General features: G+C 37.9%; 7 protein-coding genes and 2 pseudogenes across 10 annotated transcripts in view; 4 read left to right on the top strand and 5 right to left on the bottom strand.

The window, feature by feature from the left end:
* Nucleotides 1-16,272, bottom strand: part of LOC141492497 (protein lifeguard 2-like) — a 51,795-nt gene extending 35,523 nt beyond the window's left edge. The window contains 3 exon segments of the mRNA XM_074192819.1: nucleotides 1,986-2,060; nucleotides 9,896-9,999; nucleotides 15,633-16,272. Coding sequence (XP_074048920.1) covers nucleotides 1,986-2,060; nucleotides 9,896-9,995 — 175 coding nt within the window. The 5' untranslated portion in view covers nucleotides 9,996-9,999; nucleotides 15,633-16,272.
* A 439-nt stretch (nucleotides 16,273-16,711) lies between these two features.
* On the top strand, nucleotides 16,712-20,962 carry LOC141492495 (GATA zinc finger domain-containing protein 1-like). Its single transcript, XM_074192817.1, has 5 exons — nucleotides 16,712-17,151; nucleotides 17,411-17,536; nucleotides 17,699-17,758; nucleotides 18,928-19,111; nucleotides 19,620-20,962. The coding sequence occupies exons 1-5, from the start codon at nucleotides 16,801-16,803 to the stop codon at nucleotides 19,808-19,810; spliced, it is 912 nt and encodes a 303-aa protein (XP_074048918.1). The 5' UTR covers nucleotides 16,712-16,800; the 3' UTR covers nucleotides 19,811-20,962.
* A 17,630-nt stretch (nucleotides 20,963-38,592) lies between these two features.
* LOC141492493 (peroxisomal ATPase PEX1-like) lies at nucleotides 38,593-86,906 on the bottom strand. Its single transcript, XM_074192816.1, is given in 26 exon segments — nucleotides 38,593-39,885; nucleotides 40,483-40,613; nucleotides 41,071-41,268; nucleotides 42,243-42,290; nucleotides 42,292-42,474; nucleotides 43,501-43,677; nucleotides 48,844-48,947; nucleotides 49,036-49,178; nucleotides 50,135-50,199; nucleotides 52,024-52,158; nucleotides 53,573-53,739; nucleotides 53,992-54,181; nucleotides 55,267-55,421; nucleotides 57,323-57,493; nucleotides 60,414-60,510; nucleotides 62,862-62,994; nucleotides 64,598-64,680; nucleotides 65,782-65,891; nucleotides 66,075-66,198; nucleotides 69,948-70,067; nucleotides 73,025-73,273; nucleotides 73,275-73,804; nucleotides 73,894-74,008; nucleotides 74,252-74,335; nucleotides 76,097-76,237; nucleotides 86,731-86,906. Coding segments are annotated over 26 exon segments (3,870 nt in total). The 5' UTR covers nucleotides 86,863-86,906; the 3' UTR covers nucleotides 38,593-39,800.
* Nucleotides 86,907-87,081: 175 nt separating this feature from the next.
* LOC141492490 (RNA-binding protein 48-like) lies at nucleotides 87,082-97,538 on the top strand. The gene is made up of 5 exons (XM_074192810.1): nucleotides 87,082-87,222; nucleotides 89,148-89,338; nucleotides 91,429-91,574; nucleotides 92,562-93,145; nucleotides 97,345-97,538. Exons 1-5 carry the CDS (start codon nucleotides 87,112-87,114, stop codon nucleotides 97,429-97,431), a joined length of 1,119 nt encoding a protein of 372 aa, XP_074048911.1. The 5' UTR covers nucleotides 87,082-87,111; the 3' UTR covers nucleotides 97,432-97,538.
* Nucleotides 97,478-127,532, bottom strand: LOC141492492 (calaxin-like). 2 transcript variants are annotated; one of them, XM_074192814.1, is made up of 6 exons: nucleotides 127,347-127,529; nucleotides 111,434-111,589; nucleotides 109,702-109,806; nucleotides 101,802-101,953; nucleotides 98,632-98,736; nucleotides 97,478-97,782 (listed from the first exon to the last, which is right to left on the bottom strand). In XM_074192814.1, the coding sequence occupies exons 1-6, from the start codon at nucleotides 127,429-127,431 to the stop codon at nucleotides 97,723-97,725; spliced, it is 663 nt and encodes a 220-aa protein (XP_074048915.1). In that variant the 5' UTR covers nucleotides 127,432-127,529; the 3' UTR covers nucleotides 97,478-97,722. The 2 variants fall into 2 exon arrangements, with proteins under 2 accessions (XP_074048915.1, XP_074048916.1); XM_074192815.1 differs by lacking the exon at nucleotides 109,702-109,806 and having other exon boundaries at nucleotides 127,347-127,532.
* Nucleotides 104,286-104,771, top strand: LOC141493669 (proteasome subunit alpha type-6 pseudogene; annotated as a pseudogene).
* Nucleotides 127,533-133,158: 5,626 nt separating the features above from the next.
* On the bottom strand, nucleotides 133,159-159,365 carry LOC141492491 (protein FAM133B-like). 3 transcript variants are annotated; one of them, XM_074192811.1, is made up of 11 exons: nucleotides 159,250-159,365; nucleotides 155,924-156,021; nucleotides 154,846-154,924; nucleotides 151,980-152,054; nucleotides 151,654-151,686; nucleotides 151,134-151,196; nucleotides 149,523-149,615; nucleotides 147,313-147,363; nucleotides 144,365-144,460; nucleotides 138,090-138,137; nucleotides 133,159-133,729 (listed from the first exon to the last, which is right to left on the bottom strand). In XM_074192811.1, exons 1-11 carry the CDS (start codon nucleotides 159,271-159,273, stop codon nucleotides 133,643-133,645), a joined length of 747 nt encoding a protein of 248 aa, XP_074048912.1. In that variant the 5' UTR covers nucleotides 159,274-159,365; the 3' UTR covers nucleotides 133,159-133,642. The 3 variants fall into 3 exon arrangements, with proteins under 3 accessions (XP_074048912.1, XP_074048913.1, XP_074048914.1); XM_074192812.1 differs by lacking the exon at nucleotides 159,250-159,365 and adding an exon at nucleotides 158,786-159,020; XM_074192813.1 differs by lacking the exon at nucleotides 159,250-159,365 and adding an exon at nucleotides 158,109-158,779.
* A 10,678-nt stretch (nucleotides 159,366-170,043) lies between these two features.
* On the bottom strand, nucleotides 170,044-432,933 carry CDK6 (cyclin dependent kinase 6). The gene is made up of 7 exons (XM_074192808.1): nucleotides 432,701-432,933; nucleotides 373,921-374,056; nucleotides 314,126-314,293; nucleotides 244,145-244,254; nucleotides 187,153-187,203; nucleotides 181,605-181,740; nucleotides 170,044-178,742 (listed from the first exon to the last, which is right to left on the bottom strand). Exons 1-7 carry the CDS (start codon nucleotides 432,931-432,933, stop codon nucleotides 178,596-178,598), a joined length of 981 nt encoding a protein of 326 aa, XP_074048909.1. The 3' UTR covers nucleotides 170,044-178,595.
* On the top strand, nucleotides 281,748-282,293 carry LOC141492489 (large ribosomal subunit protein eL21-like; annotated as a pseudogene).
* Nucleotides 432,934-576,716: the final 143,783 nt, after the last annotated feature.

Raw genomic sequence — 576,716 nt, 5'->3', positions numbered from 1 at the left:
CCCAGTCTACACTTGACTCTGGATCTTCCAGCTGACTACTTTACAATGTAAATGGTGTTGGGGGGGCATCTAAGTGGTGCAGTGGATAGAGCACTGACCCTGGAGTCAGGAGTACTTGAGTTCAAATCCGGCCTCAGACACTTAATAATTACCTAGTTGTGTGGACTTGGGCAAGCCACTTAGCCCCATTGCCTTGCAAAAAAAACCAAAAAACAAAAAAAAACAACAACTACAACAACGTAAATGGGTTTCCTAACACTTCGATTTTACTTCATCAGATGACTTTTTAAATATACTAGAGGCAACCATTATCTTAAAGAATCCTATAAACAGCATTATGAGCATTAATGACTGTGATGTACCTTTTGACTATTCATTGTTCATTGGATTTTGATTTGGAAAGGGCATCATTAGTTTAATCCTCTCATTTTATGGATGAAACAAATGGAAGCCCTGAGAATTACATGACTTCTCTTCAAGGTCACAGAACTGGGATTTGAATCCAGGACTATTAACTCCAAAGTCAGTTTTCTGATATGATACCATCTTGATTTAGCTGTATTATAAGTTTAGATTTTTGTACATACAATTTTTCTTAACATTAAGCCTAGTTTTAAGAGATGAACATTGTGTAGGTATTTATATTTATGGAATATGGAATGGATACAGAATCTGACAGAAAAAGACCCAATCTGAAAAATAAGAATGAATAGGATGAATCTGATAAATAAAGAAATTCCAGATTCACTACAATTGTGGGGAGAGGATAATGTTAAAGCATTAAGTTTTTAAAATAGAATTACTGAATTTTTAAATAGTTGGTTTCCCAGTGAAAGAAATTACTTAATATCTATGAAAGATTACCATTTCCTCCAGAATTTCAGAAGTATGATCTGTGGTAATAGGTAGAAAAAGGATATGATTCTGAACAATGATTTTTAAAAATCCAACATATGGAAGGGATGTGGGAAATCTGGGACCCTGATACATTGTTGGTGGAGCTGTGAACTCATCCAACCTTTCTGGAGAGCAATTTGGAATTATGTCCAAAGGGCAACAAAAATGTGCATACCCTTTGATCCAGCAATACCACTACTGGGTCTATATCCTGAAAAGATGATGAAAAAGGATAAAAACATCACTTGTATAAAAATATTCATAGCAGCCCTGCTTGTGGTGGCAAAGAACTGGAAATTGAGTGAATGTCCATCAATTGAGGAATGGCTTAACAAACTGGTATACACTATTGTTCTATTAGAAACCAGGAGGGATGGGAATTCAGAAAAGCCTGAAAGGATTTGCATGAACTGATGCTGAGTTAGATGATCAAAACCAGAAGAACATTGTACACCCTAACAGCAACATGGGGGTGATGATCAACCTTGATGGATTTGCTCATTCCATCAGTGCAACAATCAGGGACAATTTTGGGGTATCTATGATGGAGAACACCATCTGTATCCAGAGAAAGAATCATGAAATTTGAAAAAAAGACCAAAGACCTTTAATTTGGGGGGGGGGGGAATGTTATCTTACTATGTAATTCTGCTATCTCTTTTACTTTATTTTTCCTCCTTACGGATATGATTTCTCTCTCATCACATTCAACTTAGATCAATGTATACCATGGAAAAAACCTAAAGACGAACATGACAGACTGCCTTCTGTAGAGGGTGGGGGGAAGGGAAGCAAGATTAGGGGAAAATTTGTAAAATTCAAAATAAATAAATAAATTTATTTTTAAATGAATCCAACATATAGCAGCAGCTAAGTGGTGCAGTGGATAGAGCACTGGCCTTGGAGTCAGGAAGATCTGAGTTCAAATCCTACCTCAGACACTTAATAATTACCTAGCTGTGTGACTTTGGGTAAGTCACTTAACCCCATTGCCTTGCAAAAACCAAAAAATAAAAAATCCAACATATAAAGATGTTAGTAATAATGCTGGACAGATTTATAATATAATATATAGAAATAATACTCACCAGAAAATAAACAGATTAATGCCGATGCTGTCATCAACTGAAATGTCAAGATGAAGAATACTTTCCTGATGAAATCTATGAAAAAAATGTAACTATTATTTTTAAGTAGCTAAATATTAAAAATCCAAGAATAAATTATTTGTAAATATTATGATTTATTTTTGAAATTTAGGAAATGGAACTATTTTCTGATTCGCTGGAGAGTAAAGAGGGGAATAAATAGGAGTTTTGGTTAATAGCTAGAGAACAAAATCTAATAGAATCCAAACCATTCAGAACTTTCAAAATGCCTCTTTCAATACAAAGCTTCCTTTGAATTTTTTATTTCCTATATGAAAATCTTTCCAAAATTATTATGATTCACTTTTTTTCTTCAACAATGTACTGTAAAATATTTAACCCCTTGATAATTCAATATAATCATTATCAATATCACATTGTGATGATCTCAGGGCCCAATGTTACATTATTTCCCAGCAAAGAGAACCTTTTGTGCCCTAGGGACAAAAGAGGACTTCTCCATTGTAATATTTGACTATTTTTTCCTTAAGTTCTGATTATCTGCTTTTTATAGTTTTTCTATTTTCTATAATCTCCATTGTTTTAGGTGATAACTTTTTTCTGTAGTCAATCTATTTGGCTTTACTTCTTCCTTCTGTTATAGATTTGGAAATTGAAAAGGCTTATTAGAACCATGTGTAAAATTGTAGTAGACTGACCCTGAGTGCCAGTCTGAGGGACTCATTTGTGTGAATAGTGACCTTGGTCTCGGCATCTGGAGGCTGTTTTGATTGCTCAGTGATACTGTTATGTTTGCTTCCTGGCTCTGAGCTGGGCAGATTGTTAGATAACTGAGTTGGAGATAAATGAATGTTTTATTAACCTTGTTTTTAAAATTTGGGAAAAGTGCAACTAAACTCACTCGTTTTTAGAGGAAGGTCTTTTCACCTAACTTTGCATACTACCATTCTTCTCAAATACTCGTTACCATCAGAAATAAGAAAGGGAGGCAGAAATGTGTCTTTTTAAAAGTCACCTAAAAATAAATATTAATTCTTCCTCTTCCCCGTTTGAAACTCACAACCACCCTGGAAAATGGGTGCTATTGTGTAGTGGTGTTGTCACTAGTAGAAGATTGTGAGACTAGATTTAAGACTAACAAATGCTACCCTAGCTTTATCACTTAATCACCGTGTGACTCTGGCTGAGTCTGTTTTGTTCTTTCATTTTCTATCAGTTTTCTCCACTGCAGAATGAAATAGAAGGGTTTGTACAATTGTCCTCTATCTCTGGTTTCGATATCTGTAAGCACCGGCCTTGCACTCCTACTTCTATTTGTGAGTTATTAGAATCACTGATTATTTGTCCAAATATTTTCATGAGTCAACTTTTAGAGTTGTCCTATTGACCAGGAATTTCTATCAAATTTCAGTTGTTGCCTGATAAAAACATTTACTAAAAAATTTTTGCAGAAAAACTGTTTTCAAAAGTTTGTTATACAGCAACATGGGGGCAATGATTAACCTTGCTGGACATGCTTATTTCATCAGTGCAACAATCAGGGACAATTTGGGGCTGTCTGTGATGGAGAATACCAACTGTATCCAGATAAAGAACTGTGGAGTTTGAACAAAGTTCAAGGACTATTCCCTTTAATTTAAAAGGAAAAAAACCCTTATATCTTATTGTCTGATCTTGTTATCTCTCATATTTTATGTTTCTTCTTTAAGGATGATTTCTCTCTCATCACACTCAATTTGGATCAATGTACAGCAAGGAAACAATGTAGAGACTGACAAATTGCTTTCTGTGGGGAGGGGGAGTAAGATTGGGGGAAAAATTGTAAAACTCAAAATAAATAAAATATTTTTAAAAAGTTTGTTATACAAAAGCTCACATGCAAGATAATGTTGAAGAAGCTTGGTGATTCATGCAGGATAAACTCAATCTAGTCTTTCTTTCCAGCTTTCTTGGCTTGAAAGACTAGAAACATTTTATCTTTTTTTTTTTAATTTTTATTTAAAGTAATGGGGTTGTGACTTGCCCAAGGTCACACAGGTAGGTAATTATTAAGTGTCTGAGGTCATATTTGAACTCAGGTCTTCCCGACTCCAGGCCCAGTGCTCTATCCACTACAGCACCTAGTTGCCCCTTTCCTTTTTTTTTAAATAGAGTAATGCAAGACTCATTCAAATGATCAAAGATGACCTGGGAAATGTAAGATTCTATTGCTTAAATAGGTAAATAATTTTGGTAACATTAAATATTTCTGTGGCCTAGAAAAAATGAAAAGAAACAAATGTTAGGTCTTTTGTTTGTATTCCACTTGCTAATATGATGTTCTGCAAATATTAATTTTTTCCTATATGCATTATGAATTCTTCAGCCAGATCATGAGTTTTTTGAGAGCAGAGGTTTCTTCTTTTTCTTGACAGTACCTATTAAAATATTCTGCACACCTTGAAGCAAAGTAAATATTGCTGAAGGTGTGAAAATTTGCACAGTGATACCTCTTGTTTCTATTTATAAAAGATGCATTCTCCAAATCTAAAAAATCATAGTATAGAAGTCATGGGGGTAAATAGAGAAATTTTTCCATAGAGCTACTGGCAGAGTAGCATTAGGCTTTCAAAATTTGCATGTTAAATTTGGTACACACACATTTACTTCTTTCAGGTTGCTATCTTTAAAACAAAACAAAGGTATTAAATTTTATTAATAAGGAAATAAAATATAGAACAGGGATAAAGTTGACAAAAGAGGAAAATGAACAACATTGGAAGGACTGCAAGAAAATAGGCACATTAATAATGTCTTGTTGGCCAAGCTGTAAATTAGTTCAGCTATTCAGGACAGCAATTTAGAATTATTCCCTAAAAGACTTCTATTAGATGTAGAGAACTCAAAGAAAGAGAACAGGACCCCAGATGTACAAAAATTTTCATAATAACTTTTTGTGATGGTTAAGGACTAGAAAGCAGAGTGTATACAACCATTAGAGAATGGCTGGATAAATGTATTATATACCTATATTATACATGTAGTATATATATAAATGTGATAAAATATTTTGCCAAAAATTACAAAAGTGACAGTTTTCAGCAAAACTTGGTTGTCTTGTATGACATGATCAAGAATGAGGTAGGTAGAACCAGGAGGATAATTTTTACAATAACAATAACATTGTAAAGACAAGTAATTTTGAAAGACTTAAGAACTCCGATCAACATAATGGCCAGTTATGATTCCCAAAGAACAATGACGGAACAAAGCACCCATATCTCCTGTCAGAGAACTCTCAGGAGAATGAGACACATTTTGGGGCATGGCCCAAAAGGGGGCTTTGCTTTGTTCTACTAGGCAAGGGTTTGGGTTTGGATTGGGGTCGGGGCAGGGAGAAGGAGGTTTAAGAGAAGTGAGATAGAGAAAATAGGTATTTGTTCATTGAAAACATTTTACTTTAAAAGACACACAAAGTCTATCTCAAAAGTCCTAGTCTTGGGGGCGGTTAGGTGGCGCAGTGGATAAAGCACCGGCCCTGGAGTCAGGAGTATCTGGGTTCAAATCCGACCTCAGACACTTAATGATTACCTAGCCGTGTGGCCTTGGGCAAGCTACTTAACCCCATTTGCCTTGCAAAAAAAAAAACCTAAAAAAAAAAGTCCTAGTCTTAGACTTTGAGGACACCCTGAATAAGTGACATCTAATAAAGAAATTGTAGTATCTATCTATAAGTGTTTGACCTAAATATGATATTAACCCACTTATATGGTGTTTTAAAGTTTATAAAAATTATTTCTATACCACCATGGGGAATAAGCAGGTTTACCTTCCTTTTATTGATGGAAAAACTGTTCCAGAAAGGTCATCTGACTTGTCTAGTGTCAAATCTCTTGACTCTAAGTCCAGCTGTATCTCTACTGAACCCCAATAACATTACAACAACCTAAACTGATCCAGTGTTAGAGAATCGCAGTCTGAATCTGGTTTAGAATCAGTTCTCCTTTAACAAAAATATCTGAGAGAAAAATGATACATGGATCTAAAGTTTACCCTCCTTTAGCCTTTGCTAAATAACAGATTGAAGTCTGCCCTGAATTATTGATGTTTATGTACATTATCTTTATAATCCCAGGGCACAAAAGGTTCTTTTTGCTGGAAAATAATGAAATTTTAATGTGTTTGTCAAAGAAATTGAATCCTAAATTTGAACCTGATGTTCAGGACTAAGCTAGCACTAAATGATATCTAAAATATTTATGTAAAAGAAATCACCTCTTTTTAAAAACAAAAATCATAATCAAAAATTTCTTATTTGTGAGTCCATTTCGAGGAAGATGATATGAGACTTAGTTCCTATGGAATAATGAAACCAGTCAGGACAATTTTGGGGGAGTGCTTTGTAAATTGTTCAAATTACTTGGCTAAAAGTTCCAAGTTTTTGTGTCATTCATTACTGAAACAGAAGATGGAAAATCAGGATGGTTCTAAGAAAAGTATCAAGTATGGCTGAATTTCAGCAATTTTTGCTGGCTGAAAAAAATTACTAGAATCAACTAATTTATTCCTAATAGGAAAAATTAAACCAAATATTATTTAAATGGCCCAAAATAATTAAGGCAATCTCTTTACATGGCTTATTTATACTTAGAAAGTAGGCCGTACTGGAAAGATTTGTTTTTCTTCCTTACATAGAAGGAAAGTAGAAAGAATACTGTGGTCCACTATTTGATTCTGGGAACTGAACTCATAGATGACTAATTTGCATTAGTCAGAATTTGCATTTGTCAGAATAAAAGATTAACAATAGGTTTTATTCTGAAATGTACTGACACAGGGTACCAGTCCAGAGCACTGTATTTCCGATGCACAAATCTACTTTGGAGATAAAATTAAAGTTTGACGGTTGCTTGCTTAACATGACATTACAGAAAAAGGTGTATAGTTTTAAATAACATTTCATTAAGGTAATCTTTTTATGATCTGGTCTATTATATGGTCAAGGCTGGAAAGAGACCAACAAATTACAATTCTCATGTTTCCTTCTTCAGTTTAATAAATGTAAACTCAGGTTCAAAATTTCAACTTCGTAAGTAAAATGTGAGTCATAGGCTGGTTTCCCTGAAAAAAATATGTTTTTTGGGGGGGGTATCCCCAATATTGAACATGGTGCCTAGCACATAGCAAGTACTTAATATGCTGATTGATGTGGATGTCAAAAAAGGGGAATTTTTAGGTTTTGTTTTTGCAAGGCAATGGGGTTAAGTGGCTTGCCCAAGGTCACACACTCAGGTAATTATTAAATGTCTGAGGTTGGATTTTTAACTCAGGTCCTCCTGACTCCAGGGCCAGTGCTCTATCCACTACGCTACCTAGCCACTCCAAGAGTTTTTTAAAAGATAACATGGTAGGCTCTATGGAAATAGGTAGTGTTAAGTCCTAGGACAGTGACATCCACAGTCAAAGAATATAAGAGTTAGAGAGGATTTCAAGGATTATCTGGTTTAATCCATACTCCCAAAAAGGTGTGTATTCCCTCAATACATATGAAAAATGGTGATCTTTTGTTTTCCATTACTCTGCCCTGATCAGGATACAAGTTGTATATCATGTACAGTTCTGGGGGTCCCATTTTAAGGGGAAAATGCCCCAATATTGTTGATCTGGAGGAAAGCAACACGATGTGGTTTGCCACATCAGAAGAGTCATATGCTTGAAAATTTGAAGGGTCATTTGTTAGATGGAGAGGGGATTTGATGTATTTTGTTTGGCCCAAGAGACAACTAGAATTCAGTAGAAGTTACAAATAGCCAAATTTTAGGCTTGATCTAAATGCCATGGAGAGCCTAAGCCTTTTTAGAATGGGAAGTAACTCTGAAATTTTTCCTGCTACTAAATGAATATAGTATTAAGTATTTGTTATGTGGAAAGTCTTGGACTAAGAGTTGAAGATAAAAAAAGACAAGAGAGATGAATAATCTCTCAAGGAGCTCACATTCCAAAGGGTAAGACCACACACATGGAAGGTGTCAGATGAGTGGTCCCTAAAGTGCAGTGAAAAAAGCAAACAAGGGGGTGGCTAGGTGGCGAGGTAGATAGAGCACTGGCCCTGGAGTCAGGAGTACCCGAGTTCAAATCCAGCCTCAGACACTTAATAATTACCTAGCTGTGTGGCCATGGGCAAGCCACTCAACCCCATTACCTTGCAAAAAAACTAAAAAAAAAAAAAGTAAACAGGTAATGCCCTTCTTAAATGTCATGAATGAGGACACTGGTCTGGTAACATTGCTATTCCAATGTCTTTGGGGGAAAAGTCCTAAGTTGTCTCCATCAGGATGTGGGGGAAGATGGTGTTCAAGGTGGAGTGATTGATTCAACCTGCCCAATGTACACTGTCTATCTCTCCTTCACAGTGTCTTGCTGTTTCTGCTAGCCTAGGTTGTCTTCCTCTTTTCTCCCAGATGGTGATGATAGCCAGTCATTCCTTCACAAGAGCCACATCCACAGCTGATGGTCTGGGGGAAAAGGGGGTTGGAAGCAGTTTGTCAGCAATTGTGGCTGGTAATGATGAGAATAGTGGACCCCCTTCTACACAATCTAAGAGATTCCAAATCTCTAACACACACACACACACACACACACACACACACACACACACACACAGAGTAATCTAAAGAAGTTTCTTATAATTAGAGGTATGAAAGAAGTTTCACTTCCAACTTCACGTCTCAGACACGGATGGAAAAAACAGATGTTAACTAAACCTCATCACTTCCCACTGCTTCTACCTTTTCTCATAGAATTTTCTGCAAGACTGCTCCTTGTAGTGAGTGAGGTGATAGAGGTTAAGGGAAAATCATGGTATCAGTGACAAAGAAAGTACTTGTGAATGGAATCATTAGATAAAGAAGGAAGTCATCAAAACCAAACAATACATTCTTTTTTTGAAAGTTTTTTATTTTTCAAGTAACAATTTTTTAAATTTAATTAATCTGTCCCTCCCACTACTTCCTTCCCAATGAGAAAAAAACAATTCGAAAACATGAATCAGTCCCTCAATACATAGCTGTTCAGCAAAGCAAATCCCCACCTTGGTCATGGCCCAGACTTGTCTTTCTATAGAGAGGTTCCTCACCATTCTGGCTGGAGATGAGGGTTGTGTTTCACTTTCATCTTCTGGGCTCATTGTTGATCATTACTGATTTGAGCTCTAAGTCTTTTGGAGCTATTTTGCTCTATAACGTTATCATTGTATAAATTGCTTTCTTAGTTCTGCTCACTGTTCACTTCACAAAGAATTTTCTAGTTTCCTTTGAAAGTGTCTATGTAATTATTTAATTTTGATTTAATACTAATATTGATGATATAAGTTTGGTTAACTTTCCAGGAATAGTTTCAAATTGCTTTCCATAATGACTGGACCAATTCATTTTGATCAACAACACTGTAATGTCTTTCTTCCCACAGTCCCTCCAACATCTGCCATTTTTGCTATTCTGATAGATAAGAGGTAGAACCTCCAAGTTACTTTAATTTTACATTTCTCTAATTATTAGTGTTTTGGATTTTTTTCCCATAAGGCTGCTGATAATTTAGATTTTTTTCTTCTGAAAAGTGTCTGTTTATATCCTTTGGCCATTTATGTATTGCAGCATGGCTCCTCAGTCTTATAAATTTGAATCAGTTCTTTATATATCTTGGAAATAAGATCCTTACCAGAAGTATTTTTTACAAAGAATTCCTCCCCCTCCCCAGGTAACTGTGTCTCTACTAATTTTTAATTGCATTAATTTCTTTGTGCAAAAACATTTAAATTTTATATTCTCAAAACTGTCTATCTTAGGTCATCACAATATTTATTTTTCTCTACCAACATGGCAACTTTTATCTATTGCCAACTTTTCTCTTACCTCTACGGACGGTCTCATCGCTGAATGGATTCATTGGGCTTTTTGGTTCATCAGTGTCATTTGTCATCTGGACCACATAACTAGCAGGTTGGTGCGCCATTCACCTTAATTGGGCATTCAATCAGAAGAGTGGTTAACAGTGCCCAGTCACCCTGGTTTCCGACATTAACATTTTCTCTCACAGTGTTTAGGCCTAGGTGCCCTTGAGCATGGTCTTGTGGACCACTTTGACCCAGAGGGGGCTCTCCACACATCTACAGAATGACTGAAAAAAGCCAATGGTCGTTTTAAAGTAAGGCCCATGGAGTTAGTCACAGTCACCAAAGGTCCATGACTGTTTTTGCTGTATAAACACTCCTTCTAGGGATGGCTCTTCTAGCACAACTCAGGACAATAGAAAAAAGGCCAGGGGCTAGAGTAGGATTTGAGAATAATAATATATCATTTATATAGTTTGTAAACACACAGCATCTCAAGGTATCCTCACAACAACTTGAAAGGTTGGTGCTATGATGATTCCTATTTTAGAGGGGAGGTTATGGGACTTCAAATTTGGCCCATTATTCTACCCTCTGCACCACTGAGGCCTTAGGCCTACCTCTAATGCTTACCTATGTGACCTTAGACAATTCACTTACAATTTCCTGGGGCTCAGTTTCATCTGGAAAATGAGGGGTTGGACTCGGTGGACCATTCCAGCTTTTGATCTATGAACCTATGAGGTGCCTAGGGTCATGCAGATAAAAACTGTCAGAGTTGAACCCAGGTCTTCCTAGCTCCAGGACTAGCATTCACTCTATCACACACCAGTGTGTGACACCACTGTGTCTCCAGAAGTCAGTACACATTAATGAAGCATGTGCCAGACATGATGCTAAGCACAGGGCTCATAAGTAAATGACTTAAGAAACACACGAGTAATAGATGGTCTTAATACTCCTGATAATGGCAAATACATAATGGAGATAAAACTTTGTCTGAGAGGAAGGACCGATCCATTCCATATTACCCATGTACATTTCTATCAAACATACTCAGATAATTTGATGTTTATTTGTGATCTCATTAGTGTGGTCTTCACTGAGGGCCCTCAAGGCCTTCCCATCCTCAGGGATGCTTATCAATTTATGTGTGAAGATGAAATGATCAGAATAGTATATGAATCTCATTTTTAATCTCCTTATTCCCAGATTTTATTTATTAGGTTTTTGAAAGGCAATAGGGTTAAGTGGCTTGCCCAAGGCCACACTGCTAGGTAATTATTAAGTGTCTGAGGCCGGATTTGAACTCAGGTCCACCTGACTCCAGGGCCAGTGCTCTATCCACTGTGCCACCTAGCTGCCCCCTTATCCCAAATTTTAAAGCCTACAAAAATGTTTGTGGACCTTTGTTACGAGGTTATTTGCCATCACATTCAATAGGGAGCTTCCATATCAATGCTATCCCAACTGACCCATCTTGGAAAAACTCTCCCTAAAGGTAAAACTCAATTTAGAGCCTCAAGGTGAGGACCTGGACTTTAGCTGACCACTTTTTCTTTTCTCATTATTATAAATGTATCTGCCACTACTGACTGGCCCAAAACTGTTAAAACATTCATAAAAAGGTGGCGGCTAGGTGGCAGAGTGGATAGAGCACTGGTCCTGGAGTCAGGAGTACCTGGGTTCAAATACGGCGTCAGACACTTAATAATTGCCTAGCTGTGTGGTCTTGGGCAAGCCACTTAACCCTGTTTGCCTTGCAAAAACCTAAAAAAAAAAAATTCATAAAAACTGCTTCTTCCCAACATGTTTCTGACACTGAAGTCTGTTATTTCATAAGATCATAGATAGAAGGAACCACAGAAGCCATCTAATTTAACCCCTTTATCTTCTACATGAGAAAAATGAGATTCAGGAAGGTTCAGCAAATCACTCCAAGGGCTATCGAATCCTAAGTGGAATTTGAACCCAGGGCCTCTTAACTTGATAGCCAGAATTCTTTCTGCTAGAATGTGGCTCTAGTTAAGGCACACACCCCAAGTCCATCAACAATATTGAGCTGATAGTCTTCTCTTTCAATATTTTGGGGAGTAGAAATATTTCCTCTTTTACTACAATCAGGAGGTATGCCACATACACAAACAGCAATTAACAATGTCCAGTTAACAATCTTAAGGGATTTGTTTGTCTAGAAGATTACTAGGAAAAAAATCCTTTTCAATTTTGTCCAATAAAGAAGTAATTGAATTCTAGTGAAAAAAATTACAGGGGGCTCATGCCTTAATGCAAGAATGGCTGGCTCTTCCCTGGACCTGCAGAGGATGCTGCTGGGACTGCCCAGAGAAGCCAGGAGATGAGAGCCAAATGGAAGCTTCCTCCACAAAGTTCTAGAAATGACAGTTGGAGGGAGGCCTGCAATGGCCTATCCCAAAGTTATCCCAAAAACCCAGACTTGAATGAAATCTCAAGTGACAGACAAATAAACTTGACTGTTGTTTAGTCATTTCACTTGAGTCTGGCTCTTTAGGACCTGCCCCTGGGGGTTTTCTTGGCAAAGATACTAGAGTGGTTTCCCATTTCCTTCTCCAGCTCACTTGACAGATGAGAAAACTGAGACAAGCACGGTGAAGTGACTTGCCCAGAGTCACACAGCTAGGCAATGTCTGAGGCCAGATTGAATTTAGAAGATGAGTCTTCTTGACTTTGAGCCTGGAACTATATGCATTGCACCCACCCAGCTCCCCTTAAACCTGGCTGATGTGGCCTCAAATCAAACCATCAAGCCTAGAATGAGATTTCTCCCCAACTCCCTTGCCTCAGTATGCTGCATTCCACCCAGAGCCAACTTCAGGAGAAGGACCCATTAACTCCTCCACCCAAGAGAGCCCAGTGACATCTCAGTCTTTTGGGCCTGGCCTAACTCAAGCCAGTCCAGGGAGTCAGAATGGAAGTTAAAACACAACATCAAGTATAAAGTGAAATTAAAACAACAACAATCTTACTAGTAACAAATGAAAAAGACCTAATTGCTAAAGTTAAAGAGATACTCAACTGACTCCTCTTCATGTCTGCACTGACCACTACAACTCGCATGCTGGGCCAGAAGGACTTCCCCAAGTGGCAATAGAATTAGGCTAAAACCTCTAGAACCAATCCATCCCAGGGCTGGCTCCTGAAAGCTGCTATCACACCCACATAAGGGAAACCAGTCCAGGGTACATAAAATAGGAGTCACTCAGATCACACCCTCTTTCTAAATCAAGGATCCCCCTAAATAATTCATGTTCATGTCAATATGGACTAGACTAGCATGTACATAAGCCCAGAAAGTGGTCACAGAATCACAGATCCAAAGTGTCAAAGAACCCCAAAGCCCATCTAGTCCAATCTCATTGTACAGAGGAAACTGAGCTTTGAAGAGGCTAAGTGACTTGACCATGGTTACAGAGTTAGTGGGGCCAACCAACAACTCATAGGAGGCTTTTTTCTATCATTGACCCAGGACCATTAGACTACACTATTCCACACTGCAGAGTCCTTCAAGTCTTTAAAAGGAAAATTTTGGTCCATTTTATGTGACAACTGAAATGAAACAACTTTAAAATGTCTTTTTTTTTTTTGCCAAAAATGTTATGTTAGTTATCTTAGAAATTAGTTCTGATAGGGGTGGCTAAGTGGTGCAGTGAATAGAGCACCAGTCTTGGAGTCAGGAGTACCTGGGTTCAAATCCAACCTCAGACACTTAATAATTACCTAGCCATGTGGCCTTGGGCAAGCCACTTAACCCCATTGCCTTGAAAAAAAAAACCTAAAAAAAAAACGTTAGTTCTGTGGTATTCTTTGGGCAAAAATGGAGGATGTGGCTGACTTGATAATAGAGTTGTTGCTAAGAGAATGTAGAAAGAGCTTAATCCATATAGCTAGGAGTGGACCAACTACATGGGGTGAGCAGAGGGGTGATGAAGGCTTGCTGTGCTGCTAGGGAGCCTGAGACTGTTGAACTGAGTGAACTTGTGGGGCTATAAAGCTGAAGAACTGGCTTTGGTCAGGGAAAAAAAATGGAGGTGAAAGCTTCTGTGCTGGTCAGCACTGGGATCAGGTCCAGAAATGGCCCCTGCACTTCCAGTCTGGATGAGATTGAGAGATTTCACTATTAAAAAAATAAAAAGATAGTACTCACAAGTGACTTCTGACTCACTTGGCAACTAAAGAGAGAAGTAATCATTCATTAAAGTTTATGTTTATGTAGAGTGGTAGGACTGGTAAATCATTAACAGGGATTATCTCATTCTCTTAGCAGGAGCTACTATATTTCCACTTTTATAAATATGAAAATTGAGACTCAGCCAGGTTAAAGTGAGGTCTTACCTTTCCTTACTTTATATGGATATGCATATACATATAATAATCATAATGTTTATCCTTCATTCTTGGGTTTTTGTTTGTTTTTTTTTAGTTTTTGCAAGGCAATGGGGTTAAGTGGCTTGCCCAGAGTCACACAGCTAGTAAGTGTCTAAAGTCAGATTTGTACTCAGGTATCCCTGACTCCAGGTCTGGAGCTCTATCCACTCTATCACCAAGTTGCTCTATTCAATTCCACCTTTTTGAGTTGATCCAATATTCTTATCTGCCAAGATCTTTGTGAATCCTCACAATGTTAGCCTCCTACCTTTATGTCTTTTGAAAGTTTGATACATATGCTATCTAGGTATTTATTTATGTAATAATGAGAAGCCTAAGGCCAAACAAATCCCTGAAGCATCCTACTGGAGAACTCCTTCCAAGATAACATCAAAACAGTAAAGCAATCTCAACCAGTTCCAATCTCTGTACCTATCATCTAGCCCACATTTTGTCCACAAGAAAATCATGAGTCTTTACCAAATGCTTTGCTAAAATCTGAGTTAACTGTACCTTGAAGCATTCCTCTGATCTATCAGCTATACATCCCTGTCAAAACAAGGAAGTCAGCTTAGTCTATGATGACTTGTTCTTGATAAAATAACGAATGGAGGGGTAACTAGGTGGCACAATGGAGAAAGCACCGGCCCTGGAGTCAGGAGTACCTGGGTTCAAATCCAGTCTCAGAGACTTAATAATTACCTAGCTGTGTGGCCTTGGGCAAGCCACTTAACCCCATTTGCCTTGCAAAAACCTAAAAAAAATAAAAATGAACGGATTTTTTTTATGGAGGGGAATGACAGGACAACCTATTGGTCCTGACACAGTAGTCATTGAGAATGATATGTCACATATTCTGATTGACATTTCTTGAACTGATTTTTATCTTGGGCATCTATCAATCAATAATCATTTATTCAATGTTCACTATGTGGGGGCCAACTAGGTGGCATAGTGGATAGAACACCAGCCCTGGAATCAGAAGGACCTGAGTTCAAATCTAGCCTTGGACACTTAATAATTGCCTAGCTGTGTGACCCTGGGCAAATCATGTTGCCTTAAATAAATAAAAAAAGTTTTTAACAGTCTACTATGTGGTAGGTACTCTGCTAAGGAGTACTGAAAGTACAAAAAGAGGCAAAAGATAAATCTTGCCCCCGAGGAGCTTATGACCTGGTCCAGACCAAGTATGGTTAATCTTTTTCTGTCATGCTTACTTTAGCTGTCTAGCTAAAATGCATAAAATATATGTGGTTACAAAGGAAACTGATTGTACTATAGTTATCAAAAAGTTTTTAAAGAAGTGCAAGGACTCCAAATTAAGAAACCCTAATCTAGAACCCCCTTCAGCTCACCTGTTATACACTTCGGCTGTCATTCTCCCACTTCCCAATCCTGGAAGGCTCAGCAGTAACTTGTGAGTCCAGCCATGCTAAAGAGAATGGTTCCTTAAAACGGTTCTACTGGCTTCCACCTGCGTGGAGTAGGGAAGTTAAGGGCAAGAAGGCAAGGAATCGCCCAAACACTGCAAACGACCTCTAGCAGGGGCTTCAAATGAAGTCCTTGTTAAGGACAACTGGGATGCGCTCATGATACATTCAACCCTGTATGGGTCATATGGTTTGGTGGTAAAATGTAGCCGGACAAAGTTGATTCAGAAGCTTAAACAAGTAGTGAATGCTGCGAGGACGTCTGAAAAGCCAGTGGCCTTCTCTGGGCTTCTGTGTTTCCATCTTACATTATTCACCTGGTCCTGAACACATTAGAGAATATTTGTATTGTTCCGAAATCTTTTTTTTATCTCACGCCGTACCTAAACCTCTTCCCTTCCTCTCAAGGAGGGCCTTTTTTTTAAGGTTTTTTTTTTTTGCAAGGCAGTGGAGTTAAGTGGCTTGGCCAAGGCCACACAGCCAGGTAGTTATTAAGTGTCTGAGGCCGGATTTGAACCCAGGCCCCCCTGCCTCCAGGGCTCTGCCCACTGCGCCACCCAGCCGCCCCAAGGAGGCCGCAGCCCTCAGTACCCCCTTCCCCTCTCCCCGCACACTCGTCCCAGCGGCGTGTTCCCCAGGCCCCCCACTTCCGTGACCCCGGGGGTCCCAACCGCCCCTCCCCCGCCCGGCCTCTCCCCCCTCCCCCCGCCTCCCTCCCCCCCTCCCCCGCCCGGCCTCTCCCCCTCCCCCCCTCTTCCCCCCCCCCCCCCGCCCGGCCTCTCCCTCCCCCTCCCCACCTCTCTCCCTCCCCCTCCCCACCTCTCTCCCTCCCCCCCCCCCCGCCCGGCCTCTCCCTCCCCCTCCCCCCACCTCTCTCCCTCCCCCCCCCCCCCCGCCCGGGCCCCTCCCGCGCTGCGCGGAGCCGCGGCCGCTGAGTCTTCCGGCCGGCAGGGGGCCCCCCGCCGCTGCGCGGCCCCGGAACGCCCGGCGCCTCCGCGCCTCCGCCGCTTCCTCCCGGCCGGCCCAGCCGAGGCCCTCGCCCGCCATTCCCGCGCGCCTGAGGCCCCGCGGGCCGCCCGCGCCGCCGGCCGCCATGCCGCTGGGCCTCAAGCCCACGTGCAGCGTGTGCCGGACCACGTCGTCGTCCATGTGGAAGAAGGGCGCGCAGGGCGAGATCCTCTGCAACCACTGCACGGGCCGCGGCGGGGCCGCCGGGGGCGCGGGCGCGGGCGCGGCGGGCGGGGCCGCGGGCGCGGCGGCCGGGGGCGGCGCGCCCGGCGCGGGGGCGAGCACGGCGGGCGGCGGGGGCGCGCCCGGCGGCGGCGGCGGCGGCGGCGGCCACGGAGGCCCCGGCTCGGGCTTCGCCGGCTCCTCGGCCACGGCCTCGCAGCAGAGCAATGGCGGCGGCGGCGGCGGCGGGGGCGGGGGCGGGGGCGGCAAGCAGGTGAGCGGCGGGGCGGGGCCGGGGGGGACGGGGCGGGGCGGAGCCGGGTAGGGGCGGGGCAGGGGCGGCAAGCAGGTGAGCGGCGGAGCCGAGCGGGGCGGGGCCGAGCCGGGGGGCGGGGCCGGGTAGGGGCGGGGCGGGGCCCAGACGGGGGCGGGCGGGGGCGGGGCCGAGCTGGGCGCGGGGCGGGGGCGGGGCTCCGCGGCCCGGCCCGCTAACGGCGGCCGCTCGCGCCTGCGCCTTGATGTGTGGGCGGCAGAGCAAGCAGGAGATCCACCGGCGCTCGGCGCGCCTGCGCAACACCAAGTACAAGTCGGCCCCGGCGGCCGAGAAGAAGGTGTCCACCAAGGGCAAGGGCCGCCGGCACATCTTCAAGCTGAAGAACGTGAGTGAGGCGGGGGGGGAGGGGGAGGGGCAGGGGCGGGGCCGCCTCTGCGGGGGGGGGGCAGTGCGCCCCCGCGGCCCGGCCGGCCGCGCCCTCTGACCCGCGGAGCCCCCGGCCCGGCGCCCCCGGGCCCCGCACTGACGCCTGCGCTTGGCCTTTTAGCCCATCAAAGCCCCCGAAGCCGTCTCCACCATCATCACTGCGGAGTCCATCTTCCACAAGGTAAGGACAGGGCCCGGAGCCCCTCCGCCGTGCCCGCCCTCGGTGGGAGTTCAGGGGACCCCCCTCAGGCTGGCGACGCGGCCGTGGAGGTGCGCGGGCAGGGGGCGCAGGAGCCGGGCGCCCCCCGGGTGTCGGGGTGCCGCAGCCCCCGCCCCGGCAGTGACGGAGGGGCCAGCCGGGCAGCGGCAACATCTCTACCTTTTAACCGGATTAATCAGTCGCGAGAGTAAAAATGGATTTTCTGTCTCTCTGTGAAATAATCAGCTAACTGTAAAATTAATCTTGGACCTTAAAAAAGTGACCCATTGGCGTCCTGCTGCTGCCAAGAACGCGTGTCCTTGTGTGCTTAGAGGAGCCTTCCAACAAGATCCCTAAGACACATCGTGATGATGTTGCCCTAGTCTTACACAACTTGAAGCTAGAGCAGATCCCAGTCAAGCTTCTGACCAAAGGACCTTCCTGTGCATTTGAGTTTTAGGACATATTTTCTGTAGCCCCTAGTGAAATTAGAGATACTGACCAATTTCAGAATAACACAAAAAGGAACCATGTGAACCAGTGGTATGAGGCAGCTCTGCTGGGCCCTTTATAAATATTATCTCATTCAATCCTCACAGCCCTGGGAGGCAGATGTGCAGACTACGCAGACTACGACTTGCTCAGGTTCACACCCCTCCTAGACCTAGGGCCATCTCCAGAACAAGGACCTCCTACCCTGGAATAAGGAGGACCACAGTTCCAATGTGGCCTCAGATATGAAATAATTGCCTAGCAGTGTGACCTTGAGCAAGTCACTTAACCCTATTGCCTTGCAAAAATAAAATAAAATTTTTAAAAAAGAAAATCAAAAGACCCTACACTGGAATATCATCTGGGCCATTGGAGACTTCTGCTCTGTACCAGCACACTAACATATCCTTGTTGGCCTGTCTCAGAGTTGGGAGAGACCTCTGAGGCCATTTGAGTGACCTGTACATGACCAGGACTTCTCTCAACACTACTAATTGCCCTGCTAGGAAAAAAAAAGAGTAGAATTTCCCAAATCAAAACGGGCCTTCTTTCCTCCGCAGGCCCTTCAGATGTTTGAAGGTAGCCACTAACTTCTCACTGCTAAGGTCAGCTTTGGATTCTGTTACTTTTTAATAAGAGGAACTATTTGATCTTTCCAGGGAGTGTACTATCAAATTGGAGATGTTGTTTCTGTAGTTGATGAACAAGATGGAAAAACATACTATGCTCAGATAAGGGGCTTCATCCAGGACCAGTACTGTGAGAAGAGCGCAGCGCTAACATGGCTCATCCCCACCACGGCCAGTCCCAAAGATCAGTTTGACCCGGCATCTTATATCATAGGTGAGTCTGGCAAGTGCACAAGTTGCTCAGCTTGATCCCCAGGTAGTCAGGGCATTGTGGAGCCCAAAGAGCAGGCAAGGCCGAACCATAAGACGAGCTAGGGACTTCAGAGTTTAGGCGCACAGATACCTACAGTGCTTAAGATGCAGGTGTGCACAAGGTTGCTCCAAATACCATAAGCTGCCCCTATGTATTTGCCAAAGCATTTATTATAGAGAGGATTTTGAGGACAATCCATGGAAGAACAAGGATGGCCCCAAGTTCATTCCCCAACCTCTGCCTCTTGTTGTGTGAGAGGGATTTAGGCCACATTTCTTTTTCATTGTATGGAGAGCTAGGAACCACCCGCTCCCCCTTGTACAGAATGGCTCCCCCATCACACTGTGGGAGCTCCAGAAGGGATGTTTGGCTAGTTTCCCAGTGGAAGCAGCAGTAAGCTAAAACTGTGATTGTTATAGTGACCTCTTGTCCTCTCTTTGTAAGTCTCACTTTCCCTGCTTCCTTATAGGACCAGAAGAAGATCTTCCAAGGAAGATGGAATATTTGGAATTTGTTTGTCATGCACCTTCAGAATATTTCAAGTCTCGCTCCTCACCATTCCCCACTGTTCCCACTAGACCAGAAAAAGGCTATATATGGACTCATGTTGGACCTACTCCTGCAATAACCATTAAGGAAACAGTTGCCAACAACTTGTAGTCTAGGGTGGCTTTTTAAAACTCAATTTACCTATATCCTCTATGCAAACCATTACCAGATATCCTACAGTTTACTTACTGAAATTGCTGGCTAGCTGAAGAAATCAGTTTTTTAAAAAACCTTTCGTTATTACCAGTTAGACATATAGTAACTTCTTGAACATAGTTAGCTTTTTCTTCACTTATTTTTAATCATTTTTTAAGAATAATTCTGAAAAGGTATTTCTATAGAATAGGGTAAGATGGAATAGGATAAATGTCTCCTTTGCTGAGCTAAGATGTCTTGCAGTGGAGGCAGCCCCTGCTTTTCACAGGTGTATCTTATCATCAGTGTAATGCTGCAGGGGCTAACTTCCCATCCCAAAGTATTTATTTGATGCTCGGTCCTTAGATTCCAGTCAGTCTTAGATTGACCAATGTCAATAAAACAAACACAAAACTATCAATGTTTTGTTAGATTTAAAATATTGTCACTGTGAAATAAACACATCCACACAGATTAAATAGGGAATTGCACAGTGACATCCATTGAGTACGTATTACTGGATTGTAACCAGGACCTGAAACTAACCTGGTGGCTAGAATCCCAATAGGGGCCTTGGGCAGTGGTCTGGGCTCACCAGATAGTTTTGTAAAAGCTTCCTAGCTTAAAGTGCCACAGGAGTGGCTCCATTGACTTGATGGTAGTTTCTTAAAGGGTGACCTCATTCCCTACCTCTTCGATTTGCTCCAAGCTGCTGCTCATTACCAGATCAGACCAAGGGCTATCAGCGCACCATGTGACCAAATCCTAATCCTTTCAAAAAGGATCTTGGAAAGAAACATTTCTCGTGAATGTGTTCCTGTGGATGGGTTGGAGCAGAGGGAGCTCAGCCCCAAGATGTGAAGCTGCCTATCTGCTGGCCACAAACTGAGAGGGGAGATTTCACCCCCCGGTTTGGAAATAGAAAAGTTTGAATATAGTCATCTGTCTTCCACCCCTTTCTGTACACACTTTGGCTTGTGTCTGGTAGGACTGATTGTAATCAAGTCTTACAGTTCATTGTATTTAATAGCACTCTACGTCTTCCACAAGAGTAGTTGTGAGTCATTGTAAATATCTTTGTAAAAATATGCTTAGAACTTTCAGATTAAACTATATTTTTCAAAACTACTTTGTATTTCATTATTTACATTTCCCTGCCCTCTCCCTCAGCTAAGCAGGATCAGTCCCACACCTACCCCAGCCACACTGCTCTCTTCTACCCCCAGATCTTCCCAGGAGGCCCCATTTGGCCTCCCTGTCCCTAACTGGCCATTTCAATCACTTGGTCACTAAGCCTTCTCATGTACCTCCCAGGGGCCAGGCACCAGCTACAACAGCAGTCCTGCTGGAGGAATTTCCATCAGAGTAGAGAACGGGAGCTGACTGCTGGGGGGGAGTGAGACCGGCAAAGAGGGCTCATGCCTGGGGCCATCAAGGGCTGGCCCACGGTTGAAGAAAGCATGATGTAAACATAAGGTAACCAGAGGAAGGCCCGAGCTGGTGGGGGGATCCTGAAGGGCTGAAGACAGAAGACGGGGTTGAGCTACATCCATGTTAGAGGGAGCCAAAGAAGGGGCGGCATAGCAGGCAAAGCAGCAGAGACATGATGCAGTCTTGTGGTAAGGAGGAAGGATGTCGGTCTGACCAGAAGGAGAATAATGCCCAAAAGGTAAACAGAAGACACAGAAAGCTCCTGGGGCTGGCTGAAGGGAATGGTGTGGTCAGAAATGTCTCAATGGGGTATTACTTTGCAGTCTGGAGTATTCAGAGACTAACAATGATCTAGGGATGAGGCCCCCTAAAAGATGGACATTGGGTAAATGGGGTAAAGGCTTGAGTTCAACAAATTCTGTGGAGCTGAAAGCAAGATTGTGCAACTGAGAAGATAAGTGGGATGAAGGAGAATGAGGAGTCCAGGGACCTTGGAAGGACAGCAGTGCCAGGGGACAGACAGAAAGTTGGGAAGGTGGCAAGAGGGCACATTGTAGGGAAAGGTGACAAGTTCAGTTTTGGACAGTTTTCAGTGGCTCCATAACAGCATTCATTCGGCTTCAACAAACAACCTTAGGAGGTAGATGCTGTCATCTATATATCTGTGACCATTAAACCTTGGGTTACTGATGGCTATAAGAGAGCAGGGTAGCATATACAACCTTGGGGAACCCCCCATACGTAGTTACCTGGATCGTGGAGGAGCCTGAGGTCCAAAAAGCCGGGGAAGAGCTTAGCCAGGAGGAGGGAGAGACAGCAGCATCAACTTGGCAGAGAGGATGGCTGAAAGCCAGACTATGGTGGAAGAGAAGGCAGAGTACAGACTGTTGTCAAGGAGCCCAACTGAGAAAGGGAAGAGAGCCCAGACAAGAGCTGGAAGGGCTGAATAAGTCTGAAGGTAGGAGGGAAGGAACTGGTGGACGACAAGCAGCCAAGGGGATGATTGAGGAAGCAGGCTGCTGGAGGAGAGGGAGAGGATCGAAGGAGGCATCAGCCTTGGCCAAGGGGACGGGGCACCCCTTTACCACAGCCTGGGCCAAGGAGCATGATATCAAGGGGTTTTGGAGGAAAAGAGTGAGAGAAGGCTCAAATGGCCTCAGGCCATTTATAAATTTGCACATACATACATACACAAATATGTGCTCTCCATACATCATTATATAATTTTTTTAATGTTCTTTTTGGAAGGTATTCACTGAATGCAGAATTTTAAAAAAATTTAAAATATCATTCTGAATTTGAAATCAAATCCAAATTTGTTTTAAGCAAAGAACTGACTGGTAAAATGAAAAATGTGACATAAAATAGTTTATTAAAATGTAATTTTAAAGAAAAAACTTTCTGAGTATGGACTAACCTCCTAGATTGAACAAATGACATGCAACCAAACTTTAAAAAAATAAGATGTGGAATAAAAAGAAGCTTGAATTAGTAGCCACAAAATAATCCCAGTTTTAAAATATTCTAGCTACCACATTTGTCTAACTATATGGTTTTGATAATGTACTGGTTAAGGAACTAAATGGGTAGATTTCTAACTCACCTCTTGCCACCATTAAAGAACAGCTTTCAGAAGCAGGCCCTCATTCTGATGACTAAATTTGCAGGTTAATTTCCAAAGAGATACAACAAAGTTGAAGTTAGACAGTATTATGTTAATATTAAAATATTTTATATTTTAGCATATAAAGCACACCAAGCCTTCATTGCTGCTTTGGTCCATTCCCTGGGGATTTCACAAACTCAGTTTCTTCAGATGAGAAATCTCTTCTAAGATTTCCATCACTGATGGGACTTGGTTGTCCAGAGACTCTTTTTTTAATGTTTTATTTGGAAAGGGTTTGGAAGTTGACAGTGATTGTAGTACTCTTTCAGGTCTCTGATGCCTTTGAAAATATTCATTAACCTGACCTCAGTTTCCTCCTCTATAAAACAGAACTATAAAATAGCATCAGGGTTGTTGCGATGATCACATAATATATGTAAAACACTTTGCAAACTAGAAATGTTCTATAAATAAGCTTGAATCATTTACTCATGGTGACTGGCCCCTGCAACTTGTAGTCTTAAATGGTCTGAGACCCTGAGAGTTTAAGTGACATACCCAGAGTCCCCTGTCTTTGGGAGAGGTAAAAATTGAACCCGGATCTTCCAGTTTTCCTGCCTGCTGTCAACAATCTAATTACAAATGCTCCACATTTTGAAACACACGGTAGCCCTTTCTCTCTAAAACATGAGCTGCTTTTGTCAGCAGACTTCATTATAAACAAGGAAGTTTACTTACCCAAACAAATCTGATTGTGGGTGTCTGAGCAAAAGCTTCTCCAAGGTCCAGGCTCCTTTCCCATCCAGAAGTTTGGACCCCAGGTCCACTTGAGTCTCCTAAGAGCTGTGGATAAATGGAAAGAAGTGATGAACTCTTGATGAACTTGAAACTTCAGAGGCTCGGCAGGCCCTCAGCTCCCAGGCCAGTGGTCATCCCTAGCCCACCCCCACTGTACCTGCAATACAAGTCAGAGGGGAGGGTGGCATGGAAAGGACGCAGGGGGAGACTGAGAGCTGAGTGGCCACGGGTTTGTGGTGGCTGGAGATGTGACTGGCCCAATGTGGACACAACATTCTGTGCTGTGACTGGGTCACAGAAAATGCCACCATGCTCTAGACTAAGAGAGAGCCCTGACAGCAGACTCTGCCCTACCCCTGGGCTCTTCTTTTATGACCAATTATCTGGTAGCCTTCCACCAAAGATCTCCTCAACACATTCATTAGTGCATCATTAATGACTGTCAATTTAATTCAACAAGCTTTGTTAAAGCCACCAGGGAAACCAGCTTGCAGGGGTGTCCTGTACCCACCCAGGAGCTCCCCAGTACATGGTCATGCCAGATGTGGCCAGCATTCAACAAAGGCTTACTATTGATGAAGGAGGTCAATGGTATTATGAGGACACACAGATGATCAATAAAGCTCAGTGACCAAACCCCAACACTCACTGCTCTCTGAACTGGTGTCAGACGTGTGGGCTTGTGGGGGCTTAAGGAGTCTTCCTTCAGCTGCTTGGTATTTGTGAGGGAACCTCACCACCTGGCCTGATCGTGCCCACCCTTCAATGGTGGCCCCACTCTCATTAGACCTCTTGTAGTCTCAGCTGAAGCAATGTGGGGCCAAGCCCAAAGGGCTACAGCATGGGGCATCCTTTAGTCTACAATCCCACTGCAAGACCCACTTGTCCAACAATACTCAGAGCAGCACTTTTTTGTGGTGGCAAAGAATTGGAAATTGAGGTAATGGCTGAACAAGCCATGGTATGTGAATGTAATGGAATATCACTGCTCTGTAAGAAGAGATGAGCAGGCGGGTTTCAGAAAAACCTGGAAAGACTTATGTGAACTGATGCTGAGTGAAGGGAGCAGAACCAGGAGACTGCACATTAACAGCAACACTGTATGATGATCAGCTAGATGAGAGCTTCTCAGCAGTACAGTGTCTTTGCTCAAAGACAATTCTAAAAGACTTGGGAAAAATTAAAATAAAAGACCCAAGATTTTCATCCAGAGAAAGAACTATAGAGTCTAAATGTAAATCAGAGTGTACTCTTTTCATTTTTTATAATTTATTTTTTCTCTCTTGCAGTTTTCCCTTTTTATTCTGATTCTTCTTTCACAATGACTAATATGGAAATATATATAGCATGATTGTGTGTATATATATATATATATACATATATATATATATATATCACCTATATCAGATTATTTGCTGTTTTAGGGAGGGGGAGTGAAAAGTGGGATAAAGAAAATTTAATTAAAAATGAATGCTGGTGGCACAGTGGATAGAGCGAGCACCTGATCTGGAGTCAGGAGGACTTGAGTTCAAATGCAGCCTCAGACACTTAATAATGACCTCACTATGTGGCCTTGGGAAAACCACTTAACCCCATTACCTTGCAAAAACTTTAAACAAAAGAATGCTGGCCTTCTGCCAGCTCTGCCATATTCCAGAGAGTTACCAAAATGGCGGGCACAGTTCAGCAAGGAATGCCCCACAAGGGGCAGCTAGGTGGTACAGTGGATACAGCACTGGCCCTGGAGTCAGAAGGAGCTGAGTTCAAATCCAGTCTCAGACACTTAATAATTACCTAGCTGTGTGACCTTGGGCAAGTCACTTAACCCCATTGCCTTGAAAAAATCTAAAAAAAAAAAAGGAATACCCCACAAATATTACCATGGCAAGACTGTATATTGCACAGCATGCTACAGGCATTGTTGTAAACAATCAGATTAAGGGCAAGATTCTAACCAAGATAATTAATGTGGATATTGAGCACATTAAGCACTCTAAGAGCAGAGATAGCTTCCTGAAGAAGGTAAAGGAAAATGATCAGAAGAAGAAGCCAAAGAAAAAGGCACTTGGGTTCAACTAAAACATCAGCCTGCTCCACCCAGAGAAGCACACTTTGTGAGAACCAATGGTAAGGAACCTGAGCTGCTGGAACCAATCCCCTATGATTTCATGGCATAAAAAACTTAAAAAATACCAATAAAAGATTTGAATTTTGGGGAAAGAAATGAATGCTAAAAATTATCTTTACATATAACAATATATGGAATACTATTGGGATATAAGAAATGACGAACTGGTTGACTGGAAAGATTTGAATTTATGAAGGAAGATGCTATTTGCTTCCAGGAAAAAAAATAACTTGCAAACAGAAATATGCATAGTATGATAGATAGAGAGATACATGTATATATAAAGATATGTGTATATAAAGATATATATATATATATGTATATATTTTTCTATTTAATTGTAACCTTCTCTAGGGTGGGGTGGGGAGGGGGGAAATAAAATAAAAAATACACAGCAAAGAACAAGAGAAAACTTGGAAGCACAGAAGAGCTGGATAACTTTCTTTTTTTTTAACAAAAAAGAAAGTTTGTTTTGGCTTTTCTTGAGAAAAAGGCACACTCCAAGTCTCACAAAGGTAGTGAAGATCAAGAAGCTGCCCCAAATTGACAGTCAAGCAAGATTATATGGCCTTACGCAATCCCCTCTTCCTTCCTATCATCCCTCTCTGTCAACTCTTTGGTTAGTCTTCAGTTACATTCTACTTGTGAAAATTACCTCACCATCCAGATGGTGAGAATAACCTTCAGGTTAATAACTGTCTTATTGAAGTAACAGTCTATTTATCATCAAATAAGAGGAGTCTTATGAGCTTTGTGGGAATGCAAGGTTTTTCTCATGGGAACAGTCTACTGTTCTCCCAGTTAAGATAGTTTTATCATCAAATAGTTGACTAACTAAAAATGCAAGGTCTCTCTGGAAATAGTCCACTATTTCCCCCCTAACACAATCAGGATGGTGTCTGGCTTGGACTACAAGATCTCTCCCTCTTCTAAGAATAGTCTAAGAGTAATAGTCTATCTTTGTTTTAATGATTTTTAAGCCTGAGAGAACTTTTTTTTGAAGAAAGATTTTATTTATTTTGAGTTTTACAATTTTTCCCCCATTCTTACTTCCCTCCCTCCACAGAAGGCAGTCTGTTAGTGTTTACATTGGTTCCATGTTATACATTGATCTCAGTTGAATGTGATGACAGAGAAATCATATCCTTAAGGAGGAAATATAAAGTATGAAATAGTAAAATTACATTATAATATAATGACTTTTTTTCTAATTTGACAGTAATAGTCATTGGTCTTTGTTCAAAGTCCATAATTCTTTCTCTGGATACAGATGGTGTTCTCCATTGCAGATCACAGCTGGGTAACTTTTAAAACAAATTGTCGTATTTATTGCATAGATTTTCTTTTTTTTAAAGATTTTATTTAGAGTTTTACAGTTTTCCCCCTTATCTTACTCCCCCTCCACCCCCCTGAAAGCAATTTGTGTCTTTACATTGTTTCCATTTTGTACATTGATCCAAATTGAGTGTGATGAGAGAGAAGTCATATCCTTAAAGAAGAAACATAAAGTATAAGAGATAGCAAGATCAGACAATAAGATATCAGTTTTTTTCTAAATTAAAGGGAATAGTCCTTGAACTTTGTTCAAACTCCACAGTTCTTTATCTGGATACAGATGGTATTTTCCACTGCAGATACCCCAAAATTGTGCCTGATTGTTGCACTGATGGAATGAGCAAGTCCATCAAGATTTATCATCACCCCCATATTGCTGTTAGGTTGTACAATATTCTTCTGGTTCTGCTCATCTCACTCAGCATCAGTTCATGCAAATCCCTCCAGGCTTCCCTGAATTCCCATCCCTCCTGGTTTCTGATAGAACAGTAGTGTTCCATGACATACATATACCACACTTTGTTAAGCCATTCCCCAAATGAAGGACATTTACTTAATTTCCAGTTCTTTGCTACCACAAACAGGGCTGCTATGAAGATTTTTGTACAAGTGATGTTTTTACCCATTTTCATCTTCTCTTCAGGGTACAGACCCAGTAGTGGCATTGCTGGATCAAAGGGGATGCACATTTTTATTGCCCTTTGGGCATGGTTCTAAAGGTTGGATGAGTTCACAGCTCCACCAACAGTGTAATAGTGCCCCAGATTTCCCACAACCCTTCCAACAATGATCATTATCCTTTCTGGTCATATTGGTCAGTCTGAGAGGTGTGAGGTGGTGCTACCTCAGAGAAGCTTTAATTTGCATTTCTCTAATAAGTAATGATTTAGAGCAATTTTTTCATATGACTATAGATTGCTTTGATCTCCTCATCTGTAAATTGCCTTTGCATATCCTTTGACCATTTGTCAACTGGGGAATGGCTTTTTTTAAAAAAAAATATGACTCAGTTCTCTGTATATTTTAGAATCTTTCTTTTTTTTTTGAAAGATTTTATTTTGTTTTACAATTTTTCGCCCATTCTTGCTTCCCTCCTCCCACCCACCACAGAAGGCATTCTGTTAGTTTTTACATTGGTTCCATATTGCATAGACTTTCAAGGAAAAAAGTGATCAGTTTGAAATGGGAATTTATTGTTTTATATTGAATTCTCTCTTTATATCTTGTTGTACCCACTGAAACATTTTTTCTTTTCTAATTTTTGCATTTAAAGTGAATAAAAAATGAAAAAATAATCTAGCATAATAGGTTACCTTTATGAGAAATGAAACATACATATATGTATAAGTATATACATATACATATAAGTATTCTATTTACTACCCTTTCTTTACTTAATGTCAAAGCAAAGTTTACTCTCACTTGTTACCAAGTTCAGGATGTCCTGAGAAGTAGGTTATATGTATAAATATTGAAATAGGTTTTAAAAATCAGGAAGAAATCCATTTCCCTAATATTTTATTCCACTGGATATCTAAAAAGAAAAAAAAACCCGTCTTGCATGCACTGTTTCTGAATTACCTTTGAATTTAAAAAAATGTAAAAATTGGAAGTTACCTCCCCCAAATTATTTCATATACACTTCAAACCAATAAGCATTTTTTTCTTAAAAAAGTAGTTAACAGTTATATCATGCTTACTGTGTGGCAGCACTCTTAAGCACTTTACAATTCTTCTCTCAGTTGATCCTCATAATAACCAGGGAGGTGGATGCACTTATCATCCCCATTTTACAGATAAGGCCACAGAGACAAAGAGAGATCACCCAACGGGTCCCAGACATCTATGGGCAGTGCCATGAGGCAGGAGAATGGGGCACTTGCTCCCCAGGAGGAGTGGACTTATCTCTTATTTGCCGAGTTCATGTGAGTAGAAGGGAGGGACCTGGGGTCTGTCTCATGATCAGATTCACAGAAGCAAGAACAGCCCATGTCTGCACCCCAGGCTCTCTGACTTGGCTGTTGTCGCAGGAAGGGAGCTCTTCACCAGGCCTCATTCCCAGAGGAAGGCACTAGTAACACTAGCCTGCCATTGGCAGAGTACTTCATAGGCATCTCCTTGGATCCTCACAACACAAAAAGGCAGAGGAAGGTTGAGAGCCTTGCCCGTGGGGTTGGCAGTCCCTAAGTGTCTGAGGCTGAATTGGAGTTCAGATCCTCTGATGCCAGGCTCAGGCCTGGACCCACTGTGCCACCCAGCAGCCTCTAGTAAAAGTGGTACAGCACTTAGCTTTTATCTGAGACTTTTTATTTCAATTGACAAATATACTTAACACAAGAAAAATAAATCTATGAATAGGAAATTTTAGGCCTAAGTCTAAGTGTTATTCCTAGAATCCCTCCTGTCCCCCTGGGCTAGTAGGAAACCTCTCAACCAATATTAAAACTGGCCCTCAGCCAGCCTGAGCCCTGGAAGCCGGGCTGACATCTGTACCATCAGTGACCCGAGATGGGATTGACCAAGCGCTATCTGGGCAACAGCTAGGAGGACATTAAGGAGAGGAATGACTTTCTATTACTGTTTATTTGTCAAAAAAATAAGTGCATGTTAGAACTAAAACAACAAGGGAAAAAGCCAAGGTTCCCAGATTATGATCTAGCCCATAAATATTACTGGACACCTGGTGTACAGGCAAGAAATCTTTTTTTCCCTTTTTGGGATAGAGGGCCACTATGTTATAGGGAAGAAAATTAACTAAGCTGGTTTTGCTGAACTTTTTTTTCCCTTCCTTTTTTTTTTTTTTTTTTTTTTAAGGTTTTTGCAAGGCAAATGGGGTTAAGTGGCTTGCCCAAGGCCACACAGCTAGGTAAGTCAAGAAGAAATGAAGCTTACTTGAAATTGGGAAAATCTTGAACTTCCAGATATTGATTAAAATGAAGCACTGGAAGATGCTGAAATTCTTGATAGAATAACTCAGAAAATGAGACTGAGTAGATGAGGCTCCATATGATCAAGGCTGTACTGCACTAGCCCAGTGGATTTCCTTCCTTTTCTTCCTCTGTTCCCTTACTGTGTCTGGGTTAGTATAGCAGAGGGCAGATAACAAAGGCTACCCAGAAAGTTGCTCAGTTTATCTGTTCTCAAGTTTTTGCAAACTTCTCAGAAACTGTAACTAAGAGATATTCTTAAAAATACACTAATGGGTGAGCATTTCCACATGAAGAACAGAAAAAAGGATGGTGAATGAAATCACAAATCTCCATTTGGTACAACTTGCTGCTAGCTCTTTAAAAAAAGTCTCCAAGGAGTTAAGCACACAGTTCTAACCTGGTCCAGGCTCTCCCCTCTGTGGATGGCCTCCAATCCAGTTTGTCAATAGCCCCTTTGGACATGACTTCTCTTCCCCCTAGACTAAGCTCTCTGAGGACAAGATCTATTGGTTTTGTTTGCTTTGGCCTTTCTTTGTGACCTTCACACTGCCCAAGTGCTTCATAAATAAACTGTTGGTCTATATTTTCCTCTAAGTAATAGAAACTTTCTTAATGTGTAGCTACATTTGGGGATTCTGTTTCAAAATGCTCAAGTGTAAAGTCAATGAATGAAAACTGACTCAACCTTTCCACTTCCAATACTCTCAATGTGATTATTCTAAGAGTAAAACCAGTTATAATACAGAGCCTTGTATGTTCTGAACTTGCCTTGATGACTTTAGAGCTGAGATACTTGTAAAAATAAGCATAAGTCTATTTCAATTTCTTCCTCAAAATTCTTAAGTGGAAAAAATATTTGCAAGTTTTGGATCAAGGCTTCTAAATTTTCATAAATTTTACAATAACACCACTATTATTTAAGATGCTTTATTATATGGATGGATGGATGGAGAAGTTTTCTACATAGGGATTTTCTACATCAAAGAAATCACACCTAGACTCTGACAATACAAAGGAGGGAGGGAGGGAGGAAGGGAGGGAGGAAAAAAATCATTAGGCAATGCCTGTGCTTTACAAATATCATCTCATTTGATCCTCAAAACAAGGTTGAGAGGGAGGTGCTACTATTCATCCCATTTCACAAATAAGGAAACTGAGGCAAACAGAGTTTAAGTGATTTGCTCAGGGTCACAAAGCTACTAAATGTGAAATCAAATCTGAACTCAGATCTTCCTGACTCCAGGTTCAGTGCTCTATTCACTGTACCACCTAACTAATTTTCTAATTAAAAATAACCTACTTCTAGGTATCACCTTTAAACTTGCTGAGGGATACACACACACATGTATATATGCATTTGTGTGAAGGATATACATACACATATATATCCCATGTGAGCCTCCTAGCAACCCTAGGAGACATCAAACACATTTTACAGGTGAGGAAACAGACTCAGAGAAATGAAGTGATTTGGTCAAGGTGATTTTGCTCTACTAGCAGTCTCTGAACCTCAGTCCATTGCTCCAACATCCAAGCCAGGCTTTGGTCTTCTCTGTCTTCCTGACTTTTCTACCTCCACTCTCCCAGCCAGTGCCTAGTCCTGATTCTTTCCCCTGCAGCCATGCCCATCCCACTCAACTTCCCTTTTCCTCCAGGTTGCTATCTGACTTTTGCATGTACCTGTGGAAGTCCTCATGTGGAAGCCCTCATCCAGGATGCTCCTGAAGCCCAGCATGTGGGAGCTGTGGGTAGAGGCTCAAAGTCCCCTGGGGACCCACATTCTTGAGCCATCACTGCAGACTGCGGACTGGGGTCCAGCCACAGCCTCCGTCTGACTGCCAGCTGATCTTCTCCTCCTTCTCCTCCTCATTCAGGCGGGGCAGGAGAAGGGCTCACTCTCTATCCGGGTAGATCTTCAGCTGTCACTTCATGACTTTGGGGATGGGCCACAGAAGGGAGATAAAGAAGCTTTAAACTTCTCTATCAGGTTTCTGAGAGTCCTTTTTGGCCTTCACATTTAACAATCTCATAAAACATTGTTGCAGCAAGAACATCTGGGTTCCAAATTTTCTTAAGCCAAGGTCTTTATAATAAAATAATTCCCACAGTCCCCATGTTAATCTTTCATTAATTTCCATCACCCTCACCGCTGCTGTCAAGACAAGAACAAGTGATCACAGAAGCACGTTCTAAGCTACTGTAATAATCTATTAACAGCTAGGTGGCACAGTGGATAGAGCACTGGCCCTGGAGTCAGGAGAACCTGAGTTCAAATCTGACCTCAGATATTTAATAATTACCTAGCTGTGTGGCCTTGGGCAAGCCACTTAACCCCATTGCCTTGCAAAAAACAAAACAAAAAACATTCAATACCAAATGTAACCTCCAATGCTATTCCGGATCCAAGAGATATGGATGTTTTTCATATTCCTCCCTCTTGCTTACAAAAACATCATACATGTACTTTGCAAAATAAAAAGGAAATGAAAGATTTTGTTTCTAAAGACAATTTCAAAAATATAAATCAATGACTTATCACTAAAACCCTTGACTTTCAGATTTTAAAAGCATATTCTATAAACAAAAACACCTGTGCCCCTGTAAAACAATTTATGCACAATTTTAGTAACTTACTTTTTTCCCCAAAACTTTAGTTATTAACATTTTAAATCACAGGAAGCAAAATAATTCACATAAAGTAAAATACAGCTTCCTGTGGGTAAATATAATTCTCATATTCATAACAAAATATATCAATGGTATTCTTTTGTTAACAATTCTCAAAACTTGGTGTCATTGATTATACTGTTACTCATAAATGTTTTTCCACAACTGAGATTGTAATTTTAACAACTGAAGCAGAAAACTCACTAACAATATTTCCACTATTTTGCTTAACAAAAACCCTGAGAACTGTTGTTTTTTTCACCCAGAGCCCATTGGTATTCAATCTGCTTGGTTCAATGTGCTATCATAAGACAAGTTCATTAATCACTTTTGCTCTTATGGAGTAAAGTCAAATGTATTATATTTCACAAAGGCATAGTTTCCTTATCCATTATTTTTAGAAACATCTAGGTCTTTAAAATTAAATGAGAATTTCTTCTGGTCAAATTACTAATAAATATCATTACTTTCTTCTGATTTTTTAAATTAGAAAACATTAAAATTCATAAATTCATTATTCATGTTTTTCATAAATACAACTATAGCTTTCTAGATCAAAGTATAAATTTGTGAACCTTGCACTGAATCAGTCTTTTCAAAAATATCTAGCAAATATACAAATTTCAGAATGAAATTTCTTTATTAGAAAATGAATTTGATTCATTTTTTATTATCACTAAGAAAAATGATTATTTTCTATTTCTTTCAAAATACTTTGAGCTAAGAAAGGTAGCAGGTAAGCAATAAAATAGAAGGGTTCTTCTTTCAAACTTTCTTGGTAACAATATTCCTTTTAATGGATTGTTTTAAACAAAGTTTATTATTTTGTTATAAACTGAAAAACTACATAGTTCCTCACTCATATTTTTTGATACAAGCTATTAGAAGGAAAAAAATTAATATTACGCTCTCATTTTTAGGTTCATCTGCTAGAAACAATTTTGTTAATTCAATATCCAAGCATTCTGGCTTTGAGGTGAAAGAGATGGTCAAATTCTTCTCCTTCCCTGATCTCAACATGATTCTGCCCTAAGATGATTTCAGGTTAACATTTATGGCAATCTTGAACACACAATTTGCTTTTATGTTTCAATCATTTTCGATTGTCTTGACCTATTGGGGGTTTTCTTGGTAAACATCTTGGAGTAGGTTTGCTATTTTCTTCTCCAGTTCATTTTACTGATGAGAAACTTGAGGCAATCAGGGTGAAGTGACTATCCCAGGGTCACACAGCCAGTAAAAGTCTTTGACCAGATTTGAACTTAGAAGATGAGTCTTTCTGACTCCAGACTTAGCATCCTATCCACTTCACTACCTAACTGCCCTACATTGTACTGAACACACAATGATAAATGTTTGTTGGCTGAATAATGGAATATATTCCTGCACCTTATGGAATAATAAATATGAATTCAATCATGAGGAGTCTTACATATAAAAGTGACATAGTAAATAAAACAGACAAAAACAATAAGCACAGTGACAACAATAAAAGTATTAAGAAATACAATGGGCAAATACACTGGGTCAAATGCAATAGACAATATTGGAATTATACTGCTGTTTATCCTTTGTCTGGAAGAAGACCATGCTATCAGGGTGGTAACACCATGACAAATACAAGAGTTGGAATTGAGTGAGGGGAGGCTGTGCTAAGTCATCAGCCTCACTTTCTCCTCTGGAGCCATCTGGGTCCAGTGGCCAGACATGAATCAGGACGACTGGAGATAGCCCTGGATGGGAGACAGTCAGGGTGAAGTGACTTGCCCAAGGTCACATGGCTAGGTCATCATTAAATGTCTGAGGCTGGATTTGAACACAAGTCCTACTGACTCCAAGTCATATGTTCTATCCACTACACCACACTGCCTTGAAATTATAGCATTAAAGTTAAAGCAACATATCCTTCCTTTTGTTAAAAACTAGCAGACTTTCCAAAATGAAAAGTGACGCATACTATTATTAATAATCTCATTTGATTTATATTTTGTGGAACATACTTTTTTCTTTTTCTTTTTTTTAGTTTTTTTGCAAGGCAATGGGGTTAAGTGACTTGCCCAAGGCCACACAGCTAGGTCATTATTAAGTGTCTGAGGCCAGATTTGAACTCAGGTACTCCTGACTCCAGGGCCGGTGCTCTATCCACTGAACCACCTAGCTGCCCCTGGAACATACTCTTTTTAAAGTGGTTTGGATATTTGTTAATAATTATCTATTGTGTTCAATCAAAATATATCTATTTTCTTTTTTTTTTTTTTTTTGCAAGGCAAATGGGGTTAAGTGGCTTGCCTAAGGCCACACAGGTAGGTAATTATTAAGCATCTGAGACCGGATTTGAACCCAGGTACTCCTGACTCCAGGGCCGGTGCTCTATTCACTGAGCCACCTAGCCACCCCTTCTATTTTCTCTTAATAAAAAATTTTTTTTCAATGGACAATTAACAATGAAGATACAATCCTTTTTTTCTCTCCAAATTTCTATTTTTCTTTTAAAAAGGTTCAAGATCCTCTAAGACAATGTAACTATACCAGATTAAATAAAAATAAAAACTAAAGACTAGGAAAATAACAGTTTCAGGCTCCCTCCTGTGGTTCTAATCTGCAAAGATCTACAAAGAAATCTCAGTGTATTTCCTGAGTGCCAAAATATTTAGGTGAAGAGTATCTTTTGCAGTCTGAAAGCCTACATTGAGGTTCTCTACTGAGCTTTTACTAATAGTTCTGTGCCTTGATTATTGAAAGCGCCTAGCATAGAGCTTAATGGAGGCACTTAATAAATGTTTATTGATTTACTAATAGAGATCAATTTTGTATTATCCCTATAGTATTTGCACTCTAATAGAAAGTTCGATTTCTCTTCCAATCTCTACCTATTACATACTGGAACAACTGTTTAATCTTTATTTTTCTGATTTTTTTATTCAGATTTGGCAGAAAAACTACTTTTTGCAGCTATCAAGGATATGATAAGCACTCTAATGAATCCTAAAATTACATATAAATTTATATAAGATATAAAGTACAAATAAAAATAAAAGTATAAAAATGAAAGTATAATATCAAGAAGATAGAAATAAAAAAAGTATAAATAATAAAAGTACAAAGGAAAAGTATAAAGGAAAAAAACTAAGTAAAAATCAATGATAACTATCTGGTAACTATTCATTGTAACAAAGCAACTCTGGTGACACAAACTTACTGTTCTATTGTGGGACATAAAGAGGGAGATTAAACTATTAATACAAAATGAAGGTATCTGCAGAATTAGAGGTAGGAGTATATGAAATGCTATACCAAGGAAACATCTTAGCAAATAACTCCAAAGAAAGTTTCAGAAAGTTTGAGAAAATGAAAGATTAGAATGGAAGTAAAAAGTCCAGTGTCTTTTTTTTTTTTAAGATTTTTGCAAGGCAAATAGGGTTAAGTGGCTTGCCCAAGGCCACACGGCTAGGTAATTATTAAGTATCTGAGGCCGGATTTGAACTCAGGTACTCCTGACTCCAGGGATGGTGCTCTATCCACTGCACCACCTAGCTGCCCCATGTCTTTTTAAATAACATAGAAACACAAAACTGAAACATAAAGATGTAATTTAGCTTTCTGGTAAATAGGACAATGAGCAGATTGGTGTAAATCCACTTCAACCCCCTATGGGGGAGGGAGGAAATCAATTCAATGGTTGTTGATGGATGAGTGGCAGATTGTAGGGGTGGGGACAATGCTTATCATTTTGAGAAATGACCATGACGTACAACGAAAAGGCATAAATTAAACTTAAAAAGAACAAAAATTTAAAATCTAAAAAATAAAAATTAGAACAGGGCTAACTTTCAGAAGTGCTTAGATGAAGTCTCCTGGACACAAAGAGTAGATGGTTACATAAAGGTTTCTTTCACTTTGGGGGCTTTCTGGATAGATAGGAAAATCTTTCTAAACAATAGCTATTTTTTCAATTTCTATTTTCTTCTACTGGAAAAAAAATGCTGGACTTGAGGAATAAATGAGAATCACATCTAAGAATACAACCTTATGTTGTATACTCAAAAGAAAATTAATTTTCAGAGGAAACCATTAGCAATAATTATTCCTTGATGAACAAATGATCAAAAGATAGCAATACAAGACATCAATAGTCACATGAAAATATATTTCAAATAACTAATAATTAGAAAAATTCAAATGAAAACATCTATGAGGTTTTATCTCTCATCTCTAAGACTGGCAAAGATAATTGATTTTTTTTTAAAGAGATGTTGGGGGGGGGGGGGTTTGTGGAAGACAAGATACATGAAGGCAAAACTGGAGACGTGAACCAGTCCAGGAGAGTGATACCTTAGTTATTAAACTGTTACTGTTCTTTGACCAGAGTTCTGCCACTAGGCTTAGGTAACAAAGAGATCAAAGGAAAAAAGAAAAGGACTTGTTCTAGGTATAAATGTAGGAGATCAAGGAATAGTGTAGTCAAAGAAAAAAATAAAGTGGGCTGTTGAAAATATATATATATATATTTTTAATGAACAGAAGTGACCAGAAATAAGTTCAGAAGGAAATAGAGACAAACCAATCAGTTTTAAAAGTATGCTGAATTTAATATATATGTTGTATTTTTAAAAGCAAGTAATAATTATTAGACATTCATGATTTCATATATAATTTCTCTTTTCTGTTCCACTTTGTGTGTGTGTGGAAATTGTTTTTTGGAGCTTAAGAGTAAAACAAAATTTAATTTAAAAGAACCAGTATGCTAAAAAGTACAAAATGAAAACAGATAGCATTTAAATAGTACTTTTAAAATTGCAAAGCTGAGTGTTTGTGTGTATGTGTACATATGACCTCATCTGATCCTCACAACACTCTTGTGGGATAGGTAAGGGAATTTGAGTCTCTAAGAGGCTGAGTGACTTCCAAGTGCCATGGCTAGTGTTGAACCAGGATTCACACTCAGGGGCTGACTCCAACAACTACTTTCATCCACGGTACTACATATGTATTACAGTTAGATGTTTTGTAGTGAATGGAGTTAAGGCCTTGGGGGTTAGGAAGGCCTGGATTCAAATCTGGCTCTAACATTCGACTGACTTTGCTCATCTATTTATGGAGGTGGACTTGGTGACCCCCAACATCCTTTCTTGCTGTGAGCTGCTCCACCTGCATCCCCCCCAAGCCTCAGGACTGACTGTGAGGCCCAGACAGATCAAACATAGGAGGCCCCAGGGTCTGGTTCTTCCAACTCAGTGAATTAGGTCTCTGGGTCTGTTAACATCACAAATTCCTAGAACTTCTAAGGAAGACAACTTTCTAGTGGATGCCAGTAGCTTCCCACCCACGTCTACCTGCATCTCTACTGAAGTGAGGTAAGGGGTGTAGAAATGAACGACCCAGCCCTCAAATGTGCCTCCACCCTCAGCCCAGTTTCAACAGTTGTAATAAGAACTCCTGTCTTCATTTCTGTTCAGTCTTTCCGTACTCCTTTGCTCTGTACCTGTGACCAGAAGCTCTCTGCTGCCTGACCTTGGGGGGAGGGCTCTTGTCAAGGAGTCCCCTTTATTTGGGCAGATGCCCTTGAGCTACTTGAGCACTGATACTTTAAGGGATCAGTGCCCCGGTTCCAGGGTGGCAAAGGGGTTGGCACTTCTGCTTTCCTGAGGTCCAGGCTTGCTGGCTAAGTTTCCTCACAGTATGTAGGATCATTATTATTTTCACCCATAGGGATGAGAAAACCGAGGCTTGGAAGGCAGGCCTTTCAGCTGGGTTACTCCTACAAGGGGGCTTCTCCTTCCATGGTGCCTCTCTGCTGGACCCGTGACTTCAAAAGTTTAAGTTTTTCACCACTTCAAACCACCTTCACACAGCACACCCAAGGTAATTTAAAAATCTTTTTTAATGTACTCCAATTTCTTTATTTCATCCAATTCTTTATGGACACTAAGCACAATTTGTGAAAAAACATTCTTGAACCAGAATTCAAAGTAGCACAGAAAACTAAGCCACAAACAGATGCTTTCTTTGAGTATCAGATGATTCCTCCAACAGGCTTTGACATGGTCAAGAGTTAAGGAAAGGCACAGATCTACTGAGCTTTGTCCTTCAATCTCCAGGATCCAGTCCCTGGGCAGCATTTCCTTCAAATTTGAGCTCCTGTGGCCTGAGAGGATCCACCCCCAGGGGTCAGCAAGCCCAGGGGTTGGCCTCTGCAGATTCCCTGAGCCTTGGTCTCCACTGCCCTGACCACATACAGGGCTTCTCCAGCTGCACTTCACGGGCACTGCCCCCAACAACACTAAGATGAGGTCTGATCTCCTTAAAGAGGTAGAAATGGGAAGAGGGACAGGGAACCTGGGCTGGGCTCAGCCCTCAGGCAGTAACAACAAAGGAGGGTGGATAGTATACTCCATGCTTTCCATCTTGAAGAAAAAAAAGATGGCGATTTTCCTATTTCTGTATGTTGTATTTTTGTGTCTTCTTCTCCCTTAACTAGTACGTGGTGATGATTCAATATTTTAACAGATGCAGGGGGAAAAATGCCTTTTATGGTTGATCAGAGATCATTAAATATCTTAGCAAATAGTTAAAATTCTCCCATTACCCAATTCCAAGTGACATCAATTGTGCGGAAATGCCATCTTTGTTATTATGAAAAGAACCTATCATCTGATAAGTGTGTAAGACAATATCATTTATTTCCAAAATGGTCCTCTAAATCATGGAGTCAGTAGAGAGCAAAAACAATGAACACATTTTCATGAGAGAACTGAAGGTGCTGCTATCGATGATTTCCAAAAAATACACATAACTACAAATTCTACAAAGGGACAAATAGATACATCATTCATTCAATAATATTTCATGAAGTGCTTAATATTAATTTACAGGAAATAAAATACAGAATGCAATTTTGGAAATAAATTATTCTTCAATATTAAATAATAAGTAATTCTGATCATTAAATAATCTCAATATTAACAAATCTGTCATCATTTGAACTTGATTTGTTAAGTTAAAAGAGAAATTTACAGACACCATTTAAAAAATTTCAGTGCAATGGAACACCACTTCTAGATTAGAAAAGAATTATGCTAATGTTACTTTTTGGCCTGGTCGAAAAGTTGTTCCACTCTGACTTTTCCTCTTCTTTGGATTTTGAAAGTTATCATAGCTATGGGGGGAAAAATACAATTAGTACTTTTCTAACAACAATGTTACACTGATAAAACTGCTAACTGTACAGAATCAGTTCTACATTTTGAATGCTAGATGTATGAAGTTCTAGTCATACTTTCAAAGAGAGGATTTTCATGACATATTTTCAAGTATTTCAGAATTAGACTTTTCCGATAACTGCACTGCTTCTTTTTAAAGAATTGATTAAAAACCCATTTCTGAGAACTAGTGACCCCAGAGTCATTTTCCCCAAACTGATCTGAAAATATAAACATGAATTATGATTTCTGAAATAAACTGATTACAAAAAGCATTTCAAATGATTAACTATATTAGAAATATTAATATTGGGGTGGCTAGGTGGTGCAGTGGATAGAGCACCGGCCCTGGAGTCAGGCATACCTGAGTTCAAATCCAGCCTCAGACACTTAATAATTACCTAGCCGTGTGGCCTTGGGTAAGCCACTTAACCCCATTACCTTGCAAAAAACCCCAAAAACAAACAAACAAAAAAAACCACTAAAAACTAAAAAAAAGAAAAAAGAAAATAAATATTAATATCTAAGTTTCTAAATCATAAGTTATCACTTACAGATCAGTAAAATTCTTCCAGTCATCTGGACTAATGGATGGTCTTGTATTACTGAGGGCAGTGATTAAATGAGCCTGGCTAATGGCTAATGCATTCTTACTTGGTCCTGGCTGAGCAGTGGTAACATCCTCCTTGAATTAAAAACATAATGACAAAAAGTTAAATTAGTGACACAAATACTTCCAAGATATTACTTTTACTTATCAATTTTTTCCCAAAGATCATGAAGTTGGGGGCAGCTAGGTGACACAGTGGATAGAGTACTGGCCCCTGGAGTCAGGAGGACCCAAGTTCAAATCCAGCCTCAAACAAGTAATAATTTGCCTTAGCTATGTGTGACCTTGGGCAAGTCACTTAAACCCCACTACCTTAAATAAATAAAAATTAATCAAAAGATAAATTTGACAGGGGATAATAAAGGTCATAAAATCATATACTTCAGAATATGCCAGAATATTGGAATTATAAGACTTTGATGATCACCTCAATTCCCTTATTTTATACATGAAAAAAATTCTCCTGTTAAAATTATATAAAAAATACTAAGCACAAAATTCAGTATGAATTTATAGACTGTAAAAACCATACTCCATGTTGGCCCTTGTATCTCTCTTTAATGATGCTGATCTCTGCCTTCATTTGATCTCTCTGCTCCTGTGTGAGCTCTTGAAAACCTTCTTGGGACGACATCCTGAACATTGGGGGGTGTGAAAGCATCTGCTCTCTTCCAGTTACTCCGGCAAAATCATGAGACGTGGAGCTAGGACCTGAGAGGCACTGAGAGCTCTGTAGAGATGTGTGGGAGGAGAAAGAGGATGTAAACAATTATTGAACTAGGACATCTTTCATGAAAAAAATATGTCAAACCTAAGCCAAGCTAAATATTTTCACAAACTATACAGTAACTAAAAGTGCTTAAAAATACCTTCTAGTAATATTGAAAGGGGACTAGAGCTTTATCTTGTGGTGGTGGGGGGCCTTTGCTTTCAAGTCACAGGTGACAGACCTCACTTTATCTCTTTTTGTAAACAACCTCTAGATTATTTTAGAATTCAAATGGACCCACATTACCCTAGCTTTAATTTCACAGTGAATAATTACATTAAGGTTCATTTATTTTTACTTTAAATCTACCATTTTTACATTGTTTATATTATACTGAAGAATCCCCGGAAAAGACTATTTGTCTTTCATTTAATTTTGCTTTTGAATTTGAACTTGTTAATTTTGGGATCTAGTTTTAAAAAAACTATCTTAAATACAAAGTTCAAGGAGAACAAGGGTCCAGGTAATAAACAAATTTGATTCTGTTTCTTTAAGAAAATCCTCTGGGAACCAAACTTAAGAATTATTTGCAAATCATTAGGCAAAGTCTAAGTTGGTGTTCCATGTCCATTCCTGGTTATCTAAGGAGTTAAAAGTTTAGGAGACCACAGTTTTAAACACCTTCCACCTAGGAGCTTCACTCTCCCCTCAGGTTTGTCTTCACAAGCAGTGAAAACAACCAACTATAGAACAAGATCAATCAATCAGCCAAAACTTGAGGGTAAAACTAGCTATATGGAGGTGAAGGCATCCTTCCTTAATGTGACTCCTCCACAGGGATATAGTTGGGGGAGAAGGGAACAAGAGCCCAACTTCACACAGACTGTGGTCTCACATTTGGAAGCATTTCATACCAGAGAAGTCTATGAGCTCAGGGATGAGGAGGACACATTTAAACCTGCACAGTGAGAACAAAGGATGGCTCCCCCAGATACCAGTTCAGAAGAAGTTCCATTTCCTAGTTCCGACTCATAAGAGCTTCCCAAAGTAGAGCCGATACATGTTGAATTTTGATTCTTCAGGAAGCAGATCAGACATCTCTAGAGAAACAAGAGACTGTTCTAGGCCACACTCTCCATCTCCAGCTGAATCATCAGAGCCACTACTATGATTAAGGAAAACCATTGAAGACAGGCTGAGGTCACTGTCAGAACTGGAACCAATATCCTAAAATTGCCAAAAACAAGAGAGCCTTGCAATGATTGAAATAATCCTTCTCTTGAATATAACCACCATTGTAGATACTATAATAGAAAAAAATAAAATTCAAGGAAGTCAAAGCACTCATGTGCTTTCATGTTTCATAATCCCCCCCCCCCCCCCGATTCTCAAATACATTTGGGACACAGGGAAATAAAAAGATGAAACTATATACTTAAGAGATGTACCCATCTTCCCCCAAAACACTGATGGTAAAGCTTATAGGTAGTCATCTTGATTTTTAATGTTTAATGCCTAGTGAATTATTCTACTTTTTGTCACAATGGAATGAAAATTGCATAGTTGGAACTTCTGTGGGGACTAGTACTGGGACTTTCACTGGGTAGTTAACAAACCCAACTTATCAAAGAATATTTATTAAGTGCCCCACATATGCCAGGGCCCCGAGTAAAGCTATGAATACAAAAGGAAAACAGTCCCCCATCCTTAAGAAATTAAGTTCTTCTGGGGATACCACATGTTCATAGATAAATTAATGTTCTGTTACATACACAAAAAGCAACACCCTGATTTGAAGGGTGGGTAGTAGAATCATAACTGGGGGTATCAAGAATATCCTCTGGAAGGTGGCAGCCCTTGAGCTAAAGCCTTAAAAGGAGCTTTGGGCTACAGAAGGAGGGATAGCATTCAAAGAATGAGGGCACTGAGGGAGAAAGGGAGTGTCCCATGACAGGCTGTGAATGTATCCTGGAAGAAATTCAGCTTTGAAGGGTTTTAAACGGCAAACACAGGAGTTTGTATTTTATGCTAATAGCAACAGGGAGACTTTGGAGCTCCTTGAGAATGGGAAGGCTGAGTGAAATGAAAGCATTTGAAAAGAAATAAACTCAAGTTCAAAAGAATAAAATTATTTTGATATTCTCCCATCAATAACATAGATAGTTTTTACTACAGGTAAAGAATCATGTCAGAGAACTCTACAAGTAATCGTCATTAGAAAGGCTGCATCCCCCATCTCTCCAGTGACCGTACTTGTGACAAGCCTGCTGTCCGCCTGCCATGGATGGCCTCAAGCTGAGCATTGTAGAGCAGAGCTTTCAGATCTGCACCTGTAAAGGAACCGGTGGCTGATGCTAAGTGTTCAAGGTCTACGTCATCCATCAGAGGCAGAGAATCACTAAGGACTTTTAAAATTTCAAGACGAGACACCTGAACAGAAAAATAGAAGGCAAAATGAGAATATCAATTATTGTTTCTGAGCATATTTTTCATTGCCCATTTCCCATTTTCCCTTGATGCAATCTAGTTTCAAATTATAGTACATCCCAATGTCCCAAGAACTGAAACTGCAGGTGACCCAAAGAGCATAAGAAAGACACATGATGGGTATTAAATATATGCTATGGAAACCTGGAAAATTGCAGTAAAGAATTATTAGCTTGGGAATAAGAGGGCCTGGGGTTTGAATCTCAATTTTGCTAGATAATTATTAAGTGTCTGAGGCCAGATTTGAATTCAGGTACTCCTGACTCCAGGGTCGGTGCTCTATCCACTGTGCCACCTAGCCACCCCTACTCTATGTGATCTTAAAAAAGTGACTTAATCTCTCAGTCTCAGTTTCCTTATCTGTAACATGACAAGGATTCCATTAAGTCCCCTTCCTGATCAAAATCTAGGATGCTAGGAAAAAGGACATGGGTAAGAAGTGGCATAAAAGAGAACACCTGGGGGCGGAGGCAAGATGGCGACAATAAAGGATCGAGTCTTAGGCGCTCTCTGATAAAACTCATAAGCTAAGGACTCTAAACTTTCCAGAGACAGAACCCACAGAGGGACCCAATGAGGCAGTTCTCCTACTCAAGGTAACCTGGAAAAGAGCAGAAAGGCTCTGCTTCCCAGGGTCGGAGGGGAGGCCTGCCAGAGGGGTGGCCCACCGAAGTGAAAGAACCTCAGCCTCCTGGAGGCAGCCCCAGGGTGCTGGGAGCTGAGACTCACAGGAGTGGGGGAGTCTCCTGAGCTGCACTCCGGGGAGCACCGGACACAAAGTGGGGGAACAGCGGGTGACCTCTGCCAGAGAGAGCACGTGGAGCCCAGCCCTCAGGGCACACAGCCAGCAGCTTGGTCTTTCCACAGCCCAGACCAGGAAACAGAAGCAGGCGGAGCAGAGTAAGCAGGAGCCCCCAGGGCATGAGCCCATTGAACCTAGGGAGGGGAGTGAAGAGAGAGACTGCAGAGCTTTGTCCTCAGCCCCAGGAACAGGACTCTGGGGTTCTGACCACATTCAGATCCTGATCCCAGTCTAGGCCCCCCCCAACTCAGCCCCTTGGCAGAGGGGGGCGCTTATGGTCATTCACAGACCTGGAGGGAGGACAGAGCGGCACACACTGAGACCCTTGTGGGAGTGTCCCAAAAGATCAGGAAGCACTCCAAAACAGGGGCAGGCTGGGAAAAATGAGCAAGAAGAGAAAAAAGAGGAACACAACTGAGAAATATTTTGCAAATGAGCCCAAGAAGGATCAAAACACTCAGTCTGAAGATGAGGAAGCACAAGCTCCTGCATCTAAAGACTCCAAGAAAAACAGAAATTGGGTTTAGGCTATGACAGAGATTAAAAAAGACTTTGAAAAAATCAAATGAGGGAGTTAAAAGAAAAACTGGGAAAAGAAAGGAGATGCAGGAAAAACATGAAAATGAAGTCAGCAGCCTAGTCAAGGGAATCAAAAAAAAAAAATGCTGAAGAAAATAGCATGCTAAAAACCAGCTTAGGTCAAATGGATAAAACAGTTCAAAAAGTTATTGAGAAGAATGCTTTAAAAAGCAGAATGGGCCAGATGGAAAAAGGGATAAGAAAACTCTCTGAGGAGAACAAATCCTTCAGACAAAGAATAGACTTCAGGGAGACTGATGAATTTGCCAGAAATCAGGAATCAATACTTCAAAACCAAAAAAATGAAAAATTAGAAGAAAATGTGGAAATATCTCATTGAAAAAACAACTGATATGGAAAACAGACTTAGGAAAGATAATTTAAAAACTATTGGAATACCTGAAAGTCATGAGCAGGAAAAGAGCCTTGACATCATTTTCAAAGAATTACTACAGGAAAATTGCCCTGATATCCTAGAAGCAGAGGGCAAAATAGAAATGGAGAGAATCCACCGATCCCCCCGAGAAAGAGATCCCAAAAAACCAACCCCTAGGAATATTATAGCCAAGTTCCAGAACTCCCAAGTCAAGGAGAAAATATTACAAGCAGCCAGAAGGACACAATTCAAATACTGTGGAGCTGCAGTCAGGATCACACAGGACTTAGCAGCAGCTACATTGGAAGCTTGTAGGGCTTGGAATATAATATACCAGAAGGCAAAAGAGCTTGGAATGCAACCAGTCAGCAAGGCTGAATATCCTCTTCCAGGGAAAAAGATGGACTTTCAATGAACCAGGGGAATTTCAAATGTTCCTTTTGGAATGGCCAGAGCTGAACAGAAGGTTTGATCTTCAGATACAGGACTTGGGTGAAGCATAGAGATTGGATGAGAAGGGGAAAATATGAGGGACTTAATGATGATAAACTGCATGTATTCCTGTATAGAAAAATGACACTGATAATACTCATATGAACCTTCTCAGCTAATAGAGCAGGTAGAGGGAGCTTTTATAGTTGAAGCACAGGAGAAAGCTGAATTCGAAGATAAAATATGGTGTAAAAACGGAGTTAACAGAAAAAAAAGGGAAATGTAATGGGAGAAAGAAAAAGGAGAGGGGGGAATAGGCCAAGATATTTCATATAAGACTTTTCTTTATTATAATGAGCTATTGCAATGATATGGAAGGGGGGAAGGCAAGGGGGAATGAGGGAAACTTCGCTCTCATCAGAGGTGGCTAGGAGAGGAAACAGCATATATACTCAGTGTGGTATAGGCATTCAGAGTAAGGAGAGGGGGCGATAGGGGGAAGGGGGATGTGAGTGATGGAGGAAAGAATGGACCATGGGGGGAGAGTGTTCAGATATAACACATTTTCTTTTTTACTTATTGCAAGGGGCTGGGATTGGATGGCCTGTCCAGGACCACAGGGCCAGGTGGATTCTGGGCCTAAGGGGTGGTATGGGGACTCAGGGCTTCTTGGACCCAGGGCCAGGGATCTGTCTGCTGTGCCACTCAGCGACCCTACAGCAGAGTCAGAGTGAAAGGAGAGAGAAAATATAGTACATGGTAGTGGAGAAATACCGAAGGAAGGAGTTGCAATCAGCAATGGCAACGGTGGAAAAATATGGAAGTAATTTTTGCCATGGACTAATCATAAAGAATGTGATCCACGCACAACAGAGTTATTGGTGTTAGAACAAAGACTGAAGCACATTTTTTAATATTATTATTATTTTTTTTGGGGGGTGCAGGGCAAATGGGACTGAGTGGCCTGCCTGGGGCCGCATAGCAGGGTGATCCTTGGGTGTCTGAGACCGGATTGGGACCCAGGTGCTCCTGGCTCGAGGGCCAATGCTCTGTCCACCACCCAGCCACCCCTACTATTATTACTATTTTACTATTTTATTTTATTTTGGGTCTTTTTTTTTTCTGCAGGGCAGTGGGGGATTGGGTGGCTTGCATGTCACACAGCTGGGTGATTGACTGTTGTGTGTACGGCCGGATGTGGGCTCAGGTGCTCGTGGTTCCAGGGCTGGTGCTCCGTTCATTGCGCCACCTGGCCAATACCTACAATTATTATTATTATTTTTTTAATTTTAATTTTTTTCTCTCCCCTTTGCTTTATCGCTGAAGCAAGTCTATATTTATGGGGGGGGAGGGAGTATCTTGTTTGCTCTTAAACAAGAATATTCTACTAATGTAAAAATAACATTAATTGTACAAAATGAGAATAAATATTAAATTTAAAGCAAAAAAAAAAAAAAGAGATCACCTGAAAAAGTATGACTAGAAAAGGAGGTGGGACAAGTGCTGAGCTGAACATTAGGAGCTTAGAAGAGGAAGTCTCCTAGCACCTGGAAGGCAATCTCAACAGCTGGAGATAGTTACAAGAGCCGATATTCATCAATGACAGTGCAATCTGAAAATGGAAACTTCCTTTTTTAAGTGAATTTTTAAGAATTTTCCAATACACTTTTATCAAAAAATAAAAATTACTTTCTATAAAGGCTACTTTCCTTGTTAACCTTCTGCAAAAAGGAAAGGAAAAGTGTAAGAAAATGAATGAAAATCGTAAGTTCTTCTTATGTCAGAATAAATTTCTTGAGGAACTGGGCAAATATCAAATTTATAATCCTATGTTTAACAAGAGTTATGCAACATCATAAAAATCACACCAGGGGTAGCTAGGTGTCAGATACAGAATGGCCCTGGAGTCAGGAGGACCTGAGTTCAAATTCAGCTTCAGACAGTAATTACCTAGATGTGGGACTCTGGGCAAATCACTTTAACCCTATAGCCTTGCAAAAACAAAACAAAAAAAGTCTCTAACTGAACTAACTGAAAATGAAACTCAGTAATTTGCTTATATATTTATAACATTTGGGTTCAATGTTCACATATATATTTTCTCTTTTTTAAAAGGTCCAAGTTGTCAATTGTCAATTAGGCCAATTAGGTGAAGCAGTAGATAGAGAGCTAGGCTTGGAGTCAGGAAGACCTAAGTAAAATCTGGCCTCAGACACTTACTAGCTGTGTGACCATGGGCAAATCACTTCACAGTTGCCTCAGTTTTCTCATCTGTAAAATGTGCTGAAAAAGGAAGTAATAATCTACTCCAGTACCTTTGCCAAAAAAAATCCCAAACAGGGTCAGAAAGACTCAGACACAACACTAATCCATTAAGAATGAGAACTCTGAGGATAGAACTGAGGAGTTAAAACCTAATCTGGAATCGAAGTACATCTGTTCTAACTGGCCAACCATTCCAGAGCTTTTAGCTTCTTGGGGCAATAGTTAAAAGAGACTTCACATCTTCTGCAGAATATATTTACTCAGTGAATAAAACATGAACACAAAAGTTCCAAGGATTATTGTTTTTCATTTATTGTTTTTCATTTGTTTTCAAGCCTTTTTGACCCCATTTGGGTTTTTTTGTGGCAAAGATACTGGAGTGGTTTGCTATTGACTTCTCTGGTGGATCCATTTTGTCCAGCAATCAGAGAAGTGCCTAAAGGTCTTCCTACTTGCCTCTTGAATCAGAGTTCTATAATGCCTTAGAAGCTGAGTGGTCTCTAAGTTCTTAGTTGCCTTCTAGGGTCAAGGGTTGACAGTAAAAATGTCAGTCCTCTTATGCAACTGCAAGACCACTGTTGTTAACCAATGGAAATAAAACTCACGAGAACTACATAACATGTGCTGATTGGGACCATATAGAAGAAAGGATCACCTCGTCAGGAGGAGGACAATAAACACATTTGTCTAAACGACCAGGCCTAAGCAGGGCAGGGTCAATCAAATCAGGACGACTAGTAGCAGCCAATACATAAACACCTGAAGAAAAAGAAAATTATAATTATGATTTGACAACTTTTTTTGTGTGGGTGTAGAAAAAAGAAAACTGAGCAAGGCCAATACTTACCGTCCAAACCTTCTACCCCATCTAGTTGAGTCAGGAGCTGGTTAACCACCCGGTCTGTAACTCCCGTGTTATCATGACCTCGGCGAGGAGCAATGGATTCAAATTCATCAAAGAAAAGGATGCAAGGCTTGGCAGCCTGTGCCCTGGAAGAAACACAGTTAGGTCCTCATCAAGTCTGAGAATTTAAAAGGACTTTTTGTGGCAGTAAAGACTTGGAAATCAAGCAGATGCGAATGGTTCCATGAATGTGATGACCTGTGGGCTAATAAATGATAACCATGAGAGGGAGAGAGAAGCAGGGAAAGACGTATGTACCTGGATGCAAAAAGACTTAAGCAGATCCAAGTAAACAATATAATAACCTAAGAGGCAAGTGCACAGAGGAAATAAAAGGGAATTCTGCCAGATTTCAAAGGAAAAACTTGGTCCCAAGGAGAGATATGAGGAGACCTCAATTCCTATGCATGGGAATTGTTTTGGAGGTTTGGGAATGGGTTTCATAGGTATGGAATGTTGAAGACAATGTTTTTTTTTCTTTGTACTGATCAGTTATGTTGAATGCTTTTCTCTTTTTTTCGTTTTAATAGAATTCTATAGGAATAATACACATTATAATTCTATAGGAATAGGGAAGGGAAGATTCAGGGGTAAATTTAGGCAGTATAAAAACAAAAGAAATTAATAAAAAATCTACTAAAAATAAATCAAAAGTGCAAAACAAATTAATTCATAAATCCTAGTACCATAAAGTTATCATGGTAGATAAAACATTTGCAAATAATGATAATTAGAAGTTCAATTTTTTTCTCTTTTACTGTTGGAAACCATGGTTTTGTAGCTTGATCTATAATACAAAGAAATAATCAGTATATGGTGAAGGAAGAATAAAACTATCTGTGTTTAAATATAAATCCCAATAAAAACGTCAATTTACAATTAACAAGCATTAGAATACAAGGATCTCTGACATCCAAGTTAGCTAATAAAGCTCATGAACACTAACTTTATAAACAGAAAGTTATCAAAAACCTCTTACCAATAATGAAATATTGGTAAATATTTTTTATCTTAAAATAAAACAAATCTGTGGAGAACCAACCTGATAAAAATATCTCGAACAGCTTGTTCACTTGCTCCAATATATTTACTGAGAAGTTCTGGCCCCTATCAGAGAGAATAGAATTCTATTAGTGTTCAAAACAAAGTTATCACTTCCAAATGGAATCTCTTCCTGGTTATCAAAAAACATTCTGGGGGTGGCTAGGTGGTGTAGTGGATAAAGCACCGGCCCTGGAGTCAGGAGTACCTGGGTTCAAATCTGGTCTCAGACACTTAATAATAATTACCTAGCTGTGTGGCCTTGGGCAAGCCACTTAACCCCATTTGCCTTGCAAAAACCTAAAAAAAAAAAAAAAAAAAAACCCCAAAAAACGTTATGAAGAGATCCACCACAGGTTTAAAAATCCAAAGACAAGGTCATGGGAAATTCAAAAATTAAAGACAAATGAACTGGTCTCTCCCATATTTAAAATGATGACTGAGTTCTTTAGCATACTCAGACTTGTAAGACATTGGCTACTTGGCATCACTCATGTGATGCCCTCTGGCACCCCGAAAAGGGAAGCCTTCCAACATGACCCCAGAGAGCCCCGAGGCTTCTGTTGCTGGCCACAGCATCTTACAATGTTGTTTATTCCAGAATGGGGGCGATGCAGGGGACCTGGGACTGTGATTTGCCCTGGAGGAAGGAAGATACTGAATTCTTTGGCTATTATCTTCATCTCCTGAGACCAATGTATGCATGTTTTTAAAAGGAAAAGGAAGATAAAGTATACTTTTCTCAAAGCAAACTTTTAAATTCAAGTGTAAACAATTTAAAATTTAAAAGTAAACCAAAATACTTCATTTGATAAATTTTTAATGTTTATTATTTTTCAAAACTGAGACTAATGCTATTGGAAATGAATATTCTTTAATATGAATTGATCAATGATGAAACATAAACTAGAGAACCAGTAGTACTCAAGACAACCACAATATACAATTAATCAAAATTTCTGATAATATGGAAATTATTGTTACAGATCATTTATATGTAATACACACACACACACACACACACACACACACACACACACACACACACACGCATCCTCTCTCTGACCTGAACCAGTTTAAAACTGTCTTATGACTTTGGACCACTCTGTATAAACTATTGTTTTTGTAGTCTTAATTGTAAGTCTACAAGTTTACAATAAAGGTCTAGAGCACAAGAAGGGATGCCCCTTTCTTTGACAAAAACTAAGGATTTTCACTCTAGATATTAGCTAGTTCTTTTCATGAAATCTTCCTATTAACAATCCATCCTACAATGCAATAGACTCTAGTTGGTAAGATTAAAAGTTCTTCAGTCTAAAGGAAGAAGCAAAATCAAAATGTAGACAATATACAATGAAAGGTAAACCTGGAAAATGTAATATATCAAAGAAAATGTGCTGCAACTTTGTTGTAAAGACAAATACAAATAGGAAAATTGATCATTGTGGAGTCTGGAAAGAAAGAAGATGGAGAAGAGGGATTTATCAGGACTACCCAGGAGGGGGGATGCTCCCTGACTTGGAAGGTATATTCCCAAAGGTAAATAAATATAATCTCTTTCTGGCATTAATCAGTCTCGTGTGAGTATGTATTACAGGCCAGTTATCTCAGAACCTAAATAAAAGGGCCAAATCAGTGTATGTGTGTTTGTGTGTACCACATATACACACATGTGCATGTATGTGAACACATATATCTGCATGCATATCTACAAACATCAATAATTTGCTCTTGTAGGATATCATTATAGATAAAAGCTTTCTAAATCATAATGCCAAACTTCCAGAAAATAATTTGCTCTCATAGAATATCATAATCAAAGCTTGCTAAATAGTAAGACTGACTCCCAATCTCTCACGCACCTGCTAGCCTGTACAATATTTAGCATACCTTGATACTGATAAAATTCATCCCACTCTCTCGTGCAATTACTCCAGCTATTAATGTTTTTCCAGTTCCAGGAGGACCATACAACAGTATTCCTGTCCTTTGTCGGATAGGCAAGTTTGAAAATAAATCCGGGTACTGAAAAATATGGCAAAAAAGCTGAATTCTAAAACTGAAATGTGATCAACCAACAGTCAAAATGCATTTAGAAAAAAATTTTTCAGATTCAGTCCAAACTGCACCACTTGTTTAAATGCAAAGCGTGGCGACAATAAGGTATTTATGTTAAGAGGCTAAAGTTCTGAATGAAACTGACAAACTATTTTCTACATATAAAAATATAGGAAAAACAGATTAATTAGTAGTATTTGCTGCACAAGAATTAGAAGAGTTCAGCTAGCATTTTCTATCTTACCCTCTTCCTTTCCTTCTCAGGTTATATATTACATTCTTGAAAATAAAGCATAGCATTAAGAAAAAAAAATCACTATGACATCTGCTGGACTGTAGAGTCTATAAGGGCAAGATTGCAACTCAATAATTATTTTTATATCCCTCAATGACAAATACAGAATCTTCTATGTAATGGGTATTTAGTAAATGGATGATTATGAGTATTACCCACTCTCCCCTTATACATTGATTTTGATTTTGTCACATCACAAAAGATATCAGCTCAATATCAAATCAGCCCTGACAGCTGGTGGTGAGTGGTCAGAGCTTGATCAGGATTCCGGAAGACCTGAGTTCAAATATGACCTCAGCTATTTATCAGCTGAGTGTTCCTGAACAAATCATTTGGTCATTTAGTCTCTATTTACCTCAGTTTCCTCATCTGTAAAATGGGGATAATTAATAATAGCACCTGCCTCCAGGGAGGAGCCAATGGGATAATCTCTGAAGTAAATAGGATAAGTACTAGGCACCGTGCCTAGACATAAGGGGTTTCTCATCCTCATCATGGTCTTCAGGCACAATGTAGGGCCTGAACCCCTGTTGATCATCCCTTTTTGAGGTGACTTGACAAAGGGCCTGACCCACAGTAATAATTACATCTTAACAGATGTTTGCTGAGTTTCTCTGCAATCTCAGCAGCTGCAGTCCTAGGTCTCTCCTATGTCCAGCCCCTTTCTTCCTAGTTCTAGCCTCTCTGTTCAGATCCCTGGCTCAGCTACATCATCTTCTGAGCGTCTCTGCTCTTTCAACCCAGTGACTTTCCTAGATTCTCCCACAGGAGCTTTGGAATGGCCAGATGGCACAAACCTGCTTTGAACACGCTTCCTTTCTTTTCTGCCTGGTGTCCATTCCCTTCAATTCCACATCTGCCTCCACCTGCTACTCTGCCATCAGCCTCACATGTCTCCCCAGCTCCTAGACCGTACCCCCCTGCCCTTCACAAGTCTATGTGCAGGACAGCTCTGAAATCCACTATTCAGGCCTCTTAAGAAGCCTTGTTCTGAAATATTTGTGCTCTCAACTCCTAGGAGCAAAGGTAAAATCATCACTTTGTACTTCTTCTGGAAGTTACTTCTTCCAATTAAAAAAAAAATACCTTGGCTGGTAACTGTATGGTGTCCATGAGAATCTGCCGAACTTCATGTAAGCCACCAATCTTGTCCCAGCCTACATCTTTAGGCTTATGAAGGTTTACATTTCGCAGAGATGTTGGTGTAAAGCCTTTGAGACCTTTTTGAAAGTCTAATGTTTTTAAAAGTAATCCTGTTTTAAAAATAACAAATAAAATAGTTCTGGCACTTTTGATATTCAACAAAATGAATTTTCAATGCATTTGATGTTGAAGAATTTTTCAACACACTTCATTTGTCTTAGTTCACAATGCTAACTAGTCAAATGCCTCTTTAACAAGTAAAAATGAAAATCAATTAATCTTTGATTTGGGCTAACTGTAAATGCATTTCTATATGAAGGAAAACACAGTCCTCAGCTATAGATTTTGCCAGCAAAACATACCCTCCTTTGTGCACACGTTCCGGCTGGAGATACAGGCATGGACAGCTCGATCCACAAGCATTGTGAAATCTCTAGCTACAAAACCTTCAGTTTCTTTTGCAATACAACGCAGGTCAAGATCAGTGAATTTATCTACATCACAGTTAAGTTTATTTTTTATTACACAATGCAGAATTTCCTGTCTTTGTTCCTGGGAGGCAGGAGGAAAGATAATTAGAATTCAGAATTCTAATCATATCTAAATTTTTTGCACATAATTTTTGAGAAAATTCAATGTTATAAAACTTAATTATTTGTACTCATGAAAAAAAACCTAAACAATACAAATGGAAGTATGAATACAATACATTTCTTTTTTAGGTCTTGAAATGTCATTCCCAAAAATGTGTGGAGAAATTAATAAGTTGATTATTGAAAGACTAGTCTACATGAGCAAAGGTAAAATTTCTTGTTCCCAACCAAAGTTATTTAGTAATCTATGGTTTTTGCCTGTGATAATTTATATTACTAAAACATACTAATGCTTTATAGATTAATCTGAATGGTTAAAACAGGTCAAGTCTAGGGAAAAATCAAGATAATGACAAAATTAAATAAAAAATTAAAATCCAGTTGACAGTACAAGAAACTTCACCTGATGCTTCACTGTGAGGATTCTGAGTGGGTAATGCAGGTTGGTAAAAAATATTTAGGCTAGTAAACTTTAAAAAGAAAAGTGTCTATATCATAGCATTTTAGCCACCCACCCCATACCCCGCAAAGGAATATTCTCTATTTATGACAAGCAGCTTCCCTTCATATAAACAACTGGCATGTCAGATTTTTCTAAATACCTTTCTTCCTTATGCTAGATTTGGCTTGCTGTATGTCCAAATACAATCATCCTTTATTAGCTTGTGGGCTTCCCCTCCTTCTAGTCCTATATCCAAACGAGTTTGTTTCTATGAAACTTAATTTTATATGTTCTTGTCCAGAAATCCACAGAACTGTTCATGGGACTATCTCAGGGCACTTCATATAATTTCAATTTACAGCTTCCAGGACATGTGCCCTGGCAGTAAGGCGAGATCACTGGAGCTGCTCTCCAATCCCTTTTGGACAGAGCAGGGAGGTGTCCAAAAAAGAGGCTGATTTTGGAAGATGTTCTCAGGCCCAAGTCTAGCACACCCCTGAAGTCACCCCAGTCCTGCTTCAACTGGCCTTCTCAAGAAAAATAGTAAGCATCATTGTTCTTTCTACAAAGAGTTGAACCACTTCTTTCCCAAGCACTATTACCTGATCTGGAGCATTTATAGGCTGGAAGCTCTGAAACAGGTGGATTCCTTGAGCAGAAACAAGTAAAGGGTGCAAAGAGTGCTGAGTCTGGCTTGTGGCAATCAAAGCAATCAAACTTCCCATGGCAATAATCTCCTTGATCATGTCTCTCAATGCTAAATATAAGTAATAGTTCTCTATTAGCATAACAGTTTAATAGTTTCCCCAAAATCCTCATAAATTAAATATGTTCTATATATTTTTTTGGTTTTGTTTTTGTAAGGCAATGGAGTAAAGTGACTTTCCCAAGGTCACACAGCTAGGTAATTATTAAGTGCCTGAGGCCGAATTTGAACTCAGGTCCTCCTGACTCCAGGGCCAGTGCTCTATCCACTGTGCCACCTAGCTGCTCCCCATTCCATATACTTTTAACATTATAATGGTCTACAGATAATCTCTAAATTAGATATATGCTCATAGCTTTCTGAACAATAACTTCACCACTATTTAAAATAACTTATTGAAAGCATGGGAACCTGTACAGAATAAACAGCATCTCTGTGTATGTGGTGATGTTCCTCATTAGGACATTTTGCAAATTTAAAGAGTCAAATAGAAACTATATAAAAATAGCAAGGGTTCTCTAATGATTTCTCTTTTACTGAACAAGCCAAACTATGGTCAGCAAGTTCTGGAGGTGACCATTCAGGCTCTTGAGGTTAAATTCTGTAGCTTAAGAAGGTGTCAAAGCTTGACTCAGAATGAAGACTCACAGCCCCTTCAAAAAGACACTGTGGAAGACAAGGTGCTTTTACCTAATATTTCAAAATGAGAGCATGACAAATGTTACTAACACCTCAAACTATAAAACTGAAAAAAACCACTTTACCAAAATCAGAGAGGACAACGGGCCCCAGTTATGAAATTTCAGTATGGGATAACTGCAGAAAGTTACTCAGAGACCACACCATCCTAATAACTTCAAAGTCCTTTCTTCACATAGGGAAGTTATCTCATTTGATCCTCACCACTTTTGGGGGCAGGTGCTCATTACTGCTCTCATTGTACAGATAGGGAAAGTGAGGCTTGGAGAAATGACGGGATTTGCATTAATTATTAGACAAATTCAAATTAAAGCTTCTCTGAGGCACTACCTCACACCTCTCAGATTGGCCAATAGGACCAGAAAGGATAATGATCATTGTTGGAAGGGTTGTGGGAAATCTGGGACACTATTACACTGTTGGTGGAGCTGTGAACTCATCCAACCTTTCTGGAGAGCTAGTTGGAACTACGCCCAAAGGGCAACAAAAATGTGCATACCCTTTGATCCAGCAATACCACTACTGGGTCTATACCCTGAAGAGATGATGCAAAAGGGTAAAATCATCACTTGTACAAAAATATTCATAGCGGCCCTGTTTGTGGTGGCAAAGGATTGGAAATCAACCTAACAGCAACGTGGGGGTGATGATCCATCTTGATGGACTTGCTCATTCCATCAGTGCAACAATCAGGGACAATTTGGGGCTGTCTGCAATGGAGAATACCATCTGTATCCAGATAAAGAACTGTGGAGTTTGAACAAAGTTCAAGGACTATTCCTTTTAATTTAGGAAAAAAACCCAGATATCTTATTGTCTGATCTTGTTATCTCTTATACTTTTTGTTTCTTCCTTAAGGATATGATTTTGCTCTCTCATCACACTCAATTTGGATCAGTGTACAATATGGAAACAAAGTAAAGACTGACAAATTGCTTTCTGTGGGGGGTGGGGGAAGGGAAGTAAGATTGGGGGGGAAATTGTAAAACTCAAAATAAATAAAATCTTTAATAAAAAAAAGAAATGAAGGGATTTATTTGGCTGAGGTCATTCAGCTAGCAAGTGACTAGGGCAGGATTTGAAAATGGGCCCGACTCCAGGTCCTAGAATTTATTGGTATAAACCATATCTGTCAGGTTTGCGTTGCCTAGACAACAAGAGAGCTCCCAAAGTTCTGTGGCCAGAGAAGATGCCCCCAGGCAACCCCTTTCCATATGCCTCACTGCCTCACCAGATGCCAGTAGCTGACTCACCATATGCCAGTCGCTGACTCTGGACAGCATTAGGGCCATGCTCCTGCTCGGGCACAGTGGACACGCCAACAATGTGATCCAGGTCATCAAGGAGAACCACAGATGGCTGCCTCCATATGGCTTCAGAGAAAGCCGACTCCAGGGCTTTCTGCACGTTTTCAGGTCTTTTCCCTGAAACACAGATGATAATAAATGCTCCAAATCTGATTGAGAGCTGCCAAGACTGCAAGGCTCCACCTTTGTGGTCTTATGACATCACTGGCACAGGGAACTCTCAGGGAGACAATTTTCTCCTCCAAAGCCTGTATGCCAGTCTTAGCCATTGTTAAGAAACTTAAGTTTGAATCAATGATCAAAACTTGAGGATTCAGATGTGACTAACACACCAACTTCTAGAACCTTGCTCACTGTGAACACGAATGGCTTACAGGGAACAGCTTCACTTTCCCAAGAAAACAGGCAGCTTTTTTACCTGGTGAGTAGATTTATAAAGCAGAAAAATAGAACAAACTATTGAAATTCAGAAGATTTTTTAGGATTTATAGAAAAGTTAAGAAAAATATCAAAACAGTTTAGCAGCTAAAAGAGATATAATGATTACAAATGTAGAGCCTATATCAAATTGTTTTCTGATGGGGGGAAGCAGGAGAGAAAGAGGGAGAAAAACTGTAAAACTCAAAAATTTGCAAAAAAAAAATGACTGATAAAAACTACCATTGCATATACTTGGAAAAGCAAATAAAAAATAAAATACTAAAAAAATAAAAGAGATGCAAGAAATCAAGTACTTAATCCAGGTTCCCAAACTGACTTCACTGTGGAACATTTTAGGGTGTGAAATAAACTGATGGAGGGGCAGCTAGGTAGTGCAGTAGACAGAACACCAACCCTGGAGTTAGGGGGACCTGAATTCAAATCCGGCCTCAGACACTTGACAATTACCCAGCTGTGTGGCCTTGGGCAAGCCTCTTAACCCTATGACCTTGCAAAAAAAAAGCAAGAAAGAAACTGATGGAACCTATGGTTTGGTTTGAGGGACAGACTATTAATAAGATAAAAGAGGGTCAGGGACATTTTGGAACAAACTAGAGGAAATTAAGCTTATTTTAATATAGAACAAATATTTTGGCATGTAACAATATTCTAGAGGAAAACTATCACTACCAACAAACTAATTCACATTCAGCAGAGTCATCAAGTTTCTGCAGAAAAGGACTGAATTAGAACCATCCCATTGCCTCTTTCCCCCCACTTTTCCGATGGAGAAATTAAGTCCAGAGGGATAAAATCACATGTACAAAGGCACCCTCTGAGTCAGAGCTAAGAGAGAGAGATTCCCAATGGCCTGTTGCCCACTTTCTATTGAATCACATGGCTTCCTTTCAAAAGTGGAATAGCTATACATTTTTTTGTTATATAAATATTTTATTTGTTTTTCCAACTGCATACAATGGCAAAGTTTTGAGTGTACAATTTTTTTCTCTCCCTTCCCTCCCCTTGCCCCAATAGAAGGCAATCCAAATAGGCATTACATTTATAACCATACTAAACATGGATCTAAAAACTGAACATGTTGTGAGGGAAGAGTCAGATCCAAACAGAACAAAGAAAACAGTAGAGACAGCAAAAATTACATAAATAGAATGTCTGTACTTTTTTTTTAAGATTTTTCAAGGCAGTGGGGTTAAGTGGCTTGCCCAAGGCCACATGACTAGGTAATTATTAAGTGTCTGAGGTCGGATTTGAACCCAGGTACTCCTGCCTCCAAGGCCAGTGCTCTATCCAACTGCGCCACCTAGCCGCCCCAGAATGCCTATACTTCTAATAACAGATCACCAAATTTTAAAACTCAAAATGGATCTGTGTCCTGAAGATACATATTCACTGAAAGAGACCCAACTTGATTAATCAGGAATTTCTCAGAGCTCTTACCTGACTAGTTTGCTGTAGACTAATTTGAAAGGAAAGGGGCAGTGCTCTCTTATTCTTGAGAAATGGCCAAAATATGCTAATTCAAAAAATTAAACGTGGACAATTTTTTTTAGGAAATTTCTTTTAAAAACTCTTTTAAAAAACTTCTTAAAAACTGTTTATTGCTTTTATCCCAAATGAATCAAAGGCAACATAGAGACTACCATTTTAAAAAATATTAATGAATGCCAGCCTACTGGCTGACAGAAGGGTTTTTCTACAAGTCATTCATCATTAAAAGAAATTTGCACTTGTAGAAAACTAAATTAAGTCATTAAAAGTAAACTAGTTATCTAGAAAAATGCTCAGAGAATAAATATTCAGGATAGTGTTTACTAATATTACTTGTAATTAGTAATATTTACTAATTATTTGTAACTACTGACCCAAAATAGAATATTTACCTATTTTTATAACAAGTCTATAGATATAACAAAGTAGTAAAAGTAAATCAGTCTTTCCCTAAGGCTGTAGGAGTATCTGCCTACACAGAGGAATCACTTTAATCATAGAGCGGTTTTGTTCACATCTCCCTTTGGTTCAAGGTATAATCTGACCCCTTAAAATAATTACCAAAATTTCTCACCAGGCTATCATATAAGAATGATAAGCCTACAAGCAATCAGTATAACATAATTAATATTTAAACTTCATTGCCCATACATATAAAAATCCTATCCATCATAAAATAAAGCAAAGACCACAGATATGTACAAACAGGGACTCTGGCTAAACATGGAGGAAGAAGGCGAACAGCACAACAGACAAAGCTCAGAGGGGAGTCTGTTTATTTGCACATGCTCCTTGAGAGCTTGAAGCTTTTCTATCCACATTCTCACCATAACAACAACCCCCAGCAGTGACTCAGAGCAACCTAGAACATCAAACTAAGTAAACTCCTTTTCTTCCCCTTAACTACTGAACTGAAGCTTTAACCTTGAGAAAAGCATCCAATCCTTCGGATACATAAAAAAGAAAAACAAAAACAAGAGGACAAAGTGGACTCAAAATGGAAAAGATAAATTGAGAAGTTAAAGAAGAGCAGAATTGAACATTAATAGAAAATTTTCTTTGTCTTTTATAAAGTAATTGATATATAAAAAAGTGATCATATTCCTACCTCTTAAGCTTTTACAGTCAATTATTTCCATGTGAGCATCCAGTTTATCAAATGCTTCTTTGCAGACTGCCTTAGCTAAAGTTGACTTTCCACTTCCCTGGAAAATAAATTTTTGTTAATAACTGAAATGCATTAATAACTAATAAATCCAATAACAAAAATTGTTGGCAAAATACAAAACTTATCCAACAATCAATCTATATGTAATTATCAAATATCTGATAACCCTGTTTTGTGCTAGAGATATTATGAAATACAAAAGTATTAAAACATGTCCCTTCCTTCAGAGTTTATAATCTGTAGTCTGTGTCCCATGGAATTTAATTTTTTCATAGTGAAAGGATATAAAAGTCTAATACCTTCAACCATTTGGTGCAAGTTCAAACTAGGGACCAGCAAACTATAGCCCAAGGGCCAACTCTGGCCTGCTGCCCAGGGAGCCATAGTTTGCCAAACCCTGGTTTAAATGTATTATTTCATTTTTTTCTCAAAATGTAGTACAGTAATGCAGTGGGTAGTCAATTATTTGGCCCTGATGACTAGTATGTCAATGTCAAGGATCAATGACAGTCAGTTTAGGGTGTCCTTCCTCTTATACAGGGAGTAACTTCTCCATGATTCCATCTTCAGAGTTCCCTGAAGCTCCAAGCAATTTAGAGGATCACAGGCTTGAGTTCTAACTTAAGAGACCTCATCAAAATTCCCTCCCTTTATCAAAGAGATTAAAAAGTTCAGAGGGGATTTGTTCAAGTTCAGGTATGTAGTGTTGAAAAGGTGATTCAAAATCAGGTCTCTCAGACCATACTACCCTTAACAAACAAGAAATCAAGAAAAGGAAAAGGGGAAAAACCATAAAAATACAGAAAGGATCTCCACCCAGGGTGGATGACTTCTGCCTCTTCTGAACAGAATTGAAGATTGGCAAATCCAAGCCAACAAGGATTCATGTGCTAGATGCTGGAAAGAGTAAAAACAAAACAAGCAGTACTGAGGATCATAGGGTCTTTAGATTATCTTAATATGGGGGGTATTTTAAATGTGAAATCTTTGTTAAGTGACCAATGAACTGACTGACAAGGAGAAAAACTAACTGCATTGGACATGACCTCAGTGGAAAGCCAGGGGGCGGGGGGAGAGACACCTGAGGGAAGGCAGAACAAAAACCACAATGGAGGAGCAGTCTCGGGAGCTGAATTTGGGGCCACTGAAGAGACCCAGGGTTCTTAAATGAGGTTGCATTGCAATCCAAGATCTTGGTCCTCTCAGTAGAAAAGAAAGTGGATAAAGAATGAAGTAGAGACTGTTGAATGTAGTTGCTGCAGATCAACTGTCTTTGCTTAAATTTTAGTTAAATGGAGAGCGAGAGCTAACAGGAAATGACAATGACATCAAAACAAGAGGTGACAAGAGGCTCTTTGGAAAAGGGAACACTGAAGAGAAGTCAGCATTTTCCTGGTGCCTCCACTCCAGGAAGGTGCCTTGCCTAGGACTGCCCTCAGCAGGGAATGCTGGGGCATCTAGGCTGCATGTTCCTCCCTCAGCTCAACCAGGGATCTGAAATTAGAATTTGAAAGACAACAAGAATCAAAAGGCTCCATGCAATTAGCTTGTCTGTGCAGTAAAATCCATGTGCTTTGCTTATTTGTAGCCATTTTGATTATCAACTTTGTCCTAGAGTTCCAGTACCTTGATCAGATATAAATTAGATAGAGTTTATGGAAACCTTGTCTGCTGATAAATGTTTATTAGGGAATACTCTTGAAACTCAAGAAAGACAGATGAAGAATAATAAAATAATAATAAAAAGAAAAAAGTCATGCCAATCAAATGGAAGACAAATCTAAAAAGAAACTTAAGCAGAATGAGGCAGATTACTTCAGGTCCTTATGATGGTGGACAGGTGAAGACATATCACTGGAAACACTCTTCCACTGAGAAGGGGGAAAATAGTGCAAACAAGAAAATACACTGTAAATACTATGGAAATACAGTCAGGATTCCACAAGACCTAGCAGTTTCTACTCTAAAAGACCATAGGTCTTGGAACATTATATTTCGAAGAGCAAAAGAGCCAGGATTGAGTCCATAAATAACTTACCCAGAAAAGTTGAGTATAATCCTGAATGGAGAAAAAGGACATTCGACAGACTGAAAGATTTTCAGGTATTTGTAATGGAATGACCAGAACTCAATGGAAAATTCAATATAAAAGATCCAGAAGAAATATGTAGAGAACATTAAAGACTAATTATAAGGCATTCATTCAGGTCAAAATGTTTACTTACTAAATAAATGAAAATGTTATTAGTATTCTTAAAGTGGTAATTTTTTTGTGTATAATTCTATTTTAAGCCAGTACTCAAAATCAAAAGGCACAAACATTAAAAGAACTCAACTCTTAAGCTAAGCGTATGGAAAGCATATGGGTAAATGAGCTGAAAGTAGCACCTTCACTCCTGTGACAAGGACAGCTCCGTTCCGAAGTCCTGCAACAATGGAGGTCAGCTGTCGAGATAAAGGACGCCCCAAGAGACTATGGGTGACATGCTCCAGAGAGATCATTCCTTGTTTATTCAACCCCCTGCAAAACATGCAAAGTAATAGTTAATTCAACACTGAAGCATAATGACAATAAAATATTGATACTAAGTCTCTAAGCTTTCTACATTAGGCTTGAGCATCTTAAACAACAGAATAAACTTATAAAATTCTAATTATTGGAAAGAAGCTGATTTAGTGAAAAATTTGAATTATGGATTTTAAACATACAGTTTTATTACTGTCATGTATATGCAAAAATTAGAATGAAGTTAATTTGGCTTAGTATTGTTTATTAAAGGACTGCTTTAATTTATTTTAAAGGTTTGATTTTTGTTTTTGCAATTAACATATCAATTATAAATAGGTACTTTAAAAAGTAAGTAAGATTAAAACAGATTTTTTTTTTCTTAAAACATGCCCTTGGGGCGGCTAGGTGGTGAAGTGGATAGAGCACCAGCCCTGGAGTCAGGAGTATCTGAGTTCAAATCCAGCCTCAGATACTTAATAATTACCTAGCTGTGTGGCCTTGGGCAAGTCACTTAACCTCATTGCCTTGAAAAAACAAACAAACAAAAAAAAAACATGCCCTCTCAAATCTTAGCAAACCTACTATTTATAAATAATTAAAAGATCCTGTCTAGGTATTGCCTCATTTATAAAAATTCCAAATTATTTCAGTCCAAAATGAATTTTAACAGTGACAACTTTAACTATTCTCTTTAACTATTCTTACAAAAACCAGTAACAACACATGGAGAATACTTGGAGGTTAGTCAAAGGTTTCCCATGTTATTTCACTAGGTCAGGTCTGTGGCATTATTATCCTTATTTCACTGATGAAAGAACTGAGGTGGAAAAAGTTAACGGACTTGCCCAAGGACCCCTAGCCTTAAGTGTCTACCCTAGGACTTTAATAGAGGTCTTCTTGATTCCAGGAGCAGTTCCATCTACTGCCCACTGTGCTGAATCATAGTTCTTTAGGAAGTTACTGGTATTAATTAAATATCTGTCAAAAACCTAGATGAAAATCCTGCAAGCTAATGAACTTGTTACCCTCTTGCCTTTCTTAAGAACTGGGGAGAGCACACTCGAAACTCACCTACCAGACTTACAAGTAGATGAAGAAATAGTACAATTTAAATACTAAGGATGACTTTTCATTGAAATTTGACAAGATTTTTTGCTTAAAGAATTACAAATTATTGGGGCAGCTAGGCGGCACAGTGGATAAAGCACCAGCCCTGGTGTCAGGAGGAATGGAGTTCAAATCTGGCCTGACACCTAATGCTTAGCTGTGTGACCTTGGGCAAGTCACTCAACCCCATTGCCTTGCAAAAACCAAAAAAAAATTATAAATTATTGTTCCTAAAAATCACAAATAGTCAGGTTCACATCTAGCTTCTTAATTTTTTTCACAAATAAATTCTCAATGTAAAGTGGTTAATAAGTCACATCCTTTGGGGGTTGAATTGCTGAGCCAGGTATCATTTGACTGTTCCCAGACAATCACTGGAATCACTGGAAAATCTAAGAATGAGGATTTTTGTAGTTACTGATATCCATGTTGTAATGTCTGTACATAAAGACCCTAGCAAAGAGCCAGAATATTTTAAAACAAATTTTACTTGGTCTACATTTCTTACCCTAAGGAGTTCAGTTTTAAAAACGGAAGAGTAAAGCTGGATTCTTCATGGCATTCCTCTTGTGACACTGGATGCAGATGGATCTACCATAACAAAGAAAAGTATTTTTAATTTTAAGAGATAATGAGGTAGTTTTATTTAGGAAACAGAAAGCAAAGTCTCCCTCACATACAATCATATTTGCTCTTAGAATACTTGCATTTGTAGCATACAATATTAAATCTTTTTATTTCTATAATCATTTTATTTCCTTGTGTAATCAAGAATATTTACACAATTAAAACATTTTAGCAGTTTGCATTTGGACAATACCCCTTTAAACATAGTTTTACCCTCTGCTCTGCGTGTTACATAATTCAATCTTTGAATTATCTAAGTAGAACTTCTAAAAGACCTGTTTAAAATAACAACTTGGTTTTCATTTTAATTGTGATGTTAGATCAAATAAGAGGAAAGAAGAAATAGTGACACAAACTAGGAAGAATGTGAAAGACAGATCAATTTGACAAGAAAAACACATAGCAGGCAATGATCTGTTCAGAAAGTCATCTTTGCATTCATTGATGAAAGTCAAAGAAATCACAACATACCCAGAAGGCAGCATGTATCAACCCCTTTTCTCCCACAAGTGGCAGTACTGGTAGTTCATTTTTATACATAGGAAGAACCAAGATTAGCAACAAATCTCAAAATTAATTTCTTTGAAATATTTACTTTAAAAAAATTCTTAAAGATTGTCAATGATTTTATTTGCTAATAAAGCATTCAATATAAATCTAACTGTATAGTTACAGGATTTTATAAAGATACCATAATTATGTTAAAATCAAGTTATATTTGGTAATCCAGCTATTCAGTTCTGTCAATGTGAACAATGGGTTAAGAATGTCTTCTATAGCATACTCACTTATATACTACATCATCATCATCATCATCATCATCATCATCATCATCATCATCATCATTATTTAGGTTTTTGCAAGGCAAATGGAGTTAAGTGGCTTGCCCAAGGCCACACAGCTAGGTAATTATTAAGTGTCTGAGACCGGATTTGAACCCAGGTACTCCTGACTCCAGGGCTGGTGCTTTATCCACTACACCACCTAGCCACCCCTATATGTTATTTTTAATATAAAATAAGTAACCATTAGTTCACTAAATATTTAGAATTACAAAACATTTACTTGTATATCAATCTTCTGGAGCAAGTTGGCACTCAACATAAAGACATTTTCCAAATCATTTTTTTCTGTTTCCAAAGGATGAACAATACTCAAAGAAAACTTCTTCAGTCCTATTGAAAAGATAATAATACAGGTATTATTGCAATAATAGTTAATTCAAATTAAATAATCCAGAATTTAAAAAGAAAGGATAAACTGAGGGCTGCACCAGGTCTATATTTTCTTTAACAAATTAAAGACAGTATGTACGCCTGTTAAAGGGGAGGATAATCCAAATTAACAAAATTACTTACCATCTTTAAAAGTCAAATTAATGTATTCTTCAGGTGATAGTATCCAGGGACAAGCTACTGTACTAGAATTCTGTAGCCATAAACTGAAAGCAGATTTGATCTCTTCTTCACTTATGTCTTTATGCTAATCATAAAAAAGGAAAGGAAAAAATAAAGAATTGGAAATTGTTTCTTTATCTTGCTGGTAGTATTTACAGCTTATAAGATAGCTGAAAGATGCTCATAAGGTACAAACATATACTAGACTTAAGAGATTCAAAAAAACACTCAAAACTCATTGCCTGAAGAACTAATCCAAGCATTCCCTGTGCTTAATTACTACAATTATACAAAAAGTGTGGAAGATGAAGCTATTTAATGCCAAAGAAACTGACATATCATTGAAAAGCTTTTATCTTGTAACTTTTTTTCCCCGCAAGGCAGTGGTGTTAAGTGGCTTGCCCAAGGCTACACAGCTAGGTAATTATTAAGTGTCTGAGGCTGAATTTGAACTCAGGTCCTTCTGACTCGAGGGCCAGTGCTCTATCCACTGTGCCACCTAGCCGCATCTATCTTGTAACTCTTAAAGGCAATTTCTTGCTACCCTGCTTCCACAGAGAGAAAAGTTACCCAATGGTTCTCTGGGCAAAGTCAGAGGGAGAGCAAAGTGGCAGATAAAGAAGCCTCCATGCCAATTATCCTAGAGATCAGTTGTTTTCAGTGTCTTCCCCACTCTCAGCACTCCTTTCTTCCTAGTCACCTCCCTCTTTTCTTGTCACCCACCATTTCCAAGTGTCCCTGCCAGTTACGTCTATTGTTGGTCAGCTTTGTTCCTATTATCTCACCTTCTCTCCTCAATTCAGCCCAAAGCTGTTCTTAAAAAAAAAAAGTGAATACTATTATTTAAATAAGTAAAACAAAGAAAAAATATTATTTTAAAACTTATAAATCATTTGCCATTCCCTGCTTTTTTGTAGGTGAGAAAGTTATGAGAACTTAAAGAAGTTCCAGGAGAGTCATCAGGTACAAGGATTTACTATCAAAGAATGCTAAGAACAGATCTGAGATAATCTACAAGCACCAATTTACTGGCACTGGTGGTCCAGTGGAGGGAGGACAAGGTCTGGAGTCAGGAAGACTCATCTTTCTGAATTCATATCTGGCTTCAGACCACTTACTAATGTGACCCTGAGCAAGTCAGTTAAGTCCTGTTGGCCTCAGTCTCCTCATCTGTAAAGAGCCAGAGAAGGAAATGCATAGACACTTTTGTATCTCTTCCAAGAAAATCCCAAATGTGGGTCATTTAGAGTCAGACATGATTGAAATGATTTAACAACAACATGCACAGGGGACACAGAGACAAAAATAAAGCTTCTGTTCTCAAGGAGCTAATATTCTCTTGGAGAAAATCCTGTCCACAGAAGCATAGACCAAATACAATATATAGTAATGTGGCCAAGGGAAGAGAGGAAATGTAGGGGATCAGAAAAGGGCCTCAGTAGGCATCATTTGAACCAGGCTTTGAAAACAGTTGGGAATTCTAAGAGTCTCAGGTGGGAGGGGGGCCCATATCAGGAATAGGGGACCCAGGAACCTGTTCAAATAGGTGGAAGAGAGATGTCTTGCGAAAGGAAGAACAAGGCCAGTTCGGAGCATAGAGTATGTAAGAGGGAAAAATATTTGTTCAACTGGAAAAATCAGGTGAAGTCAGGTGTGAAGAGTTTTGAATGCCAAAATTACATCCCATTTTATCATATAGAAAAGGAATTTTACAGCAACAACTCATTTCTGAGACTAAAATCAGTGAAAATACATATTCGATAACTAACTGCTTATAATTCTTCTATACAAGGTTAGTCTGGAGAGTAATATTTCTATTAAAAACACTAAATTTCTACAATTAAAAACAGTAAATATAAATCACATGGAAAGCAATTTGGAATTAAACAGATAGAGTGACTATAATATTTATACCCTTTGACCCAGAGATTCCATTTCTAAGCTTAAATTCCAAGGAGATCTTTAATAAGGAGATCTTTTGGAATAGCAAAGAACTGAAAACAAAAGATATATCCATTGACTAGGGAATGACAAAACAAACTGGCACATGAATGTAATGGAAAATGATTACTGTGCTGTAAGAAACAACATGGTGAATAAGGAGAAACATGGGAAGACTTGAATTAACTGATGCAAAATTAAGTAACCAGAGCCAAGAAAACAATAACATACAGGGCGGCTAGGTGGCGCAGTGGATAGAGCAGCCGGCCCTGGAGTCAGGAGTACCTGAGTTCAAATCTGACCTCAGATACTTAATGATTACCTAGCTGTGTGGCCCTTGGGCAAGCACTTAACCCCACTGCCTTGCAAAATCCAAAAAACCCCCCCAAAAAACCATATACACACAATGACTATGATAAGTAAATGGAAGGAAACACAAAGGAAAAAAGTTATAAAACTATAAAGAATAAGCATGTCTTAAAAGAAGATATTCCCATCCCACCCCTTTGTAGAGGTACACTGCACCTGTTTTCAGAGTTTATTATTGTAATTATTCTGATCCCCCCCTTTTATCTTTAAAAAACATTATATAGAATGGCTCTCAGAGAAGGGAAGGAAAACAGAGAAATTTTTGTGATGTTAAAAAAGACAAATAGAAACTTAAAACAAAAAATAAAAGTCATTTTAAAACAATATGTAAAGTTTTAGAAGCTTAATATTACATTACAAAGGCTATGAAACTAAACTAAGGGGAAGCTAGGTGATGCAGTTAGAGCACTGGCCCTGGAGTCAGGAGTACTTGAGTTCAAATCCGGCCTCAGACACTTAATAATTACCTAGCTGTGTGGCCTTGGGCAAGCCACTTAAACCCCATCTGCCTTGCAAAAATCTAAGAAAAAAAAAAAAGAAACTAAACTAAATTTAGTGCCTTGTTCTCTTATTCTAGAATAAAAATAGATTTGTAAGCTAAACTAACAAGAGTTAATACTTCCCTGGATTAGGATTAGCTATCAATCCAATTCTATCACAGTTCCACAATTATATATCTATAATGATAATGATCAAACATGAAAGATAACAACACAACAATAACTATAGTATTTCAAGACTTAGAATACCTTTTCTTCCTAACAACCATGTGAGATAAGTTATCCAAATGTGATCCTTTCTAAGTAAGGCTCAGAGAAATTTGGTGATTTGCCCACAGAGCTAGGTCTTAAACTTAGTTCTTCTAATCTCAAGACCATTGATTTTTTCCAAATATCTGGACAACCATTTTGAATTATGAAAGATGAAATTGTGTTCAGATATCATCCAGGATTTTACAATTGGAAAAGGAAATGGGCTGGTCATTCAATAAAAGTGAATGATAACAGGCAGACAGGTTGAGTTCTAGGAAATGTAAAAAGCCCTGGACAAAGTGCTTATGAGAAGAAATGGACAAAACATTCAGGGGATGAAAAGGTATGGGTGGCCTGCATTCTAAATTGACAACAAAATTAACATACAAGTTGAGCTCAAAGGCTAATTAAATGATAAATATTTTTACAAAATAAATTCCTTTTATTACATTCAAAATTATTTCAAAATTGGTAACACATTGGTAACTCTAGTCCTAATCCAGGGGAAGTATTTAACTCTAATAAATATTAATCAAAATCTGGAAATTATCACTAATTAGCCACAAGAAGAAAAAATAATGGCCCAAGAGAAATGGATGTTAAAAGAGTGTCAGCAAAACTTTCAGAAGTCAAAATTGTTAAGCACCTATGCAAACACACACTTTTGAGTGTCTACTTGATTCACACAACATAAAGAAATACTACTGAAACAATACCATTAATTACACCATACACACAAAAGGATTTGAATGCAACAGGAATTTATACTCACTAAATTTTCTCTAGGCTGCAATTTGATAGATTTTGGAATTTGGGGGATTGATTTCACTGGTGATATTCGGACAGCTGAATGCATTTGTATGTTCAGTCTTTTTCTCATTTCTTCTGGAATCTGAAATAAATGTATAGAAAATGTTAAACATCAACATTCAGAAAGAAGTATTTAATGTTCAATTTAGCTATAATGGTTCATAAAATAGAGAATACTTTTCATTTCCACAGTTTCAGATGAAATTATCCAAGTTACCAAAATTAATGAGTGCTAGCTAGGCAGGTCTGATTTTAAAAAAGAAGGGGAAAGGCTCTAAAAATTAAATTCTTTAATCTCAGTTATTTCCTCTTCTTAGAACAAGGTGCTGTAAAAAGAAATATTCTGAGCTGAACTGAAAGTTTTCAATATAGCTTTCTTTCAATAAGAAAGGTTCAAATTAATCTTAATTTCATAGTTGAACTACATGTGAGTTAAACTGTATCATTTAGAACTAGAAGTTTCAATAAGCAGAACTTGTATCTTAACTTTTTATCCTTCCTATGTGCCTAACACATATTCTACAGTAGATACTTTATAAATATTTGTTAGCTGAACGAACAAGAAGCTGTGGTTTGTTGGGAGAGGTAATCACAACTAACCCCACAAGATCAGAGATCATCTACCAATTTTAGGCAGAAGCTGTAAACTCTAAAAGCAAAAGATGAAGTGTTCTCCCCACTAAGATGCTTATATATATGGCAATAAAAGAGGGTAAAAACTCAATTAATCTATCTTCACTATTTACCCGACCTTCTGAAGTCCAGATTCTTAGCTGTAGTATCTTTAGACAGAAGCTATAAAATAAACAACCTCTAAGTATATCCAAAAGACTAAATATTAAAAGAACAGAAATAGTAGGAATAGAAGTGAATAATCCTAACTTGATGCCCAAACAAAAATCTGCTGCACTGCCTTGGATTAAAATCTTGACCAATGGCTATTTGCTGCTTAAGAAAGGAATCTCTAATTAACAAATGAATTATAATCAATCAAACCCTGACATCATCTATTGCAAAGTGGCAAAGATTTGAGCTCTTCCCACTCAATGATCTGTCAGTATTTCCAACAATCAATCGATCAACAAAAAAGTGTGGAAGCTGTTATTATGCTCCCTTCACCAAGACCATTCTTACAGAACAGAAAAAGTGATGTGAAATTTATGGGGAGTCAAGCTACCTTCTTGCTTCTGTTTCCAGTATTTACTATTAGCACCATGCCAACTACATCAATCTTTATTTTTCAAGCAAATACAAATATCTCCTATCAGCTACAGTGTTAGGAACCCAGGGTCTAATACACTGCCTGGCACACAGTAGATATTTCACAAAAGCTACTGATTGGAAATTCTTGGCCTCAGAGGATTTTTTCATCCTTCCTCTTCTCTTTTTTTCCCTTCTCATTTTATCATTTGCTCTTCATCTTTTAACTCTGGTGTCTTCTATTTATGCAGCAGTGTGCTAGGCACAGTAAGAAACAGAACTGTCAGACAAGATTCTTGCCCTCAAAAGAATTTGGGGACCATGGCAAGAATGATAATCAAATGTTAAATACTGATACAAAGCAGGATAAGAGCTATCATAGGTAGCATGATATGAAGAGTTAAATGAAATTCTAAAGATGCAGAGAGGGCAGAGAAGGCAGTTTCCCTCATCTCCCAGAAAAGATGGGGGTGAGCTCTGTCATGAAAAATGAAGGGGGGGGGGGGGTGGCTAGGTGGCGCAGTGGATAGAGCACTGGCCTTGGAGTCAGGAGTACCTGAGTTCAAATCCGGCCTCAGACACTTAATAATTACCTAGCCATGTGGCCTTGGGCAAGCCACTTAACCCCATTGCTTTGCAAAAAAAACCCCAAACAAACAAACAAACAAAAAAAACGAAGGGGACATGAACAGAACAGGGAGAGGAGTTCCAGGATGGTGACTATACATGGTTTGGCATGAATTGAAGTGAACAGACCAGCTGATCTGAACAGAGGTGGAGCAGCAGTCTGGGGGAAAGCCAGTCCCTGGGGGGGGGCACACTAGTATTCCATCTTAGTGTGGACTTTGGAGAAGTTCTCACTTCAGCTCTTGGGATCCATGCCCTTATCTTTAAAATGAAAGGGCAGGAACAGATGACCTTCAAGTTTCCTTCTGGAAAGGTCTGAATTCTATGAACATGTATGGTAGTATTAATAGAAATAGAAAAAGTTAGGGTCAGTCAGTTCTGAGATTATAAGGATGAGCTCAGTTTTTAGAAATTATGAATTTTAGGTGACAACAGGATAATCCAGATAAAATATGTAGCAGAAAATTGAATGTGAAATGCCTATGAGATGCTGTATGTATACGTCAGTCATAGGTAGCTGGGAGCTGCAGACAAAGGAGATGATGCCTTCCTCCAATGAAGGACTCCCTTCTTTAGCCCTACTTCCCTAAACTTTTTCCTCTTTGGAACTGGAATAGGGTTCCCATGGGATGGCATCTACTTTCCCCAACAGCAAGCCAAACCTGCCTCAGCTCATGAGAGAGGAAGAAAGGATAGCAGGTAGTAGAAGGTTTGGGGCAGAGTGAATATACCACTACTTTACAGGCTATGCAGCAAATTGTCTAAAAGCAAAGGGATAATCTTGAGAGAAAATCCTTTTTTGCTACCAAATAATGGAGACAAAATGGGGGGTAATAATTTATCATAACACCTTAACACAACTGTAGGCATATTGTGGTTACTTCATAAATACCACAATAGTACTTTTCATTAATCTATTTCATTTTTATAATACACCTTACTGTGAATACTCAAATACTAAGTAGGGATGTGGCCCTAATTTGCATTTGTCAGATAGTGCTAATACAATTTACATAATAAACCAATGATTTTACTATAACATTAGAATGTTATCTCCCTACATCCAGCACACTATAGAGAAACAATTTTAGATTCTGTTTTCCTGATATAACACATTACCATTTTCACAGAGAATATTCTATTTTATAGTATCAAGGGTTATAAATACACAAATGAGTTCCTTTCCCCCCAAGATCCAAGATTCACACATACCCAAACTTTCCCAGTATGGAGAGTTTCTATAGTGTTGTTATACTGTACACAATTCTTCAGTTCTTCAAGTCCATTCCAGACTATCTGTACCACACAGGCCTTACCAACTGCTTGACTACTACCTGAGCGAATCTCTTTTTTGTCTTGTTGCAAAGCCATCTGCTTTTCCTTTTTCGGTGACAAGATATTTTGCTTTGTTTCAGTTGATTGTTGCTTTGGGGAGAGGAGCTGAGTTAACTTTCCATAGGTTCACAGTAAAACTGGGTTCCAAATCAAAATATTGCTGATTCCAGGGAAAAATATGAATGGCATGGTCTTTCTGAAAGAAAGATGTCGCTGACACACGTTGCATGCTGGGTGGCTGAGAATGACCTACTCTAAAAACAGAGTCTTTTGGAACAACTGTTAACTGCATATTTTTGAATGCATTAATTTCACTTGAACCCCAGGGGGTGTCAATCTTTTTCTCAGTTCCATAAGAAAAAATGCTCCCCATTAGGTTCCATATGTTTGGCATTGTAAACATGCCAAAAATAGGATCCGAATCTTGCTTATTCAGTTCATGGGCTCCTGCAGTGCTTGAAGGCAGTTGTTTTGTTTGACATCCCCCCATCAGGTCTTCTGGGTCTCTTCTATATTTATTAAATATTCCTTGTGTACCATCTGCCCTAGAAAAGGACAGATCTGTGGTATTTTCTTTGGTCTGGCGTGTCTTGGGATGAACAAAGAGTTCTGTGTCATTTTCCAACCTACCATAAGGGGCAGCTGGCACTAGTGCAACTGGGAAGAAAACAAACTCATTAGTACATTGGCCTCTACATTAGGATTAAGGCAGCGCTGTAAAATAAGAACTTCAAAATGGCACTCACCAATCTGGATATAAATGTATGTCTGCTGATCAACCCAAACAGGGAAAATTGCATTTGGAAAGACTATTCGAATCTGATCAAGTAGATGCTGTTCAAGAGAAGAAGCATGCAGCTCCTGGAACAATTTTACAGCCATCAGGAAAACAAAACAAACATACAAAAAAAGACTCAAATGACATTTTGCATTTGTTTCCAAGCAATTATTTTGTCTAACAATGAAATCAGATCTGATTTGAATCAGAGTAATAGCACTTTAGGAAGCTTATAATTAATATCCAGAGAAGGAAAAATCAATGAAAATGTTACTTTAATAGAGTTGATCTTTAATATGGGAATACATTTGACTTTGTTTTTTTACCAGTATCTCCCAATCGTCCGCTGAGAGGGGTTTCACCTCAACTTGATGACAAGACATCACATGGGAACAGGGTCTGAGGAATACCTAACAAAAATACAATTTTTGTACATTAGAATTCTGAGTACAAAACTGTGAAAAATGAAATATTTAAGCAATACTGAGATATAATGTGGCATACCTACCATTTAAGAAAAATGCTACAGATATAGCAGCGGTATACCAAATATCATCAGGAGATATCAGAATAAATATAAATATATAAAGATATAATATATAAATATAAAAGGAAATGGTATCAAGTAATTTCTTAGATCCAATTACAATTTATGATTTATATCTACACAGGCACATCCCACCTAAAGACATTTATTAGTTTCATGAAAATAGGAAATTAGCAAAAAAATATTATAGGAAGCAGTTCATCTACCATTAGATCATCAAGTAATCAACTAAATGATATTACAGTGTGATACACTCTTTTTATGGAGGGGGTTTGGTTATAAAGTATTAATAATAATTTTGTATACAACATGTAATACAGGGCAACTTTATGTGGGGTTTACCTATATTAATTATAAAATAATATTAGAACATATTTTATGAAAATAATTTATAATAATAATATCCAGAAAGCAGAACTATACTGAAATTGAAATTGGTACTGAACAAGAGCCAAAGGTTCAATATATCTAAATCTTACATTGCTAATGCCCACAATTTGTCAATAATATTTCCCTTACATTCTATCATCTATGATATCTCATCTATGCATCACTCTAGACAAACAGGTATGGAACAGAGTTGCTCTTTACCAATCAATCAACAAGCATTTATTACCTAATATATGCTACCAAAAAGGTAGAAATCTCTGAACTTATGTGAGTTAATATTTTTTCTCTTTTTAGTTTATCAGGAGCCAGAGATCCAATGGCATAGTTGTGGTATAAAAGGATCTATAAAAATGCAATTAGGAATCTACTTATAAATAAATGATTAAAAAAAAATCTTGGTGTTTTGTAATAAGAATTAGAACCTTGTGTTGTGATAAGAATTAGAACCTAGTATTCTAACACAGTTCATAGGAGAAAATAACAAGCAAGAAGGTTGAGAAAAATAAGTTTTACCTCAGATACCTAGATACCAATAAAGGGAATTTAAATTTTAACACAAATGGGATAAGACCCGTGATTCAAATACAGAAATGGAAGGGTATAACCTTGTTTCAAAGTACGGAAAAATCTACGATCTGGAGCAGAGTAGAACTAACATGTTTCTACATGGAGATCTAAGAAACCAATGATGAAAACAAGGTGGGAAGAACAAACTGAGCAATGATGATCATGAAAGGGAGAAACAAAAGAGACGTCTCTGGAAGCATGTGCTTCATGTTCTTTGGGACACATCCAGGATATGATAGGAGCTTTCCCAATAACTATGGAACGATAGGCTTTCTTCTATCAGGAAAACTTGACAGAAGCACCACTTTGCCAGAAGAACATACTTGTAGCTCTCAATGTCATCTCTAAGAAGGTAAAGGATCTGGCAAGCAGGCAGTTATGAGTCAGCTGGTAAAGGCAACTCTGGGAGGAAATTTACTGTGACTTTAGTTTGGAAACAGTCCAGGAAGTGAATGTAGGCCATAGTCAGAAGTGGACTTTAAGTTTAGAAAAAGTATTTTATTCTTTTAGTCTTTTTTTTTAAACATATGAGTTTACCATAGAAAAATAAGCTTTCTCTCTTTTTACTTTGAAAATTGAATATGAATGTTGTTATAGTCTGTTTTCATTATTATTTTATATTACATTAGATTAAATGAATCCCTCCTTCACATCATTACATTCTTACCTGTTCTCCATCTGAAATTCCAAGTTTCTGGCCAACCTGAGTATTAATCTCAGCCACATTTTCACCATGGATAGAATGTCTCCCTTCCACCCAGCTCAAGAATATAGGCTGGTGTCCCCAAGCCACTTCTATAGCTTGATTCTGTTCATATTAGAGAGAAGAAAAATGAGAGGAAAATTATATATCACAATTTTCATGCAGTAATCAATATCAAACAAAACCCATTCTATTTACCTATATATAACCAAAGAATGCCTTTTAAGGTTGGGAGATATTTTGTACATGGAATCCAGATTTGATGTGCGATACAAATAAATTCTTAAAGATCCTTCTTTTTAAAATTATGATTTATTTTTTTAACACTTTTATAATTGAGTTCCAAATTTTCTCCCTCTCTCCCACTCCTCCTTCACCCCTTGAGAAGGTAAACAGCATGATGAAACAACATATGAAATCATGCAAAACGTATTTCCATATCAGCCATATAACAAAAAAGAAAAAAAAAACAAGAAGAGAACATTATACTTCAATTTGTACTGAGTTTGTTGGTTCTTTTTCCATATAGATTTTCATGAGTCCTTAGGGAATTGTCTTAGATCTAAAATAACTGTAGACAATATAAAATACTTGGGAATCTACCCACCAAGACAAACCCAGGAACTACAAGAAGACAAAATACAAAATGCATTTCATGTAGAATGAGATGTAAACAAGTAGAAAAATATTAACTGTTTCTGAGTAGGCCAAGTAAAAAAAAAAAGACAAATCCATCTAAATATATCTATTCAGTGCCATACCAATTAAACTACCAAAAATATTTTTTGGAACTATAAATCCTTTGGAATTACCTTAATTAAGTGTATTGATTAGAGTAATGAAGTCTTTCATAGTTGATCATCATTACATAATTGCTCTTATTGTGCACAACGATTTCCTGGTATTTTTCACTTTCCTTTGTAATAGTCCATATAATTCTTGCCACACTTTTCCAAAACTACCATCTCATCATTTCTTATAGCACAATAGTACTCCACCATAATCATATGTATCTAAAGGTCTCTCTAAAAAAACTTTGGAACTGATTGTAACATGGGAGATGCTGGCACAGTACTACCCATTATGGTGTACTCATATCAAAGAAGGAACTGTTCTCTATGAGCAGAGCAAAGTATTCAAAAGAAATGCAAGACGTGCAAATTGTGGGGAATCCACCCAAATATTCACGTGGACTCTTTGTACCTAACCTGTGGTAGACAGTGTTCTGAGCTTAGACTGGTCTCATAAGTCACAGTTGGACACACTGTAACTTGACTCTTAAACATAGTGACATCATTTCAGTTGTCTTCAAGATAGAAGAAAAACAACCAACCAACTAAAGCCACAACTTGTTCTGCCATTTACCAAATTATGATTCCCCTCCCAATTCTTTAAAAAGGTTGCTGTAAATATTTTTGAATATAGAAGTCCTTTTCCTGGGAAAAGCCAGATAGATGACTCAATGTATAAGAGCTCCAAGCTTGGAGTCTGGAAGACTCCTCTTCCTGAGTTCAAATCTGATCTCAGACATTTACTGTGTGATCCTGGACAAGTCACTAAACCATGTTTACCCCAGTTTCTTCCTTGTCAAGTGAGCAGGAGAAGGAAATGGCAAACCACTCCAATGTCTATGCCAAGAAAACCCCAAACAGAGTCATAGAGTCAGACACACTGAAAAGATAAACAAAAGGTCCTTTGATCCCTATGGGATTTAGACCTAGTAGTAGATCTGTACAACTTTACATATACAGGCCCCTAGGCATAGTTCAAAATTGTTCTTGAGAGAAATTATTTTGATGTTGCTGTTATTGTGTGTCCTTTGTTCTCAAAGAGAACCATAATATTAGGAACTAACTTTTAAAATTATTGATAACTAGAAAAAAATTGAGTACCTTTTCTGTGCCCATCACTCTGGAGGATGCAAGATTAGCAGAAAACCAGGCTCCTGCTCTCCAGAAGCCTGCACTACATCTGGACAATCATCAATCAACAATCATTTAAGCCCCCACTCTGGACCAAGTGCTGAGCTAAGTACAGAGACAAAGCATCAGAGTGAAATAAGTGGATTAGCTAAGGCAGCAAAAGGTCCTAGATTGGGGACCCAGATCCCAAGTGTTCCTGGAACTGGAGAGGGGACAGCTCCGTGGAGGAAACCAATCTTAAATGAGCCCTACAAGGACAGGTTTCTGTGGAGTTGAGCTGTGACCAGGTATCAAATGAGGATCCAGGCTTTTCTCCTTTATTTCCCTCTAAGGTCAGTCTCTGAAAGACAGAACTGACTCATGAAGTGGCCCCAGCCCTGAAGGGGCAGGCTCTGAAGTCTAGGGCAGACCCTCCCTGTCTTCCCCCACCCCACAACAAGGAGGCCTGATGCCATCAGCACTGAGGATGTCCCAGCTCATACAGAGATGCAGAGGGATTTCCTGATCAGACTGTCGGAGGTAGCTCAGTGAGGAGTTGAAGACTTCGAGCTTACCTCCTCGTTATATATCCATCTGTCTGGGTGGATTGTCAGTTGTCAAGGGAATTCCCTTGGAAGGTTTATTCAAAACTTTTAGGCTCTCCATGTCTTTTGGAGAAAACACAGACCATCAATTTATTGGTTGCTGGCTAACCTAATTATCTATGACCCAGAAACTCTGACTCTCAAGGTTTTTTCCCCTTTGTCATATTCTCTAGAATGGTTGGATTAATTCACTACTCTCCCAACATTTCATTAATATGCCTGTTTTCCTTTATTCCCTCCTACATGTCATTTCTGATAGGTTTGAGGAGGTCATTTCTTTTTTTAGATTTATCAAGGCAATGGGGTTAAGTGGCTTGCCCAAGGCCACACAGCTAGGTAATTATTAAGTGTCTGAGGTCAGATTTGAACCCAGGTACTCCTGATTCCAAGGCCCAGTGCTCTATCCACTGTACCACCTAGCTGCCCCGAGGAGGTCATTTCTTTTAATTTGTCTTTTTCCTAATTGATAGTGATTTAGAACATTTTTTCAATTGACTATAGCTTTTATTTCTTTTTTCTGAAAACTCCCTGTTCATATCCTTTGTCAATTGGGAAATGGCTCTTAGTTTTTATAAATCTGACTCACTTTTCTATGTTTGAGAAATAAGGCCTTTATCAGAGAAGTTTCTAAAGTTTTTTTTTAATTACTTCACTGTCTATAGTACCTTTTTAGCAAAATGTAGTATCCCTGATGGTCACTTTTATTTATATTTATTTTTCTTTTGCTTTGTCTGAGATCATGATTATCCCTGCTTTTTTTCTATTTCATCTGAAGCATAAGATTATGTAAATCATTTATTTTAACTCTCTACATATCTTTATGTTTCTCATACATATGGATTGTTTTCTAATCCATTTGACTATCTGCTTCCATTTTATAGATTAGTTCATCCTACTCATGTTCATAGTTATTATTATTGTGTATTTCTCTCCATCCTGTTTATCTTTCCTCTTTTTATTCTGCCCTTCCTAAAAAAGTTTGTTTTACTTCTGACTACTGCTTCCCTCTCTTTTATCATTTATCATTTTCTCCTCTCTCATATCTCTTATCTCCTTCCCCTTATTTCCCTTTGGGTAAGAAAGATTTAAATCCCCTTCTGAGTGTGAGTGTGTGTGTGTGCGTAAACATATGGATATGTACATATACATATACATATAATTTTCATCCTCTTTGAACTAATTCTGAAGAGAATGAGGTTCAAGCATTATCCACTCCACCCCTATTTTCCTCTTCACTATAAAATCTCTTTCTTACACAACTCTTTTACGTGAGAAAAATTTTCCCATTCTACCTCTTTCTTCTCCCTTTTCCCAGGGCAGAACTCTTTCTCACCCCTACTTTTTTTTTTGAGATTATCCCAACATAATCAACATGATCTTTGTAGACTTTTCTAACTGCTCTAATAGTGATAAAAGTTCTTAGGAGCTACAAAGTATCATGGTTCCAGATAAGAATGTAATCAGTTTAACTTTACTGAGTCTCTTATGACTTACTTTTTCATATTTATATTTGAATGTCATATTTTCTAGTCAGCTGTTCTTTTCCCTATGAATGCTTAAATATACATTTCTCCCCTGAAGGTTTGTTTATTACTCAGTTTTGCTGGATAAGTTATTCTTGGTTCTAACATTAGCTCCTTTGCATTCTGGAATATCATATTCTAAATCTTCTGATTCTTTAAGATGGAAGTTGCTCATGGGGATAATGATCAACCTTGATGGACTTGCTCATCCCATCATTGCAATAATCAGAGACAATTTTGGGCTGTCTGCAATGGAGAATACCATCTGTATCCACATAAAGAACTGTGGAGTTTGAACAAAGTTCAAGGACTATTCCCTTTAATTTAGAAAAAAAACCATCTTATTATCTGATCTTGTTATATCTCTTATACTTTTTGTTTCTTCCTTAAGGCTATGATTTCTCTCTCATCACACTCAATTTGGATCAATGTACAACAAGGAAACAAAGTAAAGACCGACAAATTGCTTTCTGTGGGGGGGTGGGGGGAGGGAAGATTGGGGGAAAAATTGTAAAACTCAAATAAAATCTTTAATAAAAAAAGGTGGATGTTGCTAACTCTTGTGTTAATTTAACTGTGGATCCACAATATCTGAATTATTTATTTGTTTGCAATATTTTCTCTTTAACCTAGAAGTTCTCAAATTTGGCAATGATATTCTGGGAGCTTTCATATTGTGTTATTTTTCAGGAGGTGGTGGATGATTTTTTTTTCATTTCTATTTTGCCCTCTGGTTCTAGAATACCACTGCAGTTTTCCTCAATAACTTCTTGAATTATTATGTGCAGGCTTGTTTTTGATCATGGCTTTCAGGTAGTCCAAAAATTCTTAAATTGACTCTCCTTCATCTGTTTCCAAGGTCAGCTATTTTTTTCCAATGGGATATTTCACATCTTCTATTTTTTTCATTCTTTCATTTTTGAAGTTTCATGAAGTCATTAAGTAAGTTCTTTTTTTTTTTGATCAGGGCTTTCAAGTAGTCCAAAAATTCTTAAATCATCTCTCCTTGATCTGTTTCCTAGGTCAGTTATTTTTCCAATGGGATATTTCACATTTTCTTCTATTTTTTATTTTCTTTTTTTTTTTAGGTTTTTGCAAGGCAAATGGGGTTAAGTGGCTTGCCCAAGGCCATACAGCTAAGTAATTATTAAGTGTCTGAGGCTGGATTTGAACTCAGGTACTCCTGAATCCAGGGCCAGTGCTCTATCCACTGTGCCACCTAGCTGCTCCCATTTTTTCATTCTTTAAATCTCATGAAATCATGCTCCACTTGCCCAATTCCAATTTTGAAGCAATTATTTTCTACAGTGAGCTTTTCTACCCCTTTTTTTCCAATTCTTTCCTTCAGTGAATTTTTGTGATTCTTTAACCATTAGGTCCATTCCATCTTTTAATGTTATTTTCTTCATTATTTTTGGTGCCTTCTTTACCAAGTAGTTCTCAACTCATAATTTTCTTGTATCACTTTCATTTCTTTTCTCAAATTTTCTTCCATCACACTTATCTCCTTCTTGAACCAATTCAGGATTCTTTCCAGCCTTGGACCTTTGAGGTTTTGCTTGTAGTTGTTTTTATCTTACTCTCTTCTTCTAAGTATATGTCTTGGTCTTTCCAGTAAGTGACACAGCTTCTTGAGATTATGTTCTTTTTTTTTTATAAAGTACAATATTTTGTCAGTCTATTTCTTGACTTTTTACTTTATGGTAAAGATGGGTGCTCACCTGGTGGAGGGGAGGCACTGTTTCCAAAGCTAGTTTGGGGCAGGGAGGGGAGGAGATCCTGTAAATTTTCAGGATTTCCAAGATGGTGTTATCTTGGAAGAGGTGTGGTCACTGCTCTTCTGGAGTGTGCTGTGGTCTTTATCTAGTAAGAAATCCTGTTCCCCTGCAACTGGAAGTACTTCTCTTGAGTTTGGAACAGTGACCAAATATCCTGCTCTCCTGTGGCATCAAATCTTAGTATTCCTCTTGACCCTGTGAATAGTGACCAAGGCTTCTGCTCTCTTGTGACCAATCACAAGAGTTCCTCTACCTGGATCTACATCCTAGAACTGCTTTTGGAAATTAAGAGTTGCCTATCAGTGCAAGTTGCATCCAGTGACAGCAAAAAATCCCCTCTAAATGCTCTCTGATCAATTGTTTCATTCCTTACTACCTCAAGGTTGAGAGCTCCTGAAGCTTCTGCTGCTGCTGTGGCAGCCCCCTACAGGGTCTGTCAATAGTGCTCCTACTGCAGGCACTGGCTGGCTCACCCCAGTAATAGAGGCCTCTTCTGTGAACCTCCAAAGCTGTCTTTGACTGAAAAAAACGTCTCTTGATTTAAGGAGTTAAAGTTGTTTGGAAGGGAATTATGGGAGTTCAGCTGGGTCCTGGATTATACTCTGCTGTCCTGGCTCCCCCTAGTATGATTCTTTCTAACTAGTCATATAATTGCAGCTTGGGAAAGGGGTCTTTCAATAAATGACTCACACAGATTTAGTCTGACAATTTCAGTATTAGTCATAGATTTATTCAGCAGTATCAAAAAATAGGTACAAATAATAGATGTCTTTCTTTTTCTAGGACAAATTTTGAAGACTATTTTGCCCTATTGGTAGCATAAATATCAATTTTATGCTTTAAAAATACTGTGTAGATTTAAATCATCTATTTAGATTTTTCTAATCAATCACAAATGCTTTCAATTCATAATTCTTTATAAAAAGATTATATTCATTTGCTATGGTTTGTTTTATTTTCAACTTAAAACAGTCAAGGTTTTGGCTTAGGATTTTATTCCAACCTTTTCCTTGGAATCACTCTCTTCAGTTCAGATTTCTATTTCAACCTTTCCTTTCTTCCCTGTTCACACCTTCATTCCTCTCTCAGCTCTGCTGATACTCTAGTCTTTCTTCTCCACCATGCCCCAGTAGCCTCCTCACTTGGAAAGAGTTTTCAAGAGAAAGGTTGGAATTATAAAAATAAAGTAAATAAGATTCTGTAAGGTATAATAGCAACGATAAAAGGATGTACAATGAAAGAGAGAATTTCAGAATGCGAAACAAACTTGGGAAGTTGTGCTTTTCAAAATCAGTATCCTCATTTTCCCCCTTTCCTTACTACTGCAAATGAGAGCAGCAGGTCCAGTCATTATCTTTATCCTTTTTTTTTTGGTTTTTGCAAGGCAATGGGGTTAAGTGACTTGCCCAAGATCACACAGCTAGATAATTATTAAGTGCCAGAAGCCGGATTCGACAGTCATTATCTTCAAATAGAACAATGAAGCCAAACTTCAAGAAAAAAATAAAACTCCATTAGGGAAAGGAAGTTCTCCAATCTGTTGTCAGGACTTATCATTTCTACTTCTACACTATTTTCCTTCAATGTCCCCTCTTCTCTACTTTCAGTCACCCCTTAGGTGCAGATCTTCATTACCTCCCACCTGAGCAGTGGCAATACCCTTCTGGCTGATCTCCCTGACTCAAAATTTCTCCCCACTCTAGTTCATCCTGATTTACCTAAAGTGCAAGACTGATCATATCCACAGGACTTTACCTCTCTCACCCCTCCTCAAACTCCTTTCACACCTATATACACTCAATAAAGTCCTTGCAAAATGCAAGATCAATATTCAGGTGAGCTCTGTATTTACTTTTTTTTTCTCTTTAGGTTTTTGCAAGGCAAACGGGGTTAAGTGGCTTGCCCAAGGCCACACAGCTAGGTAATTATCAAGTGTCTGAGACCAGATTTGAAACCAGGTACTCCCGACTCCAGGGCCGGTGCTTTATCCACTATGCCACCTAGCCACCCCTGAGGTCTGTATTTAAAATGTGGTAACAATGGTTCTCCAATCTACTTCCTGCAATCACTCACCCTATCACATTCATGATTAAATACAAGCTCTTCTGTTTGGCTGTTAAAGTCCTTTACAACCAGGTTCTTTCTTACGATTCATCTTCTTACACTTTATCACCCTCCCCAGAATCATCCAGTGATCCTAGCCTGCTTACAGCCTTTTGAACATTCCATCTCCTGATTACATGCTTCCAATGGCTCTATCCCTATGCCTGGAACACTATCTCCTCTTCACCTCTAACTCCATGTTGTCTCCATTAGAATGTGATACACCTGGTATTAGCATAGTGCCTGGTACATATTGTTTAAAAATATGCTTACTGGTCATATGGACTATGACTTCTGGAAATCCCTAAATGGTTCTTTCCAGTCTTAGGAATGCTAGGAAAGGAAGCCAAGATGAGGACCTTTGTAATAAGCTTCTACTTATTTCTAATAAGATAGATTTAGAGTAAGAAGAAATCCTAGAGGTTATCTAGTTCAACACCCCACCCTATAACCCCCACTACTTTTTTTAACGTTTTGCAAGACAATGGAGTTAATTAAGTGGCTTGTCCAAGGCCACACAGCTAGGTAATTATTAACTGTTGGAGGCTAGATTTGAACTCAGGTACTTCTGACTCCAGAAACTCAAAACCTTGCAAAAAATGATGGCTGAAAACTACTATTGCATGTAGTTGGAAAAAATAAATAAAATATTTTTTTAAAAAAAGAATATCAAGAGGTCCTGGGACTAAAAAGTTTCAGAATTCTTGTTACAGGCTATTAGGCAAAGACTGTTATCTTCATCTTTATATCTTTCACTGTCCTTCACTATAAGCAGCATTAAAATATGCAGAACTGAATGAATTTACTGTATGCTAAGATCTCACATAGGAGAGCTAAGGTTTCCTTCATCTATTCATCTTATTCTAATTCAATACTTCCATCCTAATTCCCAGGCTCGAGGCACCTTAACAGATTCTGAATTCAATCCATCCCACCTGTCCTAAGGAGTACATTTATACTGCCAGTATACCTACATCCTCATAGCAAATTTTAGATACTTAAATAACAAAAATCACAAAATCTGAGAATAAAAGAAACCAGGGAAGCCAGTAGTCTAATCAAGACCTAGAAAGAAATCTTCTCTACAATATCCCAACAATGATTTATCTGAAGAATTACAATGAAAGGGGACCTGCTACTTCCCCAAAAGGGGAACTAATATTGGGAGTAATTTTCTTACATCAAAACTCATATTAGTATTGTCACCCTTCAAATGGAAGCTTTGAGATGTGGCTGGTGTTTATGTAATATGTGAGTGTATGTACACAAACATGCATATACACATATGTATACACACACTATGTATATATATATATATATATATATATATATATATATGTATACACACACACATATATTTATATTTTTTTCAAATGATTAACAAATGATTTAACCAGTCAGGTATAGCAGGATTAACTGAAGGGGATGATTAAGATGAAGGCTTCTTATATGATAACATTACTTGAGAGCACAACTGTTAACAAAATAAATTAGAAATTTCTGTTACAGTAAAAAAAAAGTGGATTTATTTGTATTAATATGAGAATATAAACATATATTAAATACAAGATTTGTTATATTTACATGAAATACAAGATAATAACACAACATGGGCAGCTAGGTGGCACAGGAAGTTCAGCTCCACTCACAGACACCAGTGGGCAAATGGCTTGTTGACCTCAGTTTCCTCATAGATTAAATGGTGAGCCTCTCCAGGACCTTTGCCCAGAAAACCCCAAATGGGGTGACGAAGAATAAACAGAACATGCTATAATAACATGTGAACTGCAGGATGCGAACATGCTATAATAACATGTGGGCTGCAGGATCCAAACATGCTACTATAATATGTAGGCTGCAGGATGTGAACATGCTATAATAACATGTGAACTGCAGGATTCGAACATGCTATAATAACATGTGAAGTGCAGGATGGGAACATGCTATAATAACATGTGGGCTGCAGGATCCAAACATGTAGGCTGCAGGATCCAAACATGCTATAATAACATGTGAGCCGCAGGGTCCAAACACTCTAACATGTGAACTGCCGGTTCGAACATGCTCTAACATGTGAACTGCCGGATTTCCAGTGTGCACGTGCTTGTATGTGGGTCTCTAGGTGCAAGGAGACACCATTTAAAGGGAACCTGTGTGTATATATACGTATATGTATATATACATACACACACATATGTGTGTATATATGTGTGTATTTCGGGTGGCGCAGTGGATAAAGCACCGGCCCTGGAGTCAGGAGTACCTGGGTTCAAAATCCGACCTCAAACACTTAATAAAGACCTAGCTGTGTGGCCTTGGCCAACCCCATTTGCCTTGCAAAAACCTAAAACCCTAAAAAAACCAATTCTTAAAAAGCACAAGTCCGCGTCGGGCGGGAGAAGGCCGCTCGGAGGCGCCCCGCGCCTGCGCGGCCCCCGCAGACGCCCCTTCCGCGGCCCCGCCGGCTGCCCGGGCCCAAGCTCTCGGCGCGGGGAGGGGGCTCCCGGGGGCGGCCCCGGCGGCGGCCCCGGCTCCAGCCCCGGCGGCGGCCCCGGCTCCAGCCCCGGCTCCAGCCCCGGCTCCAGCCCCGGCTCCAGCCCCGGCCGGGGCGCCGGGCAGGCCCGAGGCGGCAGCTGCCGGCCGCGGCCCCCGCGGCCCCGCGGTGGGGGGGCTGCCCGAGCGCGTTACCTGCTGGAGGTGCAGCTGGGCCGCGAGCGCCCGCGGCAGGTGCAGGAAGCAGTCGCGGACGTGGGAGAAGGCGACGGTGACGGCCGCGCCGCCCCCAGCCGCGGAGCCCTCGAGGCGGCCGCTGCCCCACATCGCGAGCGAGCCAGCGGGCCGGACCGGACCGGACAGGACCGGGCCGAGCCGAGCCGAGCCGCGTCGCGCGAGAGCAGCCGCGCGCCGAGAGGACCGCAGGACCCGGCCCGCCTCCCCTCCGCTGCGTCAACGAGCGTCATCGGCGCTCCAGCCAATCCCGGGCCGGCGCCTCCCGCCGCGTCCTCTGATTGGACGGAAGGGATCGAGGCCGACCGGAAGCCCCCCTGGGAGGGGGCCGAGGCGCCCGGCATGGCGGAGGGCGGAGGGGAGCTGGGGGGCTACTACCCCCACCACGCGCAGCGGCCTGTCTGTGACTCGCGAGCCAAGTATCGGGAGGGCCGCAGGCCCCGCGCCGTGAAGGTGAGGAAGCAGCGGGGCGGCCCGCGGACCCGGACGGGGCCCCGCGGGAATGAGAGCCCAGGCCCTCCGCCTTGTCCGGTTTCCCTCTATGTTTGCGATCGCTCGGAAGAGGAGGAGGAGGAGGAGGAGGAGGAGGAGGAGGAGGAAGGTCCCGGGAAAACCTTCGGGTTGTAATTCCTCGGGTTCCAGGGCTCCGATGCACCCATTCATTCTTTCAGCATTTCTTTTTTTTCCCAAGGAAATGGGGGTTAAGCGGCTTGCCCAAGGCCAAGGCCACACAGCTAGGTCCTCCTGGCTCCAGGGCCGGTGCTCCATCCACTGCGCCGCCTAGCCGCCCCCTCATTCAGCTTTTCAAATGAAGGAAATTACCCTGAATCTAGCATAAATTAAAATTCACCGATTAACAATCCCCATCGTAAATCTCCAGTCTAAAGATAAGTGTGTGTAGCCTTTTCCCTGTTATACTAACCTCTGGTTCTGAAAACATTTTGAGTCATTTTCAGAATAACGTTTTGTTGCTACTTTTCAGTTACAGGTTAGTTTAAAAAAATAAAGATGTCATTGATTTTCTCCACCCGAGTTCACAGAATCTCTAAAACCCATCCCAGGGAGACTAAGAAGCTTTGTGTTCAAACAGTTAAGAGTTCTATAACTCTATAAGTGGAGCCTGGTTTATTGGTGTAGCAGAACATCACATTGGAAAGCAGGATGCCCAAGCTTACTAAGACAGTCATTATTATGAGACCCAAAACCTTCCTTGAGTTTCCTCTTCTGTAAGATGAAGCAATGACTGGATAGATTCTAAAATCTCTATATCCTCAAAAGACTGAAAATAATTACAACGGTTTTATATCTCCTTTGATTTTAAATGGCTGGCCTGGATTTATGCCAGATGAATAATAAAGCATCTTGAATCTATGCTTCTTTGTTCTTACATACATCACAGTGTTATCAGTGAGAAAGCTACATTTTTTCAAATTAAAGATTTTATTTATTTTGAATTTTACAATTTTTCCCTTTATCTTAGAGGAAGCTACATTTTAAAACACAATGTCGTAACTGTTCAAAACATAGTAATTTGAAAATTACTTTCAAGGTTGAACTCTGGCTTGATTAGGCCTTATCATGAGAATTTTTAGGTGCTATATGAGGAAAAAGATTTGAACTACATCTATTGAGATAGTGAAGGAACTGGATGTTATGTTACTGAAGGATTGACCAAAAACACTGAAGACACCCTGAATAAGAGAAGATTGGTGGGTGGCTACGTGGCACAGTGGATAAAGCACCAGCCCTGGAGTCAGGAGTACCTGGGTTCAAATCCCATCTCAAACACTTAATAATTACTTAGTCATATAGCCTTGGGGCAAGCCACTTTAACCCCATTGCCTTGCAAAAACCTAAAAAAGAAAAGATTGGAAGGGAGAAGATGACAGACAAGAGTGATATGATATTGGAAACAAAGTAAAGACTGATAGATTGATTTTCATGGGGGGTTGGGGGAGGGAAGTAAGATGGGGGGAAAAATGTAAAACTCAATATCTTTAATAAAAAAAAAAGAGTGATATGATAGCTGTTTTCCACTACTTCAAGACCTGCTACCATTTGGGGGAGAAATTGCTGATGCCAAAGGGCAGACTGAGGAGCAATGGGTAGAAATAAGAGGCAGATTTTAGTTCCCTATAAGGAGAATTTTCCTAACAACCCCATCTTAAAGTGAGGTGATTTGCCTCAGAAAAATGAGTTCCCCATAGCTATAGGTCTTAGAGATTGGAAGAGGTGCTATAGAGGTGATTCCTACTTTGGTTTGGATTGGGCCAGATGACTTCTTGAGTTTTCTAACTTACAGATTCTGTGATAAATATAAGAGGCATTTTTATTCAAGTATCTGTGAAAAAACATTAATGCATCTATATTTCCTTTAGGTTTATACAGTCAATTTGGAATCTCGGTACTTACTGGTTCAAGGAGTTCCTGCAGTGGGTGTCATGAAGGAGTTGATTGAGCAATTTGCTTTATTTGGTGCTATTGAACAATATAATGCTCTAGATGAATATCCAGCAGAAGAATTTACAGAAGTGTATCTAATTAAATTCCAAAAATTACAAAGTGCAAGGTAATGTGGATGCCCAACACATTTCTCTTTTTATGATCACTCTAAACCAAGATTTAGCTTTAGTCACACCTAGATTTCAAAAAAAATCTGTACTTTTTGACCCAGTTTGATTGGTTTCTCTCACATAGCTCCCTCTGTTCCATAGGGAGCTCCTCCTTTCACCCATTCTAGGACCTTCTGCTACTTTGTATAATCTACTTATTTCACATAGATACTCTGTCTCAGTGCTCTGCCTAGAGTGGGTGCTAAATAAATATTGATGATTGTTCAGATATAGTGCAAGTTTCTTGAGAGCAGGAACCTGGTTTTCTACCACTTTTACATTCCCCCCTGCTCGCACTACCCCCAGAGCCATCCTGATTCATATCTGACCACTAGACCCAGATGGCTCCAAAGGAGAAAGCGAGACTGGTGATTTAGCATAGCACCCCTCACGCCAATTCATTTGTATGTTGTAGCATCTCCTTCTGATGTCATGGTCCTCTTCAAGATCACTTCCCTGATGGTCATCTTTGAGAACAAAGGACAAGTGACAATAATAATATTACCCCCCTATCATTGGATCATAAATTTAGAGTTGGAGTGCCACTCAAAAGCCACCTGGTCCATCTCTGTAATTTTAAGAATAGGAAACTATATCCCTGGGAAATTGAGAGATTTATCCAAGGATAAAATGGTAGCTAGGTGGTGCAATGGATAGAACACTAAACTTGGAGTTAAGAGGACCTAAGTTCAAATTTGACCTCAGACACTTAATAGCTGAGTGACCCTGGGCAAGTCTCTAATCCTTGTGTGCTTCCCTTCCTCTTTGTTAAGATGAAACAGTGGCAAAACTGCTTCAGGATCTTTGCTAAACAAACTCCAGATCACAGAAATTTGGACATGACTAAAACGACTCAATAGAGTTAATACAGAGGACTTGACCCAAGTACTCTGGCTCCAAAGCCCACATTTCCACTACACCGTGCTCCTCCCAAGTACACACTGTTTTGTTCACTATTCCATCTCTCACCTTCATAGTCTTCCATGTCTGGGCTGCCCTGCTCTCTTCATCTCTGTTTCTTCAGACTCCTAGTTTCTGTCCAGATATTCCTCAAGTACCATCTCATAGATTAGGTCTTTCTTTGTCTCCCTACTGGTTGTTTCCTGCTGATCCTCCTGATATTTTGTATATACTTTATATTACCTGCATATGTATTATGTCTTTACATCACCCTTCCCATGCCTTCCTCCAACCCCTTGAGGACAGAAACTTTAGTTTTTGATTCTGGATCTATCCCCAGTGCTTGGACATAGTAAGCACTTAATAAATGTTGAATTTAAAATGATATGATACAAGTGGGTATGGCAAGTCACTTAGCTTAGTGTGTTAACACATGATGCTAAGAAAAGGAAGTGGAGATATTCATGGTGTAGTTTGGAAGAAGGCCATCAGAGTCAATGGACCCAGGCTTGAACTCTTTGTAAAATGAGATTTGGAGTCGATAGGGTCCCTAAAGTTCTCTTCAGCTCTAAATCTTCTATTGTATGATCTGAATTCATTACTTTCTTGTCCCTCATGTGGACCATTTAGCTTGTTTCAGACCACAGATTGTACCTTAAGTCTGTCTCGCTGTGTTTATATGTGCCATTGTACTCTCTGTCTTCAAGAAAGACAGAGAGATTGTGAAAGGTTCATTGCCAACCCAGCATGCTTGGAAAAACAACTTCAAGCCTTCTTATCAGTTGGATCTAACTATGACTTCATGGACCATACCATTCCAGGCCTTTGTATCCTCCACCATCTCCTGAAATCTCTCCACACTCATGTTTATTGCTTCTATGATACTAACCATTCAACTTATCCTCTAGTGTCCCCTTTTTCTTTTTTCCTTAAATCTTTTCCAAGATCAATAATTGATCCTAGGTTAACCCACAGGTGCTACATCTTTATTTAGGAGCATGCATATTTAACATGAGGATCATTCAGAAACTAGGGAATTGAAGAATCTCAAAAGTTTGCTTTTGTCAGTGCATTTTAAGCTATTTGGTTATGTTGTCATTTTGAGTGAACCTGGATTAATAGACTGTATTCTCTCATTTCTGTTTAGGATAGCCAAACGAAAATTGGATGAGCGGGGTTTTTTTGGTGGTTTACTTCATGTGTGCTATGCTCCAGAATTTGAAACAGTACAAGAAACCAGAGATAAACTACAGGAGAGGCGACGATATATAGCAAGAACAACTGGGGCTAAAGGTGTGCAAATCATGATCTCATTATTTTTACTTTTTTTTATAATAGCTTGAGTCAGTGAATGCTGATTTTATAATAGCTTGAGTCCTGTTCATTGGGTAGGTATGTTAGCTTTGCCTGGCAACTAACTGCATTCTAGATGCCCCACTTGAGGTTCTTGCTTGACCTCCCCAGTTGCTTTGAGTAGAATCAAGGGTTTCTGAGTGAGCAGGATAGATTGATTGTCTCCTGAAAAGAGCAGCCAGAATTAGGGTTCTGGTGATGTTTTTCTAGAAATCATCTTTAGTTTATCCCTTTTCTTCAAACTCAATGAGTTGTCCAAGTCTTAACTTCCACAATTTTATCTTGCCACACCCCTCCCTCATTCCTCTTCCATGGACTATTATAAAACAACTAAACTGGTTTTTTACCTTTACTTTCTTTGCCTTCTAATCCATCCTTCATATAAATGCTAAAATAATAACATGCCTGGTACACAGTTCTGATGTGAATTTTTTAGCCTGGGATTTCATGCCCTCTGAAATATGACCTTATTTCACATTCTTCTCCTTCATTGAAATTGAAATATTGGCTATTTCTAGATTGAAATTCTAGCAGATTGAAATATTGGCTATTTCTAGATCTATTTCTACATTTCCCAGCTTCTCTATATCTGCTCAGGCTAAAGTTCCTTGCCTGGGAATACATACTTTGCTCACCCTTGATTGACAAAATCCTTTTCTTTCTTTAAGACTCCCAGACAGGTGTCACCAATTCCATGAAGCCTTCCCTAGTTGAAAGTGGTCTTTCCCTCTTCATGTCTTCCTGGAGCAGTTTGCTTGACTTCTTTCCCTCAAACTTATGAATGAAGGGGAAGTATGTACTAGACCATTAGAATATGTCTATGATAAAATCATCTGTTATTTTCTTGCAGTTCATAAAAATCATATAATGCATGTTTTTCAAAATTACTACAATAATTAACTCTAATTTTTTCTTTTAAAACTTTAGAAGATAAAATCCAACCACTAACAAAGAAAAAACTGTATACAGAACATGGAGTTACAAAAGATCTCAGAAAAGACTTTCAATCAAAGACATCTGAATTTTGTGCGACCCCTTCAAACACTTCTTCTGAAAATCCATGGAATTGTCAATCTAACTGCCAGAATTCAATCCCATCTCTTGTTTCCTCCAAATATACAGTCTTCCAATCAGGAGAGCTCTTAGAAGGAACACTGATCTCCCCTCAGCATGACAGTAACTCTAACAAAGTCAAGTCAAATTATAATCAGAATAACTCTTTAATACAGAGTATAGAGATGGAAATGCCTAAAACTTCAGTAGACTATCTTGGATCCCCAAGGATTACTCCCTCTAATAATGGGATTGCTAGATTCATGCCTCGAACAACTCAGCTGCAGGAAAGAAAGCGGAGAAGAGAAGAAGACCGTAAACTTGAAACTTTTCTTGAAACAAACCCAAGAAATAAAGAGGTTATTATTGGGCCACAGCTACCAGAAATCCCCAAAGTGGATATGGAAGATGAATCTTTAAATATGTCAGCTACTTTAATCCGGAATAAACTTAAAGAGGTATGTATATTTTTGCAAGCTACTTTGAAAGACTTTCATTTGTTAAGCCTTTAGAGCAACTCAGTAGAGTATCATCTATGACTTTTAATAAGCTATTGTTATTCACTTTTTATTTTTGTGGAATGTTTCTCTCTAAACCATATTGATTCATAACAAAATAATCCAATTTAAGACTGAAATAGTTTTGCTTTTATGTTAATCCTTGCTTTAAAAAACATTGGTGTGATTATTTTACTATTTAGTAATAAACTTAAAGAACATTTTAAGAAATGACTTTACTCCAAAATTCAGCTTTTTTATTTTAATTTGTATGTTACTTCTAGACTCTTGAAAAAAGGGAGAAGAGGCCATATAATAAAAACATAGCTCTAAATAATGGGCCTATAGTACAGATTTTTAGAATTCTTTCTCATTTACCCTTTTAATCTTTCTTAAGCATTAGGGTTAGATTAGCAATCTCTGTATTTCTTAGCCAATATTAGCGTAGGGAAAATGATCAAACTTCCATTTTGTTTTGCTTGAACTACTTATCCAGGTTTCTTCCCAGCTGTCTATAAGAATCCCCATATTTCCCCCATCCTTAAAAAAAAAAACTTTCTCAAACCCTCCCCTCCTTTCACACCATCATTTTCCCCCTGTACTTTCAGAGCCAAACTCCTGGAAACAACTATATTTATTGCCTCCAATATTTCCCCACCTCCTTATTTTCAGCCCTGTGCAATCTGACTTTTGTTTCCACCTAAAATTTTTAAATTTCAAAGTCACCATTGATCTCCTGGTATTTTCTCAATTCTAATCCTTCTTGACTTCTTTTGCAGACTTTGAAACTGACCACTAGGAGGGGATATTATTCTGATTGCTAGCCACAGGATTTCCTCTTATCTGCCCTGCTTACCCCTGTCTTCCTGGTTGAATCATCTATGTTCTATTACCAAGTTGAAGTGGAAATCCCAAGAGGCATGTGCTCTCGAACTTGCTCATACAGACACACACTCACACACTCTCCCTCCTCTCTTCCTTCCCTTCTTTCAGTTAACAAGCCTTAAGCACCTATGGTATTCCAGTGCTCCACTGGCCTCTCGGGATACAAAGGCAGGGAAACAATCGCTGACCTCTAGAAGTTTAGGTTCTGCTAGAAGAAACAAAACTGTGCAGTATGAGTAAAAAGTAAATAGTTCCCTAGGAACCAACTCATCATGTTGAAGATGATGCTTGAGGTGACTTTTGAAGGAAAATTGGGATTGAGAAGCCAAGGAGGACATGGGGCAACCAATAACAAGACATGGCAGCTGTGAAGGCTGGATTGGAGTAGAGAGATTTTGGAGGTAGAGAGGACAACCTGGAGACTAGCAATGACTCATTCAGAGTTTATCAGGGCCTTGACAGGCATTGATCACCACCCAAGGTGGGGACACAGACAAAGGCAAGAGCTATTGTAGGGGCAGAATCAACAAGACTTGTTGATGAGCCCATGAGTTTTGACTCTAGATGACTAGAACAAGAGTGGTGTGTTGGACAGGAAGGGTGAAATGTGGAAGCGTGGGGTCTTGAAAGATGATGAGTTTTGTTTCAATAACAGTGACTGCAGATTTCCTCTCTGTCTTGATGAGCTTTTTCATCTTCTGTGGAAGCAGTTGGCATCACTCTGCTCCTGCCTTTCTAAACTTTATCTAGGCCTAGATAGCTCTACCCGAATGTCCCATAGCTATCTCAAACTGAGCATGTTCAAAATAAAACTCCCTTTTGTTTTCCTGAGACCGTGCTTTAATCTTAATTTCCCTATTGCTGTCCTTCTATCATCTGAGTTCACAATCCCAGGGTCATTCTTAACTGTCTCATAGGCAGCAACTTGCTAAATAATACAGACCTCTTGTGGGATTCCAGGCCCAGTGCTCTCTCAGTTTCTGACTAAAGAAGAGCAGATGCCCCTGTTTAGAATCCACAGAAGTAAAGTTGACAGTTCCTAGGAAATTCTAAACCATATGATTTATAAAATTCAATTTTATTTTCAGATCCACCTTCTTACTTCCCTCTGCTCCTTCCCTATTTCATTGAAAATGCAAAAAAAAAGCCCAACCCCAAACTTTTACATATAGTCAAGCAAAACAAATTCCCATGTTGGCCATGTCAAAAAAAAAGATATGCCTCTATTTTGAGTCCATCATCTCTCTCTGGAGTTGAGGGTTTCCTACTCCTTGTTGAGTTTTTGGGAATTGTGGTTGGTCATTGTGTTAATCAGTGCTCCTAAGTCTTTTAGAGTTGTTTTTACATTGTTGTTCCTGTAAAAAATGTTCAGGTTCTGCTCACTTCACTTTGCCCCAGTAAAGCATACTTTGATCCCAAAGAGAGGATTGCATTATCAAGAACTGGTAGCCCAGTTCCAAACTAAATACATTTCTTTTTTTGATGGGATTTTGTTGGTAGGTCCAGAATGCCATAGACATCATTTATTTAGATTTTAGAAAACTATTTGATCAAACCTTTTGATGCTATTGTGAACAAGATGGAGAGAGAGAGAGAAAGGCAGGTTAGTCAGTGGCTGAGTGAGGTGGGTTTACAATTTGATGAATGACTAGACCCACAGAAAAACGACTAATGGTTCTGTTACCTTCTGAGGCCTGTGCTTGACCTCTTCATCATGGGCTTGGATACAGGGCCTGCCATGCTCCTTAAATGTGCAGGTAAGGTAGGAAGGAATCCATTGGATTAGTCAGGGGTCCCTCCAAAATGCTAGCAGTCTGAGATGTCAGACTGAATCTAATGAGAGAAAATTGAATGGAAATAAATGTAATACACACTTAGGTTTAAAAAGTCAACTTTTTAGCATCAGATAGTTCATCCAAAAAAAATCTGAGGATGTTGGTGGACTGCAGATCAATGTAAGCAATAGATATGGAACTGGAATGGACAGTAGAGTTCAACCTAACCATTTTACAGATAAGGAAACTGAGACTCTGGAAAAATATATGATTTGCCCAAAGTCATGGCAGTAAGTGGCTCAGTCAGATTTGAACCCAGGTCCCTTGACTTAAGTATTCCCCAGTCACTCCCCAGGCAATACTCTATTCTTTATGTCACATTGCTTCCCTGTAAAAGAGATGTAGTTGTCTAGGATTAGGAATGCTGTAGCCCCCCCCCCCCCCCCCCCCCCCCCCTGCATTCTACCCTAGTCAAAGCCCATTTGGAATGTTGTGTTCAGTTCTAGGGCCATTTTTTGGAAAGGACATTAAGGCAAAGACTGTCCACACAAGGGCGATGGAGCATGGAAAAGGGCTTTGAGATCTTGCTATATGAATCAGGTTGGATATTTAGACTGGAAGAGAAGACGTTATTGGGGAAAGAAAGTATTTGAAGGACTGTCATATGGAAGAGGTAGATATGCTCACAAGGATCTTAGGCTGCACAAGAAGGATAATGGGATGGTGTCTCTCCCTAGAAGTTTACAGGAACAAATGATTCTTTGATTAGTTTTTGGGCAAGATGACTTCTTGGTTCCTTCCCAACTCTGATCTGATAAAGCGATTTGCTTATGTTTCAGAATTGGACTTAGAAAGAAGGGGCAGCAACAGTAGAATAGTAGAATGAGTAGATTTATGAAATCACCTAGATAAAGAAAAGATGGGTAGGCAGTGTAATTTTTTTCTCTCTTAGATTTTCATCTATGTCCCCTCATCCTTTCACCTGTCCCTTGGTGGGTCTTTGTTCCTCTAAATATGCCAAACATGAAAATTTAGAACAAGCCAAGTCATACATAGAGAGAAGCTGAAGTTGATCTTAGTGATCTTCAATGAACAAAATGACTTTACTGTTAATAGAATTCACAAATATTTCCTCCATTTCCTCTCCCCCCCGCCCCCAATTTCCAGTTCTCCCATCTGTTTCTCTAGCAGGAGCACTAGAAGTAGCACCAATGGTTTAGGTAGGGGATCTGCCAGTAAGAAAATGTTCTCTATTTTGGCCTCAAATAGATTTCTCTGAAACTTGAGAAGGAAATGTTTTCCATCTCATTATGGGCTAACAGTGTTACTTTGAACCTATTTCTGTTCTTTGAAGTCAAATCAACCTTCCCCCAAAATGTGTGCTAGAGAGAGGCCTGACTGGAGTTGTCTTTACTGAATATCCCTCCTAGTACTTTATTAATGTGTACTAGATAACGAAAGGAGGAAGAAAATAATTTTTGATGATTTTTTTTTAACTAGGTAATTTCTTCCCAACAAAAAGCTTCAGAGGACAAGCTGGAAGATACATGTAGAAGTCACCCATTAAAACAAAGAAGAAGAATATAGAAGACTATAGATCGCATATTTAAATTTATAACTTTTAATACTCTTACTAAATGTTTATCCTTTGAACATTAAATAAATTATTCAATCTCATCTTGAAAATTAGTCCTTTTTGTATTTGTATAAATGTCTTATTTTGATATTTATATTTAAATTATAAACAATCCATTGCTTCTGCCTCAAAATAACAGATCACTTCACATGTATAAATGTCTGGTATGATTCATAATATAGCCAGAATTTAAAGCAGCCAGGATCCATTTCTGATTCCCTTTACAAATAGGATTCAGCTATTCACAGTTGAAATTCAGTGTTTAGGTCTTTGAATGCCAGAATTTCAAATTCAAGACACTTCTGGAAAACAAAATAGGCCATAATTGAATGTGTTAGGAAATACATTGTTGCAGTATAGTTCAATTACATCTCTAACAAGTGACTTATTGAATTTTGCTGAATTTCTAATTTGCTAAAAGTTTAACTTCTCCCACTTTCCCTTGTATCCAAACCTAGTTTAGAGAGAATAAAGGCTTGAGAAGCTAACTGGAAAGAAGCTGGTGGTGTCTATATGGAGGAGAGGCCGTTTAAAAGGCATCTTTAGGATAAGTCTTAGCTTCTAGCTTTCTCACCCAATCATCCCCATCCTCTTTTTAACTTTGAGGTACTTGTTTTGGCTGTGAGGCAATCCCCCTGGCAGGTGGACACTAGCCAGAGGCACAGAGAGGTTGGGAGACTTGCCTGCTCCTACAGTCACCATGTGTCAGAGACTGGACATAGGTCTTAGGAGCTCCATGTGAAGCTTTTTGCTCACAGTGCCTTCCTCTTAGTTACTTGTATCCCTTGATACTTGCCCCGAAACAGAATGTTATCACCCTGCATTCTTTCCCCCATTTCCTAGAATAGTATCTTGAACATCAAAGGGACTGAATGAATACTTGTTAAATTGAATCTATTTTTCTCAAAGGGGATTTTTTTTTTGCACAGAATGGAGCTTATACCCTTCCATAGGTTAACTCATGTTCCTTGAGAGGAGGCTCTACATAGGAGTGGAGTAAAAACCTCTGGCCACTGTATTTAATGCAAAGAACCAGTGGCCTTGGTGGAAGGAAGTGGTCTCCCAGGGGCTATTTGTGAAGATAGTCTGCTTATTCTAATCCCCCCCCTTCTAGGGCAGGGTTAGAATGGGCATTAAGGGTGATGATTTACCTCACTTTCTGGTAAACATGGGCCAAATACCTCCAACAAAAGATGGTCTTTTTTTACAGCTTGCTCAAAGTCTTCATAAGACAGCTTCCCATCATTATCACAATCCTTGGAAGGAAGATGAGCATTTCTTAGCATATAATAATAATAATAATAATAATAATAATAATAATAACAGCATTTTTAGAGCACTTTAAAGTTTCCAAAGCCCTTTACTGATAACTCATTTTATACTTATAACAACCCTCTGAGGGAGGTACTTTTATCATCCCCATTTTACAGGTGAAGAAACTAAAGCCCAGTGAAGTTAAGTGATTTGCCCAAGATCACACAGCTAGTATGTATATGAGACCAAATTTGATCTCAGGCCATTCAGGCCTTCATTGTAGCTTCCCATCACTCCTCCCATCCTCAATGAGTTTGGTACCTGGCTCACAATTCTTTCTGAAAATCCTGCCCTAATACTTGGGGAGACTTTAATATACATTATATAATATGCCTCAAAAAACCTAACCACTCAGTTTTTCAACCTACTCATCTCCCATGAGCTTAGTCCTCCACCCAACCTCAGCCATAAGTAAAGATCACCAAATCCTTGATCTTGTCTTCACCTACAGGTGTCTGAGAATTCTGAAATCCCCTCATCTAACCATAATCTGGTGACTTTTTACTTCTCTCTGCCTTCCTTAATAACCCTACTCTTCATCCTGTTATTTCCTTTTAATTCTCTCCAGGTCACCTCCCTTGCACTGGCCAGCTCCTCATCTTGACTCTACTGACCAATTCAACCCTTCCCTATCCTCTCTTGAATCTCTTGTCCGCTTATATTTCTGATTATGCCCAGTCTGATCTCAGCCTTGGATTATATCCATCATCTTCCACCTTCATACATATGCTATTGAGAGAAGATGGAGAAAATCATGTAATTACCTTAACAGCAACATTATGTTATGATCAACTATGATATAGACTTGGCTGTTCTCGGCAATACAGGGATCAAAGACAAAGACCTGGCTTGGAAAATGCCACCTACATTCAGACAAAGAACTATGGAATCTGAATGCAGATTAAAGCATACTATTTTCACTTTTTTTTTTAGGTTTTTTTCAAGGCAAATGAGGTTAAGTGGCTTGACCAAGGCCACACAGCCAGGTAATTATTAAGTGTCTGAGGCCGGATATGAACCCAGGTACTCCTGACTCCAGGGCCGGTGCTTTATCCACTGCGCCACCTAGCCACCCTATTTTCACCTTTTTAAATTTGTTTTTTGCTTTTTCCTTTTTCATAGTTCCCCCCTTTATTTTGATTCTTCCTTCACAGCATGACTATTATGGAACTATAAGTAACACGATTGTACATATATGATCTGTTATCAGATTAACAGCTATCCTAAGGTGAGGGGGGGGGGGAAGAGAGGAAAAAACTTTACAAAAATGAATGTTGAAAACTTAAAATATAAGTAGAATTGAAAAAAAGAAAAAGAAAATCAGGTAATTGTTCCAACTGAATCCACTACAAATATATATTACATAACCTCAACTGGGCCCTCGCTGCTGCTAGGCCATCCTAGCTTACCTCCCTTATCACCTCCCTAGCCCACCCTCCAAAACTGCTCATCCCTCTTCAAATCTGTCACGGTTCCACCTCCTCCTGCTCCTTCAGTTCTTTCTTTTTCCTCATTTCTGGCACCTCAGGTGCTTTCTACCATTATCCTCCTTCACCCATGTCTCACATGATGAGGTGGCCTTGCTCCTGACCAAGGCTACTTAGCTGTTCAACTAATCCCATTTAATCACTTCTCTGACTGTCTTGTCTTCCCCACTCTTTCCCATAATTCAATTTCTCCCTGTCCACTGGCTTATTTCCTCCTGCCTACAACCCTCCTCCTCAGTCCTCACTTGATTCTCCCTCCCTTGTTATCCTCTTATTTCTTCTGCCCTTTGTGGTTAAACTACCCAGTTGCCAAGTTCAGTGGCTTTCTCTCCATCTTCCTTCTCCTGGACCTCCCTGTAGCCTTTGACTCTGTTGATCACTCCTTGGAAGTCTCTTCTATGATTTCAGGACACCCTCTCTCATTCTCTCCCCACCTATCCAATTGTTCTTCTGTCATCTCTGCTGGATTCCTCAGGATGCTACTCTGGCTCCTCGTCTTTTCCTCTCTCCCATCCTCAATCTCAGCTCCCATGAACTCCCTTTATTGTATTGCTCTGGCACATCTAGTTGAGGGACACAAAGTACATCAAATAATTAGCAAAACTGTATAACTAAGCTAAGTTTTATAGGAAGATCAAAGGTTAGAGTCGGGAAAGAACAATGTGTGCTAGGACTACAAGGGAAGACCTTGGGGATTAAAAAACCACTCTAGCTGGCCCTTAAAAAACAAATAGAATCTGGCCAGACTCCAGCTGTGTGACCTTGCTCATGTCACTTAAAATCTAAACCTCTTTTGGCCTCAGCTTCCCCATCTGAAAAATAAAAGGGTTCCTGCTCTATCCATTTGATCCTCAAAAACCATCTAGTGAGATGGTTAAGATTTCACAGACATCCTCATTTTATAGATGAAAAAACTGAGGACCAGATTATTCTTTTTACAGATGAGAAAGGCTAGAACGATTAAGCCCTCTGCCAAAGGCCACATAGCCAGCTAGTGACCCAGGGGGATTTAGACCCAGGCTGTTCCTGCCCCCCTAGTCCAGTGTTCTTTTTTTTTTTTGATTTTTATTGCAAGGCAATGGGGTTAAGTGGCTTGCCCAAGGCCACACAGCTAGGTCATTATTAAGTGTCTGAGACCAGATTTAAACCCAGGTACTCCTGACTCCAGGGCCTGTGCTTTGTCCACTGCACCACCTAGCCACCCCTTCAGTGTTCTTTCAACATAATACTGCCCCCCCCAAGTGCAAGCTTAGTCCAGGGGCTGTGGTGCAGAAGAATTGGAGGGAGAACCAGGTAAGTCCTAAACTAGAAAACCAGCCTTTGTCCCCCAAAATGACATTTTATGAAAGACTGAATGATAACAAAATTACCTTTGTTTAATAATAAAAGATACAATCCCATACCCTTGACTTCTATGCTATCTGTTGCCTAAGGAGGCAAGCTAGTCTATCCCAGCCCCTCCCCCCCCACCCCGGTCCCGCCCCAGCTGCTGCCCTCCAGCCTCAGTTCCAAAGACTCACCATTTTCTTCATTGTTAATTCTACTAACTCTTTTATTCCTTCTTCTGGATCTTCTTCAACTGTGTGTCTGAGGAGACTATTCTTCAGCAGGTCAAACATCACCTCCTGGGAAATGTATCCTTCCCCATTCAAATAATAAACTTGGTAACAGTCTTTTTATAAAGTGTAAGGAAAAGTCTTACTTTTAGATGAACAATTCACATGGCTTCATTTCCCCTTAACTATTTCAATGCTTTATAGCATTAATATTAAATTAGAATTGCATCAAAATTCAATCATTTCACACCAAATCAATGTTTAAAAATAGGAGGCCAAGTGAGCCAATGGAAAGAGGACTCACGTTAACATCACAGGCCCAACTGGATTAAGTGTTAGCCTGGATGACCTCTCAAGCTCCTTTCAGCTCAACCTCTATGGCATGGCATTTGTAAACACCTTGCCAACTAAGTGGATTTATACAGGGGCTAGGTGGCAGTGGATAAAGCACCAGCCCTGGAGTCAGGAGTACCTGAGTTCAAATCCGGTCTCAGACACTTAATAATTACCTAGATTTGGGGCCTCAGGCAAGCCACTTAACCCCATTACCTTGCAAAAAAAAAAAGAAAGAAAACTAATGGCAAAGGGGCGGCTAGTTGGTGCAGTGGATAGAGCCCTGGAAACAGGAGTGCCTGAGATCAAATTTGGCCTAAGACAATTACCTAGCTGTGTGGCCTTGGGCAAGCCACTTAACCCCATCGCCTTGCAAAAAAAACAAAAAACCTAAAAAAAAAAGAAGAAAAAGAAAACTAATGGAAAGGACAGCTAGGTGGGTCACTGATAGAGCACAGGCCCTGGAGTCAGGAGTACTTGAGTTTAAATCAGACTTCAGACACTTAATAATAGCCTAGCTGTGTGACCTTGGGCAAGTCACTTAACCCCATTGTCTTTAATAAAATTAAAAAATTTTGAAAAAAGAAAACTAATGGAAAAACATTAAGAAGGTAGGTGTGTTTGCACAGACCAGTAATCCTCCTATGGGGGAGTGTGAGCCTCTCTTTACTTCTGGAATCTGCACATCATCATTGTGATGAGCTTTTTGGTGTGTTACTGAGGGGGGTGGGGAACCAAGGTTGCCTACAGAAGAGTGAATTGTCCAGGTAGGGAACAGCAGGTCTAAGCTCCCATACCAGTTGGAATGAGCCTGGACTTTTTGGTAGCTCCTGGAAGACTGGGAAAGCTAAGAAAATCCAGTATTTAAAACAAAATGAAAATGGGTACATTACCAATGAAAACAGGTACAAAATATTTGGGATATTTTTTTTAGGTTTTTGCAAGGCAATGGGTTTAAATGGATTGTTCAAGGCCACACAGATAGGTAATTATTAAGTGTCTGAGGCTGGATTTGAACTCAGGTTATCCTGACTTCAGGGTCAATTCTCTATCCACTGTGCCACTTAACTGCCCCAAACAGGCACAAAATAAAGGTGTATACTCTTCTTACTTTTTTTTACATTAGAAATGTAAAAAATCATACACAATAGGACTGGAAAAAGATTAGAAGGGTTAACATAGAAGATGAAGTAGTGAAAACATTATTTGCAAATGTAATGATTGTTTGCCTAGAAAATGCACACATCTTAGGAAAAGAAGAGAATTTATCAAGGTTGTAGACTATAAGAAAATCATTAAAAACTATTTGTGGGGGCAGCTAGGTGGCTCAATGGACAGAGTATCAGCCCTGGAATCAGGAGGACGTGAGTTCAAATTTGACTTAACACACTTAATAATTGACCCTGGGCAAGTCACTTTAACCCCATTGCCTTAAATGAAGAAAAATTAAAAAAATTATTTGCATTGGGGGCAGCTAGGTGGCGCAATGGATAGAGAATCGACCCTGAAGTATAACCTGAGTTCAAATTTGACCTCAGACCCTTAACAATTACCTTGCTGTGTGACCTTGGGCAAGTCACAACCCCATAGTCTTGCAAAAACAAAAACAAACCAAAAAAGATTTAAAGAAAAAAGGTGATTTGATCTCAGACCCTAAAAGAATTCTATGAAGAATTCAAAAAAGATTTTTAAAATAGTCAATAGAGGGAAAAAATGGGAAAAGAAATGTGATACTGGAAGATCATGAAAAAAAGTCAAAGCTTGATAGACACCAAAAAAAAAATACTGAGGAAAATAACACCTTAAAAAAACAGAATAGGCACTTTCCAAGACTTCTGTAGTGGAGGGTGCAGCAGGGCTAGTTAGATAGAAGCTAGAGAAAAGACATTGAGATGTCCCTTCGGCTCCAGTGCTGGCTTTGATCGGCACATTACTGTTTTCTCCCTAGAGGGTCGCCTGTACCAAGTGGAATATGCTTTTAAAGCTATTAACCAGGGTGGCCTTACATCAGTAGCTGTCCAAGGAAAGACTGTGCAGTAATTGTCACACAGAAGAAAGTACTGGACAAGCACAGTGACTCATTTACGCAGAATAATTGAAAACATTGGCTGTGTGATGACTGGAATGACAGCTGATAGTAGGTCCCAGGTGCAAAGAGCTCACTATGAGGCTGCAAACTGGAAATACAAATATGGCTATGAGATTCCTGTAGATACGTGGTGTAAAAGGATTGCAGATATTTCTGAGGTCTACACACAGAAGGCTGAAATGAGGCCCCTTGGCTGTTGTATGATATTGATTGGGTATTGATGAAGAACAAGGCCCTCAAGTATACAAAAGCGACCCTGCAGGTTACTACTGTGGATTTAAGGCCACTGCAGCCAAACTGAGTCAACTAGTTTTCTTTGAAAAGAAAGTGAAGAAAAAATCTGACTGGACATTTGAACAGACAGTAGAGACAGCAATAACACGGCTACTGTTCCATCCATTGATTTCAAACCTTCAGAATTAGAAGTTGGTGTAGTTACAGTTGAAAACCTAGAATTCAGGATTGTGACAGAATCAGATACACACCTTGTTGGGCTAGCTGAAAGGGATTAACACTCTATTAGTCTCCCTAATTGACTATATGCTGGACCAGGATATTTGGTAAAAAACCAACACATTCATCAATAACTCTGATTTGACAAGCTATCCCCCTAAAGTGGACCTGGCTCTGTATAAATAAAATGGATATTTTAGAAAAAAAAACAGAATAGGTCAAAAAATGGTTTAAAAATAGCACAAAAATTTATTGAAAAGAACTCCTTAAAAAGCATAATTGTTCACATGGGGAAATATATACCAAAAAAAAGAAAACAACTCCTTAAAAAATGGAATTGGTCAAGTGGGGGGAAAAAGGTACAAAAGCTCACTGAAGAAAAAATTTTTTAAAAATGAGAATTAGGCAAGTGGAAGCTGATGACTCAACAATACATTAAGAAATAATAAAACTCAAAAGAATGGGAAAAAAATAGAAGAAAATGTGAATGAGCTCATTGGAAAAGCAACTGACCTGGAAAATAGACTGAAGTGAGATAATTTAAGAATTATTGAACCAAAAGTTCCTAAAAGTCATGATCAAAAAAAGAACCTCAACATCATATTTCAAGAAAGGAAAACTGCCTTTTTTTCTAGAACCAGAGGTAAAATAGTTGTCCTTCATTCTCTAAGACCACAACATCAATTGGATTTGAGTGAAGAGGGGCCTGTAAAAGTCTCCAGCCTCACTTTCTCCTCCAGAGCCATCTGGTCCAGTGGCCAGATGTGAACCAGGATGACTGGAGATTATCCTGGATGTGAGGCAGTCAGGGTTAGGTGACTTGCCCAAGGTCACAGAGCTGATTAAGTGGCAAATGTCTGAGGCTGGATTAGACCTATCATCCTCCGACTCCAAGGCCAGGGCTCTATCCATTGTGCCACATAACTGCCCTAGAAGGTAAAATAGAAATGGAAAGAATCCTCTTATCAACCCCTTGAAAGAGATCCCAAAAGGAAATCTTCGGGCCTTTTGTTCTCAAACTGCAGTCCTGGGTCAGAGAGAAAATATTGTTAAGAAGCCAGAGCGTGTTCCGCCGTCAGCCCTCGAAGCCGGTCGTCTTCTGCAGCTCGTCCTCGTCCTCGGCCGGGCGCTGGCCTCTGAGCGCTGGGCCGAGGGACCCCCGCGGCCTGGCCACAGGAGGAGCCTGGCGGAGAGCGCGGCGTCGTCCTTTGGTGAAAGTCCCTGAATCCGCGGAACTTTGTGCAAAAAGTGCGGCAAGCCTCAGAAAGTGACGCAGTTCGAGAAAAGCCAGGATTCCCTGAAGGAACTGGGGAAAAGACGAAACCATGGGAAGCAGAGCGGTTGTGGTGGGCAGACAAAAGAAAGTTTTTCAGAAAAAGGAAAAAAAAACCCAAAAAAGATTGTACTGAGGCTTGACTGTGTGGAACCCAGCTGCAGGTCTAAGAGGAAGCTTGCCATGAAGAGGTTTAAGCATTTTGAACTGGGAGGAGTTAAGAAGAGAAAGGGCCAAGTGATCCAGTTCTGAATTTCATTGTTTTCGTCTTGATAGGGGAAAAACCCATCTCATTCCATTCCTTGGTTTTTGTGTTTTTTGTCTTGGAAAGGAAAAGACTTGACAAAAAAAAACCAAGTCTGGTACTATGTGAAGCTGTTCCCACATAGGAATAGTTTTTGAAGATGCGACCGAATGTTGTAATTTAATCATCTACTTCATTGGGGAAGGAGACTGGAGAACTTGGTTGTTAGGACTATGGCTAACATAGTTGCTGACAGCCTGGATTCCTAGGCAGCTTGAAAGTTCAATAAATTAGGAATATAAATCAATTAAAAAATCACTAATAAAATATACAGGAAAATTTTATTCCTATTATAGACTTTCAGCAAATTAAAAGTACTTAATCCATCACTTTTAGGGGCTGCCCTGTTTGAAAAATATTAATGATTGAACTGCCTGGTCATTTATTAGTCAAACTCATTCATACCCTGTTTTCAAAGTATTAATGAAGTGACTTCCCATTTCTACGTTGAATTCTCTGTGAACTAATGAATAGTGATTGAAATCCCTGTGAATTGAAAACTGATAAAAATTATGTTTAGGGAGAGGTAGGAATGACAGCTGGGCAAGATGTTGAACAGTAAAGAATGTTTTTCATTTTACATCGTTTGTGTTTCATAAATCCATATTAGCCTTTAAGCCCTCTCACGGGCTGAATGTTTGTCTGTGTCGCTCTATGTATCTTGGTACAGTGCTCAGCACTATACCTTTCACAACTAAAGGTGCTTAATAAATGTTGAGTCTTCCTAAAAAAAAAAAAGAAGCCAGAAAGAAACAATTCAAATACTATGGTGTTTCACAAGCAGTTTCTACATTAAATGACTAGAGGGTTTGGAGCATAATACTCCAGAAGGCAAAAGAGTTAGGATTACAACCAAGAATCACCTACCCAAAAAAACTCAAAAAAAAAAAGATGACTTTCAAGTATTTTTAAAGAAACGAACATAGTTGAATAGAAAATGACTTTCAAATACAAGACATAATAGAAGCATAAAAAGGTAAACAGGAAGGAGAAAATGATAGGAGATTTAATACATTTCTACATGAGAAGGCAATATTTGTAATTCCAAGAACCTTCTCATAATCAGGGCACTTGGAAAGAGTATATATTCACAGAAGTTTCTGGATGTGATTTGAATAAAATGGGATTATATCTAAAAAAAAATTAAGGGATGAGAAGAGAAGAATGCCCTGGGAAAAGAAAGAGAGAGGTGAAATGGAGTAAATGTAAAAACAGCATAAAAGAATTTTATAGTGGTGGGGGAGCAGACAACGTTTGAACCTTATGCTCTTCAGAATTGGCTTAAAGAGGGAATTACATCCACAATCAGTTGGGTATAGAAATCTGTCTTGCCCTAGAGGAAATTAAGGGGATCAGAGAAAGAGGAGGGGACAATAGAAGGGAGAGTGGATTGGGGAAGGTGATTGTCATAAGGATGGACAGGGTTAAAAGGAGAGAAAGTAAGATAAACACCAGAAAATAGGGTGGGGTTAATGCACAGAAATCATTTGTGTGAAAAGAATTTTTATAGCAAGTTTCTCTAATAAGGCCTCATTTCTCAAAAATATAAAGAACAGAGTCAAATTTATAAAAATAAGATATTCCCAGTTGCTAAATGGTCAAAGGATATGATAAGGTAATTTTCAGATGAAGTAATCAAAGCTATCTATAATTATATGAAAAAATGCTCTAAATCATTATTGATTAGAGAAATGCAAATTAAACAATTCTAAATTACTATCCCAACCTATCAGATTGGCTCATAGGAAAGAAAAGAAAAATGACAAAGATTGGAGATGTGGAAAATGAGACATTAATGCACCATTGGTGCAGCTTTGAATTGATTCAATCATTCTGGAGAGCAATTTGGAACTATGTCTAAGTTATGGCATATGATTGTGATGGAATACTATTGTATTATAAAAAATAGACTTACAAAAGCTGATGCAAAATGAACTGAGCTGAACCAGGAGAACAATGAATACAGTAGCAAGTCCAGTGACCAACTGAATGACTTAGCTATTCTGAGCAATACAGTGATCCAAGACAATTCCAAAGTACTTATGATAAAAAATGCTATCCATCTTCAGAGAAAGAACTAAGAGAGTCTGAATGTAGACTGAAGCAAACATTTTTTACTTTATTTTTCTTATCTTTTTTGTTTTCTTTCACAACATGACGAATATGGGAATGTTTTGCATGACTGCACATGTATATCAAATTTCTTGCCTTCTCAATGAGGGAGGAGGAAAGAGAGAAAAGGAGAGAATTTGGAACTCAAAATTTTAAAAAATGGTGCTTAAAAATTGCTTTTACATGTATTTGGGGAAAATGAAACATTAAATATTTTTAAAATTATTTGCATTCTCACAGAATGATAATAGAGGTTGAGAAAATATTGAACATGACAAGAAGAAATTTATTTTTAAAATATTTATAAATGATATATACATGATCTTTATAAAGATAACACTAAAGTTAAATTAAAGTTTTAAATAATTGAAGAAATTCAAGGTCTCTAGAAATCAAATCAATATAGTGAAAAATTTCAATAATTCCTATTTTTATTATTGATTTAATACAGCATAATAATCATTATTGTGGTTGTTTTCAATGATTTTCAGGCATGTCCAATTTTTCATGACCTCATTTAGGGTTTTCTTGACAAATATAATGAACCTTTTCTGGTTCATTTTACAAATGAGGAAACTGAAACAAACAGGGTTAAGTGACTTGCCCAGATTAAGTGTATGAGGCCAGATAAATGAGTCCTTTGGACTCCAAGCCTGTCACCCTATCCAATGAACCACCTAGCTACCCATTGGTCTTAATTATCAAACTAAATAAAATCATAATGAAACACAGATATGGAAAAATTGGCAAAAATAGCAATGGCAAATTTTGAGTAGAGGGCACTGATAAATTCACAATTTTTTTTTTTTAGGTTTTTGCAAGGCAAATGGGGTTAAGTGGCTTGCCCAAGGCCACACAGCTAGGTCATTATTAAATGTCTGAGACCAGATTTGAACCCAGGTACTCCTGACTCCAGGGATGGTGCTTTTTATCCACTGCACCACCTAGCCGCCCCACATAAATTCACAAATTTAAAAACATTAGATAGTTATTAAAACTATGAAATCTTAGCTGTAAAAACAAATAAACCATATAAACCCAGTAGAACAAAATATAAATGTCAGAAATAGAACAAAACAGGTACAAAGATAACTTTTAAAGAAAAAGCATTTCTCTTGAGCAATAAATACTTGAAACTCTGGAAGCATATTTCTAACAGCCAGCCCAAGGGAAGCACTGAAAAACATTTAATTGGTAAAAGATTTAAAGACTACTGATGTAGCAGTTTTAAAAACACTGAAGGATGAAATCAAAAGTAGTTCTAGTTGTGTAAGATAATATCCATGCCAGAAATTCTTACATTTCACTTTTTCTTCAAAAGTTCCTCGGAGAAATATGGATAATCCTTCAACCCATTCAGTTGTATTAATCTGACTATCATTATCTTTGTCAAAAGCACCAAACACTGAAATGGAAAGAAGATAGAGGTCTTGCACTTTAGAGACAAATTCTACTTCTTTCTTATTCTTGTTAAAATTCCATTTTATACACAATTTAAGTTCCATAGTATCTATAGTGGATCAGGAATTATTTACCTGGGATCTATGTATTAGTTTTAAAATATTTTGACTATACTATTACTATAATTAGTTTACTTTTGAATTCTTAATATTTATGTATTCCAAATATTATTTTGAGAAAAGGTTCATGGGCTTCACCAGACTGCCTAAGAGGTCTATTATCCCCCAAAATGCCTTAAGATATGGAAATATATTAAACACAATTGTACATGGCTAATCTACATCAGAATACTCACTGTCATGGGGAGGGGGAGGGAAGGGAGGGAAGTAAAATGTAGAACTCAAAAGATTACAAAAAGATGAATGTTGAAAACTATCTTTGCATGTAGTTGAAAAATGAAATAAAATGACATTAAAAAAAGAATAAATCAAGAGAACCTATCCATCAAGGAAAAAAAAGCATAAAGACTACCTGCTTTATATAGAGAGAAGTAAAATAATTTCTACCACATGTTTCCGTCATGGAAAACCCTAAAGTTTTAATATTTTTTACAAGTGAATTACTCATAAGAAACACTACATTATAAAAGTAAATGACAAAGTAGATTTAGATTATTTTATCAAGAAATTTTTACAACAAGAATCCCAATCTTAATGCTTCTCAATATGCTGACAATAGTTTTTTATAATAAAGACTGGGGCAGCTAGATGGTGCAGTGGATAGAGCACCTGCCCTGGAGTCAGGAGTACCTGAGTTCAAATCCGACCTGGGACACTTAATCATTACCTAGCTGTGGGCAAGTCACTTAACCCCATTTGCCTTGCAAAAATATAAATAAATAAACAAACAAATAAAAGAAAGGGCAAGTGAAGGAAGGAGAGGAGAGTGAAGACAAAACGGAAAGCATTAGGAATTGAATTCATTAGGAGAAGAATGTAGGTAGGACTGTACCATGTTTTAAATATGTATATATGTGCTTTAAATACACACACTTTAACTTTTAGGTTTTAGTGTTTGTAATAGGAAATACCTTTAGGGTTTTGTTTTTTTTGGCAAGACAATGGGGTTAAATGGCTTGCCCAAGGTCTCACAGCTAGGTAATGATTAAGTGTCCCAGGTCGGATTTGAACTCAGGTACTCCTGACTTCAGGGCCAGTGCTCTATTCATTGGGCCACCTAGCCGCTCCCAAGGATTAAATATTATAATCAACATAATATGTTTTTGAAGGGAAAAAATTAGAAGAAAAAAATAAATTTTCATAATAACTTTTTTGTATATTTAGAAGGAATAGCAAGTTGTACATAGTAGTACTATGTTATGGAAATACTTGTTTTATTCCAAAAATTAAAAGCAAAATAATTTTTTAAAAAATTAAGTGAATTTTCCAAGGAAACTATTTTAATAGAAATCTACTAAAATGTAGCAAATGAAACCTTTTTTGAACTTTCATAAGGTAGGAAATTGACCACTATAAAAGGCAGTTTCATCTAAAATACTCAATACTTATTATTTGGGCTGCTTCAACATAATAGTTGAAAAGTGACACTTAAAAATTGTTATGGCTTCTTACCCCTGTTCATAAGCATGTCATCAGTCATTCCAAATACATTATGTAGGATGTTTCTAAACTCAGTGCGGTCCAGACCACCTTGGATATCTTGTTCATCTCCCTTATCCATAAATGAGTAAAAAAGTTTCACAAGACATTCCATTTCATCTTTGTTGACTGTGGAATGAAAAAGGAAAAATAATAAAATTTTAATTTAATGTAATATGAAGGACAACGGATAAAGAGCTGGGGAAAGACGTATCCTGATTTTTTTTTCTGCTACTAGGTTGGTAAATAGGTCATTTAACCTCTCATCTCCTTATTTTGCTTAAATTTATAAAATAAAGGAGTCGGGTTAAATGATCCTGATCTCTACTAATTTAATGTCTACGTACCAAGTTCTAAATTCAATTCAGTTCAAAGGATAATATAGCAGAAATTTTTTTTACTTTATTTTTCTTGAGGTTTCTTTTTTGGGAGGGAGAATTTATGTTTTCTTTAATAATATGACTATTTTGAAAAGTTTTTCATGACTTCATATTTGCACAATATACTTATCAAATTGCTTGCTTTTTCAATGAGAAGAATGGGACAGGAGGGAGAGAATTTGGAACCCAAAGTTTTAAAAATAAATGTTAAAGTTTTTTTTACATGTAATTGGGGGAAAAATAAAATAGCAAATAAGATAGATTTATGCAAGAAAAGGCTATATAGCAGAATAATTATTTTTGTGCTTTGGACAAGTGTCATAAACCATGCTCATAGTGACCAGTCCCTTAGAAGAATGAGAGCTGACCTTTAGATAACATTTTTAGATTTGCAAAATACTTTACAAATATTATTCCATTATTCCACAACAACACTGAAAAGTTGATGCTATTATCGTCACCTCCATTTTGTAATTACAAGACGCAGACAGAGGTTATGTCACTTGCCCAGTTACACAGAATTGTCCTTTATGTGTTATTCAATTACAATTTTTTGTCTATTGGAAGAACAGTCGTAGGAAGAAATAAAAATTTTGAAATTTAAAAAATACGGAAGTACAAACACACTCATGAAACCTAACTTCTACTTTTTTTCAGGAGGTCTTTCCTGGTTAATCTCAGTGGCTACAGCTTCTCCCTTTAAGATTAGCTTCTATCAACTCTCTATGTACCTTATGAAGGCCTTTTTACTTACATAAGAATATTAAGTTTCTTGAAGGTAGGGACTTTTTAATTTTTAATTTTTTTTGCCTCTTTTTATATCCTCCATTGCTTAGCACAATGCCTAGCCAACAGTAATCACTTAATAAATAATTGTTGATTGGCTCATTGATTATCAGATTCTAATGGTGAAGCTAGACAATGATAGCATAATCCCTGCTGTCATTCAAAGCAAGTGTAGGTATCCTCAGATTATTTTGTCTGCCCACCATGTAGTAAACAAAACAAACAAACAAACAAATAAATAAGAGTCTTCTAACTGGTGGCTGAGTTGCACTTACAAGAGGCACTGATAGATTGAATTGATTCGGTTTCTCTGCAGGCAGTAGAGGTAATCTATGCCTGTGGGTGGGGAGAGATGTAGAACTAGTGGCCTTTCAACCTACATAGACTGCCATGTGGCTTTAAACACATGGTAATTCTGTTCCTTTACCTTCATATTTATTCTTTCTTCTCTTAAAATTAATGTATATGGAATATAAGGAAATGGAATATTCAACTCTGTAAGCATCTAAAAGTACAGATGAACTACCAATGGTCTATGAACTGGAATCTACACTAGAATTTGTTGGCAACCAAGTCTACCCAGCAGGAAAACTACTGGGCAGCCAAGCCCATATTGCCTAAGGCAGAGGGGGCACTCTTTTTGTTGGTGATGTTGAATTTGGAAGTGAACTTGAAAATATATAAAAAACTGATTCAAATTGATAAAACTCAGATCCATTCCCCAAAAGTTATGAAGTCAAAAGGCTATAAATACATCGTTTTCAAAGTGAGAAATTCAAGCTATCAACAACCATACGGGAAAAAAAATCTTCTAAATCACTAACAGAGAAATTAAAATCAAAGCACTTCTGGGGTTCCATCTCATTTCCATCAGACTGGCAAAGATGACAAGAGGAAAATGACAACTGTTGGAGGAACTGTGGGAGATCAGACACATTAGGTTTTTCTTTGTGTACATCTCCCTTCTACGTTCACATTTAAAAGGTTTCACTCCAGTATGATCGGCATGTTAAACTGTTAGTGGAACTGTGAATCGGTTCAGCTATTCTAGAAAGCAATATGGATCTATGCCCAAAAATTACTAAACTGTATGTATCTTTTGACTACTTTAACATTAGTAGGTCTATATCCCAGGGAAATTATAAAAAAGAGGAACAGAATCTCTATGTACACAAATATTTTAGCAACTCTTTTCATAGTAGTCAAAAAATGGCAACTAAGAGACTGTCCTATTGAGGAATGATTAAATAAATTAAGGCATATCAATACTGGCTGGTTCTTGTCCTTCATTATCAAAAATGACATCACTATGTTGGAGACAAATTACAGTGTGGCTGGCTATGGCTGATCAAACCAATATAAGCTTGGAATTCTCTACCACAGGTTGGGCACAAATAGCCCCTGTGAACACCTGGGGTGCGTATACTAAACTTAATGTGTCATGTTTCTTTTGAGTTGCTTCAATTCTGCCTTCCTCATGGAGTGCAGCCCCTCACTGATGAGGGCACACCATGCTGTGCAGTCCTGTGCCAGTGTCTCCTATACTGTATAGGCAGTTCTAAAGTTCTTCAATGAGACCTTTGGGGTGTCTTGGTGTTGCTTCTTCTGATTCCCTTGTGAGCGCTTGCCCTGTGTGAGTTCTCCATAAAATAGTGTTTTGGGCAAGCATACGCCTGGCATTCTAACATGTCCAGCCCATCCTAGTCGCACTCTCTATAGTAATGTTGGAATGCCAGGCAGTTTAGCTCACAAAAGGACCTCAAGTGTCTGGGATTTTCTCCTACTGGGTGATCTTCAGAATCCTCCTAAGACAATTTAAGTGAAAGCAATTCAGTTTCCTGACCTGGCACTACAGTAATGAAGTCAGCACAACAGCTCTGTAGACCTTCAGTTTGCTAGTCAGTCTAATACTTCTAATACTTCTTCTCTCCCACACTTTCTTTTGGAGCCTCCCAAATATTGAGCTAGCTCTGGCAATGAGAGTGTCAACTTCATCGTCAGTGTATACCTCCTTGGGAAGGACACTGTGGGGAAGCTAGGTGGTACAGTGGATAAAGCACTAGCCCTGGAGTCAGGAGGACCTGAGTTCAAATCTGACCTCAGATACTTAATTGCCTAGCTGTGTGACCTTGGGCAAGCCCTAAATTTTTAAAAAAAGGACACTGCTAAGGTAAGAGAACTTGTCTACAGTACTCAAAACTTTTGCATTTGCTTTAACCTCTGGTTCCACAAATGGATGGTATGGAGCTGGCTGTGTCTTCTTGATGTTAATTGTTAGACCAAAATGAGCACAAGCAGCAGAGAATTGATCCATCCTTTGTTGCATCTCAGCTTCAAAGGCTGTACTGAGGTACAATCATCAGCAAATAGTAGATCCTGCACCAACACTCCCTCCACTTTGGTCTTGGCCTGTGGCCTTTTCAAGTTGAAGAATTTGCCATCAGTGTGGTAACTGACCTTGAGGCTATCTTCATCTTCATTGAAGGCTTTTGATAACATGACTGAAAACACACTAAAAAGTATGCTAAAAATACCTTCTTGTTTTACTTCATTGGTGAATGGGAAATCTCAAGAGCATCATCCACTATCCAGAACCCAGACATGCAAACCATCATGAAGCTGACATACAATACTGATGAACTTTTCTGAACAACCAAATTTTGACATAATTTTCCATAAGCCCTCACATCTGATGGTATCAAAGGCCTTGGGCAGATCTACAAATGTTGTATACAGATCTCTGTTCTACTCTTGGCATTTTCCCTGGAGTTGTCAGGTTCTTTGAGTCTTCAACCCTTCCTGAAGATACACTGGCTTTCAGGGAGATGACCATTTTCCAAGTGAAGGATCAGCCTACTGAGAAGGACTTTGGCAAAAATCTTACCAGCAATGACTAAAAGAGAAATACCCCTGTGATTATCATAGGACAATTTTTTTCCCTTTACCTTTATAGAGATGGATGATGGAATGGATTGGATCATGACAATAAGATTGCATGACAATGAGATCATGACAATTGAGACAACCATTGAATACATGATGGATTATCATAGGACAATTTTTTTCCTTTTACCTTTATAGAGATGGATGATGGAGGTATCCTTGAATCCCTGGGGGATAACCTCTTCATGCCATAAATCCTGGAAAATTCAGTCAGTTTTTGGATGAGCAATGGACCCCTGACCTTATAGATCTCAGCTGGAATAGAATCAGCACCAGGTGCTTTGCCACTTGTACAGAGTCTAATGGCATTCAAAACCTCTTCTTCAGTTGGAACTTCAGCTAGGGACTGATTGACTTCAACCTGAGGTAAATGGTCATTGGCTTCTGCATTGATTGAAGATGGTCTGTTAAGAACACTATGGAAGTGTTCAGCCCATCTCTCAAGGATCATGACCCTATGATGAATCAATTGGATTCATCAGCACTGAGTAGTTGAGATGTGCCATATGTCTGGCCCATAAATAGCCTTCAGGGTATCACAAAAAAATTTTGGTTTGTTACTGTCTGCATAAAATTGAATTTCATCTGGCTGAGTTCTGCATCTCACTAAGATTTGCTTGTACTTTACTATGTTTTTTTTTAGGTTTTTACAAGGCAAACGGGGTTAAGTAGCTTGCCCAAGGCCACACAGCTAGGTAATTATTAAGTGTATGACTCCGGATTTGAACCCAGGTACTCCTGACTCCAGGGCCGGTGCTTTATTCACTGCGCCACCTAGCTGCCCCTGTACTTTACTTTTGATGGAATTAAATGCTGCTTTCTTGGAATTGGATGAACCATCCTGCTAGTAAACCGTGTGGAGCTGTCAGTTTTCATTTAGCAATTTCTGAATTTCCCCATCATTTTCATCAAATCAGTCTTGGTATTTGCAAATGTTCTGGCCCAGATGAGCAAATGCAGTATTGTACACTAAATCTCTGAAAACTGCCCATTTCTTTTCTATTTCACTGTTGCTAACTGTGTGTTGTTTGTTCTCTCCAAGTTAGCAACAAACTGTTTCCACTCAGACACTCTAATCTCTTGACATTGAGTCTTCTAGTATTCATTTTGTTTTGCTTGAATGTGAATATTTAGCTTTGAGAGAATGAGTCTGTTACCAGTCCAGCCCTCTGCACCACATACTGTCTTTGTCTCTCACATCCTGTCTGTCTCTTCTTCTTACAATCACATAGTCTATTACATACCAATGTTTGCTATGAGGGTACATCCAGGAAATTTTATTGCATTTAGGTAAATGGAAGACAGTGTTTATGATGAGAAGATCATGAGATGTCCAAGGTGACCACCACTGTTGCTGTTTCCATCTCCTTTCCTTCCAAGGACTCCCTTCCATGTCTGGTAATTTGAGCCATCTCTAGCATTAAAGTCACTCAGAATTATAAGGATGCCCTCTTTTGGTATATTGATGATAAGGTTCTCCAGGTCTTCATAAAATTCTTCCTTAACTTTATCAGTGTTCCTCATGGTGGGAGCATAGGCACTGATGATGATGGTTTAGTGTTTTCCTGGAAGTGGCAATCTCATTATCATGAGCCTGTCTCTCACTCCTTTTGGTAGGCATTCTTTTTTTTTATTTTTTTATTTTTTTAGATTTTTCAAGGCAATGGGGTTAAGTGGCTTGCCCAAAGCCACACAGCTAGGTAATTACTAAGTGTCTGAGGTCGGATTTGAACCCTAGTACTCCTGACTCCAAGGCTGGTGCTCTATCCACTGCGCCACCTACCTGCCCCTCAAGAATGCTTTGATTAAAACCTACCCCATTCCCTTTGTGACCATTTCAGAAAAATGTGTATCTAGCTCTGACTACACAAAGGCCTTGAAGCTGGCTTTCATTTGCTGACCTTGTTTCACTCAGGGATGCTTTCTGGATTCCATACCTGCTGAGTTCTCTTGCAACAAAAGCTGTTCCTCTTTCAGGTCCATTGGATCTTGTATTGTCTGTGAGTGTGTGCAGCATTCTAGGCACTGATGGTGGGTGAGTGCAATCTTCTTTGAAGCAGTTTTTGTAGAATTTTTTTTTGTGTCTTGACTGCACTGTGGGATCTTCACACACCGCAGTCATCAGGTAGGCAGACAATTTTTAGGGCACCTTTTTTAACCCCTTCCTTGCATCAGGTGAACAGTGCGATCCTTAAAAGGCCTGATCAGTCACCCAGGGGGCTGGTGTATCCCATGGCTACTTTAAGTGGAGAAACAACCCTATGGACTGAGTTTTTTGTGCAGCGTTGTGACTACAACTCCCAGTGTATCCACACCTGCTACTTCATCACTTGTCTGTCACCACAAGACTTTGGGGAATGGTTATGATGTCTTTTGTTGCGAGTTTATATTGGATTTAAGTGAGGTATGCATGAAGTCATCCACCTCACAAAATCATTATTCAGCAGGGCAAGACAGAATCAAGACAACTGGTGATGGCTCTAGATGCAGTGGATGACCTTGGCATCTTTGATGTCTAATCAAGCTCAAGGCTCTACAGCACCTGCTTTAGCTGGCTTCACGGCCGTTGGGATAAATTGCTCTCCTCCACCCATTCCACCAGTGGAAGGCTTCACATGCTTGGGGTAGATTCCTCCCACTACTCACCATGACCTTGAGTCTCTTTCAGTAACTTTCAACCTGGTTTAGCCCACCTGTGAAAATGCTTTCCCTGGGGTATGGCTTCCCGTGGCACACCATAGCTTCTTGGAGCCACAGGTGAGAGTTAGGTGGCTCAGGTGGACATCAAAGGTGGAAAGCTGCCCTGAAGAGGGCTCAGCAGCCCTAACACCAATGTATTAGTCTTTCTTGAAAACACCCTACAGTGGAAAATGATTGTTCACTAAGTACTTATGAAATGAGCAGGTTGAAAGAAAACTGGGAAAATCATGAATGATATAGAGTAAAATAAGTAGACTTGGGAGGACAATTTAAACCATGACAATATGATTGGTAAAAATAGTCTTGAAGGACTTTAGAACTCTGCTCAACGCAATAATAAACCATGAGACTAGAGGACTGAATATGAATCTGCCACTCACTTACCTTTTGCCAGACAAATGATTAAAAAAATTCAGATACATGTATTTTGGCAGATTATTGAATTAATTTGGTTGGACTATGCATATTTTTGATGAAATTTTTCTTACATGGGCAGCAAGAGCGGCAGACAAAAGCACGTAAAAACAAATAATTTAAAATTAATACAATAAAAATGTGAACTTGGAGAATCAAATGTCTCTATAGGACTGATTCATTTTGAGCCCTCTCTACCTAGGGACCTAGGTGACAGAGAGAGAGAAACCCTATTTTTAAGGGGATGTGTTTTTATTTCCCTTCACAGTAAAATATCCCTTTGTAAAAAAAGTTAATTGATGCTATTGGTTGCTAGTGAGATCAAAGCTTTAACAGGTTAAATTATATTGGGCTGATAAACACTGGAGATGATACTAAATGAAAATACACAGGGAAAGGGATTATTCTGATACTATTAAAAGAGATCTACTACTTCTCAGGGGTATAGGGGGGGATATGGCCAACCATGCTGGGGGACCAACCTATTAGTATATATGTGGGCTGAGAAAGCAATCAAAGATTCTCACTACATTGGTTTATTGACTTGGATGATTTGCCATTCTTGATTTAGATTATTTCACTTGTCTACTTTTCTACTTTTTTAAACCAGTACCAAAGAAGGTATTCATTACCCCCTTTGCTGGTTCCCTGGTATTTTCTAAGTTAATAGGTTGTCAGCAAATGAATTTTGTCTCTTTTTGTCTGTTTATGCCTTTAATTTCTTTTTCTTACCCTATTACTTTTTTTTTTTTAGGATTTGCAAGGCAAATGGGGTTAAGTGGCTTGCCCAAGGCCATGCAGCTAGGTCATTATTAAGTGTCTGAGGCCAGATTTGAACCCAGGTACTTCTAACTCCAAGGCCAGTGCTCTATCCGCTGTGCCACCTAGCTGCCCCCCCCTCCCTTACTTTCACCCAGCATTTCTAGAACTATATCCAATAAGAATGGGGAAAGGTGTGTCATTTTTGTTTTATTTCTGTATTTACTTGGAAACTGTCTGGTGTTTTCCTATCACAAAAACTTATAGCTTTTTTGATATTCATGTTTTATCACATAGAAATAATCTTTTATTACTGCTGTATTGTAGAGTTTTTTGGTTAGTAAAACTACTATATTTTGTCAAAAACTTTTTTTTTTAGGTTTTTGCAAGGCCAATGGGGCACAGCTAGGTAATTATTAAGTGTCTGAGACCAGATTTGAACCCAGGTACTCCTGACTCCAAGGCTGGTGCTTTGTCCACTACACCACCTAGCCGCCCCTGTCAAAAACTTTTTTATGCATATATTGATATAATCATGCAGTTTAAAGGTGTTTGTTGTATGTACAAATTATGTGTGTTTTCCTAGTGTTAAACCAATTTTGCATTCCTAGCATAACTCTTTTGCTGTTAAACTAAAAAGAACATTGCTTAAATATTTTTGATAGGATTTGACTTTTTGCATTAATTAATGGTTAGTGAATTTGTCTATAGTTACTTCTCCTTTCTCCTTTTTTTCCTTTCTCTTTCCCTAGTATAGATACCAGAACTATATTTGCCTTAAAAATCTGCAATATTTTCTTTCTCACTTTTTATATAGGTATTAATTACTCTTTAAAAGTATGTAAAACAAAAACTCATCATTCTTGTCTAATTCGGTCAACTTACCATTTAAGTTATGTTTTGCTCTTAAATTATTCCTTACTTTTCCAACTCACATTGATTTTTCTTGCTGATCCAAATATCTACCACATTTCTGGTCTAGAGCACACATTTTAGATTATAAACCATTGGGGGCAGTGGATAGAGCCCCTACATGGGGGTCAGAAGGATCTGAGTTCAAATCCAGCCTCAGACACTCGATACTTACTAGCTATGACCTAGAACAAGTCACCTAAACCTCAAAAAACCTCACCAAAAAAAATTGAAAATCATCTATATACAGGAAAGACAAACAAAAGATTTAAACTTAAATCAAAACTTAATAGTGACATTTTGAATGAGAAGGGCAAAGAATAAATCATAAAAATTTAATAACAAAGAAAATGATGAAATGACATGCCAACATTTCTAGGATATAGCTAGAGGTGTGCTGGTAAATGCGTTAACAACCAGAACTCCAAAATTCATGACATAACTTAGATAGAATTAAATCTATATTCATATGAACCAGCTTTTTAAAGGTATTCTCTTTATGGCTTATTCAAATTCATTTCCTACCATTGAGTTGTTTGAAATCTTTATTTCATGCTTAATTAATTATTTTATATATTTCTTGGAAATCTCAAATTTCTCCAAATTTTCAATTTTAATATATAGTATCTGGTAGGTTCTGCGAATTCATTTCTCCTGTTTTTATTTTATCTTATTAATTTTCATTTTGACAATTTTATTTTCCTATCTTTTTTCATCATTAGCTTTTTTTTTGCAAAGCAATGGGTTTAAATGACTTGCCAAAGTTCACACAGACTCCAGAACCAGTGCTCTATCCATTGCATCACATAGCTGTTCCTTCAGGTTAGCTTTTAAAGGTATTTAAATGCTGTCTTTTCTTTTTTTTTTCTTTTGTTTTTGGATTTTTTTTGTTTATTTTATATTATTACAATAATCTTGTTATGAGAGTGAACATAAATCCCCCCCCCCCAAGAAGATGAGAAACCTCAAGAATAGCAAGAGAGAAAAAAAAAGTACTTCATTCTGTGTTTAGATTCCAATGACTGTCTCTGGGGTGAGTTGCTTTCTTTATTATAAGTCCACCAGAGAAGTTACTTCAATATTTTTCCCACAGTTGTTATTACTAGCTGTATTTCCCTCCACTATATTCCTCCCCACTCTCATTTATTCTGTTCTCTTTCTCCTTTCATTCTGGTCTTGTCGAAAAGTGTGTTGTATCTGAGTACCCTCTCTCACTATCTTCCCTCTCTTCTATCATCTATTTCCCCCCTTTTCTCCCCCATTCCCCCTTATCCCGTCCTTTTCTTCTCATTTTTCTCTAAGTAAGATAGATTTCTACATCCCATTAAGTGTGTATGTTATTTGATCTCTGATCCATGATTTTTGCTGCAGGTTCTACAGCCAGTGCTCCTCACTCCACACTCATTGTGGTGTAGCAGAGTTCTCTCATGGCCCCTTCAAGCTGTTGGTGGTGATCCCTGGGCTGGGAAACTATATACATATATGTGTGAATATATATACATATATATATGTATATATATATGACACACATATAAATATTATTACATGTTATATCTGTGATTACTTAAAAATAACTTTGGTAGAAATATCTATCATGTTCCTTCTAGAATCTTGCTTGCAAAAAAAACCTCCAAAAGCCATCAAATTATGACTCTAGTCAAAATTTAGAGGGGCAGAACCCACAGAAAGACTGAGTGATACAATTTCTAAGCCCAAGCCAACTTAGAAGTTCCATAGGAAAGGTGTATTTCACTTGAACCAGTGGTTGGAAAAAAAACTGCAGCTGCAGTACAGTGCAGCTCAGGGATCACTGGGAACAGCTTAAAGGGGGTGGTGAGAGAACTCGACTGCACCAGAGTGAGTGTGGAGTGAGCACCTGCCTCAGAACAGCTCCGTGGTGAGAACCTGCAGCAGGAATCAGAGAAACCAGTATGCACCTCCAGAGCACAGCCCACAAACAGTAAGGGGGTGGGGGAGATTGCAGAAATCTCTCTGCTCTCCCTGGGGCAGGACTCTACTGTCTGACCATACTCAGATCCTGGTTGCAATTTGACCTTCCATACTAAGATAGCAGGGACCCTCCTCACAGCTCCAGGGCAGAGGGGAGTGCCTGTGGTCATCTACATATCAAAGCACAGACAAGAGAGCATATGCCCTTGGAGAAATAAAGGTTCCAGTGGGGTGTACCCCAAAAAACCCAAAGCAAGTGTCCCAATAATACTCAAAAGCTCAGGAAGCACCCCGAACCCAAGCACAGGCTGGAGAAATGAGTAAACAGAGAAATAAGAGGAACACCATTAAGAAATACATTGTCTATGATTCCAAGAAGGATCAAAATACTCACTCTGAAGATGAGGAAATCCAAGCTCCTACATCTAAAGACTCCATGAAAAACAAAAGTTGGGCTTGGTCTATGACAGAGCTCAAAAAAGATTTTGAAAATCAAGTAAGGGGATAAGAAGAAAAATTGGGAAAATAAATGAGAGATATGCAGGAAAAACATGAAAAAGAAGTCATTAGCTTAGTCAAGGAGATCCAAAAAAATGCTGAAGAAAATAACATGCTAAAAACCAGGTCAAAATAAAACAGTTCAAAAAGTTATTGAGGAGAAGAAAGCTTTAAAAAGCAGAATTGGCCAGATGGAAAAGGAGATAAGAAAACTCCTCTGAGGAGAATAAATCCTTCAGATGTAGAATGGAGCTAAAGAAAGCTGATAACTTTATGAGAAATTGAAACACAATACTTCAACACCAAAAGAATGAAAAATTAGAAGAAAATATGAAACATCTCATTGAAAAAAAACCAACTGATCTGGAAAACAGATTAAGGAAAGATAATTTAAAAATTATTAGAATACCTGAAAGTCATGATCAGGAAAAGAGCCTTGACCTTATTTTTAAAGAAATCCTACAGGAAAATTGCCCTGATATCCTAGAAGCAGAGGGCAAAATAGAAATTGAGTGAATCTACTGATCTCCCCCAGAAAGAGATCCACAAAAAAACAACCCCCGGGAATATTATAGCCAAGTTCTAGAACTCTTAAGTCAAAGAGAAAATATTACAAGCAGCCAGAAGGACACAATTCAAATAAAGTGGAGCTGCGATCAGGATCTCACAGGACTTAGCAGCAACCACATTAAGGGCTCATAGGACTTGTAATATAATATTCCAGAAGGCAAAAGAGCTTGGAATGCAATTGAAAATCAACTACCCAGCAAAACTGAACATCCTCTTCCAGGGGAAAAAATGGACTTTCAATGAAAGAGGGGGATTTAAAATTTTCCTCTTGAAATGACCAGAGCTTAACAGAAAGTTTGACCTTCAAATACAGGACTCAGGTGAAGCATAGAGAGAGGAGGAGAAGGGTAAATTATGAGAGACTTAATGGTGATGAACTATATGTATTCCTACATAGAAAAATGATATTGATAACATTCATAAGAACCTTCTCATTTAATAGAGCAGGTAGAAGGCACTTTTATAGATGAAGCACAGGAGAGAGCTGAATTTGAAGATAAAATATGGTGTAAAAATGGAGTCAATAAGAAAAAAAGGGAAATGTAATGGGAGAAAGAAAAAGGAGAGGGAGAATAAGCTAAGCTATTTTGTATAAAATATTTTTTTTTTTTACAATGAGCTTTTGCAATGATATGGAAGGGGGAAGATGAGGGGGAATGAGGGAACCTTCACTCTCATCAGAAATGGCTCAGAGAGGAAACAGCATACACATTCAATAGGGTATAGACATTTAGAGTAAAAAGGAGAGAAAGGGGAAAGGGGGAAGGGGGGGATGTGGGTGATGGAGGAGAGGGTAGATCATAGGAGAAAATAGATAAAACACATTTTCTTTTTTTACTTCTTACAAGGGGCTGAGATTGTGTGGCCTGTCTGGGACCACAGGGTCAGGTGGTTGTAGGGTCTCAGGGGTGGTAGGTGGGCTCTAGGCCTCTGAGCCCCAGGGCTGATGATCAGTCTGCTGCGCTACTCAGCTACCCTACAGCACATTTTAGAAGAGGGCCAGAGTGAAAGGAGAGAGAAAATATATGGTAGTGGGGAGGAATGAATAGAGGGAATTACAATCAGCAATAGCAACAGTGCAAAAAATATGAAAGTAACTTTTATGATGGACTTATCATAAAGAATGTGATCCACCTGAGACAGAGCTGATGGTGTCAGAACAGACTCAAATACATTCTTTTCCTCTTTCCTTTACTTTATTTCTCATGAGGATCTATATTTTTTGGGGGGAAGGGGTATTATATTTACTCTTAAACAAGAATATTTTAGTAATGTATAAAAAAATCACTTGTACAAAAATGCAGCAAAGAATTGGAAATGCAAATGTCCTTCAATTGAGGAAGGACTGAACAAATTGGGGTATATGTATGTGATGGAACACTATTGTTCTATTAGAAGCCAGGAAGGATGGGAATTCAGAGAAGCCTGGAAAGATTTGCATGGATTGATGCTGAGTGAAATGAGCAGAACCAGAGGAACATTGTGCACCCTAGCAGCAATATGGGGGTGATGACCAACCTTGATGGACTTACTCATTCCATTAGTGCAACAAACAGGCACAATATTTTATTTTTCTTCCTTAAGGATGATTTCTCTCTCATCGAATTTAACTTAGATCAATGTATAGCATGGAAACAATGGAAAGACTAACAGAATGCCTTCTGTGGGGGGTGGGGGAGGGAAGCAAGATTAGGGGAAAAATTGTAAAAAATTCAAAATGAAAGAAAAGAGTAGTCTAATTCAAAAACCCCCACCAAAACAAAAGTTATGAACACTACATGAAAGTTGATCTGTTTCTCCTCTTTGTTCTTTACCTTCATGAAATAAAAGGAAATAATTTGTTTAACATCAAAACCCAAGCCTTTGATGCTGTTAAATGATGTAGTAAATTTTGCCGTAATAAAAGTTTATGAAACTATTAAAAATTTTTCTAATTAAAAACAAACAAAAAACACCTTTAAAATAAAAAAAAGAAAGAAGGAAAAAAGTGACTTGGTGGGACCATTTTGAATCCATCCCACAGACCTAGTTGCTAAAGGGGATACAGTGTGACTCACTGAAAAATCAACTTCAAGCAAAAGCAACTACTCTATGATCATTTATTAAGTATTAAATTTGTTAAAAACACTGTACTTGTCTTTGAAGAGTTAAAGACAAAAGTGAAACAGGCTCTGCCCTCAAGGAGCTTACATTCCAGTAGGGGAGATATCTTTGTAGGGCTCTACATGAATATAAACATGTAGTCATGAATACACATATGTAAATGTATGTCTATGGCCAAGTAAAAGAAAGGGATAAAGGTGGCACTCATAATTTTACTGGAATAGGGAACTCTCAAATGAGGAAGTTCCCTCCCCCAATGAAGGTCTCTACCTTCTCAGTCTTGGAACAGAACATTCTAGATTTGGAAGGTTCTAGGGAAAAAGGGTCAGGCAGAAAGGAGGGAGTACCAGGCAGAAGGAAGGGGCATTACAGGGTATAAATAGATAGTCTGCTGGCCAAAGACAAGCCTTATTTATTTTAAACTATAAAGATAATAAAAAGCCTGGAAAATATGGCTGAGGAGGAAAACCTAAATGACCTAGAGAGTGGGCATGTAACGTGTCTCTATCTTCCACCAAGGACAAGACTAGAAGAAATGTGAGGGAAATGTTAATGAGATGAGATATGTCTAATATTACATCAAAAATCCAGAATATTATACATCCAGAGCTGGAAGGAGCCTCAGACTTCATCTCTGAAGTCCAATATCATTTTACAGGTGAGAAAGATTAACTTATTTTCCCCAAAGACCCTTAGGTGCTAAATCATAGACCCTGGATTCTACCTTGTATCTTCCCAAATTCAACCAACCACCTTCAGACTATTGCATACTCCCTTTGTTAGATACTCAAAAAAAACTTTTTCAGTCTTTGATAGTGTGAAAGTCATCCTCAAAGTTGATTTTCATTTTTCAATTTTAATAAATAACATTATAGGCAACCAGTATTTCCCTTTATGGACTGTGAATATCTGCCAAATAATTTTAAAAATGCTGGTAAAGGGGCAGCTAGGTGGCACTGTGAATAGAGCACTGGCCTTGGAGTCAGGAGGACCTGAATTCAAATCCAACCTCAGATGCTTAATAATAAACTAGCTGTATGACCTTGGACACATCACTTAATCCCACTGCCTTACAAAAAACCAATAAATAAAATAAAAAATGCTGGTGAAAATATTTGTCAGTCAGAGAGAGAACAGTAGACTAGAGAAGTCTGAAGAGCTGAGACTGAGATTTTTGCAGTGAACTTCCTTTCACTCTAAGTGATCGAAACAAGACATAAACCATTTCTTGCTTTTCCAATAACTTTGAGTTTTATTGATATAGTTGTGATCAGATCAAATCTGATCTGACTTATTTTCTCAGCTCCTTTTGGTTGCACCATCAAAATGGGAAACTTCCTCCACGGGAAGGGATTCAGGGTAAGGGTGGTAACAAGTTTATAATTTAGTAGGTCCCTGAGAGGCCAAGTGAATTGTCCGTGGTGAGCAGAGACGTCCAGTTAATATAAGCCAAAGTCACAGGCCTTGAATCCAGGTCTTCCTGAATTGGCCACCCTGTCTTCTGAAGCATAAAATACTATTTTTTGTTGATTTAATCACAAAATCTTTTAAAATATATTCCTAATTAAGATTAAGAGGGTAGTGGACTACTTCTCTTTCAGTTCTCTATAGGTTGGTCCTCATGAGGCAGTTCTAAGTCAAATGTCCTGAATTCAGGGAGAGCTGCCTGACTTATACTAGGGACAAGGTAATCCTTTGTACACGTTGAGGGCAGCCCTTTCAGATGATAAGCTACAGTCTTGCAGGGGCAGAGGAAGTTCTAGGGGAAATCCCAGGTCCAGGCCCTAGATCTCCCTGCCCGAGTGAGGAAAAGCTGCTGCCCCATGGGCGTAGATATCAGAACTAGTTCCAGCTTAGGTCATAGTACTCACAGTGTGTGGCTGCTTTGCTCAGGGCTGTCACTACCTTCTTGAGGTCCCTCAGTTTGATACCAGTGACCAGTCTTTTTGGACTCATGATCTGAGCCAACAAAAGCTTGCCAGGCAAGGCAGGGGTGCCAAAGCTTCCACGGGTGATCTCTGTGGCAGTTGAGCCCAGGGCAGAATGTTGTCATACCAACTCAGGAACTAAACAAAGATTCTGAAGGCTAAATTGGATAAGTGGGGTCATCTAGACAGTAGGAGAAAACAAGTCAAGCTGCTGTAGGAGGAGGAAAGGCTGAATCCAACAGGAAAGCAGGGGTATCCAACAGCAGCGTGATGGGATGGTTTCTGATCACCAGGGAGTTATCAAGTCCAAAAGATTCACTACTAAATCCCCTAACATGTTTGACAGAGACCACTCTGCTCATCAGATGGTTTGGATGGTTTGAGCTCTTTCATTACCTGGGGGGGTAAATTCAGGTGGGCTCCAAGGGAACTAGACTTGATAGTCATATCACCCATAAAGCAGAAAGGGGGTTCGCCTTACTTCCTGGTGATTTTTGAAAAGAGCTAGGGTAAATACTTTCTTTTGCACTATCCAATCCTCAGACACATTTAAGCTTATTATATGCAGGAGAGGTAAGATACTGAAGTCTGAATGATCCCAAGTCTTGAGGCATTTCTTGTTTCATTTTTTGTGAGACCAAGCTTTCACTCTACAATGTAGCCTGCAAGGAGGGATGGGACAGGTGGGGAGGGGGGAGAGGGATTTCCCTCTCTCCTTTTTAACCCAACTTGATCAGAGGCAGGGAATACAGATTCTTATTCTAGGCCTGAGGTGGTCTAGCTATGTGACCTTGGGGTCGATTCAAACAATTGAATCTATCAGTTAGGTCCCAGAATAGCACTTTCCACTTAATTTCCCTGAGACTATATTTATTGTACTCCTCCGCCACATTCTCTAAAATGAAAATGTCTGTACAGCCAACCCCCTGGCTGTGCTGGAGAAAGCACTTTACCAGCCCTGAGAAGCTCTATCAATCTGAATTATCTGATCATCATCCAAGGTTTTTTACTAACTGCGTCTATTCAGGTAAAACTCTTCTGCTAAGCAGCCACCCCTTAGTTACACACTTCTGCAAATTTCAGCCAAGGAACCAAGCATCTGGTGATCTCCTCAAAGCAGAGCCTGCTTCAGAACCTTTTGAGTAAAATAAAATGCCTTTCATTTTTGACTGGCAGGAATAATTTGATCTGAATGTTATATATAACATTATAAAACATTAGTTTTGGACAAAGACAGCAAATAAATTGGACCACACATTTTGTCCTCATTTTTATTGCAGGAACTCTGAAAAGTCAAATGTCTGGAGGGTGATCATTTTATGTGAATGGATGGAACATTTGAGTAGTGTTTAGCTCAGAGAACCAGGGAGATATGATCATGGTTCTTAAGCTTTTGTATTAAAAGGAATTAATTTCTGCAGTCCTAGGGGAAAGTTATTGGTTGTAGATGAAAGTTTGAATTAAAAAAAAAAACCAACTTCCTAACAATTATTGAGAAACAGTAAGCTATGTTGGGAGGCTGAGGGTCATACTTCTCTCCAAATCTTCTTCATTTTAAGTCAAAGTTAGATGCTAGGTCAAACATGAATTATACTCTAGTCTCTGAAGTCCCTTTCAACTCACCTTCTGACATCATGTGAATTAAGTTGGTTAAAATTCAGGTGAATTCCTATCTACTACAAATCACTGTAAGAACTAATAAAGCATTTGTTTGAGGTTTGCAAAGTGCTTTGAAATTTTATCTCGCCTGCTCTTCACAACAACCTGGGGAGGTAAGATTATATTTGTTTTGCAGTTGAGGAAACTGAGGTAAACAGATATGAAATGGCATGTTCAGAATCACACAGCTAGTCTGAGGCAAGATTTGAACTCAAGACTTCCTGACTCTAGGTTCAGCTCATTAATCACTGCACTACCAGTTGTCTAAACTCTAGCCTGTCTGTGCTGAGGCTCTTCCAATCTTTGATGACTACAGAAATGTTGCCAAATTGACTATCTAAAAGAACCCTATATATAGTTCCAAAATTAACATTTCCTGTGAACTGGAAAAGTGACTCTTAGGACATTAAGTGCCCCTCCCTGCCTTTCCAGTCCAATTTTTCTAGATAAGTTCTTGCTTTTGATCTTCCAAGTCTTTTATAAAAAAAAAACCCATCAACTCTATCATTTAGGTCCCAGAATAGCACTTTCCACTTAATTTCTGAGATTCTATTTATCATACTCCTCTGCCACATAAATTCTATCCTTGACTGAATTCATTCAGGCCCTAATGCTTTTGACTCCTTGTTCTAAGTAAATTCAGTTTGAGAAAACATTATGTTTTGTAAAATCCAATATCCCGATGATTTCTAGAAACCAGAAAAAATAAACTCAGAATCAAGTCAGTATAAAATCCACGTTTCTACCTAAGCAATAATTTCAAAATTATTTGCTAGTTGCTGTATCAAAGGGTTTTCTCATGTTTACAAAATTAGTAGTTGAAGTTTATAAAACATGAGAAAGGCAAAATCTGCAAGTACCTTAGTAAGAATTTGGAATAGATCTATAATCTATATATGTATGTATATATAAAATTTATAAAATATTATCACCTATCCAATTTCTTCCTTCACTTTATTTTCTTAAATAACATAAATAGAATGAACTTAAAAGTGCAGTAAGTCATAAAAATCTGGCCAACCGTTTCAAGCCTAAATGGGGGAGGGGCAAGAATAAGTTCATCGAGACTGCAATTTTTGCCTTATTGCTACTTAAATTAATTCTAGATAACAATTCTTGTAAATGTAGCATCGATTTCATCATTCTTTGACCAATCTGATGTCTGCCCGAGCTAATAGGGAAGTATTCTATAGCTATTAATGCTGACAAAGCAGCCTCATGCATTCATACAAATAACTTATCCTATCATGGCTAGATTGAAGGCCATAACAGACTAGTGATGACAAGCCAACCTTGACTCCATTTTTTCTAGAGGGCCAGTGTGCTTAGGCATCCACAGGGAGGCTTAAGAGCTGTTCTGTCACTAGGTTCATAGGTCAATGCTCCAGGGTACAGGACCTGAGTATTGGCGGTAGTGGCTGCAGGTAAGGGCACTGACAATGATGACTCAATACACAAGTTCTCCTGAGTGGCTCCACAGAGATAATTTTTCAAGAGGTTCAGGGTTGCCCTTTACATGCATATTACTTTTGTTGTACGATAAGAGATCTGAAACTACGTCAGAAGGAGATGAGACTATTACAACACTCACATAGAACCTCACAATGTGTGATTTTTAGCAGACTAGAGAAGTGGTGGAAAAACTGGTAGGTAAAAAGATTGATTCAAATTATGGTTAAGGAACTCATTAGCTGTATAAAAGGTAGGTGTTATAAAGATGACTGGTGGTATCATAGCTTTATTTGACAAAGGTTTAAACATTCCAAGCAATGAGTCAATATCTGGGGCACAATATCTGAGGAACTTTCTATGCCATCCATTTTCATTCTTCTGATCATTCTGGTCACTTTTATATCGATTATTTTGAGTCCATGAATAATTAAGATAGACACCATTAATTCTTGTAGTGAAAATTCTGGTAAAACCACAAATGAGATTATTCTAGTGTGAAAGCAACATCAAAGGTTTGATGATATCAGTCAAAGAAAATAATGCAGAAGCAAGCCATCTCAGTACTGGTGAAGATCCAGGAGGATAAGAAACAGATTGTAGGTATTCAACCAATCTACTTGTTCTCCTACAGTATGATGTAGCAGTATACCAAAAAGATAGTATCAGGAATTCAGGTAGAGGAAGATATGACTTAAGAATAATCTCTCCAAATGTGTAGGTGATTGCTTGAAGTATAATAATGATGATAACTCTACACAAGAAGTAAAGTGACTGATATATTTCTTGATCAAGTTTAAACACTATTGCTATGGCAGGATCACCATACTAACCTGTTTGTGCAATATTGTACTCTACAGGAAATTCATGGAACTTGATGCCAGTGTTATGATGAAGGTTTTTGTGAACAGGAATTCTTTTTCTTCAATTTCTCTGATGCAAGAGGGGCAGTTGGTCTTGTTAAAACTGCACTCTTTATTGGAAGACTGTTAAAGATAGTAATCAAATAAGCAATAATAAAAATAGTCTGGCTTTCTTTCTAGATAGTTAACACTGAAGAGCAGCACAAAAACAATGACCAGACAACAATTATTGTTTCCAGGTAATACATAAATATCCAAGGCAAATAAAACCAACATATCTGGCATCAATGATCACCATTCCTGGACAAGTCTGCAAAACTCAACAAAAATAATCTGAACATAAGACAGGTAATGAAAGAGAGGTGTTTTATACATGTTAAAATTGGTACTTCTCTAATAATACAGATACTCTCATACTTATCCTTTTACATTTTTGTTACAGAAGACCATTTTCAGAAAAAGTTAATTTGTATACAAAATGTCATTCTTAAATTATCTATCTTTTGGTTGGCACCAGCATCACAGTCATTCAAGAAATGATTAAGAGTGTTCAGCTCTAAAAACGAAGCATATTTAATGACCTGATGTATGACATTATTAGAGGTCTCAAAACATCTCTTAAGAAATCTGTTCTCTCCTTCCTGGAAAGTTGGGGTAAAGAGGAATTACTATGCAACTGATCTCCCAAGTGTTTTCTGGTTTTCCATTTTCTTTGTGACATAAAAAGGGAGCTGAAATGAAGACAGCTATTTTTTTTTAGCAAAATAGCCATTTATTCAGCCTCTTGTCATGCCAAAATATTCTGTGCATTAAGATACCTAAGTTAGAAACACCATTTATAACAGGCACAATGGACAGTAAATTATATTTCATGTAACTGATTATAAAAGTGGGAAGTAAAAATGACTTCTCGGTTCCTTTTAACATATCACCAGTAAACATAATTCAGCAGCAGACATTTGAGGCACCCAATCTTATTAAAATATGCCACAGGAATAGCAAACGTGTCATTCTTTACTTTAATCCCTGTCTTAATTCAATATTAATATATAAAGACAACAAACTTTTTAAACGGTATATTTACTGAGATTCTGGCAGTAGTTTTATGTAACGAGACATATAGCATACTAGGCCTGCCACTTAACTTGCTCATAGCAAATCAGCTTCAATATGAAGCCGTTAAATATCAAAAACCTGCTTTTTACATGCTAAATATTTTCAGCAAGTGTGCAATTAAACACAGTTAATGAACTTATTATAGCAAGAATAAGGAATTACACACTTGAAACAATGCAGCTGGAACATAATTCATACAAAAAATAATGATCACTGGTTACAATAGAATTTCCCTGGCTAAGTTAAAACTTAAAATAGTATAAAACATGCAAAATATTTCAGAATATTTTAGCTATCTATACCAACCCCCCCAACCAGTGTCTCTATGAAATGATTCCCTCCAAAGTGTAATCAAAATGAATTCAAATTATGTAACATTCTACTGCTAAAAAGATTCAAAAAATTGAAGTGGAGGTAAGTTTCCTAGGTTTCAGAGCTCACTCATGCTGCCAAATGCTGTCTGTCTTTGCTACCTTTAGTAGCGAGCAGATAGCAGAGCTCCAGAATGCCTCGTTTACTATTGTTCAGCAAAGGAACAGACTGCTGCCACCCAGCTCCCAGAGTCTGTCCTGACTGAAATACATAAGATGTGCAAGGATCAAAAGGCACACTATTCAGCTAGCTAAAATAATGGCGACACCCTCCCCACCCCTCCCCGCCCTGCCCCCTGGTAAACAAAAAATTAAGGGAAAAAATAAGATACATCTACAAATGTAAAGATTTTGAAGCTTGCTTCAAAAAGGCCAACAATAGTCATCTGGGTATCTCTGATTTATCACTTTAAACATCCTACAGATGCATTTTGATTTCATGTTTACTGATTTAAAATTAGATACTTTCTGTTAAAAATATTCATTATCTAAAAGATTTTACTTTATTTTCAAATATCTCAAATACCAGGTGGACTCTAGTGTATTATCTCCCAGACCTAAGAATTCTGGGGGGGGATCAAACCAAACCAAGAAGGTGAATGTACCCCAGGTAATATAAGCAGCAGGCAACAATCATGGCCTAGCCCGGCCCGCGGCCTCAAGCTCTTTATAAAAACACAGGAGCACTCATGCATTTGGGGAGCAGAAGCCGTCACTTTCACAGTTGAAGTTTCCTTTAGACATTGCACTTTCTGGCAGGGAGATCGCGGGGGTTCTCGGGTTATGCCGATTCTGGACCTGATCCAGTGGCCTTCTTTTTCTTCTTCTTGCCATGTTTCTTATGCTTCTTTTTCTTTTTTGTTTTTTCCTTTAAAAGAAATACACAATAAGCATTTATGATAAATTATATTACATTTGTGATAAATCTACTACATAAAAGTCAAAAGAAAAAAATTTTAATAGGAAAATTACAAGTTATAATAGAGTAATCTTTACAAAATTTATTTTTTGTTACATTTCAAGTTCCAAACTGCCACCATCTGGGGGGTGTGTATGTATGTATCTGTCCCTCTCTCCCCCTTTACAGGTCCTTGTGGTTGATCTGAGTATAGTGCTTAGAATAAGTTAGCAGCTCACAGCTATTCTTCGCTATTTTTTTTTTTTTGCAAGGCAAATGGGGTTAAGTGGCTTGCCCAAGGCCACACAGCTAGGTAATTATTAAGTGTCAGAGACTGGATTTGAACCCAGGTACTCCTGAATCCAGGGCCAGTGCTTTATCCACTGCGCCACCTAGCCACCCTCACAGCTATTCTTTGAACAATATTGCTGTTACTGAATGTATGCAACATTTTCTTGAGTCGATAATTCTAAGAAAACTTTTCCAAAAGAGATTGGCAATGCAATTAAATTACTCAAAACAAGGAGGAAATAGTCTTGAGATTTTTTTTCCCCCTTGAGAACTGTGAGATTTAAATATTTGTTCCATCACTAGCAACTTATTGTGATCTTGGGCAAGTCATCAATTCTGGGTCTCAGTTTCTTCACATACAAAAGGAGGAGTTGGATGGGGTGACCTTTAAAATTCCTAATTCTTCTGTGCTCCTCAAATTTTTGCATTCCAATGCAGGAGAAATGTCCTGTCTCCTAAGACTATTTTGCTTTTGAAGAGTTCTAATTTAAAAGCATGATATTAAAAAAATAATAGTATGACTTTGGGATTCTTTTTTTTTTTCCGCAAGGCAATGGGGTTAAGTGGCTTACCCAAGGTCACACAGGTAATTATTCAGTGTCTGAGTCTGGATTTGAACTCAGGTCCTCCTGACTCATTCAGGGCAGGTGCTCTATCTGCTGTACCACCTAGCTGCCCCTGGGATTCTAATTACATAAAAGCAACCCAGAGCATATTTTGACTAATATGACATTTTCTAGGTCAGAAACATTAAATCTACTAATATTAAATGATAAGAAATGGAATGACAGCTACCTTTGACTGTTGTCAGTAATTTAAATGTAATGTATGAGAATCATAGAATACAACTTCATTAAAATGTTTGAAGTGGAATAATTTGGAGAACTGACTTATAATAAAAAGACTTATTATACCTAACTCATTACTACTAATAAGCCCTTTCTTAACACTATGGATATGCTGTGGTCTGACTTTCTGAAATGCAAATAAACCAACAAGCCTTTCTTAAGTAACCATTATGTACCAGGTCCTGAACTAAGGGTTGGGAATGTAGATCAAGGAAAATTAAAAATGTTCTTGCTCTTAAAAAGCACTCAGGCTAATTCAGGAGACCTCTAATAAACATCGAGGCATAAACAATCTCGAATGGACATAAGTCTAAGAAGGGCTTTGTGCAGAAGCTGCCAATTCCTCTTCATTATTCTAGTTCATGTCCCAACTCCTGGGCTTTCTCAATGGCTGCCCTCCCTCTATTCCTGGAACCCTCTCTAGCCCCCTTTGGGTCTAAAGCTAAACTATGAACAGGATTAAACCTTTGGTTCCTTGCACAGATCTCCAGACACAGGTGCCACAGTGATGGTGAGGCCCCTTTTGCTTCTTATTGTCCTATTCTCCGAAGGCTTCTCTCCTGTCTTTTTTGCTTCAGTGAACAGAAGATGCCGAACATCATCTACTGACAAGTCCTTTCTGTTGACACTCTTAGAGCTATGTTGGATTTTTTTTTTTAGGTTTTTGCAAGGCAAATGGGGTTAAGCGGCTTGCCCAAGGCCACACAGCTAGGTAATTATTAAGTGTCTGAGACCGGATTTGAACCCAGGTACTCCTGACTCCAAGGCCCGTGCTTTATCCACTATGCCACCTAGCTGCCCCTACTCTTAGAGCTATGACTGAAGGCAACAGAGGTGGGAGTTGGGTTTGAACCCTGGCTTTCCTCCTTTTTTGCCTCCTTGGGCCAATGCTTGCCCTTCTTGAACTACTTCTAAAAAATGAAGAAGTTGGATGAGAAGCTCTAAATGATCTGATGTGATCCCGAGACTTTTATGGTTGGGGGTTTCTCTCAAAGGCAGAATGATAAAAGTACAACTGAATGACTTTTCTATTTTCTAATGTTATTAAAAAACATTATTATGAATGAAATCCAATGTACCCTATCCAAATCCCTTGATTGAATCGGTCAATCTATTCTTCCAAACTAACTTATATCAACTTTGAGGGTAAGGCAAAAAACAAAGACTATCATTTTGCCACTTCAAGAATTTTTGCTCAGTATTCTGGGAAATAACTTACTCAAAGACTTTTCAATATCCTAAGATGTAAACTCTGCCAATACATTACAAATTCACAATGTTCTTCAAGTCTTCCAGAAGTTAGCATTTTAAAAGGAATCTCAAGCCCATACCACATTAAAAAAATATCTTTTCCTAAGCTTAACATGTCTTGAGGCTGCTGTGTGGTTCTGGCTGTTTCCTCAGTAATGCCTTTAGGATGCCACTAAGACTTGAGAGAGGTGACAGGGCTGCCCTGAAGAGTGAGTGGGTCTTGTTTGGTGGTGGCTGTCTGGCCCCCTAAGGGGATGCCGCCTGCCAAGTTGGCTGAATGTGGCCTTTCTCTCTCCTTTGTCAGGGGGGATTTCCTTTCTGCTTCACTCTCTTCTGCCTAACACTTCTGTTGTGCTTTTATGCTTCCTTCTGGCTACATCTCAGCTTTAAGGTCTAAGGGGCTTTGCTGCTGGGCTTTTCTTTTTATTGCCATCCAATGAGAAACACAAGTCAATCACACCACAACTTCTTTACCTGTTATATATATCCTGGAATGACATTTTGGAGCTGGAATGGATCTTAGAGATCTTTTAGTCCAACTGTTTATTTTTGTTGTTGAGGAGACAGGATCAGGAGTGAAAGATCTTGCTCCTAATATCATAAGTAGTGGCAGAGCCAAGGTTAGGAATTCATGCTTTTGCCTCTTAGGTCAGTGCTATTTCTAGCACATACAAAACCTTCACCTGCTATTATTCATGCACCCTAACATACAGCTGTATAATGCATTAAGGCATTGGTTCACAAATGGTTTGGTCTTAAGACTCTTCTATGTTCTTAAAAATTCCTGAGGATCCTCTAAAGATTTTTACTTGTGTGGGTTATATCTATTGATATTGTATTAAAAATCTTAGTATTTTTTTTTTTTTTGCAAGGCAAACAGGGTTAAGTGGCTTGCCCAAGGCCACACAGCTAGGTAATTATTAAGTGTCTTAGACTGGATTTGAACCCAGGTACTCCTGACTCCAGGGCCAGTGCTTTATTCACTGTGCCACCTAGCCACCCCAAATCTTAGTATTATTAAGAAGATAATTTATTACTATGTACTTTATGAGGGCAGTACTAATAACAGTAATAGGAAAGAGGTATGCTAGCTTAATATATGCTTTCAGCTTTCTGCTCTCTATCTTCTAGATACCCTCTTATCAAAATCCTTGACTCTACTTAAAAACTTAACCTACTACAAAACCAAACCATCAAAGATCAACTACACATCCACCAGGTTCTAAGAAATAAAGTTATTTTTGTGTCCTAAATAGGGAAGGAACAGTAACAACAACAGACATTTACCAGGTGCCAATAATGTATATTAATTTCAAATGTTAAATGATGAAATTTTAAAAGTTCTCTACTATTCAGTTTTGAGAATCCAAGAGAAAAGTAATTAAACATAAGTGAATATTGTGACTATGCTGACTGAGGTCTTTTCTTACCCCTCAGGCCTTTTTCTTTTTAATTTAAATGAACATTTTTCTTAATATATACTAAAGTAGACATTACACTGACTACATTAACATCATGTATTACTAGATTGTGATTCTAAAAATCAGCATATACAAATTATAGTAGAACATCTTTTTCAGTTGATTATCCCAGATTATTCATTTAATTTGACTAAGTCTGTTTTCTTTTTTATAAAAAGGGAGTTAATGATATCAGTATTATTTCCTCACAAGTTAAAAGGGAATAATGTATAAAAGTTGTTTGAAAACCTCAAAGTATTATATAAATGTTATCATTATCAATAATGCTGGTATTACTGGAGGACAAGACAACACCAGTAATATTGATGTAACACTACTATAACTGGGCTTTTATGATGAATAAATTGTGGTCCTATGACCTCATTTTGATTTAAGTTTATTCCATTAAATTTAATTTTCCATATTCCTGTCACATAAAACTACTCCATTTTTTCATTTAAGAATGTAAATGATACTTGCGGTGGGCTTTTCTCGTTCCTCACTGTTTTTCTTTTTCTTTGTTTGCGCCTAAAAAAAAAACCAGACAAATTTTAATGAATGTCCTATGAAACTTGCAAAAATAAATGAAAGAATTTATTTGATAACCTGATATAACACAAATCTCAAAAAAACTAATTCTTATATAAAATCATATTTTAAATAAATTTAAGCTACACTGCTATATGAAGAAATGCTAAAATAAATATCTTTAAGTTCCTGAAAGGACACAAACCATATATGAAACCTTTCCATTTTCTTTGGAATCTGACACAGTATTATGCACATAGTAAAAATACATAACATATAAATGCTGTACCAAAGTCTTTAGCCATTTAAAGATGATTATATTAATACAAAAGTCATTTAAAGGCACTCCAAAGTCTCAGTAGTATGTTCTGGTAAACCTACCTCCCTGAAAGCCATACAGGCAGAGTCCTACCCAGAAAAGCAGTAGGGGTCTGATCAAAGATTGTACATTTGATACCCAAAGTTCAGTCTTGTAAAATTTAAACACCATGTGATGAATACCATAGGCTCAAGGAGTTGTACTTTGAAAAATGTATAAGGACTTCCCTAGCAGAAGACTTCTGAACTCTCATATCCAATTCTGGGTACCATAGGGAAGGGTACCTAGGGAAGGCTGCTGATAAGGCAGTGTATCCATAAGGCTGAGCAAGGGGATGGTGGAAAGTTTACATTAAATAAAAAACTGAAGGGCCTGAGGATGTTTACCTTGAAGAATGATGAGAAACAAGGATGACAATGTCTTCAGGGCAGAACTTAAGAGCAATGAGAGGGAATTGTGAAGGGCTGAAGGGAGTTTGAGGTCATGATGCTAAGCCCAAGAGGACTGCCTGGGTTCCTCCACAAAGACCATGTTGGAGAGAGCTGTATTGTGGGTTTCGGAATCTCTTCCCACCTCAGCCAGAATTTGAAATAATCATCTTACCACAAAAATGATTATTATTAAATGGATAATTTCAACATTTTATCCAGCATATTATTCAATTTATTATTATGAACTGAACAACGATCAGGACAAAAAATTCAAAATAAAGAGTGAACTCTTAACTCAAACCCTTATCCTGATTCCCAAACTGACAGCCTCTCCCCATTAATAAGAGTCCTTCTGGGAGTGCAGCCACATAATTATACTTGTTGACAAGTGCTGTTTTGTTTACAAAAGCAATAGAGTTCATCAAATGTTTGTTAAAATCTTAATCCACAACTTCATATAAAGGGAAATGAGGTCAGTCTGGCATAAATATGGTGATTGCTGCTTTTAAAATTACAACATCTACCTCTTAGAATTCTTGTTTCTTCTCTAAGGATATGATTTCTCTCTCATCACACCCAATTTACATCAAGGTACAACATGGAAACAAAGTAAAGACTGACAGATTGCTTTCCGTAGGGGGGTGGGGAGGGTGGGGAGTAAGATTGGGGGGAAAAATTGTAAAACTCAAATAATATCTTTAATAAAAATTAACTTAAAAAACCAAAAAATTACAACATCTAAGATCTTTTTATTTTCTAGATACAGATGGAACAGACTTTCAAACGGTTTGAACATCTCAGGGCTCTGTGTTCTGTTTGATCCAGCTCTAATGGAGTTTCCCTTCTCCAAGTTCATGTGCCATTCTTGGACACCAAAACAATGCTTACACTGGTCTCCTGCCAACCCTGATCTCCTTTTCTGATCACATGTGCTCCTCGTGTCTTTCTTGTCATGTTTTATCACATCATATCATATTGTAGCTTCCCGTGTCTTCCAAAGTGGGTGAGATGCCCCAACCTAGAGGCCTTGCATGCGCTGCTGCTCTTCATTGCCTTGGGTCAGCTGCAAGTTTGAATCTCAGGAGAAAAGGCTTTTTATGTAATTTACATTATTAGTGTAATTGGAAAGTGCTAGATTTGAAGTAGAAGGCCTGAGGTTCCAACAAAAAATGCTGATGCTTAAAGGGATATGACCATGGATAGGTACCACAGGGTCAACTAAATGAAGACTGATGTCACTGCCTTCACAATGCCTGCTCTGACCCTGCCAGGTCCTTTTGTCATTGGTGGGAAGAGAGAACTAATGGCTAGTCCCCTGCTTTCCTACCAAGTGCTGTGTGCCAACCCCTGAGAAGAAAGGGGGGAAAAAAGACATTTCAAACAGGAGGTTCTTCCTGTACAAAAGGGAGAAGGTAGGAGGCTAATTTTAGAGCTGCTACTTGCATCACACTCTCCACCCCCTACTTTCATTTCCAAAATGATCTGATGCAGAATTGGAGATTTGCGGCATCCTGTGACTTTGGTTGGCTGTAAAAAAGAAAAATTCCTCAATAAAATGCATTTGGATATGTTTCTGTGCATAGATTTTCTCCTTTCTGCTTTATCTGGTGTGGACCTGACTGACTGCAAAAATCATTCAGAGACAACTATCACCTAAAAAAAAGGATTAAAATGGGTAGAAGAACTTGAATATTTTCATTTTCAAGAATAATCCTATGAACTTGGAGAACCAGCACTAAATCAGGTCACTTAACCTGAGTCATATCTATCTTTCATATGTAAAATGGAATATTTTTACTAATGATCTCATAGAACTTTTGTGACCAAAATGCTTTATAAACTTCTAAACACTATCAATATACAATTTTTGTCACCTAAAATGCTATGAAAAATTATAAATTTGATCTAGGTTCCTCTGCTCCTGTTCAAGTTTAGGCCCCAACCCCCAAAAGGCTGAGTCAATAAGTTTCCCACAAAACCAATATATGTTCCTTAATATACGTTCCTTAATTTTTCCTATATGTTACTACTTGGTTGCTTTTTTTTTTTAGTTTTTGCAAGGCCATGGGGTTAAGTGGCTTGCCCAAGACCACACAGCTAGGTCATTATTAAGTGTCTGAGCCCGGATTTGAACTCAGGTACTCCTGACTCCTGGGCTGGTGTTCTATCCATTGTGTACCTAGCTGCCCCTACTTGACTGAACTCAAGACAACATCATGCACAAATGGCAGCATATGGAAAAATTCACCATCTACCCAGAATCATCATTCCACTTATGCCTTTTGAGTTCAGTGTTATAACTATTGGGGATATACTCAAAGGTCAAAGGAGAGTTTCATATATAGTAAAACACTCATAATATGACTTTTGTGATGGTAAAAAAAACTAGAAAAAAAATAGGTGAATACTGTTAAGGAATATCTGAACAAATTAAAGTGTATGACTACACTATATACCATGAGAAGCAAGGCATATTTGGAATTCAGAGAAATACTGAAGACTTAAATGTACTATTCATGATTTAAGAAAGTAGACCTCACAGTATAGATGACCAAGAAAATGAATAGAGAACCAACACTAAAATATGAAAGAATTCAGACAAATATAATAACTAATCCTGACATCTGAGGACAGATGATGATACATAGAGTAGCAAACTCAACCAGCTGTTAAGCTTGGACATGGGATGAATCCCACTTCTGGCATCTACTAACTACCTGCAGACGAGACAGTTCCCTGATTCATAGCTGCTTTATTTATCTGTACAATGGGGATAAAATCTGAAACACACATATCACAGGGTTGTTGTGAGGTTCAACTGAAAAAATGCAAAACTTTTAAGGCCCTAAAATATTCTATAAATGCCCGTTGTTACTATCATTACACAATGGCAGTTATTATTATTCCCTCATCCAGATCCGGAAGCAAGAAATCTGCAAAGTTACAAAAAATATTGATAGAATTTTTTTTTGCTTAAAGAAGGTATTCATGATTTACAGGTAATAATCTCTAAAACTTTTGCTTTTTCAATTTTGAACCAGTTTTCCAACATTCTTTGCCATACTTCCATTACATCGACCTTAGCATAAAAATCACTGGATTTATAGATGATTTCCTCCAAGTTCTTGTATAATTTCTGCTTCTGTATCCCCTCCTATATATTTTGGAATATAAACTAAACCTATCTTCATGGTGGTAACCTTGCTTATATTCATTTGGGTACAATAAAATAATTTAGATAAAGTATCCTAAGAAATAGTTTCTGCTGCCATTAAGATGAGGATGAGGTCCTCTCAATATACAAGGATCTCTGCCAGCACCTTAATTTACTTTTTTCTAAACAGGACCAATAAGTCATCCTTTCATTTAATTGCAGTTGTTTTATGCCTTTGGGTTTTCTTTATATAAAGAATGGCAGTACTGATGTGTTCTTTCAGTAGTATAACAATTCAGATAATTATTGGGCAAAAATAAAGATTATGCATGTAGGATACCAGAAAAATTACTATTTATACACATAACTTGGAATTATTCAAGGAAAGTCATCAAATTGTATATATATACACATTAACTTAGAGATACTATGTTAAGATAAGTTTCCAGAAAGTGATTTAAATCAAGACCTATATAAACAAAAATATTCATGGCAATATTTTTGCTAACGAAGAGCTGAAAATAAAATTTGAATAATGACTGCTGTTCAACAAATCATGCCATATGAATGTAGATGAGTATTCCCATACTATATAAACAATGATGAACATGAAAAATTCCGATACCAGGGTGGATAATAAAGTAATGAAAAACAGGAGGTGATAAAAATGAATAAAAACAAGAAAAAAACACAAGAGCTCCAACAATATAAAAATGTCAACATGAAGAAACAAAACAAAAAAAAAATTAAATACTAAGTCTGTACAATATCAAAATTAAAGGGTATATTTTTCCTTTCTTTTAATGGAGACACTTTTATTGGGATATCATTTGTACTTGTGTGTGTGTAGGATAGGAAACTTTATCATATCAAAACAACATTAATTTTTTATTTTTAGGTTTTTGCAAGGCAAATTGGGTTAAGTGGCTTGCCCAAGTACACACAGCTAGGTAATTATGAAGTGTCTGAGACCAGATTTGAACCCAGGTACTCCTGACTCCAAGGCTGGTGCTTTATCCACTACACCACCTAGCCACCCCAACAACATTAATTTTTTTTTTTAGGTTTTTGTAAGGCAAATGGGGTTAAGTGGCTTGCCCAAGGCCACACAGCTAGTAATTATTAAGTGTCTGAGACTGGATTTGAACCCAGGTACTCCTGACTCCAGGGCTGGTGCTTTATCCACTGCACCACCTAGCCTCCCCAACATTAATTTTTAAAAGAGGCATTTATAAAGTTTAAAAACCGACTTTCAATACTATCTAATCCTTTTTCTTTCTCTCTCAATGGAGAAGGGTGGCTAAGGGGGTCAAAAAAATTAAAGGATATTTTGTATTTTTATGCCATTTTCATGGTTTGTGATGGTTAAAGAATTCAATGAGTAAATCATTATGAAAATTTAAGTGAGGCATTTTTGAAATCTAAGAAATGCATTTAAAATACAACCAATGAAAGGCCTAAAAAAGCAACAAAATCCAGAAAACTAGATTAACAGGAATACTTATTAAATAAAATTGGATGAATCTTTAGGTCAGATATACTTAGCAATGATATTGGACTCAAATAGAACAAAGTCACCCCATGTAATATTACTGTATGTTCTTATTCTAGCACTTCTTTTTCAAATATTACTACTTCTACACTCTTCAAATAACTCAAAACTTGAAACTGCCCCATTAATTTTTTACTTCAAGATTAATGTTAAATTAAGTACAAAAAGCAACATTCTATCATAAATAAAAAGGGAAATTTCAATTGTCATTACTCAAAAATCACTTTGTATATTTCTATGAATAACATAAAAACCATATACAGTAGTTAATAAAAAACTAACTAGACAATTTTAAACAAGAGAACACAAAACATTTGTTTTATACTACAAAGATATATGTTAAAATTCAATATTAAAATGGTCATATAACTTTTCTATTTTCAATATAAAAGCAAGGTGCAACTTTAACAAGGACTTACTTTTAAAGTGAATTTATATTATATAATAGATACTTTATCCTCTGAAGAAAATACACTTGAAGTGAACTTAATTTCAAATTTATTTAAAGGTTCTGAGATAAGCTACATTAATTCAATTTGAACAATAATCACTTGTATTCATGTTTAGAATCTAACAAAAGTTGAATATTAATCTACTCTAGTATACTCAAATGCATACCTATATTCTACATTTCATGTCTTTTTCATATCATATCAAATAAGGAAATCATCTAAATTAAATATAAATTTGATTTCTTTTTGCTTATTTAGTATATAAAAAAACTGAAACATTCAAAAAATTGAAGAAAACAGGTTGAATTTACATACTAACCTCTTCTATACAATCTGGCTCTGATAAAGATTCAGATGATACAGGTTTGTCTTCAGAATTCATCTTCTTTCTTTTCTTGCTCAGGCTTTTGATATCCTAGGAATTATTCAACATATTATTTCTATGCAGAATGAAGACATATTGATATCTTCTTTTCACGTATGATAATGCCATCTTTTATTTTTACGATCTAGTTCAATAGTAACTGTCTTTAAAATTTTATTTCCATTTCTATAAATATTGACTGGAATTTGGCTAAGTTTTATGCTTTATTTTATGACAGTTTATTATTTAGTAACAAAACATGTTCACACTGCTCAATTATATATCTATTTTCTTACAATATTTATTTCCCTATGATTTATTAAATTATAAGCTAAGATACACACACACACACACACACACACACACACACACACACACACGTATTTTTTTAGGTTTTTGCAAGGCAAATGGGGTTAAGTGGCTTGCCCAAGGCCACACAATTAGGTAATTATTAAGTGTCTGAGACTGGATTTGAACCCAGGTACTCCTGACTCCAGGGCCGGTGCTTTATCCACTATGCCACCTAGCCACCCTGTGTATATTAAAAAAAAAAAATCAACCTACAAAAAACAATTGTTTCATTAACTAGTTCATTATTATTTACCTCAATGCCTCACTCTGGACGTAGATTTTTAAAAAACGTTTGCTGCTTTTAGTTTAATATTAAAAACCCATTTTATGCAAATATGCTAATACAAAACAAAATTAAGGATATTTGCAGTATGCAATTATTGCTTAAAAGTTTCTTAACTAGATTTAATATACTTAAGTGTTTATCTACAGTTTAATGACTTGAAGAAGGGCATAGATGTTTACAAAAATCTTAACAGTTAAGGCAATTCATCATTTCTTAGATATAAAGATAACTGGATCAAATTTCTAAGAATTTAAATCATTTCCCAATTGATAAATGATCAAAGGATATGAACAGGCACTTTTCAGACAAAAAAAAATTCAAAGCTATCTATAATTACATGAAAAAGGTCTCTAAATATTATTGATTAGAGAAATGCAAATTAAAGCAACTTTACACTACAACTGAATAACCATCAAATTGGCTAAAATGACAAAAAAAGGAATGACAAAAAATGATCAATGTTGGAGGGGATATGGGAAAATCGAGAGACCAATGCACTGTTGGAGCTGTGAACTGATCCAACCACTCTGGAGAGCAATCTGGAATCATGTACAAAGGATAATAAAAAACTGTGCTTACCCTTTGATTCAGCAATGCCACTAATTTTATATCTCAAAGAGATTTTAAAAATAAATAAAAAGGAAAAGGACCAACATGTTAAAAAAAATATCTAAAGCAGCTCTTTTTGTGAAGGTTAAGAATGGGAAATTGAGGAGATATCCATTAACTGGGGAATGGCTAAACAAATTGTGGCATGTGATTACAAAAGTCTGGAAAGACTTACATGAACTGACACATAGTGAAGTGAGCAGAATCAGGAGAACATTATACATAGCAACAGCAACATTGGGTGATGAACAATTGTGAATGACTTAGCTATTTTTCAGCAGTACAATGATCCAAGACAATCCCAAAGAACTCATGAGGAAAAATGCTATCCACTTCCAGAGACAGAACTGATATTGACTGAACACAGATCAAAGCATACTATTTTTCACTTTCTTTTTTAAAGTTTGCATGTACAAAATGACTTGAGGGGGTGGAGTTTGGGTGTAGAAGAAGGGGGGGGAATAGAATTTGGAACTCAAAACTTAAAAAACAATGAACATTAAAAATTATCTGTACATATAATTGAAGAAAAAATAAAATATTATTTTAAAAAATTAAAAAGGGGAAGGACGGGAGGGGGAAAAATCCAATTAGGATTATCCAAAATAGGGTGGTGCTGAGTTAATGGATTCCCAAAGGTCCTTCAAGAAAGTCACCTGATTACTTGTTCGGGGGTATTGTAGAAAGGATTCCTGACAGTTAAGGAATTAGACTAGATAGTCCCTGATGTTCTTCTAAATTTTGAAATGCAGTACAAGTTATTATCAGTTTCAAAACCAAGAAATTAAAATAAAAATCTGTGATGTTATTATGTGAAAAATTGAGGAAATGTAATTTGTTTTAAATAATTTTTTTCACAAAATAAACTCTTCAAAATGCACCTCTGCCATAAACCTCTGTAAGGTTCAAATGTTACAAAGCTGAATTGCTTTAAAATGAATTCTATGGTAAAGACATTTTGTCCTTTGAAGAAAATATACTTTAAGTGAATTTAATTCAAAATACATTATATTTAAAGCTTCCGAAATAAGCTTCAAAAATTCAATCTAAATAAAACTTATTCAGGTTGTTTAATCTGTCTAAAGTAACTATTTTAGTGTACTCAAAATTTAATTCAGTAAGGAAAGCTTTCCTTAAATTAACATATAAAATCAATAAACTTCACTGAAATAGATTTAATAGGTCCAAAAAGGGCATGCATTTGCTGTACATTTTTAAATTTTTATGCTTTTGCAAGGCAATGGGGCTAAGTGACTTGCCCAAGGCCACACAGCTAGGTAATTAAGTGTCTGAGGCCATATTTGAACTCAGGCACTCCTGACTCCAGAGCCGGTGCTCTATCCACTGCGCCACCTAGCCTCCCCCTGCTGTATATTTTCTAACTAAAATCAGTAAATGATAGATTCCTAAAGTCATCCAAAGCTAACTTATAAATATTAACGTTATCAAAATATTTAAAACTCTTTAAATTGGGCGGCTAGGTGGCGCAGTGGATAAAGCACCGCCCTTGCAGTCAGGAGAACTTGGGTTCAAATCCGGTCTCAGACACTTAATAATTACCTAGCTGTGTGGCCTTGGGCAAGCCACTTAACCCCATTTGCCTTGCAAAAACCTAAAAAAAACCCAAAACCCCAAAATAAAACTCCTTAAATTTTACCTTTTCTCTTTCATGTTCATCTTTTGACTTCTTTTTTTTCTTAATGCTGTCCTAAAAAAAGTGAAAATATCAACTTAAAATGTAATAATCGTAGTAAAATATACTACTAATGATCAATCAAATGCAAAAACTAGGTTTACTAAAAAACAGAAATTATAGAAGTAAACCTTTATATAGGTTTCTTTCTAACCAAATTATATTATTTTCTATATTTCAAATTCCATTTTCTCCACTGAATTACAATAAAAATGAATGATTTGCTTAAGTTTAGAGTATTATAAATTATCTTTATTTTCCAAAGGATAATAAAAGGGAGAAAGGGTTTGTTAAATCGAAACCCCAACAAACCCATACTACTTGACCTGTTATCAAGAAGCTGAGATCCAATTCTGTTCCCTTACTTCAGTCATTACAATTATGCAACCGCTGGCAATTCCACCAAAGGGAGAAACGTGGGAAATATTTGTCTGGTTGCTATTTACTATCTATATCTTACAATCTTTCCTCTAAAAATAACTCTTCTGACTGGCTATTTTTATGAATGGCGACAAGTTACATCTAAAAACATGGTTATCATCTTTGTTTTTTCCCCCTCTCACTCACCCAAACTGAAAGTTTGATTGGTTGATAACCAATCTGTGCAGTCTCTCTCCCATATTCACCCCTTTTTTCCTACTCCCATTATGTATCACTCAAGGACAAGCCTTCCTGAAGCATTGCAACATCTTCCTAAATGGTATTTGGCAACTAGTGTGTCCTCTAATCCATCCTTAACACCAGTGCCAGATTAATTTTTTTATGTGTACAGGTTTGATGTTGCCAGTTTATTGTTCATACCATGAGGCTGAGGTCTTTGACTCCATGAGGATCAGCTCGGGGGACTGAGGGGAGGGGAGATATTTAGCATGGAGAAAAGGCTGTGTGTGTGTGTGTGTGTGTGTGTGTGTGTGTGTGTGTGTGTGTGTGTGTAACTGAATGATAAGAACATAAAAGCTCTCTTGAATATTTTTAAGAGATGTCAAATGGAAGCATGATTAGATTGGGTTTATTTGGTCAAAATGGGCAAAACCTAGAGCAGTAACCTGGAGCCAATAATGCAATCTATAACGATGTCAAGAAAAACTTTCTCAAACTCAGTCATCCAAAGGTAGAGTGGTTTGCCTCCAGAGATGGCGAGTTCCCCTTCCTTTCTGGTTTTCAAGTGGAGACTGGAAGACCATTTGATTAGATTTTTAAGTTCTATGAGGCAAGGACTATCTTATTTCCATCTCTTCAGGGTCAGTCTGTTGGCAGAGGCTTGTTTTCCCTGCAGCAAGGGTCCCTGGCTGTGAGAGAAGCCATTCACCTTTTGCCTTTTCTAGTAGGGGGTTTGCCCCTTGGGATGCTCTCCGGAATTGAATGCTCCAATATCCTTCCTGATCTCCCTATCTCTGAGTCTGACTTTCAAAGTCCATTACTTTGAATTCTAGTGCTCATTATACACTATCATCTATTTTCATTGTACTGAAATCTTGTGGTGAAGCTGCAGTCCTTTCCTATTTCCTAACCATCTTTTCAAGATCACTAAAGGAGGCTGGCTCTTATGGAACATCTGCTACAAAATAAAGAACTATTGCAGGGGAAGATTCAGGTATTTACTGATCAAGTGATAGGAGTTAAAAGCAATTCAAGAATTAGAAACAGATAAAAATCTAATAACTTTCTTTAGTTTTTTTTTTTTTTTGCAAGGCAATGGAGTTAAGTGGCTTGCCCAAGGCCACATGGCTAGGCAATCATTAAGTGTCTGAGGCCGGATCCAAACTCAGGTACTCCTTACTCCAAGGTCAGTGCTCTATCCACTGCGCCACCTAGCCGCCCCAAAATCTAGTAACTTTTAACGCAAATTATTATTGTAGGACAGGAGCAAAAAGAGACCTTGAAGAATAGGCATAATCCTCAGATCTCTTGCTCTTTCCTAAGAGGTATGAATTTCTTCTTTTGAAGTAAAAGGGCTGATGTCAACTGAGTCTTGGAGACAATGTTGCTTACCAGAACTAGGATAAACATTGTTTTGGAGAGGCTGGTACAGGTCAAAGTATAAGAAAATCTTTGTGGAAGTCAAGACAAACAAATAAGCAATCATTTGAGTTTCTATGGGAAAGCAATGAAAACCAGAATATTTTGCTTCTAATTACAAATGCTAAAAGACTTGCCATCTCAATCTGTGTTACCTTATTATCTGATTCAGATTCTGATATGGAGCATTCTGAAGATCTATGTGAACGATATTTCTTTTTTCTTCTTTTTTTCCCTTGTTTCTTATCCTATGTAAAATATTTAAGGAAAAAAAATGGGTTTCTATATCATTAAACTCTCCTAATATAATTTTTGCATTTTATTTATTTCTTACCTTAATCAATTAATGAAAAGGATTAAAAAGGGATTAGTTGACTTATGTAATTGTCAATTAGTGATCCACAAATACTTTGTTCAATATGCTAATCTTTACAATTTAATACAAAAAAATGTGTATTAAATGACTACTATGATCAAGGCAGAGAAGCAGCTCTACCAAAGAAGGGGACTGGTCTTGTAATAATGAAGACTTAGATTCAAGTACTGTTTCAGACACATATTAGCTAACTGACCACAGGAAATTCATTTGATTTGTAACCTAGGAAACTCTCTGAAAGAACAGAGGAGTTACTGCTTTGTACCAATAAAGGTTACACACTGGGAGCTCCCTATAAAAAGAGTTACTGATCTAGAACCCCCAACTCCCACCTGAGGGTAGGCTACCATGGCATCATGCTAGGCTCTGGGAATACAAAGACAAAAACCAGTAACAGTGCCCACTCTCAAAGAGCTTACATTCTATTTGCTAGGCAGGGGGTGGTCATAAGAGGAATGTACAACACATAAATAAGTATGATACAAAGTGGGAATAGGAGAGATCAAAGTACTCCAGTAAAATGTGGGGATTCTGGCAGAGCTAAGTGTACACTTCAGGCGCTGGGGAAGAGCTTGTGTGAACATGTTGAGTTTGTGTAATAGGTGGTCCAGGTTCACCAGGATGCAGCCTGTGAACACAGGGAGGCTGGACCTTAACTTACAGACAAGAGGTAGAGACTGAGGGTTTCTGAGGAGGAAAGTAACAGGTTATCCTTATATTAGCAAGGTTATTTTGGCAGCAAAGCGAAGGAAACAGAAAGCAGAGTGAGGAGGCAGGAAGATCAACCTAGATATATTGTAATCATCCATGCCAGAGATGGTAAGGGTCTGAACTCACTTAAGTAAAGGCCATATGAGTGGAGAGACAGGGAAAGATCCAAGAGATGTTGTAAAGAGAGGCCTGAAAAGACTTGGATAGTGACCAGTTCCTGGGCTGTTGGTAAGGGTTCACTGAGTACTTGGCTTGCTCTTGGTTTCTGAGCAATTCACTTCACAGCTATAGACCTCCATCTCCTTACCTATAAAATGTGGTGTCTGAACTAATCTTTAAAGTTCCATCCAGCTCTTAGCATTCTAGAGTCTTATGAATTGTGTGTTGCTATACCCTTTCTTTATTAACTTGTTAATGAACATAATAATTTCACAAAAGGATATTAATAAATGCTCCAATAAAACTATATGGCTGTTTAATTTATACAAAAACTTCTCTAATCACATGGGCATGACTAATCAAAATCTTAAAATAAAAGGCTGTAAACTAAAACATTTCTTATGGTTAACAACATAATGAATGTACTCAATAGATCTTGATACAGTGTAGACAGCAAATTGAAAAAGTTTTAGAGCATCATATTTCATGTAGTATATTAAAAACAACAATTCACTCTTACCTCATCTTCTGAATCTGAAGAACTGCTGGAAGAATCAGAGCTTGATGAAGAAGAGGATGAAGACTTGACCAAACACAAAACAATTAAAGCTTGTGAGATGCAGAATTTGTTCATTTCACTGTGCCTCACCAAATCATTCAAAAAGACTGATTAATTTTTTATCTAAGGTAACAAAAACCTAAGATTCTAAGATACATTAAGTTTTTATTTAAGTCAAGATTCTCCTCCAGTTATTTAAATGGTATATTTTTAAAGAAAACTCAATTTTAAAGTGCTCATATTTAAGATAAATACTAGTTAAGTATTCTCCTTTAATATTAATGAAGGGACCCATTTTACAGGAGCTCAGCATTTTTCTATCAAGAACAATATTCCCAATTGATACAATCAGCTCCTTAGCTTTTGTCTAATTATTTAATCTGAGTCACTTTATTAATAAAACAAATCATTCTTACTTTTCAGGGTCTTAATCCATTTACATTTGGCAAAAAGAAAAAAAAAAAAGGAAAACGTTGCTCACCCTACCAGATTTCTTCTTTTCCTTTTTCTTTCTCTAAAAAAGAAATAAATGTGTCAGGTTGTGATTAAATTCTGCAATTCAGAGTCCAAGTAATAAGATAATTTCAGTTCTTAAATGCATTATTAGCATAGGTAGGACATTACAAAAATTTCAATACTGGGTATAATTTACAATTTGTTAATCCAGAAACATTTATTAAGCTGCCTGCTACATTCCAAGTACTGTGTGAAGTTCTGGAAACAAAGACAAAATAAAAACAACACTGCCTTTGAGGAGCTTTTAGACAATCTATTCACATTAAGAGAGATCATTATTAAGAGCATCACCTCTCTTTTCTTGGATGAACTCTCGCTTCCACCTAACAATTTCTCCCTGTGTTTTTCCAGTTCCTTTTTCCAGTTCTGAAAAAAAAAAAAGATGAATAAAGATGTATTACAAACAGTTCCCCTCCTATGTAAAGGACTCAGAAAGTGTACATCACAGGTCACTCAATAAGTATTTTTTATATCAAAAAGTATTAATTAAAAGAATGCTTTTTGTGGGCTCATCCCAGAACTGAACCATGCCTTATAACTTTTAGAAAGCAACCTATTCATTAGTGACTGGTTAAATTTATAATCATTCCTATCACAAAACAAATTGTGGACTGAACTTCTACAGGTAATTATGGCTTTCTATATCTATGTTAGGTTTCTTATCTAACATGAACTAATTTTCATTTAGAAATCAAAATACTAAGGCTCTTAATTGAGTCTTTTTGACTCCAGTTATTTTTCATCTTCTTTACATAATAGTTTTTCCAAGTGATAAACTGAATTTTTTAGGTATCCTTCCCTGAAGAAATTTATCAAGTCCTGAAGGCAGTGTGTCTTTTTGTTCTTAATTCAGTTATACTGGTTCTTCACTATGTATTAGTTCAAGATTTTTTCATGTTTCTCTTAATTCCTAATATTTGTCATTTTCAGTATACAAGCATCTACTGCACTCATATGCCACATTTTATTCAACCAATCCCTTTATCAACGGTCACCCACTTTATTTTTAGTTCTTTGCTACTACAAAAAGTACTATGAATATTCCAGTGTGTGTGTGTGTGTGTGTGTGTGTGTGTGTGTGTGTGTGTGTGTGTGCGCGCGCACAACCTCTGCCCCCATCATTTATTTGTTTTTTTTTACTTCCTTCAGGTATACCTAACAGGGGAATCAATGCATTAAGGTGACAGTAAAAGAAATAGCTTAGTTAATTTTTTCATTTAATTCATAATTGCTTTCTAAAATAATTCAATTTATAGTTCAGTCCACCTAATTTCCTTGGTATCATGTGAAATTTTGTTTTATTTTGCATCTCTTTTTAATTATCAGATTTGGAATAACTTAAAGTATAGTTACTGAAAATTTGCAATTTTTGTTTTTTAAAAACTTTTTTCATCATTTGAACCCTGATCTATTGTTCTAAAATGGCTCTTGTTATTTAAAATTCCTCTTTTTCTTTTTTTAGTTACTTCTTTCCTTATCAGAGATGTGAAAAGTAATCTCTCTTCATTGTGGAGAATGTGACCTTTTATACTGTGGTCATACATGCATTTGGATAAGGTGTTGTTGCTGGTCTAAACTTAAAGTTGGTCAAAGTGTTTTTCAGTTTTCTGTCAGATAAGGAGCCCTTCCTCCAATGATTTTATGTTCTGGGTTTTAATGGGTACTGTCTCTGATTACTTCTTGTCTACTTATTTAATTTGTTCCACTGATCGACTTTCCTGTATTTTGACCAGCACCAAATAGTTTTTTTATGGTTATTGCTTTATAACAGTTTGAGATCTGATAATGCTACATCTGCTCATTCTTATTTTCCCCTCCCATTATTTCCCCTTGAGATTCTAGACTAGGGGTTCTTAACCTGGAGTATGCAATCTTATTTTTTAAAGCAGTTTTTTCATACTAATTCAGTATAACTGATTTTCTTGGTAATCCTTTGAATTTTATTTTATATATTTAAAGACATTATTTTTTATAAATCCACAGGTTTCACCAAACTATCAAAGGGCTCTATGATCAAAAAGGAAAAAGAAAAAAATTAAGAAGTTGTTCTAGACCTTTTATCCCTTCAAACTGATTTTATTATTTTGTATATAGTTCTATTACTTGAACAAACTAAGTTAAATTAAGTTCTGCCGTTATTTTTAATTATAGTGGCACAGACCAGTCATAAATACTATACTAAATGTTTCTCCAATTATTTTCATCTTCCTTTATTACTGTAAATACATCCTGAGTAAATATAGCTATTTACCAGCTATTTTAAGTTTTTTTTCTTTTAATGAGATTTCTATTATTATTCTGATATTGTCACTATTTAGGGGGTAAAACACATTTTTCTTTTGTCTTATATAAATATTTTCTCTAAGGGTTTCTTTTTTTGGTAAGATTTAAAATACGATATGTCAGTCCATAATAGAATCTTAGTAGTTTTTTTGTGGAGAAGCTAGGTGGTGAAGTGGATAGATCACCAGACTTGGAGGCAGGAAGACCTGAGTTCAAAGTTGGTCTCAGATACTTACTAGCTGTGTGATTCTGGGCAAGTCATTTAACCCTGTTTATCTCAGTTTCCTCATCTGTAAAATGAGCTGGAAAAGGAAATGGCAAACTATTCCAGAATCTTTGCCAAGAAAAGTCCAAATGGTGTCACAAAGAGTGAGACTGAATTGAAAAATGCCTGAACAACAACAAACAAGTATTTCGATATTTTGACTTTTTTAGTTTTGTGGAAAAGTGGGCAAATATTTAAAGGGTTATATATATCCAAAGATCAAATAACCTTTCTTTCTACAAAATGTCCCACAAAAGATTTACAATTCTAATGATAACATAACACTAAAAGCTAACAAGTTTTAGAAAGTCCAGTCTAGTTACATTTCACACAGTTACCAAGAAGGTAGAGTGGGCAAAATACTTCAGTTTATGACATAATATAGAGACTGCTGTTATAAAAAACTTAAAAATAAATCAAGCAATTTAAAATGGAAGACATTTTATTTGAAGGCTTCCCCCCCTCCCCCCAGACCTCAGTTTTTAATCTGGATAGCATTTTTCATCATAAATCCTTCAGAGTTGTCTTGGATCATTGTATTGCTGAAAATAGCCAAGTCATTCACTATTTGAAGGCGTTTTAAGGTAAAAAAGTATGTTGCTCACCAACCTCATTCATTTTTTCTTCAAATTCAGCTAATGCTTTGGAGCCTTTCTTTTTCTTTTCTAGCTGTTCTTTCACTTCTTCCCTTAAAAAACAGAACACAATTTTATACAGATCAAAGAGATGATAACAGCCACAAATTTCATGAACATTCTTTTCAAAAAGTTATTTCCAAAAGAAAATGACATGTAATCAGTTTTCTAATTTGAATATATTTTCCTTCATAGGGAGAAAAATGGATAATAGTAAGAGGAAGGCGATGGGAAGAATCCATGAAATATAAAAAATGTTTTAAGTTTCAGCAATGAATTCTGCTTATTAACTGTCCTCAAACCTTTACTGCTAACATTTACTCCTAACTTTTTTTTTAAGCCAATAATTGGAAGTGACAGTAAGGATACAGTAAGGATGACTTGTTACTTTCCTCCTCAGAAACCCTCAGTCTCTACCTCTTGTCTGTATGACAGATGACCATCTCGTTCCAAAACTGCGAGAAAAAAATTTTTAGTCTTTCCCTGTTCACATCATTTGTTGTATTTGCTGACAAATCATTTCCTCAATTCAATTTCAAACATGAAATACAATAATTTCCTTTTAGGTATGCTCCAGTTAGTTTCTGTTATAGCAGTCCCTCAATACTAGTAAGGGCAGACAAAGGGAAGTTGAGTTTTATTTAAAATAAAAGAATAAGCATTATTGTCCTATTTCAACACCTTCAAGATCACCCCGTGGAACAGTGAGTGACAAAGAAAACTAAAAAAGCATATTTCCAAATTTTATAACAGGTATATTGAGTTAAGCAAAGTTGTTTCCAACAACGAATTACTTTTCTCTAATCTATAAAGAGGTCAGAAGATTATTATCTTAACATCTGATTAAACTATGAAGGATCAGGACTATTCAAAAACGTATTTTTAAAAGAATGTGGAATCTGCCTTCTGAGGCTTATTGTTTCTTAATGTAAAAACTGTTTGTGGCATATGATCCTACCTAATTTGAACAAGTCTTAAGTATTCTTTTGGCAAACAAAGTAAGGTTTTTAAAAAAACAATGTAATGAATAAATAAATACTTTAAACAATTACCATGTGGGTCTTGGACGATTCAGATAATCCTGAATTGTGGGCCCTGCCGATTGAGCAGGACCTCGAGATCTGGCCATGGCTATAGGATTCATATAAGCCTTGAAAGGAGGAAAAAACAAATTAAACTAAAATGATGGTCTTTAAAAATAACACCTATGCTTTCAAGAAATTGTCAAAGAATTGTAAAAACTTGTGATCACCACTAACCAAGGTTTTTCCCTTTTATTTTAAAAGAAAATTATAAAAACAAAAAATAAAGAGCTTAGTTTGGAAGAACTTATTAAGAAAAAAGGGCAACTTCCGGAATGTCTTGAGAGTCTGTAATAGAGATGTACTGCAGTCTAAGGAATTCATTCATTAGTATTAGGCAGTATAATACTGTACTTTATTACTCAGAATGATCACATGATTTCCTCAAAGAATAGATTAAATTATAGCATACTTACTAGACAGGAAAGTACACTACTATATTTTAGAAGTATTTTCAATAAGGATTAAAGCAAAACAAAAAGCTTTTCTTGCTAGGATCTAAAAGGAAACTCGTTTTATTAAAATTATTTGTACGCCTTAACTTTTTTTGTGTGTCAATCTCAGTCTCTTTAGTCCTCGTATTCAAATTACTCAAAGAGAACAGAGAGTTTGCAGAATCGACATGACTTCATTAATTATGCTAACATATTTTTGACTTTCACATAAAGGTCTTTGGTTTAAGAAGAAATATTCTTAAGCTTAATTGTAAAGGTTTAGACTTAAATGCCTGACACACAAAAAGAAAACTATACTGCTACTGTTTATATAAATGGAAGTAAAATTCTATTTGTATCAAAATCTTAAAAAAAGTCACCTTTTCTTTTGTTTGTTGCAAACTTTGAATTATGCTTTTCCAGATTTCTTTGTAGAGCCTGCAAATACCACTAAGGTAACCTTTAAGCACCTCTTCAACTTTCTTAATTAAAGATAATAAATCTTTTGGAGATGATTTCTCACTTAAGCTAAAAGCAGTAAAGTTACTTTATTTTAGAGCACATAGGGCCTTCCAGATCAACCCTATAGTTTTTCAGAGGAGGAAACTGATGCACAGCCAGATTAAATAACTCAAATTTAGTCATGAGGCTAGGACTACAAAACCCCAGGTTTGCAGACTACCCAGGTCAGTCATTCTAAATCATGGTTAAAGACTCAAGCAGAATGTAATTCATAATTGGGGGCTTTTTGAGGAACTGGACTAAGAATTTGTTTAGGGTCAGACTGGCTAGAAGTTTCAATTTAGAGATTTCACATTTTACTGCTGTGCTCTTATAAATTCTATTCAACTGCCTTTGTTGAGAATTCTAATCTGTGTAATGTGAAGAATGGCACCAACCAGAGGGTTTTGTTAATGCTCAACTGCTGTGTATAATTACTACCATTGGCAATAATAACCAACTGTTATATTACACCTTAAAGGCACCTATGGTTTGCAAATTGCTCAGTTATCTTAATTATAATGATAGTTTACTAACATTTCTTTTTTTGTTTTTGTTTCTATGTTTTTATATCTCTAATTTCTAATGTTTTTATATCTCTCAAGGGCCTATTTTGGATAAACAAAACAGTTCTAAAAAAAAAATCTACTTTACCAAAAACATCTGACTAGTAATGTTACTTAAAGGTAACTCAAAAGTCTACTCAATCAGATTATCAACCTAATACACTTCTATAAGGAGGCAAGAATCCACATTTATACACTATAAAGTGGAAGGTCTTTGGGAGCTGCTGTGGCCAAAAAAACTCATTGTCCTCAGGTCAACCCTGATGAAGCAGATCTATGATCTTGGTAGGTCTTGCCAGGCCTTGTGCTTAGCTGATAAGGTTTTTAAGGACCTGAAGTCAACTCCCTAATTAAAAGAGGCACAGATTACTCCTACAAAACTTCCAGAAAAGCATGTACAACAAATTTTTATTGACATTTCTTTTGTATTTAGCCCAAAAAAGTAGTTTTAAGACTAAAACATTTTACTATCTCCCTCTGAAAAACTATGTATCCATAGTTTTTCTTCCCCTATCGGTCTGTGAGATTAAGTTATTAATTTTCAATAAGGAGAGCAAAGAAACGGTCCAGTTTCCAGAAACTGGATAGGTTTGTGGAATATCACTCAGACTCCATCCATCATTTAAGTACTGTAAATTTCCAGATTGGACCTACCCATACTGCAATTTAACTGTCAAAGCACAAGTCAAAAGGAAACAATTTTTGGATTATCTGTTGTTCTATATTTTTCCATTAGCAGAGTTCACAGGAAAGTTACTTGAAGCACGACTAGTTGCACATGGGCCAAAAAGGAAATAAAAATGACTTTTTCGATTCTCTCTGGCTCTGTACTTTTCTATTTGTACAGCTGATAGAAAATTAACTTGAAGCAAAAGACGGCAAATACAGGAGCAGTCAATGAGGAGGTACTTAGGAAAAATGGAAGTGGTCTGTGGTATCTGATTGTTGACGGGAGATGGACCTGCCTTAGAAGGAACGCTGTCATTCTTTATAAAGAACAGGAAGGGCATGTCAGAGGGCCACGGTTACCAAGTCTAGCCTCGGTAAATGCCAAACCTGTTCAGGAACACGAAACAACTATTAAACAGCAACATTGCTTGCATTAGCAGCGGTGGAAAACCAGTGCTTGTAAGTCAGTGTTCCGCGGGGGCAGGCTGTGCCCCTCAGAATCAACACTGGCCACGCAGCACTGGCCGGGCTGGCGGGCCGGGAGTGGGGGGCTGTTGTAGCTGTGCCATTCGGTGGCTGAGTGCCCTTGGCACTGGGCTGATGCCACGAGCCGGGGAGGGCAGACCCCCGGGAGCTGGGGGGCGGCAGACTGGTTTCAACACCTGGTAGCCGTCGGGGCGCGGGTTCTTTTCGTTGTCTGAGCGCGGCGCTTCGGGGCGATGCCCCCCGGATCCGGGGCTCCCTCCGTTCCGCCGCGTTCACGTCTAGTCCCCCCAGTCTTACAAAGAAGGGGTTCGGCTAACATTGCATCTGCTTTGGGTTTGACAATTTCCCTCTGGTCCCCCCCCCAGGGGGGCCCCCGGGGCTTCCCCCCGGTCCCGAGCCCTGTCCGAGTCGGGGCCGGGGCCCCTCCAAGTGCCCCTGGAAACAGCCGCTTCCCGACTTGGGGTGTCTGTGCGTGGGGGGCGGCCCGGCCCGGCTCGAACCCAGGCCTCCCCGCGCCCCCGGCCCGGCCGCGGGAGGGGGGCGGGGCGGGGCGCGCCGAGGGGCCTCCGGAGCAGGCCCGGCCGCGAGGGCCCGGGGCCCGGGCCGGGGCCGCCCGCTCCCCGCCGGCGCGGACACTCACCACCCGGTTGTCCCTCTTGCCCATGGCGCCCGGGGCCGCGGCGCTGCTGCTCGGCGAGGACGGAGGCGCCGCTGGCGGCGGGGAGCGGGCGGCGGGGAGCGGGCGGCGGCGGCGGCGGCTCCGCCTCCTTGTCTCTCGGAGCGCGCGCAGCGAGGGCCCCGGCGCGGCGGCCGGGGCGGCGCCGCCGTCACAGCGCCCCCTGCGGCCCGGAGGGCGGCGCCCGGCCCCGCGCGCCTCCTGCGCCCGCGCCTGCGCCGCCGACGCCGAGGCGCCCCCCCCGCGCGCCTTCTGCGCCTGCGCCGCCGCCGAGGCGCCCCCCCCCCCCGCGCGCCTCCTGCGCCTGCGCCGCCGCCGCCGAGGTGCCTCCCCCCGCGCGCCTCCTGCGCCTGCGCCGCCGCCGAGGCGCCCCCTCCCCCCCGCGCGTCCCCGGAGCCGCTCTGTGCGGAGCTTGGATTACAACAGCCGGGCAGTGCGGGCAGGAACAGCGCGTGTGTGTGTCTGTGTGTGCATGTGTGTCTGTGTGTGCGTGTGTGTCTGTGTGTGCGTGTGTGTCTGTGTGTGCACGTGTGTCTGTGTGTGCGTGTGTGTCTGTGTGTGCGTGTGTCTGTGTGTGCGCGTGTCTGTGTGTGCGTGTGTGTCTGTGTGTGCGTGTGTGTCTGTGTGTGCGCGTGTGTCTGTGTGTGCGTGTGTGTCTGTGTGTGCGCGTGTCTGTGTGTGCGTGTGTGTCTGTGTGTGCGTGTGTGTCTGTGTGTGCACGTGTGTCTGTGTGTGCGTGTGCATGTGTATGTTTGTGTGTGCATGTGTATGTGTCTGTGGTCTCTGCGTGCGTGTGCGCGTGTGCGCGCGTGTGTGTCTGTGGTCTGTGTGTGCACGTGTGTGCGTGTGCATGTGCGTGTGTGTGTGTGTCTGGGAGCTCAGTAAGCGGCAGCGCTGAGAAGAGCTCTCCGGGCACGGGGGCACACGCAGGGCAGAAGCCCGGAGATGGTAGAGGGGGCAAGGCGGCCCTTTCCACGGCAGGTTTCAGTGGGTGACGGAGGAGAGGCCCGCAGTGGGCAGAGCCGAGGACTGCTGGCCCAGTCAAACCCGGACGGGCTGACCCTCAGTCGGAAAAGATGAGCTTTGTTGTTGCTCAGTCCCCCTTGGGGACCCCATTTGGGATTTTCTTGGCAAAGACACTGGAGAAGTTTGCCATGTTCTGCTTTTTACGGATGAGGAAACTGAGGCACATGGGGATAAGTGACTCGTTCAGGGTCCCACAGCTAGTATGTGTCTCAGGTCAAATCCTCTTGACTCCAAATCCAGAGCTCTATTCACTGAAGCATCTATCTGTACCAGAGGACCATAGGTTAAAAATGGATGAGCCCCAGCGCGCTCCTTTCATTTTAGAGACGAGAGAATGGGGAATAACAAGCGAAACATGATTCCCGGCTGGGCTGCTGGGTATCATAAGCTTTAGAGGAAGAAGACCCTTCGGGGATGAGCCTTGCTCAAGGCTCGGCACAGCTTTAGGCCTCACAGTGACTCATTTACAAAACCCGATGGCTGGTCTACAGCACAGGTACATGTTTTTAAATGAGCAAAATTGCACAGGATCACAAAACATCCTCAATTGTATACAAATACAGCTATCAAAATATATTTTTTAAAATTCTCAATCCCCTCTCTGAAAGCTGTTGTTGCCAAGCTAAGATTCCCTAGACCTTTGGGTCTTTCCAAGCTCAAAAACTGATACATACACTTTTATTTCCCCCCAATTCATGACATTGATTTCTCAATCAACAAGCATTTATCGAGAACTAATTCTGTGTGTGGCCGTGTAATAGGCACCAGAGATTCAGAGCCAAAATGGAAATAGTCCCTGAGCTTAAATTCTAATAGAGAAGTCATATGGAAATTTATATAAACATTCCTTCAGAATCAGACTTATGTTTTAAGAGAATCGATTGGCAGCTGTGGGAAGGATAAATTGGAAAGAAAAGAAATGAGGAAGGGACATTTATATGCATAAATATATGTGTGTGTGAAGAGTTTTTAGGCCGAATGCCCTTTAACAGGCAGTGGGAATAATTTAGCTTTGGAAAAGCCAGTACCTGGACATCGTATACCTGGCAAGAAGCCTAGTTGGCCGGTTGAAAGGAATGCCACCTGCTGGCCAAGTTGCATAACTACATTCCTGCGGGTTAATTAATTAAATTGCTAGTCAGCTTTCTCTAATTTGGAGAAAGCCAGGAAATAGCCAGCTTGGGGGTGGCTATTGTTACTACAACACTATGGTCACCACTCTCCCTCCCACAATGTGCCCAGAGATTGTGCCTCAATTTACCTGTCATATATATTTTTATTTACATTTTTGCAGTGTTATGCGGGTGAATAACAACAGCGTTGCTAAAAAAAGTTTACTAGGCACTTTTTTAGTTTAATCTGCATTTCTTAACATTTTCTCTATCACTTTTTCAAGTCAAGACAAAATCAGCAAAACAATAAACTGAATTGTAGCATTTGTTGATTTGAGGGAATGTAAATATTCACATTGAAAATTTAACAATTGGCTCTTGTGAGTTGGTACAAGCTGATTCTATCACACCCTTGCTTATATGTGATTTCTCCCATTAGGATGTAAGTTATTTAAGGGCAGGGACTCTTTCATTTTCGTCTTTGGAGTCTTAACACCTAGCTCAATACATTGTAGTCACTTAAGAAAGGTTTGTTCCTTGATTGCTGGGAATGTAGATAGGATTCCTATTTATTATCAAGATTAGATGAATAAATATGCCTATCTGTCCTATGGACAGCTAGGTGGTATAGTGGATGGAGCTCCAGGCTTAGACTCATCTTTTTGAATTCAGACACTGAGGCAAAGAAGTTGTGACCCTTGGCAAGCTACTTAACCTTATTTTACTTCAGTTTCCTGGAGAACTAGTACCTTTGCCAAGAAAGCCCCAAATGCAATGGGTCATTCAGGAGGTGCTGCACATTACTAAAGAAATGACTGAATAACAACTTACCTGCCCCAAATTCTATGTATGCCTATGGTTGGATTAAATAACCTCAGGTCTCTTCTAATTCTGAGATTCTTTGCTTGGATTGTGGTTTTCCTTGATTTTGTTTATCTGACCTTTCTTGTACTGGTTTAAAAGGAGCACATTTACTACATTTATGTTAAGATGTATGTTGCCTGATCTTAAACTGATGAAAGAAAGAAAGAGAAAAGGAAGAAAAAAGAAATAAGGGAGTAAAGAAAGAAAAAAGAGGGGTAGTTAGGTGGCACAATGGATAGAGCACCAGCCCTGGAGTCAGGAGTACCTGAGTTCAAATCTGACCCCAGACACTTAATAATTACCTAACTGTGTGGTCTTGGGCAAGCCATTTAACCCCATTGCCTTGCAAAAATAAATAAAAAAAAAGAAAGAAAGAAGGAAGGAAGGAAGGAAAGATGGAAGAAAGAGAAAGGAAGGAAGAAAGAAAAAGGAAGGAAAGAAGGAAAGAAGATTTACTTATGTGAACTGAGAGTACATTTCCTAACCCCAAGGAAAGTATCCTTCACTTGGGCTTCCACCACATACATAAGTGCACATTTGCACTGAATATTCTATAGCATAAATGAAAGCTGGCTTTCATTAATAAAATAATGAGATTGAGAAGAAATTGAAATTATATGGAAAAATTAATCTTTGCTATGTTGCCTATTTTTTTTTGTTTTACCTTCTTTGACCTATATGCTCTAGTCGTTTTTAGTTTGTTTAATTTTAACAGAGAAGTTCACTAGGATTCTATTACAGGATGTAGTTATGTCTTGGGTGGTTAATCAAATTAACTGGAAAAACCAGTTCTTCATTTTAAACGTCTTGTGTAGTTAAGTATGACAAACTCACAAAAAAAAACTTGATTCCTCTCCTTTGTAGAACAGATGAAGTGAGCTAAAAACCTTACCTGATTGCCCTTGGTCAACATTTGATTCTATTGAAGCCTCAGTCCCCAATTCTGGCTGCCATATTGCAGTCCTTCCTTTCCTCATTGTTTTCCTAAGTTTATAGGTTCTTTTTGCAACTTCAATTTCTTCCATCTTTTTTTCCTGGTCCCTCATTACATACCCTTTGATTCTCTACCTGCTGAAAGCAATCAAATTAGATGGAGCCTTTCTTGATCTCAGAGTATCTCATGTGGATCTCTTTTTCTCTGTCATAGTCTACATAATTTTAGGGTTATCTTTGTAGTGTTGTGGTTCTCTGGCCCCCCAGTACCCTGTTTTCCTCCCTCTCCTTCCTTCTCAACCTGCAAAGGGGGCTGAAGCTCCTTCAGGTCAGAGTCTCTATCCTTCTTTTCATTGTTATATTCCCAGATTTCCTTGCCTGTGGAATGCATTTAAATGTCTGTTGAATTGAATCTGGTGAATATAACATGGTAATAGTCGCAGAAAGATTGGAACGACATGAGGCAAAGAGCAGAGTCATAGTGATAGACTCTCTAAAAAGGGACCAAAGTTATTACTCTAAGACTGGATGACATTTTCATATTTGGCAGAAACACTGACTGTATAGTTGGGTCCAACCATAAATGAATGCAATAATAATAATAATATCAATAATAATAAAAAGTTATCTTTCTGTATTGAAGAGGATCATACTGTCCAAGTGATTGGTGCCACAACTTCGACAATTATGTTTATTATAGTGAGAAAAGGTATCCTTCTCACTTTCTTTTTCCAGAACCATTCCATCCTTTGACTGGATTGATAGTTACCAGGACTATTGGTGATGGTGTGGATGCTGTGGGAGTCTTTTGACTTTTGAATTGGTTTTGCTTCCTCCGTATCAGTGAGGCACCATGGTACACCCTCAATTTGGGACAAGAACCAGTATGTGATTTCTGACAAAAGAATGTGACAACCCAGTGTATCCAAACGTATGTCTCAATGGACTACATGTCATTGCAGCCTTTCCTCTAGATCTTCCACCTTTGAGCTACTCAATAGTATGATATGATTGGCAACAACTCTAACATTAGGACAATGTCAACATGCCTTCATAAGTCTTAGAGGCTCTGGTTAGAACACTCTCCAGAGCTTGAGCTCACCAGATGTCACTGGAACCACAAGGTTTTTCAAGGTGCCCTCCCCTCTTTTGGGGTGAACCTATTCCAGGGTGGCACTGCCCTTCACAAAGAAAAGAGAAGTGCCCACTTCCCTAGGATTAGTCAAATTACTGCACTAGATATCTCTGCCACTCTGAATTCAGGAATCTGAACCTGACTCCCTTTTGCTCAGCTGAGGGCAATGGAGGACATCACTGGTCCCTTCTGAAGGGAGTTTGCCTATCTCTCAGGACTGCTGTTCACATGGAATCCTTTTCCACTTTGTCCTTTAAAGTTCTCGTTTGAATATTCAAAAACACATTATAATCGGGAAGATAAAACAAATCAAATGTAAAATTGAGTTCCAAAGCCCATTGGTATGGAACTTTGTCCTCATTGGTGCAGATTAATGACCTAAGCCTGCATGAAGGGTGGGATGGAGTTGGCAAGAACTATAGAGAGCAGAGCTTCAGTCTCTTTAATCTCATATATATATATATATGTAATTTTATAAGGCAATGGGGTTAAGTGATATGCCCAAGGAATTGCCCAAGCACTAGCTTGGGCTACCAAGCTATTAAGGTCTGAGGCCGGATTTGAACTCAGGTCTTCCTGACTCCCGGGTCTGTGCTCTAGTCATTGCACTACTTAGCTGCCCTCTCTTTAGTCTCTAGGCTCTTGAAGGCTCTTTTTTTTTTAAGGTTTTTGCAAGGGAAGTGGGGTTAAGTGGCTTGCCCAAGGCCACACAGCTAGGTCATTATTAAGTGTCTGAGACTGGATTTGAACCCAGGTACTCCTGACTCCAAGGCCGGTGCTTTATCCACTACACCACCTAGCAGCCCCTTGAAGGCTCTTCTTACTTTAGATGCTTCTGGCTTCCAGTTTTGAGAAGGTGGTTGATGTCAATCCCAGTTCAGGTTGCTATTGGGAAAATAAAGCTTTAGGAAGAGTTGATGATCTCCATCATGTCCTTATCATCATTTTACTATGCAAGAAGCTTTGAGGAACTTCTCTTTGGGTGAGATCTTGAACTTGCTTGAGATGTTACCCCATTTCCAGTGGAAGAGATCCTTTACTCTGAATAATTTAATATATATATTTTGCCTCCATAGTTCTTTTCCAAAGTTTGGAGGTTCTTTTGCAACCTCATTCAATTTCTTCATCCTTTTCTGACCCCACATTATATATCCTCCACTACTTTGCCTTCTGAAAGTTTTCTCTTGGTTCAAGACCTTGATGAATTAGATGGGAGCTATTTCCTCATTTCCAATGGGAGAGATCCTTTACTTTGTATTGTTAGGTATATTTGCTCCTATGTCATTCATTGATTTGGATAAATGTGTTTCTTTGCAAATTCTTATGGGTATTCATAATTGAACATATATTTGGAGGTAAGAGACTTGAGTCTTGGGCATAAAGTTTTGGGGCTCATGCCCTTCTTCACATTAAGAAAATAAAAGATTAGAAGTTTAGCTTGAATTTAAATCCATTATTCCCTGGACTAATAACATTTAAGGGAGCAGATAGATGTAATAATTTAGCATTCCCTTTCTTTGAGGATAGTGGAGTGGCTGAGCTTGACCCTAAACTGCTGCTTCTCCTGGCAAGAATTAAGAGTCTTTCCTTGAAAAAATGTGTGTAGGGGAGCAGAGGCTGGAGATGTCTATTCTACCTCCCATTCAAGGTACACAATAGTCCCCCTATGTGAGGAGACAGTTGTAGCTTCATAAACATTTGGGACTGACTGCATTCTCTTCTTCAGTTTAAAAAACGGACTCTCCCCTTTCTCCCCATTTTAATTGAGCTTACATGAACTTTTAAAAAGTGAGAATTTGGACTATAAAATGTCATAATCAATCAACATTTATTAAGTACTTACTGTGTACCAATCACTATGTTCAGCTTTTTACCAGATAGCTTTTTGTAATTTGTTTGTTTACTTTGATAGGCTAATACCAAAATACTTTATGCATTTTGAGGCTATTCAGAATGGTATATCTCTTCCTGTTATTGCCTCTTGGATTATGCTATTATTATATGAAAATACTGTAATTTTCATGATTTTTTTTGAAGTCTGTAATTTTGCTGAATCTTGTCTCAAGCAGTATTTTTGCTAATTCTCTAGGATTTTCAATTTAAAAATAATAAACCATTATGTTATTAGTATTAGGACTATATTTGTCTCATAAAGGTAGTTTGTTAAAGTACTTTCTCATTCTCATAATTTGTGTATTAATATCAATTGTTTTTTAGCCTGAGAGAATTCTATGAACATAGTAGGACCAAGTTTACTCCCATCCCCTTCCTTTCTTGAAATCAGATTAAGATGTTTGGTCTTCTCTGAGTGGGTACTTTTTATTTTTGAAATTATTCCTCTATTATTTTTATTATTTTTTTATTTAAGGCAATGAGGTTAAGTGACTTGCCCAAGGTCACAAAGCTAGGCAATTAAGTGTCTGAGGCCAGATTTGAATTCAGCTCTTCCAGACTCCAGGGCAGGTGCTTTGTCCACTGCACCACCTAGCTGCCCCCTTACTTCTTTTGTTGGCATGTAATAGTGTATATTAGATAATTCTTTTTATTTCTTCTAGTTTTGTTGTGATCTCATATGGCTCATCCATTCTTTTTAATCACGTTTAAGGTTTACCAACTTGCTATATCCTTTTCAAAGAACTAGCTTTTTTAGCTCATCATTTCTATATTCCTTTTGATTTCCATTTTATTTCTCCTCTCATGCATATTTCATGTTGTTTTTGGATTTTTAAAGTGCATTGTATAATATTACTCCCCCTTTTTATTTTGTTAATGTGTTTTTTAGGGATATAACTCCTTATGACTCTTTTCACTTACAATCAAGAAATTTTGATACATTGCATTATCACTTCCTTTTACATAAACGTATTTGCTTCTATGATTATTCTTTGTCATATTACTTAGGATGGTGTCAAGTTTCCATTGGGCCTGTATCTTTTGCCGTGTTTTCTCCTCCCCCCCATATAAATGACTATTTTTATTGCATTATGATCTGTAAAGGACTACCTATGCCTTTTCACATTTATTTGTAATGTCTTCAGACTTAGTTTTAATAAAAATTCCAGCAGTGCTGAGTTAAAAAAAAAAATTTTTTATTGTTCCACATGGAAGTGTTTTTTTCATTTTAGTTTCTCCCACAATTTATTCAATTCTATAGTTTTCCTTTTGTTTATTTTTCTATTGGATATGACCAAAACTGAGAGGACATTATTGTATTACTGTCTATTGTCTTCTATTCCTTCTAGATAGAGAAAATAGAAGTAATGGCTCTTGGTAGAAATTTTTCTAAGTGGAATTATGTAATTCGTTATAACCCTCTTCCTTTTTCATGATCATTTTTTTTCTCTTCACTTGTCAAGGAATCTCCCTCTAGATCCTTGTCTATTCACACTGCCCCCAGGACCTCGGATTTCCCCTTACCTGAGCTATGATGCTATCTATGATGGCACTACATTCTTTCAGAGGCAGTAGTCTCTACAGATTATATCTAGTTAAGAACCTCATCTTTCCTTATAGAACATCTCCATCTTTCTTCAGGGAGGCATGCAAGATTTTCCCTTCTTACCACTCTGTTTCATTACCTTCCTTTGCCACTTCATCTACTCTCATATCCCTTTTTCTTTCCAAGAGGCTAGAGGGATCAGTTGTCTTTTATTATTAACCATAATTAACTCTGAAGTAAAATGCTTACCTGATACTCTTTTCTTGTCTCACAGGGCAAATTGGACTTTTTTTTTAGAAGTCAGAACTCAATAAATAGACATAGTAGAGGTATTACCTTACAACCTTTCTCAAAATTGCCTCCATGCTTCTTAAACAATTATCTTCCTACAAACCTCTTACTTAGTCATCTTTCAATGTCTTTGTATTATTAGCGGCCCTGAATAACATATTTGAAGGCTATTTAGCATCTAAAACGGTATTTAAATTTGAGAAAATTATAGCTATGCTCTTTGATGATTAACAAACAGGTAGGATCCTAGCTCTGGACAGTTTTAGGAACCACCCTTTGGGTATCTAAAGTACAAAAATAGGGAAACATGAGGAGCAAAGTACAATGGACCTGGAGTTTGGAAGACCTCAGTTAGGATCCTATCTTGCTCACCTGCTAGCTTGACCCAGAGTAGATTCCTTACCCTCTGTAGTTTTGTTTCTTCATCTGTAAAGTTGAGGGGGTTGGAGCCCATAATTATTAAGACTCCTTCCAGCTCTAATTTTTTTTGAATCTTTATGAAGTCAGTTTTACATTCTGGAAATGCTCCATTAGCAAGGGAAGCAATATGGGCGCAGTAAGAACTTCCTTCTTTAAGCTTCTCCCAGTAGCAATGTGAAGGGGCCTACTCCTATAGGACCCACCTTTCCTTTCTCCATCTCTTGATAATTAATGCCACACCTAACATTCCTCCATTTTAAACTTAGATGGATAAAAAAAATGGTAAATAATGATTCATCAGCCAACTCTGAGGTGAGGTGAGGATCTACTATTCACTTTATTCTTTATTTTTGCTGAAAGAACAGAATTCATTCAAAAGAAAAGTTTGCAACACATCTTGCCAAAATTTGTATTTATTCAGTACTTACTGTGACTGTATTCATCTTACAACATCAAGATAAAAAGAAAAAATATAGTTAAGACAGCGAATCTTTGAGAAAGCAGTTTAAAAATGTTGCTGTTTTGTTATTTTTATTTGCTATCAGTACTTTTATTGAAAGAAACTGTATGTATGGGATGATAAATATACAAACTACTTCTCTGTTTTTATTTCAAATTACCTTGTGCATAACTGAAAACATTAATCTGACAATGACATTCCAATATTGATATTTTTTAAAAAACAATGAACCTCATCATTTGACAATAAATACATAACTTGGCTTTCTAGCACTGCCAGCAGTAAGACATCCAGTTCTAAAGGACTACTTACTTCTCTGATAAAATAAGCCTTATCTAATCCCATATCAGTGACCCTTTGTACTTTTTTCTGCCCTTTCAATGTTTGTGATGGTGAATGTGGCTACTCCTGCAGTCCATTCTCTCCCTCTCCATAAACTGTTCTTAGAGAAATGAAACAATGAATTCCATATGGCAAGGCACATACTAGAAAGAGTATATTAGATCATGAATCCAGGGTAAAGGAACTCAAGCTTAGGTTGATTCTGAAACATCAAGATTTTATGAAAGTGAACTGAGTTTTATATACTACAGTTTGCTTTCTGTAGTTCTTGGGTATTACATTCTATTGAACAATAAATTCCATCTCTTCTCTTTCCTTCCAGGCCAGGAAGACGATAGATAAGCTGACCTATATCTCCAAATGCCTGGAGAGAGAAAAGCCAGGGCTTTCTACAAGGGCTGCTATAAGGAAGGAATATTCTTTCAAAGAGAGAAGTACTTCCCCTCCTAGGAGCTGTCCAAGGTAAAGACAGCAGAAAGAGGAATGTCACAGCTCTAGTTCTAGCTCTTACTCTGTCCCTGGGCCATTCTAGCTCAAAGGTTTACTCATTTAAGCATGAAGGGAAGGGTTTCCCCAAAGCAATGCTGCACCATGCTCAGCTCCTATAGTTGGCTGAGTAAAGGAAGGCACGAGGTTGTTTGGTCCTGACACACTGAGCCTCCTGGTGAGGGCTCCCCTTTCCGCTTCTTTGTACCCAAGGACAGAGAAGGGATAAGTCAGCATAAGAAAATGATACAACAGCTAAATCGAGAGTAAAGTTATGTTCCAGGCAAGGCACATTCACGCACCTCTTCTTTTTTTTAACAGCTAAACCAAAAGCACCAAAAATAGAGCCATTTAATAGCAATTATTAAGCACATTGAATGAAAAAAAATTATGCACCTTTTGAAGGAACAGTAATACATGCACCTTTAACATGTTTGTACCCTGATATTAAAATAGCAGAGTGAGTTTCAAGTATGAAGAAATAAGGTGAAAGGATGGCCTGTGAATTGGTAGAAAGAGCAGCCTGGAATGGACGGTTTGCACCCTTAAAGAATTCTTCATCTTGTAGCAAAAGTCAAACTAGACCTTTTAATGAAATAATTTGATTATAGATACAGGATGTGGGAAAGTCATTGGAGTATGTTCTCAACCTTAGATTCCTATATCCTGGACCAAGCATTGGAAACCTTCTTTGGGTGGCTAGGTAAGGTCAGTAGGGTTAGGAGGATGGGGGGCCAGAGTACACACATGAGTATGCCCACAACCAAGTATGGTATCAAAAGCACCTCTTTACTGGACTCCTGCTACCTGAGCAGGGGCAGAAGTAAATAAGGAAGAACCAGCTCTAGGGGCAGTCCAAGACATTGGTGGGAAGCCCAAGAAAGGAGCCTGAAGGATGCCCAGCTTAGTGAACAGAAACAGATGGAGAAAAGAGATACAGGACTACCAGATTGGCAGCATGGTAGGCATCGGCCAAGCAGTGGGTCAGGCAGGGGATTAGAGAAGTCTCTTCTGGAATGCAGGACCCCTGCCCTACACATCACCAGAATAACCTCCATTTCAAACACAGAAACCAACGATTCAAGTGTATAATCCCAGAATTTTTTCAACATTTACAATATTATCTATGATCAGACTACACTGAAAAAAATAAGCTTACTGTGTGTGACCTACAGTATTGTAACCCTGAAAAAAATAGTTTTGATTATGCTTGTGGAACTGTAAAAACAAAACAACCCAAACCCCAAATATATTTTACAGTATAAATGTATTTCTACACATCTCAGAACAAATATCCTACAAAAATCTCTAGTGCTGGTACTCTCATGGGTACCGATATTGTGCTTCTCTTATCACATACTGTAGCTCTAGACTAAAAAGCATGCTTTTCAAACCTTTAGATCAAAAATGAAATGCTAGAAATCCCTCAAATTACTGAAATGTTGGGTATAACTAGTTGCCAAATTCTGGTTGAACATCCTTCCACTTGCAATTCTTTTCTTCTTAATAACCAAAAGAAAACTACCTCTGTACAAATCCAAGTTCTCTGAGACCTTGAAACTTAGACCATCTGTGGTCTGAAACATTCTAGAAACCCTAAGACACAATATCCATCACAAATGGAAACTCTTTCTATAGTAGCCTCATCCAGGGCTCATATCTGTTTCCATGAGCACATACATACAAGGGCACTTTATGATCCTGAATACTTTCTCAACAAACCCAGGCAAACTAAGGCACCAACTTAAGCTTCTGTCCCTGATTGGCATTTTCTTAGATGACAATCTAGGGCAGCTCCTAAATTAAGGCAAAACCTGGGATGGTTTTCTAGAGTTTTTGTGGGTTTTTTTTGACTTTTTTTTTTTTTAACATTATGCTATATGGAAAATTGACAGCAAAAACATTTGCAAGTCTTTTTTTTTGTTAATTCCTTTGCCTATCTGAGAAAGAAAACTCAGGTATAAAATACTCTATCCAACCAAGTCTAATTTATTTATCTTATGCAAAGGTATGCAGCTTACTCAGACACTTAAGTTCTTTCCATCTAGATTAGGTGCCTCTTTGACAATGATAATTAACATTAAATGCACATTAAGAATAAAATAGAAAGCTTTAAAATTTTCTGTCTCCAGCTGTATTTTCACATGACAAGTATTATCCAGAAATAAATAACAACCAAGATTGATAGTAGAAATAACTTTTTGAATGCTGAATAGCTTTTAGAAAATATCCCCACAGGTGGGCAGTTGGTACTTGGAGGGCTATGGATTCACTAGGACACTTATTTATTCATTACAGCAAAATGAATGAATACATGCAATTAAAAAGATATATACACATATAATATGTGTGTATGTATATACATGTATATATACAATATGTGTATACATATATATATATACACATACACACATGTATTATATATGTATCCATCACCACAAACACAGGTTCAAGAGTGAAAATGAAATCTGGGATGGATTCAAGAGGATGAACAATGTGGCCATTGCTACACTGTGACCTGGGGAGTCAGGTTTTATTATTTTGAAATGCTAAGTCAAATTCAAAGTGCTTTGGGATCACTGAAATATTGATATTTCTGGGAACACAGTGAATATTTTTAAGGGCACAAAGAGGATCTTCAGAACATTCACTTAAGATGATAGATGTTATAGAAAAACACAACAGAATGGTTTAGAAATGGAATAATTATGTGCTCTTTTAAGAAACTCCATTTATCAAACAATGTGAATCCACCTCTGGTGATTTACCACAAAGTTCAGGTACATAGGAATACTTAACTATTGGACAGAGATAGAGAAAAGAGAGAAGTAAAACAAAATTCACTTGTTATATATATCATGGCCAGCAAAGGAGCAACAGAAACAAAGTTGATTTGTGATCAACTCCTCTGGCTCCACCTTTTACAGCTAAGCAAGAGCCATCTAAATGCAGAATGGTGAAAAGAAATCTAACTTTCCTATAATTGGCCATTTTTTTTCTTGGGGAATAGGGAGTGGGAAGCAAGCTCCAGACTAAATAGCCACACCTCTTCAAAATAATCTTTGTATAAATCTTGTGGAGATACTCTTTGGATTCTAAGGAGGATTTCCTTTCTTAAACACTGTCTAATAGTTGCTTTCCAGGAAGAAACAGCACCCAAGATGGGAGTAAGGGATAATGTTTAAAAGTTTATTTAAAAATTAGAATTTTCCAGATTTTTTCCCCTTATGTTGGAGACTATGCTAGCATAGAATGAATGGTCTCCTACCTCTTAGTTTAGTCTAAAACAAGAACACATTCCCTTTCCTTTCATATCCCCATTGCTAAATTTATACTTGCTAAAGTTATACTAACATTCTCCTAGTGGTTCTGGATGGTTGTGAATCATGGAATACTGTGATCACAAAGGAATTAGTATAATTATTAATTAATAATGGGTATAATTAAACTGCTGCAGATTGTCAGTGATGATTTGTCTAATAGCAACAGAGAAGACATGTTGGTTAAATTTAAAGGAAGAATGGATGAGAATCAAGAGGATTAGAAGGTATAGACTGGACTGTATCCATACCAAGAATCACACATCACAACATACATAAAGTTCTAAAGACTGCTGGGATGGATTTTTAGCTGCCATTCATAGCTCTGAAAAACAGAAGACCCAAGAAAGAAATATTGGTGTGTTGATGCAATTGCCTTAAATTTTTCCCTCCTTGGATTCACTGAAAGGGAATAAAAAGATAATTCCTTTAAAAGTTTCAAGATGATCCTAACAATTCAAACTAGACTGAAGAAATAATGCCATTTAAAATTCTGACCCTTCTGTTCTGATTTCTATTACATATATAGTTTGCCAAAGATACAGAAGTTTTATTATTATTATTATTATTACTATTTTTAAAGCCAACCAAATATGAATGGCCTAGATATAGATCTAAAGTAACAGGAATTGAAAAATCTACCATAACATGCATGACTTATTGTTGAAGAAACACAATTATGCTGGTATACTGAGGATGTTGCCTCTTCAGAAGCTACTAAAGGCCTTCCAAATTCAAAATGTGACATGTGCTATTTGGGTTGAGATAATCATGTAGACACTTTGTTAACTTCATTAATACAATAGCTTCAATTCTCTGGTGAATGGTTTCAATTCTATATCCTAAGAAATGGAAAGATGGGCAAAACATCTTTTTTCCACATGGGCTGATTGTTCCACCTTATAATCAACATTTTAAATTATGAACCACAAAACTATTTTGTCCTTTTTTAAGGGGGGAGGTAAAGGGGTCCATGAAATTCTGACTCATTTTACTAAATTGAGGAATGAAGCAAACTATGATAATATTAGAATCTAGGATCAGTTTCTCCATGAGAATTCCTTTAGAGTACAATAAATTTAGGGTTCCCATGGGAAATTTAACTTATTCTTACACAAAATTTGTTAATAATATGCATTCTTTGATATAAACATGACCTCCAAGTCATCCTCCTCTAGACACTTTCCTTTTATCCCCCTGAACTTTCTCTAACCTTCTCCATTGTTTTTATAACTCAAATTTTTACAAGTGTTTAAGCAAATGACATCTTTCACAATCTAAAGTTTTCACTCTTCTAAAAATCCTTCAGTACCTAAGATTCTATTATGATAATATTTTTTCCAAGGTTCATTCTTTCAATAAAAAAGAATGAGCCAAAATGGCTAACAAATATGGTCCCTCTAAGAATTATCTGTCACATCAAACAATTTAAAAACTTCTGGGTTTTGATATTCTTGACATGACCTAAAGAGCTACACTTCTGAGAGAAATAGAAGATCTATAGTCAGCTATGCTTGATACAAAAAAAATGCCTGAATCTTCCAAGAAGGGAAAGGAAATAATGTATTCTTTGGCAAGCTGAATTTTATTGTGTATTGTGTTGTTAGAAAGTTTTACATGATTTTGTGTTCATATTGGAATGGGGACTGCTAATGCTGGCACTTCTAGGGCCCACATGCAACATTTACCAGGGAGGAAGGCACATAGTCTATAATCAAGCACTAATGCCAAATACATAATTTAAGGAGAAAAATATCTGGCATGTCTAAGAGAATTTCCCCAGCAAGGTAATGTGTCATTTCTGTCATAAACTAAAAAAGGGAGTTTATTGATTAAAAAAAAATAAACCAAAGCAAAACATCCCAACCAAACAAGATAAAAAGTGGACTGCTCCAGTTGTACTATTGTTACTTTTTTTATATGAGTTGTTGAATAAGATACTCAATACAAGTTAACAAATTGCCCAGATTCTTTTCTTAGGTTGAATATTTTTGACCTCTTGCTATGAGTCATTGGAAGACTAGAAGGCATGAAGTTCACGATGTATGCTTGTTGAGAGGAAACTGTAAGAGAGGGTGCTGAGTCTGCCTACAACATTCCTCTTCCTTGAACTCCCAAGTTCCTGTTGACTTCACAGAAGAAACAAAATGGGGGAATCCAACTCACTTTGTCTTAGCTTCTTGTGAGCCTTTAGGTTAGGTTTTTGCTTCTTTGCCATATAATTCATGGGGAAAAAAAACTGGACTGGCTTTGCTTCACTCTAATTCTCCTGGACTAACCATAAAACTCTGCTCTGTGAAGATTTTCCCCATTTTTAATTTGTTACAGAAGCTTTTGGCAAATACTTGTGGCCGTTCAATAAGATAATTCTCTTCCCTTGTAACATGGGAAACATTGTGTACATTCTTTCAACAGGCCAACAGTCTTCATACTTAGTCTCAAACCTACAACGTATTTTTAATTTGGTTATATGGGTTTTTAGATAAAGCTTAAGGAGTATTCTGAGTTCTTAGACATCTTGATCTATGGATTAAAGTTTCCCAGAAGAATAACAGGGGAGGAGAGGAGGAGGAGGAGGAGGAGGAGAGAAAAGCTCTTCTTGAAGGCAATAGGGCCTAGTGTCAATCAGGAATGGCAACCATGAGAGGGATTACCAGAAGCTCAAACTGAGAAAACAGTCATGCTAATTCAATATATAAATTAATAGGAGAGATAAGGGTTAAGTCTTTAAATGATGAAATAACATAAGAAGGTAAAATGATTTATCTAATTTTGTGTTATCAGGGTCTAATTTTGGAAAGAAAGTTGGGCCAAAACATGTTTTTTTTTTATTTTTTAAAATCTCATTAAAACCTTGAAAATTAAGCCAATGGTAAATGCTAGAAAGGAAAAGTGAACTTTCTAAGCCCATTCAAAAACAAAACACACAAGAGCTCTAGAACACACCAGCACAGCACACCCATGTTTTTCTCATGCTTTGTGACTCAAACTTTTGCCTAAGTGATGACTAGAGGAAGGCTGACTTAGAAGCTCCTTTAGTAGCAAGAAATAAAGTTCCTAACCCAAGTTTATGATATGACAAAACAGGCCCTCCTCTTTAAATCAATGTCCTAAAGAAAAGCAAAATTCTTACCATTCCTGGATTATATTTAGTATTAACTAGACCACCTTCAGAATAACTTTAATTCAAGGATTAATGCCAATGGCCAAAAACCCAGGCATTGATGCTGAAATACTGAAAAATGTAAAATATTTTTCTTGGATGATTCCTTACTTTATTTCAAAGGAAAATTCCCATCCTTTATATCACCAAAGTAAAACAGTATGTGTGTGTGTGTGTGTGTGTGTGTGTGTGTGTACACTTTTTGTTTTAAAAAATAACTCCCCAAAACCAGATGTCCTTTACTTTTTCTAGAGTTTGATGTATTTGTATAGCCCATGAAGCTGTGTATTGTTATATCTCAAAAATACTTTAAGATACATGATATCTTTTAATCTGACTGAGGGCTGGTTATTCATCCATTCCTTAAAACTTCTATCTCTGAACATAATCTTAACTGATGTGTATTTTCAAAGCAAGAGTCTAATAGCAAAAGTGACAGTCTTTAAAGATAGTTGGTCGGCTATATTTTTGCTATCTGTCATTAGTCACCAGAGGACAGAGTGTGCGTGAACAAAGGTCTGCATGGGCTGACCCATGCATAGGAGGATCATGGCCAGTTAACTCCAAGGTTAAAGTGGAGGACTGTGAAGAAGCAGGAAAAAGCAGACTAGTTACAATACGAAGATTTCCCTTTGTAGTGCAGGCCTGACAACCTAAGAACCAGGAGTAGGCTGAGTGCTTTCATAAAGGATCGCTACCCCAAACCAAAGAGTAAAAGGAAACAGAAAGGAAAGATGATCTAAGAGATGGGGGGAACCCCATTATTTCTTTTGTAGAGTAAAATAGCAATTTCTGAGAAAAAAAAAGTTAAAAGTTTAGGTTTTTTGGCCCTTTTTAAAGACACATGTTACCAAAGTAAATTACTAAATTATAGGTTCAAGCCATATTCTCTATAGACTTGTACATTTTTTGCTGGTGAAACAGAGGGACATGTCTACCTGACTCATCTCAGTAAGCTACAAAAGCACAGAACATGATGGATGATACTTGAAAGGGAAGACCACTGAGGCCTAAATAAGGATGCAGAGTGAGGGTAATGAAGTTGCGATCTTTTCCATAGATAGGAGAGGTTTTTATGACACACGAAGAGTGTGTGAAATGACATAAGTAACCAGCTGGCAGTAATGTACTTCGGCACAAGGAGGTAATATGCAATACACATTTTGCAAGTAAGGCAGTGCATTGTAGAAAGTACAGTGTTGTAGAGATAACGCTTAGGGCATTCCTATTAACCAGCTAGAAAAGAAGGATTCTCTCAACTAAAAAAAGGAAAATTTTTAAGAATAGAGGCTTAAAAAAATGCTTACAAGTTGCAAACTAGAAAACAAAAGGCGCACAAGGCTCTTGTGCTCTCTCCTTTTTACCACCTTAAACTTTTTTTTTTTTAAAAGGGACATTCCCTGAAGTCAATATTAGATAGGGAAACAATTTTTGGGTCCTGTTCTGAGAGAAAAATAATTATGTTGTACAAACAAAACAGATTTATATCCAATAGAATTAGCTTTCCAAAGAGGGCAGAGGATAGCATTTATTTTGAAATTCTTCCCTTACAATGGACTGGTAGCAGGGTTGGAAAGGCAGGGATGAATTTTTCAGTGTGCATCCACTTTTGTCTAGGTAGTAACAAACTCTTTTACTCCTTGTAAACTTACTGCATTTAGATAGAAAGGAGATGTTGTCAATATAGGCCCAGATTTCTCATAGGAGAAGCCCTAATTCTGGTATTTTCTCTTCAGTAAATAGATGCATCTGTATTACATTCCCTTCAGCCTCTAAAAATTCAATTATTCTATGTAGTTAAAAAAAATAACACTTTAAGAGATCACAAGCATGCACATACAAGCACACACACACACACATACACATACACACACATACACACAGACAGACACTCAAGAGTACCAAATTAGGCTTCAGCAGCTATAGAGAGATTACATCTTAAGTCGGCAGTGACTGGATTATTCCTACTTCACTCTGGCAGCATTCAATGTTGGACAAAAGAAACGGCAGCAAAATTGGTCAGCAGCTTCTCTTCATCTGGAGTTTTTTTTTTTGTTTTGTTTTGTTTTTGTCTTGTTTTTCCAGGTATTTCAACGAATGAACAAATGAACGAACAGACATACAAACATCAAGCTCTAAATTGCTTTTGCATTGATTTGGAAACAGTAAACTCGGCCAGTTTCCTGGGAGAAACAGATTGCCATCCGTTTGAGAGAGGCAGACCCTCCAGAAAAGCCCAGATGTGATTGGTGGCTGCACTGCCTCCTCCTCGGGGTGACCCCTCAGTCATCAGTTCAGCTCCAGGGAGCTCCCATCACCTCAAGCGCTGTTCCCTTCACTGCTGCTTTGGCTGGGGGATGTCCGAGGGTCCACAGTCTCACGAGGCTTCTCCACATCATGGAAATATGGGTGAGACAATGCAACACAAGCTGAGATTCTTTTTGCTGGGTTGAATGTCAAGCACTTCTGTGGGGAGAGGAAAAAAAGGGAAGAAAATCCCAAGAAAATGTGTAACAAATAATTTAATTGCGGCCCCTATGTATGTAAATATATTTGCTATTATACACAGAGTGGCAATCAACCAAGAGCTCTTTGTGGTTTCTGTTAGTTATGTTTTTCAATACATAAGTATAGGATTATAAAGGAAATCAATTGAATTGAAATGCAAATATCAAAATATAACTTCCTCCTTCCCTCCAAAAAAATTCAAGATCCTGGATTCCAGGTTAAGAACCTTTGCTAGGAGGTTGATTTTTAAAAGCAGCAGTAGCAGCCACAACTGAAAAGTAATAGAATGTAACAGTCCAGGTGGATAGTCTTTCAAAGGCTGCCTACCTATCCGCCTAGCTAGCCTTTCATCTAGTCCATCTATCCTGTCCATTCTCTCTATCCAACTAGCCAGCCTATCCATTATCTAGTCCATCTGTCTAGTGCAACTTGTCTATCCAATCATTCTTATCATTACATCTATCTATACTACACTATACGGTCTTTCTATCTGTCTGTCCATTTGTTGGTCCTACCAACCCATGGATCTCCCCTGTCTCTCCATATTTAATCCCAGCTGGATGTGCTTTCTCCTTCTTGAAGGTACGGAATGCTTTTTGCTCTTCTCTTCAGCTCCTAGCACAGCACTTGTCTTAGAAGAAAGAAGCATAAATGTCTCCTACTGGATTGAGAGGCGCTGAGCTTGGTGGGTGTTCTACCTGCTGACAGAATGCAAGAGCTTCCAGGCCCATTTAAGCTTCAGGGTCCTGGGGGAGACCCCAGTCATTGACCCCAGTGATGGCCATGGCCACTGGGCTCCTGGGAGGAACAGCCCCTTGGAGAAAGTCAGGGCTGCTTTGATGTACTTTAGAATAAGGGTGGTCATCTTGCTAGTACTCAGTTAATACTGTTTTAGTAGGGGAAAGAAATCCCTTGTTGCAAAAACTCTTTGAGTGAGAACAATTCTAGAGGGAAGTGTGTGTAGGGGGGAGGAAGGACAAATTGCTACCCTCAAGGAGCCTTGCAGCTGATGGACCCCTTCCACAGGGACTGACTGCCTTTCCTGCTTCCTGATGCGTGGAGGTTGTGCCACAGAATCTGGATGTTTCATTAAGGTCTTCACATTTCTCTTTCCTACTCCCTCTATCATGAGATTTCAGATAAAATGTCACAAGTTTTGAGTTGGCTTGCTTTAAAGTCACGAACAAAGGGTCACCACTGGCTACCTTGAAAGTCCCAGAAACTGATTACTATAAATGAGTGGACTTATTCAACCAATCACTGCTCTTCCCTGATGACTTCTCCCAGAAGGGCCTGATGCTCCTAAACCAGGTCCTAGGAATCTGGGTTCCATCTAGGATCAGGCACTTTTTAAACCCCTTGGTCTTCAATACATAGCCTGGACACAGTGAAATCACAGATCACTAAGGGACCACTCAGGCCAACACTTTTATTTTTGCAGAGGAGTAAAGGGAGGTCCAGAGAGACCAATAGGTTTGACCAGGATCAACCAGGGGAAGAACTAGGCCTCTGACTCCACAGTTCACTGTCTTTCTACTTGTTGAAGGAATGCATGGAACCTAATTGAAGATTTAGGGATGGAAATGATCTCAGCAGCCACTTTGTCCAAATCTTTCATTTTACAAATGAAGAAATGAAGACCCAGAGAAGGTCAATTGAATGACCCCAGGTCTCACCAAAAATAGTCTCTGATTCCAAATCCAGCTCTCTCCTCCCAACAGAAAGGTACATCCCCTTCCTTCCCTATGTAGTGTATTTTTATATATACATAGATGTATGTATGTATGTATGTATATATGTATGTATGTATGTATAAAGCCTCAACCTGGGAAACAGAAGCCTTTCACTCAATACATAAATGGGGGGCAGCCCTGATGGACAGGCCCCAGTTAGAACCACAGGGACCTGGCTTTCCTATTTATCAGTGGAGCACCCAGGGGCAATTTACTGCCTGCCCCTGCTTCAGTTTTCTGATCTGTAAGATAAGAGAATTAGACTAGATGTCCTGAAAGCCACTCACATGCTAGCTCTAGACCTACAATAATTTTATGATGACGTGATTCCAAAGATCTTCACGTCAAGAATCTCTCCTCTTTTCAGGGCTGAAAGTAGATATAATAAGAATAATGACGATGATGATAACTGGCATTTATCGAGTTGTCTTAAGGTTAGGAAAAAGTATTATTTTACATAATCCTCACAATGACTCTGGAAGGTAAGAACTATTATCCTTATTTTACAGGTGGGGAAATGTAGGCAGGCAATTTCTTTTTCTTTTCTTTTTTTTTTTAAAGAGGCTTGTCCTGGGTCATAGCAAGTTACTGATTTAGAATTTGAACTCAGGTCTCCCTGACTCTAAGGTACACTGTCCTCTGTGCCACTTAGCTTACTCATGTTTGGAAAGGAGATAGATGCAAAATACTATCTCATTAGAATTTTTTCCTTTCTATAGACATTTTACAGATATTTAGAAAGAAATCAAAGCCTGCTTGTGTGTTGGTATGTGAATCCAGACCTGCAGCCTGAGTTGGCTGGGGCTGTGTCTGTTCCTCCAGGCTCTGCTAGAGCTCTTGGCTCCTGGGGTCATTTTTTTTTTTAGGTTTTTGCAAGGCAAATGGGGTTAAGTGGCTTGCCCAAGGCCACACAGCTAGGTAATTATTAAGTGTCTGAGACCGGATTTGAACCCAGGTACTCCTGACTCCAAGGTCGGTGCTTTATCCACTACGCCACCTAGCTGCTCCTCCTGGGGTCATTTTTTGGTCCACCTTCCCTTATCTGCCATGGTTCTGACTTAGCTGGATCACACACAGAAGTACTTACCATAAGTAAGTCTTTGCCTAGCTCATCAATATCTGTTACAAACTTTTCGATTGGTTGAGGAGACTTTGCATTAAAAGCTTGCCTGGGAAGGGCCACGTCATTGGGCCAGTCTTCTTCACCTGGAAGTCCAATGACGCTGTAAGAGAGACAAACAGGAATGAGAATGAATTCTGGTCAGACCTGGATGCTGCTTCTGTTCTGGTGACTTGTGCCTCCCTCTCATTTTAACCCATTTCCTTCCCCAGTTTAAGAACAAAGATGAATGTATAGATCTCCAAGACTCAACTACAGCAGAGTGTCATGGATAGCAGCATGCTATTAAATGAATTTAGAATCACTGGGGGTCTAATCATAACCCTCAGAACAATTACATTAAAAAATCAGATGCATCATGGAAAGACCTGAAGGTGTAGTTTGTAACCTGTGCCCAGAATTACTCTTAGGAAGGACTGAATTTTATTGTATTTGAAATATCTAATGGTATTCTCAAGTGAGAGAACTGTTACACAAAATGAAATTGACTGAGATTAAAAAAGTTCCCAATGAATTAATACCATATTAAAAAAGCTGAACTAATTTGCCTTTTTTTTTTTTGAGAGAATCAGGGCCATGTAGTAAGAGTCTGAAGCTGGATTTGAACTGAGGTCTTCCTGACTATAGGGTCAGAGTTCTACCCACTGTACTACCTAACTGATTCTCTCTTTGATATGCATTTTAGGGTACACATGAGTGATATGATGCTCTATGGTTACTCTGTATTATAATATGATATTATATTATGTTGACTGAGGAACAACAAGCTTGTATGGATTGGATTAAGAATAATAGGGGTGAACAAGAGACATCAAGGCTTGCAGAAAAAAAACCATTTGCTTTTATTATAGACTCTGGATTCATAAACTGGGCATTGGTAGGCCTTGAGAAAGGCTGGGTTCAGGCTTATCTAGTAAAATACTTTCTGAAAATTACATTTTTTTAATTAACAAAAATTATTTTCTCTCCTGGCCACTTTTGTATTAAGTGTGTATAAAGAAGCAAAACAAAATTTTCACACTGGTCATCACGTCAGGCGTCATATTGGCAAATATTTAACAACTAGCTCTCCAAAAATGCAAGGCATACTTAAAATGTAATCTGAATTACTAACATTTTCTCTATTGCGAAATCTAAGACTTAATAATAAAGAAAATAATATTTGAGGATCTGGAGTATTTGCTTATTTCCAAATATAAAAACTTACTGAGAATTTAATAACTGGCTCCAGCATATCCCTGATCAGATCCAAATAATGTATGTCTCATCTACCTTGAGTCCATCACCTTTTCATCAGGAGATGAGGAGTAAGCTTAGTGATTAGATCACCGAAATCAGGGTTGCATACAAGAATCATAGTTTACAAATGGTGTGGGCTGCAAGAGGTCATTCTTCTTAGGCATGCATGTGTGTGGGAGGGCAGCATATTGAATGTATATGTGACAGCAAACTGTTTTCAAGGAAGAATGTATCTTCTCATGAATATACTTCAAGGGTTTTTGTTATTCGTGGGATCTTGGCAGGACTATGCTCTTCTTCATCTTTTGCTAAACATTCCAACTCTTGGATCTCACCTGGCAAATGGCATTAGACTACTCTGTGTACAGGTGCCTGGGTCAGGTCACCCTACACCTGGCCTTGCTCAGGTGCAGCTGAACCAAGTAATTATAAGCTAAGTAAAGAAAGAATCAAAGTTGTGTGTGTTTTAGGAATGTCTGCATACTAAGAAAAAAGAATTAAAAAACCAGGTTGGAATTATTTCTTCTGATATGACAAAGGTGATAAGGCAATTCTGTATCATTTAGAAACACTCAAGTTATATGAAAAACAAAACTGGAAAGGTAAATGGAAGAGGGAGGAAAGGGGATATTTTCTGAACTTAAAGTTTTAAGGTATTTTTCCCTTCTTTTTCCTTTGACTATCTTCTATTCTTCCAACAACTTTTACAAAGATATCACCTATCAGTGCTAACAATATCTAGAATGTAATATTAAAACCAGTTTAATAAAGTATCTTCTCTGTTAAACTTTTTCTTTAATGTCCTTCAATGGAATTAAATTTAGAGGAAAAAAAATAGACAATGCTGTCATTCATTTCATGCCTAAGATATTCACAAAGGATATAACAATGGTTTTGTTTTGTTGTATGTGTGGGGGTGTTGTAGGGGTTATTAGAGCTGGGATTTCATCAGTGTAGCATTAAAAAGTTGTCTGAAGAAGGATTTGAACTCAGAGCTTCTTGACCATAATAATTTCCTTTTAGTCACTAAACACATTGCATAATGGAAATAATAATAACAATAACAATAATAATAAATAATAATATTCATCTGTTATCTATCTATCTATCTATCTATCTATCTATCTATCTATCTATCTATATCTATCCACCAATCTGTTGACTTTATCATCTGAAACACCGAAAAAGGAGATATCTCTGACTCGTCAAGATCCCATAGTAAGGCCAGTGGTGGGAGCAAGGCTCAGAATCCAATTCTTTAATCTAGGCCTCTTCTCACCCAACCATGATCCTAAAATCATGTCATAGAAGAAAAATCTTCAGAATGTGGCTTTCAAAAAAGTGCATTCAGCTTTTGAAAGAAATGTTGGTTTTATGAACCTCACCAAGTTACTTTCTCTCTTTAAGGATACTTAAACAGAATTTTCTTTCCTTTCCCCACAATCTCTGAATTTCTCCTGCCTATATACAGGAGAGCTGTGACATTCTGATAGGCCAGGCCCAGGACCTTGCCCCAAGCTGCAACACTGAGACAACAAACTTCAGCTTTTAACAGCCGATATTCACCCTGGTAAGCCTGATAATACAGGATATAGCAGCCTGGGGGCCCACAGGGGTAGGAGAAAAGAATTTTTCAAGTACACTGCAAATACCACTAGGGTGCAGTATTGACCTTTCTTTTGGCTGCTAGGGCCTCGGGAGCCTGCATATTAAGGTTAATAATTTGAATATCAATGTCTCATGAGCCAATGTCAAACACTGAGGAGCAAAAAACACACTGAGGAGCAAAAAACACACTTTAAAGGAACAATATTGGAAGCTTTACCACTATCCAAGTTTCACTTTTTTGTTATTCTATAGCTGCCAGAAATTTGCCAAAATGGGAATCTACTCTCAGCTTTGAAAACCTAAGAACTTCAATTTTTCTTGTCAAATTTCTCTTTAATCTTTCTCATTGGCTCATCCATGAATTATATTAAACTGATTGATAAACTAAAAAGGTTGATAGTGGGGTAGTGCCACTAACTAGATGACCTGTGGCATTATTAGCAAGGGAAAGCAAGGGTTTTGGCTGTTGCGTAAATTTAGTCTCTGAAAAGGCCATGTTTTCTCTAAGTTCTTGACCTGGAGACTATGAATTCCTTTAAAAAATTATAATTTCAATATATTTGGTTTCCTTTATAATTTTATGTATCTTATAGATTAAAAAACATCATTTTGGAGAAGTCTATTGGCTTTACCAGCCTGCCAAGGGGGTCTATGACACAAGAAAGGTGAAGAACTACTCTAAGCAGAGAGGTCTGGGAAGCCACATAATTTTCTGGTGTTCTTAATAAAAGAACTGTCCTTTTTCACTGTCTCTCCCGCCCAGAATGTTCTCCTTCTTCATCCTCACCTCCTGGCGTCCTTCAAGACTAAATCCCCCTCTTCTGTAAGAAGCCTTCCCCCATTCCCCCTTAATGCCAACACCTTCCCTTGTCGACAGCTCCAACGTCTCTTGTATATTTCTTCTATGTACATTGTTGTTCCCACGCATCAGATGGCAACATCTCTCAAATGAAGGGCATCTTTTGCCTTTCTTTGCATTCCTAGCACTTATCCAAGGGGCTTAATGAATGCTGCTGAGAATCCAGGCTTTTGAAGCATATTGAGCTATTACAGGTAAAATATTGGGATTTTGTATGAGGATGTTCAAAGAATGTGGAGAGAGAGAGAGAGGGAGGGAAGGCCACGTCCAGAACACTCCACTCTCCAGTCTACTACACTGATCTCATGAGTCCTACACAAGTACTTTACATTCTCGGTAGGTTCTGCACCCCTTGACGGCCCTCAAGGAAGGTTGAGCCTCACTTGCATCATACAAGGGTTAACCCCCATTGAGATAATAAGGCAAAATTAGAGGGAATGGAGCTTGTAGAACCTAAATCAATCAGCAAATGAATGAATGAATGCAATTAATTAATTAATTGATTAAATTGAATGAATGTAAATAGTTGTGCTGGAATACTTCTGGGTCCTGCTTATTAATAAGTGAGACAGATTATAAATATATATCCAAAGTCACCATGATGGTATATCCAGGAATTGTCAGAGGTCAAGCTTGAAATGTTAACGTCTGTTTCTATGTATATACATAACCCACCTCCACTCCTTGTCACAAATGGATTCTACAAATGCCTAATTTCAGAGTTGTGTTTTTTAAAGACAATGACCTCAAACTACTTGCATGCAGACATAGAGTAAACATGTATGCAGACATATGTAGGAAATGCTTCAAAGTTAGCAAAACACCATGCAAAAGATACATGTGAGGTCAGCATGGTTGGGTGGAAAGAAACATAGAATTGGGGCCAAAGGTTCTGAGCTCCAATCTCAACCCTGCCATTTACTATGCGACCTTGATCTGTCTAGGCCTCGACTTCCTCCTCTGTAAAATTGGATTCATAAGGCCCCATCTAGATCTTAGTCTACAAGCTAAAATCAGAATTTGAGCTGGAAGGAATCTTTTAAGCTTAATTTCTCTAGGGTTCCCTCATTAGTAAAATGACGAAGGAAGACTGGATGGCCTCTTAAGGTCTGTTCTAGCTTTAAATATCGAATGTTGGTGATAGAAGGTCTCAGTTTCCTCATCTGTAAAATGAGGGAGTTGGATGAGATATTCTCTAAGGAACTGTTTTGGTTCAATGTTTTCATTTTACAGTTGGAAAATGTGAAACAGAAAAATTAAGTGGCTCGTTCAAGGTCATCTAGCTAGTTGATATCAAGACTACAAGAGAGCAGGCCTCCTGAGACTTAGTGCCTGAATATGGAACCCATCAGAGAGCTCCCTAGGCTGGGAATATGTGTGTTTGAGATCTTTAGCATGACAAGCTCAGATGGAGTGATGGGGGTCAGGCTGGCAGAGAAAATGCTCAAAGGACTAAGGAACAAATTGAAGCTGCCCAGTGATAGTAGCTGAGGAGAAAGAGTAGCAAACATATGAACTGGATTTGCAATCATCAAAGGCAGAGGGCAGCTGGCTCATGGGCAAGACACTTCCTATAGGAAAAAAGAGGCAGAGGCAGAGGCCAAGGTTTGATGGGTTCTCTAAAGAATTAGTCCCCACTTTCCCCACTTGCAATGGGCCCAATCAATTATGTGACTCTTAAGCTGCAGTTACCAACACCATCATCACCAGGATTTTGGAAAATGGAGGCAAAACAGACAAGAATTTTCATGCATAACAGACAAGAGCCATTACGATTTTCACTGATATAATACTCAGGTTATTACTTACTCCAAGATTTTTCCTAGTTGATCAACATCTGAACTTCCACGAAAAAGAGGCCTAAAAGAATAAAGAAATATTTAAGCGTGGGATTTTTTCACATTTTATTTCATTTCTATTGTCATCATAATCTTTGAACAGATGGAAAAATATTCTTCACAAAAGGGAAAGCTGAAGGAGTAAAAGGGTATTCCATAAATATTTTGATGAGTACTTTACTTTGACGAGTGAATGCTAATGTTACAGCTTCTCATCTTACACTTTGAAACCTCTGGAGGGCTGACTGTGGTGGCATACCTGTAATCCCTGCCACTGAATGAAGTCAGTGGACTGCATAAGCTCAGGAGTTCTGAGCTCTGGGGAGCTAAGCAGGACCAATGAAAGGGCTAAATCGGGCTGCTCAAGGGAAGGTGAATTGGCCCAGGAAAGAAACTGAGATGGTCAAAGCTCCTGAGCCAATCAATAGTGGGATCAATCTTAGAAATACAAACACTCTAAAGATAGAACTCATTTGACAGTTTTCAAAATCAAGGGGTTTCTTAGAAAACAACTCATTTTTATAATCTATTAAATGAGAATTTTATGTATAACCAATACAATAACAATTTTTCAAGCCTTAATTTTCCCCATCACTAAAGCATGGGAACTTGAGGCTATTTTAAGATGGTTCATTGTCATGTTTCCCTGTTTAAAGAATTTTCCATTTCCAGAGTGTGAACTACTCTTTTCCACTGTTCTCCTCAAATGATGATGGTAACAAGTTATCTTTATACCCCCATCCATTATGGCTCTGCCCACACTGGTCCCTTGGAATTTTATAGTGACTAGTCATTTAAAATATAAAACTCTCATTTGGGCCTCTAGCATCCTACATATGCCTTTATTTTGTACTGTTCATTATTTCCTCACTAGCCCTCTCTGTTGATTCAAACTTATTTGTGAAGTCTTTGCAGGTAGGTTGGTCTTGAGTTCATCTCTCTATACTCTTACAGTTAGTTGATCCTTCTCTCCTTCAGACTCTTATCTCGTTTTTTTTAAAAAAAAAGTTTTGCGAGGTAACGGGGCTAAGTGACTTGCTCAAGTCCCACAACTAAGTAAGTATTAAATGTCTGATATGACCTAAAATCTTCTTGACCAGGGCTGGTGCTCCATCCACTGTGTCATCAAAACTGCTCCTCTCATCTCTTCTTGCTAACTTGTGGAATCTACTAATGTATCTTTTATCCAAATAATTGCCTCAATTTTCCTTTTTTATGACCAAGTTCCTACTTTACTCAGGGGTTCCACAATACTTACTATTTCAACTTCTGATCTTGATTTAAAACCCCTTCATAATCTGACCCTAACTTACTTGTCCATTCTTACCTCCTATGATTCCCTTTCATGGAATCTGTATTTTATTCAGAATCTATCAATATTTTTGTACTACCCGTCTCCATGCACTGGCTCAGGTTCTCCTCAGTGTACCTGTACTGTCTTCTAACACTCCTTCCTGAAAGCCAGAAGGCAGTTAGGTTTCTTCAATAAAGCTATCTTTTACTTACCTCCAGATATAAGTGAGCTCTTCCCCCTCAAATTTCTCATATTCATTTGCTCTCCTTTACATTTAGCTCACTCAATCTTGTGGTATAGTTATTTGTATAGTAAATAAACATATATATGTGTGTGTGTGTATATAGACATATACCTATACACATAGTATGTGTGTCTATGTGTGTGTGTGTGTGTGTGTGTGTGTGTGTGTGTGTGTGTGTGAGAGAGAGAGAGAGAGAGAGAGAGAGAGAGAGAGAGAGAGAGAGAGAAAATGAGAATGTTTGGGGAGTTTGATCAAAATGTCAGCAATTGAAGCTTATCTAGTTGTTTCTTATCTAGTTGTTCTAGACTTCTAAATATAGTGATAGCATCTCACAATGATCTAGTCTATGCAAATTTACAAACTAATCTGGTAGACAAAGAATACTGAAGATGTATGTGTATTTATCCACTAACCTTTGTCTTACCACCACCATCACCTTAAGTTTCCATATCTGATTTGGTTTTAGAGAAGAATGCCATACACACTGGAAACAATTTTATAGGTTGATCCCAAATGGCCTAAGAAAGTTAAGGTCTGTGGGGTTTTATATTGAAACATAGATCAGATAGAGATAAAGGAGTTGCTTCTTATGGTATTAGAAGCTACACTTAATAGACTCATTGTTCATTCTAGTTAACCCTGCTGCCTTCCTCTGAGGTAAAGAGGGCCAGTCTAATCAGATTTCATCATTCAATCAAACTAATATAGGTTTTAAGTTTATAGGAAATTTGCATATTCCCTCCTTGAATAGGGAAGTTAATAAGTAGCAATAAAATTGATCAGTAGCATTTTCTGCATGAATTCCTCCCCAGAGGAATTAAGAGATTCTATAGGGAGCCAAAATCCTTTTTTCAGGGCTCGTAATCAATTATCTAGACGTTTCCATCACTGCTCTATTCGTCACAGAGAAGCTTCAGAGATTCTTGTTTCTTAGAATTCTATCAAATGCCAGCAGGCCAAATGATTAAGCCAGAGGTATGTCTATTAAGTGAGGTGTGGTCTATCATCTTCTATGCTCTACTTCTGTGCTTGTGAGGACAGGCAGATCTATTAAAACATCGGTGACAGACAATTTCATTCAGCTCTTTCTTTGTTTAAAGCCCAGACAAACCAAACTGTGATGCTTGGGATCAGGAAAAACCTAGTACAATCAATAATAATTTAACCATCAAATTTTTGAGGAGTACCCACTTAGGCTGGCATTCAGGATTGAGGATACTGTACTGGGAATCCTGGACATGAACCTCACTTTCATTTTTTGGTAGGATCAGACCTGTGATTTCATTCATTAGCCCTGGAAGTTCTGTAAAGCAAAGTCCCTTTATTCAAGATGGTCTGAAATTGTTTTGATGTACAGTTTAAAGTTGCTGCTTTAGGGCAGTTAAATGGTGAAGTAGATGGAACACAGGTCCTAGAGTCGGGAGGATCTGAGTTCAAATCTAGCCTCAAATGTTTACTAGCTATGTGATCCTAGGCAAGTCACTTAACCCCAAATGCCTTGAAAAGAAAAGAAACAAAAAGAATTGCCTGGGGTACTTAGGGGCTAAGCAACTTGCCCAGAGGCCACAAAAATAGTATATGTATGTCAGAAGAGGAATCTGAACCCAGGTCTTCACATCTTTTTATTGAGTTATACCAACAGTACCTAGACTGAGAGCTAGAAAAATCCTTAGGAATTTAGGTCTGTTCTTCTAACTTTTAAAAGATATCTCACTGGTATTTAATTTGTAAAAGAGAGGAAACACTTTATTTGCCACTAGTTCTTTACAATTCCTAGTCAGTTCACTCTAATCAGCATTCTTCAAGCATGCATCATGTGACTTCAATATATTTCAGGTATCTAGTGGTCTGGGGGTCCGTTGATGCCTTGTTGTAATGGGAATTGGAATGTGTTTTTTGCCTTTCCTCATATAAATTTATCAGGACTCCAGGCTGTCTGTCAGTGAATCACAAAATCTGTGAGTTGTAAGGGACTACATGGTTGTAGATTTAGAGTTGAAAGCAACTGAGAATCCATTGTCCTTTTTTTGATCACAACTTAAATGTTTGTGAAAAGAGGGGATTGGATTAGCTGGGCTACAGAAGGAAGGTGAGCTCTAGAAGGTTGGCTATAGAGGGAAGTCCCTTTTCTAACTCAGAAATGATGATATGTGACTACTTTCTAGTGAACAGGAAAGAATGACTTCCAGGTGCTGAGGAAGACCTTTGTGTGTGACTGGGAGGGACCAAGAACCTGGTGAAGAAGTTGGCAAAGATCTGTCTTGGCTTGATGGACATGGAACCCCTGAACTCTGCCAGGTCATACATCTAAATTCCATGGGATAAACATTTCAGTTCAAACAAAGAGGTACAAGACAATAAGGAATGGGCTGGCATCAGTCTTAACTTGAAATGTCGGTTGGCTTTAGAAGCTATAATTCAAATGTTCATCCTAAACTCTGGGATGATCACTCTGTAGTTGATCAGAATGATTAGGTTGTTTGCAGTGGTTCTGTAAATAACTTGTATCCATTCACAAAAGGAGTGTTGGAAGTTACAATGGCAGAGTAATGAAGAGTATTACTTTTTTAAAAATTTTATTTAAGGTAATGGGGTTAAGTGACTTGCCCAAGGTCACACAGCTAGGGAATTATTAAGTATTTGAGGCCACACATTTGAACTCGGGTCCTCCTGACTCCAGAGTCAATGCTCTATCCACTGTGTTACCTAGCTGCCCTGAAGAGTATTTCTTGGATACATGGCAAAGAAGTTGGTTGAAGATAGCCCCCAAGATGGAAACATACCCATTTTTTTTGTAATTGTTGGCATTTTGCTGAAACCTGGTCATGATGATAGCTGACATTAGATTTCCAAAATTATATAGTGCATGAGAGGTTTATACTGACTCTTTGAGCCAGACAACAGCCATAATGGATACAGGTATTATTATGATCCTCATCTTCATTTTATTGATGAGAAAACTGAGTCCCAGAAAAGTGAAGAGATTTGTTCATGCTCAAAAACTCAGTGAGTGTCAGAGGAAGGATTTGAACTTAGGTCTTCTCACATCCAAAAGGAGCACCTGAATCTTGTGTAAACAAGGCAACAGTCAACTAGGAGTAATGAGAGAAGGCTGACTTACTTCTGTTCACAGTAGAGTTTATAAAATAACATTCTCTGTCCCTGAGGTTGCAAATACATAGGTACATAAATACATGTGTATGTGTATAAATCTCTATGTCTACAGATATACACACATATATGAATAAAAACATCTATGTAATGCCACAATACCAAGGCTACATAAGACAGAGAGGCATATGGGATAGACATATTAATACACCAGGAGTTGCAAAAGGCTGTCTTTTTTTTTTTTTTGCAAGGCAATGGGGTTAAGTGGCTTGCCCAAGGCCACACAGCTAGGTAATTATTAAGTGTCTGAGCTTGGATTTGAACTCAGGTACTCCTGACTCCAGGGCTGGTACTCTATCCACTACGCCACCTAGCCACCCCTAAAAGGTTGTCTTTTTAATGTGGTCTATTACTGTTTTTAACAGTTGACTACTTAAGAGTGCATTTAAAAGTGAAGATGTGTATGTACTTTACAAATAGTCTTTCATTTATAGCTCATATGGAATGAGAAATTGAAAAATCTACTCAAATTGCTTCCTTTGGGGAATCCTTGTGGAAAATATATGACCTCATGCTGGTTGAAGATCCACATGAATCCTAGGATGTGGAGAGGGTCAGGGGCAGAACCTGTGGTTTCTTGACTACAGGATTCTTTCCCATAAGAAAATCCACAACCACCCCCAATCCAGGTGGGCACCTACTTAAGAGTCTTAGAGAGTGACCTTAGAGTGGAAGAGGTGATGCTCTTCCTTCCCACTTCAATTCTATTAAGATTAAATAATTGGCAAATATAAAAGAAATATATAATTAATTATATAATTCTCAAAGTAACTGGGAAGTAAAAATACAATAGAACATAAAGAATGCTATTATGTGATTTTTCTAAGTCAATATGCATAGGCATAAACTTGTGGTTTAGTGACCTTGGTTTTATTTGAGTTGGACACCACTACAATAATAGAAGTAGCCTTCCCAAAGGCCAAGTAACCAGGATGTATCTGAGGTGGTATCTGAACCAGGTCTTCTTCACTTTCCATTTGATTCTCCATTATGCAATGTTCTTCTTCCTCTACGTGGATATATAGCTAAAATTAAAAAGACTTTCACAAGGCTGACATACCTTATCCTTCTACCAGACTACACAGCTGAGCTGGGAGGAGTTCAAGGAGGAAGATGGCAAGATGAGAGAAAACAAAAATATAGACAAATCAGAACATGTCCACAGGATGGTGACCAAGAAGACAGTGAAGGGTTTTAAGATGATTACATACAAGAAATTGGGTATGACTAGCCTGGATTAGAGAAAACTTGTTGGGGAATGTGCTGTCTCCATATATTTAAAGTGACACTCTGTGGAAAAGGGATTGGACTAGTTTGGCTTGGCCTAAGAAGAAAGAATTAGGAAGAAGGAATGAAGAAAACCCAAAGAATAAGGGGCTGTTTTGGAGATAGTGGATTAGTTCCTTTCCACAGGTATTCAAAGAAATAGCTTGGTTACCACTGGTTGAAGATAACTGTCAAACAGATTCTTGGTCGGGTTTAGGTTGGGCTACTTTGAAATCCCTTCCCTCTCTGATTCTCTTTGCATAAGAGAAAAGCATTTGGTGGCCATCAACTTCTCAGTTAGGATTAAGGAAATTCAGTAAGTTATAATTAAGCTTTTTGTGTTCCAAAGGTTTGGGGATGCCCCAAAGGTGAATCCAGTCCAGTTTAAGCTTCTAGAGTGCAAGGGAGGCCTGCTATTTTATTTTTTTCCTTTGTAAACATTTCTGCTAGGGTCATTTTCAGCACTTGAAATCATCTCATCAACCTGTAGGCTGCATTACACTGGATTGCAAACATGATAATTATTTTTTTTTTTTTTTTGACAAGGCAATGGGATTAAGTGCCTTGCTCAGTGTCAAACAGCTAGGTAATTATTAAGTGTCTGTGACCGGACTTGAACTCAGGTTCTCCTGACTTCAGGGCCAGTGCTTTATCTACTGCACCATCTGGCTGCCCCTACACATGATAATTCTTAAACAAGATGAACGGCAAAAATTATATTCTTCAAAAAGTAGCTACTTTAATTCCTCTTCCTCCCAAAATTGTCTTTACATGAAGTTGGGAAGAAATAAAACATTATTAAAAATGCATATGCTTTCTGACTTTCTTAAGTTTGGTTAACTAATGGATTAGTTGATCAAAGGCTTTTAAAGATCATAAATTATTTCCCAGAGAACTCCTTATCTGTACTGGATCCTATTTCCAATTTTTAAATACGTTTTAATCTCCTTTCATGATATTCTTTTTCCTTCAAAATATTCACTCGCCATTCACTCAGTTGTTAGGGAAGGGATTTCAAAGTAGCCCAACCTAAACCCGACCAATAATCTGTTTGACAGTTATCTTCAACCAGTGGTAACCAAGCTATTTCTTTGACCTATGCTAGGTCTGAACTCTTCTCTCCTGGCTTTCTCATTCTCTTGGTCACCATTTTGATTGGAATTCTGACGTAGCTGCTAAGTAGTGTTCCTAAAGCACAGATCTGACTACACGCTCAGTAAACAATAGTGGTCTCCTATTATCTTGACATTAAATGCAAACTCCTCTGTTTGGCACTTTTGGTAGGTCCCTCTAGGACCTACAGATTATCCTTCCTGACTAGAATGCCAAGAATGAAGGTCCTTCTCATTTCTGCTCTTAGAATCACTAATTTCCTTCAAAGCTCAGCCCTAACCCTATCTCCTTCAGAAACCTTTCCCGATTTCCCCCAACCTAAGGTGCTACTGCCTCCCTAGTTGAAATGAATTTGATTTATTTTGAATATACAAAGTACCTACCTGAATGTGTACAAGTTGTCACTATTTGAGGTCAAGGACTGTTTCATTTTTGTCCCTATATCCTCTGTATTTAAAGCTATACCTTTCACACTTAATGAACACTTATTGGCTGGTTGATTGATAATGCCTATGGAAACCACAGAAAATCCTTCCTTCTATGCCACTGTTGTAATGGAACTGGTATGACCAGCTTTTAGGAGTCAATCTATTTTGTGCGTGCGCATGCGTGCACGCACGCACGCACGCACACACACACCTCTCTATCCCTCAGAAAGTCAGCATTTTTACTAGTCTTTTTTCTCAATCAAAAATAATTTAAAGAGATTTCTGAAAGATTCTTTTAAATCAGTTCTGAAATTTTATAATAGTCTAAAATGATAAAGGTTTTTGACAGAAAAATCTTTTAAATTATTCAAGTATGAGCATTTCCCCCATACATCAAAAGGAGAACCTAAGAGTGCAATGGCCAAGCTGCCTTCATTTTAAGTCTTGGCACTATCAACTCCACTCTCATATCACCTCAGGCTCTTTCATGCCAAAAACAAGTATGATTCTTGGGATTTTTTTGGTGGGGATGGAGAGGGGGAAAGTGTTCTGCATAGCTAACTTGATTGGGTATGAGTGGGAGAAATATTTTAAAAAGTTGTTTTTTTTTTTGAATGCTATTCCAAGGCATTCTAATAATTCATTATGGCAGAATATCCTTATTGAACCTCTATTACAGAAAAGGTCACTTTGGTGGTCCAAGGTAGCCTTACTCTTGAGAAAGGCTGATTATTCAAATACAGAGAATAGTTTTTTACCCATTCATCTATTCATATACTGTGTTACTGGATGGTGATCTGTGTTATATTTTGAAATTACCATTATGTTTACAGTGTATATATTCCCTATTTACTTGTGTAGTGGATATCATCCCATGTGCTCAAGTTGCCATTCCTTGTTCCAAGTAACCAGATACAAATTTTGGGAAGGTCTGCTTCCTGCCCTATGTATCACTCACCATCACCAATGGGCTTGCTCTTTGTGATGATGAGAAGTTCCTTTATGGGATGAGTAGCTGGGAAAGCTGATGACTCAGTAGAGGCACAATGAATGGAAGGTTGTTCACTCCCTCAGTCTTTCTTCCTCTCCATTTTGAATCATGTTAGGATCATCCTGAGCTGTTTCCAAAGAGCCAAGTTGGGGAGAGGGGGCTGGCCCTAGTCTTTCACTCTGTCCTCTAATTGTTTGTAAGAGCTTGGTGTCTAAAACACTCTGTTGTCTGGGCAAGGCTGAACTTGGGTTTGGGTGGTCTCATGTGTTTTTTCCTGATCTTAGATAAACAAGGATCTTTTCCAAGAGGGATATGTCCAGGATTGGAGGAAACATTGTAAAACGAGCCTGAGAGGTCTGTGGGGTTAGGAAGGGGTCCCCAACAACTCCAATGCTCTTGGAGAGAACACTGACAAAAATCTCAATCTAGCTGCTTTCCCAGAAGATGTGAATGAGATGTTTGGACAGGGCAGAGCTAAGAGGAAACAGAAAATGCCCAATTAACAGTTCTCCAAACTGAGTTTCAAGTAGCAGTTTTTCAGCAGACTATAAGAGTAGTTATAAAATTGAATTATTCGTTTTGTTTTAAAGTTCTGACAAACGTATGCCTGTGAAAGTCCTGTGAAGGGCATTCCTGCTGTGAGGAGCAAGAGATTACCTACATATGTGTGTGTGTGTATTTCCTTCTGTTAGATTGTTCATTTGAATCTTTGTATTCCCCAAGCCTGGACTGATTGACTGAACTTAATTTCCTTTCCTTTGGGGTTATTTCTAGTCTGCTCTTCTAAAAACAACCTCCCATTAAAAAAAAATCAAATGTCAATAGTTCCAACAGACCAAGATAAAGCTCTATATGGTCCTGAACAGATGTCCACACCATGTTGCTTCTTTTATATATACAGTTTATAGTCTCTCCTTCTTTACTTATTAAAATTTTTATGGCAACTTCATATGTTAGCTGGTTGACAAGACCCTGGTTCAAGGATTCATTCATTAAACAAATAGCTAAAGAACATATGAATTGTATTCATAACATTAGTGAAGAGTGGAAAACAGCATTTAAGAGATGGGACATGTTTACCAGCAGATGAGAAGCTTTTGTGCTTTTTTTATGTTTACTAGAGAAAGGAAATGATTCATACACAGTGGAAGAAAAACGATATCTCCTTTTTGATTTGCCAGTCACCATGCTTTTGTTGTAGTAAGGCGAGGGAGTCTTAGGGCAGGTGGTAGGACGCATCTGTCTGTAACTTGCATTTGCCTTTCTCACTTAAAAAGACAATTCTTTACAGACAATAAAAAGGCACTTCCTTTTTAATAAAAACACCTGTGGAAAAATATCACCCAGGGGAATTCTATGACTTCATGGCTCAGTCTTGGCACTGGGTATCTATAGACTTTCTCTAGGGAGGCTAACATCGAATCTCAGTGTTGGGAAGGTTGCTAATCCAACCCAAGTCTGAACAAAATTCTTTCTATAGTACCACTGGCAAGCGGTCATCTACCTTTCTGGTGGAGACCCCAGGGAGGGGGAAGCTCCTTGCTGTGGGGCAGCCCATTTTACTTCTGTATGGCTGTAATTGTTGTGAAGTCTTTTCTTATTTCAAAGCTAAACATCCTCTTTCTAACTTTTACTCACTGCTCCTGGTTCCTCCCAAGCAGAACAAAGCTAAAACTTAACAAATCTGAACTCTGCTTCCAAATCTTCAACTTCCAACTTGTTAAGATTGTTCTCATATTTCTCCAATCTGACTATAGCTCTCTCTCATCACCTTGCTCACCACCTTCTGGACATGTTCTAGATTTCACATGAAAATCGATTTGAGAGTCATCTCTTGTTCTTGCAAGGATACCTACACATCTACATGAAATTGAAGGGCAAATTATTTCCTTTAAGACACCATGGAGAGAACACAGGACTTGGATTTAGGAGACTCTGGATATGAGTACCATTTTCACCATTTACCATTTCTGTGACTTTGGACAAGTCACTACCTCTCATGGTTGTTGTGATGCTCAAATGAGATAAGGTGAATAAAATGTAATATGAATACTAGTTAGGATTACTTTACCAACAGTATGGGTTTTATATTCCACAAAGATATATATAATACAGGATCTTTATTTTCATGATGAAAAGAGATCTATATAAATAAATGCAATTTAAATGCGATGGAATTTTAGAATGAGGAAGTCCCAAAGAGTTCATTAAGTTTAATTCTCCTGTTTTACAGAACTAGATGAGGTTATGTGAATTGCCCAAATTGACTCAAGTCACCAGATTGAGAACTCAGGCCTCTCAATTGCTCATCCAGTATTCTGACTTTTTTTTTGACATGAATATTAAATAACAATACAATTTACTCTTCCCTTTGTATAGTCTCAGTTCTAGTTATACCAGCCTACCTGCTATTCTATATACATGGTCCATCTCCCAACTCTGATGTCTAGAAGGTACTTTAGCTCAAGTGCCACTTTCTTCATAAAAGTTTTCTGGAATACATTCATGTTAGGGCACCACCTCCCAGAATCGCCTTGCATTCATTTTTGTTCTCTATATGCTCATGTACAGGTTTTTCCTTTTCCTCATTTAAACATAACCTCCTTGAAAGGAAGGTATTATTTTCCTTTTGATTTGGACGGCTAGTGCTTTGGCATAGTGCCTCAAACATACACAGGCATGTGGATTGGTTGAATATAAGACAGAAGATAGAAAGTATTATTGATAATATACTAATTATAGATTCATTCTCAAAAGACAGAGGAATCACCATGAACTGGAATAGAGCAAACAGGTTTAGAGTTGGGTTCTGTAGGTATTACTTTGATGTTGAATTTGGATAGAAAGAAAAGATATGAGGCAGATTCTGTTATTTTGATGCTGAGATTAGATAGAAAGAAAAGACATGAGGCAGATCCTGGATGAAAGGAAAGAGCATAAGAAAAGGCACAAAAGATGGAAAGCAGTCAGGCTAGGAGAGAGAGGGATGCATGATAGAAATGGGAAAGTAGGTTGTGGCCAGAAAAAAAAATTAGGAATTTAATGTGAAGATAATAAGTTGTGAACAGAAGTGCAATGTGTTATCTTAGGAAGATTAATCTGACCGTTTGTCTGAAAAGAGGCTGGTCTTATCAGAAGAGAACAGCAGTTAGCCAGCCAAGGACCAAACTGAAGAATGAGGTAACGAGTGCTTGAGCTACTGGAAAGGAAAAGTCAGCACGGAGACCCAAGGAAGTGAGGGACAGGATGACTTGGGAGACAGATAGTTGGCCTTGGAGGAAGAGAACTTTGGGTTCAAGCTCAACTATTGGTGTATCTTAGCTGGGCAAGGCACCCTGGAAAAACACTCACCTTTCAAGTGACCTGGAGTCTCTTGAAAACTTGAAGCTACAGATAAGCTGCTAATATTTATCAGTGAAGTTTCCACACTGAGTGTTTACTATGCTGATGAAGCAATTGGTCTGAACTGAGGGTAATTGGGGAATGATTGGATAGGGTACTTGGTAACCTTAATGTGCCAATAAATATGATATACCAACTCTGACAATCACCAGCAAAATAAAAAATATATAAAAAATATAATGATGATAAGACAGAAGAGGAAAAAAAAAAGAAGAATTTAAGAATATTTCCAGGTTTTGAGTCTGGCTGATAGATGAAAGCGGGGGTGGGGGGGGAAATTGCTTAAGAATAAATAGTGGAACTACCTTTTGAAATCAGGTTAGAAACTAGAAGAGGAAAAATGGAAGAAATACTTGTTATAAGTTATCTATATTCTATCATATTATTAAAAGGTAATGAACAACAAATCAGTTGAAGAACCTATTGTCATATCCCGAGTCTCTAAAAACCTACTCACAGAATTCCATTGATTTATTTTTTGAGTAAGCAATATTTTATTTTTTTCTGAGTACATGTAAAGATAGTTTCCAATATTCATTTTTTATAAAATATTTGAGGCCTCAATTTTCTCCTCTTTCTCTTCCCTTTCCCTTCCCCAATATGGCAAACAATCTGATATAGTTACACATATGCAATCATATCAACATATTTCTACTTTAGTCACATTGTGAAAGAAGAAACAGAACAAATGGGAAAAGTCATTAAAAAACAACAGAAAAGGGAAAATAGCATGCTTCAATCTGCTTTTAGGCTTCATAATTCTCTTTGAGAATCAGGATTTTTAAAAATATTTTTTATTAATAAGAATAAAATTTTAAAATCTTTTTAGGAATGAAAAATATTAAAAACACATTTTACCTCCTTATCCCCCCCAACTCTTGGAACCCCCAGTTTTCCCCAAGAATCAACTCAAATTCCATCCTCCATAAAGAACCCTTCCTGATCCCCTAGATGCTATTTCCAGCCTATCCTAAGCTACTTTTTTCTCCTTCAATAGAATGCAAACCTCCTGAAGGTAAACCCCTTTTCTGCAGAACTTCAAACATACATGTTGTTCATCCTTCTTTTTTTCAAGAGTACCAAAGCCATCATGGATGACTTCGACTTGCACATGAATGGATTTCAGTGAGGCAGAGCTTCTCAAAGATGTCAGCCTCATTCTCTTTTTCAGAGTCATAGAATTTCATTTTTGCCTTTTTTTTTATCCTCAGGGCTTGGAATATAGTGTCTGATACACAGTAAATGATTAATGAATGTTTGCTGATTGACTAGATGAGATTTTGGGGAGGACAAGGATGTTAAGTGGTCTATATCATTATAAAGAGTTCAAAGTACATCAATGAGTTCAAAGATCTATTTTAGAAATGTTTGAAAAAATTCCATTTCTTTTAAACTTTATCCTCCTTCCCCTTCCTCCTAGACTTGAAAAAAAAAGAAAAATAACCCCCCTACCCTGTTAAAAGCATGTACAATAAAGGAAAACAAAAGTTCGCTTTGGTCATCTCCTAGCAAAAATGTGCAAGATTAAAGATCTGTGGAATGATGGAAATATAGTCTTTGCTGTGTTGTGTGGAATGACACATAAACTCTATCACCTGGTTCTTAAGGCTATTTATAATTTATCTGGCTATCTTGTGCTCTATGTTCCAGTCAAACTGGAATTCCTTGCTCTTTCCCAAACTCCTCAGGCCATCATTCTCACCAGGAGTCCTCTATGGATAGGATACATTCCTTTCTCATCCTTGACTCAAATTCTTCATTTTTTTTTCTAAGACTTAGCTCTACCTGGATCCTGGTAAGCTGTTGGCATTTCAGGGAGTATTTATTTATTTATGTAGGCCTAGCTGGTAGAGATAAATAAAGTCCTGGTTCCTTGAACATAGACATTGTATTAGTGTCTTTGTACTCTCAGAAACTAGAACAGTACTTTGCATATAGAAGGCTCGTTTAATTGAATTAACTGCGAATTGTCTGCTGCTTTAAAGATCTTTGAGGGGCAGCTAGGTGGCATAGTGGATAAAGCACTGGCCCTGGAGTCAGGAGTACCTGGGTTCAAATCCAGTCTCAGACACTTAATAATTACCTAGCTGTGTGGCCTTGGGCAAGCCACTTAACCCTGTTTGCCTTGAAAAAACCTAAAAAAAAAGGTCTTTGAAAAGAGGTAACCCTTTTTCTGCAGAACTACAAACATACATGTTGTTCATCCTTCATTTTTTTCAAGAGGACCAAAGCCATCATGGATGACTTCAACTTGCACATGAATTGAATTTCAGTGAGGCAGAGCTGCTCAAAGATGTCAGTCTCATTCTCTTTTTCGGAGTCATTAGAAGTCCAGTGGTAGGACCAAAGTCAAAAAAGACTGGTTATAGCTAGCTTAGGATGTGGTCAATGATCTTAGTCTCTTCAATATTTGGCTGAACTCTAAATGTTCCCCAGAACCAGTTACAGTCACCTGCATGTCTGCTGGAACCAATTGTTCTCATCTGCTTGTTCCAGCAGGGAAATGTTCACATGCTTTGGGGAGATAGTTCCCCAATTCATTGAAGGGTTAGAGGCCTTATGGTTACCCTCAACTTGGTGTAGCCCATCTGAAGAGTGTTTTATTGGTATGTGGTCACTGCACATGCTACAGCTTCTTGGTGAACAGAAACACCAAACATACATACAAATGAGACTGACTGACTAATGACTGGTCATCTCACACCATCACAGGGGCAAAATAAGCCTCTGAACTATCACCTCTCACTTCAGGTGTAAAAGACAGGGATGGGCTAGTAGTATGACAATGAGAAATTCTGAGATAAGGCAGTGGCAGACAGAGAAGAGAGAATGTGAAATTAAAGAAGGATGGGAAGAGGAAAAGGTGATGGAGGAGGAATCAACAGAGTAAGCAAGAAGATAAGCCTGCAGAGAAAAAACCCAGAAAGAACAGAATAAGATGGAATAAAAGGGTAGAAAAGTTGAGGAGATGAATTCTGCATAAGAGTGTCAGAGATAGCCAGATTAGTAGACCTTTGGCATTCAAAAGGAACGATAAGACCTAGGGAGATCTGACTGTTGCAGGAGACTATGGTTCTAATGGAAATGAATAACAACGGAACACAGGGGGGGGGGGGAACCTAAACAAACCCAAAGAGCTGTATTAATTTTAAGATTACCATATGTGAATAATTTATTTTCTCCACAGAGAGCTTATTTTTAGTGAACTATGAGTAACTTCCTCTAAAGAAAAGGCTGCTTTTCATTTCAAAATTGAGAACTGAATTAAAACTAGTCTAATAGACCATATAACATTTCTGAAATGACATGGCAGAACTTACTGATGAAAAAACAACTTCTCTTCCAATGCCACAAGGTTAGCACGAGTCAAGATGATATACTATAGGCATCTGAAATTAAGGGAATATCAATTCTTCTCTTTTTTTTTTTTGGTGAGACAATAAGGTTAAAGAACTTGCCCAGGGTCACATGTCTGAGGCACATCTGAACTCAGGTCTTCTTGACTAAGGCCTGTGCTCTACCCATTCACTAGACCACCAGGCTGCTCCCTGGGTATAGAAATTCTTTAGGTCCATGCAATATCTCATCACAAGGATGGCCCTCAAAGGTTAAGCAGTTTACTATTTAAGCCTCTTTTTTCAGATTTGGACTTGTGATTTTACTAGGGTAGATAAGGGAATTTTCAGTGAGGGAACGCTCTCTAGCAATGCAGATTAGTAACCATCCTATGATATATAAGAAAATTGTCTTAGAGGTTGAGAGCTTTAATTACTTGCCCAGGGTCATTTGGCCAGTATGTCTCAGAGACAGGATATGAAGTTGGGTCTTCCTGAATCAGTGAGACTGGCCCTTGATCCACTCTTTTATGCTGCCTCTAATATTTAGATGTTGGATACATAGGTATGTATTTATTGTGCTAATACTTATTTATCATGCATGTGAAAAGTCAGAACTTTACTTTAAAGAAAGCTTGAAGACTAAGGGGAGAATTTTGAATAAATCTTACAAGAATGTATTTTTTTCTTTTTTACTGGTACTATTTTGCTTTGTTACTGGCAAGAAGTGGGGCTGGGGGAAAAGACAATGACTTTTGTGGACTCAATTTCATGTGTCACTGTGGCCAATAGAAAGCCCAAATGAGGCAACTTTAGAACCAAGAGCTTTTAGCCTCTAAATGTGAATTCTGAGAGGCTGTCAGTTTGGGTCATCATGATCTGACACAATGATGCCTAGTCAGTTGAAGACTGGGTTGTGGTTAGAAAGGGGACGGGGGAAGAGAAAAAAGAGCAAGGATTCTCTGATGTGTCAGATGGCTATATTCTTTTTTTTTTAGGTTTTTTTTTTTTGGTAAGGCAAATGGGGTTAAATGGCTTGCCCAAGGCCACACAGCTAGGTAATTATTAAGTGTCTAAGACTGGATTTGAACCAAGGTACTCCTGACTCCAGGGCCGGTGCTTTATCCACTGTGCTACCTAGCTGCCCCTTGATGGCTATATTCTAAATCTTTCATAGTACCTCTCCAATCTGCAAAGAGCCAGGGCTGTCAAGATGAATATAGTGGAGGGACAAATTTGATGTTCTGTTTTGCCCCCCCAAATTCCTCCACTTGTAGCTACTAGTTAGAACTTATGGTGACTTCATAGGAACATAGTTTTAGAGTTATGGGGCAGCTTGGAGGTACAGTGGATCTAAAACCAACCCTGGAGTCAGGAGGACCGGAATATCATTTACTAGTTGTGTGACCTTGGGTAAGTCACTTAATCCGGACTGCCTTGCATCCAGGGCTATATCCAGTTGTCCTGATTCCTATCTGGCCCCTGGACCCAGATGCTCTGGAGAAGAAAGTGAGGCTGGTGACTTAGCATAGTCCCCCAATTCACTGCTAGGCATTACTTCCCTGAAGACAATCATTACCATCATCATCATCATCATCATCATCACAGAATCAGTGGGATACAAACACTAAGAGCAGTTCACACTTAAAAGTTAATATGACTTAGCAAGGGAAGGGAGCAAGTATTTATTTAATACCTACTATATGTAAGACAGTATGCTCACTTTATAAATATCATCTCATTTAATTCAAAAAGTTGATTAAATTTTGGGGGACAAAGAAAGGGAATAGTCAAAAATGACTCTATAGTGTCTGACAAGGAATACTGGAAACATGGTGCTACATGCACGCAAAGAGGAATAGGAAGATTGAGGGAAGATCAAGTGAGAAAGGATGATGATGAAGTCTACTGGGGACGTGTTAAGCTTTATGCAGGTGGTGCCACAATGCAAAGGGCAATTGATCCAGAGTCAGGGAAATTCATCTTCCTGAGTTCAAATCTGGCCTTAGACATTTTCTGTGTGATCCTGGGCAAGTCATTTAATATTTTGCCTCAGTTTCCTCATCTGTAAAGGATGGAGAGAAGGAAATGACAAGCCATCCCAGTATCATTGCCAAGAAAACCCCCAAATGGGGACATGAGCAGTTGAATAGAACTGAAAAAAGGACTGAATGATAACAAAAAAATTTGATGTGGCTCCTGGAAGAGGTATACAGTAGGTAATAGGAAATGCAGGAAGGGATATCTGGGAAGAGGTCTTGGGTGGGGATGCGAATTTGGGAGCCAGCTGCTTGGAAGTGAAACAAAAGCCCTGGAAGTAAATGAGTTCACTGTAGTCAAAAGAATAGAGAAGAAAAGGCTGAGACCAAATCTTTCTATATTAAGAAGTGAGAGGCAGGGAATAAAAAGTATGAGAAAGAAGTCAGACAAATACAAACCTAGGAACCCAGGAGTCCAAACTGAAAGGAATCTACAGATCATTCAGTCTGGTACCTTGAGAGTCAAATGTCATGAAAACCAAGGGAGGTGAGTGAATCCAGAAGGAAGAGGTTGGTTAAGAGAGGTCAAGTAGAGATGAGGCCAAGAAAATGGACAAAAGGTTACTGGTAAGCTTGGAGAGAACAATTTAATAGAGTGATGAAAATGGAAGCTAGACTGCAAAAGGTTGATGAGGGGAGAGGAAGTAAAAGCAGAATATAGACTATTATATCTACAAGTTTCTAAGTGAAAGGAAGGAAAAGGGACAGGATCATTGCTTGAGGAAATAGCAAGGTCAAAGGAAGAATATTTATTTTGGAGGATCAGGGAAACTTGAGTATATTAATAAACTAAGGGGAAGGTACCAGAATAGGAGTGAATTAAGATGCATGGAACAGAAGGGCTTATTGTTGACAGGTAAGACCCTGGAGGAAACAGGAGTAAAGGAATTAGCTTTCACAAAGAAGAGGACAACCTCTTCCTGAGACTGGAAGGCAGGAGGCGAGGATGGGTCAAAGGCTTTGAGAAGTTCAGCAAAGTAGAAGAGGAAAACTGGGGGAGGGGGTTTCCATCTGAATGAACTCAATTTAATCAGCCAAGCAGGATGTGAGGTTCATTTTCAGAATAAGGGAAAGGATAGTGTTTGGGGAGAGAAATTCACAATATTTCACGCCAAAAAGGACCCTAAGAGGTATTGAAATTGAAATCCAAAAGGGTTACCTTTGCCTAAGGGCATACAGATAGCAAGCTTGCACATCCTGAATTTGAACCCACTACTATGTATCAGATCAATCAATAGATAACATTCATTAAATTCCTACTATCTGCCAGTTACCATATTAAGTGGAAAGTTTCCAATTATTTCCTCTATACCATAAAGAGAAGACTTGTTTGTGACAGTCCTGCCTGGTAGGGAATGTGAAAGGGAAGACACCAAGAGAGGGCCAATCAAGTATTAAGTGGTATGCTATGGCTACACACAGCTGGCGAGCTCAGTGGCCATGACTCAAATGAAGTATCTGCAGGTGATGGAGAGCCTCTTTCCCTTTCCTTCTTTTCACTAGGAGGCTACCAGATAGACCGAATTTAGAGTAACACTTGGGTTCAGATCCTGAAAAAGCTCACAATTCCTCAATTTCCTCATTAGTAAAGTAAGGGGGTTATAAACGGGATGATGCCTAAAGTTCTTTCTGGCTCTGTGATTTCCACAGAGTGATGTGGGGGCCTTGCTGGGCTAGATGAAGCACTGAAGCAGAAGAGGGCCAGTCCACTTACTGGAATGGAAGATTCATCCAGCAGCACTGGACTCTACAGGCATCAAGAGGAGAAGAACATGTGGAAGGGGCAAGGGGATTAGGAATTAGAGGAAGGAGGTGGCAGTGAAGCTGTGAGACCAGAGCTTCAAAAATGATATTGAATAAAAGCTGAATTTATAAAGCATATCAGAGTCTTGTTTGGATCAGAAATGCTGATGATTCCTCAGCTTAGCTAGAAATTGGAATGGTGATCACTGAGACTAGGCTGGCTGAGAATGGAGGGGCATTCCAGTCAGAACTATAGCGATGACATGACCAACTACTTACTCCTCTCCAGACAGAATAGCTTTCTGGTGTTTATAGCTAGGTTTGGAGAAAAATCCCCAGTTCTGTGAGTGTCAGACACTTTCTATCATGATCTCCACCAAAGCTGTTCTCAAACAAAATGTTCTCTTCCTAGTAACATTGAAATGGCCTTGGAATCAAAAGACCTGGATTCATATTCTGGCTCTTCTACTGACTACCCACATGATCTTTTCCAAATCGCTTTATCTGCTTGATGGTAATTTCCCAAAGGTATAAAACGATGGGAGTGGATCTTTCAGGTCCCTTTCATTTCTTCCTGGTTTTCAAAGCTTGCAGTTCCCGAGACATCCAGGGCCATGGACGGGAGAAATTATTTTAGTCCAGCAGCTGCTGATTAGGCAGGAACAAGTAAGGTGGTCTGTGCCAGGGATGGGTGGCCATGGCCCTGGCTCAATGTTTTGGGCAGTGGTCCAAGGACTGCTGAGCTGGGGGGCAGTTCGAGGCTAAGCTAATGTTAAAGAGGTCAGACTGGGGAAGCAGGAGGGAGGTAGAGTTATGGACTGTGGGATGCGGACAGTGGGAAGGACAGGAATTGTAACTAGAGTTCACGCTGGGGTTCAAGCCTAGAGGAATCAGAGATAAGCAGGACAAAACTGGTGGGAACTTGTCTTTGTTACCATGAATAATGATTCATTTTCTGAACACTATCTGTTTTTATGCCATCTGCGTCAGGTACATTTAGAAATGTATAGTAGTGTCATAGGAAAAGCACCCTGGAAGAGGCTTGGAGTCAGAAGGCATCTGGGTTCAAATCCTACGTTTGGAGAGGACACATCTTGTGACCTCCATGGGCAATCCCTGAGCCTTAGTATTCCTAATCTGTAAAATGGGAACCATATTTTATGTATATATATAATATACCTACCCCTTCTAGGATAGTGGTAAGGAAAACACTTGGTAAGTTTCAAAACACAATAAAAATACCAGCCATTATTATTATTACTACTATAGAGAGTAGTGATCATAGTAGCCAATTGGTGACCCTCCAATGAGCAATTAGGGCCAACTCTAGTTAAATGGCTCATATTTAAACTAATTGAAGCGCTCTCTTCTCTCTCTCTCATATCAATTTATACCTGCTGTGACAAAGACATCGTCTAAGAATGAAGGTCATAATGTTTATTTTTGGAGGGAGGAGTGGGTGGAATAAAAAATCTGGATGTTTTAAAATGGAAGTATTTGGCCATGGAAGTAGCTATTTTTTTTTAAAAAGGAAGTTTTGTTAAAAAACCAAAAGTACCACTCATGAAGCATTACAAATGATCCAAAAATGTCTTTAAATTGGATTCAATCCTTGGTTATAAATACTGGGGAAAAGCGGAAGACTAATTTACCCAACCTTCCTTTAACAAAAATGATCTGTCTAGGCCTTAGGGACTTGCAAATTTGGGTGTTGACCTTTGAATGTGAGTAATGTTATTTGGAAAGAGAATGTCCTATGTTTTGCTTGTTTATAGGACTAATTCTCCCTAAAATGTTTTTTTAAAGACAACTTCACCCAAGGGCCAGTATTTAATTTTGAGCTGTTTTGATTGACTTGTTCGATGGATTTAGTAGTGAGATGGGTAAGCATTTTTTGGAAGGGAGTTTCTAGTGTTTATAGCTAGGTTTGGAGAAAAATCCCCAGTTCTGTGAGTGTCAGACACTTTCTATCATGATCTCCATCAAAGCTGTTCTCAAACCTTCTCTTCCTGGTAGACAATGCAATGGCCTTGGAATCAAAAGACCTGAATTCATATTCTGACTACCTGAATCCCTACTTTTCCATCACACCATCATGCCAAGCACCTCCCCTCCCCTATCCCTAATTTTTACCTTCCTCTTTTGTTGTCCTCTCCTATTAGATATCACGCTCCTTGAGGGCAGGGATATTTGTCTTTTTTATGTAAATTTTTATCCCTAATGTTTAACACAGTGACCGGCATGTGGTGGGTACCTAATGTTTATTTTGGATCCCTGTTACACAGGAAAGCAATTTTTTCTTAGCCCAAGCAGTGTGAGGCCTATATTTTGGTTGGCTAAACCTTAATTTGAGCAATAAGATCCTATAATTTACTAATAATGCTATTTATTATTCCTATAGAAAGTCTCCAGCAATTTGTAGAAAGGAATGGATAAAACAATCCAAATGAAGTTTGATGACTGAAATAAACATTAAAAAATGCTACCAGTTCACATATTTTCAAATGCCCATTTGTACTTCATAAGCAAGAAATATGAGGTTCTCAAATAAACTATGGGAACTAATGGTTCAGTTTTTGCATTGATTGTTAGCTTGTCAAAAGACAGGATCATGGGATTCTAGAGTTTGAAAGAGATTTAGAGGCCATGCTTGTGAGATGCAAACCTCTAAGGGGCTATCTAATTATTGTAAAAACTCAAGAGTTCATACGGGTACCCACCTTTATAATTTTGATTTTATTCAGGATAGGGACTAGACCTGTGATTACATTGGTCTAGGAAGCTTCCAGATCAGGAAATTTCTTCTGCTAATGCAGATAGGCAGTTGCTTTGCAACTTATAGTCTTAGAGACTATAGCCTGGGATAAAGAGAAGCCATTGGCTTCTAGGGTCGCATAGCCAATATTCTACATGGGATCTGCATTCTGGTCTTTTGAACACTAAGTGTGGGCAGCTCTCTATTCAAGATACCAGAATGTCTCTTGCTGGAAGAATATTAATATTAAAAAGAAGAGTCTTTGATGATTCAGAGAAACTTGGGGTCATTAAAATAACTTTTCAGTTAATTTCTCTTCCTCTTAAAGATATAGTCTACTGTAGACTATTCACAAAATCTTGCCTATTCATTGAGAATGTCCTTGATGTTGACCACCTAGTATGGTAACCTTCACAGGATGGTTGCCTTTGGTATTTTCTCCTCCATATAACTTGAGAACTCATTTCTTAATTCCCTCAAAATTGTGGCACTTCTAGAATGAAATTTTTCTATATATACTTGGTCTAACCTATTTTTCTCTCCTTCTTTCTCTTCAATGACACTGCATACCCAGGATCATGATATTCAGAATTCATGAGATGGTTCTTCTTGATTTTAATGGGATCAATGAGTTTATTAAAAAATTGTTGCTTATTTTTTTCTATCCTTCACTTAGTTGTTGTCCTCCTAGGCTCATCATTAATATTCTTGGGGATACTTTTGTTGATTATAGTTTATCTTTAAATTGTTATTCTGTCTACTACTTCTTGATATTTTAAGAGAAAATGTTGCTCTTAATATTCCCTGGTCTTCTCTGAAGACTTTGCAAACAAGTTTATATTCTAAACTGGTGTTACTCTTGGCCATCATATGTCTCACCTTTGCAAATAAGTCAGTTGTGTGATACCTAAGATTTTTTTTAGAAGGTTCTTTTCCATTCCTCATTATTGCATCTCAAATGTATCAGTTAAAATTTTATGTGGAATTCTTAAAATTGATGTCCATGCTCTTTTCTCCATGCATTTTCTACTTTCTGGCATCAACAACTTACTTAATGAAGTCAGATTTTAGCTTTTTTCTTATTATTTCTTCTTGTATTACATTTGTTTTATACTTTATTAACAAGACTGGGTTATAACTGCACAGTGGCAGTTGATTAATGATCCCTACACTGGTAATGAATTGTTTCCTGCCCATTAAAACACATCCAATTTATTTCTTTCTCTCTTTTTTGTGATATATTCAATTTCATTATTTGCTATGCCCATCATTCTTATTCTTTTACTGAATAAAGTATGAATATAGAGGCATGAAGGTTTCTTTTTGGGGGGGGTAGTCTAGTTTGCAATTATATTTCCTCTCTCTCACTCTCTCTCTCTCTCTCTCTCTCTCTCTCTCTCTCTGTCACACACACACACACCCCTTCTCACACACCCCCTGCTTATGTCAGTGCACATGAAAGTCTATACCGATTTAATTCAGAGAATCTACCTGAATGCATTTCTCTTATGGAGAAGCCTCAACCATATGGAACTCTTAAAAGGCTAGATTACTATAAAAGGCAAAGCTCAAAAGATGACAACAGGTATTCTCTCTAACATACTCAGTGTTTCCCTTTCTGGGGAGCATGAACCACAGGGTGGCACTGTAAGTTTGGAGGACTTTTTAGGTCCTTATTAAGGGACAAGCAGTCATCATAACAGTTTATGGGCTCAGTCCTTATGGTCTTTGAAGTTTCCAAAGAGAAATATGGGTAGGGACATGAGCCAAGAGTGTGGATTTGTGAAGTCTCCTGGGTTGAACCAGGCTCACATATATCCAGAAATGAGGTTCTTAAGACCTAGTTATACTAACTATAAGACTACTAGTATGAGGGGTGTGGTCCTCATAAATCACCTGACATTTTATAAAGAGGTTCTCATGTTGAAGAATGTTGAGAACTGTTGATCTGGCTGAATCCTTCTTTGTATTTAAACCCGAGACAAAGACCTGTCCAAGGTTTCGTGGGCAGTAAAATAGCAGAGAAGGGAATTCAGCCTAAGCCTTTTGACTCCAAACTATAATAAAAAGTCATTTGTCTTTTCTCCTGGTTTCTTCATCAGTCACCTCTGTGACTCAATAAACCCCAATGGCTCCCGATTACCTCTAGGATTAAAAAAGGAAGTATGTTTGGAATTCAAAGCCTTTCATAACCTACCTTCACCTTTTCGGTCCCCATGCTCCCCCAGCCATGCACTCTGTGATTCGGTGACACTGGCCTCCTGGCTGTTCCATCAACAAGATTCTCCATCTCTTGGCTCTGGGGCATTTTCCCTAGCTGGATTGCTCTCCTTTCTCATCTCTGCCTCTTTCAAGTCTTACCTAAAATTCTATCTTCTATAAGAAGTTTTTCCTGATCCTATTTAATTCCAATGCCTTTGCTCTGTTCATTATTACCAATCTGTCCTGTATACAGCTTATTTGTAAATAGATATTTTTTTGTGTTGTCGCCCCACTTTTTTGGGGGGGATTGTCTTCTCTGGGCTCTGAACAGTGTCTGATTTATAATAAGTACCTTAATATTTTTTTGACTTGACTGAGCTATAAAATAAGGAGGCTGGATAACTGACTTCCAAAATCCCTTTTAGCTCCAAATCTATGATGTGGAATTCAATCTAAAGATACAGATTCATAATACTTTCTTTTGCTCCTTCTTTTAAGGCTCTTTGTCTCCAAGTCAACACTAACTTGGTCAAGGTAGATAGTCTGTAGAATAGACATGATTGAGTTGTTGTGGGGCAATTATTCTCAGTTCTTCTAGAAAAAAAGGGGGGGGAACGTGTCCCTCCATAGGTGTATGTTTTTCACTTATTCCCTTCAGGTCTATGCACCCCTTTCCCCTTCTGTACACATCCTCTTCCTTCTTAGGAGATTTGTAAATTTAACTTTTAAGAGTTTCATAAAAGTCTAAATGTAACAGAACTCAAGTGTAGTACCCTGAAAACCTCTCCTGCAACATTTCAAAAAAGTTATAAAACCTTGAAAGCAGTTACTAAAGTGGAGGTTTTTACCACATTCTCACTGACCCATGGATCTCTCCCATTAGAATCTAAGTTTCTTGAGGACAAGGACAATTTCTTTCTTGTTTTTCCTCTGTTTTTGCTCTGGACCTGGCAGACAGCAAATGATTAAATTCTAGTGAACTAAATGATAAAAGGAAAGACTTCAGTTATATTTAACAAGCATTTCTAAAGCAGTAAGGGCCAGGCACCACCCCAGATGTTGAGATTCCAAGGAAAATGGAAAAAGTTCCTGCCTTCAGTACTTAAAAGTCTAAAAATAGAAAATTCAATTCAATTTAATTCAACAAGTATTTATTAATGGTCTGATAGGCACTTGCCTGTTGAAAGATAGCCTGGTTACAGAATGTTGGCCTTCGCAGTCAGAAGACCTGATTTTACACTTCACCTCTGGCATTTCTTAGCCAGGTGACCCTGAGGAAATCACTTAACTTCTCTTGCCTTGGGCAACTCCCTTGGACTTATTTATTAAGTCCTAGTTTAAGATATGCATCATTGGAAGATTTCCCAAATGACAAATCTTTGGAGAATATTTGGAGAATGTTGTTTCTAATTGATCAAATACATTTTGCTTTCTAGGCTTGCATTTCAAAGTATCTACTCAGTTTTAATCTTTTCATCATCCCATTCACCTGAAAAGAAGGTAAATTAATATCTAATTTCATTTTTTTTCAAGTACTCAAATGCTTACTGAACAGAATGCTAAAATCCAAATATGGTATGTGCATTCATCCACACATGTTCCTTTCAGGGAAGAAGATGTAAATCTTGTTTAAATTCAGATGGACAGTCAGACCTCCCATTCTGGGGCATCTGAAGGCAGCAATTGTTGTTCCTGCCCTTCCTTTAGCCCTGGAGATTACAGTGAGCAAATTATTTTACTAGATAAAGATTGAGCCTCCAAAACAGAGTTACATGTTTGTGTATCAAGGACAGAAAAGGTGGAAGTCACTGACTTCCGGAGAACTGACAGTCTGTTTGGCGGTCTCAAGGGCTAGTCTAATTCATCTCTGAATGGATAAGGATATCCAGGTTAATTATAAAAGGTCACCGGCTGGTTTCTTTTTCAGGCAGGCTTGTCATGAAAAGAAACTAGAATTTTCCTCAACTAGGATGAGGACTGAAACTCACTCCTCCCTTCCCTTGAAAAGACAGAGAGGTTCAGGCCATATTCCCTTGTTGGAAACAATTCTCTGAAAAGAAAACTCCCAGAGTGGGAAGTTTCCTTAAAACAATACATTCATTAAGGATGATGCTTTATAAACAAAGTTGATGCACATACCCATACACCAATATGTACTCATGCTAGAGGGGGAAAGAGATGGTATAGTGGTAAGAATGGGGAATTTAATGAAGTCATAAGGACCTCAGTTCAAATCTTAACTCTGTGGCCTTGAGCAAATCAATTCTCCATTTTTGTGCTCAAGTCATAATTAGCCTATACATACCCCATCATTCATTTTTATTTCTCTTAATTGGTGCATTTCATGATTCTCAAATATGTAGTACCATGGATTATTATGATGATCAGGTGATATCATGAATATAAAATTGAAGGGCTGGCTTAAATGACCATTAAGGCCTCTTCCTGTCCTATCTATAATCCTATGACCTAGAGCAGGGCTATTCAACATTACTTTTAAAAATTTTTACTGAAACAATAGACAATATATTTTGATTTGCCATTTTATTGAGGGCTTTGCGGTAGCTCGACTGCATTTACTAAAGCATTTAGTAAACCCCACAGGTGGGCTGCATTTTGGACCTGACCTAGAAGAAAGCCATATGGACCTTGGGTAGAAGCTCTCTGTAGGATTCAAAGAAGGATGTGAATGGGAACCACCCAGGGATGAGCTGATGAGGATGACAAGTGTTCCATAGGATGTATTATGCACATAGAGGAGATGGGGAGTTCACTAAATATATATTAATTATCTCTAATGACAGTGTAAAATTGTAGAATGTATGAATATTTTCCATTGGATGCTAATAAATCCTGGGGACTTTATCTATTTTTAATCTATTAAATTCAAGCAAGTGTTCACAGAATTTGAGGATAGCAGATTTGAAAGAATGTGAGGAGACAGCAGGTTATATGTAGCAGCAAAAGCAAGGATTCAAATCCTACCTATATAACCCTAAGTCAATCATATAAAATCTGTGGGCTTCAGTTTCTACATCTATAAGATAACAGGTTTACTTTTTGAGGTCCCTTCCACATGTCTATTCTTTTTTTTTGTTTTTTTTTACAAGGCAAATGGGGTTAAGTGGCTTGCCCAAGGCCACGCAGCTAGGTAATTATTAAGTGTCTGAGACCAGATTTGAACCCAGGTACTCCTGACTCCAAGGCCAGTGCTTTATCCACTATGCCACCTAGCCACCCCTATATGTCTATTCTTTAGAGCACTATGCTCCCACCTCTACATACTCTCTTAATCTTGCCTAAGACTATGTTAGTTTTACTGGTTTCATATCACACTATGGATTCATATTTAGTCAGTCCCCTGAAAGCTGTGAATATTTTTCAGCACACTGCTGTCTAGTCTTGTCTCATCCTTTTTGTAGTTATAGAATTGACATTTTGAACTCTGGTATGACTTTACATTGATCCCCACTGACTGTCATTTATTAGACAATGAAAGTGGTCTTGATTTGAAGAGAAGATATTAGAGTCTGACATTTTGGTAGTACTTTAAACTTCACCCAGCACTTTATATTCATAATCATTATAGCCCACGGTGCCACATGCCTGAGAATCATGGAACAACATTATATTCTCAGAAAAATAAAAATGAGAGATACATAAAGGGCTAATGGGGACTTGAGCACAAGAAGCAGAAGAGATGGTGAAGATGTTTATGATTAGGAAAGGGAGGTGGGTTAATTATAAAGGGAGAGAGAATCCAGAAAAAAGGTCTTGAACATCGAGTGGTTATTTTATGAAGGAGTGGTGGAAAGAAATTTCCCAGGATGGTACAGGAGGAGAAGGCAGGATTGACCATTGTCTACATAAGTCGAAGAATGCTGACATGAATGACACTGTGAATCCATAAAGATATCAACTTAAGATGACATTATTTGAAGATTGCCAATATCACAGAGCCACTTCTTTTCTTCTGTTCTCCTCTTTTTTGCCCTCCCCTCTTCTCTTTTCTTCTCCTGGACTAGTGATGGAAGGATGGATTGTGTCCCTGATAGAAAACTGGAAGCCAGGCTCTACTCTGAGGGTCAGACAAAGTCCTTTGTAAGGTATAAATGATGTGCCTGTTTTCTGTCTGGTTAGTTCTCAAGGGTTCCTTGCCAAAAGGCCTCTCTGAGCAACAGAACCTGCATAACTAAGTATGTTTTTGTTGTATTACTAGTTAAAACACTAATAATCAGACAGACAATAGGATTTTGTATTAATAGAACCTTTCCACCCAGCCCTTTCTTGGGTGGAACCTGGTGGTGTAACAATATGCAGCGGCTCAGGACAGGAAAGGACGAACAACACACAACATTCCTTAGACACTTGAGAGACAATTAATAAGCAGAACAGAGTGCTTAAGTAGGGGTTTTCCGGGAGTATCTGAAGAAAGCAATTGTTCATCTCCAAAAATAGGTGGACTCATTGGATTTGTGACAGATGCGAATTTAGATATGAGAGGAAAATACAATTAAATGATTCAAATTCTTGCACTTTAATTTCCACAGACCTTATTTCTGTAGAGGTCGAAGGAAAATTGGCACCTACCTGTGGGAATGACTCATCCCAGGCATAACTTTACAATGTGCATATTCTGTGCTGAAATAAAACTGGGGAGCCAAGCCAGCATTTCTTTCTCTCTCTGTGGGACAGTAAGGGTTTCATTTTAGGAAATGGGAGTGTCAACGTGGACAAACTGTCCTCAATTATTTATGGCCATTTACAATTTCCTTTAACTGTCTTTGGGGCACAAGGGGGCAAAGCACATGAGAATTTTCCTGCTGCTTCTCTCTCTCCTCCACTGTGTGACTTGCCAGGCAGGTGTCCTTAGCAGCGAGCCAAGTAGCTTGAGATAAAACAAAACAGTGGCGCGAGGCAAAGGTGCTTCAAGCATGGGAGGGAGAAAGCGGTGGTGGGGCAGGGAGCTGTGTTCCAGTCTTCTCTGACTATATCCTGTGGTTGCAACCCTAGCTAGGTGGCCCTTCCCCAGAGGAGTCAGTCCCCACAAATGTTTGGCACACTGTCAGTCATTTATTAGCTGTGTGTTCCTGGGCAAGTCACTTAATCTGTTAGCTTCTGTTTTCTCAAATGTAAGATGGGGATTATTTAATAGTACTGACTTTGCAGGGTTGTTATGAGGATCAAATGAGATAATATTTGCAGAATGCTTGGCACAAAGAAGGTACTTATAAAAATAGTAGCTATCATCATCATCATTATTATTGATGGTCAAAATCATAAAGAAAAATATTTCTAATCTCTACTAAGTAAGGTCTGAACTAATAAAGAAATGAATTCATTTCTCCCTAATGGAATAAGTGTGTTTGGGGTAACTCCTTTTTATATTCATAAATAGACTAGTTAAGTCAAGCTCCAAAAGGCCCATAAGACCACAAGGCAAAATGAATATTCTAGCTTCAGCAGCTCATAAACTATTGAAGATGGCACAGAGGGGATGCCATTTGTTTCAGCTGGGTGATGTACCAGTGGTAGGAAGTCAATACAAGTGGCTGACTTTGAGTCAGGGATATAAACTCAGCCCTGTGACCCTTGGTAAGTCATTTACCTGCTCTTCCAGCCTCAGTTTCCTCTTATGTAAATGATAATCACACTACTTTGCAGGATTGTTTTTAGGATTAAAGGAGATACCTTATCTAAAGTGCTTTGCAAATCTTAAATCTGAACTGTTATTATTGTTACTAGGCCTAGAATGAGGAGAGGGCTAACTAAACTGGACTAGGGCCAATTTGCCTTTAATATCCATCAGCTAATTTAGTGAGGAGAAGCTTCAACTCCAAGTTTATGCAGATAGCATTAATTAAAAAAGACTTTACATCATAAAAAGAGTTTACAGCATAAAAAGAGCAAAAAATCCCCCCACCACAAACGCATGAAGGATTAGATGAGTTCGAAAGATCAGTAAAATTTATTTCACTGCTACTCATCTCAAACTCTATGCTTAAGTCAGGAAGACCTCTTGTTCATCCACCCCTCATCTCTGCACTTTTTTTTTTGAGGCAACTGGAATAAGTGACTTGCCAAGGGTCACTTAGCTAGTAAATGTCTGAGACTGGATTTCATCTCAATGCCAGTACTCTATCCACTGAACCCTCCCTCCAAGCTGTCCTTTCATCTCTCTATTTCTGGACTAGTCACTCCTCCATTAGGAATGGGGAGACCATATCTTCATTATGCCCTCCTCACCTCTGTCTCTCACTCAGATACACTTCAGGCACCACCCTTCTTGATCTCCCACTTAAATGACCTTGTTTTAGTCTCATAAAGATTTAAGTATGGACATGTCAGTCCCGATTGAATGAACACTCTTGCAAACAGGAATCAGTTCATTCTTTGTGTCTGTATCTCTAAGGCCCACTATTACAGCAAATACTCAATAAATGCTTGTTAATTGGCAGACTCTTAGTAAACATTTAAAGATGTTCTGGCAAAGCTAGATTTTCAAGAAATGAATGAAAAGGGAAATAGAGACTTAAGACTGATTTTCTGTGGCCTGCTCTCACTTCTCTTTTTAAGCTTTGAAAATCTCCTTACATGACTGCATTGGGGAATAATATCAAAGCTGACCTTAGACAAAACCATGTATCTGGTGACTCCAAGGTTTCACCACTTCTGATACTAATTGTTGTGGTTAAGAGTGGAGGTGGAAGTGGTTGGTTCTGTAGACAGGTAGGGGGTGGGTCTTCAACCTAGGTCTGCTGGTGTGGCATGAAGATGGAGCTCTGGGTAACGAATCCAAACTCCATCTGGTAGCATCTCCACAGTGACAGTAATCTGGAATCTCTTGTTTCCTAGATTCCTGTATAGGGGTATAATGTTGCTGGTGCTTCCTCTCCCCCTTACCCAATTACATAATATGTATATCAGCCATAAGGTTAGTGGAATACTTGATAAATTTATTTCCATCAATCAATCCATGAACCAGCATTCATTAAGAATTTATTATGTGCTAATAAGCACAATGCTAAATGCTGGGGAATAAAAAGAAAAGCATAAACACAGTTCCATCCTCAAATCATTTATATTCTAATGAGAAAAACAATAGGTAAACAACTATATATACACAATATAGGAGGATTTGAGTTCAAATCCAGCCTCACACTTACTGTGTGACCCTGGGTAAGGCACTTAAACCCTACTGCCTCACAAAAAAACAACAAAGGACAGTATTCTAGGCCAGTGAAAATGCAAGGAGCATCACAGACAATGAACAAATGCATCCCCTTTTGTATTTCCATTTTTCTGAAATGGGGATGCAAAATGGAGTTAAGGAAAAGAGGGAAATGACACCATGACACTGATATGATGACTGAAATTATTCATTAGATTTCCTCCTTGGAAGGTTATCTCACTGCTAACTGGGTGGGCTAAGAAGTCTGTAGATGCTAATGCATTTGATCCTCAGAATAACCCTTCAAGGTTGGTATTATTATCATCCTTGTTTTACAGGTCAGGAAACTGAGGTTTAATGAAGTGATGTTCCCAAGGTCACTCAGACAGGATTCCAAATCAGGTTTTTCTGGCTCTATGTCTGACATGATCCACTCTATCATCTATCTGATTGCCCTTTGGAGCTAAAACTGCAAAAAAAAATGTTGAAGGTATGACTGACGGCTTTTCTTGAAAAATTTTCTGAAGTTTTTCTTTTGTCTATTTCTTTTATTAATTTGCTGGCATTAATACAGTACTTAGTGGTTACAAAACCATCTATTCTTATATATCATCTCTGTAAGGATCCAATGATACTTTGGAATGACAAAAAAGGATCTTGTATAGGGAAAATTATATAAAAATATAGATGTATATGCACACATATAAATAAATGCACACCTACATATATGTGTACATGAAAAGAGTAGAACAGGTGCAGCTTGCCTAGCATTCATCGATACTAATTACACTGAGATGTCTGTTGTGAAATTCTATTTGGAAAGTTTGCAGCTATGAGCTTCAATGTAAGCTCCAAGGAGGTTAGAACTGGGGAGAAAGCTTATTCATAGTAAACACACTGTTGGGTTTGATCTCAAAACTGGGAAAGAGAGGAAGGAGAGGAAAGATTTCTCCTAAATCTTTTACATTCTGTAAGTGCTCAAGAAGAATGATCTTTCTTCTGAAGATCTCAATTTCAATATAGTTAAAAAAATCAAAGGCAATAAAAACCCTCTTCTGGAATTCAAGTATAAAGATAAAATTTTACAAGATCTCAACCCTCCTGATCCCACTCCCTTTTTTGCAAAAGTGGAAAAGAGGAATGTGTAAGAAGAAAAAAAAATCTTCATCTTTTTTTCACATTGAGATTACAGCTGGTATCTAGATTAAACATCAAACTAAGTATCTACCAAGTTTTCTTTTTAAGCATCCAGAAATAACACAAGCTGGTAAAAAGAGTAATAATGATTTTAATAAAATTCTGACAAATGACTCACTGGTTTGGATCATCCATGGGAAAGCACCTACATACAATAAGTAATATTTGATGTAAGAAGTTATTTTAGTGTGCACCATTTCCTTACAGGAAGGGAACTGAGTAAATCTTGCTCTAACTAAAGATGAAAAAGGTCACATTGAGCAAACTTATGTCAAGTAACACAATATGACAGAGCAGATCACAAATCATTTTGCTGGCCAGACAGACCTTTCATAGGATAATTTGGTGTAGTTTATCCTTGGGTTTAAAGGAGAGCTTGCTTGCATCTTCCATTTTCTCTTGCAACTGGTGCCTCATTACCATCCTTATCACTTGGGGTGTATGAAGTGTTCAGGAGGACTAACACCTCTGGTATGTGAGCTTGCTGAGCCCTTTTCAGGGTTGCTCATCTACCTTTGGTGTCTACCTTCACCCAGCTCTCACTTGTGGCTCCAAGAAGTTGTAGCACATGCAGCTGCCACATCCCAGTAAATTGTCTTGGCAGATGAGCTAACCCAGGTTGAAGGTAACCAAAAGATCTCAAACCCATAGGTGAGCTATGAGAGTGTCTACTCCAAGTATGTGAACAGAATGAGCAGATGAGAACAATTTATTTCAATTGCCAAGAATGTGGCTGGAGCAGGTACCATGAAGAACTTAGAGCTTGGTCAAACACCAAAGATGCCCAGGTCATTCATACTTAGGTCACTGTCAGTGCCTGTTTTGTCTTGATACTGGACCTTGATGACTCAGGAAGAGAGAGTGAGACTGAGGACTGGCTAATTCTGTTGCACTTAAACCCAATTCAGGTTCAAGTCAACACATCACTTGTGATGTCATTGATCTTCTTAGAAAAAAGGATAAACAACAACCCTCACCACTCAAACTACCCTAATTCACACTGTTTTATTTGTTTAGCTTCATAATTGGCTTCTTTTCCTTTTACTATTCTTTCCCCCAATTCCAAATACCGTAGGATCTTAACAGATAGTTCCCCTCATTTTCAACAACACAATTAAACCAAAAAAACTTTAATGTCTGCCCATTGGTTACCAAATAAAAGTCCAAATTCCTTAGACTGGTATTCAATGACCCTTGCTTATCAGGCAACAACCTAGTTTTCCCAATCTTAACTCACACATATCCCCTTCATGCATTCTCAAACTGATCTAGTTCTTCCCATCCTCAACTCAAGTTCCAAAGTTTTCTGCCTTTATACTTTACTTACATTAAAAATAAAAATAATAACTAACATTTATATAGCCCTTTAATGTTATTAAAGTATACATACATTATCATACATATTATTTGAATTTGTGTTATCTTTGAGGTTTTTATCATCCTTTCCCAATTATAAACTCTTTCTTCAAGAGTAGGGACTTTCCATCTCTTCCAGATAATAGTCAGCATGTACTATATGTAGATAGTTTGTATTTAATAAACAGACTTGGTTTTCCAGGGGTAATTCTATTATGGAGTTCAGTTGTTAAATAGGAATGGTATCTTCTATTCATTCTCTACATCACACAGAGTCTTGGACTCCAAACCAGACTTCTCTTTCTCTTTGAACCAGCTCCCTCTTCTAACTTCCTCATTTTTGTGAATGGTTTCGTCTTTCATCTTGTTACTCATGGTGATATAGCTTTGACTCTCATCTTTAAAAGTCATTTGCTGCTGACTTCAGTTCTTCCTATCTCTCTAGTTTTAATTTTTACTGACTTTAAGTTGCACAAAAACTGGATATTTGGATTTTTTTTTTTAAAGAACCAGAAATGCGACTTCATTGATGCTTGGTGTGGAAACTCTTATCAATATAGGTCAGCATCAGTTCAAAATCTCTAGTCTGACTTACTAAGGAGGCCCTGAAAGGGTAAGGGACTTGTCAAGGGGTCACCCATCCAGTATATTTTAGAGACAAGACCAAAACCCAGGTTTTCTTACCTTGGCAATGGGTTCTTTCTTCACTAAATGATACAGCTTCTCTTATGCTACAAGAATACTTTTATAAGAACTATATGAAGCAGAAACCTGTGCTTCTGCAAAGTAATTCTAACTGTAGCTCTTTAAAACATGTTAGCTAGCAAACATGTTAAGTATAGACATTCATCGAATATGCTCCTATTTCCAAGCACCTTCAATTCAACACTAGCCTGTACAACTCCTTATGCACTGATATCATTCTTTCTTTGTTTTGGGGAATATGCTTTTGCTCCCCCTAGCAGAATCCAAATTCCCAAGAGAGGAATATGTTGTTTCTGACTTTGGATTCTTGGATTTATAATAAAAGAAGGATCAGAAAGAAGAAAAGGCAAATATTATTGCCTTTTGGTTTTTTTTTTGTTCATTTACTTTCCCCCAACCCCCATGAAGAAGGAAAAGATCGAAACTATTAGTTTAAATGAGACTTAAAATTATCTGTGGATTTAATTTCTCACTGCTGGACTAGTCCCTCATTAATAAAAATGACAATTTTGAACTAGACTTTACTCTCATAGGGAACCCCCCACGAGAAGAAACTCCCTCTATCAAGGCAGATGAACACCAATTCTGTAATTTATAGTTTTAAGAGCTGCCTGGGTCACCTGGGGTGGGGGAGGCAGGGTGTGTGTGTGTGTGTGTGTGTGTGTGTGTGTGTGTGTGTGTGTATGTGTGTGTGTGTGTGTGTGTGTGTATCACAAAGCCATAGGTATAGGAGTTAAGATTTGAATCCAGGACTTCTTAACTTGGAGGCTAATTCTCTCTTTTACCCATTTTGTCAAGTTACCCTGTTCACAAATATAATAAGGCATTTGTTATTATTATTATCCAAGAGTTTGCATCACTTGAAACACATATCAAATGGCAGTTGTTTAAATTGCAAATGAAATGCACAGTCTTTATGTTCCTCTTTATCTAATTGTGGGATTGGAGCAGGAAACTCCATATCTAAAATCAACAGGCCCCAAACCAGGCTTATCTTTCTCCTTAAACCAAAAAACTCCCTCTTGTAACTTCCTCATTTCTGCCAGGGGTATCACCTTTCATCCAATCATCGAAGGCAGTTTTAGCTTTGACAACTCTTCTCCCATCTTTAAAAGGCCATTTACTGCCAAGTCCAGTTCATTCTATTTCTCTAGTATTCTCTCATTTATGTCTGTGTATGCTTAGGGGGGTATGTTGATAAAATTTAATAACCAGCTCTCTGAATTGAACAAACACAATCCAATTGAATTTGATTTTCATTATTACTGTTTTCAACATCACTTTCAATAAAACAAAAATTGGATCCTGATTTGTAGTGCTTGCCTATTTCCAGGGGATAAGTACTCACACTGAAAGTTATACTAGATGACCTGCAAGGTTTCTTTTTTTTTTTTAAGGTTTTTGCAAGGCAAATGGGGTTAAGTGGCTTGCCCAAGGCCACACAGCTAGGTCATTTATTAAGTGTCTGAGACGGGATTTGAACCCAGGTACTCCTGACTCTAGGGCTGGTGCTTTATCCACTGCGCCACCTAGCCGCCCCAAGGTTTCTTTTTTTTTTTAAAGTTTTTTAAAATTTATTTAAGGCAATGGGGTTAAATGACTTGCCCAAAATCACACAGACTAGGCAATTACTAAGTGTCTGAAGATGGATTTGAACTCAGGTCCTCCTGATTCCAGGGATGATGCTTTGTCCACTGCACCATCTAGCTGCCCCCTGTGCCACCTAGCTGCTCCCCAAGGTTTCTTTTAACTCTAAATCTATGATATGCTCTATTCCTACCACCAACCTACTCTTGAATTCTCACTAGGATGGTTTCAACAGTCCAGTATGTGTTCTCTTAACCTCTATTTGAAGAGTTACAGACTTCAAGGTCTTCCCACCATCTTGTTGACTTTCACTGTGCCTTCAGAGCCATGTAGGGTAAGAAATAAATACATTATCTGAAGGACAAGAGAGGAAAAATGATGTGGAAGTCTAAATAGCCTGACTTGCTCCCAACAGAGGCCACAGGAATTAGTGATACCTGGAATGGCAGACTTCTAGTTGCACCTGACTTAAGCCCTCAGAACTCTATCCAGAGATTTATTAGATTTTCCACCTGATTCAAAACTTCTTATCTCTGCCATCTGATAGAGAAGTACTACCAATCAAATCCTTTCTAACATAGGATATTTCATATTTTAATGTAAGGTTCTCCTCAAGTAAGTGCTATGGACTCCTCTTTGTATTTTGGACTGGTTTTTCCTGTCCGAATGCAATAACTATTTGATGGTCATATGAATGTCCCAGTATCAATTTCCATCAGTAACTCTCCTAGTTAAAACAAAAGTTGCTTTTATTTACTGTTGAAGCTAAGGCTAATATTGCAAGAACAAGGATGAAGTATTTTTGCCTATCTTTCTGGAAAAGTGAGCCAAAATATAACATATGCTTCATATTTTGAATTTCTGTATTAGACTCAGTTCTGCTAATTAACCGTTGACTTATAAAAATATGGTTTTTGTAAAACAAAAAACAAAAAAAAGGTTTTTGTAAAACAACTTAGTAAATTGTAAAAAGAAAATAATAAAGTATGGGCAGTAATGATAATAACAATAGTGACCATTTCCAAAAAGCATTCTGTATCATTTATCTAAGTATCCCTCAGTATTGTTGATTCACATAGCTTTTGGAAGTGGAAGCAGGCCATCTTATTGGCCATAAATATTGACCACATATTTTGCATGGAATGATCACATCCAATCGGATCTCAAAATTATTGGTTATATTGACAAGTGTGTGACTACCAATATTCTGCTACCACATCAAAGACTGTGCGTCTACCTTTAACCACTAAGCTCTCTGCAGTCTGGCTTCTGACCTCATTCCATGCAAAATGCTCTCTCCAAAATTACTAATGATATCTTAATCATCAGAACTAATGTCCTTTTTTTGAAAAAAAATTATTTAAGGCAATGGGGTTAGGTGACTTGCCTAAGTCACACAGCTAAGCAATTATTAAGTGTCTGAGGCCACATTTGAACTCAGGTCCTTCTGACTCCAGGACCAGTGCTCCATCCATGCACCTAGCTGCCCCCTAATGTCCTTTTTTTAAATCTTCATGCTTTTCTACTTTTCAGTAGTCTTTTGACACTGTCTATCAAGTTGTTCTCCTGGATGCTGGATGCTCCACATCATGCCTATGGACCATGGATATTCCCCAAGATTCTCTTATTTTAATCCTTTTGTTTTTTTTAACCATATTTATGACATGTGATCTTATCAGTTCCCATTAATTCAATTACAGACTCTATACAGATGAATCTCAGATTTATTTATCCATCCCTAATCTCTTTTTTTAGGAGTCAGCTAGTTGGCACAATGGATAGAGCTCTGGGTTTTGAATCAGAAAAACTCATCTTTCTGAGTACAAATCTGCTCTCACTTGCTAGCTGTGTGACCCTAGGCACATCACTTCACCATATTTTCCTCAGTTTCCTCATCTGTAAAATGAACTAGAGAAGGAAATGGCAAACCATTCCACTATCTTTGCCAGGAAAACCCCATATGGGGTTATGGAGAGTCAGACATAATTGAAATAACTAAGCAACAAAAATCTCTATTTTGACATTCAGCCTTAAATCATCTGCTGATTGGAAACCTCAAACTTGACATCTAGTAGACATCTCAAACCTAACATGTCCAAAATAGAATTTATTATTTTGCTCACTCACCTCCAAAACAAAACATCCCTATCCCTCTACTCTTATTTACATCTCTATTACTGTTGAGGTTGCTATCATCTTTCTAGGCATCTAGTCTTACAATCAAAGTGTTATCTTCGACTCCTCAATGGTACTACTCACTCTATACATGCAATCTTATTTTTATTTTTTCCAATTAAATGGGAAGATAGTTTTCAATATTCATTTTCTATAAGACTGAGCTACACATTTTTCTACTTCCCTCCCCCCCTCCCTAGGCAGCAAGTAATTTGATATAGGTTACAGATGTACAATAATGTTGACCCTATTTCTATATTAGTCATAGTATGAAAGAAGGGGGGGGAAACCATGAGAAAGAAAAACAACATAAAACTAATGTTAAAAAAAAGTGAAAACAGTATGCTTTGATCTGCATTCAGACACTATAGTTCTTTCTCTGAATGCTAGACATCCAATCATGTTTCTATTTTAACAACCTCCCTTCTGTACATGTTCTCTTCATTCACATATCCACCACAACTCTGGTGCATGTCCTTATTACCTCATGACTTCTGATTAAGGCTTCTTTGCTTCAAATCTCTACCTGTTCCAATCCCTTCTCCATTCAGATGTCAAATGATCTTCCAAGAGTCCAAATCTGATCATCTCAACCCCGTTTCCTCCATTTACAAATCCTGGTCTCCTTGTCTTTTTCCTTGGCTTCCCTCTCTTGTCCTCTTTTCAGCATGGAATGCTTTCCTGGCTTCCTTCAAGACTCATCTCAAATCCCAATTTCACTAACAAGTTTTTCCTACCATCTCTGCTAGAGTCTTCCATCCATCCATCCATCCATCCATCCATCCATCCATCCATCCATCCATCCCATATATGTCTGCATTGTCTCATCTTATTAGAATGCTAATATCCAGAGAGCTAGGACTGTGTTTTTTGCGTCTCTTTGTATTTCCTGTCCTAACACAATATCTGATGGATAGTAAGCACTCAATAGATGTCTGTTGACCAACTAAAATTCAATTACAATTAACACCAAACAACAATTTTCTTATTATGCATTTATATCTAACACTGGATATATTCAATCATTCCTAGATACTATTTTTGGGGTTTATGTCCTCTGTCTCTTTAAGGACATATTTGATTTTCCAGGTCAATGAATTTAGATTTACTGAAAGTTGTTTTGGCTGTTTATTTTTCTTTTTTTAAAGAATTAAAAAAAAATCTAGGAGTCTTGGTGCACACACATGGAGGGCTGCCAGTCCTAAGCTCTTGAAATGAAAAGAAGCCAATAGGAGGCAGATTTATTTCTAAGTACTTCTCAGTTACAACAGGCATTTCTTTCTACCTAGTGAATGGTGGCAATATTATTGAACGTTTGTTCTGGAAAATTCAGCAAAGAGGATTACAGTGAGAACTCTCTTGACATCATCCTGGGATCAGAGACACTCAGGTTTCTTTGTATGCCTCTGGTCCAACAAACATGGTAGGAAGCTGGCTGACCTAGCCCCAATTAAGCAGTACAGCTCACTCACTCTTCCCCTGAGACAGGCCTTGCTCAGTAAGAAGCCTTGGTGGAGAACAGGCAGGAGCTGGGGACTTGGGGCCTTCCTGTTCTCACTGGAAAATTCGAGTCAGGGCTGGAGGGATGGTGATGCTCCATCTTCATGCTTAAGAATCACAATGAGCTGGGTAGATTTAAATAGCCTCATACAATTTCCTTTGTTCCCCCCACCCCAAGCTTCTTACAGTTTTTCTTTTTTTGGGGGTTAATATGGGGTAGTGACAGTTTTTGGTTTTTCTGGTTTATCAACGGTTTCCTTTACCCGTGGCATCTATTCCTCTGGCTGGAAGGCTAACATGATTGGAAGCTGGAAGGGAAAAAAACCCACAATTGAATGGCCTGGCCCTAGCTTTAACAGTCATCTCCAACCACAGATTAATACTGTTACTGGATTTGACTAACGGCTCTCTCCATCAGCACAACTGCTGACACTTGAGAAAGTCCCAGTAAGTGAAGACTGAGAAGCTGAGACTGGATTGTTGGATCCTCAGACTGCCTGCCCATTTTCTGGAGGGCTGAAGCAGCCTTGCCGCTCTTTAAAATGCCCCCCCTCCCCATTCATCCTTGCAACATGTGGATAGGAGGTTAGGTCTCTGTTAATCAATGTGGATGGAGCCTAGGGACAACCTGCTGACTTCCCCAAATAGGTTCAATTCAATTCGATACTTGCTGGGTACTGAGAATATAAGGACAAAATTGAAATAGGATCTGCCCACAAATAGCTGATATTCTGTTTGGGGGCTTGAATCTTTCTGTTGGAGAGTTCCTGGGTTCCAGAACTAGGACACCAAGTCAAATTGCTAGCTACTTGAGTAGTTAAATAATCATCCCCTCAAAATTTTTCTTAGTCAAAAAAAATCATTCTAAGTGATATTACAAATTATTTGTCATTCGGTAACTCTGTGACCTTGGGCAACACTTCAATCAATCTCAGTGTCAGTTTTCTCATTTGAAAAAGGAGAGGATAAGACAAAGAGACCTATCAGGTCCTCCTCAGTTCTATAAATTCTGCCTTAAACCCCATTAGACTGTAAACTCCTTGAGGGCAGGGGTAAAGCTTATTTATCATTGATTCTTCAGTACCTAGTAGAATATATGTATCACCGAGTAGATATTTAATAAAGGTCTGATGAATAGCAGAGAACATCTCCTATTCACCATCTACAAATGTTTAAAGGGTGAGAGAATAAAAATCCTTCAGAATTATGACATGGTTGTCACTTTGCTCCTGTATGAAGTTTTCAGTTACTGAGAGAAGTACAATTCAATAAGCAAACCAAATATAAATTGTGTCCAGTGAGATAATCATAATGGACATTTGTGGCTTTAAAAGTTTGCAAAAGGCTTTACATACATTCATGCAATCTTCACCACAAACCAGGGAGGTAAAAACTATAGGCTCTTTTATGTCCATTTTACAGGTGAAGAATTTCAAGTTTAATGTCATAAATTGGAGTTGAATCTAGGTATTTCTTATGCTTTAGCAGCTGCTCTATCCAGTAGGTCTGCTGCTTTTCAAGGATTTGAAGGAAACACATTAAAGAAGGAAGAAGTTGTAAAGATGCTAATTTTAGCTTGGTATCAGGAAAAGAGTTCCTAAATAATTGGAGCTATTTAAATGAGGCTGCCCTTGGAGAAAGCAGAATCCCTCTTATCAGAGGCATTCAAACCAAGGCTGGATGACCACTTAGTAGCTAGGCTGTGAATGGCATTCTGTCTTAGGTAGAGGGGGATTAGATGGCCTTCGAAATCCCTCTCAACTCGGAGATTTCAGGTGTTTGTTTTTTTAAAAATCTATTTGGACTTTCTCAAAGTCCAAAGACCTGCAGGTATGAGATACTCTCCTTCAATTATTCAAAGATTCTGTAAGAGAACTAGCATGTGGAGAGTTTTTGGTTGGCAAGAATCCTAAATTATATTGATAAATAAGCTGAGACAACTTCAAGATCCATAATTTTCTGCACATGTGATGATGTGGATGGGAGGTTAGGCCACTGTTAATCAATGTGGATGAACCCTAGGGACAACCTGCTGACTTCCCCAAATAGGTTCAATTCAATTCAAGAGAGCTGAGACACACAGAAAGAGAAAAAAAAAACAGAGATAGAGAAACAGACGGCCATCTCTAGTTTAGACAATATTTCAAGTAACTGAGGGGGAACAGGATAGGAGCTGATGTGGTAGCTCTTTGATTAACCAGGTCAGCCCATACCCATGTATGTTAAATAGTTGATGATTGAAAGGGGTATACATGGCAAAAGAAAACAAATGCTTTCTCAATGGTGTGGGGTCCCTCTGGAACACTAATCTTAGTTTTTTAATGTGTCTTTCAGTGGCAGGAAAGATTATTTCTTTAATATATTAATTCAGCTCTTTAAAGTTTGTGTTCTATAACATCATGAAAATGTTCTGATGGGAGAAAAACTGATTTTGTTGGAAAGAAGATCAATCTCTGCTCATTTCGATGGATGAGTTCTGGCTCTGTCTCACTAATGTTGTGATCTTAGCCTAGTTAGTTATCTCACTGAGCTTCAGGCTTTCAACTCTAAAATGAGATAACTCTTTGTGATCTTCCCTGATCCCTATGTGATCTTAGCCAAGTCAGTTATCTAACTGAACTTTAGGCCTTCATCCCTGTGAACTTCCTTGGTCTCTAAGCCTGCTAAGCTCTTCTGTTTCAGAGACCTCTTTAATAAGCTATTTCCTTTGCTCTGGCTATAGACTTTATTTTTTCCACTGACCTCCTTGCAAAAATTTATATTGATTAGTCCAGGTGTTTTAAAACTTTTTTTATTTGACATGATATGGACCATTTTAGTAGCCGGGGAATCCTGTGGCCACCTTATCCAAATGATGTATTCCAATAATCAAAGGAAACATTGAATTTCGGTTAGAGATTAAAATAGAAAAAGATGCATTTGTTTTTCCAGCCAAGTTTACAAACTCCTTGAAATCTATACATAGACCCCTCATGAATCTATGGACCCCAGGCTAAGAACCCCTGCATGAGACCATAAGAAAGTCTATTTCAGGATTTATTTCTAAGGGGAAAGGAAAAGTACAAACTCAGGTACATATTAAAGAAGTTTTTCAGGTCCCAGATGAGCCTAACTCCTTAAGGTACAGTTGGTCTAACATTGCAATGGTTATCTCCATGCCCACCACATCAATTCTCTTGTAGCCCTAAGATAAGAGAGGCATCCCCTTCCCCAGAAAAACAAGTGACTTTTGAATTCCATCAATTGGGTGAGATCACAGACTCATCTTATATATACCTAAGCTCACTCTTAGCCAATCAGAAAACTTCTTGGATTTGGAGATATAAGAGCTAGATTCAGAATTCAACTTTTTTTTTGGGGGGGTCAGATACAACCTCCCTTAACTAACCCACAAGTACAATAATTTACACAGTCAGAGAAATGGCAAGTAGTCAAGCTGGGATTTGAACCCCTTTCCTGACTCATATTTCCCACTTTTTTGTATTATACCCTTCTGTTTCTATATGACTTATTTTACTTTGAGAGCTTGAGGTGCAGTCTTGTTGGGGAATATATACATTTTAACCACATTAATATTGATAAAGATCTTGTCTATTTAATTCTATAATTAAAAACACAAAACCCACCAAAAAATATAAGGGTGTACTTCTGTTCTTTGTCTGCCAGTGGCACTCAATCCCAGTTCAACCTCTAGCTGTTGCTAACATGGTGTTGTGTTGGCCAACGAGGACCTCCAGATTGGGAACTTGGTTGCTGGGTCAGATGTGTGGCCTGGCTCCAATCAGCCTTGATTTGAGGCCAAAAGACACCAGCCGCAACACTGAACCATCTCTGTAACAGGCTGGCCACCTGGCTGCCAGGGAAGACAAATCCGATTTCATGAGGTTTGATTTGGAAATCAAACCATACACAGCTTTCCCCCCTCTTCTCCACCTCCTCACCCCAACCAAATGTGCATGGATGTCAGAGAGAAGAAAGAAAAGACATGGCTCATAAGTTTGGATGTAAGAGTGAATTTCATGAAAGAAACTCTCCCAATTTATTTGATTTTGATGCTGTGGTGTTTTTCCATTTTCTCTCAGATTTTAAATAGGCAGAAACTTAATATATGCACACACTTGTATATGTATACATATATATTTTTCAAAAAATTTAAAGTTGTAAAGTGATTTTTATCCTTCTTACTGTAGTTCATTAGTCAAATTTTTCACACACATATCTTATAAATTTCTTGCCACTAGAATTTATACAGAACTTGATAGTTAAGGGTACACTTGCAAAACATGATTTGCCCTAAGTTTCAAGCAGATAGCCTATCCATATCTTACTGGAAACATGTGATAATGTGATCTCAAACTCTATGTTAGAAATCACTATAGGTTAAGGAAAATCAGACTTTTACATTACACAGAAAATCTGTGCTGTGCAATGAAGTCACCGCTACAAACAAGACAAAAAAAAAATGGTTTTTTTAACATTCCTACCACTTATCAATGAGTCTCTTCCCCCACCCCCATCTTCCGAGTAACAAAAGTCTAGTCAAGTAAACAAATAAAACACCCTCTCCTTCAGCCAATACATTGTTTACACCTCCAATGTTACATCTTACCCTGCACCTATAACCATGATACAGTGTTTCCTATTTCATTTTTACTATTATATCCTCAATGCTTAGCTTATAGTGATGTTTATCCATTGTTCTTGAAGAAGACCATGATATTGGGGGAACTGATGCTAAAACAAGCACATGAACTGGATTTGAGTGTGAGGGGGCTGTGCTGAGTTACCAGTCTCACTTTTTCCTCCAGAGTCATTTGAGTCCAGTGGCCAAATATGAATCAGGGTTAAATTGATTTGCCCAAGGTCACAAAGTTAACAAGGGTCAAGAGTTTGAGGATAGATTTGAACTCATATTCTCCTGACTCCAGGGCTGGTGCTCTGTCCATTGTGCCATCTAACTGCCTTTTTTTCATCTCTGAGTTGATCAATACAAAACCCATAAGTGTATCTCTAAGGAAAAAGTAATCAATAAAAAGACATTTAAAAGCCCTGTATTATATAGACAAAGTTCTAGGCAGTTCATCTTTACATTTGGCCAGCAAACCAAGGACAGTGAATTATCAACTCAATATAGGTATGAACTTCAAAATATTCTTTAGGATAAAGTGGATGGCCAAAATGGTACCCCATTCACCACAATTTATATAATAAAAGCTACCCTTAGGTAGTAATTCTTTGTATTCCTGAGAGAAACCTCTTTACCCAACCCCCTCTTTCTTTTGGTTTAGCTAAATACTTGGCCTTATCAGACACCAGCTTCCCAAGCCACTGTGAGAAGGCCAGATGGGAAGCAGATTTGAAGACCTCCTTAAGTGAGAAATAATGGAGGATGAGTATCAGACAGACACAGACCACCCTTACTGCCGTGGACCACATGGAGCTATCAACAGATTGTAGATGGTTTGCTACAGTGCTCGCTACACTAAAATTTTAGCACAGAAGCAAGGAAGGTATTTCTCTCCCTTGTGGTAGTCCTCTTTCCTAGAGCTGAACACCTGGGTAATATGGCAAATCAGACACGTACTAAGTGCCATTAATCCACACTAATTTAAGACAAAGCCCCATGTATCACCCAGTATCTTCCTTGTCTTGTTCACTCAATTTACCTTAAGGTTATTTGGTAAGAAACAAATATAAAGCCAACTTTCATCACATTCTTGAAAAGGGATTAACAGAGAACTCTAAACTTCAGAAACAGTCATCTATCTAAAAGACATCCATCTCAAAGATTTAAATTAGATAGGATTTCAGGACAGCTAGCCCTGATGCAAGCAACTTTTACTGAATTCCAGGAAGAGAGATTGAACAATATGCTACTGGCTCAAATAGTTATTATTAATAGCTTTTTAAAAATACACACACAATTGCACATTAATGGAGAATACTCTTGTTTTCCTTGGAAAAAATGATTAAGATCCTTGTCCCTAATTCAGAGAATCTTATTTTGATTCAAGATTCAGAAAGAAAATGAACTGAAATTGAATGGGCTGATTATTCTTCCTATATGGAGGCCTAGGCTACTTGGTATAAGGTCTCAAAGAGTTCACTAATCCACAGAAAATAAATGGGAAGAACAAAATTTGAGGTAGGGATATTTTTAGAAATAAATGTCTGGTATACACACATATGTTATTAATGTGTCTTTGCGATGCATATATATAAATATAAAATACTCTTGAATTTTTATTCTTTCCTCTGTTCTTCGGAATCACGTTGAAATAAACATAAACTAATATTCATTCCAAGCAGCATCAATCTTTTTATTTCCAAGTTCAGGAAAGATTAGTCTGAAATAATATTTGGAATTTTAATGTATTATTTTAAACTTACAAAATGAGGTTGATACTTTCCCATCTTGACTATACTGATTAAGAAAAAAAAGGAAACTCATATAGAATTTTATAGCTGAAAGGAGGCAGTTTTATAAACCAGCTTAAATCTTTTTTTTTTTAATGCTGAATTCATGCCCATTTTTCCCTTTATATCTTAGGTTAGCAATCAGTACAAGAGTGGTAGAGGAGGGCTATGGAAGTATATGAATTTCTCCGTTTCTTCCGAGGACAACTTTCATTAATTACAAATGTCACTAGAACCAACATCTCCTAAAACTTTTCCCTTCCTTCAGGAATTCCTCTAATTCCTGGAAAAGACACATAGATCAGAAGGCCACAGAGAGGATGAAGCTTTATGGCTGCATATGTGTTTCTGAACGAAAGCCAGGAACCGGGTGATGAACTCCAACTGTTTACATTCAGGATTTCCTTTCCTTTTAAGGGTCAGATTTGTGGTTCATGCTCCATTGGTTCCAAGGAAAGAAAGGCTAGACAGTGCCTACACCCCCACCTCATTGCCGGTTACAAGTTCGTCAGGGAAGTTAAAAGCTCTGCATCCTTAGTCCAAATGAAGGACTTGGAAGATATAAGAAGGAAGAAACAATGAGAAGTAATGGGCTTGGAAGGGGAAGAATGATGACTAGCTCTCCCCATTCTAACTATCGATAACTATTTAACTACTCTCTGAATTTAGTCTTTTTTTCTTACTAGGAAATAACAAAATATGATGTGTCTGAAGAAACTGTAAATAACAACACAATTTCCAACAAAAGAACAAAGAAAAAGGGAGGTAGGGCAAAGGGACAAGGTGATATTAGTAGGGCTATAAAAAGTAAACAAAAAAAGGTAAATACAGTTACTGCTTTTCATTTGTCTTGTGATTATATTTCTGAGGATAAAGGAGCCACTTTCCTCAGACTCCTAAGCATATCATATGAAATGATGATGGTAGAGAAAGAAAAGATGGCATATGATACACTCACACATTAAGGAGAGGGGGCTGGGTATGAGGTTTCATTGCTACAGGGAATTCTCAGGTTCTTTATTTGGGTCTGCATCTTTTTTAGGAAGCTGTCTATTTCACTGGTCAGAGCAAAGACCCAGCAGGTCAAAAGTGATGTTTGAACCCACTTCTTCCTGGCTTCAGGGCCAGTTCTATTGGTTACATCATATTATCTCTCTATTCTCATTAATTCCACAGTAATAAAACTGAGAAGGGTAGCTGGGTGGCACAGTGGATAGCAGGGAGCCTATGACCTCAATTTAGTCTCAGACACTCTCTAGTTGTGTGACCCTAAGCAAGTCACTTCACCCTGTTTGTCTCAGTTCCATCATCTGTAAATTGAGCTGGAGAAGGAAGCAGTACTCTGGTATCTTTGCCAAGAAAACCCCAAATGGGGTCACAAGGAGTCAGACACAACTGAAACAACCGAAGGACAACAATAAGACTAAGTAAGTTTTTAATATTTATATTAAAAAAAGATTTATGTCTGGGCAAAAATATCTTCAGTTAGCATGTCTCAAAGTGTAGTCTGGGACTCATGAGGATTCTGAAGAGATCCTTTCAGGGGACCAAGAAATTAAAATTATTTTTATAATAATTTAAATTTCTGCTATGATAAAAATTGATAGATATAATTGATAGAAACAAAAGCTCTTAGGACAACCCTATTAGACCACCTATGGACAATGCTATCCCCATCCAGAGGAAGAAAAATAAAACAAAACATCTTTTAGAATCTGATGGAACACTACATTTACTTTTTAAAAAAATTTCTCTTATGTATTTCTTTCCCTTAATCCTAATTCCTTATGCCAAAAATGATTAATCGTAAACATGTTTAACACAAATGTGTATGTACAATATTCACCTGACTGTTGCTGAGGGGAGGGGGGGTGGGAAGGGAGGGTGGAAGGAAATTATGTAACTTAAAAATATGCATATGCATATAGATGAATGTTGAAAACCTTTCATAACATTTATCTGGAAAATAAAATAACAATTAAAAAAAGATGCTGAGAAATAAAAGATGCATTAAATATCCCCCCCCCAAAAAGACAACCCCCCCAACTCCAAACCCAAAATTTCTTTGGGGTTTTCCTATAATTGATCCTGAAACTAAATAGTTTGAGAAGTGCTTCATTAGAGGACAAAGTATTCACCTTTATCCAGAGTTGTTTTTCAAGTTTCAGTGACTTTAGGCCATGGTGAAATCCATAAGGATGTTTACTTCCTTGGGTCCAATTAAATCAAGGAAAATAATAATAATATCAGTTAGCAAAAGCACCCACCTCAGAGAGAAGCGAGAGAACATATAAAGCATCTGGTTAATCTAAAAATACTCTATAAACCTAGCTATTGTTATTATTAAGATATTAACGCTCTCTATAAATTTGGATACTGTTATTATTCCACCAAAGAATTCCTTTACAGTTTTATCCAGATGGCTTGTAAATCCCCTGGTAGACAAAATAGTGGGGAACATATAGGAAGAAAAAGAAAATGTATTCCTTGTCTAGATTTCCCTGGAATCAATCCTAAGAGGATATGCTCAGTCTTCCAGCTTGGGTCTACTCCTGGATGTCTCAGTGTCAAATGAAGAAATGTGTTCGAGAGGACCATATGCCATGATGTCACTGAAAACCCTTTTGAAATGTAAGGTAACACTAGAATAGATTAACCAATGGGAAAGACTGGCAGGAAGGCCTTGGAGATTTCTTTCAAGCAATCACTCACAGGCACCTACAATATGACTGTGCTGTTAACTCTCAGGTACCTGGGTTAGAATTTACAGAAAGTAGGAAGAATGAGTACAAAAAGACCAGCAGCCAACACAGCTCTATGACTGTGAAGGCTTAGATATCTCATTCCTAAAATGGTTATTTTTTTCATATTCTTCTTCCTGGTGCCATCTGGCATTTCCTAGGGGAGGGACTAGTATTGCTAACAACCTAGAATTTCTTAGAAATGCTATCTGTTTACCACAATCTCTATATTCATAGAATTAGTAACAAGCTTCACTTTTTAAAGTTTTGCTTTGTTTTTATTCTGCTGTCACTTGGAAAACCCCATCACTGTCATGCCATTGGCTCTGGGTCTGGTCAGGATTGCTAGGTTTTATTCTTATTACTCTGGTGAATTCTTTGTTTATTTTTTTGCCACATATTAAACAATTAGTGGAATACTGAAATTATTCTTTGAAAATAAGATATATCACCAATTCATCAATGAAAATATGTTATTTTTTGTTTTTCTTTATTTTTTATTTGTTCAACTCATAATAAGTAAATAAATGATATTTTCATTTATAGAGGTTTTAAGGTTTTATAAAGCACTTATCTTTGCAACAACCCTGTTATGGAAAGAAATGTAATTATCACCATCATCATCATCATCATTATTATTTCCGTTTTATAGATGAAGAAACTGAATCCTTGAGAATTCAAGGTCAGACATCCAGCTAAGGATCTCAATCTGAAGCCAGATAGCTAGACTTCTAATCTCTGAGATCTTTCCATTATGAGATGATGTCTCCAAAAAAAAAAAGAAAGAAAAGAAAAAGGAAAAAGGGAAAAACAATGCCTTTATTATAAAGAGGATAGCATTAAAATATGGAGAAAACGTGAATTAGCCATCAATTATGAGCAAATTGGGTCAATCAATCAGGGAATAATCATTTCACAAGTGTCTAATATATGTTTGACATTGTTGATATAAGAAAATAAACAATCCCTACTTAGAAACAGACTCGTTCTAGGCCCCATTCTAAAAATGTCCTTATTTGTGAGAAAATATTTATCTTCCTAAACGGCTCCTATGTTATTTAAAATATAGTATTGGTTTTTGTTAGGATGCTTTTCAAATTTCTCAAGATTCATTTTCCAGTTTTTAGAAAGACAGATTAAGACTGGTATTGCAGAGGTTTTAATTGCTCTTAATGGATTCTTGCCATTACGCACTGATTTCAGGTTGCTAAGTGAGTCCTTTTCTCTTTGATACCTTTATGGTCAGTGTGTACATTTTATGGAGGAGATCAAAGTAGTTATAGGTATCACTGTCATCCATTTGTTCAATATGATCTCCAAATTCAAAATCAAAGAATTTACTTTCTATCTTTCCTTGGTAGATGTAAAGGATTTTACAAAGATAAAATCTAATTGACATTTTGGTATAATTGGAGAAGATTATATGAATGCATCCCATCAAATGATGAGCAAGAAACACCCTTAGAGACCTTTTTTTTGGGGGGGGGTTTACTAGGCAATGGGGTTAAGTGGCTTGCCCAAGGCCACACATCTAGGTAATTATTTAGTGTCTGAGGCCAGATCCAAACTCAGGTGAAGATTATATGAGATGGCCGACTGATATTAGGGGTCACTGGGGTTATTGGGCCAGAAAGTTCCTTTCCTGTCAATAGGCAGAGGTACCCTTTGCCTTTACACCCTTCCTTCCTTTGAGTCAGGCTGTCTAAACTCCTGGTATTGGTTAGGCAATGGAGCCACTTTTCCTTTACCTCCCTCTCTACCCCCTCCTTCTAGATGGACATGTATACCTATTTCACCCATTTGGTGGGAATCCAGAATTCTCTCTGATCTGTTCCCACTTCCCAAGGGTGGAGGGTCAGAAGTCTCAAGGAATCCACCTTGCAGAATGTACATGGTTGTTCCTATCACTTTGATGAGCTGGGAATCACCACCTATAATCCTTTCGCTAAGATCACCAGACCTTACTACCCTAATGATGTATCCCAAACTCATCTGGGCCTTACCACCGAAACATCAATCTATTGATCAATCAACATTCATTTATTAAGTTCTAAATATCAGGTGCTAGATACAAGTGATAAAAATATAAAAGTGAGATAGATCTTACCTCCAAAGAGTTTAAATTCTATTAAAGGGAATATGTGGAATAGAAAAGAGCTCCTGCCAGAAAGAGTAATGTCTGAAGGAAAAGTAGGTGACATATAAGAGCTGTTCTGTTGGTACATGGAGAGAGGACTCTACAGTCTGGGAGAAAAGGCAAAGTTGCAGGTATAGATTGGGGAGCTCTCTACCCAGAGGCAGCAAACAAAGGGAGAGTATGTCAGAGTGAAGAGGACCAAAGACATACATTTTATGAAATAGTAATTTTAGGAATGAGACATAAAATTCCTACAGATGTCTCTCATGTCAACACTAAACCACAGTTCACAGCCTTGAAGATCAAAGACTCTTAGAGGTCATTTAGCATAGACCCATTTTAAAATGAAGATTCAGGGTGAGGGGGCTTCCCCAAGGTCACCAAGGTAGCAAGAACAACATACACAATAGCAGAGGTAAATGCTAAAGTGGATAATGCTAAAAAATGGTTAAACTATACTGAATCATAATGAATAAAATAGGTCTTGGGGGAATGATAAAGAAACATACATTCTCTTTCCATAAAATGGGGATAGAGATTTTGGATGTGGAATACAGCATATACATGCATCCTGCTGTGCCAGTTGACTTCATTTAAATGGTTTTGTTGACTTTGTTTAAATGGTGTTACTGACTTTGTCATTGCAAAAAAAAGGAAGCGGGGTGCAAGGGAGAAAAGATTCAGGAGAAATGAGTGTAGTATAAAATAAAAAAATGATTAAAAAAATTGGGGAGGAGGTGATGATTGAGTCTGAAAAGAGGGAGGAACATAACTGTACGCCTACCCCTTTGAGATGGCTTTGATATCACATAATATTGCCTTGGTACATAGCTCTTCTTTATGTAACCAAAAATAAAGGGATAATAAAGGACCCAGGAATTAAAGGTGGATGGCACTAAGAAGGATATGCAGCAAAAAGAGAAACAATGGCCACACTGTCTCCCCCCCCCCCCCCCCCAGCTCTGAGCTATTTCTGCACAAAATGCCCTTGGGAGTCTGATTTGATCTTATAGGCCTCTTTTCTAATTTGAAAATTGGTTCTTCCATTATGCATCTGATTGCCAGTTTTTCCTTACCTCCTATCTCCAGCTCCCTTCACTCCAGCCTTCTTCTTTCCCACAAATTACTTTAAATCAGAACTGTACTGCTTTTGACCCCAGGCCATTGTGAAGATTACCAAGGGCAAAGAGTAGATACCCTCCTGGATCTTTAAAATATGTTATTGAGTCAAAAAAAAAAAAAAAAAAGCAGGACCAAGTGAGAGTCAGTGTTTGAGTCAGAAAAGGACAGAGGTTTCTCTGATCATGCAAGTAGCTTTTGATCTCCCTTTTGAGTGGCCAAGCATACATTTCTATATAGTTACCTGTATGTGTATGTTAGATGTTCACTGACTTCTTTTTCAGCTATTGTCCTGAAGTGGATACTTCTGGCATGGTTCCATAAATATGGAAAAGGAGGAAAAGGCAGTGAATGCTGAAGGACCTCCAGCTGAGAGGCACTTGAAAGTAATAGATTTCAAGTTGGAGATTTTGGGTTCAAAACCTAACTCTGATACTAACTTTCAGTGATTGACTATGGGCTGGACCTAGAGTCAGAAAGACCAGACTTCTTATGATCCTGGTCAAGTCATTTCTTTTTGCCTTTGTTTCCTTAACTGTAAAATGGGCATAGTATGGTGCCTGGTAAATTATAGATGTTTACTAAAATCAAACCTTTCTTCCTTTCCCCCTTTTCCTTCCTTTCTCTCTCCCTTCCTTCCCTGAAGAGTCTTCCAATTCTAAATATATAAACCTGTGATCCTGTAATAGCTACTATTTATACAGCATATTAGGGTTTGCAAAATGCTTTACAAATATTGTATCATTTTGTTCTTGCAATAATCCAAGGAAGGAGGTGCTTCTATTAACCTCATTTTACAGTGAGGAAATGAAAGTGAGGTTATAGGTGACTGGCCCCAGGTTTCATGGCTGGTAAGTCACAGGCCAGATTTGAACTAATAAGGAGCATAAAGGAGCTTAGAAGATAATAGTGTCCCCTAACCACCTTTTTAGCTGTACAGATTCAGACCAAAGTCTGATAAATTGCTAGTCACAGTCCTGGGCTCTCTCTTTTATCAGCATAACGTGTTTCTCTGCTTTCCACAGGACCTGGTGACAAAAGATAGTTAATAAATGATTATGGACTTAATGACTTTCATACTCAAAATGATTCTAGCCCATGATCCATTCTTCTCTACTGCACATTTAAATAGGCAGGATCACTGGATGACCTTAGTCTTATCCTGATTTCAGGTTTGCAAGGAGTATTTGACTTGAACACTTTGACAAGTCTTTGGCTCCTTTTCCCTTCCTAGACATCTGTACTTTTTTATATGGTCTCTATATCACAAGAAAAAGAACATCCAAGCTTGGCTTGGACAAATACTTTCTTAATTAGTACTTTTTAAAAATGGAAATAAAAATAAAGTTAGAGCAGAAAGCAGAATATATCCAACAGAGCCAGGGAAAACCTTTTTTTCTTCAATAAAAACCACAGGCAAATTTGAAAAACTGTGCTTTTTGAAATTATGCCCTCTATGGTTTTTATGTTTATTAAAAGCTTTAGGCTTTCCCAGTTATCACAAGAATGAATTCTACCATGTGGCACTTTTTGACATTAAAAATGTATGCAACCTCTTAAACTTCAATTACCTGTCCTGTTGTTGGCCTCACCATCATCACCTTTATGTAGCCTATTCCCATGGGCTGGACAATCAAATTCCTCTTCTGGATGCTTCCACCTCTACCACTATCTTACTCCCCCCATTAAGTCTTTTCTTTATTCTTACTGTGATTTCTGGTCATTCAACCCTGATTGTTCTCCTATCCTTATCCTTGATCTGGGTTCATTTTCTCTTTGTAATCTTTACATGCCAAAGTGAGGAATTTGTAGTCTTGACCTTAAAGTTAATTAAGTATACATTGTCCTTTACCCTTGAATCCTTCAACCCTTTGTTCTATCACCACTCATGCTCTGCAAAATGATAGGCCTGGGTTCCCCCCACCATGAATACCTTCTACTCATATCTTGCTAAATGCAAATGGAGAAATCACATAACCGTGCTAACTGGACCCACTACAAATTTATGCTCTCAGATTTCAAATGGGTTCCTCCTGTGGCACAACAACTCTTTGATTCCTCCCTGATTGATTTTCTCCTTCACTTCTCACAATATCTATTCCAAATCTTTTCTTAAAGTCTCTTATTCCACCTTTCCTTCCTCTCTGTCACTCCTGCAAAAATAGAGGCCATACACTGGGTGCTTCCTCTTCTCCCCTTTCCTATATGCCCAAATCCTTCTATTTCACCCCTACCACTATTCTTTCTGCTTTATTTAGACTGACAGGAAGGGGAGGCTTTTCCTTCTTGTCAAGGGTAATCCTTCTCTTTGTGCTTTTGATCTCATCACTGATCATCTTCAAGAGTATGTACCTTTAATCATTCCCTATGCTCCTTCTATCTTCAATTTATCCTTATTGATTGACTCTTTCCCTGATGCTTTATAAGCATATCCAGTTCCCCCTCCCCCAAGTGACTGAATAGGATTTTTAAAGATCCTTTACTCAAATATGCCATTTTCTCCTTTTTCATTTATACTTCTGCATTTCATAGCCCAAACTCCTAAAAACAGCCATCCACATTCATCTCCAATTGTTCATTTCCCTCTTGTGTCTAAATTCCTTGCAATTTAGCAGGAAACCAGAACTCAAATAATGTAATTTTTCTTTTAAAAATAATTTTATGCCGTTCATTTTTACTTTACATCCATGCCTTCCTTTCTTCCACTCCATTCTTTCCTTATGTTTATTTCTGAATATATATTTTCCCGTCCCTAACCCAGAAAATCATCCCTTGGGATCAAAGGTTTTTTAAAAAAGAAATAAAAGCTGTGTGTGTGTGTGTGTGTGTGTGTGTGTGTGTGTGTGTGAGAGAGAGAGAGAGAGAGAGAGAGAGAGAGAAAGAAAAGAGGTTCATCGAGGCATCTATTTTTTAAAGCAGAGAAGACCTGAAAGAGGCATAGGAGCACAGATAACAAGATAGCTTAAAAAAAATCAAATTATATTTGTAAGTGATACTCTTATTCTGTTCTACTATAGATATGGACATGCTCATTTTTGATGCTTAAGTTTAAGAACAAAATTAGGTTTTAAAAATATTTGATAGGAGAGTTAATGTATGTCACATTCTAGATCCCAGGTTCCCCAGATCTGCAATGAAGGGAGGGAGATGATACAGTGTCTCTACTCTTCTCCAGGATCAAGCTTGGCCGTCAAATACAATGTGCCCAATATTGGTTTTGGTTATATTCATTTAAATTATTGTAGTCGTTACGTTTATTTTTCCTAGTTCTGCTCATACTACTCAGCAGTTCATTTTAAGTGTTTCTCTGAATTCCTCCTAGTTCTGACAGCATGGCAGTATCATTACATTCATCTACCAGTTGGCTATTCCCCAACCAACATTCTCTCAATTTTTCAAGATGGTTCAGCTGTTCTCAGCCCTCGTTCTTTATCTGATTGCAGTTCATGACCCCAACCACCCTGCCATGAATGTTCTGTCTCCCACCAGCTTTTGCAACCCTGGTATTCTCTCTCTGCCTCCTCCTGGCAGCCCTATCACCTATCAGTTGGGTTAGAGCAATAACCTTCGGTCTCCTGATTCCCAAATCCTTCATCTCCATTTGAGCTTCCACATAATTGCTGAAGTATTTCTCTAAAAATGTGAGCCTTTCTGACTCATTTCTATAGCATTTTATTGCTTCTCAGAAGAAATCCAATGCAGTTTGGGACTTAGAGTTCTTGATCATCTGGCCTTTAGTCTACCTGATTTCCCATCATCTCCAAATCTGCCTGTTTGGGAGACTTGCCCTTCAACTTCCCACTTCTCTGACTTTGCATAAGCTATTGTCACCCCTGTTCCCACCCCCATTACTGGGGGTGGGCACACAAGCCTTCTCTATTTCTTCTCCTTAAAGCTTTATCTTTCTTTAAGGGTGACTTCTAGGGGAAGTTTCCTGACCCGCCTCCTCCTCAAATCATCTTGAATTTATTTATCTGTTTACAAGCTGTCTCCCCAGTGGAATGTAAGCTCCTTAAGGACATCAATACTTCCTCTTTGGTTTGTTTTTATAACCCCAGAGCCAACCATGCGTGCTTTTCACACAGTAAGTATTTAATAAAAGTCTGGGGAATAAAGAAAAAGCCTCAGTGCCTAATAAGTAAAGATTACAAACTGGTCACGTGTCACACGAAGATGAAGTGGAGGACCTGGGTGTGTTCAGTTGAAGAGGAGAGAATACTTAGGGAGATACAGCAGCATGAAGAAGGGGAATATGGGTTTCTCCGCTTGACCCTGGAGGGCAGAAGTTGCAAACAACTTCTTTGACTTCTTCATGCTTAGAGCTACATATAAAGGGAATGAGCCATCTCAATCCTAGGGGGTGAGTTCCTCATGGAACCCAGGGGGTGAGTTCCTCATGGATCCCAGGGGGGTGGCTTCCCCATGGACAGAAGTCTTTAGGCAGTCTGAATGACTGTTGGTTAAGGATGCTATACTGGGGATTTCTTTCATTTATGACCTGGACTAGATAGTTGATTAGATTCCTTTCAATACTTAAATTCTGTGACTGTGTGATGACAGTTGCTAGGAGGGCAAATGGTAAGCCACAATTACCTCTAGGAAATAGAAATAGATTAATAATCTTAGGCTCACAGAGGCAGAGTTGGAAGAGACTCCCAAGGTCATCTCATCCAACCCGATTATTTTACAGATGAGGGAACCTAAGGCCCAAGGAAGAAGAGTCCCTTTTCAGGATGGGAACTTATATATTCTTACTACATCCAGTACTGTTCCTGTTCCAACACCAATGTTAAGCTTCGGACCGCCAATCAAGACCCCAGCAGACCCAGACCCCAGCCACCTTCAGGTAAAATGTAATTTAATAGTTGCTCTTACTTTCGACGAAACATTTCTGCGAATATGCAGCCAACGCTCCAGAGGTCCACTGGCGTGGCATAACTGGACTGAAGCAAGACTTCGGGTGCTCTGTACCACAAAGTGACAACCTGCAAAAGACAGAAAAATACATGAAATAGAAAATAATTATTTCTTTGGGTGCCGATGCCCCATAGCTTAGTTGGTACCAAGACCCAAGGAAAATAGAATTCCTATAAAATCCTGCAGAGTACTACAACCAAAGCAGGAAGGGAAGGAGGGATTTTTCAGGGATGGGAACACCTCAATTGACTCATCAAACACTTTGCAGCTCTTACCATGGTGCTTGACATTAGTCTCATCTCAGACCTTGGTGCTGACTCAGGATGGTAAGATACTACAAGGAAATTTTGCTTCTCAAAAATGCAAGCTTTCTATTGACTTTAGGGATCATTGTTTTAAAATATTTTTATTTTAAAAATTAAAAATTTAAAAATTTCTCCCTCTCCTCCATGAAGTCACTAGAAATGGCATCTAGAGAATGGCAGCTTAGTAGAAAAGAGATGGAAATTGCAAAGTACAGTCATTACAGAATCATACATTTAGAGATAGAAGAGTGTTTAGTTGAATGTTAATTTAGCTGAACATTCTTATTTTACAGAAAAATTAAACTGAGGGCAAGAGGGGTCAAAAGTCATTTAGGTAATAAATAGAAGAGTCAGATTTGAGCCCCAGTTCTCTGGCATCCTTTACATGGAATTACTCTGTTTGAGGATGAGAAACATTTTAATGTCCAAATTATAGGTACTGAGTCAAAGTAATCTTTTAGTGAGTGAACATGATAAACTAAACAAATACAGCTAACAAGATAACAAGTTTCTTTAGTGTCTATTTAGAAAATGAGGGAACCAAAGGACTGAAAAAAATTCCCCACCTGACTACATGTGGGAAAATACTTAAAACACTCAGATAAGAACATATTTAAATTTGAAAAATGTCATTCTAAAAGGAATGTAAATGTTCCAAATCCCCAAAGAATAACCATTTTCTTAAGAAAATATGAACACATATTTAAAAAATCACTTAGTACCAAACAAATGTATTTTTTAAAAAATCAAAAACTGAAAATTATAATTTTAAAATGGTCAGCAATCATTTTGAGTTTGAGGGTAAGGAAAATAGACCAGTTCTATTCATTTTCATTTGGGTTTCATCTTTATCCAAATACATTCCATTCAAGCATTTATTAAGTTTCTACTGTAGGCAAAGTCACAAGTCAAAAACTGTTTTAGCCCTGAAGTATTTTACATTTTATTGGGGAATCTAATATGTACATAGAGAAGTAAATACAAAATAATCTGAAGATGGAGGGGGATCAGAATAGGCTTTTTGTATAGGTGGCACCTGAGCTACAGATGCCAGAAGGAAGAGATGAAAAAGGAAGGAATTTTAGATTTAGGGGAAAGTCTGTACAAAGGCAGGAAGGCAGAAGAGGGAAGTGAATTTGGGAAACAGTAAGTACTTGAGTAGATGAAATGTCTGGACAGATGATTAGCTGCAGGGTGACAGCTTTGTTTTAGTTAAATCTTTGTTTTGGGAAGATTCTTTTGGTATTAAAATGGTTGCCATCTTTGAAGGAACTGCTGATTAATGTTGAATTCAGTGGTGGTGGGATACTTTTGGACATGTTAAATGGATGATACTCAAAATGTGGAAATGCTTGTTGGAAGTGTGTTGATGTTGTCAAGATGCTCTGAGTGTCTACAGAACAAGAGGTAAAATTCAGTTGATCATTCCAGATTCAAATCACAGTATTTTAGAGGAACCTCAGACTCCACCTAATTCAATCTATAACAAGAACTTCCACTACAACATGCCAAAGGTGATCAACTAGCTTCTGTATGAAGAGCTTTATGAGGTCTTGAAACTCCCTTTCATGTTTAAAGAGTTTCCCTGAAAACTGAGATGAAATCTGCCACTCTATCATTCATCCCTTATTTCCAGTTCTACCCTGGAGGACAAAGAACTAATCTAATCCTACATTAAAAACTCTTTAAATACTTATAAGTAGCCCAAATCTACTCTTTTCCAGGCTAATCACCTCCAATTCCTTCAACTAATCAAAAGTCTTCACTACCTCTGTTACTTTCCTCTGGACACACTGTCTGGTTTGGTAATGTGCTAAGATCTGATGTCCACAAACATCCACAAAGTATCCAGCTGTGGTCTAAATAGGAGTCAGTACCATAGGATTATCACCTTCATTATTTCAAGCACTATACCTTAATTCAGCTTCAGACTTCATTAGTTTTTAAAATCCAGTTTAATTTACTAAATGCCATATCTACTGGTACGTTAATGAACACATATTATTGAAAAAGGTACTTCTGTGATATAGTGAGAACGAGAGATAGTGATGAAAAGCTCTTGATCTCCATTTATCAGGCCACACCATGTCAAGAGATAGGGAGGAATTCCAGTATGTTTCAGACAAGAACTTGATAAAAGTCATACAGGAAGGCAAGGGATAGAAGAGTTATCACTAGCATTATGGGAGAGAGCATTTCGACTGATGATATTGAAGATGATAGGACCAAAGATTTAAAGCCATAAGCAATTTTCAATCCACAGAAGTTAGATCACTTGTCTCACATCATACCACTACAAAAATATAAAAGGCAAAACTTAAACCTAAGTCCTCCTGACTATGGGACCTTATGGATAAAAAGAAAAGTTCATATTCTTAAGCATTTTGAGTACATAATCTTTTCACAGTCCCTATAACAAATCCAAAGCAATAGGAATTTCATCAATGATGCTTACTCCTGCTGCCAAAGGTCATCTAATTTTTCCTGTAACCAGTCAAAATAGTTCTTGTCAAATAACCAAAGAAATAGGTCATATTTATTAGATAGAATAAGTTAAATTGAACTTACAAAGTTTTAAAGTATTTCTAAAAGAATTCCTAAGTATCTTTGGTAGTTCTTAGCATAGTATCTATCAAATCATAGGCATTTAATAATAAAGGCTATGACTGATTGGTTGGACACTAAGTGATTTTTAAAATATGCATCTTAAGAAAATAGGTTTGCTGTTTCCTAGTTTGGTTTCTGAACCATGACCTCAGTATGGAATATTATCTACCCATTAGTCTTATTTAAGAACTTTAGTTTAATTTTAGACTTAGTCTCCTGTTCTCCTTGACCTTGTCATTCACAGCTTTGACTGGAGCCTGATGGCAGCAAGGGGCTGGAGGACCTAGAAGAGCTGGGGTTAGAAAACTTTCTGTTAATGATCTCAAAGAAGCAAAAGAACAAGTGAGATAATTATTCGAGTAATGAGCAGGAAAGTCTAAGACAGAAGGTAGTTTCAAGGACTAGAAGGATAATTTGGCAACAAAATATTAACAAGATATAAGGGACAGTCTGCAAACAAAGTGCAAGGTCAATCTGTTCTAACTACATAGACAAAGACACACACACATGTCCAACAAGGTTTGAACTTGATCAGCAAGAAGACACCTATTAGATCTATATAATAAGGTATGTATGCCTGTACTCTTACAAACACAATCACAGAATGCTACTCTACCTCCTTCTTTCTCCTCCAAATGAGCTTCAGCCTTGGACAGCTCCTGGCAGCCAGCAATAGTTCCCAAATGGAAAACAGCTGTGTCAGAGTGGTGATGGATAGTCCCTAGTATCTCATTTATGTTTCTTACCATTTTGCTTTCTACTAGGAGGAAGATATGGAGGCAGAATGATGAATAAAGTTAAGTTAGATATAAGGAGATTAGACGAGAAGGTCTCCAATGTCCCTTTTAGGTCCAAATCTATGATCCTAAGTTGTTTACATGTCAATTATCACCATGTCCCTGTGGTCAAGTTTCAAATAATCAGAATTGCTATCTAATTATTCACATATTTTCCTAGAAATTTAGCAAGCTGATAATAAGGATTCTAAAGACAACTACAACATACAATGACTTTAAAAAACAATACTCTAAAAAGAGTGAGTTAAATATCCAAACCCACCATTTTATGGAAGTGGAAAATCCACAGATGTTGAGTTTCACTTTTTCCTCGATGTATTCATCAGTTATACTGAGTTATTTCCTCTTTTTTCATTTCTAAAAAAACTACTTGTTATAATTATATGGAATTTGTTACTGTATGGGATTATACATAATATATATATATATATGGGATATATGGGTTATATATGGTTCTTTGGGATGAGAAAGATTAGGGATACTAGGGAAAGTTATGATAGTGTAAAAAACCCATCAAAAATATTTATATGATTTTTATAAAGCATTTGACATTAAGTAGTGAATTCAGTATATAATTTAACTTAAATATTTATAACGTTTCTGTTATGTATAAGACCAATATTTGCAAGATAAGTTGAATGATTGCTAAAAGGGTATATTATAGCAATCTATTTTGCAGGTGTGTATTGTATGGGATGGACATTAAGGCTACAGTCAACTCTCAAAATCTGTGATTCTATACTTTAGAAACCCATGACAAAAATGGCTTTTAATGATAACCTGTATTTCTTTTAAGTTGGCAGATAAAGTTAAACATAAAGCTTTGGATTATATTATTACAGAGCAGCTTTACAAAGGAAATGGTGATTACTTAAACCAGTATGGGTTCATTCTGAAAAAAATCATGCTAGACTCTATGCCTCCCGCCCCCCTTTTAACAGGGTAATTAGTCTGGTAATTGGGGGAAATACAGTAGCTATGCTATATAACTAGATTTCAAGAATACATTTAATGAGTTTTTCATATTCTTTTTATAAAAATGATTAAATTCTTCTTCTCTCCCTCCCCTGAATTCTTGAGAAGACAAGAAGTAAGATAGTCACTGTACATTCTCATGTTATTCTTGTGAACTAGAAGGAGAAATGCCAACTAGATAAGACCACATTTGGGTGTGTTCAGTAGTGACTAAAACTAACCAGACTCAAGGAATAGGCATAAATTAAGCTGATATCAGAGAAATGTCACAGAATCTTAGATTCCGAGATGAAAGATTGCTTGAAGGTAATCTACTCTGATCTGCTCATTTTATTGATGAAGAACTGAGAACCGAGAGATTAAAGTGTTTTATTCTAGCTTATTGTAGTAGTAAGGGTGCAGAACCAAGATCTGACCCAAGAGCTCTAACCTGAATATTTGCTGATTCATTCTCTGGTCCTATTCAACATTTTTATCAGAGACTTGGAAGAGGACCTGGGATGTTTTGTTTATCAAATTTTCATATTACACAAAATGAGAAGGATGGTGAATACAATGAATGATACGATCAGTCTAGACTCACAGGATCTGGAATCTAGTAGGAAAAAAATTTAACAGGTCTAATTGCAAAAATACAGTATGGGAAACAAATTAGCAATTTCTGAAAGGAAACTTTTTTGAAGGGGTAAAATATATGTTCAATCTAAGGCAAAAAAATTATGTGGAAATCAATCAATCAAAAAACAAACATTTATTTTACACTGAATATGTATCAAGGGCACTGTTGAACAGTTTTCATCGATGGGTACATTGTGTAAAGTATAGTAATATGAAAGTTATTAAGAAAGTATGATTAAGAAGGGTCTCAAAATCATACAGTATGGGGACTGGCTGAGGGAAATGAGGATATTTAATCCACCCTAAAAAAGAAGTCTTTTGAATTACAAAATCACATAATTTTAGAGCTGGATGGGATCTCACTGGTCATTCAGTATAATATATCCCAAGGCAATTTCTACAGTGATATAGCCAATAAGTAGTTAATTATCCCCTCTATCCAAAGACCTACCATAAGGAGCATTTGGTTTGGTTTGCTTGGCTCCAGGGAGCAAAAGTACAGAAATTGCAAAGCGGAAGATTTCTATTGAAAGTAGTAAAGATTTCCAAATGATTAGTTGAAGTGTCTCCATGGGATGAAGCGAGTTCATCATCATAAGAAGTGTTAGAGAAGGCTGAATGAAGTGGAGTCAAAAATGTTTTTGACACTACTTCCTATTTTAGATTCTATGAAACTGTGGATAGAGTGACAGGCAAGACGTCATGAAGTCTCATGTTCCTGAATTCAAATCTGACTTCAGACACTTACTAGCTGTGTGATTCTGGGCAAATCACTTAACCCTGTTTGCCTCACTTTCCTCATTTGTAATAGGAACTGGAAAAGAAAATGGCAAACCACCACGAAAGAAAAACCCCAAATGGGGTCATAAAAAGTTGAATAAGTCTAAAAATCAACAAAACAAGAACTGTATTAGTCTTTACTTCTAATCAGTAATCTTAGAAAAGTACATGAAGAGTTTTGCTTAATACTAAGAAATGGCTACTCTTCTAAATATATCCATAAAAAAATTAAAATAGAAAATATTGCATTTGCTAGTAGCTTTTTCCTACTCATGGGACATCTGATCAAGTAACTATCAATTAACTCTACTGGTTTCCTACTACTGCCTATAGAATAAAATATGAACTCCTTTTTCTAGCTTTTAGAAACCTCCACAATCTTACCCTACCCATCTTCCTAGCCTCCATGTACATCATTCTCCTTACCAGCTTATGATACAGTCAAATTGGTCTCTTCTCTGATTCCTCATTACAGCACTGCACCTGGGCCTTTTCAAGCTTTGTCATTTGCTGTTCCAAACATCACAGTTTTACAGGAAGTCTTTGCTCATCCCACCAATAGCTAGTGTCCTCCCCCTCTGTAATACTCTGTATTTTGTTCATTTGTATTTTATTCTCTTTAAATTTATTCAGTATATACTTATATATGTCCTGGTTGTTTCCCCAATTAGAATGTAAGCTTTCAGTGAGTAGGAAGTGTTTGATTCATTAAATGTGCATATTTAGAGAACTAAGATTCTCATAGGTAAGAACAATTTCATTCATACAACGATTAGCACATGGGTGCTTAAAAAAAAAATAGATCTATCCTGCATAATTTTACTTGTGTCTGACCTAGGTCTGTTCAGTTTATATTTTTGTATTTAATAAACATAATTCTAAATATCCTAAATAATAAGGATTCTAGTACTTATTTACTACAATTTCAGTGGATTTTCATTGTTCAACCAGGATTCCCTCCTTCCTCTCAATTTCACAAATTCTTTAGAGCCTGAATTATCTTCACATTCATTATTAAAAATACTTGGAATAAGTAAATTTCTTAAATTATACTAGCATAGGTCATATTTTAAAGGATCATGGTTCTTCACGTGATAGACAATTCAAGATTCTTTTATAGTGTTTTATGGTTTTAGAGCACAGAATAAAGACATTCATAAGCTTAATATCAATATCTGAAAAATTGAAAGCTATCAAAAAAGATGAAAGGAGATAATAAAAAATGTTAGATTGATGTTCGATTGAATCACTAGGTGAAGGTGACATTAACTTCTTAGTATTTGTTAACATTGAGCATGAGGTTATCAAGGAGAAAGTGATAGCTGTAAGTTAAGAGACCCACTTACAACCTAAAATTAAAGCTTGATGGGTAGAAACTGTAAGAAGTTAATATAAATTAGTTTTAACATATAATTTTGGCACTATCAAATGGACTAGACTAATTTTCCTATAAAAATTCATACAATATTAAGAAAACATAGGGCTCATTACTTTAATGTGATAAATAATTCTTCACAAAAAAGAAGCAGAATGAAAGACATTCCAAGAGCAAATGACAACCACAGAAAAGAACTGAAGAAATCCTTTTTATAGAAAGAAATCACTGCTTCATTTAGTAACTGTAGAAGCTGATCATAGAGGAAACATCATTTGGGATGTTGACAAAGTAGTCTACTTCTAAGTTGGGGACTCATATATTGGCTTTTTAAAAAAAATCTTTTGATAGCTATGCTTTAATATTTTTGTAATCCAATTCTTTGTGAAGTTCCCTAACTTTCATGTACTGACAAATGATATAGCTCCTTACTTATAAGAGATGACAAAATATTCTGGAGAAACTCACCAATAAATAATCATTAAGTGGAGACCTTTATAACAGAATGATCTCATCCCATCAGTTTTGACATTCAGACCTCATTGCTACCTTTTTTTTCCCAAGTACGATTTTGGTTTATTTATATTATTACAATAATTTTGTTATAAAAGTAAACATAATCCCCCCCCAAGAAGATAAGAAACCTCAAGAACAGTGAGAGAGAGAAAAAAATGTACTTTCCCACAATCTTCCCTCTCTTCTATCACCTATTCCCCCCTTCCCTCTTCCCCCATTCCCCCATATCCTATTCCTCTCTTCTCATTTTTCTCTAGGGTAAGATAGATTTCTATACCCTATTAAGTGTGTATGTTATTTCCTCTCTGAGCCATTTCTGATGAGAATGAAGGCTCACTCATTCCCCCTTGCCTTCCCCCATTCCACTCCATTGAAAAAGTTTTTTCTTCACTCTTATGTGAAATTTCTTAGCTCCTTCTTCCTTTCCTTTCTCTTCCTCCCAGTACTTCCCTTTATCACCCATTGACTCCATATTTTTACTATATTATACCATTATATTCTGCTCCTTCCTGTGCCCTGTCTATATATGCTCCTTCTAACAGCTCTTATAAATGAGAAAATTCATATGAATTAGCAATATCTTCTTCCCATGCAGGAATACAAACAGTTCAACATCATTAAGTTCCTCAGTTAGTCCTTCTCATCCACCCCCTCTATGGTTCACCTAAGTCCTCAATTTCTATTTTACTCTCTGCTTCTAGGATCTCAGGGAAATTTTTCTGTAGTATTATTATTATTATTATTATTATTATTATTATTATTTAGGTTTTTTGCAAGGCAATGGGGTTAAGTGGCTTGCCACAGCTAGGTAATTATTAAGTGTCTGAGGCCAGATTTGAACTCAGGTACTCCTGACTCCAGGGCCAGTGCTCTAGCCACCCCTGTAGTATTTTTTGAAAAATGAAGTCTAGGCTCTTTTTCTGGCTGTGACTTTCAGGTAGGCCAACAAATTTTAAATTATTTCACCTGGATCTATTTTTGAGATTGGTTGTTTTTCCAATGAGGTATCTCACATCTTCTTCTAATTCTGGGCTTTTTTGGAAGTTTTATTACTTCCTGATTTCTCACAAAGTCATCAGCTTCCTTTAGTTCCATTCTGCATTTGAAGGAGTAATTTTCTTCAGAGAGCTTTTTTATCTCCTTTTACAGCTGGCCAATTCTGCTTTTTAAGGCATTCCTCTCCTTATTTGCCTTTTGTTTTGCTTTTTCCATTTGGCCTAAACTGGTTTTTAACATATTATTTTCTTCATTATTTTTTGTATTTCTTCCACTAAGCTGCTGATTTGGTTTTCATGATTTTTCTGCATCACTCTCATTTCTCCTCCCAATTTTTCCTTCACCTCCCTTAATTGCTTTTCAAAGTCTCTTTGAGCTTATCCACAGTCTGAGCCCATTTTTATTTCTCTTGGAGGTTTTGGATATGGAAGCTTCGATTTTGTCATCATCTGGGTATGTGTTTTGATCTTCCATGGGACTAAAGTAATTTTCTATGGTCAGATTCTTCTTTTTTATGTTGTTTACTGATTTTCTTAGCCCAAGACTAATTTACAACACTTCCAAGGCTTTGGAGTTTTTTCTGGGGACACCCCACTGGGACCTTTATTCCTCCAAGGTCTTATTCTCTCTTGTCTGTGCTTTGATATGTAGATGACCACAGGCACTCCCCTCTGCCCTGGAGCTGTGAGGAGGATTCCTACTATCTTAGTATGGAAGGTCAAACTGCAAGCTGGATCTGAGTGTGGGTAAACAGCAGAGTCCTGCCCCAGGGAGGGCAGAGAGATTTCTGCAGTCTCTCTTGACCCCCTTACTGACTGTGGGCTGGGCTAAAGAGGTGCAGGCTGGTTTCTCCTGATTCTCACTGCAGGCTCTGTGGCTGGTGCTCCTCACTCCACCCTCATTCTGGTGTAGCAGAGTTCTCTCATAGCCCCTTCAAGCTGTTCCTGGTGATTCCTGGGGTGGGCTGGGCTGAACTGAACTGTGGCTGGGGCTTTTTTCCAACTCCCGGTCCCACAGAGCTTCTAAGTTATCTTGGATTGGGAAAATGTATCATTCAGTCTTTCTGTGGGTTCTGCCCCTCTAAATTTTGGCTAGAGTCATAATTTGATGGCTTTTGGAGTTTTTTGGGGAAAGAGGTCCCAGGAAATGCTGCCTTCAAGCCACCATCTTGGCTCTCACACCCCTAATTGCTACCTTTAGGTCCCTCTGCCTCTATTGTTGGAAGGCTGGAGATGGGACCAAGAACTTCACCCCAAACCTTGATGTAAAAGGGCTGCCAGGCCAGCCATTTCTTTAGTTCTCACCAGCTGCACTCCTTCATCTCAGCCCCATTCTGCCTTCCTGCCAGCCTGGGATTGGTTCTCTTTTCATATCTCTTATCTCCTGAGCTCAGTACATGTTATTGACTGCCTGACAACTGCCTGAACAGAACATTGATCCATAAGAACTATTAAAAAAAATTTTAATGCAAAAAACGATCTTTAAGCTACATGAAACAGAATCTACTTTAAAATAGAAGACTTAGGACCTGACAGGAGAGAAAGACAGGGTTAAGAGGTAACATGTATCATGCCTGTCATCTTTTCTACTGTGGGAATTCTACTAAGGTGAGTTTACTTACATTCTAATAAAAAATACAGTTTATTTTATCAATCTAGGCAGCTATCAATAGACTATAAAAGAATAGACATCAGGTAGGATAGCAACTTGTTCCAGGATGATTTCTATTTGAACCTCAAAGAAGAAGAGAAGAATGGGATAATTAGAACCACAAACTCAGGCATACCAAACTTTGAAGTTTTCAAAGCACTTTATGTTCATAGTTTCACTTGATCTTCCCCACAATTCAGAATTCAGATCTCTAATTTACAGATCAAGAAACTGACTCAGAGAAGGAACTTGCTCAGGATCACAAAGGGAATCAAGTCAAGCATTTTATTAAGAGCCTACTATGTGCCAGACATTGAAAGATAAAAAGATAGCTCCTACTCTCAAATAATTCCCAGGCTAATATGGGGGGGGGGGAGAGAGAGATAACAACAAACAATTAGGCACAGGGCACAGGCTCCAAAAACCTTAGGGCATTTTAATACTACTGAAGCTTGAACATGCACCAAGACTTTTAGGAATCCTATAAATCAGGGGAATAATTGCAACAGAAAGGCACTAAGATTAAGGGGGACTAGAAATGGTAGCTTGAGAAGCTGGCACTTCAGCAGAGACCTAAAGGGAATCCCTCCATTCACTATACCCTATAGTCTTTCTAGGCAGCACATGGAGGAAGTTTTCACAAACTGATTCATTATTAGGGTCTAGACTTTTTGATATACTAAAGATTCTTCTAAATTTGAGCAAGGTAAGGGGAACAAGGGAGGATGGGGGGAAAACCTGGGGTAAAACAATGAAGGCAGCAAATGGAGATTGGCTTGGCCAGTTTAATGCCAAAAGGAGGCCTTTGATGATCACAATGCAGTTTGTCCGGTAAGTAGAAACCACAATGGCAACAATCAGCTGTAACAAATGTGAGGGCAGTGTTTACTGGAGTCCTTTACAAGCTGGAACAACCTGCCAACCTTGGAGGTGCTGAATGGGTTTTTAGCAATCTGAGGGTAGTAGAAAGGGGAGAAGTTCAAGGATATTTACACAAAGGGTTATATCTGTTTAAATACCTTTGAACTCTCCTTTCAATTTTTTTTGTACTGAGTTCAATGAGAGTATAAAAATAAAGCCAGGCTGAGGCCAGCCCTGGCTCCAAAATACACATCCATGAAAACTACCTTCACAATAGAAGAACACTCAGTTTAGTAACAACTTGTATCTGTGAACCCTTTTAAGAACACACACAAACAAATATTTCCTACACATGGAAGGCAGCCAGATGGTGCAGTAGACAGAGAAACCCAGGGAAGAGCCAGGAAATCCTGAGTTCAAATCTGGTCTCTCACACTCACTAATGGAAAACTCCAAACAAGTCACTTAACATCTGTTTGCCTCAGGTTCCTCATCTGTAAAAATGGAATAAAACCAGCAACTACATCCAAGGACAACTATGTGGTGCATAGATAGTGTCAGACCTGTTATTAGGAAAATTTACCTTCCTAAATTCAAATCTGGCGACAGATGCTTACTAGCTGTGTGACCCTGGGAAAGTCACATAATCCTGTGTGCCTCATCTATAAAGTGAGCTAGAGAAGGAAATACCAAGAAAATCCTACCTGGGGTCCTGAAAAGTCAGACATGACTGAAAAAAATCAACTCAACTTGCTTTCCTCATCTGGAAAATGATGGGGTTTTATTAGGTAGCCTCAAAGATCCCTAGCTGCTCTATACTGATTATCAGTTTCTCACTCTCACCTTTTCTCTGAGAAATTAGTTCAGAACTGACATTTAGCCTGAGAAGGGTCAGGTTACCATTCTTCCCTACAAAGATAAACAGGATCAAACTACAGGAAACCTCTTCTCTGTTCTCTGCCTCTTAGTGCCTCGAGCTGCTAAATTAATGTTTACTGAATTGAATGGGTCAGTATGTCAGAGCTGGAAAGGACTTTAATCCTTACTTTACAGATGGAGCAACAAAGGTGGACAGGTGTCTAAATGATTTGTTCTGCAGGGCTAGCATGGTCACCAGAGGTAAATTATGGTCCTAGTGATGGAGTCTGTAGTGTTAGCAAACCTAATGAATGCTGGGCCAGTCTTGGACTCTGTGGTTCTGGGAGATGTGCTCTAGGTTCACTCGCCAAGCAGCCTATGGCTCATTGTTGGACTCCAGGGGAAGAATGAGTTGGGTTCCTTGCTCCTTGGCAGGCAGTCTTCAGCTTTAGATGTTGCTATATCTAGAATTTTTATTGTTTTATAGTTCCTACTCATTTTAATAATTTATTTTATTTTAATCATTTTATTATAAATTATTTTACTTTAATGACAACAGTTACCATTTGTGTAGTGTCTACTATATGGTAGGCACTGTGTTAAGCACCATAATAAATAATAAAATAATAAAAACAATAACTAACATTTATGGAACACTTGTTCTATATTAAGTGCCTTATAAATATTCTCATTTGATCTCCAAAAAACCCTAAGAGAGATAGAGATACTATTATTAGCTCCGTTTTATATATGAGGAAACTGAAAACAAACTTGCCCAAGATCGCCCCAGCCACAATATCTGAGGCTGGATTTGAATTCAGGACTTCCAGGCCTGGCACTGAGTATTATAGCACCACCTAGCTGCCTAGAAAGAGCTTTGGATGAGGGGTAAGAAGGTTTGGATTTGAATCTTGGTTCTCCCACTTTATCCAGAGCCTTCCTCTATTCCCTTTAAGTCTCCCTACTCACCTTGCACCTTCCTCCAAGAGCTGGAGCCCCAAATCAGTCCCCTGAGAGTTGAGGGCATGTAAGCCTTGAGGGCAGGGATGGGGTCATTTTTGTTTTTGGATCCCCAGAATAGAAGACAGTAAGCGTTTAATAATGTTGATGGACAGGCAAAAGCAAAAACTCTTGAACGAGATCACCAAGCAGTTTCTCTTATCTGGCCCAGAATTCATAGGGCTCACTGACATTGCTACTTCAACTCAATATATTAACTGAATTGACAGACTTGGAACCCTGGAATTGGCAATTGAGAAAATAATCCATTTTCTAAATATTTTCATTTGAGAGAATGGAGACAAAGATTTCCAGTGTTCCCTAAGATAGGTATAGGCATATATCAAGGAAAGCTGGGATACAAAGAAAATTCAACCATGGGAATGTGATTAGTAGGTCTGATATAAACTATACAAGCAACTGTTATCTCCCTCCCCATTTTATACGGTAAGCTTACTGAGGGTCAAGGACTAATCTATTTTTTTCCTTTATGCATCCACTATTTCATATAGGGCAGGTACTTGCGAATTATTTGGTGATGTAAAGCTAGGAGGGACACTGGTGTCCATGTAGCCTAATTTCATTTTACAGATTAATAAACTGAGTACATCCTAATCACTATAGTTATCCTAAAACAGGAAACCTGCCCAATAGACACAACTGGTGATTGTCAATGTTCTAATGCCTGGGGCAGAAGGAATCGATTTAAGTCAGAAGGTAGCCCCGGGAGAAGGCTTCCAATGGATATGAAGTTTTTGAAGGATTATCAGCTGGAAGCTAGACCATATGAAGTTGTGTAGAGCTGGGGGGGGTGTGTACTACAAGAAAGAACTATCATCAAGCCTTTGCCCCCATAAGTATTGTTGCCTTGGGAAAAAGCCCTGCCCATCCATCCTTCCTAATTATAGAGATACTCAAGAGCCCACCATTGTCTTTTACTATGTGGCAATCCTCCTTCTCACCAGGGTCTTCTTGCACTACTGGGGAGCCAGGGAACTGAAGATGATCCAACTTTACTGCCCTTATGGAAGGAAAGGTACAGGGCTGAACAGAATGCTCTTGATATATGGCATGAGACTGCCATGGGGAAGTCTTCTGACTTCCTTGTGGCTGAGAGGAAGGCTGATGCTTCTGTGCTGCCAGACTATGTATAGAGACAGTGTCAAAACCCATGAGCACTCTGAAAAGATGAACCCTTTTTATAAAGGCTACTATAGCTCAGCTATTTATTTTTAGTAAGCAGAAGATTTCTTAATGCAGAGGGAATCTCACAGACAGACAAATCTATCCTCAGTCTGAACATTTAAACTTAATTCTTTAAGTATCCAAGTTCCTCTCCAGGCTATTAGGTTTGAATTGACCCTTAAGAGACACCTGCAGCTTAAAATCAATGCCAATTTTTTGAATGTCTGCTGCCTTGCAAGCAATAACTCTAGATCTTTCTCCTTACAAATACAGAGAGCAGATTTGATCCTGAGACTAGTTAATCACATGATCAATCCCTCTCTCTCCCTGTTCCCTCTTCTCTCTCTCTCCCTCTTCCTTTCTCTCTCCCTTCCCTTCCTTTCCTCTCTCTCTCTCCGCCTTCTCTCCTTTCCTCTACTTTCTCTCTAACTCCCCCCCTTCTCTCCCTCCCTCTACATTCTCTCTCTTTCCCTCCCTCCCTTCTAGCCCTCTCCCCCTCCCTTCCCCTTCACCATAGAAACCGAGCAAATATTTTGTCGGCATTCCTTTAACCTTCACAGATAGTAGAAATGAAAATTATTCTGAACACAGGATATGGTAGGTTGAATAACTCATCATTTCCTCTTTAGAGCTGTTTGAAAGCTCATAAAAACCTACATGGTTGGGGAAACAACTTAACTGTTTAGAGTTGTTGGACAGCTTCAGAATGATTTTTTTGGTTAATCTAACACTGTCAGAAGCTCCCAAAGTCAGTTTTCTTCTAGTTCCTGAATGACTTCAATCATTTTTTTAAAACAGGAAATAAGAAAGCACCAGGACTGGGAGATTTCTGGAGGAAGTGACTACTGACAAAAGAATCTTAGGTCTTCCATATGGCAAACTTTACACTCATCTAAATGGGCTGTGGGTTTCATCTTCCTCAGATGGGAAGGACTGGGGCGGGGGGAAGAAATCCTAAAATGAAAGGGGCTCTAATGATTCCTGGATTCCCTCCCACAAAAATGGAAACAGCAAAACATTCCAAAAATTGGACATAAATCTCTAGGGGTTTAGGGTCTTCTTATGGAAAATGAGAGTTTCAACAAGATGACTTCTTGGTGTCTATGCCAGTTCTAAATGGAGTATTTCAGGAGTCTCCCTTGAGGGATCCATGTGGAGCAGAGGATTCTGTTCCCCGATTTGTCAGGACCCTCAAGAAGGAGGCGAGCACCTAGACAATGCTACTGATCTCACTGGAGATCTACAAAAAGATGTAGAGAAGAAAGTTAAAAAGATGCAGGAACCTCAATGAGAGCTGTTTAGCTGGAATCATCAAAGCCCAGGAATCACCTGAATGCCAGAAGGAAAGGGCCTTGGGAAATCAAACAGCTACTAAGTATTAAAGATGACACTGGAAAGAACTCAGGTGCCCTGACTCTGAGGCTCTTTACACCACAGAAAACTTAAAAGAATACAAGCAGAGAGTGGGGACTATATTGCAGAATGAAGGACTTAAGTGCCCCAAAGAAAGCCTTCACTGCCTGAGAATACATCTGAATGTATACCAAGGAATATCCTTTATGCTACAGTTGATAGGGAGTTGGCCTTGGTATCAAAAAAAGACCTGAGTTCAAACTGAGCTTTAGGTACTACTATTTCTGACCCTTAGTGAGTTATTTAACCTCCTTCTGCCTCAGTTTCCTCAACTGTAAGATGGGAAAAATCGATGCACTTACTTCAAAGGGGAGCTGTGTGGATCCAGTAAAATAATATTTGTAAAGTGCTTAGTCCAGAGCCTGGCAGAGCAAGTAGTCATTAAATCAATGTGTTCCTCCTTCCTTTCCCCCTTTCCAGAACAACTTTAAAAATAGATCTTTTCATTTCTCTGGGATAACTGAGTTGCAATCTAATCTAGAGGGAGGGAGATAGCCCAGAATACTCTCTGCATCTTCCAGTTCTTAGCTTCTATAATGCTTAAAATCAAGCAAAATTAAAACTGAAAACAAGCCTGGTTTTGTAGAATTATCAACATCCCTGTAATAGTGAAAAACCTTAGGAAAAACCAATGAGTATTGGGAAGAATTTTTCTAGGACAAAGACATGGAACAGACTTTTCTCCCTCATCCACCAGGTGCTGGAACCAGGAGATAAGGATGTGTTTGGAGTGGGGTGGCAGGTGGGAATAAGACACCAAATGCTCCAAGGTCTAGAGGAGATAAGAGGTGTGGAGGTTGTCACACTTAGTTGTGGCAATCCAAGTGTCCTTCCCCTCCCTTCAAATCTTCTGGGAAGCAATTCATGATCAGGTGGCTGGAAAATACATTTTATCGGAGAATATTGGATATTGAATATTTATTGGATAATCCCATCCCAGTAAAACATGAAGTCATTCTTGTTTTTGCTACTATCTTGCTTACTTACTACCATCCTATTCTGATTCCTTACTGTGATCTGGAATGAAATGTGCCTTTGGTGGGCAGGTCAGTCTAGTTTGAAAAATATGTAACATTGATTTTTATGGTATAAAGTGGCTATTTAGTTTGCCTGGAATGTATTATAGCTTCAAAGTACAGATCAAACACCACCTCCTAAAAGAAACCTGGGTCCTGATTCTTTCTCCCAAAAAGAGACAGATACTTTGAATAGCTCTTGTATCTTAATTGGAATTTAACAGAATATCAAGAGCTGAAATGGCTCTTAGAGATCATCCAAAATAGGTGTCCCCTTTAACAGATGAGAAAACTGAGACTGAGAGGTGATGTCAGTACCAAATTGGAAGGCAAATTCACTATTCACTATAAGTGAGAGAGAGAGAGAGAGAGAGAGAGAGAGAGAGAGAGAGAGAGAGAGAGAGAGAGAGAGAGAGAGAATGAATTTCTTTCTGGATAAAAAAAGGTATGTTATTTGAGGACAGAAACTCTTATATTTTGTGTATTTTGTCTGAATATCCTCAAAGTTTGATGGGTGGCAGCTGTGGAACATAGTAGTTAAGACTCCTGGTCTGGAAATTAAAATCCTACATTCAAATTCTGTCTTATAACTGTGTTCCTAGTCAAATTCCCCTGCCTTCATAAGCCTTAGTTTTCTTCTCTATAAAATGGGAGAGTTAGAGAGAGGACTAAATGAGATAATATATAAAGTCCCTTGCAAACCTTAAAGAGTTAGATACATGCTAGTTTTCCACTTTCTCCAAAAACTTTTTAAGAGACTTTCCCAAAAGACCGAAATCAGCAGATGATGAATTCTCTTGACCACAAAAGCTCTCCAAAGACAATCTAATGCAGGTAATCTTGGTGAACAAGGTAACATCAACAACGAGATCCTGGTTTTTTCAAAGTTCCAAATAATTACATACCATAGGTACAGTGATGAAAGGGTGAATGGAGAATGAATGCATGGGGACGCAGTTCAGGGACCCTGAATTTCCAACAGTACACAGCATGCAGACTTCCTACAAGAAGTTATTTCAATCCATATCACTGACAAATAGCATTGTCTATCTCAAAGATGCTGTTATGGCTGAATTACTCCTTGGGGGGGGGTGGGAAGATGGCAAGAGAGAGGGCGTGGCAAAGGCTTTGGGGTATCTATAGCCAGACAGTTTGACTGACTGCTCATAAGACCAATCACAGTTGCCCACGAGACCTCAGTGGCCCTCTATTCTGATTCCTTTATATTTTAGGTGAGGAAATTGTCAGGTCTCATAGGTAACAAGCTAGAGAGGTAGGATTTGAACCCAGGTCCTCTGGTTTTGTAGCCATTCTCCCTTTTCTAATTTTGACCCATACTTTGAGGACCATTCATTAATCAATAAAGTATTTATTGACTATCTACTTTTTGGTAAACACTGTGTATTATTATATACTGCTCAAAACTTTTTGGGGGGAGTGGAGAGGCCTGGACTAGAGGGGAAGAGCTCTTCATTAGGATCCAAATTAAAGACTAAAACAATTCACTTGTCCTTGATGATATGCCTTAGCATTTCACATAAAGCTAATTTAAACTATTTCTAGTAAGAACCACAGAACTGAGGAAATTTACAGCGTATTTCTAGGTACATCCGTTGTGAAGGTAAGAGGATGCGTGCTCTAAAAACCAACGGAAGGCAGACTCATGCCCCAGACCCCAGGGCTCTTAAGCTCCTCAGTCTTTAATGTTCTACTGCTGCTAAATGAAATTGTGTGACTAGAAAGGGATAGGAGTCCTTGGATTCTTGGCTTTCACTGCAGAATTAATTCAAGGAAATTATGACCTTTCCATTTCTATGCATTTCAAGAATGTGGTTGCTTTCTAGAAACCTATAGTTGGTGTTTTTCTTTGAAAGTATCAGTATGACTGCTAGGCCTATCTCCCAAGGACATCCAAAAAGGGGGAGGACTTGTTTATTACAAAAAAAATTTATGGCAACTCTTATTTGTGCTGGCTAAGAATGGGAAATTAAGGAAATGCTCATCAAATGAGGAATGGCTAAATAAGCTGTGGCTTTTTGAGTGTAATGGAATATTATTGTGCTGTAAGAAATGATGAGCAGGTTGATTTCAGAAAAACTGGGAAATCAATTGACAAATGGTCAAAGGATATGCAAAAGCAATTTATAGATGAGGAGATCAAAGCAACCCATAGCCATATGAAAAATTGCTCTAGATCATTACTTATTAGAGAAATGCAAATTAAAGCTTCTCTGAGGTACCATCTCACACTTCTCAGATTGGCCAGTATGACCAGAAAGGATAATGATCAATGTTGGAAGGGATATGGGAAATCTGGGACACTAATACATTGTTGATGGAGCTGTGAACTCATTCAACCCTTCTGGAGAGAAATTTGGAACTATGCCCAAAGGGTAACAAAAATGTGCATACCCTTTGATCCAGCAATGCCACTACTGGGTCTATACCCTGAAAAGATGATGAAAAAGGGTAAAAACATCACTTGTACAAAAATATTCATAGCAGCCCTGTTTGTAGTGGCAAAGAACTGGAAATCAAGTAAATGTCCTTCAATTGGGGAATGGCTTAGCAAACTATGGTATATGTATGTCATGGAACACTATTGTTCTATTAGAAACGAGGAGGGATGGGAATTCAGGGAAGCTTGGAGGGATTTCATGAACTGATGCTAAGTGAGATGAGCAGAACCAGGAAAACACTGGACACCCTAAACAGCAACATGGGGGCGATGATCAACCTTGATGGACTTGCTCATTCCATCAGTGCAACAATCAGGGACAATTTGGGGCCCTCTGCAATGGAGAATACCATCTGTATCCAGAGAAAGAACTGTGGAGTTTGAACAAAGACCAAGGACTATTACCTTTAATTTAGAAAAAACCTGATATCTTATTGTTTGACCTTGCTATCTCTTATACTTTATGTTTCTCCCTTTAGGATATAATTTCTCTCTCATCACATTCAATTCAAAATGGAAACAATGTAAAGACTGGCAAATTGCCTTCTGTGAGGGGGTGGGGGGGAGGGAAGTAAGATTAGGGAAAAAATTGTAAAACTCAAAATAAATAAAATCTTTAAATAAATAACAAAAATAACAGCAAAAAAAGGAAAACTGGGAAACACATGAATAGATGCAAGGTGAAGTGAACAGTATCAGGAGAACATTGTACATAGCAATGGCAGCATCATTCGATGAAGAACTATTGTCTACAATACAATAATCTAAATAAATCCCAAAGGACTAATAATGAAGCATATCTGCCCCTAGAGAAAGAAGTGATACATTTGACTATAGATTAAAACAAGCTATTTTTTCACTTTCTTTCATTCTTTCTCTTTTGAGTCTTCCAAATGACTGATATAGAAACAACATGTATAATCAATATCTGATTGTTTACCATTTAGGGAGGAGGGAGAAGAATATAATTTGGAACTTAAAATTATAAAAATAAAGTTTAAAAATGGTTTTAAACATGTAAATGGGGGAAAATAAAATCTATTTAAATAAGAAACTGGTAGGATGGCTAAAATGGCTAATTACATATATATATATATATGCCCATAAACACAAATATACATATATATATATATACATACACACACATATATGTATATATGAACTTTTTTTTAGTTATGTCAGACGTGTGATCTCCATGATTTCATTTGGATCTTGGCAAAGATACAGGAGTGGTCTGCCATTTCCTTCTCTAGTTCCTTTGACAGATGAGGAAATTGAGACAAAGAGGATGAAGTGACTTGCCCGGGGGTCATGCAGCTAGGTCATACAGCTGAGACTAGACTGGAACTCAGGTCCTCCTGATGACAGGGACAATATTCTAATCACTGTATCACACACACACACACATACACACACATATATACATAATTTCCTGTACAGATAGACACAGAATATTACATATAAATGTATATTTTATGTGTATGTTATGGAGTGGAATGATTCATAGGTCCTTTGAATTCAATGACAGGGAAGATAGTAAGGCCCAGAAATTCTTAGTGATTATTGGTAGTTATGTGAGATGAAGATGTCTATGGAACACGGTGAAGAAGGGTAGAGATGGAGATAACACATACAGAATATAGAATATAGAAAAAAATACAAGTGGAAAGGGAATGGGATTTATTCCACTTGGTCCCAAAAGTCAGAACTAGGAGCAGTGGATGGAAATTATTAAAAGGCAGGCCTAAGCTTGATCTTTGAAAGAATTTCCTAAAATATCAAAGTATCCAAATATTACAGGAACCACATCAGAAGAGGCCTCCTTCATAGAAAGTTTTAAATAAAGAAAGGCTGGATGACACATTATCAGGTCATTTACTGATATGCGAGATGAAGATGTAGACAGGATTGTTCTTTAGAGACTGGGTACCTGCTTGACATGTCTTTCACAATTCTTGACTATTGAACAACCATCTTGATGTCAGTATGGATTATAAATGACGTCAATGATTTTTTTTGAAAGAGATTTAAGATCAAAATTACTCCCAGGATAAGAGATTTAGAGCTAGAAGGGGCTTTTGGAAGATATATGAGAACTGAGGCCAAGAGAAGTTAAATGAGTTTTCCCAGGGTTCTCAGGCTGGGGGTATAAAGAATCAGAAAAAAATGAGAAAAACCCTAACCCTGCTCTTTAGAAGTCAGGTTCACCCAGGACTGAGGCAGCTAAGTAGTTCCATAGTGCAGAGTACTGGGCTCAGAAACTGAATGACTTCTTTAGATGAGCTCAAATTCAGCCTCAGACACTCTGTGACCATTCATGAGTCACTTCACCCTGTTTGCCTCAGTTTCCTCATCCATAAAATGAGCTAGAGAAGGAAATGGCAAACAAATACCCCAAAGGAGGTCAAAGAAAGTTGGACACAACTGGAAAAATGAAGGTGTATTTGCCTGCTGGGCCAGTGGGTATGTCATGACAATTGATACAGCAGGTCTAGGAAACTGAATTAATAAACTTGTTCTGACCCCGAAAAGTGCTTTTTTAAAAAAGAATAAATCTCTGATATCAACTTGTATATTTACCTTTTACCTCATTATATAAAGAGAGTTCAGGAAAAATTCCAGCTTTTTAAGTTTTCTTGTACACCAGAATAAAGTTTACTGTGGTGTGGTAGGTTAACAAAGGGTTTTATTAATAGATGTTAGGGCAACAATAATTTCATTATGTTTTATTTTAATGAAACTGAAATGTAGATGCATCATCTGCCTTGGTAGGATGAAAAGTGACTAATCAAAAACTCTGGAGCTCTACAGTAAGTCTCAGACATTCCCTTATAACAAGGTCTTTTTGCAATATTAGAACCAGTAGAGGGAGTCTATCTCTTCAAGGAAAGACTTGCTATAATTATCCTGAATGATAAATCTTCCAATTTACAGAAAGCTTCAGCCACAAAGGTTAATCTTCCAAATTACCTGTTTTCAAATATCTTAGAGATAACCAGAGACTTAGGGAAACAACTATGTTGCAGTGATAATGAGTATTTCCATCTTACTAGATCCATCTTTTATTAGTCTGGTATGCAGAAAAGGGCTGGAAGGATGAACTTTCCCATATGAAAGTGTTGGCAATAAGAAAGTAGCTGTACATTAAATTTTTGCAGCAAAAATATGACTATTGGCCCTAAGAGGAAGAGATAATGTATGCCTTAGTAGGATCTGTCAATTAGTGATAGCAAATTGTCTGGTTAGTTCTGGATTTTCCTAAAAGAAGAATGGTCCCCATCATGTTAAATATATTACTGCAATTTCCAAGATTAAGAAGGTAGCAATCACAAAAAAGACAGTCCTCGGAATGACACAAAGTTACACATTTTAAAACCAAGACTATAATGAGATTTTTACTTTGCAAGAGTATAAACAGATAGACAACATTTCTCCCTTTCTACTTGTGGGTCCTGGGGGCAAGTCTCTGCATCTAAACTCAGTTTGACTAGATGAGCTCGAGGTTCTATGTCTGGGATCCTATGATTGAGACTGACCCTCCATTGTATAGATGAATTAAATATGGACATCACCTTTCAGGCAAAGATATGAATAGTCAAAGCCATGGTTTTTCCAGTAGCAAATGTAGTACCCTAAAATCAATGCTTTTAAATTGAGAGAGTCCTTTGCATAGTAAGGAGATCCAACCAGTCAATATAAAAGAATTAATTCAGACTATTTACTGGTGTGAGTCAAATACTGAAACTGAAGCTTAAATATTCTGGCCACATAATGAATGGTTATTCACTAGAAAAGACCCTGATATTGGGAAACACCGAAGGCAAAAGGAAAAGAGGATGGCAGAGGAGGAGATGGATAGATAGTGTCATGGAAACTGGATATGTACTTGGACTGATTTTGAGAGACAATGGAGAGATAGAAGGGCCTGGTGGTCTGATGGTCCATGGGATCATGAAGAGTCAGACATAATACAATAACAACCAAAAATAGGGGTACTTGAATCTCTCTTTGAATTCTTGCAATATTAATTTGCTTTGTAATATTCATATGGCACTTCAGGAAGAATTGTATTATGAAGTCTTTTTTAAAAAAAATCTATGTTCTCTTTTCTCAACTCAATTGTGAACTCCCTAAGGGCCAATGATAATGGTTTATGGTCCTGGACACAGTACTTGTCATACAATAGGCATCAAATAATCAATACCAGGTGCTATTTATCTAAATGAGAATAGAAATACAAATTCTGTGTATTTAGTCAGACATCACTGACTAACTCTTTCTTCATACCTTTTTTTTAATGGTCTCAGAAGCTATTGTAGTAAAAAAAAATGCCACATATCTAAGATGGGTCATTTAAAAAAAATCATTCCTAGTAACAAGAAGGTGGGGCCTTAAAGGCTTGATCATGAAATCTGAGGTTTAACACATTGTCCCACTGCAGATAGAAGTGCTCATGGGCTCCTGGAACAGGCAATGATTACACTGGGGAACAAATACAGTTAGCACTATAGGGGTAAATATGAACGTTTAATTCTGAAACAGGAGAAGAAAAATGGAACCGGATTCAGAAACATAATTCTAATTGTTGTTGATGATCCAGTTGTGTCTGACTTCTTGCGACCCCAACTGGGGTTTTCTTGGCAAAGCTACTAAAGTAGTTCTGCCCATTCTTTTTCCAGCTCATTTTACAAATGGCAAAGAGGATGACTTGCCTAAGGTTGCATACAGCTAGTGAGTGGCTGAGGCTGGATTTGATCTCAGGAAGATTAGTTTCTAACTCCAGATCCAGAGCTGTATCTTTTCTACCTTTCAGCTGCTAGAATTCTCATATAAGTTCAAAAATATTAAAATTCAGTCATTTTCCCTCCAAAATCTAAAATCTCACTGCACTTTTGAAGAAATCTATATCAGCATAGTCAGCTTCCAGAGAGTCCAATTAGAGAAAAACCATGATCCAAGACAGCTCCACGTGAGGTTCTTGAACCATGAAGAGGATGAGTCTGAGGGAAAGGGCAAAGCCGCAAGGAGAGACAAGACCCCACAGCAGCTCATCTTGCAGACTTAAGAGTCTGTGATGATTACACTGTGGGGAAGGAATCACTAGTGGCCTATGGGGGTGTTCAGGATGGAACGACACTATCATGCAGCATAGATGGGCAGCATGGTTCAAGAGACAGAGCAATGCACTGGAATTTAGCAAGATCTGGATTTGAATCTTACTTCAGCTGTTAACTAGGGTTGTGACTCTAAGCTGGTCACAATCTCAGGCTAGGTTTCCTCATCTGAGATAACTATGTAAATTGTTCTATAAGTACTAGTTAATTCTATTTTAAATAATTTTATTGATATTTTTCTTTTACGTCACTTACATTTCTCTCTCCCCCACCCCACCTTTCATGATTTATAGTAAAGAATAAAAAATAGGAAAAAGAAATAAAAAAAAACCTCAAACCAATGGGGAGTTAGTGACTTGCCTAAGGTCACAAAGCTCCAACATCTTTTTTTAAAAGACTGATGTTTCATCCAGATCACATTCATGGATCCCAAACTCTCCAAAGAAGCAGAATCTCTCAATTTAGAGTCAAGTTTACTCATTCTTATTTCACAGAATTCAATATTGCTTCTGGTTGTTGTAATTCTTTCAATTTACACTGTTGTAGGCATTTCATATACTCTTCCTAGTTCTTATCTTGCTCTATTTAAGTTTCTAATCTTATAGTTTCTAATAATATGGTCATATTCCATTATATGCATGTACCACAATATGTTTCATTATTATACATTTGATGGGCATCTACACCTTGTTTCTATTTCTTTGCTACTAAAGTAAAAAGTGTTCCTAAACATATTTGGGGGCAGATAGGTTTTTGTTTTTGTTAATGACCTCCTTGCTTTGCCTTGGCTCAAAGGGTATGGAAATTTCAATCATTTCGTATAATTCCAAATTGCTTTCCAGAAAAGCTGGACCAAGTCAATGCTCCAGCAACAATTGTCATTCCACAATCCTCTATCACAGATTCATTCCATCTTTTTTCATTGTTGCCAGTTTGTCCAGCTACAATTGTTATCCAATTCAATAGACATTTATTGACTACATAAAGGCACCATGGTAGGCATTAAAGATGAGTCAGTCACAATTTCTACCTTTATAATAAAGGTAGCAAAACAATAAGTGGCACTTTTATAAAATGGCTTAAGATTTGCAATGATTGGTCAGGATCCAGCCTTAGAATTATGAAGATCTGCACTGTGGGAGCCTGGGCAAATCACTTAATACTTCATAACTTCAATCGACGTTTTAAGATTATAAAGTACAAAGTGACTGCTTATGTGGGGAATTTCCTCACTGTGAATTTGCTACGTGAAGGAAATCAAAGGTCTGAAAAGCCCTTGAAAGTCACTGGATCCCACAAGACCACCTTGAGGTAAATGTTTTTCCTGTCATGCCTATTTTACAGCTGTGGAAACTGAGGTTTGCTATCTACCAGGGCAAAACTTCGTCATAACATAATCTCTCATTGGCAGCACTTTTCTCTGAAAGTTGTATAAGAAAGGACAAAGCCTCAGACTGCCCCTTAATTATAAGCATCTCCAGAAAGAGAGAAGCAAATGGAATGATATGGGCTAAGTTTTTCCTGACTCCACCTCTTGTTACATACAAACCTGTCAAAATGAATTCTCCATCCATGTCTTTAAAATGACCAAACAGAAGAGAAATCCCATTACACAATGTGAGTAAAATTACATAAAATTATGTATATGCAACAGGCAATTAACTCCAATTTCTAGATTTTAAAATTCTGAGATAAAATTGGAAGCCTAGATATATACCATCCTCTCCCTTCCCCCCCAATTCCCTCATGAAGTTCTAAGACTCAAGACCATTACAATGAGGAGCCAATTGTTTTGTGGTTGACTGAAAAATTCAGAAATTATTTTAAATGATACAAAAGGTCTTTGAAAAGGGTCTCACATAGGAAGTGATCATGATATGTTTTAAACAGTGCAGAGCAGGGCGTCCTGGGGTGGGGAGGGCTCAGTGTTATTTTAAAAGGTGAAGGGAAGGAGGCCCTTTACTGGGACATTCCAAAGGGAGAAAAATCAGTACTGAAGGTAAAAAGTTGTTACCAGTATGCCTATCCTTCGACACTGGAATGACCAAAAGGACAAAGAGATAAGAACCATACAGCTAGTTACCAGAAACAGGCAGATAAAGCTGTCTTCTGGGGTCTGATTAAGTGACAGCATTCTACACATTCTTTGACTTGTGGAGAAAGTTTCCTCAAGGGTAGCAGTTATGTATAGGAGAGCCCCCATGAAACATCTTGATGCTCTCCAATGCCAGTGGGAGACATGCCCCCTCTTTTCTCCTCCTCCTGCCTTTTCCTCTTCTTCCTAGACTGGAGCCTTTTCCCCTCTGGCTGGACAATTAGGGTTCCACAAGGAAGCTTCAATGTATATGACCCAAAGGAAAGAGCAGCTTTGTGCTGGGAGGATTTGGTGGCTGGAAGCCAATGTTTACAATCCCCTGGGTGGGAAATGCAGGGTGAAAGGCTGTGGATGGCAGGCTTAAAAAAAAATCCTTTGCTGTTGCCGACAATGACCTTCTGCCTCTGTTTTCAGAGTGGCTCTCTGGTTAACCCTTTGTGTTCTGTGTATGTGTGTGTGTGTGTGTGTGTGTGTGTGTTGGTGACTGGGGAAGAAGACAAAGAAAAAAGCAAGCCTGCTATAAGTTTCTCCATTGAGCAGCCCCCCAGAACACATGCATCAGCTTCTGATGTCAAGAGCAGGAGCCATGAAGCCCATTGGCTCAGGAAGCCGGGCAGGCTACCAGATCCCCCTGCTACGGGCTCAATGTGGTTAGGGAGCTGGAGGTGCCAGGGCCACTGTGTTCTACAAAGTGAAAGTTTCCAGCATTAGGCAGATTGTGGACTTCAGCTCACAGGCTCTGGGATTGTGAAACATGAGCACATTGAGTCTCCAGGGGAGAAGGAAGCATCCAATTTATGCAGAAATGCTCTTTTCCCTGGCTGGGCCAATGAAATCCAGGCTGGTGGCAGTGGGGGCTTCCGACTGGGGATCCTCCGAGTAGAAGAACAGTGCTTAAAATGAAAGTCAGACTAAATTGCTAACAGCCCCACTCCAGAGGGGCTGAACAGAAACAGGCAAGAGTAGAGAAGGAATGAGGGGGTTAGCTGCCTCCCCCCCCCGCCCTCCCCCACATTTCTTGAGCTGATGTCAACTCAAATTTGGGCCCACAGACCTCACTGAACATGCCTTTCCCAGGCACTTCTTAGATACTATTTGATAATGGAGAAATCTGCACACACATCCTAAGATTTACAGAAGACCGAGGAGGAAGTCTGGTTTAAATGTCTTCAATTTATAGAGGAGGAGAGAGAAATGATTTGTTCCAGGATCTCAGATCTGGAGCTGAAAGGGGGATCACCTAGCTTCCTTCATTTCATATGAAAGGGTATTATTGATGCTCCAAAGGCAAAAAATCCAAACCCAACCCCCCAAACATTTATTAATTAGGTGGGCTAAGACTTCCAAATATCTCATTTGATCCTCATTACAATCCTGGGAGGTTGGTGCTATTATCCCCATCTTTTAGCTAAGGAGACAGGTTAAATGATTTTGCCCAAGGTCTCACAGCTAGCAAGGGTCTAAGCTATTACTTGAACTCAGGACTTCCTGATTTCAGGCCCATTGCCTTAACCACTGAATCACCTAGTTGCCTCTCACAAACCTCTGATAAAACCAATGTAACGCATATGGGTGAAAGTTCTCTCCCTAGGGGACCTTATTTTCTAAACCTGGACATTCTTCTCTTAATAGTATAAGATGGGATGGCTAGATGGTGCAGTGGACAGAGCACCAGCCCTGGAGGCAGGAGGACCTGAGTTCAAATGTGGGCTCAGACACTTAATAATTGCCTAGCTGTGTGACCTTGGGAAACTCACTTAATCCCATTGCCTTGCAAAAAAAAAAAAAAAAAAAAAGAAAAAAGAAAGAGTAGAAGATGCATGAAGTCAGGGACCTTGTCTTTATTGATTTCACTGAATGCTTGCATCTAGTAGGCTGTGAATAACTGTGGGCTGAATTAAACTGAATTTGGTCCTGTTGCCCCCAGCAAGTGAAGACTACATAGTAGCTGGGTAGTGCCACCAATCAATCAATAAGAATCTAAAAGTACCAACTAATAGTCAAATACTGGGAAGAACAAATACAAAGAATGAAGTAATCCTACTTTCTAACTGGTAAGACCCTAATGGAATATAAGGAGAACAAAAACAAAATAGCTAAATATAAAAGAAGTTATTTGGGAGGGGGGACACTAGAGATTGGGGAGAATCATGATGCAGGTAGCATCAGGGTAGGGAGAGAATCAATGAAATGAAGAGAAGAGGAAGTGCATTCCAGTCTGTGGGTTGGTCAGTTCACAGACTCACAGACAGAGATGGTACATCAAAGGTGAGGACCAGAGACAAGATCTGTCTGACTGGTACATGGGAGACAACAGTGGGATTATGCACAGTGGGGGCTAGAAAGATGGCTTGCGACAAGCTTGCCAAAAATTTGAAAAAAAGATGAACAGAACAATTTATATTTGATCATAGAGGCAACAGAAAGCCACTAAAGTTGACTGAGGAGGAGAGTGACACCATCAGACTTGCAATTACAAAAATAACTTTGATGAAAATATGTAGGAGAGACTGGGGTGGGGAGAGACTTGAGGATTAGAGACCAATAGAACCGTTGAAATAATCTAGGGGAGTGATGATGAAATTGTGGACTAAGGTTATGGTGGAGTGAGTCGACAGAAGAGGCCAGATGCAAGAAATGCTGCAGAGATAATAGCAAGGGCAAGATCTGATGACTGAATGGATGTGTAGGGTGAGGGAGTGTGAGTTCTCAGCTACATCCTTAAGGTAACAGTCCACTTGAGAAACCTTCAATAGAAATAGAGATGTTTGAAAGGAAAGATGAGTTAAGTTTTGGATGTGATGAGCTTGATATCCAGTTTCAAACATGCTTGTTTCTCTAGGCCCCATTTAATCATTCCCCCCAAATGGTATCTAATGGGAAACATCATTTAAGTTCTTCAAAATTGTTTAAATGACACAGAAATGGTTACACTGATCAAAATGGACCTGTTTCCAGGAGAGCTACGGTTTTGGGGTGGGGAGGAGGGAAAGAGCAGCTCTAAGGCTATATATCAAAAGAGTATCAAAGCAATCTGGATGAGAAGGCACCAACCCCTATCTGGTATTTTGTAGTCTATTTCAAACTGAATGACTGAAGGAGGGCAGCGTTGGCGCTCCCTGCCCTGGGCTGAGCTCCCTTATTGGTGAGAGAGAAGGAACACAAACTTATCCATCCCATTACCTATTATTGGTACAAGGGGCATGTCACTGCCAACATCCGCCTCCTCACTGCTTGCACTGTCTCAGAGAGCTTTAGAGTACATTGAAAGACAACAGTAGGTATTGAATAAATGTTTTCTTATTGGACAGCTAGAGGGCACAGTTGGGTCAACAGCATCTGAGTTCAAATCCAGCCTTAGATATGTCCCACCAGGTGACCCTGGGCAAGCCAATTAATCTCTGCCTTATTCAGTTTCCTCAAATGTAAAATGGGAATAATAAAAGCTCCTTTTTTTCCAGGGTTGTTGTGAGGATCAAATTAGATATTTGTAAAGCCTTAGTACAGTGCATGAAAGAGTAAGGAGTAGGTTGCTTAATCAATCATTTCATTTATTCAAAGGAAAGGCCATTTTGTTTTTGTATTTCCATAACCCCAATGCTTACTTATAATTCCTTATACATAGCAACTTCTTAAAATATATTATACATATATTTTAATATGTAAAATATAGTTTATATAATATTATATAAAATATATAATTAAATATATGCATTATTTTCCAATTATATGTAAAAACATTTTTAAATATTTATTTTTTAACATTTGAGTTCCAAATCTTCTCCTTTCCTCCCCTCTGCAATTTGATGAAAATATATCAAACTCTTAATAAATGCATGACTGAAGGAGGTAGCCCCCCCTACCCCAATACTACCCCATTCATGTGCAAACCAAATAAGTAAAGTATGACAGGTGTAAAATGCTGGGGGGGGGGCACGGGTCCAAAGATTTGATGCTCTGGGTAATTATAATTCACTTCTATCTTAACTTTCTCTGTAGGAATGTTCTACTATTACTGTGGTAATGGAATGGTAATCACCTTGGAAAGGAATACTAAAAAATCTGAATTGGCCTATAAGAATTTTTATAAGTCAAAAAAATTTAGAAACACTTTCCATGACATCAACATCATTAATGCTTTCAGAGGACATTTAGTTTTTTGGGAGGGGGAGGTAGAAAGCTTGATGGTCAGAATAAATTCTCTCTTCTAATAAAATGGTTTTGAATTCAAAGGGAGTTTTTAAAAGGGAAGAAGAAAATTACAAAGAAAAATGGTGCAAAGTAGATGAAGTAGTATAATATATAATTAATAGTTAGAATCAAGGAATTTGAATTTTAATCCTGCCTGGGTAAAAGCTAGGTGATGCAGTGGAAAAAGGATCAGGTCTGGAGGCAGGAAGACCTGAGTTCAAAACTGACCTCAAACACTTACTAGCTGTGAGAACCCTGGGCAAGTCACTTAACTTGCCTCAATTCTCCGAAGCTGGAGAAGAAAATGGCAAACCCCTCTAGTATCTTTGCCAAGAAAAGCAGAGAGGTCATGAAGAGTTGGACATAACTGAAACAACTGAACAACAACAAAGCCTTAGACTGTGACAATTAACCTCTCTGGGTCTTAGCTTCTTCACATAAAATAGAGAGGTCACATATGATTTTTATGACTTTATGCTAATCCTATGATTATCATGACTCTTTTGGGAATATAACATTCAGCCATGAATGGATCCTTCTTTTAGTTATACTGAGGTTATGTGCTGGATCCATGACCTTGATGGATCTTGATTTGCACAAGTTTTTATAATACTATAAAATATATAAATTCTTTCATACTCTCTGTCTTTTCATCAGGTGGGATATAGGGCTAGTTGGAATCCTAATGTCTTTAGACTAATAGACACTTAATGAATGCTTTTGATGATTATAGTGATTTCCATTCTAGCAACTCCAAGAACATTTAACAACAACTTAGAGACCACCCCTCTTCTTTCATGTATACACCAAGCCTAGTCTGTTATTACAGTTCCATTCCTTACCGTGGCTGAGCTTCCTGGTGGTTGAGTAAACACACAAAACTACATTCAAAGGAAAAACCAAAAAGATGTCTCATAACTTTCAAGATCACTTCAACATACAGGACACATGTAGATCACTGTAAAACTATACCTAAAAAGAGGGAAGGGGAAGGAATGTTCTAAAACAGCATGGCCTGGAGATGAAGAATGAAATACTCTAAGGTATTTCATTTGTTACTGATAAGAATTTTAGCACACACACACACACACACATAATCCTATTATAGGTAAATAGAAGTTCGAAGATCTTTCATTATTTTTTAAGGAGGGGGACCATACTGGCTGTACTTTCCTGTTAGTGATTTCTCTTCTTGAGCAGTGCAAACTGTAGCTTGAAAAGGGTCTTCAAATTTTATTGGGCGAACATGTTATTTCACATATTATTTTTTACCAGAATTTGGAAAGAGTCACTCATCCTATCACAACTATTCTGACACAAAGGTTAGAAAATATTTCACTTATTGGAATGTTTGAAAGCATGGGGTTTCTTTTTTTCCTAAGCTTTGAAAAATACTGTTTCTGCTTGGCATCTACATAAATGAATCTTTTTTTTTATTTTTAAAGAAAAAAGTTGTGAAATCAAAGACAATAATTGTTGCCATCTTTTGATAGGGTAACTACACATCATTTATGAAAAAAAAAGTTTTCAGGCAGGGAGCGGTTAGAAGCAATTTTCTAAACCCTAATGGCTCAGAAGCAGTCCCAAAGCTTGAATTTTTGCAGCAAAAATCATTAGATGTATGCAGGAACAACTGAGCGGCTCCATGTGCAGCATAAAGTTAAAGCTATACAAGGGGAGCCAAAATATGCACAGCTCCGAGGAATGTTACAGGGGGGCCTCTCTTAGCGAACAAAGCAAGCTCAGTTTGGCTCTTTCTCCCTCGTGCTACCACATCCGCACATCGTTAGTTGGAAAATTCCAGATATATGCTGTAATTTTTTGTGCCTCTGCCCCCCACTCCCCCCTGCCATCGGGGCTTTAATGTCCAGATGCCATTTTTTCTTTCTTATCTGTCCCTGGTTGGGTCTCTGCCAGCTGTAGTCAACAATTAAGGCAGCAGAAGAAAAATACAGTCCACTCCCTGGCAACTGGCACGGTTTCACAGGAAATACCAAATAAAAACTTTATTATGTATTGTTTAACCATTTTGTTTGCCTGTAGGCCACCCTGTTGTTGGTGTGTGTAATTTAGACAAGCGCGCTTCATTTGTATGATCTGTGCGCAGGCTTATTGTTCCCAGAATCTGTCACGCACAATCATGGGCTTCAGCCTGTGGCCCTCTCAATCAAGCCAGCGGATTCATGGCAGCATTCCAGCCCACATTCCTTTTAATTAGTCACCTTGTGGCCTAAATGTAATAATAGATAAGTAACCTCCTAATATTAGTCATTCATTTATTTTTCCGATTCATTTATAAGAGGAGGAAAGGGGAGAAGGGGAAGAAGATGATGAAGGAAAAGGGAAAGAAGAAGAAGAGGAAATAATAAAAGAGGTGAGGGGGAGGAAATAAAAGAGGAGGAGGTAGGACAAGAGGAGGGAAAGAACAGGAAAGAAAAGACAAGAAATGGAGGAAAAGAAGGAAGAGTGAAGGAAAAAAAGGAAAAAAGGAGGGGGGAAAAGGAGGAAAAGAGAAAAGGAGGAAAGAAAGGAGGCAAAGAAAGAAGAGTTTAGAAGGAAAGGAAGGAAAAGAGAAGAGTGATCAAAGGGGAGAAAAAAGGAAAAGGAGGAAGCATGAAAAAAAACAAGGAAAAGGAAGAATGAAGGAAAAAAGGAAGGACAAGAGGAGAAAAAAGGAAGAGAGGAGGAAAATGAAGATGGAAGAGGGAGGAAAAGGATGAGAAAAGGAAAGGAAGGAAGAGACCAAAGGGGAAAAAGGAAGAGAAAAGGAATGAGGTAGAGGAGAAGGATGTGAATGAGAAAAGAGACTTTGGATTATGAAATGTGCACTTTGCTTACTGCAAAGAGTATTTCTTTAAGTCTCTTTGCAAAATTTCAGGAAACAATTCCAGAATCTATGTTAATGCACATGCCTAAGGTTGACATGCATTTAAAAAAAATTGGCATCTCTTATGGTTTTCTAAGTGCTTTGTTTAACATTTGGGGAAGATGAAGAAGGCTGCTTGTTGGGAAAGTTGCCTCCCCTATTAATGGACTGGACTAGAAACACAGAAGCCTGGCTTTCATTTCAAGTCCCTTGAAGCCAAGGTTGACATGTAAATTGGCCAAAGTTTTTCAATATAGTCTGTAAACCGTCTGCATTAGACCTTCCTTTAAGTAAGTAAGCAACTGGGTGACTGATGGTGTCAGGTACCAATAAGTAATGAACACTCTAACACCCAAACTTGGATTCTGGCAGCTAGTCTGCTTGGTGGATGCAGACTTGGAGCCCAGAAGACCTGAGTGCAAATTTGACCTCAGACACTTAACAATTGGATCACCCTGGGTTAGTCACTTTACCTCCGCCAGCCTTGGTTTTCTTATGTGTAAGATGAGTATAATAGCAGTACCAGTTCAGGCCACTGTGATGATCAAATGAGACTCTGTAAAGGTCTTGTAAGACTTTGTAAAAGTCCTTGACAAACCTTAACTCACTATATAAATGCTAGCCAACTATCATGAGTTAATTTGGAACATTTTAGTATTTCACACAGTGAGGCTATGAAGGTCATTTATGATGCCTAGGTATCATAAATGCCTTCTCCAAGGCTAAGGTCTAAGGCATGTCTTCTCCTTTTGTATCCTCCATTGTGTCCTGCTCATTTTTAGAAATTTGGTTAAATCTGTTAAACATTAATTACATGCCTGCTATGTGCCTACCAAGACAAAAAAAGAAATGGTTCTTGTCTTTGAAGGCCTTAGAATTTGAGAAGACCCTCTATCGTCTTTGCTTCTTGAATAATTACCCTGAGAAGATGAGGAGCTAAAACCTGGGAGCCCATGGGGATATCTTGTCACCTGAGACACTTAATTAGACACTTTGAATGCCACCTGATTAAGCACTAACTATAATCAATGAATTGTGAATAATCTGAGAGGAACCAAACAATCTTAGGAGAGCCAGGACAGATGAAAAAACAAAAGCAAAAACAGCCATGTGAGTGTGGCTTTCAACTTCAATAGTTTTAAACTACATGAAGACTTTTGGGGGCAATCTACATTAATTTTGTGATATAATTAATAATGTTAACAATTGATTATTAATTAATGATGTTCTTTGCACACATATGACATCTGCTATACACATCTGAAGGGAGAGAAACCTTGGTGTTAGGAGAAATGGATTCAAATCTTGCTTCTGACATGTACCTAATATCTGTCTCTGGGCATGATCTCACAAACCCTTAGTAACCACTAAGATGTTAAGTAAATAGTAGAATAGACTCAACAAATGGATTTTTCACCCTTGCAGTTCCTCACACTGATGCCATCACAAGTCCAGGTCCTTATCATATGTCCCTAGTACCCAGAACCTATCTTTCTAGCTTGAGCCTAATTTACAGGTGTGGAAATCAAGGCACCATAAATGAATTATTTTCCAAGATCAGTTAAATTTATAACATTATTTGTATGTGCAAAGAGCTGAGAGAAGTAACAGCAAGGAAATAAAGTAAGTACTCTTCAAAAATGAATTTTCCAGATATGTAAGTTTTCATCTTTAAGTTAAAAAGCTTATATTTTAACCATTTCTTTTTTTTCTCCCTCAAGATTCTATTTAAACCTCTGAAAAATTTCTCAATACTCCCCTTGGTTAGCCAGACCCATTCTGCACCTGTGTTCCTATCTACCAAAAGCACAGGGGGAGGTTTCCTCCTCTTTTCTTGGGAACCAAGACTGGTCAGTGCAATTTATTGATTTCCACTGAGAACACAGATACTCTTTCAGATTTTTTTTTGGTGGATAACTCTACAGTCATGATGATGCACACTGCTGGTTAGACCATGTGTTCTTGCAGTTTTATGCTTCAAAAGTTTAAGGACCTATGATTTCATCCATATGGGTCTTCCCTTTACTGACTCATATTACAAAACCCTTCTCTGCAACTCAATAGAAGGTATTTTAATGAATAAATGAAGAAATGTTTCATAAGCTCTTCCTCCTAAGCGCTTACTTGGACACAAACAGAAGGAAAGACAGTTCTTGATTTTAATGAGCTCATATTCTAAATGGGGCAGGAGTTTTTAACCTGGGACATATGAATTTGTTTGGAGGCTACTATGTCTGAACCTTACAACCAAATGTTTGCTGATCCTTTCCAAACTTATGTAGACTAGTGCTTGAATAACAGACATGCAGACTGTTATGGCATAACATGAAAGCCCAGTGTCACCCCTACCATATTAAATAGCATCAGAGTAGAATTTTAGGAGAAGAGTTTTAGATCAGTCTTAACTTTCTGTTTTCTCTAATTATGAGTCTCTCATGGTCATCATGCTTCTACCAAACTACAACTCCTCTAAGCTGCCAACCTCTTCTTTCTAACCTGAAGTAGCCTAGAATGACAGTTGCTCGAAACTACATATTAAATAAATTAATGAAGTTTTGCCTTTGATAGAAGGGTTGTGTGTCACCTATTTACATCCCATGATTTGGAGCTGGGAGGGCCTTTAATGATCCATCTTATTTTACAGAATAGGTCTAAAAGGATGAATTAACGACCAAGGGCACTCAGATGATTAGAAGAGTAGTAAAACTGGGCCTCAAGGGCAGGTCACATACAAACTGCTCTTTAGAGAGAAGTAAGATATACATTTAAATATATTATTACCACATCAATTAGAATATCCTGATGTGAAAGTTCCCAACCCAGAATTAAATTGAATTCTTCTGCCTCTTAGACTAGTATTGTTCCATATGTTTATGGTATAGCACTTCTTGCAAGTATGTGGCTGGGAGGCCCATGAGATAGACTGCTGGGCTGGGAATCAGGAAGACCTGAGTTCAAATCTAGCCCTGGATACTTCCTAGCTGAGCAAAGTCACTTAACCTTTGTCTGACTCAGTAAAGTGAGGATAATTGTAAAGTGAGGATAATAATAATAATAATAACTCTGAGGGTTGTTATCAAATGAAATGTTTGCAAAACAACAGTGCCTGGTTCATGATATTTAATAAACCCTCCTCTCTCCTTCCTAACTGGTCTTTGAATAAACACTAATATACATAGATAGTATTTAATTTTTTAATAATTGTTTATAAATATTAATTATTTTCTCACAATATCACTGACCAGGGGGGTAGAGTGGTGGGAAGTGAAGGAAAAATACTAAAAAGGGTAGAGGAAAGATGTCAACCAACTGCTCAGCAAACACTGTTGGGGTATCTGTCACGTGTCCAGTACTGGGGGAGGAGAGACCACAGAACAACAACAAATTACTCATGTATTAGAAGCACAGAGCTTTACAAAGAGCTTTTTTCAAACAATGACCCTGTTAGATACTGGCCCCATTTTACAGATGATAACTCCTTCGAGTTAGTGATTTGAGGTTTAGGAGGTTGACTGGAGTGAGCTACAAGAGAGAGGGAGAGGTTGAAGACTTTGCCCTACTCTGCCTCACTTGCATCCAATTCATACCCAAGCCAAGCCATCACCTACAAGAGCAAGGGCTCTCTTCTAAAATGTGGACATAAATAAGATAGACTAATTAACTGATACATGATGTAGTAACAATTTTAAGTAGAAGAAGGCTCAAAGGGGAGGAAGAGATGTGAGGTGGATGAAGATGCAAAAAGTCCTGGATGATAATCAATCCCTTGTTTTTTTTTCTTCTTAAGAAACATGGGATGCAGAACACTAGCTCAAAGTGACATGATTGGCTGGGTGGGTAATATAAATCATCTATATCGCTTTTCCGCCGGCTCCGCCATATTCCAGTGAGAGTTGCCAAAATGACAAACACAAAAGGAAAAAGGAGAGGGACTCGATACATGTTTTCTAGGCCCTTTTGAAAACATGGTGTCGTCCCTCTGGCTACATATATGCGCATATACAAGAAAGGTGATATTGTAGATATCAAGGGTATGGGCACAGTTCAGCAAGGAATGCCCCACAAATGTTACCATGGCAAGACTGGACGAGTCTATAATGTTACACAGAATGCTGTAGGCATTGTTGTAAACAAATAGGTTAAGGGCAAAGATTCTAGCCAAGAGAATTAATGTGCGTATTGAGCATATTAAGCATTGTAAGAGCAGAGATAGCCTCCTGAAGCGAGTAAAGGAAAATGATCAGAAGAAGAAAGAAGCCAAAGAAAAAGGCACTTGGGTTCAACTAAAATGTCAGCCTGCTCCACCCAGAGAAGCACACTTTGTGAGAACCAATGGCAAGGAACCTGAGCTGTTGGAACCAATCCCCTATGAATTCATGGCATAAATGACTTAAAAAATAACCAATAAAAGATTTCTTGAATTTTGGAACAAAAAAAAATCATCTATATCAGTAGTTACTCAGGAAAACATCCGGAAAAAAACTCGCAAACTCTTAAGATCAAACCATTTTTTAAAAAATCACACACACACACACACACACACACACACACACACACAAACGAGAAGAATGGCAGGTTGACTATGTCATTGAATTGTTAGCTGAGGTACTAGCTCATTTTGTGAATGGATAGCATTCCTGTAAGGTTGCTTGCTGGAAAGCACAGCAAGCCAGAGCAGGTTAAATATGGGCCGGGCTGAAAGCCTCAGGAATTTCTTTTAACTAATTAAAAAAAAAAAGCTTAATTTAGTTGGAATGGTTCTGATGAGACACACCTTTAAGCAGACCATGAAAAAGAAATGAATATCACTTGTGACATTAATTCCTAATCTATGGGTAGAATGAGTCACTTATTCACTAGAGAAGAATTTAACCTATTTAGGAAATTAGATTCTCTCAATATTAACTAATGAGTACCTTCAGTCTCAAGGAGAAAGTGATAAGGGGTTGGAGGGGAATGAATGGAGAACGACAATTAAATGAAAAGGATCGTTTGATGGTTACCATCACATTGGGCCAGGGCAAGAAATTCAAGAGCCCAAGAACCTTCTATCAGGTATTGTCACTTTTCTCTTTTAAGACAATAGCCTTTCTCTATAAATTCTTTGTGGTGTCCTCATGTCTGACTGCAATTTGGGAGAGAAAAACTTTAGTTGTTTCTCTTTCCCTTCCTCTCCTGCCACAATAAATGCAAACAACTTAATCCAACAAAACATCCATTAAGTTCCTACCACCTGCAACTGCACTAGTGGCCATGGAGCAGCTGACTGCCCTGACTGAGCCCACAATCTAGTAGTGGGATAAGACACACGCAGAATTCACTCAAATGGATGAATGAATGAAAATGCATGTATTGAACGCCCATTACATAGAAGGGATTGTGCTGGACACAGGGGACAAGAACAAAAGTGAGACACCACTAACATCAAGGAGATTTTGTGCCCATCAGAGATGACAGGGGAGGTGCAGGACACAGGGCTTGGAACTCAGAGTCAGGAAGAACTGAGTTCAAATTCAACTCAGTCACTGGGCAAGTCACCTGACCTCTGTCTCAGTTTTTTCCTCAACTATAAAATGGGGATAATAAGAACATCTATCTCCTAGAGAAGATTAAATGAAATAGCATTTGCAAAGCACTTATTAAAGGGCCTAACATGCAGATTACTTAATAACCCCCCCCCCTTTTCCCCAGGTACACAAAGAGGCAAGAATGGTGGCTAAAGAAAAGAATTATAACTTGAGCAGTCATAATGCTGGTGAGTTGAACCAAAGTTCAACTAATTGCCATAATTCATTTCAGAAGCAATAGTATTGATCTGAATACTGTTTCCAAAGTAAGAGTGAGAAAGGATGGGGAGTGGGCCCCAAAAGGTATATACATGGTAGGGGAGCAGAGGGTCAGATACCTGGAAGGGATGGCTGTGATCTTGTTTTGGGGCAAGGTAGACATGGTGGGTTAGAAGAGCCTGCCCTCATTTACTCAGTAATAGCACAGTCCCAGGGCAGAGGTCCCAAACTGAGGAGATCAACTCCCCCAGTGCGCAGACCCATTCATTATGTTCTGTATTTTGGTCTAGACTCTAGAGGGTTGTCAGGGGAGGGCCATCATTAGTCATCCTGGTCTATAGCTTGCCATTGGACCCAGATGGATCTGGAGGAGAGAGTGAGTTTGTGTCTTTGCACAGCTCCCTCACTTAAATCCAATTCAATTGCAAGTCGTGGCTTCACCTTCCTGATGTCATGGTCCTCTTTCTAGAAGAAAGGACAAACAACAAGCTATTCTAGGGGGATTGATGTTAGTCCTGTTTTCCTAAAGAGATCCAAAGACATCACTGTACTAAGTCATGAGCCTCATTCTATCTTCCAGTCATCTAAGTCCAATGACAAGACAAAAGTCAGTAAGACTGGCATTGGCCCGGATGCTATGGATGACCTTGACATCTTCAATGGCTGAGCAAGCTCTAAGTGCTCCACAGCGTTTGTTTTGGTTGCCTTCATGGGTCACTGGAACAAACTGTTCTCCTCCACCTATTCTGCCATTCCAGGTGGAAGAGTAGCAAAGAATATAGAGTAGTACATTAGAGAGGTGGACACAAAACAGGATTCCAGGAAGGAAAATTCATTATTTACTGAGAGTGAGGGTCAGACTGAAGTGCATGGTATCCAATTGGTCATGAATGGATGAATGATGACAATAAAAACTATAGAATGCTTTATATTTTTATATTTATAAAAATAACATTTTATAAATGTAAAGTATCTTATTTGACATCTCTTAACAATCCTATGAGGAGGAAGAACAGCTTGATATATAGTGGATAGAACACCCACCCTGGAGTCAGGAGGAGCTGAGTTCAAATCTACCCTCAGATACTTACTACTTACTATCTGTGTGACTTTGGGCAAGTCACTTAACCCTGATTGCCTTGCCTCCAGGACCATCTCCAGTAGTATGATTCATTTATGGCCATGGACCCAGATTGATATGGAGGAGAAAGTGAGGCAGGTAACTTAGCACAGCCCCTCTCACTCAAATCCAGTTCACATGCTTGTCATGGTACCACCTCCCTGATGATATGGTCTTCTTTGAAAATGAAGAACCATCATCATCATCATCCTCATCCTCATCATCATCATCATTCTCCTCCTTATTTTTTCAAAGGAGCAAAGTGAGGCTCAGAGAGGATAAGTGACTTGCCAGGCTGACCCAGCTAGTAAGTGTCTAAGGTAGGATTTGAACTCAGGTCTTCCTGGTTCCACGCTAGAATTCTAGTGAATAAAGGGTGATTCCAGGAACAGGTAATTGTGAGAGCAAAGGGAAGGAGATGAAAAACTCTGGGTATATTTGGAAGAATACTGGGTTGTACATTTTTTTTTAAAGAAAGATGGGGTAAATGATGTGAGATAAGTCTGAGGATAAAGCTGGATGGTAAATGGCAAAGAAGTGTGAGTTTACTTGGAGGCAAGGGAACACTCCATAAGATTGAGAAAATCCTCAACTCATCTGGCATTTACAGTCTTATTAAGGAGGATCTTGGGAGCACTGGCCTAGACTGTGTCTCTCTTACACACACACACACACACAGCAATGAATACAAGACAGTTTAAATGTTGATTCTTTGTTCCCCATCTCCCAGGTTTTCTTTCTTTAAAGTTAGTACTTTGGACAAAATCTGGGCTAGAAGTCCATCTAATCCTAGCATCTTTGCTAAAACATTGCCCTCTAAGAGTGAAAACTGAAGAGCAAAGAAACCTTAAACTTCTTCTCCCAATGCAGCTTGGGTTGCCCTTGAGGGGCTAAGCCTGGCATTCATATCTTATGGGGCAATGGGAAGGTGGGGTTGGATAGGGGGACTCTGTGTAGGGGAAGGTAGGACTTACAAGGAAGTAAGAAGAAAATTCTGTATTTTCATTTACTTAGTGCTTTAATTAATTAATGCTTTGAGAAATATTGGAAAGAAAAAAATTGAATGCTACCATTTGAATGAAATGACAGCCTGAAACCAAGAAAATATATATATCTTTGATAGGAAGAATGATGCCAAAATCCTTTTAAAGATATGAAACGTTTGCTCTGCCATGTAAAATTAGGGAAAAGAGCCTTTTTATCAATAACCATTAATAGTGGAAGTGATAAGAATGTGTGTCTGAAAGGAGTTGCAGGCAGAGGGAGAAGATTTGTTCTGGTTGGTCCCTAAGGGCAGAACCAGGTACAACTGCTCAGTTACAGGGAGACATTTTTGAGATAGGGAGGTAAATGCCTTAACAATTAAGAGTTCTCTAAAACCAGAGAGAAGGGGCGGGGAAGGGAAAGAAGTGGAAGGAGAGGTTTACCTTCCATTTTTCAATCTGTAGCTGTATGGTCACTTAATGGTAATGTTGTAGAGGAAATTATTCATCTGAGCAGGTTGGAATGGACCTGTATTCAAATTCTGACTTCCTGTCTATCCCTGAGCATGCATATGGCCTTGGTTTCCTTTTTTTGTAAAATGAGGGGGATGGATTACACTGAATGTGTGATCTTATGAACTTTGAGTTTTTTTTTTTTTTTTTGCTTTCTGGAAGTCCTTCCCCTCAAGAAGTTTGCAATCTAAGGAAGAAATAGCCCCTGGTGGGTCTTTATGACTGTTTACATTATGTGCTTCTCATTAGCTTAGCCATATAAAAGCCACATGTGAGGTATATAATTTGCCAAGTTTGGCAAAGACTGGGTTACTGAGGTGGGAAAAAAGAAACAGAAAGACAGGTGGCTAATGAGGTAAAATGCCCAACTAGCATATGTTATTTAAACCCTGATCAAAGGGAATGTTTTAGAACAAGCTTCTCAGCAAGACATTTCTGCCTTTTTTTTTGAAGCTGTTGTGTTAATTACAGTAAGGATGAAAATCTAACCACCTGGAAATCTCTGCATCTTCCATGCCCTCCTGGTGAGAAATCTTATGCAAATTCTTCAAAAGGAGATCAGTTCTGTTTTAATTTGAAATGTTATGCAAACTCTGAATGAATATTACACCCAAAGACCCAAGAGGTCCAAGCATCTGAGACTGTGTAAGAGGAGAGGACCTCAGAGTTAAGAGTGTCTCAGCCTAATCTGTTCAGGTTTTTCTGAACACACCTCACCATAGGAATGTACAAGCAACCACCTCACATGAAGAGAGCTAATCGGTATGTCCTAAATCAAGGATGTTAAACATGTCTCATGGGAACCTTTTGACAAACTAAAGAAGCTGGGAAACCCTTCTCAGAATGTTTTTAAACGCATAGGACAAAATACATAGAATTACAAAGGAAACCAATTTGACTGAAATACAGGTATCAAAATATTTTTAAAACCAGTTCATGGACTCTGGATGAAGAAAGAACCTCTGCCCTAAGGGAATGCTTTCATTCCTCACTTTGGTGGGAGTGAATATCAGTGGAGGTCTCATATCAGAAGTCCGACTTTCCCAGATGTTTTGAAGATTTTTTAATTTTATCTTCTGCAGAGTATGCAATCATTATCTGAAAGGAACTCAGTCACATGATTCGGGAGGGTTCCAGAAAGTCATTTGGCATCTTATCTCAGTGAACCAGAAGGAGAAAAGTCTTGTGGGATGGTGGAAAAAGAAATGGACCTGGAGTCAGAGGACATGGGTTTGAATCCTTATGATTTGTCAGCTTGGGTCAGTCTCTCCACACTCTAGGATCTAACCATGTTGGCTACTTGTTCTTGCAGCTCTCCCATTAGATTGTAAGCCACTTGAAAGTGGGACTGTCCTCTGTCTCTTTTTGTACCCCCAATGTTGGGACATTTTTCTCTTTTTCTGTCATGTCTCTGTAACCCCATTTGAGATTTTTTTTTTGTTGCAGATACAGGAGTGGTTTGCCATTTCCTTTTCCAGTTCATTTTACAGATGAAGAAACTGAGGTCAAAACAGTAACCAAATTACCTTTCCAATCAAACTGCCCAGCTAGTGGTTCTTCATGCATCAATACTCACCCCTGTCCTCCAGGATTTTTCTGAGGTAGTCTCTTATATAGCAAATATAAACTTAGGTCTCCAAGAATCCTGCTCTTTCTTCAAAGTTCAGATTAGCTATCTACCTGATGCCTATCCTGAACTCTCTTCCTAATAACCAATAATAATAATAATAATTATAGTAATGATAATGCTAATGGTAAGAGCTAACCTTTATATCCCGGTGTCTTATGAATACTATCTCAAATGATCTTCACAAATGTTATTATTATCATCATCATTTCATAGACGAGGAAACTGAGGCAAACAGAGGGTTAAGTGTCTTGCCCAGGGTCGCACAGCATTGTGTGCAGATTTAAATTAGGGTCTTCCCAAATCTCTATCTACAGCTGCCAAAACCCACCACATTCAAGGGCAGCTCCTTCCACTGTGAAGCAGCTCTAACTGTGAGTTTCTCTCGACATTCCTATGTGGATAGATGTTGAAATCTCAGATCCTGTTTCCCAGTAGGGATGTAAGTTTGACAGCAGAGGCCGTTTTTGATTCTATATCCCCAGAACTGAGTCTAGTGTCTCACACAATAGAAATCCTCAATAAATGTTAGATTATATTGAACTGAACCAGACTAAGTGAAGAACAGCAGTGTTAGGAAGTGTAAGAAGAGGGTACAAAAAACCCATAATGACATGTCAAGTCAATAGTATTAAGGGAACCCAAAAGTTGAACCTGAAATCTAGGGAAGGCCCAGAATTGGGGGATAGTAGGCATTTTGTTCTGGTATCTTCAGACAGAAGGAAAAAAGATTCCCCATTCCCTTTGTAAAGACTTCATACTTCATCTAGACTGCCTTCATCAATCATCTATTATTCAACTCCCTTATGAATTATGCCATTATGCCAGGCAGATCAGGGAAGATGGTGTATACACACACACACACACAGAAGCCAGGACAAGATGGTTTGGACAGATGGGAGTGCAGACAAAATGGAGTACACACATGGAAGCATAGAAAAGAGCATGGACAAAATAATATTGAAAGGAAGGCACTAATAGCTAGGGGATTGGGATCAAGAAAAATTTCATGCAGAAGGTTGTTTTTGAGCTCAGACTTCAAAGGAAGCCAAGTATTCCAAGAGATGGAAGGAGGGAGGTGTGGCACATAAAGCAAAGGCACAAAGAGTAGAATTGGAATATCATTTGTGAGGAACAATAAGGTGAACAGTGATGGGGGAGGAGCTCCCCAGTGTTTGAAATTCAGTATGGCTCACCAGTCCATGACAAGTTAAATAAAAGTTTGTATTATCTGGGAGGTGCAGATTAGGTAACCACCCAAACGATTCACCTGTTGTTTCCCAAGACCTTTCAATATTTTTTTTTCTTTCTTCCTTTGCAGCTTTGATCTGAAGGGGGGGGGGAATGGATCTGTCCAGACTTATCTAGGTCTATTATGCTAGGAAAGAAATTCAGAAATAATTTCAGATGACTGCTTTTAATTACTAATTGCTTTAAAAAGTACTTTCCAACCACCATGCCATGTTTTTATTTTCCCCAAACCAATTTCATCTGACTTCTTTTCATTTACAACCGATCTTTACTTTTTGAAACATCTCCCATTTCCACATCTAACATTTTCTGCTTTCTATCTGTAAAAAGTTTTTTCCCTCTTTCTGTGGGTCTACTCTATTTAAAATCATCAGCTATCATTTCAACTTTTACTTTTTTCTAAGACTTCTTTTGGTGTATGTGGACACTGAGATTGAAGGGCTGGTTATTATATAGGGATAGTAATGGCTGCATTTCTTGAAACAAAATGGAAAGAACAAGCAACCTCCCTTTATATCTGAACATCCTCATTTAAGGAATAGCAGTCACCCTCTCTTTGCCCACCTGAGCATCTTCACTTAAGAAAGTTTATTATAGAAGTGGGTTAACCTTCACTTCTTCAAATAATACCTTACCCACTAACCATGCCTGTGAGGGGAAGTGCTCCTGTAGTTCAGGAATGATGTAAGAGCCCAACAATTAGGGAAGTCAAATGTTTTACTAAAGAATGAATGGTCTGTTTGATTTTTATGAATTGATGAAAAGTGACAGTAAGAATCAAGAAAACAAAAGGCACAATGATTAACATGATGAAAACAGCAAGAACGTTGAAATGAAATTAAGAATGCTGAGTAACTGAGATGCCCTATCCTGGCTCTGGTTCTGGGGAGGATCAGTTCCCTCAATTCAAGGTGGGGGATTATGGATGCAGAATGTTACAAACATGCTTAGACAAGGGGTCATTAGGTTGGCTGACCTTATTCCACCCCCCCCATAAGGAGAAGGCTCATTTATCACTGGTGGTGGGGGATATGTCTAGAAATGACAATGCTGCAAAGACAAAAGTAATTAATAAAACTTTTTTCCTTGAAAGAACATTATTTTAAAATCAAAATTCCAGAAATGAATTTGAGTTTCTGTGAGAATAGGATCTTAGAAATTGTGAAAAATAAATCTTACAGAAAGGGAAGAAGGCTTCAGCCATTTCAGCACACACTAATATACTATTAACAGGGTACCAGAAACACATTTGACTTTCAGAGTATGGAGAAAATCCTTACAGGATTCAAGTAAAGTTTGTATTTTAAATATAAAGAAAAAATTAGTAATCCAGGAAACTCAGGTAAAGGCCAGATTGTGTTTATTCTGGTAAAATATTGTCATAAACTTAAATTATTGGTAAGATAGAATAATTTTATTTTCTGGTTCAATATGGATTCCCTTTCCAAAATTTGCCAAGATGGAAATTAAACACTACTCTGTTATTGTTTGCTCATTTCAGTTGTGTCCCACTCCTCAGAACTTCATTTGGGATTTTCTTGGTAAAGATACTACAGTGGTTTGCCATTTTTTCCTCCAGCTCATTTTCATAGATGAGGAAACTGAGGTCAAAAGGGTTAAGTGACTTGCCCAAGGTCATACAGCTAGTAAGTGCTGAAGGTCACTTCTGAACTCAATTCTTGCCAACTCCCATCTTGGAGGTGCTATCCATTGCATCCATCTGCCTGCCCTTTTATAATTCTATCTACAAACTAAATGAACATTCTTTTTAGTCCTAAGAAACAAGGTGCTCAGGTCCTACTCAGTTTTTCCTCCTGAATAAAATTTAATTTTATCTCTTGAATTATAGACTCAAACTAAGGGCCTTTACAGTGGTGGCCCAATCCAAATGCTTTGGTTCCCTCTATAACAAGGAAATTTAATCTGGGGTTCCACAGGGGGTCCATGAATTTGGATGGAAAAAATATATACTTTTTTCAATACAATTGGTTTCCTTTAGAAAACTCTCAGTCTGAGACTGGGCCCAATTAATCCTGAATATATTTTGTTGGTACAGTGGTTTGCATACTGAATCCTTCATTCAATTAAAACCCCTCGAGGGCAGGGACTGATTTTGTCTTTCCTTGTATGTCCAGTGCTCTGCATATGCCTCAATAAATGCCAGATAGATAACTGACTCTAATCTTCCATATTTATTTTTGTGCAGTTTAAAGTATTATTCTGAGATGAGGCCCTGGAGCTTCATCAGACTATCTAAGGGGTCCAGGACCCCCCCCCCCAAATTAATAACTCCTGTGCCATAACAATTCTGTCAAATGCAGGTCCAGTGCCCTAAAAACGTACAGTGACAATGGACTCACTGTCTTCTGAATAAGACCATTCCAAGCTTGGATAGCTGAAATCTTGCAAAGTGTTTCCTTAGATTGAGCTGAACTTTGCTTCCTCATAAATTTTGTCTACCCATTTTTTCTTTTTCTCTCTGAGGTCAAGTAATCCTATGAATAATTAAAGTGATCACCAGAGTCTACGATTTCACTCTGACATGGACAGAATACTATTTAGTATTATTGGACTGTTAGATTCCAAATACTGAACGTTATTTGTAGGCATAAATATTCATTTCCAAAATTCCTACAAAAGAAATTTTCATATGATTTACCAAATCTTTCAGATGTAACATATGACATATGGATTTATTATACTGAATAGGTAAAGACACTATCTACTATCTTAAAGTCATGGGCATATTCCAAAAGTCTAAAAAAAACACCCCTCAAAAAGCAAAAGGCTATAAAATATATTAGGTTCCTAACCTATGAAATAGAATTTTTTTTTTTGGTAACTGAGACTGTTTTAAATATACTAGAACTGCCTTGTAGGAATCTCACGGCCAACTCCTATTTTTGCAAGGCAATGAGATCAAGTGATTTGCCCAAGGTCACCTAACTAGTAAGTATCAAGTGTCTGAGGCTGGACTCCTGACTCCAGGGCAGGTACTCTATCCATTGTACTACATATAACTGCCCCAGACAGATGGAATCTCTCCTGAGATGATTCCTTCAAGCTGGCCTTCCCCTGGATGAAAAATAAAATCTCTCCCCAGTCAAGATATCTCAGGGTATTTTTTCTCTACCTTTTCCTGGCCTTCTCTTATTCTCTCCTATACTGACATCATATTGACAGCACTTGTTCTCATCATATTGCCTACTGGAGAGTAAGAATGACTGAACATAGAAGGTGGGGGCACTTAAGAAATATTCCATGAAATATGAATTAATTAAAAGTAATTTAAGCTTAATATATAAACTTGGACCACAGGGTATTGGCACATTTCAATCACAATTGTAATTGTTGTCCACAAAATTCCATAGTACTTACTTCCCCTTTTACTATGATGACCCATGAGAAATACTGTTTTTTGAGAATATCACTTTAAAAGAAAAATCTGTTTTCTGGAAGTAAAGGTGATAAGTGAAGATGAATTTGTAGGTATCTATAACGAAAGAACAAAGACTTCCGATCCTGCTCCTAAGGACTACGCCTTTATGACCTTGGTCTCATATTCCTTATTTGTAACATAAGGGGATGGGCCTATATGGTCTCTGAGATACCTGGCAGCTTTGGCTCTAGCTCCACTCACACCTGATTTCATTCTTGTCCACTCTCTGTTCCAGTTAAAGACTACTTCTCCATACTCCTTTTCCATAGCCAGTTTTCTCTGTTCACTTTTCCTTTTGTTGTTAATAGTCTTTGACTATAATAAGGCCTCAACTCCCTTGATCTTGCTACTGTTCCCCTTACCCCAAAACTAGTTTTCTAAAATTGTTTTAGTACTAATATAGAAAAATTGTTCTATGTTATACTTGAATGCAATTCAGAGACGGAAGCAGGTCAGCTTACTCTAAGAGGGATGGATTTGGAAATAGGACTTGAGTCCAAATCCTGGGTTCTACCATCTATAAGACTAGTCATTTGCTTTCTATGTATTTTGGTGTCTCATCAGGAAATAAGTGTCTTGAACCCAATGACTGCTACTGGTCTATCTAGCTTGTAATTTATGATTTTACTTTTTTTTTCTTTTGGGGGGAAGGAACTTGTTTTAAATTCTTAATTAAAACTATCCTTATCCTTTAAAAAAGTTTAGTTACATTTATTTTAATCTGCCCCCCCCCCCTTAGACTAGTAAAAACTAGTTTTCTGGAACTAGGTTATGTACAGACTTTGGTCCATTTAACAAGGTCAGACTGTTTATTCTTGACAGAATTCTTTCCCACTGTAAAAAGGTACTTTTAAATACCACATTCCAAAACCAGTGCCAGTAAGTCACTGAAGCATATTTTCCCACAAGAACTGATACCATGTCCAGTCCCCACCTCGTGGAAATCATCCTGTGTTACATAAGGTGTAGATAGCCTTTGATGTAACCCGTCAAATCTCTCCATGGCCTCGGAACTCTGGAGTTCACCAGTTGCATTTTCCCAAACATTCCCATCCATTTCAAGGCACCAGTATCCTTTCTAAAAAAGCTATCAGTCCAAGCAGAAAAGGGAGAAAGAAAAGAGGATATCTTTATGAATTAAAAAAAATAAGACAAAAGGCCTACAGTAGAATAGGAATCTTGGGTAACTTTTTATCAGCATCAAAGGATACAAGCAGTGGAGACTAAACTCTCTTGTTTTGGTGGTTTCTATATTTGCAAGTCTGTTTTGCCCTCTCCAAGCTTTCAGAACATAACCAAAACAAAAGCAAACTCTACTAAAACTTCTTTCTCTTCTTTCATTTAGGTAAAATATCCTGGGACTCAGTAGGCAAATACTAGATCATCTCTACAGGTTAATCGCAGATCTAACATTCAAACATTTCAGAGAATTTTTAAAAGATGTATTTACATCGTGAGGTGCAGAATTAAGAAGCGTTTAAAAACAACAGCATGGTAGTTCATCAGTTAAGGTACCTATCATGAGAGCTGCCAAGTACAGAACAGAAATAGGAATAATAATAATAGTGATGACAGTGATGATGAAGATGAAATGATGATGCAAACAAGACAGGAAGGAAGGAGCAACTGTCAAATTAATACAAAAGTCTGACAAAAAGAATAAAAATTGGTGACCATTTATCATTACTCAAACACACAAGGAATAGGGATCATCTGTCTTTGCTTCCTGCGATCCCTGTAACTAAGCAGGTATATATTCAAGGCCTGTTTCGTATTTTACAATTCTACAATTTTACAAACTGCAAAAAATATAAAAGTTTTAGAGTTGCCTCTGGGAGAAATCTGTACATAATGTTACAGGAATGGGGTCTATTCCTTCCAGTTGGATAGTGTACTAAATGGTACCCAAGGGCAGTGGTTTCCTAACCCTGCTTTTGTGAAACTCCAGGGCGTTTCCAATAACTTTAAAAGGATCTTGTCAATTTCTCAAAACAGAACTTAATTGATTAAAATATTTAAAATACTTCGAGGCCATATGGCACTTTTCCCAGGACTTATAAAATCAAAGTAATGATATTGGGCTACAACTTTGAAAATGAATGAATAAAAAGCACATAATGAGTGCTTCTTTTGTGCCAAACTCTGAGGAAAAAAACCAGAAAAGGCAAGAGTCCCTGACCTCAAGAAATTTACGCTGTAATCTGGGGGAATAGCACATAAAAGGTCAGTTGATGAGTGAATGGAAAAGTCCTTTCCACTGTAGTGGCTGAGCAGATGATAAGGCCCGAGGGTGCCTGGCTCTCATCTGCACATTAGAGGGCAATGCTGAGGTTTGGAGAGTTTGTCTAGGGGCAGGATGATGCCGAGGCTTGAGGGGCATTTGGATACAGTAGCATGAGAGATGGCACTCTACCTTCTCCAAAGCAATACCCTTAGGGACTACCATCTGGGTCAGATGCCAGGAGTTACTAAGCACCAAAGAAGGATTCTGGGTAGTGACTGAGCCAGAGCCACAAAAGAATTAAGGTGAGATACCCCAAGTGGTCCTCAAGTGATTAAAGAGTCAACTTGCATTCAGTATGAACTTAACATACAGAAGACAGTGTGCCAAGTACTGAGGATGCAAAGACAAAGAGCAAACAATCCCTGCCCTTGGGGAGCTTATATGCTAAAGGGGTAGATGATGTATACACAGATATATGTATACAGAAGATGAACAAAATGAGCCCAAGGCAGTAGGATCAGGAATGGCTCTGTGAGAAGCTAAAGGTGGTATCTGAGCTGAGTCTTGAAAGAAACCAAGGATTACCAAGAAGAAGAGTGGAGAAGATAATGGGGGCATCATACTCATGAGAAACAGCTGGTACAAAGGGAAAGCAACAGTGAGTTTTTTAAGCACCTATTATATACCAACCGTTGGGGAGACAAAGAAAGGTAAAACCAATCCATGTCCTCAAAGAGCTTATAATCTAAATGGAGGAGACACCCTGCAAACAACTGTGTACAAAGGATATATAAAGAATAAATTGGGGAAAATGTTAAAGGGACAGCATTAACATTAAGGGGAACTAGGAAAGGGTTTTTTTTTTTTTTTTTTTTTTTTTTTTTTTTTTTTTTTTGCGCAAAAGGTACAATTTCAGTTGGAAACTGAAGGAAGCCAAGAGATGGAGATGAGGAGGGAGAGCACTCCGGGCATTGACGAGAGATGGAAATGTTTGATGTGAGAAACAAGTAGGCAAATGGAGGTGGCCAGCAGAGTGTAAGGAGAGAGGCAAAGGGTAGGATGACTGGGAAGGCTGGATGGTGTCAGGTTTGCAAAGGTGATGAAAGGCTAACCAAAGGTATTTACATTTGACCCCTGCAATAGGAAATCATTATCATATTCAGAAATTGAGTTTTAACAAATCAAAAACAATAAAAAACCCCACAATTCCCCCCACCATTTACTTCTCTGCCATAAAAGATGCTATTAAAAAATACTAAACTCTACTCATATGAGTATTTATTGTCTGAATTACCTATGTATACAGGGTTCAGCAGGTTGAGACCCCATCTAGAAGCAATCTAGAGGTCCCCATTCCAGTTCCACTGTTCATACCTAGTAATCCAAAAAGTTCCCAGGTAGCCTATATATACCTTATTTATACACAGTTGTTTGCAGGTTGTCTCTCCCATGAGATGGGAAGCTCCTTGCCGTAGAAACTGTTTTTACCTTTTTTTTTTGTTTCCCCCAAGTGCCCAGTGCCAGACTCACAGTTGGAACTTAATAAATGTTATTGTCTTTCCTTGCCTTGGAAAATTCTGATATCAGCTGCTGCAATAAAACTTATCTGTATGTTTAATGCCATGATGATCATGTTGGACAAAAATCAATGTGAGAGAAGTGATGGTAAAAAGAATGAGCAAATATCCAGTAAGGGTATCTTTGATATCATGGTAATTCTATAATATTAAAATTTTGATTCAGCTGATTTAATGTTCATTAAAATTTGACAACTAGAATGACAAAATCATCCCACTTCTCAGGGATGGAATCCCTTGCACATACTGAAAATGGAAAGACCTATATATTACAATTTTGTCTCTTAAAGCATGGTCCCAGTCTTTTAACCCTAGCTATGGCTCTGACTCTTCCTGGATACTGATCAATCAGCACCAGGATCTTTGAGCAGGGCTTCATAAATTTTAACACCACTTCATGGGATGTTAAAAAGAATTGAACCTCACCCTTTTACCAAAAAATGAAACTCCCAAGATTCTGAAGCACTGGAAAATTCATCAACAACAAGCATATTTAAAACATTTTCTTGTTCCAGCCTCTCATCTGGTATGCAGCACACCGGATAGGAGAATTTTTACATATCCTACATGGGACAATAGAGAATTCCAATAACATGAACCTTGGACCCAGAACTTAAGAAACTATGCATATTTAGGCATGAAATAACTTCCTGTGATTAGTGCCACTAGAAGTAAGGCTGTCGCAAGAAAGTGCGAATGAAGCCAACTATACTTTCTCTCCAGAGATGCTGCAATAACAGCGATCTATGTGTGCGTACATGTTTGTATGTGTGAATGTATACATACACACAAACATGTATTCATGAAGCTCCCTAAGTCCCAAGGCAAGAAGGTGATGGGGGAAACCCAAAGGACAAATCCCTTCAATGAATTTGAGCTGGGAATGATACTCAGAGCTCATCCACTGAAGAAACTGAGACTCAGAGATGTAAAAATTATTTGGCCAGGGCCACACAGGTAGTAAATACCAAAGCTGGTTTTAACATCATAAACCACTAATTCCAAATCCTTTCTCTTCTACATGTTGCCTCTGTCCTTCCAGAAAGGACCCCCAGGGTCATGTTTCATATCTTTCTGTTCCCCATGGCAACTAGCAAGGCACCTTGGTAATTGTACCATTTAAGGAATACCAATTAATTAATAACTGCTTTATTTGGTTTTGGTTTTGCTGGAAACAAAGGGGGCAATACTGGAGCTTGAAAATTGTTATACAAAGATTTGTGTGGTAATGGACATATAGTTTTAATAGGTAGTAATCATTCTACTACTGATGTGTCCTAATTATTTTTTTCTATTTAAAATATGGTTAGAATTTTCTAATGTCACAAATGCCTGATTCTTGACAAGAAGGAGGTATGTTTTCAAGTACTAACTTGAAATGTAAGGTTAGGTGAAATGGAAGATGGGAGATGGGGAATACTCTTTGAAAAGTCAGGACTTTGTTTATCTTCTAGAAAATGACTTGTAATAATACAGGTAAGTCTCGCAATGCAAAGGAAAACATCTACTGGAACCCAAGAAAGAAATTAAAGGTAAGATAAAATTCAAATGAATCCATAGGTTCGATCGCCCCCCCCCATAGTTAGTAATAAATGTTTAAACAACAACAATTCTTCTTCTTGCTATTTCTCTATTACAAGTCTAGAACTATCTAAGTTAATTTAGTTTTGGAGAAAACTAACTTCAATGGGCTAAAGTTAAAGGAGGATACTCAGAGCTCATACACAGATCAATAGGGGGCTTGCTGAGTGAATGATTGAATCTCTGAAATGCTAAAATAATTCATCATATATTTTATAAACTTTGATCATATCTGATTTAAAAAAATTAATTACATAAAAACAATTTCCATTAAAAAAATTGGTGGAGCTGTGAATTCATCCAGCCTTTCTGGAGAGCAGTTTGGAATTACGCCCAAGGGGCAATGGGTCTATACCTCAAAGAGATTATGAGAAAGGGTAAAAACATCACTTGTACAAAAATATGCATGGCAGTCCTGATTGTGGTGGCAAGGAATTGGAAATTGAGTTGAATGTCCTTCAGTTGGGGAATAGCTTGATGAGCTGTGATGTATGTGTATCAAGGAACACTGTGGTTCTATTGGAGACCAGGAGGGATGAGAATTCAGGGAAGCCTGGAAGGACTTGCATGAACTGATGCTGAGTGAGATGGGCAGAATCAGAAAAACACTGTACACCCTAACAGCAACATGGGGGTGATGATCAACCTTGATGGACTTGCTCATTCCATCAGTGCAACAAGCAGGGACAATTTGGGGCTGTCTGCAATGGAGAATATCATCTGTATCCAGAGAAAGAGCCGTGGAGTTTAAACAAAGACCAAAGACTATTTATTACCTTTAAGTTAGGAGAAGGGAAAAAACCGTTATCTTATTATGTAATCTTGCTATCTCTTATACTTTATTTTTCTTCCTTAAGGATGATTTCTCTCTCATCACATTCAACTTAGATCAATGCAAACCATGGAAACAAAGTAAAGACTAACAGACTGCCTGCTGTAGGGGGTGGGGAGAGAGAAGCAAAAATAGGGGAAAAATTGTAAAACTCAAAACAAATAAAATCTTTCTTTAAAAAAACAAAAACAAAAACACCCAACCAACTTCTAAAGGAAATGTGAAAAGGTGTTGCCCCCTTTACAAAATCCCTTTGAAGGCAACAAGCATTTACTGAGATTCTCCTATGTAGCAGGCAGCATGCTAAAGGGCTGGGGATACAGAGAAATTACAAAAACAATTCCTACCTTTAAGCAGCACACAATATGATGGAGGAAAGGACATGCAAACATGTTAATAGCCAAGCACAGACATGATACCTACAGAATAAATTGGAGATGATCCCAGAGGGAAAGCATAAGCCTTCATTATTGGGTAATTAAAGCAAACTGAGATTTGAGGGAGTTGTATAGACTGATGGGGGGGGGGGTTTCCTACAATGATAGTGAAAATAACAGCTGGCTGTCATTGTCCCTGAGAACCTTCTGCAGAAAACAACTCTCTAGATCTGGTGTTCTGGGAACCTGAAGAAAAATATGTTTTTAATTACATATAAAATAAATGTATATAAGTATATAAGTGTACATTTCTTACACACACACATACATACACACACACACACATATATATGAGGGAAGCTAGATGATGCAATGGATGTAGTGGTGGGTCTGGAATCAGAAAGACTCATTGAATTTAAATCTAGCTGTGCAACTCTAGGCAAGTCACTTTATCTGGTTTGGCTCAGTTTCCTCATCTGTAAAATGAGCAGAAGGAAATGGCAGAACTGCCCTAGTATCTCTGCTAGAAAACCTCAAATGGGATGATGAAGGACGCCACTGAAAAAGAACTGTACAACAATATTTCAACATGACAGGTTTCCTTGGTAATTTTATGTATTTTATGTATTTTAAAGTACTCTTCTAAGGGGTCTTTCAGCTTCATCAGATGGGCAACGTAATCCAAAGGGGACACAAGAATGATTAAGCAACTTTTAGACAATGATGCTTGCTTCTCACTGTTCAAGGCTGACTCAATCTCAAAGAAAGCAGAGCTCCCTAGGGTTGGGATACAAAGACAGGTCTTTCCCAAATCTTATTGTGATGTGACAACCTGGGTAGACAGTTGCACTGAGGGAAAGAACACCAGAATAAAACATTCTCCAAGCAGTAGTACTGAAGTTAAACTATTTTCACTGAGATCTAATCTGTAACAATGACCATGCATGAGAAGAACTACAATTAGGTGGGTCCACAAATGACTGTCTTATACAACATGGTGGGCTGTCTTCTAATTGAGTCCATAAATAAACAAGGTAGAATTCAACGCACAAGCACTGATCTGTGCCACCCTCTTGAGAAGCCTTTGGTAAAAGGTAGAATTTAGGACATTCAGACTGGCAAGAAATGTCCACAATGGTAATCAGTGTGTTTCTTTGCCACTGGGTCCCATGAACATATCTGATGGGAAGACGAGATGTATTTTTATTACTACTGAGAATGTACAACTGAGAATCTGGATGGGTTTTTCTGTTTGTTTTGGCTTGGGCCAGACCCATGTACCCACCCAGCCCTGGGAATCTTGAATACAAACAAGAAAAAAAAACTGAAAAACAACAAAAAACCCCCAACATGATCTGTTCCCAGCACTTTGCATCGCCCCCATTGTGTACCACTTCCTTTATTGGTGAAAGTGAAAATGAAACCAACACAAACAGTCCATTGTTAACTAGGAAATGGGTATTGGCAACAACAAAATTCTAACCCAACAGGACTGGTTGAGTCATGGCATGGAGGGGCTACATGGGCAGGGAGTTTCAGGAGTTTTTCCGGCTGGATAGGTGTTCCCTGGCTTTCCCCAGAGAGGATGAGATGGCTGGGGTGCTGGGGTTTTTCCATTATATTCACCCGTGAGGCTCTTGGCCTGATTTATTCAGTATGTGCTGGCAACAGTCAGGAGGCTTCTGTGGGAGCGAGTATGCTGCCCAAGGAGAGTTGCAAATCCTGCCAGGTCTCCATAGTAAATATAACATGCCCGAAGAGGAAAACAAGCATAAACAATTTATTTTCTCTAGTAAATGATGACATTGTTCAGCCAACTTCTGGTCCTGCTTCACCCTATCACTTGGAAATAACCAATTCAGCACCATTCCAAGGACACAATTGCATAAAGCCCACATTCACAATGCAATTAGCCATGGTATAGAGGAAAGAGCCTTGAGAAGATCAGGATTTGAATCCTGTCTCTGCCAGCTACTTACCTCCATGGATATCACTTAAGCCCCTTTAGACTCTTCAGTGTAATCGTCTGTAAAATGGGGGTAAGATGAGGTAGACTAGATGACCTAAGATTCCTTTCAGATCTAAGTCTGCAATCACAGTGGTGTTTAAACCAAGGTGTGCTGGGAATGGAGGATGCTTTAAATGTAGGGTGTATTTGATATGTATATTTTACTTTGGTATGCACCATCCACAACTCTCTCAAATGGAATTCCAAGTAGAATCACAGCTTGGAACTAGAAGGGACCTCCTAGGTCATCTGGACTAGTTCCTTCATTTTAGAGATGAAGAAACTGAGGTCTAGAGAGGTTAGAGACTTAGCCAAGGTCAAACAGCTACAAAGAGGCAGGGATGGAGCTTCAAAACAGGTCTTCTGACTCCAAAGCCAGCACCTTTTCAACACTCCTCATTTTCACATCTTTCCTCCATGTTTGTTAAAAGATGTGGTCTGAAGGAAACTACCTTCAGAGGTTAACTCTTGGATTCTAGGATAAAATTAAAAGTTGTTAGCCTGACATAAGCCTCTCACAATGTGGACCAAGTCTAAGTTTAATACTAATGATAGTTAATATTTACATACATACATACATACATGTATATGTATATATGTGTGTGTATATATATATTTATGTGTATGTATGCATGTAGGTAGATGTTTTGGTACTATACTAAATGCTTTTCAATTCTTCATTTGATAAAATTAAATTAGGTACAATTATTACCTCTAATTTACAGATAGGGAAACTGAAGTAAACAGAGATTTATATGACTTGCCCAGGATCACTCAGCTTTTAAGTGCCTGAGGCTGGATTTGAACTCAGGTCTCCCTGACTCTAGGTCTGGCATTCTATCTACTTACTGAACCACCTACTTTATTTCCTATTAATGTCTTCCACTGATTATCTGATGTCCCTCTTACAGCACATTCTGCACACCACTAACCAAAAACTTTTTCTTAAGGTCAGATTTCCTTAAAACTATGGGACTTCCCTAGTCAATCAGCCCCAAAGGTTCCCTACTGCCCCTAGAATAAAAAATAAACTCTTGTTTGTTTAGCTTTTAGAGCCCTACATAATTTGGCTCTAACTTATTTCCATAGTCTCAATGTATATTACTCTAATTCCCTTCCACTCTGAGATCTGGCCAAACTGGCCTTCTCTGTATTTCTGACACACAATGTTCCATGTCTCCTTTCCATGCCTTTAAACTGGAATGCACTCTCCCCTTGGCTCTGCCTCGCAGAACACCTCTTTTTTTTTAAAAAGTAAGATGGAGCTTCTTCTCCATGGCTCCTCCAATTCCTCCTAGTGCCCCAACCTTCTCCCAAACACTTTGTATTAGCTACTCTGTATATATTTGTAATATTCACTTTATACTTTAGGTGTCTCGTTTTATATGTATTTGTTGTCCTCTACCTTAGTTTACCTTTTAACATATTCATTTGTATCATACTATCTTTTGTCCTCTCCCCTATCTAGTAACAAATTATTTCCTTGAGTGCAAGGTCTGTTTGTTTCCTTGTCTTTTTGTTCCCCAGAAACTAGTATAAATGCTTGCTGAATAGAATTACATCACTTAAATTTACACTGAAATGTCGTTAAAGTCATAAGTCACCTCATATCAATATGGGAAACAAAGATATCCCAGAAAGAACAGAAACAATTCACATTCTTCAATACCAATGATGGAGGAATGGCCAACTGCAGTCTGGGCTTGACTTAAAAACATTCCCAGCATCCCACCTTGCCAGCACAAAAGAAAATGGTGGCTTGTAGATAATGTTGTATGCCTTGACCTGGCCTTGAATAATAAATGGCAACAGCCCAGGCAAGGAGGGTGGGAAAGAGCCACATCATCTGAGTTTTTTTTAATCAGTCAGAGAAAATACATTTAAAACAGACAAATGGCTCCAGATCAAACTTTTTACAGAATATTATTCTTCAATTAAGAATTTGATTAAATCACCAAGAAAGAGTGGAAAGAATAGTGGATTCAAAGTTGAGAATGTTTGAATGGAGTTTCTTCTTTGGTATCCAATAGAATTTAGGCTCAGTGAGGGCAGAAATGCCAGCACCTTTCTGTCAAGACTTCTACTTAATAAGGGCTTAAATTAATGAAATCATTTTCACAGTCCTGGGAAAATAAATAGAAAAATGGGACAGTTTCAATTCTCAAGGAGTTCACATCCTAATTAGGGGAGAAAACTCATAAAAGGTGAATGGCAAGGTCCTAAAGTTGTAAAGTGTAAGGGAAGGTGAGACCCAGGGTCTGAAGGACATCGAGACAGAGTAGAGAGGAAGAAGGCAAGAATAAAACATAAAATTCTCTGATTAATTTTTATAGTTCTTCTTAATCCCAATCTTAATTGGGTCTTCCTACACCACATAATCTCCCACATATCTTTAATTGAGTGATACCAGTTTCCTTGGTTTTCCTTGTATTGATACTCACTCTCTCAGAGGTAGCTAGGTGGCACAATAGGGAAAGCACTGGCCTTGGAGTCAGAAGGACAGGAGTTCGAATTAAGCCTCAGACATTTGCCACCTATTAGCTGTGTGAACTTGGGGCAAGTCACTTCATTCACCCTAACTGCCTCACATCAGGGCCATCTCCAGTCATTTTGATTCATATCTGGTCACTGGGCCCACCAAATGACTCTGGAGAAGATGGTGAGACTGGTGATTTAGCACAGCCCTACCTCCCTCAAATCTAATTCATGTGCTTGTCATGGCATTACCTCCCTGATGTCATGGTCTTCCTTCAACTACTCTCTCAACTCTGCATTTTCAAAGGCTATATCCTTCCCTGGATCCTCCCCAGGTTGTTTCAAGTCTCAGTTAAAGTCCCACCTTCTGTTAACTCAGTCCTAAATTGTACTGCCTTCCCTGGTACTACTTCCTCTATTAATTAGTATTTATATAGGAGTTTTAATGTTTGCAAAATGTTTTACAAATATTATCTCATCCAACCCTCACAATAACCCTGTGAGGCAGGTGTTATTACCCCCTCCCCAATTTTACAATTGAGGAAACTGAGCATAAAATATCCAGTCATTTATTCAATATCCACAGACATTAATAAGTTAGCTGAGAGAGGAAGGCAGATTTGAATACCCCTGGTAGTTGGTCCTTTTGCTTCACTGTCATTTTAGATGAGTTATTAATAAATGTTTGCTGTATTAAATGGACCCTTTTAACTGTGCAATTATAGACAAAGAAGTTTACCTCCCTAAACCTCCAATTCTCATCTACAAAATGGCAATCCTCATACCAATTTCATAGGGTTGTTAGAAGAAAAATAGTTCTATACACTTGGGAGAGTGACACAGACATGATCTACTCCTATGATAACAAAAGAGGCTGAGATAATCAATAATGGAATTTTATCCCTCAGTGGAATTCACAATAGAATTAAAACATCACTGATATATGGAGTTTCTTATGAAATCTATATATTAAAAACAAGCTAGAAGATTATAGATCCCACTTCAAAAAATGATAAATTCAGACCAAAAATTCATCAATAAATATTTAAAAACTAGCTACCAGATAGCAGACAGAAATGAACTGTCTTGGTCCTTATGGCATTTACATCCTAAAGGCTAAAATATGGGGAGTTGGGAGTGTTCAGTTTCCAAATTGACTCTGTATGACTTGAAGCACATTTCTTCCTCATCTGGGCAGCTCCAAAAAGTCACTAACTTTTCTTTCAGTTTGAAAATTCTAAGGTTTTAAATGCATTCTTTGATTGAAACAACAAATTCCACAAAATCTTTGTATTCACAACAGAGTGCCTGAGGAGGCCTATGCACTTGGTCAGTGGCGATCAGAGGAACTGCACCTCCATCAAAGTCAGTCAAGGATGGAGACTGACTCAGTCAGGACGAGAAATGTTTCTTAAGCCAGGCTCTGTGCTAAGTGGAAGGGATTAAAAGAAAGGAGAAAAAGAGTCAATCTCGAGCACAATAATTAAACAATCTAGTTAAAAAATATCTTTATGCTCCAATGTGGCTGTGCAGAAAGCAAAGGGAACTACTTAGCTCTCAATCTACTGCTGATCTGAGCTACTTGTGTCTTCCCCCCCCCCATCTTCAGAGCCAAAAAAACTTGCATGCCTCTGAGGGGAATAGGTTCAAGAATCTAAAATCTGATTTTTTTTATTCCAATCATAGATAAAATAGATGTTTCAATTTTTCACAATGCTGCTCATTTCTGTAAGTCATCATATTGAAAGCCATCTTCCCTTTACAATATTTTTTTGGGGGCCAGGACATCTTACCAGCATGAGCTAATATTCTGTGGCGTTTGTGTGCAATGGAAAGAACCTCCCTGAGACATGTTTAGGAGGATACATTCCAGACTCCCTCAGTTCTTCAAGCTTGATACACCAAAAAAGGTCAGAGAAATCCATTTTTCATAGTTTCAGAGAGCCGACATGGTGCATAGCCAGATACATTAGGTACTATATTAGGTGTCAGTTACAACAGGGGAAGTGCATTAAGCTTGAAGGACATCTCATTATCTGAGTCAACATGATATGAAAAGAGTGAAGTATTAAAAGACTAAAGGAGAAGTTTTAAGTCGGATATAGAGCACAGATTTTTAGTGAAGGAAAGACTTTTGTTATTATAGAGGACAGAGAAATTGTTTCTCACAGATGCTTAAGTACACATTTTTGTTTATATTCATTATCTTGAGTCCAGCTCTCAAGTCACTGAATTTCTATAAATCTTGCAATCTCCTTCCCCTCACCCAGTTTATTCCTTGTCAGGAAGTAATTCTCCAAAATCCAGCAAAAGAAAAACATCCTCAGATCACACCTGTTGAATTGGTCTATTTATTGGTCAGGAGAGGAAGGATCTGAATGGCATATGATGTCCATAAATGGAGAATCTTTTCACAGATAAGCAAAGAAGAAAGTGAAAAGAGAAATGTTATAAATGTACAGGAGAGAGACAAAAGATTTTTAATCATCTGAGGAAAGAGAGAATATTTTTAAGCTGTGGAAATTGGGAAAGCTTCAAAGAGGAGATAGTCTTTGCACTGAGTTTTGAATGATGGGCAAGCTTCTCATCATTTGGAAAGTGACAGGGAGAGTAAGGAGAAAGAAAAGCACTTAGGTATGGGAGAACAGAGACTGGAAAGGAGAGGCTAAAACTGAAGAACAGAAAGAAGTCAGGTTTAGATGGGAGACAACACATGAAAAATAAACAGTGGGAGAGGTGTTAAACACCAGGCTAAGGAAGATAAGACTTTATTTAGGAGCCTACAGAGTTACTGAGAGATTAGGGAAGGGGGCACATTATCAGAGCTAAGGTTCCAAAAACTTAATCTATCAGTGATATGTGGATAGGATGAAGAATGGAAAAACAAGACTTGGGAGAAGACTATAGGGGGATACCATAATAATACTACAGACAAGAGGAAATGGAGGTCTGAATTAAATTGGTGGTAAATTTTGAGAGAAGCACAGGTGGAAAGAACACTGAGGACTTGAATGAAAGATTAATTCTAGAAACAAGGAGGGCCATTTCTTTTTCTGACTGAAAAAGGGAAACCATCTCATAGCATCAACATTTGCATCTAGAGCTCTATCTGTGGCAAAACCAATGACTAAGGTTCATGATGACCCTGAGTTGTCAAGGAAAAGTTAAATCATATAATGATTTGCCTCCTCTCCTTGAGGAGGCAAGGTTGCACAGATTATATATTTTAGAAATATTGCTATCAAAAATCTGTTTTTTAAAGTTTGGTATAACAAAGGTCAAATCTTCAGCTGGATAGAAAGCTCTTTCCTCCAAGAAAGGTTGATATCCACTCAATTCTGGATAATAGAGATTTTACTATAGAAAGAGAAGCTTTGCTGCATCTTGGGGAAAGACAAAGACATAAAAGGAAATTGAAAGATAAATGTCTGGATTCCATGGTGTGTCATTACTATAATGGTTTGGACAAATCATTTAACCTCAGTACTTCCATTGATAAAATAAGGATAATATTTTCTCTATCTACCTAGGAAGGTTGTTATCAGAATCAAGTGATATAATTTATGAGTTTTTTGTAAGTCTCAGATGCCAGTGATTGATAAGAATTCTCCTCCTCATCTTCCTCCTACTTCTTCTATGGCTTAGTAAATCCATTCCTGACTTTCTGTGTGATGATCTTTATTGTCACGATTTTAAAATCTTTTCATTTTCTCCATGTGTAAACATGAACATATTCATAGATGTTTGTCTTTTATTCTTGAAGAAGACCATGGCATCAGGGAGGTAATGCCATGACAAGCACATGAATTAGATTTAAGTGAGGGGTGCTGTGCTAAATCACCAACCTCACTTTTTCCTCCAGAATCATCTGGAGATAGCCCTGGATGTGAGGCAGTCAGGGTTAAATGATTTGTCCAAGGTCATACAGCCAGTAAGAGTCAAGTCTGAGGCTGGACTCGAACTCTTGTCCACGAGACTCCAAGGCCAGTGTACTATCCACCTAGCTGCCCTGGCACAAATTCATGCTCCTAGGAAGATAAAAAAGCTTCAACTGTCAGAAAGTAGTTATTTGGATACAAGTTGTTGGTTAGTTACATATACATGTTTTACATATTGTTATACGCACATCCATCAATATACAGACATTTTGAAGTTTTGTTGATGCCTTTTATTTTTCACACTAATCATTTCCTGATATGACTCCAATAAGATCTTCTATTGAAAAAGAGCTAAGAAACTGTGTCTGAGAGTGTATGTAGCATTCAGCACCTGTAGAACCTCCATTTCTCTAGCAAAGGGAGGGAAATGTTTATTCAGTAGTTCTCCAAGGTTTTTGATTAGTCATTACATTTAAATTGAGCTTATTTGCTTTTAGAGTTCTTTTCATATGCTTTAATGTAATCAACGTGTTTGAAAACTTAAAAAAAATCTATAGGATAAAATGAAATTGGAATTCTTTTTTTTAAGGGCTGTCAATTATCCTAGAATTGAGTAATATGATCTCATTTCTTTTGCTTGCCAAACCCCAAAGACTCTAGGGGCAAAAAATAACTCTGTCTTCAAATAAGTCATCAAATTTCAAAAAACATTGCATTCTTTCTGAACCATCACTTTCTGCTTGACTATGAGACATTCAATTCATATATTCAACTCCTTCCATTCCTTTGTGGCCAAGAAAGAGATTAGAACAAGTACAGTAGACCAAGAGAAAATGTAGGTACAAGATTAAGGAAAAGGTAGCATGGCATAGTGGGGGGGGCACTGAACTCAAAATGTTTGTGTAATACTGGGTCTGTATTTTGGTTCAGAAACTTGAAACTACTGGATTCTGGGTAAGACAGTGGAGTTCTCTTGAATATGAAAAGGACTCATATTGTATTTTACTGCACAGGAAAATACTGTAAATTTCAACATGAATCATCCAACAGTTCTAGGGAGATTAGCTTTCATAAAGACCTTAAAGAATTTCAATGAAAAAAATCTATTTTCTCTTCTGAAAAGAGAAAAAAGTCCTTATAAATAAAGATGCATAATCAAGAAAACAAGTTCTCACATTGGCATGTCCAAAAATTTGTTTCAATTTATACAATGAAGCTACTGACTCTGTCAAATTAAAAAAAAAAAGCCAAAATGGTCAAAGGATATGTAAAGGTAATTTACAGATGAGGAAATTAAAGCAATCCATAGCCATATGAAAAATTGCTCTAAATCATACTTATTAGAGAAATGCAAATTAAAGTTTCCCTGAGGTACCAACCTCACACCTCTCAGACTAGCCAATATGACCATAAAGGATAATGATCATTGTTGGAAGGGTTGTGGGAAATCTGGGACACTATTACATTGTTGATAGAGCTGTGAACTCAGAAATTTGGAACTGTGTGCAAAGAGCAACAAAAACGTTGCATACCATTTGATCCAGCAATACCACTACTGGGTCTATACTCGGAAGAGATGATGAAAAAGGGTAAAAACATCACTTGTATAAATATATGCATAGCAGCCCTGTTTGTGGTGGCAGAGAATTGGAAATCAAGTAAATGTCCTTCAATTGGGGAATGGCTTAGCAAACTGTGGTACATCTATGTCATGGAACACTATTGTTCTATTAGAAACCAGGAGGGATGGGAATTCAGGGAAGCCTGGGGGGATTTGCATGAACTGATGCTGAGTAAGACTAAGCAGAACCAGAAAAACAATGTACAACCTAATAGCAACATGGGGGTGATGATCAACCTTGATGGACTTGCTCATTCCTGCAACAAGCAGGAACAATTTTGGGCTGTCTGCAATGGAGAATACCATCTGTATCCAGAGAAAGAGCCGTGGAGTTTACCTTTAATTTAGGGGAAAAACTGTTATCTAATTATGTAATCTTGCTATCTCTTATACGTTATTTTTCTTCCTTAAGGATATGATTTCTCTCTCATCACATTCAACTTAGAATAATGCAAACCATGTTAACAAAGTAAAGACTAACAGACTGCATTCTGTGGGGGTGGGGAGAGAGAAGCAAAAATAGGGGAAAAATTGTAAAACTAAAAATAAATAAAATCTTTAAAAAAAGTAAATTAAAAAAAAGGCTATTGACTCTGTCAGGATCTTAAAACCTTTAGGTGAATCGGACATATAATATAGAGTCCTATATGGGTCCTAAGTTATATATTCTAATGAATCCACATGTCACCAACTGGCTGTGCATAAATGGAGATGTCCAACAGGTAGGATAGGAACCTAAATTAAAATTAAAATGAGAGAGAAAAAAAGTAAAATAACTTCATGAGAGACAGGGGAATGATTAAGGACTAGTTTTGGAACCAGGAAGACTGGGGTTTTCAAATAATGCCTCTAAAACATTCTGGCCAGTGGTCCTAGGCAAGTCTCAACCTTTCAAACTCTTGAGTGGCATAGAAAGTACAGCTCTTGGTAGAGATGATGAAATCAAAGGTCTAGTACAAAATGTTTCCATTAATAATTAAGAGAGATTAGTTTCAAGTGAGTTATTTCAAGATAATTCTTTCATGTTATCATTCAATAAGCACTTATTAAGTGCCTACTATTTGTAAAGCACTGAAGACAAGGAGGACTGGAGCTGTGATTTTATTGATGAAGGTAACACTTTTAACAGCAAATTCTCTCTACCAATGATTCCAAAAACATGGAATCATTGCCAAACAGTCCCTGATCTTAAAGTGTTCCATCAAGCTATATCTTTCCTGAAGGTCTCAAAAAGATTTTAAAAGTCAGCTGCTTTTACTTCTATTATTAATTTGCTTTAAATAAAGAAAACACTGAGTACATATCATTTTATCATCTACCCCCTTGTTACTAACTTCTAGCATAATGTCCTGAAAGTGATTGTGAAAAAATAGAACTTTTCTTCTTAACAACTATTAAAAAATGAATATGGAAGAAGGCACTGGATCTGTGATTTCATTGGTATTCTACTAATGCAGCTTGGCCCCTCCTTTGCAATGTTCAAGTCCTGCTACTTAAAGCACTGAGATACTGAGAGACTTGTCTGTGTTCATAAGGCTAGAATGGGTCAGAGGTAAAAATGTGAATCCAGAACTTCCTGGTTCTAGCACAACAGCATCCTGATTCTGCCTTCAAAAATGGATATGAAAGTGATCATTTTGGTAATAAGACTTTTCTAATGTGTATGCATCTGTATCAGCACATTAATAAATAGACATTTTTTCTTTACTTATAAGAAAAAAATTGATTGGTACCTTCTCCAACCCCAGGGCAAAGAAAAATTATTCAAATTTCATAGATTTTCATAGATTACTTGAATTTCATGGATCATTTTCAAAAATGGTTTAAATTATTTATAGATTTCATAGATTATATGAATTTCACAGAATTTCAGTGTTTTTCAACTCCTAACCCCTGGGCTAGTGGGGTCCTCCTCTGATGCCTTCTCCTTGTGAGGCGATGATGACTTCTCAAATACTTCAAAGGAACTCTAGTAGATCCTCTGAAGACAGTTGCCTGAGGACCAACCTAGCTAAGCTGGGAGAAGTGCAGAAATTGTTTTGGCTAAAGTGGCTCTTGAAGACCATTTGCTATTTTATAAAGTGACTGAGATCTGCACTGATGGATGGATGATATGATTCCAGATCCTTGAAATAGAGAAATTAGAAAAAAAGCATCTTTTGGAGCTGCCATCTAACTTCAAGCAGACATCATTTCCTCCAGAGATTTTTGTTTTTTAGTTGTAAATGCACTCGCTTCTCCCCAGCTTTGAGAATTTTTGGAAGTGTACCACCTGAAAGTCCTGACATCTGGCAAAGATACTGTGGAAAACCAGGTTTCTATGCCTGTCCCTCTCTATTCCTTTGCATATGAAGTAATCTGTTTGTGTTTTCCTGTCTGGTCATATCAATTTTCAGCAGAGAAGAGAACGCTAATTGATCCTATATGCTGACTGGTCTTGCTATCATTCCTCAAATTTAATTATTAAAAAAAATTGTAACAAAAATAGAAACCAGCCAGAATTCCCTGCCTTACCAATGGGCATTGTGTTCATGTGAATTCAGGGTACGTTTTCTGGAATCAAATTAGAGGACTGGATAGCTGGGCTCCATCCATTCAGCTCTGACATTATGTAACCAGCCCAACCCCTTCCTTTTGCCCTCTCTATGTATCTCTGTTATCATAAAACCTATTCAAACTTCTCCCAAGGGCAGGGAACAATACTTACAAGACAGTTTCCTAGGGAAGCCTAAAGCTTACCTCACCCTTCCCAGTGAAGGAAACAAGCAGACCTACTCGTTTCCAAGGCTGTTGTTTTAATAGGCCCTTTGAGGGCTTGCCCTGGTCAACAGCTGAACTTTTCCTATGCTGTGTTTTCTCTATATGGATGTTGGAAGAATGTGTATATGGTTCAATCAGGGTTGATCTGTAAATAATGGTGAAACATCCAGAAGAATCTACCTTAGAAATTCTTCTGTACCAGGGAAAACAGAGCAAGATGGAAGAGTAAATGCTCATTGATTTCCCAATTGCCAGAGATGGTACTCCTGAGGTTGAACCAGCTTTTTATCCAGATTGATGGCAAGTTGTTAAAAGACTTTCAGTCTCAATTTTACCATCTTTAAAGTATAAATAAATAGTAGCAACTATTTCACAGAGATGGTGTGAGGATCTAATGAGATAAGCTATACAAAGCACTGAAAGTACTATTAAATAAATTCTAGCTGTATTTATTATCTACTAATTTTTAGCTTGGGCAGTTAGATGGCAGAGTGCATAAGAATGCCAGGCCTGGAGTCAGGAAGACCTTTTAACTTTGTGACCTTTAAGCAAGTGACTTTAACCTGTTGGCCTCTGTTTCTCCATTGGTAAATGAGCTGGAGAAGGAAATGGCAAAGCCACTGCAATATTTTTGCCTTAAATGGGGTCACAAAGGATTGGACATGACTAAAACAACAAACCAATAACAACATTCTTAGCTTGGCAGTGCAGTATTTAGAATACAGAGTTTGGAGTCAAGAATATCTAAGTTCAAATATCAGATTAAACAATTCCCAACTATGTAATCCTGGGCAAGAGACTCAAACACTTTAGCTTCAGCTTCCCTCAGTGTAAAATAGAGATAATAGCACTAATCTAAAAGGGTTGGTGTGAGGATCAGTCACAGTCTAAATCAAAAAGCATTTATTAAGTATCTTCTAGGTATCAGAAACTACACTAAGCATTGAAGATACAAAAATAGACAAAAGACCATCTTTCTTCTCAAGTAATAATCTGATGAAGATAAGATGTGAAGTGTTTTACAATGTAATATATAAACGATGTATGAAAGTACAACATAAATTCTAGCTATACGATCATCATCGTCATCACTACTGTTATTATTGTTGTCATTACTGTCATCATCGTTGCCATAATTGTTATTGTCATTCTTCTTCTTCTCACTACTATCATTATTATTATTATTATCGTTACTGTTATATTATTATATCAGAGAAAAGAGGTAATCCTGTGAGAGGTGATTCATGTACTTTTCTGGAAGTTAGGTGCCTCTGGAAGAAGGGGGGATACAAGGGAAAAACCTCCCTTTCTCTGACTTTGTCCTTTTTATTTCCCCCTCATGCAAACGTTCATTAGTATAAACACAAAGCTTGCCTTTTAAGGAAAGGGGCTTTTATTTGGCTCTGAGTTTTCTATCAGCACCCTAGAGAAAGAGAGGTGTCCACTAGATACTGGAATGATGAATGATTGTTCTTCTGTCCAAATTGCAGCAGGACCCCCCAGTAGATCTTTTCTAATCTAAATAGATGTAGGGCTGTCCTCAGCAGGGCAGACCATGTGGGTTCAACCAAGTGCTCTGGATGGTTGCCTTTCAGATTCAGTCGTTTGAATGGAATACCACAGAGAGAAATAGCTTCTGGTTCCTAGTCATCTTCCTTTTTAAGCTTTGCCACATGTCTCCAACGGGCCATGGTTATCATGCGCCTTCTTCCCCATCCGTGACAGAATGGGTAGAAAGGGGACCTGAAAACAGCTGTGGCTGCCAAGGAACATTTGGAAACTTCTGATTTCTCCTTAGTGGCTAAAAGCAACAGGCAGTTTTTGCAACACGTTGTGCCCACTACAAACTTGGACATTTACCTCTCTGCAAGGACATTCAATCACCTCTGTTCACCAATCCAACATGGAATGAATGAACGAATTCACACAAAACACATTTATTAAGTGCCTGTCTGCTAGGTTCCAAGATGCACTGAAGACAAATAGATTAAAACTATAAAAGTTCATGTCCTAAATGAGCTTTCACTCCACTTCCATTCCACACACATGAATGCAAATATCACATGGAAGACTTAGAAATAATGTTAAATATTGAGATCCCCCTTTGATGCCTATCAGTGGGTTAATAGTAGGAAAATAAGAGGTTTTTTCAGAGTACGAACGAATGTTCCCCCCTCAGTCCTCTCCACAAAAGTAGCACTTTCTCACTTACCACTGAGGTAAGAGCCATTTGAAAACTGTAGATCCGGGCAAGGCCAAAATCAGCCAATTTAATCTGTCCATTGCTGGTAACAAGGATATTCTGTGGCTTCAGATCCCGGTGTACTACTCGGTGTGAATGAAGAAAATCCAGACCTCGGAGCAGCTGAAACATCATGTCCTAAAAATAATCCACAATCAAATAATCAATAGAGATTTAAAAACAATCATCTCCCTTCCACAGAGTCTCCTATCCTCTTGTGCCTAAGTGTGGCCCATGTCATGTCCTCTTCCTCACCAATCAGAGCATTATCATTAAGAAATGAGAGGCAATCTGGGGTCATAATGAATACAGAGTGGGTCTTAGAGTTTGGTATATTATAATAAGCTTTTCTATAGTGTTTTTAAATTTTTTTTTAAAAAAAGGATTATATTATTTGATCTCATGACAACCCTAGGAAGTAGAATCTTCAAGTTAGATATGAAGGGGGCACAGGAGTACCTGAGTTCAAATGCGACCTCAGACACTTAATAATTACCTTGCTGTGTGGCCTTGGGCAAGCCACTTAACCGTATTGTCTTGTTAAAAAAAAATTAGATATGAAGAAATGGAAGCAGAGACTTATCCAGAGTCCCACAGTTCAGAAATATCTGAGGAGTGATTTGAATTCAGCTCTTCCTGGCTCCAGGTGCAGTGCTCTAACCACTGGACCACCTAAAACCCCAAGGCAGTTACTCAACTTCTCAATGCCTCCAGCAAACTCTAATGATATAAACTGCTGTCTGTCCTAAGGGCTTCCACATTGAGTTTCCTGACTCCGTGATTTAGGTCCATGTGGAGTCCTGATCTAAAGCAGACAATGGAATCAAGGGAGAAGTTGATCAAACTTACATTTCTTTTTAGAAAATGACAGAACTGGGGCAGCTAGGTGGTGCAGTGGATAGAGTGAGTTCAGTTCAAATGGAGTGAGTTCAAATATGGCCTCAGACAATAATTACCTAGCTGTGTAGCCTTGGGCAAGCCTTTTAACCCCATTGCCTTGCAAAAAAACCTAAAAAAAAAAAACCTAAAAAAGAAAATGACAGAACTGATATCTACAATGGCATGACAGATGAGGAAATGGGGTTCAGTGACTTGCCTAGGGTCACATGGCTAGTAAGTGTCTGAGGTTGCATTAGAACTCTAGGTTTCCTGAATCTAATTATGATCCTCTATCTACTGACCCTCACAATGACAGCCATTTTACTGATGGGAAAAGTAAATCAAAAAGAGGTTGTGATGGCATCCTACCTCCCAGTCCACAGCTCTTTCTGTGACACCCCAATGCCTAGATACATACTGCCCACACTTATGACCAAATAATTTCACTTAAAGTCAGAAAAGAGGCTCAGCTCTGACCCTAGACAGTCTCAACATGACCAGAGCAAATCACTGGATTTCTCAGTTAACCAGACCATTCTAAATCTCAAAGTTATAGTCAAGTGACCAGTGGGCACCAGTGGGGAGACTCTTCACCCTGAATTTCCCCAAGGCATGAAATCCTAGTTTGGGGAGGAAAAATACAAATTTATATCTTTCATAGTCAAGATTTATCAGTGAAGGAAATGCCTTCTATCAATGTACATCTATGATGGTTCTGTAACTCACACTTTAGAGAGAGGTGTTTCCAAAGGGGAACCACAAATTTCAACTAGGGGTTTCTGGTAAACCAACTAGGGGGTGGAAAGATGGGCTGTATCCCCAGGATGACCAATCTTGGGGCTCACCTGTACTAGAATCAAACCAACTCTTATCCTCCATGCTCCCATCTGCAAACTCCTATTCTTCCACCACCTTTCCCTTCCAGCCTCAATACATATACTGGAGCAGGGACTGTCTCTCTATTTGTATCCTCAAATGGGCTTAGCATGGTGCTTTGCCCATTGTAACTACTTAAGAAATCTTTGCCTTCTCTTGCTTTGCACAGTGTTTTGGAAACAGTAACTAATTAATAAGTACTTTCTTTCCCTTTCTTTTCTCCCTTCTTTCCTTCCTTTCTTTTTTGTCCTTTTTCTTTCTTTCTTTCCTCCTTCCTTCCTCTCCCCACCTATCCCATGTACATAACATGTACCAGATCTGGTGATTGGGGAGGAAGGGGAAGGGAGTGGGATGGCAGAATATTAAGAACTGGCAGTCATCTTCCTCAGGGCCACCTAGCCCAGTCTCCACCGAGTGCCATATGGCAGACATAAGCAGACCCACTGATGCCTAGGAGTTTTTGCTTTTGAGAAACATTTGAAATGGCCCAGAGAAATTGGCAGCAGAGACCTTAGACCCATACAACTAGTGTTAACTGCTGAAGCACTGGAGGGTGGGGGAGGAGAGGACGCAGCCTGGGAAGAGCAGAGGACCATTTTAGGTCAAACGACTAGCAGTGAATAAACAGGAGTGTGAAAGTGAACCCAAACATGTGAAAGAAGCCAGTCTCTACTGTAGCGAGTGAGTCTTCATTGGAAACATGTGCATGCAGATTTGGGATCCCGGACTGTAAAAGGCATGCTGAACAAAAGCCCACCATCTTTGTGCCATAAACTGTATAGAGAAACTTAGGACAAAGGAAATGGAAATAATTTAAACAATTTAAACAACCCATGAATGCAATATGAAGATGACTCAAAGACTGCTAGAGGCAAGCAGGTTTCTTATACAAGTCCAGAAATCCCAAAATAAATTCAATAAAACCTCAATTACTTGTATTCACTGAGGTGGGAGAGAGACCTGCCTAATTGGTAGAAAGTCTGATTATAGAATTTTAAAATTAATTCCATTTTTTATTAATTTTTAAATGCATAAAAAGTTATTAGATGAGCCCCAATGACTTCTCTACAGTTAAATAATTTGTAAGGAACATGGCAAGTACAGGAGACACCTGGAAAAAAGATGATTTTATGTTAAAAAGCTGGAGGAACTGGTCAGTTGTTTCCAAATCATCTGTCTCTGCATAGCTGGATCATTTATCAGTTAGTGAAAAGGTCAACACCAATATCAAATTTAAAAAAAGGATAAAGAGGATACTGCGAAATTACAATAGCTTTGGCTTGACCCACTTAAACAAGTCATTACTTCTGAAAAACAGTATTTACAAAAATTAGCCACCATCGCCATTTCCTACAGAAGTTTATGTTACATAAACCAGCTGTTAAAATGAAGAGGCTGTAACCATCTAAATCTGAGAATGGGACACCCAACTGCATTTGTCCACTGGTACCTACACCACTAAGAAATAAAGATGGACAATGGGCTGAAGGAAGCTTAGACTAGGCTAGCATTGAGGAAATTGTGCTGGGCTTTTAATGATTCCAGTCAAATCAATGAACAAGGTACTAAGTGCTGACTACATGTGCTAGGCAAAATGTGTGGTGCTAGGATCGTAAAGAAAAAAAATGAGAGTCCTTGTCTTCAAGAAGTTTATAGTCTAATTGGGAAAAAACACCATGTACATGGTAATCAATACAAGGTAATTTGGGGAGGAAGGCCTGGATAAAGGGAGCAATAAAAATGGCTTTAGGGAAGAGATGATGCTTAAGTTTTGTTTTAAGGAAGTTCAGGATTCTAATAGTTGGGTTAGGATTCTAAGAAGTGAAAATGGAATATACTCCAGGAAGATAACATGCACAAAAAGCCCATGAGGGGAGCTAGAGAGTAACTATCTCTACTGAAGGCAATATAGTTATCAATGGGAAAGGCCTCTAATAATAATTGGTTTTGATTAGGATTCCTCATAGAATCCTAACTTTTGAGGGGGACTTTAGGGACCTAAGGGTCCTTGCGGGTAAGGAACAGTGAGAAGAGTAACTTCATTTTCCTAACATCAATTTTCTCAATTCTCTAGGGATGCTAATGTATACTACAATCATGTGTCTCAAAGACAGGGATGCATGATGGGCATAAGGAGATGGCAGCAAATTACTAAAGGGGACTTAAGCACAAGCGGGGGCATAAAAACCAACATGAAAGATGCAAATTGTAAGGGGAAAGAAAATGGTCAGAAGCAAGAATGATGGGTAACAGATAAAGAGTTCATGAAATAGTCAATCAATTCAATAGCCTGTAGAGGGGATTTATCGAAAGAGGGAACTAAGAATGGAAATTGATAGAAAGTTTAAGATCACAGGTACTATGAATTGGCAATGAAATTAATATATCATATTACTTGCCTAAGCAATTTTGGGCCCTTTTGCTACTGATAAATAAATAAATCAGGTGTTTCTAAATTTTGAGCATGTGAAATTATAATTTCCCCATGAAAATTAATGCAACTAAGATAAAGAAAGTAGTGGAGTAGGGGAAAACCCCCCACTTTATATGAATTCTCTCTCATAACCAAGATATATAAGTAAACTAACAGAAATAGTAGAATAAGAACAAAGAATGTGAGTATTTTCAAAAGCATTATTTAAAAAGATGAAAGAGGGGCAGCTAGGTGTCACAGTGGATAGAGCAACAGCCCTGGAGTCAGGAGGATGAGTTCATATCCAGCCTCAGACACTTAATAATTACCTAGCTGTGTGGCCTTGGGCAAGCCACTTAACCCCATTTGCCTTGCAAAATCCTAAAAAAAGATGAAAGAAAGCTTTAAATTAATAAGAGAAATTCAAATCAAAATAACTTAAGATTTCAACTGATTTTGCAAGGATGACAAATGACAGGAATAGTCAATGTCTTTTCACTAGTCTTTCTCTATCTTGGTCATAGGAATATTGAAAAATATTTTGTCAAATTACTTTCTAAAATTCACATATATGATATCTATATCACTTCCCTGATTTCATCAAATTATTATGTTAAAAACGGAAATGAAGTCAGTCTCACATGTCTTATTCTTAAGGATGATACCCTGGAATGCTAATTACTTCCCTTTCTAAATACTCAGAAACTATCCTTCTAATAATGAATTCTCAAATCAGAAATGTTCTGGTAGTAGAAATATTCATGAACTCCAGATATTCTATATCACTTTAGTAACAGAGAATTTTAAAGTATTAGTCAATAACAACCAATAATAATAGGAGACCCAGGAGAGAGCAATATTTGGAAAACTAAGGAAAAAGAGTATTCATATGGAAGGGCTAGTCTGCACTGTTGTGATGCAGAGAAGTCAAGAAGGATGATGACCAGGAACTGAATATAACAGTTAAGAGATCTTGGTAACCTGGGAGAAATAGTTTTTGTGGTATGTAAGAAGCCAGATTGTATGCAAGGTGTTGAGGAGTGGGAAGTTAGAACATAAAAGCAAGAAGCCAATGATTTTTTCCTTGCCTTTGAAAAGGAGATGTATGGGATGATAACTTTCAGGGCTGCTAAGGTGACAAAAATTTTTAAGGATGGGGGAGATTTGAATATTTTTTTGTAGGTAGCAGAAAAGGTAACTATGGATGAGAGAGACTGATGATGACAGAAAGAGAGAAGGGATATTGGAAGGGGCAAATTCTGGGACAGAAAGGGATTGGGAGTAAGATTGACTGATCTTCACAAGGACAAGGATTAAACAGTGTCTCATTGGGCTACTATTGTCTCACAGATCTCCCCAGGAATGTCGAGGGAAATACAGATTGAGGTTGGCAAGATGATCTCAAAGGATCTTTCCAACTCTAGATTCCACAGTGCTTCGGAAGTATCAATATGAAAAAATTCAATAAAAATCTAGAGATATTTAGCCACTGTTGAGTCCCTTTCCTGGGCTCCCTCAATCTTCCCTAGGCAAGCGTTGGAGGGGCAGGAGACAAAGATGACAAGAGAGACAAGTACTCTATCAAGATCTCCAAGTGTGGGGCGGCTAGGTGGTGCAGTGGATAGAGCACCGGCCCTGGAGTCAGGAGTACCTGAGTTCAAATCCAGCCTCAGACGCTTAATAATTACCTAGCTGTGTGGCCTTGGGCAAGCCACTTAACCCCATTGCCTTGTAAAAAAACCCAAAACCCTAAAAAAAAACAACTGCAACTATTCCATTTATTGAACCAAATACCAGTGCTTAAATACCCTTCCCAGTACCTAATCCACTCCTACTCCCATGGTATTTAGTAAAACAAGACTTGTGTTCAAGGACACCAGGTGGAGATAATTTACATTGCTTCCATACACAACAGTCCCTAACAACAAGTCACCTCACTGAATTACAAAGGCATGAATATGATTTTTAGATAGATATGGTAATATCTTATAACTAAACTTTGTGGTTAATTCAAATTTATGTTATCAGAATTATGCAGATAATTACTTTTTTAGCTTTTTTGTAAAAAAAAGTACATTTTCAAACAAATCAACAAAACTATCATTTGTTAAGAACATATATATATATATATATATATATATATATATCATATACTATAAATACTTTATGCTAAGAGATGGGTGGAAAAAGAAAGGCAAAAAACCCAACCAAACAACCAAAACCCATTCTTTTATTTTATATAGCATAAATTAGTCAATATAAGAAAGAAAAAATTAAGTTGGAAAAAGGACATAAGGAAGGAATTTAGCTGAGTCTTGAAAAAAGAAAGTAAATCTAGGAGGCAAAGATGAGGAGAAAACTTTAAGATATATGGAACAGCTACTGAAAATGCTCAGTGTTTAAAGTATATAGTGATGGGGCAGCTAGGTGGCGCAATGGATAGAGCACCGGCCTTGGAGTCAGGCATAGTGGATAGAGCACCAGCCCTGGAGTCAGGAGGACCTAGGTTTGGATCCAGCCTCAGACATTTATAATTGTCTAGCTGTGTGACCTTGGACAAGTCACTTAACCCCATTGCCCTTTAAATAAAAAAAGTACATGGTGTGTGAGGAAGAGCAAGTTACTGATAACTTTTGTTTTCACATCATCTACATTTCCTAAAGAATCTTTTTTCTTATGCCTGTTAGAAAGTTATTTTTTATAACAATGGGGGGGGGGAGAAATGAAAAAAAGAGAAATGGATCAGCAAAACTAATCAACAAATTGGAAAAGTCTAGCCTTAGATGCATTGTTTTATAGGTATAGTCTTCCAGCTACATGGAATATATACATCTCTGTGTGTGTGTGTGTGTGTGTGTGTGTGTGTGTGTGTGTGTGTGTGTATCACAAAAACAGTCTGAGTCAAAAGGTTTGAGCATTTTTAGTCACTTTCTTTCTATAATTTCAAATTACCTCCCAGAAAGGCTAGACCAATTCACAATTCCACTAACAATGCATTAGTGTCTTCATCTTATCATAATCTTTTAATATTGAAGCATGCTTTATATAAGTACTCTAATTTATTATTAACCTTTTGCAGGCTTTTGCTCTAAATGGAATTGTTTTCTCTAAGCAATCAAAGTAGCACAATGCAATGGAAATTAAAAACAAATCAAAACAAATAAACAAAACCAAACCAGTGAAAAGCTGACCAATGTAAAGCAAACATAAGTAAAAATTTATTGAGTAAATTTCCTAATTGAGTAAAAACCAACAACAACAAAAAAAGGAAGCTGCTGTCAATATTCAGAATGGCTTGAGCAAATCATTATTTCAGTCACACCCATGATAAAGAGTCCATTTGGGTTCAGTTGGCTATATCCTTCTGAGAAATAAAAGTACACATGTGATTTGGGTGCATGTTTCAACAAAATGCTATTGTGCAATGCTGTTTGGTCTGAAGAGGTTTTAGGTGTGGCCTTTTTGGTAAGTAACTCTCTGCTCCATCCCCACCAAATATATTGGGCCTCAGTGCACCACTGGGAATCCTTGAAGTACGGTGGTTACTGTTTTAGGTACACCATATCTGGAAGTCTCTGATTTCTTAAATAAGGCGCATGTGGAGGAGGGCCACAGAATGGTGAGGCTCTAGAGTCCAGAGGGCATGAGAATCATCTGAAGAAAACAGTGATGTTTAGCCTGGGAAAGAGAAGATGAGGGATGGGGTGGGGAGTGTGCTATTAATTGAAAGGACAAGTATAAGAGAGATTAGTCCCCACAGGGCAGAACCAGAGGCATTTGGTCAAAATGGCAGAGAAGTAAAGAGAGGCTTTGGTTCAAGAAATACGAAGCCAGTTATCCAAAAGGATAGCAGGCTGTTCTAGAGGGGTAAGCTTCTCTTCGTTGAGGGCTGAATGCAAAGGCAATTTGTTAAACATGTGATATAATGGGGATTCTCTTTTAGGTCCCACCCCATCTCCTATGATTCTGTATTACATCCAGAACTATATTTTCCAACTACAGAAAAAAGTCTGATTATTTTCAAGTCTACTAGAAATGGGTCCAATTTCCATTGTGCAGTAAATCATAGGAATGATGGTTTTGAAGGATAATTTTGGATAACCAGATCCAATTAATCTGAATAATGAACTCATAATATCTTGAAAAAAATCCCAGTATCGTTTGTGACTAGCTGGTTTAAGTGTCTCCAAATTTAACTGTAATGGGATATTCTTAACTTATAAAGATGACTTATTAGTAGATAATATTAATATCTCCATTTTCATGATGTGCAAACCACATTCTCTTCAAACTCTATACTGCATTTATCCATGTTTCTCTGTAATAGAGACCAAATAAATTATTTTCTGTTCCCTACACCCCAACAACTCTGTCCTTTTGACATAAAGATTCAATAATAAAAGGATTCTAAAATCTAAGTCTAATGTCTAAATTTCTAAAGTCTAGGCTTTACTCTTACATAATCAGAAAAACAATAATGCTTCCAGTTTAGGAAGATGCCTAAAGGTCCAAGATTACCAAGGCTTGGGGAAGATGCATGGTGACAGCTAAGGACTTAGGAGTTACTGTGAAGGAAAGAAAGGAAGCTAGGTGGCCCAGTGTACACAGCATTAGCCCAGAAGTCATCAGGATCTTATTTCAAATCCACCCTTAGAAATTTATGAGCTGGGGTGGCTAGGTAGCACAGTGGATGGAGCGCCAGCCCTGGGGTCAGGAGTGCCTGGGTTCAGATCCGGTCTCAGACACTTAGTAATTGCCTAGCTGTGTGGCCTTGGGCAAGCCACTTAGCCCCATTTGCCTTGCAAAAACCTAAAAAAAACTCCCAAACTTATGAGCTGTGTGACTCTGAGCAAGTCACTTAACCCTAAGGGTCTCAGTTTTCTCATCTGTAAAAATGAGTTAGAGCAGAAAATGGCAAACTGCTTCCAATGTCTTGGCCAAGAAAATCCCAAATGGGGTCATGGAGAATCAGATTCAACTAAACAATAGCAACAACAAAATGAAGGAAAGAACAAATAAGACTCTAGAGACTTCAAACAACTTTCTAAATGGCAGAAGACTTTTTTGGGTTGTTCCCTAAAGTCATTACTAAGTTTACAGTATGGACTAAATATATTATCAAAAGTATGATAACATAGGAATAGAGTTTTTTCTTAGAATGATAAACAGTATCTATCTAAAACCATTAGCAAATATCATATGTAATAGGGAAATACTAGAAGCATTCCCAATAACATTGGGGTGAAACAAGGATGCCTGTTATCAAACTATTATTCAACACTGCTTTAGAAATGTTAACTTTAACAATAAGAGAAGAAAAAGAAATGGAAGGAATTAGAATATGCAATGAGAAAACAGAATTCTTACTTTGAAGATATGATGACATACTTAAAGAATCCTAGAAAATCAACTAAAAACCTACTTGAAACAATCAACAACTTTAGGAAAGTAGCAGGATTTAAAACAAACCCACATAACTTTTGTGTGTGTGTGTGTGTGTGTGTGTGTGTGTGTGTGTGTCCAACAAAACCCAGCAGGCAAGAGAAAGAAGAAAAACTCCATTTAAAGCAACTAGACAACATAAAATACTTGGGAGTCTTCCTGTCAAGACAAATCCAGAAAATATATGAATATAATTATAGAACATTTCTTCACACAAATAAAATCAGATCTAAATCACTGGAAAAATGTTCATTGCTCATAGATAGGTTGAGATACAATAATAAAAGTGATAATTCTACCTAAAGTACTTATTTAGTGCTATACCAATCAAAATACCAAAAAATTATTTTAAAGAGCTAGGAAAAAATAACAACAGATTCATCTGAAGGAACAAAAGGTCAAGAATATCAAAGGAATTAATGAAAAAAAAATGCAATGGAAGGTGACCTAGTTGTATCAGATCTAAAACTATATTATAAAGCAGTAGTCATCAAAACTATTTGGTACTGGTTAATAAATACAGTGGTGAATCAGAGGAACAGATCATGTACAAAAGAAACAATAGAAAAATGACTAATAATCTACTGTTTGATAAACCCAAAGATTTTAATGTCTGGGATAAGAACTATAAGCAAAAACTTCTGGGAAAACTGGGAAATAGTATGGAAGAAAATAGGCATAGATCCACATCACACCCCATATCAAAATAAGGTGAAAATGGGTACAGGATTTAGACATAAAGGGTGATTTCATAAGCCAATTAGGAGAACAAATAATAGCTTCCCTGTCAGATCTATGAAAAGGGAAGGAGTTTATGATACAAACAAGAGATAGAAAATGTTATAAAATACAAGATGGATAATTTTGATAATATTAAATTAAAAAGGTTTACCTAAATAAAATCATGCAGTCAAGATTAGAAGGAATGCAGAAAGCTAGCATTTCTGAGGACTCATTTCTAAAATATAGACAACTGAGTCAAATATAAGCCATTCTTCAATTGATAAATAGTCAAAAGATATGAATAGGCATTTTTCAGATGAAGAAATTAAAACTCTCTGTAGTCATATGAAAAAGAAGTTGAAAATCATCATTGATTATAGAAATCCAAATTAAAACAATTCTGAGGTATCATCTCACACCTATCAGATTGACCAATAAGACAAAAAAGGAAAATGATCAATGATGGAGGGGATGTAGGAAAACTGGGACTAATGCACTGTTGTTGGAGCTGTGACCTGATCCAATCTTTCTGGAAACTAGGCCCAAAGGGCAATAACACTGTGTATCCCTTTGATCCAGCAATACCACACACAATTAAGTCTATATCCCAATGAGATCATAAGAAAGGGGGAAAGATTCACATGTACAAAAATATTTATAGCAACTCTTTTTGTAATGGTAAAGAATTGGAAATGGAGGGGATGCCCATCAAATGGAGAATGGCTGAATAAATTGTGGTATATGAATGTGATGGAGTACTATTGTTCTATAAGAAATCATGAGTAAGTAGACTTTAGAAAAGCCTAGAAAGACTTGCATGAACTGATGCTGAATGAAGTGAGCAGAACCAGAAGAAAATTTGTACCCATTAATAGCAACAGTGTGTGATGGATTATCAACTATGATGAACTTAGTTATTAGCCCTTCTTAACTATACAATGCAAAGACAATTCTAAAAGACTTGTGATGGAAAATACCATCCATACCCAGAGAAGTTAACTATGGAGCCTGAATGTAGAGCAAAGGAAACTTTTTAAACTTTTAAAAATTGTTTTATGTTTTCCCCCCCCTCATAGTTTTTTCCCTTTTGTTCTAATTCTTCTTGCACGACATGACTAACATGGAAATGTTTAACATGATTGCACATGTATAAATATATCATATTATTTGCTGTCAAGAAGAAGATGGAGGAAAAATGTGAAAATCAAAATCTTAAAAAATATGAATGCTGGGAAAAGTATAATATAATTGGAAAAATATAAAAAAATCACATAAAAAAAGCATGATAGTGTAATAACTAGAATCTTATGCTTAGTCAGAAGAAGCTGGCTTCAAAATTGTGCCTCAAGATACTTACTAATTGTGTGACCCTGGACAAGTCATTAAGATTCTCTAGGTTTAGTTCCTTAACTGTGAAATGGACCTGGGTTCAAATTCCACCCATGATATTACTTGTTCAAACTTGGACAAAGCACTTAGCCTCCTTTAGTTTTTTCATCTATGGGTTGGACTAGATGGGCTAGAGGAGATACCTTGTAGGTCTATGCACCTCTAAGGTCCCTTCTATCTTTTAATCTAAGACCCTATGATCTCTTCTTCCTTTAGAAATCCCTTTGTGTTCCTGTATACAAGTGAAGTTCCTACAATCATCCTATATGTGCACAAATGTATGTATGTAGAGATAGAGAGCTCCCTTCTGCCCTCAGAACGCTCAAAGAATGCATCTTCCAAAACCACAGAGGAAAACCCACATTCCTACCAAGCAAAGAAGTCCTCAGTGAAAGCTAGAAGCCAACAATAGGGAGTTAATGTGGGTTCCCTAGTGATTTTCAGAGTTACTTAGCAAACTGTTGGAAGATTACCCATGGGGACAAGATAGAAGGCCACTGGATCATAATAGTGATGGTGGTCAATCTCCCTACCATGCACCAGCCAGGGTTAGAAAGATACATCTTTATGGCATATACCACAGAGTCATTGTTGGCTTCAGGCTCTGGAAGAGGACATCGAGGACTAAGGTAACTGAGCACCTTGAGGTCTGACAACCAAAGCCCTCCAAAAATAGAACCCTGGGCTGGTATATTATTTGTTTTTATGGCTTCCAGGCAACTGAGAAGGGGCATAAATGTGGCAATGTGTATACAGCACATTAATAAAATGAGGATGTATTTTAAACAGAGAATCGAGTCAAGAAGCCTAGCATTATATTTCTGAAAGTGATGATAAACGATGGTAAGTAAACTTTGTGACATATCTAAATGATATTTGGGAATAGAAACATAACAAACTGACTTTCTACTCAAGTCATATGAATGTCTGCTTTACAGGGATAAGGTAATGAGTAATTGAGGACCGCCTGAAAAAGGAATCATTACCTCATGATAATGGCTATTAGCCCAGTATGGAAAGTCATTGGGAAGTGAAACTGCCACTAGGCAGGGTTAATTATAACCATCTCCTGGCTTCTTTGGAGCAGGATATGAAAATTCAGCCCTGACTCAGTTAGAAAGTAGGAGGCAGAAATGGTTCTATTACTGGCCAGTGACCTTTCAGATTCCCAAGTGACTAACTCACCTGAGTAACACACCTACTCTTCTTCACCTTGCCCCAGGTTCAACTGGCTCTGTTTGCACTCTCAATTTGTTAAAGGAGAAGCTTTAGTTATTCTTTATGGGATGAGGGAAAAAGTAGCCAAATTTCAGTGAATAATCAAGGGGTCTTTGTGTGACCAGGGAAAATAGCAATGGGAAGCACTCACCAACTGAAGTCAAAGAGGAATGATGAGGTGGACAATTATCTTCTGGGAGAAGCCATAGAGGCAATCCAAGGGACAGGGATGGGAACCAGGGATTTATATATGCCTATCGTATATAAGGTATATAGGGTGGAAGAGAACTGGGCAGAGAGGCAGAGAGACCTGGGTTCAAATCTGGCCTCATACACTGGAATGATAATAGCCCCTACCTCCCAGACTTAATGTGAGGATCAAATGAGATAGGATTTGTAAAGTGATTAATACTATGTCTAACATAAGTTAATTAAGTACTATATAAAGGTTATTTATTATTATTATTATTAAAGAGTCAAAGAGGAAAAAGACTAGTGATAGTGTCTTCACTTAGTCTACATCATCTTAACCCACATCACTTAGTGTAGATCTACATCTACTTTGGGCTACATCAATCAATCAATCAATCAATCAATCAGCATTCAGTATTGATTTTTGGGCTAGGAATCCCTGGGGGGTAAAAAAGAAAAATGAAGCCACAAGGAGGCTACTCCTATGAGAACTGTACAATAAGGGGGAGAATCAGAGAAATTATCTGGAAAGAAGTTTCCATCAATTAATCATCAACCATTTATGAAGCACCTATTGTGTACCAGGGATGGAAGTGAGAAGAAGAAATTCAAACTGTCTGCCCTCAAGAAGTTTCTATGCTATTTGGGGAAAATACAAAGTATATATATACATATGAAGAGAATAAATGAAAAAATAAGTGCAAGGTCACTTCGGGTGAAGTTTGACCTGAGCTTGGATGGAAACTGGGTTTTCCAACCACTTATCTTCATGCCTGTGTATTTTATGTACACAGATAACCTAGGCGCTATCTTAACAAACAGTATACCTCTGTACCTCTAATCTCTTACACTGGATACTGAACCATGAAATAAATGTTAAGAGTTTTCCCCTCTTTTCATTCCATTGTATGAATTCATAACATTTATCATCTATACAATTAATTTAGCAATTCAGTGCAACAAATATTTATTAAGCTCTCACTATGTGCAATAAATAGGCTCAAGACACTGGGGGGGCACAGAGATGGAATAAAGTAGTTCCTACACTCAAGGGTATTATAGTCTAGGCGAAAATATGATGCATATACAAATAACCAATATAATTGAAAATATTTTAAGCAGCCTAGGAGAGGTCAAACAGTAACAATTTAAGAAGGAAAGGATCACTTTAGGCTTTATGGAATAAATGGCAACCAACTTAGCAGGCTTTTAATGAAGAGATAGGCTGCTTTCAATAGAGATCAGTGGCTTTGTTCAGGAGAGGATGGGAACATTAGACAGCTTCATTTAATTAAAGCACAGAGTAGCTAACAGGGGAAGGCTGCAGTCAGATTAGAAAGAACCTTGAATGTGAGGCTAAAGAATATAGGCTCAACTTGTAAGGTAATGGAGAGCTACTGAAAACTTTTGAGCTGGGGAGTGACCTGCTAACACCCTCTTAGTTAAAGAAAGTTATTTTAATGGCAATGTGAAGGAAGGATGGCAGAAGGGAGACTTGTTGCAACACAATTATGATCCAGGCAAGAAGTAGAGTGGATGGCAGTTAGGTGGAAAGGAGTGAACAGAAATGGACTCTTTCAGAAAGAAAATTCAAAGGCATGGAAGGAGGTAATGAGGAGTATATGAAAAGGAAAAGAGAAATTTTGAGCCTGGATGACTAGAGGAATATATCACCAACAAAATAGGGGGAAAGTTAGTTACAGGGGTAAGTTTTTTGGGGAAATGATGCTCAATTTTAGTTATGTTGAGCTTGAGGAAGTAATCCGAGGTAATAATAAAGACAAAGACAGCAACAAAAATAGCTTATAGTACTTATTTAGTGTCAATTATGTGCCAACATTGTGATAAGTACTTCAGAGATCAAGCCTAATCAAAATCAAGTCTCACCTTAGTCCAACCTTTTTATTTTACAATTGAGGAAACCAAAGTCCAGGGAATGATATTTCATGATGTCATAGTAATGCCAGAAGCAGGATGTGAACCCAGATTCTCTGACTCAGAGTCAATCCATTTTCCACTGTCTAACAAAGAATGGGAAATTTGGGATTGAGTTTAAGTGAAATAGTAAGCATTGATGATAGAGATTTGGAATTCATTCACATGTGTGTGAAAATGGAGGCCATGAAGCAGATGGAATTTCCACAGGAAAGAATTTAGAGAGAATAGGGCACAGGAGAGGTTCCTGGAGGATATCCACCCTTAGAGCATAGTAAGAGAAAAAGAAATCACCAATAGATACTAGGGAAGAGTAACCAGAGAGGGGAAAAAAGAAGAAGGGAAAATAAAGGCCCACTGAGTACTATGGAATAATGTCTCTTGAGAAAGACCAAGGAGGATAATAACTAGTCTTGGTTTGTGATATTCCTTCTATTTGTCGAATACTGTTATTGGCACCATGGATTATTAAATGACTTTTTGCTTGCTGCAAGAGCAGAGGCACTTACTATGTACGTCAGATGTTGGAGATACTAACTTCTAAAGATATTAAGAGAGGCAAAAATAATCCTGGCCATCAAAGAGCTCCCAGTCTAATGGTGGAGGACAGTATACCCACAACTATGGACAAACAAGCTCTAGACAGGAAAGCTTGGAGGTAATGAACTGAGTGAAGTCTCTACATTTTGGGGGGAGAAGGGGAGCAAGCTTCCTGTTGAAGGTGGATTGTCAGTTGAAACTTGGAGGAAGCCATGAAAGCCAAGAGGCAGAGATGACAAAGGAGATCATTTCAGGTATGGGGGACAGCCAGGGAAAATGGGGGAATTTAGGAGTTGAAGTGTCTTGTGCAAGGAAAAGTCCAAGGGGGCCAGTGAGACTGGATGGAAGAGCTTAAGGAAAAGGCACAAGAGAACTGGAAAGGTAGAGGAGGGGACTAGGTCATGAAGGACTTTGAACACAGAAAAATTTCAAACAGAATATTTTAATTTGATCCTGGAGATTATGGGGATTTTATCAACTGACAAAGAGTTGTTGTGAATGATATCATATATTCAAAAGTGCCTTCAAAACTATAAAATAGTTGAAAGGTTGGAAGGAATTATGAAAGTGCCAGCTCTGCAACTGGGATCTAAGAACATCATCCAGTGCTCCAGACATGGCTGGTATCAGGAGAGCCTCAAGACACTTATTAGCCATAGGATCCAACACTCAGAGCCTCTGTTTCTAGTAAAGCTGGATTAAAATACATGTAGTTCCTTTTTCACAGGGTTGACTTGAAGACAATGCTTTGCATATGATAAAACACTATATACTATATAAAGGTAAATTATGAGTCTTTTTGCCTGCCTTTCCCTACCTCATCCCCCACCAAATGCAAACAAGAGAGTATTAATTTGATTGATTGATCTGATGAATCACCTTACACAAATAGAATTAGTGTGAAACTTAGGGGCTCCTAGCACTGGATTCATTCACAAGTTACACAACCAATCCTGGCTCCACTGAACATAATCTGAATCAATTCCCAGGACTTGCTTTAGGGGAAAGGTCACACAGCATGCTGCAGTTCACTGGTCATGGGCCAGAATTTCCTGTGTCTCCATATGCCTATTCTATGATCAAAATCATAAAATGTGGACCTGGGAGGGACCCAAGCAAGAATCTAATTCACACTCCATTTAGCAAATTAGAATCCTAAGATTAAAAAGTAGGAAAGGACTTATCCAGGGTCCCATGGGTAGCAAACAGCAGAGCCAAGATTTAAACTCCAGTCCCTGATTCCCAGTTGAATACTTCTGGTTAAGATGAGGAGTTGGTGATTGAATGAATTATTTTTAATAAATAAATTCCATTAATTTAATTCAACAAGAATTTACTGAAGTTCTAACAATATGCCAAGTATTAGAGATATAAAGGGAAAAATCAAGCATTCTTCAAAAATCTCAACTGCTAATAGAATGGAATGATGTTCTTAACATTGTATGGTACTGTCATGTGTAATTATTTAATGCTGATATGTTTTTGTGATGTATAGAGAAAGACATCATTATTTATCTTTCAAATGTTTCCATTTCTGTTTACTATAAATTTAAAATAAATATTCAATATATTAACTAACATTTAATTAATTTTTCCAATATAACAATAAAACACTATATTTATTATAATCTACCTATCATGCAATCTGCTGTTTAAGTACATGCCTTTATTGGAAGCAGTGGGTTAGTAATGAGTTAGGCAGGATGTAAAGTTACACAGTGGATGGGGAGAGAATAAATTATGTCAGTCACTATGCTAAGAGTTTTATGATGATTATCTTATTTGATCCTTATAAACCATCCCAGGAGACAGGTGCTGTTATTTTTACAGATGAGGTGGAGGTTAAGGTGACTTACCCAAGGTTAAACAGCTAGCAAGTATTAGGGGCTGGATTTGAACATAGGACTTGCAAACTCCAACACTAGACTGTATTATGATGCTACTACCTACCTATCTTAAAAATGACCATATGACTGACTATTGAGCTGAAAAAAGATTTAGTCTGCAAGAGTCAACAGTTTGACACAGCAGCATAGAAAACTTATGTAACCTGATGCTGCATTAATTCCTAGTGTTTGAGACTTAAGGAGAGATGAGGGTTCCACTGTACTAAGATCAGATCATTTCAGGAGTTTTATTCTGGGAACATTTTGAAGGATGCTATTGAAAAGTAGTAAATTCTAGAGGAAGATAAATGGAAGGTGAAGGTCCTACAATTCATGCAATATCATCCATTAAATTTTTTATTTATTTATTTAAGGCAATGGGATTAAGTGATTTGCCTAAGGTCACACAGCTAGGCAATTATTAAATTGCCTGTCTGAGGCTGGATTTGAACCCAGGTCCCATCTGACTCCAGGGCAGGTGTTTTATCCACTGTGCCACCTAGCTGCCCCCAATTCATGCAATATCAAGATAGTTTCAAGGTATTGGGGATTCAGGCAGCTTTGTGCCCAGAGGATTAGACGTGATTCTTTGTGACCCCCAAGGACCACACAGTGCACCAGTCCCATCTATCCTCCACTATCTTCTGAAGTTCTTGGTCCTTGTTTCCATGACACTCTCTCTCCATCTTATTCTCTATTGTCCCCTTCTCCTTCTGCCTTCAATCTTTCCCAACATCAGTCTCATCTTTTCATTATATGGTCAGAATAGTTAAGCTTCAGCTTCAGTATTTGACCTTCCAGTGAACTACTTGAATTAATTTAAATATTGACTGATTTGATTCCCTTTGAAGACTTGGGTTCAAATCTATCCTTATTTCCTAGATGTGTGATCCTAGGCAAGCCACTTAATCTCTGTTGACCTCCTTTTCCTCCTCCTCCTCTGTAAAACGAGACTAAAAATAGCATTTACCTCCCAGGATTATTGTGAAGATCAAATGAGATTATAAAGACAAAGTGCTTTGCAAACCTTGAGGCACTAGATAAATGCTATTTATTATTATTATTATTATTATTATTATTATTATTAGGTTTCCCCTCAAGAAGAGGAAATTTAGTATGGATTTAGCTGTCTTCAGGTATTTTTTTTTCTTCTACTTGACCCTTGAGGGAAGAAGTGAAACTAAGGATGAGAGAAATTAAATGACTCGCTTAGAGTCACAAGTGACTACAGCTCGATTTGAACTCAGGTCTTCCCGACTCCAGGCAGGCCCAGTGCTCTAACTACTGTACAACTGAGCTGGTGGAAGTTACAAGGAGGTAGATTTTGACATGATGTAAAGATAATTTTGACAATGAGATCCAGGCACAAAATCTCCCTTCCTGGAAATCTTTAAGCAAAAGCTGGGGGATGAAGAATTGGGTGGGAGATAGAAGGATTCTTGGTCAGGAATACATAGGACTAACTGGTCTCCTGAGCTTTCTTCTGATCAGAAAGTCTGTCCTTCAGAACAAAGGTAATTCAGTTTTTTTTTTTTTAGTTTTTTTGCAAGGCAAATGGGGTTAAGTGGCTTGCCCAAGGCCACACAGCTAGGTAATTATTATGTGTCTGAAGCCAAATTTGAACTCAGGTACTCCTGACTCCAGGGTCAGTGCTTTATCCATGGCACCACCTAGCTGTCCCAAGGCAATTCAGTTTAATGAAAATCAGGTGATAATGTCATTCAGCGGCTACTAGGAGTAAAACACCGAGACTAACATTAAGTTTAGACCAGTTGCCCATACTTTCATATAAGGTCACTAGAGTGTTTGTTTTACTTAACTGTAAAACTTTGCTAGGAAAGAATTCCCATGAGTAATCTGTAAATGGAAGTGATATGAAAACAAACCAAATCGCTAAAATTGAAACTGACAAATTGGAGAGAGGAGGAAGCACTTTATAAGGCCCTATATAAATGGGCATTATTCTTGTTGACCGCAGTGGTGGTCAGAAATACCAGACAGCTGACAGAACTTTAGAAAAATTGCCTAGCAACCTTGGGATGCATTTGTCTTGATGATAGCGAATTAAGATGGGAAAATGGGACAGATGGCAGTTCATAGAGTGCAGATCAGGAGTCAGGAAGACCTGAGTTCAAATTCAGCCTCAGACATTTCCTAGCCCATTTATACAGTGCTTTACAAAGTGCTTTCCTTTCAACAACCCTTTAAGGGTTAGCACTTATATTTACTGAATACAATCTTGCATTTTCTGTTCTAATTTTAAAATCACCAAGAATGAGAATTTTAGATCTGGAAAGGACTTTTGAGATCACGCAGCCCAAACTGAGTTGCATGTTTTATATTTCTTTCCCACTAAAAAAAACTCCATACAACACCCCATAGACTCATAGAATGTCAAAACTGGAAGGAACCTTGGCAATGGCTTTGTCCAAACCCCACCCATATTTACTAAAGTTAGTCATAGGATCATAGATTTAGAGCTGAAGGGGACGTCAGAGTTCATCTAGTCCTACCCAGTCATTTGACAAATGAGGACATAAATCGCTTAAGTAGTTACAAGTTGCCCTCACCTAATTTTGTTTTTCCTGTGGGCCAGTGGAATTCAACAACAGATAATTATTCTCACTTTATTGTCTTTCAGTGGAGGTGGAAAAGGATAGAAACCTTGAGTGGTTTCTAGTAAGATTGTTTTCCAGCGATCCTGGTGAAGAGGCAACAACATTAGGAATCAGATCTTCCTGTAATTAGCTCTGGTTACTTACCCCTCATCTTCACTAATACAAAATAGAATTTTCTCCATCATTTCCTTATGTTATCCATTAATGCTGAACTGTGTGCATTCCAATACTCAGAGAAAGAGAGAGAACATTTGGCAAAGAACGCCGAGCTTCATTTGGTCAAAAAATGGCCTTTACAAGGATTTTTATTATAGGCCATAAAACTCTGCTTACCACAATGTACCTCTCTTTTCCTTGAAAAAGAAATCGCTGCAGTGGTGAGAAGCTTGAAAACAAAACTCTGAACGGTTCTTGTGCCTTCTTCCCATAAACAGAGTTGTGAGAATTATCCATCTCAGGCACAGAGAGGCACGAACAGCTACTTATTAGGACCCAGAAGAGGCACGATTTTTTTTCTAAAATTTCTATTTCATGTGGCTGTATTTTTTTTAATGAAGCATTTTTAGGGTGGAGACTTCAGAACATTCATGGAGAAGGGGACAGAAGCACATGTGCATACCTTCCCAGCTTCCTCAAAAACAAGAGATTTTAGAAAATCATGTTTAGTCTGAAGGAAAAAAAACAAAACCAAAAAATACAAAATGACCTCACTATTAAACAAGGCCTCTTTGAAATAAGGAGAACAAACTGCAAAATGTTGATCTATATGCTTAACTCCCCCAGAAATTACTGACATGCATAGAGAGGGAGAAATGAAAACCAACTGGAGATATTGGTTTTTCTTTCAAACCTGAACCCAGGAGAGCTAATACAAATTTAGGCTTCTGGGCATCTGCCCATTTGAAGGAAGGAGTCAGTAGATGTTTGTCCTTTGTTCTCAAAGATCATGATATCAGGTAGGTGATGTCATGATAAGCACATGAACTGAATTTTGAGTGTGTGTGTGGGGGGCACCTGTGTTAAGACCCCAGCCTCACTTTCTCCTCCAGTGTCATCTGAGTCCAGTGATCAGATATGGATCAGGTCCACTGGACATGGCCATGGATGCGAGGCAATCAGGATTAAGTGACATGTCTAGGGTCACCCTGATAGTAAGAGTCTGAGGCCGCTCTACTCACTGCCCCATCTAGCTGCCCAGGAGAGTAAAAGAAAAAGTAGAATGGAGAAGTCAGATGATCTAAGTCAAGAATAAACTACTGCTTAGAATGGAGGTGAGGAGGACCAGTAAATACCTAAATCCTTGTCCAGGTGTGCACAGACCATTATATTTGCTGATTTCTAGACCATGAGTGAATAACAAAATGAATCACAATGCATTTATTATCTTTTTCCTGAAATTTAGCACTTTGCCAACTAAAAATCTACAATCTGGTACAAAAACCATCAAGGGACCAAGCACATAACATAAAAAGATTACCATAAAAGTACAAAATACCTAAGCAAGAAGCGTGACAGTAAACAAAACTATAAATGAAAGATGTCTACAGTATAGATCTGAGTAAAGAGTCTTGGAGGGAAGTCAAATTAATAGTGCAAATGGAAGATAGGATGAGGGGCAGTGATAAGGGGGAGAATGAGAAAGACCTCTTTACAGGAGGTAGAATTTGATCTGTGTAAGAAAGTCAAGGTACTCTATTTTTACTTAAACAGGAAAGGGTATAAAGAAGTTTAGGAAGGTTTTTTATCAGGAATGCTCAAAAATGAAGACTATAAATGATGGGAAATGAAGCAATTGCCTTGGAAACATTTACTTACATGTACATTTGAGAATTCAGATAAGTGCAACAGAAATAACTAAAGTGATGGATGATAGTATTTTTGAGAAAGGGAACAGAGAAATTGAAGGTGGCAAACCTATAAAAGAGATATAATGCCTTAGTGATTATTTCAAGAACATCAAAAGTGGTAAAAATGGTTTCTTCTTTTCTCCAGAGGATTATATCAGAAGAAATGGTGCTTAATTGCATCAGGAAACTAACGTTAAAGTAAAAAAAAAATAGAATAGAATAGAATAGAATAGAATAGAATAGAATAGAATAGAATAGAATAGAATAGAACAGAACAGAACAGAATAGCATAGAATAGAATAGAATAGAATAGAATAGAATAGAATAGAATAGAATAGAATAGAATAGAAGTGGTTAAATATTGAGACAAGGTCTGAAATAAACTTCCTTTAAATCTTTTCAGAAATGGACAAACCTTTTGACCCTTCAAGTTTTCTACAGGTATGTAAAGCTTATGCTAATTGTACATTTTGTATAGCACTTTCTTTTCAAAGTTCTCCTCACTGACTCCTGTCCGGAAAAGGCTACAAGAATGACTGACCTCATTTTTACATTAATTGAGGAAAGGAAAGTGAGATGCCTTCAATATTTTTCCTTTCCCCTTCATGCCATTCCTAAGGGAAATGGACTAGAGATCCCACTTTTAATAATAATTTTAAAAAAGAGCAATATGATTGCTCCTCAAATAAAGTATAATGCTATATTTCCCAAATCTGGTCATTTTGGTTTCCCAACAGAAGATGAGTTATAGAATTTAGGACTAGGAAACATTTTTTGGGTTAGATATTTGTTTTTTATTTTTCTCTTTTGGTTTTCTCTATGGAAACTAAAGTATTTATTTATCAAGGTGTTCACAGAACTCTAGACTAAGTTATGGGGGGAGATTTAGAACAAATACCAAAATAAGGGGAAAGGAACTATTTGAGTCCTAATCTCGTTTGCCTATTGAGAACAACCAAATGCATAAGAATTAACAAGGGTTCCTGAGCTGTGAATAAAAAAAAATCTCTGTAGGTAGCTGGATTTGGGTAGCTTAGCAGTGATGTCTAGAGGATTCTAAATCAAAACCAACTGTGATAATCAGAAATTATGCCAGTATCCAAAACCCAAACTGGAAATTTTCATGGTGGCAAGGTTTGAAAACATCTTGGCCCTGGGACACACACATTCTCTCTGAAGGTTATTGTTAATAACAACCCTTATGATCGTCTACAAATATTCCTAAGATGAAATAGCTGGGTAGAAGTAATTATAACTCTTCATGTAGAAAAAAGAAAATATATTTGGAATAGAAACATCTGAAGACAAAAAATACTGTTAAGAATGATGGTTCTAGAAGAAAATCTCACCAATCCAGAGTGAGGGAGAAGATTGGTCTGGAAAGCTTAAATTATATAATATTTTCAAAGGAATGCAGTTGTATTACTTACTCTTTTTTTGGCAGCTGTTATTACTTTCAAGTACACAGAGTAATTCAAACTAACTCTAACAAAGTGTTTCTAAGTAGGGGTCCTTACAGGCCTCTCTTAATGAACAGATAACCCTCATTTATAACACAGTGTAGCAGACAAAGTATTGGACTGAAATCAGAAGATCTAAGTTCTAGTCTCAACTTGGCTCCTCACTACCTGCTGTGGGAACTCAGGCCCTCTCTGAGCCTTAGTTTCCTCATGTAAAATGAAGGATTAGACTAGATCTCTAATGGTCTTCTAACCAGCTCCAAAAATTATGAGAAGCTTATATTTGTGCATATGAAATATACTATTGTCCTTAAAAATAAAAAGCCTAAACAAATATGTAGATAGATTGAAATGTTTTCTGTGGTTTTGCTTCCTTTGGAAATTTGCTTTATAATTCCCTTTTAAAAAATAGCTTCATGCAAGGAAGAACAGATGAAGTTTTACTACACAGAATTTAAAAAGTAAAAAGTTTTGGTAACTAGGGATGGCCTAAACTTATACCATTCAAAACCTGAATAAACTACTGCAAAAATACCTCTAAGAAGGATGAAATATTAGCATTGTTTCATATTTAAGAAATTGAGCTTACACCAACATTCCAATCATCTCTGGTGATCTTAAGTGATGAAGAGAGTTATTTTAGCAAGTCAACAATATCATTGAGTTACCATGAGAAAAGCTTAACAAAATTATTTCAAGTGCATGAAATTGGTTTTTACAAGCCCCGCTTTGGTTTAATACAGTTTGTAGATTTTTTTTAAAAAAGTATTTTACTTGGCACAAATGAAAAAGATTTAATTATGCTTAATGATAGATTTGTCAATGGCTTTAAAAGACATTCTTTGGTCATTGCACAGAATGAGGATTACATGTTAACCAGTCCTAAGGGTCACTTTCTAGAGAAAAAGGGCATTGATACTGATTCCATTAGTTCTTTGCTTTTCAAGTAATCGTGTGTGTGTGTGTATGTATATATGTCTAAAGGTGGTATTCCACCTAGTACAATGTATGCTCCCTAAGGGGAGGGTCTATTCTTTAAATTTTAATTTAACATAAAATATAGAGGCAGGTAGGTGGCACAGTTGAATAGAGCACTGGCCCTGAAGTCAGAAGGACATGAGTCCAAATGCGACCTCAAACACTTAATAATTACTTAGCTGTGTGACATTAGGCAAGTAACTTCAACTCATTGCCTTGCAAAAAAAAAACAAACCCAGAGCATATAGTATATGCTTAATAAATATTTCTTGGATTGGATTTGATCAGAGAGATCTAAGGGAGAAACAACTGGAAAAACAGGGAGAAGAAATTACACTTTCAATTCAATAATCATTTACTATAGACTTCAAGGTCCTTTTGTTTTTGCAGAGGAAGTAGCCCATGACATCCAATAATCTACAAAATATGAAATAAACAAAGGAAATCTAACTATGGTTTTTGAAATGTTATGTGGAGGCATAACGCAAACTGAATAATCACTTAAAATACAAAATTCCATCTGTTATATTCTCCCACAAAATACAGAAAAGACAAGAACAAATCAAATGCAATGGAAAAAGTTTCTGATTATGAAATATATATGTTGGTAAATAGCTTAATGGTTGGGAAGTAATGTAGTGATGAGACTTCTAATTTAAGTGTTAAGACACATTTAAATGTCTAAACTTTAAGGGAAAACAAATATATTCAAAATAAACCTAGCTAGACATTTTCCTTAGATTAGGTGATAAAATTTAAAGAATTTTTAAAAAACTCATTTTGTGGCTGGGTATATCTTTATATTAAGAAACCAAGGGATGAAGAAAAAAGGTTAGAAAGAAGAAAAGAAAGACAAGGAAGGGAGGAAATGAAAGATGGACAGAGGAAGAGAGTGAAAAGTTAAAAAAAAAGTAAGGAGGGAGAAAGGAAGGGATGGAGAAAAGCTTGAATGGGAAGAAAAGAAGGAAAGGATAGAGGGAGAAAGGGGAAAAGAGCAAGGGATGGAAAGAGGGGAAATTAGGAAGAAAGAAAGGAGGGAGAGGAAAAGAGCAAAGGAAGAACAGAAAGAGATGGAGAGAGGAAAAGAAGGAAGGAAAGTTGGAAAGAAATCAAAGAAGGAAAGAAATATTTTTTTAAGTTTCTTTCTATTCTTCAAGATACATTTAATTATATGAAAATGTCTTGACATAAAATTCCTTTTTCTATTATAAAATATGGTAATGAAAATGTTTACAGAAAAGTAATATGACCTTTGTTTATTTCATTTCTGATTTCATTTTATGTATTTAGAGGTTGAATACAATTATATTTATGAAAAAGAAATTGCATTAATAAACCCGAGGGCATGGAAACACTAAAAATTATGTAAACAGGATTTACTCATTAAATTGTACAGACAAGAATACATAAATTATATTTAATTCTATTCCTGTGATTTAGTTGAGAACTGCCTAATGGTTTGTGAGAGTCATACAGCCTGGCTCCTGGCTCTTGACTTGTGTGAACTTGGGAAAGTCATTAATTAAATAACTACTGTATATCTGCTGCCTCTACCTTTAAGGTTAGGATAACAAAAACACTTACTGTCTATGTATGTCAAAAAGTTGAATTGGAATGTGTGTGAATATGCTATGTTGATATGATGTTTAGTTTTAAGTCAAATCCATAGTTGAATTAAAGTTCAGTTAGAACTGACAGAAGGTATGTTTTTTGTTTTTCAAATACTGAAAATGATACACTGTATTCTCCTAAGAAGTAAACCTAAATATCTATCAGGGAGCAAAAGAGAGTTACATTGTGGGTACAAGCTGGCTGCAACACATAAGAAATAAAGAATTATGAGGAACCTTTATAATATACAGCATCATAGAAATATCTGATAGAAAAAGATAGTCTGGTCACATGGTAAGGATGAGGGATAACTGGTAGACCCCCTCCTATGCTCTACTGGTATACTCAAGATACCTGTAGAAATAACTCAATCAACAACATTCATTAAATATCTAGTATTCATTAAATTCATTAAAATGAATTAAAAATCATTAAATACCTATTTATTGGATTCTGAGCTGGCATATTCAAATCAAGGAATGAAACAACTCCAACTCTCAAGGAACTTACTTTCTATCTAATCAATGGAGAAAGATGATAGGATTCAGATATACAAATATATACAGAATTAACATAAAGTAAATAAATAAAAATATAAATACAGAGTAGGTTGGGGGGAGGGTAAAAATGAGGAAGGTACTCTAGGAGGGTCTAGGAGGACTTAATTAAGAAAGTCATGCATGAATTGTAATCTATACCATTGCAGAGAACATCAGCATTGATGGAAATACAGATACATTCATGTATTTGAGTCTTGAACAATGAATTCTCCTTCTTTTAAAGGTTCAAGCCAGTCTTCTTGATTCACAAGAACTGGCCACAAGTGAGAGAGAGGACTTTGAGGGTAAACAGTGGGTAAAGATGGAGAAAAAATGTTCAGTGAGTCATCAGGACTAGAAACAAAATGAAAAGCTATACCCAATCTGTTGAATCTGGAATTTAAAAGAAGCAACTGTTTCTTAGCATGAGAGGTAATGATCTGTTTTAATGCAGGCTAGGAGAAGCTTTCCAATCTTTTAGTTTGAAACAGAATTCAAAATCAAGCATTTCCACTGTAATATGCCAGTTAGGATGTATAATTACAACCAATTAATGCCCAAACCAAATGAATTCCTATGGAATTAAGTCTATCATAGCCTCAAAAATTCCAAAACATTTCCTCATGATTGATGTTATTATACTGAATACTAAAAGAGTTAGTAATGATTTGGTGACTTCTATCCAATTCAAGCCAACTTCTTTGATCTAACTGGCTCAACAATATTCACAAATTTGGTATTTTTGCTAGTATTCTCATGCTTAATTATTTGGTATTTCTCTAGACCCCATACAATTTTCAGGTAAATATTCCAATTAAAGGACTTACTCTGAATTGAGAGGCACTAGGAATATAAATATATTTCATTTCATAAGATTAGGTGTAGGGAATGAGTCAGAGCAAGCTTATTAGAATCTAAGACATTTTGTATGTATGTATTTTTGTATTTTTACTAAATTGAAAATCTATTTAACAATACAATACCCTAACTAGAGTCTGAAAAGGGGGAAAATCCATTTCTGATCATCAACTCAAGCCATTAAATGCTCAACTATTAAATTATATGCTTTGACATTCATCTAAAGGTCAAATAAAAGTCAACTGCTGATTACCTGCTATGCTGGAGAGATTAACAGAGATACCAGAAAATCACATATATTTTATCCATCTGAAAGGCAAAAAAAGAGGTTCTAGCACATGCACTGTGATTGTGTGAACTTCTGTTGGTTTTTGCTTATGTGTCATAGGACTCACTCTACTCATGTCACTATGTTAAAATTAAATATGACTATTACATATCCATGTAAACACCCAGATTTTTGGCTAAGCATAAACTTATTTTTACATCTGCAATCAGTTTTATAAGGGTCCCTATACAAAGATGATACCAACATTTTCAGATTTTACTTTTTCCTAACAATGGAAGCTGTTGAATAAGAGAGGCATGTTGCAGTGGGTGCTACTCTCTGCCCCCACTGGACTCCCAATTCAGGGTCTAGGTTTCACTTGACCTTCTTCCCAAAGTAGGAACAGCTAGGTCTGGTCCTCTCTCTTCTAAGATACTTTCTTCATGTGACCAAAAGTAGTAGAGGCAACAAAAGGAGAAGAGACTAGCAGCTGAAACAGATTTCAGACAATGGTAATGAGGACATTGAGGATGTTCAATTCAATTCATCCTCTACTTATTAAGTTCCTGCTGTTTTATAGATTGCCATGCTGGGTCCAAGAGAAAATGTAAAGTTTAGGTAAGGTGTAGTCCTTATTCTCAAGCAAAGTATAGTCTAGGAGAGGTTTAAGACAAAGATAGACATCTATGGATGGAAAAAAAAAGAGAAAAAAACAACCAACCAAAACACTATGTGAGTTTAGAGGGGAGAAGAACCTTACCAGGAAGGGGAGATTCAGAGAGGAGATAGCATTTTAAGTAGGGTTTTAAAGGAAAAATAGGTGTTGAAAAAGCAGGGAGGGGGAACCAGGCATATGACATTAGCAAAGACAAAGAGGAAATAAAGTATAGCACATTTAAAGGGGTGTAGAAGAGATCAGATAGGTTGAAGAATAGAGTATATGTTGAGTGCACAACTTATGCAATTATTATTGACATTTTATAGATGAGGAGTTGATTAAGTGCCTATTATGTGCTAGATACTGGAGATATAGAGGGAAAAGTGCAAGTCTCAGCCTTCAAAGAGTTTACATTCAAAATATGAGTTCAAATGTGCACATGTTTGTGTGTACATGTATACAAACATGCATACACACATACAAAACATGCGAAATAATGGTGCAAAGGGTCACTAGCCTTTTTCTTCAGCTGAAAGGTGTCACTGGAGTTGAGTTTTGGAGGAACTAGGGATTTCAAGAAGCAGAGGGGAGGAAGAGATGCATTCCAGGAATGAAAGGGTAGAAGGGTGAGCAAGCAGACCTGTCAGGAGGCAGGAATTCAAAGATAGAATATCGTCTATGCAGACAAATGGAGACAGCCAATTTATCTTGATTGTAGATGGCAGAAAGGATATTAGTAACTGGAAAGATTTGCATGAATTGATATTGAATGAAATCAGCAGAACCAGGAGAACTTTGTACATAGAAACAGCAACCCTGTGTGATATCAACTATGATAGACTTAGCGCTTCTCAGTAATACAGTGATCAAAGACAATTCTAAAAGATCTGGGTTGAAAAATAGCATCCATACCCAGAGAAAGAACTATGGAATCTGAATGCAGATCAAAGTATATTATTTTCATTTTTAAAAATTTGTCTTATGTTTTTTCCTTCTCATGGTTTTCCCCTCTCTGTTCTGATTCTTCTTTCACAGCATGACTAATGTGGAAATATGTGTAACATGACTGCACATGTATAACCTATATCCAATTACTTGCTATCTTAGATGGGGGAAGGGTGGAGGGAGAAAACTTTACAAAAAGAATGATGAAAATTATCCTTATATATAATTGAAAAAATTAAAAAAAATTTTTTTGAAAGAAAATGGAGCAGTGCTAAGATCTTAAGTCAGGACAAGAATAGATCTGAATGTCAATAGAGGGATTTATATTTGATCCTGAGGGTGATAAGGGGATACTACAGTTTACTGAGTATGGGAGTGACATAGACAGACCTCCATCTCTTAGTTTAAGAAATCTAATTTAGGGTTTTGTTTAAACTCCTACACAATTCCTACATGTATCTCTCAAATTGTTATTTGGCTTTGGAACTGGCAGTTGCCAAGGTGAGTCATCTGCATATCAAGGGGTTCTTGGTGGAAGAGGCTATATTTGGAGTTTCAAGATTTGGTTTCAAATCCCAGCCCTTCTTATTATTTGTATGGTCATTAAATTTTTCTTGGTCTCAGTTTCTTCACGTGTCAACCGAGGAGGCTGGTCTACATGGCTTCAAAAGGTTCCTTCTGGTTCTATATCTAGGATCACTTGGTTTTCCCACCCCACTAGGTTATCTTCTCTTCACTTAAATCTCTTCCAATATCTGGATAGTATAAGAAAATGCTTTCAATAAGCCATCTCATCCCAAGAATAGCTTTTTGTTTTATCTCTGTTTTTATCTTAGAAACTTAAACACACACACACACACACACACACGCTCTTGGTACCATAAAACCCTGGAATAGTCTCTAAATGACTTAAAATTACTATTCTATTCCTATACCTCTATATATCCCCAGAAGTGAACACAATACTCAGCACTTAGTAGGAGGCTTCACAAATGCTTGTCAAATTCAAATGAATTCTCAGAATTTTCTTTTAAGGAAAACGTCATTCCCCCCTAAGGAAATGATTCCTTTTTTAACTGATAAAATTTTGAGCATCTCCATATTTATCTTGTACCAGAAGTAAAAATACTGCAATGATATTTCTTTTTCACTGTTAGTGATTTGCTCAAACTGACATGACTGACAAACACAGTTTCCCATAAGGGATCTATGTTGACAATTCATCTGTGCAGGCAATCAGATTTTCCTTTGGCTTTGCCAGTCCAAAGTATGGAGGCAGGCGATGAAGTATCAGTGGCGAGCTTGCTCTGGCTAACAGAAGGATAATCATTTTAATCTTTGAGGACAACAAAACATTTTTGGGAAGTTATTTGTTTTTAAGAGTTCCTTTTCTCCCGCTCCCTAATTGGATTCTGGTTTCCCTTATGCTGTTGTTTGACCACTCTCTTGGTTGTTCTCCTTTTCTGACTCTGTCTCTCTCCTTTCTCTTTCTGTCTCTCTTATCTGTTTTTCTATATGCATGTCTCTTCTCTTTTTAGCTTCTCTGAGTCCCCTCTTTTTTCCTGTCTCCATCCTGTCTGTTTGTCTTTCTTTCTGTGTCTCTCTTCTTTTTCTGTTTCTATCCTCTATTGGTATGTCTGTGTGTGTGTGTGTGTGTGTGTGTGTGTGTGTCTTTTTCTGTTTTCATCCTCTGTCCGTCTTTCTCTGTGTCTCTCTTTTTTTGTTTCCATCTTCTGTGTATCTTTCTTTGTATGTGTGTCTCTTTTCTCTTTCTGTTTCTATTCTCTTTCCCTGTCTCTCTCTTTCTCTCTCTGCTATTATGGGGTCCTGGTATAGCCTGGCTGACCCATCAACTCAGAAATGGAGGCAGTTTAGGGCCAAGTCATCTTAACTCACTTGGAAGTGAGGAGGAGCTCCCTGCAGCCTCTGCCTGGTCCATACCCTGCCAGGATCCACAGCAGTCAATTACTGGTGATTACAAGAGCCAACTTCCCTTCAGTCCATCCACCCCCACCACTCTCCCCTGACTCCCGGCAAAAGTAGAAAAAGAAACCACCACCAGCATCAACACAAAAACCTCCCCAAGGGGACAAAACCTGCCACCCTGCCTGCCTTGCCATAATTTCCCCGAGCATTATGAACGATAGTGATCAGCAGAGCGTGGGTTAATAACTGCCCGTAATTTCTCCAGCCCCTTTGAAGGGTTAAAATATGGCAGATGTTGACAGCTGACACGCTGGGCTGCGGAGGCCCTCCCCTTCCCTGCAGCTGTCTATGGAGAGCAGCTCTGCATCCACTTGTCATCTATGGGGGGGGGCAAGCCTGCAGGAGACCCCTCTTTTAACGGTTATTTCCTCCCCTGGTATAACTTGCATGACAGTATGTGACAAGCTGAAATTAATGGGGACAGGGCTGCGCCAATACCGCCTTGAATTGCTCCGACACTGGCTGCAGGCGGCCTGCTTGGCCACCCAGCCAAGACCTCACATGAAACATGGCCAGGGGCCCACGGCTCTATTCACTAACAAGCCAGCTGGTCAGTGATTAGAAAAACTCTAACAATGTGGTACGGCACAAACGGGGATGGGGAGGGGGGCTTTACAAACAGCTTCTACGAGGAGAGGTCATCCAGTGTGCCCAAAGGAAATCTGCAGGTTTATCTCTCTCCCCTGAAAATTCTAAAATTCCCCAAAGGTTCTGAGAAGTCAGGAGGCAGTCTCCCCTCCCCACCACCCCGGGGAGGCTAACTGTCTTAAGCACCATACACCACAATCTCCATGGGCAAGGAAGCTTTGCTGAAGGCCCCAGAGATGAGCTGGGCATCTCCTGCCTCGGGTTCAAATGCCAGAGACTGGGCACCATGGGGCTAATATCAAAATTCTGTGCATGTGTTTATCTTCAATATACAGACACATATATTTGCAAAGAATCTCAAACACAACCAGTGATATTCTATATAGTCTATCATTTTGTACCTGATGATACAACTTTCAAGAGCAGATTCTCACACTGGCCCGGAGGCCAATTAGAAATGAAGCTTAGCCTACAGCCACTCTAAATGGAGCCACTGATACATAAAGACTCATCAGAGGGAAGAAATGCCTCAGGGTGGTCTCCCAATTGTGGATTTGTAGACCTCAAAGTCATCGTAATGTGAAATATTAGTAATAGCATTATTATTCCAAAGGATTCCATATAAGTCAGAATAGCTCAGCAGTTTCAGTGGAAGGAGTCATGAAGACCTGAGTTCAAATCTAATTCAGATATTTTACTAACTATATGACTCCTATGCTGCCTAACCTCCCTCCGACTCAGTTTTCTCATCATAAAATGGGAATATAGAATCTCATAGGTTTGCAGTGAGCATCAAATGAGATATCTTGGGAAAAGTCCTTTATAAAACTTAAAATATTAAGCTATTATTTATTATAAGATGGAGATAGGTAGAAAACTGAGAAAGAGAATCTTTGAAGGCAGGAGGGGATGACTTAATCACATTTCTTTAGGCAGCCCCAAAGGCCCCAAGAAGCTTCTGATTAACACGGTAATAGCCCTCCCTTTCTCCACAGCAGCAGGACCAGTCTCAAGGACCTTAAAGGAGAGAGCATTTTGATAGGCTGAATGCTTTCACAGAACTGGGAGTGTATTTAGGTTCATCTGTTCTTTTGTCCAAAGTTTCCAAATGTCCTGGTTCATGTGAAGGGGGCCAAGAAGGGGGCCAGAGTTTGTTTGAAGTAGCCTAGAAGCAAAGCCAGTTAAAAGTAGGGGGTGGGGGGGCAGGTTGGATCCTGGGATGGGGGAAAAAAACAAAGGTGACTGCAAAGAGGGTGTAGACTTGGACCTAAGAAACACAGATGAAGGGAACCCCAGAAGCTCTGAATCTCAGGGGCCCTGGAACCCCCAATCCACACCCAAGCAGAAATTTCCTTCCCAGCTTCAATGATAAAAGTCATCTGACTCTTATCTAAAGACCTCTGGGGATGTTGACCTCACCACCTCCAAAAGACCCTCCTTCACTTTTCCTTATTGACACTTTCCTCCTATACTCCTGCTTCTGTCCTCAAGTATCCTGCAGGAAAAATCTAATCTTTCTTCAAGGTGGCCAGGCTTCAAATACCTGACAAAAGCTGTTGTAGTCACCCTAAGCCTATGTCTGAGCCTATGTCACTCATTCAATAAATTCTAGTGGCCTATTACCTTGTTTATCAAATAGAGAATTCCTTCTTATATGGTCCTTCAAGCCTTACCCCTTCCACCCCTCTGCACACTCACTTGGCCAGTGATAGGGGCCTCCTTGCTGGGCCTCCATTTCCCAAGGGTAGGCATTTTCACTGAGTTGTCCATGTCCAGAAAACTCTCCCTCCTCCTATCTCCCTCTCCTGGCCTTCTATAAGTTCCAGCTAATAACTCAGTTTCTACAAGAGACCTTTCCTGACTGCCCCTTCCCCTTCCCCTTAGAGCCTTCTCTCTGAGACTACCTCCAATTTATTTTTTATCTTTCTTATTTGTACAGTTGTCTGCATGCTGTTGCCTCCAGTGACCTATGAACATTCTGTGAGCAGGAATTTTTTTTCTTTATATCTTCAGTGTTTAGCATATCAGACACAGCTGGTGCTTAATACATATATGTGTACACACACACACACACACACACACACACACACACACACACACACACACATATTCTTGTTGACTTGAGTTAAGTTTCCTATTCTACAGTCTAAACATCTCTAGCTCCTCTAGCTGATCCTCTAAAGCAGGGATGGGGAACATCCAGCCATGGTAACCACAGGCGGGATTCGAAATTCAATATATCTGGGAACTTTTTAGGGGTGAATTAATTAAATGTTTGAACAAATTTAGCAAGTTAATTTTTAAGGTCACAATTTTGTATGGCCTATGATATTATAAATATCCAAATGGTTCTTGGTAGGAAAAAAGATTCCCCACCCCTGCTCTAAAGGCATGGATTCAAGACCATTGGCCAAACTGATAACCCCTCGAGGGGACCCTCTCTAGGTCATCTTTCCTGAATTGCATTATTCTGGATATAACCTCATCTGGATAGAGTACAACAGAGGGGCTACTTGCATTTTAACATGGACACTGTTAAATGGACATGCAACCCAAGACTTCATTAACTAAAATGCATTAATAGCACAAATTCTAATTTCTTTGTGAAAGGATCCAGTGCTACAAGGACACAAAATGGAGTGACAAGGGAAAAAAAAAATTTAAATGGTTCTCAGCATGTTGGAAAGAACTGCCACAGAGGGTCTATGGGAGATTACAGACAAGAACAGAAAAGATAAAGGAAGTACAAATGAGTTGCAATAAATACCATAGAGGTAATACCTACCATGATGAGATCACACATCCAATGGAGTATTGGAAAATCACTGGGTGTGTTTGCCATGGGGTGGGGGTGGGGGAGGATCATGTTCTAGTTACCAAAAAAGTTAAAAACAGAACTAAATTAGATTTTGATCCTTCACAATTATAAATAAATTAAAGCAATTTTCAAAACTCCAATGAAGATCTGGCCAGAGAAAGAGTCAAAAAAGGTATCTTCCTACCCTAAGTGAAAAAGGTCTCAAGAAGACTTTTTCCCCCCTTTGGGTAGGAGTAATGGTGGAAAGAGGAAAGACTACTCTTGCAAACAAAAAAAAATTTTTAAGAAGTTTGTTGTTTTTAGTAAAGGTTTTTAAATTTTCTATCCCAGAAGTGGAATGCAGGCCTGGAAAACATATGACTGAGGGAGTCAGGGAATAAATGTTCAACACAACAACAAAAAAACAAAACAAGAGAAAATTCATCTACAGAAGCAGCTAATCTCTTAAACAAATACATTTCCCAAATACACTTCATAATGCAACCTGAGCCTTCTCAACATTCATCGCCCACTGATTCTTGGAACCTTGTTTTTGGGATAAGAAGGTCATATAATAATGGCATTTTTTTAGTTTAAAACCAAAAAAGGGTTTTGAGAATATTTTGGCCATGTAGTAAGACTCCCTTCCCCACTCCCCACCCCTTTGCCCAAGATAGGTGATTAAACATTAATGAACAGGGAACTTATTCAATTAAAGGCAATTCCTGTTATATGACAACTCAATGTGCAAGATTCTATTAAGTTGGTCGCGCTGAATATACATTACTATAAGACTAATGGTTGTGAAATGCTGAGAACCTCTTGGCTTGAAGTCTTGCTTCCCTGGCTCAGCTTTCATGGCATTTCTTCTAGCTTCCAATCTCCTATACTCGGGTCCCCACAGTTCTACTCCACCAGTTGTTCTACAGGGGTAGAAGCAAGGGGAGAACCACTGGGAAGAAGGTCAGGAGAGTCACTCTACCGGTGACATGTCTGACATACTTGCTGAAAAAGGGGCTATCTAGTGGAAGAGAGGCAGTCACCCAACTATCTGTCTCCATTACCCAGATACCAATCAATCAACAAACATTCAGTGTCTACTCGGTTACTGGTACTATGCCAGGAGTTAGGTATACCAATATAAAGTGAGTTAGTCTCTGCTGTCAAGGAGCTGATGTTCTACTTTATAAATATGAAAAGGTTATTGTAAAGCAAACCAATACACACATATCCAATGTCTGTGTCTGTCTCTCTTTATGGATATCTATCTATACCCCCACAAAATCTCCTTAAATAATAACACATCTCCAACTAAACACACACACACACACACACACACACACCTTCTAATAGTTCTATAAAGGGATTTTAAATAAGTTGATAATGTGAGAGGTCATAAGGGAGTCTATACTCTTCAATGACTGAGGATTTTCATTAGAGTAGATTTTGCCTCTTTGGTACAGCCTGTCCAACATCCCTCTATGATTTGCTTGATGATAATCAAGAGCTGCCAAAAAAAAAAATTCTCTTTCCCTGATGAGCAGGCTCTCTAGACCAGGTTAGACTGGTCTTCCACTACCTGACACTGAAGCCTATCACCATGGCCTATTCCTGAAGCAGCACAGCATAGATTTTGATTGGATCAAATTGGTGAAGATTTGGTTCAGATCTCAATACTGTCTAGCTGTGTGACCCTGGGTTAAGTCACTTAACCATGGCATGCCTCAGTTCCTCATCTGTAAAATAAGAATGACATCTATTCTAAATATATGGCACCATGATCCTATGATGTATTTAAGAAGGCATGCCTAAGGGCAGCTAGGTGGTGCAGTGGATGGTCCTAGAGTCAGGAGGAACTGAGTTCAAATCTGGCCTCAGGCACTTAATAATTACCTAGCTGTGTGGCCTAGGGCAAGTCACTTAACCCCATTGCCTTTGCAAAAAAATAAAAAATAAAAAAATAAAAGGCATGCCTGTAGGATATTTGTGAAGGACTAGTCAAGTAATTCCCACAGAAATAAATGTTTTTTACATGAAAATTTCACAAAGCTGGACAATTTTTCAAGAACAAATCCATCCTGTACAGGCAGGGATTTCTATATTTATGAAAATCTTTCTCCTAAAAACAAACAAAAACTACACTTCAGGGAGCAGAACAGCCCACCGATCACATTCCAAGATGCCCATTCTCTGTTGATGAATTTACCAGATCTCTGGGCCCTACTTTCAACTTCGAACCAAAGAGCCGACAGCTGGGTGTAGCCCACTTTCCAGGCTAGCCAGCCAACCCCTCCTCATGCTTCATTAGGCTTCTTATCAGAACAAGAAGAAAAGAAACTCTTTTGTTATGGCTTGCTTTCCTGTGGCAAAGGGAAAGAAAGACCAGGCAATGTCTTTCCAGCCCATTTCACTGGGGGCAGGGCAGCATGTACATCCATCAACTCAGATGGGACCTACTAGTTCTTCTTCCTGATGAAGAGAAAGTGGAGGCTTGGCAATCACCAGAAAGCATGGCTCTACTAGGCAGCATTACTGGGGCTTTTTTACTTACTCTTAAAACTATATACACCTGCCTCTCAGGCTTCATCCTACACTTGAAGGAATGAAGGAGGTTATAGAGAGCACAGAAAGGGGCATGAATGAAAAAAAGGAATTCAGGCTGGGACAGTATTTCAGGTCTCCAAATCCAGGAAAAGGATTACTCTGAGGGTTAAGAATAGAATTAACTCCCCAGTTGGTGTTTCAAATCCCTCATATTCACTCTCACCTACTTCAGTTTTATGCCCTATTCTCTCCCTTTTCTAATCAAAATGGAGTAATTTCCAGAATATGGCTTTCCAAATATTACCTATCCTTGCTGGCAGAGTGGAGACACTTCCTAGCTGTTTACTTTAAATCTGTTATTGATCATCTTGTAAACCATGGACCCCTTGTAGTTTTACCTACAGTCTTTCCTGCAGCCAAACAGAAGTCAAAGCAATGACTTTCTAACACATTCCAAGCTTTATCATCATCCACAGGGGTCTACTGTGCTTCAAGAAGAAGTGTGGGGTAATGGGTGGAGAGGCCAGTCTCTGAATTAGGATGCCTTGACTGCAAGTCCTGTCCCTTACACATCCTGGCCAAAAGACCTCTTGGTGCTCTAGGCAGCTTTCTATTACTAGTATTTAGTATTATTGAATATAAGGAAAAGTAATAGACTTTGTGATTCCATTGATCAAGAGAACTCTCAATTAAGGGTACTCCTTCTGCCATCAAATCTCATCACCTTCTCTTCTAATAATCTATTAATATTAAATACTAGTAATTCACATTTTTACAGTGCCTTAAGGTTCCTAAAGGCACATCTTTCAAAAGAACAATGAGAAATAGGTCTTTCAAAGATTTCTAAGAATATAATGGTTAAAAGAAGACACACATTGAAGGAAGGCCTAAAGAAGGAAAAGGGAAAAAACACACACTACATAGGAATGGGATTTTCATTCCTAACCTGGAGTTACTTTTTAAATGTCTTTAAAAAAGGTGGGGGGAGGGAATCTAGGTTGGATTGCCGAGTTCTATTCAAACATGTTATTGTAACATCAAGCATATTCTATGGAGATCACTGTTGACATTTTGAGTCTCCAATTAAATGTTTTACTTTAAAAACATGAAAGCCGTCTGTACACTCTTTCATTAAAACCAATTTTACATTTGTAACATCCTACATATTCTTTTTGAACCATTTCCATGTAAATGCCAATCCTGGGTTTGGAAGGAAAGTACTTCCTTTTGTAGCAAGTTAAGAGTGCTGTCAGAGTTCTCCCAAAGAAACAAGTCTTTACTAAATTATATATCATAATTATTTTGTACGTGTTATAACAGGAAAGAACACAGTTAATTTTCAAGTGAAAAAATATTGTTTATGGAGTCATAAACTGAGTGCATTTTTTTTTAAAAGAGTTCTTCCTTCAGTGCCCATCTATCATTCCAGTTAATGCACCACCAAAAACCCCCCAAACAACCACATCTTATTCCATGCACACAAACTACTTTTAGAAGTTTTCTATCAGGAATTCCTGACATTCCCAAATCACCTATCTTATTTCTACCTATATGCTAATAAAATCAGGAGAAGAGATAACAGCAGTAAAATTTGATCATCTAATTAGAGGACACAAAGTTCTGCCATCCTAAAGCTTTGGAGATCTGTTCTCTGCTTGTCCCATCTCCTTACCAAAGCAACCCAACTAAATGAGTTGCCATAGGATAATGGTAGAGGAAGTCATCCCCTCTCAAATAAGACATTTGTGAATTCTTGGACTGGTCAACAAGTCCACCAATTAAAGGAGAGATTTAGGTCTGAGAACTTGGACAACTCCACAATGGGGCCTATGTAAAGTGTTTTAACTTGACATAAGTCCATATAATGGGTTACTTACTGGGGATTCAATATTAGAAATGTTGTCTCTAGCCTCCTAACCAGCAGTAAATGTTACTAAATCAGGTCTGTTTCTACCAAAATTTACAAGCAAACTCAGCTGTCTCTTTTCTAAGGAAATGTTCCTGCTATACAAAGGGTTACCTCTGAACAGTACCCCCATTATTTCACCCATGACTCCATTCCTAATTTTCTGTTTTCTGGCAGCTGCTCTCTAACTTACAAATAATGTGTGTCTTTGTTTAGAGTTCCTTAAAAAAAACACACACACACACAACTGTGTATTATGAATGTGGAAGAGACCTCAATTTATTTTACTTTGAAACCTGAGAAATCAATAACATAAACCATATGTTAATTATAGAACTTGGTGATAAATAAAATATGATGTTCTATGAAATGGCAGAAATAATAGGGTTGATGGTGTTGGCAATGGGAGAAAGAGAAGGAAAAGAGCTTACAGAAAGAGGGCCTTCATGAATCTTCTGATTTGGGAGAATATCAGAACAAATCTTATTTTCTATATTTGTAATTCATCAATGAATCAATTAATAATTCATCAATTGATTTATCAATTAATCAATAAGCATATGGTAAGCACCTCACTGTGTTGCAGGCAACCTGGGTAGAGGTTGAGCATACAGAACAAAAGTGAATTAGTTGGTCCTTATCTTCGAGAAATTTACATATGTTTTAGGATGAATGGAAAGAAATGAAATGCACACCTTTATTTTAACTGGTAAAATAAGGAATTAAGACTTCCTCTGGCTCTAAGAGAATGTTACTGGAGTGAGGATGGAAGTCCTCAGAGCTTGGCAGTGTCTGAGGCACGAAATACTTAATAATATGTTTCCTGATAACGGTTTAGTGAATGGTATCAATTAGACAACAAAGAATTTAGTAAAGGCTTACAGTGTGTACCAGATATTGCATTAAATGATGAGGATACAAAGAGAAAGCAAAACGACCCCCCCCCATCAAGAGCTTATTTTCTATCGCAGGAGTTGACATTTTAAAGAATATAAATGGGCATAGACAAAATACAAAGTAGATACACAATAACCTTGGAAAGGAAATTAATGGCACCTAGGCAGATCAGAAAAGTCTCCTACTATGATATCTGAGTAGAGTGCTGGAAGAAAGGAATTCTAAGAGATAGAAGTTGGGATGGAGGACAGGTCATTGCAAAGATGGGAGATGGAATATTTTATGTTAGCAAGAGCTAAGAGTAGGCTCAGAGCTTGTGGCAAGGAGTAATGTATAAGAATACTGAAAAGAGAGAAATAGTAAGGAATCTTAAGAACACACAATTTTTTCACCTTCAGCAATATTCATAACTTTAAAGGATTATTATTATATTATAATAATTCTCTTAGATAAATTACTTACATATCAACATATGTAGAGTTTATCATAGCCTTTACCTCTTTCTTGTGACCCCTTCCATCAGCCCTCCTGTCGATTTCTATGTATAATCTCTACCCACTCTTCCTTTTCCTTTTTTGGGAGCCTGCTTCATCCTGTCTGCTCTTAGAGGGACGGGTAATGACTATTTAACCTTGGATAAACAAGTACCTAGGCACAGCTCTCTCTACACACTGAACCACTAACATGCTTCAAATGTTCACGGTATCCTTTCCTCCAGATCCCTAAAAATCTGATGGCCATGTAGCCCTTATATAGCCCAACTAGGAAGAGACTAACCCAGCAGGCCTTTTTTTCATCACCCAGCATCTATCTGGGTCCCAAAGAGACTAAATTCTAGCCTAGGTTCCACAAGCATCTGAACCCTTGACGCCAAAGGATCTTGCAGGTGGAAATCTGGGAGCTCTGGGCCCCTTAGAAAGGAGCCATTTGTTCATAGCTTTTATTCCTAAGAGGTATCAAAGTCTGTCAAACTCTGGAGTCTTTTGGATTCTCTCTTTGTCTCTGCCACACAGGCACCCCCCCCCCCAAATCTGTCTGTTCCCTTTATGGCAGAAATTATTTTGGTCTTTCTTCCTAATTCTCATGGCTTCCCATAAAGCCTGGAATACACTAAGTACTAAATAACTGCTTGTTGAAACTATGGTCAGGTAATGGGAAATTTGAGACGAAAATTAAATAATATGCATTTAACACAATGTCTGAAACACAGCAGACAATAAATGTGTGTTAACATTTATTAGAGTGATTGCTGTTCTTATGGAGGGAGGGAACATCATAAATATATACACATATATACATACATATTTACACACACATATAAAATATATATAAACCGGAAAGCAAAATAATTGGGAGTGAGGGAAGGTAGTAAGCCCTGACAGGAAGGTGAGCCTTGTAGAAAGCAGTCCTGGAGTTAGATTTTGAAGTATCATTCTAAGACATAGAGGACAGGAAGAAGTCGGATCCAGCTATGGGAGAAAGTCTATGCTAAGGCCCAGCCTCTTAGAGGGCAGGACTTGGTGAGAGATGGAATGTCACACAGGCTCCTTTAGCCGGAAGACAGAATGTGTGAAGGCAGGTAATGTAATAAGCCCAGAAGGGGAGGTCAGAGCCAGATTGGGAAAGATTTCAAATGACACTTTATAGAAAACAAAATCTAAACAGAAGCAAGCAGCACTAAAGATCTATGTAGAGCTGAAGGAGCTGTAGAGACCCCTCATCTTCCAAGATGAAGAGACTGAGTCTCACATGGGCTAAGCATCTTGGCCAAGGTCACATCAGTGGCAAGTAACAGAAGGGGAATGTAAACCCAGAATCTTTTTCCAAAGAAAAAGGTTCCTATCATATAAGAATATTTTGAATGTAGTTAACTGAAAACTACAAAGAAACTGCCTGGTGTTTAGAAGAATTTTCTCATGAGAATTTCTCTCATCCTGACCTATGCAGCTTTGCCCCTTGACTCCATCTCCCTATTCTTACATGGAAAAAAAATGTGGTGAAGACTCCCATGTTGAACCAAAGGAAAATAATCTTACTGTTTTGCCTTTGTTTTCTTCAGGGGAGGAAAAACTAAGGAGGGACAGGACAAATTATAAGACAGATCTGGTATGCTGTGGGCATGGCAGCTTCCTGACTTCAAAGTACCTATTATTGGGTCACTTTGCTTTCCTACATGCAAATTTCAAAATCAGTCAAAATTCTACATGCAAATTTCAAAATCAGTCTTTTAAGATGAGGGAGAAAAAAATAAAAAAAATAAAATAAAGATGAGGGAGCACCTTATTTTTCTACTAAGTAAAGTTGTGTGTGACCCAAAAGGCAATGGAGAAGCGTGGTGACATAAACAGTCTAGTGATAAAGTGGCTTAAGGGATTTTTTTCCCCTTTTTGGAATGGACATGTGATTTCATTTAGGGGTAACTCTCCCTCAATGCAATTATACAATTCTACTTAAACTTTTATTATTCATGTTTCTTGATGCACTGAGAAATTAAGTGACTAGTTTAAGGTCATGAAGTAGAAGGAAGCATTTCTTTGGGCAAAGTATGCACTGTATGGAGAAAAAGAGGAAGGGAGGGAGGAAGCAAGCAAGGAGAAAGGAAGGAGAGAGAAGCTGTGTTGCCCAACTGGCCAGCAATAGGGCAGCTCCTACTACTCACTTGGGTGGTTGTTTGCTCAGCCCAAATGAATATAAATTTTGATTGCTAAAACTTGGCATGATAACTTCGAGTTTACCTGCTCCAAATCTCTCTGGCTCTTAGATTGGCCAACAATAGATCCCAGATCAAGCCCCACTTGGGCCCAAATTGGCTCAGAGTGAAAGTAAATAGCAACTGTTTGGTTCTGACAAGAAACCCTAAAGGTCTTCCCCTTCCAGATAGATTTTTTTGACTGTAAAAAAGGGCCACTTTTTGCTTCATTTCTTTCTTATCAGATTTAATTACTGAATGGGTGTTGCCTCAGTCAAACAGAGACCAGTTAAAGTCCTTAGTCCAAAGACGCTGCATCCGGGGCCATCTCTAGCCACTGGACCCAAATGCCTGTAGAAAGAATAAGGCTGGTGACTTTGCACAGCCCCCTCACTTCGATTCCATTCAATTGCATAACAAGGCCATCAGTTGTCTGATGTCTCAGTCCTCTTTGAGAAAAAATGACAAACAACAAACACAATAAAAACATTTCATTCAACCCAAATCCTCCTGACTCTCAGGGCAGCTAAGCAGTCATTAGGCTGCCTTTGACAGTATAAGGGAAATTAGTGAGGAAAGTTAAAAACAGAAAAGGAGGTGAGCTGATTGTGCAGTATAAGTCAGGGTGGACAACTCCAGAACCCCTTTGGTATATTAAAAATCTAAGTTGAGGGTAGCTAGTTGGTGCAGTAGGTAGAGCACTGACCCTGAAGTCAGGAGTATCTGAGTTTAAATCCAGCCTCAGATACTTAATAATTGCCTAGCTGTGTGACTTTGGGCAAGTCACTTAACCCCATCGCCTTGCAAAAAAAACAAACAAAAAAAAATCTAAGTTGCATGAGAGAAAATCTTCAATAAATTAGGTGGAGTGCCCTATAGAGTATTAATGGAAGAGCATAAATTCAAGAATCTCCCAGAATGAGAAGTCACTGAAGGGCTTCAATCTGACCAGTGCAGGGAATACCATGCCTACATTGATGAGATCACATATTCAGAAAAGTATTTTCTTTTACAGGCAAAAACAAATTAAGTTGTTTGAATATATACAGTGGATAAGTGATGCTTTCTTTCATGAGTGGTCTTTCATAGAGATGATGTGAAAGTGAAAGCAATGCTTGCATTTTTTTTTTAAGCCCCATGTGTTCTGCGCTTGGATAGAAAATCTTAGGTTAGATTGAAGTACATGTCTTGTTGAGAAGGAGTTGTCAAAGTGCAGAATTGAACTTTGAGGTGTTTGAACTAAAAGTCTAAGATTATGGCTAAGGTAAAAACTTGACAGTTTTTTTTTTAAAATAAATCTACAAAGCAGTGATCATTTCTGATCAACCTTGCAGACCAAGTTGGTTGTAAGGAACTAACTTAAGACCACAAAGAACTATGAAACAGTTGGTATGGAAACAAAGAGCATTTATCTTTTTTAGGTCAAATCACACCGTGAATAATTTTTTAAATGGGACAGATTCCTGGGTGGTACAAGAATTCTAAAGTACACATTTCTATCGCTCACTGGAATGCTCATATTTCTAAATCTCCCTCCCAAGCCTCCATCATAGCACTTCGTTCACATTTCACAAATGTAACTCATTGTGCATTATTTTGAGTTTAATTTATTTGTCCTTTTGTCCTATCTCACTTCTAGACTATAAGCTATTTGAGAGCATATCACTTTCTATACTGTCCTCTACCCTGGCTAGGGTGTTCTGTATGCCAGAGGACAGAGATATGCTCTGGACCTGTACTTTCCAATTCCCTCTACCAATGCTGAATGGCACTTTGTAGACCTGAGAGTTGCCCTCAGCACAGGAAAGTTATGAGTTCTCAGGTTCACAAACCTGAGATTTTTCAGGAACAGTATTTGAACCCAGATCTTCCTGGTTGAGAGGCTAGCTCTCTGTCCCCTTGTACTAAGCTTCCTGTTGCAAACAGAAGGTCTTAATAAATGAAATGAATGAAAGGGTTTCATGAATGTAAGAGAATTTCTGTTATTTATTGTGATTTTTCATTTTGACTTCTAAAATTCAACGGGTCTGGAATTTCATCTATGTAGGTATTACCTCTAAAGGAGGAGAATGGAATCCACCTATGCTTTCTTGCCCCATGCAGATTTTGTCAAGGCTCCCATAAATTCTCCTCAGTGAGTCCACCCACTTGTGGAGGGCATTTCTCTGGGTCTCTCATGATTATGTGTCTGACAGTGGAGTCCACAGGGTGTCCATCTGTTCTTCCCTAAAGTCTCTCTCTAGAGGACCTGCTGCCTTCTTTTCTGGCTTTCTGTCTATTTGATGACGTCCTTTACACAGCTTCATTCATTCAAATGGTTGCTGGAAATGCACTACGGCTTGTTTATGCTCACCATATGTCTCTCCACTGTCCTCTGGGTCACCCACACCCTAAATGTGTCAAGAATATAACTTAAATAATAAGACTCCCAGCTTTTCAGGCCAGATATACTGCATAACAATGATTTTAAGTAGTCACAGTTGAGAATTCAATTGGTGTGAGCTGTACTCTATGAAGAGTCTCTGTTAACCCCCAAGTGAACCAAGTATCCCAAACTGTTGCCACCTGAGGATACAGGAAGAGGATATCTTATGAGCTACCTATCTGGAACCTTTTTTGTTGAACAAGGGCCATCTTGGGGGATGGTTTGTTTTTGATAGATGTCACATTATAATGCCAGTTGACTTCCTGATGTTCAAAGTTGTTGCTTTTAGGATGAATGAATTAAAATGTATTTTTAAAAAAAGGTTCCACGTGTACAGCATTATGTGTAGCACTAGGGACACAAAGAGAAAAGTAAGACAGTCTTGGCTCCCAAGGAGCTCATAGTCTAATAGGAGGGATAACATATAGAGAAGGGTTCAGGGGCAATTCAGGTGGAAAGGTCCCATGGGCCTTGGTCACAGCAGCAAGGCAGAGGTAATAGAAGCAGGTGCCATGCCACAACTTCACAAGGGGTAATTCCCAGGATGATAGATGGGTTAGAAGCTGGAGAAAAGGGGTGCTGCCATTCTTGGGTTCTTGGGCTTGCCCACCTGTCAAGGACATTTGGTGAATGGTTGGTGTTAGTGGTAGTGTGGAAGATAGGTTCCTTCTCCACAGTGATTTCTTTCTTTAATGATGTCTCAATGGTAGCATCCATTTTATATTGATCAATAAGGATATTCAAGGTTCTTACAGGGAAGCCTGGTGCTTGCTCTCTTCTCCTATTTAAGACAACCTCCATACTTCATGATACTTAGTGAAACTGGCATTTCACTGGAGTGAATGCTGCCTGCACCAAAACAGATGACAACTCCATTCTTTCTGTGTGATCTTTGCCTATATTTTCCAATGTAACCTTCACAAAGAACCTCCCCAATGTGAAAAAGGCTTTCTGGTTTGTTCGATTTTTTTAAAAACATTATGAAGGGGAGGAAGGGAGCAACCTAGGCCACACAGTTGACAGAACAATGGCCCTGGAGTCAGGAGTACCTGAATTCAAATCTGGCCTTAGATACTTGACTAGACTTACTAGCTGTTTGACCCTGCGTAAGTCACTTAATTCCTTTACCTTGCAAAAAGAAAAAAAAAAAAGGATTATGGTGGGGGATACTCCTATCTCTGTCACTGTGGTTGTCTATCCATTGAACCTTAGTCTCACTAGGGTTGATTTACCTCTTTGGTTTGTCTTGTAAATCACTGCTAATAATTCTCATATACATGTAGGTTTTTCAGTCTGCTTATGGCTATCACTTATTTTTCCATTGCCTGTGAGGTTATCTGTAATTTTAGTTCTTCAGAGATCACGGTATTCCATGATTTGTAACGATATATTATGAGGGGCATATGAAAAAACAAAGATATTACCTTGTCAACAAAGAGCCATCTTACTAAAACTATGGTTTTTCCAGGAACATTGTGTGGCTGTGAGAGTAGGACAATAAGGAAAGCCGAGTACTGCAGAACTGATGCTCTGAAGACTTGGAGAGTCGTGTGGACAGTGAGTAGATCAAATGTGTCCATACTTAAAGAATTCAATTCAGATTATTAATTGGAAGGACAAATATTGAAGTTGAAGCTGAAATGCTCTGGCCACATCATGAGAAGACAGACTCATTGGAAAAGATCTTGATGCTAGGAAAGACTGAGGGCCAAAGCAGAAGAGGATGCCAGGATGACATGGGTAGATGGTGTCATGGAAGCGATGAACATGAACTTGATCAGCTTTGGGAGGATGGAAAGACTTGACATTGTGTGGTCCACAGGGGTCACAAAAATATAGTATGAACAACAACACTACAACATCCTCAGGTCTTTTTGTGACCATGGCTTCATTTAAAATCTTTATGAGACTTTCACCAAGTCTGGGCCTCAGAAACCTTATTGGTAAGATGAGGGAAGTGAATAAGAAAAGGTCCCTTTCAGCTCTAAAAACAATTCCCAAAGATAGGCTGGCATATGGCAGTCACAAAGTACGGTCCAGGTTTCCTTGGGAATCTGAAAAAACCTAAAAATGGTCCTAGTAAGTTAACATTGTTATGAATAGTTTAAGAATGCATGCTTAAAACAGAAAAAAAATTCTTAAGGATTTTTAGATTATAAATATTTTTGCATGATCAGATTGACTTTCTACTCATGATCCAAGATGGGTGGGCCATGAAGCACCAACACTCATATGTGATCTAATATTTGATTTAACTTCTTACTGTAAGTCTACATAGGTGATAACTTAACCATTGTTGACTCAAAATAAATTTTAGAAATATGAATAATGAATGTGTATGAAAGTAAATCATGACAATATTAAAGAAGGAAAACTAAATTAAGAAACAACCAATAAAGACCGAAGGAAGGTGCATCTACAAAACAATGCACAAGAAGAACATGAAAATTTTTGAGTGTTTGAGCTCATATTAGAAACTTGAGGCTAATGCAATTTTAGTTTCTGGTGAGCAGCAAAGAGTCTAGGATAAGGAAAGTGACAGTCAGACAGACAGGCAGTCAAAAAACATTTAAGTGTCTACTCTGTGGTGGATATTGTGCTAAAATACTGAGGGTTAGTTCCAGTCACTGCTCTCAAGGAGCTGACAATCTAATAGGAAACAACATAAAAGCAACTAAATACAAACAAGATATATATGTGTAAATGGGAGACAATTATTAGAGAGAAGATGCTTGAATTAAAGGGAGGGAGGGGGGTTTATGTAAGGCTTCTGCAGAAGGGGGGATTTTAGACAGGAAACTAAGATGAGGATGGAGAATGTTCCAGGCATGAGGGACAATCAATGAAAATGGGACAGAGGGTCTTGCTTGAGAAATAGCCAGGAGACTGTCATGTAAATGAAAAGGGGTGTTTGTGTGGGGGAAGATTAAGAAGGGAAGTCCTACTGCATTCTTTCTTGGGATACTGTGTTTAATTCTGGGTCTCCTCCTTCCCAATTTAGGAAGAACATAGAAAATCTAGAGCACATTAAAAAAATGGATGAAGCAGAGGGTGAGGGGACTTGAAACCATGTAATACAAGGAACAGCAGCAGGAACACGGACTGTTTTATCTGGAGAAGTCTTCAGATATCTGAAGTAGTCTTCAGATATCTGAAGATCTAGCTTTTGAAAGGGATTGGGTTTATTTTCTTTGGCTTCAGAGGGCATAAATAGAACTAAATGATGAAAAGTACAATGGTGGATTGAGGTTCAATATAAGGAAACATTTCCTAAGAAAAAGAGCCACCCAAATTAGAATAGGTTCTTTGGAAGGTAATAGGTTCTCCCTCACTAGAAGGATGAAAGCTGGTAGCTGAAGACTTTGTAAGGGAATGCTGTATTCTTGTTCTGGTATGGGACAGACAAGGTGACCTCTGAGGTCCTTCTATCATGGAGATGTCTTAGAAAAAAATGGAAGATATGATCCATGAAAAGGGCCAAGAAGAGAAAGATGCTAAACTAGCATAAAGAAATCAAAACCATAACTATCCCTTCACATCACTGGGGCTAGGGGAGTGTCCCCATAATCTGGAAAATCTACATAAAATTTTTTGGCACTCTTTTTGTACCAGAGAAGAAGTCTAAATCTTTTTTGCTTTTTCTTTTATGGGGTGTTTACAGGACCTTTTTGTAAATTTTGGATTAAGTATTTGATCATAGGCTATAGTATACAAATATTTTTTGCATTTCTGAGTTTCTAAACATTTTCCATGTCATCTTGCTGGTCTTTGTGTGTTGTCTGAGGCTTCTGCCGAAATTCCACTTAATTTCGTATGCCAATCTGAAATATATCAAAACTGCAAAGAGGAAAAACATGTCATGGCAAGGATAACTGTAGGATCAATTGATGAGGGTCACAAAGATTGTTGTTCAGTTGGCCAGTCATATCCAACTCATCATGACCCATTGGGCTATACTGCCATAAGATTTTCTTGGCAAAGACACTGGAGTGGTTTTCTATTTCCTTTTCCAGTGGACTGAGGCAAACAGGGTCAAGTGACTAGTCCATGGTCATACAGTTAGTAAGTGGCTGGGTTTGGATTTGAACTCAGGTCTTCCTGACTCTAGAAGTTCTACTCACCGAATCATATAATTGCTTTCAAGTATCATAGAAGAGAAAGGTAAAAAGAAGAAACCCTTGGACCAAGTGATCTATTCTACACATGGGAGCACCTCTTCATAGGTGATGAATCTAGACTTTACTAGGGAAACTTAGAACTTCTTTCTCATGGTAATTGGTGGAATAGTAGACAAATCCCTGGAGTTGGCTTGGGAAGATCTAAATTTGAATCTTGCCTCCATCATTTAGTGATGAGTGACCCTGGGCAAGTTCCTTAACTATTCTCTGGAAAAAACCAAGAGGCTGAATCTAAGAAGTCCTGAACTGAGGTTTGTTTTATTTTTAAACAAACATTTTGAAAGAAATTTTACTGATGCCTTTCTTTTATTTTTACATCATTCTCATTTTGGAATAAATCTTTTGGCCTCCTCTCCAGAAATGAACTCTTCTTAAGGAGAAAGTCTGGTACAGTGACTGTGTCTGACAAGGCATTGTGCCATAACAGTCACATTTCTCAGTAGGGAGGGGAGAGGTTGGTTCATTATCTATTTTCTGCCACCATGACTGCTTTTTCAGTTACTTCCTCCTGTTCCTTCAACAAAGTTAAGGTGATCTTTTCATGTACTCGGCTGTAATCAATGTGTACATTGTGTTTTTTCACTGGTACTTGTTTTACTTTGTTGTTTCAGATGCATTTTCCCATGACTCCCTGAAATTTCTATTTTTTTTGATACTTACCGCACAATAATTCATTAAGTCAAGAGTGTTTATTGTTAAATATGTACCTATGTGTTCAGGTATGTGAGAAGTAAGTGCTGGTGATACCTGCAGTCAGAGTCCACAACATAATGGGGAGATAGTATGGAAGCCTCTATGTTCAAATGAGCAGGAAAAATTAAGAGAGAATCTCAGAGAAAAAGCATGAACATTAAGGAGGCCTGGGAAAGGTTAATTGTAAAAGGAGGGAGGCAGAGATGAGTAGAGAGAGAAACCCAGGCATGGGGGTGAGGGAGTGAAAAATGCAAGAACTTGGGAGATGGAAGGAGCAGGGGTGTGTGTATGTGTGTGTGTGAAGAGAGAGAGAGAGAGAGAGAGAGAGAGAGAGAGAGAGAGAGAGAGAGAGAGAGAGAGAGAGAGAGGAGAGAGACAGAGACAGAGAGACATAGCATGGAGTCAGGTATTCCTGGATTACAAAGCACATGAAAAAGAACCATTAGCCATTCCCTAATGAATGTTCCTAGTTCTTCATCAGAAAAAGGCATGGGTTTGAATATTCTGGTGAATGTCATAACTTTTGTTTCTGATCTTATGTTATTTAATTTTAAAAACCAACTTTACAGTATAACATGGAGAAACTTAGAAGAACTGAGACCTCAACTCAGACCCTTGCAATGTAAACTCCTTGAGGGCAGGCACTGTCTTTTCTTTTTGCTTCTATTTGCATTCCCAGTACCTAGTATACAGCATGAAATTAATAAATGCTTGACGACTTCATCTTTGGTTTCTCACTCCACTGCTTCCATTAGATGATGCTTCCTCTCAAATATCAAGTATCTCACTGAATCAGAACAGTATTATGAGGGAAGTGCTTGAGAAAGGGGCCGTGACCCCAGGACACTCCTATGTGAAGAACTCCCTCTATCGATGCAGGTCAGCACATCCTCTGAAACGCACAGTAGGAAGGGGATAAGTTAGGGTACTGGGAGGGGAAGTGATGTTATACTGGGGATTTCTGCCTGTATAGGCTGAACAAGGTGGGTACAGAAGTAAGTCCCTTCCAAATCTGTGATTCCAATTCTATGATGCTGTGATTTGCTCAGGGTCATATTCAGTATTTTTCAGACATAAGGCCTTGAATTGGCTTTGAATTGAGGCCAGTGATCTATCAACCACTCCATGAATTCTTCTAAATCGCATAATTATAAATATTATTGTTGCGAGATTACATGACTCAATTAAATGGGAATGATAAAGCCATCCATCACAACAAATTTTGTTTATTTAAGGAATTGTCAGGACAGGGCCTGTATGAGCTCAAGAGTTGAGGGATGCCTTGTGAGACCTCAAAAAAAAAAAAGTGGCAGGATTCTGAAATTAGCCTGTGTCTAAGAAGCCAGAGATAACTCTGGATGAGCAGCTGGTGAGCGAAGTCTAGGGCCTCAAGCTGGACAGACTCCTAGAGAGGCTCGGGGCAGGGTTGGAGTAGCAGTGGAATAGGCCTAAAAAAGCAGACAAAACATGAAGCTCACTGGGCAACATAGGCCATACCCTATTATTAAGTGAGCAAGCCAGCAAGTATTTTATTAAAAGGCTCTACCGTGGGTTGGGTATTGGACTAGTTGTTGGGGATTCACATATAACACAGAGACAGTGTCTGCTCTCAAGATTCTTTTGAGAGAGACAAAATGTACAAATGTAGATTCCATAAAATAAACACATCAAGTCACATAGTAGGGAGGAGGGTGGAAGAAGATAACTATTGAGTTCTTACTATGCGCCTGTCCTCAAAGAGCTTCCAGAGTCATAAGGCAGGACAACATGCAAACTACTATGCAAAAAGAATAAATTGGAGATAATCTCTGAGAGAAGGCCTTGCCATTCAAGGACACACTTGAAGGTGCAAAGTTGGGACCTGAGTTATGTCTTAAAAGAAACAAGGGCTTCTAAGTGAAAGTGAGGTAAGAGTTTATTTGAGATGGAGGCTTGAGAAAAGGTGGAGAGGGATGGGAAATAAGAATCCTGTGTATGAGCTATGGGAAAACTGACCCAAAGTTCATTCTCTGCTAAAAGAGCCATAAGTGATAAAACCAGACCATTGGCAGTATAACCGCCTTAAGTTGAAACACCTGCATAGGGCCAGAGTCCTTAGTAAAAGTTCAATCTAGCAATGAGATGGAAGCTTAAAAAAAGTCAGTTTTTCTCTAATCGAGTATTTATTCTTGGCTACTACAGTGTGAGTTAGTTAAAATGATACATCTCAACAATCCATTTTCATATTGGATCTTTCAGTATATTGCATTTAAATGATAGGCATTTTTTTTCTTTTAAAGAAGGTTTCTAGTAGTAGGAAATAGAATTTTATAGTAAAGTTAATGCCAAATACTATGAGATCTTTGAAATATTAGGTTTTTTTCAATCGGACGGATCAGTAGGATTTGAGATTTTCCCCCAATTTCCTCCTGGAATTACATCATTTATCATGGTGTGTTTGTTCTCTGAATTTCTTGCCTTGTTTTTGGAGTCACCTTATTATGCAACATCTGCTCTGAATTTCTAATGTGATAAACAGAGTAAGTATGCTGGTGGCAGATGGCTAATGACCAGGAGCAGTAACACAGCATTAGAAGCTGCCTTGTGTTCTGAGAAGCGATATTTTCATGTTAATTTACTCTGTGTTCTGCAAAGATGGAACAAATCACCTGCTAGGGATTCAGGCAAAGTGAAAAACCACCAGGTGCTGAGAGAGAGAGAGAGAGAGAGAGAGAGAGAGAGAGAGAGAGAGAGAGAGAAAGAAAAGAGAGCCGTTAGGGCTTTTTTTGCCTTCCCCTGTTTCAGGGGTGGGAAGACAGGAGGGAAGCTTTCCTCAGCTGAAGCCCAGTGACCTAGTCCCTTTCCATTATATCAGAGAGGGAAGGATGATTCAGCTTTAAGCATCCCCCACCAACATAAAAGCCACTATTTACAGCAAGCAGATATTATTCATGAAAGCAGCTATTTCCTGGAGGCAGAAAACAGGTGCTGTCAGAGCATCTGTCAGGAGTCTCTGCAGTCTGGATTTTGTACAGTAAACCTAATAAGATGTTTTATTTCTTTTGCTGAAAGCACTATAAACAACAGGTATCTTAAAAAAAATTCGCTCTAAGAGAAAATCAGATTTAATTCATAAATAAGTGCTGTGGATTGAATTTTGCTAGCTTTTTTTTTTTTTGAGCTCTATACAGCTTTATTTACTTAAGAGTCACATAGAGGTATATGGAAAATAATTTCTGTTCTGACTCTGTCAGGAGGCCAGATGGTATGGAGAGGAGAGCCAGGGCTGAACTCGAAGTACCCAGCTCTCTTTCGAGTGACGTCATCCCTGGGCTTTAAAGGGCTATCTGTAAACGGCACTGCTGGCTAGTCAACATTTGCAGAATAGATGTAAAGCACCAGACCAAGGAAAGGAAAGGAAAGGAAAGGAAAGGAAAGGAAAGGAAAGGAAAGGAAAGGAAAAGCTAGCTGCTTTTAAAGAGCTCAGATGGTGATAATAATAATAACATCAACATTTCAATAACAAGTGTATTGCATCTTGAGGTTTGCAAAATCCTCTGAAAGAGGTCCAAGGGCTCCATTTTACAGGTGAGGAAACAGGCTCAGATTAAGCCTGCTTAATTGATTTAGGGAGATAAACAGATAAGATAGAGATCTGCATACAATTATTAAGCACAGGCACAGGCTCCACCCTGAGGACAGAAAGACAAGCCCAAAAGACCATCCTGGCTTTCAAAGAGCTTATACTTCAATGGGGCTGGGGATGGGATGGGGACAACAAGTGTGGAAGGGCAGGTTGATGAAACTGTGGGCAGGCAAAGAGGAGTTCCAGGTTCTTTTATCAGAGAAGGGGGGAGTCCAGATTGACAGTTGTGGAGACAGACCATGAGCACACAATTCTTTAGTAGAGAAAGATAAACTCAAACCTAGGTCCTTCCAGACCATTGTACTGCTCTAGAATTACTGGGGAAACAGGATAAGACATAAAGGGAATGAATCCTATAGGTCATCAATGGACAGGCAATTAGGTGACATAGCAGATAGAGCCTTGGGAGTCAGGAGGACCCGAGTTCAAATGTAGTTTCAGACACTTACTAGCTTGACTTTGGACAAGTCACTTAACCCTGACTGCCTCTCATCCAGGACCATCTCCAGTTGTCTGATTCATATCTGGCCCCTGGACCCAGATGACTCTAGAGGAGAAAGTGGGGCTAGTGACTTAGCCCTCTCACTCAAATCCAATTCAAGTGCATTGCATAGCATCATCTCCCTGATATCACAGTCTTCTTCAAGAATGAAGGGTAACTGTTGGTTGTGGCAAAGAATTGGAAATTAAGTGAATGTCCTTCAACTGGGGAATGGCTTAACGAACTGTGGTATATGTATGTCATGGAACACTACTGTTCTATTAGAAACCAGGAGGGATGGGAATTCAGGGAAGCCTGGAGGGATTTGCATGAACTGATGCTGAGTAAGATGAGCAGAACCAGAAAAACACTATACACCCTAACAGCAACATGGGGGTGATGATCAACTTTGATGGACTTGCTCATTCCATCAGTGCAACAATCAGGGACAATTTTGGGCTGTCTGCAATGGAGAATACCATCTGTATCCAGAAAAAGAAATGCAGAGTTTGAACAAAGACCAAGGACTATTACCTTCAATTTTTGGGAAAAAACTATATACTATTTCTATATTATCAAAACAATGTAAAGACTAACAGAATGCCTTTTGTGGGGGGTGCGGGCTGGGAAGCAAGACTAGGGGAAAAATTGTAAAACTCAAAATAAATAAAATCTTCCTTCAAAACAAAGGGCGGCTAGGTGGCACAGTGGATAGAGCACCTACCCTGGAGTCAGGAGTACCTGGGTTCAAATCCAGCCTCAGACACTTAATAATTACCTAGCTGTGTGGCCTTGGGCAAGCCACTTAACCCCATTGCCTTGCAAAACAAAAAAATAAAACAAAACAAACTAAAAAAAAGAATGAAGGGCAAACATCATCATCATCATGTGGTTTAATGAATAGTGTGCTGGACTAATCAGGAAGAACTGAGTTTGAATCTGTCTCAGGTTTTACCTGTGTGACTGTGTAACTCACTTAATTCTATGAGCCTCAGTTTCCCCATTTGTAAAACAGAGATGATATTAGTGTCTTCTTTCAGAGTTATTGTGAGGATTAAATGAGATGACATTTTAAATCACTCTATCGATGCTAGCTATTATTAATATATTCAAACTGAACAGTACAGAAAATGAGCCACATAGGGTTCTTTTACACCTGCACCTCAGTCATTCTATGGCAAAGAACATGGCGCTATACCTGATGCTTGAAATAAGGTAGAATGGATCTGGCTATAGGTGTCAGTAGCATGTCAGCTATAGTAGAGAAGACAGCAAGTATAGAAGCCTACCCTGATGGCTCCCACAAAACCAGGCTGCCCGGCTGCCCAGAGGTCAGCCCCTTACTTGCAGAAGGTCTCAAGAACAATTTTAATGAAGGACCCTGAATGATGTTGGTGTTTGTTTTAAATGCAGGCCACAACATCCATCTAAGGGCTGCAGAAAATGTAGGACCCGGGGCAGTGTATAGAGTACCGGCCCTGGAGTCAAGAGGACCTGAGTTCAAATTTGACTCAGATACTTAATAATTGCCTAGCTGTGGGAACTTGGGCAAGTCACTTAACTCCATTGCTTTAAATTAAAAAAGAAAATATGGGACCAGTAGGGTAGCCAATTGACGTTGTGAGTATGATGGACAGGGAGGGCTATGAGTGGGGTGTTACATTTTCATGGTTGTCCTTCCTGAGGGAGCGTCACCTGAGGAAACATGGAATTTTATGTCGCTGCATGTCTACACCTGATCCCTAGGAACAGGGTCTGTGCATCACAGAAAAAACTCTCCAAATCAAAGATAATTAGGGGAAAATGCAAATTTAAGCAAACTGAAGGTCTTTTCACAACCATAAGATTATCAAAGATGCCAAAATTCCCCCCCAAGGGAAAATTACAATTGCTGGAAGGGTTTCAGAAAACAGATACTGATAAAGACGACATATGGTAGATACGTGAATGAGTCGAGCCATTCTGGAAAGTAATCTGGAAACAAGATGCAACAGTCACTAAACAGAGTATACTTTTTAACCCAGCAATACCACTACTAGGCCTATACTTTAAAAGCTGCATAAGGCCCATGAAATCACTTAGACTGGTGCCGCCAGTCTAAGCCACAGGTGGGACACAAAATTCAACGAATCTAGAAATTTTTGAGGGGTGAATTAATTAAATGTTTGACCAAATCCTGCAGGCTAATTTTTAAGTTTTGGCCCTTGGCAGCAAAAAGCTTCCTCACCTCTGCTCTAAAGAGATCAAAGATCCAATCTTTCTGGAGAGCAATTTGGAACTATACTGGAAGGGCAATAAATAAAACTGTGCATACCCTTTGACTCAGCAATACCATTACTGAGTCTGTATCCTGACAAGAACATGAGAAGGGGTAAAAATTCCACATGTACCAAAATAGGCAGAGCAGCTCATTTTGTGGTGGCAAAGAATTGGAAATTGAGGGGATGCCCATTAATTGGGGAATGGCTGAACAAGTTATGGGATATGAATGTGATGGAACACTATTGTTCTATAAGAAATCATGAGGATCTTCAGAAAATGCTAGAAAGACTTGCCTACACTGATGCTGAGTGAGATGAGCAGAACCAGAAGAACATTATACACCCTAACAGAAACATGGGATGTTGATCAATTATAACTTATTCATTTCAGCAGTACAATAATCAGAGACAATTCTAAAAGACTTGTGATGAAAACTACCATCCATATCCAGAAAAGGAGCTGTGGAGTTGAAATGAAGAACAAAGCTTATTATCTTCAATTTTTAAAAGTTGTCTCATAAATCATGTCATTCTTTTCTCTCTAATGGTTCCATTTGGATCTGATTCTTCTCTCACAACATCTTCAGGAGTGATCTGTTTAGCATGGTTTATAAATGTAAAGCCTATATTAGACTGCTTTCAATCAGGGGGACGGGGAGGGAGGGAAGGAAAAAAATTGTAAAACTGAAAAACCTTGCAAAAAATGATTGGTAAAAACTAGAAACTAAAAACTAGATGTAGTTGGAAAAACAAATAAATTATTAAAAAAAATAATGAGATCGAAGAAAGAGGAAATGGACCCACATGTACAAAAATCTTTACATATTCCTTTTCATGATGGCAAAGAACTGGATGCTAAGGAGAAGTCCACCAGTTGGAGAAATGGCTGAACCAATTTTGGTAGATGAATATAATGGAATGAAACTATTGTCCTCTAAGAAATGACAAAAGGGAATGTTTCTAAGAAAACGGGGAAGACTTGTATGAACAGATATAGTGAGGCAGGCAGAATCAAAGTACCAAGTTATATAATACAAACAACATTGGAAAGTCAAACAACTCTGAAACAACTTAAGAACACTGATAAATGGAATGACCAACCACAAATCCACAGGACTGATAAAACACAACACAGAGGTGAGGAATAGATTTAGACATAAATTTAGAATGTCGCCAGTGTAAGAATTTGTTTTGCTTGATTATATGTATTTGTTAGAAAAGTTTTTTCTTTTAAGTTAAGAAAGATGATTAAAACAAAGACTTGTTGGGTGGAGGGAAAAAACCACACAAACCTCTGAGACTCTCCTTCATTTTTAGGGAATATTAGTGCTAGAGAATCAGGTACTTTGGTCAATTGGGAGGAGTGGGGTATAGGGAGAAAGAGGAGTTAGGCACCCTTCTGCAATGTACCAGACTTCATTAAGAGTTGTCTAAGTCAATTCCTTGCCTATAGTTGCAAAATTAAAAAAAAAGACCAAATAAAAATTAAATTTATTTTAAAATCTTTCCTTTGGTTCCTAAAATGGGTTTTAAATGAAAGGTACTAGAGAAGTCCAAAGAATTGATGTTATTTTCATAAATTCTTCACTGCTGTTGTTTATCCAGAATTAAGTCCCGTATCTTTTTTGTTGCTTAATCAGTTTCAATGCTACTTAAAAAAAAGAAGCCTGATATTAGGCATAATGTAATAAAAATTGGATTTCCCAGTTCCCACATTAGGCCCTGCCCTGCATCCAGAAGGAACAAAATCACTCTGGGCTTTTGGGAGTGATTTAAATAAAACCCACACATTTAAATGCTGTTTAAATGTGTAGGAAAAACGGCTAAATGAAATATCAAGTGAGAGAACAAATACTTCTCCGGTCTTTCCCTCTCTGTCTCAGAATCCTCAGCTTTCTTCAATTATTCATTAAGCTGCCAGCTCCTCTGCAGTCTTTCCTGATCTATATGTTACTAATAAGTTCTCTCTCCCTTCTCAAACTATTTTGGATTTATTCATCTGTGAATGTTATTACCTCCTCATTAGACTATAAGATCCCTGAGGGCAGAGATTGTTCTTCACTTTGCATATCAAAACTGTTCTTCAATTAGTAAGGGTCCTAAATAGTTAGTATTTATATAGCTTTTTGATGCTTTATAATTATCTCATTTGTCCTTTACAACAACCCTGGGAGATGGGACACATAACTATAAGGGTATGAGGCTAAATTTGAAATCTTAAGTTTTCTTGACTTTAGGTCCAATACTCTAGTCACAGGGCCAACTAGCTGCCTCTAGTTGCAATTGAGTCATTTCAGTCCTGTCAGACTCTCTACGAACCCATTTTGGGATTTTCTTGGCAAATGTATTGGAGTAGTTTGCCATTTCCTTCTACAGTTCATTTTATAGATGAGTAAACTGAGGTAAAGCGGGTTAGATGACTTGCCCAGATTTACACAGATAGTAAGTGTCTAAGGAGAAACTTGAACTTGAGAAGAGAAGTTCCTTCCTAACCACTGTCCCACTTAGCTGCCTAGAAGGTATGAGAGTAATTACTCTGAAGATAAGAAAACTGAATCCCAGAGAGGTGTTCTACACACAGTACTATCAGAAATACAGAGGACCATACATAAGAAGTCTTTAGAATAGTTATGACTGTAGGAAAACCAGGCTGGAGAGAATGTCAAATTATAGTCAGAAAAAAAATGAGCCATTAAACAGCTAAATTCATCAGTAACAGTGAACACATTTCAGCTCCTACAAAAAAAAATACACTTCTTACTCTGAACAGAGAAAAACTACTTATAAGTAAAATGATGGAGTCCTCAGGAGATGCTTTAATTTATTGGCAAATTTTGAGCTATGCAACACTCCTGATTTCTTTAGTTCTTATGAATCTTTTAAAATTATTCCACTTCACCCATGATATGTTGAATTGAATTCTATATCTGAACATTAAGTGTCTTTTCTTGATGATCCCAGAGGAACATCTTCAAATCTAATTGAACTAGAGTGAAAATCACACCACAGTGAAACCTGGAGTAACTGAATACCAATCATGAATGCAGAGAATTTTCCTGTGATCAATATGGGCAAATTTAGAGGCTAGGAAACCTGGATTTGGGGCTGTGTGACACTGTACAGGCCATTTAACCTCTTACTGCTCTATTGTTTATACTGTGCTTACTAAGGCAGGAAGGACCTGAATGCAGGCCATCTTTGACTTTTAGGTTGGATACCATGCTGTATCAATGTGAAGGATTATAACAAAAATTAATTTTTGGTAAATGGAGAAATTAAGAAATCGAGAACAAGTTAATAATTGAATATTCCTATTAAGTGAGAATGCTAACAACTAAGGAAATATAGCAAAGTTCTGGTTGTTTCTGTACAGAAATAGGATGGGTGCAATTGAGAAAGAAAGAATGATTTTCTTGGTACCTTGATTGTTTCCGTAGGTACTCCTGGGTCTGGAACTTTATCCAAATAGGTGGTCAAGTCTTGATCAACATGTTCAAACACTAGTGTGAGCTTGGTTTCTCTATCTGTCCGTGAAACTGTGCACACATCAAACAACCTAAGAGGAAAGGGAAAGGGAAGATAAGTAGGCAAAAATAGGCAAAGAAGTATTCTGTACTTTTTATACATAGTCCTCAATTTTATTATGTCAAAAAGAAGGGAGAGAAAAAAAAAACTTTCTAGAGGTAGATCCAATCTTCCTTGGGCTTACTCTAATGCAGAGCATGTTAAAAGTATCATTCCAAAGTGACATATATTTTATCAAAAGTTAAAATAAAAGGAAAAGCAATCCCATTCCCCCATTAAAAAATAGCCAAAGAATATGAATAGGTAATTTTTAGAGGAAGAAATCCAATCTAGTCATCTGAAAATAAAAATGCAATTAGAGAAATGCAAATCAGAAAGCTATGTATCTCATCTATCAGACTGAGTTGACCAAAAAGAAAAAAGGACAGACAAAAAACGGAATATGACATTTAATAGAGGAGATACGGAAAAAATGGACACTTTGATGGTTTGGTAGAGATGTAGTCTAATTATTCTAGAAAACAATTTGAAGATATGCCCCAAGGCTGGTCAAAGGATATACACATTTTAGAGACTTTGAAGTCACCCACACCCATACATTCACAATTTTCCAGACTTATATCTGAAAAAGATCAATGAAAGGGACAAGAGAATTCATATGTAGAAAAATAAATTACTGCACCTCTTTTTTCAGAGACAAAGAATTAGAAACTGAGGAGGTACTCATCAACTATGGGGTGGCTGAACAAGTTATGGTATACAATTATGCTATAAGAAATGATAATAGGAAAGATTTCAGAAAAACCTGATAAGACTTGTATGAACTGATATAGACTGAAATGAGTAAGACCAGGAGAACAATCTATATAATTACAAAAATAGTACAAAGACCCAATTATGGAAGACTTAGGAATCAATGCAATGACCAATCACAGTTCCAGAGGAATCATGATGAAACATACTACCCCATCTCCTTACATAAGAGGTGATGGACTCAGGAATATAAATGAAACACTTTGGAGGAAGTGAACATGGCTAATAGAGAAAATTGCTTTGTTTGACTATACTATGTTTGTAATAGAATATTTTGGTATTCCCCCCCCCCTTTTTTTTTTGCTTTTTGAAGGGAAAAGAGATAAGATAGGTTTTATTGATTAGGGAAAAAAATATAAAGACAAAACTTTTAAAAACCTTGAAGGTAGGGTATGTCTCCCTTGAATTTATATCTTCAGTGCTTACCATACTGCCTATCACACATGTCAAGTATTTAAGAAATATTTTTCATTTAATCATTAAAAATGAAACAAAAGTGAAAAACAATCTGCAAGCACAGAGGTTTCAGACTGGATGCCAAAAGAAAGCATCCAGTTTTATAAGCAGAAGTGGCAATAGCACAAACAAAATGGAAACAAATGAAGTTAAAAATTTAGAATTTAGAGTAGTAGTTAACAACTTGTGTAGTAGCAGCTAAGAGATTAAGCTAAAAAAAGGGAACTACAGACTAGGTAAAATGTGTACGTCTTCAACTTCTGCATGAATGTTTTCCTTATTTTCCTCAACTAGGACCCCACCCCCACCCCCACCTATCAAGTATTTAGCTTGTGTACTTACTCACTTTACACTATTTATTGCTTTTTCTATTAGAATGTCAGCTCCTATCAAATGGGAGTTGCGTCATTCTTTTTATCTATATCTACAGAGATTAACATAGTGTCTGAAATATAGTTATTATTTTTTTGTTCAGTCATGTCCAATTCTTCATGACCCCATCAAAGGCTTTCTTGGCAAAGTTACTGAGAGAGGTTTGCCATTTCCTTCTGAGGAAAACAGGGTTAAGTGACTAGCTTAGGGTCACATAGCTAGCAAGTTTCTAAAGCTGGATTTGAACTCAGGTCTTACTAATTGTAGACACTGTGCTCTATCCATTGTGATATCTAGCTAGGAGCATAAGTAGGAGCTTAATAAATACTTGTGGACAGACTAATTGAAATTTTTACTTTTTTGAAAAATTTTTTGGTTTTTTTTGGTAAGGCAATGGGGTTAAGTAGCTTGCCCAAGGCCACACAGCTAGGTAATTATTAAGTGTCTGGGGTTTGATTTGAACTCAGGTACTCCGGACTCCAGAGCCAGTGCTCTATCTATTGTGCCACCTAGCCACCCCGAAATTTTTACTTTTAAAGGGAAAAACACTACAAAATTTTTCTCAAATTTAAGATATAGAGTTAAAAAGGATGTTAGAGGTTCCCCAGTGATCGTTCCTCTCATTTTATGAAGAAGGAATTCAACTCCGTAAGTTACTCAAAGATCACTGAGCTAGGAAATGGCAGAGACAGGATTCAGACCCTATTCAGTGACTGCTTTTGCCCATTAGAATGCAAGGGACGCTATTTTCCCCTTGTATTTATATTCCTAGAACTTATTATATTTCCAGTGAGTGACATGGAGGTAATTTAATTTCACAAATGCTTGTTGTGTTGGATCCTAGGCCTTTTTCCTACTGTCCCACCACCCTGTCTAATTACTCATGGAAGAGGTTACTTTTACATACGCAAGGAGCCTGGTCCTCCATCCAGGTCACCACTCTTTTACAATAGAGTGCAATGAAAAGTTCAACAGGCTTCTGGGGGATAAAATTCCTGCCTATTGGTGGAAACACAATACTGCATCATGGTCCTTTTTCATTCTTATACTTTGCTAACTCGGTTGACAAAAACAAAAACAAAAACAAAAGTCCCCCATAATTTATAATTCCTTCATCCAAATACTAATTGAAACAAAGCAAATTATAACTCATTTTAAGAAAAAAAATCAAATTAAGGGGAAAAGTAGCTTATCCATCATATCACTTCCAAGATAAAATAGTGAACTTGTATTCAAGTGAGTTACAAAAGAAAACCTATCTAGATATGAGATTGGGAGATCTGGATTTTACTTCCTAACCTAACATTTATCAGCTACATATACACAAATAGGACAACTAACCTATAAGATTGTTAAAAGGAAGTTTTTTTGTAAAATATAAAGCCATGTAGCAATGGTATTAATTATTATTATTATCATATAAGTAAGTTAGTTGGACCAATTTTTTTAATATAAATATTATATATAGGCTTTAAAGTGTGAAAACAAAATTCTGAAGTGACTTTTCTTCCAAAGCATAAACTCTTTGGTCAGAAGCACATAAATAAGTCTATGCAAAACAAGTCATATGCAAAAGAAAAAATGTAGTCTGAATAATAGTAAAGGCAATCCCAAAGGATAGAAAGGGATATTCTTCCTCCTCAAGTTTCCTCTGGCATAATTCCAAATTACTATGGTATAAGAAACCTTGAATATGAAGAAGACAAATTCATGGAAAACTTAAGATGAACTGATACCAAATGAAGTCAAAACTGGTACTCATAATGACAACAACATAAATGGAAAGAATGAAAAAAAATGAAACTGATCACTATGGTTTTATGATGATCAAATTTGACCCCCAAGGAAAGAGGAGAAAAACAGACCTCTCCCTCTCTTTTCTTTGCAGAAGTAGGGGACTAGGAGTAATTGTCAAGCATGACATGGCTGATGGGTTTACTAGTTTAGCCAAAATGATTTTTTTACTCTTTTTAAAAAAATTCTTTGCTATAAGGGAAGATTCTAATTCTGAGTAGGGGAATTATATGGAAATTTTTACATCCCACACAGGTCAGACTGGTACCATCTTTGAAGTGTAGGCAGTAGATTTCAAATCCTTTCTCTGTGCCTTCCTGCTCCAACCAGAATGCATCAGAGCTGCCTAAAATGTAAACTTTCTTTTGATATCAGCTTGTACTCTTAGGAATGATCAATCCTGTCAAACCACAAGTATTTGTTAATAATCTGTTCTGTGCCTGGTGCTATTTGCTAATAATAAGTACCAGACTTACACAAAGACAAATAGGAAAACTGTGAGACATTCCTACCCTAATTTAATGGCTATTAAAGACACTAGTCTCAATGTGGAAGGGAAGCTATTTTGAATAAGTACTTGCAAAATTAATCACAAATTCATTTGCATTTAATATTTATGTTGCTGGGGAGGGAGGGGCTGTTACAATGTTGGCAAGCTAAATTTACCCCAGTTCAATAATTGGACTCTTGAGTCAGTCATGAACAGAAGCATGCTGTAGTCTTACCAAAGCTACCCCAGTGGCTTAAACCTGGAAAGCCCTTGAGGCGAACAATCGGCAATATATTTCCATGAATCAATGAGGAATATAACCAGACTGCCTATAATCCCAATGCTTACAAATAGAAGGGAGCCAGACGGGTCTGAATATCTGAACATAAACACTGGAAACAGTTTTCTAACTGTATGATTCCTTTGTGTTGACCAACATTTACTTTTAAAAACTTTCTAAAACACCTTTTTCTCCGTTGCCAGGTATTTAATATATTGGCAAATAGGCCATTCCAGCCATTGCAAGACTGTAATTCAGTTAAGAAAAAAGGAGATTGTCCTGGGCAGGATTGAGAATGGCAGGAGTTTTAACTATCTTTTAGAGGAAAGGAAAGTAGTTATTTTAAAATAAAATTCTTTTAATTTTATAGCATTGTCATTTCTGGATCTATCCCCTCTTCCAAAGTGTCTTCCCTTAGGTCAAAGAAAAAATTACACAAAACTAAATGAAGCAGTGACTATCTTAGACTGAATATGCAACATGGCCTTTCGAGTCTGTCCTCTCTTCTCTACCAAAAGGAGGAGGAAAGAATCTATTCAATGGTCACTGATTATAAAACTTCATAAGTCAATCAGGTCGGGCAGTTTGAGATCAGAGAAAAAGTTGATGAAGGTTTAGAATACAAAAGGGAATCGAGAATATGGTTTCATGAAAAAGATGCGAATAGTAGTTGCTAGAGAGGTTGTGGTATACTAGGCACATTAATGTATTGTCAGTGGAGTTACCAATTGTTTATAAGCATGCTGTAAAGTAATTTGGGAAGTCCATACTCTTTGACCCAGAGATTTTACAACTAGGGAAATACTCGAAAGAGGGTCATTGACAAAAAAAATCCATAAACATCAAAATATTTGTAGCATTGCTTTCTTTTTCTTTTTTGCAGAAGGGTAGCAAAGAATTAGAAACAAAGCAGATTTCCTATTGACTGGGAAATAATTAAATAATGGCACATAAACATGGTGCAGTGGATAGAGCTCTGGGCTTAGATAGGAAGACTCATCTTCTTGAACTTCAGACACTTACTACAAGTGTAACCCCAGGAAAGTCACTTAACCTTATTTGTCTCAGTTTCCTCATCTGAAAATGAGATGGAGAAGAAAATGCCCTCCAGTATCTCTGTCAAAAAATGCCCAAATGGGATCAGAGTCAGACACAATTGAAATGACAATTCTACAACAAACTACAAATGTAAAAGGATATACTGTATTGCAGGAAAAGATCATTACAAAAAAAGGGAAGACCTACATGAACTGATGCAAAATGAAGCAAGAAGAGCCTTGGAGGAAAAAATCCTACAATAACTTCAGCAAAGTAAATGGAAAGAGCAAGAACCATTAAGCATTCAAAAATGAACCTTGCAAAATAATAAAGATGAAGTCTGGCCCCAAAGGAGATGTGAGAAGACACCTTCCCCTTTCTCCTCTGTAGAAGTCCACAGGTTTTTAAATCTGCAAAGCACTTTACAAATATTGTCTCCTTTGATCCTCAGCAACAATCCTGGGATGCAAGGGTCATTCTTAACCCCATTTTTCAGATTTTCAAGGGAGGCAGAAGTTGTGACTTGCTACTTAGTGACACAGGCTAGATCTGTTGCCCAATCTGCCACTCTTGATGTTTGTCCTTCATCTTTGAAGACCATTGACATCAGGGAGGTGATGCCATTACATGCACATGGACTGTTTTTGAGTGGGGGTGGGAGGGCTGGCTAAGTCCCTGGCCTCATTTTCTGCTCCAGAGCCATCTGAATCCAATGGTCAGATATGAATCAGGATGACTGGAGATGACCCTGGATGTGAGGCAATCAGGGCTAAGTGAGTTGTCCAAGGTCATACTGCTAGTAAGTATCTGAGGCTGAATTTGTACTTCCATCCTCCTGACTCCAAGATCAGTGCTCTATTTTCTGCACCATGTAGCTGCACATTGCTACTTATCAAACTTTCCAATGTGTTGATCACTTTTACTGAATTATTAAAATTTATTTGCTATAAGAGAGGGTTCTCTGAGAAGGCAAGAAGAGGGGAAACATAAAGGAGAATAAAGATAATAAAGAAGCAAATGATATTAAAAGATTATGATTTAAGTAAGCACAACTTTCTAAATAACCACTCAAGAGAATTAGAACAAAGGTCAGTTTTCACTACTTATTAATTAACAATATGGTACCAGATGATTTCTCTAAAATACAAAATTCAAACAAGTCATATTCTTATTTCATAAATAAGTGCATTCAGTTCAATTCAACCAATTTGTCTTGAACTATTTGCAAAGCATTATCCTTGAAGGATACACAGCTGAGATAAGGACCTTGTCTTCACAGCACATAAACAAACTCTTAATACATGATAGAATGCTATATTACTATAAATTAGATTCAAAGGCCAGTGCCTTAAGAAAAGAGAGAAGATCTTTTAATGAAACTTGTGATACCAACAGTCTTTCTGGTTACCACATCACACTATTGATTCAATATGAATAGAATCCATTAAAAGTTCATTTTTCTCTCTTGAGGAAACTGAGGTTCACAGAGATTGGGTGACTTCTCAAGTCTCAGTTTCCTTATCTGTAAAATGAGGGGGGTTGAGCTAGATTAGGAGTTCTTACACTTGGGGATCATTTTCAGGGGACCATGAACCTGGAAAAAATCCAGTCTTTATTTTTACTAACTTCTAATCAAAGTTTAGCATTTCCTTCTAGTCATAATTTAAGGTACTCTTATGATGCCTTTTTTTGTTGCCTTACGATTATTGTGAAGCTCAAATGAGATAATTTTTGTAGAAAGTTTAACACAATGTGTGGAATATAGCAAGTCCTTAATGAATACTATTTCCTTCCTCCTTTCTCAAAATGTTCTTCTAGATCAGGGTGTTTTAGCCATTTTTGTGTCATTGGCAGTCTGGCAAGTATGTGAATCTTTGAATAATGCTTTTAATTTTCAAGGATATGCAAAATTAATTTTTTTTTTAATTTCAGTTAGAGGTTACTGAAAATAAAGATGTCATTTTTTCTCCCTTGCAAGTCATGGACCACATGAACTCTATGACCACATGATTCTATGTATTAAGAACCGTTCCTCTAGATGAGGTCTCTATCTATAAATAGCTATCTCTGCTCCCCTCAGTTCCCTCTCAGAATTGCTACTAGTTTAGTTTCCCCTTCTATGTTGTGCATTTTTGTTGCCATGTCAGCAGCTATTGCTGCTAATACTCAACAAAGATATAGAAGTGTTTTTCAAAGTCAATGGGAATCCCCCAAACAATATTGAGGTGAGAGAATAGAATGCATTCAAGAAATGAGACCAGCCCATCTGAACTAGAGAAAATCTGCAAACTTGAGTATATAAACATATATGCCCCTAACAAATGAGCCAACATGGAAGTTGATATACAACTGGTCATACTCCTTTTAGGGGAAGTCCTCCATTCACAAGGTTTGGGATCAATTCAGAAATGGGGCACTAAGGCTAGTGATCAGAGAAATTGGGTGACACAATGGAAAAAAGAGACAAAAAGACTAGTATTCCAATCTCATCACAGATATGGACCAGCAATGTTACCCTGGGGCAAGCCACTTAACTTCTGTCTTTCCACATCAGTTTTCTCATCTGTCAAGCTGGGGATAATACTATCATAGGATCATTATGAAGACAGAATAAAACAATATCTCTAAAGTAGTTCAACAAACTTTAATATGTCCTATTTTGTTATCATTGAGTGATACAATATGAATTTCCCTTATCCTGAGAGAAGAAGGTATTGTCTTGCATAGGCAAAAAAGCATGATTCTTCCAAGTACCATTTTCTAGTTTATCAGGAAGTCATAGGAAAAATGAAAAAGATCAGGGTATGGAAGAGGTAGGATTATCTTTAAAAAAATCATAAACAAAAACCCCTTTATTTATACAGACTACAGAAATCTTTTACCCCAACCCCCTCATTTTACAGATGAAGAAACTGAGGTTAAGTGATTTGATCTAGATTCCTTGTAATAAGTGGCAAAGAATTTGATGCCAGAGTCTCTAGCCCTAGAATCAAGACTCCTTCCATATATCATATACTGTTTCCATGTCACTATATTATTATAGCACAGGAATGCTGCTCAAGGTCCAGTCACAATATTTCAGGGTTACAGACCTAGTGCTGGAAGGAATCTCAGAACGCTTACAGTTCAGCCACTTGACAGACAGAAGAGAAAACAGAGGCCTCAAGAATTTAAATGACTCAAAAGTGACTAATGCACTTCATCTTTTTTCCTTAGAAATCTTGGGGCAGCTAGGTGGCACAGCGGATAGAGCACTGGCCCTGGAGTCAGGAGTACCTGAGTTCAAATCCGGCCTCAGACACTTAATTACCTAGCTGTACAGTCTTGGGCAAGCCTCTTTAACCTCATTGCCTTGCAAAAACCCTAGAAAAATAAAGAAAAAAAAAGAAATCTCACAGGACTTGCAAATCAGACTGTAAGCTCCTTGAGGTCAGCACCTGGGCCAATGGGCTTATTAGTTCCTCCATTCAACAGCTAGGTAATCAAATCCAAACACTCATTAAGGGTTTCCTATTAGTCAGCATCATGCTGATCTGTATCTAACCACTGGTTCCAGAAGGTCCAGAGGAGAAAGTGAGGCCCTGGACTTTGCAAAGCCCTTCCTCACTTAAATCCAATTCACTTGCAGGCCTTCACTTCCCTGATGTCTTCTTTGAGTAGAAGACAAACAAAATAATAGAGCCATGGGCTGGAAAGACTTACCTAAAACTGAAACAAGAGTTGGCCTCCTGATGGAGGAGACAGCACGAAGCTACATAACAATGTAACTGGGCTTTGGGACCCATGCCTACATCTCCTAATATGGAGGAGACTTCCCGAGTCCCTCCTCCATGTACAAGAGACATACTGACACAAAGAAACCCTGAAAGTGAAGGTCTAAGTGAGGTTGAGGGGAGGAGAACAGGAGAGACCCCGGAAAGATCTTAAGAAAGAGATATGAGGATGTTGAACTAGATCATTTCTAAAGTCCTCTCCACCTATGAATTTCCACAACTTTGAAAAGCTTGGAAATGTATACTAATATTCTATCTTGGAACCTCAGATTGCACTAATAAAATTAAAAGAAAAATCTAAATCTATTGCTACAAAGAGAAATCATTCTAGAAAAAGCTACATATACTCAGTAACTCCACTTTGCTCTCAGTCAATTCTTTTTCATCTTGCTTCTGACCTTATCAATTAACTGAATCGGTGAGTATTTATTAAATGTTTACTATATGCCCCTCGCTGGCTATGCTATACCTAAAAATACAAATAAAAAGCACAGAATATCCCATCTTCAAGGAGTTTATATTCCTATTTGCCAAATCTGACCGTTTCCTTCTCCACCTCTTTTCAGCATGCCACGTTTCCAGGTATTGTCTCTTTTCTGTGTGTGTGTGTGTGTGTGTGACTAGGTTGGTTCTTCTCCCACTTCTTTGATCATTAAGACTCTTTTGCTACATCTTCATCCACATTCAGTCCCTTAATTATGAATATCCTCCAAAGTGATGTTCTGGGTTATCTCCCTCCTCCATTCTCCCTTAATGACCTCATCACCATTTCTAGATGGACAAAAACTTGTAGTCTCCCTCTTAAGTTCCTCTTCTATATTTCTGTAATGTTTCACAAGCATCTCAAACTCAGCATATCCAAAAAAATCCAACCCCTCATTTCCCCCTCTCTTCAGACTATATGCATTTCTAAAGAGAGCACTACAGTTCTCCCACTCATCCAGGTAGAAAACTATTTCAATCTTGGAGTCACTCTTGACTCCTTATACTCTCTCTCATCCCATATCTTCAATCAGTTACCAGATCTTGTTTTTACCTATACAACATCTCTCCCATTCATCCTCTTTCCTCTATTCATAGTCATCATCCTAATTCAGACCCACATAGCCTCTTCACTTGGTCTTTTAAAAAAATAGCCCCCTCATTGTCTCTACCTCAAGTTTCTCCCCTCTTCAATCTATTCCTAACAGAGTTGTTGGGAGTATTTTTTCCTCTTCAAAGAATAGATTTGACCATGTTATTCTCCTTCTTAAAAAAAAACAAACAATGTCTCCCTTTTATTTCACAGATCAAATACAAATTCCTCAATCTGGAATTTCAAGCCCTTCAAAATTTGCCTCCAACCCGTCTTTCCAGAGTTATTATAAATCATTCCCTTTCAAATATTCTATGTTCAGCCAAACTTATATTCTTACTGTTCCTCAGATATAACACTTGTAGCACTAAAGAAATGTATTAATTTAGGGAAAAGTTACCTATGGTCAAAGAGAAATTGATCCTGAAGTCTTCATAATCTTAATAGCTGACATTTATGTAGTGTTGTAAGGTGTGCAAAGTATTTTACCCACGACATCTCATTTGGTACTCAAAACAATTGCTGGGGGTCGGTGCCACCTTCATCTTCATTTTTCAGAAGAAGAAATTGAGGTGGTGAGAGAGTAAGTGATTTGCCATGGGTCACACAGCTAAACAGCAGAGGTACCATTTGAACCTAGGACTTCCTGACTCTAAGCAGAGCACTCTACCCTTTGCCACACTGATTCTAGCTTCTTTTTGGCATCCCAGTCTTGGTCAATATAAGAATTACAGAATCATTTTTTTTAAACAAGGGATGAAAAGATAAGTGTTAAGATGGATGACCCAGTAGTGAGGTAAAATTAAACCCATTGCTGGCTGTTGTTCTCTATTAGCTTTGCAAGACTTCCCTAGCTGGATATATGGCACATTTCAATTTATCTAATTGGGCTTGGAAAAGACCCACGGGTCTCAAACGTCTGTGTGTGAAATAAATATTCTTGAAAGCACAGGGAACAGTCCTGGCTCAAGTCAGACAGAGTGAGGGAACATTCTGGGCAGGTTTTCAACATTCAGTTCTGTCTTCATTTCTGACCTGTAAACCCCTGTTCTCTAGTCCTGGGCCTCTCTTGAGGAAAAATGAGTAACCAGCCAAAACTGAGCAGTGGGTTGATGCTGAAGGTTGTCAGCTAAGGCCTAGAAGAAAACCAACAATGTTCCACCATTAGCTTTTTTTTTTCGTGGAGGGTGGGAGGAGGTCTGAATCTATGAGTTCATCAATGTTGAGCACTCCCAAAGAGCAAACACCCCTAAATGCTCTATAATTCTGTGTTACAAAATTACCTGGGGCACTGAATGAGTTAAAGGACCTCCTCCCTCCCTCAGCTCTTCCCAAATGGAACTCTAGTTCAGTGTTCACTAAGCAAAGCCATGTGTTTAAATGGTAACCAAGTTAAGAATTGCAAGGAACTCTGGTCAACTAGTGAAAAGAGTAACATCAACCAAAGTACATTTACTAAGATAATTAGGTATATACTAAGCCCTGGGAATAAAAAAGATGAAAGAGTTCAAATCCAGTCTCAGACACATAATTATCTAGCTATGTGACCTTGGGCAAGTCACTTAACCCCATTTTCTTGTAAAAAACCTTAAAAAAAGAGAGACAAAAGATTATCTCTGCCCTCAGCGAACTTACAATCTATTCTGTCATGGCTTCACTTCAAATGTATTCTATTTTTACTTATTTACAATCTATTTCTCATCATTGTTTCACTCACTTTATTCACTAAATGGATACATAAAACTAAATACTTTCCTCTTTTTTTTTTTGCATGCTTATATTCTTCTATTCCCCAAGTTCTTACATATTTATACTGATTCTGCTCATTCTTTCTGCTGGGGGGAAACCAAAGGTAACATGAAAAAAGGATCACCTTAAGCTCTGGAATGGAAATGTGGTTTGAAAATCAATTAATGGGAATTCTGATTTTTTTCCTTAGAAGGAAAAAGAAAAGATATTTATGAATTACTGTCTGAGAAAGATCATTCTTTATCCTTTGGTTTGGATGATTGTATTTACCTGCCTATATGTTTTATAACATAAGAAAAAGCCTGTGCTTTGACATCTTACTGACTTGAAGGCAAAGCCTTCATGCTCTAATAGCTATCATGCTCTAATAGCTATCTTATGAAGGAGAAGGAAGAGGAGCTGAGTCACATAAAGTCAACAGGCATTTATTAAGGACCTCCAGGGGATACTGAGACAAAGGAAAATTCCTGTCTTCAAGGAGCACACAGTTTATTGGGGGGGGTAGAGACATAAAAATGGCAAAATAACCAAAAAATACGGACAAGATGCAGGGTATCCATTTTATAAAGGTATCCATTTTATAAACCAATATTATAAAACCAGAGAGGTTTATAAACTAAATTAAGTTTTATAGTGTTTTCTTTCCTTACCTGGTCCTTGGTTGTCTTTTAATATTATGATACTGTAACTATCTAAAGATAGACCTGTGTTAGACTAGTTCCAACTAGTTGTGTGTCCATTGACAAATCACCAGGCCTTTTTAAGCCCGTTTCCTTATGTACTTAATAGAAATATTTCTTCTCCTCTCATTCACTTCTAAATCAATTTCTTATTCTCAATATCAGTGATATTTCAATTGATAAATCTGATGGTCTTTTCTCTTATTCTCATCCTTCTTTACCCTTCTATAGTTTTGAACATCTGGGCCTTCAAGATACAGGCTTTCCTGTGAATTGTCAACACATTATTGTCTCTTGGTTCTCCTGCCTACCAACTTCTTCATAATTTCCCTAAGGATGGGAAGACATCCCTGCAGAATGAGCAGGTAAGAACAACTGTTCCAAAGGCCATGAACGCAGCTAAAGCAGGTGCTGTGCAGTGCGTGGAGCTTGATCAGACATCGAAGATGCTAAAGTTCATCTGGGACCATTGCCAGTCATCTTGATTTTTGTCTTGCACTGGACTTTCATGACTCTAGAAGACCGATGCTGATAACTTTGTACAACTCTGCCTCACTTGATGTCATTGGTCCTTTCCAAAAAATGAAGGATGAACAACAGTCTCCTTTCTTGTTCATCATCCATATTATGACCCTAATGAGGAGCAAGGCCCAAGGCTCTATTCTGAACCTTCAATATATTTTCTCTATAGTCTCTCACTTGATGATGACAGGAGTCTTCCATGATTTTAATTATCTCTATACAAATAACTTCCAGCCCTGGTCTCTCTCCAGAGCCCCAGTCCTACATCCGCAATTTATCTAATGCATATTTCAAATAGACGGAATTATAGGTTATCTCAGACTCAACATGTCCAAAACTTAATTGTCACTTCTCAAATCAAACCTCTTATAACCTTCTCTATTTCTATTGTGGGTATCACCTTTCCTGTTACTCAGGTTTGCAAATTCACTGTTATTCTTGATTCCTCACTTTCCCTTACCCCATTCATCCAATCACTTGCCGAATCTTGTCATTTCTACCTCCCAGGTATCTCTTGAATCCATTTTCTTTTCTCTCCTCACAAAGTCACCACCAGTTCAAGTTCTCAGCCCCTTTTCTCTGTGATTGCAAAGATCTCCTAATACATTTTCCTGCCTCGTCATTCTTTTCTTTAACCCTTCTCCCACAGAACCTGGATAGTGAGCAGGAAGGAGCTTTGGAGGACATCAAATCCAACACTTGCAAGTGAAAGTGACTTGCTCGGGGTCTAACGGCTGATAGGCATCAGAAGAAGAAATGGAATTTTGAGTATTCCTAAATTCAAGTACATGGCTCTAATGACTGTTAAACCGAGTTTGCTATCAAAATACTTTTCCTAAGTCATCATCTCTCTTAAAACCTCCCACACTGGCTCCAGGATCAAAGGTGCTCATCTTGACTCTTCAGTCTCTTCTTAGTTGAGCTTTGCCACTGCAACCCTGCTATCCTTTTACTTTGGAATTTTCCCCAGCACCTCAGGGCTTCCTCACACTGGAAGATCCCTGCTCCCATGATGGCCCTCTTCTCTGGGATGGTCTAGTTTCCTTCACATGATGAGGTCTTTGCAAGGGTCTCCATTCTGGAGAGGAGTCCAAATTGGCTAGATTTAATCCATTCTCAACTGAGCTTCAAATTCTACTGACTTCTACCTACATTCAGGTACTATTCCCCCCCCCCCCAATTTTTCTGCTCCCTTTTCAGTGTTGTCTTCCTTCATTAGAATGAAAGCTCCTTAAGGGTAGACACTTTCTTTTTTGCTTGCATTTGTATCCTCAACTCTTAGCAGAATGTCTAGTACATTAGTAAGTCTTTAATAAATACTTGTTGCCTCCTAGCCTAAATCATTTTATCTAGTTCCTTAAAACACTAGAAAAAACTAGAAGCTGGTTTTTCTTTACTAATCTACTACTTTTCTATATTCACTATATAGTAAATGGAGCAGTGGGTAGACCCCTGGTCCTCTCAAGTCAGGAGGACCTGGGCTCAAATATGGCCTCAGACACTTACTTGCTGATTGACCATGGCTAAGTCCCTTAACTCTGTTTGCCTCCTGCCTCATATCCAGGACCATCTCCAGTCATCCTGATTCATATCTAGCCAATAGAGCCATATGGATCTGGAGGAGAAAGAGGCTGGTGACTTGGAACAGCCCCCCCCCCTCATATGGAAGTCATAGGATCACTTCCCTGATGTCATGGTCTTATTTGAGAATGAAGGACACACATCATCATACAATAGATGAAGAGGGGAAAGGGAAGAGAATGAGCTAGCTACTGTGTTAAGTGTTTTACAAAAGTTATCTCATCTGATAATTTGATGATGAGATATGAACATAAAATCACATGGCTTGTTTTTGCACGCATGTCTCTGTGTGAGTGTGTATGTGAATATATGACTTTTAAAAACCCAAATTGAAACCACTGAAACTGAAGAGTCTTGTCTTAGTCATTAGCTTGGGAAGCTTTCCTCCCATTACATATTATATTCTCAAACAATCTTAAAACTTTCCTTCTGAAACAACTTCCAAAGCCTGAATTCCATTCTTAGGAATATCCTCCATGATGGTAAGCCTTTGTCCTTTGAGGATGGGTCTGATTTCTAGAAACTGCCCAGAGTTATTTGGAGGCAAACTGTAATGCTGTCTGGGGTAAAAAGAGGTATGACTACCAACTGAATTGCCCTATAATCTCATGTAAAGACAATTCTTAGGGAGGAGACAGTTCCCAGATTGTTCTGAAGAATGGCAGCATTACTACATCAGTGAATACTAGTCACCCTACAAGAGGACTACAAAGAATCCATACTGCTTTGGGAGGGGGTGTCATTTCTGGTATGCTTGTTAAAAAAAATCAATCCTATTACTTTAAAAGATATTTCAAGGGGTCAAGGATCTGTGATTTCATCAGTATGGAGACTCCAACCACCAAATCTAAAATAAAACTTTTCTTCCTGAACTGTCAGAGCCTAAAAAAATTGATTTTCTGATGGCCAGTCTCTTCCTTGTGGTTACTTTTTCTAACTGGGTTGGTATATGAGTACCAGACATACAGAAACTTGCCTGAGATTTGAAATCTTTTCAGCTTTATGGAAATGGTGAGTTAATTCTCTCTGGGCATTATCTCTAAAGGAGAAATCTAGGATTTCTGGGAGATATCTCTTATGGGATCTCCTCCCAACATAGGGTTCAACCTTAGAGCTATATTCAAATGATGCAAATATATTTTGGGGTAGTGTTTTTAGTTTAACTGCAGGATTTTTTTTGGTGCCTGACTTTCATCTTGATTTCCTTCCTTTATTTCTGTCTTGACATGCATAAGAAACATTTTATTATCAGAATACTGATTTTGCTTATTTCCAATGAAAGAGGCAATTTGCTACTCTTTAATTTAGACTAGCCTTAAGTGAAAGGAATTTCTGGCTCAAGAATGGTAAATAAGGTCCAGGTCCTATTAATTTCTGCTTTCCAGTTGTCAAAGCAAGTTCTTTTCTGTTTATACGTTTGAACTCATTTCATTGTTAAAAGTGTGACTTAAATTGCCCCCCCCCAACTTCCCAATAGCTAAAATAGAAAAATATACTTAGGTTACAAAAAGAAAAGGAGATAACCCAAAACAAAATCATAAATGTCTAAGAAATAGAAAATAGTTAAATATTCTAATATCTTAAAAAGTTTTCAAAGGAATCATATTCAAGAAGAAAAACCTCCCATTTTTATCAAGATCAATAATACTCCAATACAGTTCCAAATAAAACAGCAAACCAACCCTTTCCTCAACAAAACTGAATTTACAGTGAATAACTGTTATTCCATTGTGTCTGATTCTTTGTGATCCTGTGGACCACAGCACATTAATACTGTCAAGGGGTTCTGTTGGCAAAGGTACTGGAGTGGTTTGCTATTTCTTTCTGTATAGATTAAGGCAAATGGATTAAGTGACTTGTCCTGGGTCACAAGGCTATTAAGTATCTGAGTCCTGAACACAGATCTTCCTGATTATTAGGCCCAGCATTCTATTCATTGAGTCATCTAACTGCCTCCACAGGAAATAATCAGGTGATAATAGCAAATAGGGGATGTAATGGAGAGCCTGGTTTATCTGACCTCAAATACCCACCAGCAGTGTGACCTTGGGTAAGTCATTTATTCTATCACCTCAGTTTCATCATCAACAAAAATGGGATTAATAATAGCACCTACTTTCCAGTATTATTGTAAGGATCAATGGAGATCCATTTTTTTTCAAAGAGGTATGTGAACTTTAAAATAGTACGTAAATATTAAATATTATTATTGATATTGTTAATTGCCATAACACACTTTCTTTTCTTTTCTTTTTCTTCTAAGCCTAATTCTTGATCTCAAGATAGTTACACTCATTTATTGTTTTAGTTTTTTCTGTGTGTGTGCTTGGTATACAATAAGTGCTTAATAAAGACTTACTGACAGACTGACTGTTCAATACCTACCTTTTAAAAAACTTAAATGTCACAAATTTTTGTTGCAGGAAAATTTTGTTTGACTTTTAAACATTCCTTTTATGCCTTCATGGATAGAATGTTTAGAATTCTACATTATACATTTAGAATTAAGAATTGCCAATATCAGATTGTCTAATGTGTGCACATAGTAAAGCAGATGACATAGCAGATAGAATGCTAGGCACCGAGTTAGGAAATCCTTTGTTTGGATTCTGCCTCTGATTATTAGTTTAATACAACAAAGCAAGAACTGTAATTATCTTCATTTTAGAGATGAGGAAATTGAGTCTAGGAAGGGTTAAACAATTTGTCCAAGTCATACAGCTAATTAAATGCTAGAAGTAGAATTTGATTTCAGGTCTTCCTGAGCCCCAGGATGCTCTGTGCACTATACCATGCAAATGACACGATTTCTGGGATCATAAATAAATTACTCAACAGTTGTGGTTTTCTCATCTATAAAATGGGCATAATGATATTGTTCACTTAAGATAATTTGGGTAAAGTGATTTGTATTTTAAAGCACTATACAAATATCAGGGTTTCTCACAGTTCCTTAATCTCATTTTTATTTCTTGCCAGGACTCTGTTGATAAAGACTTCTCTTCAAAGAACTGCCAGTTTTCTTTTTAACTTGGGTTGCCTAAAATAATCTCCTACTTTAGGCTCATGTTGTAGAGACTACTGGGAGACGTGATCATTCACTCAAATCACCAAACAATGTAAATGGAACAAACTCTTTCCTACTCAAAGGAGCCTAAATTGATGGAGACATTACATTGCCCTAGCAGATACTGCTTGGTGATAATCTCTATAGCACAACAGACACTGGTCTAAATTTTTTTTCTTTTGGGAATAAAATCAAAAACTCCTCAGTTAACAAAGATCAGAGGAAATGCCACTAGTAGATGAAATGGATTTGGAAAATTAATTCCCACCTTACACAAAACATAGTTTATCTTGGAACATTCAACTTTTCTCTTGAAAGAACATAATATCATGAATGATAATGCTTTCATGTGATATTTTTTAATAATTAATATGTATTTAATTTCCTAAATTTATTTAATATTTTATATTTTCATTGTTATTTCTGCTCTTTAATGAATTCTCCAATAAAGAGTTGGTAGGACCAACAATCAAAACTGATTGCACAGCCCTTTCTGGTTGTTCTAGAGAAAGGAAATACTTTCAAAGATTTTTGTCTCATAGGTTTTGGTTCTATCTCCCCCAATCCATTCTTAAGTGAAGATCACATGCCCACAAAGCCTTAGTAAATACAGTTTCCTCAGCTTTCCTGAATTCATCACCTTGTGGTCATCTTGTGATAATAGTGATAGCTATCATTTATACAGTGCTTTAAAATTGGCAAAGTGCTTTACATACATTATTTCCTCATGACAACCCTGTGAGTAATTAAGTGCTATTATTATCACCATTTTACATGAGAAAACTGAGGCTGACAGACATTAAAGAATTTGCCTGGGACAGCTAGAAAATGTTTGAGGTAAGATAAGAACCTGGTTCTGGACATTGAGTCTAGTGGTGTATCCCTATATCATCTATGACTACAGCCCTCTGAAGTTAAGTAGACTGGTCTTTAAATGAGAAAGTGTTCATTTATCATGGGCCTTTTCTAGAAGCTTCCAACTGGGTATGACCTGCTAAACTTGTTCTCTGCAGCCATCATCTTCAAGAACTCTCTACAGAATGATCTTTCTAGTATTGGAGTCTGCCTTTAGAGGGAATGTGGTAAATAGTTATAAGAAGGTGACATTTAAAAACAACTTGTTTCTAATATCTTGAAGTGATATCCATGAGTTAAGCAGTACTTAAATACTTTTCATCTTAGCAGTAACAGATCACCACAGAAAAAGTAGGCATCTGTAAAAAAAGAGCAAATATCACATAGTTGCTGACTTCTGCCTTTATGGTTTTACTTCTATTTTCCATCCTTAAAAAAAAAAATGCTTTCTACCTGGATAGAAAATTTCTTTGCTTCACTCACTGAAAATAAAAGAGGTCATAAAAATTGTATGATTAAGAAAGAAGATGAGTTAGTTAGATGACAAGAATAAACAGTAACCAATGGATGGTCCTATAACCTCAGAGCTATCCTCATAATGTCAAGAGAAATTAAGGAAAGCCCTCACAACTTTAAACATATAAAAGAAAGGAACAGTCAATATTGAAAGGGCTAGGGAAAGACAGGCATACTAATACATTGTTGGTGGAGCTGTGAATGAGTCTGAAAAGCAATTTGAAATTATTCTAAGATAGTAATAAGCATGGCCCCAAAGAAGAGATTTGAGAAGATACCTACTCCTTTGCCTGCATAGACTTCCACCTCCTTATGGAAAAGGACCCACCTGAAGGCAAGCATCTCAATGATTTCCTCCTGACATAACTAGCTATATTCCATAAAGTTTCATATAACCCCATAATAGAATATTAAAAAATTCACCATTACTCTTAGTTCTCACTCTTTTAGTCTCACTTTACTATTCAAAATCCTGATGGTAATTAACTCTTCTTAGCTCACCTTTTGGAATGATCTTCCAAATCTAATGATTCTCAAAGTGTGTTACTGATAGTTAAAATCTACATAAGAAAAAACTCTTTTCAGGGGAAATCCTCAATAATTTTAAGAATGTGAAGAGCCTCCTAAGACCAAAATATTTGAGAAATCCTGCTCCATAGTTTAGATATCTTCTAAGACCTATATCCTTCATGAACATCTTCCATGACCAATCCAATCAAATGATCCCTTCTTCTTCTGAATTCCTACTAGTAATCAACTGCAACACAGTGGGATATGGCAGAAAGATTCAGGATCTGGAGGCAGGAGAGAACTGTGTTCAAATAGTGCTTCTACTATTTCTAACAAAGTGACTAGTTACAAGTCTTTGACTTCTTCCAGCACTGACCTTGAGTTCTCTCATCTGTAAAATGGGGATGATAATAATCCAAAATATTCAAGCTCACAGGAGAGAATGAATTTAACTCCATGCAAATACTAAAGTATAACACAAATGTTTATCATCATCATCATCATTATTATTATTATTATTTGTTGGAGGAAAGTATAAAGTATGGCCTAAAATACAGATATAACTAAAGCTATCACTTTGGATTATATACAGATAAAATAATGGATATAGGCATGAGTATGAATATGGATATACAGTTATAGGGGCAAGTAAAGGTAATCATATGGGTATGAATATAGATAAGCTGCTAAGGGGCACAGTGGAAAGACGCTGGTCTGGAGCCTGAAAGCAGTCCCTTTGTGCATTCAAGTCCAGGCTCAGATACTTACTTAGCTATGTGACTTTGGTCAAGTTACTTAATCCTCTTTGCCTCAGTTTCTTAATCTGTTAAATGAGTTGGAGAAGGAAATGGCAAACCACTTGAGTATCTTTGCCAAGAAAACACCAAATGGTGTTAACCAAAGACACAAATGAAACAACTGAACAACAGTATGGATATAGAGACAGAACTAGAAATACAGATAGATATAGATGTAGTTATAGGTAGGTATAAGTATGGATATGGGTAAGTACAACTGTAGATAGAGACAGGAATATAGATATGGACAAGGATATATCAATAAAAGCACAGATATAGATATAGTTCCTCATTTAGTCTTAGTTGCCTGAGGCCCTAACAAGCTAAGACTTAATCAAGGTGACCTAACCAGAATGGATCAGAGGCAGGGCTTCCAAGGGTTATTCACTCACACCCAGTTTCTAAGAATTTACCTAAGGCTTAATCAATTCCACTACAGCACTATCAGGCTTACTTACTTGTCAGATAAGGCTTTCTATCGTTTCCTTTTAACCCTTTTGGAAGGATGAAGATGGGGGAGGGAGGGACAACTCCCCTCAAAACCCTTCAATATTTCACTTTAAGAAGTCAAAACGTGAATTCTGAAGCAACTTTTCAGATTGAGTTAATTCAATGAGCCCACACTCTTAGAATAATCCTGAATTATTGATTTAGAGCTAATCTGTTCATCATTCCTGCCCTTAATTTGCAGGGAGAGGAAATAGAGATCCAGAAAATATAAATGATGGACCCAAAGCAGAAAAAGCAAGAATCTGAAGGAAAGGATCATAGATTCAGAGATGAATGACAGAGATGTCATTTTACTGCCTCTCCCTTTTACAAAAGAGGAAATTGAGACCCAATTCAACATTGGAAGTGGCAATGAGGAATTTAAACCCCGAATCCACCCCCAAAGCCCCTGAATTCTCTTTCTTTCCATGAACCCACCTTCCCACTAGACATTTTGGTTTAAACAAACCTGAAGTACATGAAGAAAAGCAAACTTTTTATTCTGACTTGATCCTCCTATGAGTGTTTGTTTTCATTACATTAGGAAGGCAATTTATTTTTAAAAATGTGTTTCCTTCGTTTGTGCAAGCTTTAAAGACTAGGGCAATTTCATATTGAATGACTATTGGGACAGATACTACTCCCAGTTTCCCAACTTCTTTTTGGAGGAGCTAGGTGATGCAGTGCATACAGCAACAGGTCAGCAAGACTTGAGTTCAACTTAAGCCTCAGATATTTACTAGCTGTGTGATCCTAGACAAATCACTTCAACCTGTTTGCCTCAGTTTCCTCGTCTATAGAATGAACAGGAGCAGAAAATAGTAAACCACTCAAATATCTTTGCCCAGAAAAGGGGTTATAACGAATCAATCAGAACTGAACAGATCCTTAAGGGTTAAGGAATGGTATTAGTTCCCTGTCTTCCTTCTTGAAGCATGAATTTAGATCAAGGCATGCCAGCCCCAGATACCAGATCACCTAACCTGGGACAATGTAATCATCTGTAGAGAAGACCCACCTCAAGGTAAAATATTTGTAAAACAATCCCAGTAATCCACATCAATCAGATCCCAAAGTCCAAAGGAATTATGGGCAAAGTGTTATTTGGAGTCCAAAAGCAGCTTTGGACATCCTTGTGGGCAAGTCACTTAACCTAAGCCAAGGACAGATAAGGCTTTGGAGATTCAATCAACAAGACTCCTGATAGTCATGTGAGATGAAAGACCAAGGGATTGAGGATAACTCTAAGGTTCTGAATAGGGCCCTGCCAGGCTGGGGTGGGGGCGAGGGAAGAAGCAGGGTTAGAGGGGAAGGGAGAAGGGAGCAAAAGGGAGTAAGTTTTTGAAATCAGTTAGATATATGGTTTGAGGTGCTTAAGACAATGAGATCAAAATGGAACTCAGGAGAGAAATAAAGACTGAGAATATAGATTTGAACTGATGGGAATAATGAGATTACCAAAAAGGAAGTTGTTTCAAAAAAAAGAGCCCAGAAGGATGTTTGACCTCAGTTTTATGAATAATGATCAGCAAAGGAGAATGTGGAATCACCACATAGGTAGGATAATACAGAATCATGAAAACTCAGAAAGGAGAGTCTCCAGGCTGTCACAAATAGTTTGAAACCAGCAAAAAAAAAAAAAAAAAAAAATCAAAGAATGAAGGTTAAGAAGAGTGTCATCCCATTTAGCAATAAAGATATTATTAGCAACTTTGGCAAGGACTATTTCTGTGAAGCTATGAAGTTAGAAGTTAGACTGCAAAGGGTTGAGAAGTGAAAGGAGACATTGCCCAGATTTTTCTAGGCATCTTTCTATGAAAGGGAAGAGACATCTATGTTTGATAGTTTGAGGGGACTGTAAGATCAAGGGAAGGATTGAAGGATAAAGGAAACCAAGATTTACAAGTAGTATTCTCCCCCAATGTATAGCTGAGTTAGCAGAAGCTCAAAGTCAAATGACTTGCTCAAAGTCACACAAGTTACTAAGAGTCAGAATTCCTACCCAACCCCTTTCCCCTAAATCTAAATCCCTATCATGTTATATTGCTGCCTTCTCTGTTTGTATGTTGAAGTATTTATTATCAGCTGGTAAATGTCATTAGCTTGAGGATGCTACACATGAATGTAACTGATCTAGTTCATTCTGAACACTCTCTATTTAATTTTGTAAAAAAAATTCTTTTGTATATCATTTCAAGGAACAGGACACCCTGAAATAAATTTTCCTTTTAAAATTTTTATTACATTTTAATTATGTGATATTCAAAAGAATAAAATGCCTCAAATCCACAGTGGACCAAGCTCTCAATTGAATATTTATTATGTATTCTCACTGTGCATATGGGATTTTAGGGTAGATAGAGAGAAAATCTGGGACCTAATTCCTATCTTTTTGTAAATTCCATACTTCTTAAAACACTTAAATAGACCTTTGAAATGAAACTGGACAAGTAGCCCAAAGAGCAGCAGAATCCCAAGAATGACATTATTTGGTACAGAGTGTCAAAGTACAGTAAGACATTTTAAGACAGGTGGATCCTGGAACACTAAAGAAGCCAAGGAAAGAAGCTTCTAATAATAGGGAAGGGTTCTGGTCTTTCATAACAACCAGGACTTGGGCAGGTGAAGGGAGGAGGAAGAGCATTTGAGGCAAAGTGAAGAACATAAACTAATTCATAACTCAATGGCTAAAATAGAGGACTTAATCTGGGAATAATGGAAATAAAACTGGAAAACAGAAAGATGATAATCAGAATACTAGGTGTGCAAGGTGGATGACCAAGATGAGATTCAATTGAGGAAATAGGGAGCTACTGAAGGCTACTGGACTGGAGAGTGACTTGTTAAGTAGAGTTTAAGGAAGACTAATCTCCTGCCAAAGTTTATTTGACTAGTTTTCAAGAGGGCAGGGAGAATGGAAGACATCCTAAGATTCTGAAGGATACTATAACAACACATATGAAGGGATAAGCATTGAGACCAGAGAAGAAAGTACAGCCACAGTTAAGAAATAAAAGGAAAAAAATCCAAAGGACTCTTGGTCATTGACTGAATGGAGGAAGACAAGGAGAGGGGTGAGTCAAAGATGACTAAAACTTCAAGCCTGGCTATCTGGGAAAAGGGAGGTGGCAATGACATTCATATTAATCCATGCTCCACCTTCTTACAGTTATCCCTGAATGTAAAGACTGCTTTCAGTTTTACCTGGATTACTAGACCTCAACACACTATTATTTACTTATTTCATATTAACTAGCATTAATTTAGAAATACCTGGCATTGTATATACAGCATCTACCACATCTCATTGCAAAGAGGAGGAATGAGATAATTGCCTAAATAATCCAGGGCAGGGAGATAATTGCCTAAATAATTCAGTTTTGTTTTGAATTGTTCAGAATTGCCCTCAGCATCTTGTTTCCCTTCAGTTGTGAAATTGAGGACTTTCAAGGGCTGATTCCTACACTCCCCTCCTCTCCCAAACCCCTTAGATATCACCCTTACAATGACTAAATTTTTTTTTTTAAAGCTTTACTTCTTTTCCCAACTCCCTGCTGCCAAAAAGCAGGTCCAAATCCTCTGAAGTTCTCACTCAGTACTTAAGCATTTCCTTTCTTCCTGACTACCCTTTCTCACCATCCTGGATCTCATCCGTAGATAATTCTAACCCTGACATGCACCCATTAGACTGCTAGTTCCTTAATGGCAGGCAGGGCTTGTATCTGATTCCCTAGGACTTAGCACAATGGAAGAAGAAAGGCTTACTGACTTGACTTGAGGAGTCACAAAGCTTCAGGAGACTGCCAGGGATGTTGATGACCCAGAGAAAGCTAAAGTGTCCTGATGTGGATGAGCTATATAAAGATTACTAAGTCTACAGGGTCTTAGGTCACAATGCTCCTCTTAGCCTTGATTGAAAGCCTTGATCTCTCCTTATTTCTTCCTATTTACATAGTAACGTTATACTAGTCTCTTCCCTCTGAAAGAATTAAGCCACAAACTTAGATCAGGAGAAAGCTTGGTATAATAAAAAGAGTAGCTAAGGTCAGGTCTCCTGAGATTTATTATGTGACCTTGGATGAGTCAATCAGCTTCTCAATTTTCCCATCTGTAAAATGGGGGATGGGAGGAAAAGAGAGATAAATGACCTTACTGATCCCTTTGGGGCTAAATCTAAGACCCTATGAATTTTAATACCTCCTAGATTCAACGACCAACAGTAAAATAACTAAATAAACACCACAGCCCATGATTTTAGTCCATAAGCAAAACAAGATAGATACCAAGCAAGTTGAGGTCCTAATGCAAGAAACTGGGTCACATGATATACACCCCAAGGCAGGTACTTATGGAGTGGCTAGACTTGGCAAAGGCAGAGAGGAGGTAACCTGGTGGTGCCTGTGCATGCCCATGCAGCTGCACATCCTCACTAACACCCTCACATTGGCATTTTCCTTTATTTAAGTTGTCCGAGATCAAAGAAGTACCTTTGGGGTTTGTGAAGCACAGCATCAGATAGTGTTTCTAATTACATGAAATGTGTCCTCCAGCCACACAAACCCAACCTTCTGTTTAGGAGAGAGAAATGTCATCTTGTTTCTTCTTATATATGAACTCTCAACTTCTGACTTTAATAAACAAACTCCAGAAATGCTTTTTACACATAACCCCAATTCCCATTGATATCCACCACCAGCATTACAACCCCAAGGATGTTATTAAAAAAGAGAAAAGCAGAGGAAAATAGAGTTCTATAAAAATATCCATCATTTTATTAATTGTGATAACACGCAATAAAGGGCAGTTAAGTAGGGCAGTGGTTCTGGAGTCAGCAGGACCTGAGTTCAAATTCAGTCTCAGTCACTTGACACTGACAACCTAAATACTCAATGGGAGAAGAATAACTGAAAGAACTATGGTAAATAAATGTAGGGGTAGAGTCTTAGAGATTGATTGGGAATAGATTCAGAATTCATTGCTGCAGGGAACTCGACCTACTAACAAAGGTCAGTACCTTCTTCTCAAAGCTTCTTGAGTTACCTAGTAGACTTAGAGGCTAATTTTCCTTTAGCAGCTAGGTGGTGCAGTGGATAGAGCCCTAGCCTTGGAGTCAGGAGGACAGAACTTTAAATCTAGCCTCAGACACTTGCCAATTACTAGTTGTGTAAATGCCTCATGCCTCACATCCAGGATCATCTCCAGTTCTCCTGATTCATATCTGGTCACTGGACCCAGATGGCCAGAGGAGAAAGGGAGGCTGGTGACTCAAATGCAATTCACATGCTTGTCGTGGTGTCATGGTCTTTTTTGAAAATGACTTGCCTAGATTCATATAACCGCTTTGTCTTTGAGCGGATCTGATTATAGGTTTTCCTGGCTGTGAGCTCTCTATTACCTACACCCCTCCACCTCTAAAATCAATGTAAAGGGATCCTGTCACTACAAAAATAGTTAAGGCATTATAATATGAGGGAAGACAAATGGAATAAGGCAAAATGATGGGAAAAGATCAGGAAAATTGTGACATGCCTGCACAGCATAAAACGTAGCCTAAACACATTGGAAGGTCACCAAGGGGGAATACATTGTTGCTATAAGTCAAAAGACCATGTAGATTTTTAAAATATAAACAGTTCTAATTATATTTTATTATAGGGGTTTATTTGGATCTTCACCCAAATTTCTTTGTTTGTTTTGCAGAGATGAGCATAGACACAAAGGTCAATAGTTATTGATGTTCTCTTCATTGACTTTTTGGGCAATAATATAAACATAGATTATATTGTGGGTAAAGATGGGTAATAAAAAAAAAAGATGGGTAATAATGCTACAAAACACTTCAAAATTTTATCTTCCCCAGGAATGATTTCCTCTGTATATATTTGATCTAACCCAAATGTCTTCTTTAATGATGATGAAAATAGTGTTATAGAAATACTGACAAATCACAGTATTCCCACCCAACACTAATGGCACAGTGAGTTGCAAACTGAATTTTCTTATACTGCACTTGATTACAGATGATAGGTTTTTTTTAGTGAACAGAGAGGCTTTACACACTATCACCTAGTCCAAAATTCCATCCCCACTCCCTCATGCCAATTTACAGAAAAGCAGTAACTTGGTCCGAAGTCACAAAACTTGTCAGTAGGATTAGAACTCAACAGGATGACTTCAATCCCACTTTTATTTCAATTCCACAATTTCTAAGATGGGACATACATGACAATAACTTTAGAATCCTACTACAAGCTACCTTTAAATTTCTGCAAGAAGTCAAATGCTGCTAAGTTGCTCCTTGGCAGAGTTGTTAGCCTCAGTTTGGCTGAAGACCAGTGAAGACTAAAGGATTTGCAAGGTCTGAAGGGGCTGAGTGGAGAAGGAATCTATGTATCACATCTATCCTTTCAAATCAAAAAAGATACAGGACTTAATATTGGTTGCCTTCTGAACCACTACTGATTTCTCTCCTCCTAGCCTTAAACATAAAATATTATATCTTGCATAGATTTGAATGCTCCTCAAGAAAACATGGTTTGAAACTTTTCAACTCTGATAGCATAGAATCCTCAAGCTTGAAGGAATTTGATGATTTTTTTCCTCCCCCTAGAAGAATGTAAGCTCTATGAGGTCAGAAACCAATGTTCGTGTTCTGGCTCTGGAACCTCACCATTGAGCAAAGTCCAAGCCTTGCCTTCTAGTTATTTTCTCCCTTGATGCTTCACAAAAATATCTCCATCTCTTTTTACAGACATGCAGTCAGATTATCAGAGCTCCTTCCTTGCAATTCCAAATCTACTAGTAAACACAAAAGCAGCTCTATTCTCAGACTTTACTGTCTGGCTGCCAGTGATTTTACCCCACTCCCTTATCTTCATTCTAGTTCATCCCCCCCACCTTTTAAAAATGTCAGTCATTAGAGCAAACATCTCCTCATGAGTAAGAGGGTATAACATGTTGGTACATACAACAATTACATACAACAATACAGACTGTGTGTGTGTGTGTGTGCGTGTGTGCGTGTGCAGAATCTGGGGAAGACAGAAGAAATGATAACCTAATTCATACCCTAAATGATATATCCTAATAATATCCTAAGCTGGCTTCAACTTAACCACAAGTTTAGAGCTGAGTATACTTGGATCCACCGTCAGTTCACAGCAAAGTAGAACATGACCAGAATTCCTGTGTAACCAGATAATGGGCAGAGAAGACTCTTTATGGTAATGCCAACATGAAAACCAAGAGGAATGTTGCAACATGGGTAAGAGACCAAAAACCCTTCAATGCCTTAATGTCAGGCCTAACAACTTCCTCACCCCTTTCTTTCAAACTATAACCAAGGGGGCCAAATGAATGCAAGATGAACCCACCTGTTGTTTTCCACAGGAGACACAATGAGGAAAATACCTATGTTCTGTTTATTCAGACTGCAGTTCACAAGTCAAGAAGGTCAGATGAACCACACACACTGCAGCAAAAACATCTGAAGAAAATTTATTTATATAATAGTCCCAGAAACAGCAGACACACAGTTCCTTATTCTCTCTTATATCCCCCTACCTCTTCCACTTCTCCTCCACCCTCTCCCCACTTTCATTCTAGTTCAAGGGCTCATCCTATGTGTGTTGAAACTTTTGGCAGACTTCTGAAGCCTACAGATTCATTTTTCAGATATAAGGTATTTAAATAATTGAGAAAAAAGACAAATTTCAGTTAAAGGTGGGTCAAAATAAAGAGGATATGGTTTTCCTATTTGGTTTACAGATAATCTTTTTTCTGTCACTCAATAAACATTTATTAAGTGCCTATTGTATGCTGGGGAGCTAGAGACACAAAGAAAGGTAAAAAACAGTCCTTATCCTTAAGGGGCTCACAATCTTAAGGGGGAACAATATGCAAAAAAACTATGGGAAATAGCCAAGAGTAGGAGTCCTAGAATTAAGGGGATTGGAAAAGACTTCCATAGAATGTGAATTTTGGTTGGGACTTGTCCCTTCTCATTTCATCTCAGGAGAAGAGTTTTCTTTATATTACTTTTTCTTTCTGCTTAGTATCCATTTCAAAGCTTTTTTTTGGTATAAACAATATTTCTTCTAATTTCTTCTTCTGCCTTTGACTTTAAATCTCTATTTTGTTATTTGCTTCATTTCCTGGGTAACCTTGAGTGATTTCATCATCCAGACATTTCTTAAAAGGGGCTTTCTTTTTAAAAATATTTTAGTGAACTTGTGATTTTTATCCCTGCTTTCTCCCTCCTTCCACATGTCTAAGATACATATATTGATAAACTAGCTCAATGGGGCTATCTATCCAGTTGCATATCCAGTCTGAGTAATTAATGTCTTTCATCTATACCAATCTGGTCACTAAATGAAGTTTTCTGGAGTTTCCTTTAGGAAAACTTTACCAGATTTTAATTCTGGTTCATCAAAGAACCCTGATTTCATTATTGTGAGAAGTTCTTTTCAATAGAAGGCAATCCTTAAGAGTTACTATGGATGAAAAACTAATCACCTGTGGCTGGGTTGAAGATATCCATACATACTGTGTGACTCTTATCAAGGTTCATAATAATGGGCTAGTTTTGTGTACATATGTATTATAAGGAAAATAAATTATAAAACTTAATGGTTCGATTTTTAAAGGATTCAAAATTCATTGATTCCTCAAACACCTATTGGGAAAACTTCTGTTATGTACAAGAGGAATATGGGAAAAGAGGAAAAAAATGGTGCCTGGCCACAAGGAGTTTATCAGAGAAGACTGTAGCAACAATTTGAATATGATATAGGATGTGAGCTCAGATTAAGTCTCATACCAATTAGCTGTGTGACCCTGAGCAAGTCACTTGTCCCTGTTTTCCTCAGTTTCCTCTTCTGTCTAATGAGTTGAAGAGGGAAATGGCAAACTGCTCCAATATCTTTGCCAAGAAAATCCCAAATAATATTGTGAAGGACTGGATTCAAAAACAACAAAAGGATGATAGATTTATAGTTCAAAAGGACCTCAGAGGGTCATCAAATTCAATCCCATTATTTATATGTAAGGAAATTGAACTTAGGGAAGTGAAGTAATTTATCAGATAAAAGCTTCAGAGCATGGATTTGAACTCAGCTTCTCTGATTCCACAAAGGAGCTCTCCTTTGACTTTTCTAGGAATTATATTCCATTCTGCCCTTGTCATTCTGCAGTTTCTTTATATTTAATTTCCTCACACAAACTGGTTTATTTTTCTTGCCTCAACTCTCATGAATTCTCCTTCCATATACTATTGCAACCTAAATTGGGCTACTATCTGAAGCTAAAAGGCCATCCCTGAATTTCTTCTGTCCAAGTGATCTCCCCCATAGAAGGGAACCTCCCTAAGTACAGACTGTTTCATTTTTTTCTTTGTATCCCACCTTCCCCTTTCCTTACCCATAGGGGTGCCTGACAGGGCTTAATAAATATTGTTTTTTGGTTAATCAATCCCTTGCCATTTTGTGCATCCATAGAGACAAGTTGGTTCACCATATCTGAAATGCACTCCCCTCATCTTTCAGAATCCTTTGCTCCCTCCCTACATGGCTTAAGTTTCAGGGTCAGATCCTGAATCATCTCCCAAGATTGACTGTATTCTTTCCTTTCTCTAATATTCCTGGAACATCTGGATTTCCCTTTTCTCCCCATCACCCTCAATCTTGTTCAAGATTTATCTTATCATGGCAGCTAGGTGGTTCAATGGATACAGCATCGGCCCTGGAAGCGGGAGGACCTCGGGAGGACCTGAGCTCAAATCTAACCTCAGACACTTACTACTTACCTACCTGTGTGACCTTAGGCAAGTCACTTAACCCCATTGCCCTGCAATAATGATAATAAAAAGATTTGTCTTGTCCTCGTATGATATTTATCATATCCCCCCAGGAGAATAAAATATATTTTAGTTTATTCTTCTGGGATCTTGAACATAACTTACTCTTAATAAATAAATGTTCACTGAATTAAGCTGGGAAAGAGAAAGTCAGACATGAACTATCCAGATTCATGTGATCTTGACACATTCACTCATATTATACAGGTAGCAATAATGTGGTATGATGAAAAAAGCCACAAAGTAGGAGGCAGGATGTATTCTAGTCCTTCTTCTGACACTTTGGTCATATGACCTTGAAAGGGTCACTTAGTGTCTCTAAACATCAGTATTCTCATCTAAGAATGGAAGACAATAAAAGTTTGTCTGCTTACCTAACACAGTTAATGAGAAGCAAATGAGACAGAAAAGCAAAAGTGCCATCTCTGTAAAGCATTAGAATGACAAACATAGCTGGAGGGATGGCAGAGACTCTGAGGAGATATCTCATCCAACCTGTTCATTTTTCAGCTTAGAACCATAGGAGTCCCAGAGGGAAAATAGCTGTCTCAAATTCACACAGCTGGTCATAGGCAGAGCAAGGATCCAATCAAGGTCCACTAGCTCCAAATTAGGCCTGCTCTGCCCAAGACCACCAAACTAAACATAGGATTACTAGCACTCATTAAAATATAGACTAGTTATAATTCCCATTTCATTAAGAATTTTCATTAATTTCTTGGAAATTGCCACATTGGCTCCAATTAGTTAAGTTAAACAGATACATTTAGGGAACAGATCTCACCATGAAGATGACCATTAGAATCAAAAAATCTTAGAATTTTAAGAAGCAAGTTTAAGAATCACAAATCCACACAAATATAATCAAAGGAAACCTTGGGAAATAATAGCTATACCTCTCCTTTCTCAAATTATGAACATTTCATATAAGCATGTCTTAACATCTCCACTTGTGTCTGTTCTGTTTTCCTCCAAACCTGCCCTTCCTCCCCCAAAAAGTTGTCCTTGGCTAACAGCAACACATAGCAACCAGCTTGGGGAACTATCTCAACATCAATCCCTTCCCCACCACTGCTTCCTTTTTTCCTCCTCACCATGAGGGACATTTTTTTGGTCTAGATGGGTAAAGTAAAGCCACTCCCTCAAACGTGGATTTATAATTGCTCAGCAGCTTCCAGTTTTAGAAGTTACCTAGAGAAATGAAAAGATGGAGGGACTTATGTAGACTCTTCAGAGACAGGATTTGAATAGCTAGCCCTAACTCCAAGGCTAGCTTCCTATCCACTATACCGTCATCCTCTCAGGTCTATATGTACATTATACTTTATCTTTCACAATGAGGCTCCCCGCAGTTTGTACCAGTTAATTTTATCTCAGGCAATCTTGGGGTGAGGTAGTAAGAGTCTAAGGCAGAGTTTGGCCAGAGTAATCTAAAATGGTATAGTAGGCTACCCAGTGGAGAAGTATGGAAACAGGAATGAGTCAGGAATATTCATCAAAGACCTGCAGGGGTGCTGTTTTGGGAAGCAGCCTATACCAGCTAGAGGGGGATAAGTGAGAAAAGGAAGTATGAGAGAAGCTGGCATGCAGAGGACCAGAAGGAAAATAGTGGTCAGAGTTCATAGAAAATTCTGACAGCAAGAGGTCCAGGTGTAGCATCTCCAAAGTATTGAAAAGTGAAACTAGTGGAAATATATACTGGAGTGAGGAAGGCCTGATTCAAGTTGTACCTCAGGCACTAACTAACAAGCTGTGTGACCTTGGGCAATTCATTTATACCTGTTTGCCTCAGTTTCCTTATCTGTACAATGAGTTGGAGAAAGAAATAACAACCACTTCTGTATCTTTGCCAAGCAAACTCCAAATGGGATCACAGAATCTGGAATGACTCAACATCAAAAATAGCCTATGTGTGCCCTTACAACTCAAAATTCTCTGTTTTTAAAGTAAAAATAGAGAAGCAGGGAATAAAGTACATTTGTGGACATTTACAGAGGTGTAGTTTAGTCCTTCTGAAGGAAGCAAAGTAGTCTATAGAATAATCAATCATGGTGCCAGGTCATGAAAGGTCTGGAATTATGGAATAAGGGGTTTAAAGTTGGGAGGAAATATTGAGCTGTTCAGGCCAGAGAGAAGTGGAAGAAGATGATGTCTTTGTAGTTGATGCTGAGTTGTCTATGTTGTGTCTGACTATTCATAATGATACTGGGAGTTTGCTTGGCAAAGATGCTGGAGTGTTTACCATTTCCTTTTCCAGCTCACTTTGGAGATGAGGAAACTGAGGCAAATGGGATGAAATGACTTGCTCAGAGTCATACAGCTAATAAGTGTCTGATGTCAAATTTGATCTCAGGGCTTGATGCTTTATCTACTCTGTCACCCAGCTGCGCAAAATAATGGCTAAGATGGTAGCCCCTGGGTCTGACAGGTGATGGTACACGATAAGGGAAGAATCAGAGATAATCTGATTTGAGATAACCACTGACAGAAATGGGTGGTTTCTACTTCAAAAAAAAAATACAAAAGTTTGTTATCTCTTCAATGCTACTGGCTAAAATATACTTTGTATGCTTGTCTGGGAATTTAACCACAATTTATAACATTGTTTCTATATTTTAAAAATAGAGTTGTCAGGAAGTCGACTTATAATTGGTACAGTGGAAGTCCTGGAGTAGATTCTTTCCATCATGTACTGCCAATGAGACCTTGGGCAAGTCACTTAACCTTTCTCAGTTGCCTCATCTGTAGAAATAGGAGGATTGAACTAAATAATCTCTAAGATCCCTTTCAACTTTAGATGGATGAGTTTATGAACTTTTTTAATACAAAAGGTCATCTAGTCAAACACCTTTATCTTTTTTTTTAGGTTTTGCAAAGCAATGGGATTAAGTGGCTTGCCCGAGGCCACACAGCTAGATAATTATTAAGTGTCTGAGGCAGGATTTGAACTCAGGTCCTCCTGACTCCAGGGCTGGTGCTCTATCCACTGAGCCACCTAGCCGCCCCCCCCAACACCTTTATCTTACAGATGAGGAAAACTGAGGCTGACAAAAGCTAAGTGCCTTATTCAAGGTCACAAAGAGCAGAATTTGGATACATTGTGAATTTTGGAGTTTCATTACCAAAAGGTTAGTTATGAGGGGATGATGATTCTGGGAACACCAGGGGAAATGGTAAAACTATTCCTTCCTAGAATCAAGAAAAATTTGGTTTTGATTTGCATGAGTAAAGAGAATAGCCATATAGAAGGACATATGTATGCCAGTAGACTATAAGTTACTTGAGGAAAGGAACTACTTCAAATTTGTATTTATATGTCAGGAATCTAGCACTAAGTAATTAATAAAAACTTAAAAAAATAAATGAGTGAATGATACCATGGCTCCTTGAAGTACTGAATCTTTAAAGTATTTTAGGTTAATGCCTTGCTTCTGGCCCCAGTCTACCCACTATAATTACTGAATGAGACAACTTTGAAAAGAGGATTGGAAATTAAAATTAAAACCGTCATCATTTTACAGGGAGGAAAAAAGAAAAACACTGTCAATCTGACATGATTTGACTTAAAACAAATGAAGTGCACAAAAGCTCTCCCCATCTGAGAGTGGCCAGTCCTGTGCCCTGACTGCTCCCCCACGTATCTCTGGGCAGCCCGTACATTCCCAACTCCTACTGCCAAGTTAAAATGAAAACGTTCTTAGTCTAAAAATGATTGAGGTGGTTTTCTCTAATCAAATTAAAGCAGCCAAATGTTCCTTTCAAAGGTAACTGTCTACTCTGCAGCTGTATGCAAACTACCACATCAAATAGAAAGGAAAAAAAATAGCGACAGAATTGTGTCCTTTCAGGACAGGGGGGGCTGCCTCCAGAGATGAGGGGTGAACAAAAGCATCAGCAGAGCTAAGAACGACATTCACAGAAAACTTCGAGTAATATGCTGACTTCACAAAACTGTGAACAATGCATCAAAACGTCCCAGTTATAATTAGCTTTTTTTTTTTGGGGGGGGGGGATAATGTGTTAGGGGAGGGAATTCCCCCAAAAAGTGCTAAACAGCAATAGATACCTTGAGTCATTTACTCCTCACAACCAAAAGGCTCAATAAGACACATAAAAAGAGTGGCTAATGCTTCACAGAAAATGAGAAAAATCATAGAGATCTTGTTTTACTCACTTCCTGTCTGTGTCAAAAAACTTAAGACATCACACTGAGCAATCTTGAATATCCAGTGAGTTTCAATTAAACTTGTAATGATCATTTGCATGCAGAATTTGTTCTTTTAAATCATCAGACACTTGGGAAATTCCTGTAAAGAATTCTGAGTAGGCTCATTTTTCAGTTTGTTTCACTTTTTTTTTTAAAGTAATTGCTTAAAATTAAATTTAATGCAAAAACTAACTTGGACCAGAGGGTAACACTTATTCCCCATCCCAAAACAATATGAAATTGTCTGCCATCCCATTTCCTAGACATTAACGTTTTAATATATTAAATATTAAGTTGAAGCTAAATTCTATACATTTAGGTAACTAGGTAATGAGAAGGTTGGGCCTCAGAATTTAACAGTAGGAAAAGAGGAAATTGGATTGCTTTTGGGAAATTCTGAAGTACTTTTAAGCATCCCAAGCTGCTCCCTGCTACAAAGACTCATCTCCTTAACTTAAGTGTTCTCCCAGAAATGCTCTGGGATTGCAAATCTTGGAACACCACACTCTCCAAGGAATTTAAGCTGTGGTTGACCCACAGGGCAATGGAGAGATACATGGTGGGAGCGAATGGGTTGTGGCATATTTCCAGATGACCTACATTTAAGAAGAAGCATAAGGAAATACGTGTTGGGAAAGAGAAATAAACTGGCCATGTGGCAGAAGCAAAGGCCAAGAGTCGGACAACGTGAGTAACTCTACTCCAAATATAAACAGACCAATGGATGAGGAGATCTGAATGGGTTGTAACTGGTACCAGTAAATGAGATCAGAGAAACCTTGACATAACTGAAAAAGGTATAGGAGGGAAAGGAAGGAATGAGATAGAAGAGTTATCTTCATTATCTATTTATAGCAAGTTGGCTAAGGGTAAATTAGCCAAGGTATACACCTCCAACACCACCCCTGACCCCAGTCCAAGATGGCAGCTCCCTAATGGTCAAACTACAGAATGGAAACTCAGACTCTAATTACTTAGTATGTAAATATCCATACCTGACTTTTTGAGCTTACTCTGGACCATTATTTAAGGAATTCATAGTTTGTTATTATTGGTTATTATTAATAACTAGCAATATAACATATATAATAATTAATATATGCCATGTTATATAAATAATACTATAATATAAATTATAATAACTGGCATATATATATATGTATATATGTATATATGTATGTATGTGTGTATATATATATATAGCTTTAAGGTTTGCAAAGCACCATTTTATCCTGACAACAATCCTTGGAAGTAGACAGAAAAGTCCAGCTCTGCAAAAAAAAAAAAAAAACCCACACATTCATGATGCATTCTTCACTTTAATTTGCCTTATTAAATATTTTCTGCATACTTTCTTAAATCTAAACAATCAAGAAGATGATAAATCAAGTCTTGCATAGCTTTTATTAATTTATGAGGTGCAAATACTCATACTGAAAATTTAACAACTAAACTTGTATGAGCTTGCTCAGGAAGCTTCTGGAAGTAGATGAATGGTACCTTCAACTCCATTTTCATAGGAACCTAGTTCGAGAGGTAGAAGGAATCTCCATAATAGAAGAAAGCTGAAGGTCAGGGATTTAGGAAAGGTTATACAGGTAAACATCAGGGGCAGGATAAGGAAACTGAGTCTTGTACAAGGGAAGGGACTTGTTCATAGTAGGACCACAAATGTGTGGCACCTTCAGACTCATCCAACTCCATCATTTTTTCTCTATGCACAGTGCCTATCGGGGTTTCATTTTAATTTCTCAAGATTTAAAATAGATAGATTTGATAGGTAATTAAATAATAACAGCTCACATTTATGAAGCACTTAATTGATCACAAAAAAGTCTTCCTTTCAACAACCCTGTGAGGATGGGCTAAGATTAGCATTTTACCTTTATTTATTTCCATTACTATCTATATTTATTTGCTTCTCTCTTGATTATCTCCAATTATACTGTCTAGACCTTGTTTATACATAGTTGTCTCTCTCATTAGATTGCAAGCTCCTTAAGGCCAGGGAATTTTTTTTTTGCCTTTCTTTGTATTCCTAGTAGTCTCAGCACATATTTAATAATGCTAGTTGACTGAGGAGGGATGAGGAAATTGAGGCCCAAAGGGGAAAAGTCATATATTAAAGGTTATATATTAAGTTTGAAGTCTACACTTCAGTCCAAGACTTTCATCTTCAAATCTAGTATTTGACATCTTCAAGTCTAGTATTTGAGACCCAGTTAATGATCAGATAATTACTACAATAATTACAGATAATTTCTTTAATCACTTAACAGTGATTGGCACATAGCACACACCCTATGAATGCTTATTCCCTTCACTCCTTCCCTAATGTCATTCATATTTTATTATCCTTTCCTGATTGTAATTATTTTATTATAAGTAATTTTGAACATATGTTCATCTTGGTTTGTTACTTTTAATAAGTTCTAAATAAAACCTATTTTTAAAACTTTAGAAACTAAAATATTTTAAAATGTCAGAAATCTGAAACTGCACATTGAATTACTCAGCAAAATGTCTAACCCAATTCTGTCATGGAGTACATAATTCCCTTAAAAATCATGTTAACATTCATCTCAGTATAAAACTTTGTAATGCAAATTTAGATTAACAATTGACTTGGGGGCAGCTAGGTGGTGTAGTGGATAGAGTACTGGGCCTGGAATCAGGAGTAGTTGAGTTCAAATCTGGCCTCAGACACTTAATAATTACCTAGCTGTGGGGATTTGGGCAAGTCACTTAACCCCATTGCCTTGCAAAAACCTTAAAAAAAAAGAGAGAGGAACTGATTTAGGTAGAAATTAAATTCTTTGTCTAAGAACTTGTCATATTTCTCACCTTCTACTTATCTAAATTCCATATTTTAATGTTAATATCATTAAGTAATAACTATTTATTCATGTAGACAGTGACTCAACAAATTTTCACACACTACTTGCAAGACAAAAAACGAAGTGCTGACTGATCAAGAGCAACATATCCTAGCTGCTCTGAGGACTGCAGGATTCCTGCCTGCAAGGAGCTTTCAATCATGTGGGGAGAGGGGAAAACACAAACCCCCAAATAACTGTAACATAGAATAATGGTATTAGAAGAATTATCAGAAGCAGTAATGGGGTGGTGGTTAGAGCTGGGAAGCAAGAATCAAAATTAACCTCTGATCCTGAGTTATGTCCTTTGACCTTGTGGAACTCACTCTTAGTGAGTTTTAGGTCATTTTTTTTATGAAAAGAAGTTGAAGCTTACACTGGTAAAGAGTTTCTTCACCTGGAAGTTTCTCATATCAATGAAATCAAGGATCTGATCCTTAGTGTAGTATAATATTGTGAAATTAATTCACTGAATCAATATCATTGGAAAACTTTTCCTTCTGTCTCTGGAATATATCAGGTTTTGATTCACTCTGATCCACTGCAAACCATTTTGCAAACTTCTGGGAATTTTACACTATCTCCTCTGAACTTCAAGACTTTCTCCTTATTGATCCCTAAACTCACACCCCCTATCCATGGGGTCACATCGACTCAAGGGAACATCACCTTCACTTCTAGCTACCTTCCCCCTTTCTCTAATTACTTATATGCTGATGAGGGAAACATGAAACAGAAATCTGAGGATTTCGTACAAGACCAGTAATGGGCCTTTAGCGGCTGCCTAGGTCTGGAGGGTATGGTTGGAATCCTTTTAGTGTTTATGCATCCCTCACCTTTGGATGGTCAGGTTATCAATCACTATTAGCTTGGCAATGTCCATATAATAACCAATTAAAAGAATCTGGGTTGAATTTCCATCTTTTATCACCCTTTTTTTACTTTGAGAATAATTTCCCTTGTCACCTAGATTTCAGGACCATCAATTAATATATCCAAATTGGGAGTAAACCAATTTGAGTCTTCCATCTTCCATTGATCATCAAAAGGAACATCTTTGTATTTGAATGAGTACTGACTTCTTTTTTCCCCTAAAGTTGATGATGGGTTCCAGAGAGACTTCCATTTTCTCTCACTATATTCTTTGCAATCAACAGCATCAATATGCAAAAGAGCTAACTAGGATTACGGGTGCAAATGTGTGTCTCTGGAACAAATGACATTTTGGATTTCTCTACAAAGCTAACCATTCAAAGCTGACCTATTCAAACACTGAAAATGGGAAATTATGAGAGGAAAAGACATTGGCACAGACTACTGTGATTTCCAGTAGAAGTTTAACCAATGTAAATAGCAAATGCCACAACAAAGAGGCAGTAACAGGGCAGAAACCATCTCACTCAGCAACCACTTAATCTCTTTGCCAAGTCATAAGACATGATAGTCAAGGACAAGGACAGACTAAAATATAAATTATTTTCAAAATATTAAAGACGATAATGTTATAATCATGAGTAATACTATTCCACAAAAGAGCAAAGAACAATGGTAAGGAAAGAATCTTCAGAGTTTTGAGGTCATCTCGACAGTAATACTGTAAGGAGGATTAAAAAAATGAAAAACGGAAAGGTGTTTCTAAGCTACTATAACAAACTAATTTCATTTCTGATGACAGAACTACCTACCCCATTTGAACCCTTACAACTAACTCCTTTATATGTGGTATAGGAGGAAGTAGAAATGGCATTAAAAAAATACAAAAACAGGAAAGGCAGCTGGACCCAACCAAGTACATAAAGAAGAAATCTGTGCTGGAGATAACAATTCTGAAGGCACTGATGCATCATTCTTTAAGGTACTTGAAAGGAGGATAAGATAATGGAACAATTTCAAAAGGAAAAATAAAAGGAAAAAGTGAGCAAGAAGACATCAATAATTACTAACCTAGATATCAAATTTCTCGTTACAATAAAATCTGGGGTAAAATATTACTCTTTCCTGTTCTTTACAAACATCTGTATGATCAACGGCTTAGAAAATCTTTATGAGAATTATCAGCAATCCTCCAAACTGAATTGTCTTCACTGACATAGTCACAACTTTAATTTAAACTTTTTTTTTTATCTCCGAGACTGTACTACTGAATAAGTCTGCTTCAAGTCTCTCCCCGCTGCCATCTATACTCTCTAACAGTCAAAGTAATTTTCCTAAAGCCTAAGCTCAACTGGGTCATAGCCCCTATTCAAAAAGCTATGGGGACTCCTTACTGTCTCTGGATAATGTAGACACCGCTCTCTTGGGCAGCCAATATCCCTGGACCCAGCCTTATTCCCCAGGTGATTCCCCTTCATGTACTTTATGGTTCAATCAAAACCAACCCAGTTTCCATTCCTCATAGCAAACAGCATTGACTATCCCTGCTGACTCTTAGAAACCTTTCAGATCCCAACTCAATTCCACTTGCCACACAAAGTCCTTTCTGTAACTACCAGTGTCCTCTCAAATTACTTTGTATGCATTGATATATATGCACACCTTGTTTTTATCCCAAAGAATGATCTTCTCATATATAAGGGTGAAAATGTTGGAGGAGATCCCAAAAAGGTGGGTTTTTTTTTCTTTTGCTTTACCAATTCAAATGGTCCTTGAATATTGATGTTGTTCATTTGGGTCCAACTCTTTGTGACTCCATTTGGGGTTTTCTTGGCAGAGATAGATACTGAAGTGGTTTGCTAGTTCCTTTTCTAGCTCATTTTATAGATGAAGAAACTCTGGTAAACAGAGTTAAGTGACCTGCCCAAGGTCGCACAGTTGAACTTTTAGTCCTATTCTTCTCAAAGTTATCTGCCACTATTATGATGATGTTTGTCCTTTGTTCTCCAAAAAGACCATGACATCAGGGAGGTGACCCCATGACAAGCACATGAACTGGACTGGAGTGAGGGGGGTGCTGTGCTAAGTCAGGAACTTCACTTCTTCCTCCAGAACCATCTGGGTCCAGTGACCAGACATGAATCAGGATGAATGGTGATGGCACTGGATTCGAGGCAATCAGGGTGAAGTCACACAGCTATTAAGAGTCAAATATCTGAGGCCACATTTTAAGTCCTGCCCTCCTGACCCCTGGGCTAGTGCTCTATCCACCATACTACCTAGCTGCTCTGCTACTATTAAAAATAATTGTTGGGGTGGCTAGGTGGTGCAGTGGACAGAGCATCGGCCCTGGAGTTAGGAGTACCTGAGTTCAAATCTGGCCTCAGACACTTGATCATTACCTAGCTGTGTGGCTTGGGCAAGCTATTTAATACTATTTGCCTTGAAAAAATAAAAAAAAAAGACACTAGTCTAAGCAGAATTCAGATAGGAGAATAGAGACTCATGGATGTTAAAAGTCCTCAAGATGCTTCTCTTCACAAAAAAAAAAAATCACTATGGTGAAGACCTAGAATTACTCCGAGGATATGCAATGAGATTCATGAAGATTCAAAGCAGAATGCCTGACAATCTACTGAGGAAAAGCCAAATGAAGAATTAGTAGTGTCTGGACCAGTAATACTCAAGACATTTTACAAATTTTTATTTATTTAAGGCAATGGGGCTAAGTGACTTGCCCAAGGTCACACAGCTAGGCAATTATTAAATATATGAGACTGCATTTGAACTCAGATCCTCCTGATCCCAGGGCCGGTGCTCCATCCACTGCGCCACCTAGCTGCTCCAGTACTCAAACTTTTTGATCTCATGACCCCCTTTTATGTTCTTAAAAATTATTAAGGACTCTGATAGGCTTTTATTTACCATATTAGAAATTAAAATATTTTGCTATTATTATGAAAATAGCTTTGACCTTGTAGACCTCCTGAACAGGTCTCAGGTCTAGACTGTGACTTTAGCTACAAAAGTAAATAATTGAGTCAGAAATAACTCAGGAACCCCCCCCCCCCCCCCAGTCATCTCTTTCTCCTACAAGGAATATAAGTTAACTCCTTGACAACTCATTTTTAATGTGATAATATTGTTTTATGTTATGTTATAAATTGCACTTAGGTGCTCTGGTACAACGAACTGGATTCAGAATTCAGAGGAAGATATTGGAATATTTGGAAAATTGGAGACTCCCTCCAATGATCTCAAACTGTTTCCTGGCACAGAAACTTATCTTCTCCTAGTGATTCTTTTTTTTTCTCCTCCTAGTGATTCTTTATGGGTGCAAAGCATGGAAGCCCATGATTTACTAAAAACAAGCAAAAAGCTCCACCAACCCAGATCTTAGTTGTCATCAGTAGACAGCATTGCATTACTCTCAAAGGCTTAGGTACAGAAAGTGACATAAGAGACAGGATACACAGAGTAACAGAGAAAACAAATGGATCCACCAAGAGCTTCAATGGCACTTAGAAAATGTGAAAGAACTACAGGAAGACCTCCAGTGAAATGGAGACAATTTTCTATGGAGGATCTATAGGAGACATGAGCAAGAAGTGCACAGGCTGAGGTTTAGATGAGTTGTAATCCACACCGCTGTTCCAATGTCAACAAAATGGCAGATTCAATGAAGACTGATCAAAAAGTAGGGAGGCCCAGTTGAGGTCTGAACCCATGATCCTGCTATCACTGGGACTATAGACTAGCTAAGCATGTTTATTACTTAATAATTGACAGTATATATATCACATCTTTACTTTGTGGCGTACTTGTGAGTGTTACCTCATTTTATTGTGTAATTTCCACCCTTGGAGAGCTCCTGAAATAGGACAAATATTGGCTTTATATAATTCCTCATAAAAGTTATGCTAGAAGAGGCCAATCAATCAACAAGCATTAAAAGAATTAGGCTCCAACTGTGTACCAAGCTCTGTGAATACAAATATAGAAGTGAGACCTATCTCTGCCTTCAAAGAACTTCAATTCTTCTAATGAATAATGGATTTAGAATTAGAGGATCTAGTTTTGAAGCTAGGCTTTATCAATTGCTACACAAATGTCCTTGAAAGGGTCCAGATTTCCATTTCTCTATCTATAAAATGAAGCAATAGATCAGTTCATCTCTAAGGTCCTTCCTAATTCTATGATTCAAAGATCCTTTATAGGCCCTTCCTCTGAATTCTGTTTTCCTTCCAGTCTCTAAATCATCCCTTAGTTTCCCAATTATTTCCATCACCTTGCTCTAACCTGAGATCTAAAGACTATCCAATAAAGATAAGTCTTCCCTTTGTAAGATCACATAGTTGGAAAGTTCTCTTCATTTCCACTCTCCTGCCTAATGCAAAGATCTCCAAAGACAAAGATATTAGGGCACAGTTGAACCCTGTTTTAATGTACTATGCCTAACCTTCCCTTTGGTATTATTATTATTATTATTATTATCATCATCATCATCATCATCATCATCATCATCAGAATGTCAATACAAGAGTCCTTACAGATAATCTTGTCCTTTTTGTATTCCATTCCAACTGGAATTTGCTGTTTCTTCTTTGAACCTGTAGGACTTATTCTAACTCCAGCTTTGCATATTTTTTTTATAATTGAAAAGTCATACAAAAATCAATTGCTTTATGCTAACCACTAGGAGCTCTTGACACAAAAAAGCAGTGATATCACTTTAATATTAAAAAGAAGCAAAGGAGGAAACAGAATTCACTAGAGACCACTGTTCCCTAAAATAGATCTGCTTTTACTGCTAGGGAGAAAACTTCTCAATGGTTTCAGCCTGGGACTTTGAGACTTCCTTTCACAGTCCGAAGATAATCTGAGCCACTTCAGAAAATGGAATGAGAGAACAAAATTCCCAAGGGAGAATCCTCTCGGTGCATTCTCACATATTTTCCATAGATTTCACATAGATTTTAGAAAGTGGCATAGAGCCCACCTTTTCTTCGAGCAGCCTGCCCACGAACTACCTCCCTGACTCTCAAGGTTCCATGTTGTCAGTCTCTGCTGTAGTCAACTCCACTGGAAGATTGGACAAAGCCACCCTGAGTGAGTGTGATGGTACCATCCTGGGCCTAGACAAAAGGCACCATCTAACCAAAATAAAAGAACAGCCTCTCTCCAACTCAAGACTACCAGTGAATGGCTATAATACTACAATATTCCAGAGATTCCAGAGACACTGTCTATATTAGAGTGGAATCTCCTCTTCTAGCACAATGTAAACTCCTTGAGAGTAGGTACTGCTTCATTCTTGTCTTGGTATTTTGAGCCCTTAATAAATGCCTGTTGACTGACTGATGGATGAAATGAATTGGATTAAGGAGCCTGGAGGACAAGCCTCACCTTCCTTTTAAGGGGCAGCTAGTTGCCCAGTGGACAGCACGCTGGACCTGGAGTCAGGAAGACTGAGTTCAAATCCATCTCAGACACTTGAGAGCTGTGTGACCCTGGGCAAGTCACTTCACCCTGTCTGCCTCAGTTTCCTCAACTGTCAAATGAGTTGAAGAAGGAAATGGCAAACCACTGCAGTATCTCTGCCAAGAGAACCCCAAATATGATCATGAAAACTCCTGAAAATAGCTGAACAACCCTTCCATTTAGCCCCAAGATTCCAGAAAGTCCTAGACACAAACTATTCCCTTATTGACAAAGCCCCACATTAACAATCAACGGGGAGTGGGAACAGTTCATGAAAACCTTGGTTGGGTCTCTTCAGGGAGACCTCCCAAAGCAAATCACATAAAAACAGAGTTCTCGACCAAATCTGAAAAGATAAGAAACAGGATGAATGGGGTTCTCCTCTGTGACATGTGATTTAATAAGTTTACTATTTAACATGCTGGTCTTCTCTATAACCTTCTCCATGGAGTTGGTCAAAAAGAAATAAAAATAAAGCAAGAAAAGAGGATTTTAAAGCAAAATAGATTTTAAGCAACCCTTATAAAAATATCTCATATTCATGGAGTCATTTTAACCTTTTTCTTCCAAAGTTATTTTCAAATGTGGCCTTATGCTTTATTTTTTTTAATTGCTTCTAGATGTCTTATTTGTTGGAAGTTTGGGAAAATACAAAATTAAGAGTAAGTATCATACAGAAGGCAAAAGAGAGGAGTGTGGTGGTTGTAACAACATATGTCCATGGTGAGGAGAGCTGTTTGGGATACTTTCCCTATCTACAGATATTTCCCCAAGACCATCCCAGTTAATGACATTTTAGAGGATAAGGAACAGGTGATAGAGAGCAGATCTTTAAAGAAGATTAAAGAAAGCATCATCTCTTAGAACTAGAAGGGAATTAGAGATATCTAATCAGATTCCCTGATTTTAAAAACAGGAAACTGAGTTTAAGGAGATTAAAAAATTCTCCCCCACCATTGGAATTAATATTTGAACCCAGCTCCTGACCCCAGAATCAGTATCTTGCCTATGTCCCAAATAAAATTTACACTTTGTTATCTATTTATGAGGTGATCCAAACATTTATTAAGCACCTATTATGTACTCATAGAAAAATGAATTCAGTTGATAAAATTTATTAAGTATCTACTGTATACTGGACAGTACACTAAGCTCTGAGAAAAGACAGAAAGGTCAATGATGTTCTCTGTCCTCAAGGAACTAACAATCAAACGGGAAAGACAATATTCAAACAATTATATAAAAATAAGTTACATGCTAAATAATTTGGAAATCCAGTGACATGGGCCTCTGAGTCATTCCTCACACAAGCCAGGCCATCTTTTAGCTCAGAACGTTTTTTCTGGCTAAGCCTGGAATGCTCTCCTTCCTCATCTCCTCAGACTTCCTAGGCTTTCTTTGAGTACCACGTAAAATCCCACCTTTCCCAGGAAGCCTTTCCCTTTTCCCTTAATCCATCCCTGGATCAAAGAGTCCATGGTGTGGAACAAGATGTAAAACAACTGGAAGGGGGCTGGCTGATGAGGGGCTTTGAATGCCAAACAGCATTCTGTATTTGATCCTAGAGGTCCTAGAGGCTATGAGAAACCACTGAAATTTACTGAGTAGTAGAGAGTTCATTACTTACTGACTTTGGTTAGCAAATCAGTTAACCTCTCAATGTCTTCAGGTGACTCTCTCAGACTTATAAACTGCAGAGTAGGTGCCCTGGAGGAGGGAATTCTTCGGAGCAACGAAAGCACTGATTTCTAAGCCAAAAGGAAAAAAAAAAACCCCCGCTAATAGATGACTGGTTCTGGAAAAGATGATGTTAATAGAGTTTAAACAAGTCCTATCAACCTGAAAAAGTTAAGTTTGTCATCCAATGGAAAAAGTGATGAACTTGAGCCTGGAAGGACCTTTTATTCAGATCCCAATATGTGACCTTGGGAAAACTAAAGTTCTCTGAGTCTCAATTTTCTTATTGATAGAAAGGCTTCAATCGGAGGACCTCTAAGGTCTTTCAACACCATATCTATAATCCCATGAACTAAGTCTCACTGCTAAGACCACAGGGTAATGACTATTTTGGCTACAACTATTCTCAAATTTCAACAAATTCCAAGTTTTGAAGATAATGCAATCTGTGTCAGTTGAGGAATTATGGATATTGACCAAAGTAATAGATCCTTGCATTAGTGTATAAATTACCTAAAGATATCCATACAAAGTAATAACAGTAATCTAATTGCCAAGGAACATTTGCCAAGTAATGTTGCTGAAAACCTTCTATAATGAATATGCTATTGTATGATGGATAGGATACATACTTGAAATGGGCAGAAAATTAGAAATTCATTTACACTTTTGAGAACCATTCCTACATAGTTCAAGATATGTAATTCTAGCATAATTGTTGCCATCTGTTGCTATCTGGATTTTGCCCCCTCTATTCCCATAAAATTTCTCCCTAAAAGGTCCTCAATATGCATCAGATCAATAAATCCAATGACCTTTCTTCTTAATTCTTATTCCCCTTGACCTCTTTGAAAACTCTGACCCTGCTGACCACCCCTTTCTACTTAATATTCTTTTCCCCCTTGGTTTCTAAGGGACCATAATTTCCTACTTTTCTTCCTACATCTCAAACAGGTCCTTCTCTCTTCTCTTTCACTGACTTATCTTCCTACTGTCCTTTATACTCTTCTCCCTCCCACTGCTCTCCCTGGAAAAATCCCATTCATTAACATAGCTTCAATGATGACCTCTGAACTGATGACACAAAAATCTTTATCTTCAACCTTGACTCCCCCTACATTCTGAACTCCATACCATTATGACCTCTTAGATGTCTCATTTCAGATTCCATGTATATCAAATTTAGCTTATTATCATAACCCTTAAAAAACTTCACTGTCATATATCACTATTTCTGTTAATGATACCACCATTTATCTGATCTGTCATATTCAAAACTATGGCTTTATTTTTTATTCTTTTTTTCTACGTAAACTCTTTTATTCAGTCATTGACCAAGGATTTTGATTTAAGCATATATTGATTTTGATTCATTCTGGGCAATGTCACTTAAACCTGTCCCTTCCTTCTTTTCTTCTACTACCACCCTCATCCAGATAACTCCATCAATCATGTGTTCTTTCTCCCTCCCTGAGCCCCATCCCCAATCCTTCCTTCATCCCTCTCCCAGAATAATCCTCCTTATTGACAGATTCAATCATTGCTCAACGGCTCAAAAAGCATGAGTCATTTTCAATTTACTGCCTATTTTTTTTTTTTTAGTTTTTTTGCAAGGCAAATGGGGTTAAGTGGCTTGGCCCAGGGCCACACAGCTAGGTAATTATGAAGTGTCTGAGGCCGGATTTGAACTCAGGTACTCCTGACTCCAGGGCTGGTGCTCTATCCACTGCACCACCTAGCCGCCCCAATTTACTGCCTATTAAAATCAACTTTGTACTCCTTTGTCTAGCATTTGAATCTCTCAAAAAATCTCCATCAAAATAGTGCCCTCTCACTTTTATTTTCCCCTCCCTGTACTCTTATGTTCCAGCCAAGATGTCCCTTAAGCATGTCTTGACTTTTTTTAACTTCTGTGACATTGTCCACATTGTTTCCTATTCTTGAAAATAGCTAACATTTCTATGGCATTTACTATGGGCAAGGCATTGTGCTAAGCATTTTTATTAATAATGAATAATAAAATTATTATTTTAATTGACACCCACAGTCACCTTTGAAGATAGGTGCTATTATTATTTTTATTATTATAGTTATTATTCTTCATTTTGCAAATGAGGAAATAAAATTCAAATAGTGGTTAAGGGACTTGCTCCAGAACACCCATTTAATGACTGAGAAGGGATCTGAATCCAGGTCTTCCCGACTCCAAGTTCAGGACTATACCTATTACACAATCCTGGCTTTCAATTAGAAACCACAATTCACTCTCTACAATAGGAGTTCTTAAACTGAGGTCTGTGCATTTTTTTGATAACTGTATTTTAAGATAATTGAAATTTTACGTGCTTTAATTTTATGTATTTAAAAACAACATTCTGAGAAAGGATCCATAGGGTTCAGTAGATGACCAAAGGACAACAAAAGTTTTTTTTAAATTAAGAACTTGCTGGAGTCACTGAGCTTGGAAAAATTCTACAAGATCAAGACCTTAATGAAAATGAGATGCTTGACTTCAAAAAAAATATAAAAATATATGCTTAAATCAATTACCTATTTATGGAAATGATAGGCTATCTAGTAATTCTGGATAGGAAATATTTAGGTAAAGAATATTCAGCAAAGTTTCATTTTAGTCCTCTGAAAGTTCCAAGGTGACCATGGATTTTTGATTCTTGAAAGCAGCAGAAGCCAATAAAATGCATGATCCAAGAGGTTTGCACCAAACTGGAAAGGCTTCAAGAAAAGGCCCTGCCATGCGCCAGAAGAAACTGAGCAATTGCTAACCATGTGTGGACAGACTCATGGCAAGAGGGCTGACCAGGGTTTAGGACACAAAAAGTATCTTAGAAATCATCTAGGCCAACTCTCTCATTTTACAGATGTGGAAACTGAGGCCAATAATAGGGAGTGGCTTGCCCAAGATCAGATGAGTATTAAATAGAAAATCTAGGATTTAAACACATGTCTCTTGAGAGCAAATCCATAGCCTTTTCCATCCTCTCAAGTACAATGAAGGTTCCCTGCCTCAGTTTCCTCATCTGTAAAATGAACTAGAGAAGGAAATGGTAAGCCACTCCAATACCCTTGCCAAGAACACCCCAAATGAGGTCATGTGAAATTAGACATCACTGAAATGACTCAACAACAACAACAAAATTCATATAAAATGTTGTACTCTCCCAATAGAAGTCTTCCTTCCCTACCTAAGTCAGGACAACTTGGGTTGTCCTTCAGGTTATTTTTCCTTCCCCCAGAGAGAGCGAGTGTAAGCTCCTCGAGGGCAGGAGCTGTCTTTCATTTTCTTCCTTGTCTCTCCAGTGCTTTGAAGGCACTTAATAGATTTTTACTGAATTGAACTTTTACCAAGTGTTCCCTTACATCTCAGTTACTTGGGTTTCTCCATAGTTCTGTTGTCCAATTTATTCTTTACATTCCTAGAGTTTTTAGGTGAAGATTTTCTCCAAGAGCATCTCGTGGCTGGAGAACTAAAGAAATAGAAATAATGACGATAATGGTGATGATCATTAGCAGTCAGTGCCTACTATGAGCACAGGCAGTATGCTAAGCACTTTATAAATTTAAACTCATTTAAGCCTCAGATCAACTCCGGGTGTTAGTAAAATCCCCATTTTATAGGGATAAATAAATGAGACGAAATAAATAAGACAAATAGAAATTTGGATCCCCCCTTTTTTAACACTATAATCTCCACTCATTAGCAATTTGGAGTAAGATATTCTATAATATTGGCTAATATTCAGGTAAAAAGGTCTATTTTTCTCCATAAATCATAACCCTTATCAATAAAACCCAATAGGCAATGAAAGGAGATAAGAGCCTCAAATACACTGGTCAGCAGCTGAGGGAAGGAGATTCCTTGAAACCTTTGAAGCAGTGGAAAAATATGGGTTACTTTCAGAAATCTAAATTTACTTATTAATTCATTTCACTTAAATGAGAAATATTTGAATTCTCTAATTCCCCAATGAGCAAAGAAAGCAGTCTCAATATTATTTAGCCGGAGCTATTTATATCACAAATAATAAGAAATTAAATTGTGAAACAAATGTATTATAAAACTGAATTATATGCTGTAATCATAATCATTTTTGTAGATAATATTTCAGCAAGGAATGCTCCCTGTTTTACACACAGGAATTTCCTGACCCTACTATGTCATTTATTCCTGGCAAAGTCTATTCTTTATCTACACATATTTCTTTGTGTCTACTCAAACAGTCCAGCACTCAAACAAATGCTGCGTCAGTGTCTAACCACTAATTTAGCCTCTACATATCCTATTAAAAAATTCATTTCCTACTCAAGAAACCCAAGTCTTCTTACTATGCAATAGCAATACATCTGAATTTCCTAACATAAAAAAATGCACCAAGATCAAAGACTGAGTTGCCAGGAGTCTTACAGGTCATTCACTCTAACCCCCTCACTTTACAGATGAGCAAACTGAGGCCCAAGGTCACTCAACTGATATTAGAACTAGGATATGAACCCAGTTCCTCAGAAATTTTTCCACTTAAAAAAAGAGATTACTGAAGGCATGTTTACAAACATGACATATGAAAGACATTTACATAAAACCAACTTCAATTCTCACATATTCATTTATTCCTAACTTATATAAAAAAAAGATTACCAAAGAATACTCTCATGGTAATCCAAGTGCTAGAGAGACAAGAAAGAAAAAGAAAGACAAGGTTTCCCACCTCTTGACTATTTTCTCCTTGATCCCACAAAGAAATTCTAATAATTCTGTGTTTATGATAGCCCAGGGAAAAGATGAAACTATAATGTCAAAAATCCAGCATTATCAAATTCTTTTGCAGGAACAAGGAAAGGGAGGAATACAACATTTGTCAAAATATTTACTAAATAGCCTTGATAATTAGAAATTTTTCAAGGAACACTCAGAGAACACAAGAACAGAAATACCTCTCACACACTGTGTGTTGAAAAAGTGGAAAGGGGTGGATGGGTGGGAAGGAAGAATCAAATTCCTGTTTTAACTGGGACTTGTCCCATTGAGGGTGTTGGATAGCCACAGTTCAAACATATCTACTTCTACAGAAGGATTCACTAGCCATTAAGATTGCCTAAATGAAGCTTCAGTCCTACAGAATATTACATGATCCCCCGGATTTCTTCGCACTGATTGATGTTCAAGATTTCCCAAAGGGAAGCAGGGTTTCCCTCGATATTGATGTTGTTACATGATATATTACTGAGTACTTTGAAGAAGACTGGAATTTCCCTCTGTACAATAATCACTGGGCAGTCTGGGGTATTCCCCATCCTTTTCTAACAGTAAGTGATTGAAAATTCTCATCATAATACAACCACATCTGCCCAAATGCTTAATTATTACAAATTACAAAATCATCATCAGCAAGGTGGTGAAGTGGATAGAGTTCTGCACCTGAGGTTAGGAAGATCTGAAGGACCCTGGGCAAATCACTTAATTTCTCTTGGTTTCCTCCTCTATAAAATGGTGATAATAGCACCATGGACTTCACAGGATTGTGCTGAGGATCTAACAAGTGAACATAAAAGCTCAGGGAGGTGATGCACATTAACTGGATTTGATTGGGGGCTGTACTTAGTCCCCAGCTTCACTTTCTCCTCCAGAGCATCTGAGTCCAGTGGCCCAGATATGAATCAGGATGACTGGAGTTAGTCTTGGGTGCGAGATAGTCATAGTTAAGTGGTTTGTCAAAGGTTACACAGCTAGTAAGTGTTTGAGGCCAGATTTGAATTCAGGTCCTCCTAACTCCAGGGCTGGTGCTCTATCTACCACACCACTTAGTTGCCTTATGCAGACCCCCCCCCCATGTATGGGTCTTCCACCAATTTTCCAAAGGATTTGAGATCTTACTTGATTTGAGTTTTGATTAAGGTCTGTCCCTTGGGATTCCTCTGCTTCCTCCCAACCATCTGTTCTTTGATTCCTAATTATTTCTCTATCCATCAAACAGTTGTCTGATGTGTATGTGTGTGTGTGTGTGTGTGTGTGTGTGTGTGTGTGTGTGTGTCTATATTTTATTTCCATTGTTCACTGGTCTTGGGTGACTGACTCAAAATCCTTCTAAAATCCTGAGGGAGGGACTACATGTCCTTTCCTCCTTCCTTCTAGCTACCAGTCTTCTCATTTCATCATGAGGAAAATGGGTTTGGCCAGAGGAACTCATTTATTCTAAAGGTATGCTGGGGACTTATAAATTTGTCCCTTGATCTCTTCTATGCATGAATTCCTTATATGCCATCCTGTCAGACAGTTCATCATTGTAGAAGGGAAATTTCCAAATAACTGCAGCTTCTTCCTCTCCCTCTTCTCCACTGGATCTGTATCACATCGATGTGTGGTACAGAGAATAATCCACCATGTCATTTAAAGATATCTCATTTAAAAAGATGGAGGCATGAATTTTTTTAAAGTATTTTTTAAAAGGTAATTAGGGTTAAGTGACATGCCCAGGGTCACATAGCTACTAAGTGTCTGAGGTTGGATTTAGATCAAGTTCCTCTTGACTCCAGTGCCCGACATAATTTTTTTTAAAAAAATCATAAAATCAATTGATACCTATGGAGAGTGACTTGATTACAAATGAGGAGCTATTAATAAGCCTGGATGAAATGACAGCCAAAGGCTTTGAAATTCTCATGTGTAAAGTTAAGGAAAACAAATTTCTCCATTCAACCTGAAAGGAATCAGATGAATTTTTTGAATATTTAAAATTTAATTGAATAGAGGAGGGCAACAGTCCTTTGGAAGGAAATTGTTGCTGTATTAATTAATGTCCTTACTGTTATAAGCTTTTTTTAAGAACAATTTTTCTAGTGGGGGGGGCAAAAGTCACGGATTTGGAATCAGAAGAACTATGTTTAAATTCTGGCTCTGGCACCAGCAGGATCACTAGCTTGGACCTCAGGTTACATGATCTCTTAAATTTAATATTTAATATAAACAGAGGAAGATGACAGTTCTGTGGCTGTATAGACTCTTGTCAGGCCACTTGTAGGGTAGAGTGTTTCATCTGGGACCATTTTCTCTTTTGGAAAAGACTGACAAGCTGGAAGGTGCCCAAAGGAAGGTGATCAAACTGGCTGTATGTGGTACATGAGGATTGGCTGAAGGTATTGGGATGTTCAGCCTGGAGATGAGAAGACTGTCCACATCTTTGAAAAATTTTCTTGTGGAAGAGTGAAATGACCAATTTTGCTTGATTCCTGAAGGAAGAATGAAGAGAAATGGGTAGAAGCAGTAGAATATACCTTGATGTTGAATCAATTCCTTCCCAAAGTGGAACAAAGTGCCTTGGCAGGGCAGTAGCTTCCTTATCACTGGAGGTCTTTAAACACAGGCAACAGGAGGAGGCATACAGGGTGGAGTTTTTTTCAAGGTGGTCAAAATGATCAATGGTGTCTCTCCTGAGGCTGTGATCTAACATATAATATGTGCCAGAAAAGGAACTGCTCAATGACTAACTGCACAGAGCCATCAGATTCATCATCATCATGACTCGACTGTAAGGGTGGCTACTAAAGGCAAAAAATACCATGGGACTACATGGTTTAAAAAAAAAACACATCAAAATTAAATCCAGAATTTTCCATAAAAGAATGCTTATAAACAAATTAATTTGTTTCTTGTGTTCCACAATTATACATCACCATCCTTACTTAATGCTTCAAGTCTTACCAATTCTGAGTGGAGTCTATAATTATGATAACTAGAATGGTAACAATTTGGAATGGATAGGGAGATGGCCTTGCAATCAGGAAGATCTGGGTTCAAGTCCTGAGATTGATCTACATTCCCCTTCTCCTTCCCTATTCCCTTTATATAAAATATAAAAATCTCAAGGCTATATATTTGCAGACCAGTTTTCTAGCTATACTAATGAAAGGAAATTTCTTCATTAGACAGTCCCTACATTAATAAAATCATAGTTCTGGATCAAAATACACAACTGGTAATGTTGTTGAAGGCATTTAAATTGTAATAAGAATCCACTGGAACTGGATCTGGAAGAGACTTGGATTTGAATTCTACCTATTATTTATTACTGAGAGCTGTTAGGTGGATTCTGAATGGGGTCTGGAGTCAGGAACTGATTTCAAATTAGACCTCAGACACTTATTAGCTGTGTGAACTCTGCCTCAGTTTCCTCATTTGTAAAATAAGAATAATAACAGCACCTACATAACAGGGTTGTTGTGAGGATTAAAAGTGAGATATTATTTGCAACATTGCTTCCCAAACCTTGAATCACTATTTATTTGGCTTTTATTATTAGATATGATTAAGTCTTAACTTCTGACATTAGTTTCCTCATCTGGGGCCTTCAATACTTAACATTCCTTATCTTATAGGCTAAAATGAGAGCATAAAGAGAAAATCTTAAAGCAGCCTATGGAAACGCCAGGCACATTATTCGTGTCTGTACTGTCATATTGATTCTGTGTAATCCGTCACAGTTCTCTGTCTGGCTGATCTACCAGACTGTATGTCCATGCATTTGTTTAATATGCTAGGCTCTATTATAGGCTTGGTGTACATCAAGTAAGAGTGAAACAGTCCCTCAAACATGTTTATATAGAACTGGAAACAAAATATATCTGAGATAACTACAAAGTAATTTTTTGAGGGTGGGGAAGAGTCAGGAGCAAGCTGGGGGTCAGAGGAAAGAAAGGATTTTATAGAAGCCAGTCTTCAGCTGAACTTTAAAGCAAACTAGGGATTCTGGGAGACAGCAATGAAAAGGAAGTAGGCTACAGACTCTGGAAAGGCACAGAGACCAGACAAACACCTACTCTGGGTCAACCATGCACTGATTATAATTAAAAACAAAAACCAAAAAAAATTTAGCCTAGATAGAGTGCAGGATGGAAAGTAATACATGCCAATGTTAGAAAGGTGGGCTGAGGCCAGGCTGTCAGGGACTATAAATGGCAAAGGAATTTGCATTTCTTCCTAGAAGAATTAATAGGAAGCCCCTGTAGTTTATGGAGCAGGGGAATGACATGGTCAGACCTCTGATTTAGGAAAATCACTCTTCAAGCTGTGAGGAAGATGGATTGCAAAGGGGGGAGACTAGAGGCAGGGCTACCAATTAGCGGGCTATTGTAATAGGCCAAGGGAGAGGTGATAAGGGTCTGCGCTATGAAACAAAAATCTCGAGTCCTTGCACCAGGTTCTAGCAGAAAGGAGCATAATCTTCCCTGGATCTCTTTCCTAGATGACTCCTAGACAATCTCTAAAGCCCTGAACAGTCGGTGAGGCCAGCAATGCTCACAGCTTCCAAGGATGGACCCAAGGTAAAAAAAAAAAAAAGATAAAAAACATCCACCACCAAGAGAGAAAAAGAGTGGAAATAGACAGGGAGTCAGGAAAAAGAGGGATAGACTGAGAAGGGATGTACAGATTGTCTGACCTTAAAAGAGATTCTTTTCTGTAAAACCAGATGCGGAATCCTGCAGTACTGTTATTGTTTTAATTCAGAAGCAGATAGATATCTTGCCAACTAAGGGATTTACTGGGAAATTTCTAACAGGCTCAAGAGTTCCACCTAAACTCCTTGAATAGGTGGCAGTTGCCTTTCTTTTTAAAATTCAGATGAAATGTCCACCAGAAACTATACAGAAGAGCATCCTGAGACTTTTCCTAGCACAACCAGGATAACCCAAGAACCCACCAACCATTTCCAACTGTGTCTGGGTTAGTTCAGCACAAATCCATCACCTGATGCTAGAAAAACAATTCAAAGTCCTCACTGTATTCCATTCCCCCATGGTGGCTTCTTTGGATCACTTCTCCATAGGAAGATTAGAACTTTACATCTATCTGTGAAATTGTTCACCTCAAATATGACATGTGGATGGTAGATGATATCAAAGGAGGACCACTGAGCATCTACCCCCCCTGAGCTCCGAACACTGCCCTGCTTATAGGGTGGGTGGGAAGGTAGTAAGTGATCACTTCTATGGGGAGTGGTCTCCTTTAAGGAGCAAAGGCTTATTGGTGTTTTTTTAAAGTCTTTTGGGAGTAATAAATGAGATGAAGTACAATTCAGAGACTACTATAAGATAAGAATCTATCCCTCTTTATGTTCCATTCATATTCTATTCAGTTAATTCAACATAAATGAAAGAGAACATCAGTACAGCAAAAACAGATGAGGATTTCTGGGAGGGTGGAGTTGGGGGAGAAGTGTCAGGTAAGGAAAAAAGGAAACATTTTTGTCGCCTTTTAATCAAATCCCATCTTCCTAAAATAAGCCCTCCTCCTTGATCGACCAACCTCCTCATCTTCTCAAATACCATGGCCCTTGCCAAATACCACACACAAAGGTATACATCATTTCTTTTTCCTTTTTTTTGCACCCTTTAAATTAAGGGCATACCCTCCCAGGCCTTACTGCTATGACAAAACACGCACATCACCAAGGCTATAGGGAGACAAGTTGAAACTTCCCCATAAAAACTGTGTAGACACTTGGATTCCCAGGGTGAATATGGGATTTGGTATTTCAAAAGGTCATTCTTGGGTCTCCGCTTTGATGACTCATCTTAAATTGTTTGAATTCTTACAGACATAGTTAGTGGTTCTTATTTACATAATATCATCCACAGATCCATAAACTGACCGGCAGGAAAAGTTGCTGAGGTAGCCATGGAGACTACAGGGCTGCCTCCTCTATCCCCCTTTCCCAAGCAATGCAACATCAATGAGCTACAGACTTCTACCAGTTGTGAATAGAAAAACCACAAACCTGTTCTCTGCCTTGGTTTTTTTCCCTTTTGAAAGCATGAATCTTTACCAAGAGAACAAGATGGTGGTGATGTCAACCACACCGTGGGGAAATTCCAGAATCACTAAGAAAAAAACTATTATCCTAACTCTCTCTCTCACCCATGTTTCATTTGATGCATTACTAAAGGGGCTGCTCCTCAACCCCAGCCCTATCTCCTAGATACACATGATCTCCTAAATGGAAAGGACCTCAGAAGACCTGAATCATTTCTGTCTTGGTAGCCCCAGCACCTAGCAAAAGGCCAGACCAGATGTGTTTATGAAATGACTGTTGTGTTAAATTGATTTGAATGGGAAGAGAGAGGTTTTCAAGGTCAATTAAGCTTACAAAATTTAGGTTAGAATGAAACTTTTTTTTAAAGAACAAATTCTGGCCTCGTTTCTTCCTTTTTAAACTGTAGAGATCTGATTTTGGTTGTCCTTGGGGGTCTTGGGAAAGAGCACTATCAATAAATGAATTTGCTGTTACTCAGCCATGTTTGACCTTTTCACTACCACAGGGACATATGGTTTGGCTAAAAGAAAATGACTTTCTTAAGGGATTCTTGGAGTCCTTTGAGGTGAAATTTCAGTGAGGGACCCAAGGAGTATCTGTTCCTGGTCACTGGGTTTCATGTTTCTGTGTTGAGAGGGATTGGTCTTGAAAGATACTTATTTTACCTTTACGTGGAAGGGATTTATTTTTTACCTCGGAGAGGCATCCATGCTATGAATTAATATTTCAGACATCCTCCAAATTGGCAGAGAGAGAAAGAATTGTCTGCTATTTGGATCATACTAACAGTAGATAAGGCCCTCAGAGGGGTAAGGTTCTGAACTGAACTGTCAAGGAAGGAAACACAAAGGGTCCTAGGATAGAGCTCTAGCCCTGAAAAGTCAGCCACTCCAACAAACTGCAGGCTACCGAAGAAGCTGAACTAACTCCCACAAGCTTGTATGCTTGAATTCCCTTTTCTATACATATCAGGAGGTGCCAAAGTGAATAGAGAGAGTGAGAGCTTCAGGTCTGGAGCCGGGAAGACCTGAGTTCAAATGTGGCCTCAGATACTTAGCTGTGACCCTGGGCAAGTCACTCTACCCTGTTTGCCTCATTTTCTTCTCTGTGGATGAACTGGAGTAGGAAACTGCGAAGCATTCCACTGTCTTTGTCAAAAACTGCCCCTCCCCTCCCCCAAAAGGTCACAAATAGCTCCAGAGTTAATTGGGTTATTAATTCAATCCAATAAGCATCCCTTAATAAATTACAGCTGAATCAGCCAGGTGCTAGAGACCTGAAATTAGAAAATGACTCAATTCCTGCCTTCAGGGAGTTTGCCACCAAATGGGGAGGGGGGGGACCCCTTACTGCCTGCCCTAAGGCAGCTCGCTGAGCACAAGATTGCTGATTAGGGCCACAAAGCTCGCATTTGTCTGGGGGAAGAGCCTGACTGCAACTGGAAGTTTTACAATCGGAGCTGGGCTGTGATTGGGGAAAGGAGAAACTGAGGACAGGGCCCGGGACAAGCAGGGCACTGAAGGGAGGAGGGCTTGGGTGGCCATCCAGGCTCTGTGACCTTGGCTAAGTCCCTTGCACTTGCGGGGCCTGTGTCCGGCACCTCAAGCCTTTCGGAGCAGGGCATCTCTCTAACCCCGGGTCCTCCAGACTTGGCTTGCGAGGCTTCAAGGCCCCCCCCCCCGGGTGGCTCCCCCTCCCGGGGGCTGCCCCTCTCAGCATCCCGGCATGCGGGGTCCCCAGCTGGGGAAGATGCTGGAGGCGCCCGGGCTTCCTCCTCCTCCTCCTCCTCCTCCTCCAGCCCCTCCAGAAGGCGCCGGGCTGGGGGGGTCCTTTGGAGTCTAGAAGCGTGACCCCCGCCCCCCCGGCTGGCTGGGGGGGGCCGAGGCTCCCCGGGTGAGGAGCCCCGAGTCCTTCAGGCGCCCCCGCGCACGGCGAGCACGTGCGTGGGGCGCTCTGCAGGGCCCCCCGGCCAGCCGGACCCCGGGGCGCGCCCCCCAGGGGCGGCGGGGCCGGCCCGGGGCTCACCTGACCACGTTGGGGTGCTCGAAGGTCTCCAGGTGCCTCAGCACCGCCACCTCGCGGATGGTGGAGAGCGGCATGCCCTCCTCCCCGGTCTGCACCCGCACGCGCTTGAGCGCCACGAAGCGGCCCCCGTTCTTCAGGTCGCGGGCCTTGAACACCTTGCCGTAGGCGCCCTCGCCGATCTCGGCCACGCACTCGTACTGCTGCTCCGCGCGGCCCGGCCCGTCCTTGTCCATGCCGCCGCCGCCGCGGGGCCGGGGCCGCCGCCGCTGCTGGCCGGGCCGCGCCGCCCTGGCCCTGGCCCTGGCCCTGCGCCGCCGCCGCCGCTCCTCCTCCTCCTCCTCCTCCTCCGCCGCCGCCGCCGCCGCCGCTCCCCGCGGCTCCGGGCCCCGCGCCTGCGCCCCCGGCCCCGCGCCTCCGGCCGCCGCGCCGGCCACCGGCCTGGGCCGCTCGGGACGCCGGCCTGGCCCCGGCCCGCAGCCCGGCCTCCGCCGCCGCCGCCGCCGCGCCGAGGATGGCGGGGTCCCGGGGGAGCTCCTCAAGCCCTGGAAGACAGGAAGGGGGGAGGCTTCCAGCATCTCGGGGGGCGGCTCTCCCGGGTCCCTCCCCTCCTCCCCGCCCCCCGCACGCGGCGCCCCCCGAGGCTTTGTGCTTCTGGCCGGCCCGGCGGGGGGGGGGCTCCCCGGGCCCAGGCCGCCCTGACGACCCCCCCCGGGGGCCCCGGCGCACGCGCCGCCCCCCGCTCCCAGGCCCCCCTCGGAGGAGGAGGGCGCCCCCCGCCCGGCCCGCGCCTTACCTCGTCGCCCGCACCCCGGGGGCCACCAGCCCCATCCCGCGGGCCCCCGGACTGCGTCCCCGAGGGCTGCTCCCCTGGAACCAGCCTGCCCCCCCGCCCTCCGCCCCGGCTTCCTCCAACTGCACGAGGTACGCGGGGGGTGCGCCCTGGGAGCCCCGGGGGCATTCGAGGAAGGGGGGTGGAGCTCCCGGGCCCCGGGCGGGGCCGGGCGGCGCTGCCCCGTGGGCACGGACCCACGGCGGGTGCCAGCCAGGTAGCCGGGGCGCCCCCCCCCCGGCCCGGGGCAGCAGCCACACGGCGGCGGCCCCGGCGGCCCCGGCCCCGGCCCCGGCCCCGCTCCCGCCCCGGCCCCGGCCCCGGCCCGGCCCGGCCCGGCCCCCGCCTCGCGCGCGGCGCTCCAGGTTCGCCTTAAATGGCGAGGCCCGCGCCGCCCCGAGGATGCCCGGGCCCTGCCCGCGGCGGGCCGGGCCACACAGGTAGCCCCGGCCGCCCTGGCCCCCGCCCGGGCTCACCTCGCCGCGCCTTCGCCCCCTCCTCTTCCTCCCGGCCGCCCGCCGAGCCGGCGCCCCCCTCCCGGCCGCTTTCCCACGCCGCCTCAATGCGACTTGACCCCATTTCAGCCAAGTTTGACACAGGGCTCGCGCATTTCCGCATTCCTCCGCCACTACAAAGGCCGCGGCCGCCGCCTCCTGCTCGCGGGCTCCGCGGCTGCCCCTCCGGGCCGGGGGCCCGGGCCGCGCCGGGGGAGCGGGGCCGCGGGGGCCGGCGGGCCGGGACGTCGGGCCGCGCCGAGCCCGGGCACACGCGGCCACCGGGGCCCGCACGTGGCCGCCGCGCTCCGTGGGGCCCGGGGGTGGGGGCGCCGCGGGCACCGCGCTCCGTGGGGCCCGGGGGTGGGGGCGCCGCGGGCACCGCGCTCCGTGGGGCCCGGGGGTGGGGGCGCCGCGGGCACCGCGCTCCGTGGGGGCCGGGGGTGGGGGCATCGCGCTCCGTGGGGCCCGGGGGTGGGGGCACCGCGGGCACCGCGCTCCGTGGGGCCCGGGGGTGGGGGCACCGCGGGCACCGCGCTCCGTGGGGCCCGGGGGTGGGGGCATCGCGCTCCGTGAGGCCGGGGGTGGGTCCGCCGCGGGCACCGCGGGCACCGCGCTCCGTGAGGCCCGGGGGTGGGTCCGCCCTGGGCACCGCGGGCACCGCGCTCCGCTGTCAGCGCGGCCCGGGCAGCTGCGGGACCTCCGGGGCACGTGGCGGGCGCGGGGCTCAGCGACCTGGGGAAGGGGGGGTCCCCGGCCCAAATCCGACGCGCCCGCACCCCGACCCTCGGGGGGGCTCCGGCGGGGAACGGGTTAACCCTCCCGCGCCCCCCCACGTCGCGGGGGGCCCCCTCACCTGGAGGGGCGCGGCCGCCCCCCGCCCCGGCCGTCCCTCGGCACGTGTGGCAGCTGGGCCGGCAGCCGGGCCGGGGAGGGGGCGGGAGAGCCGGGGCCGGGGCCGGGCTGGGCCCCGCTCGGGGGCGGGGAAGCAGGAGGCTGGCTCCCTCGCAGAGCCCCACCCGGCCGAAGGGAGGGGGTCGCGGGGGGCCGCGAGGCACCGTCTGGGGTCCCGGCTCGGAGCGCCGCTGAAGGCCAAGGCGCCAAGGAGAGCCTTCCGGGGGCCCCCTCCCCGTGCCCCGCCGCGCCCGCACCCCCGGCTGGGGGCGGGATTCCTAAATGAAAGCTTCCGGCTTTCCCGGGGTGGGGGGTCGGGGGGGGGGACCACCGGGACGGGCGGCTGCTAGAGGGCAAGCCCCTCGAGGGCAGCGCCGGGCCGCCTGAGGAGCGCCCCCGGCCCCCCGGGCCCGGCCCCCGCGTCGCCGGGATCGTGGAGGATCCGGGCCGGGGGCTTCCCTGCCGAGCTCCAGACGCCCCCAAACCAGCTATCAGATAGCAGCTCGAGAGAGGATGGGGTGTGATTTGAGGCGCTGCAGCGCAGATGCATCATTTGGAATGCAGAAATAGGAAACTTTTTTTCAAAATAACAAACTGCTGAGAAAACCCGAACCAAAATTAATTGAAAGGAAAAGGAGACTTTTTTTGAAAGGGAAAATCTTCTTGATTTCTCTAACAGAAGAATGATTTTTTTTTTTAATGAGGGCCTTATTGGATATTGGTAAGTGTCCCCAAACAAATGTCGTTTACTGGTGAAATTCCCCCCCCAAGAAAACCACTTTAAATTCAAATGAAGAAAGTTATCCATTTTTTTGGGTTTCTCGTGGGGAGGGGAGAATAATCTTGCAGAACTCTGATTTGCATTGCAAAAATATTCAAATTCCCCAAACACTTTAAATTCAAATCTATTTTTTTGGTTGGGGGGGGGGAATGATCTTCCAAAAATCTGATTTGCATTGGAAAATATTCTGGTTGCAAATAGGATCTGGCTTTGTTGAATTAAACTTTAATTTTCCAGGCTACTGATTGCACAGTGTGATTTTTTTGTTCTTCAATAACAAAAGATTACATCTAAGGGAGCTGTGTAAGTGATGGTGATTAAGCTTTATAAAAAACATCTCTATGGCTTCACATTTTGAATTCTATTAAACTAATTTTCCTAAAATTTGCAAATATATTTAAATGGAAAGAAAGGACAAATTCTGTGTAAAAGAAGCTAAAATGTTACTCTCTAAAGCTGATGGTTTGAAATCAATTTTGGGTAGAGGTTATCTTTTAATTTAATTAAATTTATAAGCTACCTAACTTTTTTTAGAAAGGGCTCCAGAGTAAGATTTTAGAGGGTAATCTTTGGGTTCTGAATTTATAAATTCAGCATAAAATGGGTAAAATATCATCTGTTGTTATTGCCCCATAAAATTAAAGTTTAAGCCTCAAACATACAATGGCAAAGTGCTCTTGGTCATTATCATACTTGTTTGTATTTTTCAAAACCAAAACAACTGAAGGATGGGGTTGGTATTAATGAAGGCATCTTAAACTAGAAATAATTATCCAGAAAAGATCCCAGATTTAACTCATAATTAGAACAGTTTCAGTAAACAAACAATTTGAAATATAACAAAAGCTGTGAACAGTTTCAAGATTTTCAGGAGGGGATCCTGTCTACACTGAATTCCTTTCTGTGTTGTCACTGAATTGGTCAACATTTAAAGCTTAGCTGGAAATTCCTCAACTGAGTGTTATGAGAAGTCTTGCTCACATAAATCACAGTGAAACAAGTCATATATATTTTAACACACAGTTCAGATAGTTTTATAAAGTCTGCTTTCATTCATAATGCTTACCTTTTAAGTTGTTCTAACCTCATTTATCCATTTTTGTTGTTGTTCCTTGGTTATGATTCATTTATATCTAAGTCATGCTTTAAAAAAAATAGTGCCTAGAGGCTTTTATCTTCAGTTAATTATAGTTAGTTACCACCAGAATATTTTTGTTTATGGATAACATCTTCTGAAGGTAACAGGTTATCACAACAAAATGCCTATGAGGTTTATAAACAATGAGCTAAAGTTGGTTTCCATCTGATGAGATCTTCAACTGAACAGAGTATAGCGTTCCAGACCATTGATTTAATGTCAGGACTTAGATATTTCCCTAATCAGAAATCCTGAATAATAAAATCATTTTATTAATGTGATGTTGGGAAATTAGAATTCCTGGATTTCATTTTCCTTAAATATGCTGTTTTAGGTCGCCTTAGTGGCAAGATAAATTAATAAAATATTTGTCAATAAATTAGATTCAAATGGCTTTTTCAAAAATGATATAGAAATGGTAGTCTTCCCTGAGACTAAAGATAATTACAGCATCTCTCTCACAGGATTGTTCTTATTGCTATTAAAGTATGAAAACATTTTTATTGTGTTGACTATTTGAAATAATAAAAATATTTTCAAAAAGTGCTCAGATGAATTTGAACCATCATTTATGTATAATTACCCATTTTTCTACAAAAGTATTAACACTGTTCCAGTAAAAATGTTTCTACATCAATTTTTTCACCTAATTTCTCTGAAATTTTGAGAATTTTACCTTTTTAACTAACCTAAAAGCTGCTCTTTTCTAACAGATAGTAGAATATAATGTTATGTCATCTTTTTTCCATGATGTTTTCATTTCCTTCTTTTCAAAAAAGAGCCTTGACATGTTGCTCTGTATTTCATGTAAAAACAAGTCCCATGTAAAGTCACCCTAGTGTCTTAAAAGTCTGATTTTGTTTTCATGTTTGTGCTTCAGTCTTTGATATCATCTTTCTTGTCACCCATTTGAAAGTGACTTGTAGGTCCTTTACCTTTTTACTGTTAACTATGACCTAGTAAACTATTTGAGCAGTGCAAGATGAAAAGAATTTCATGTTTCCTGTCAAAAGATAAACAAAACAAAAAAGCATCTTTAGTAGCTACAATCTAATAGGGCTTCAAAATTAAGAAGGAAAAGTATTTAAACACTTTTCACCTTTTAGAACATTGCTTTCATAGTCTGTCATCATCCTGGACATGTCCATAATATATTCATTGTGTAAGTGTCCTCTTTGAGATCATCACCCAACCTTGTTTCCTTTCTCCTTTTACTAAAGAATTTATATATATATGCATATATATATATTTATATATATTTTGACAAATACCTTTATGGAAATAGCATGTTGTTTCAACATGTTTGGAAATAAATTCTTGAGATCCTACATAACTTATTTGGGAACTCTGAATAATCTGAAAAATACCACAAAACCATATTTATGAAAGATGGTGGTGATAGTTTTGAATTCATATCAATCTATAGAGCCACAATGTTTTCATTAATTTTTTTTAAAAGTTGTAATGATTTTATCTTTTACTGAAAACATGAGCCCAAGTTGTGTTCCCATAATCATCTTTGGTTCTACCAAAAGATATAACTTGAGGTATTTTTAGATAAGTAATTCAAATTAGCCATGCAAAGAATCAACTCTTTTTTTGAGGAAGGGGGGTGGTAGTGGTGATAAAACTGTAGGTAGAGGAAAAGACAAAGAAAGTCATCACTGGGGGGGGTCTTTAATGAGCTTGTACACAAACATAGGTACATGTCAGTTAAATAACATGCTTAAAGCACATGATGAGGTTATGGGGGCAATAGACTGAATATGAACACACTAGATAGGGAGTATCTAGGCAACCTAATGTTTTTTAGAAGTAACTGCATTTATGTCTGTCTCATGCAGTTAAATCTGACATTAAATAAGATCTAGCTAATGTAACCATCTTCATGTAATTTTGATTTCTATTTTCTCCTTTTGATAGCTAGCAATACTTGGTCATTTTGAAGAGAATTTGGCATCATTCTGTGGATCAAAGATTTTCCCTTTTTTTTCCCTCAAGTTCTATTATCAACCAATTAACTTCTTCCTAAAGTCTCTTAATCTATTCTGCCTTAGTTTCTCTGTCTCTGAATTAGGGGCTAATTTTCCCTCACCCCTCAAAAACAAAAATTCAGTTCTTTGTCCCTGAAATTCCCATACCATCTCCATCTCTAAGAATGCCACTAGAAATATTTATAAGTCATTAGTAGTTTCATGAAGTTTTAATAAAGCCAAGTATATTATTTACAGCATTAATGTAAGTAGATGTTTTTGATCTTTCTCAGAAAAAAAACTAAACAGTGCAGAATCTTGATTGATGATGACTTTGGAATGGCCAAGAGAATATTGAAACAATACCCTGGGATATTTGCTTTAACCGAAGGATGTGGTGTGTGGAAATCTTGGCTTACTTGGTTGAAACTAAATGAGATTTCAGGTTGCCACTTGGTCCTGGTGTCTGGGTAGGGGTTAATGATTATTTACATGAAAAAAAAACTAACAAAAATATTATTGGATAAATTTTAGAATTTTTTTTCCTTTTAGATAATTTAAAATTTGAAATGTCTATGTTTCTGTAATGCTTCATTGTGAACTCATACTAAGGAGGGGGGAAAGGGAAAAAATGTAGGCACTAATAATCCTAATGGTTTAAAAAAGCCAAAGGTAAACTGCTATGGTTTGATACAACATAACTTTCTGGTCTTGAGAAGTTTGTTCATACTTGATAGTGCTATTAGCTCTACAGAAGCTAAATCTTAGGGCAACAGTTCTTAAAGTGTGATCAACCAAGATTCTTTCATGGGGTCCACAATGCCAAAACTATTATCATAATAATATTAAGACATTATTTGCCTATTAAAAATACTTCTCCCTTTTCCAACTGCATATCTCTGTGAGGCTAAATTGTCTTTGGATCCTTCAAACTGAAACACCATATCACAACAAATTGAATGCAGAGGCTGATACGAAAATCCAACTGTCTTCTATTAAACTAGAGTTTAATGAAAGGACAGAAATGTGTAAAACAATGCCATTCTTTTCACTAAATATTTTTTGTTTTAGAATATTTTTTTCATAAAATGATATTTTTGTTAGCATGTCATGGAATTATTGTTATTTGAAAATGAATTAAATAAAATTTTAAATTTTATCCATTTTGAATTCTAATGTGGTAAATAGAAATAGATGTAACCCATACAAACATAAACTCTTTGGAAGCTATAATTTTTAAGATTGTAAAGCAATCCTGAGACCAAAAGTTTATGAACCATTACCCTATGGGATTGAGGACTTGACTCTTGAATCTGGAAGCTTCATTGTATCCCTAGCTTTTCCTTTCACATTTCCTTAGACCTTAGAGGCCAGTTTCTTAACTTCTCGGTGATTCAATGTCTACAACCCATAAATTGGAATTGTTTCTAAGAAGTGATAATCCAGAAGAATGATACCAAAAAAAGATTAGATTATGAAAACTAATTGTTCTGCCCTCTCCAAAGAAGGTTATAGAGTTCAGTAGAAAGAACTCTTACCTGAGACAGAAAATCTGAATTCTGGTCTTGGTTGTGACATCTCTGGCAATTTAATTTGATAAATCTTTATTAAGTACTAGGTGCTACAGGGAAGAATAAGCCATTCTGACCTGATAAGACTCAGAATCAAGCAGGAGAAAAGATGTGAAGATAAGTAGCAATAATGTATATTTTTATACGCTAAAAAAAGAAACAGTGCTGTAAGATTTCAAAGAGATAAGATGTGGACAGTCAGAGAGAAGGTGACACCTGAAGAACCTTATGTGGGATAGGAAGAATTTTTGTATTTTTAGCCTCAGTTTCCTTAGTGCTAAAATGAAAAAGAGGCACTACGTTGATGCAAAGGAAATCTAGTTTTAGCAATTCTTGGTGAAAATAGTACCTACTGGCTCATCTACCTATAGTCTAGGCCTTCACACTGAAAGGTATCAACAATTTGCTTGACTTTCCTAAACTGTAGGACCTTTCTGTTGCATTCTATTCTGTGGATTATTGTTAAATTAATTCTCCTTAAACATTTTTATCAAGCAAAGAAACCTATATGGAATAAAAATCTGGACTCGAAGCCAGAAAGACCTAGATTTACACTTCTTTTTTTCCCACTGATCAATCAACAAACATATTAACACACCTTGGATGTGAAGGTTTCTTTTTTCTTTTTTTGGGGGGGGGGGCAAGGCACTTGAACTACAAAAAGTAACATAGTTCCCACCCTCTAGAAGTTTACATTCACACTTAACTATGTAACCTTAGGGAAATTTCTTAATGCTCAGGGGCTCAGTTTACTGGATTGTAAAATGAAGTGGTTGAATCAGATAACCTGACTTCTTCCAGCTCAATCTCTATGCTGCCATCATGTATAAAAAACGAATCTTGTGACCTGAAAGTGTTATGGAAATGCCATTTGTCATTTATTTTTGTTCTGTATTTTGAGAGAACTTACATTAATATAGCTCTACTTTAAGACTGGACAAAGTATTTTATATACCTCTTAGCAGGATCATAGACCACTTTGGTAATCTGTTGAAGTCTATGTGTCCTTTCTCAGGGGAAAAAAAATTTTAAAGAGAATAAAATACTTAGAATTACAAATGAAACAAATCAGAGAAGTACTGAATTATCAAAAACATTTTTTTTAAAGTTTACAGATTCTTGTTGTAAAAGTAGGAAGAACCTGGGTGTATGAATCACCTCAATTTTTAGAAGAGCACCCCAAGAGGCAAATGATTTGCCCCACATCATACAGATTTGTAATAATCAAAAATAAATGACATCAAATCCAGTAATCTATCTAGATCATTTGGTCTTATTCTACTCGGGCTCGGTAAAAGTTAGCAAATTTTAGCAACAGTTTTTCCTTTCCATTCCTTCATTAAACTTTCTTAAACTAATTTATCAAGTAGAATGTGAGTTTTCAAAATGTATTATGCCATATTTTTTAAAAAGTTACTTTAAGAGAGAGGAAAAATGCTTAAAGAAAGAGGCAGTTAGAGCTTAAAATAACAAACACATTTTAAGTGCTTATGTATGGAGCTCCCTATATTATACTTGAGAGTTGTCTGGATCACTAGAGGTCAAAGAACTTGTCATGGGTCACCCAGCCTGTATGAAACAGGGGCAAGACTTGAACCTAGGACAGCCAGACCCAGAAACTGGCTAGTTCTCTATCCTCTAGGAAGCATTGCCTCTCTTTGCATACATATATGAGTTTTATAGCTACTTTAACCAGTAAATAAGTTATTATTTTGTTCTTAAATTAATCTTTAACTCAGAAGAAAATGGAAGCCTTTAAGGTTGTATTCAGATAATGTAACTGCCATGTAGACACCAAAATGACACAACATAGAATTATGGAAGTAATTTCATTCTACTGTGCTCTGAAATAGTAGGGGTGTTAAATGGGAAATAGATGTTCACTGAAGGCATTTTCCAGAATTGCAGAAGGAAGATGAGGCATCATGGCATGGCATGGTGGGATCAGTTGCTGGACTTCTTTCTAGTCAGAAAGACCCCCCCCCCCCCGACTCTAACCTATGGTGTAAGCATTAGCAAGTCACTTAACATTTCTGAGGGTCAATTTTCCTACCTGTAAAATGAGACCAATATTATCCATAACTGCCTCACAATTTTGTTTTGTTTTTAAATGAGGACCAAATAATATAAAGTATGCAAAGTGTTTTAGGAACCCAAAAGTGATACAAAAATATTCCTTTATTCAACAAGTATTAAGCTCCTTTGTGAAACAAGTAATTATTAAGCAACTTATGTAAAGACACTGATAATAGGTACTAGAGCAATCAAGATGATAAAGATGCTTGAATCCCCATCATATGAGAGAATAAGTTGAAAAAACTGGAGCTGTTTAACTTGGAAAGGAGAAGACTTGGAGGGGTAATTGTCTTCAAATATTTGAAAGGCTGATAGAGGGGGAAAAAAGAACAGACTTGTTCTGTTTGATCAAAATGGCAGAACCAGAATCTGCAGGCAGAAGTTACAAAGAGTCAAATTTTGGCTTGATGTGAGGAGAAAACTCCCCAACAATTTGAGCCATTCAAAAGTGAACCGAGTTACCTGGAGGAAAGGTTCTCCTCTCTTTGAGATCTTCCAATAGAGGGCTGGATGTCCACCTGTCAGGTATGTTAAAAGGAAGATTCCTTTTGTGGATGGGTTAGACTAAATAGTCCCTAAGGTCTTTTTCCATGTCTCAAATTGTGTGATTCTGTGATGGGAAAAGGTGAGGACTGGAGCTTCAATTTTGTCAAGATAGAGAATCCCTAGATGAAAAAATTTCCTCTACCAATGCAAGGAGTCGACACCTTTTCTGCAACTTATATTTTATGATGCTGCCCAAAGCAACATGAGGTTAAATGACTTACCCAGAGTTGTACAGTTAGTATGTCTTGGAGGCTAGATTCAACCAAGTCTTCTTGACTCTGAAGCCAACTCTCTGACTACCATGTCACACTGCCTGGACTCAGTTTTTCTCATTCCTATAAAATGAGCTTTTGGGATTAGATAGTCTCTGAATTCCTTCTAGCTTTGATTCTAGGAGCTTATTATACTCCCACAAAATTATGACTGTCACTAAAACAATGGAGAGCATCTTTTTGTGAATATCTTTCTCCCTCTTTAACATCTTGAATCTTAGTGCTCAGTCAAGTGCTCAGCTCAACCAGTGCTCAGCCAAGCAATAAAATTCCGTAGCTATATGATATTTTATTTTGTATACTATTAATGCCTGTTCTTGTTCATTTGTTCAGTCATGTCTGACTCTTTGTGACCCTCTGTTGGGGTTTTCTTTTTAGGTTTTTTTTTTTGCAAGGCAAACAGGGTTAAGTGGCTTGCCCAAGGCCACACAGCTAGGTAAATAGTGTCTGAGACTGGATTTGAACCCAGGTACTCCTGACTCCAAGGCCAGTGCTTTATCCACTACGCCACATAGCCACCCTGTTGGGGTTTTCTTGAGACACTGGAGTAGATTGCCATTTTCTTCTCCAGCTCATTTTACAGATGAGGAGACTGAGGCAAATAAGGTTAAATGACTTGTCCAGGGTCACACAGGCGGTATCTGAGCCAGATTTGAACTCAAGTCTTCTTGATTTCCAGGCCCAGTGTTCTTTACATTGAACCACCTAGTTGCTTACTCTTAGATATATCTAAAAGGGTTTAATGTCCCTTTTTTAGGATAGGCACTGGACCCTGTAATTTCATTAGGGGAAGGAAATCCCAATGTAGGTCAACACATCTTCTGCAGTTTAGTCTTTGAGGTTTGCCCAGACTTAGGGACATTGGTCAGTATGGGTCAAATAGGGAGTGTATACCCAGTGTCTTCTTGACTCTGCATCAGTTTGACCATTGCTTCATGCTTCCTCTCTTGGAGCATGTAGACCCTTCATACAGTATAGTTTTCATCACTTTATGAAAATTATAAAGACTTTGGTACTTAATAAATTGCTCATGAAATTTCCATTAATCGCTATGTACTACACTTAAATATATAGCTCCTCTGGTATGAGGGCTTTCTGTTGCTCATTCACCTTCAGTATCCACCTTTCACTTAATTCTCATCTTTGTTTCAAGAAAATATAGCATGTATAGCGACCATAAGCTGGTAAAACCATCCTAGCAGATGGGTTAAACCATGTTGAGGGTCACAGGTTTCAAATTTGTTGGTGAGGTAGGGAGACATATATCCCAAACATGTAAAAGACTTCTCCTTCTGAAATGGGTAGATGAGAATAATTTATTCTAATGGCCATGAAAGATATGAAGCTGATACTGTGGATCATTCAAGCTTGGTCAGGCATTGAAGGTGCCTCGATTGTCCACTGCAACCCTAGTCCTTTTGACTTTTGTCCTGCCACCAGACTGATGACTCAGGAAGAGAGAGTGAGTCTGACAACTATGTGCAACTCTCCCTCACTTAAATACAAGTCACCCATGTCATTGATCCCCTTGGAAAATGGACCACCACTACCACCAACATCTAAAGACATGCAACAACCTAAGATCCAACAGTATACTGAGCAACAGCTATAAAAAATAATAATCTGCAATAACAAGAATTCTTTCTAAAGGGTTTTGAAATGTATAAAACATTTTTTCCACCTGGAAGGAGCTGTGGTATGATCTACAATCCTAAAGGTTGAAATTTTCTAGTATTCAGTTGTATACATTCCTTAATGTGTGTCTATCACTGCTGTTCAGACTCTTAGAACATAGATTTCTAAAGGGTGTTTTCCCCCCATTTTATAAAAAAACATACAGATAAATGTTTAATAAATGACTTGTGGTGTTAGATGTACTCCCATGTCCCATTAAAGTACTTAGAAATTGGTCTTTTATGTAGAAAGTCTTTGCAAGTTAGCTCTTTTTTTCCATGAATACACTTTCTGAACCAAATACTGATCAGACTGAGCAATGATTAGATATCATGACACCTATCATTCCCTGCATAATCAGAACTGGAGATCACATGGAAATGAATGTTTATGACCTTTCTAGGACAGTACTCAGATACTTAATATGTTTGAATATACTTTCAGTTTTATGGAGCATCAAGTTTTTGAAAACACACTTAAGTCTTTGAAAGTGATTTGTAAGGTAGGTCTCTGTAGAAACTAGGACAAGAGGGCATTGCTTTGTAAACATTTTTGATTCCTAAAAATATTATTTCTTGGGGGGGTGATAATGATAACTAACACTTGCTAACCTGTAAATGTTTTTGATCTGTATGTGTTTCATTTGTATTTTACAACAACCCTATTGTGTGTGTGACTCCAGAGAGAATGGGGTAACATGAAGACCTAGATTTGATAAAACAACTTTGCACCAAATTTTTTCTTCTAAATTTGAATGGACAAATTAGGTTCTTGTCTATTAGTGGGTGTGTATGTGTGTTATTTTTCCCTTATGCCCTTAAATTTCATATTGCTTGCTCCCATTATCCAGACCACCTGAAGAATTTTTGGGGAAATTGATCCTGAAGTATATTGGACAATACTGTAAAAGACACACTCAGTTAAGACAAATACAACACACACTAACAGATGGTCTACATAAGTTGCCCATCTAAACCCATAGATCACAATTGGCAAGAGTTTTAAAAAGCAAAATTTCAAACGGCAGCTTTCATTCCCACTGGTGATGGGTTCATTTTGAAACTCAAAATCTAGAGCCTTGTTCTCTTTCTCTTAAAGAGAAAACAGAACGAGGGAAAGCATGCCGAATTTGGAATCAAAAGATCTATGTTTGAATTCTAACTTCACTACAAGTTTTTCGGGAGATCAACTTAGCAGTCTTGTGCCTCATTTTCCTGAACTGCAAAATGAAGTGCTTGGTCTGGGATAGACGGACCACTAAATTTTCTTCTAGCCTCTAAATTTATGTTCCAGAGAAATGTTGAGTAAAATGGATCAGGCAGCTAACTCCTTTAGTATCTGGTCAATAGCCTCTTGTTTTCTATATCAATCCATTTTTATTGTCATTATATGAAACCTTCCTTCATCTTCTTGTCTCCTTTCATGTTAATGACCTGATTCTACTACCATTACCATACTCCTAGTGCATCTACAATTTGCTGATAACACATCTGTTATCATTCTTAAATATGCATGTATGTATGTATGTATGTATGTATGTATTACATCCTCCAACTAAAATAAATGACAAGGGGCCACGTCTTCTCTAAAGTTCCCTTTCTCCTCCTAATTCTAGTGCTTTGTGGTCTCCACACAGAAGGTGCTTTTTAAATGTTCTGAATTGTCTCAGCAACTCTCATTTTCATGACAGGTACCACTGCCATGAACAAGTTAAAACTACATCTGGGCAGCTCTTTCTAAAAGAAAGAAAGGCAAACAAGCTAATCATTCTTGCTTCTATAAACCCCAATATAACTGACTTTCTGCACATCTGAAACCACAGAAAGGTTTTGCAAACTGTAAAAAAAAAAACTCAAGGAAAAAAATTAGCTGATAAAATTTGCAATGCTTTTTTTTTTAAGCTATGAAGGCCATACCATGTTCATGCCAAAAAATCAATTATTTTCCCTAATGAATCTAATGAGAAGGATTAAAGATGAAAACTTGGATATGCAGAATGCAAGTCAATTTTTTTTACAGGGAAGTGTAAGTCTCTTGAGGGCAGGAACAATTTCTGTTTTGTTTTTGTATTTTCACAACCTCACACAGTGCCCAGCTTAGAAGAAAGTGTTTAAAAAATGATTGTTATTAATAGATTGTAGTCCATAAACTGGCTAGTCAGTCTTCAAGGGTATATTAAGCACCCACTATGGGCCCACATTTGTGACAATTCTTGGCTACTAAGAATTACCTAAGATATCTATAAGAACAAAAGTTGCATCTTGAGGTTGGATGGGATATATCTATATCATTTATTTATTAATCATCCAACAACTACTTATTAAGGTACTATATTTTGAAAGACTGTGCAGTTGCAGGGTAGGAGTGATACCAAAGTAATTGATTCTGGTTTTTGTCCAAAAAAGACAAAAAATATTCCCTACACTCAAGAAATGTGTAATCTAATGCAGAAGACATGTAAACATCTGTGTTCAGACAAGATATGCATATTTGCAAGATAAATTGGAGCCAATTTCAGAAAGAAGGATTAGAACTAGAAAAGCATTTTTAAAGAAAGTGGGTTTGTAGTTGATATTTTAAGCAAGTCAATAGGCAGAATTGAGGAGGCAAGGAGAGATACAGAGAAAATGCAGGAAAGGAGAGATAGAGAGTCTTGTTCCTGGGACAGCAAGACTAGTGTGACTAGAGGGAAGAGAAAGTGAAGAGGATCGGTGGGAGTGAGGAGTGAATATGGTATGAGAACACTGGAAGGGTAGGAAGGGGCCCGATTCTGAAGGGTTTAAAAGTCAAAGAGAAGCTTTTATATTTGATCTTGGAGGCTATGGAAAGCAACTGGTGTTTATTGAATAGGAGGTGACATGGTCAATTCTGTGACTCCCCAATTCTGTCTGTTCTCTGTGCTGCTAATTTAGTAAATTCTCTTAAATTGTTATTTGTAAATCTTCATTTAACAGAAAACTTGAATGAAATAGTTAATGGAAAAGTTATCTTTTTTTTAAGTTCCCCATGTGCTTCCTTTTTTGGTTGAAGTAGCAGCAAACAAGAGAAGTGGGGGAGTTGAGAGTTTCTAGCCCATCATAGTGTTAATGAACACAGACATAAATCATGAGTATGAGAGTATGGACTCCTCAAGAATTTTAACAAAATATCTGGGAAAGTTTTGATTTATACAAGTGCAATTAATGTCTCTTTGTTCTTTTACCTCATTTTATGATGATAAAGGTGGAGGGATGTTTTCTGACCACCAGTTTTGTATTGAGTAGAATACTAGACTTGGAGTCCTGAAGTCCTGAATTCTGATCCTGCCTCAGACACATACTAAATGTGTGACCCAGGGAAAGTCACTTAATCTCTTTCTCTCCCTCCTTCTCTCTCTGTCTCTGTCTCTCGCTCTCTCTCACTCTCTGTGCCTGTCTCTGTCTCTCTCTCTCCCAGTCTCAGTTTGCTCATCTGTTAATTGAGATAATAATAGCACCTATATGACAGGATAATTATAAGGATCAAATATTGTAATAAATGTAAATCACAAATCTTAAAGCACTCTATAAATTTTAGTTATTCTAGTTATTATTATCATCCCTGCTCCAACTTTTTTCAGAGCACTTTTTTGCCAAATCAAAGAATAAGTCTCTGTGTTCCACACTAACCCCCAAACTCCTAAAAGTCTGTTGGAAGTTACTTTTCTTCTCAATTCTGCAAAATCTTTTAGATCCTGTTATCTTCTGTCCTGCACTAGTTGTATTTTTACTGCATGCAAACATTCTGAGGGTAGGGGTTATTTCACTTTTGTCTCTGATCTCCAACTCCTAGCCTAGTATCTATCATATGATAAATGTTGATTAATTGATTGCTTTGCCATTGCAAAATTGTTTATGTATCTTAATCACCCATGGAATCATCAACTCCATGAGGACAAAACCCAGAATCAATGACATTGGTATCACTCCTAACCTGCAACTGCACAATATTTCAAAATATAAACCCTTAATAAGTTGTTGAATGATTAGTAAATAAATGATATTGATATATCCAAGACAGCCTGAGGATGCAACTTTTGTTCCTCTAGAAAACTTAGATGATTCTTAGTAACCAAGGATTATCAATGTGGTCAACCATAGTTAGCCATCTCTATTTTCCATGTTATTAGACCAAGGAGGACACAGTTGAATTAATATAGATGTTATAGTGATGGTTGGCCCTGCTCTATACCTCTCAGGTGCAAAAGCTTCTCAAGGTAGGTAATCTGGCAAGGGAAATGATACCATTGGTTGGGTCATTTTCAAAAGCAAATCTTTCCATTTGAGTGTGATCATTCTAAAAAATAAAAACAAACTTACATTTTTTTCAGAATGGTTGAGAAACTGAGTATTCTAGTTAATTAAATATTCAGGCTAAATGAAAATCACCATCTATGTACAAATACCACAGATTAATAATTTTCAACAAACTAGAATACCCAAAAATGTACTGAAAATTCAAAATTATACAGAATATACTTTAATGGTTTTTTAACTATTCAGAAAGCACTTCAGGATTTTGCAATGCTTTGGGGCCATCATTAGGAGCATCCGTTTTTCATTCATTCGGTAAATAAACTCTTGATTGAATACCTACTTTGCAGACACTTAAAAAAATCTGGATATTTGAGCTTTCTTTTGGATTTTGGGAAAAGTAGAATTTGCTGTGTTAGATGAAGAATCAAGAGAGAATCATCCTGGGAGACAGGCAGGATAGTTCTACCACAAAGTGGCCAAAGTGATACTATTGTAATATGCCTTTAATATGTTTATTTCTAGACATATTACATTTCCTAACTAAAGTGGTTTTGTACATCTACATAGCCTGAGCAGGAGGAAATCATTATAATGAAAAGAGTTATTGAAAATCATCCATGTTGTGCAATTCCCAGGATAAATGGGCTGCACAGCAAATATTTCTGTTTTGAACTAAGTTTTATATTGAAATGTGCATTATTAAATCCATTTGTTGAACACACTGAAAGATCCGATGTCTTCCTGACCAAAACATTGGAAAGCTATTCCTAGACTTCCTCTACTCAGATCTTGTTAGATATTGTTTCTGGTTTTCTTGGAATTCTTCCACATTCAAAAAAATCATAGATAAAGAAACTAGAAAAACAGAACTTACAATTTATAAACACACATTTTACAACAACATCATAGGAAAATTTAAAATAACTTATGCAATAGAAACAATGTGTGCTGAAACCTATGGGAAACATGGTGGGTATCAAATTCTTCGCACTGTCATCGGCATTGTCTACACTGGGACAAATTTAACAAAGGAGTCACCGTGCTGTAAGAATTTGACTACAGCAAAAAGAACAGTAATGGTCAGAATGACTTTTAAGTGAAGCTAACCCCATTCTGATTTTGTAAGAATGTGACTGTGTATACTGTGTATTTAAGTAATCTACATTTAGCGATTACCATTTAAATCATTTGGTGTGCAATCAAGTTGTTTCTGTTCCGTTTAGAGCAATGTGTGTGGGCTTGATTCCATATTCTATGTCCAGCCAAAAAAACTTCTTAGTAAAGTCAGCAGAACACCCACAGACCAAAGCTGAAGATATTAGCGACAGCTGGAATGGAATGGAATGGGATTTTTTTTTTTTGCCCCCAAAGGGAATACCTGTTACATCATAATCTATAGTAAATGATAATGAATTTGGTTCTCCTCTCCATGTCTTTATGCTGAAGAGAAGTTCATTCTCTTGACATCATGTCCAGGACTTCAGCCAATATTCCATCCAAGACTTAGCTGGGTGACACCAAGCTTCTCAAGTGGCTATTCCATGTCTGGTATCTACACATAATGGAAGTTATTCTCACTAAATTCACCTCCTCTTGACCAGATCCCATGTTTCGCCCCACATTAACCCTTGTCCTATCAGATTCATATTGCTGTTATTTGTCCTCCATCCTCAAAGAGGACCAATCAACTTCATTTGACTTTGCCGGTCATTCATCTTCTTGAAATTCTCCTTTCTAAATCTCAGTGATACAACTATACTCTTTCTAATTCTTCTTCTTTGGTGACTGCTTTTCCTTCCTCCTTTCCTCAAAAGGCTATATTTTTTGTAAAGTGCTTCTTCATTTGGAAATCTTGCCTGCAGTTAAAACTCATTAAAAACTGAGGTCTTACTCTTCTTTCTCACAAAGTAAAGAGGGGACTGTTCTAATATTTCATTCTAATCCCTCTTGAGAGCAACATAATCCAGTGCATAGAGAGCTGGCCTCAGATCAGGTAAGATGCAGGTTCAAATCACGCCCTTTGACAAATATTGGCTGTGTGACCTTGGGTCTGTTACTAGCTATCAGTGGGCTAATTAGTTCTCTAACTCAGGAGTTCTTAAGTAGGGGTCCATGGACCTCCAAGTTATAGATTCCAAAGGGTTTCTGAACTTGGATAGGAAAGAGAGATTGCATATGTATTTCACTATCCTCTCATTGAATTTCTTTTAATTATTAATCTATGTATATATATATATATATATATACACGTGTGTGTGTGTGTGTGTGTGTGTGTGTGTGTGTGTGTGTGTGTGTATTATGAGAATGGGTTCATAGGTGTCACCAAGCTGCCAAAGAAATTATAAGAAAAAGGTTTAGACATAATAAATTGCAGGGAAGGTATCAGTTAAAGGACTCTTCTCATCCTGGACTTCCTTATACACGGAATCCCAAATCAGTTCTCAAACTTTGTCCCCATTTCTGATCCTTATCCAAATCTTTGTCCTAAAATGCCTCTTTCTGTAAGGAGATAGTTCTGTGCCTGTATGTGTGCATTCACAAACTTACAGAACGTTGCATCTGAAAGTGACTTCAACAGTCATTTTAGCCACCCCAAACCTGAGAAAGAGCCCCTCCTACAACATTTTATGGTCATCTAGCCTTTGCTTGAAGTTTTCAGAGTGAATACACTAACCTCCTAAATTAGTCTAATCTGCTTTTAGAACATTCCAATTATTATGAAATATTTTGCTTTCTTTGCACTTCTCCCTGTTGTTCTTAGACCTGCTTTCCAGGGTCAAGTAGAAAAACTCTAATGCCTCTTTCATGGTACAGCACTTCAAACATTAGATCATTTATTCTCAAGAGTAAACAACCTGGTGCCTTCAGTTAAATTTCCTAGGGCATGAATTCAAGGCCCTTTGCCATTCTTTCCCCACTATTTGGAGTCATTTTGTGTTTAATAATACCCCAAACCTAGATTTCTTATGAAAGATTTCCCTATTTGAAGAAACTTTGGGAAAACTGGAAAATAATTTGGCAGAAATTATGTTTAATTAATATACCATATTCTACAAAAAATTCAAAATAGAAATTCAACTTAAATAATAAAGAAGAGACCATTTAAACATTAGAAGAGAAGCTCATTTATCTCATATCTAGGGGTAAGAGATATATTCTTAATCAAATAAAGAATAGAGACTGTTACAAAAAATAAAATTGAAAGGCATCTGCATCAAAATGATTGAATTTGGAATAACAAGGGGAGTAGTCTAATGGGAAAAAATTTATATCAAATTTCTCAGGTAAGGGTTTGATATCTAAAATATAGGCAACTAACAGAAATATGCAAAACCAAAAGCCATTCCCCAGTGGATAAGTGATCAAAGGATCTGAATAAGAAATTCTCCCAAGAAGATTTGAAAATTATGAACAACCATATGAAACAATGCCACAAATCACTAAAATATGAGAAATGAAAATCAAAACAACTCTGAGCTTTTGTCTCACCCCCAAAATTGGCAAAGAGAACAAAAGACTGGAATAGTAATCGCCAGAGAAGTAGTGGAAAGAGATACATGAATGCATTGTTGAAAAAGTTCTAAATTAGAACAACTATTTTTGGAAAGGAATTTGAAATTATACAAAAAAGTAGCTGAAATGTACATGTCATTTGACCCAGAGATGCCATTACTAGACATATCCCCAAAGGAGATCACTGATAAAAAGAAATTCCTCATGTTCCCAAAATATTTATAGAAACTTTTTTTTTTGTGTGGTAGCAAATAATTGAAAACAAAGTAGATTCCAATTGAAAGAAGAATAGCTAAACCAATTCTGTTACACAAATGTAAAAATAGGATTGTGCCATAAGAAACTGTGATCAAGATAAATAAAGAGATGCATGGGAAGAGTTATATGAACTGATACAGAGTGAAGCAGAGCCAAGAAAACTATACACGTTTATAACACTATAAATGAAAGCTAATAGAAAGTGAATATTGCAAAAGTATAAAAAACAAATGACCTTAAAGAAGAGAGCTAAGAAAATATCTCTGTTTCCCAACCATAACATTGCAAAGATGAAGGAGATGATGAAACATTTTTTAATGTATTGTTTTTGCTTATTATTTTTCTCTTCTCCCTCTGTTTCTTCCTTTTTAAAAAATTTTATATTATGGATTGACTTTCTAGGTAGGGATGGGGGAGAAGGAAATAGGAGGAAATTTAGGCAACTAAAAAACAAAGTTATCAAAACATTTATTTTTTAAAGGAAAAATGGAGTGGAAAGTGCCTTTCACGATACTTTCCCCAAGCTTCAGAATTGCTAGTAAGACTCTTCCTTACTTCTAAGGTTTTATTCATTGACACTTAACTGAATATTGACTTATAAGTGTTGTTATTTTTGTACGTTGATTTCTCAAGAGGGAATAGAATATGAACTTCTTGAGGGCAGGAATTATTTATTTTTGTCTTTGTAGTCCCAGCCTAGCTCCCTGTTTAGGAGAAAGTAAATGCTTAACATATTTGTGTTGAATGATGAAAGGAAAGAATGGTTCCTTTTGCCAAAAGAAGTACTGTATTTTGTATTTATTTTTTGCGTAGCTCTCCTTCTCCTCCATGAAAGCAACTAGAATAGTGCTCTATACTAAATGAGTCTTCAGTAATTGTGATAAATGATGCAAAATCCTTATCCTAGCTGTGCATAGTAGTCAGTGGATAGCTCCCTTCAAGCTCCCATTCCACTTCTGAACACAGAGGACCTCAGGGTTAATATTAACCAGTTTTATGTAATTTTACCAAGAAGGATGAGAGGGTATGGAGAAGAGAGAAGGGGTATGAATTAGGTGCTGAAGTATTCTAAGAAGGGGCAACAGGAAGGAACAGAGAGAGAGAGAAAGCAGGTACTGCTGGCTGATTACATAAAACAGTGGTTCTAAAAATGTGGTTTGAGAACCCCCAGGGATCTCAAAGATCCCCTCAAGGGATTCCTAAGATGAAAGTTATTTTCATAATAACACAAAGATGTTATTGGTTTATTAAAATACACCCACCCTTTCCAACTACATAGCTGTGTAAGGAGAGATTTTCTTCATACACTTCAGCTAAAGGAATGTTCAGAAGCAAAAAAATTCAGCTAACTGTCCATTAAAGAAATTTGAAAAATATATAAACTGGAGCCTCTCTTCTCAGTACATGATTTTTCTCTAATATTAATAATTTTCACAAAAATGTACTGTTACTATTTAATAGGTTTATTATTATTATTTATTATTATGTTAAAGTGAATTAATATATCAAAATTTATCAGTTTTAATATATATGGAAAATATTGATAAATCTCACACAAACAAAAGCTCTTTGGGGTCCTCAACATTGTTTAAGGTTGCAAAGGAATAAAAAATTTGGAAAACATGGTTTACAGACTTTAATAAAATGTAAATTTTAGGACAGAAACTTTGTGTCCACAGTGTTTTAAAGAGTGCCTGACCTATTGTGGTAACTTAATAAATGCTTATTGATAAATTCAGATTAAATAAAGGGACAAATCTGATGGTCTGGATATTTAAAATTTATATTTGTTCTTTATTGAAAAATATTCTAAGCCCACGATAATCTATTTTAGTGGCAATGAATATATAACCCATTCCTCCCCTGAACCCCACTTCTGCATGGAATATCACCACCTTTTTTCATGTAGAATTTACCCAGCATTATTTTAATGTATTATTTTTTACTATTTCCAGGATATCATTGTTATAAACATTAGTATTATAGATTCACAGTGGAAAGGACCTAATCCAATCCTCACATCTGGTTGATGAGGAAACTGAGGCCCAGAGAGCTTAAATCAGTTGGATACAATAGAACGGCCAATAGCAGACCTTTGACTCTGACTGAAATCTTTTTACTTTAAATTCAGTGTTCTTTTTCTTACAAGATCAATAGAAGGTGAAGACTGATTTTAAAAGTATCTTAAAGGATTTAAAAATTGGTCAGAAGAAACTATTTCTTCCCAAATTGTCCTTCTGGTTTTAGACTCTGATTTTGAACTAAGAACCCAATTTCCAAGTGACTTGAGGGTAAGAAGGATAGAAGTTTCATAGCATCCAGCAATTCTATATCTTTCTAGGTCTAAGTCTAGGTCTTTCTTGGGGGGGGGGATGTCACAATATCTGACAATTTACAAATCTTAGCATTCAAGCAAATAATCAGTCTATACTTTTCATGAAACTTTATATTGCTTAAGATTGGGTAAGGAATAAAGCTCTTTTTTCCCTTCCCTTATAAGATTCATTAGCATCTTTGAGGGACTAAGTCATTTGCAGGTGGAAGGACACAGAAAAAGAACAAGATGCTGGCACCAGTTCCTGTCGTTTCTTGCTAGATGCAGTTGGAAACTGAAGGCAAGTGTCAGGGCTGATCTGTACTTCTCATTGCATGGAGAAAACAACATTTGGACTCTGGACAATTAGGAGACACCAAATTAGCAATATTACTGATTTTCAGATGTGTTTCACTTCTCTATGCCTCAGTTTCTTTATATGTATAATGGATGAATTAGATTAAATGACTTCTAAGATCCCTTAGAGCTTGATATCTCTGATCCTATGATCCTGGAAGCACATTGTCAGATAAAAAATTTTTTCTCAGTGCTTTTCCTTCCTATAATGGTTCTCTGAGCAGGAGGAAGCCTTTTTTTAAATTATTATTATTTTTTCTTTTGTAATTTAATATTTATTCTCATGTTGTACAATGTTTTTTATACATTAATAAAATATTCTTGTTTAAGAGTAACAAAATACCCCCTTCCCCCCCAAAAATATAGACTCACTTGAGCAATAAGGTAAAGGGGAGAGAAAAATAAAATTAAAATTAAAAAAATAATAGTAATAATTGTAGGTATGGCCAGGTGGCACAGTGGATGGAGCACCAGCCCTGGAGCCAGGGGCACCCAAGCCCATATCCAGCCCCATACACCCAACAATCACCCAGCTGTGTGATGACATGCAAGCCACCCCAACCCCACTGCCCTGCATAAACCAAAAAAAGAGAAAAAAAAGACCTAAAATAAAATAAAATAGTAATAATAGTAGGGGCAGCTGGGTGGCGGACAGAGCACTGGCCCTTGAGCCAGGAGCACCTGGGTCCGGATCCAGCCTCAGACACCCAACGATCACCCTGCTAGGAGGCCCCAGGCGGGCCACCCAGCCCCATGTGCCCTGCAACCCCCCCAAATAATAATAATAAAAAAATGTGCTTCAGTCTGTGTTCCAGCACCACCAAGTTCATCACAAAAGTTACTTCCACCACCGTTGCCATTGCTGATCATAACTCCCTCCTTTCGTATTTCTCCACTTTTATGTACTCTATTTTCTCTTTCCTTTCACTCTGACTTTGCTGTAGGGTAGCTGAATGGTGCAGCAGACAGACCCCTGGCCCTGGGGCCAAGAGGCCCTGAGCCCCCATACCACACCTTAAGCCCAACAGCCACCTGGCCCTATGGTCCCGGGCAGGCCATCCAATCCCAGCCCCTTGCAAGAAGTAAAAAAGAAAATGTGTTATATCTGACTACTCTCCCCCCATGGTCCATCCTCTCCTCCATCACTCACATCCCCCTCTTCCCCCTATCCCCACCTCCTTCTTATTCCAGATGTCTATACCCCATTGAGTATATATGCTGCCTCCTTTCCTAGCCACCTATGAGAGCGAAGATTCCCTCATTCCCCCTTGCCTTCCCCCCTTCCATATCATTGCAATAGCTCATTGTAATAAAGAAAAATCTTATTATATGAAATATCTTGGCCTATTCCCCCTCTCCTTTTTCTTTCTCCCATTACATTTCCCCCTTTTCTATTGACTCCATTTTTACACCATATTTTATCTTCAAATTCAGCTTTCTCCTGTGCTTCATCTATAAAAGCTCCTTCTACCTGCTCTGTTAATTGAGAAGGTTCATATAAGTATTATCAGTGTCATTTTTCTATACAGGAATACATGCAGTTCATCATCAAGTCCCTCATATTTTCCCCTTCTCCTCCAATCTCTATGCTTCACCTGAGTCCTGTATCTGAAGATCAAACCTTCTGTTCAGCTCTGGCCATTCCAACAGGAACATTTGAAATTCCCTTGGTTCATTGAAAGTCCATCTTTTTCCCTGGAAGAGGACATTCAGTTTTGCTGGGTAGTTGATTCTCAGTTGCATTCTAAGCTCTTTTGCCTTCCGGTATGTTATATTCCAAGCCCTATGAGCTTTTAATGTAGTTGCTGCTAAGTCCTGTGAGATCCTGATTGCAGCTCCATGGTATTTGAATTGTGTCCTTCTGGCTGCTTGTAATATTTTCTCTTTGACTTGGGAGTTCTGGAACTTGGCTATGATATTCCTGGGGGTTGTTTTTTTGGGATCTCTTTCTCAGGGGGATCAGTGGATTCTCTCCATTTCTATTTTGCCCTCTGCTTCTAGGATATCAGGGCAATTTTCCTGTAGTAATTATTTGAAAATGATGTCAAGGCTCTTTTCCTGATCATGACTTTCAGGTATTCCAATAATTTTAAAATTATGTTTCCTAAATCTGTTTTCCATATCAGTTATTTTTTCATTGAGATGTTTCACATTTTCATCTAATTTTTCATTCTTTTGGTTTTGAAGTATTGATTCCTGATTTCTGGTAAATTAATCTCCCTGAGTTCTATTCTTTGTCTGAAGGATTTGTTTTCCTCAGAGAGCTTTCTTATCTCTTTTTCCATCTGGCCCATTCTGCTTTTTAAAGCATTCTTCTCCTCAATAACTTTTTGAACTGTTTTATCCATTTGACCTAAGCTGGTTTTTAGCATGCTATTTTCTTCAGCTTTTTTTTTTTTTTGGATTTCCTTGACTAAGCTGCTGACTTCATTTTCATGTTTTTCCTGTATCTCTCTCATTTCTTTTCTCAGTTTTTCTTCTAACTCCCTCATTTGATTTTCAAAAGTCTTTTTTTGATCTCTGTCATAGCCTGAGCCCAATTTCTGTTTTTCTTGGAGTCTTTAGATGCAGGAGCTTGTGTTTCCTCATTTTCAGACTGAGTGTTTTGATCTTTCTTGGGCTCACAGGCAATATATTTCTCAATGGTGTTCCTCTTGTTTCTCTGCTTGTTTATTTTCCCATCCTGAGCCTGTTTTTGGGGTGCTTCCTGAGCTTTTGGGACACTCCCACAAAGGTCTCAGTGTAAGAGGCTCTGTCTTCCCTCCTGGTCTGTGAATGACCATAAGCGCCCCCCCCCCCCCCCCGCCATGGGGCTGAGGTGGGGGGGTGGCTGCTGTTCTATGGGGGTGCCTAGACTGCGATCAGGATCTGAATGTGGTCAGAGCCCCAGAGTCCTGCTCCAGGGGCAGACAACAGAACTTGGCAGTCTCTCTCTTCACTCCCCTCCCTAGGTTCAATGGGTTCATGCCCTGGGGGCTCCTGGTTACCAGCTCTGTCTGCTTCTTTTTCCAGGATCAGGACTGCCTTGCCCATGCTGCTGCTGGCTGCTCCCTGTGTGCCCTGAGGGCTGGACTTAACGTGCTCACTCTGGCAGAGGTCCCCCGCTGTTCCCCCAATTTGTGCCTGGTGTTCCTTGGGGTGTAGGTCAGGGAACTCCCCCGCTGTTGTGAGCTGGGGCTCCCAGCGCCCTGGGGCTGCCTCCGGGAGGCTGAATTTCTTTTGCTCTGGCGGGCCACCCCTCTGGCAGGCCGCCCCTCCAACCCCAGGGAGCAGAGCCTTTCTGCTCTTTTCCAGGTTACCTTGAGTAGGAGAACTGCCTCACTGGGTTCCTCTGTGGGCTCTGTCTCTTGAAAATTTAGAGTCCTTAGTTTATAAGTTTTATGAGAGAGTGCCCAAGACAAGATCCTCTCTTGTCGCCATATTGGCTCTGCCCCCCACGAGGAAGTCTTTAAGGCAGCTGGTGGTAGAGTGGATATAGCACTCAACCTGAAGGTAGGAAGACCTGAGGTCAAATCCAGTCTTAGATTCTTAGTAATTGTATGATTCTGGACAAGTCACAACTTCTGTCTGCCTTAGTTTCTTTAACTGTAAAATGTGGGTAGTGTATGGTTGTTGTGAGGATCAAAATGGGATAACATTTGTAATGTGCTTAGTTAGCATAGTGCTTGTTATATGGTGCTATTTAAATGCTAGTTATAATTATTGCTAATCTTCAATGGAAAGTAAAGCAGTCAATATTTAGCAACAACAATAATATAATAATTGTATGATATATTTATACATGCAATATTTTTGTTGAAATAAACAAATATAGAATTTTAACTTTTAAAAATTTTAATACCTTTTCAGCCTAGAGCTTTGCTATCGCTTGTGGAGGGATCTCCCAATCTGAAACTATTGTAATTGTTATTTATTTGTTTGTTTGGGTTTTTTTGAGAGGCAATGGTATTAAGTGACTTGTCCAAGGTCACATAGTTAAATAAGTATTAAATGTTTGAGGTCCAATTTGAACTCAGGTCCTCCTGACTCCAGGGCTCATGCTCTATCCACTGAACCATTTAGCTGCCCCCAGTTTCAAACTGTTTCCACCAAATTCACTAGTATATGGTAGAAGCAGCATTTGAATCTAGATCTTGCAAACTCCAAGGTTATAAGTCTATTCACTGTGTCATGCTGCCCTTACTCCATAGATTATTTTATTTATATATGAATATACATGCTTATCCATGTGCCACTGAGGTGGTCCAGTGGTTAGAGCTATGAGCCTGTTGTCAGGAAGACCCAAATTCAAGTCTGATCTCAGACATTTCCTTTGACCCTGGGCAAGTACTTAGATTCTCTCTGCCTCAGTTTCCTCAACTCTATGATGGGGATTATTTGTTATTGGTATCAATATTGATTAAGTACTTACCATAGTGCCTTGTAAATAATAGGCACAAATAAAAGATTATTCCCTTCCCTTCTCTTACAGCAATCTTATAAAAATAGATAATGAAATTATCCAGTATCATCCCTCTGGACCCAGAACTTCTCATCTATAAAATGAGAAGATTGAACCAGATGAAGTTAGGGATTTATTCCAGCTCTTAACCTATAATTCACAGTTTATCCAGCTCTGTTCAAGGTATTATTATAGAGTGAAAATAGGCAACTGAGAGACCTCAGTTGTTTTTTTATTTGTAAAATGATGGTGTTGAACTAAATGGTTCCTAAAGTCCCTTCTAACTCTAGACTTTATCATTGCCATTTTCCAGATGAGGAAACTGAGACTCAGAGAGGTTTGCTGTCTTCTGTAAAGTTACCTAGCTAGTGAATGGTGGTATTAGAGCCAAGTCCCTTGATCAGCTGGTTCAAACTTTTTGCTCTTAGAATTTCTTTCAACTCTAAAAATGATTGAGAATCTCCCCCCAAAACTTTTGTTTCTGTGGATTATGTCTGTTAATATTTTCTATATTATAAATTAAAACATTTTAATATTATTATGAAAATAATTTTGACCTTGCAAACTCCATGAAAGGGTCTCATACATCCCTTTGAGATCCCCTAGATACATGAATTCGGAATATTTCAATTGTAGAAAAAATGCTAATCAGAACCAATCCATGCTGATCTAAGTCACTCTCCTTATTGAAACTAGCGAAAGAATTTTCAAAGATTCCCCACTTTCCCAAAAATAAAGAAACAAGGAATTAGGCAAAACTTTATTTGAGACTTTATGAACTTTGTTTATTGGGACAAGGATCCAAAATGAATTGGTTCACCACCAGGTCTGAATAAAGCTTGTTTGCTTTTCAGTTGGTTGGTTGTAAAACATGAAACAGGAATACTGCAATGAAATCCTTCTGAATTATCAATTTTCAGATAAGTATTGTGCTATGGTCATGGAAAGTATCATAGTGGTACTGAAAGTGCAAACACACCTGTCCTTTAGCACTTAACTGTAAAGGGCAGGTGTTAGCTTGGAAGGATTTTATATCTCAAGTTGAGTGGTGTCACTGTATTTTATAAGTAGGCTCTTTGATAACACATGCAGGAAATTGGTTTTTATCATAATTAAGGAAGTACATAATAATAATAATGATATGGCACATGAGAGCCTTGATGTGATTTCAAAATAATGAGATGGATTAGTAAGATGGTTAAATCCTAGAAATTCTGTCTATATTCTTTCTCACAATGCCCACATTGCAAACAGCACATTAGTGGACCCAGGAAAATATACAATATGAAAAAGAATAAATGTAATTTGATTTTATAATAGTAAGAATGACAACAAGCATTTATATAGAGCCATAAGGATTGCAAATACCTTACACACATTGCCTGAATTTGAAAGATGGATGACAGGGGCTATTAGCTGCATTTAACAGAGGAGGAAACTGAGATTAAATAAATTGCTCAGTATCATACAGTTTGGAAATTTCTGAGATGGGATTTGAATTCAGTTCTTCCTGACTCTGGGTCCTGCATTCTTTCCACTGTATTGACTAGCTGTCTCTTTATGTAGCTGTTAACATCATCAAGAAAATGGAGGGGGGGTAGCTAGGTGGCGCAGTGGATAGAGCACTGTCCCTGGAGTCAGGAGTACCTGAATTCAAGTCCGGCCTCAGACACTTAATAATTACCTAGTTGTGTGGCCTTGGGCAAGCCACTTAACCCTGTTTGCCTTGCAAAAAATTTAAAAAAAATGGAGAGAAAGGGTAGAGAGAAAGAATTCGAGTCAAGTGTTAAATAAAGACTTCTAGGGAGATAGAAGAAGGGGGGTAATGAATGAATAGATTGCAAACTCCACTAATGATTGTTTGAAGAACTGGTAAGTCTGATAGCATGGATTTTTATAGAATATATATTCCTGAGAGCAGATAGTATTTTATATTTCTTTTGTAGCTGCAGAAACTGGTACATGTAGTGAATTGTACACAGTAGGCACTTAATAAATACTTGATTGATTAATTCAAATTATGAAAGTAGATTGAGGCTTAATTCATGGCTCAGAGATCTTTTCATGGGATATTCAAGAAGTTCCACTGAGGCATGATGTAGTCTCTTGACTGAGTTTCATGTAAAGTCCAGTTTGTCTTTGGCTTCTGATGATCCAGAGATGTTTGCACTTTGCTGGGATAATGGAAAATCCAACATATTCCAAACCCTTCAAATCTGGAACATTCTCCTCTGGTCAAAGTCTGGGAAGGAGAATTAGGCAAAACCTCTCATTGGTGCAATTAAAAAACATACTTGTTGTAGTTTCCAAAACAGCTTCTCATCTCAATTAATATGATGCTTTTATACAATACTCAGTGGACAAGATGAAATCCATCAACCAACTGGAATGACCCTAGTTCTCTTCATCAACTGACTTTCAAAGATTGTTTTGCAATTAATATGAAGTCTTTTGATTGAAGGATTTTCTTACCTTGTTAAGATAGCTAAATTCATACACTGAAATGAGATGGGGTGATTTCAACCTTACTCTTCCATTGGTTTGATAATATTTGTGCTTGTATTAAACTGCAATTACTGTGGATAACTGAGAGTTGAATGCACAATAGTCCTGTAAGAGTCCATCTCTGCTATATTGGATCATTTGGTTCAAATCAACAAATATATAATCCCTGCCTACTCTTTGTAAAAGGCTATGCTAAGTGATGGAGATGGTATAAGACACAAAGTCAAGATAAGATAAGATATAGTACCTACTATCATGGAATCATAAAATTTCAGATTGGGGAGAGATGACACTTTTCATTGATGAGGAACTCATTGTTTCTGAAGGAAACTCATTGTACCTTAGAACTACTCTAACTGGTAAGAAGTTTTCCCTTCATTGAGCCAAAATCTGCCACTTTATGGCTTCTACCTACAGATCCTAATTCTGCCCTCAGGAAACAAACATTTGTAGGACTACTATGTCTTCCTTTCTTCCCTTTGCTAGCTCTTTAAATTTTACTTTTTTGAGGTCAAACATTTCAATTCTTAGTCTCTTTCCTTCATCAAGACACATCTTTCTTCAGGTTATAATTTTCTTATTTGTGAAGCAAAGGGGCTGAATACTATAATATCTAATGTTCCTTCCTTGAGTCTATAATCTTTCAAACATTTTGTATAGCAAAATTTTGAGCCCATTCACCACTTTATTACCCTTTCTCAGATATACTTTATCTCAATAGCAGGATGTGGAATCAGGAAAGACCTAGGTTCGAATCAACCTTCAATGCACACTATGTGATTAGAGATCAATAGTTAGCTTTTCTGAACTTCAGTCTCCTTATCTGTAAAATGGAAATAATAATACCTGTAGTATAGGTTTGTTGGAGAGAGCCAAATGAGATGGTTATATAACATGCATTGAAAACCTTTAAGTGTTTTCTAAACATCAGCCACTGACTAATAATAAAAGGTCATGCTCATGCTCCAGATGTGAGCAATATATGAAACAATGCTCCAGGTATTATCTGACCACAACAATATATAGTGAAGTTATTAGTCCCCTGGTTAGGGGAAACATACTTCTCTTAATATTATCTGGGAACCCATGGGCTTTTTTGGCTGTCATGCCACCCTAAGACCCTCAGGTCCTTTTCTCATAATTTCTTTTTCCAGTCAAACCTATGCTTGGTCAAATGAATTTTCGATACCACAAGGGAAAAATGATATTTATCACTGCTAAATCTCATCTTGAAAGGTATTGTAACATTATGGATAAAGAGCTAGTCTTAGAGCTAGGAACATGTGTCATTAAGACCCATCTCTGATCTATTGACTGAATGACCCTGTGCAAATCACTTCACCTCTCATAAAGATCTAGGCAACTTCTAAGAGTTGCTCTTTGTTCTTGAAGGGGACCAATGACATGACAATGGGGATGTCTTGACTTACACAAGAAATGTATAGAAATAAGGCAGAGCTGTGATGCTGGAAAGATGCTGACCTGCATCAGCGGTGGAAGTTTTCTCTTTCAAGAGTTCTCTGTGCCTATGAAGTGACAGGTTCCAGTACCTATTTCATCTTACTGGATTTGGCCCATCTTCTTAGTCTTTTAGCTCTGAAGTTTATCATTTAATGTAGTCAGTATCCCTTTGTGTCATATGTAAAGTTGATAAACCTGTCTTCATCTATATTTTGAATAAAAATGTGGAATAGAGAAGAGCTAGAAGCAGAGAAAACCCAACATGTTCCAGTTTGCATTCTCTATGTTGATTTGATCAGATAATACACTATTTGTTCAGGTATTTGATTAGTTCTGGAAACAAGTAATGGTCCAGTTTTCCAGCTTATCTACTTATAATACTTAGTTAATTGCCTTCCTGAAATTTGTATAAGCTACGTTCCCAGAATTCCATTAATCCACCTGCATACTGTCAAAAAATGATTAAATTCTAGCATCTTCTTTTTATGATTTATTTATTTTCCCACTTCTACAACAATCTTTTTATGAAAGTAAATATAATCTCCCCTTCCCCCCAAAAGATAGAGAAACCTCAAGAAAAATAAAGTAAGAGAAAAAAAAAGCATACTTCAGTCTGTGTTCAGATACCATTGACTCTGTCTCTGGAATTTTATGGTAAGTTCATCAGAGAAACTGCTTCAATATTTTTTTCCCACAGTTGCTATTGTTAACTGTATTTTTCTCCATTCTATTCCTCTCCACTCCCATTTATTCTATTTTCTCTCTCCTTTCACTGTCTCTCCTCAAGAGTGTGTTGTCTTTGACTACCCTCTCCAACAATCTTCCCTCTTCTCTGTTACAAACACTCCCCCTTCTCTCCCTCATCCACTTTCTCCCATCCCTTTCCTCTCCTTTTCCCTCTAGAGTAAGATAGATTTCTATACCCTTTTGAGTATGTCTGCTATTTCTTCTCTGAGGAAAGTAAGGCTCATTCATTCATTTCCTCTCTGAGGAGAGTAAGGTTCATTCATTCCCCCTCACCTTCTCCCCCTTCCACTCCATTGCAAAAGCTTTTTCTTGGCTCTTTTATGTGATATATCTTAGCTCATTCTACCTCTCCTTTCCATTTTTCTGCAGTACATTCATTTTTTCACCCACTGACTCAATCTTTATAATACTTTATATCTCTATATTCAGCTCTGTCCTGTGCCCTATCTATATATGCACTTTCTAACTAATAAATGAAAAGGTTCATATGAATTATCAGTGTCTTCTTCCTATGTAGGAATACAAGCAGTTGAACATGATTAATTCCCTCATAATTTGCCTTTTCAATCCATCCTCTCTATGCCTCACCTGAGTCTTGTACTTAAAGATCAAACTTTCTGTTCAACTCTGGTTATTTCAACAGAAAACTCTGAAAGTTCCCTATTTCATTGAATGTCCATCTTTTCCCCCTGAAAGAGGATGCTCAGTTTTGCTGAGTAGTTGATTCTCAGGCACAATCCAAACTCTTTTGTCTTCCAGAATATTATATTCCAAGCCCTCTGAGCCCTTAATGTACTTTCTGTCAAATCCTGTGTAATCCTGACTGTAGTGCCATTGTAATTGAATCATTTCTTTCTGACTACTTGTAATATTATCTCTTTGATTTGAGAGTTCTGGAATTTGGCTGTAAAATTCCTGGGAGGTTATTTTGGGGGGGGGATCTCTTTCAGAAGGTGAGCAGTGGATTTCCTTAAACTCTATTTTACCCTCTGCTTCTAGGATATCAAGGTAATTTTGCTGAAGAATCTCTTGAAAAATGAAGTCTAGGCTCTTTTCCTGGTCATGACTTTCAGGTAGTCCAATAATTTTACAATTATTTCTCCTGAATCTGTTTTCCAGGTCAGATGTTTTTTTCCAATGAGATATTTCCCATTTTCTTCTAGTTTTTAATTCTCTTGTTTTTGTTTTATTGTTTTATGATATGTCATAAAGTTATCAGCTTCCGTTAGCTCCATTTGAAGAAGTTAATTTCTTCAGAGAGGGTTTTTTTTTTTCATTCCTTTTCCAATTCTGCTTTTTTTAAGGCATTATTCTCATTGATCTTTTGGACTGCTTTTTCCATTTGACCTAAACTGATTTTTAACATGTTATTTTCTTCAGAATTTTTTTTATTTCCTTAACCAAGCCACTAACTTGGTTTTCATGATTTTTGTGCTACTTTCTCATTTCTCTTCCCAATATTTCCTCTACCTCCCTGACTTACTTTTCAAAGTCTTTTTTGAGTTCTTCCATAGCCTGCGACCAGTTCCTATTTTTATTTGAGGCTTTGGATGCATATGCTTTGACTTTGCCATCTTCTGAGTGTATATTTTGATCCTCCATGGGACCATAATAATTGTCTAGGCTCGGATTCTTTTTCTTCTGTTGTTTGCTCATTTTCCTAGCATATAACCTGTTTTGTTTTGTTTTTTAACATACTTTCAAAGCTTTTGTGAGTTTTTGGACATCTCCTCCACTCAGGAACTTTAATTCCTTCAAAGTCTTTTGAGAGGTTCTGACTGTTCTCTTGGCCTGTGCTCTGGTCTACAGATGATTACAAGCATTTCCCTCTGCCCTGGAGCTGTGAGGAGAATTCTTGCTCCACTATGACAATGGTGGGGCCCATACTGCAATCTGGATCTGAGCTTGGGAAGAGAAGCAGAGTCCTGCCCCAGGGATAGTAGAGAGACCTCAACAGTCTCCCCTGACTTCCTTACAGGCCATGGGCTGAGTGCTCTGAAAGCAGGTGGGTGGCACCCTGCTGGGTGATTGCGCAGGTTCCCCAGGACAGGGCTTCCTTGAGGTCTGAGCAGGACTGAGCTGGTGCTCACCCTGACCTACCAAGTTATCCTTGATTCCTGGACTGAGAGATCTGGAAACGTCTACAGACCCAGAAGCCCCCATGGACTGAGGCATCCTATGGACTGTTTCTGGAAGAGTGGAGCTGGTTTGCTGGTTTGCTCCTGTGCAGTGGGCTCTGACTCAGGCTGTGCTATGGTTCTTTCCAACCCTAGTCCAGTGGAACAGACCCTTCCCTCGGATCTTCCAGGTTGTCTTGGGCTGGAAAATTGTTTCAATCAGTCTTTCTCAGTCCCTCTAGAATTTGATTAGAGTTATAATTTTTATGCCATTTGGAGTGTTCTGTAGGAGAGTTTCTGGGAATTTCTGCCTCCATGCCACCATCTTGGCTCTACCCCACCTAGCATCTTATTGTCCTCATGAATTCGTGCTGATTTGTAGTGATCACAGCTTCCCTTAGAGTCCAGTAAGAGAATATGAAACATACATATGCTTTTCTCAGAAAGAAGAAACCACCTTGATCCATGACCTAGTCAGAAATGAGTGGAGAGGTAAACTGTAAATTGTGTTTGTGTGAAAACTTAAATAGAAATTTCTTCTATAAGCTCCAAATAATTTGTTTCTTGTTGAAATATTGGAAATGTCCTGAAGACTTTGTGTCCTTAGATGTTCATACATTTCTGAATCTATTGGTGTATGCTGCATTTGACAGGAAGTGGAAATATCAAAATAAATAAGGTTCGTCTCATGGCTTTTACTGGCTTAACTGAATGCAGGAAGTACTGGAAATCTTGCAAGACTAACTGTTCCTTCAAGATGTCTAGTCTGGTTTCCAGAGCAAAAAAACATGTTTTAAGTTTTTGATGAGTATCTAAAATCAGCTTTTTTTTTTCAGTTTGACTATCACTAGAGCTCTGCATGAGATCTTGCTTTAGATTCATTCACAGTTTTTTACCCTAACACAAGTCTCACACAAAGTGTCTTTGGAGTCAGTTTTGCTTTCTTATTTTCACACTTTTTATCTGAATAAGACACTTAAGTGGAATTATGCCTTCCAAACTTCAAATGGCTTAAAAGACAAATCAGAGAAACATTTAAACACACCATACATAATCTTTTGATTTGAAGCATCTAATTGTGTGTACTTTAAATCTCTTATTTTTTCCCATGAATAAAGGTAAACTTGAACATTTGAAACTTGGTGTAATAAGTATATCTGCTTGCTATTTCTGTTTCTTTAAAAAGCCTTTACTTTTTTCCAATTTATTAATAATAATTTAGAATTGATGATTTAATTTTGTTGAGGCAATATGAGTAATGAATAGATCATTGGATTTAAAATTAGAAGGTCTGGGTTTAAATCTTTTTTTAAAATTTCTTAGTAACTGTGTGACTTGGGTTAGTTACTTAGCCTTTCTTGAAGCTCAGCTATCTCATCTGTAAAATGAAGGTCCTTGAATCTATCAATCTGTAAGGTTCCCTCCAGTTTTAAATCCCATGATTCCAGTTTTACAACCAAAGACTTGCCCAGGAGAAGCAACGTAAGAATATTATTGATCAGAAAAAAGGTAACCAGTCATATAATGAGGTCAAGGACAATCTGGGGCAGGCTGTTTATACTATTGATATTCATTCAATTTCAAGAGAACTGAAAACTGCCAGTACATTGGGTAGAAGATTTATGGGAGCATTTGATCAAAAGCTGTGTAGGACAGTCAAGGGTGAATGAGTTGTGACTTTCACACAAGGATATATATACTCTCATAATGTCACAGATGAAATATCAAAATATGAGTGTTGTCAAAATAGAGATTTGAAGGCTAGATGACTAGACTTTAATATTATGATATATCCTTTTGGAAATTTTCCTCTCCTGGAATCTCAAAGAGATAAATCTTTAGAATAATATATATGGTAAACTTTGAGAATGAGAAGGAAATGGATTCCAACTTTTTTTTTTAGGCTTTTGCAAGGCAATGGGGTTAAGTGGCTTGCCCAAGGCCACACAGCTGGGTAATTATTAAGTGTCTGTAGTCAGATTTGAACTCAGCTACTCCTGACTCCATGGCTGGTGCTCTATCCACTGCACCACCTAGCTGTCCCGAATTCCAACCATTTTGAAAAGCAATTTGGAAATATGCTATGAAAATAATTAAAGTGCCCACACCCTTTGATCCAGATATCTCTTTGCTAGGTATATACCTCAAGGGAGGCTAAAAAGAAAGCTTCCATCCACATACACCAACATATATTTACATTGTTTTTTGTTGTGACAAAGAACGGGAAACAAAATAACTGCCCATTAATTGGGGGAATGAATGAGAAGGCACAATATTGGAATATTGTGCTGTAAGAAACGATAAATATGATGAATATGGAGAAACAGGGAATACTTAGATGAAGTGATAAAAATGAAAGAAGCAGAACTAGGAAAATAATCTATACAATGACTGCAACAATATAAAGGGAAAGAATAGCATTGAATTTTATACTGTGAAATCATAATGATCATGGTTTGTCCCTTCTTTTGTAGAGGTATATATGATGCTGATAGAATGCTCCATTAGAATGTCTGACTTGGTTAATAGGTTGGTTATGTTGCTGAACTGTTTCTTTTTCTCTTTTTTAAAAATTCTTTATTATTATTATTATGGATAATAGGGGAGGGCTGGTTGAAAATGATAATATAAAAGACAAAAGATATCAATGATTTTTAAAATTAGGTTACACTAGAGAAAAATTGTATGTATGTCTTTGTAGGGATGAGTTCAATAATAGTTGAGCATATCAAATATCCAATTCCTAATGATAAATTAATTTTCAGGAACAAATCTGTGGTATGGGTTGCTATGAGGCTCAAAAGATAATGTATTTTAAAAAACTCCACAAACTCTGAAGTACAGAAGAATGTCAGCTATGAATGTCAGCTATACTGATGAAGATGGAGATATTGCCATTTCAGTATGAAAGATGCCTTTCTGCCGATGGCAAGCCATTGCATTGTTTCCTTGTTGTTCATCTCTTGAATGGTTCAGCTCTTAACATCCTGTAGCCATTTCCTTTGCAATCAGACACTCCCAGAATCCTATGTATGGCTTTCCTCACTTCTTGACAGGTCCCCAAATATTGCAGTTTCTTCCACTTTATTTTCTTCTAACAATAAATAATGTCTACCTACCAATCGTTCATCTTTTTCTTAGTACAAAGCATTTGCAGTAGTTAATGTAGGCTACCACATCATCTTTACTTTGGAGGGTTCTCCTGATTTTTATGTGTTCAGAATTTTCAGAGTTTTGGATTTAAGCTGTTCTCAAGTTTGGTCTCAGAGCCCAATTGTGTTTGACATTGTGAATGAAATCCATTTGTTTATGTCTGAGGTATGTTTCAAAATACATTCTGTACTTTTTCTTTGCTTTGCTTTGTGAAAAATGGAGCATTCTCTTAACACAGCCTTTCCTGAGGCAAGCATATTGGTGATTTGATTTCAGTTTTCAGAGAAGGAGAAGAGAAGCAACAAGTTACATCACAGATGGGAAATGAATTATTATTGATGTGGTAGTCATTTCTGATTCAACTATCTTGATATAGTCAGGTTACTGATGACAAAGGAAAGTTAAAAATTAATATAAAGCTAGAAGAAAGGGGGAAAATTAGAGGTTAAAAAAAGACCAGGGTGTGTAATTAAAGCAATTTAAAATTTATTATTGTTGCCAAAAATAAGAATGGAGGAAGACATTGACATAGGTTATCACACAGATTATAAGTTTTGTACTGAAGCTGAGTTGGGGAAATGGATTACTGTAATGAGGAGAGCAATAAAGCCTTAAAATAACATTTAGTTGTAACCATTTGATCTCCTTGTCAAGTAGAAAAATGGAAATAAAGGACAACTCTGACTTAGAATATTCACTTATTTGTAAAATCTTTTTGGGCAGGATGATGGAAGAGTATGAATCTTCTATTTGATATTCAGAATCCTTCCTACCAGCTCTCTCAGACTTTTCCAGACTTCTCACACCTTACACCTCACCATACACTGTGGGATCCAGTGATATTGGCCACCTTGCTTCCTTAAACAAGATGCTACATCTCCTGTCTCTATGCATTTTCACTGACTTTCCAACATGCCTGGAATGCTCTCCTTCCTTATCCCTTCCTTCTGGATTCCCTGTTTGTTTCATCCCACCCCCCCATCCCAGCTAAAATCTCATCTTCTCCAAGAAACCATTCCTTTAATTTTGGTGCCTCTTCAGTCTTGATTATCATCAATTCACCTTGTATTTATCCTGTTTGTACATAGTTTGTTTGAATTTTGCCTCTGCCAATAGGTTGTGAGTTCTTTAAGAGCAAAGGCTCCCCCCCTTCCTTTTTTTGTTCCCCCCCAGGTCTGGCACTCAACAGATACTTCATAATTTATATTGACTTATTGAATGACACAGCCAATATATGTTAAAAGGCAGAACTTGAACCAAGATCTTCTTAAGTCTAAGGTTGCCCTCTATCCACTATGCCATGCTGTTTTATTATTCATCTAATTGCTTACCATAATCTAAAAGGCATTTCCATCTGTTTGGTTTTTCTAGTTAGATCATTAATCTAAATTCTTTGAAATTTGTTTTTATTTATTTTTAATTTATGGGATAAAACAAGCAATTCCATAACATAGCATAATAAAAAAAGATAATTGCACATGAAACTGCAAATCTATTATGTACAACTTGTTCTTTCTTTTCAATATAAAATTATCATGTAAATTTCTTTTTTTTTTCTTTCTTCTTTCTCCCCCCTCCAGGTCTTTGAGATGACTACTATTAGACACAGATGTGTGTGTGTGTGTGTGTGTGTGTGTGTGTGTGTGTAAAATCATTTTAAACATACATTTTTTCAGTTCTTTCTTTGAATACAGATAATGTCCTCCTTCAGAGATCCTTTGTAGTTAATTTAGGTATTTATAATAGACAAAAATGACTTAGTCATTCAAAGTTGCTCTTAAAACAAAATTGCTATTACTATATACAATGTTAGCTTGTTCTCTTGGCTAAATTCTTTTTAGTTCCTCATCTTTAAATTTTGTTTTTGTTTTTTTCAAGGCAATGGAGTTAAGTGACTTGTCCAAGGTCACACAGCTAGGTAATTATTAAGTGTCTGAGGCTGGATTTGAACTCAGGGCCCTCTGACTCCAGGGCTGGTGTTCTATCCACTGTGCCACCTAGCTGACCCTTCATCCTTAAATTTTAGCCTTATCTTTTTAATACCAATATTCAACTGGTAGAAAGGTTTTGTGTGTGTGTGTGTGTGTGTGTGTGTGTGTGTGTGTGTGTGTTGCATCTCATTACAAATAAGGAAATTTGAGGAAGGAATAGATTAAACAATTTCATTAAATGAATATATGAGAGAGAAAAACAAGATAGACTGGTAATATGGTAAATGTGAGGGATGATTGATGTACAAGCTATGACACTTATTAGCTGTGTGACCCTGGGCAAATCATTTAAATGTATTTGCCTCAATTTCCTCATCTGTCAATTGAACTGGAAAAGGAAATGACAAACCACCCCAGTATCATTGTCAAGAAAACTCCATCATAACGAATCAGAAACAACTGGATAACAATAATGACTTCAGTGAATTTCTGGTGGGCTTTCTTTTCAAATTTGGGAAAATGTGACTTACTGTCTTCTGATTCTCTCTCATGCTTCATATTCTTTGACTTAGTTATACATGCCTTTGGGAAGCTCATACAATTGAATTTCTAAAAAGCTATGGTCAGATATCACTGGTGGGTGGCAGCCATCCAAATTTTAGGCATAGTGTAGGAAGAAATAAATAGCCTCTTGAGAACTAACCTTGCAAACACAAACCTTCTAAGTGACAGCAAATGTCACACCACTTTACCAAGGTCAATAATTCAGCCAGGAGAGCAGCCAAAGCCAATTCCATTCTCATGAGCTGAGAGACAATGCATGTTGTTAAACTAAATTCAGATTAGAGTACTTGTCTGGTGGATGATTAAATTCAAAAGCAATGTATTCATAGAATCCATGGATAGTTCTTTTCATTAAACTGGTTAAAACCACTTTTTACTAAGGTTCATTCTTGCAAAAGGCTTCAAAATTACTTAATTGATTTTTTTACATCACTGTCACTTTTTGATAACCCCCTTTATTGCAATAAAAAAATAAATGGTTAATCAAAACAAATGGATATATGCATGGGTCATGTTTGCCCATATCCAACATTTCACATCTATAGTCTTTTGTTGTTTAATCATGTCTGACACTTCATGACTCCATTTAGGGTTTTCTTGGCAAAAATACTGGAGTGGTTCATTTTCCAAATGAAGAAATGGAGGCAAAGAGTGTTAAGTCAGTTGTCCAGGGTTACACAGCTAGTAGCTGAGGTTGGATTTAAAGTCAGTCTAGCTTACTCCAAGGCCTGTACTCAATCTACTGCACCACTTAGTTGCCCTTCATGTAACCTACCACCTTTCTATTAAGATGGGGAGAATATTTTCCAATTAGTACTCTGGAATCAAGATTTGTTGATAACATTAATTTTTATATATTTTGGCCTTGTTTTTATACATTATTGTGGCCATTTTGCATTTTTTTCCTCGTGGTTCCTAGCTTTCTTAATTTCTTTGTATCATGTTAGTATGAATCTACTCAAGTTTCTCTGAATTCCTCACATTTACTGTTTATTAAGGATAAAGACTGAATCTGTGTTTCATTGGTTTAAGGGTCTCCTTTATCAATGTAACCAACACCTTCTCTGCAACTTTAAGCTTTTAGAGCTGTCTCAAGAGACTTGCATAGTATCTCACAGACAATATGAGCTAGAGATAGAACTTGACCTAGCGTCTTTCTGACTTTAAGGCCAGTTCTCTCTACTTTGTTTTGCAGTCTCTCACTGTTATTCATGTATGTATGCATGCATGTATGTATGTTTATTTTAAACTTAAATACAAAATAAGAAAAAAAATTGTTATGTGCACAGTAAAACACAGTAAAAGCAATAAATTTCCATTTCAAGATGATGATGATGTTTGTCCTTTATTCTTGAAGAAGACCATGATATCAGGGAGGTGATGCCATGACAAGCACATGCATTGGATCTGAGTGAGAGGTGCTGTGCTAAGTTGCCAGCCTCACTTTCTCCTCTGGAGTCATCTGGGTCCAGTGGCCAGACAGGAATCAGGATGACTGGAGATGGCCCTTCAAGAAAGCCTATATAATAAATACTATGCATTGTGTTCAAAATTGTCCATCTTTTCTTTGTTTCTTTATAGATTTTCTTCTGTTCTCACTTGGGCATTGGGTTTTTTCCCCTCCTTCAACCCAGGATGACTTCAATTAAGCATGAATATATACATAGATATACATACTTTGTCCTTCTATTCCTTAATCTACTGGAATCCCTCCCTTGCACACCCTTCCACACCCACCCTTCCCATTGATCTACACACCCTTCTTATCCTATTCCCTCACCTTCTAACTAATTACCCTTCCTATCCCCTCCTTATTTCTTTCTGAATTTAAAAGGCATATGTGTGATTTTTTTAAAAAAAAATATTTCCCTCTTTTGCCCTTTTACAATGAGAGTAGGTTTCCAGAACTACCAGCTCTTCTTCTTCATCTAATTCCTCTGTATCTATTTTTTTCTCTCATACTTCATTTGTTTAAGATGATAGCTCTTTTAAAATTTTTCCTATATCATTTTATTTTTATGAATCCTACCCTACTCAGCTGTATCCCCATCTTTCCAATTACTAATAAAAATTTTGGACATGTGGTTTACATTTTCATGTTTAGATAGTGAACAATTTATCTTTATTGAGTCCCTTGTATTTAATCTCTGAGGTTTACCTTATATTTCTTTTGGCTCTTGCATTTTCTTTCGAGTTCAGGTGTTTTTCTATTTTCTATTACGTTCAGATCTTTTTCAATAAAATTCTGAAAGTCTGGCAATTCATTGACTGTCCATTTTTTTTCCATTCAGAATTATGCTTAACTTTGCTGTATATGATATTTTCAGCCACAAGCCCAGTTCATTTGCTCTTTGATATTTAGTCTTTCAAGACCTGCTAGGTCTTGTGCAATTCTAGTTGTGGCTCTGCTATATTTGAATTGTTTATTTCTTGTTGCTCTTAATATTTTCTCCTTAACCTGGAATTTAGCTAGGATATTTCTCTAAGTTTCCTTCTAGGACCCTTTCAGTTACTGATTCTATTTCTACTTTCCCCCCCTCTTGTTCTAATACGTTAGGACAGTTTTCTTTAATTATTTCTTCTTATTATTATATGAAGAGTCTTTTTTTGGTTGTGGCTTTCAAGTAGTCCAGTTTCTTTTTTTGATCTGTTTTCCAGATCATTGTTTTTCTTATGAAATGTTTCAAATTCTCTTCTATTTCTTCATTCTTTGTTTTATTTTATCATTTCTTCATCTCTTATAATGTTACTGACTTTTCCTTGTTTAATTCTAATTTCCGAATTTTCTTCCTTAAGACTCTGGATCTCAACCTTAATGGACTTGCCCATTCCATCAGTACAACAATCAGGGATAATTTTGGGCTATCTGCAATGGAGAATGCCATCTGTATCCAGAGAAAGAATTCTGGAGTTTGAACAAAGACCAAAGACTATTACCTTTAATTGAAAAAAAAAGCCATTATCTTATTATGTAATTTTGCTATCTCTTATACTTTATCTTTCTTCCTTAAGGATATGATTTCTCTTTCATCACATTCAACTTAGATCAATGTATATCATGGAAATAATGTAAAGAATAACAGACTGCCTTCTGTGGGGGGGGGGTGAGGGGAAAGAGGCAAGATTGGGGGAAAAATTGTAAAATTGAAAATAAATAAAATCTTTCTTTTATAAAAATAAAAGACTCTGGATCTCCTGGTTTGCTTTCTCCTCATGATCTTCTTTTCTTGGATTGTTCTTATTTTATATTTTAGGCATTCTTCAATCTCTCTTATTTGATTTTTAGAGCTTATTTTTTTGAATTCTATAAATTCTTTTTGAGCAGGTAATCATTTGACATTACTCTTTGGGGTTGGTGAGGTTTTATTGCTTCAGTATCCTCCTCTGAAGATGAACCCTGGTCTTCTCTATTCCTTTAGTAGTTGTCTATGATTAGGTTTTTTTTTGTCCTTTGCATGCTCATTTAAAAGTAATTTTTAGCAGCTAATTATTAAATTCACTCTAGTCCTGGGGTATGGGGATGGAGCCTCTGGCCTGAGGAGCTTTTTCCTGGTTCCAACTTCTGGACTCCTATCCCCCTGCAACCCACAGCTAGGGCTCCTCAACACATTTTCTGCTTTGCCCAGGAACCAAGACTAAGAATTCACTTCTGTAAATGTCTGTAGTTAGCAGCACTCTATGCCATTGCTTCTGCACCCACAGCATGTGCTGGTTCCTTCTTGCCCAGGACAGTGTCTCAGCAGCACAACTGGGTCTGACCTCCCATATCAGGACAGGTTCCCTCTTTTCCCCTGTTTAGACTAATGACTCTCCACATTTTCCATGTGGTAAGAATTCCTGGGACTGAGGTGGAGGCTACCTTTCAACCTAGTTGCCCCTGGGGCTGTTTCAGGGAGGTAGCCTGGAAATGTTTACACTTCACTTCACCAACCTGTATCTGGGATCTTTCCTTTACCTTACCCATCCATCTTCCCAGAATCCTCTCTGGCCTCTTACTACTTATTATGGCACTATAATATTCCATTTATGCATATACCAAAATTTACTTACTTATTCCCCAATTTATAGGTTCTCATTTTGTTGGATCAATTTACAAATACACTTATGTTGTAGTAGTGAAGAGGTTAGTTTCTGAATAAGCAAACAGAACTAAGTTAAAAATAATTGCTGTCATTTTAATAAAATTTTAAAATTTACAAAACTATATATATCTACATATACATATATATTACATATTATATATTATATATATAAAATCATATTTGAGCCTCACAATAACCTTGTGAGGTACAATCACCTCCATTTTACAAGGGAGAAAACTAAGTTTCTATATGGGTTAGGAGATTTAAATAGTTGTTTAGATCAGAGAAGCAGAGATTTAGAAGGGGACACTTTAGCTTGCATCAAGTATTTAAAAGACTTGAAGAAGGATAAGATTTTTTTTGATTGACCAAAGGACAATATTAGTAGCAATGAATGGTAATTATTGAGAGGTAAATTTAGGCTTGATGTTTCTGAAAATTAGAATTGCCCCAAAGTGGATAACTGCATGTAGAGGATATTGTAGCAGGAACCCAGGGACATATATAACAGAAGACCTATAGATGTTTTGTTCTGTTTTGTTGGTCTTGGAAAAAGATTTTAAAAAAGGAGAGGCAGGGGATTGCATTGGTGATGAAAGGAGGAGGATGGAGACAGAAAGCTCTATGACATAATAGAAAGGCATAAGATAATGAGGAGGGAGAAAAGAGGAGAGGGGAAACTGGCATTCCACGAATCTCACTTTCTTTTGAACTGGATAAAGGAAAAGCAAACACAATTACAGTCCACCTCCTCTCTCTCTTTCACACACATCAAGATCTTTGTCAAGAAATAAATTAAATTTATGAGGGAAATGGTAGGTAATAGGAAGATTGAGAGGGAGAGAAGAGTTTAAGAAGCAGGGAAGTATATAAAGTAATAGTTGTAAAGAAGACAAATTCAGATGTGAAAGAGAAATGAGAAGCGGGGGAAGAAAAGAAAGAATTAAAAACCTGGCATCTGAGGTGGGATAAATGGAAAAGAAGATTAGCTCCAATCAAATGGGACCAGAACATTTAAGTTATCAATCATATGTGTGAGGCAAACTTCCTCTCTTTTACTATGTTCTATTTTCTTTTTTTTTTTCTGGTAAAGAGTGGGTGAGAGTAAAGAGAGAAAAATATTAAGAAGTAAAATATACAACTGACAATTATAAACATGAATGTGAATGGGATCAACCCACCCATTAAACAAAAGAAGATAACATAATGCATTAGAAAACAGAATCCAGCAATATGTTATCTGTTCAGAACCTTCCTGAGTCGTTAAAAATTCACATAGAATTAAAATTAGGGGCTAAAGAAAAATCTATTAAGCTTCACTTGAATGAAAAACAATAGCAAAGGTGGCAGTAATAATTTCAGATAAGGCTAAGGTAAGGAGAGATGTGATAAAAGAGGATGAACAGGGACCTTATATTATGCTTAATGATAATGAATCAATTTTACTACTAGATATATTTGTGCCAGTTAATAGCACATCTAAAACTTAAAGGAAAGTTGATTGAATGAGAGGGAGAAATAAATAGGAAAACTATGCTAGGTGGTAGAACTCAATTGAACTCTTTTAAGCTTAGACAAATCTAATCAAAAGATCAAAAGGAAAGACATTTAGAACCTTAGGAGAACTTATTAGAGAAATGATAGCTGTCCAGCAATTGCCAAATTAAGAATTTATATACTTATATGCAGGGCTCCCAAAAGAAATCATCAAAAAATATTTGCCTGATAATATGCTAATGAAACTTATTTTGGAGGAAATAGATGAATACTTTCAAAAATATAAAAGAAGAAATTGACTTTTTAAAATAACCCAATATCAGAAAAGAAACCCAGGAAGCCTTAAAAGAAGTCCTAAAGCAGGAAAAAATTATAAGATCAGATGGATTTCTCAGTGAATTTTATCAAACATTCAAAGAGCAATTATTTCCAGTAATATACAAACTATTTCCAATAATAGAAAAAGAACATACTCTTCCAGTCGCTTTCTAATATACAAATATGGTCTTAAAACCTAAACTAGGGAGAGACAAAGCAGAGAAAGAAAATTAAAGACCACCATTCCTGATGAAAATTGATACAAAAATTTCAAATAAAACATTAGGAAATGGGTTATTACATAATAGAAATTTCTATGCTATGACTAAATTGCATTAATATCAGAAATTCAGGGTCAGTTCAACATGAAAGACTACCAGCATAGTAAATCAAATTAATAACATAAATAATAAAAACCATGGACTACATTAATAGATGCTGAAAAGACTTTTTTGACAGAGTTCAAAACCCATTTCTGCTAAAAACACCAGAAAGCATAGGAATAACTTGAACTTTCCTTAATACAGTTAATAGAGTCTATCTATTAGATAGAAAGGTCTAGAGACCTTTCTAATAAGATCAATTAAAGCAAGGATACCTATTATTACCACTGCTATTCAACCTAGTCCTAAAAATGCTAGCATAATGAAAGAAAGTTACATCAAGGGGAATAAACACAAGCAAAAAGGAAAGAAAATTATCACTTTCTGTGAGTGACATAATGCTTTACTTAGAAAACCCTAGAATTCAACCAAAAATTAATTGAATGATTAGTAACTTCAGCAAAGCTATAGCATACAAAAAATCTACATAAACCATCATTTTTTCCCTAAATTTTACTAACAAAATTCAGTAAGAAGAGATGAGAAATTCCTTTCAAAATAGCTACAGAGGGCATAACATAATTGGGGATTTATCTACTAAGGTACATTCAGAAACTATGGATTCACTAAAAAAACTCCGTAGAAATGAAGAAATTTAAGTAATTAGAGAAATACTAATTGCTCATGAGTAGAGACAATAGGAGAAAAATATAATAAATGCCTGTAAAATGCACAAAAATTTTTTAAAGGAACCTTTGATCAGGTATGAATTGGATCAGATGACCTCTAGTTAGCTCCTAGATCTTAGATTCTATGATTCTCAACTCAGTCTTGGTCACATGGTTGGTAAATGCCATGACAGTAAGTTGAACTTAGCTTTCTTCTGCCCAAAGTCTAATACTTTTCTAATATATTGCCCTATTTATTCACTAATGTTCAGATGCAATCTACTGTTATTCAAAACTCTTGAACTGTCTTTGGGTTGAATTTACCTCCTTCCACAGGAGGAATTCCTTAGTAGACCACATTTTGGGAGAATTTGGCTATTGATTATGTAGGAAACTTTCATCATATTTTTTAAAATTTTCTCTCTTTGATTGACCATAATTGCTACCACTATTTCATGGTCAAAAATCTCTGAGAAGAAGTACTTTTTTACCTTCTGAGAAGACATGTCCAGAAAAGATCTCCGAATTGTTCTTCCTGGGGCTATGGTTTGATGTTCTAAGACTCCCCCAACAGCAGGCATTCAAGTACTGGGTTACTTGGCTTACCACAAAGAAACCTAAATATTTCCTGAAATTCTTGGGAATTTTAAGGTTTTTTTTTTTTTTTTTTACAAAAATAGGATTGCTGCACAATACTCCTTTATTTGAGAGAGAGAGAGAGAGAGAGAGAGAGAGAGAGAGAGAGAGAGAGCGCTCTTCTAAAAATTATTTATCAGATAACTGTTCTCAGAGTTGATGTTGTACTTTGGCTTGGGAAAGAGTAAGCGAATCTGGGAAAAAACGTTTTGTAGTTCTAGGGTCCAATGAATTTAAGTCTAAGGCTTTATGCTTCAGAGGACCAGCGAGTTATGAAATGGTTTTCCAACACAGTTGCTAATTATGAGACATTCAGAATTGAGGCAATGCAAAGATAACGTCAGAAAATTACTCCGAGTAGATAACAACGTTGTAAAGTCATCTAAGAGCACAATAGAATTTAAGATGTATATATAACTCTTGATAATGAATACATATTATAATTCTACCAATACCCAATGCATTCATCTCAATTTCCCTTGCTTCTTTTATGTCTAGAAATGGATGACAAATGCAAGGGTGAAATTGTGAGATGTCTTTGGAGTTAGAGGAGAATAAATGATGATACTCTTGCAGGGCATCGAGCCAGATGGAATTTAGGTGGCCAGGCAATTTTCCTGCTGAGAGGAAATTGCTTGCCTGGTGATATGGAAACAGAAATACAAATTAATTATGTGCGTTGAGAAAGCTGGAGATCCCAAAACAAACTTCTCTAGAAGCAGGACTTGTAAAGGGCACTGTTCTTTTTTCTCAGTCACTTTTTCAGTTCTTTGAGGGAGGAACTAGAGTTTTCTGGGTTCCTGTGGAACATTCAGAGCTTCGGCACTGATCCACCATTGAGGTTTACCAGTGTGGCATACATGGTCATATACTAGAATTGGAGTCAGGAAGCCCTGTATTCAAATGCAGCCTCTGGCCTCTGAAACTTTAGTTTTGTAATCCTGGGAAAAGCACTCAACCTGTATCAAATTTAAATTCCTTAAAATGGGAATAAGCAAAACTGTAGGATCTAAGTAATGTTGTGAAGCTTAATTGTGTAGTCCATGTAGTACTTTGCCAAATCTGAAGCACTGTGTGTCAGTTATTATATTCTTAATATAAAAATAAGTGATATTATTATTAGCTCTAAGTGAACAGGTTCTGACAAAAGCTCTTACTAGATCTCTGTTGGGAACTATTGTTGGAGGAGGGGGAGAAGGGAGACTTTGCTAGGTTTTTTTAGCCTGTTTACTGTGGAGGAACTGATGTTGAGGCTGAAGGAGAATCACATGGGCTGGTGAATGTATAAATACTGGCTGCATTGACTATAACTTGTTCTAATTCATTTCTACTGTTTTGATTTAAAAGTCTCTATATAAACTTGTCTATGTAAGAACATTAACAAAAATACAGTGGGGACAGGATGAAGTGGAGTTTTCCTAAAATGGATGAAGCCTAGGAACATATTTATGTGACTGATGGATAATTTACATATATATTCTTGAGAACAGTGACACCACCCACAAAGGGGTGAGTGGCATTCAGCTGTCTAAGATCCAAGAGAGAAACACAGGGGTTTGGCAATTGCCCCAGAGCCCCTTCTGATATAGGATGGCATGAATGACAGGTGGGGCTGAGCTCTTGAGTACTGATCCTTAATGCTAAATAGAGCCAAGTACTTGTCACTAGGTTTCCTTTCCCTCTTCCCTCTATATAAATATGTAACCCTTGTATCCACGGTCCATTTGCATGGGAGTATACTCATTGCTGGAGGTTGGTTGATCAATATTCTGTGTCTGAGTGTGAGGAGTTGAATTGGTCTTTTAGCTTCCAGCTTTGAGAGAAGTCATCCTGTTTTCAATTTTTTTCCCAAGTTTGTGAAGGGGAAGAAGTGCACATATAAAGGAACCAGAAACCTCTATTATAACCCAGTCCCTAACTTTCTACACTAGAGACATTGGGAAATTTACCCTTTGGTGAGATGAGACACTTTTTCTTTTGGCTGGGCTGAGTTATCTCATTCCTAATAAGAGAGCCCATTCATTCTGCATTTTCAAATACATATTCTCCTATATATCATTTCTCTGATATCCGTTTTCCTTGTATAAATGGGTTTATTTGCTGTTTACTATGTGTGTTCATTGTAGAATTGAAATCAGGTAGAAAAGAAGTGTGATTATATAGCTTATGCCACTCCATCCCCCATTAAGAGATAGTGATCAGGAGCATAGCCTGAACTAAAAAAATTATTTTCCTTAGACTAACAAAATTTAAGGGATCAGATAGATCTAATTCTAACTTGTTTTCCTCTCTCTCAGAAGAGAACAGAGTGGTCATTCTTGGACTTGAACCTCCTACTTCCCTTCCTGGCAGGAATCAAAATCTCCCTTGGAAAAGGAGACACTAGAGGTATCTCTTCTTGCTTCCCTGCAAGCTATATCTACAGAGATGGGTGAAGATATACATAGCCTACATGGGCAAAATATTACACATAGTATAATGCACTCATCTTATGAATATATATAAATAGATATGTACACATATCCAGATCTATATATGTTCTTCTACTCTACTCAAGTATTACCCTGATGTCTCATTGTAAGACAGATCACTATGGGTCCTGAAAAGTCATCCCAAAGGAGATTTAGAGTGGGCGGTGAAATGCTAGAAAAGCTTCCGATACATATCCACTGATAAAATATGCCTCTAGTCCAAACTACCTATGTAGCTCTAGATGATACATTTTTCATCCATGGCAACTCTCCAAAGTTTTCTACCAAGTCAAAATGAGGTTGCCATTTGCTTCAGTGGAGGGGAACACATGGGTAAAATCAAGGATCCTTGAAGTAAATATTATTATTAGTTTTAGGAGAGATCAAAAAGCAGACTACATATGAGTTCCTGAGTCTGGGAAAGGGGAAAAACTCATCTCAAGTTAGAAACAAATGGGAATAAAGAAACTTGACTTGAGGAAAATCCTATCTTTAGCTCTGTGCCTAGATGATTTTTTTCAAATGCACTATCTTTTAGCAAATGCACTGTCTTGACTCTTGTGATCCTCTTCATGGTTTGAGGTGCATCTCTCACTGAAGAATTGAAGTTGTGATTGATTGAATAATAATTATACTTATAATTTTTATATATAAATAAGTATTCCCATTTTTGGAGAATCTTACATAAAAGAAACTTTTTTGGAGAGTCTTCTATAGAAGAAACTTTATTAAGTATGATTTATTAGAAACTTCTGTGTTTTTTTTTTTGTTTGAGGCATGGACAATTGTAGCATTATACATTCACAAAAAGCAATTTTTCCCCCTTTCCTTGAAATTTTTACAAAAATCTTTCCTCTGCCTTTCCTCTAATGGGGGAGATTGATTCCAAGGTTGATCTCAGGATAATTATTAGCATCTAAACTGCCAGACCACCCACCCTATCATAACCACTCATTCCCAAGGTATGACATATGAAAATAATCCTATCATATGTCCTCCTCCATTTCTCTACTTCCCAGACAATAGAAAGCTCTATCTGAGGTCACTGGGAGTCTCAAAAGTGTACCAAGGACAAGTTTTCATGTAAAATCAATCATGTTTGGAAATAGTTCATTACAAGCTCAGGAATATGTGTTCTGATCAATGAATACTTTTGCATCCTCAAGATCACTAGAGAAGCAAGGTAGCTGATAAAGAGTAATATCAGAAGTAGAATATTTTCTTTGCAGAATGAAAAACAATCTAACCTCAAATTGCATTGCTTCTAAACACTCATTCTACAATCTCATATGAATACAATCTAATACACATAGCAAAGACTAGTAGAGGACCAGGAGTGTGTCCCTCATCTGGAAGTACCAGGCCTGCTTCTTATACTTCTGACTGATCTAGAATCCCTCAGTTTTTGACTAATATCTTTACTCTGCTGCAATCTGCATGAGTCTATGTGTTGGGTTTGACTTTTACCCTTTAGTGGTGCAGATTTAATGAGAGTTATGTAATTGTCCCTTTAGTGAGTATTTACTACTAAAAGTTGAGAAATGGATAGGAGAATCAATACCTAGAAATTTGATCTGGGAGCCTAGGACAACCTTATTAAAAATAAAACAAAACAAAACAAAACACGGAGTTTATCTAATAAAGGTTCACATCCCTCTATACTATTTTGCTTGATAATCTCACCAACTTCCATTATCTTTATGCAAAACTAATTGTCTTCCCCCACCTCCCTGCCAATCCTCCCTTTCCCTCAACTTTCCTATTACTGTTGAGGGTACCATTATCCTTCCATGTATCCAGGCTTACATTCTGGGAATCATCCTCAACTCTTCACTTCTCTATCCTTCACTCAGGTGCCCAAAGTGTTCCTAGAATATGGCACTCTGTCTCCCTACTCTTTGCCTTTTCATGGGTTAGTCCCCCATGCTTAGAATGTTTTCCCTTCTCTGTACCTCCCATTTCCCTTTCTTCAAGTTTAAATCCCACTTTTTCCTTAAGCAGCCCTACCCTTTTAATGTTAATGTCTTCTCTTTGAGAGAATATCCTTTATTCATACTGCATATATCTTGTAGGTATGATTTTTTTTGGCAAATTTTCTCCCCCATTAGAATATGAGATCCTTCAGGTCAGGGACAGTGTTTTTTACCTTTCTTTGTATTCTCAGAGCTTAGTACAGGGCCTGTCTCATAGTAACCATTTAATAAATGCTTGCTGTTGACTGACCAAAGGGCCTCTTGATGCCTGCATAGAATAAGCATTTTTCATACATAGAACTTGGATTTTTCAACTGGTGAACCTTTTCTTGGAATCTTGTGGCCAATAGCATCATTACTGCAGAAATTGAGCCAACTGAGTTTAAATGACTAGTCTAAATGTTTCACCACCATGGAGTGGTGAGGTCAGTAAGGAAACTCAGGGTGCTTTTATTCTCTGTCTCACTCAAACACTTGCCTCTGGACTAGACTGTCTCTCTCCAAACCACACAAGCTCTAACAGAGCATCTATAGAGAGGGTTATTCCAGGAGACGATTATTTTTTGAAAGGGCTAGTAATATATTATCCGTGTTAAACTTTCATATTATTGTCAAATAGTGTAATGCCTCATCATTTTGTACTTATTGAAATATTTATCTAGGAATTTATTTTAAAGTCAGAATTTCCTAAATTAATTCATCTACAAACACTTTTGAAGTTGAAATGTTGAAAAAAGTGTAATCTTAGTTACAGAATATGAAAAAGAATGGAGAGAAAATTAAAGTAAATAGTAATTAAGTCATTTCTTCCTTCTCTGAACATGAATTTTGTACCTTTGTTATACATTATTTCATATTATGGAATAAGTTCTCTGGACACCATCCCATTTCTCTTTTCTTAGATTGCAAATTCCTTGAGGTCAGGGACAATATCCCCATAGCACCTTGTACATTATAAGAGCCTCAAAATAATTTTAATTTATTTGAAAGTTTGTCTGCCAATGGGAGGACTAAACTTAGGTAGTGGAGATGGGAATAAAGAAAGGGATAACTGCTAATGGAAAAGATTGTATAATTAGAATCTTTTGCCATCAAGTCATTAATTTCTTAGCCAAAAAAATTAACTTGGAATAAATGTTTAAGGACCTACTTAGTTCAAAGTTCTGTATTAAATACTGCATAAATAAGAGTGACAAATGGTACAAATATTACTTTGCCTGCTCTTAATAGCCTTATAATCTACTTTCCTCTATTTGGCTCAATTATGATAAAAGCAGTTTGTCTCCCTTGGAATATTTCCAACCTCTTCCATGTTATAATTTTATTGGATCATATTGGTGATATTTTAAAGACTAATTTCCCAAATTGTTTTTCAGGGAAACCTTTGTGTTCAGTCTGATGTATCTGTCCTTAAGGATTTGGATGATGATGATGAGGAGGAGGAGGAGGAGGAGAATGATGATGATGATAGCTAAGATTTGTATAGTGCTTATAACAGCCCTGGAAAGTAGGTGCTATTATTATTACCATTTTGTAGGCTAAAGAACCTACTCATCGTTAGACAGTTATTAAGTGTCTGAGGCTGGATTTGAATTCAACATTTAGCTAAAGTCTACCTCTGCCATTTTGTATTATATACTCAACCATAATAATCCATAAGTGTAACTAAAAACACTGGTGACCCGGACAAACACCATAAAAATGCCCCTAGTGAAAGCACTGGGAAAGACATGTTTTAAGACAAATTCAATTGTGAGCAGAGAAAAATGAGAGAGTGTGGACTTTGAAAGACGCTTGGAGGAGAGACTATTTTTTGCAATGGGGAGGTAGAAATTTTAGAACATGAGACCTTATGACAGAGTTATCAGGACAGATAGAGTCTTATGCTGAATGAAGGAGTAGGATAGAGATCATCTGTGATGCTGAGGAGAATGGAAAGAGGTGGAAGAACTTCATTTGAGAATTTATAATTTAATTAATTATTCTTGCTAATTAGATCACAAATTACATTGTTTCTATCTTCTGGAGTACATCTCCTATTAGCATTCTTGGTCATCTTCCTGGGAGAAAGCCTTAGTTGCCAGTTATATCCAGTGTGTTAATCCACACAAATGTCTATCTTGCATTTTTCATATTTTATATAACACAATGATTTTAAATCATCTTTAACAATTTCATAGAAACACAAAACTGTGAAAAGAATTTCAGATCTTGAAGACACTTGAGATACTAAATAGTTCAACTCATGACCCCCAGAGAAGGACTTCTACAACTTAGCAACAAAGGTTTTGCTTGAAGATTTCCAGTAGTAGAGAACCCAATATTTCTCAAGGTAGTCTGTTATTTAGATAACTAATTATTATGACATTTTTCTTTACATCTATGCTAAAATCATCTTTTCAACTTCCACCCACTGCTCCTAATTCCACTCTCTGATATCAAACAAAACAAATCTAATCCTTCTACCTAAAAACCTTTCCAATACTTGGAGGAAAAAACAAACAAACCACTTTTTTGTTCCTTTGAGTCTTCTCAAGGCTAAAAATCCTCATTTCCTTCAATTGATCTAGCTATCGATTTGTGGCAACAACTCGTTACTCTTCTCTAAATGTTCTTTAGATTACTGATGTCCTTCATAAATGACCACAGCAATCCAGATGTATTCTAACCAGGGCAATTGATAGTAAGTAGAATGTTGACTTTGTTAGTCCTGAAAGTTTTGCCTTGATGTAATCCAAGTTTGCATTTGGTTTTTAGGCTGCCATGTCATCTTGCTGATCCATATCGAGCTTGTTGTTCACTAAATCCCTTAGATCTTTTTTCAGACAAACTGCTACCTAATCATGTCTCCTTTTTTAAAATCCATGTATAAAGCTTTACCTTTATTTCCAAAAAATCTCATCTAATTAGATTTATCCAAATCTAACAATGACAATATGTTTGTCTCCAACTTTCACATCCAGTGTTCCTGGATGAATTTTCCCTCCAAATTTTTCATCATCTACAAGTTTAATAAGCTTGTCATCTATGCCTTTATCTATGTCACTGGTGTAAATATTAAACAGCACAGAGTCAAGCACAGGTCCCTGAGGCACTCAATGACAGAATTTCTTCCATGTTGGCATCAGATCATTAATGAATATTCTTTGAGTCTGGCTATTCAACTAATTGTGAATCCATCTAATCATAGCAACATGGAATCTATATATCTTCAGCTTCACCAAAATAATAGCCTGAAAGATTTTATCAAAATAAAATACCTATAATGTTCCCCTGATCTATTTATCAGTTTTTAACATTTTTTTCCTTAAAGTCTGGCAAAATCTGTGCTGCTGAAATTAGCCTGAGTTTTTAATTTATTTTCCTTATCACTACTTTTGTTTTCTAGATCTTCACTTTCATAAACCACCTTTTAAATATAACATTCTAGAATGTTTTTTCAAGGAATAGAAATTATGCTTGCTGATCTATAGTTTCCAGATTCTATTTTCTCCTTTTTTGAAAACTGACAGAATATTGTTTTCTCCTTTCCAGTGGTATCTCTCCTGTTCTTGAAGATCTTTTTTTTACAGATAGTCCTGGAATCATCCCTTCAGGATATCTATTTTCTTAGTCAGGTGACTTGAATTCACCCATCTACTTCTGTGTCTTGGGTATAAGTTCCCTTTTAGCCATTTTGTGGTATCCTTTCAAGTCCAAGGGTCATTTTTCTTGGTAGGGAAAAAACAAGGAAAATAGGCACTCCTCAGTTTCTTTAGTAATTAATGGTCCTTCCATCCATTCTAAGCATTGAGTGGTCCTCCTGTAATTCATTCTCCCTCCAATGTGACTAAAAAGACTCTTTGCTTGCCCTTAACTTTCCATTCTAGTTTTAGTTATCTGGAGTATTTGATATCATACAAATATTATTTGCATTCAGGCTCTGTTAGCTGTCCCATATCCATCTTTTGGACATATTAAAAAATGCTACCTGGTGAATTCTATGTATATCAGTATAGGTCTCTTCAGCCATGACTCTTTTTTGTTGTTAGGATTTCTCATTTTTTAAAAAATTTGTTTTTGATTTCTCCCCTTATCTCTTCTTTCTTCCCAACCTAGGACTAGCTTTCCTTTTATAATTTTAGTCCAGGGGACAGAGAATAAAAAAAGAAGTAGTTACTTGCTTCAAAAGTAGCCATTTTTCACTCAAGAAATCAGTTCCTCCTGGTTATTGAGACTCATATTCAGAATAGAATTTCCTCTTGGTGTTTCTTTTACCTTTTAAAAGATAAATCATTATGCAGGCAAATAACGAAATTATAAACTGTACTATTCTCACTCGATACAGAGAGAGCTCCAGTTGATGCTTGAATAATTGTTTCTCCTCATTACAATATGATACCATTGGGTGTGTGGTCCCCCACTTGAATTCTTCATCTAGTTCCCATTTTTTGTACAGGTGTTTTTTAGAATAGTACATTCTAATGGCAAAACTCCCTTTTCTTTTTGTGTTTGTTGATTTTACCCAAGTGGCTGTATAATACTTTCTCTCTCTCATTACTAGATTTCTTTGTATGAATATGTGTTCTCAATTCACAATGTTCCCCCCCCCCCCCAATTTATCTAACCTGGTGGTTGTTACAAGGCAATGCTATCTATGAGGTCAAATTTGCTTCATCATATTAGGACTTCTAATTCATCTTCATTCACATTTTTTTGTGTATTTAGTATATAGAAATTTGAGATCATGGGTTTCACTGCTGTTTCCTTTCTTGGATTTTTATTTCTTATGAACTTCTGTATAGCTTTTTTTTTGAGGCAATCAGGGTTCAGTGACTTACTATGGTTACAAACTTAGTGTTTGAGGTCACATTTGAACTCAGGTCCTCTTGACTCTGTGTTGTAGCTACTGTGTCCCTGTCTTTTGGTAAACTTCTGGATATCTTAAATTTCTTTCTAGGGGTGGCTAGGTGGTGCAGTGGATAGAGCACTGGCCCTGGAGTCAGGAGGATCTGAGTTCAAATCCAGCCTCAGACACTTAATAATTACCTAGCTGTGTGGCCTTGGGAACCCCATTGCCTTGCAAAAACTAAAATTTCTTTCTACTACATTGTTCCTTACTACATTATAACTGCTCTGTCTGGTATTTCACTTTGTGGACAGTATATGTGGTATCCCTGATTGGCTCATTCTCCTAACTTCCACTCAAATTGGTGGGCAAGGACCCCAGAAATTGACTCTTTGTTCTAAGTTATCATGTGCTGATTTCTAATAGAATCATTCATGAGTCCCTATCTTGTGTGCTTCTCAGGAGGAATTATTCAGCTGAGTTCTAATAGATTTTTAGAATAGGGCACTTAATGAGCAGTTAGAGCAAAAAAAAATAGTTACAGATTCATTCTCCTCAGACCAGAAGCACACTGTCCTCTTAGACACATTGGAAAAGTCATTCATTTAAGATCAGGAGAAAAAAGTTGTCAGGCTCAAAATTCCATAGTGGTCAGATAGTGATGATGGGTAAGTAGCTAATTTTCTCAACTTGGCAGCTCAAAGACAATCCAACTCACTCAAATACTTCCAGAGAAGGAAGAGAAAGATCTGAAGTTTAATTTTTTTGTATGTACATTCAGTTCTAGCTCATTCTCTCTTGAGTCATCAAACCTTTTAGCTCTGAAATCAATTAAAATACTTTTCGTCATCACATAGTACTAATTCTGAGTCATCATGGCTGAAACCTGGATCATCCCAAGTTTCCACATGTTTTCTTGGATAGAAATGAGTCATATAAAATATATATGTGCTTCTAGAACTAGATCTTGATTGACCAGTCCTCTTTATATGTAGTGAGTTTTTTCCCCTTCCTCTTAATTTTCAGTTCAAATTCTCTTTGATTAGATTTGCAAGACCTTCAAAGACATTCTTTTAATTCCTTGATAGGAAATACTCCACATGTAGTCATTTTAAGCCATGGTTCAGAAATCTAAATATGATATTCCAACACTGTCTATTTAACCATACCTTCATTTTTCAAAGATATACAATTGCATTTGCTATCTTTGTTATCCTCCACATTGCCTAGGTCAGTCCTGGGAACTGAATACGTTACCTAAATTAAATACTTAATGATTAGTTAACACTAATCTACATTATCAGAAAAGAATACTAAACCTCACTCTGAAGTACATGGGTATGTATTTAATAACCACTTCTTGGACACATTTTAAGGTTTAATCTGCACTAACATTTTCTCTGTCACTTTTTCAAGTCTAAAAAATCAATATAGCAATTAATCAAGCCCCAATTTTCAAAATTTTCCAATTTCTGAAGGGTTATGTGCACACTGAGCATTTAACAATCAGCACTAATCAGTCAATAATGGCTGGTTCATGCACACTCCTCCTCCCCATTGAAACTCAAGAAATCATTTTCTGAAGCAAACAACTCTCCTAATCCTTCTTTAAGACAATGGTTCTATTTTTTAAAATCCTTATATTATTGTTCTATATCTCTATCATGAAAACAAGCATTAGAAAGCATATCAAGATTCCCGTGCTATTTAGAAGAGAAACATCATGAAATGTTCCTTCATTAATTAGAGAGAAATGGAGCACAGAGAAGGTTGTGTTATTTGGATAGAGCAGACCTCAACATTGACATTGTCTATGAAAAGAAGAAAGGAGTGATGATGATTGAAGGCAGAGGCTGCTGTGCTAAGCTTGTAACTCTCGTTTTGGAAAACAATGCATCCAGATGCAAAACATCTTGTTCCTAATTCCTAGCAAGGATAACTATGGTCATTTGTGTTGTTGTTGTTGCATTGTTTCAATTGTCTGACTCTGTGATCTCATTCGGACTTTTCTTGGCAAAGAGAATGAAGTGGTTTGCCATTTTCTGCTCCAGCTCATTTTACAGATGAAGAAATTGAGGTAAATAGGATTAAATGACTTTCCCATGGTCACGAAACTAATAAAGGACTGAGGTCAGATTTGAACTTAGAAAGAAGAGTCTTCCTGAAAGGGGAGAATCTGGCCCTCTATATACTGCTCCATCTAGCTACCTTAGTGCTTCCTTGAATCCACACAATGTCAGTGGAAAGCACGAGAATACATACTTTATACAGGACAGATGCACACCTATAGACGACTAGACACACCTAGGAGAGATGCACACCTATAGACAAGTCCTGCCTGTGGTGTTTTCATTTGGAGAGCCCCAATAATATTTCTTTTGTCTTTGTATTCTCATGCTGCTCTTTCTTGGGTTGAGCACGTTGCTCAGCCAAAAGTCACCAATACCATTGGAGGGGAAGGGTAGCAGAAAGAAATCTCAAGAATCAAGGGAAAAAAGGAAGAATAATTTTCTCTCAAGACCTGAATTTTTCTCCTCCTCCTCCTCCTCTTCCTCCTCCTCCTCTTCCTCCTCCTCCTCCTCCTCCTCCTCCTTCTTTCTTCCTTCTTCTTCAATAGCATTGCTTCTTGACTGTCAAAAATAAGTCTATCAATGAATGTCTTAACATTCTGTCTTAACATTCTAAATCTAGCCAAGTTATTTTTAAAAAATTACCATGCACCTGATTAGCTATCCTATAAATCGGTACCAAGTTAATTAATTTATGCCTTCACACCACCTAAAGGGGAAAATAAAAGTAAACACTTCCTTACAATATTTTTGCAGTTTAAAAAAATCATTGCATTAATATGTAAGTTTTGGAAATCTGAATATCAAATTTCTATTGCTTAAAATATAATATTCTCTTATCTTCTTGATTCCTCATTTTGTTTTGCAGAACATTTGGAATCCCATATGGAATTAAGTCAACATATAGACACTTCTTTAAATTGAGAAAAGTTCAGTAGAAATAAGTAAATATTTATCTGAAAGATATTTAGTTAGCTATTGAGAAAGATAGAATTCAGAGAGCATAATGGATACATGGGCTTGGTCCAAGACTTTTTTATCTATATGGATTTTCCATTGTATCCATTTTTGCTGGATTGTTATTCAGGACAATCTTCTATTAGTAGCACTCCTCTACCTGATTGGAGTTCTGTTGTGTTCCACTGTCACTCAGATAATAGACAAATTTATGCACCAAAGATCATGCTAAACAAGAAAGCCATTGAATCCTAAGGCTGGAAGGGACCCCAAGGGGTCATTAGTATATTCTTTGCTTTTGCACATGGCTACATTAAACTATTCCGGGTTTTTAAATCTTCTTTTCTTACATCTCCAGGAAAGGAGATTCCACAAGTTCCCTTGACAACCCTTCTTACTGTTACTTTGGGACACTGATCCCATCCCCAAAGTGTTACAAAAAAGAAAGTTCATGTGAAAAGAACACTTAATGGTAAGAACCTAAAAGAAAAAATGGAGAGGGAAAAAACCTTGGAATTTCCAAGAAAAAAAATCAAGTTCCACTAAAAGATGACAGCATCCGCAAATGGCCTGTCAACTGCTTTTGGCCACAGAATATTTGAGTCCATCTTCCTAATGGGCAAAGTCCTTTTGCCCTAATATGATTTGTCAAGCAATTACAAAGACGTCCTACCACTTGGCTTCCAGGCTGACTATCTCCTGCTGTGATAAATTGAAATTTCTTCTGTCAGTTTACTGGGGGATATACAGAACCATGACAACAGAAAGAGACCCTCATTTTTTTAAAATAAGAAAATAAGAAAGGACTCCTCCCCAAAGAAAACCATGAAATACAGCGTGAAAGGGACCTCCTCTCCCATCCCTATTGCTTTATTGCCAATGGCATGGGAGGGAGAGAATCTGCTCAGATACCCCAGATTCCTTCATGCCTTCCCTACATAGATTTGTGGGTTCCCTGTGAGTGACTCTTATAGTCTCAGGATTGATGTAGAAGCTATTCTTTATATTCCATTAATTATTTCTGGCAAATCACTCCACTCTATCACCAACTTTCTTAGGTTTTAGCTCCTTTCCATTCTCTATAAAACAAAACAAAAAATCTACAATACAGAACTATTTTTTTTGAAAAAAAGGTGACTTTTCAGGGCTGATCAGTCACTAGCAAAACATATCAATATTTCAATGGATCCAAGAGTCATCATAGTAATCAATTCTCAAAGTCTCAAATCTAGATCCTATAAGATCTGGGTTCAAGTTTCACCTCTGAAATATACTTCCTGTGTGACAGCCTGGATGTGTCATATAACCGTTAATATTCTAGGCAGCTCTCTAAGAGAGTTACATAGTAGGTGCTGACATCATAGTTCCAGTTCTGTTCCTATTCTCCAAGTTCTTACTGATGTTAGTACTCCCTCCAGTGGTTCAGGTGCCAGCCAATTGATGCCTTCTCAATCCTGGTGCTTTTGATCTTTGAACTTTTAGGCCTAGATGGTCAAGTCTGCCTTGGGAACAAGTACTGGCCATCTCTAAAATCTTAATTGTGTCATACTAGTTTATGGAATATCATAAGAGGCAGGGTGTCTCTGGAGACAGGAAAATCTGGGTTCAAATTCTGTCTTTGATACATATTGGCTGTGTGACCCTGGGCAAGTCATCTAACCTTTTAGCATCCCAAGTAGCTCTGGGTTGTTAGAGTGTCAGAGAAGGCATCAACTGTTAAAGAAATTCCTTTCCAGGAACCCTTGAAGCTGAAGAAATCCCAGGTCATTAAGAAAACAAAAACTATCATGAATTGCCCTATACCATTAAAATAAATGGGATCTGTGAAATATTCAGCATCTGGTCTTAATACAAATAGTCATCATTAATTCCCAAAGTGGAGGGAAAAATTTGGGAATAGAATCTTCAGTGGGAATTTCAAGGAATCTTTTGGAATCCAAAATTATAATTACTGTATATATGCTTCTGTGTTTCCTTCCATTTCTCTTGTAAGAGTTTAATTAGCCAATGGCAACTGCCTCAAAGAAGACAATTTTTCATTCAAAAGGGGACAAAGGATAATTTTTCTTCTGTGTAGTCAAATCATCAACAATTATTTTATTTGAACCAGGTGCTGACCTAGGTTCTGGGGAGAAAAAGAAAGGAGTCTCTTCAGTTATATGTTTCTGAGAACAAAGGGAAGAACCAAATCACTATGCCCTAGGTCCCATCCAGTTAGCATTTGGACATATCATTCCTTCTATCAAGTAAAAATCTCACTTAGTGCCAACTGTGTACCCAAATTCCAGGCATAATATATAGCAGAAGCATTTTAATCTTTTTGTTTGTTTGTTTTAGGTTTTTGCAAGGCAAATGGGGTTAAGTGGCTTGCCCAAGGGCCACACAGCTAGGTAATTATTAAGTGTCTGAGGCTGGATTTGAACCCAGGTACTCCTGATTCCAGGGCCGGTGCTCTACCTACTGTGCCACTTAGCTGCCCCAGCATTTTAATCTTTATCAGAGTGAGGAGCTATGTATAACCCCAGGATTATAGGTGGATAAATCATGAGAATTGAAAAAATAGAATAGTTTGAAAATAAATATAACATGACACTCCTTTTAAATATTGGCTTCCCTTCACTGATGTATTATAATAATAGAACTTCTCACAACAGAAAGAATCTTGTCCTAGTTTATACATTCTATATTGCTATGTGTCAGATTCAGGTAGAAACAGGGTTTTTTTCTTTCTAGATTTTTTTTCTTATTATATTTGTATCACTAATAGCTCGAGAGGGAGATAACCCATAAATACTTTCAAATTTCTAAACAGTCATAAATACTACACAAATAAATAGATCTACATGTATATTTTAAAACCATTTCTTTTGTTTCAAGATTGAGAATTCTCAAAGGAAATTAGAAAGGACATAGCTACCTTGTCTTTGTAATTCATCAAAAGCAATTTCAGTAAGACTTGAGGTTTTCAATTCTAGCATAAATTTGAATTTTGATTCATTATAATGGCCAACCTTGATGCTGGCGAACCAATGACAACACCTGTTCTTCCCCTCAGTGGAGAGGTCAGGGAACTCAGATGTAGAATATGACTTCTGTGGTCATCAGAGTGTGAGTTACCTTTGCTTAGCTGGTTTTCTTTTTTCTTTGTTACAAGGAAAGATTAAATAGAAGTCTAGAAAATGGGAAATGACCTTGGTGCAAATATAAAAACCATGAAAACTTTTAAAAAGAGGCAATAGAGAGACAGAGATTCAAAGAGTAAAAGGAAATAACTTTCAAATTTCCAAACAGTCAAAAGCAAGCACCTGCTATATAGTTATGAATTTTCTAAACATGGCAACTTAGATAACTAGGGTGGTGACAAGAAAGCAGATGAGATGAAATGAGCAGAAAATATTTTACAATAAGATAAGAATGGACTCTGAATACCAACATCTATCACTTAGCATTCTTTTTCAAAAATAGTTTTTGTTTTATTAAATACACAATTACACGTAAAATTTTTTTAACATTCATTTATGAAAAAAATTTTGAGTTCCAAATTCTCTCTTTTCCTCTCACCTCTCTCCTTTGAGAAGGCAAATACTGTAATATTATTTATGAGAAGTCATGAAAAATATATTTCTATGTTAGTCACAATGCAAAAGACATACACACATACACAAATGCAAAATAAAGTAAAAAAAAAGTATGCCTCAATCTGCACTCAGAATTCATCCATTCTCTTTCTGGAGGGGGAATAGCATTTTTCATCATATTTTGGATCATTGTCTTAATTAGAGTAGCTAAACAGTATTCTTTTTTCTAAATTTTTTTATTCTAAATTTTTATTTATTTAAGGCAAAGTGGTTAAGAGACTTGCGGAAGGTTGCACAGCTAGGTAAGTAATAAGTGTCTGAGGTCGAATTTGAACTCATCTCCTCCTGACTCCAGGGCCTGTGCTCTATCCACTACACCACCTAGTTGACCCACTAAACAGTATTCTTAAAGAATTCTTATTCCTTATTATAGAGTCAAGACAATAGACTCCCATTGAAAAGTCATCCTATTTTCACCTCTATTAAATTTGCATTTCTTCTTAGATCATCAAGAAGGTACACTAGAGATTAGATTTGATAAATTGAAATTGTAAATGAGGGCAGTGACATTTCCTTTTACTCTGGCTGGCTGATTTTAAGCCAAACTTGCACACCGGCTGATCCATGTCCTCTTGGTTCAGCTAGTTCCAGAGGGATGCTCAGGAACCACAGGCATAGCTTTAAATAATGTACACAGTTTACTTTTGATCTGAGTTTCTATAACCATGAGTACAAAATTGAATCTAATTCTCTTTACTAACTGAGAAAGTTCTGAGTTTGGAGTCTTAGAAGCTGGGTTCATATCCTATCTGTATCCTTTCTAGTCTCCTCTTTAGGATTTCTTGGTTCTTTGATATTTCTGATCCCCCTCCCTGTTTTTTCTTTACTTTTGTACCCCAGACACTATTCTCTTTTCTCATCCCTCAGTGAATCTGGTAACTTGACCAGTAAATGCTCTTAACATTGGTGTTTTTGACCCTTTTACTTTGTCAAACTCTGAAATGTTTCCTGTCCTATGCTTTTCCTGTCCTATGCTTTTCCCTAAAGGCAGAAGAAACAGAACAAATTGAATCATATTTGGAAAAAAGATTTCCTAACCTTAGTTCAAAATTACTGTATCACTTTCAGGACCAGAATGTAGATGGGAAGAGTACTGGTATAGTAGTAACAACACTAGAGTAATGATCAAGGAGTCTGGAAACCAAGCCCTGTCTCATTCATTGATTAGCTGTGTGACCTTGGACAAATCATTTAACTTCTCTGGGCCTCAAATTCTTCATTCACCAAAGAGGGGAGGAGGGGGGAGTGGAGGGAATGGCTTGCTTATATTTCTGAAATGGTTTGATTTGCAAAAGTTAAACCTGAATTTGCATCATATTTATTAAGAATAAAGGCTCTCCTTGAGAATGTTTTATTTCCAACACACGAAAGACCTGTCAGCAAATTTCCCTCATTTTAAAGGGCTGGTATGCAATTACTGTATTTGGAGCACGTGAGATATTAAAAATAGCCTCACTGGTAAGTTCTAACTTTGTTCTTTTGCCAGTCCTAAAGTCCCATGAGAGTGAGGGATTTTATGATCACAGTCCCCAGATAAAACCCATGCATGTCTGTCCTCTTTGTCTCTTGGAAATTCGCTGGGTTGCTGATGGATTCCAAACCAGTTGATTCCATAGGTTCTCCTTTTAGTAGAAACTGAAGCCTGGGAAGTCATTTCAGTTCAACTTTTAAAATTAATTTTCCAAGCTCTGTTTAGATGAGGTTCCTAAGCTACATCTCTTTTTCACTGAAGGACTGGAAGATATATAAGTAATTCAGGATCCCATTGTGCTTGTTTGATGACTATTTTAAAAAAAATAGTCTAATAGACTAATAAAACATTTAAAAAGCATTTAAGTAGAACAAAATGCTGCCTTAGAGGCCTTCCTTAAATAATGCATCTCCCACATAAAGTCAAAATCATAAATTACATAGCAACACAGATAACTTTGATCATTAATATTAGTTGATGTCTAAAACAGAGAAATTCATGATTGCCAAAGATGTCTATCACCATCGTAGGGGATATCTAACAGAATTCAAATGAAACAGTGATTTCTTACTACATAGTGAAGTCCTTCTTTTGTAACTTTAAGAGCATGACCTACTAGTCCCATCACACCCTAGAGCATGGCATCTATAATCATTCAGATTTTGGTCAAACCATCCACACAAAAAACCCAAATGGATGAAAAATGTATATTATCTAAGCCAAAGATTTACAAAATAGGGATTGGGTCATTACCCCTGAAGGCTGGACTTTGATCCCAGGAGACATTTAATCAGAGACTAGAAAGACAAGATCACAAACTACCTTAATTGGGAGGCCCGGTTGTTAGATTTGCCTCTAACACTACAACACTCTTTTCTTTCCCTCTACTATACAAACTCCCCAATGCCTCCCCCCATTCATTGTCTTTGTTCGGTCATTTTTTAGTCATGTTTTAACTCTGGGACCCAACTTGGGATTTTCTTGGCAAAGGTACTGATGTGACTTGCCATTTCCTTTTTCAGTTCATATACAGATGAAGAAACTGAGGCAAAGTGGGTTAAGTGATGTGCCCAGGGTTACACAACTAAGTAAGTGACTGAGGTTGGATTTGAATCTTCCCTATTGTGAGGTAGGTATCACCCCTCACAGAAGTTAGAACTTAAACTAATCATTACATTCAACAGATGGATGTGTATCATTGGGAAATTTCCACAGAGCATTTGATACACTTTTCCCAAATGAATCACCTCAGAGGACTATAGGGTCTGAACCTGAGGACAGTGACTGATATTGAGAAAGAATCATCTCCTGGGACAGAGTCACACAAGATGAATAGATAGGGATGAATTGTAATCAGGAGTGTAGATATCATTACATTATCTTTCTCCCAAAACCCAAGTCTCTTCCAAACTTGCTTATTATTGTCAAATCTTTCCAGGCATTCAGATTCTTACAACCTCATTCTCATCTTTGATGCCTTGCTTTCTCTCACCTCACATACATATAATCAATGCTACCAACCTAGAATATTCCTATAATATTCCAGTAACCTACCTCAGGTTTCTCTCTGCTCCAATCCATTCTCCTCCACATAGTAGCCACAGTGATTTCTAAAGTCTACTTGCATTATTTCCCAACTCCAAAAATTCCAAGATTATTTACTTCAGAATCAAATATTGCTTCATTTTTACCTCATTTATAATTTTTTTATTTTTGTGTATATTTTAAAATGTACAAAACTACTAGTTACATACTAGTGCTAAATCATTGTTAGGAAATCACATTGTGCTTTTGATAACCTCAAGTTTATCCTTAAAACAAAATTATATTTACTTTAAGTAAATATAATCTCCTAGTGTTGTTATATAATTGTGAGTCATATTATATCATGATGAGATTAAAGTTGTAGAACACCCAAAAGGCAATGAAAAGGCAAATGGTAGACATAAATTGGCTTCCAAACATTTCCAACAAGGAAATGTTCAGGAGATATAAAGAAGGTCATCCAAGAGATGTATAACTGGGAAAGAGATGAGTGATTCATGTGGTAAGAGAGAAGAATAACTGATGCATAATACACACACTTTATTGATATCATTTGGCAAGTGAAGGCAAGGAAAGGCCCTGTAGTAGTAGTAGATGGATCTCCTTTGCAAGATTTATAGATACACATGGGCAAAAATTACCCAAAATGAGAAGTTAGAAATATGTTGAGATGTATATTGAGGAGATCAAAGATCTATTAAATTATTCCAGAGGCACTTATAAAAAATTCATTTCATTCCTTCTCTAGTCTTAAGACCTTATATTTTAATAAAGAATAGGAAAGAAAAAGGAAAAAAGACAATTCAATAAAATTAAAACATTACTCAAGGTCAATAGTAAATACTTTTTTTTTTAAGAATGAGTATTTGGGACAGCTAAGTGGTGCAGTGGATAAAGCACTGGCCCTGGAGTCAGGAGTACCTGGGTTCAAATCCGGTCTCAGACAGTAATTACCTAACTGTGTGACCTTGGGCAAGCCACTTGACCCCATTTGCCTTGCAAAAAAACCTAAAAAAAAGGAATGAGAGTTCCTTGATATTGGAAACAGTCTTAATTTTCTATTTTATTCTTTGATTTATACACAGTAAGCTCTTAATAAATGTTTTTTCATTTGTTCATCCATTAATGGTCATTGTGTACATTGCTTTCTTGGTTATGATTGTTTCACTTTATATTGGTTCATATTTTTCTCCTGCCTCCCCGGTAATTTCATGTTTATCTTTTCTTACACTGCAGTGATATTTCATCACATTCATATATCACAATTTATTTAGCCATTCCTCCAATCAAGAAGCATTTGGTTTTTTTTAATTCTTTGCTACTACAAAAATTGTTGCTATCCAGGTTTTGTTGAATGTTGGACACTTCAATCTTTGATCTTTTTGAGGTACATTGCATAGCCATTGATCTCTATGGCAAAGAGATGGGCATCTTCATCACATTATTCTATAATCCCAAATTACTTTCCAAAATGGGTGGCTCAATTCATCTGACTGGTACAGTGGTTAGAGTACTGGGCTTGGACTTAGGAAAATCTGAGTTCAAATCTGGTTTCAGACCTAGCTGTATGACCATGGGCAAGTCACTTCATCTATGTCTGTCTCACATTCCTCATCTATAAAATGAGGAACATAATAAAACCTATCTGCCAGAATTATTGTGAGGATCAAATGTAAAGCACCATCCTTTATAAATTTTACCAATTTAGCTATTATGAAGTTAAACCTCAGAATGATTTTTATTTCAATTTCTTTTATTGATAGTGATTTAAAGCAAATTCTCATCTAAGAGTTTACAGTTTCACAATATTAATCTGTTAGTAGTTGCACTTTTGTAGACTATTCATATACTTTGAGCACTAATCCATTGGGAACTAGTTTGAGGTATTTCACACATGCACACACATACACATAGACACACAATGGAGTCACAGAAGGCTAAGATACTCAGCTGAATCAATCAAAAATGGAAGCTGGTTGTAAACAATTACATAATCAATTTGAGAAGAATAAAGGGTTTTAATCACTGGATAAATTTATATGACATCACATAGGAAATATCTTGCAAATGACTGAAAGAATAAGGCACACCTATGGGCCTATTTGTATAAAATAGCAAACCTGTTCAGAAACACGAATTCCAAAAGTCAGATCGCCTAATAGTAGAAGAAATTTAACCAAGAGGAATTCCTCCCCACCAATGACATCCAGGTAACCATATGAGTTGTGGAGATCAATCAGATTATCAGGTTCCACCTTACCCCAGAGGCAAATGGACCTCAAATGGTTAGGTACCTGAATACCTTTGCCCCAGCAATCATTCGCTGAGCTCCATTTTCTCCACTCTTCATTTCACACATCTTAACATCTTGTTTAACTTTTCTTTCTTTATTTGATTTCTGATGAGGCAGTTTTTCTCACAAACACATACTTTGTTATTTGTGTCCTTGAATCTCTCTCCTCCCAATCTCTCAAGGACATTAATCCATTATCATCTCCCACCTTTGAAATCTTTATTGTCTATCTACCTACTTGTTCTTTCTCTACAAACCTTACCAATTCTCTTTCATTATTAAAAATGAGACTTTACTATCCAATATTTCTCTCTCTCTCTCTCTCTCTCTCTCTCTCTCTCTCTCTCTCTCTCTCTCTCTCTCCCCCACCCTAACCCTCCATCTTTTTTTTTTTTTTTTAGATTTTTCAAGGCAATGGGGTTAAGAGGCTTGCCCAAGGCCACACGGCTAGGTAATTATTAAGTGTCTGAGGTTGAATTTGAACTCAGGTACTCCTGACTCCAAGGACAGAGATCTATCCACTGTGCCACCTAGCTGCCCTACTTATTGTATATTTAAAATGAGTATTCCACAAGCCCAAATCAGAAATTGTTGCTTTCTTCCTAAATCATCTTCTCATCCAAACTTCCTTATTACTTTTCTTTCTTTTAAATAAATTTTTATTGATATCTTTTATTTTTACATTAATGATATTTCTCCCTGCTTCTCTTCCCCTTCCTCTCTGATAAAGCCATCCTATATAACAAAAAATACTTTTCAAAAGAAAAGAAGAAAAATAAAGTTAATCAATATATTGTTAATATCTGAAAACATATGCAATATTCCACAATCATGGCTTTTATCTCTGTAAAGGAATGGAGATAAGGTCTCCTCATATCATTTCTTTGAGGTCATACTTGCTCTTTCTAATTTTGCAACATTTATTTTCTATTTTTTGTGTTAACTGTTCTTTCCATTACATTGATTTAGTGATATTGTTTTCTTGGCTTTTGTAGTTCATGGAAGCTTTTCCACATTTCTCTATATTTGTCATATATATCATTTCTTAGAGCATAGTAACATTCCATTACATTCATTAATGACAAATTGCTTAGCCATTTTCCAATTCATGGAATCAACTTTGTATTCATTTCTTTGCTCCTGTTAAATGTGCTTCCATTAATTTTTGGGACTTTTTTTATCATTGGCTTCTTTACCCTAGTAATGTCATATCTGAGTCAAGGATCAGGGACATCATATTCACATAATTTCAAATTGTTTTCCAAAATAGTGGCACTAACTCACAGATCCTGCAATAATGCACTTATTTTTTTTAAAATTTTTATTATTTATTTTTCCAACTGCATGCAACGGTAGTTTTCAACAGTCTTTTTTTGCAAAGTTTTGAGTTTCACATTTTTCTTCCTCCTTTCCTTTCTTCCCCTCACCCCTGATAGAAAGCAATCTAATATACATGTAAATCTAATATACATGTAAATCTAATATACATGTAAAAACATGTTAAGCACAGATCCATATTAATCATGTTGAGAAAGAAAAATCAAATTAAGATGGGAAAAAAGAACATAATACATAAGACAACTTTTAAAAATGGAAAAAGTATGCTTTAGTCTGCATTTAAACACCTTTTCTGGATAAAGATGGTTTTTTTCATCACTAGACTTTTAGAATTATCATTGATTATTGTACTGCTGAAATGAACAAGTCCATCATAGTTGATCGTTACCCAGTGTTTCTATTAATGTATACAATATTCTTCTGCTTCTGCTCACTTCGCTTAGCAGCAGTTTGTATAAGTCTTTCCAGGATATTCTGAGGTCTTGTCTTTCATGATTTCTTATTGAACAATAGTATTGCATCATATTTATATACCATAATTTGTTTAGTCATTCACCAGTTGATGAGCATTCCTTCAATTTCCAATTCTTTGCCACCACAAAAAGAGTTGCAATAAATATTTTTGTATATAAGGATTTTTGTGATCTCTTTGGGATATAGACCTAGTAGTGGTATTACTGGATTAAAGGATATGCACAGTTTTATTACCCTTTGGACTTAATTCCAAATTGTTTTCTTGAAAGGTTAGATAAATTCATAACTCCACCAATAATGCAATTAGTGGCCCAGTTTTCTCAAATTCCCTCCAATATTGATCATTTTCTTTTGTAGTCATATTGGCCAATCTGATAGGTGTGAGGTGGCACCAGAGTTGTTTTAATTTGCGTTTCGTCATTCAATAATGATTTAGAGCAGTTTTTCATATGTCTTTAGCTTTAATTTCTTTATCTGAGAATTGCATTTTCATATTTTTTGACCATTTATCAATTGGGGATGACATTCTTTTTTGAAGTTATTATATTTAATTATTTTTTTACATAATAATATACCTTTTTAAAATTTGTTTAAAGAAAGATTTTATTTATTTTGAATTTTATAATTTTCCCCCTAATCTTGTTTCCCTCCCCCCCACCCCCCACAGAAGGCAGTCTGTTAATCTTTACATTGCTTCCATGGTATTTATTGATCTAAGTTGAATGTGATGCAAGAGAAAACATATCCTTAAGGAAGAAACATAAAGTATAAGAGATAGCAAAGTTACATAATAAAATAAAGATTTTTTTTTATTAAAGGTAATAGTCTTTGGTCTTTGATCAAATTCCACAATTCTTTCTCTGGATATAGATGGTATTTTCCATCACAGATAGCCCCAAATTGTCCCTGATTGTTGCACAGATGGAATGAGCAAGTCCATTAAAGTTGGCCATCACTCCCATGTTGCTGTTAGGGTGTACAGTGTTCTTCTGGTTCTGCTCATCTCACTCAGCATCAGTTCATGCAAGCCCTTCCAGGCTTCCCTGAATTCCCATCCCTCCTGGTTTCTAATAGAACAATAGTGTTCCACGACATACATATACCACAGTTTGTTAAGCCATTCCCCAATTGAAAGACATTCATTTAATTTCCAATTCTTTGTTACCACAAACATTGCTATGAATATTTTTGTACAAGTGATGTTTTTACCCTTTTTCATAATCTCTTTAGGGTATAGACCCAGTAGTGGTATTGCTGGGTCAAAGGGTATGCACATTTTTGTTGCCCTTTGGGTGTAATTCCAAATTGCTCTCCAGAAATGTTGGATGAATTCACAGCTCCACCAACAATGTATTAATGGAGGGTGACATATTCTTAAAAATTTGACTCAGTTCTCTATATATTTTAGAAATGAATCCTTTGTCAGAAACTCAAGTTGTAAAAATTGTTTCCCAACTTCTTGCCTTCCTTTTAATCTTGGTTGTATTGGTTTTATTTGTGCAAAAAAATTTTCAGTTTAATGAAATCAAAATTATTCATTTTGCATTTTATAATGTTCTCTATCTCTTCTTTGATCTTAAACTGCTTTCCTTTCCATTCATCTGACAGATAAACTATTCTTTGTTCTCTTAATTAGCTTATGATATGATCTTTTATGTCTATATCCTTATCTTGATATAGAGTGTGAGACATTGGTGTATGCCAGTTTTCTCAACAGTTTCTATCAAAGAGTGAATTCTTATCCAAGAAGCGAATCTTTGAGTTTATCAAGCAGCAGATTACTATAATCATTTTCCTCTGTTTCTTTGGCAATTAATCTATTACACTGATCTACCAACTTATTTCTTAGCCAATACCAAACAGTTTTCATGACTGATGCTTTATAATATAATTTTAGATCTGTTATGCCTAGGCCACTTTCAATAATGCACTTCTGTGCATTTCCCCCCACTCTCTTCTCTGTACTACAAAACTTTACTTTGTCATTTCTCAAGCTTTCCCTCTGGTTTTAAAGGATTACGTGGTCTTAGAGGATTAGGCCAATTTCTCCACTTGTGCCTTTAATCTTTCCAATCCCTTTAGGACCTTACTCCATCAGCTATTCTTACTTTTTCTCTTCCTGCCCTTCCTTGCCTTCTTCTTCCTCTTTAATCTCTTCCTTTTCCCTTATAAGTATAAACATGGTCAGGTCTCTGTTACCCTAAGAAAGTAAACTTTTTGATTCTGCTGTTCTATCAACATGTTTTCCTATTTTTATGTTTCTTTCTTAAAGTTTTAGAAAGGGTGGTATAAACTCCCTGCTTCTAAAAACTCTCAGTATTGAACCCATTTATCTCTATTTCCTGGGTCCCCTTCTTATGGTCAATTTTCCTTCCCTTCCCTCCTGAGTGTGTATATCGCCTTAAACTCCAACCTTGTGACAACCTTGAGACTTATCTTTATACTTTCTACCTTTGTTATCTTGTGAGTCTTCAAGCCTTTGCTTATCATTTCTATGTGAAATGATTTGCAAATTTGTATAACTGCTCTGAGAGGCAGTGTGTTATAGTAGCTAGAGGTGATGTGATTTCAAGTCCTGCCAAAAGCAGATTTGGCGGTGTGATTCTGGGCACATCACTTAACTTCTTGGTATTCTGGACAAGTCTTGTTGCCCCAGAAGTATTGTCTGGGGTGGGGAAAGAGGAAGGTAGGAATGGGAGGTGTGTTCCTATACTAGTAAAATCCTGGTTCCTGTTCCACCTTCTGGAGCATTGGCCTCTCTCTGGAACTTCATTGCTGTGTTTCCAAACCTCTGCTAGGCAGGTCTAAAGTTGAAATTCTTTGAACTCTGTATACAAAACCAAACCCATCATCTGTTATCCTAAACCTTCTTTCTATTCAAATCTTCCCAATTCCCCAAGCTGGGAATGTCAGCTGGCAATATTCTTGGGTTCTTTCCTTTTTCTCACTTCTCAGATCTAATCAATTGCTTTAGTAGCTTCTCTTTTCATATCAAAGAACACAGAAACTACTTAATCTGCCATTCAAGACCTATCGCTTTCTGGCTCCAACCTTCCTTTCCAGCCTAATTTCATAACATTAATGAGTTTTGCTACAAGTATGTTACACTCTAGCCAAACTGAACTAACTCCTGATCTAATTTTATTCTCTTTTACCTCAAGCCAAGAACAAATTCCTTTTCCCCTTGTCTTCTACCCCTAAAACCTCCACCTATTACAGAATCACAGAATTTCAGAATTGGAAGGAGGCCATAGAGTACAAATATACCTGAACAAGAATCCCGTCTCCAATTTACTCTAAAAGTGGTCATGTATCCTGTGCCATTCCACTTGGGGACAGACCTGATTTTTAGGACGTTTTTTCTCATATCAAGCTTTAATTTGTCTCTTTGAAGCTTCCCTGAGTCCTGGCCTCTAGGGTCTTTACCTTAGGATAAAGGATAAATGAAGGAATCATAATAATAGATAGAACCAGGAAGCCCCACAGTTAGAATGATCCTTGATTCAAAGTCATATATGTGTGTATATATAGTCATATGTGTGTGTGTGTGTATACATACCATCAGAGAAAGAGAGAGATAGTAATTATAATTCCATTATTTCAGTCAAATCCGACTCTTCTCTTCATGATCTTATTGGGGGTTTCTTGGTGAAGATACTGAAGTGGTTTTCCATTTCCTTTCCCAACTCCTTTTACAGATGAGGAAACGGAGGCAAACAGGGTTAAGTGACTTGCCCAGGGTCACACAGGTAGTGTCTGAGGCCAGATTTGAATTCAGTTCTTCCTGACTCCAGATCTGGCATACTGTATATTTGCATGTCTTTATGTACATATACATACATACATACATACATACATACATATATATATATTTATATATGTATTTGTAGTTGTCTCTTAATTATTATGTAGAGTTTTGGATATGAGATTGAGAAGTTTTAGAAGGGTCAGGTCGGAATGGTTATTAAACCTTGTCTGGTAAAAGAGAGGAAGGGGCTGGATGAGAGAAATTTCTCACTTGATGGTTTAGAACTAGGAAATATTAGATAAAGTATTCAGGACCCATAGTGGTGTGATTACATGAATTGAGGGAGCACAAAGAGCACCTTTCCCCACAAATAGTCAGAATTGGAAAAATTACTAGTCTGATCCACTATGGGAGATTATCAGCTAGAAATCCTTTTCTTGGTCCAGGCCTGGGATTTCATAAATTTACAGGCTCCCAGATGGGGAAACTCCACCTACCAATAACATGAGCATTTTATAGACTTAGCAAGTTGTCTGGGGAACTGACAGAATAAACCATTTGTATGAATCCCACCAATGTGAGATTGGGCACATGGCTCAGCAAGTAACTTGAATCCAGGTCATCCCAACTATGGGGTTGATTCTCTATCAATTATGCTCCCTTCCTCTCTTTACCAGACATAGATTCAGAAACAGACTTTTCTTGTCCTTTATTCTAAAGTAAATGAAAGGATTTTGAATTGACTACTAAATGAATAATTGACTACTAAATAACTGACTACTAAAATGAATAAGAAAGGAAGAAATGCCTCTTTGATCTTAAAGCAAAAAATCTATAGGAGACAGTATCCAGAAAGAACAGTCCTACCAAGTTATTATCTATCTGACATTTTCATCACAGGCCCACATGTACCTCTAATTAGAAAGGATATGAAGAATTGGAGTTTGTTTTTAAATAGAAACTTAAAACAAACAGAGATATGAAGTCAGTTATTAGTTTGAAAGCCCCCTTCATCAACCACAACACTCAAACCTAAAACAAAACCACTTTAATCTTTTCCCCACCCAGACTGTCAGTTTTACAATTACTCACAATCGACTTCACAGGTTGAAGGAGCACAGCAGCTTCAAGACCCAAGACCCAAAAGGTTCCTGGAAAAATGGGACTTCTTAGACTTAGCAGTCATTTGTTGAAAATACCTGATCCCTATGTCTTGGGTGGTGATCTCACCAAAGAGACTTGTGCTTCCAATGGGCAACCTCCAAGGAAAACCCAGGGAGCGGCAGGATGTGGTGATAGTGATTCAGAAGTAGCCCTCTTCCCCTCTGTCTGAGTCAGGGCTGAACCACATGGCCCCCACATGCGACAAGGAGACTCCTGTACTGTTGAAGGGCTAACTTCTCGATGAGCTGTCAACTGGAGCACTTGCCCAGCTTGCATTCATTAGGGGCACCCGGGGTTCTTTATCTTGGGCTAATTTGTAATATGAGTTATGTCTATCTAAATGACTCCTTATGATTACAGTCAGGCAAGATCATTTTTTCACTTTTTGTCATAAATTATGTTGTGGCTCTGAGGGTGTATAGCTTCCTACTCCCTGATCATTCTTCCTCTCAAAGTGGGACAAAATTTTGTCAACAGGGTTCTGGACCTTAAGGGAAGTAACATGGTCCTGGGAATACCAGGATACCACTTATCTGTGGGACCTCAGGCAAATCATGTCCCCTTTCTTTGTCCTCACTTTCTTCATCTGTGTCTATACTTACTTAACCCTGATTGCCCTTCCTCCAGGGCCATCTCCAGTCATCCTGATTCCTATCTGACCACTGGACCCAGATGGCTCTGGAGGAGTAAGTAAGGCTGGTGACTTAGCATAGCGCCCCTCTTCCCTCACTCAAATCCAATTCATGTGCTTGTCATGGCATTACCTCCCTGATGTCGTAGTCTTCTTCAAAACTGAAGGACAAACATTATTATTATCTAACACTATGGCTAGTTTGCTAGTTAGCTCAGTCAGGACAGAAGCTGATGGAATGATCTTTGACAATATACAACCTATACCTGAAGTCATTGCTCTAGGATTTACTTGACTTCTCAATAGGGTTCTTACTGAGGACTTCCACTACCATACTGGATTTCCTGGAAATGTTTCGATTTTTGACTCTGGTAGGAAAGGGCCCAAAATATATCATCAGTGAAGTCCACAGAAAAAGGAATGTTAACCAATAGGGAATCATAGGATAATTCTAGCAGAATTGTACACTACTAATTGGGAGTAGTATTTGCCTCTCATTGGAACATGTCACCTTTATTTTATTTTAATGATCTTGGCTTATATTTTCTCATCTGGATTAGATGGATGGAGTCCCTTTCAGCTCTAAATCTATGATCCTATGATCTTTCTCCTTGGAGCTGTCCCAAGTCTGAGAGGACCTCCCCACTGTTTTGAGGTTAGGAATTGTGGCTTCATGTCTTTCAGAACTGAAGGCCCAGTCATCTTGTAAGTGTCAAAATTATGAATGGCTGTGTGTTCTATGGCATACGAAAAATAATCTCTTTGGTGACTGACTGGCAATTAAAAAAATGACGACTCATGACTGTCTGTGACTTATCGATTCAGACACTAAATCACTAGTTTGTTTTAAAGAACCTTTGCATCAGGGTCATCTGGGAATTTAAGAGAGGTTAGGTGACCTGTTCAGAGTCACACAGTGAGTCTAAGTCAGAGGTGGGGTTTGAACTCCAGCTTATCTCAACTGTAAACCTGACTCTTTCTCCACTAAGCCACCTTCCTCTCTTTATTAGATATCAAGTCAGAAACAGACTTCTTTCGTTTTTCATAGGAAGGTAAATGAAAAGCTTTTGAAATGCTTTGCAGTGTATTTGTCTAAGATGAGTCAGGAAGGAAGAAGCAGTGAGTCATGAGCATAGTCATATCAGGACTATAGCTCCTCTATTGGTTGTTACTGTGGGCATCCTGCACAAGATTCTTTCAGGCAACAAAAGGAGAACAGGTTGAGAGAGTGATCAAGTTAGGAGTTTATTTTCCATTTTTCCTATTTTTCTTGTTGTTCCAATAAGCAACTTTATTGCTATGAATAATGCTCAGAAATTGCTGGTAATTGTGGTGGAGTTGATAAGGAATATGTTGATTAGAATGTATCTAGTATATATTCTCCAAGGGCAATGTCAAACAAAATGTTCTACATGCCATACAAAGGACACTGATGACTATTTCTGAGAGCATATTCTACCAGCAGGAAGAGAGAAGGGACTTTGATGAGTTTTCCACGTGAGCTATAGGATAAAGGACAAGAAAAGTCTGTTTCTGAATCTATGAATGGCAAAGAGAGGAAGGGAGCATAATTGATAGAGAACCAACCCCACAGTTGGGATGACCTGGATTCAAATTCTTACTGGCTGAGCAATGTAAATGGAGTTAGAGACTCCTCGTGCTTTATTCCTCTGACTGTTTTGACTTTTTTCCCCAAGTGCCTGCAAAGATTCTGCTGCTTAAATTTAAATCCATTTCCTCTTCAATGATCTATGCCCATGTTGTTGTTTAGTCATTTCAGTTGTGTTCGACTCTTTTTTGACCCCATTTGGGATTTTCTTGGCAAATATACTGGAGTGGTTTGCCATTTCCTTGCCACAGATCAGTTCTTTCCTCATAAAATTTTTCAGATACTTGAAGAAAGCAACTGCCACACACAGGGATTTAACTTCTTTCTCTTGGATCTATACTTATACGTCTCTTAACCATCTTTTATAAGAAGGTTACACTTACAACCTGGGTAAATCACCGAATTTCCCTCAGTCTCAATTTTCCCATCTGTAAAATGGAGGTAATGATAGCTTCTGTTCCATATGGCTATAATGAGGATTGAATGGCACAACATGTGAGATCTTCCTTCTACACTGTTATTGTTTTTACCTATGATCCTCTCTCAATGTCATTTTCCATATACTATAATATAATTAGGACCCAATTGTAATAATAATGAATCCAGTGAAATGGATGCCAAAAGTAGCAGACTGAATTCATTCATAGAAGTTAAAAGTTAAAAGAACATCAAAGAAATCTCATAAGAAGTTAAAAGAAAGAGACCTTGGGAACTATGTAGTTCAATCCCTTTCGTTTTCCAGCTAGGGCACCTGAGGGAGGTCTTAGAGATAAAGTGATTGACCCACGATGTCACAGCTCAGCACCAAGGATAACTGGACCAGTCTCCTGGCCCTTGTTCCCATACTTTTGTTTACAATATCACCAAATCTCTGCCAAGAATTTGGGGTTATCACTTGCTCAGGGTCACTCGACTAGTGAATGTCTGAGGCCATATTTGAACTTAGTCCTTCTGACTCCAAGATTGGTGCTCTATCTCACTATGCTGCCTAGCTGCTCAAGCAACATCTCTTTTATACAATATCATCCTGGTAAGATTTCTTCCTTTTGATAATTAAACTTTATTCCTGTCCTCAAAATATTAGTATCCCATTTAGATTACTATACCTGAAATTCTGATAAGGATTTAATTATTTTTTCTTTCTGGATCAGCAATAAAGAATGCTATTTGTAATTCATCTTTGCTTTCTAAGAATCAGTCTTATAGGTTAAAGTCATCAGTGGTTTAAAAAATATCTTTCTCAAACAGTCATTAATGGAATGATGGCATAGTGGATAGAGGGCAGGGCCTGAAGTTAGTAAGATTTGTCTTGCGAGTTCAAATTCAGCCTCAGACACTGTGTGACCTGGGGCAGGTCACTTAACTATTTGCCTCAGTTCCTCAGCTGTAAAGTGAGCTGGAGAAGAAATGATAAACCAGTCCAATTTTTCTCCCAAGAACAAGAAGATAGTATTCTCTTGCTTTGGTATATGAGATCATGAAGAGTCAACATGAGTCACCAACACCAAGGCATTGATAAATGCTTATTCCTTTCCCTACTTTCCATCACCTTTCAAAGTCTAGTCACTGCTCTTGCTCTTTGGCTCTAGAGACATTAACTAATGGCACTAATGTCTTTATTATTCTTATTTAACCCATCCTAACTCTTTTCCCTGTGGGTGTCCTCCCTCCCAGAGCCTTCATTCACTTTCTTTGCTCTCCCTAGGTCATTGGGTTAAATAAAATCAATAAAGATACTGCAACACATTTATTTTTATTTTTTTTGTTTGTTTTTGCAAGGCAGTGGGGTTAAGTGGCTTGCCCAAGGCCACACAGCTAGGGAATTATTAAATGTCTGAGGCCAGATTTGAACTCAGGTGCTCCTGACTCCAAGGCCAGTGCTCTATCCACTGTACCACCTAGCCGCCCCAGCAATACATATCTTAAACAGGATTTCTGGAGAAATGACAAGGAGGAAAGAAAGGGGCAAAATACACAGAATTTATAGGATAGCTTAAAGGAGATCAAATATATCAACTGATGAAGATGCTCCTTGAATCTGAAAATGAAAATTTGTCTGGAACCTAATGGAGATCGAGGGGATGTCAAGGAGTATATTTTATTATTAAAAGCACCTTTAGATATGTCATCATACAAAGATTAGCCCCTTTTCAACTATCAAAATATCATAGTTCATTAGCTGTAATTTAAGAAGAAATTCAAGGAAGAAGTCAATAATAAAATCAATTCCTTCAGACATCTACAAATACACAAAAGTAGGAGTAACAAGTAAGATGTATTAGGAATCCTGCATGGACTCTAATTTGACCATAATAAGTTGATCAAATGAGACCTGGGACTGGCCTATGACTACATTTTAGAAGACAGAGTAAGGTTACAAAGAGATCCTAATAAACTCAAATAATAATAATAACAGATAGCATTTATATGACACTATAAGGTTTGCAAAATACTTTACAAATCTCAGTCAACATTTATCAAGTGCCTACATGATAAATGCCAGACATTTATCTTCATAGCAATTCTGGGAAGTAGGTACTATTATTATCCTGTTTTTGCAGATGAGGAGACTGAGGCAGATAGAAGATAAGTGATTTTCCCAGGATCTCCACAGTCAGTAAGTGTTTAAGTCAAGTTCTGAATTTTCTTGGTTCCCACTCTTATGCTTTACATACTACACACTGTGTAATTTATTTGCCTTGAATGAGATGAATTGAATAAGATAAAATGTAACAAGAAGAGTTATAGTTGGGTTAAAAACAATTCTTGTCTTTGAAGCATCTCCTGACATATGAACTACTAGATGTGATGGAGCTGAGTCTGCCTCTTGCTATGGTTGGGTAAAACCTATGACTTAGGGACTCGTGCCAGGTCCTCAGGTATGTCAACAGGATCTGGTCCTGATTCCCTCGGGAGGGACCTCCTAGAATCCTTCTCTATCCATGTAGCTCTGATGGGTCAGAACCAAGACCCCAAGACTTTGAAGTCTATTGACTGGAGTTTGCTCTGGCTTCTGCCTTTCCCACCAAACTCAGACATTTTCCTTCAGAAGGTTCACAAGCTTCTATACATTCTCTTACAGAGTTTTAGACTAGATATTGGAGCTTACTGGTATTTCACCTTGGTTATCGGAATTATTGTTTCCTCTGATTCCCTTTTAGATCTTTAATGATGTTATTTCTCAGTGGAAAGAGCTAGGTAGGTAGTGAAGAGGACAGTGTGCCAAACAGAGTCAGGAATGAGTTCAAATCTGTCTTCAGACATTTACTAGCTATGTGAACCATTTAACACTGTTTGCTTCAGTTCCTCATCTATAAAATGAACTGGAGAAGGATGTGGCAAATCATTCTAATATCTTTGCTAAGAAAATCCCAAATGGGTTCATAAAGAGTCAGACTCTACTGAAACAACTCAACAATAAAAATGTTTCAGTGGCAACTGAGCTGGCTAGGATATTTCTAACTGCCATCTCAACTGGTTGTTTCCTAGAAAGGTACATGTTGGATCACTTGACTTCAGAAGTTTCAGCTAACTCTCAACTTCCATGATTTTGTGAAATGCAGTCCTGCTCCTGCTCGATTTTAGTCCTGGTTCATTTCCTGTCTATAGTTTCTCTCCAAAGTATATATAAGAAGGGACTGATTCAATGGATCATCCTTCTAACGGAATATCATAATCTGGACAATTGATATTCTTTATCCAATTTGCTTTTCCTCTGTTGATTGTTACATTGAACTGTTTTGAATTGTTTTGGATACAATTGAGAAATCTTTAGAGTATCTAGGGCTTGATAGAACCATTTGTCATCAGCCAACAGGATCTACTTAGAAGACTTCAATATTATAGAGAAGCCCTTCCAAACTTGGACACCATACTGACCATTCTCCAAAATATTGGTGAATGTCTTTGGTGATCACATATAATCCCCATGTTTTAGGTTCATTTGATATTGATAGTTAGACTTCCCTAATCCATCAACCAAGAAATAATGTATGAAGATTGTAAATGCAAGAGAGGCACTTCACAGAGGACAGATTTCTAGAATCACACTTTTCTCAACAAAGTTAAGAGCTTCATTGTTGATTGCAAAAACTATGGGTCAATGCTGTACTCTTTGTACCTTTCAGTCAATTATATGGCTAAAAATATAGTCTGTTGTAGAAATCACTTGTGAAAGTTTATCTTTTTCCTTTCAATATTTTCATAAAGATTTAGATAGATAGAAATATATAGAGAGTTAGAGGGATAACTAATTATGTAGATCATTCTCCTAAAGATTTCATAGAGATGAGATTCAGAGGTAATAATTAATGATTTTCCTTCCAATATCTTTTTTGTAGTACTAATATCATCCATGTTTTTTTTTTCCTAAGTCCAGAATACTTTGATAAAAGAGAATAATGAGTAATAAGGTTGTAAAGATAGGTTGAGGCCAGTTCTGGAATGGTAGACTTTGATCTGGGGGTAATCTGTAGGGAGACATTGGAAGTTTTTGAGCAAGAGATTATAATGCTAAAAATGGTGTTTTAAGAAGATCAGTTTGATGGTGGTAGCATGAATGTGGTGGGGGGAGAGCCCGGAGGCAGGGAAATTAGCTCAGAAGCTATTGCAATAATTCAGGCATGAGGTGATGACGGCCAAGTCTAGGGTGGTGACAGAGAGAGAGGAAAGGAAAGGATGGATTCCAGAGACATGATGGACAAAGCAACAGTATTTGGTGACTAACTGGATATGGAGAAGGAAAAGTCAAAATGATTCCAAGCATTAAACTTGAATTTTTGAGAGATGATACTTTTGGCAGAAATAAGGAAGTCAGGAGACACACATACAAACATACACATTTATACACTACTGAATCAGAGTAGAAAGAACTCCCATTTATCCCATTTATGTTGTGAGATACAGATAGAGGAAGTGTGCTACAGTGAAGGGTGGGGAAGCACTGGATTTGGAGTAAGAGTACCTAAGTTCAAATCCTTCTTTTGTCACTTATTCCCTCCATTGTTTGAGCAACCATTTAACTTCTCTGGACCTTAGTTAAATGTTGGAGTTAGAATAGAAGTCCACTAAGGTCTTTTCCAGGCCCCAAAATCTATGATCTTGTGTCATACTTATACAACAAGCTGTCTATTCTGGCCTAATCAATTGGCAAAAATACAAGCATTTCTTATTTGAACTTGCAAAAATGCTGTGCTTTCTAATATTCAGTTAGTAAAATAAAACATTTTCTAAAAATGTAGTATGGTATAGTGGAAAGATCACTTGCTGTGAAATCCTAAGGTCTGTTTTTAATTTTATCTCTTCTGTTTTACAATCTGACTCTGAGCAAGTTCATGTAACCTCCTTAGACCTCAGTTTCTTTATATGTAAAATACAGAATTTGAGCTACATGATCCCTAATTCTCTTCTAACTCTCTAAACTGTTGGATCCTCAGTAGTCTCCTTCTTCTATTGAATAACTGCCTGTCTCTAGGCAGCTTTGGCCAGAATGCCTTGCTCTTCCTTCCTAACTAGTCAGCATCAAAATGAAGATTTATTTTGGAGCCAGGATGGTCAAGTGAGCCAATGTGGAAAGGACCTTAGCCCATCTGGGGAGAGCTGAATTTAGGAGGATACTCAGAATGAATGTACATTCAAGGAATGTGCCTCTGGGAAAACTGGAGATGTTTCTATTCTAGTAGTTCTTTATTTTTTCATGCTGAGGTCCCTTGAGCTGTCAGATTAAATTTCACAGAGCTCCATATGCTCCCTTATTCTGTTTTTTCCCTCTTCTCCCTGGTGGCCTCCTTTGCAGATTATACCCTCCAGCTCTTCCACCTTATTGCCATCTCCCAAAGTAGACTTCACCCCTAACATCTCCAATTAGACTTCTGATGGATTCTTTTCTCTGGTTCCAAGGAATGTCATATTTGTAGCTGTGACAAAGTATTTAGTACCCTAAGAAAGGTTTAAAAATTGAGTCCTTATGGAGTTACTGTTTAGTTGAGACTCTGAGCTTTAGTTCTTAATACAGATGTTTTGTCTTATCACAAAATAAAAATTTACGTGCTCTGGGACATGGAAAAAATATTCATTTATAGAAAATAATACTGAAAAAGTGTTCTTTGTGGCACAATCCTTTCCCTCACTTCCCACTTTTGGTAGCCACATACCCGACTTACCACTAGTTCATGTTTTTTTGTTAGCCATAGTTTACTTCTAGGGATGCCTAAGTAGCTCTATGGATATTGCTGAGATATTAGCTCCTTCCATATGGTTTTCCTGTCTCTGTGTGTATACTGGCCATCCCAAGACAAGAATGCACTCCTTTCTCATTTCTAGGATCCCTCTGTTCATTTAAGAGTCAGGTTAAGCACCATCTTCTATAAGAGGAACTTTGTAATTGAGTAATGTATTTATTTCATATATAAAAATAAATGCTACCTTGTATTTATTTTTAGATACTTATTATTATATATAAATATCTACTTACTTATAGATATTTATTTTGTATATAATACATGATGTTGTGGAAGGTACTCAACACTTTCTGCTTCAGCTTCCTTTCTGGAAGGAGTAGAGACAAGGTATCGTCTTCTCACCTAGGACACCTTTACTCACAACCCCTCAATCCTGTTATTATTCCCATTTTGTGAGAAAACTGGGGTAGGCACCATTGAAGTGACTTGCCCAGGGTCCCACAGCTAGGTAACATCTGTGGCCATATTTGAACTCAAGTCTTTCTGACTCCAGACCATGCACTCTGTTTGCTGTACCACCTTCAATCTGAAGCTTTTTGCAAGGCCTGATAGTTCATTTTAAATCTTTCATTTCTCTGCCATAGCTCAACCTTCTTTTCAGCTGTGGTTCCCCTTCCACCCATTCTTTCCAGCTTAACAGGACAAGTCCTGTCTAGGGTTGGGAAGACTGGTCCTCCAAGAGTGCTCATCTCTTGAAGCCTTCATTTCTTTCTCTCCATCTCTCAAAATATGTTCTTTGTAACTCATTTTCTTCTTTATCACTATCATATATGAGAAAGAACACTGAATTTGGAATACTGAACTAGGAGCCTGGGACAAGAGTTCAAATCTCTACTCCACTATTTACTCCCTGTGTGACTTTGAACAAATTGCATTATACTTCTAAACCTTGCTTTTCTCATCTTCACAATGAGGGAGACTGATTAGAGGACATCTAAAGTCCCTCCCATCTCTAAATCTGGGAGTAATTTTGAGAATTCCATTAAAGTTCTCACTATATGGAAAAACATCTTTGGAAAAACAGCTACCTTTCTCAGATGTCACAGTACCTGGAATTACTAGATTAGTTTCATTCTTTTAGGTTAAGTATTGTGATCTCCTTCCTGAGGTCATCTCTTAAAATTCAAAGAAACTTTGAAGGGTTAATATTTTGTAGCCAATACCTTACATTAAATAATTAATCAATTAATTGCTTTGGTGGGGTACATGAGGATGAGAAGCACTGAAAAGGAGGTGGGCGAAGGACATATAATGTACAGGGAAGAAGATGGTAAAAGTGTGCCAATGTTAAATTTGATCAACTTAATTTTATCTCAGGCTAGCTGCAAATAAGACTTACCATATCAAAAATAAAAATGTATTAATGTGCTAATTGATTACAAGCAAAAAATGCTTTTATTTTAACTTGCTATTTTTAGATAAACATATATTTGGGATTTCTCATTATCCCCTTAATATAAGTTGGACTAAGGCTTAATTCTCAACGCCATTCTTGGCTAATTTTAGACAAGTACTAATTGTAAGGAGGCACTTTTTGAGTTACTATATTTAATAGGATAGGAACTCCTTTTGAAAACACTGCCAATTGGTACAATTCACATATATGTATTTAAGAAATTCCCAAATAGGCACTTACTTTGACAGAGTTCCCACAGAAAAGAAAAATTCATGAGAATATCTATTGCCAAAATCATTAAAGAAAAATATTTAGAGGATATTAAATAAGAGAAAGCACTTTATAAAGATATAGATAAAAAGAGTTCTGGATAGAATGAGAAGAAAATATAAAACCTTCCTGAATGCATTAAATGGACAGAATTTTCTAAAAGTATACTAGATAAAAGGGAGATGACTATTATTTGAGTATGATGAACATTAATTCATGCCAATTTTATATATATATATATATATATATATAATATAATTCCTCCCTCCATAGTTAATGGATACAAAGATGAAAAATACAAGTCAATGATGAAAAATACAAGTCTTTGTCCTCAAAGAGTTGGGGAGAAGAAACTACAAAAATAACTACAATATATTAAACCAAGACCAGTCATACAGAGTGACATGAAAGTATGAGGGAGGGATAACTGCCTTACTTTGAACTGAGCAGTTATTACAGAAGTCATCATGGAGTGGATGGCAACTGAGCTGAGCTCTGGGTGATGAAAAGGATGGCAACTGGCAGAGATTTGGGGAAAGTTTTTAATCCCACATGGATGATAGTATAAATGTTGCCAAGGGCCTCATAAATAGTTAATAAACCCTCATTTGATATATTTATTATCAGTCTCAGAGAACAAATCAGATAAAAATAAAATATTTTAATTAAACAGAAGATTAAAAAATGCTCCTTACCCATTTTTAAAGGGGTACATTCATCCACAGATATCCACAAAACTGGAATACAGATAACTTTGATATATCCCACATTGAACACCTCTATCCTTCTGAAATGTCCAATTTCTGCTTCCCTAAAGAGCTTTTAATGCCATCAGCTGGATTGCTCTCTCTTCTATATTATCATCTGTAAATTTTCCTTGCTGAATAGTGATTATCATCTTCTGGTTCAAGGCAAGCAGTTGGTTCTCCATCTGGAGTATGTCTTCCTGTCTCTCTGTCTCTCTCTGTGTGTCTCTGCTGTTTGCATGTCTGTCTGTCTCTTTCTGTCTCTGTCTTTTGTCTGTCTCTCTCCATCTCTGTCTGTTTCTCTCTCTCTCTCTCTCTCTCTCTCTCTCTCTCTCTCTCTCTCTTTCATACATATATATAATCCATAGTCTCAAGGGAATTTAAATCTTTTGTGAATCAGACCCCAAAGCTGCACCCAGTCAGCACAGTGAAATTCTGTTTGATCTGTATTTTTTTACTTCTTTTTCATAACTTCCAGTCCCACTTTATATTTGGATTGGGAGGACTAATTTCATTTCAGTTCCCACAATAGGTTGTCTTTGAGGTTTATTTAGTTAGACTAGTGAATACAGAGAGGAGTTGGTGACCTTTGTCCTGCAACTGCACACACATCTGTTTTTCTAAAGATCCATAGAGTCAGGAGAAGACAAAGAGATTGAAGAATAATAAGTTATCTAATTTTGTTCAAGCATTGAGTGTAGGTTGAGAGTGATATGAAATAAGGCTAGAAAGCAGTAGTGAACTTAAATATAGAACTTTTTTTAAGGTTTTTTTAATAGCCCCAGGGATATTGTGATAGGACCAGACCTGAGAATCAACCTACTCCCTTCCTTTCTCATTCTTTCCTTACTTCTTCTCTTCCCCTCCTCTCCCTCCCTTTTCTCTTCCCTTTTCTCCACTTCTCTCCCTTCTTCCCCCTTCTCTTCCTTTCCTCTCCTATCCTGTCCTCTAGAGAAATTTTGGGAATATGGCATATAGAAACCTTCCTTCCTCCCCATTTCCAGATCCCATTTGTTTTTCTTCATCATAGAGAATAGCTCACTTGCTGGTTGTGGTGGCATTATAAATGGAAATCACTGTGAAGGAAAACAAAAACAATTATAGAACTATTTTTAAAAATAGGATAATATTATAGAAAGTGAGGAAAAATGTCATAAGTCTGGAGAAGGGTAAATGTTCTGATTTTAAAAAAATGGGAAGTGCAGTTTGCAAATCACAGGAAGTCTCATTTTGTTTCTTGACAATTTTACAATTAATTTGTAAAAAGTAGGTTCCTGAAATTTCTCTCTCACTAATTTTCTTCACTAATTTTCCTAGGTGCAATTTGGTTGTTTTGGTTTTTAAGTGTCAATCTTGGGTTAGGCATGATGAGTAGGGGTGGGTGAATGGAAATGATACAAAAATATGATGAGATAATAATGACACTTTTGGCTGTTACTGAAATTATGCTGAGAATGCTTTCAGTGAGCCTACAGAGGATGAGGTTATGTCCTAATACTTTAACTATAAAAATCAAAATATTTTCAATGCCCAAGTCCTCACCACTGCAACACACTCTTTATAGATAATGATGATGTATGTATATTCAGACTCATCAAAAATTTTTGGAGTTTCAGAATCAACTCTAACATGTTCAAAGTAATGGTGAAGTATTGTAGGCACTTAACTGGATTCAGTACCTGAACAGTAATGATTTAAGCCTTCAGTTCAAAATATAAAAGGAAATTAGAAGCTAGGAAGTGAAAGGGAGCCAAGTCATATGCTTTTAACCTGAGATTCTGTGATGCACCACTTGTGTATCTATTGGAAAAGGAAAAGGAGAATCAGAAGGTCACAGTGCCACAGAAACCCAAAAGAGAACATAACACAAAAAAGTGATCAATAATGTTAAGTGTTATAGGAAGAAAGTCAGGATTGAGAAATTTGCCCATGAAGACATTTTTGGGTCATCTTAGCAGTATCATTGTTTGTAATGGGAGCTAGTGGGTGGTGGATGGTTAAAAAATGAGTAGATGGTGGAGAAGTAGGAATCAAAATTATGTTTTATTACAGAGATGTATAAAATGGAAAGTATATATTATTCAATTTAATTTATGAATCCCATGAATTTAGGAGAACAGTAATGATCAGTTTTTGTTATTGCATTCTCAGGGTTTAGCACATCAATTTCTGATGAATTGTTGAATTTAATTTTTCCAAGAAAATTAAAGAAGGGCAAAAAAGATCATATCAAGTAATATTTTCCCCACTTACATCTCTTTCAAAATTTAGATAACTTGTAAAAATGTAGAATTTTAAGGGAAAACATCTGGATTCTCTAATTTCTGTTTTACTTTTATACAATGTTTTTGGTGCATTGTTTGAACATTTTAATTTAGGACTCTAATAATATCTAAAAGGGAGAAAGAACTTAAAACAACCCATTAATAATCCATTGGTTGTTTTCAGACACCCCAAGTTTATAATCTATTTTCACTTTTCTCTTGGTAATATATGGAAGCGGCTCTGATTTGATGGAAGTATTTATTTGTGAACCAATAGCTAAAATATGCCTTGTTTTATTTAGCTGTTGATATTTCATTTTAATAAGAAGTCCTGACCCTTGTGTAGCCTTTCCTCTTTAAGACCCCATGTGCCATTTATTCTAGGAAGGTCTTGACCTGAGAAACTCAACCTGGCCAGTTTGAGCTAGGGGAAGGAAAAATGTAACACCTAGGAGATTGGAGTAAACAGCAAAACCATTCCAACTTAATCTGGGTTGAAATGCTTGGAATGTGGGAGCCACGGATGATGCCTGTTGTCTGTGTGTCTGACTGAATCCTTTCTTTTCTTCCAGCAAAGCAGAGCCTGGGACGTAGGCCAAATGTCTGCCACTTACCTTAAATTGATCAGCCACTTTGAGATGAAAAACACTGAAAACTGCCACGCCAGAGAAACAAGGCTCCCTTCACATTAAAGGCAAATTGCGACTTGGGGTTTGCTGTGATCTTTTTTCCATTTTATCCAGTTTTTCACAGTGCACACTTTTTTTCTTTCCATTTATACTCCAATGCAGAAGCCAATAGTTACAGCATCTTGGCCAAGCATTCATTAAGGTTTATAAAAACAAAATTTATGGTTATTTAGGAGTTGGCACAAAGGCAGGCTGTTTCTGGAAAAAAGAAGAAGAAATACAGTTTGGAAATATAAGTCTAAACCAGGCCTCCAACAAAGGCCTCTACTATACCATGGTGTGCTGTATTCTCAGCTTTGCTGCTTAGAGGGAAAGGAAACAAGCATCGAGATAAACTATCCATCTATTCTGATCTGATGTCATTCAGCAAAACTTGGGTCCAATCATGTGGAAGGATGGAAATGATCTTTGTAGCAATGTTGATGATGATGACGATATGATGATAATCATAGTGATAATCTTGTCTGTCACTGAAATGATGCTTTCAGGAGATAAGGTTATATTCCAATACTTTTAACTACAAAAAACTTTTATTTCTTTAGTAGAATGTTAGCTCCTTGAGAGCACGATGGTTTTGTCCTTTTTTTTTTTTGGATATTAGTGCCTAATACAAAATAAATTCTAAATAAATGATCATTGGCTTGACTTATCTATCTGTGTGGTAGGCTGTAGAATAGTAAGTATAAGAAAAATAATAGCAGGATAGAAATTTATCCCAGAATTATTTCTATTGAAAATCCATCAAAAAAGATCAGAAGGGGGCGGCTAGGTGGCTCAGTGGATAAAGCACCAGCCCTGGAGTCAGGAGTACCTGGGTTCAAATCCGGTCTCAGACACTTAATAATGACCTAACTGTGTGGCCTTGGGCAAACCACTTAACCCCATTTACCTTGCAAAAAAAATAAAAAAAAATAAAAAAAGATATGAAGAACTGAACCTGTGTGAGGGTGCACTATAACACAAAAGAGAGGAAAGCCTACTGGAGGCAACATACAGAGGGGTCAATATGTACATTGAGATTGTTAATGGTTGCAGAATGTTGTTCAATTATTTTTCAGGTCTACCCAACTCTTAGAGACCGTATTTGGGTTTTTTTTGGCAGAGTTGCTGGAAGAGTTTTCCATTTCCTTCTCCAGCACATTTTACAAATAAAGAAACTAAGGCAAACAGACCTGCAAAGGGTCACATACAATTAGTAAGTGTCTGAGGCTAGATTTTGAACCCATGAAATTGAGTTTTCCTGACTTCAGACCTGTGGTATGCACTATGATGTCATCTAATTGTCCTATGTAGAATTTTAAGATTTTCAAAGTACTCTATATATACTATCTCATTTGATCCTCATAATAATTTTGTATGATATCATCATCATCATCATTATCTTCATTTTACAAATAAGTAAAATGAGGCTGACTTAGCCAGAGTCATAAAGGGAATGTTTGAGTAAGAATTTGAACTCTAATTATACCCATTATATCAGCTAGCTACCTCAGAACACTGATGATGTGTCAAAAGAATTTGAGAGCTGATGGGCATCCTTAAGAGTAGAATTTTGAGGAAAGCCCTTTTAAAAGTTTGATGGCATATACATTGTTGGTGGAGCTGTGAACTCATCCAACCTTTTTGGAGAGAAATTTGGAACTATGCCCAAAGGGTAACAAAAATTTTCATACCCTTTGATCCAGCAATACCACTACTGGGTCTATACCCAGAAGAGGTGATGAAAAAGGGTAAAAACATCACTTGTACAAAAATATTCATAGAAGCCCTGTTTGTGGTGGCAAAGAATTGGAAATCAAGTAAATGTCCTTCAATTGGGGAATGGCTTAGCAAACTGTGGTATATGTATGTCATGGAATACTATTGTTCTATTAGAAACCAGGAGGGATTGGAATTCAGGGAAGCCTGGAGGGTTTTGTATGAACTGATGCTGAGTGAGTTGAGCAGAACCGGAAGAACACTGTACATCCTAACAGTAACATGGGGGTGATGATCAATCTTGATGGACTTGCTCATTCCATCAGTGCAACAATCAGGGATAATTTGGGGCTCTCTGCAATGGAGAATACCCTCTGTATCCAGAGAAAGAACTGTGGCATTTGAACAAAGACCAAGGACTGTTATCTTTAATTTAGAAAAACAACTGATATTTTATTGTCTGATCTTGCTATCTCTTATATTTTATGTTTCTTCCTTAAGGATGTGATCTCTCTCTCATCACATTCAATTTGGATCAATGTATAGCATGGAAACAAGGTAAAGACTGGCAAATTGCCTTCTGTGGGGGGTGGGGGAGGGAAGTAAGATTAGGGGAAAAATTGTAAAACTCAAAATAAATAAAATCTTAAAAAAAAGTTTGATGGCATGAATCTAACTAGTTGAAATAGATATTTTGCAAAAGCTAATAGCTGCTATAACCATCATGAACAAATTATTTTTCTCACAGTATTTGACAGATTGTATAACAACATACTCAGGACAGAATATGCAGTGGTGGCCACTACTGTGGCAGGGACTACAAAAAGAAAAGTGGTGCTATCAAAGCTTTCCTTAAAGATAGGGGTCAACGAGCACCGTTGCCAAAGTAACGTGAAAGTTATTGAAGGTCTTTGGAAAGGCAGTAACTAGTTGGTACATAGAGAAAAAAGACCATGGATGCCAAATTGTCCAATTAAAGGGAGCAAAGAAGAAGGATGGAAGTGAATCTAGAAAACAAAACAAATTTCAGAAAATCTAAGTTAATCTGACACTGAAAGCAAAGGTCAAGAGATTAAGGTAGTATAAAGCGTAAAAGCAGTGCAAAGGATGAAACAATTCAGTATGAATGAAAACACCTTTTTGGATTGGGGAATTTTTTTAAAAAAAATGAAAGGTGAAGGAGAACATCTAAAGAAGGAATATGTGGAAATTTTCTGGTCAGTTAGATGGTGACAAGAAGTCCAACATAATGAAAAAGCAAGTTGGATAAAATGAGAAATAGGAAACTTGGGTACCATTAATATAATGAATGACAGAACAATTACGTCAAGGGAGGTGACTGAAACTCTAGCTTCTCTGCAAAAGTAGAAAGTGGCAGGGTTGGAGACAATCCATAATTACTGATTCAAATGCTTCACAGGAGAGCATGAATTACCAGCAAAGCATTCTACTGACTTCTTTTTAGCTGTAAGTCTAATCCTACTATTCTCAATAGAAAGCATTTAATATCTCCAAATATTAATTATTTTTGTACTTTATAAAAAATATTCAGTTTGGATCGCTAAAAGAAAGCTCAGTGAACACTTGTGAGAAAACATGATTTTGATTTAAGAGCTGAAGGGGTGAGTCAAAAAGTTCTTGGAGAGTAAAGATCTACTTTTCATTGATTTGAATGACTCTACAACTGCAATGCACCAACATGTTGCGATCTCCTTTATCGATTATTACAAAAGTTCCACTCGATTCTACACTTTGCGGTTTAGTCAAATATACAACATAAATAAATATATACTACAGATCTAAGTAGAATGAGAACACTAGAGTACTTGATGAAAACACTGTACACTACCTTCAATACAATAGTCCAGAACAATTTATATAAAACATAGCTTTTTTTCTCATTGAAGATCATTTAGGAGAACTGGTGAGCCATCCCTACCAACTACTGAGCAACTGCTACCTTGAGAGAGGCCACAAGGCATCCTGAGGAAGAGATAGGAGACAAAATGTGCCAGGCAAGTCAAACTCTCACACCCTAAAGGAAATAGATCATGACTCAAGGATCTTGGGAGTGGTAGCACTTGAACCAAGAACTTTGGGACTCATTGTGTCAGAGCATTAGCTCTGCTTCCAATATGGGCCCTGAGGCCCACACTGAAGATAGAAATCTCAGTAGATAAAGGGCCTTTCTTTCTCACTACCATTATCAATTGCTGACTGACTGACACCTACAAGATCTTGTATCCTACTTCCAGTCCCACCACCATGGCTGTTATCCCATCTTCCCGAGGAGACCTAACCAGGCAATTGTTTTTGTGAATTTTGCAGTTACAGTTGAAAAAGAAAATCCTTATCATCAAAGTCCTTGGCTCTATCAAATTATACAACATTTGAAACTGATCTGGCTTTTTTAAGTGGAAATATGCCACCATCTGCTTTACAGCTGCACCTTAAAGACTATGAGACTTCTCCATTGAATTTGCAACTAAAATCTTCTATATGAGTTATCACCCTCATTAGAAGATCCTTGAGGAAGGGACAGCTAGGTAGTACAATGAATAGAGCACTGGCCCTGGAGTCAAGAGGACCTGAATTCAAATCCAGCTTCACACACTTAATAACTGCCTAGCTGTATGATTTTGGGTAAGTCACTTAACCCCACTGCCTTGCAAAAAAAAGATCTTTGAGGACAGGAACTGTCTTATTCTTCTTTTTATATTCCTATTGCCTTGCCAATATAGTAAGCACTAAATAAACATTATTCTATTCATTTGTTTAAGTCTACTTTGGTTCTACCAAAAAGATTACCAATTAACATTACCAAAAAAGATTCTTTTACAAAAAAAAAAAAAGAAAAAAGGAAGATCACTAGATACTCTCAAGAGTATATGATAAAAAATAAAGCTAAAAACCTTCAGAAATACTTTTAGAAATAAATGGGCCTCACTTTCTGGACAACAGGTTCACACAAGAAGATTTGTTGAAACTAACATAAATGTGTTTTACCTCAAGATGGCACCTATGAAAATGGATAAGATCCAGGAGTGGAATCAAAAGACTCTCCTTGTGCAATAAGCACAAGAATTGAACTAATAATATCTTGACACAGAAACATCAACCAACAAGCTTGAAACAGAAGAAACCATCAAATGACTGAGATATGTTTGTGGAAATGAAGAGATTTATGATGACAATTTATGATGACAATATGAGGACCAGCTCATTGTTGCCAGAAGCTATAAACATATGTATGTATTAGAGACAATCAGGGTTAAGTGACTTGTCCAGGGTCACCCAGCTAATGTTTTGAACTCAGGTCCTCCTGACTCCAGAGCTAGTGCTATTTGCACTACATCACCTGACTGCCCTTATTAACATATATTCCTAGGGTGCCAGGACTTAGTAGCAAATGCAAATTTTACAAGGAAATGATAGAAACTATGGTTTCTATATCACTACAGGTTGTAAAATTTTATATCTACTGAATACTTAGCAAAACATGACTGGATAGAATTGTTGTTCCTGACCTGAAAGCCAACAAGTCTCCATGCTACAAAATACATGTCTCAAAACATCTTAGTGAACTCAGTGAATAATGATTTATTGGGATGAAAAATTGGAATGGAAGCAGTGTCATTGGTTGAATGGCAATTTTCCACAATGGCCCACTGATAAATTAAAACTCAAGAACAATGGTTTTTATTAAATGCCAACATAACAGATCCTTATAATCTCCAAGTTACATGGTATGAAAAGTTTTAAAATACAGATTATCTAGCAGAAGAAACCAAAACATATGGAAGCAGGATGAGACGTACATCATCCCCATCAATTCATCTCCTACTGGATTTGTACAGAGGAAAAAGCTGAGGCTAAGTGACATCAAGTGATTTTCTTTGAGTCACATAGGCAATAGACATCTGAGGCAGAACTTTTACTCAAATCTGCCTAACTCCAAAGACCAGTACTCTATTCACAATGTTGCCTTTTGCAACAATATTAAGGTCTTTATATAGCACATCATAGTTTGCAAAGCATTATGTCAACGTCTCTTTTAATCCTCAAAACTCCAAAAAGTAGGGAGTTATTAGGCGCTATTATATTCATTTTACAGATAAGGAAACTGAGTCAGCTTTGAAAATCAATGGCTTGTCTAGGGCTTCATAGTAAGTATTTCAGGAGGGGTTCAATTCCATATTTCTCCTGAGTCCCACGTCAATTGATTCAACACTGCTTCAGACTCCTGAAAAGTTTACAATAGAACATAAGGGGAAAATAATTGTGATAAAAGAGAAAATGTGTGTGCAAAGGAAAGGTCTAGGCAATGTGTTATAAGAAATCTGAGGAGAGAGATTATTTTTAGATTAGGAAGGGGGATGTAAGGAGAGAGGAAAGGATTCAGGAAATGCTTCACAGAGGAAGTTGCCACTTGAACTGGACCTGGAAGAAAAGGACTTTGAATAGACCGAGATTGGATGTGATCTGACAGGGAGAGAGAGGAAGTTCAATCAAAGAAGGAGACAGAATGAGAATAGGGACCAGAGAGAAAGTAATCAATAATTCACTAAAGTCATGAGTATATGAAAAAGATGACATTTTAGGGAGGAAACTGAGGCCAGAAAGAGGTCAAATGATTGGATAAAAGGGAGGAATCAAGGGTATTAATGAAATGATGAGAACAAAGCACAGGTACAGGAGGAATCAGGAAACCAGAAAAGTCCAAAGAAAGGAGAACGTGGCCAGACTTGGAAGTTTGTTCAGCATCTGAGAGGTGGTGAGATTTTCAATGATGGGAAGGTCTAGACTATGACCACTCTATTAAATAAATGGAGTAGAACAGAAATGTAAGTCAGAAGAGTTAAAGTGTTCAAAGGAGAGATGAAGGGATTTGCAGGCTCACCAACATTTACTGAATTCTCCCAGGCTGATGGTAGCAGGGGTGGAGATATTTTGGAATATTATGAGCCAGCAGACAAAATTATGGAGAAAGATGGGAGTGTATCCAGGAGGTTGGCAGATGACAGCGACAGACAAGGATCTGGAGTTGGTAGCATAGTTGCTTTCCATTTTATAGCTAAAGGGATTGTTGGAACAATTAGATGTTTCCCAGGCAATCCTAGACTTTTTTTTAAATTACATATGCTACTGTCTTGAAGGCACAGCAGTCTCTGGGCATTTCTGAACTGAAAAATGCAGTTTTCCGAACCAGTTAACATCTCATCAGCTTGGCTCAATGGATTTATTTCCTTAGTATGGTATGGAGCTGGGTAATGGCTTCACTCTACTGTTTCCATACCCCTTGGAAGATTGAATAAAACAGTGCTATTAAACAGTAGACCTTACATAATGGCAAGGTCTGTGTTCCCAAAAATTCAGGGTGTGGGCAAAACACTCCCAATTCAATCTTTGAATTCTGGGAGGAATGTGGAATCTTGGCAAAAGTTAGAGGTATAGCTTCTCCCCCAGGAAATATTAATAACTATACATCTATGTTTTTCTCAGGTAACCTTGAGGAATGATTTTTTAAATTTGTTTTTGATTATATGACCTTTGTAATATAATGGAGGTTACAGGATTGGGAATTGAATTCCCAATCAGGGTGGTATAATACAAAGAGCTCTAATCTTAGTTTGCAGGAAAAAATGGGGTTCAAACTCAATCTTAGGCACATATCAGCTGTGTGGCCTTGGGAAAATCACTTCCTCAGGAGAAGTCTCTCTCTCTCTACCTGAGTTTCCTCATTTACACCATGAAGGGAGTAGTCTTGGTGGTCTCCCAGATTCCTTCCAGCTCTAAATGATGCTAGAGCCTTTCAGAGACTCAGTTATCTTCTCTGCAAAATGGGGACAATCAATCAACAAGCATTTGTTAAATGCCTACTGGATTTCAGGCACTATGATAGGTGCTGGAGATACAAAGACACATTATGCTATAAGAGAAGCACTTTGCAAAGCTTAAAGTGCTATTAACATGTCAAATAAGTTATTTCCCATGTTTAGTTGCTCAGAAATGATACAAATAACAATGATCACTAACATTTATATCACTCTTGGAGGTTTGCAAAGCATGTTACATTTGATCCTGCAACAACCCTGCAAGGTAGGAGCTGTGATTATTTCCATTTTACAAATAAGGAAACTGAGGCTGAGAGAGATTCTGTAACTTGCCAAGTGATAGACCTGGAATCAGGAAGATGAGTTCAAATCTGACCTCAGATACATAGTAGTTAGTGACTCTGGGCAAATCACTTAATTTCTGTTTGCCTCAATTTCCTCATCTGTAAAACAGAAATGATGATTGACTTCTACCTTCCAGAGGTTGTTGTAAGGAATAAAGGAGATAATATTTGTAAAGCACTTAGTATGGTGTCTGGTCCATAACATTTTTGTTAAGTATTTCTATATTAAATTGCTAAATTAAGAAATCCAAAAATAGGTCTTCCTGACTCTGAAATCACTGATCTACCCACTACACCATGCTACCTCTCTAGCACAGGATAAGTATTTACCCACTCTTTTATTTACAACTTCAGCATTTCATCATGTGAGTTATTTCTAAAGGATCATTGCTCCTGTGCTGTGCTAATTTATCTGCTTTAGGATTCAGACCAACTGTTTAATGATGCTTCTTCTATTGTGGTTAAAATAATACTTATGAGCTAAAAAGGAAACAAATGGCAGAATTTATGATCATTGCAATAGAAGTAATTAACAGAATAGAAAAACTTGAATCCACAGTGGGGAGTCTCTTCAAAGAAACAAAAGAAAGAATGACTAAGAATGCAAATATGCTGAAGACAACCAAGAGAAGCAAAAGTAGGAAAAGAAAATATCTTCAATATACAATTGCTAATTTCCACCATAAAGACATTATCACTAGCTAGAAATCTCAACATCCATATTGACTCTCCTTTAAACCTATTCACTTCCCATGACCATTACTCTTCCATCCCACTTCAGTCATACACAAAATGATCATATCCTTGATTTTGCAATCACCCACAAATGTACCACCTCCATGTTCATAAATTCTGAAATCTTATCTGACCATAATTTATTGACTTTCCAATTCTCCCTCAGTCTTTCCTTAACAAATCCTACTCATAGTTCTCACCATAACCTCTGATGTCTTGACCTTTTAGGTTATCTTTCCTGCACTAGTCATTCTCTTCGCCCCCTATTATCACCCTTTGATGAACTAATTCAGCTCTACACTGTCTTCTTCACTTGAATCCCTAGCTCCCTTATCATTTCACCAATTATTGCCAAACCTCAACTTCAGATCGCTCCCACCATTCACTACCTTCCCTCTTGCTTTTATGCTGCAGAACTAAGGTGAAGAAAATCACATAACTGGGATGGAGCCAAGTTGGCAAAGAGACACCAGGCACTTCCCTGAACTCTTCCAATCTTCCCTCAGAAACAACATTAACATTCTAAATGGATTCAAAAAGTTAGAGTGGAGCATTTTTTCTACTTAAGATATATTGGGGGGGGGCTAGGTGGCATAGTGGATAAAGCACCGGTCCTGGAGTCAGGAGTACCTGGGTTCAAATCCTGTCTCAGACACTTAATAATTACCTAGCTGTGTGGCCTTGGGCAAGCCACTTAACCCCATTTGCCTTGCAAAAAAAGATATATTGGAAGGTTTTCAAGAAAGATCTGTCCCACTCAGGTTCAGGGGGAGCATAGTCCAGCATAGGTGACAGCAGGGGATGGCAGTTAGGACATTGGCATCTGAGGCCCCTAAGTCCAGAAGGCCAATGACACAGCATACCAACTAAGAGGCCTCCAAGCCAGTGTAGAAGGCAAATTGAAAATCCCCCAAACCCAGCAAGTGGCTACAACTAAACCAAGCAACACCTGCCATTGCAGTGGGGAAGCCACTAAGAATATATTGGAGGCTGTGGAAGGTTGGTGAGCAGGGCTTCCATCCCACCAGAAAACTTTGTACAATGCCCCCTGGAGTGGGAACAGAAACAGAGTTCTTCTTTAAAAACTACAAACTAGGCTAAACTTGAATAAGAAACAGGGGAAAGTTCTATATACAGAGAGAGCTATTATGGAGATAAGAAAGATCATAACACTATCTCCGAAAACAATATTGGAAAAAGGTCTATATCTGAAGCCCCAGAGGGGATATGAACTGGTGGTCTCCAGCCCAAAAAATTCCTCTTAGAACTGATTAAAAAGGATTTTTTTCACAAGGCAATGGGGTTAAGTGACTTGCCGAAGGTCACACAGCTAGGTAATTATTGTGTCTGAGATTGGATTTGAATTGAGGTCCTCCTGACTCCAGGGCCACTGCACCACCTAACTGCCCCTCAAAAGGATTTTAAAAATCAAATAGAGGAATTGGGAAAAGAAATGAGAGATATACAAGAAAGATTCAGCAACTTGGAAAAGGAAACACAAAAATTGACTGAAGAAAACAATGCTCTATAAATGCGACTGGGCAAATGGAAAAAGAAAACAACTTCTTTAAAAATAGAATTTGCCAAATGGAAAAGAAGATGCGAAAGCTAATTGAAGAAAATAATTCCTTGAAAATTAGAATTGAGCAAGTGGAAGCTAATGATTTTATCAGACATCAAGAATCAATGAAGCTCAATAAAAATAAAAAAATAGAAAAAATGCAAAATACCTCATTGGAAAAAAATTACATAACTATTCTGGCTGGCTCCATTATGAATTTATGCTGTACAACTTCAACTAGGCCTTCTCTACCACTAGGCAATCTTTCTATGCCTGTCTCATCAACTCAGTATCCCACTCTTCACAACAGCTCTTCCAAAGCTACTCATTTATTTTCATTCTTCCTGTGTTTCTTTCTTCTCCCCAGCCCCAAATCTCTCAGTTGAGACCCTTGAGCACATCATATTTTACAGAAAGAACCTGAGCTCATTTACCATGAGTTCTCAATCCTTCCTTCTTCCCCATCTCCTTTCATTCAGATGCTTTCTGCCACTCTTTCCTCCTTCCCTTCTGTCTCACGTGATGAAATAGGCTCACTTCTTACCAGGGCTAACCCCACTGTTTGTTCAATTAATACCATTCCATCCCATCTCCTCCAGCAGATTGCACTTCTGTCATCCCCACTCTTTCATTTACCTTCAAACTCTCCTTGTCTGCTGTCTTTTTCTATTGCCTACTCTTATGCCCATTTCTCCTCCATTCTCAAAAAGACCCTTATTCCTTCTATCTCTGCTAATTTTTTCTATTTCTTTTCTACTTTTGTAACTAAAATTCTTGAAACAACCAGTTGCGGTAAGTGCCTACACTTTTTTCTTCTTTCACTCTATTTTTAATCCCTTACAATTTGTTGTCTGTCAAAACTGGTCAAAATTATCAGTAATCTCTTAGTTGCCTTATACAAACGACCTTTTCTCTCTCCTCATTCTCTTTGATTTCTCTGTAGCCTTTGACACAGATAGATGATCAACTTTCTCTAGGTATTCAGAATACCCCTCTCATATCTATCTGATTTCCCCATCTCTGTCTCCTTTGCTGGATATTCATCCTAGATCATACATTATAACCTCAGGTATCCTTCAGTATTCTTTCCTGGGTCCTTTTTTTCTTCTTATTCTCTAATATTTCATTTGATATCTCATTGACTCTCATGGATTTAATTATCATCTCTCTGCTGATGATTATCAAATCTACTTTTCCTGATCCAATCTCTCTGCTTACCTCCAATCTCATATTTTTAACTGCTTTTTTAGACATCACGAACTAGCTACCCATTCAACATGTCCAAAACGGAACTCATTCTCTCCCCCCACCCCCCCGCCCAAGTCCTTTCCCAGCTCCTACCTTCCCAGTTACTACAGAAAAACAACATCCAGTCTCTCAGGCTTACAACCTGGAAATCATCCTGGATTCCTTACTCTCTCACATTCCTCATATTCTTTCTGTTGCCAAGGCCTATTGATTTTACCCTTGCAACATCTCTTAAATATGACCGCCTTCTCTCCTCTGACACTGCTACCCCATGGGTGCAACTCTGGTAACCTTACACCTGGACTACTGCAATAGCTGCTGATAGGTCTGCTTGTCTCAAATTCCTCCCTCCGCCAATCCATTTTCCATTCAACCACTAAAGTTTTCTTAAAGTCCAGGTTGAATCATATTCCATTTCCTCTCCCACTTCAATAAACTCCAGGGGCTACCCATTGCCTATGGGAATGAATAAACAGCACTCTGTTGGGAATTCAAAGCTCTTCATAATCCAACTCCCTCCTACCTTTCCAGTTTTCTTATACTTTGTTATTGAGTCCTATCAGTCATGTCTGATTTTTTTTTGTGATCTCATTTGGAGTTTTCTTGGCAAAGATACTGGAGTGGTTAGTCATTTCCTTCTCCTGCTCAGTTTACAATTGAGGAAACTGAGGCAAATGGGGTTAAGTGACTTTCCCAAGGTCACACAGTTTGTCAGTGTCTGAGGTTGGATTTGAATTCAGGTCTTCTTAACTCCAGGGCAAGTTGTCCATCCACTGCACTACTAAGCTACTCTTCTTAAATCTTATTTCCTACCATCTGCTCTTCAATCCAATGATACTTGCCTCCTGGAAGTTCCATGAATAAGGCACTCCATCTTTCAGTTTTGCAGTTTCTCTGACTGTCCTCCATACTTGGAATTCTCTTCCACCTTTTTCCCCTTTTCCCAAGTAAAATAATCTGGTGTTATTGATTTCCCTGGCCTCCTTCAATTCTTAATTTAAATCTCATCTTCTACTGGAAGTCTTTCTAAACTCTTAATTCTAGTGCCTTCCCCCTTTTAATTATTTTCTACATATCTTCTATATAGTTTGTTTATGCATATTTTCACTTTATTGTTTCCTCATTAGATTGTGAGATCCTTGTAATTTCTGGAATAATCTTTTACCTCTTTTTATTCTTATTTTTTTTTTTTTTTAGTTTTTGCAAGGCAATGGGGTTAAGTGGCTTGCCCAAGTCCACACAGCTAGGTAATTATTAAGTATCTGAGACCAGATTTGAACTCAGGTACTCCTAACTCCAGGGCCAGTGCTCTATCCACTGCGCAGCCTAGCTGACCCTATTCTTATTTCTTGAAACAAAATAAGTGCTTAATAAATTTTTGCTGTTTGATTGATGATTTATTGATATAATGGAATATTACAGCCCGATAACAAATGATTATTTGAAGAATATAGAGAAAAATCTGAGAGGGCATAATATGAACAAATTTAGACTATGAAAACAAGCATAATGATTACAACAATATAAATAGAAAGATTAAAAATCTTCATACTACATAATTATAATGACCAAGCTTCATTTCAGAGAAGAGATGTAAAGATAAACTTGTCTTTTTTTCAACAGAGGTGAAGGAATATGGGTGTGGACCATTGCATATACTGTCAGACACTATTGTTGATGTGCTGCCAAGTTTTGCTGAGCTAATTTTTTTCTCTTTTTTGTTTAATTTTTTTAATGAGCAAAAATCTGTTTTCTCTCCCTTCTACTTTCTTCTCCTCCCCACTCCTAGTTCCCATCACTGAAAAAGAAAAAAGAAAGGAAGTCCTTGTAATAAATAAACATTATCGAGCAAAACAAATTCCCCATATTGGTCATATTTTTAAAATGTGTTCTATTCTATCCTATATATACTATATGTCTCTATCAGGATGATAGGTAGCATTCTTCCTCATTGACTACTGGTCAGTGCAGTGACCAGAGATCTTAAATCTTTCAAAGTTGTATTTTCAATGTTACTGTTTTATCTAAATTGTTTGGGTTTATCTTTCTTCACTGTATGTTAGTTCTGAAATGTCTTCCTAAAACTTGACGAAACTGTACCTTTTATCATTTCTTACAACAAAATAATATTATGTTCATATACCATAATTTGTTCTTCATTCCCCAATTAACCACATTGCCTTTGTTTCCATTCTTTTTCTCTACAAAAAGAATAGCTTCAAAACACTTGATCTTTTTGAGTTATTTTTTTATTCTTTGTTATAAGAGATGGCTTTATGGGCAGGTTAGGAATATTTGGAAATGAGCCAAGAAATTGAAAAAAGTAATAAACATAGTATCAAAGATACAAAGAATAAAATTAATCTATCCTTGACCTTAAAGAGCTTATATTAAGTTAAATAGCAGGGAAAAAATACAAAGTGAAAAAAAGTGCTCAGGACAGAGTTAATGTCTACTAACAAGAGTTTTAGTCTTTTTTAACCTCTTTAAAATGTATTTTATTTTCAATTCATGGAAAAAATCAAGCATTCTCATAACATAGTACAATAAAAAAAGATGATTGCTCATGAAACTGCAAATCCACCAAACAGAACTTTCCATTTCCTCCAAATATAAAATATATTTATCTTGTAAATTTCTTTTTTCTTCCTTTCCCTTCTCCCATCCTAGGAATGACAACCAATAGATACAAATAGGTATACACGTGCAAAATTATTCTATATATGCTTCTGTTTATCAATTATCTCTCTGGTTGCATAGAGCATCTTTTTCATATGTCCTTATATTTTGAATAATAAGTAAAATATAAGGATATCATTGGCTTTTTGATGAGCTATATAGTAAACATTACTATATTTTGTGATGATGACCTTCATGATCTTTAACTTGTTATATTCCCTTTTCCCAAGTAAGATAATCTGGTGCTTCAACCATTAAAATACACTGTATTTAACTTTTTTTATAAGGTTCTTTTATTTTTTGCTAAAGAAATTTTCTAAAACATTGGATCTTGAATCTTGGGAGGCAGAAACCCTGAGGAACATTGTTCATCTTAGAGATGATATTCATGGAATTAATGAACTTATCCCTCCTTCCAAGCATCCTAGGAAAAAGTAGGAATGAAATTCAAGGACTTTCTCAAACTGAAAGGTTACCTTTAACAGTCAAAAAGGTTTTCTTTTTCCTATAAATGTTTTCTCTCAACTATTTCTTGATTAAGACAATTTGAAGAAGCAAAAAGAAATAGTTGAGAATAATAATAATAATAATAACTCCTCTAAAAGCATCAAATCCACGTCTCTACCTACTGAAATGAGAGGATTATTCACAAGTTAAAAACTGTGATGAGGGTGAGGTCTGTATCCGGGGGTGAGCTGTTGTCTGTCTCTGGATCTGACTCCAAGTCTTGCTTGCACTTGTTAGTGCATGTGTTTTGGTGGCCCAGCCTTTAAAAACTCAGGGTCACCATGATGGCAAGATGAGGCTTTGGAGGAGGCTTTTGGTGGAAATGTTACATGGGAATAGAAAAAAAATAGTATATGGTTCATCTATCAACTTGCCATAGAGATTGTGGAATAGGGTAGATATAGAGGAAAGGATACAGATTCTGAATTCAAAAGAGATGAATTCAAACTATGCCACTAACACTTACTGTCTCACTGTCACTTTCTAATTATGCTGAGCAAGTCTCTTAACCTCTCTATGCCTCAATTTTATCATTTTTTAAAGGATTTTTTTTCTTTTTTGGCAAAGCAATGGGGTTAAGTGATTTGTCCAAGATCACACAGCTAGGTGGTTATTAAGTGTCTGAGGCTGGATTTGAACTCAGGTCCTCCTGACTCCAGGGTTAATGCTCTATCCACTGCCCCACCTGACTGCCCCAATTTTCTCATTTTTAAAAAAATGAGATGGTTGAACCTGGATGCTGTCTGAGGTCCTTTCTATGTTGATATCTATATTATTATTATGTCTCCCCCTCATATTTAGTTGTCCTTTCATTAATTAAATTAAAAGGCTTCTCTAGTTAATGAAATTAAGTAATTTATATAATGTGATGCTAATATATTTCTATTATATTAAATACATCCATTAAAGCTTGTTGTAGCAGAATGAGCACTAGATTTGAGACCAGAGGACATGGGTTCAAATTTCTGCTCTTTCACTTACACACAATGAGTAACTATCTCACTAAACCTCAGTTTTTTCATCTATAAATGAATACAATTTGACATTAAAGGTGGCAAACAAATCAAACACTTTGTGTTTAGTACTTTGAAATACTGTTGAAAGCACTTTATTGTCATCATTCAGTCATTTCAGTCATTTCTGACTGTACACCATTTGGATTTTTATGTTTTTTTGCTTGTTTTTTGGCAAAGATGTTGCAATATTTGGCCATTTCTTTCTCTAGTTCATTTTACAAATGAGAAAACTGAGGCAAAAAAGGGTTAAGTGGTTTGCCCAGGGTCACACATTTAGTGTTGAATGACAGATTTGAGTTCAAGAAGCTGAATCTTTCTGACTGCAGGCCCAGTGCTCTACACTGTGTCACTAGCTTCCCCTAGTGCTATATAGATATCAATTATTATTATGACTATTTTCTGCTACTATAACTGATCTCTTTTTTTCCAAAAGATTTCTATTTTCTCAACTGTAACTCCTTATTCCCTTATCTCTTTCAAACTATTACTAAGTCTATTTATTAATGTTTTTATTCTATTAATTTTATAATAATATAACATATCAATGAATCTATTAATAAATATTTGCTTATTATCTGATCTGTATTCCTTAGGAACCCAAGTCCCTAAGGATTAATGGACTTAGCCAAGATGTCTATATGAAAGGACAAAAAAGAACCAGGCTCTCCAAATACCCCACAACAAAACAGCAGCAACAACATCAAAGAGAAGAAAATAACTTTTAAAAACCACAATGAAAATAAAAATCAATCCAATATTTAAAATAAGTAAAGTCAAAAAGAGGGCCAATATAAATTCTTTTTTTTTTTTAGGTTTTTTTTTTTTTTTGCAAGGCAAACAGGGTTAAGTGGCTTGCCCAAGGCCACACAGCTAGGTAATTATTAAGTGTCTGAGACCGGATTTGAACCCAGGTACTCCTGACTCCAAGGCCAGTGCTTTACCCACTACGCCACCTAGCCACCCCCAATATAAATTCTTTAAATACATTATCAAGGAACAATGGAATCTGTCCAAGGTAATAGAAGCAATGCAGATAGAAAAACTTGTACTGTGTAATTAAGAACTACAGGTAAGCATCATGGTTCAGAGAAAAGAGGGCTAAGATTAAAATCTCATCTCTGATACTTACCACCTTGTGTCATTGGGCAACTCCCTTAATCACTGGGACCTGCTTTCTTATCTGTAAGATGAGGGTGGTTATTAGATAGGATTTGAAGTCCCTTCCAGCTCTTTATCTATGATTCTATATTCTGAGATATCCTTAGATGGAGAACATGTTCAAATACATTACCCTATTAAAAAAAAACTTACAATCAAATGAAAAAGGGCTTGAAAGCAAGTAAAAAGACAATAATATGTGTAAAGTCAAGCTAGAATGAAATGATGTTAGTTTAAAAAAGGCATAATTAAGAAAGTGATTATTGGAGAGAATTAAATGGAAATTCTTTTTTTGTTTTTTACTTTTTGCAAGGCAATGGGGTTAAGTGACTTGCCCAAGGCCACACAGCTAGGTAATTATTGTCTGAGGTCAGATTTGAATTCAGGTACTCCTGACTCCAGGGGTGGTGCTCTATCCACTGCACCACCTAGCTGCCCCAATGGAAATTATTTTTAAAGAATCCATAAAAGTAAGCAATTACTAGCAGATATTTCAGTAAAAATGTAATTTTATGTTTAATACATATTCAAAAGATTCAAGAACAATCTAAGTTATTGAAAAAATGTGCAAACTCAAGCAACAGACTTGTAGAGATTATAAGGTAACAGTCTTAAGATAATGGAGATTTCAGAAAATTAAAAAAAATCCTAATACCACATTTAAAGAAATTTTAAAAGTAATAGTCCCAAATTGACAAAAACAACAATAGTAATATAAATATCATCAATACAAGGGATTTAAGGGAAAAAGAAATCTGTATCTAACCATCTAAGTACATTATATAGTTCTTCAGTTGTGTCCAACTCTTCATGACCCAATTTGAAGTTTTCTTGCCAAAGTTACTGGAGTGCTTCGCCATTTCCTTCTCCAGCTCATTTTACAGATGAGGAAACTGAGGCAAATAGGGTTAAGTGATTTGTGAATGGTCACACAGCTAATTAGTGTCTGAAGCTGAATTTGAACTCAGGAAGATTAGTATTGCTGCTGACTTCAGACCCGTTTCTCTATCCCCTGGGCCACCTAGCTACCCCATAGCTGAACATTTTTGTGTTTGAACTTCAAAGACCTCTGAGGAGCAGATTGTCCTATGACTAGGAAGATGTTCACCAGCCCTTCTGCCAATGATGCTATAAAGATCTTGCCCTTCTGACCAAAAAAAAAAAAATAGATGCTGACAATATGATATGAGAGAGGCTATCTTGGGTTTCTATTTCACCCTCCTATTTTTCCCTGGGGACTTCCAGTCTGTCTCTCAAAGGGTCTCTAAGAACAAGCTGAAAACCAAAAAACAAGTCTTTGGAGACTGTGGCTTTCCTGAGAACTGGGGGAAATTTTTCACCTTCCCCCCCCCAACCCCCTCCAAGGGTTTATTACAATGCCTGGCTTCAAAAGGAAGTTTCAAATACAAATGATGATTGAACTTGATTTGAATTACTCTGAAAGAGAAGAGTGGGGAAAGTGAAATCTCATTCTTTTGCTTTATATAGCCAGATCATTAACAGAGACAGGGGAGGGGGCAGCTAGGTGATGCAGTGGATAGAGCACCAACCCTGGAGTCAGGATTTCCTGAGTTCAAATCTGTCCTCAGACACTTAATAATTGTCTAGCTGTGTGACCTTGGGCAAGTCACTTAACCCCATTGCCTTCATAAATAAAAAAATAAACAAACAGGGACAGGGGAGCAGAAGAGTGGTACTATGGACAGTACCAAGAGTCCTCAGTGAACCTCTAAAATATTTCATTCTGAATTTTGAATCTATTACCTCTTTGTCAGAAAGTTGATGTTAGGAGTTGTTTCATCATAGGTCTTCTAGAAACATGACTGGCCATTACATTGATCAGAATTCTGAAGTCTTTCAAGGTTGTTTATCTTTATAGTGTTGTTTTTAGTGTATAAACTATTGTCCTGCTTTCATTTGGCTTCAGTTGAGGCAAATTTTCCCAGGTTCTTCCTATCATTTGTGATAACACAATAATATTCCATTATAACCATCATCTGTTGAACCATTCTTCAATGGATGGACTTTTGATATGATTATTAGTGCTACTTCTAGATTATAAACACCTTGAGGGTAGAGATTGTCATTTAATTTTAAGTCTGCCCTAATAGCTAAGAGAGTACTTTGCTTGAATGTTTGCTATCATATGGATTTTGGGCTGTTCTTAGATAATTGGAATAAATAGAAGGAATTGCTATATTGCTAAAATACTAGGTCTATCTTCCTCCCTGATCCTGAGTAAAACAAACAAGACAATATTTTAGCAATTTTGACCCAGATAATCCTATAGCACAGGGTTATGCTGGTAAATTTTTACAATTGGACCCCCCCCCAAAGTACCCTCAAATCGCATTTTTAGGTTGAATCTTCTTTATTATCACTTTCTTAAGTCTAGATAATATATTTTTTCTAGAAAATACATTCTCAAAAACAATAAATCACAAACTGATTTGCAGTGATTTGCTAATTTCTGAGATATAAATTCTCAAACTGAAAATTTAACAATCATTCTCCTAACTCCACCTGTCTTCAGCATATCCTTGCTTTAGGATAAAAAACAATATATGGATCTTTCACTATTTCCCTGGGCCTGACTAAGGGTCACTCAGACAGTCAATAAACATTTATTAAGCACCTACTATGTACTCCTGGATACTGTACTAAGGGCTGATGTAAGAGGAACCAGAATCTCTTTTGGAAACGTAAACAATGAAACAAATGAGAAAACAGACATGTACTGTAGTGAAGACAGGGCTTGGCTTGTATAAGGATGATTCAGGTTCAAATTTTACCCCTGACACTTAGTAACTATGTGGCCATGAACAGTTATTGAATCTTTCTAAAACTCATTTTCTAAAATACCCATCTGGTCTTTCTTATAGGATAGTTGTGAGACTCAAATGGCATAATATACATAATTCTTTTCAATGATCTTTGAACCCAAGAATATGAAATCCGATACTACTTCCATTTCTTCTTCATTTGCCGGAAAGTGATCGAACTAGTTTCCATGATTTACATGATTACAAACTTTAAAATTCTATCATTATTAAAAATTCTAGATAAACCTGTATGTCTCTCGGACAGGTTGTTTCTATTGTCTGGTAGCCATGAAAGTAATTTTGCAATTTTCTAAATAGCTCCTTGTTAATATAGTCTGGTAGTTAGACTTGAGTTCAAATTTTGGTTCTCTTTCTTAAACAGGTCACTCCAGCACTGCAGACCTCAATTTCCTTGTCTGTAAAATGTTCTCTCACCCTTCCTGCTCTAAACCTTTTGATCTGTCCAAGGATAGCATGTGATTAAAGACTAGCAATAATACCTGAAGTATTTATTGAATGAACTCTTTCTGGCTGTATGATGTTTATTATTGATTTAGTTTTCTCAGTGTACATGGTACTTGACAAATATGTAGAAAGACAAGTTCCTTGCCCTGAGGAATTTCAGTTCCAAAGCAAAGAAACACCACAAATGGGATAGGATCTTGACTTGGAGGCAGCTTGAAGAGGGAGGAGGGAGAGGCTGGGTAGGATAGAATGGAAGCTAATGTGGCTTGGGAATGTGAAGAGAAAGGAATGGTTTGGTTTGCTTTTGTTTTCATTTCAGGCAATCTCTGAGAAATCAAAATGGAAGTCATTCTGGGTGGTCTAAAGGGAGAAACTTGTCCAAGAGCAGTGGAGGTGGTGGGAGGGTGAAGGTGGGGTGGGAAGGTGGTACTGACTGCAAATCACAGTTGGGGCATTGGATCTGATTCAATCCATTTTACATGACCTTGGCAATGACACACGGCAGTTGTGAGCATTAGTGCATTGAGTTTCTTTGTGTAGAAGAATAAGAATTCTTGAGAGGCAGCATTGAATGTTGGATAGAGGACTAGCCTGGGTTCCAAATCTGACCTAAAACATATTAGATATGAGACCTTAGATAAATTCTTTGACTTTGCAGTCTTAGGAAATTCTCTTAGATTACAAATCATTGAACAACTATTGATCTGCACTGCACAAGGGAACTTTTTCATTGAGAGTACCAGTGAAATCCAAGATCAGGTTCTGTCCTTTCCCTTCTCTCCCCTCCTTCCCACAAAATTAAAAAAAATCTAACTTATAGAAGCAAGGAACAAGCATTAGCCTTGGACTCAAAATACTGTTCAAATGTCAAATTCATGTTCTAGCTGTGATTGTTTCTATCATGTGTGATCTGGCAGTTGGTATCTTCCAAGATTCCTGCCCTGAGGCAACATTCCAGTCACCTTAATTCAGTTATAGCCTTTTGTGTATATATAATATGTAAATATATATGTGATTAGTATTCAAACATTTAATTTGGCAGATTGAATTAATGTGCAATTAATGATTCATTAGACTGATTTCATATTACTCCTCATTCATTCTTCATTCCAATCAAACTAGTCTATATTTTAGACATTTTATATAAAGACATTTTAGTCTTTGTACAAGCATTCCTCAAAGCCTGGAATGCATTCCCTCTTCATTTCTGCCTTTTGGAATACCAAATTTCTTTTAAATACCTTAAGTATCCTTCGGGTACCATCTGTTACATCAAATCTTTCTTTTTCTCCAAGAGTTGAACTGTCTCACCCTCTTTCCTATGGAATTATTTTGTATTCATTTACTTTACTTTCTTGTGTATACTATGTCTATAAATTATATACATATATTTTCATATCCATATATATATATATTTATATTTATCTAAGTAAATTTTTTTTTCCTTTAGTAGAATGGAAGCTCTTAGGGGCCAGGGACCAGTTAATGTTTATCTTCTTGCCACCACTACTTAGAACAGTTTCTGGAACATAATTAAGTACTTAATCTTTGCTTGTTGAATTCAGTGAATAAAGGAATTTTGTATTCAAGCAAGATCCACTTTTATTTTTAATTGATATTTTATTTTTCCAAATACATGTCATAAAAGTTTTTCAACATTCATCCATATGCATCTATATATTTTTAAGTTACAAAATTTTCTTCCACCCTCCCTTCTCAGCCCCCTCCTCTCAGAGGTGAACAGTAAAGTTAATAGTGTACATACACATTGTGTCAAACATGTTTATAGAGTAGTCATTTTTGATATTAGGAATTAGGATTAAGGGAAAGAAATACATAAGAAATATTTTTTTATAAAGTGAATTTAGTGTTCATCAGATTCTGAAGGATTTGTTTTGTTTTAGTATGTTTCCTCTGGAGAGGGATAGTATTGTCACTTTTATTTTTTAAAATAATATTTATTATATTAAAAACTAATGGTAGTGATGAATACTTAAACTAAGGACATGATCCAGAATTCAGAAGTATTACTAGTAAGAATCTAATTCTTTATAATGTTAATATGTTGCCATGATAGTTTTCTTTCATTGCTCTTTAGTTTATGCTTAAAGCAAAAGTATCCAATATTCATGATAGTCATTTTCCCCCCTTCAGGTTTGCTTTGAGGGTTATTCTTGAAACTGAGGGGGAAGGATATTTAAGGCCAAGGATTCCCTCCTTCTCCTCAATGACTGGAATCTTTTATTGCTCCCTCAAATGGGGAATTTTAACACATTTTATAAGTCATTAGGGACAATTAGGAAGTTTTCAGACTCTACAGAGACTGAAAAATAAAGAGGTCTATCCTTAGGTAGTAAGGCCAACATAGTGTGAGGCCTGTCATTGTGGTGATTTGAAGGGAAACAGAATAGATATCTCTAGCCTCTTCTCTATGAGAGACTTTTTTATTCCTGCCAGGAAAGGAAGCAGTAATTTGGGACTGAAGACCACCACTCTATCCTCCTCAGGGGAAAGAATATCAGATTAAGATTATGTCTACAAGTTCCCTTATTATGTTATTAGTCTTGGGGATGTGATTGGTTTCCATCTAACCTTTGAACGTTTTGTCATTTTGGGAAGTAAGGAGGATCTCAAGTTCTGTATCCAAGACTTGACCCCTCTCCCACCAAATACTAGTTCCATAAAGAACAACATAGAGAATAGCAAAGAAATCCATTTATCTAAATTAGTAGCAAAACAGTAAGTCAGAAAAGGTAAAATAGGAGACTATGATGATACAGAGTGAAGGAGTTCTCCCTTTGGAACTGAGATAAATCAGCTTAACCAGAAGAGAATGTTCTTGATCTCCCTCAAAGGGAAGCTTCCTTAGACTTTAGAGTAGCAAGGTAGGGATGGAGACATGATGGAGACTGTCAGATCCTCTCATATCTACCCAGGCTTTTCCTTAAACATCATGAAGTGGGACTGACATCTTACATCTTTACTCTCAAAGCTGGAATCAGGAGCACTTGAAGTGACTTTACACTTGAAGTTTAACCAGTTCCAAAGGAGACTGGTCATGAAAAGTCTAGAAGGGAGACTCAAAAGGAGTCTTTAGGCAAATGGAATGCCAAAGACTGAAATTTTTTGTCTCCCACCAATTCCTCTCGCTGGTCATGTAGGTCAGGGTCTTCCTTTTCACTAATAAAGACAACATCCCATATCAATGGACTTTGGCACAGGACTTTTACAGATTGGTACCCAAAGGGAGTTTGCCTGCCAGTAATATCTTTATTCACAATTCCTTTTGCTCACCATAATATCAACTTAGTTAATGACGTAGTAATAAAGCAGTATATGCTTCATATGTGAGCTGTTAATTCTAATTCTACTTTTCGTTTTCCTTTCTATTTCCACAAGAAGGGAACAAAATGAGACTCTCTTAACATGGTTTAGTGAAAAGGACCCTGAATTTCTAGGCAGAAGACCTATTTGACAGTCTAAGCTCTGCGATTTTACCACCTGTGGGCTTTGAGCAAATCTATTCACCCTCAGTTTTCTCATCCATAAAATAAAAGGATAGAATAAACTTTAAGCTAAAAAGTTCTCTAAAGAGGTTCTGTAGTCTACCCTACCCCTTCTTTACTTTTTTTTTTAGCAAATGAGGAAACTGAGGTCCAGAATGGTGTAGTGCCTTGTCTAAAGTCACTTAGATTGTAAATAGCATATCCAAAATTTGAACTCATGTGTTTTATTCTAGGTCCAAGGCTCTTCCCACATAACATTGGCAGGAAGAACTACTAACTCCTTTGGACACTCTTTTCATTTTTGAATAGCTCCAGCTGTTAGGAGGGTTTTCCTGATAGTGAGTCTCAATTTTTATCTTTATTATTCTCTCTCATTACTGTTGATTCTATCTCTGGAGTCAAAAGGAATAAATCTAGTCTTCATCTATGTGAGAACCTTTCAAATATTGAAAATAGATATGTGCCCTCTGAGATGTGCCTCTTTTCTAGGTTAAGCATGGTCAGTGCCTTCCATTGATTATCATTTAACACAAACTTGAAATCAGAAGGGGGAACAGAAGGGGCATGATAAAATCTGGAGAATTTGAGCCTGGAGAGATTTGAAGAGATGCTGACCTGTGCCTTCCTCAAAATGGAGGTTCCAATAAGAAATCACCAATGGGAGGAGAGGATCAGAAGAATGTCTCACTGCTAGAGTAAGAAGGTAAGAGAAAGTGGATTCTTCAAAAGTGAGAAGGTAGCTGGAACATTGTGACAGTGTCTGGAAAGTCAGAAATAGAAAACGAAGAAGGAGGAAGACTATCTGGCTGGGTTCCTTCCTCAAAATGAAAGAAGGGACCAAAGAGGCGGAATATAGGTAAGTGAGGACCCAAACTAATGTAGATGCTTTTTTTTTGGCAAGGCAGATGGGGTTAAGTGACTTGCCCAAGGTCACACAGCTAGGTAATTATTAAGTGTCTGGGGCCGAATTTGAACTCAGGTTCTGACTCCAGGGCTGGAGTCATTGTGCCACCTGGTTGACCCTTGTAGATCCTTTTTGAGGAAAAATGAGATAATAGATGGGAGAAAAGGGAGCTAGAATCATATACCATAATGTGTTCAGTTATTCCACAGTTAATGACACCTCTCAAAATCTTTGTCATCAAAAAAGAGCTGCCATGATTATATTTGCATGAGTATATGTGTATGTCTTTTTCCTCTTTCTTTGAGCTTGTTTTCTTACTGTATCATGCTACTCATCATCAACCCCAACCCCAAACATCTTATTCCCCCTTAAATAAATGACACCCTTCCAGAGATCACCAAGAGTTTCACCAAGTCTTAATGAGATCAAATTTTCTTTCTGCTATTCCAATTTCTAGTTCAATGTTCATGCTACCTTAATGTTGTATATTTGCTCATTCCCACCGAGGCTATAGATTTTGTTGCTGGCTGCTTCCTTAGATTTCTGACTCCCAGTTCCTCTCATATCTATCCAGAGTCTTTTCCATCTTTACTCTCAAAGCTGGAACCAGGAGCACTTGAAGTGACTGTTCTTGAAGTTTGATCAGCTCCAAATGGGACTGATCCTGAAAAGTCCTGAAGTGAGCCTCAAAAGAATTTCTTGGCAAATGGAATACCAAATTCTGGAATTTTCTGTCTCCCACCAACTCCTTTCAATGGTCATGTAGGGCAGGGTCTTTTTCTTACATTTTGAGATGACTTTAGGTAGTCAGTTCTCTCCTTTTTTTTCAGTTTAAATCTCTTATGATTAGATCTACAAGGCTCCAGGCAAACACATTCTTCCCAACCCATGTTTGCTGCATCTATCTCTGGCCAAGAGCATGTCATTCCTATATTTTAGGCCACGGTCCAGAATACAAATACCATTCTCAGACATCATCTTAACCTGTTCACTTCCCAGATCTGCCCTTCTTTTCTGAAACCCTTGCCTTCATTTGGCATCGGTGATGAAAACACCACCTGTGCCCCTGAGGTCTTCATTTTTTGGCCAAAGACTGCATACATTTTTGATAGTACTTTCCAGTTCCTTCTGGCAGTATCATTGTACCCACATGAATCAGCATAAGTGGGTGGTAGTCTTCAGGCTCAAAAACTCTTGCAGCATGATACCTCTGTTGATACCTGTGTGACCTTGGGCAAATTATTTAACCTCTCTGGGTCTCAGTTTCCACATCTGATAAAGGAGTTGATCTCTAAGATCTCTTCCAGCTGGATATCTACAATCTCCTGTCCCATTTTTGGATTCTTTCCCTAGGAAGCCAGCCAAGCTTCCTATTGTTATGATCCGGTTGACAACAGTAAACAGTCAGGGATGTGCTGACACTAGTTCTAAAAAGCTTTCATGAGCCAATTGTTAAATTGTCAGAGGGAGCATTTTATTTACACCTCAGAAATTGACTACAAATAAGGGTTTGATTTGTTGTTAATTGTCTAGACTTAAGAAAATGCTCATAATGTAGATTAAATTTTAAAGTGTTTGTGTGTGTGTGCATATTTTTTTCTTCAGAGAACCAGGTTGTTAAATATTTATTGACTCATTCCTATATCTCTATAAACATTACTTGAACTCAGCAGGGATTCAATAGAAGGTTCTAGAATGAAGTCATCACTAGAGGTGGTGACTGTGGGCCTATAATAATAATAATGATGATGATTATGATGATAATAATAACTGGGGGCAGCCAGGTGGTACAGGGAATAGAGCACCAGGTTTGGAGTCAGGAAGATCTGAGTTCAAATTCTGCCTCAGACCTTACTAGCTTTTCAAACCTGGGCAAGGAATTTGATCTATCTGGGCTTTAATTTCCTTATCTCTAAATGAGGAAAGTGTCTCTAAAAGCTCCTAGGTTCCTTTCTGTTCCAAATATATGATTTTATTATCAGTTACCTGCTAGAACCCATGAATCAACATCAGCATTCTTTGGAGAATAATTCCTTCATCTTCAGAAAGTTCACTTCCTTCCTCTTTGAAATGAGATCACACATATTTTATATGCATATATCTATCTATATACACTTATATCTATCTATCTATTTATCATCTATTTCTCTATCTATCTATCTATCTATCTATCTATCTATCTATCTATCTATCATTTCTTAGCTCCAAGTGTTTGATGGTCTTCCAATGGACTTCTTCATTTCTCCAACCAATGTTGAATTTTATCATCACTTCCAACACATATACTTTCAGAAAACCATTCTTAATTGAAAGCAAGAAAGTTGAGGGGCAGACCTGGAACATTTAGGGTTCATATTCTTCTCAGGTAGATTGCTATGGGCCTTTTGGGTCAGAAGTATAAGAGTTGCTTTTTTAGGCTATAATGGAGAGCACCTGAGATCCCCAGGAACCCACCTTGCTGACTATTTTTTTAACCTTATAGCTACAGTTTTATGTGCCTTTATCCTCTGAACAGTTTTTAAAATTATTTGAAGAATTTTAGTAAGTTAACTGCTCAAACCCTCTAGTCAAGAATAATCCATTATACCAGATGCAGAATAATGACTCAGACAACCCTTTTCAAATGTAATGAAGATTCAGTCCTTTGAGATGGAAAGGATTTGCTCTTCCTGGTTTGTTATACAGACCATGTAAGATACTCCATTATAACTGCCAGCTCGGAACTTTGGAGAACCAGCTTCTGGCCACAAATGACTAAAGGATAATGGGTAACTGTGTAATGATTAAATTAGGATCAAAATTAATCCTGGGACTAACTAGAACTGAACCTGTTTCCTCATTCTAATTTCTGTGGTTGAATTTTTAGGAAGACCAATGAATCAGAAGGAGCTGACCTTGAACTGGGTATACATGTAAAAGGTTTATATGTCAGTTTTTGTGTGACAAGTATTATGAAGATCTTCCAAATTGGAAAGATCCTTCCCCATCATGGTATCCTGGTATCAGTAATTGCATATTACTTCTGCTCTTTCTTTCTTTCTTTCTTTCTTTCTTTCTTTCTTTCTTTCTTTCTTTCTTTCTTTCTTTCTTTCTTTTTCTTTCTTTCTTTCTTCCTTCCTTCCTTCCTTCCTTCCTTCCTTCCTTCCTTCCTTCCTTCCTTCCTTCCTTCCTTTCTTTCTTTCTTTCTTTCTTTCTTTCTTTCTTTCTTTCTTTCTTTCTTTCTTTTGCAAGGCAGTAGGGTAAAGTGAACTGCCCAAGGTTACACAGATAAGTAAGTATTAAGTATGTGAGGCTGAATTTGAACCCAGGGCTTCCTGACTCCAGGGTTGGTGTTCTATCCACTGGGCCACCTGATTGCCCCCTACTTCTGTATCTTTTGTGACTTGTATTTATTTCTTCCTGATGATAGATGGATGAGTATTTGGGGTGAGAATAGACCAAATAGCAAACTTCTCAACTTCAATAAGATGGAAGAAAGCACAGCAAATGGAGAAAGGAGTAGACTCTTTCACTTAGCCACCAACTGAGTCTGGTGAAGAGCCTAGCAAGCAGCTGAGAGATAGATTTGCTTGACCCAAGTCAAACTCCGACACAGCAACCTATAAGGAACTAGCTCTGCTGAACAAGAGAGACACATCCATCAGCTATGTTACTTCTAGAAGAGTCCTTGGTGCCACACTGAAAAAGAAAAACAAACTAATATTTATAAGATACTAGGTATCAGTTACCAAGCTAAGCATTTTACAATTACTATTACAATTGATCTTTCCAACAACCCTGAGAATTAAGGACTAATATTATCCCTATTTTACAGAAGAGAAATTGAGGCGGATGTTAAGTGACTAGCTCAGGGTCACACATTTAGTCTAATTTGAACTTCCTTTCTTGACTCTAGGCTGGAACTTTATTTACTGCATTAGCTAAAAGACTCTTAGAGCTCAGGTGTTCGGGGCAGCTAGGTGGCGTAGTTGAAAAAGCACCGGCCCTGGAGTCAGGAGGACCTGAGTACAAATCCAGCCTCAGACACTTAATAATTACCCAGCTGTGTGATCTTGGGCAAGCCACTTAACCCCATTGCCTTGCAAAAACTTAAAAAAAATAACTTAGGGGTTCTCTTGAACTACAAGAGACTTTTAAGTTTGAGCAAATCCTTCTCTTGGAGCTTATGATATGTAGGAGGAAGAGTGGACCATCCCAGTAATGTTTCTAACAACCACTTTAAGCTTTAGCTCACACTCTTCAAGGGAGAATATGCTCTTTGTTTGGGGGAATGTTTTGTACGCCTGTAGTTGCTATTTTTTGTCAGCAACTATTCCTTTGCAAAAGCTAATTGGTATCAACAGTTAATTTATTTTGAGGGGTGCATGCTGCAAGGGAGTTCTCCTAGTTGATAGTAGTAGAGGTTACCTGATCACAGAATCCTGATCAGAAGCAGCCGCTAACTGTCCTCTGGTGACTCACCTGCAGAGCAATAAAGAGGTGAGAGAGTGAGTCCAGAGGAGTGTGTCACATATACCCAAGACTTTTCTGCAGTCCAAGTAGATAATGAACTTATGCTACATAGCCCCAAGGGCTAGGGATATGAATACAGAAGTAAAACTATGGTCCTTGCTGTCAGGGGCCTTGCATTTTAAAGGGGGAAGAAATGGGAAATTCCAAACAGAAACGTGGTGTCATGGTTTTGAAAGTTGCAAATATGGCAGGTGTCGTTCAGTGGAGCTTAATGCAACTTTTCCAAAAGCAATGACAATACTGATTTGACAATAGTTCTCTGATTGGAGAAGGACTGAGAGGACCAGAAGGTGCATTGTACCCGGTGACCGATCGAAAGGTGAGAAGATGGGTCAGTAAAACAGAACTTGACTATAGTAGGTCATGTGGATTACTCCCCAAATGAAACAGCAGAGCAGGTTGGGTATCCCAGACATGAAAAGGTTAAGTTCTCCAGGCTATGGCATCTTTGTTCAGTCGCAGGCAGACAAGAAGATGGCTAAGGATTGAAATGAAGCATGACTGGAGTCAGCTTAGATGAAGTTGGCCATGTAAGGCAAGAGAAGAAGAATGAGATAATAATAAACTATAAATATACAATAAAACTGCCTAGAGATATTCACTTTCTAAAATCTCCTTTTAAAGTTAAATAATCAAGTCTTTGGTTTATCCTTCCACAAATTTAGATTTTTATATCTCATTGTTAATGAGATAAAATTTGATAATTTCAAGTTTTAATAGTATAAAACTGTACTCAGACTTTCAGAACACCCTGTACATGCATGTGCTTAAATGTAAACTTACACATAAATACACATGCATATATAGCCATGCATAGATATACATTATATGTATGTGTGCATATAGGCACCTACATGTGTATGCCTATAGTATACTTACCTACATATCTGTATGTGCATACATTATATTTAGCACACATGTATACATGACACCTGATTTCTAATACATACACACCAACACACAGTTTCATGTATGATACACACATGCATGTAAATACACAATGTACAATGCATTTGTATTATGGACATGCACACGTGTGTTCATGCATTAGACAATAAAAGACTAATATAACTATACCTTCCATTACTCCTCCAGTTCCTATCTTCTTTTCCAAATGCATCTTCCTTCCTTTTTAAAAATACATCATAGGTTTTCTCACTTCCATGTATTTATTCATATTTTTTTTATCTTTCTTTCAGTACATTTTCATTCACTTTCCTTAACCATAGGCTATAAATTTGTTAAGACCTCTACCAGTTCCATTTTCTTACTAAGCATAGTCTTCCCTAATAATTCCAATCAATACTAAGTTTCCTCCTGCTAGTTCTCCCATTCTATGATAGGCAATATGGTGCCATGGAAAGATCCAGTCGTTCTTTTAAAAAAAAGATTGTGTGTTTTTTTTGTTTGTTTTTGGAAGGCAATGGAGTGAAATGACTTGCCCAAAGTCACACAGTTAGTATCAAGTGTCTGAGGCTGACTTTGAACTCAGGTCCTCCTACCTCTAGGGTAAGTGTTCTATCCACATAGCTGCCCCTTCAGTCATTCTTCATTACTCATCTCAACCCCTTCCTTGTTTGTGAAGTCTTTCTTTTCTTTAAGTTTATAGCACTTTTTCATGTGTGTGTGTGTCATTTATTAGAGACTTAAACATATATTCTCTTATATTTTTATTGCCTGTGTGTCTGTATATGGTCTCCCTAATTCGGTCAGTCAATAAGTATTTTCAAAGTTCTTGCTGTGGGTCAGGCACTCTGCTAAGAGCTGGGAAATTGTAATTCCTAATGGCATTGTAAGTTCATATTTATATATACTTTTCATCTCTATTTTTGTGAACCACGGCATCTTTCACATAATGGGGGCTCTTGATGAATGTTTGTTAATTGATAATATAAGACTAAGAAACTTAATTTTGAGTCATGGAATATAATATCTGGAGTCTTGGGTATAGTTCTGCTATAAATTAGGAAAGTCTTAATCTAGGAATTGTTATCAATCAGGAAAGATATAAGAGGGGAAATTAGAAAATGAGAAAAGGCTTTCAGGGAAAGGCATAGGTTTGAGTGTCTGTCTAGTCTTTTTTAAGCCCTATTGATTATAAGATAAAACTCTTCAGCCTGACTTCAATTTTTTTTAATGCTTTAAGTATATGTCATAGAATAGTGTTGTACGTGGAGTCAGGAAAATTTGATTTCAAATCTAGCTTCAGATATTTAATGTCTTTGTGCCTCGGTTTCCTCAGATGTGAGAAGAGGATAATAATTGCATCTATAACACAGGACTCTGAGGTTAAATGTGATAATGTTTGTAAAGGCATTTTACAAACTCTAAAGTACTCTATAATAACAATGATTTTCCAACCTTACTTTACATCAATCCCTTTCATGGATTCTATATGAACTATGAACTTTCATGAATTCTGTCAATAGGGCCTGTAGCTATCTCTGTGACTAAACATGCTATCTCCCACAATTGTGTATTCCTTAGACTCTTCTCAAAGTTCATAATGCATTTTTTCTTCTTCTGCACCATTAAGAATCTTCTTCTTTTTAAGGTTCCTTTCAGGTGGCAGGGATACCATGAATTTTCGTTGTCAGAGTAAAGGGGAGTTGAAATTTATGAAACCACTCTGTAGACATAATGCATCATACAAATGTAGGTTTTTCTCACTGGGGTTCAGATACAAATATCCCAAGAATATTAGATAGTCTGTGATTCTTTTAGATTTGACTTCTATTAAATATTATATTTATATTATCTATTGATATATAGTCTGCAGATTTCTGCATGTAGATGATTTATTTGAAGGAAGAGAATAAGCATTTATTAAGCACCTACTGTTTTCTAGACATTATGATAAAGACTTTACAAATTATCATCTCATTTGATTTGGTACGACCACAATTATAGACAAGATAATGGGGATGACATGTACCTTGCCTTTTTGCCATATGGTTTTATTTATTTATTTTTTTGTTTTGTTTTTGTTTTTGTTTTTTTGCAAGGCAAATGGGGTTAAGTGATTGCCCAAGGCCACACAGCTAGGTAATCATTAAGTGTTTGAGGCAGGATTTGAACTCAGATCCTCCTGACTCCAGGGCTGGTGCTCTATCCACTGTGACACCTAGTTGCCCCCCCCCCTTTATGGTTTTAATTTCTTTTACTTGGACCCTTCACTTTGAAATCTTATCATTCCACATATATTGGAAAGTATGAACATTCAGTCTGGCAGTATTTTAAAAAACATTGCTCTTAAACTTTTCTAAATCAAAGTTAATGTTTACGTGGTTACAGGTAGGGGTATGTTGTGATTTTGTAAATTTGTTACATTTTCAGTGTGAGCGTGTACACTTCTGAAATTATTAAACACTAACACATCAGGACTTGATTCATTGTTTCTATGTCTGGATTTAAAAAAAGATGTAGAAAATATTGATAATGCAGAATAAACTTAAAATCTTGCCATGTATACATTTTCTTTTTCAGGGATCCAGTTGTTATCTATTTACCAGTACACCCCTGGCTATAGGCAACATTTCTATCTTTAATGATGCTTTTATTCCAGCATAGTATTTTTGATGGATTGTAATGGACAATTAAGGGCTCATATTCCTTGTATTAGGGATTTGTCATTTGGTAGTTTCTAAAAGATAAGCTTCTATGATCAAATTTTAGCCTTGGATTATATTTTACTAGATATTCCTAGCAGATTTTTTTTTGTTAGCTTTCATTTATACATTGTATAGTTCACACCATTTTGTTGTAAAATCTGCATCAGTAAATACATTTGGGGTTCGGAAGGATAGATTGTAATTTCTGACAGCAATCCCCTGATCCTAGCACAAATTCCTCCATTTTTGAAACTGAATCTTCCCTGGATGCCTTTTGCTTAAATTATTGGTTGATTTTACGTGGATTTCATCTTGATTCACCTGTTGACCCCACTCAGCATGGAATCTTTCCTGTCTTGGAGGCTTTAACCAGTGATGAAGTACTTTGGGTTGTTTTGGACAAATGTAACTTGTTGTCAGTTTAATCATAGCTTTGTAAAATGAGGTCTGTTTGTTTTAAGAGTATTTTTGTGGGATTTTTCCTCTCCTTTTATCATGTGATCTTAGAACTTTTTTCAATCTTCTTCCTTATTTTAAACAAGAAATTATTTATCTTTTTGCCTTGAGGCTATGAGCCCTGTGTTTCCTTAACATTGTGAAGGATTATCTCTAGACACCTAAATGTTGCCGTGAATTTTTCTAAATTTTTGTTTGAATGCACTAAAATTTAGAAAACCCTGATAGCATTTATAATCTTTCAACAGTGTGTAAACAATAGGGCTTAGTTAGCTAGGGAGGTTAAATAAAACAAGAAGCTACCAGATGGAGTATTTCCTTCCTCAAAAGGCCCTTAACACAAATAAGCACCTTTCAGGCCTGGCCCTCCCTTTTACTTCACTCTTACAACCTTGTCTTCCCACATAATTTAAGGTACTCCAGGTTTTCCAGGCCATTCCCTTCCCCCAGCTAGACTCATGTCCTAAGTTTTCTGGGGCTTACCCAAGTCCAAAAATATTTAATTCTGGCTCTAATTATTAAGATATTCCCATTAAAGCTACTGGGTTCCCCTCATCATTTTCTTATCTGTTCCTTATAACTTGAGATTTCTTTGTTTATGATATACACAATCATTATTAGACATAGTTCATCTTTAAGAATCACTGTGATTCAGAAGCTTAAGAAAACAAAACTGGGACCAGATATGACACAAGTCCCCTCTTCCCCCTTTATACTCTCTTCTCATTTTCATATGTGCATCTATGAATATTGTCAGGAAAACATATGCTTGACAACCCAGTTATTAATCTCCTTCTGTTGTTCTATGTATTCTGTACAGGCCTGGGAAGTTATTTTTTAATGTAAGATGCCAGAGTGGCGTGGTGAAGAATCCATAGTAACCAGCTAACAGTAACAGCAGAGGCTGCCAAAGCAAGATTCTGTAAAGCAGCTCTAAAGTGCAGTTACAAAACCAGGGCCAGTGCTGTGGGCATCAGGGAGTGGCATTGGAGTGGGTGTGATTCACGCACAATTTCACAAGATCTCTTTGAAATACCAGGGAATAAGTGCTCTTGTGGTTCAGTGAGAGGAAGGTAGGAAGGAAGAAAAGAAAAGAAGGAAAGAAAGCTGGAAGGAGAAAGGAAGAAAGAAGAAAGAAAGAGGGAGGGAAATAAGGGAAAATGGAAGGAATGAAGGAGAAAGGAAGGAAGGAAGGAAAGAAAGAAAGAAGAGAGGGAGGAAATAAAGGAAGGAAGAGAAGGAAGGAAGAAAGAAAAGAAGCAAAGAAGAAAAAGGAAGGGAGAGAGAAAAAGGAAATGAAAACTAGAAGGAAAGAAAGAAGAAAAACTTGTTAGGAAGGAAAGATGAAAGAAAAGAAAGAAAGGGGGAAAAGCAAGAGTGGCTTCCTATGATCTTACTTTCAACTGAGAAATTTCTCCATAATTGAATTAACTTGGGGAAGAGCAGTGGAAAGATAGCCTCAGAAATTAATGTTTCAGATACCAAGTGCCCTTATTCCTTATATCCAGAATGTGTGTGTGTGTCTCTCTCTATATATATGTATATACATAAATATATATATATATATATATATATATATAAAGTTCTTTGTAAGCTTTCAATCACCATAGATATTATTATGATTATGATTATTATAATTATTATTACCATAGGATAATGATATACTGAAACATTTTCTCCAGTCTTTTAACTTCTCTATCCAACACATAACAGGAAAAAAAATTATCTTCCTCAGCCATCAGGCAATCTGGTCTCTCCTTCTTTCTATAACTCCCATTTTCTATCCGAGCAATCTGAAACTTCCAAGTAGGGACTGATGCACCATTCTGAGCTTGTGGAGATTCCTGCTCCAAACACTAGATAAGGAAGAATTGGTGATGTTAGAACTAGGATAGATGCTTTCAAAATGAAATACTTACAGAACATCTGGAGATTTGATAGACTCAAGAATAAAGACCATTTGTTCTTTTGGGTTCTATGAGGTTCCCTGTCTAGCATAAGAGAAAGTAGGGCAGGTCAATTGGTGCTTTGCCCCAGGGCAGCAACATTTAAAGGATGTGCAGAGCAATGTGAGGCATAGTTGAACTTAGAGATGTTCAGGCTAGATGAGACTTAAGAGGGATTTGACAGCTACTTCCAGGTATTTGAAGAACTGCCAAGTGAGAGACAGCTAAGACGTTCTTCTTGATCTCAAAGGTTAGAATTGAGAGAAATGGGTAAGAAGTAAAAGAGGCAGATTTTGGATTGATATAAGGAAAAACTCCTAATAATGACAGCTGTTTGAAAACCAGTCAGTCTTCTCTTACAAGCAAGCATATTTCCCATTGCTCCCCTTCATAGGCTTTATATTCCAATACAATAGAACCATTTCCCCTAAAACTTTATAATCCTTTCCCCACATTCATACATTTGCATAAATTTCCAAATATTGCTAGAATGCATACCCTCCTTACCTCTGCCATTATAATTTTTAAATTCCTTTAAGGACTCAGGTACCATCTTACTTGGGAAGGTCTTTTTAATAATTCCAATTATCAGGGTTCATTATCTCATAGGATTATTTTGTATTTACTCATCTGTGTGTGGTTCTATAGCCTTCAGCAAAATGTAAACTTAATAAAGCCAGGAATTCTTTTTTATATTTTGTCTTTTTATCTTCAGTGTCTAGCAAACAGAAAACTCTCAATAAGTGTTTAATTAAATAGTGTGATTCTGAGGAGGTTGCAGGTTCCTATCACTAGAAATTTTTAAAGTGAGCCTATTTGATAGGGATATTGTAGATGAGAGCTCTGTTCAGATACAAGTAGGAAGAGATGATTCTGAGATTCTGCAATATGTCATCCAATAGGATACAGTAGGAAAATCAGTAGATTCTTAGTCAAGACTTGGGTTTCAGTCCTTGCCACTTAGTCACTCTGAACTTCTGTTTTCTGATCTTTACAATGATGGCCTCAAGCCAGAAGATTACCAGCATCTCTTCTAACTTGAACATTCTATGACTCTATAACTCTATCCCAAGGAGAACTTATCAGAGGTTTTAAATGGCTGAAAGGGCAATGGAGCTAGAATTAGCCCTAGTTTAGTTCATCTAAGGATCATCAGGACCATGGATAGAGTTAGTTGTCAATCAAGCCAACATTCTTGTCCATATTGTTATGATACTCTTCCATATCTTTTCTTATTCAGAATTATTGATGCCTTCAGTGTATTACTTGGTCTTTACCAACTAGATCATGCCATTTCCTTTACTAGACCTCCATTTTTGGCTCTTAGATTTGTTCAGGCAACCATTTTATTAGTAAGCAGTTTAGTTGGATTAAAGTAAAGCAACAAAATGAAAGCAATAGATGTATACCTCAGGAGTAGTAACCATCCCAAGTTTCCCCGCACTACCACTGGATAGAACCTCATGGTTTAGAAAATTGAAACATTTATTCTCCCAACTCCCCATGATATTCACTCATTGGCTTGACTGGGACAGGGACTGGCTCACTATGGAAACTTTTGTTGATCACACCAGGATTTGGTGTATCTCCATTCACCACTGTAGCAAAAGGAGGTGCTGATTGCAGCCATTTTTGTGGGGGAAAAGAGATCATTACTCTTGTAGCAACCTTCCTGCTTCCATCCCTCTGTCTGTATCTCTGTTTATCTCTCTGTCTCTCTCCTCTTCCCCTTTCCCATTCTGTCTTTCCAGTCTTGAAAGTCCATTTCCAGAATTTGAATGTATCTCTGAGAAATGACTTTTAGGAATCATATATTCTCATCCCCAAAACTTCCAGGGAAATATAGTCCATGGGGAAAGTATACAAGATTGAGGCCTAACAGAAGATGCTATCATAAATCTCCCTTGCATTCTGATCTCCAGAAATAAGTGAGAGATCCTTGGTTACAAGGGAAGTGAATGGTTCTATTCAAAGAGTCACTTAGTTATACTCTATTACTAACTTCTATTTAAAATGACTTCATATTAAAATGAAGGAAAATGGCATTAAGAAGTTTAACTTTTTCACTTTTCAATTAGGCATCATTTATAAAAGTTAAAGGAAGAAGTAGATGAGATATTCCCAAATAGAATAATAATATTACTTTTTTCCTCCTCCATATAATTTTCTCCTGTATTCTCTGACCCCTCAGCCCAGTGAACCCCATGAAAATTTCTTGTGGAGATTTTTTTCTTCTTTCTTATACAACTTTGCACTTTACTTTGTATTAAATTTGTTTATTTTAATTTGTATTTAATTTATCTTGCTCAATTCTAGAATCTTTTGCTTCCCTAGGTAATGTAGATTAGGAAATCATAATGTAGATTGGAAAATCACAATTATGTAATTATGATTCAAACCCTTACTCTATATATTCTCTTTCAGTAAATAGGCAGGAATTACACACCAAATAGTTAGGCATTTAACTGAGACAGAATAGCAAAGTAAGTAGCAATGGAAACTAAGCAGTAAATTCCTTCTGGGTCTACAACCGTAGCCCCCAACCCTTCCAATCTCCTCTAGATTGCCATACTTTTGAGTAAGGACCAGAAAACTCATTCTGGGTGTAGAATAGGGTTCCCTCCTGGTTCCCTCACTTAAAAATTGGCTGTGCTTTACTTGTTTCTTGGCTCTGTGTCTTTCAGCTCCCTTGGCATGGTGGCTGGAACTTTCTTAGCCGCTGCTACTCCATCCTCCTCCGAGTCACTAGTCATTGCTTTTCTGCTGAGCTGCTGCTGCCACCTGCTGGAGGTGTCTTCTACTGCCAGACTTTCTTTTCCTTGGAGGATTATTGATCTTTCTGTGAGACTGTCCAGGATCAACAGTCTTCAGGGAATGATTAGTACAGTTTTAGCTCTTTTGTTAGAAGGGTTTCACCATTGTCACCAAACACATGAAAAGGCCATCTATATAACTATCAAAATCTTTTTTCTATTTGCTTAATCCTCAAACCCCCCTAGTGGGGACAAAATGAATGAATTCCTGTCACCATTTCCTTCTCCTTAAGGTAAGGTTGCATGTCTTCCATGGGACCCATAATCTCACATAAATCTTCCTGTGGTTGGGGCTAAATGCATGTATTAATTTTCATTTGCTCTACAACTTCACTCATATCTCTGGTACCCAAGTCATGCAAATTACTTTGAAGATTCGATAAACATCCAGAACTGTAGAACTGGTGATCACCCCTTATATTCTTATGTGAAGGTTTACACACACACACACACACACACACACACACACACACACACACAAACACACAGAGTCCTGTTTTCTTAGTATTTGATGCAATTAGGAGACTTTTTGCTTAGTAGTTCTGAACACTGAATAGCTAGCACTCAGATCTGCTATGTGGAATAATGCATAATATTTCGCATGGAAACCTATTCAATTTTACTCAGGGCTGTAAATTTCAGGATTGAATGGCTTCAGTCAGACAGGTGACTGGATTTGGGAGAGGACTTTCCCTAATGTATTGGACAGGACTCTGGAGGAGATGGCTTTGGTATAAACAATACAGAATCTCCTTGATTTAAAAACTAGCACCATCCTTCCAAAAGGGGTACAATTTCCACTTTTCTTTCACTTCTGGCTAAGCTTGAAACACAGAGCATACAATTTTGCCTTTAACTCTCAAGATGTCAGATCTGTATAGGCTAGAGTTTTGGTGTGAAACTTTATTTAACCAGGTACACAACATAGAGATGTTGTGGGGATGAAATGAGATAAGATATGTAAGGTACTCTGTAAAATTTAAGACTCTATATAAATGATATTTTTTTATCATTTGCAGAGGACCATACCAAGTATTTTGTATATGAAGACAAAATTAAAAATAATCCTTTCCCCCAAGGAACTTATATCATAAGTTAAACAAATTAAAACAACAATTTGAAGAGGATAAGAGCACTAATTCAAGGTTGTTTTTTTAAAATCTTCTTCTTCAATGTTTATTGGCATGTTGTCCATGTGAAATTTCCTGTCTCTGAGTCCATTCATGATTTCTCTCCCATCTAGGGCTCATCCAAGGACAAGAACTATTTGTTCCAATGACCATGAAGGCAGCGGAAGCAGGCACTATGAAGTACTTCGAACTTGATCAGACATTGCAGATGCCAAGGTCATTCCCTTCATCCAGAGCCATTACCAGTGTCTTGACTTTCATATTACCACTGGACTTCAATGATTCTGGAGGAGTGAGTGAAGTCAATGACTTTGCACAATTCTGCCTCACTTAAATCCAATTCACAGTCATCTGTGATGCAATTAGTCCTCTTCAAAAATGAAGAACAGACACCAACACAAACAATGATTCCCTGGCTTCTTTACTGGCACAGGTGCCAAGCAAGCCATTTACTCATTAGAATCATAAAGTTGAGACTTGGAAGGGATCTTAGAGGTCATCTAATCCAATAGATGAGATTCAGAAATAAGAAGATATTTTCTCAAAGACACACTAGGTCAGTTGAGGAGAATTAAAGCCCAGAATCCAGGCAACATTCTTGATAAAAATGAATTGACTTTAAATTATATGGGAAAATTACTTATGTGGAATATTTCCTTCCTCAGACAATATCTAGATGAGCTAGAGAGGTAGAAGTTCAGGTAAGGTTTTAATGCCTTACCCAAGGACATCCAGGTAAGTATCACGGGTGAGACAACTTATATAGAATGCTTTGTAAACCTAAAGAATTGGATATGGCTATTTGAACCTGATGTTAAATTCAGGTTTAACTTCCTTTCTAAAGGAGCAAAATGAAATTTTTTTAAAGCATGTAGTTCAGTATCAAATGTGAACTCTGTCATGTAATAAACAGATGATCAACATGGTAACAAAGTGTTTGAAAATAGCCTCTCAGTGTTTTAAGATTAAACAAGTCGTTAGATTGAATTACTGAGTCATCACATTTTTATGATTATACCCTGTGACCTAGGATTATATCCTACGGATGTTATTAAAAGGAAGAAAAGACCGATCTGTTCAAAAATATTCCTAGCAGCTTTGTTTGTAACTGTGAAAACCTGGAAGTGACCTTATTACCAATGATTGGAGAATAGCTCAATTAATTGCCGCATATTGATGCCATAAAAATATAGAAAATAGCAAATTTGAAGAACACAATAAAATATGAAATTAAGTAGAGCAAAGGATGCAGACTACAACAAAAGTTTTTAAAGTCCCTATTAAGAGCCAGAAAATGGGAGCACAAAGACAGCCAAACAATTCTTGTATTCTTCTGTAATCAAAAGGAGAACTTACCGACTGGACTATGATGTTCTTTTATTTAAAAAAAAAGGCAATGAGTTTGATTAGTCCATAGGTAGGAAAAAAAAGATCTGAGGAGATCCAGAAACAAATACAAGCTCGATGTCCAAGAACTAATCACCTACTTGTTTTTCCAATACCCCTGGAACTTACCTAAGAATATAAATTGAAGATAGGAACTGATATGCTTATATTGGGAATTTCCATGCTAGAATTTTTTGATGCCCATGAATTCACAAATCTAGAAACCTCCCCTCCCCTCAAAAAAAGAAAAATTTCTAAAATATTAATAAACTTAGAAAAAAGGTCACAGGCAATAACGAATTCAAGAATGAATTGCAATCTGTATTAGTATAGTATAGATGAGAGATCTCATAAAAATATGTGCATCATTGATTGCAACAATGAAAATAGAATAATTACCAGAAACAAACTGAAAGTGAATGCTACAGAATCACACAGAATAGGCATGGCCTCAAGGAAAGAATATAAGAGGGTACCTTTCTACTCTTTTGCAGTGGTAGGCAGTCCAGAAATATGAAGCACTATATATTTTTTCAAGTTTTTTAAATGTATGACTTGACTTTTTTTGGATTGATTTTTCTCTTCATCCTTTCTCTATCTCTTCTTATTTGATGATTCTCTGGGAGAGGGAAGAAAAGGGGTGATGAGGGAAATTTAAGCAATGTGAAAACAAAGGATAATGATAAAAATTATTTTTAAAAAGAAGCATCCGTACATGTGTTTCCTTTTAGTGAAAACATAAAGGGTCCTGTGATTTTGTGTATAGTCTCTACACCAACATAGGTTACAACTCCCCTACGGCTCAGAATGTCAGTCCTAAAGAGCTGTCTAACTAGATATCATAAAAGCTAGTAAGTGTCAGAGGTGAGATTTGAACCCAAGCTCAGCACTCTGGTCACTACCCCATTCTGACTTTTCACAAACTATAATTAATTTGTGGTTTATGGTTTATATATTAAAAATTTATTTCCTCCACTGTTTGACTATTTGCTTATTGGTGAGAGCTATTACATTTATAATAAAAATATTGTTTAAGAATAATTACTATATTGATTTGGCCAGTCAGTGGCACTCTGTTCTGTGCTTAATAAGAATGTGATAGAAATCTGTTCAATGGAGTTGTCTAAAGAATGCTGACTATTATTATCCAGGTCAACAAATTTCTACTAAGCATTTACTAAATGGCAGACACTAGGGAAACAAAGACTCAAAGCAAGAAACTTTATCTTTTTCCCCTTAAGGGGTTTTCATTTTCTTCTTAAGAAGCACAGAAACCCATTTCTATCTTATCACCATAAAAGCCACTTGCTGAACTGACGTGGGAATATTGGCTGGCAGTGGCAGCAGCTGTGGGTATTATATCAGCTGCCATCCCAGGAAGTAGAGGGTTGACTGAGCAATCCATAGGGACTTCATTTTTTCCCATCCCGATACTTAAACATGGACTGTAATCTACATTAGTTTAAATCTGCATGACAAATTTGCCTCTTCACCCAGGGAAAGAAGGAGGCAGAATTCAAGGTCAGAATTCTATGACTTTTGAAGTCCTGGAAAATGAACACTACTTAATGTTCAGTTTGCCACTGAGCTGAAAATAATAAAACATAATTTATAACATATGGTCATCATCCTCATTTCTTGGCGAACAACAAGCTTTCCCACTTTCCATTCTAAATTGAGCTGGACTGCTGAAGAATAAATCATAGGAGAAAAGTACATTTCCCCTTTGTTAATCTGAAAATGCTAAGATTTATTGAAGTCTCTTATCTCGTAATTTTATGTGGTTGCTTTTATCCATTCTTTTTATCTGAAGTACAGATGAGCATCTAAAAAAAGACCTGTGCCTAATTTATGAGCAAACTTTGTTTTTGAATAAGCATGCTTTAAGAGGACATTTTAAAGTACTGAGCATACTTTGTCTAATATTGTCCTTAACAAAAAAAGTCATAACCAATTGGAAGTTTGGATGGCTCAAGGGAATTTATGAATTATTGGTTCAAATTCAGTGAGAGTGAAGGTCATGGACCTAATGATATTTCCATCAATAGATTCTGATTTCTGAAAAACAAACTCCTAGATAGACTTTTATTATAGTCCCTAATATCCAAGCATCCATCATAGACTTGTCACCACTTCTTTGGAAATTACAAAGACCCTCAAGGAAAAAAATAACAAGGAAGAGAGCTTTTAAATCCTTTCTCATTACTTTAGTTTTGACTTGAGATCTATTTCAGGGAAAGTATAACAAACGGATGTGCTTTCCCTTCTGTTTTACTCATGAGGATCAGATAAACAGTATAAGCCTCGGAGGGGCCCTACAGAACACTGAATCTGTCTGTCTCCTTTTATAGAGGGAGAGAACTGAGGACCAGAGAGGTAAATTAACCTATAGGACCACCCAACTCCTAAATGGAGAAATTCGGACTCGAACCCAGGTCTTTTAACCCCGTTAGTCCTGACCCACACTGCATCTCTGATCCAGTCCTCCAACTAGAATAAGGCAATGGAGAAAGAACTTGGGTTTAAATCCCAGATGAGCCCTTTAGTGGTTGCAGGGCCTGGTTAGCTTGTCTCGCCTCTCTAGGCTTTAGTTCCTTCACCTATAAAATGAGGTAGTTGGATTTAGTGTTCTCTGGAAGGTCCCTTCCCATTCCATATCACGTATCTAGGCAAAACAGACAGGAAAACATAAAGTCTTTTTATGATTAAACTCAGGAAATGACCTCTACTGAAAATTATGATGTCCCTTTCTAAGAGTAGGAATTGATTTAAACACTCTGCCTTTCAATGTGTGCAATGAAACCCTAATGAACTGGAATCTAACAAACACGAATCTTAATTGTTGTTTAGTTCTCTCACTCCTGTCTGACTCTTTGAGACTCTATTTGGGGTTTTCTTGGCAAAGATACTGTAGTGGTTTGCCATTTTCTTCTCCAGCTCATTTTAACTGATGAAGTAACCAAGGCAAATCTGATGACTTGCCCAGGGTCACACAGCAAACAAGGATAGGAGGCTGGATTTGAAGATGAATCTTTCTGACTCTGGGCCCTGTACTCTATCCACTGTGCCACCCAGCTGCCACCAATTCAATTTTTCTATGATGTAATAATAACTAACATTTATATAGTACTTTGAAATTTGCAAAGCACTTTACATATAATTATCCTTTTTTGACTCTCATGACTCTTGGAGGAAGGTGCTGTTATTATCCTCATTTCATGAAGAGGAAACTGAGGTTGAAAGAGGCCAAGAGACTTGCCCAGGATCACAAATCACAAAGTTAATATGCAGGGGAGGTAGGATCTGAACTCAGGACTTTTTGACACCAAGTCCAGCCTATATAACCTACCTCTCTCTGTCTCTCTCTGTCTCTCTCTGTCTCTCTTTGTCTCTCTCTGTCTCTCTGTCTCTCTCTGTCTCTCTCTTTCCCTTTACCTCATCCTCTATTTTGGGTTTATTAAAAATAACAAATGATTGTCTACCATTCATCCTAGACTCAATATTGATTCCATTCCATCTCTTACATGGTCTCTATGTACAGATACAGATATTCAGTGAGAACTGAGGAGTATCACAATAATCCTGATTCAAAGGCATTACAAGATTCTAAATCATCAAAGGATGTTGAAATACATACTAAGCACATTCTCTATTCAGGCTCTATGCTAAGCTCTGGAAATTTGAAAGAGAAATAGAACCTACCTCAAATGATTTACATTCTCATGGGTTGAACACCCTCAAAAAAGATAGTCCAATATTAGATAATCCAGAAAATTTAATTAACCGGAATACTTAATTCTTCAAACATTCTGTTATCTTAATTTTTACTCTATAGGCATATGCCTTCTAATGTAATTATTATAGTCATACCTTCCTAATGTATTTTATGAGGACATAGTTTTAGATGAACCATTTCTGCAAGGGGCAGTTCTTTTTATAACAATGTTATAATCAGGTACACATCTCAGGGCAGCCAAGAATTCAATCATAAAAAATTTAACATTGATCCTTACAGAGAGTTAAGGTTGGTGGGTAGTCAGTAAATCTTCTGGTGAACGGGATGGTGGAGCATGCATTGATGAGGCTGTAAAAGGTGGCAGATGGCAGTAGGATGGTGGCAGGACAGACCTGAATGGAGACCTCTCTAATGATATTTGCAGACACTGTGTAAGATTGCTAAAGAATGCAATGATATTCTTAAAGAGTGGTGGATGGAAAGAAGGACTAATTTTTTCTTCCTTAGAGATTCCCCAGTCTTGATTTTGAGATCTGGCTAGAGAAGAAGCCTCTCTAAATATAAATTTAGACATAATTTCTTTAAAACAAAAATCTATTGTTCACAGCTGGGAAAAGTACAATCCTTCTACTAAATGATTTTTCCAGAATGATGGAAAAGTGCTGAGTCCTATTCCAGGATGTGGAAGGGGAAGATAATTGCTTGGAACTGAGGTCTTAGGTGTTTTGGAGACTGTCTTTCTCAAGAGACTAGAGGAATATTTCAACCAATGGAAATGTATCTGTGAATTTATAGAAGATGGGCAAAGGTTTAAAAGCTATCAAACTTTTCCCTCTTTTCTCATGTTACAAAATCAGAGAGGCAAGGAAATTAATTCGGCAAATCTCACTGTAAAAGAACTACTTATTACCAACACATCATGCATATTAGATGCTTAACAATATTTTACAAGTCAATTAAGAGTAAAGACTGAAGCTGGATACCTATCTAGTAACCATTATCAACCAGTTGGCAAGATTAGGTGAGGGGAGTATATATATATATATATATATATATATATATATATATATATATATATATATATATATATGTATGTATATATATATATACATATTATATGTATATAATATGTGTATATATCATAATGCATAAATGAAAAGTATATATATTGCTTATAAACAAGAAACTTGTGCTAAGCAGCATGCTGTTAATAATTCTTTTTATCAGTGACTTTAACAGGCGTAGATCAAAGTATGTTTATGAAATTTACAGCTAGTATAGAGGTGGTAAGGTAGTTAACCAGTAGGAGGGCAGAATCTAAATCCAAAAAGAGCTCAACAAGCTAGAATGGTAGTCCAACTTTAATAGGGATAATATAAAATCTTATATAGTCCTTTAAGGAAGTCAGGAAGATCTGAGTTCAAAATCTACCACCGACACTAGCTGGGGAAGTTATTCATTTAACCTGCTTCAGTTTTTTCCGGCTGTAAAGCAGGAATAATAATAATAACACTTACCTTCCAAGTGTAATGCAGCTAGATAGACTTTTCAGGATAAAATGAGTTAATTATTTGTAAATAAACTTGCAAACCTTAAAGGGTCATATAAATACCATCTAGTACAACTTGATTCAGCTTCACAAAGACAGGATTGGGGAGATATGAGGAGAACTCATTCCTAATGAAAAAGGCTTTATTGTAATGAGAATGAAACACTGATTTTATTGAAAGATAATGTGTAAAATGAAGGAAGTAGTATTCCTATTGCATTCTTCCCTAAACATTTAGAGTATTGTGCTCATAGTAGTGGCAATGATCAGAACATAGGGCTTGGAATCAGGAAGACTCATCATCATGAATTCAAATTCAGCCTCAGACACTTATAAGCTATGTGACCTGGGCAAGTCACTTAATCCTGTTTGCCTCAGTTTCCCCACCTGCAAAATGAGCTGGAGAAGGAAATGACAAATGACTCTAGTTTGGACACAATTGAAATAATAATTGAATAACAGCAAGCTTATGGTAGTTCACTTTAGGAAAGGCATAGAACAGCTGGAACATGTGCAGATGAGGGAGATCAGGGTGGTGAGGGCACCTAAGTACATCATGTCATACCAAAAACAGATGAATGAACTGGGTGATGCTCAACTTGGGGAAAATAACATTAAGAGGAGATAAGATTCCTGACTTAAAATATTTGAAGGGCTTCACATAGTTGATGGATTAAAATTGCTCTTGGGACAGGATTTTGAGTAATAGATGGGAATTCCAGAGAATATTTAAGCTTGGTATAAATGTGCTAGCAAAACTATTCCAAAATGGAAAGGGACTTGGATCTAGAATTACATTGAACTTCAGAGGAAGTCTAGTAAATCCTCGTCATTTCTCAGTCGAGACTGAGAAAAATTAAGTAAAGTGTTCCAGGTTCCACAGTGGGTGTCAGAGGTAGATTTTGAATTCGGGTCTTCTGACTCCCAAACCAGGGCTTTTTCCATCATGAGTTTCCCTCTCTTTGGATATCTTCAAGCAAAGACTAGATGACCACTTGTTAGGATAGAAGGGGTTCTTTGGTTGTGAAAGTGTTGGATGTTTGGTGACTGGGTCCCATCTAGCTCATAATTCTGAGCTTTACAAGATTTCGGAAATAGAAGAGAGCTTAGAAATAATTTAGTTCAGCCCCCCAATTTCATAGGGAATGAAACCTGTCTAAAAAGTCAAATTGACTTGTTCTTGATCACATAAAGATCAGACGGCAGAAATGATACTTGGACCTAGGTCTTCATATCTGGTGTTCTTTCCACTACATCCCAGTTCCTTGGTTCTAATTCCTGTCCTTGCTATCTGTATCTCCTTTATCAGACATCTTCATGCTCCAGAACAGAGTTCCAGATAAGTCTAGCTTTCAGAAAGACTACCCTCTTGCTTAATTAACTGAAGCCTTTTGAACCCTGGTCCTGATCCCCTGCCCTAGTAAAGAGATTATGACTTTGCCTGGTACGTTTATAATCACATCCTGACTGGGCCAAGATGGTACCTGGAGATTGGATGACATATGTTACAGCAAGAAGTTTTTACATTTAGGATGTCATTTGATTGTGGTATGTTAATAATTTTATTGTGCAATGACATTTGTTTAATCAATGGCCATTCAACCAAAACAGAATGTCCATGTGTCTATGATATTTTTTGATAACAACTTTGTGTTTTTCTGTTGTCCTTTATTTCAGCACCATGGACATTTTCTCCTTCATCCCTATCTAGATTTTCCCTTCCTAATGGGTTGGGCATGGTGGGAATGGAGAAGAAAATGGTAAATATTTTCCGATCCCTGGAACTTCTTGTTATTAATGTTTTTAATAGAAAAATCTTGTCATTATTTCTCAGGATATGAATAATGTAAAATTTCCTGAATTTTCAGGCATTTTTATCTTCTTCAGAAACCAAATTTTATGTTACCACATTACTCTAAGATTTTTCTTAGACCTTATTTCATTTTACTTCCCTTTATACTCTCTTTATTACAGTCTACTGAACATGCCATCTCTTACTTCTGTGTATTTTCCTAGGTTGTGTCTCATGCTTGAGATGCCTTGCCCATTTCCATCTTTTCTTCCTTTTAAGGCTTGGTTTAGATATTATCTCTTCCAAGTTCTCTTCATCACTGTAGCTGATAATATTATTTCCCCCCCTTCCATATTCCCAAAGTATTTTGTTTCGATCTTGCCTTTGTCCCTGCCATTTCTTACCTTGCTTTATCTGTATGTTTGTCATATTCTTGCTCTCAATTTCCAATGTAATCTATTAGACAAGATGGCCACTACATTTGCTCTAAATCTGTGAAACATTTTTATGTTTCAATCTCCTTCAAATTATACATACATGTTAAGTATTTTGCAAATTAAGCATCTACCACGTGCTAAGCTCTGAAGAAGATAATCTTTTGTATTAGAACTTGTTCTCTCTAATGGTTGTGCTTGTTTGTCCTTCATTCTCAAAGAAGACCATGTCAGAAAAGTGGTGTCATGAAATACTTATGAATTGGATTAGAGTGAGGGGATGCTGTGCTAAGTCATTGACTTCACTTTTTCCTCTGGGTACAGTAAATAGATGTAAATCAGGATGACTAGAGATGGCCCTGATGGCAATCAGGGACACGTGACTTACCCAAAGTCACACAACTAGTAAGTGTCAAACATTCAAGATTGGATTTGAACTTGGTCCTCCTAATACCAGGTCCTAATCCACAGTGCTACCTTAAGAGGCAAGGATAAAATAATGGAAATAATGATGGCTTGGTGAAAAATCAGCCCTCGGTTTGAATTCCTTCCAGACCTGGGGTTAGAGTTTTTCTGGAGATTTGTAACACTGTTGTCTCTTGAAATGAAAAGCTAAATTGATCATGATCACAAACTATTTTAATTTATACATTTGATAGTAAATGTTTCTCCAAACAAGTGATGTCATAGTGAATTATATTGGAAAAGGAGAGAGTCCACCCACAAAACTTACAGAGATAGATGAAACATTGAAATTAAGTGCTTTCCATTCGACAAAGCCTTAGAGTGCAAGGATTGTCACAAATTTCCAAGACCATGTCAGATGGTAATAGAGGGATAAGCATTCTTTCAGCTCCAAGGATGGCTTTCTAGTTTTCCCCTTTTGTATCCAAAAAGTTTTCACTTTTGGGTTTGAGTTTCCTTTTACTTTCCAAGGCAAGTGGGGAAACAATGAGTTATGGTTACAAGAATCACCATATAAACAAAATACCTAAAAGTTTGTGCATTCCAAATATTTGAATAAAGATAAAAATATATTCCTTCTGATCCCAGAGCTCTGTTTGAAGAACTTCGAATTCTTTCATTGATTGACAGGACAAAGGAGAGAGAAAGGAAAGTGAAGGGAGGAGACTGAGTCATCTCATGGCCAACTTTAGGTCTATTTTCCTAGAGGTAGGGGCCTCAGCTCCCATGGCCTTGACTGAACTTAGCAAAACATTCTCACAGTCCAGGGATTCACTCCTCTGCACAGGTGGCCATGAACTTAAAAGGGTCTGAAGGGAAAAGCAAAGGAGAAAGTTACGATTTAGTCTGTTTGTGGCCAAAATTTCAGATTTAATTCTCTATTAAGGCAGTTTCCAGATTCTAAAGCATATTATAGGTACAGTAAATAAGTTAGCAGTGCTTCAGACCTTAGTGTTCAGAGACCATATGGCCATGAGTAAATCACTTAACCTCTCTTAGACTCAGTTGCTTTAATTATCAAATTGGTTAATAATAATAATCCCTATCTCACAAGATTGCTGTGAGAACCAAATAAAATATGTAAAGTGTTGTATGAAACTTTAAGCATTAGATAATGTTTATTATTAATAACAATATATAAATTATTCAAATAATTGTGTTTTTTTTAGGTTTTTGCAAGGCAAATGGGGTTAAGTGGCTTGCCCAAGGCCACACGGCTAGGTAATTATTAAGTGTCTGAGACCGGATTTGAACCCAGGTACTTCTGACTCCAAGTCCGGTACTTTATCCACTGCGCCACCTAGCTGCCCCCAAATAATTGTTATTTAATAAAATAATCGTTGCTTTTATTATTGTTCTTAGTCATAATAACAATAATGATTGTGGTGGATCAGAAAGCAACTACCAATGTGTGTATTCGTGTATCCACTTTCTAGCAAGCAATATCAATTCATTGACATTCATAAAAGAAGGATAGCATTTGAAGTTACCAAAGTTCTAGCTAGTACATATTCCCTAAATGAAATAGTAATAGAACCCTCAATTCAGCCATAATTAAACTGCAGGCATCATAATTTAGCTGCCTCGAGCACCAATATTTACTAGTTGTGTGGCCATAGGAAGGTCGTTAATTTCAGTGGCCTCTTCTTTAATGGTGGTGATAGCTTTAATTTTGAACTCATTAGGTTAGGTAAAGATCACATACATTTAAGTAAAATGTTTTATAAACACATAGCTATACAGATGGCTGTTATTATTGTTATTATCTCAAAATGTTCAAAACTGTTCAAAATGGCATTCAGAAAACTGTTCAAAATGGCATTCAGAAAACTGTTCAAAATGGCATTCATAAAACTGTTCAAAATGGCATTCATAAAACTGTTCAAAATGGCATTCATAAAGCAAATTATGATCACAAAACATTTTTTACATTTATTCTATCAGGGCATCTTTGTGATAACCTTGTGAAAATAGATCACATTACTATTTTCATTGTACATATGAAACCATTAAGGTGCAGAAGAATTAAATGACTTGACCCAGATCACAGAGTAAACCAATGGTAGGATAAGAAACCAAATCCAGATTCTTTGAATTTGTTAAAGTTGAGATAGCTTCTTCTCCAACTATTCCATAGAAAATTCTATTTTTATTAGATTGTAAGCTCCTTGGGGGGGGGGGTAGATGCAACATAGAGTACATAAAAAAAAAAAAAAAACAAACTGACTTTACTGAAAAAGCTTAGTTAAAATATTAAGGGAAGTCAGGAAAGTTGGTGTTCTGGTCTGTTGAGAGGCTGTGGCCCCAATAGGGAAAGGAATAATCAAACTAGTGGGTTTTTCTTGAGTTCTCATCTAGGTCTAGGAGGACCAGGCATTGGGTGAGGAGTGGGTGAAGGGAGCAGGAGCTTGTACCTGGGGACAAGTGCTGATTCATTCTAGTAATGAAAGGGAAGACTCCTGGACAATTCATTGGCTACTAGTTCAAATTTAAATTCCCCAATGACTAGAAAGGGATTTGGGATCATTATTGTTGGTCTTATTCTAACAGGGATTTTGACTTTCTTGGACTATTTGGTTTATGGAGTAGGGAGGCTACTAGGGTCATTAAAGTCTCTCAGGGTGACTAGCACAAATGTTAGGCAAGAAGAAGTTTCTTGGTGAATATACATTGATGGATTGTCAATAGAATAGAATTTTAAAAGGATAACATCAGGGACAAATACCTACTTTGTATTGGCATTTTCAGTGTTTGGATTTATTCATTGATTTTTGTAGCCTTTGATGGACTAAGTCAATAAAATAGGATAGATCAAGAAGTTCACTTACAGACCTGATTAAAATTGAATTGCTTTCTTTTAGGAAACTGATCAGGCTCAAGGTGAAGAAAAATAATCAGCTGGATTTTTTAGAAGACCTCTTAGCATTTCTGAGAGAAAATCCAGCAGTAGTGGTTAGAGAGACAACCATAGGATCTGAATTGTAATGTTCCATCTGGCCAAGTGGCCTTCCTCAAGTCATTCTTCAAGTGCTTCCAGGCAATTCTTTAAGATGAAAAGAACAAGAAAAAACCAAAACAACAACAACAAAAACCTCAAAAACAAAAAAAAAAACTTCCTTAGATCATTCATGTCATAAGGAATTTTCCTCAGTCACAAAAGAATTGAATGATTTTGTTTGAAATGTCCCCACAGTTGCTTCAGCTCTCCATTTTTCTTTGCATGTATAAAAGTTTTGTTATTTTTTGGATCCAATAGGGTGTAACTCGCTTTATTCCTATGTAAAAATATTCATGCTGCTTTCCTTCCTCCTGGGAATATCTGTATTCCTTAGTCTAGGTCCTAGCAGCTTCTGTGAATCAAATTAATTTAGCTCTGATTTGAATTTCAGCATTTTCCTAAAGTGACACCCAGCATCCTATTTTAAAATTTTGGCTAAGCTTTCAAAGTCAAGATTTCCTTTGAGTGCTTTGGGGAAGGCTGCAGATTCAATTTGCATTGATTTTCATTATTATGGTTATTCAGCTGCTTCTCTGGATTCTAGGTTAATCATCTGGGGAGCAGGTTTTTCCATTATTGTTTATTATGACTGTCAGTCCTGCAAGTGAAAAGGAAAAGAGAAGCTTAGATGATAGACATGTAAGGAACTTTATAAAAAAATCCTTTGTTTCATTTACAGCTGATAAATTATTGAGATATGATCAAACTTTGACTGAACTGTACCTAAGGCGGGGTGACTGGGGCTTTGTCAGATTTAAAGGACACTAACAGGACTATCACTAGAGAAGGAAATGGCAAACCTCTCCACTCTCTTTGCTAAGAAAATCCCATGGATAGTATCTGTATGATATGATCAGAGGTACAAAGAGTTGGATATGACTGAATGATTGAACAACAGTATTCGTAGCCTTTAGCAGGTAGAAATTTGTCCCTTAGCTAGCAAGTCTACTTAAAATGGGAAACTATCAGATAACTCTTTATCCTCCTAGAGGTCATTCCTTAAAAGGGGAAGGAATGGACTAAACTTTTATTAGGCATCTGCTATGAATCAGGTACTATGTTAAGAACTTTTCTTTTTTCCTTTTAAAAAATATATATTTTATTTTACCCCAGTTACATGCTAAAACAATTTTTAAACTTTTTAAAAATTTTGAGTTCCAAATTCTATTCTTCCCTTTCCTCTCTCCCCCCTCCCCCCAGATGGTAAGCAATCAAATTTAGGTTTTTCAGATACAATTATGTAAAACATTTCCATATAAGTCGTTTTGTACAAGAAGAGTTAAATAAAAGAAAAAGAAATAAAGATGCCTCAGTCTGTATTCAAACAAGATTAGTTCTTTATTTGGAGGTGGATAGTATGCTTCATCATTAATCCTTTGGGATCATTATATAGGCTAAGCACATTTTATAAATATGATCTCGTTTGCTCCTCTCATTGTCCCTGCAAAGTAGGCACTGTGCTTGTCCCTATTTTACAATTGGAAAAATTGAGGTAGGCTGAGGTTTTTGTTGTTTGTTTGCTTGTTGTTATTGTTGTTTATTAAGTGACTTTGCCCAAGATCACATATCTTGGCCTTCCTAGTCCTATTCCTTGGGAAGGTCAGGGTCATCTCAGCAATGACCTCTGAGTTCTCAGATCTCTCTCCTATGTTTGCACTACATTTACCTGTTGAATCTGAATACCATCTTATGGGTCTTAGAATCTTTAATAGAGGGAGAGGGAGAGGGAGAGGGAGAGGGAGAGGGAGAGGGAGAGGGAGGGGGAGGGGAGAGGGAAAGGGAGAGGGAGAGGGAGAGGGAGGGGGAGTGGGAGAGGGAGGGGGAGAGGGAGAGAACATATATACAAAGATATACCCAGAGACAGGGGGGGGAGAGAGAGAGAGAGAGAGAGAGAGAGAGAGAGAGAGAGAGAGAGAGAGATACAGAGACAGAGACAGAGACAGAGAGAGAGATACAGAGACAGAGACAGAGAGAGAGAAAAGGGAAGAGAGATAGAAGGTGGGGAGGGGGGGGGGAAAGAGCATTTATTTAGTGTTCACTGTATACATGTCCAGCCTTGTTCAAAATGGAATCCACCTAATCCCTTCCACCCCACCTACTGAACAAGAATTTCCAGTATCAGAAAATCTGGTTTCTGAGTCTAACTCACAGTAATAAATTGTGCAAGAAGTCATTTTAAGCCTCAGGTCTCTCTCTCTCTCTCTCTCTCATGAGAGGTGATAGCCTTTCACCTTCCTTTTCTATCCCTCTCTGTCTCTCTCCATCATTCCTTCTATTGCTTTGTTCCAACAGAAACTACTGTTGCTTGATCATTCTTCCTTTAAAAACTCCCAGTGAGGAGACTCCCTCTATCTATACAGATCATCTGCTGTTCTGCAATTTGTGAGCCTCAGAGAATTGATGGGGTCACTGACAATCAGGTGATTGGCTCAGGGTCACCCAGTCAGTAGGCAATCAGGTAGTACTGCAACCTAGATCATCCTGAATCTGACATCAGATTGCTAACCCCTCTATCATCCTGTCCCTCTTGAGCTGTCTTCTTAATTGCTCATTCAGTTAAATACTTTTAAAAGGTCCGTTATGTATAATCTACTATGGGATGACTTAATAAAATGATTAAAGGATGGTTTCTATCATGGGCACATTGATTTTACCTCCAAAGAGGATTCTTGCCTGTTTTATTCTTCCTTCCTCCCTCTATCTTTACTTTTCTTTGCTGGTAATTGCATATTCCTTTCTCTCTCTCTCTCTCTCTCTCTCTCTCTCTCTCTCTCAATCAAGGATTACAAGGATTAATATATTCTTCTGAAAATTCTAACCCCATTGATCCTGCTTGAAGTTCTGTCCCCACCCACCTCCCAGTCCTCAACACACATAACAACTTTTATCATCAGAGTATGAGGATAAAGATTGCCTTGTATCAAGGAATATAAGGGCTGGGGGTTGTGTTACAGTAAAAAATTTTGAGATCTGGAGAAAAGATTTCCACGAGGGAGTTTGATAGTGTACCTTGTAATTGAAACTTCAAATACTTTTTGTGTCTTTTCCTCATTCCTCTTTTCATATTTCATTTCTTTTAAACTCACGAACAATAAGAATGTTATCATATGCTTGCCTAATTTTACAATAATAAAGTCAATTAAGTACATATTTACAAGTAAACTTAAAAATGAATTTCTACTTAAAGTTTATTACTCCCTCTGGACTCTTTCTGCACTATCCATTCATGTTTATATATATATATATATATATATATATATATATATATATATATCCCCTGACATCTGCCTTGAGTGTATCCCACAGATTTTGTTATGTTGTTTCATTATTGTCATTATCTAGGATGAAATAATTAATTCTTTCTATAATTTATGGTTTGATCCACTCATTCTTTAAAATGAGGTTATTTAGTTTCCAATTAGTTCTGGGTCTATATCTACCTGGCCCAATATTGCATATGACTTTTATTGCATTATGATCTGAGAAAGATG

The sequence above is a fragment of the Macrotis lagotis genome, chromosome 7 (assembly GCF_037893015.1).
Source record: "Macrotis lagotis isolate mMagLag1 chromosome 7, bilby.v1.9.chrom.fasta, whole genome shotgun sequence".
NCBI classification, from domain to species: Eukaryota; Metazoa; Chordata; class Mammalia; order Peramelemorphia; family Peramelidae; genus Macrotis; species Macrotis lagotis.
This window is presented reverse-complemented; position numbering and strand designations above follow the sequence as displayed.

Excerpts from the sequence above, each read along its gene's own strand:
- LOC141492495 (XM_074192817.1), top strand. The coding sequence starts at position 16,801 with ATGCCGCTGGGCCTCAAGCCCACGTGCAGCGTGTGCCGGACCACGTCG. Across the intron at positions 17,537-17,698 it reads ACATCTTCAAGCTGAAGAAC|CCCATCAAAGCCCCCGAAGC; the intron begins GTGAGTGAGGCG and ends TTGGCCTTTTAG. Across the intron at positions 17,759-18,927 it reads CGGAGTCCATCTTCCACAAG|GGAGTGTACTATCAAATTGG; the intron begins GTAAGGACAGGG and ends TGATCTTTCCAG.
- LOC141492490 (XM_074192810.1), top strand. The coding sequence starts at position 87,112 with ATGGCGGAGGGCGGAGGGGAGCTGGGGGGCTACTACCCCCACCACGCG. Across the intron at positions 89,339-91,428 it reads CAAAAATTACAAAGTGCAAG|GATAGCCAAACGAAAATTGG; the intron begins GTAATGTGGATG and ends ATTTCTGTTTAG. Across the intron at positions 91,575-92,561 it reads AAGAACAACTGGGGCTAAAG|AAGATAAAATCCAACCACTA; the intron begins GTGTGCAAATCA and ends TTAAAACTTTAG.
- LOC141492492 (XM_074192814.1), bottom strand. The coding sequence starts at position 127,431 with ATGAGTCCAAAAAGACTGGTCACTGGTATCAAACTGAGGGACCTCAAG. Across the intron at positions 111,590-127,346 it reads GAGCAAAGCAGCCACACACT|TCAACAAAGATGAAATGGAA; the intron begins GTGAGTACTATG and ends TTCATTCCACAG. Across the intron at positions 109,807-111,433 it reads TGACATGCTTATGAACAGGG|TGTTTGGTGCTTTTGACAAA; the intron begins GTAAGAAGCCAT and ends TTTCCATTTCAG.
- LOC141492491 (XM_074192811.1), bottom strand. The coding sequence starts at position 159,273 with ATGGGCAAGAGGGACAACCGGGTG. Across the intron at positions 156,022-159,249 it reads GCAAGAGGGACAACCGGGTG|GCTTATATGAATCCTATAGC; the intron begins GTGAGTGTCCGC and ends CCTCCTTTCAAG. Across the intron at positions 147,364-149,522 it reads AATCTGAATCAGATAATAAG|GACAGCATTAAGAAAAAAAA; the intron begins GTAACACAGATT and ends CACTTTTTTTAG.
- CDK6 (XM_074192808.1), bottom strand. The coding sequence starts at position 432,933 with ATGGACAAGGACGGGCCGGGCCGCGCGGAGCAGCAGTACGAGTGCGTG. Across the intron at positions 374,057-432,700 it reads GAGCACCCCAACGTGGTCAG|GTTGTTTGATGTGTGCACAG; the intron begins GTGAGCCCCGGG and ends CTTTCCTCTTAG. Across the intron at positions 314,294-373,920 it reads TACCTACGGAAACAATCAAG|GACATGATGTTTCAGCTGCT; the intron begins GTACCAAGAAAA and ends GATTATTTTTAG.